The 515,484-nt window shown below is 40.5% G+C and overlaps 2 protein-coding genes and 2 long non-coding RNA genes across 17 annotated transcripts; 3 read left to right on the top strand and 1 right to left on the bottom strand.

Annotated features, from left to right (window-relative positions):
- The first annotated feature begins 45,178 nt into the window (after positions 1–45,178).
- cacna1g (calcium channel, voltage-dependent, T type, alpha 1G subunit) lies at positions 45,179–354,746 on the top strand. 14 transcript variants are annotated; one of them, XM_040036698.1, is made up of 40 exons: positions 45,179–46,037; positions 46,665–46,985; positions 148,860–148,971; positions 170,216–170,349; positions 195,003–195,100; positions 215,907–216,066; positions 219,268–219,562; positions 220,081–220,173; positions 220,630–221,500; positions 222,924–223,324; positions 243,306–243,457; positions 245,730–245,915; positions 248,590–248,704; positions 250,722–250,877; positions 255,686–255,751; positions 265,689–265,782; positions 266,667–266,845; positions 267,926–268,264; positions 268,404–268,583; positions 268,958–269,058; positions 276,561–276,684; positions 283,894–283,962; positions 287,021–287,205; positions 297,538–297,664; positions 298,387–298,512; positions 298,648–298,737; positions 299,215–299,407; positions 302,635–302,685; positions 321,062–321,213; positions 325,171–325,280; positions 326,875–327,008; positions 330,645–330,715; positions 333,604–333,682; positions 334,047–334,168; positions 335,621–336,040; positions 337,404–337,556; positions 341,108–341,230; positions 344,091–344,286; positions 344,476–344,645; positions 351,812–354,746. In XM_040036698.1, exons 2-40 carry the CDS (start codon positions 46,672–46,674, stop codon positions 352,823–352,825), a joined length of 7,755 nt encoding a protein of 2,584 aa, XP_039892632.1. In that variant the 5' UTR covers positions 45,179–46,037; positions 46,665–46,671; the 3' UTR covers positions 352,826–354,746. The 14 variants fall into 14 exon arrangements, with proteins under 14 accessions (XP_039892632.1, XP_039892631.1, XP_039892636.1 ...); XM_040036697.1 differs by having other exon boundaries at positions 266,664–266,845; positions 321,065–321,213; XM_040036702.1 differs by having other exon boundaries at positions 266,664–266,845; positions 337,452–337,556.
- Positions 114,437–136,132, top strand: LOC120736512. Its single transcript, XR_005696522.1, has 2 exons — positions 114,437–120,612; positions 120,948–136,132. It is a non-coding gene; the product is annotated as an uncharacterized LOC120736512 (long non-coding RNA).
- On the bottom strand, positions 248,683–249,345 carry LOC120736513. The gene is made up of 3 exons (XR_005696523.1): positions 249,201–249,345; positions 248,875–248,980; positions 248,683–248,795 (listed from the first exon to the last, which is right to left on the bottom strand). It is a non-coding gene; the product is annotated as an uncharacterized LOC120736513 (long non-coding RNA).
- Positions 354,747–450,736: 95,990 nt separating the features above from the next.
- On the top strand, positions 450,737–511,295 carry LOC120736552 (urotensin-2 receptor). Its single transcript, XM_040036774.1, has 4 exons — positions 450,737–451,546; positions 452,756–453,471; positions 456,599–456,977; positions 510,465–511,295. Exons 2-3 carry the CDS (start codon positions 452,758–452,760, stop codon positions 456,974–456,976), a joined length of 1,092 nt encoding a protein of 363 aa, XP_039892708.1. The 5' UTR covers positions 450,737–451,546; positions 452,756–452,757; the 3' UTR covers position 456,977; positions 510,465–511,295.
- Positions 511,296–515,484: the final 4,189 nt, after the last annotated feature.

The following is a 515,484-nucleotide window of genomic DNA, read 5'->3' as shown; positions in this document are numbered from 1 at the left end:
GGGAGGAAATAATTATGTGATCACCTGCTGAATTTGTTAACTTGCTCAGTCACAAAGAAATGAACAGTCTCTAATTTTTATGGCAGTTTCATTTTAATAGAGAGAAAGAGAAAGAATATTGACCAAAAATCCAGAAGGAAAAACACATTACATAAAGGTTATGACACAAAGGGCTCCATTCCCACAGTCAAGCACGGAGCTGGAATAACATCTAAAGTCGGGGCTGTTTTTCCACCAAGGGTACGACAACTTCACCGCATTAAGGGGCCAATGGACCAGCATGTGGCGTAAAATCTAAAGATGGGTCTTCTAACATGACTAAAGAAGAAGCCCATTAAAGTTATAGAGTAGGCTAGCCAGTGTCCACACCTCAATCCTATAGAAAATCTTTGGAGGGAGCTTCAAGTTGCTAAGTGATAGCCATGAAAGGATTTAAAGTTTCTGTAAAGAGGAGTTAGCCAAAATCTCACCTGAAATGAATGCACACCTGGTGGTCAACCTCAAGAAATGTCTTCCTGCTCTGCATGCCAACAATGGTTTTTCCAACAAAAATGTTCACGCGATGTCATGCACATTGCTCAAAAGTTGCATGCTGTTTTGGCCATGATACAGCCACGAGTTGCTAGCTTAAAATGCATATTCCTCGACTGTTTGGCAGTGGTTCTTGTAGGCTTCCTAGAGAGTCTCTCACTGCAGCAAAAACCTCCTAGTCAAGTCATCTTTATTTATATAGCATATTTAAAAGACATCAAGTGTCGGCCAAAGTGCTGAACAGAGGGATAATATAAGAGTTAAAATAGATAAGATGAAAACATAAGACATCCATGTATGTTAGTAAAAAATATGTGTACATGCAAATATGCACATACATATGCAAAAATGTACACTTTCACACATAAGCACACATACGTGAACATAAAATACATGTATACGTATATACACATTGCCACAGTTGCCTGTAGATGTTCATGTTTATCTGTAAATAATTGCTAACAACTAGCCTAGCAACAGTAAAAATCTGAGCTAGCAAAGGGCTACAAAAAGGTTTGTAGGACTGGGGCTCACATTGTTGCCATGATTGTCGCACATCCAAAATGACAGACAAGTTAACGTCATGTGGTTAGTGGTTGCATGTCTGCAACCACTTAATAAAAGGGTCAAGCTGCATTGTGGAACAATTTAAAATTGAGTGTTTTATTGGTATGTTTTTTAACCAAATGCTATATAAAGAGAGTTGTAATAATCAAGAGGGAAAGCAGTGAACCTGTAAATATTTTTTAACCAGTCTAGCCTCCTAAAATGTTTATTAGAGCAGGTGACATGCCTCTCCACTGATAAAAGCTGATAAAAGTTTGGATATGAACATGAAGATGGTAAGACCAAGCAGAGCTGAAACCATCTCAAAGATCCTGTTGGAAAATATGATGATGTACATTGCTGCCATAGTTGCGTTTCCTGTTTTGAATGAGATTTGCATTTTCCAAATGTTTAGAGAGAATTGATGTATATCCTACATTTTGTGTGGGTTGGATGTAAACAATGAAGTGAAGCTAAAATTATAGAGCTGCATTTGTCTTGTTATATAATTCCTTATTATTTAGCGTGCATGTGTTTCGTGACTCCGTTCTGGGTTTTGAACGGACATTAAGTGTGTGGAACGATCTGTGTTTTAGATGAAAGCAAGTGTCTGTAAAACAAGGCTCTCTAAGGTTATGTGTGTCTGTGTCTGTGTGTGTGTGCTGTTGTCCTTGCTATCAGACATGGCTGCTGTGTTTCAGTCTGTGTTATAATGAGGCCACAGGGGGCCGGGAACAGCAACACACCAACTTGGAGGAAAGGAGGAACATTCAGCAGAGGGGGAGGTGTTGCGTACTTTCTGTCACCCAGCTCACGAGTCTTAAGGTTTTCTCTCCACTCCTGATGTGCTCTTACAGGATATTTCATTTCTCAAACTGTTTAAGATGCTTCGTTTAAAAGGAAAAGAAAAATCTTTGAGAAAAAACTTTCTCTTTAATAAAAATAAAAATGTTGTTGTCACTTGTAAATAATTAGATACGTGCATTGTGTGTTTATGTGATTCTGTGTAAAACACTTAAGATATCTGAAGTATGGAATCAACACTGTAAATGTGTGTGTGTGTGTGTCTGTGTGTGTGTGTGAGAGTGAGAGAGAGAGACAGTCAAAACAGGTATCACAACACTGGAACTTGTCTGATAAGACCTAAACCTCCTGGAGAAAATCAGTACCGCTTATCAGCCCAGGCTGGTACTTTGTTGATTACACAAAGCAAAAATAGAGTTAAAATGGGATAGCGGGGTCCCAAGGATTCAAACGAGCTGATGCACCATTATTTCACACTACAAGGGAAGTTGCTGAGGTGCTAAGGTTGAGCAGGTAGGAGGGCTATAGCTCAGGCAGCAGGCGGAGCAGGTCATTTACTAACCTGGAAGGTTGGTGTTTTGATTCCGAGCTGCTCCAGTCTGTTTGCCAGAGTATCCTGATGCAAAAGGTGTCTTTGTACAAAATACTGAGCCCTGAGTTGCTTAATGTTTTCTCATTGGAGTATGAATGTAGAAAAGCACTATATAAGAACCAGATCATGTGCAAAGTGAGGTGGACTTGGAAGTTAGTGTTTTTTAACTAATAAAGCTAATACAAAAGATTTTAACGCATTATTAAATTAACATCAACGACAAGCCTTAGCTGCCTTACATTTGACTTTAAACTACTTTGGTGAAGAATGGAGTTCATGGTTGACACAATGTATATAAGAACCCCAGATTCTTTGGCTGCAAAACAAGCCCGAATCGTTATACTTCCACCACCGTGCTTTATGGCTGGTATGTGGTGTTTGGTTTGCACCTAACCTGGTCCTGTGCATGATAGTGACTTATCGCCCCTTTGATCTTGTTGGTCTAAAGAACATTGTTGAAGTCTTGTCATTTGTCCTGCCATATTCTTTAAAGAGAAAAAAAACCTTTCTCCTGGCAACACATCCAAAGCATTAGATGGATTGCTGCAGTCTTTGATTGTACTTAAATAAATGAACTTTCATTTCAGTTCAATTCGGTTCAGTACTTCTTTGCTATTCCAGTTTCCATATTTGCTTCTAATTTTTCAATTTTTCGTCTTTCAGTGCTGTCTGGATTTCTATGACTTCCTTTTGTTTGCAATTTCAGTTTCCTGGTTCACTTTTACATTTTCTGTCTTTGCTTCTTGGATTTCTTTTTTGACCTCCTTGAGCTTTCTCTGGAATTCCATCAGTTCTTTTTTTGCGATTTCAGTTTGCATCTTTGCCTGTTTTTATTTCTTTGTCCTCTACTTCCAATTCTGTCTGCATTTCCATCAGTCCCATCTTTGCTTCTTCGGGTTTCAGCTCTGCTATCTCAGCTTGCAGTTGTGCAATTTCAGTTGCATGTTTTGCTGCTTCACCTGCTTTCACTTGCTTCTGGATCTCTTTTTTCTTCTCTCCCAGCACTCTCTAAACTTCTATCATTTCTTTCTTTGTCATTTCTGTTGCCTTCCCTACTGTTTCATTTTCTACCTTTGCCTTCTGTATTTCCTCTTCCAGAGCTCACTGGACTTTTCAGTTCCTCATTTTCAGTTTTGCCTATTCAGTTGTTTTCTTTGCTGTTTCCTTTTCCCTCTTTGCTTACTGCATGTTTCCCCTTTCTAGTGCTCTCTGCCTTTCCCTCATTGCCATTGTTGCCTTTTCAGTTTCTTTCTTTGCCTTCTTCATTTTCTTTTTCTTCTCATCAAGAGCTCCCTGGAACGCCATCAATTGATTCAATGTATTTTCTGGCTCTTTCTTTGCTTCTTTGTTTTCCTTCATTTCTAAAGTTTTAGTGTGTGGAGCAGTGCTCACTAATCCTTTTGTAGAACTTTGGTTGTCCATTTCAGGATTTCAGAGAGGCTGTATGCAATAAAAAATAATCATACGATAATAACTTTATTTGTATAAAATTTTTTAAACATAGTTACAAAGACCCTCAGATATAAAATATAAGCGTAGATGTCCCAAAAACAAACACGTCTTCCATATGTTCACACACACACACACACACACACTTTCATACATTACATACTTGGAGAAATTCAAAGCTGCTGATGAACCTTTCTCTCAGCAGTCCAGCCAAACTTTGGATAACCCAGCTTCCTGTATTTCAGGTTAATTAGTTATTCTAAATTAGCCATAGGTTGAATGGGTGTCTGTATGGGAACTGTGTTTGTCCTGTAACAGACTGGTGACCTCTCCAGGCTGTAAATTTGATAAGTGGAAATGGTTGGATGGATGTTCTGCAATGATGAGTTAGTCTAGTCTAGTGATGAAGAAAGAGTTCTCTGTTCAAAATTCATCATCACTTGATCCAAAGTTCAAGAGGCAGGAGGATGAAAAACATTACATTCAAACACTGAGTTGTTGCCACAATGTCACCTCCTTTACCTTTCTGTATCTGCTCCTCCTTGCTTTCTCAGTTTGACATTTTAGCTAACTTATGTGCATGACAGAATTGTGTAGGCAGGAGTGTTGGATCATGGCTCAGACTATATCAGAGGCAACAGCATGTCAAAAGCAGTCATGGGCAGCAGAGTGCATCCAGCCAGACACTGTCAGGCCAACTGATGGCTGGGTTGGAGGTGGAGGGATAATAGAGTCATGGACACAGCCTAGATGGGAAACAACATACTTGATCTTGACATTTCAGCACAAACAGCATGCATCCATGTATTTTTGGTTATTTATGGTGTCACACAGTTTGTTTGTTTTTTCCCAGAATGTATGAATTTCCTTTAAACGTAAGAACACAGAACACAACATCTGTTGCAGCACCTAGCTTCTCTTAATAGCAGTGTCACTACTGATGTTGATATGTCAGTGCTGATATTATAGCAATGAAAACTTTGTTACACATTGGTAAGACAAAAGCCAGCCATCATTGTCATTCCCGTATTCATTTGTGTACAACCAAAACAACTTGGACCGCCCATAAAGGGAACAACTGTTAGGATCTGCTGAAAGGTAGATTATCCAAGTCGATGTGATAAATCATTTCCACCAAAAATTACTCGTGCAGTTAGTTCTGCTTTGGTGTCTTTCAAGATCAAACCTGCTATTCAACAGGTTTACGAGCAGAAGTTCAGGTAATTTCCATTATAACTGAATTATGGTGGGCAGAATCCATGGGCTCCATCTTCCAATAATGAGCAAATTTCTTACCTAGACACTTGCATTAATGGTCCCAGCTTTGGGCCCACCATTTCTGTGGTGCCATGCTGGTACCACCAGTGATTTTATATATGAAGAAAGAAAGAACAAGATGGCGCCGAGTATGGCAGCCTTGTCGCGAGCTCCCCCAAGCAACAGCTTTTTTCTGTGTTTAATTTTACTTTTCCTTCATTTTTTCGCGAGTAGCACATGTCTCCTTGTGTACGACCGACAAACCTTACTGGACATAAAAGACGGTCTTTCTTATAACTTTCCGGAGTTCAAGTTTTGCAACACAGACGCTCCGTTTGCAGACCCCCCATTCATCTCACCTGAGACGCCTTTGTTCTCTGGCCCTGGAGGCCGCAAACGCCGACGCAGAGGGAGAAGATCTGGCGTTCTGGTTCGACTGAGACGGCGCACTAACAGACCACCGTTACCCAGTTTATTACTGGCTAATGTGCAGTCTCTGGAGAACAAGCTGTGCGAGCTTTGAGCACGGATCTCATTCCAGCGAGAGATACGGGACTGCTGCGTGATCTGCCTCACAGAAACCTGGCTATCGGACAAGGTACCGGACTCCGCAATACAACTACCGGGGTTCTCCGTGCATCGCACGGACAGGTCACAGGATCTTACTGGGAAAAGCAGAGGCGGTGGTGTGTGTTTCATGATCAACAACAGCTGGTGTGATTATGCGAACGTGCACCCGGTCAAATCCTTCTGCTCACCGGACCTGGAGTACCTGATGATTAAGTGCCGGCCATTCTGGTTACCGAGGGAATTTACAGCAGTGATTATTACGGCTGTTTAGATTCCCCCACAAGCCGACACTGACCGAGCACTCAGGGAACTGTACAGCGCGATCAGCAGCGAGGAAACCGCACACCCAGAGGCAGCGTTTATCACAGCCGGAGACTTTAATAAGGGAAACCTGAAGAAAGTCTCACCCAAACTCCACCAACACATCCATTTTAACACCCGTGGAGATCGGCTACTCGACCACTGCTACACCTCTTTCCGGGATGCGTACAAAGCCCTCCCCCGCGCCCCATTCGGCCAATCAGATCACCGCTCCATCCTGCTCCTGCCCGCCTACAGGCAGAAGCTGAAACAGGAAGCTCCAACCCGGAGGGCGGTGCACTGTTGGACGGACCAATCGGAGTCTGCGCTGCGGGACTGTTTTGATCACGCGGACTGGGAAATGTTTCACGTGGCTGCTAGGGACATTGATGAATACACAGACTCAGTCTGCGGATTTATCAGGAAATGCGTGGAAGATGTCGTCCCATCCAGAACAGTTAAATCCTTCCCAAATCAAAAACCCTGGATTAACGGAGATGTTCGCGCGGCACGAAGCACCGCCTTTGCCTCCGCGAACACATCGGACTACAAACACGCACATTACCAACTCCGGAAGACGATCAAAGCAGCCAAACGTGAGTACAGGGACAGGGTGGAGCAACAGTTTGACAACCCTCGGAGTATGTGGCAGGGACTAAACACGATCACAGACTTTAGAGGGAAAACCAGCACACCGCAGACCACGGCCTCTCTGTGTGAGGATCTAAACGTATTCTACGCTAGATTCGACACAGCGAACACCATGAGACCGGACAGTGTGCGCACCGCGGATGACGTCAGTGCGCACACTGTGTCTGAGGAGGATGTGCGGAGGTGCTTCAGGAAGGTGAACGCACGCAAAGCTACTGGTCCGGACGGGATTCCCGGCCGCGTCCTCAAGTCATGCGCGGCTCAGCTGGCTGGAGTGTTCACGCACATCTTCAACCTTTCCCTCTCTCTGTCTGTAGTCCCAGCCTGCTTCAAAATGGCCACCATCGTCCCTGTACCCAAATCCTCCACCATCTCCTCATTGAACGACTGGCGACCTGTAGCCCTGACCCCCATCGTAAGCAAATGCTTCGAGAAGCTGGTCAGGGACTTCATCTGCTCTGCACTACCCGACTCACTGGACCCTCTACAGTTCGCATACCGCCACAACAGGTCCACTGATGATGCCATAGCCCTGACACTACATACTGCCCTGTCACACCTGGAGAAGAGAGACACGTATGTGAGAATGCTGTTTGTAGATTACAGCTCAGCATTCAATACCATCGTTCCCTCGAAGCTGGACAGGAAACTGCAGGATCTAGGACTGAGCAGCTCCCTCTGCAGCTGGATCCTTAGCTTCCTGTCTGACAGACGCCAAGTGGTCAGACTGGGCAGCATCACCTCATCCCCCGTCACACTGAACACTGGTGCTCCACAGGGGTGTGTACTGAGCCCTCTCCTATACTCACTCTACACCTACGACTGCACGGCCACTAACAACTCCAACATCATTGTGAAGTTTGCGGACGACACTACAGTGGTGGGTCTTATCACCAATGGTGATGAGACGGCTTACAGGGAGGAGGTCAGCGCCCTGACCCACTGGTGTCAAGACAACCATCTCACCCTCAACGTCGCAAAGACAAAGGAGTTGATAGTGGACTTCCGGAGGTGCAGAGAAGTACACACCCCCATCACCATCAACGGCGCTGCTGTGGAGAGAGTGAGCAGCTTCCGGTTCCTTGGTGTACATCTGGCTGAGGATCTTACGTGGTCAGTACACACAAACAAAACAGTGAAGAAGGCGCAGCAGCGCCTCTTCTTTCTCAGGAGACTGAAAAGATTCGGCATGAGCCCCCGCATCCTCAGGACCTTCTATCACTGTGCCATTGAGAGCATCCTCACTGGATGCATCACCACCTGGTATGGCAACAGCACCGCCTACAACTGCAAAGCTCTCCAGCGAGTAGTGCGGTGCTCTGAACGGATAATTGGAGGTGAGCTTCCCTCCCTCCAAGACATCTACAGGAAGCGGTGCCTGAGGAAAGTGGGGAGGATCATCAAGGACTCCAGTCACCCCAGCCATAAACTGTTCAGACTACTTCCATCAGGAAGGAGGTTCTGCAGCATCCAGTCCCGTACCAGCAGACTGAGAGACAGCTTCTTCCATCAGGCCATCAGACTGCTGAACACGTCATAGACACCTCAGCTTCACTACTGGAACTTTAACATTATGCACTCCATACTGTACAGTAACGCCACTGTTTTGCACATGTCTCACTCTGTATATTTTATTTTATATATTTTATTTATTGTTTACTCTATTTAATTTGGAAAATATGTGTACACACACACACACACACACACACACGTAGAAAAATATTTAGTATACACATCCAGAAATGCATATACTATTATATATTGTACATATATTTATTAGTTTCAGATGTAGCCATTCTTGTATTTTGCTTGTTTACATTATTGTATTTTGCACAACTCTGTTGCTTGTGAAGCTCGCACACAAGAATTTCACTCACATGTGCTGTACCAATGTACCTGCACATGTGATGTGACAATAAAAGTGATTTGATTTGATTTGATTTGATATGGAAATACATGGAACTGACACCACATCTGTAGAAACAGTCTACAAGTATGATGGAGTCACTGTATATCAGGCTAGTCCCACTTTGTAGTCAGCGTTTCAGGTTTTGTGCCCCCTCAGACCACTGTCTCCAAGAATTTAGCATGGTTAGCCCGAGCACCCCACAAGCCTCGGAGAGGTAGAAGTGTGCCGGACCCACCAAGTGTCATTCTCTATCTCTGGGGCTGCGTTAAGTCAACGCAAACTCATGGTAACACCACAGAAGTGCTTTACAAAAACTGGAAATAATAAATAAATTATTAAGGTGCAATGGAGGACGAAGCCATGTTAAGATCTGCAGCTTAGCTCAGCAAACCAAGATTTAGAATGTGGAGGAAAAAGAAAGGAAATGCTTTTATTTATATAATCTCTCTTTTGGAACAAATGGTAGTCATCCCAGGTGTTTTCTTTATTCATTATCCATTTATACAATGTATAAATAATACTATTATCAACTTAGGTTTGTGGTCAGCCAAATTTAGGTTACTCACATTGGTTTGGTAGTGGTAGCTTTCAATAGCATTAGCTAACTTCTTTGCTAACGCTAACTGATTGCTCAGAAAATGTGGGTGGTCAGTTGAAATGCTAATTCTGGACCAACACTGTTGTGATGATGTCGGAACAACACAGACACAAGAATATCAGACTGCATGCACAGGATACGCAGAAAGATACTACAGGAAGTAGAAAACTGAGATAAACGTGCCGGCAAAAGTTGAATGAAGAAACACCAGCAAAGTGTACCAAACCAAGAGCGTTGCAGGAGAAGCGCCTACCTGTATAGTTAAAATGCACTTATGCAAACAGTGTAAACTATATATAGACACATGGTGCCTATGCTCTTTTACTCTTTTAACATTCTGACATTCCCTCAGGACTCTCCAAAAACCAGCTGGTTCCTGTTTCCAGCTGGAACCTTGGCAACTGCAGTGGGAACGCTCACAGTTATTGGTACAGTTTCAACGTCCTCTTTAAATGCTGACATTATTGTTCTATTACAAATAATTGCACAGACCTGGCATGTACAGCTTTTATGGTTTCAAGATTCCCTAACTCCATCATTTTTAATTGGCTGGATCAGCACTGGTGGGTCTACAATCCATTTAAAAAGGAATTAAAATATTTCAGTTTTTGTACATTTTGACTTTGACCACATATAGATGTTTTATTGTTGTACCTTACATTATTATGGTTGGAGTGCTGGGCAGAACACTGACTGTCGTCGTTGCAAGGTGTGAAATTCAGTAACTTATTTTATTGTTCCCATTCAGTCACTTTGTGTGAATGTTATCACTGCCCTTCTGTTGTTGTGTTGCCTTTTCCAGCTGCTACAGTGCACTATAAAGCTGCCCAGTGGACATAAAGCACGGCTCCAGGAGAGATATCATTAAAGAATGTGAGCAAAGATTCCCTTTCCCTCATGACAGCAAGAAAAACAAATCTTTTTGAGTTTCTACACCAGTCTATAATTTATCTCATGAAACCCCATGTTTCTCAGACAGGGTTCTCCAATGGAAACCTGTTAATGCCTGGAAAAAAGACAATTAATATAAAGTATTATTAATAACTTAAATTTATTTGTCTACTTTTATGGAAAAAGTTGCCATATGTCAGTGTCATATAACCACCCGAGCTGATATAACCACCCGAGCTGATATAACCAACATCTGATTAACTTCTTCTGCAGACTGAAAAAGTCTTTCATCGGTCTTCTTGATTAATATGCTTTCATTGAATGTAGGAGCAGCAGAACACATAATCAACCAGTCATCATTCAGACAGAACATGCAAGAGCTGTGAGCAATGAAACTCCTAAATCCATTCTGTTATTATGGGAACGCCTTTGTTTTTCTTCTCAATTACAGACCTACCCTAATTCTTCAGAGCACAGATTCAACAAAGCGCTAATCTCAGAGATTTTGGTCCATGTTGACATGATGGCATCACAAAGTTCCAGCAGATCCATGATGCGACTCTCCCATTCCACCTGATCCCAAAAACTGGATTGACAAGCGGTGACTTTGCAGGCCACATGACAATGATTTCAAGAAAAAGGTCTGAGGTGATTTGAGTTCTGTGACGTTGCATACTGCTGGAGGCAGCCATCAGAACATGGGTACAATGTGATTATAAAGGGACGGACATATTCAACAATACTCAGGTAGGCTGTGGTGTTTAAACACTGCTCAGCTGATAAGTCCAAAGTGTGCCAAAAAATATCCCTTTCTTGAATAATCAGGCTCCATCTTATCTTAAGACATCACAGTGCTGTATCACCCCAATAGAGCACTTTGCTCTTAGACTGCTGGCTTAGTAGCACTTCTATGGATACTTAAAAGTAGAATGGGAGGCTGAGCCCTCAGTTTTCAGGCCCCACTTCTGTGGAGGCGGCTCCCAGTTTGGGTTCAGGAGACAGACAACCTCCTCTACTTTTAAAATGAGGCTAAAAACTTTTCTTTTTGATAAAGCATGTAGTCAGGGCTGAAGAAGGTGACCCTGAACCCCCCCTTAGTTATGCTGCAATAATCCTAGGGATCTTCCATGATGCACATATTTTTTCTTCTTCACTCACCTCCTTTCATTCACTGTGTGTTTATACACCATCTGCATTTAATCATTAGTTATTATTCATTTCAGGCTCTCTTTCACGGTGTGTCTGTTGTCCTGTGTTCATCACCTCACCTCCAACCACACACAGCAGATTGCTGCCAGGGGTTACTTCCTGTTATTTTGTCAACTGCTTATTAATAGGAGGTCATCTGATTGTTGGAGTTTCTCTGTATTATTGTAGCATCTTTACCTTACAATGTAAAGCATTTAAGATGACTTTTGTTATTATTTGGCTCTATGTTGAACCCATGAACCAAATGTTATTGAATTTTATTGTTTGATTTACTGTTGCCTTCCTATCAGCTTGAAGCAGTCTGGTCATTCTCCTCTGACCCCTGGCATCAACAACGCATTTCAGCCCAGAAAACTGTTACTCACTGCATATTTTCTCTTTTTCAGTCCATCCTACTGATGTTTGTACTGATGTTTGTGTGATGTTTGTGTGGGTAAATCCCAGCAGATCACGGGTTTCTGAAATACTGAGATCAGCATGTCTGACACCAACAACCTCGCCACAGTCACTTAAATCACCTTTCTTCCCCATTCTGATGCTCATTTTGAATTTCAGTCTTGACCATGTTTGCATTGCTAAATGTACTAAGTAGCAGCCTTGTGATTGGGTGATTGGGTAATTAGATATGTGCGCTAACAAGCAGCTGAGCAGTTGTGTTAATTTATTAATTTTTAAGTGCTGACTGTTTCTTAAACACCACATAGGAGCAGTTCCACAGTAGATAGTGTGACAGTGGGCCCCAGTGGGCCCAACCACCACAGTAGATATGGTGGGTGGGCCTGAGATGGCTAAATTCTCCTCAGCTCATTTGTCCGGACAAAGCCTGTTGCTTGTTTGCATGCCCATTGATGCAAGGCCTGCTGTGCAATCACAGCCAGCCAAGTTCAGTTAGAGCTGCTGCTGATTAGAGTTTGCTCTTTTTGAAAACCCATTTTATTAAAGAGACTTTAAATTACTGAAAGTTGACCGCATTTAACTTGAATGCACTAAATGATCCTTTTTTACTCATCACGTGGCTAAACACACTAAACTCCAGCCATATATAGGGTTAACCCAGGTTTTAATTCACTTTTTGTTGTAAAAGGACAATAAAAACAATGCATATGCCAGCTTGTGGCTGCTGGTGGGCTGGTAGACAAAGAGTGCAAGAGAAACCAGAGAGAACAAATCGACATTTATTCATTACAACAGAGCAAACTCGTGCTCTCCATCTCCCTCTCACCTGCTCCGCTGTAAATTTATCATGAGGTACCAGGCCTGGTTTGTGCGGCGTGTAGGGAGGTAACTAGAGCGATGGAGGCTAAGCGGGAACAGGACGACTAGTTCATCATGTTAGCCCAGTTAGATGAAAGTGGAAAGAAAGAGGTGCTCATTAAAGCCTCCGTGGTTTCCCATTGTCCTCTACAGTTCTGTCCTCTTTCCTCTTACTCAGTGTCAGGGTCTTGCGTCATACTTGGCAAGGGGGGGAAAAAAATCAAACTGTTGCACAAGACAGTCTGGTAATTTTCTACTGCCTGCTGCTCATTTCGTCCTCCTAATTGGAATCACTGTCAGTGTACGGTAGGACCTGTCACTTTTGATGATGGTGTGTGATCATTATTGGCTTAAACCTGCCACAGACGAGGGGTCGGCTGAGCTGCTGTAAGCTGAGGTGAGGGGTCGTAAGGGGCTCATGATTTCTTTGTGTTGTCTATATCATATTTACTGTCATGCTGCCATTTTTTTTGTTGCCTTCCCAAAAAGATCTCCCTTCCACATTCATGTAGTGCGTACACACACAAACTCAACTATCCCTGCTTGCCTTCATTGTCTGCGGCCTTGACATTTGCACGACATTTGTTGACATTTGTGGACACATGTCACCAGGCTCTGGCCATCTGTTATCATGGGACCAGAACTGAAGGGAAATGCGATGTGGGACAGTGTGACGCTGGACACTTATGCTGCATTGTGGCTTTAAGGGGCAGTTTGTGACTTTGTAGCCCTGAGAAAGTCTAAGATTTTTTTTTCAGATCTATTCCAGTGTTATGGAGTGGATGTGTCCAGGCTTGTAAAATTAAGAAGGGTCAAAAAATTCCAATTCCTCCAATGACCACTTGAGGATGACTCCAAAAGTTATTCAATGGCAGGATATGCTAGATATTGCTCCCTGTGAGTTGGAGAGGAAGACTGCCCCAAATCAGGGAATTCATGTTGCTCGACATTTTATTTATGAGTGATAGGAAGATGGAGCTTTAGATAGACTGGCAGATTTGTGTGCCAGTAATCCAGGTGTTGAACAATGTCTCCAATATTTGACTTGGACGTCAGACACTGCAGGGAGCTCAAAGTAGAGCTGCTGTTCCTTTGTGTTAAAAGGAGCCAGTTGAGGTGCTTCAGGCATGGATGCAAGACTTTGGAGGTTTTCTGGGAAGAGAGCCAGAATGCTGAACAAAGAACGCTTATCAGGCGTAACATTATTAGGTGAAGTCAGTAACACTGTTTATCTCTTTATCATGGTACCTGTTGGTGAGTGGCATATTAGAGAGCAAGTGAACTTTGTATCCTCAAAGTTGATGTGTTAGAAGCAGAAAAATGGGCAAGCGTAAGGATGCGAGCAATTTTGACAAGGGCCTATTGTGATGGCTAGATGACTGGGTCAGAGCATCTCCAAAAATGCAGTTCTTGTGCAGTTTTCTTGGCCTGCAGTTTTCAGTATCTATCAAAATTAGACCAAGGAAGAAGGAGAGGTGAACCAATGACATGGCCATGGATGGCCAAGGCTCACAGATTCATGTGCGGAGCGAAGGTTGGTCCGTGTATACACAGTGTATCACAGTTTGTTGTGTTTTGGGGCTACATAGCCACAGACCAGTCAGGGTACCCTTGCTGACCCTTGTCCACCACTGAAAATACCATCAGTGGGCACATGAGCTTTAGAAATAGACCACAGAGCAATGGAAGAAGGTGGTCTGGTCTGATGACTTATGTTTTCTGTGGCCAGCTGCCAGGAAAACCTGGCACCAGAATGCACTATGGGAAGAAGACAAGCTGGCGAAGGTAGTGTGAACCTTTGCACAGTGTTCTGCTAGGAAACCTTGGGCCCTGCCATCCACGCGGGTGTTACTTTCACACGTACCACCTACTTAAGTATTTTTGCAGACCATGTGCAACCTTTCATGGAAACAGTATTCTGTGATGGCAGTGGCCTCTTGTAGCAGGATAATGCGCCCTGCCACAAAGGACAAATGGTTCAGGAATGGTTAGAGGAGCACAGCACAGCAAATTACTCAAACCAAATCTCTATCTAATCTCAATCCAGTCTCAATACAAAATGAGCATCTGTGGGATGTGCTGGACAAAGAAGTCTGATCCATGGAGGCTCCAACTTACAGGATCTGTTGCTGAGTCCATGCCTTGATGTGTCGAGGTTATTTTGGCTATACAGGTACACAAACAAGGTTTAGCTGGTTCAGTTTATTTAACAAAGAAATAGTTAACTGTGTAATGTGTGTGCATGTGTGTGTGTGTGTGATGGTTCTGGTTCTTAGTACATCTGGTTCTTTGACCCAATGTTTTGTGTTTGTGGGCCATTGAATGTTGGTTAATCTTTATTGTAGCATACCTAGAGTGTCTTAAGTTTCCTAGTTTAGTGTTATTACATCTGTGAGTTTTCTGATTATTGTGTTTATCTCTTGTGGTTCTGGTTTAGCTCTCTTAGTGTTTCCCTTTCCTTTTGTTTTGTCCTCAGTGTCTCCTGTGTATGCCAGTCTTGTTGATATGTTCTGTCCCACCATAGTATTCATCTCTGTGTTCTGTCCTCAGCGTGCTCCTTAGTCTCCCCAACAGGTCTTGTCTCTTGCTCCCTCTCTCTCCATGTCCCTCTTCCTCTTGCTCTGTGTCTTAGTCGTGTCCCTGTGTTTCATCTCCCTTACATGTTCCTATGTTCCTCTTTTAGTATTTCAGCCTTTGTCTCCCCAGTCTGTCATGTACTTCCATGTATGTTTATCCCCTGTCCTAATGTCAAGCTCATGTGTCCTTGTCTGGATTTCAGTTTGTGTGTCACTTCCTGTTTGTTTGTTTGTTTATGCTACCTCTTCTCATGTGTCTTATGTTCAGTTTTGCTTCCCCGTTTCGTTAGTCAGATTTGTTCCAGCTGTGTTTCCACCTGTTGCCGATCTTCTCGTTGTCCTGTGTATTTAAGTGCTCAGTCTTCCTCTGTCCCTGTCATGTCATCATTGTTTTCCTGGCTGTGTGTGAGCTCCTTGTGTCTTAATGTTCCCTAGTATTTCCAGGTTACCTTGTTTCTTAATTCCTGTTCATGCCAAGGTTATGTTTTCCTGATTTCAGGAGTTTTAACAATAAAGCTGCTGTTTAAATTTAGTTTCTGTGTCCAAGTCCTGCATTTGGGTCCTACCATTGCCTGCCACACAGCAAACCATCACAGTGTGAGACATTGCAGGAGCTAGCTTTATATACTCCTGTTATTCCCATTACCACAGGGCTGCAGGAAGGGAAAGACAAAGGTGCCAAAAGCAGTGCTACCAGGCCATCACAGTATTGATAACGTTATGCCTTATTGGAATATATATTTTATTCAGCCTTGGAACACTATGGGATTTCCCAGGAGGAGCTTGAAAGTGCTTCTGGGAGAAAGATGCCAGTAATAATAATCACCCTGCTTCTACTGTGACCTTACCTCAGATGAGCAGAGGATGGATGGATGGATGGATGGGCTAGACATGTTACCTGTCTTCATGGTGTTGGTGTCCCTTTGAGAATTTTTGATTGTATTATCTAACAAATAATATGTTCTGCTGTCTGGTTAATTGTACTAACAGCAACACCCATGAAGGCATTTATCAATAGGTAAATGCACATTGACAACAAAGCCAGCTTTTGCTTGCTGTTAACTGAGACTGTTCTCATTCCCAATGTGTCACATACCGACGATTTGTGACGTACCGAGGCGTCCCATAGGAATGCGAAAGCTAACCTCCCCTGTCCTTATGATATGGGCCAGATTGTGGATGGAATCCAATAGAATGATGCTCGCGGCAGTAACAGATGTTCCAGCCGTGTATTCCAGCCTTAACCCTAATCTTAATGCTAACCACAACCTTAATCATATTAGATAGTGTTTTCCAAAGCGATTCATGATGAGATAGGAAAATAAATGTACATGTGTAGATTCATTCCAAACAGTTCTCATCTTTCCAAACGAGTAACATACAGGTGGGTTGGGCCAAAAGCGTAACATACTGACGCTATGTGACAAATTGTTGGTATCGTCGTTTTGGGATGAGAACGTGTTGTGAAAACTCTGCTCATGCATCCAACTATGGCCAAAATGCTGAAGTCCACAATGCAGTGTGTGACCTCACAATGAGTGCATCCATCTTTTATATTCAATCTGTTGTTTTGGCTGTTTTTGCTTGTTGCAAAACTTTGTTTTAAGTTAAATCAGATCATTTCACTGACAGAGTCCAAGAGCTCAGACTGTTTAACCAAAAAGGAGTTCTAAAGAAAAGTACAGCAAAGTAAAGCAAACACATACTGTTTGAGAAAGGAGGAAGGCCAGAAGGATTCCAGTATCAAGCGAATAAACATTGAACAGCAAACTCAAAAGGTTATTCTGCAACATTAAGAGATGCCATATCATTACCATACATGTGTGCACACATTTGGCCTGGCATCCTTTTAAACTTTTGATTGTGAAAGTAATTTCAATTGTACAGAAGTTAATGTACCATAGCATTGCATGCAAGCTCCATATAAGATTCCTTATCAGCAGCAAATCACCTCAGAGCACCATTCCTTTTCAAAAGTTGCTCCTACACTGTCAGTGAAATTGCAACTAGCTAAGCTTCTCTGATGGGAACGATATGAACAGATTTTGTATGACAGATGCCAAGACGGATGATTATTGTTAGCATATGGCGCTTTCTGTTTGATTCTTGCCCTGGCTGTGTGAAAGACCAGTATAGACAATCTGCATAGCCATATCCCACAAACAGCCGCTAACAAAAGAGGAAGGATTGAAGCTTAGATATACTGTGCTGGGAAGAGAACAACCATCAGATAAGAGACATATTCATTTTTTTCTTTTCAGTAATGCAGTTAGTTTGTATGATGGTCATGATCTTCACCACTTTGGTCCCACCTTTAATCACTCAGAAACATTTGGGATTGCTTTAAGGTTTGGCACGGAGATTTATGATTGCTAGAGGATGAATCGTAATGACTAAGATAATCCTTTTACTTGATTCTATTTGTGAGGCTGACGAGTTTCAGCATCTGTTGGAGGACCATATATTTTGATACAGGCGTTTTTCTACATAAGCCCTTAAAGTAGACATGAAACACTACATGTATAAAGCTCTGCTGTCAAGGACCGACATGGAATCATCCTTGTCTGTGAAGCCGGATTTGAGAAATATGTGCTTAAAATCAAAGTTTTTAGAACATGGCATCTGGCAGTACAGACGTCACTGGGATGGTTTGTTGGTTATGGTCAATAGACTTACATTAGTTCATGTTAGCGAACTAATGCATCACATATTACTCTTTTAATTTTTAGAAAAGTATGGCATTACTTATTTTCTGCCTGCAGAAAGTAATTTGTTACACTCCTCGATACATTGCTGTGGAAGCATGACTTTAAACAACAAGAAGATGTTTTACTCTTAAATTGTCCTTGTATCTGCCAGCTAACAGTCTAACCCTAAAATGTCATGTATGGGACAGAAATTCCTGTCTATACAGAAGATCTTTGTTATAGCAGGCTATTTACATATTACCAGATTTACCAGATTACCTGTTCCTATGTTCTACTATGGGAATCAAGGGTAAAAAAGTATAATACTACAATTCCAATATAACGTTGCCATGGTATCTGTTTTTTGTTTGTTTTGTTTTTTTTAAATTCAGTGTTATTTTGAATGCTTGTTCAGCGCTATTTGTTAGATTTTCCTGAAGTCAGTAAAACGAAAGATTAGTTTAATAACTGACAATCTCCCTCCATGCTCACATTAATTCTGGTCCATTAGGAACTACTGAAAAATCACAACAATCATCCTATAAAGTTGTTATGGCAAAGACTTATAAGTTCAAGTTATTACCACAGATGTAATGTGATCTTTGTTTGAGCTGTGTTTGTTTAGGCTTTGATTGTTGTGATGTGGTTTCCAGTGTTTGGCGGGCTAAGAAGAGTGCTGCAATATAGATAGCAGAGGGCCACTGTGACCTAGACTCCTGTAGAGAGTAATGGCTTCCGGCTGGTTTTATGTGCAGTGCTGCTGTTAAAATGTTGAAACTACGTGCAGTGTGTGGGGCAATGCAACAAATCACACCTCTTTCATCTCACATGAAATATTATTACTGTGTAAAAATGCTCTGAAAATTACAAACAGGTTTTCATATTGACTTTTTGTGATGTTACATTATGTGCATTTAACCTCAAAATTAGGTAAAGCTCACTTTGTTTGACACAATATAAAGTTCAGTCACATTTCTCCTTTATGTTAGTTGTGCTGCTTGTGTTTTTTAATTAGACTACTAAATATTACTGGGCAAATACATGCTAATTATAAAACAAAACCCCATCTGATGTTGTGAATTTAAGGCAGTATTGTACAAAAAAATCTGGAAACATCCCTCATTTGTTTAATTTTTGCCAGGAAAATGGAGGCAATTTATGGAAATGTGCAAACATACATGGAAAAACAGAGTTTGTACAATTCTATTGAAAGTCACTATTTGGTATGACCAGCACTATTTTTCAGCACAGCCTGAATTCTCTTACATAAGCTTTCCTGCAATTTCTTTAAGTACTCCTCAGTAATGGCTCCACTCTCACTGCATTGGCAGTGTGTTTAGGATTGCTGTCATGCTACAAACACAAAGCTGTTGCCAATCAGACACTTTCCAGATAGTACTGCATCAAAATCTCACAGTACTTTTCTGTACTGCAATTCCATCAAATTGACTAACCTCCTGTGCACGTATTGATGATAATTTAACCAAAATTTTCCAATTTGGATTCATCGTTCTATACACCTGTTGTAACTGACATACCTCAGTGTTTGTGCCCCATTTCATTTCCTCATGAATGAGTTCTTGACAGCCACACTTTCACTGAGACCATTTCTGATGAGGCTTTGGTGAAAAGTCAGGTAAATCTCTCAGGTCCTGTGTCAGGTCTTTGCTGTATTTCTTCCTCTTTCAGAGGACATCATTTTCACATACAGTTCTTCTTTTGTACTCTACCTCAGTAGTTTTCTTAGACACACTGCACATCATGCAGCTATACCACATTTTCAGCTCTCTGGGAATCATCTTATTGTGTTATCTTTGGAATTTAGATATATACAATTAAAAAACTGCTTCTTTGTTAAGTGGTTGCCTATGTGTAGACATTATTCTAGCACATTCCTTAAGTTAGGTGTCTTTTTTTTATGCTGTAATAATATATGGGCCAGTCTTAAGTGACTTAACAAATAAACCCAAAAAATTATTCTTCTGGAAATGTTAAAAAACAGCCAATGTCCAGAGGAAAACCTTAAAAGTCTTCCAGAAATCCAAGAGAACTATTACTGAATACCATTTTTTTGTCACGGTCTGACTGGCAGACCGTGGGGGGATGTTGGAGGAAGGACCCAAACGCTGGACTTAGTGGAATGAGCAGTGGGTTTATTTACAGTGAGGTAAATGTACACCACACAATAATTCTCCAAAGTGCTCCCTCGACTCCCGTGACGTGTCTTCTCCTAAGTGCTGGTATTTCGGGCTCTCTGCCCCTTGCAGGCTGTGTCTTGCAGTCCTGTGTTCCGCTGTCCTCCTGAGGAAAAACAACAGACACAGCCGTTATGGCACCAACTCCAGCAGGCATACACTGACCAGCACTATAAACACTGACATGGAGTCTAACTCAACGATCCTGCGCCGGAGGAAGCTCCATCGCTCTGTTAAGTAGCTCCCCCGACGAGCCTGATCAGAAGCAGGTGTGTGAGAACCTAGGCGTGACCGGCAGCCGGCAGGGCCACGCCCATCAGGCCTGCAGGTGGCTGTCCTTCATCCTTCAGCCACATCCGCAGACACACACCAGCATGGAACACAAGAGCACAGTGCAGCAAACATACATCCAATACAATAACAACAATAACAATAACAGCAATAGTAACACTACAGGTCCACACTGCTCACGGACCCCAAGTCCCCGGAACCGGGTCCGTGACATTTTTAAAATCACAAGATAGTCTGGCTCCTTGGATTCAAAACATAAAGCAATGAAGGGTGGCTCAAGACTTTTGCACATCACTGTATCTACATTAATATCTACTTCTGAACTCTAATGCAAATGTCCCATTTTTTCATGAAGAAAACCACATTTGGAGAGAAGATTTAGGCAAAACTAAGATTTAGATTAGAATGAACCAGAAGCATCCTTTAAATTCATGTGGCTGAGTGGGTGTTTCCATTATTCCACCAAGTTACACGAACCCTTAATTTCACCCATAACTCATTACATAATATGCGCTATATTTAATGACAGAAGCATGATTTAAACCTCAGCAGGCATGTCACATCTGCAAGCTGCTTCACAGGCTCCCCGGCCACTTGAAAAAAGATTGATAAAGTGGAAGTGGAATTCCTTTTTGATGAGACATCTAAACTCCAAACAGTGCTGTGACCACAAAGAACATGGATAAAAGCTGCAGATCATTTTTCTTCTGGACATGTTGCAGCAGAGAGCGAAAACTTGCGTGGCTTCTCGCTATTGTGGCCGTAACTCTGTCCAGACCATTAAAGAACGCCGAAGGCCAGCCAAATTGTCAATACACACAGACGCACACACGCATGCTCGTGCATATACACACACGCACACACACCCACTCCTGTCTACCTCTCTCGCAGGTTAATGAAGTGCGACCATTCTGACAGGAGAGACCCGCTGAGGACCAGGTTACACCCTTCATATTTCCAAAGAAAACACACATACATGAATCCAGGGTTACCTCGAATCAGACTTTATATCTGATGGAGTCAGTTCTCTGCGTGTGTGTGTGTCGACAGCCCTGAGGTTTTCAGTGGCTTATGGAAATGTTCTCCCACCTACGATAACACATCTGTTCCCCTGGTACCACTCCCCTCCTTCTCTCTGATCTCTGTCCAGATGACATTCCTGCCTAGCCAGCCTCTTCACAGTCCCATGATGAATGAGATGGCCTCATTTACATAATAATCTGCTGGAGATGGGGGCGCGGGAACAAAAGAAAAACCACTTGAACTCTGGATGCCCGTTTGAACTATATGAGAAATCTTTTGTTTCTCATTGGGGTGAAAAAGCCACAACAGCTCTCCAGTTCATTTTTATTTCATGATACATTTGTTTTTATTGCAGAAAGGGATCAAGCACGGGCTGTTTGCGATGCTGAAAGTTAGCTCGAGGTTTAAATGCCATAATGTACTCGTAACATTCGATTTGCTTCACGGTGGTTGTGCCACAATATTTGTCTGTTTAGTCCCATGGTGGCACGCTGCTGCTGCGGTTAGCAGTTTCACAGCAACAAAGTTTTGGGTTGGATATGTTGATTCTTTCTGGAGTTTCCCAAAGAAACTCCAGAAAGAATCAAGTCCAGCTACTCCGGTAGCTGGACTACGGTTGTCTTTCGCAGTCCAAAAATATGCAGATTAGGCTAATAAGTGGCTGTAATTACACAGAATGCACTGAAAATTGTTGTCTTCCTCTTTGTGTGAGCCCTGAGGTTGAGGATTTATCCAAGGTCAGACAGGACAGCCTCCAGTATCCTGCAAATCAGGAAGGATGAGCATACATATCTGATGGGGAGCTAGTCTCCAGAGAATGATACTTTACAGGGGTGAGAGTAACCAGCAACACCAGCATTTATTTATTTATTTATTTTTTTACATCTAGGCTACATCTAGATCTTTAAAGTATAACATAATGATTCAATTATTTGACAGCTTTAGGGGACTGCTGTGAAATCCAGCACAGGATCAAAGGTAGCATCATTCCACTGGAAAAAACATCCTAATGACACACACACAAAAAGATCTCAGAAATACACTACTGGTCAAATGTTTTAGAACACCCCAATTTTTCCATTTTCTTTGAAAATTATGCAGTTTAATGTCTCATTGCACTCTGAGATGAAAGCATAGTAGAAATAAGCAATTGGAGTTAAGAAAAAAAATATCATGGAATCAATTTATAGACCAAAATGTATTCTAAACTTTTGACTCATCAAAGCCACCTTTGGCAGATATAACAGCTGAACACACCCGTGGCATTCTTTCTACAATAGAAATCAAATATTCTTCAGAAAGTTCTTACAATATCTGTTGCAGGAGTTCCCATAAATGTGTGGCAGTAGGTTGCTTTGCCTCTTCCAGTTCATGCCAAAACAGCTCAATGGGGTTTAGGTCTGGAGACTGTGCTGGCCACTCTGTTTTCAAGCTTACCGTCTTGTTCTTTTTTCCTGAGGTAGCTCTGGCATAGCTTAGATTTATGTTTTGGGTCATTATCTTGCTGTAGGATGAACCCCTGACCAACTAGACGCATGCCAGAGGGTACTGCATGGCGCTGCAGAATGCTGTGGTATCTGTTTTGGTTCAGGGTGCCCCTCACTCTGTAGAAGTCACAGACCCTGGATCCAGCAAAACAGCACCAGACCATCACACTTCCTCCTCCATGTTTGATAGTTAATGCCACACACTGGGGTACCATCCTTTCACCTACTCCACGCCGTACAAAGATCCTGCGTGATCCTGCAAAGTCTTCTCTTCACAGTTCAGACTGAGACTTGCTTACTACGACCATTATTAAGCTGTGCTTGAAGCTGTTGTCCTCTGAGCCGCCTATCACGCAAGCTGTTAACTTGTCCTCTGATTCAGGTGTGGCTTTGGGTGTGCCGGACCTCTTCCTGTCAGAGTTTGCCCCAGTTTCTGAGTGCATTTTGATGGTGAAGGAAACTGTACTCAGTTGTAGGGAAGACCCACATTTTTAAGTGTTATGATGGTCTGTCTCTCTTCCATTGTTTACTATGTAGCAGGTTTTGTAGCAACACACTACTTTCATGCTTATAGTGACCATGTACAGTGAACCTGTGGACTTTTTGCCTTTGAAATGGTTGCTTCAAAATCAATAAAACAACAATAAGACAAAGTTACAGTTTGCTATCAGTTTACACTTGAACATAATATGATAACACAATGACTAACTGTGATAAATCATTAAAAATCAAAAAACTGTCGCAAATCTGTTACTTTCTATGTGCACAGAAATTTACATTAACTACTGATATTCCGACCCTCATAGATTTGACTCAGATTCAGAAACCTCCACAAATAATCATGTAGTTGTTGCAGGAGAGCAATATAACTTCAAATCACAAAGGTGCTCAGCAACTTTGCTTTTAAATAGAAATAAAACTGAGTGTGAAGCGGTGGGAATGAGAATCAGCACCTCCAAAACTGGGGGCATGGTCCTCAGCCGGAAAATGGGTGGAGTGCCCACTCCGTGTCAGGGACGAGACCCTGCCCCAAGTTGAGGAGTTTAAGTGGCTCGGGGTCTTGTTCATGAGTGATGGGAGCGAGAGATCGACAGACGGATTGGTGCAGCAGCTGCAGTGATGCGGACGCTATACCGGTCTGTTGTGGCGAAGAGAGAGCTGAGCGTCAAAGCGAAGCTCTCAATTTACCGGTCAATCTACGTCCCTACCCTCACCTATGGTCACGAGCTGTGGGTAGTGACCAAAAGAACGAGATCGCGAATACAAGCGGCAGAAATGGGTTTCCTCTGAAGGGTGGCTGGTGTCTCCCTTAGAGATAGGGTGAGAAGTTTGGCCATTCGGGAGGGGCTCAGAGTAGAGCCGCTGCTCCTCCACATCGAACTGAGCCAGTTGAGGTGGTTCGGGCATCTGACAAGGATGCCCCCGGGCGCCTCCTGGGCGAGGTGTTCCGGGCATGTACCACCGGGAGGAGGCCCCGGGGCAGACCCAGGACACGCTGGAGAGATTATATCTCTCGGCTGGCCTGGGAACGCCTTGGTGTTCCCCCGGATAAGCTGGAGGAGGTGGCTGGGGAGAGGGAGGGAGGTCTGGGCTTCTCTACTTGGGCTGCGGCCCCCACGACCCGGCCCCGGATAAGCAGAAGAAAATGGATGGATGGATGGATGGATAGAAATAAAACCAGAATACAACCAGCTGAGTTGAGTCCCCTATTCCAAAGAAATTTCTTTGCAGATGAATCGTGCTCATTGGTGCAGACTGACTCAGTCCAACTGCTAGCACACCGAAATCAGTCTGTGTTCATATAGACTTCAAGCTGTCTGACAGTGACTTCAGTCAGTCGGAGCCAGAATGCGATTGTTGCTTCCCGCCAGGTGACCTGTGCGATCACTTTGCCCAAAAGTGGGCACTCAGGGGTTGAGGGGGTTGCACACTCAATCTCTGGCTCATCCCTTAGTCACTTGCAAAAAAATATCAATGCAATCTCCAGACAACCTCCAATTATTCGTCATCGCAAGGAGTTGTTGTTTAATTTTTACCCTAATCTGACTGAGCTTGGTAGCTTGCTAGCTGATAACTTAGCACTCTTTCCATGTGTCCAGTATGGTCACTGTGGGCTTCAAAATCCAACATGGTAACGGACACGGCACTAAACTCGAGACTTGGCTGGATTCCAACATGTGGCTACAGACTGTTGGAAGTGTTTTCATTTTATTTGTTCAGTGTAAAGGTGTTTTAAGTCTCATAAGGAGTTTTATAAGGACATTGTAAGACTGTAAGAATTATGATAAGGCAAAAAGAATAGTTTGTTTGTGAACCATAATGGACACATGAAAATTAAATTATCTAGGAATGTAGCATATATGTCCAAAGCCAGCGAAGAAGCTCTGTAAAACGAGAAACTGTTCTTTAAATGTTGCTGTCCCCTCTCTCACAAACACATGCCTTACCCCCTGCACATTTCCATCATCAAATAATTCAAAACACCCACCCGAGCCATCACACAAATGGAAATATCGATCTCTCTTTCACTCGCTGTTTTTGGTTGTGGAAATGGCTGGAGACAAATGGCGAGGGGCCCCGGTCTTTTATTTAATCTTCACAGGGAGGCATAAAAAGCTGCCTGCTTTTTACGATATGTGGGATTGAAAACCAAAATATGCGGTTAAATTAAGAACTGCGGGGAAGGCCGCTGAGAAGCTTTTCGATCACGTGCGGGAGGTAAACACCTCCATCTGTTTTTATTCATCTCATGATGAAGAGAGATCGTTTCTGAGGCTGAGGAAGACGGGACGGTCTAGTCATGAGGATTTGGTTCTCAATGGCTGTGTGGAAGTGAGGATTCTGTGCAGTCTTCTCTTTTTCTGTTGTCTGTGTCTGTGTGTTGAACCATGTGCTTCTTTGTGTGGTTGGCGTGGATGAGTGATAGGCAGGTGAACGGACACCTTGTCAGATACAGTTGGTCGGTAGCAGCTGTGGATCATTTGTGGGGAGAGAGGTTCAGATGACCCAGACAGACCTGCACACGCAAAGTTAGGCTACCTAATTAGTGCTACCTAGTAGTAAACGAACTGAAAAAGGATTCATTTTAAACAAAATTATAAATGAGGGCGGTGGGAAGTAGTGCATGGATTGGAGACACTGTTAAAACTGTGAGATTTATAGTCTTTATTAAAGCCCGACTTTGAAAGAAAGAATTTCAAAGACAGACTTTAATAAAGATAATAATGTCTCTGAGAGAGTATGTGTGTGTATGAAAAATGTTAGTCTGTCAATACATTACCCCCTGTGGTAGTGATCGATTGGTCCAATCGCTTTTCCTTTCCCTGAATGAACAGGCACAGCCAGCTTTTAACCCACATAGCCAGACTGTGACCGTCACTGAATGGGTGAGACTTGCACTGAGATTTCTCTCACTGCCAATCTGACACCAACGGGGCAAGAATGGTCTCTGCTGCCACGTGTAAGAGTGTAGACATGCAATAATTGCAATAAAATATGTGTCAGGTTGTTAATATTACATTTTGACTTGGTGTCCAAGGTATTAGCTTGGATTAGCTGTGAGAAATGAAACATACTGTTTGCCCAATCACTTTTTAAGTACAGGCTGAACTAGTTGGTCACCTGAGGATCCTTCTAGTGCAACCGTAAGATCAGTCATCCTCGAGTTATATAATGAGGCTGATATTTGTTTTTTAAGTGAAAAATCCCCACAGAACTTACATGGAGTAACAGAACATGTCAGAAGCTGCTGGAGGCACTCAGATACAAGGTGTTGTTGGGGTTTGACACAACAAGCTACAGTTCTATTTAGAGCAACAACAAAGTCCACATAAGATGGGAACAGGGGTGGTTTTGGTGAATGTAAAGAGTTTGTTTGTATGGCTTGTGACATTGTTGTGAAAGCTTGTTCATGAAACCTTGTACCAGTAGACTTCTCCATCTCCCTCATTTTCCAAGACTGTTAGGAACAATCCAACATCTGGTCAAAAGGTCCACCACCCTCTCTCCTAGGCATCTACGTATCTCCACAGGTATGCCATCAGGACCAACCACTTCTTCCTCCTCTTCATAGGTGTCCTCACTTCCTCCTTACTAATCCCCTGCACCTCCTGATTGGATTAACTGTCCTTCTCGCTCTCATTTTCTGCATTCATCAGCTTCTCAAAACACTTCTTCCATCTTCTCAGCACACTCTCTTCACTCATTAGTACATTTCCCTCTTTACCCTTAACCACCCTAATCTGCTGTGCATCCTTTCCGGTTTGATCTTGCTGCCTTTCAGTCGATGTAAGCCCTCTCCTCCTTCTTAGTGTCCGGTTTCACAGCCAAATCACTCTAAGCCTTCATCTTTATCCGATATTCTTTGCCACCTCTTTCTTTGAATACACTCCTGTATAAATTTTCATCAGATAAAAAAAATACTGAATGCTTTACAATACTTTCTCAAACTAACAGCAGCATAGCATTAGCTGTACTTTGTGGTATTGCTAAGCAAACATTGTAAATTCAGTATCCAATAAAACTTGGATCTAGCACCATCAAATATAAAGTCATCATGAAAGTGTTTACTGAGACCACTAATTGAGGATGCTGAGCCTTATTTCCATCTGAACCTCTTTTTGCTTCGTTCCCTGGCGGCTATTAAAGAAAACTACAGATTTAAGAGACTTTCATATGTCCATGTCCATCTATTAGTTCAGAAAATGTGAGCATTGAAGCTTTTTGTTTTCGAGACCAGTACTGTGCTGTTCTTATCTGAATTTGCTCACACACTGTATGTGAGAATTGATGGTAATGGAATAATTTTGTGAATCTAAAATATTGTAGTTGGTTTCCTGAGGCACAGGTTTCTTTCTTGCCTACACTATGCTTTATTTTATGATGTTAAAAAAAGCTTTTTATTCACGTATCCTGCAATATAGGATTAGACACAACATAAACTAACCCAGAAACTACTGGAGTGCATTTAAACACTCATAACAATATATCTATAACATGCATGAACAGGCATAATAAACTGACATGATGCAATAGACACCCAACAGATTAGCAAATATATATATTCTTTTTTATCTTCTGGTAGCTTTAGTGTAGTTTTGCCACTTTGGCAGCGTTGGACTATCTCTGTATTCCCATGAGACAGTTTGTGCCCTTAGCTATCAGTAGCGCAGGCTCCAGAGCAGGGGCCCCTTCACAGTCCTGCCTCACCCCAGGGACAGCTGCTCGTCCTGGGTTGACTCTCTAAGACCCCCAGCGGGAGAGTGGAGCTCTGCGGGAGCCGACACTGACAGAGCTGGAGGATGCTCAAAGAGGAACAAGATGAAAGACGCTGGGAGGGAAGCGCTGAGGGCCCCTTCTGTTTCTCCCTCTAGTTCGTCTCAACTTTTTCCTCAGTTCTGACATTGTTTTGTCATGTTGCAAATGTGACTTTGTGTTGGTGGCTTATATTTAGGGGGAAAATAAGATGCAGTCTTAATTAGGCAGATAGAGGGGAAGGGTGAGGGAATCAAAAAGAAAAAAGCAGAATGAGGAATTCCTGTCTCAGCACCTATCTATTAGTCATCACAGCCTTGCCACAGCAATTCTCATTCGACTACTCTTCTTAAACCTCTTGTCCCTGCATCTACATCTTCCCCCTCTTTTGCAGTCTCTTTCCTCTCATCTGATGCCTTTACTTATCATTTCCCATTATTCTTATTCTAATCGTTCTCGTACTTCGCGCACCTCCTTGTACTCCATTTCCTCCTTAAACCCCGTCGTTCCCTCTTCATGCACCATCTCATCCTTCAAATACTCATATTTCCTATTCTTCTCTTTTTTTTCTGCCTCCCATCGTCTCGTTCTTGCTATTTTTCATCTCTCTCTTGCCCCTCCAGTCTCCTCTCCTTCCTTCTTTTTGCCTCCATGTCATTACAGGCATATAATTTATGAAGTGTTGCGAATGTTCCTCTCTGCTGTACTGCTCTGTAACCAAGGTTACCAACATGTGAATCAGTATCAGTGAAATCACGTGTAATTTTTTTTTGGTGGGCAAGCAGGGATGGAAAAGCTTCAGACTTTTTCAGGTTTTGTATAGTCTGGGCTCTCTTGTTTAATACTTCTCAATTAGAACAGATTTTTGTTTCTAAATGACTGATATTGTTGTCGACCGTTTTTGGGCTCCCATAACACGCCCACACACACGCATGGACACACCACATGAGTCACACAGAGTGCATTGTATTACTTTATTGTTTGGATTGCATGTGGGCTAAAATAAACTGACATGCTCATTTTCTTCTATTTATCATTCAGCAAATAAATAGAAAAGTGAGACCAGAGGCAATCACCTCTTGCCCTCCGTTGCCAGCCTGTTCCTTTCCTGGCCTCCCCAGCAGATGAGCGTGTGTTTGGTCACTGTGTGTGGTAGTCGAGCCACTGTCCAGGAGTACATGAATGACATCATAAGAATGTAACTTACTGCGCCTAAAGGAGAAGCGTAGCTTATTGGGAAATGAGCTAATTTGCTTTCTTGTTGAGCATTAAATGATAAGTTGAACCTTCCTCATCAGGTCTGTATGTTAATATAATAACACTAAATGAAGCGGTTAGCTTAGTGTAGCATAAGCTAATCTGACTAGCACAACTTTGCCCTTAGCACAGAAAAGTGCTTCGTACACAGACATACCCCTCCTTTTTCTCAATGATATGCTAACCAACTATTAAGCCCATGCACATATTTATCTTATACAGAGTTCATTCAAAAATAATGAACAGATTCAAAACAGCTTTACACCCTTGTTAGCAAAGAGGTCAAATTTCAACAGCACCTGAGGCATAGGTACCTTTAAAGGAAGATACAGCTTCACAGTCTGAAATGTGAAGCCAAAAAACAAAAGCCTTAGTCCTGATTTCGTAATTCTTGTGATTGCAAAAGGACTTCCAGTTATAGGCGGGTGCGTCGATCAAAAATATTTACAGTATCGAATCCAACGCTAGCATTGGTATCAGATCAATACTAGTGCTATAGGATGATTGATACTGTTTCTATCTTCTTAGTTTAGTATGTATGCCACAAAATTTTTTTAATTACTTGTTTTTGGGAAATTAAAACATATACCTCAAACATGCACTATAAAAAACATCTTTTTAATATATAGCCTTTAGCACATTTAAACACACATTTGACCCAAAGTCCCGGTTCATTCATGGTCTCCAAAAAAAATAAAATAAAATAAAATAAAAATAAAAATACATGAAAAGCTAAAAGATGTGTTTTGTGTTTTTAACTAATTATTGCAAAAAGTGAAAAATCAGAGTGATATAATGGTCATTAAAAATGTATTCAGAATTTGGAAATTAATAATGCTTCAGCTCTATCACGACACACTGCTCTCAACATAAGCTGCCTTTATAAGTTTAAAGAATCGGTAAGAATAGTAGATCAGTAACAAAATCTGCAGTACTGCACGGCTCTAATTCTAGTCCTGTAGAAGTCTATATGAAATTGTCCTTTCAGCTGACTTGAACACTTTGCTAATGAGTTTATGGGTCACTCATTTCAGATTAAAACAAAAAATTAACTTTGTTAATTTTGGTTATTCAATAAGGAGGATTACCTGGGGTGCGATTTGTTAATCACATTGTTAGTCAATGAACGTGCATGTTCACAGTCAGATCTATCCTTGTCACATCCTGTTTCAAAACACCAAGAAAACAGTACTGTGTTGTCAGCATGAGTTAGCCCATTGGTTTTGGACTCCAGTTTTTAAATCCCATGACATGTTGGTTTTTTGTAACCTGTAGTGACCATATTTGTAAGAGTGCCAAGTTATCAGCTAACCTTTGCAAGTTTAGTTAGCAAGCTTCTTCCATAAACTGTATGGGTGCAAAGTACGGTCATAGATATGTAGTAAGTCCTGCCAAGTAAAAGACTGATTAAATACTAAAAATTTTCTTGCCAAAACTAAAGCACAAACTCTTTGGACAGGCTGTACCACACAGCAAGCTATAATAGTTCTCAGATAATTAAACATGGATGAGTTATGTAATAGTCATCCTCTTTAGAGTTGTTGTGAATGAGACAGAGTATCAATACAGGGCAAAACTGTTTTCATACCATGCATCCTTCTTCATGAGGTAAAGTATGGGATTTTAACATGGGATTCTGAGAGGACTGACGATAGGGGAAACTTCCCCCATGTTGAAGAGGTAAACATTGAAGTTCCTCTAGGTGCCATCTGGCTGGCTCCATAGGCAAACCAGTCCCTATGTTAAAATGACCAACTTTACAGTACAGTCCTAAAGATATAGGTAAGTGTGCTTTTTAAGTTCAAAATTTCACTGATGATTTTATACTTGCTGTATTTATGTCCAAATAACTGTCAAGAAGCACTGCCGTAAAAGTGACCTAGAGGAAGTCTTTAAGAAAGACTTTGCTTTGATTTAAACTTCATTAATTTATTTATCTTGACAAATGACCCAGAATGACCCAAATGACCTAGAACTTCATTCTAGGTCATTTGGGTAATAAGTGATTTATGCATCAAAACATAAAAAGTTATCCACTCCCTAACAACCCTCCGAATCAGGCAAATACAACCTCAAATGAAGTCTAAAACATGACATATTACACTGTCATTATTTATTTAGCAAAAATTAAGACAAAATGCAGAAGCAATAGGTGAAAAACTAAGCGCATGTCATTATTCACTAACTTGTAGAACAAAGTTTAGCAGCAATAGCTTGAAGTAACTGTGTTCTGTATGACTTTATCAGTCTCTCACATCCTTGTGGAGGAATTTTGGCCCAGTCTTCTTTACAATGGTGCTTCAGTTCATTGAGGTTTGCAGGCATTTGTTTGTGTGCAGCTCTCTTAAGGTCCCACCGCAGCTTTTCAATCAGATTGAGGTCTGGACTTGACTCGGCCATTGCAACATCTTAATTCTTTTCCTTTTCAGCCATTCTGTTAGAGATTTGCTGCTGTGCTCGAGATCATTGTCTTGTTGACCTTGGTTGGATTTGCTGGGATGTTCACTTCTTGAAAGCTTGTAGCATTGTGTTAACCTGAATGCTCCAGCCTGAGAAACTGCAGAAACCTCTGATTTTATAGAAGCAGTCCCACTCGCTGATGATCAATTAATCAAGTAAATTTAATCAGCTGCACCTGGCCGATACTCATCTTCTGAAGTCCTATGGAAGTAGCACTTAGTTTGTAGAGGACTCTGTGTCTTTCTTTGCAACTGCAAGTAAACACAGGTGTTAGTAATCACATTAATTAAGCTTTTGGTGTATTTAAATACAGAACCTTATTAATGCTATTTGAAACACCTGTGTTTAGCTACCACTGAACGTCAGAATGGCTGTAGTGAAATAGTCCTGCCAGATGAAACAGCCCCACATATTCCTGCTAAGGTTGCTTGGTGTTTATAAGTAATATATATTTTTACCTCCCTGAACGTATTTGCCCACGAGAATAATCTTTAGCGAAAATAGCTATGATTTAAAAGTACCTTTGCAGGGCCTTTAATGGCCTGCACTGAAATATTATCAATTGCCAACTCTAAATGGTTACAGGTTTGTTGGCATGAAATACAGCAATGGGCTGCTTGTCTTGCAAAAAAAGAAAAAAAAGAAAAACAAAAGAAGGAAAGAAATGAATACCACAAAGTTAAACAGCATAATGTGAATAACAACTTCCTGGATTTCACAGCAACCACAAACATCACAGTCAACTTCAGCTTGATTTTAGTGATTAAAAGAAACCAGTTTGACATGTTTCAACATGCTGTCAGTTAAACTGAACTGTTATTGTTTTTATTTTGATTTTGGTCTCTCTGCTAGGTTTTGCATGGGAAAAAAGGACAGCAAAAAGGTTTCATAACAGTTTCCTTTTCCATAATGCTTTTTGTTATTAGGTTTGTTATTATCAGGAGGCGGTCGAGAAGCTCTGTCGATTAACATGACATGCAGACATTCATTGGATATTCAGTTATTGCATTTTTGACAGGTGGCATGAATAATATTGAATATCGTATTACAATGCGTTGTTCTGCTTTGGTGTTCATAGTCAAAACACATATTGACCATGTCCATATCCAGGTCATCGTAGTCTAAGGAGCTTGGAAAGAAAAGGGTCTGGACTTCTTTAAGTTTCTTTGAAGACGTTTCACCTCTCATCCGAGAAGCTTCTTCAGTTCTAAGTGCAATGGGTGGAGAGTCCCCAAGAGGGTCATGAACCCCCTGCTGATCCTCTGCCTAATGAAGTTTGCTGATGACACAGTGGTGTTGGGCGCCAGCTCCAACAACGATGAGGCGGCCTACATGGATGAAGTGAAGAATTTGGCATCGTGGTGCCAGGACAACCACCTCCAGCTGAACGTCAGCAAGACCAAGGAGCTGGTAGTGGACTTCAGAAGGAGTGAGCACAGAGACTACAAGCCCATCGTCATCAATGGAGATCCAGTGGAGAGGGTGCAGTCCTTCAAGTATCTTGGTGTCTACATCTCCTCAGACCTGACATGGTCTGCCCACATTCAGGTCCAGTCCAAAAAGGCTAGGCAGCGCCTGTACCACCTACGACAACTGAGGAAGTTCAGGGTCTCTCCAGAGATCCTCAGCACTTTCTATACAGGCGCTGTGGAGAGCATCCTCACACAGAATATCACATCCTGGTATTGGAACAGCTGTGTCAAAGATACAGCTTGACACACCCCATCATCATCCATAAGTGACTGAGACAGGACTCAGGATTGTAATCACATTCTCATATCATGCCTGAGCCTTCTGGCTTCACTACAGCACAAGACACTTTAACACCCAACTCACACAATGTACATTCTCAGATTTTGAACTGTAAATTTCCAGATTGTTTTATTTAATTAAATTAACTTAATGTATATAATTCACTCACTTACTGCACATAATGTCCTCTTCGTATATATTCACTTACTGTACATAATGTTGTCTCTTTTTTTGCACAGTGGAGGAGTGTATCAGGTCACATTTAACTGTGTGTTGTACTCGTATAACTATGCACGTGACAAATAAAGAATCTTAAATCTTGCATCACACGAGCCAAAGTGTGAGAACGGGTGTGGATCACGGTCAGCCAAGGTTTCGGGTTAACCCATTATGAAAGGTATTCCCACCCTGTCATGATTTACTGAGGTCAAATGGCCCAGGATGTAAGTGGGGGTTAAAGCGTCTGGGAAGGGATCTCAAAACTGGATTATAGATGGCAGACAGTTGGTGCTCTTAGAACTGAAGAAGCTTCTCGGATGAGAGGTGAAACTTAAAGAAGTCCAGACCCTTTTCTTTCCAAGCTCCTTAGACATACTGACCATCTTAATATTAATGCAAACCTAGATCTCCCCAACAGCAGTATCTTTCCATTATCTAAATTCACCTACAGCATCAATTACAGCCTTGAGTCTTTTCGAGTATCATGCTACAAGCTTGGTACACCTGCTTTTGGGAGGTTTTTCCCATTCGTCTCCACAGAACCTCTCAAGCTCCACCATGTTGGATTGGAGAGTGTTAGTGCACAGCCATTTTCAGATTTCTCCAGAGTCAGGGTTCAAGTCTGAGCCCTGACTAAGGGCCTTCTACATCAGTTGCTTAACTGGCTGGGCTGTCAGCTGTAGAGAGAGTCCTAGTGGTTCCAATCTTCTTCCATTTACAGATGATGGAGGACGCTGTGCTCATTGCAACCTTCAGTGCCGCAGAAATTTTTCTGTACCCTTTCCCAGAGCTGTGCCTCAGTACAATCCGGTTTCAGAGGTCTACAGACAATTCCTTGGACTTCATTCTTGGTTTGTGTTCTGCACTGTCCAATATAGGATCTTAAATAGACAGGTGTGTCCATGTCAGATTCCATACACATGTCCAATCAACTGAAATTACCACAGGTGGACTCGAGTCAAGTTGTAGAAACATCTGACAGATGATGAGTAGAAGTAGAACGCACAGGAGTTCAGTTTTCAGTTTCATTACAAAGGTTGTGAATTCATATATTTGTCATATTCTTGATTTTTAATAAATTTCAAGCAAACCTTTTTCACTTTGTCTATATGGGCAATTGTGTGTAAAAAGGATTTAAGCCATTTTGGAATAAGGCTGTAACATAACAAAATGTGGAACATATGAAGCTCTGCAACTACGTTCTGGAGGCACTGTATATGATTAAAGTCTATTTGAAGGCATGAAGGAAAACTGTCAAAAATCTTAATAATATGTGGATTTATTGATGCAACTCTTCAGTGTTTGTCCTAGGCAAAAATGATAGATTATCACAAGCTGGTGACTCATTGAAGACATTTAAGTTAGGCGTTTTTATTATTGTTGGCTATCAGTGTACAACCACTAAATGTCTAGCTGTGCCATTGGGAATGTAAACAAATGATTATTATGAAACTGATCTAGCAATTCCATTTCCCGGTGCAGGCCTATTGTTACTGGATTCATTTATTTTTAAGTGCCTGTGTGGCAGAAGGAAAACAAGCAAACTCCTTATTTTGAATGCTGGGCTCCACTAAGCGCTTGTTTGGAACAAAGGTCTGTTGTCATATTGAGTGACTGGACAGTCTCCTCTCCTATAAAGCAAAGGGTTAACAATAAGAACAACACAAGAATAAGGGAATAATAAGCTTAAGGATCAATATAGTAATTACCTCCTCTGGATATTTCTTAGTCCTAGAGACTCCAGGGGGGATACTAACGAGGGTTCAATACCACAGAGTGCAATCACACACACACACACACACACACACACACACACACACACACACACACACACACACACACACACACACTATAGCACAGTGCATGATAATCAGTGATTATCAGGTATTAGATTATTGAATAAGGAATTGTTTTGCTGTGTGTACAGGGAGGCGAGCTCAGCTTCTATGGCGGAAAGGACTCAGTATCTATGTCTGACACACTGTCTTAAGATAATGTGACCAAAACAAAATCTATGATGTTTATGAAATTCTTATAAAAGCAATATTTTTTTTAAATATCAGAATGATGATAGTTAACCTTTGATGTCCTGACTTTGAGAAGCTTTGTGTGAAATACATCAGCTGACCTGTTGTCAGTACTTGGAGTCCCTTAAACAGAAAAAGTTCACCCTAGGATATGTCATGTAAGTTGCACTTGTAGTGTACACACTTTGGCTGATGGTGAGATTAGTATTCATGTTGTGAGGACCGGGAGCGGTTGACCTTTTTGAGATGCTGAGCCGTTAGTTTTCCAGCTGGATTTTAAAGGGCCAGAATCTTGGTCAAGGAGAAATTTTGACCTGCAAACTGGGAGTAAAAAAGGTCAAAATCATTATGGGTCATTTTCAAGGATCAGTCAATGATCACATATTATGGCAGACATCAGGCAGGACTGCTTTTAACCAGAGAGAGATCTATCAGCGAGATCAATACATTCATTTACTGATCTGGTAATACTTTCGCTTTTATCAGTCGTACATATGAACATAACAGCTTACTGACCTTTTCTTCTGCTTTCCGTCATTTGTCTCCATGTTAGTGATTTCTATTGTGTTTAATTTTGAATTTATTTTTTATGGTATGTTGTCTGTTTTAATGTATGTATTGGCTCTTTGTGATATTTGCAAAGTTTATTTTTATTCTATATTTAGGTTGCCATTTTAAGACTGCCTAAGGAAACAGATGAACATTAGCCTGTGTGCTAAGGCTGGGTCATTTACTCAAATACAAAAATAAATGAAACTAATAAAGTGGAACAATTTCAATAAACAAACTAAAAACTGGCATTGAATCTCCACTGTGTTTAGAGTGTGCTGTTATTGCCGCATGTAAACCCAGGGGCTGGGTCTGTTACCCAGCGTTTTGAATTTATTCTGTATTTTTGATTTTCTTATGTTAAGTTTGTGATTTTATTTAGGGTCTAGTTCAGTTTTAGTTCAGCCAATATTGTCCCCTGGTTCATGTGTCATGTTTCCTGTTCAGTCTGTCATGTGTTTCATGTCTGTGTTGTGTCCACGTTGTCAAGCTCATGTGTCATGTTTACATCTCTCCATGTTTCCTGTTTTATTTTGAAGGGTCTAGTGTTTCCATGTTCAGTGTGTTTTGTTTTACTTCCCCCTCAGGTGTTATGTTAATTTGTCTCAGCTGTGTCTCCCCAGGTTTTTCCACTTCCTTCATTACCCTTCTGTGTATTTAAGTCCATTAGTTGGGTGGCCTGTTTATCTCCATGTCAAATCTTATCAGGTCACAGCGTTTTTGCTACTATTCAGGTTCATGTTTAGACTTTTTCATAGTTATGTTTGCATGTTCCTGTTCAGTTCCATGTTCATGTCTCATATCTTAGTTTTCATAGTTTAATTTTCCCAGTTTAGGTTTTAGTTTAGTTCTCACCCCGAATCTCCTTGCCTTCTTTTTTCAGCCAAATAAACGGCTCGCTTTTTGTTAAACCTTAGTTTTTTTTCTCCCGTGTCTCCTTTTGGGTACGTTCTATAAATATACCGGTGTGTGCCGCTGTGACAATGCCTTTACTGTTTCCATTGGAATTAAGAGAGTAAGTAGCAGCCAGGCGCTTATAATCAAATGGACTTGAATAATAGATCATCAGCAACTGTGAGCACCTCTATAAAAGCAAAAGGTTTGGCAGTTTGCTGGTCTGGAGCATTCAGGTGTGTGTTACCACAATGGCCATCAATCTCACAATGGTTATAAAGCCATTTCCAAACAATTTGAATTTCATCATTCAACAGAGAGAAAGATTATTCACAACGGGAACACATTCAAGACTGTTGCAAATTTTCCCAGGAGTGGACGTCCCAGCAAATTCACCTCAAGGTCACTCCATTCAGTTCTCAGAGAAATTGCAAAATACCCAAGAGCTACATCACAGACTCTACAGGCCTCAGTTAACATTTTAAATCAAGTGCATGACAGTACAATCAGAAAAAAGACTGAACAAGTCTGGCTTGTGTGGAAGGCCTGCCAGCATTTGAACAAACTACAAAACTTCTGGAATAATGTCCTTTGGACAGAGAAGACCAAGCTGGAAATGTTTACTATGATGCACAACACCATATTTAGTAAAAAAGACAAGCTCGGCATATGAACACAATCACCTCATACCACCTCTGGAGCAAGGCGGTGGAGGGGTGACGATTTGGGCTTGTTTTACAGCTACACAAACAGCATACCTTGCAACCACGAACTCTCTGTATACCAAAGTATTCTACAGGGTGGGCCATTTATGGATACACCATAATAAAATGGGAATAGTTGGTGATATTAAAGTCCTGTTTGTGGCACATTAGTATATGTGAGGGGGCAAACTCCTCAAGATGGGTGGTGACCATGGTGGTCATTTAGAAGTCGGCCATCTTGGATACAACTTTTGTTTTTTCAATAGGAAGAGGGCCATGTGACACATCAAACTTATTGGTAATGTCACAAGAAAAACAATGGTGTGCTTGGTTTCAACGTAACTTTATTCTTTCATGAGTTATTTACAAGTTTCTGACCACTTATAAAATGTGTTCAGTGTGCTGCCCATTGTGTTGGATTGTCAATGGAACCCTCTTCTTCCACTCTTCACACACTGATGGCAACACCGCAGGAGAAATGCCAGCACAGGCATCCAGTATCCGTAGTTTCAGGTGCTGCACATCTCGTATCTTCACACCATAGACAATTGCCTTCAGATGACCCCAAAGATAAAAGTCTAAGGGGGTCAGATCGGGAGACCTTGGGGGCCATTCAACTGGCCCACGACGACCAATCCACTTTCCAGGAAACTGTTCATCTTGGAATGCTCGGACCTGGCACCCATAATGTGGTGGTGCACCATCTTGCTGGAAAAACTCAGGGAACGCGCCAGCTTCAGTGCATAAAGAGGGAAACACATCATCATGTAGCAATTTCAAATATCCAGTGGCCTTGAGGTTTCCATTGATGAAGAATGGACCCACTATCGTTGTACCCCATATACCACACCAAACCATCACTTTTGTTGTTCCAACAGTCTTGGAGGGATCCATCCAATGTGGGTTAGTGTCAGACCAATAGCGGTGGTTTTGTTTGTTAACTTCACCATTCACATAAAAGTTTGCCTCATCACTGAACAAAATCTTCTGCGTGAACTGAGGGTCCTGTTCCAATTTTTGTTTTGCCCATTCTGCAAATTCTGTGCGCCGATCTGGGTCATCCTCGTTGAGATGCTGCAGTAGCTGGAGTTTGTAAGGGTGCCATTTGTGAGTAGCTAATATCCGCCGAAGGGATGTTCGACTAATGCCAGTGTCCAGTGACATGCGGCGAGTGCTACACTGTGGGATCTTGCTGAATGAAGCTAGGATGTTTCTTCATTAGTGACAGTTTTCTTGCGTCCACATTTTGGCAAATCCAACACTGAACCAGTTTCACGAAACTTAGCAAGCAGTTTGCTAACTGTAGCATGGGAGATGGGTGGTCTCGTAGGTTGTCTTGCATTGAAATCTGCTGCAATGACCCGGTTACTGCGTTCACCAGATATCAACACAATTTCGATCCGCTCCTCACGTGTTAACCTCTTCGACATGTCAATAGCTGTGAACAAAGAGTAACTTGTAAATAACTCATGAAAGAATAAAGTTACGTTGAAACCAAGCACACCATTGTTTTTCTTGTGACATTACCAATAAGTTTGATGTGTCACATGGCCCTCTTCCTATTGAAAAAGCAAAAGTTGTATCCAAGATGGCCGACTTCTAAATGGTCACCATGGTCACCACCCATCTTGAGGAGTTTGCCCCCTCACATATACTAATGTGCCACAAACAGGACTTTAATATCACCAACCATTCCCATTTTATTACGGTGTATCCATATAATTGGCCCACCCTGTAGATTAAAAAGCAAGGCCAGCTATTCAAGAGATAAAGCAAAATCGGGTAACATACCCGGCAACTGTGACAAATCGTTGGTATGATATGCTTTGGGAGGCATGAGAGTGGTTTGGAATGAATCTATAAATGTGTTTTATGTGTGACATGAAAATCAACCTAACAAAGCATTATGTACGTTAAATCTGTTCACTTTCAGATCCTGAATCACTTTGGAAAACACTATGTGATGTGATAGTGTTAAGGCTAGGGTTAAGGTTTAGGGTTAGGGCTGGAATAGACAGCTGGAGCCTCTGCTCCAATTGTATCTTTTTATTGGATTCAATTGACAACCGAGAGAGTTTCACGACAATGCGGAAGGGTATCTTTCGCGTTACTAGGGGCGTGAAAAATTGTCAGTATGTTACGCGTTGGGAACGATAACGCTCTGGGCAGGAACTTAAGAGAGCTGCACGTAAACAAGTGCCTGTGAATAGCAAGGAACTCGAACAACGCTCTAAATAAGAGTGGTTCAAAATTCTTCCACAACAATCTGAGAAACTAATAAAGTCAAACAGAAAACACATATTTCAAGTTGTTGTAGCTAAAGGTGGTTCTACAAGCTACTGCTTCATGGGGTGTAGTTAGTTTTTCACTCTGCTTTTATGTTTTGGCTTAATTTTTGTACTATTGTCATTTTTTTCAGTTCACTTTAGATTTTTATACCTAATAAGGACTGGATCTTTTTTTTTTATTATGTCTTAATACATAACAGCTTGGAATGAAAGAGGGTGTACATTTCCTTTCATGTATGTGGTAAGTATTTACCTAGATAAATAAATTAAACCATAAGAAGATAAATGCTTACCTACATCTTTAGTACATTAGCAATCAGATTCGTCTGCCACCACACAGCTAAAACTGTCACAGGCCTCTTCCTTAGATGTGTGTAAGCGCACCATGATTGGCTTTAATATGATTTCCATTTGGAACTTTATTGGATCTTTGAGGGCAATTCCGACCAAACACAAAGTTCACCAGAAACTTTAGTTTCTGTAATTAAAGATGTTAGGATTCATCCTCTGAGGACCATGAGTGTAGGTCCAAATTCTTTCATAGCCACATAAATCATTTTTTTCCCACTGAAAACCAAAGATTTTCATCTCATAGCGTGTCTACAGATAAATCCATCAAAGTCAGCAGGATTAATCCACTGCAGGACACCATGACATTTCTTCATAGCATTTCAAAAATGAGTTTAATGCATCTTATCATTTACATTATTTGTATGCTGCTTTGGACAAAAGCAACTACTAGTTAATGTAAAGGCCAGCGATCAAGTTTCACTTTTGGGACTTTGAGCCTTTGCCAAGGTGGGGGACTTGCTGATGGACAAGACAATAGACGCGACAAAAGATCCTAAAAGGCACTTCACCAGCATGGCTAATAAAAAGCCGATAGAATTACATTATAGATTGATTCTGTCAAGTGGCTTAACCTGATTTTATTACCTGCCTCCAATAAAGTGTAACCCTTTCTTTACACATTTTTCACTGTCAAACGATTTCTATGTTCCAACTTCCCTGCTGACACAATCTATCTCTGAGTATAACCTTCCTCCTGACTCTTTTTTCTGTAATCCTCCAGTCTGCTAAAGGTGACGAGTGAGCTGTGTGGCTGTTCAAATAGTGCTGCTGGTCAGGAGGCCTGTGGAGGAGCCACGAGAGAAAGTTTTCTCTGGAGAACAGAGATCACTCACTCTGATAAATTGGGGTCGTACCTCGAAGTGGCCGGCGCTAACAAACATCATTCATCAAGCACTCATAAAAGCTCGCCTTGGGAAGTGTTCACGGTGCACTCAGTGCTGTATTGCCAGTGGTTTCTTCCATTTTATGAATAATAAATGCATAACTGTATTGCTTATTATTAATGCATGTTGTGTTTAAACTTTTAGGTGCGCTTTACCAAGAACCTGGTTGTAATTGTGCTGCGCCTTTAAAGATGTGTGCCCAGGCCAAACGTCATTACCGCCTAATGAGTACAAGCAGTGCTGGATCAATACCAATGGGTACACAATTAAGCAAGCACACAGTTAAGTTATCAATCCAAACAAGGTCTGCTGACAGATGCTGGAAGTTGCTGCGCTCCCAATTGTTCTCTCTTTGTTATCCCCCTCCGCCCCGTGCACACATGAAGGTGTTTTTTAGGTCGTGTGTGTGCATGTGATACTTAGTCTTCATGCCTTCCCAATGAGCTGTGCGTAAATAGCCCAGGGGATTAATATCTGCCGCTGCTGCATGCAAGCGCTAGCTGCAACAGATTCTATGAAAAAGAAATTGGTCCTCCTCATTGATTTGCGCTTTCTGTCAGATCGATGATTATGCACTGTAATGAAAATAAAGTATGCTGCTGGAAGTAGTGAATAACGTTTTGAAGTGTGTGTTTGTGTGTGCTGGTATGCGCGGGAGACTTTTTTGTGGTTCACTAAAAAAACAAAAGAAGAAAAAAATCGGTGAAAGCAGAAACAGCTTTGTAATTTAGATACATTAAGGATGCTTTAGCTCATGCTAATGCATCTCCTCACTTTCTTTACTTGTGTCTCTTACTCACAGTTTAGCTCCTCCCCCTGAGGATGTGAGAGGACAAAAGTTGGTGGAGCTGCCAAACGAGAAGTCCCGAGCTTTTGGCCTGTATTTACTTGGTATCAATACCAAAATCTGCAATATGGCACAGCACTAGAAAATGGATATGAAGACTTGTGATTAACCAGACCAGTTGGTATCCTCAGTCTAGTGACCACATTGGTTACTTTATCCCCCTTTTGAATGGATTTCATGTTCTATTCATTATGGCTTGAATTCCACTGCAGGGCAACCTGCCACTGCATGTGGCGAATAAAATTTGAACTTGAACTTGAACTTGAAAGTGAAGACTGAGCCCAGAAGGTCATCAGGGAAGTGCATACTGAAGCCATGTGCCTGTTTCCCTACAGAGTTCTTCTTTAGCCAGATGAGTTGCCCCCTTGTTCGATGTGTTAACAGCCAATCAGTGGCAGTGGTGCTTCTGACGAGCCTGAAAATAATTTGAAACAATTTTGTATCATTTAATTTCAGTTTTTTTTTTCTTAGATTAGAATAAAAATTTTATATTAGAATTTTTTTTTTTGGCATATTGAAATTGCTAGCATTTCAATATTAATATCTCAATGACTATTAAGGATAAAAGCCTGAAATTTTCACTGGTCTTTCTTGCCATCAAAATGAATCAGGGTCAGTAATTTGGGATAGAATATGAAAATAAAGTCCTGCACTCCTGCAAAGTCCCATATTTTAGCACACACTAATAAAAAAAATCTTGCAAAACACAATTGGTGACCAATTAGTTAATGATGTACAGTTGAATTACACAATACTGAAAAATACAAGTGTGTAGAATCGTTTTTAATGTGAATCACTGGGCCATAAAAATGAAAAAATAAAGTGCCAGCTTGATTTAACAAATATTACAAGTTCAAATCGTCAATTATTTTACAACATTTTCTATCAAACCATCTCCGATTAGCATAAATTTTTATGGTCCAAAGTTTGTATACATAGTACTTTATATAATGATACATTTCAATAAAATCTGGTGATTCATTTCTGAATTAGCGTTTTTTTTGTTGAGGATTTCTTTGGCTACTTTTCTACTTGACTTACTGCTACTGATATCTAATGTGTTTCTAATGGGATTGATTCCACCGAAGAGGTGACACATTTACTTTGTATTATTTTGAGTCAGAAACATTATAATAAAGACTTTGATTGCATTTTACCATGTACAGTAACTGTCACAACAACTGTCACATTAGAAGATGTGGCATTTACTCACCTGATGATAAAGACTTGTGCATTCCAGAAATCTCCTATTTCTGCATCTTCTCTGGGTCCATTCAGGGAACTGGGAGTTCTTTTGTGAAGGTGGAAGAGATCATTTTAGGTCTCTGGATGAGAGAAGATACAAAGAAGCGTAAGTCAGTGCAGAGTAGACAGAGTGCAGATGATGAAGATCAATGTTTTAGCTGTGAGGCATCATCACCAAACCTCCTTAGAAGTTTATCTACATTACAAATTCTTCAGAATGCAATTTTTCTGAAATGTTGTGACCAAAAATCTGATTTCTGAAGATTCTAAACTCTTGTTTTACACAGGGTTTGGGGGATTTTTATCACTCCATAACTGAGAAAATACTTGAAATAGTCCCAATTCTAGTCCCTGGTTTTAGGATTCAAATACTCACACTAAACATTTATTTTAGCTTTACAAGTGTTCTTAAATTTTACTGACGCACTTTATAAAGGGAACAAAACTGGAGTGTAAAACTCTGAGCGCTGCATCACGGTCTAATACCCTAGTGTATTTCTGTAGTTATGTGAAAGACAGACGGCCCGGGGAAACGTCTTCCTCTAGTGGCCATCAGCACACACTGGTCAGCAGATGCCAAAATAAATGAAGACATCATCTCATGAATAATCTATTAATATTAATTTATGCTTCCTTTTTGTAGACAAAAGATGGAATCCTGGATGTCTTTGTCTTGTTTTAAAAGATGTGCTGCCTGATAGCTGAGTCTGCTCATTCTCTGCAAACAGCTGCTTCCAGACCAAGTTTGCAGGGATTCGTGTGGACCCTGAGTTGGGTCTAGAGTCCCAGTTCTGGGATAGTTTTAACTAGGATACATAAAACTTTTACTCAAGGGACCTTTTGTTCAAGAAAGGGGTTGTTATTGTGCAAAATGACAGATTTCATACAGTTATGCAACTCTTAACGAAATAAATAAATAAATAAAAATGGTGTGTGTGTGCATATGAGGTTTTGAGGCTTCTTGAAAAACAGTGTGACTTTTTTCCACCACTGAAAAACAAAATTGCCTATAAATAACATTTTTAAGCAACTGATTTAAAAAACAAATAAACAAAACAAAAATGAAGTAGGTGTGGCAAATATGATTAAACATTTTAAAATATCAGTAATATAGAATAAAAAAATGTGTTTTTTCTTTTAATTTTTCAATTTCTTTTAATTTGTCAGAAGGCTCAACAAGCACTCCAATTTTCAATATATAAAGAGAATTTTTCAGCATTTATTTTGGTTTCCAGGTAACATTTTAATGAAATTTTAAAGTGACTCATCAGGTCTGTGTGTCTGTCTGACCATCCATGCCTTCACAGTCAGGTAATATTGCACCGTGGTAACTTTTCCCATTAAAAATCCCCCCATAATAAAGCCCACCACCAATCGCAAGGCAGATGCCATCACTCCCTCGCTTCTCATTGGCTCGCGTTCGATATTAAGAATCCAGCTGTTTCGCCCCGCCCCCTCCCAGCACTTGTTAATCGACTTCCTGCTCGACCAGTGGGGGCGGGCACCGCCGAGTCAAGCCCCGCAGCGATTGGCTTAGAGTGGCGCTCTTTGGGGCGGGCAGTGAGAAGTTAGGATTCCCACCCCCCCACACCACCACCCTCCCTCCTCCACCCTCTACTCCCCCCACCACCCCCCATCCAGCTGTGTGAACCTCGCTGATGGACGGAGTACAGTGAGAAAGGAGAGAGAGAGACGAGAGCAAGGAGCGGGAGCAGCCCGGTGCTTTTCATCATGCGCGCAATAGTGGAGGAAGGAGGTGTTTGTGATATTTAGGAAATATTAAAAAAGAAAAAGAAACAAGGCTGGACGGCTGTCTGCGCTCGGGATGCGCAGTGGCAGCAGCAGCAGCATCTCCATGGATGTGCTGAAACTCCGGAGCGGGATCTGCGTTTGAAAGAAAGCCGCCTGTGGATGAAAGTGCCGGGATCGTTCATTTAAAGGAGGGGAAAAGCAAAGCTCGGTGGAGGATTTTCTCCCTTTTTAGGGGTTTGCCCATCAGCGCTGTGGAGGAGGAGGGGGAGGAGGAGGGGAGCGGAGAGAAGTTTGTGCGCGGCGTCAGTAAATTTCACACAAACAGAGACAAAAAAGAAAAGAAAGAAGGCTGAGAACTGAAAAGTAGGGAAAAGTCTCCCTGTCTCCCTCCCAATCTTTACGATTTAGGATTATGATGCGTGCCTGAGGACCCCGGAGAGGCTTCTTGGACACCGGAGACTCGACCCAGGGGGGCGCAGCGTGTCTCAGACGGACCCCGAGCTGCAGAAGGAGCACTGCAGCGCACCAGCAGCTGGAAACTATACGCTCCACAAACCTACAAGAACATCTCTCGTCTGCTCCATCCCTCGCGTTTCTTCTCTCTTGCTTTCTTTCCGTCCGACCGGCGTGGACTTTACAGCCACGGCACACACAAACGCGCAAAAAGAAGAAGAGAGAAACTGATCATGCGATGACTGAGCGCGCTTTGGGCACATCTACCCGAGTCCATTACAGGTAACGAATGGAAGGGAAAGATGCTCCTCTCGCTCTCCGAGAGCTAGCAGGAGCTCGGGGGAGTGGGAAGTGTTGCTGTCGGTAGATCGGTGATGCTGCCGAAGTTTGGAAGCCAATAATAGCAAGCGCGCGCTGTTGTTGCAAGATTTTTTTCTTTTCTTTCTTTTTTTTCTTTTTCTTTCTTTTTTTTTTTTGATGGAAAGGAATGTGAGCCCCGCACATTAGGAGCTCTGATCTATTCGTCTCCCCTCCAGCTTTGAACAGTAGATATTCACTTATCCGAGTTTAATCCATGTAAAATGAAGCGGTTTCTGTGATGATATTCCAATACAACGATCATATCTGAGCAGTCATTTCGATAATATTTGGCCATATTTCCTCAAATAACCCTCCCAACACCACCTAGCTGTTCCATACTGTTGCTCGCCTTTCATTGTGCATTTAATTGTGCGCCTATGAGCAGCGAGGTGTTTTTCACTGTAGCCAAAAGTTGGTACCTTTATTTTTATTTTTTTAATCAGCTATTTGTTTTAAATATCTATTTTGCCGATTTCTGTTCTGTCCGCTCGCTCTCCACTGACTAATGGATCCTAATCATATGTCTGTGATCGACCCCGTTGCTTGCAGGAGGTGAATGATGGCCGAGGATGGGGGAAATCTCTCCGGGGTCCCCGACGCCGGGGCCTCGGAGGGTCGCTCCTCTCTGCCGAGGACTTTCATCCGGCTCAACGACCTGTCCGGGCTCGGGACGGGAGGCGGGGAGAGCGGCGAGATGTCTGCGGTGGAGCCGGCGTCCCCGGCACCGGATGGGATCTCTGCAGCCGGGGAGGAAATGTCGGCGAACGGCGGGGATAGCCTGCCCTACCCCACCCTGGCCCCCGTGGTCTTCTTCTACCTGAAACAAACCACCCGGCCCCGGAGCTGGTGCCTCAAAATGGTCTGCAACCCATATCCTTTTCTTTTTCTTTTAACTCAACGCGTTTGGAGTCTGCATATGCGCGCATTCACCTGTGGCAGGTAAGAAACACCTGCTTTGCTGTGCACCTCACAAGGGTTTATCCAGTGACCACAAGGCTGCTAGAGTCAGGACAGGCCTGCTCAGACAGATCACACAGATCAGTGTGTGTGTGTGTGTGTGTGTGTGTGTGTGTGTGTGTGCGTGCGTGTGTGTGTGTGTGTGTGTGTGTGTGTGTGTGTGTGTGTGTGTGTGTGTGTGTGTGCAGGCTGATGTATGGAGTGAGCAAGCGTCATGGCCTGATTTGCACACACACACACAAAACAAAACAAAGCGTCACATTTATTTTTGTGACTCAGATGTGTGTGTGGGTCCCAGTGGAACCGCATCCTCTCACACCTGACTGGACGTGTGTGTGTTCCCACATCATGCTCTGATTCCTCCGAGTTGGGTGTTATTCTTTGATTGATTATTAAGAACACACACAAGTTGGTTGTTAATAATCCATTTCTTATAGGTGGGGTTAGAGGATGGAGTCTGGAAGTTGTAATGTGTTTATTGATACACAGACACACCTGGAGTGGGTGTTTATTGAGCGGTGGCCCTGTCCTTGGGGTGGATAGCGGTGGAGGGGTGGAGTCGGTTCATGTCACACAGCCTTATTGAACCCTTCCTGCCACTGAAGGGTTTTATTGATTCATAAATGGACAGGACCTGCACCGATTCCGTTCTCCTGCTAGCAAGGAGGCAGGAGGAGGAAGAGAAAGGAGGCTCTTTTCTGTCTCCCACTATCTGTCTGTCTCGCTTAGAGTTTAGGTAACGTGTGTGTGTGTGTGTATGTCTATATGTGTGAGTGGGCTATGGGAATAAATGTTTCCCTGGCCGCTCTGCTCAGGGGGTTTCAGACCGCCTTTGCTGTTTCTTTTAGGTGTCATGTTCCTTCCATCCTCCCTCCCATCCATCCATCTCTTCAGCCTTGTCTGTTGCATTTCATCCCAACCCCCCTTCCTAATTTGTCACTGTTTTAATTGAGACGCAGTGGCAGCCTGTCCTCCTCCTCTCCCAGGAACGCTGGCCCGCGATGCTGCTGCTCGCACTTGTTTGTACTCTTTTATCCCCTCCTCCCCTTCATGTTTCCTTCTCTCGCTTTTCTTTCATCTTTCTTTTCCTTTTTTCTTTTCTTTTTTGTGTGTGTCTCCATCTCCCAGAGATCACAGCTAATTTCCATGTCTGTAAATGTCAAATCTTTTAAAAAGGGCTTACAAATAGACTTTTTTAGCAGCGGGGGCACAAGAGTCCTCAGTGACTCCACAGGGAGCAGTGGAGATCCTTGATACTGTTATCCAAGTCATGGGTTCTCAAACATTTACTTTTCGTGGACCTCCCAGTGAGACCTCCACATTAAAGCAGCACATTCCTATTTGATAGGAAAAAAGGATCCAAAAACCCAGCTTTCTTTGGATTTTTATCTGAGGTTGATGTCATGTAGTTGGGAGAAATTGAAGTTTGAGCAACATTATTCTATACTTCTCTGTTTAGTCAATTGTGAGGTTCCAAGAAATTCCAGTTGGGATTTTCATTTGTTTCTCCTTTTATTGTTATTTACAGCCTCTTTGTGTTACAGAAACCATTTACGATGTTTTGGTGAATTAAATCTCAATATTTCCTTGGTGTATTAATGTACTTAGCACTAATAATTCAGTATGTTTGTCTGTGAGCTGGAGTTTATGGATACAGCTTGCTAATCAAGTTTGGTATCATTAGCTCAGAGTCTATGGTGAAGATATGTTTGGCTGTTTTGTCTGAAACAGACAAAGTAACCAGTCACCAAAATAACCAGATCAACCAGGACCACCGTAGTCCTAAGAAGACTGCGATAATTTCTTTACGAAATTATCTTTGACAGCTGCAACACAGATCAGTAACAATGGATATGACAGTCATAAAGTATTAGGAAGAGCTGGGCTGGAGGTGGGTTGCAAAGTGGCTTGCAGATGTGCAGCTAATGTGGCCAGGTTAAAGCAGCTTACATAGCAAGTGTTGAGGTTGACTTGGTGGCCTGTAGTGCTGTGTGCTGCTGCATATTTTGGTACTGATCCGATACCACGTAAATAGTCACCAGTACCAATGCTTTTAACCGAAAAAGGTATATGAAGAGCAGAGCAGTGTGTCATGGTTTTTGAGATGAATTATCATCAATTTGCAAATTCTGAACACATTATCTGAATCAATGTTATATTTAGTTACACAACAAAACACACCTTTCAGCTTTTTAAATTTGGAAACTGGGTTCTTTTGGAGACCTGGAATGTAAATGCACCTGTCTCTAAAACACTTTGGGACAACTTCAGTTTTAAATGTGTTATATAAATAAAACAAACTTAAGTGAATTTCCTTACTTAAGTGAAAACCTGAATTCATAAGATAGAAACAAAGAATCGATCAGTTACCAACACCTGCACTGGGATCGATACTATCGATAGTCGAAATGCAATACTTAATTTATCGAAGCAATCAAAACAAAACAAACTAATTTTATTCAGTAAAGTGTCACATTGTGGTTTAGGGTTACGGTATTAAAATTCTGTCATTTTAACTGATTTAAAAAAGAAAAAAAGTTCATCCTGATGGCAACTGGCTCTTTTCGAACCGGTGAGGTCTGTGGTTTGATGGATCTGTTTTGCAGTATGGATTTTAAAGTGTTGAAAGAACTGCTGGGTGATTTGCAGTGATGTTTGACTGCTCCCCTGTACGGGTGTGCACAGGCATCCCTCAGGCCCCAAAGATTGTATTTAGGTGTTCTCAGGCTTCCCATTTGCCCTTTAATGTGTATTTGTACCGATTTAGGAAAAGGTCACTGCTTTTGTAATGCAGTGTAACATTACTGCGATCGATCCATCTCCCCCTGCGCGTGTGTCTGTGTGCATTGCGGTGTGTGAATCAGTGCGTACCCTGGTGCTTTGCATGGAGGCAAGCAGATGTAACTTTGGCCATATTTTTAACTCTTCCTCTGTTGATCTGCGGTCTTCCTCTGCAGCAGCCTCTCCACACCGGGGTCTCGCTTTCTTTCTTTCTGTGCTCTTGGTTCGAGAATTAATCCTGCAGTAGTCTCTCTCCGTCTCTATCTTGCTATAAATACATCCACAGCACACCACCAGCAGCGGCAGCAGCAGCAGCAGCAGCCAACTCGGATGCACCAAGACTGCTTCCTCTGTCTGACGCTGTAGACCAACAACACAGGAAAGCCTGACTGATCTCAGGGCCAGAATCTATTCTAAACACACATATCCTCACTAAGCTCCCGGCCTCAGGTGGCCCGCGGCCATTTTCAACAGTCTGAGGGGTAATTAGGACCCCTGGATGCTCGCTGAGGTATTTAAGGTCTAATTGAAGACCCCTGGGGTGCACGCTCTGAATGATGTTTTGCCCAGCACATTGCCTGTGTGAAATTGCCTCTGCAGGCTTTGCTAATGATTCCTGCAGAATCTGCGTATGATAAAGAGTGAGAGCTTTTGTATGTGTGTGTGTGTGTGTGTGTGTGTGTGTGTGTGTGTGTGTGTGTGTGTGTGTGTGTGTGTGTGTGTGTGTGTGTGTGTGTGTGTGTGTGTGTGTGTGTTGACAGAGAGAGAGCGAGATTGTGTAAGCAGTGCACATACGCAGACACACATACACACACACACACACACACACACACACATTTCCCCAGGACTCCCGTAGGTGTCTCCTCTCTGGCGGGGAGCTGGATGTTGTGCCAAGATGCAGGAGGAGGAGGGGAGAGTTTGGGAACTGGTCCAGTGCTCTCTATCCTTTGCTCGCACTGATTTAAGCAGAGGATTACACAGCCCAGAACAGTGAGGGAGGACACCTGGCCAAGGCTAGGTGTTTGTCATCACATTGAAACGGCATCACTAGCAGCCTGATAAACCACTTGCGCTTCAAAGGAGTGGAAGGATTTGGACAAAGCATGCTACCAATTTCATGTTTCTCTTCCGATTTCACTCTCCACATTTGTTGCCTGTCTTACGTGATGCGTCTGTCTAATAATGGAAGCCGAAGCGCACACTTACTTAATCAGCAGAAAATGTCTCCCGCCCTCCCCTCCCCTCTCGCAGACCCCCCTTGCTTCTCTTTTTTTTTTCTCCCCTCCTCTCTGCAGCTAAAAGTCTCACGCTGGCTGGAGGAGCGAGGAGGGGTGCATGCCATCTTCTAAAGCCTCCGAAACTGGCAAAAAAAAAAAAGAAGAAAAAAAAAAAAAAAAAGAAAGAGCGCGAGGTGGAGGGAGGCTAAGCTGAAGAGCCGTGTGCGATTTCAGAGAGCATTTTATAAGAGGTGAAAAAGTTGGCCTGCTCCCGCCAGAAACACAGCTTTCATATTTTCTCCCTCTGCTCCTACACCCAAACCTACCATCTCTTAAGTTGCTTGGAGGATTTTCCAACTTCTGGCAGTTTGATGCTCTTTGTGAATCCCATCAGAACTTCTTTCATAGGCGTGTTAGGTTGCTGTGTTGACACTTGGAACATACATTTGTGTGTAAAGAATCTGAATATGTGCTGTCTCTCACTGGACCCTTCTTACATACTCACTCATCGTGTTTAATGAAGTATTTACTCAGCAGTGCAAAAACTTCTTGTGTTGTGCAGGGATCTTTAGTCTGTGAGTCATGTGTCTCGGGGACCATGTGATGTAATTTGCATGTATTTTGCATGTGAATTGTTCACTGCAAGGGATGTGTGTGTTTGTCAGAGTGTGTATTTGTATGCATATTCAAAGCTGCACACGTGATCGTATTAGCGTGTGTTTGAAGCTTAAACGTAGCTTAAAAGTTTGTATGTAGAATGCAGCACGCTAATGGACAGATCCACAGTGGATTTGTAGCACGTACATAGCAGCCTGGTTAGCTCAGTCAGTAGAGCACGACACTCTTAAGGGACTTTAAGTCCAAAGAGTTCTAGGGCCTCCAGAGGGTAATCACCTACTTGGGAGCTCCCCAGAAAATGACGTACCTTCAGGGTATCGCTAGAACACACCAGAGAGTCCCCCATATGATATTATTATGATACTTCACCGACAATATGATATTATAGCCATTTTTATGTCGAGCAACCTTCCCATTCTATAGTAGCTTAACCAGAATACAAACAGCTGGCAGCAAGTTGAGTCCTCGTACTCGTGTTCATCGACAAATACTCGTGTCAGCAGTCTGCCTGCATTTATAAACCACACAGCAATTATCTGCAAACCTTTGACAGTCTCTGAAACTGACTGCAGTAAGTCCAAGTCAGACTGTTTGTAGAAAGGTTGCCTCTTATTAGGTGATGCATGTAATCACCTTGAAATCTACAGTGGTTTATTAGGATGTAGCTCTGTCAAGCTAAGCGTGTCCAGTTTTGAGTCGATTTAATCTAAGTTCGCCTGGAAAATGTTGTTTTTTAAATGTATTTAATAATATTATTATTGACATTTGGTTTCTCTGTATCAATACAATATCACCACACAATGTTAAAATACTCCAGCCCGACTTCAGGAGCTGGTTTCTGTTTGCATTTGTACCAGTACGAACAGGAACACTAATGTGACACATTAGCAAGCTGGTGAGCAGCAACAGCTTATAACCTCAACAAGAATACAGGATTTTGTGATCAGTAATGAGAGTTCTGTGTTTGCTGAGTGTTTTGTGATTAAACTTATATTAACTATGAGCACAGAAGCCCACATAAATACCTTTCAAACCCTGTGTTTGTGAGGTGTAGCCAATCAAAAGAAAGCTGGGTTAAACGGAAGACTTGGGGAGGCAAAATGGCTTGTTTCAAACAGTGGGTGCTTAGCTTAAAATAAATAAGGATTATTTTGAACTGAAAGTCATGCAAAGCTCCTTAAGTTCAATCGAACATTAGAATTAGAGTTTTATTGTCACGGCGAGTGAGATGAGCCGTGTGGAAAGATTAAAGGAGGATCCAGTCGCAGGCACTCGTGAAGGTGAGGTGGTTTATTGAACACAAAATGCAAATGGAGAAACGGCAAACGGGACTGAAAACTATTTAAACTGAGAACAACTAAACTACTGAACACAAACCAGGACCTGAACATGAACATGAAGGAGGTAAATGACGACGGACAGCAGGGAGAACACACAGATGAAGCATGGTGGATACACAGACAGACCAGCAACTACAATGACAGAAGACACGACTTAAATACACTCAGAGAAACACAGGGAGATTACACACAGGTGGGGGACACAGCTGGGAGTAATTAACGAGACGAGACAAGGGAGGTAACTGAACACACTCACATGAGACGCAGACCTTCACAATAAAACAGGAAACAAGAAATCCCTACACAAAGACGCAGACTCGACACTGAGAGACAGACAGAATATAACACATGGAACCTGAACTAAACTAAACGTGAGACACAACCGAAGAACAAATCCTTAAACACGAATAAACAGAAACATAGAATTCAAATAATAACCAACAAATCACAAAGGTAACAAAACAATCATTCGAGAATAAACCAAAACATAATAAACTCAGAATGCTGGGTCGAACCGACCCAGAACCGTGACATTTATGAAACAGCTGCCACCTTAAATTAATGCCACGTAACAAGATGCTCAGCTCAGTCCAACAATAATCTTTCTAATCCTAGATTAGAATTTCCTGATTAGTCTAATTAGAATTTAAAGCTGCATTAATTGATTTTTGGCCACTTGGGGCAGCAGTGCAAGCGAAAAGCATTGACATATTTGATGATCCCCTCATGAAATAGTTTTTTCTGAACAAACTGGGAAATCTTTAGGAAGCACAGAGTGGAATTAGCATTCATTTGGAGTTGTATTTGATTTAGGTTCAGTTTATGAATTCTCTGGTACTGGTTAGAAGCAATTCTCAAGTTTACAGAAGGATAGATGGACGACTAGCTAGTTCCAAACGTGGTCTGTGTGCTTTGGAAACTGCAGACGCTCACACAGATTGCACTGGAATCTCCCGATCTGATCTTTTGGTTTTCTTTTCCTGTCCAGAAATCTTCTTGCTGTACTGCTACCGCTCTCTGTCACTGGCCACGTTCCAATATATTTTATTGGTGAACAAAAGACTGTTGGGAAAATTCACACAAAATTGCTGAGGAGTTCAGTCAAGAGGTGCAGTGGTTACAGAAAATATGTTTCCTCTGATACCTTTCTTTGAACTCACCGTTACATTTGCCAAAAGTTTTGGACGACATGAGAGCGAACTCTTCGGTCTCACTTTTAAGACGGAAACTAAGCTTTAGAACGAACGCTTACATAACTGCAAACCAGAGAACTCTAATGAGAGCAGTCAAAATCATTCAGCGCTGTGGCTGGTATTTATGTAGGCGTGTGCATGTGGGTGTAGGGCTTTGTTATTGTGCGAGAAAGTCTTTGTTACATTCAGGATTTAATGTTAGCTGATAGGGATTTATCGCTCTTAGTCACCGAGTCTTTGCTCTTGGCTTCGGCTGAAGGAAGTGACTGAGCGTTTATTGTATCCCTGTCCAAATATCAGTTGCAATATTTACCGGCATAATTGCAGCGTTGTTTTGTTGTCCGTATCACACAGACCTACTGTTCGGCTAACATCTGTTGTAAACACACTCGACACACATTCGAAAGGCACCAAGGTTGTTTGAAGTAAGTGACAGTTCTTTTAGCATAATGTGTTGAACCCGCTCCAAACACTGATTCACTGAAAAACAGCCATAGATCAGTTTCCTGGCAATGGTAAACTCCCGACACACTCTGCAGTATGTGTGTGAAATTCAGTGATTCAGCCACCGCCACACTGAAAGTGCCAATTATTGACGAATAACAGGAGCGACAATCAGAAAGAGATGGCAGGAGGAGGAGAGAGGGAGCGAGTCCGAGGCAGAGCTCAGACTGCACTAAGGTGTGAGTAGACGACTCGGTATGAGGTCTGTTCTTAATGAAGAGCTTTGTTTAAGCTGTTAAACACAAAGAAAACCCTTCTTTGTGCTTGGCCCGCAACACATTTTCAGCTCTGTTGCTGATTGCTGCACTTCTATAGTTTCACATAGGCGGATTATTAAAGCTTTTGCTTTAAACAGCTGGTGTGTTTTTTGGTTTTTTTTTTTTCCTGGAAAAGCTTTCCTTTAGGGCACAGAGAGTGATTATTTCATTTTTCAGAAGAAAATTACTCTTACTCCCAGTTAATGGTTTCCTCTTCAAAGGAATCTCGCAGAAATCATAGAAGTATAAGCATCTGATCTAGATTTACGGTTACAAAATGCACCTTACTTTGTATTAAAGTATATTTGGAACCCTGAGCAATGTTTCTTGCTATTGCTCTATTCAGTTTATAAACAATAAATTCTAGGCTGAAATCAAAGACAGTAATTTTAACTGTTGTTTTTTAGGTTAGGGTAATGCTAAGGCTTCAGTCACACCAGCCTATAACCTGGCAACCACCAGTCGCCAACCAGTCTGGGTGTACTCCCCTACTGGTTGCTGCAGGGGGAGATTGCTTTGGCTGCTTGCAGGTTGCAGCCAAACCAGCAACTTGGTACTTTGTTAAATGGCCTCTGTTTGTGGTTTGCGTTGCACTTTTTCTATTTTCAGTATTTCTAGAAGAGTAAAGGCAAGTCAGTGTCTTCCATGCAATCCATGGGTGGCTGCGGCAATCTGCTAGAGATCACAGCAATCACAGGGAGATTTTTGACACAGCAACCTCTGGAAACTGCTCACCAACCAGGTGGAGAATGCACGCTTTGCCACAGGGTCACCAACCAGTCTGTAGGCCTGTAACTGAGGCATAACAGAGCTGAAAGTCTACTTTATACATCTGACAGATTTCTTTTGTAGACGTTTCAGACAAGCTTTCTTTATAGATTATTGAATATATTGCGCATATTTTCTTCTGCTGGATAATACCTTATAATAAGGTGCTCCTCTGTCTGTAAAATCAATAGAACATCCTTGGAATATATTCCACTTTGTTCACAAGATATATTTTAGATTCCCAAGGCCTGTATTTGAAACAGAAAATAAATACATACTTTTATTTCTTAACATCACCTGCTCTCGTGAAAACTCAAAATATTAACCTTGTTTTTGCAAGATTAGAATTAAAACCCTTCCCTTTATTTTAAAAACTCTTATACACACGTGCAAAACTCTTATGTTGTAGTGATGAAACTGGAGTAGTGGAAATGCAAAATGAATTTATTTATGTGAGTCGCCGTACGTACGGGGGAATTCACTTTAGGGGATGATCAGGCAAAGGTGCAGATAATGACGGCTAGACTAGCCGTCACGCAGACACTAATTAATATGTTAGTAAAAAATCACCTGACCTCTGGGAAGTCATTTCTGCCTGTCTTTTACGTCCAGTGAGAAACCACAGCAGTCTAATCTAAACATCAGAACAGAGTCTGACTGCTCGCCGTCTGTAATCGTGAGCTGTGGTTCGACCGTTCTCTGCTAGAACCATCACGGCTTCTCCACTTACCTGCGTAACTCAGTTTCTCTGAGTACCAGGTTACTTAAGTATATGTGAATGCAATGAATGTGCTTGTGGCTCGGGCCTGGCAGCCACCTCGGTGTGCGTGCTGGCAGCCGAGGGGCCGGCTAACCTGATACACACCCGGTGAGACTCTGACCACAGCGATTCGGGAGCAAACCACAAACTCTACTGTAGACTGACAACAGCAGCAAGAATCGCACTCACTGTCTGTGTGTGTTTGTTGTGCCTCTGCCTTATTATATGAATGTGTTTACTGTTTTGAATGGAAGAGCAAACGTCAGTTTCCTCCTTTCTTTTTTTTGTGCAACTTTCTGATGGAGCGGCCAGCTTTTACTCGCTTGGGTTTTTGTTTTTGTTTTTTTCTAATGTGCGTGTTGCTTCATTCCTTTTGTCAGACATGTGTTGTGCTCTTCCACCCCTGTGATTCTGGTGGCCTAGTTAACAAATTAATGTGAATCCTGTAAAAACCACAGGCTAGCTCCTCAATAGAGGGAAAAAAAGGAGAGTGAGAGGAAAAGAGGAGCAGCAGCAGGGTCTGATGACAGGAGGTAGTGAAATCCATGGAAGGGATGGAGCTTAGACTTTTACAGATGTGCTGTCTTCGAGAGCTCGTCTGCGGCCCTGTAAAAATCACTTCACAGTGTGTGTTTGTGTGTGTGTGTGTGTATGTCACCCGCTCATAATCTTTTGTTTTTGCCCGCAGCAACAGTAGTTCCCCTGTCATATTGTTTCTGCTTTGAGAAGCACAGTCACATGTGTTTGTCTCCAGACAACAAATTTATCGCTGATTTTCAATCAATTATTTGTACAGAGAGAACAATTAGTGCAGATAAAACCCTGCAGTTAATTACTGCTGCTGCAGAATGCGTCCCGACACAATTAAGATGTATGAAAACAAAACAGTTCTGTCATTGTCATCTGCACTTAATTGTCAGGAATGCTGTTTTGGTTAGACCGGCTGGTTGTGTGGATACTTGGTTTGTTGTCTGATTGGAGTGTTGTGTTTATGCCTGTTTGACTGTTCCATCAAAGACCGCTTGACTCATTGGCTGGTTGGTTGATTTGTTGAAGGATTGTGAAGTTAATTGGTTGGTTGCATGAATGGTTAGTTGGCTGGTGTATTGGTTTTTTATGTGGTTAACTAGTTGGCCATTTTCCTGGTTGGTTGACCAGCTTGTTTAAGTGGTGACTAGTTGGTTAAATGGTTAGCTGGTTCACTGTTTGTGTTTTGTTTTGATAATTTATTAGTATTTAGCCGTATTTCTTTTTTTCAGTTTCTTTTAATTGTTAGAAACATTACTCTCATTTATGACCCCTCAACAATGAAAGACGGGCTAACTGGCATAATTAAGTAGTCAAATGAATGATTTGTTTGGTTCAGCTTTAGTGAACTGGGTATTGGGTGGGTGATTCATTTGTTGAATAATCAAGTCCAAGGGTAACTGGCTGCTTTTCTTGTTGCTTTGATGGTGGTTGGTTTGTTGGTCCGGAAAGTGTGTAGGCAGCAAACATGATTTTTATTGTGTTATAAGATAACTTCTTAACACGCGAACGATAATATTAGCTAAAGTTAACTGTAACTTGTAAAGCACTTGTATTTATCTTATCTTTTTTTTTTTTTTATCTGTAGCTTAAAACCCTGGTTTTATGTAACCGCAACAGCAATTTACATCCACCATTTGCTACTCCTGTCATAATGAGTGCAACTAGCGAGTAGAGCTAGCAACGCTTTGTTATTTGTTTGAAACTGCTCACGTTCTTTGTAGCCTTGTTGTATTTATGGTGTGTTTTTGTCATGAAATAGGTTTGTTGTTTCCAAGTCTGGTCTTATCTTGGTGTTGTGCACACTAGGACACTTTTACATCACATAAAAATGTATACTGGATGAGTAAAAGAGTCAAAGAGGGATTCAATTTAACAAATATTTAGCGTCCATTGGTGAACTACACTGGGCCACACCTCTTAATTTTTCAATTCAGGTGTTTCCAGTTCAATTACCACATGTGTATAAAGTCTGCCTTACAAACATTTGGGAATAAAATGAGTCATTTCAAAGAGTTCGCAGTGTTGTACAGTAAAATCATAGCACTATTGCATAAATCCATTTGCTAAATTTCTTCCCCTCTAGATATTCCATGATTAGCTATAGGAGGAGCCACTGTAACCCAGCCAGTAAGTGACAGACCATGTAAAGTTGTGAGGTCACGAGTAGTGAAGCACATAGTATGTAACATGCATCAGCATTAACATCAGCACAAAAACTGTGCACCAGGAGCTTCATGGTATGAGTTTCCATGGCCCAGCAGCTCCTGTATGTGTAATGTGTAGGTGGACCACTACATTGATCCTTGCAATGTGTGTATATGTGGGAAAAGGTCAATAGAAAATTTACCACAGAGTATTTGAATTCCCATTCCCACACACTGTAGGAAATGACTGTGGGTCTCCTAAAAGCTATTGATATAAATTTCAACTTAATTTTTATTTATAGAAAGATAGGTCTCGCTTCTTTAGGCAATGCTGATAACTTGCTATGGCTAAAGAGTGTGTTTGTTAAGGCATTAGCAATATTGTTGATGATTTATTACTTCCAGGCTGGACTACTGCAATTCATTATTATCAGGATGTCCTAAAAACTCACTGAAAAGCCTTCAGCTAATCCAAAATGCTGCAGCAAGAGTCCTGACAGGGACTAGAAAGAGAGAGCATATTTCTCCTGTTTTGGCTTCCCTTTATTGGCTTCCTGTTAAATCCAGAATTGAATTCAAAATCCTGCTCCTCACATACAAGGTCTTAAATAATCAGGCCCCATCTTATCTTAATGACCTTGTAGTACCAGATCACCCTATTAGAGCACTTCGCTCTCGCTCTGCAGGCCTACTTGTTGTTCCTAGAGTATTTAAAAGTAGAATGGGAGGCAGAGCCTTCAGTTTTCAGGCCCCTCTTCTGTGGAACCAGCTTCCAGTTTGGATTCGGGAGACAGACACTATCTCTACTTTCAAGATTAGGCTTAAAACTTTGCTTTTTGCTAAAGCACATAGTTAGGGCTGGACCAGGTGACCCTGAATCCTCCCTTAGTTATGCTGCAATAGACGTAGGCTGCCAGGGGATTCCCATGATGCATTGAGTTTTTCCTTTCCAGTCACCTTTCTCACTCACTATGTGTTAACAGACCTCTCTGCATTGAATCATATCTGTTATTAACCTCTGTCTCTCTTCCACAGCATGTCTTTATCCTGTCTTCCTTCTCTCACCCCAACCGGTCGCAGATGGCCCCGCCCCTCCCTGACACTGGTTCTGCAGGAGGTTTCTTCCTGTTAAAAGGGAGTTTTTCCTTCCCACTGTCGCCAAAGTGCTTGCTCATAGGGAGGGTCATATGATTGTTGGGTTTTTCTCTGTATCTATGAAGCGCCGAGAGGCGACTTTTGTTGTGATTTGGCGCTATATAAATAAAATTGAATTGAATTGAACTTCACCTGTTACGGAAATTTCATAGGTACTGTAGAAGCAAATATAGAGTTTAACATAATGTATTTTCTATACTTAAGACGTGTTACTTTATCAGAATAATGAAAGTATATATTTGATTTTGCACTGTTAATGTGTTTTTTCCCCCCAGTCTCTCTTGGGCTGTTTCGTGAGATGGCTGTAAGTTTATGTAGGACTGAGTCCAGGATTTTCCTACCAGCTTTTTCTCATTAGGGTATTGTAGAAGAATTGAGCTTGGCTGCACAGAGTGGCAACAGAAAGGGGTGGGGGTACAGAAGAGAGATGAGAATGGCATGGGTAAGCTATATATTTACTCTTACACAGCAAAATCTTATTGGACACATGTACCGAGTTATTAAGCTGTCTTACTGCCGCTGCGTCTGGTCTACGTCATGACAAATGCTTTGATCTTTTTCTCCTCCACCTTTCTGCTAACTGGTGTCCACTACTTCCTTCTCCATCTTACCCTCTTCTTCAGTCATCATATATCGCCCCAGTTTTGTGAAATTTCAGCTGCCCAGCTTTCTAAAAACCTATTTTTTGACAAAATATGTGACCTGGTTCTTCAGCTTCTTTCCTCTCAGGTCTGTTGTTTCTTGCTTCTTCTTTTTTTTTACCCATCTCTGCTCCACCTTCTTCTCATAGTTATTTTTGATAATTACACCTCCCCCCTTTCCTAGCTGTGTTTTTCTCCAGACAGATTGATAAGCTGATGAGCAGCAGGGGATGCCATGTCTGATAGAAGTGCCCTTTTTAGGTTGTGTTACTAAAAAAAGGAATCTGGTGCTGTTGACACACTCCAGACCTGAGCGCTGACCTTATCTCTGTACCAGCTCACACACATACTCATGCACACTTCAGGGATAAACACGTAAAGCGCCAAATCAGTCGACTGTCAAATCGGCCCGCCGCAAAACTGCCAGTTTTGTCGATAAGTCGCACAGCCACACACCGAAACGCGTCTCTTTTGTCACTTTCTGCACATTTTTGTCTCGCCGCTCCACCTCCCTCCTCCTCCCTCCTCCTCCCTCTCTGTCTGCATCGCTATCTCAATCGCTCTATGTCAAGTCATTGGGACACTAATCAGGATTTTCCCGCAGCAGGTCTGGGGAGTCTGGTGAAGGAGCGGGAAAAAAAGAGAAAGATGTCTTATTATAGATAACAAACGAGGGATATAAATACCTCTGGGGTCAGGAAGCTTATATAAGAGTCATGATATGTCTGCTGGCCTCGTGAGATCGTGTGTGCAAGTCTGCATCTGTGCACACGGGGTGTTCACAGCTCCACCTTCAACTTTAATAAAACTTTCCCATTAATGTAAATGTAACTCATTACACAACATCATTGTACGACAGCAGATTGGCTGATAGTAACTCACTCAATTACCGTTGTGATTCTGTGCCGAAAGCCGTGTTGTTGCGTTCAGCAGATCATGCAAGTCTGGTTTGTTCCGGTTCATATAGATACATGCAGCTGAGTGGAGGCTAATGAACTTTTCATAGTGGGTTGACCACGTGTGTGTGTGTTTTCAATTCTTTTGAGTAGCTGTTGTGGTTAATCCCCCTATGGTGTGTGTAATTAAAAACCTGCAGAAATAGTTTTTTCATATGAAGTGTAGTATTGACGAGCATATGTGTCGCGTGAGCTCGAGTGAGTTTTCGGTCATCGCAGTGAACCATTCCCTAAACCCCTCCCCCGAACAGCAACTGTTCAGTCATAGCTTAATAAGCTATTTGCACGTGCTAAAACATTTTTTATTTTCAAAGCCAAACATAAGAGAACAAAACTAAAGCGAATACAGCCTCGGGTGTTGACCCAAGCCTGCAATCCCTCTAAGACTAATGAACATTACTTCTGCATGTCCTTATGGGGGTACAAACCCCCCCCCAGAAAAAACCTTAATGAAAATGCTAATCAACTCAAGTTGATGGTACTTACCTTGTGATTTCCATAAATTAGGTTTAAGTCAGGAACAGTCATTGACTAAAACAGTGACTCACCTCAACCGGTCGCAGCAGGTGGCCCCGCCTCTCCCTGAGCCTGGTTCTGCAGGAGGTTTCTTCCTGTTAAAAGGGAGTTTTTTCTTCCCACTGTCACCAAAGTGCTTGCTCATAGGGGGTCATACGATTGTTGGGTTTTTTCTCTGTATGTGTTATTGTAGGGTCTACCTTACAATATAAAGCACCTTGAGGCGACTGTTGTTGTGATTTGGCGCTATATAAATAAAGCTGAATTGAATTGAATTGAAGCCAAAGTTTTGGATGAAGAGTGAAGCCAGGGACAGACACTTAATCTTTTAGCATAATATCTAGCTAGCTTGGAACACTGATCCATTTCCAGAAATACTCGATTCTAGGAAGAAATCTCACCACCCCACTGCTTTCTTGGTTATGCCTCCAAGCACCTATTTTTAAGGATTTTCTAAATTAACTTTAATTTAAATGGTCACTGGGACATAGAAAATGCACATATTGAATCACCTGTTAAATCTAATTAGAAAGAGACTTTGGCGTATGCTAACTGTGCCCCAGAATAAGGTTTAAGAAAGCTTTTTACACTTGGAAGTTATACTTCTAGCCCCCCTCTTTGGGGGGAAAAAGGCTGTTTTCAATTAACTCTAAAAGAATAAGATGTTGTTTTTGTCCACCTCTGCCCACCATAGATTCAAAACCTAAAAGCTTTCACTATTAAATAACATTTAAAGGTATAGTTAGAAAACAATACATTGGTAAGGTTTAAAATGAGGAGTGCTCCTCGTCCCCTCCCAGACATAATGTTATTTACTTCTATGACTCAGTAAAATTAAACATATTTAATGTTGTAACCAGTAGTGGAGCTAATATCTTATTAGCTCCATTATCTCACGTTAAATCTTGTGTTTCTGTGCACCTGCTATATTATTAGACTGTAGCTACGTCTTCTAATGTGTATTTATAGAGGCAGGAGGTCTGTACACATTAAAGACAGTAATTATAACTTATTGTGCATTTTGGGGGGTTTTCTAATCAATTTTTCTGAATTCTCCTAAATCACCGCTCCCTCACTGGTGGTTGGATCCCTGTGTGCTACTCCGATGTAATAATTCTGGAAACACACAGTTTCAGTTCAGTTCACTGAATGAGCAAATGTAGGTTGTAACTTACTGCAGACATATTTGACTGTGTTGTTGGTTATCAAATATATGGAAAAGTGTTTGCGTGTGTTTCTTTCTGTGTCCGCACCTTTCTAATATTGTAATTACTTCAACTCAGTGCTTTTTCACTGTGACCTGTTTTGCACAAGCAGTGACACTGACATGACAGTCTCTCTCTTTCCCACACACACACACACACACACACACACACACACACACACACACACACACACACACACACACACACACACACACACACACACAAGCGAACACCCTATCAGGCTCTCTCTCCTTGGTGCTTGGCCCAAATCACTGTGACATTTACAGTTTGCAGCCATTAGAGTTTAATGTCCCAGGGGCGACTGTGTGATGGCTGCTCCTGAATCAGATCACAGAGTTTTGTGGAAGTGCTGAGCCTCAGCATCCTTTTAAGCACTACACCTGCGCTGGGATCAGCTGAGAAGGGAATGGGATCATGTCCTATGAGCCTAGAGCTTACCAGATTTAAACGGGGTTGCAAGGTTATGTGAAACAGGTGTAATCTGTTAAACTGGAAAAGAGAAAATGTCACAGATGAGCACATTAGCACCTGATGATAGAGTCTGTGTGTAAGATATGGCTTTGTATGTGAAGCTAGTGACAGTAGTAGTAGTACCCCCCCCCCCCCCCCAATGGCCATATTATTAAATGTGAGGACTTGAAACATTATATATATATATAGGTGCAGTGACTCCTAAGCTAGGCGAGTGGCTCCAGCAGATCGCCCGGGAACAACATCGGAGATCTCTGTCCAGAAGAGCGCAGTCCTAGGAACAGCTAAGATACTGTGCAGGACCCTCAAGCTCCCAGGCCTCTGGTAGAGGACCCGAGCTTGAAGGATTGACCGCCCGCATGGGTGAGCGGGGAATTAAAAAAAAAATATATATATATATATATATATGTATAGCAACTACGCACACACAGATAAGAAAGAGGACAAATAAATAACTTAAATGTACTTAATTAATGTACTCCAGCGGGAGGTTAGCTTAGCTAACATAATAGGTGAAATCGGATCCATATAAAGGTAACAAAAGACACCAGCTAAAAAATGTATCTACTGATAAAGCAAAGAGGGCTGTAGCCTCTGTGTTGTCACCTGTTGCTTTGTGAATCTGCTTTGAAGTCTGATGTTGCCACTTTTTATAATAGGTTATCATATTTGAATAAGATGCTGGCGTTAGGAAACCTAACACTAGCACTTGCTAACGAGAGTGGCTTTCAGTCTTTTCCATATTGTTTACTAGCTAACAGCTAAGTCTTCTTTAGCCTGTTTGATACTGAGCAGGTACTGTGAGCGTCGATATCCTTTTTTAAAGCCTTAGTTTCTGGAAACAGCTGTCTGCTCTGCTTAAAAATGTAGTTGCTATGTGCAGGAGAACTGTATATTTGTCAAAAACATTTGAAGAACAGTGCTAACATTATGCTATCAGTAAGTCTTTATACCTTAGTTTATGCTATGACAACTGAGGCTAGCTTTAAAATGTATTACCTCGAAAATGTTGAAAAAGTTTGCTTATCTTTTTATATTATATTACAGTATATTATTCACATCCATTGTCTGGAGTATGGTGCTGTGTGGGAATACTGCTTGTCATAATTGTGTTCCTTCAGATGAAGTCACACTAGATTAATAACAGTATAATGAAGTGACAAAGTAATATAAAAATCTATATATTCTGAAACCCCACCAGCAGCAGAAACAGCCACACAGCAACAACAGTTCAATAGAATATGCCAAAAATCGACAGTGCTTGCTTCCCACACGGATACAAATGATACCTAAATGCAAACAGTTCGACCCTCTTCCTCCATCACACATATTGCATTCTGTGGCTCCCACACATTCATAAATGTGACAATATCATTTCAGGGAGAAAAATGCATTGTGTTCCACCCGAGGGTGCCGACCAGCCCACATGCAGGATGAGGAAGACAGCGGGATCTGCTTTTCGTCTTGATTAATATTTTCTCTTAGTCACCATTGCTTTACCCAATCACCCCCCAACCCGTCTATTTCCACCCCTTGTGTGTGTGTGTTTAGAACAAGTGTGCATACTGTTGCATGAATGTGTAATATCTGGTCTTTATTAGGCTTTATATTAGCATAGGCCAACACAGCATAGCTGGGCCTGACATGCGGGCACACAGGGAGGTCTCACTGTAAGTTTTGCAATGGTCCCATACATACAGTTTGCAGATGTAGACTGAGAGGGAAACCCTGTCTGTTCCCTGGAGGTGTATGTGTGTGTGTGCCGGATTTGTTCAGTGACGTTCATGTTTGTTGCACTGTATGTTTGTGTGATATGTAATCCTCTGTTGGTGTATTTGTCTGTATTGTGTAATTTGCCAGTCCTTCCCATATGTGAGGTTGTACTGTGCATAATTCCTGCCAGAAATTTTTTTCTTGTTTTTATTGTGTGTTTATCAGTAGTGTCTCGCTGGGCACACGCAGACTATCTGAGGGATTGTATTGTGCATTGTGATACACACACACACACACACACACACACACACACACACACACACACAATGCAGGGAGGGGAGCCTCGGCGCTCGTGGTTTCGGTGTCCCTCGTTAACTTGCTCTGTTCAGGATTTCCTACAAGATGTGGCTACAGAACCAGTTCCAGACTCTTTCTCTCTCTCTTCTTTCCTCTCTCTTCACTTCCTCCTTGTCTCTTTGTCTTTTGGGAAAGCGAGAGAGAGAGAGAGAGAGAGAGAGAGAAGTCTGCTTCTAATTTAAAACGCTCCCTCGCTGTCCTGCTCTGGGTCCTAGCTTCCCTCTGTGTGAAGCAGGCAACCAAGTGCATCTTTAAGAAATAACACAAATTAAATTCATGAAATAAAACCGTGTGCCTGTGGCTCACACAGGAGCCCCAGTTGTTTGCCTTTACCTTTCCTATGTGCCTGTGTGTGTGTGCTGAACAAAAGCTCCACATATCTAACTTCACTTGCTCTATTCATGATCTTTTATGACTCTGTCATAACGCTGCCTTTGCAGCAGTGCATCACATTATTGTGGCGTGATAATGGTACACGCCATATTGTTTTATGACTGTATAGTGTTATATCATACTAAACTTTTATGTATTACATATAAGCTTATATATAAGCTCTTATATTCTTCAGTTCAGTTGAATTCAGTTCAATTCAATTTTATGTATAGAGATCACTACATCACAACAACAGTCAATTCAAGATGCTTTATATTGTGAGGTAAAGAACCTACAATAATCCAGAGAAAATCCAAACAATCACATGACCCTCTATGAGGAAGCACTTGGCGATGGTAGGAAGGAAAAACTCCCTTTTAGCAGGAAGAAACCCCCAGCAGAACCAGCCTCAGTGAGGGGAGGCCATCTGTCACGACCGGTTGGGAGTGAGGGGAGGAATACCGGACAAAAGAGGCACTGTGGAAATGCAGAGTGAAAGAGAAACACTCCACATTATGGGAAACCTGCAGCAGCCTTGGACTATTGCAGTGTAAATAAGGAAAGGGTCACCTGATCCCACCCTAATTATGCACATCATCAAAAAGGAAAGTTTTAAGTCTAACCTTAAAAGTAGAGAGACTGTCTGTCTCCTGAATCCAAACTGGAAGCTGGTTCCACAGAAGAGTCTCAAAGTTGAAGACTCTGCCTCCCATTCTACATTTAAATACCTTAAATGCTCTGTTGGGGTGATATGGTATTATCAGGTTTTATAGTATTGCTCAATATTCAGTTAAATATTATATAGACTAAATAATTGACTCCCCCATGAGGAAGCACAAGATAAAATCCCTTTTAACAGGAAGAATCCTCCCACAGGACTAGACTTGGGGTGGGCGGCCGTCTGCGTCGACCGGCTGGAGCAGAGAGGGAGAGAAGAGACGATGCTTAGTGCATCACTGGAAGTGCCCCGACAGCCCAGACCTATAGCAGCATAACTGAAACATGCTTCAGGGTAGGCAAGAAGCTGAATTGATAATTTACAATAATATACAATTTTTTAAAGTTTGTTTGTTTTTCAGTGAAATTAAATCTAATAAATGAAGACATTTCATCACATTAATACCATAATCCTTTAAGTCCAGTATTCCCATATAGGAGGGCTGCTCATTGATTTTCTGTAATCACATAAAACAATCAGAGCTGTTACAAAGACACATGCACAAAAGCAACAGCTTACAGTTATTGTTCTCCATTAAGCTGATTGCTTGAATGTCTTGTAAATGGGAAATTCCATATAAATCAGGGTGAGGAACTAACAAGTTATAGATGTAATCAGTTTTTTTGAGTTACATGGTTAATTAAGGTGCCTGTACACAACTTACTTCATAACCCTCCCTCAAAGACCGGGGAATAAGGAGTAGGGGCTTGTAGTTGGAAATTAAACTTTGCCTCCCCTCTTATTAATCTTACTACTTATATACAAACTTAGAATGTGCAGTTTTAGACAATAAAACACAATGACATCTCTCAAGTCCTCTCCCGGAGCTTTTTTTTTGTGCAATTTTACCTACCTGGAAAGATACTGATAGCTACCGACGTAAGGTTTCACCCTCTTTCTGTTTCAGTTGCACATTTGAACTGTAGTTCATGTCTGGTGGTACAGAGCTTTTTGTTCCAGGGGCATTTAAATAATACAATTTTGCCTCAGTTACGCAATATTGCCTTTTAGCTTTGGTCCATAATCAAGTTATAATAGCACTGAGACATATCTGTTGCTGCCGACTTGAGATTTTTCAACATGAAGGGTTACTGCTTAGGGAGAGTGTATTTCAACCCAATACATAGTGTGTCTTTTGTCCTTTTGTCTTCTGTCTCCCTCCCCTAACACCCAATGGATGGATGATTTGGCCTGAGGTTTCTTCCTGTCAAAAGGAAGTTTTTTCTTCACACTGTTGATAACGATGGTAAAAATAAAAACATATGAAAAGCAAGCTGAGAGAAGTCTAACCAAGTGCAAAACCCAAAGGTCCAATTGAACAAGAGCCAGTGAGTTATGACAACACCGTCTCTGAATACAGGGCTTTGTAGACGTCTAAAACGGGGCCAACATCTCACGGTTGGCAATACTGCAGCACCAACGGCAAGATGTGCAATTGTGTAATAGTAAGATGCATTTTTCTATTGCTATTTTATTGTGTGACTTTAACTTGTTAACGTGTTTCAATGTGGTATTTAGTATATAGTAGCATGTTTCCCCCAAAGGTTCCCATTTAAACACCTTAAACACCTTCATTAATTGGCGTTTCACTCCTGTGGTGTGCTTAGGGGATCTAAAAAATTAAATACGCATCTTGTAACTCTATCTTACTTGTTGTCAAATATTTCTGCTTGATTAGTTTCCTCAGCCAACCCTCTGCTGGCATGGCATAATGTTTCCGTCTACTTTTCTGCATCCAATCCAGCTGTTTTTGGTCTTTTTTTAATCTTCATATGACAAAGCTACTTTGCCCCTATTATGCTCCAGAATAAACTTCCACAAACACATCACTCACAACATTCCCTAAAGCAGAATCTGCAATACACAACCATGACAATATACAAGCACAAGGTCAGAACAATAAACAGGCTTAAAGTGAATGAACATGCTGAGCCTGCATTCCTAATGCTAATGTCGGAGCGTGATGGGGCCAATAAAGGAACCAGTCAAGATGCAGCGTATGTATCCCAGAATAGTTTACGGAGAGTTGACTATCTGCTTATACTTGGAAGGTTTGTGAAAGGTTAGATTTGAGGTCTCTTTCATATTGAACTGCCCCAAAGCTGCATTCCCTCGATCTGTCTTGGTGAAAAAACCTGTTAAAGCAAACTGCTGCTGTTCTCCTTGCACAGCGCACCTGTCCCTCAGATATATGGCTTTTGTTTCTACCAGTGTCTCAGGGTGTTTTCATCGATCACTCCCTCATTACGTTATCCTCCCCCCTCTTTGCTCATCTGGGTTTTTTCAGCTACTGTGACTGGAGTCAAAATGCTTTGATTGAACATTTTGAAGGAAATTGAGAGACTGACAAAGTCAGCCATCTAGGCAGCATCATCTGTTAAGCTTTTCTCTCCAAAATCCCCACCGGTGAAAAAGTCATGTTTTCAGCAAATTCCAACACTTGAGGCAAAAAATTTTTGGTGGGAGAAGGGGGAAGAAGTGCTGTGTTGAGGAGAGCAGAGATAACAGAAGGTAGAGAACCACTTACATAAATACGGTCTTGATGTTGTTCATCCAGGGACTAGATTTCATTTCTGATTGGCTAGTTTGGTTCAGCAGAGCAGCTCATTGGTTGTATCTCTATTAGGGGCATTTAGTTTTTGACAGTACTGTAAGTGAGTCCTTTGCTGAACCCTCGTTCTCTGAGTTTTCCTGTGTTAGCAAAGCTAGTGTTTAAACTGATCACTGATCAGACTGTTAGCATATATGTGTATGAAATAAAATAATAATTCCAAATACATTTCGCCCTTGTGCGACCCCTCAATTCATCTACTATCTGAAGCTGTTTTAGCTCCAGTGCACTTTTCTTTAAAACCGTCATTCCAATCGGCTGTCAGTGGAAAACATCAGCTCTGAACACTTTAGGCCAATATGTTGATATAGTGAAAAGGTTAGCCAGCTTTAGAGTTTAGCCTAAAAATGAGCAGATGCTGTTTGTGTGAACAGAGCATCCTGGGATGGAGTCCGCATCTTGAATTACTGTTTTAATCCACCCCTATTACATATCATCCCTTGAAATTAACAGGGAAATGGTTACCCCTTGATTAGTCATTTGATATCTGATCCAGCCCTCTTTGGACTAAACACGATATCTTGACCTTAGCAAAAAGGACCTTTTGACCTGTCCCACTACCCGCACAGATGCGCACCACATGCAGCATCTGCAGGGCTTGAAGGTTCTTTATGGAGGTTTGTGTGAGTGGGTTGTGATTTTGTTTATTTCATGCTCGCACACTGTGTCATTCCACTCACGTAAAATTCAACAACAAATGGCTTTGCAAACATGCTGTGATCAAGGAAATGTGCTTGATATGTTTCTTAGAGCTTACTGTAGCTTTAGTAAGCATCCTTAGTCTTTAAAACACCTAAATCACCAAAAACACTGAAAAGGCACATCAAAACCTCTAAAATAATAGTTGGTGCAATAATTAATATTATTAATTAATATTCTTAGGCATTTCCAGGTACCCTCCCCACTATACTTGTCAGTTATAATAACTATTCTGATTAATATAACTAATCAGAATCCAACTTTTTAACACTTACATTAACTTGATAATATTTTTATGATGATGGGATATTTTATTAATATTAATATTTTTTTCCAATTTTCTATGATACCTGCCCTAACATATATTAAACACTGCCATTGTGTGTTTAAGACTAATCTATATGAACTGAAAGCTTTGGCTTCATGTTGAGTTTCATACCATGTTTCCCCCATTTTTTTGGCTCTGTATGATGTGCAAGAGATATCCTAAATAAAGCTGTGAGCATAGAAACATCTGTTTGCAAGGAGTAGCCAATGAGGACTGTGGTTTTAAAGGGATGGAGGGGGGGCTAAAATGGCTTGTTTTGGTATCTGAAGGAGTGCAACAAGGCACTGGATAAAATAAATGAATATTTGCCTTGTTTTTGATTTTTGAACTCCTACTTTACTCTAAAAATAAAAACATGCACAGGTTAACTGCCATATTTTTAATCCTGTGGGTTTTTGGGAGGCATGACAATCGTGCTTGGGCATTGTACAAGACAACCGAAATATAAGGTTCATTGCCTATACTGCAAACAGTCACCAGGGGGTTAGCCAAGATATTTTAGCTTCTCGGGTGGCAGGCTGTCATGTGATCCATGTTTAAAGGCTCCATGAAGAACAGCAACTTTAAAGGCCTACACATTAATTTATGTTAAACTAATTTAGACATACTGTTTGAGAAATTCTCTCTTAAATTTGGACAGAGCAAAGATAGCTGTTTTATCATTTGTTATGCTATGCTATGCTATGCTATAAGAAGCTAGTTACTTACTTTTACCTTCTGGTATTAGCCTAACGTGAAAGATATGTGGTGGATTATGTTGTGGGAAGATGTGGTGAGATGCTGAAGACACCGAGAATTTATTGCACATGTCGAAGAAACTGCAGATAGTTGGTATTTGGACTTTATTACTATAGGACATTCTGCTGGCCACAGCTTCACATTTAGCTTAAAGCTATTCAACTACTATCAGTCTTCTTGTCTAGTTCTTGGAAAGAATCACAATCTGTGCATTTCCCAAGTTATGAACCTATTCCTTTAAGCTTTTGACCTTAGTAGTATTAGATCGGGACCCAAAGTACTTGAAGCAAATAGCTCTAAATGTTTCAGGTACATTTTTAATCGTCATTTCATATTAATGCTGCTCATCTTTTTCTTAGGCGGTGAACAGGCTACCATGCTACCGTTCACTAAACAAAAGATTCTGTGACCCATTTGGAAAAAGAAATAAAAAAAAAACATTGTCTTCTATTTAGGTAGACCTCGGTGGAATCGCTCGTTTCTTGAGCACTAAATTGAAATAGATTCCTTAATCGATTTAAATGGATTCATTTTAGAAAATGTATTAGATGCTAGATTTATATACGAGCCGAATACAGTTGTTCATCCTGCAGCCACGTCTTTACATTGCATACTTATACGAGATGCATTTTTATTGCATCTCGCTCACAAGAGGTTATTAAGGTGTGCAGTGCTTTTGTTAGAGTCTTGGGATTCTCAGTGGTCCTCAAGAGGGAACCCCATTATAATGAGTAATTGTTCAATTTCCCTATACTTCAATTAAGTCCACATTATCCCATTTAATGTGTGTATAAGATTGGCTGGTGTAATCATAAGTTTGCCTCCCACTACTATACTTTCTTCATGTCTGGTGTAGACATTTACAAGTCAGCAACACAAATTTTCCCATACAAGTGTTCCCTGGAGCTAGAATCTATGAAATGTATGTCTATTTTGGTGTTCAGAAGAGGTGGGATTGTAATTGCAGCAGTGCTTGTTCTGATGTACAGCGCGGCCGGTGAAATGCGGGTGGGGGGAGAGACGAAATAGGAAACACTCCCTCCTCTTTCATTAATGTATTTCACAGACTAGGTGGTTATATTTAAGACCATGAAATACCTCAATCAGCGCTCCAACTGCCAAACCTTGGAGTTTGGATATTCTTTCACGTAACAGTAGTTGCTTTTCTGCTCCCCTAGAAGAACTGTGCCTGGCTGTCTGAGTGCGATAACATTACTATGAAGAGCCAGATCATGGCCTTTCATCCGCCACAGAGCCACAACTGCTTACACCAGTGCATTTGGAACACACTGTGCTGATGTTGTACACCAGTTAGGAAACTGCGGCGTGTCATTCGAGATTAGGCCGCCGTGCCGTTCTTTAGCCGTAATGAGCTGACAGACTGATGAGCGAGACTGAAGCGTCTGGGCACTACAAGCACTCTTATAAATCAGGACCAGTTGTGAATTATTCAATACGTCCTTACCCCAAGGAGATGGAGAGGGAAAATAAGAAAAGGGAAGGGGAGGATACAATATGATCACCGGAAAAGGAAAGGATAAAAAGGAATGGAATGAAAGAAAAAAGGCAGCAGTAAGAGTTTATAAGGCAAAGAAGTGCTGGAAGGTGAATCAGAATTTTACGTTTAGCGTTAGTCTTTGAAGCAGAATAACCTTTCAGTGTTCGTGATTTGTTCTTTTTTAACCATGGGACTGGACTGCTAGCATGGGATGACAAACTATTAGACAGTATGCTTAAAATCTGCTGATTTTATGACTTTGGGTGACTCACAGAGATTCTCAGTGAGTCTGAATGTTTACATTGTAAAGTTAATTTGGTTTATTACCATGAGCCTTCACAGTTTCTTTGCACTTTAGGCTAATTTTGAAAATGTTGACACACCAAACTAAATTGGTATCAGTGATAAAACACTGACAACGGTTAAACAGTTTAGGAATTGTACCAATAATAGAAGAAAGAAAACCTAATAACAACAGTAACGGTAAAAAAATCTCACAACAGAGGCAAGACCTGACATTTCATATATTGGGGTGCCATAGAAATTGCTGCATTGCTTTATTCTTAGTAGCTAATCTGTGTTGGTCAGATAATTGATACATCCTTAGTCCGTTAATGGGACTGTTTCTGTGGATTGTCCAAAGGTACGGTGGCCCTGAGAGGACAAAAACACTGCGAGTTAAGACAACACCAGCAAATTGAAAAAAGCTACTTTTATAAATTTGACTTTTGCATTTGACTTTTCAGTTCAAATGCACAAAGGTGGTCATACAAAAGTGTGGTCAGACTTTACTCTGTGCTGATTGCAGCCAACCCTTATCAAATGCCTCACTGTGAAGAAAAGAATACCTAACATCACACTCTTGACCGCCAACAGTTCACCTCTATAGAGATGACTATAGAGTTGGCTTACTTGGTTCTAACTCCACGACACTGGATTTTTCTTTTGAGTTCATCACTTGACGCAATCAGGTTTGATGTGTAATGTTGGCACATGTTTTCCTTTATCCTTTAAGCTTTGCTGCTCTTACACAGAGGAACTCTAATGCTAGCGCATACATTTCATAACACTTCTATGCTCACGATAAGATCCTCATACATGCTGATCAGCCACAACCAAGGGCGTAGATTTGGCATGGACGGAAGGGACATGTCCCCACCAATATCCAGCGATTATTGAATTTATCCCCACCAATAATTTGATCTCTTCGAGTAAAGAAATCAAACCCGATAGAAAGAAAAAAAAAAATCTGTCAGCGTCTCATTCACCCAGCGGTGCAGAAAGAGCTAAATTACGTTGTCTACTGAGTCAGATGTAGAGTCCTACCTCATGTGACAAATATGGCCAATGTGATTGGCTGTGCCTTTCAGGGAGCTCTGTTTAGTTTTAGCAGCGGCAAACCTGCGCTGCCAGGACCTGCAAGGAGGAGAGGAGGATGGCAGCAAAAAGGAAGAACCTGGATATAAGAAAGTATTTTTCAAAGAAACCTGTAAGTCACTTAAAGTTAAGTTCACTCATAAGATGTGTCATAATAACGTTACAGGCCATGCTAGGCTTTGGCCCACATCAGTCTAAAAGTGTATGTAACCATTAATAACGGGATTTGGAAACTAACTGCACATCAGGCAGCACTATTAGTTATCTCAATCTCAGAGTAGCATTTCTAATTTTGATTGAAACTGTCAGAGAAAACGGCAGCCTCGAGCAAGCCAGGATATTAGTTTACAGAGGCTGTACCATGTCCACCAGGAGAGACTGGACAGTATAGATGTAAAACAAATATGCCAGCAGTTTATCTCAGTTAACGAGAGGAGAAAGCATGTGTTTGGCTCCTTCACATAGTGGACATTGAGTTGTTGTGTCCATGTCTGTTGCTGTAACAGTAGTTCATGTTTAGAATAAAAAATCCCAGCTCACTGATTTGATAGTGTGCCTAAAATGTTGCATAATTTTGCTGAGAGATCTGTTACTTTGTGGTAATCTTAGATGAGTAGTTTTATTAACAAAAACCACCAGATCATTCAGTTTTCCCTTAGTGCTAATGTATAAGACATGTTGGTGTACTATAACTGAAGTAATGTTGTTAAATCCTTAAAGTCATATTCTTTTATTGTCATGACTGTATTTGAAGCTATTTTTATTTTTGTATGATACCTGATTTGTATGGAATGTGGCTGAAGTAAACTAAAGTCTAAAATACTTTAGTCATTTGTTTAATAGTAATTTAACATTATATAATTCACATATAAAACTATGAATTGTAATTTTAAATGGTTTAAAAGCATGTAGAATAGCATATGTAGGCAAGTATATTTCTCCTTTTATCAAGAAACAAAGACAAAAAGGGAAAAAAAAAAAAAAAAAGAAACAGGGCAGGGTTTGGTGGTTGAATCATCCGTCCCCACCAATGCCAAAACCAAATCTACGCCCTTGGCCACAACAATAAAACCTTGGGTAACAGAAGCAAATAACAATAATCACCTCGCTACAATGCAGTATTCTCTTCAGAAACCTGAGGATGCATCTGCACGTAACTTTGATGGCATACTCTTTGCCTAAAAGAGGCTTCTTACCAAGAACACTGCAACAGACCAGATTCATAGAGGCTCAATCCTGCAACCCCACAGGACCTAAAATGATCCATTAAAAACTGATCCCAGGCACCTCAGGAAACCCCATGAGTCCTTAATGGGTCAGGTCTATTTTGCCATCTCTTGTAGGCCATGAAAGACCTTTTATCTGCATCCACATGAGAAGCAATTCACTTGTCGTGCATCATGTTGAAGCTGATGGTTGATCCCTAGTATAAGCCTTCAAAGCGCAGGCTGCCCAGGTAACCCTCAAATGTTTTTACTACCCTGCATTCCCATTGGTAGTTGCTTCAATCACTTGCTTTGAAGTTAAGAATAATTTTTCTTGGAACCAGCCCACTTTACATTGCCAGCATTTCTTTGCCTGTGGTGGTTTAGTGGCTTTGTATGGTCTCTGGTGACCGCATTTCTGGGAATCACTTCCTGTGTGGATACAGCTTCAGTCTGACCCGCTCTTCAACTACATTATTACATTTTCTAAAGATTAAAAACACACTGTGAATATCTCACAAACATTTTCTCTTTACATTGAGCAGTAAAGCTGCACACAGTGTTCAGTATATTGACAGACTCATGTTTTATTGGTTCTGTCACATTTCAACTTTGTTTCAGACTCGACGTTGGCCTTTTTCATCTTTTTGCTGACATGCCATAATTTCTCTCCTTCTTTCAATTATCAATCAATCTATTAATTCCCCAAATTTGAGGCACTTTTATTTTGCTCTTTTCCCCTCCATGCTTTCCTTTTGCAATAGATTTTGTTTTCCGACCTTATGGTATGATACCTTCCCTCCTTAGCCAGGGTTGCTATGGTGATGGAAGACTTTATATATATATATGTACATACTGGGAGTTCTTCCAGTGTGTTTTTTTTCCTCCTTCCTCAGCATTCTTTTGTAGGTTTTCCTATGCAGAGGATGCAGCCATTGTTTTGGCTTTGAGAGCTGAGGTGTTTAGTTGTGTGTTTATTAGCCGCCTCATTCTCTGAATGCGCTGGAGGGTGGATTGGTTGTGTATTGAGCGGAGAGGTATCTTTTATTTTCCTTTGTCTTAAACAATTCAATCAACTCCTTACTTTCCCTTTCTTCCTATTTTCTGTGCACCACTATTGCCCCTCTCTTTTAGCTTCTTCCTGTCCCTCTCTTGTGCTTCCTACCCTTCTATACGCTTCAAGTCTTCTCATCAGTCTGCCCACCTAACACCAGATTTCTCTCATTGAGATGATCTGCATGGGTGTCCATGTGTGTGTGAAATTCGCAGAAGTGCACGCACAGTGGTCTAGCACTCCCGTATTTGTCAGGGTTTTGTGGGCGCAGCATGCAGCCACATGGGGAGGCAGGAAGGAGCTAAGACGAGCAGCAAGGGGAAAAGGGAAAACACAGTTTAAGGCTGTGGAAAGTGTTTAGGATGAGACAGAAACCCTGTCTGGGGAAAAATGTGGGAAACACGATTTGGCCAAGAGAAACTGAAATGAACTAAAGTGATCTGAGTCATGAGAGATAAGATTAGGAAACTTAGTTGTTCCCTTTGGGGAGATATGGTTGCCACCAGCAGCACAATTAATTTTAAAACCAAGGCAATGACAGAATGATATAATCTCAGCTCCAGATGCAGTGGATAGAGAAAGAAATGAAATGTAAACAGTCTGCTAGACTGAAATAAAATATTAAAAATGGGTTTGGGATAATTTATATTTATGCGTTGATTTTAAAGTTGATTTTAAGTAAAAGTTGATATGAGACTTATGGGCCATTCACGCAGTTGATTGGTGGCATATTAATGACTTAGAATGCTTATTGAAACATCCATATAGGACACAGAGAAAGAAAAGCAGTTTCTCCTTTCTAATCCGTAAAGCGTAGGTTTTGTTGACTGGCAAATGTTATTATTAGCTATAGCAAATGTGCTAATTAATTCAGAACTTGGCTGCATATAATGTCTCTGAGTGACTTGTTATTTTGTTCCTAGCTGACTGGTTTTAAAAGAAGAAAAGGCTCTTAAATATGACTCTTACAGGCAGCAGAAAACCGCATCAACACCGAAAAGCTACTTGAGGAACACGGCAAAGGGTTCAATCTGTTGACCCATATTTAGAACTCACTCTATTACAGTCCACCACAGGATAAGCTAGAAAAGCCAAACCTCTAGCAACCACTGGTCATTGGGGCAACATGTGGATTGTCCTACCAGTTGAAAGTGGACCTTGAAGGTTTCTGGCTGTGAAATTGATTGCTGCCTACTGACAGTTTAGTTACCCCTGGAAGTCACTGGTTGCTAGATAAAAGTGTGTATTCCACATCTGGCTGGTTAGAGGTTGTTAGCAGTCACTAGTGTGATACTGGTCACAAGGAGATTTACAGTGTTGCACCGAAAGCTTCCTCGTCATTGCTTTGGTCACCAGCAGCTTGCCGAGGTTGTGAGTAATTTGAGTGAATTCTCTGGAAAACACTCACCGGCTCAAAAATAAAAGTTGTTCCTTTTGAAATATGTTGACTTTGGATGTTTTCTTTAACACCATTTTCACTAATGACAGCTAGCAGCCTCCAGTCAGTCAGCGAATACATATTTTTTCCTCGGTGACTGTAGGTTCGTGAGTTGTTTGGTACTGGGTCGTGAGAGTTGAGGCTCAGGGTTTTTATTGGTTTTTAAAGTTATTTATTTATTTATTTTTATCGTTTTTAACGTTAACTCAATTTCCCTGGGTCTTTTCCCATGTGTTATTAATAAATCTTCTTTTTTGGTACTGGTTTTATTTTGTTGTATTTATCCGTGACACCTTAAAGGCCAGTCTGTGAAAATATTGTCAGACTTAAACCGGTCCGTGGTGTAAAAAAGGTTGGGGACCGCTGGTCTAAAACACTGAAAACCAAAAGTATTGTTCTCCTAAAAGCTAGCTTGTCCTAACAGTGGACTTTCATACAAAAATGAACATTAGAATAAAATAGCAGAAACCTATAGCAACAGATCCCAAGTGTGAATTACATAGATGTTTTGGATTGTCCCATACTTGTAAATTCTAGCAGAATTACTTATATGCTAGCTAGGCAGTGATTGCAATAACTGGTAAACAAAAATGACTGATTATATAGGAGAATTTTAGCACACAGCAGAATGCATGTAAAATCTTCAGTGGTACAAATTGTGATGAGCTAGAAAACGGAGCTAGCAAAAGTGATTCAAAATGAAGAGCAAGAACAAAAGATGAGCCTCCAACTAATGTGTTATAATCAATAATTGCAATAATTCCTCTAACAACCCTGCTGCTTCCTAATGCATTCGATGCACTACCATTGAATGAGTTGTTAACTGGTACTGATCCTGTTAGTAGGTGTTGGAGGCCACTTAATGGTCATATATGTAGTCTAATAACAATTGTCATTCATTGGGCTGGTAACCTTTAAAGTAGGTGTTCAGTCAATAAAAAATAAAGACACAATGCCACTGGTAACTGAAAAACAATTGCTTTTTGACTCTTAATTGACTTATTAACAGAATCTTGCAGCGTCTACGTTGGTCTGTGCACATCTGACATGTTTTTGTTTCCCGTATACGTTTCTCTGCTCACTATATTTATCTCTGCTGATGCTCTGCTGTGCAGACAACTGAAGAACATGAAAAGCCCTGCAGACGAACGCATACATGCACCGACACCCGCACGTGTATACACGCACACATATATACACACGCAGGAGTCAGCTAGCATTCACGATGCTTCCGATCAAAGCCGTCTGTTCATCTTCTCTTATACACGTGCAAGCAAAAGCTGAAGAATAAGGGGGTGAGATTATGGCAGGTACAGGGCACGCACATCCTTCCACGCCTTCAGGTGATGCTAATTGGTTTGCATGCACGTGTGTGTGTTACATGCGATTGTGTGTACGTGGGTATTTGTGTCCTGCAGGAGCCCATTCAGCAACACCAAAGGCCTTTAACCCCCACAGAGGCCTGCGTCAGCAACATCACTGTCAATGAGGTTCAGGAATATTAGAGCACATGCGTGGGGGGATGCTATGTGTGTGTGTGTGTGTGTGTGTTATAGAGTGGTTGCACAAGATTCATGAAATATATATTGTTGTCATGTAAACTCAAGAATGATTGAATACATGTTTGATAGGATGTCTTTATGTGTGTGTGTTTGGGACTGGACTAACTTTTGTAGGCATGTGTGTCAAAGAATTTCCTTATTTTCCTGTATTAGTGATTATGCTTATTATTTGCTCTGCTTACTTCCACTTCCCACAGGCACATACACACACATTCATACAAAGACACACATAAAACGCCGCAGCAGCAACAGACGTAGCAGCATCTGTTTTGGCATAAATTATGGTTCATGAGAGACAGACAAAACGAAGGTAGAGATGGATGGGAAGAGCTTTGTGTTAAATGAACAGGAGGATTTGTGTTAAATGCATGGCTACACAGTGATTTTAACAAATTAGTCTTTGAGGGGAACGCAGCCTGACTGCTGCTGTTTCTGAAGTGTGGTTTACAAAAGCCAACGATTAGCAACAGGCCAGCTCCGATGCATTTTTGGACGATGAAGTAAGACGTGAGGGGCAGAAGCTGTGATTTTATATACGTGTGTTTAGGCTGTCAAAAATTTTCCATGGTATACTATAATTATTATATAAGAACAGACCTTGCAACTTATCTCCTTTGGTTAGAGGGTTGGTTCAGCTACATTACAAAGAGCACTAATTTTACTGCTCAGTGGTATCCTAGCATTAGAAATAGTTTGGCTTTAATTTACCAAGGTTTTGAAATAACCGTCTTAAAGTTTGCAATAGAAGTGAATGAAATTTAATTTGGTGTGACTGTTACTTTTGTAGAAAGTAGCTGCAGTACATTATTACTGGTAAACTATTTGCAGACTGGGAACATGAGCTCATTACTTTTTGTGTAGAAACCAAAATGTGTCCATAACTTTTCGCCATGCTTTTTGAATCTCAGACATCATTATAGCACTACTGCCTAATTAGCCATTTCCACTGTCGCCATCTTTATTTTTTTGGAGCCACAAGTTACCATGTTTGGGCATGAGAGTAACATGTTCGAGTTATCTGCTCAAGGTGGAACACGCTAACTAGCTATGTAATGCTAGTTCAGTATTGTGCCCAGGAATACTTTGGCATGCAGACTGGAGCAGCCAGGCATCAAACCATCAACCCTCCAATTAGTAGATGACCAGTGCTAGCTCCTGACACACTATTGCTATCTTTATTTTATATATATTTATTCATATAATCAGAATACAACCAATAGGAAACCGGTTTAGCTATTTTTGAAGAAGAGTTGCACTCATCAACACAGGCTCACTCATACTGAGTGGAACGAGCTGGCAACCTGTCCTTGTTTATAAATTAGATGGTGGTTATTTGCAAATTGTCTGCAAACTGTCTGAGAGTGATTGCAGTCAGTCTGAGTCGTTTGGAGACAGGTTGCTTACCACCAGGTAACCTGTGCAATCGCTTTGTGATCATAAGTGGTCACCAGGAGGTTACAGTGTTGCACACTCAAATTCTGGGCAATCACCTAGTTTTCACTACTACTTGCAGTTGGTCTTTGACAGGGAAAAAAAAATCACTTGTTCCATGACTGATCTTTCCTGGTCACACAGAGGTTGCTGTCCTATTTTTACTCCAGTGTGACTGAGCCATTAACAAGAAACAGCAATAAATCACTAACACGTGGATACTAATTTTGGCTAGTTTAAAAAAGGCTTCAGACAATTTATACCTACTGTAAAACTTTACTAAACAGGAACAACTGAATGCTGAACAAGAAATGACACACCTATTTCACCTCAGGTAGAAATGTGCTGCTTATGTTACATCGATATAAAGGTATAAAAGAGATGTGATTGAATCCCTGACAGGGTCTTGTACATAAAACTGCACTAGAGATGTTTTTTTTGTTAAACATGACCAAAAATGACATGAATCCAAGAGGTACTCCTGCTCAACGGAGGCATTGTGTCATCTAAGAACTCTGGAGTATCTATACTGTGTGTATGTGGATATGTGGGATTCCCTGTATGTAACTTACTGCCACTGAAAATCCGACACAGTCGGGTTAATATGGATTACTTCCTCATTCAGTTATTTTGCCAGTGAAGTCTGCATTGTCTTGTTTTTATACCGTTCTATTGTTGTCTTGCAAAATGACAGCGTTTTGTCTGTGAGGCTGGGTTTGCCTTGCTAAGTATACCTGGGGGAACTCTGCATTGTGTAGCCTCGCTTTATCATCGCTGACACGCTTCTATATGTGTTTGGGGCAAGAGAACAAGAGAGAGAGAGTACACCCCTAGCAGACGGCCTGAGTCGACCCCTTACAGACTCTCTTGGCTCGGCGTTCAACGCTGCTGCCCAGACACAATCATCCATCACACTTACTTACACGCAAACACACACTCACACATGGATATGTACTATGCACATGCACCAGTGGAGGGGAACGTATATCATATACAGTGGGGTCTGTAATGATGATACACTCACAGAGGCTTAAGATGTACATAGAAGTACATAAACAAGTAGCATTATTTGTTTTTGCAGACAGGCTATTCAGCTTTCTTACGTGAGCGCTAACAGTCTGATGGGCACTTTGCAGTGTGAATATTTTATGTTGCAACTTTTTGCAACTTCACCATTTGTAGCAGCACTAGTGCTATCAGTGCAAATTACATAAAGGAGTTTTAATTTTAACATTTGTATCGTAGGTCACGAAGTTCCGGTCTTAGAGGCGTGTTTTTTCCAGGAGCAGTGCTAGATATCTGACTTACACTGTCCCTAAAATGCTTCATTTATTCAAGCATATCCTTGAATAATATAAATTAATATTTATCTGAGAATTATAAATAACTGACTGTTAGCTCCTGTTAACTCTTGTTAGGCTGAATAAAATTTGAATATTGTATTCAGTTAATTATTGCAGGCTATTAGCTTGCCTGAGGTCCGACAAGAAGGCAGCTCGTTTAGACAGACAGAGGAAGACTCCATCATGCACACTCTGAACCAACATTTTTGTAATCAGCAGCTTGCTTAAGCGTGAATGGGGCATTAATATGGAACATAGCAACTATTTTTTGGGCATATTTTCACTGGGTAATGTTATCTAACCCTTTTGCAATCATCTGTCTAATATTGTGCATGCAAACACATGAGGTATAAGAAAACATGAGGCCATCGATCATCAGACCAGACCACCTTCCATTGCTACATGGTCCACTTCTGATGCTCACACATCCACAGGGTGGATACTTTGACTTGTCTTATGAAACCTTTTCATCATCACCATCATTAAAGGTATTCATATAGTTTGGGATCAGACTCTATGGGTCATGACCCTTGAGCTTTTTTTGAGTTTGCTGATTGTACCTAAAAGCCACCAAAAATGTTTGCTCTCACTTCATCAATCCATTTCTCATTATAAGCTAAGAGTTATGATCCTGTTGTTAGCAGACTTTCTGTTTGTATACTTATTTCCTAAATACACCACTGATGGACCCTATGCTATTAAAAAAAAGATGGATCAGATTTCTTAACTTTAGCTTTTAGCAGTTTTAATGCTGGTTGTTGAAAAGTTAAGCTGTTTACTCTTTTGGAAATCTAACGAAGTACAATGACTTGTATATCTATTTTTTTTAATATCCAGTAATAGTAGAATCATTAATTTGTGTGGAGAATATCAGGAAACAGTGTAAATGGCAATTGTAATGCACCATAGAGCATACTAATATACTGCAGTCCTAACCACAAAAAATATGTGTAATCTTTTTATCGGCACACATTAATGAGAAAAAAGCATTTGCTGCCCATGTATGAAAAACTTTAACCAGGGAATGTTACGCTTCCTTTGCTTCTAAAGCTAACTGTATTGAAATTGAAGTCCCAGCTTAATCACTCAGAGTTCATTTTAAATGTATATTGTTGAATACTGGCCTAATGTTTGATTGTTGTCTTCCACAAATTCACTCATCAACCATTTGTTGCAAATCACTTTTGTGTAGGTTTACAATGAGACTCCTGAGTGGATAAGTCCCACTCTGCCAGAAACAATAAAAACTCTACTGGACTTTATAGACTGAAAATATAATGAATTTATACTCCTTAAAGGGCATAAAGGAAAGCTGTAACTAGTAATTTACTATCTCTATGAGATAGTTCTTTACATATTACATGTATCTTTATTATTATTATATATGCATATATATGTGTATTATATATACATGTATTAATATTATATGTAAGAAGTTCATCACATATATAGGAAGGCATGCCCAGTGTTTCAGCTGCACGGAGAAATGCAATGCAAGAGTATTCCTCTTTGTTGGAATGATATAAAGACTAGGCTAATGCTAGGCTAATGCTAGCTACCGTGCTAACATGCTAAAGTAAGACTAATTGTAACATTCCGCTATAACATTTCTCTCTCGCAGACACACCCTACCAACAAACTGAACAACAATCAAGCAAGAACCAGAGACACAGTGCTTAGCACCGAGCAAAAATGGTAGGAGTAAAGGCAACCAGTGAAAATAGAAAAAGCCTGAAGGATTCTGCCTCATGTAGCCTGAGCCTATACTAATAACAATGTGTGAGCCTCAGAACTGGAAGGTCAGGTTGACGTCTCACCACATTAGGTAGCTAATTTGGAAGTGGCTAAGGGTACTCTAATGACTGACTAAGTTATCGCAGTGGCTGAGTGAGCAGGCAGTGACACATAGACTCATTGCTAACAACTAATAAATTAAAGATATGGTCTTTAGCATATAATGTATAATGAAAGCAAAGCTGAGCCACCACCTGTGATGTGACTTCGCTATAGTATTATAGTGAGACCTGTCCAGGATGTACCCAGCCTTGGAAGACTAGATGAATGGATACATGGATGGAGATTGGATCACAAGTTTATTACATTTTTGAGGAGACCGTGTTGTGGAAGAATAAGGTTTTTGCATGCATACAGGTGTATGACAAAAAAAATGGAAACAGAAGTAATGAAGTTTGGTTAAAAAAATTAGGCTAAATGGGCGCAGAAAGCTTTACAAATGTGGTGAGATAGAGATATTTGCTGCTGGTAGCTCACCACTGCTCTGTGTAAAACAATAAAAGCCGATTCATGTCTGCATTCCTTAGCTGGTTGTAAAACCTGCTTGCTGTCTTTAAATGAGGGCTCTGGCAGTCTCCTACCCTAAATAGGCCTCTTCTCCTTCTTATTCTTTCTCTTCTTTTTTTATATTCCCCCTCATCTTCACTTAGGGCCACTTCTCAGACACACAGAGAAGTGTCCTGCAGGAGCCCTGATATCAGGATGTGATCAAATCGCATCCTGATATCAGGAAATACTTCTGAGCCCTCTGATTGACGCAGACATTTTGAGTCGATCCGATACCCTGTTGTGATATTTGGAAGTCCAAAATAAGCGACATTGAGTGGTTTCTGGCTCCAGCACAAGAATAACAAGTCATTTTGGTGTTTCCTTGGCTAGAGGGCAGAGCAAAGCAGAGGGGATCTAATCAGCCTCATTTCAACTTCATTCATGGCCTGGACTGAATCGTTTTACATTCCTCGCCTCTCCACTAGCATGAGACTACCGTTGTGATGTTGGCTGCAGTTTCATAATCTGATAGGAGCAGCCATTAAAGCTACATCCCTGCCCAGGATTATGATTCGCTGAGGCTGGAAGTCGATAACTTTTATAGGTTTTCTGCAGGTTATTGCATAACACGGTTTTATACTGTATTAACATCCATTAGACATGTGCTTATATTTGTGAACACACAAAGTTTCTATGGTGACTGTGTGTCGTACGTCTGTAGACCAGAGAACTCGGCATACAGGAATCTATAATACCATGGCGCAATAAACAACATTAGGCATTTATGCAGGTTAGGTGTTGCTAAATCATCTTGGCATGACTTGGCATGGGAATGTAACATGCTGATTATGTTAAACTCATTATTAGCATGTTAATTTTAGCAAAAAACAAAGAGTACAGCTAAAGCTGCAATTGCAAAACTAATGCTATTAGTTTTGCAATTGCATGAGTTTCTGTCCTGATGTTGCTGTATTGACCATTTAATACACTGGGTACTTGTTGAGACATTACATTCCAAAACCTTCCTGTGGGAGTGATCAGGAGTTGTGAAAAATTGTATTGCAAAGCAACCAGGTTCTGTTGGACTAAAACAGACTGACTGATTGAGCAACTATGTTGCCACCCCTTTAGCAACAAGGCTGCATTGTTAAAGTCTCAGGAAATATACTGTCCTGTTATGCAAATGCAAATTACAGTTATATCCTGACGAATAGTCAGCACTAGAACAGATTTTTACACCTCTGTTGGACACACATACACAAAAAGTTACTCTTTGCATATCTTTGTTGAATTAAGATAACACAAAGATTCAAAAACACGTATCAATCAAAAAGCACGTCTAGCACAAGGCGTTATGTAGATATCTTACCAATTGGTAGCACTTAATCAATACTGGATTTTACTGGCTTTTTGAACGGCCTAAGAAATTCTGGTCCTTGTTCTGCACCATAGCATTAGTTAGTGTTGTGAGGCGATCTAATTCTACTCTATCTGCAGGTTATGGTTAGCACTGGGGTCTGTCGAACTACGACATTCGTACAGCTGAGTTATTTTGATGGAACATCTACTTGGCTGGCAAACAAGTCGGTCAGGAAAGTGAGGGGATTTTTCCCCTGTATCAGTTGCAGGAGGTGTTGTTCTCTCAGAAGGATAAAAAAAAGATCAAAATATAATTTATACCTTAACTATCAAATATGCCTGGAGTAAACTCTGAGTGTGGAAAACACTGTATGGATAGTTATTCAGAAAACCTTTCAAAAAAGGACAGTGTCGTTCGATACTATTGGTCAACAAATTTACCTATCAAGCTCTAAAAATGAAGTTTAAGACGTCTATGCTGTGTTTCTTCATCCATCCATAATTTTAGAAGATGAACAATATCTTTAAAATCGTAAATGTGCATGGATTTCTTAGTTAAAGCCTTTTATAGAAAGTAATCCATTCCCAGTGTGAACTTGAACTTCATTATCGAGTGCATGTGGTGTGATATTGAGAGCTGAGGTTTGTAGAGTCTTGGCTGTTGTTGCATCCTGTGCCTGGATACATTTCCTGGTTGACTGGTGGGGGTGGCTGTACTTTGTCTGAGGGCAGCTCTGCATCAGATCACACTGCTTTTATAACAAAAGTAAAGCACTGTCTACTCTGTATATGTGTATCCAGTGTATGTGTGCTTAGTTTTGGTCAACTACTTGGTTTGGGTTAGAAAAATGTGGTTCGGGTTAAAAAACTGCACTCCTGGTGATCAGACAACAGTCTTGAAAAAACCAAACCAAACATATGTGGTTCTGGCAGAAGACATATTGTAATACACTTGTATTACATTAGTTTCAAAGTCAAGCCGAGTGGCACAACAAAACGGAAAATGTGTGTCCACGTAGCCGAACAAATAGATCACATTTCGTCACTATTTCACAAATTGCCAGGAGACCACACTGGATGCATTCATCCTGCCCTCCCTCCAACTCTTCCACGGTTTACTCTTTCATCTCACTTTCTACATTTCCCCCCGGCCATGCTGGATCCTCTTTTTTTTCATTCAGTGCTCCTTCCTTCCCCTTATCCACCCTTTCTTTCCCTTTCTTGCTGTGCTTCACTAGCTGTGCGGGAATTTCTCCTAATTTCCAGTCCACTAATCAACTCCCACCTGAATCAGTCGCTTCTATTTCTCTTTAATCTCTCACCTTCCATCTCTTCCTCTTCCTCCTTTTTCTATAGTGTCACATCTATTTGATGTGCTTCATTTCCTAACTTTTACACAGCTCCGCAGCCCATCTCACCTCGCCTGTTTTTTCCCTCTCCCTTCCCCTCCCGTCCACCTCCTGTATCCGCTCTGCTGTCATCTCTCTCATTTTCTCTCATTATGTCAGTGTTATCTGGCCATTTGTTCCCTCCCAGAACTCCCACTCTGTCCCCATCCTCATCCTTCCCATCTTCTCTCTTCTCCGTGCCTGTGTCTTTTAATGGGAACTGGTGGGAGGCTGCGGTGGTCCATCTTGAGTTATAGTTTGTTTTGATGTGCTTATATAGATAGAGATAGAGGCTGAAGGACTGGGGCACTGGGAGAAGAGAGGGCAGGGGGAGGAGAGGAGGGTGAAACAGCACAGAAGACACTACAGACAGACATAAAGAACAGAAAGACATAAACGTGTCTGTGGGGAGAAACACAAGAGAATGACAAAAAGAAGAAGAAGTGGAGAGGAAGTGGCATATGAACGATAGCTCACTTTGTACCTTGTGGACCACAGGTCCATCTCCAAACATACATGTATGGACAAAGAAGTGGGAGGCAGTGCCCTGTGTCAGGAGGTTGTGGAAAACCCCCAGAAAGGTCCCCGTGTGTGGCGTGAGAACCATGTTAAAGCTACAGATGGCAGCCTGCAAAGATTATTCAAAAGAGGCAAAAAAGCAGATGACAGAACATTGTTCCAAAGCTTTAAAGGGAACATCCACATCCGTGTCTTCAGTTTTTGCTTTTCTTGCTGTTGATTCATTCGCAGTGCATTCTGATTCAGAGATCAAAAGAAGAATTGATCTAAAAGCATCAGACTTTTAGCTTTTCATCACAGATTGCTGAGAGATCAAGGCCAACCGACTCGCACTCAAAGCAAATGATTAAATAACTTCTTAACCCCTTACCCCACTCTCTTATGGCTTCACCAATAAGCAGACACAGAGCAATGTTAACATTTATTTGTGGTTTGAATATGCGTGCAGCTGATGAATGTGTTCATTCTTCTTTTAGCTCCAATTCGTTCTCCACCAAATCGTGAGCTGAATCCTTGCTGCTGCGTCATAGAAACATCACAGAAACTCTTTTGTTTCTTTGTTAACATGAGAATATTACTTAACGCAGCTTTTGTGTTAAGATGCAACAGCACTGTAAGAAAGGTCATCCATCTCTTTTTAAAAGTTGGGGTGTTGTGCTCTCAGCGTACACTCTGACACGTGCACTGTTCAAACAACTTGTTTTATTTAACCCAAAAAAGTGACAAAATATTCAAAGTATAAAAACCACAGAGCACTGGAAACAGAGAAGCTAACCTTGGGCAGTTTTAGTTTTGTATTTTCCATATATTAATTTTGTTTTCTTTGATCTTTTTAAACTGACTTGAAGAAGTTTGTAGCACAGTGAAAATGACAGATGTTTACTTTGGTTTCACCAACATTATGTAGGAGCAGATCATGAATAACAGCTACTGATTTGTAAATAACTGGACATGAATAACTTGAGCAGTTTATAACTAGGCAGCTCATTCTCTTTCCCTCGATACTTCCTTTAAAGATAAAACGCATTTTGGGGTAAATTTGAAACAGACAGCCATAAAGTGTAAAAGTGAGGTCAGAGGTCAAATGTGACACATTTTGATGCAAACTACAAAAAAAGCAGTAGAACTTTACACACAGTTTTAAAGGTAAAAGACATTTTATGAATGCTTGACCTTGTTTGACCTCGAAGAAGAGGTCAGAGGTCCAAAGTGACGTGATGATCCCCATCATCATTCCATATATGCCTATATGTTGTCAATACAAACAATGGCAGTAAGTAACATGGCATTAAATAGCTCTTTATAGCATTATTATCACTTTGACCTTTAGTTCAATATACTGAGAGAGGTCAAAGGTCAAATGTGCACCAACTAAAATTGATACAGAGAAAGCCTTTCCCCTTCATGGTGTTTATTTAGATGGTTTAGGCCTATGTATTAGACTGGCTGCACCCTCAGCCTCCTCTTTTGCTTAACCAGGGAGGAGTGGAGCAGCAGACAGACAACTCAGTCAACTCAAGACAGGGAAAAATGCACCTTTAAAACAATGTGAATCACATGATTCAACCGTTATTTGGATTACAATGTAAAAATAAAAGAAGGGCTGAAACAAATGAACCAAATTAAACAAATCACACTGTGTGATTTCTGTGACAGTGATCAAAATTAATTGTGGCCATGATATGAGAGAGTATGACACTGTAGGTTTGCATACGTCTGCTTCATGTCTCATGTCTTCGTACTTCCTTTGCATGTTAGACTGAAAAATTTGAATTCGCGTGGCTCGTGACAAGTGGACCTTTAAACAGTCCTATCCCTCTTACCTAGGAAGAGAGTTTGAGTCTCCTTCAAAATAAAAGCCATCCAAATATACATTGTTTGATGTGCCGTGTGACGGTCTGATCTTTATCCATTCTTGAGGACACTAGAATGCTTCACTTAATTTATTCTCATCTTTAGCCGATCAATCAGCATTTGTGTCAGTAACAGCTTATTATTGACTATGTTAGGATCACGTTGGATAATTAATACAAGTGTTGATGTTTTTCCACAAGCATCAAAATTTTGGCACCAAACCTTTGGAACTGTTACCAGAGAGCGGTTAGTCTGCCAAGAACAAAAATCTGGCTTTACTTTCTGCATTTTGTAATTTCCAGTTGTTCCACTTAAAACAATATGGTTTGAACTCTGTCCTTTTAGCTTTTTGAAGCCGTAAAAATCCTTTCCAGCAATGTTCTTTCTCTATTAATTAACTCAGTATGTTTTTCCTACGAACCTCTCAGAAGCTCCTCATTACCTCGGTTCTCGCAGATCCGTAGTGTAATTTACAATATGGTGACTAAAATGAATGAGTTTTGCTTGAGCGGGACATCATATACTTTCCATTTCTGCCTCTTTTTCCTTATATTACTCTTTTTATTCCCCCTCCTTTAAAAAAAAAGAAAAGGAAAGTGCAGCACTCCCGCTCTGCTTGGCTTTGTGCTGGTTTCTGATTTCTCTCTACCACCGTCTATCCCCGTCTCCGCTGCAACTTCTTCTTACATTTTCATAGCCCATATTGCAGCGATTTTCGCCATGTCTCATGATCAAAGTGGAAGCGCTAAGTTCAGTCACAGTCTCGTCCCTAAGAGGGTCAATTGAATCGTAGCCACTTTCTCTTTCATCTTCTGGTCCTCCCACCTCCTTCCCATTCTGGCCTGGCTATTTGGCTCGGTCTTTCTAATATATTTGCATTTCTGCCCCCCATCCACATCTCAGGATTTTCTCCCCTCATCTTTTTCTCCCGCTTTGCCTCCATTTGCCGATTCTGTGTTCTGGCAGTCAGCTGAGTAAACAGGGGTACTTAATCAAGACATTTTACGTCACAGAGCCGTCCCACAACCTCCATCATCTGCCTCTGAGGTCACGGGTCATTATTTCTGGTTTTCCCCCCGGAGACCTCTGAGAAGAGACCAGCGAAGCTGTGGCCGGGCGGGAACAGCTCCCGCCCACGCAGACAGCCAAAGTTTTTAAATAAAGTTTCTGCACCGAGGTGCCAGAGCGCTCCCCGGGTTCTGCTTCAGCACATCAAATGGCACGACACGAGTTGAAGCTGAAGCCGGATGAATATTAAAAGGAAGGCCGCAGGAGCTGTGACAGCGCTTTGCTCCCGACACAGAAATCTGTGATCTGATATGACTCGATGTATGAAAGGTGAACGCCTTCTTTGATCATTCCTGTCAGGACCACAGAGAGACACAGGACAGCTCGATTCATAACCTGGGAGGCTCTGCATATAGAAAAGACATATTTTCATACAGCAAAAGTGGCAGCTTCCTGTCTTTGACCAAGATTGTAAAGCAGTAATTGGCTCATCTGTTCTTCAGTGTCATAATGCATAAAAAAAAAAGGGGGAAAAGTGTCTGCACTTATCTCCTCTTTATTTCTTTATGTTGTGCTGATGTAACTGCATAAAAGTTTGTCACTGCTATTAGCGAGCATAGACTGTATGTAATACATAGGCTTAGGCACTCTGATGTCACCCATGTTGTTTTATGAAACCAGACGAGCAAGGTGTTGATCTAACTGAGAAACAAAGGACACTGCACACTCTTATGGTAGCAGCTCTTCAGTCACGAGTTAATCAATACATTAACCCTTCATTGTCCTGTTTTATGAAAAACTGACATCATACTTTTTTAACTGCGACTTGAAACTAGCAAAGTAGATCATTAACATATCAGTAAAGTGTTTATTGATATTGTAAATCAAGTGAGTATTTGGGTCTTTTCCCCATAGACTTCTAGATAACACTTTATAATACAGCCTATAAATAAATAACTAAATATATATGTATTTATATGAAATCCCTATGTAATTATATTTACCAACAAATAATCAGAGGTAAGTTCACTAGAATAAGGAGGGTAAGAGGAAACAAGGAAATAATTATAATGAACATTTAAGTACTTACTAAGTCATTTTAACTTCTGTGTCAAGTAATTTAAACCAGTAATTTTAAATATTGAATAACTTCATGCAGTTTGCAGGAATGAAGAAATAATTTAATTGTAAGTAATTTTAAGTAAAGTTGGTTTTGTAATTTTGCTGATAAACAAACAGCATTTTCTCATTTTACATTGTAAGTACACCGTACTTCTTGTAGGCCGTACTGTGGAGTGGCTTCACCTTGCCTAACTACTATTTTTACTTTCTTGTACACTCCTTTTGAAAGCTATGTTTGAACAGTTAGTATGAAGGAAAAAACAATAAGTTAGACTTGGCTCCATCATTATGAGGTTACATAAGCCTTCAAATTTTTATGGGATTTATTTTGTCTCATTAGTTGGTAGAGAACAGTCCTTATCACCCTTACATTGGTAAAATAAAACCACAGTTCATTAATAGAACACCCACCATACATACAAACATAATGGGTATTAAGTAGCACATGTAAAAAGGCAAGACCACTCCTTAAAATGCCCACACCCCAAATTACCATGAAATTGCACACTTGTTTAAATTTCCTAGTTTAATTATTTCTTTGTTTCCTGTAAAAACCTGACTTGTGAACCTCTTCCTAGTGTCCCTGCCTTTATATATTTGTAGGAAAATATAATTACATCGTAAATTCAAGTATAATACACTAAACTTCCTGTTAGTTACAGGGGAATTAATTCCTTAGTTTTGGGCCATAGTATAAAGTGTTACCGATTTCGGTACACCAAACCTTATTTTTGCTACCAGAGGATTTGCTCCCTGCTGGAATTGAGAAAGAAACCAGTGTAAGGCCTTTTCTAGACCTTTCAGATTTTTTCTGTATATAATATGTTTTAAAAAAAAATTCACGTTAGGTGGTTAATAGCCTTCTGGGAGAAGATACCATTAAGGACGCTGTCTATTGTCTGTGGAAACATTTAGATGTTTTGTTATAAATTTAGAGTTTAAATTATTTAAACCGCCTGGGTCATAGGCATCCATTCTGTTGCTGTGGCCCTGTCGCAGTGCCATCTCTTGCCCGCTGCTACTGTTTATTTCTTCCTAATCACTACAACCTCTAAAACTTTAGCCCTTCAGTCACACGCCACGCTGTCCAGGCTCGAGAAGATTCATAACAGCCCAGATAACATATACGCACACTCACATACATGTTTAGCATGTCTTAGCCTCTTGCCCACCTGCTATCTCAGCAGGGTATGTGTGTCTGTGTGTGTGCGATAAGTGAAGGAGAGTAGAAGTTCAACTCTAATCAGCAGCCGTCCTCCACTAATGGCTCTCTTCACCGTCCACTCTGCACAGCGCCACATCTCCACAACAAACACACACCCTCTTCACAAACACCACACTGTAAAAAAAAAATTGTTATATGAAAGTATTTTACTGTGTATTTTACAGTTTTGTACTGTTCTTCTAGAATATCATTAAATTCACATAATTAGACTGTGATTTCACATTTCAAATGTAAAATAACGTAAAATCACTGTAAATGTAATAAAACATAATTTTCTTGTTTTTTTTAAATGTATCTGTCTGTACATGTGCATATGTAGATTGTTAAAATACATTCACAAATGTATCATAATTTCACAAGTATTTGTCCGTTATTTGAAAGATTGAACTGTTAAATTCAAATGTAATGCTATGGAAAAATATATAAAATGATTCTTATAAACTTTACATCAAATAACGTTATTTGGGGCGATCGTGGCTCAAGAGTTGGCAGTTCGCCTTGTAATCAGAAGGTTGCCGGTTCGAGCCCTGGCTTGGACAGTCTCGGTCGTTGTGTCCTTGGGCAAGACACTTCACCTACTGGTGTTGGCCAGAGGGGCCGATGGTGCGATATGGCAGCCTCGCCTCTGTCCCAGGGCAGCTCTGGCTACAACTGTAGCTGCCTCCACCAGTGTGTGAATGTGAGAGTGAATGAATAGCGGAATTTTAAAGCGCTTTGAGGGTCTCGAAAAGTGCTATATAAATGCAGTCCATTATTATTATTATTTAAACCAACTGTTAACTGTATATTTCTGTACATTTAAGTATTAGTATTCATATTGCCGCATTCATTGACCTTGTTTATAGGTAATTTCATTGTTTAATCACGTTAAAATGTTCCTAATTTAATGTTTAAAAGCACTTGAAAAAGGCAAAATCCCATGTAAAATTAGGGCAACAAACTGTATTGTCATTACTGAACATAACCGTATTTTTATGAGAAAGTTATTTTCCGTTATTTTCTGGTATTATTTTGGCGCCCCAGCTGCCAGAATATTACTGTTTTTTTAGGATTTTTTTTTTACAGTGCAGACAGGCCTACTCTGTCCAGACGTGCCCCTACACATCTACACACTAATGCTGCCACACTCACACTGACACACACATATACATAAGATATACCCTACCTGTCACCAGCACCACTGCATGTGGTGTTTTTGTCAGCCAGAGACGAGTACAGTGCAGTCTAAAGACACTCAAAAACAGTTTACCCAGGCTGAGTAGTGTTTTTAGGAGACACTTACATGCAGTTCATACATTCACTGTTGTATGCACCAGGGCAGGCAATGTAAGTTGATTTAAAGTGGGGTGATAGAAGCCTTTTAGCTGTTTAAAATACGGCCCCTATTTGTTCAGCTTTGTGGAATACTCACATGCAAAATCTCTTTTTATGCCTATAAATCCTGAGGTTTCTAACACAGTCAGCTAAATAAAAATGTATGAATGTGCAGCTGAGAATGTTAATGCTCCAGACATAAAAGAATCCGGTTTGTGGGCAAGTTAATCGGTCAATAAAATAACTTAAAATAAAGATAATAAAAACGACTAACTAGAGGACGCTGCAATCTTAACTTCACTTTCTTTTAACATATCTCTTGGTATATATCACTGACCACTTGTTATAAAAACCTTCAGCTCTTGGTTCACATGTGGGTTTAAGATGCTGTTAAATGTTTAAAAGTTTAAAACCATATAAAAATATGAGGAGCTGAGATGAAAACTCCAGCAGTAATTGGCTTGATGAGCTGCATCATCTGTGAGAGTCATAAATACTTGCTTTTCTAAAAGGTCAGATGGTGTATTGCTTTGAACTTTGTGATGTCTTTTACTTTCATATCGGATGGTCAAGCGATGCTAAAGTAGATAAGACGGGGCGTGCTAAAGCGCCTTTGCTTGAGCTGCCTCTCAGTTGAGGATCTGTGGGATGTGCTGATCCATTGAGGCCACAACTTACAGAACTTAAAGGATTTTTTGCTAACATCTTGCTGCCAGATATCACAGCACACCATCAGGGGTCTAGTGGAGTCCATGCGTCGACAGGTCTGGGCTATTTTGACAGCAGAAAAGGAAACCAACACAATATTAGGCAGGTGGTCATAATTATATGCCTGAACGATGTATGTTGGTGAGAAGGTGGTGTGCTTGGGCATCAGGTAATGACAGCGAGCCTGATTAGCAAGGTGTATCCATAAACTGTAATGCTGTTAGCACTGAGAGACCAAGGTGACAGTAGAATATCATTTACCAAAACTGCAACCTAAACGTCTTGTACAAGCTGTACCTTCCAGGAAGTCATAATATTTGTTAGATTATTCAATTTCAAATGCTTCAAAAGGCAATGGTGTTATTAACAAGAGAGCTTCAGGTCATTGATTCAAATTAGCAGAAATGAGTTGCAGTCAGTCAAAGCAGCCTCACCCAGAGTTTCAGTCTTGACAAAATATGGGTTAAAAGTTATAAAGAATTCAGCTGTGATGAAAGGAAAAATAAGCTATAAGTTATTTTATATCAGGACTGATTCCCCGTTGGAGCCAGAGTGAAGTCGGCCTTAGAGAAACTTCAGCTTTTTGGCATTTATTGTTACTGATTTTATTTTAAAGCCCTTGAAGTCGTGGCTTAGTTCATGTACACGGTTAATAGAAGCAAGACAAATGGATGGTTTTAACCACCACGCAATCAACGAACGCGACCAAAGTACGTCTAGAAATTTCACACGTAGAGAAAAGCACACACGGGCAGTTATTTTAGCTCCTCGCCATTGTTTATAGAGCGATAGAGAAGAGATTGTGCTGGGTGAAAACTGCATTAGATAATCCCTGAAGCAAGCCCAAACTGTAACAATAACAGAGCTATCATCACCAAAACTATTTCCTACACACACACACACACACTGCATGCACTCTCACTTAGACGCACACACACACTCGCGTCCCCCGTCCACAGTCAGATTAGTGTGGGAATGTTTGTGCCAGCAGCGAGCGTCTTGTGCTGTGTTGATGTTGTGATTATGGGGGGGGGGGGGGGTGTTTAAGGTTGAGGATGACTCATCTGACATACACACACGCTCACGTACACACAGCGCGCGCCCACAGTAATCTAGATAAAGATCATCACTCACTCGGCCTCTCCTTCCTCCCTCTCGTCCTCTGACAATGCTTACAGCTCGCCAGGATTTATGCTCACCATTTCTCTGCTTTAAACATCTTTATATAAACGCTTTAATCCTAAACGCCGCTCCAGGAGGAAAACTAACAGTGCTAGCAGAGACGGCAAATTAATTGAAATCGTTATTGGAGCCGGTTTTAAAGTGGTATTTTGTCTCGACACTGTATGTGCATTTCATTAGGACCGGCTAAATTCATGACGGGCTGGGGGCAAATTTGGGGTCCGTGCACGGAGCAAAAGGCAGATCCTTCTGTTTGTTTTCCGTCCCCACACGTCTGTCTCGTTTAGTTTCCGAACCCAGCGGGCGATATTATATTCACGGACATATCTAATCTGTGTCAGCTGATCATGCTTGGGAGGACTGACTTATGTTTCGCTTCACATCCTCGCTCTGTTGGATCACACAACGTTAGCACAAGCTAAAGTCAGTCACAAAGTTAGATTTTTGTCTTCAGTTGTATATTTGTTTGAGACTTGAGGGCAGTCAGGGTAAGACCAGAATGTTGCTAATTTAGAATGAATATGTTTTGGTTTTTTTTTTTGCTAGTTGCTAACTTTAGTGGTTTATTACTTTACACATTGCGGGTTCCCTACAGCTGGATTGGAAAACAAAACCAATGAGTTAAAACAGTCGGAGGCCAATCTTGAAACCCATCCGCTGATTTCTGATGATGTAACCTCTGTGGGTAACAGCCAGTGTGTTTTGTGGCTTCCGATGTAGCTGGTGAATGTTTGAATGGGCAACTGATAACCAGGCCAAGACTTCCTGTTTAGTGCACCTGTCAATTTGTAGGACCAGAGCTAACTAATTTGAGATCAGTTGACCCTGTCTCTGGTTGAGATTTGAACATTTTTACCTTCTTTTTTGTTCTTTTACGCAGTGTTTGTTTAAATGCAGCCACAGTCCGCTCATTCCTGAGGGGTAGAATACAATAGAGCAGCCACTTTACAGTTATGAGCATATACCAGTTAGTGCACATCAGAACAAAATTTCAGTGCACTGACTTATTATCGGGCTAATACAATATAAATAAATAAATCTAAATCTAAAAGTATAAAATATAAAAAAGAATTGAAGATATATTTATGTAAAAATAGGAAAGAATTGTCAGGTTTATTGACAATGTGTTGTGGATTAACCACAGAACTTTTTGAGTCTTTACACAAAAACAGTCAAATGTTGCCCCGAACCGCTGGCATCTAAAACATTTACAAGAAACAAGAAGGCTTCTGTTACCAAATATATCCTCATATTTTATCATAGACTGTGTAGAACTGAATGAAACTGCAGCTTAGTTATAAAATTATAAGTAATGAACAAAAAATGCAATTTAGCACAGCTTTAAACTGCAGTCATGGCACCAAATGACCAAGATTTAAAAAACATTTTGAGCTAAATATCAGACCTTAAGATATCAAGTCATATACACCGATTATATCCTGGTAAATGGAGTGGTTCTTATACTCTACTGGAGTCCACTGAGTGCTTTATACAACTTGCCCCATTCACATCGATTCATACAAGCACAGTTTTCTATGCCCAAGCACTTTCTACCTAACATTCACACTCTGATGGACGCATCGGCGTGCAACGTGGGTTTAGTATCTTCCCCAAGATCCACACTGTCATGAACAAAATGATATATTTTTTTAACAAAAATGTTAAACCTCACAATTTATTGGGTTAACAGCACTGAAAACACCATTTCGAGGGTATAACCACCATTTGTGTTTCAATCTGAAATGCCTATGGTGTTGATTCAACATGCTCTATGGTACCAGTCATAGACGTTGGTTGCTACTGACAACAATAACTAAAGCAGTTTTGATTTTTCAAAGAAGTGTTTAGGGTGGTGATATATGCAATATATTTAGTTTTATAATTCATATTCATTGTTAACTATAGCTAGCTTCAAAGTCTTTATGCTAGCTAGGCTAGGCTGGCATAAGGACTGGCAAGGGATTATTTTAGGGTGCCACATGCCACCACAGTAGATCCACCCCTCTCTGCTAATTCTGCTATGATATGAAACATGTTATGCGATATGTCTTCAAGATGCTGTGTTTGAGTTTTTTGCCCCTGCTGCCACAATCAAACTCAGGAAGTAAGACAAATCATATCAGGGACATCAAGTGAAAGCACCTGCTAGGGGGGGAGCCTGATTATAACAGGGACACAAAACACGAGTCAATACAGCTGAATATCTTCACACCATCAGAAACTAAACAAAACTTTGCGTTAAACAACTACTGTATGCGCTTGACTATGACTGGGTCAGTGCTTTTCTGTGTCCCGGTCTCAGGGTTTGCAAATGATTCTCTTCTCAGAAGACTCAGGTCTTATTTTAATGCAGTGCAGCACACGTGGACTTTGTACTGGCCAACAAAGGTTCCCTGGATGGTGGATGAACTGTGTTGTGATACTTTTGTACGTTTTGTGTTTATCAAACTTTTCGCTCCTATTATTAGCATCAAGTACTCAGTTGGAACCCCATATTTGGTATTTGTACCAGTCCCATCCACTGTTGCTGCTTTTCCCCTTTCCTAGCGCTGCGTCAGATACAGCTGAAAGTGCAGGCCGAGGTCATGTACAGGACCACATTAGTCACAACACTGCGCGCATCTTGAAATCGGACCCATGAGAATGAAGCAGCGATTATTATATTATCACAGGATTCACACGAGACCCGGCTTAGAAGTCTGTCTTCAGCTGGTTGACATCTACAGACCTTTAAAATTTTGCAAATGTATCTCACGTTCTCTTGATCGCAATGTCCCGAGACTGTCAGACTTTATGACAGTTCCTGCCTTGACAGCGGGACTAGTTTCCCATTATTACATCCACAGACACACTAAAACCCTCCCCACAGTGAAAACAATCATGCCATCATGACCGGTAATCACTACTGCTTCTCCTTAAGAAGCATTCAAGGAGATGCCAGGTGGAGGAATGATGGGCAGACAGATGGTAGCGAAGTCCGAGTCCCGAGCACTGGGAAAGTCCTAAGGGAGAGATTTGTTCTGCACTCCTCTGCTACGCTTCACTGTCCCTCTTTTCTCCCCTCCCTTCTCCCTCTGTTTGACTTCCCTTTCTGGCCTGTGATTTGTTTTGTTCTCTTCTTATGTTATCTGTTGCTCTCCTCAGAGGGCTAGTGGATACAAGGATGGACAGTGTGTATACACCACCCTCGAGTGTAGCATCATATTCACGCCGCCATGGTTGAGAGTGTGTGTGTCTGTGTGCGCCGTGGGTACACGAGAGATGTGTGCATGTGTGTGTGTGGGGTCTTTGAGAAAAAGAAAGGACCAACAGGACAAAGAGCTGGCATGAAGACGAGCATGGCCTCACTCCACATTCACCAGACAATTTTACTATCTTTCCTGTTGACAGCAACTATCGAAGCACCCGGGGAGTAAAAGCCTCGCTTGGAGAAAATCCTCCCACTACAAATGTAGTTTGTAGCCCACACAAAGTGAACGTCTTTTTTTTTTTCCAGCATAAAGGGAGAACAGCTCGGCGCAGTAATCCGCCTTTCTGGTGGCAGCCATTTTAGAGCCTCGTCTCGTCGTGGTGGCATTGTGGTGCAGTCCCAGTTGATTAACATGTTGTCAGTAGCTGTGGCTGTGTCTCTCTGCTTCTCTCTAAGCCACTGTGCAAAGACAAGACACAAAATTGGGTAATATATTACTTTGGAGACCTGTGATTGGTTAGAATGGGGGACTTTATTGCATGTTGTGAATACAGCGCATATGGTTCTGATTTTGGCTACTTTTCTTTTTTTTCCCTTCCCCGAGCTGTAGCACAGACGCAGACATCCAGCCGCACACATGCAGATCCATGCAGACAAACACAGAGAAATATGCATCCTAAACACGCACACACAATAAAAAGCATTGTATATAAGACAGCTTTGCCATTCTGACCACACTTCCTGATGGCTAATCTTGCAGTTAATTGCCAGGCATGATCAGTGCGCCATTACTGAGTTTCCTTGATTATAAATCACGTGCTGGTCATGGGCTCATTACTTTAATAGACCTGCACTGACTACTATACGTTACAACTGAGGAACCAGGATCACTGCTCTCTTTAATGGCTTGTGACATCTCTTTGTTGGGATACTCAAAACTCCAAAGAGGACTGCGGTGGCCTGAAGCTTGTTGTGGTCCCCCAGAGGAAGTGCATGCTTTGATTCTGAATGTTGTTAAGGGTTACAAACATATGAATGCTGTTCATAATTAAGGAGCTGACACTGCCAAATGATACAGTTGACTTAAATTATTGATGAGAGTCAAGCATACATGAACTGAGGCGGTAAAGAGGATGTAATGTGGAAAAAAAGAAGATAAATTGGTGAATTGGAGACCAATGACATATAGTGAAGCTGCCAGGAAGCTACTGAGTAGAAAGATTTATGGAAATAATTAATGAAGTCAGCAGCCGTTGGAAGATGGTTTGAAGATGAGTAGGTTGTACGGTTACTTAAGAGTTGTGTGCATCCATAAGGTAACAAATGTAATCTACTTCATATCTGAAGACTGTACATTATACCCGGTGAGGTCTGAAGCCACAACTCTAACCCTCTGTACTGGAGAACAGCAAAAAATGCTTTTTCTTGGAAGCATTTCTGAGCATGATAGTTATAATTACTTCTCTTTTTTTCTATCCCATGTTTGCCAATGCTTGGACAACAATTTTAAAAGAACAGAAATTACGTGTTGTGCTATCATAGGGTTTGGCATCATCACCTATGATGACTTAGACCTCACAGAGTTCATTTCTTTACCTACGTGTATTTGATATGGAACAGTTCTGGGGAAAAGGTCCAATGATAATGCAAGGGACGCTAAACCGAAGGCACGCACTTCCTGTGTTGAAATGTAAAGCAGTGGAACTTCAAAGTCAAAGTCAAAGTAAAAAGTTTAAATATCTCAAGTTTTTTCAATTTATTCTTAATGAAGTCTGTTGGCCTTCATGAAATCTATCATTCTGCCTTATCTGTGGTTGCTATGTAGTATATGGTTTTATGAAAATACTTTAGCCTTAAATAGCATTGAACTGGTTTCTGAGTTATAATCCAACTGTGATGTGGGTTAGATTTAGATTAGGTAGCTACAACAGGTCATGATAATGGTAGATAAGAGGCTGCAGGTTTGTGGCAGGTTGTCTTTGGAAGATTTCTCAGCATACACCACCCAGACCTCCACAATCACAATTACAATATAGGAATTTTAAGTTGTGCTATCAAAAAACATAAATGTAATGCTAAGTATTACTTGAGTATTGGCACTTTAATACTGTCGTTGCCTTTACCATTGGTACAGTGATTATATTTTAGTTGTCATATTCCAGGTATCATCAACATTTACTGCCTTAAACTCTGAGGATTCACTTTCTTTGTCAACATAAAACAAGTGCATGTTTTTAACAAGGAAGATGTTAAAATGGAGATAAAAATATTGGAGGTATGTCCTCCAATATGAAGGAAGGTATGAAAATATCCTCTGGCTAAGCTCCGTGGATAGTCCTGAAAGACAAAAACATAATGCTGTAATTGTTCTCCGAGTCACTGAGCAGTCACTGTTGCAGTCAAAGCCAACAGTGGAGGGACACAGTGAGCTTTACATGTATGTAAAGGCACGGTGCCCACCTAAACTGCTGAGAGAATTGGCTTTAAGGCAATGGCAAAAGCACTGCATTCACAGCACGCAATGCCAAGCCACAAACACTTCACACAAAACAAAATCTTGAACTTGTACAGCAGCTGTCGTGAGAAAGAGAAGCAAATGGCACCCAGACACACAAACTCACACATAGCATCAGCTGTGCAGTTTGATAACTTCCACGAACTTGTATAAGTGTCCTCACAACCATAATGAATCGATAACTTCAAATACAGGCAATGCACAATTACTTTTACAGAGTCTTTTATAGCTTTTCAAGCTCATTGTGTATACTTCCATAACTATTAAGTGTTGAAATTCACTGGTCTGCATTAGGCTCCTCAGAGACATGACACCCATCTGCTGTTGGAATCTCACTGAACTAAATGAACAGTCTTTATTTTACCATGTGGCAGAAAGGAAAGTGGCTAAATCCGATAATTGCTAATATTTTAAACTGTTAGCTAAACATGACCAATAAATGGTTGACATTATTAGCTAAAGTATCAGATTTTTTTTCTGATTATAAGGCGCAATATCAACGAATGGGTCTATTTTCAGGCATAAGGCGCATTAAGCGAAACAAAACAATCAGATTAGTCAAATTTTATTCAACTCATTCACAATAACTCTCTTCTTTTCAGTGATCTAATTCTTGCAGTAGGTGGGAAAAATGGCCAGCTTTTTTTCGTAATCCTTTGGCAGTTGTTGAAAGATGGTAGTTCTTGTGCGGATGGAGAGATTATACCTTTTAATGAAACGGAAACACCAGGAATGACCTCCTCGAAGTCTTTGATCTTCATGTCACTTGCTGCCGCTGTTGCCTTGAGACGAATAGAGATGAATAGAGACGCGTCTACCTGCTGTTCTCTGTCAATAACCTGCTGTTCAGTTTTGTCCTCTAACTGTCGCCATCTCGCTTTGTTCACTCTGAAACTCTGTTCGGTCTTCTTTACTTGGCGCAGGTCATCTTCTTGCTTTCTCCACTTCCGTAACATTGGTTCATTAATGTTGAATTCTCTCGCAGCTGCCGATTTTCGAAAAAATTAAAGAATTTTACGTTATCATCCGAAAAATACGGTAGTTGAAATAGATAATATAGCCAATTCTACTTCCTAAACACAAATAGATTTAATTAATACATACTTAAAAATGACTTAGCATTAAATTATTTTTTAGTATTAAATAAATTGCTCAAAAGAAAGCCACCAAACATAGTGCACAAAAGTTATATTATTAAGATGAAATGTAACAGCATATAATAACAGTATCTATAGTAAATTAAAGTAATGATTAACCCTCTAATAAACAACGTAATTGCTGAAGTTAAAAAATCAATAAATGCATGAAATAGCTAAAAGTAACATATAAATGGTATGTAAGCTACATACATCCAAGCCGCTGTCCCTAGAGCTTTAGTCTAACCAAACTATAAACTGGTATTATGTCCAGAGCTGAAGTGTAAAAATCCCATTGTTGTAATATTAGGGGTATGTGCTATTGGTAAATAGCAACTACTTAAAAAAACAGATAAAAGAACATATTTGAAAGACACTTTAGTTTTCTGGCAGGACTTTTGGGGCTTGTCTGAGAGGGAAAAACTGTGTAACACATCAAACCAGTTCAAGAGCACACACGCACTCACGAGAAGGTTCAGATGTTGGTGGAGTACTTGGTACCAACTCTTTGAAAACAACAGACGGTGGTAACTAGGTCAACAATACACGCACACAAACACCTTAATTCATGAATTATTCATCTCTGCCTCTTACATTTAAAAGGAAAGTTTTTGTTTACTCGACACCTGATTAGCCTCGGTGGGGTTGAATTATTGGCAGGGGAAACTGTCGCTGTGCTCATTTAATAATGTCTCACACAACAATGTTCCTGGGACTGATGGATTTACTTTTTCTACATTTCCTGTCAAATATCAAAGCTGCAAACACAGTCAATACGATCTCTGCCAGACTTTACAGCACTTCCAAAGAAAAAAAAGTGTTAGGCTATATTAGATCCAAACTTTTTCTCTTTATCGTCCTCCTACAAACTTATGAATAACTCTCAAGCGTCGCTATGTTTTAATAATTTAAAACGGCCCTAAAAAATAAGTTTGCTAATTGCATTTATGGTTTGCTATTGTGGCCTATTGTATATCCATTTTTATTACTATGGACTATGGCCCTGACCTCTGAGCTGAACTGTCAGGTCTATCTCAGAAAACAGAGTCAGTGCTTAATACATAATGCATAAAGCTGGTTATATTTTGGTCTTTCTCTCTACTCTGCTCCGACAACTGTTTGTTTACTTTAGGTTTGTGATTTTGAACTATATTGTTGCCTGTGGATATAAAACATTTAAGCACCTGAAAAACACACGGTATCTTTGGGTTGATGTCATGTAAATTTCATGAGATAAAGGAGGCATAGGGTAGGTAGGGATCTACAGCAGTGCATTGAATGTCACATATCTGTCACTTGAAGCATTTTTTGCATCAAATTACGCTCTGAGCTGAAGCCGAGGCTAGACTTGGTGCAGAACAGAGCAGGCATCAGTGACAGCAGCCATGACAGCGATTTGGTCAGAAACAGGTTTAGGAGCTTAGGTGAAAGTGGGTTGCAAAGAGGCCTGCAGCAACTGAGGGCTGTGTTGGCTTTGCCAGTTGAATGTGTGGAAGCTGAGCTCGTCTAAATTAATGCTATGCTCAATTTAACAGAATATTAAAGACCATTATCCACTGAGAACAGCGAGCGGCCAGACTCAAAATGACTCTTCAACATGAAAATACAAAGAAGAGCAATGATTACAGAATGCGCCACAAAATTACAATCTCACACAGAGAAAGACAATATCCAAGATCAAATCCACCAATGCATTTGTACTTCCTAGAGGAAACAATATTAAAAGCAAGGATTTCATGTCTTGCAGTCTAATGAACTGATGCCTTTGTTTTTAAGCAGCTAGCTGTTCATTAGGGGGAGTGTTTATGTTCCAGGATAATCTCAGTACAACATGAAAGGGAGTTGCTCAGGGATTCTCTTCCATACCTGCTCTATAAACTCAGCTCAGATAAAATCATTACAATTATCACATCAGCCTCCTCCACCTGCCCTTCTTAACTTTTACATGGCTTCATTTTGGCCCACTTCAAACTCTTTTCTATTGCCAACATTGTTTACTTGCTCCTGCCTCACTCCACTGTTTCCTGTAAGAAAATGCAGAACCCTGCCTCATACATGGCAACTGGATGTTCTGACTTGGAGTAAAACACACACAAACACACAAAAAAATGCAGGAGTGGTTTTGTCAGGGTGGGTGGCAGCAATAAAAGATGCCAGTTGTGTTGTGTATTTGTTTGCATTTGTTAGCTGACGGGGTTGAAGGGGAAATCAGATGAATAAATAGCTTTTGGCTGACAAAGCCGTGGACTGGCAGCGGAACAATGTCTTCTGACTTTAGTTCCTCTATCGTTTTTTGGCCAAAATAAATAAATAAATCACTGAGCTCTACTGGAGAGTCAGCCTCTCTTCTCCCTCATCAGGTTCTTCAGCTCTTCATGTTCGGAAGCACTCTGCATATTTTAGCATGTACATGAATCTCATGATTTTTAATGGCTCTAATTGGTTATAGCTCATCACGCTGGAGTGGGCTTTAATCTTTTGTGTGCCAAGGTCTTGCCTCCCCTGCTGAACCAAAACAAATGAATCCCTACTTGTCTCCATTTAACTCATCCGTGTTCATCTGCCTCCCCTCTTCTGTGTGCAGAAAATTGTCGTGTTCACACTTGTGAAAGAGGGGAAATAATGGATTAGCATGATCAGTCATTTCTGCGAGAGAGCAGCTTTTTGAATAGTTTTGAATAGTATTAACCACTTTTACATGTCAAAACAGCTGCCAGTGAGTCAAATTTTGGTCTTAATTAAGTGTTGACCAAAATATCATTATCGTATGGTGTTGTGCATATGGATTGCAAATAAAATTTGAGCACCGTTATGTCACTCACTTATTAGTGATTTCCCTTTGTGAATCTTCACACTGAGCCTTTCTTGTTTTTGGAAATCAAGCGTGATGAGTGAGTGCTGAAGCTGGGAGATACTGCACACTCACAGGCAGCTGCTTGTCGGTCACACGGCAGATGCTAATGTGGACCATAACATACAGAATAAACAGCATTTTGAGTTCACTTAGACATGAAACTAACAGTTAATACCATAAATTCACCAACAGTGTTTAATGAGGTCATAGACAGGAAAATGCCCCACAGACTTCTATACAACTAGATTTCATTCTGCTACTTGGGGAATCGCCCCCTGCTGGCCACTAGAAAAAAGGCAGGTTAAAGGTAGTTCTATGCACAATCTGATATCCCAATGTCGGTGTTGTTCGTATACATAACAATAATGTTCGTCTGGGATCGACACTGACCAATGACATTGTCTGAGCATTTGTTTGCCATTAGACAAAATTTGGCTAATGCTATCACTGGCAAATAAAGACGAATAACCAAAATCTGGCTAACAGCAAACTTAACTTGATAATAAATGTATTGCATTGTATAAATTGATGAAGAATTGATTTGAAATGACGACCACTTATTCCAGGAAAGAGTTCTTTTCCTTTTTCCCCCCACATGGCCAAACTATGACACCACAACCATATGATTAATGTATTTTTGCATTAGCTATACCTCTTTGTTGTTGTCATTATCTGCAATACGGCCATAAATAACTATTTACACAATTGTATCTAATGGCAATAATGTAACAGACTATGATCAAATACAGTGAATATGCACATTTAATAAAAGTCAAAGAAATCCTTCAGATTCAGAAGTTTGAGGCTGTAAAAAGAGCAGGTTGTTATTCGGTCTAAGCTAGTGTTATTTTGGCTGCTGATTGGTGCATTCCCTGCTGCCTGCTTTCTGCTCTGTGTGTGCCTATGTAAGTAGTGTGTGAGTGTCAAGCACAGGTGCGACTGGGGAAGTGAGACCATTAGCATGATAACACCATGACAGCGCCGCTCCCTTCTGGGGCACATGAAGTGTCATGCTTTCTGCTTTTTCTTTGGCTAGCTTCAAGAACAACATGACTGCTGATGGAACAAATTATTTGTTTCTGGCTGAAAAAAACCTTGTCTTTGTCTTGAGTTTTCTCTCCTATATTGAGGCGTCTCTCATATAGGCACCAAGTATTTATCTAGTGATCCCTGTAGACACGTGGATATAATCAATAAAGAATCTTTCATTTGGATACTGTATACAATTCTTCACCTACAAGTGGAGATCAGCAAATTATTTCTTGTAACATCCTACCTTTGTTTTTGATTCTTCTTTCATTATTAGTCTATTCTTTCTCATCTTGACCTCCAGTTCTTTGGGGCCCACTGTCCCCAGAGAGATCAATAATTCATCCACCTTCACCTCTGAGTTGAAATAAACGACCAGAAAGTGGTGGCAGCCGAATGGCTTCCAGAAAAATGGCTTGGTGCAGACACCGCTGACCCCCTCACTGTTAACCATTTGACATCTCACTAACGCACGAGACTGGGATCACAGGATGTGATTTGTGTCATATGCACGGTCATGCTCGCTGCCCAGCTGCTGTATGAATCACGGATTAAGTGGTCGAACATAGGGCAGACTGATGGCTAATGTTACATCACAGGGACACAGTGTGGGAGGAGAGTCCTGTTTCTGTATGGCGACAAGGTATTCTTAGTTGCAGAAATGCGAGTGCGCATAAAGACATCTGCATGTAGGAGCACTGCATGTGCTCAGACAGAAGTGAATACAACTGCAGCATCCCGTAAAAAGGTGAAACAAACCCAGACATCAGTCGTCGTGCTTCACCGGTGGAGTTTTATGGAAATCCGATGGGTAGAACACAAACCTCCAGCTAGTTATTTCTGTTCTAAGAACGCATTATCCAAAGCGATGAAGACAATTTTTGAGGTCGCTCCTGCTGGAAAATACTAGAGACGCCTGCGCGTGCCCCCTCCCTTGAAGAGTCTTTGCTCCCTTCTAATTGCTGCTTCCCAAAACGCTGCTCGCTGACAGTTTTGTAACGAGTTTGACAAAAGCTGTGGGAAGAGGGGAGGAAGTGAGGTATGAAGGAGTGAGAAGAAAGGATGGAGGGTGGGTGTAAAGACAAAAAAAATGGTTAGGTTGAATTGCAAAGACTGAATATCAATATTGTTTTCTTTCAGAGAAATACCGTCAATTTTACCCTCAATGTCTGCTGGTGCTTTAGCATCAACCTCCACTGTCAAAAGCTCTGCAGTACCCTCCTACATGAGGCACTTGGTTTTATGTATTCATTATTATTCCCCACTGCTTTAAATACGAGCCTCCTCTACCCCACCTTACTATACGATATACCATGACCCGAAGGATTAGCCATGCCTTCTGTTTCCAGGTGCAGCCTTTAAGGATATAGGCTATGAGAAAATCCCGCATTTATGTGTCATTTTGAGTGGTCTTCATGGGCATGCAGTTAAGCTGCATACAGACTGAAACCTACTGCCAGCTTCAAATGTCATATATCACTCAATGGTGTTCTTCACCCTTATTGGTTCACCACAGGTCCCACCCATTTGGCTTTGCCAGCAGTTGTTTTGTCCTTCAGCACTTGAAGTCACCAACTATCATTTACTCTCTATGATTTATGGTTGCCATGGTTGCTGCAAATCACTTTCAGTGTTTTTTTTGTTTGTCATGGAAAGGATGCTTTGATCATCCCCTGAAAACAGTGGACTGTGTATGAAAATGGCTGTAATTCCTCGCTGATAATCATATAACTCATAATCGGGATGGCTGTGGATCAGGTGGTAGAGCAGGTCATGTGTGTGAATGTTAGTTAGGTACTCAGAAACAGTGGGGGGAATAAAATGCTTGTGTGAATGGGTGAATGCACAAGTTGTGTAAAGTGCTTTGAGTTCTCAAGATAGAGTAGAAAAGCGCTATATAAGACATAGTCCATTTGCCATTCTCTTGGAACTCATATGACTCTATCTTGAATATTTGCCCTTAGTAGCTTAGCTAGGCTACCACAATGCCAGGACACCTGGAGGACACGTTTCAGAGCCACCGTTCATTCAGTGGCTTTCAAATATGTGATGGTAAAATGGTATATATAGATATTTTAGAGTATTTCGTTAACCTACTTTTAGTATATCCCTCTTCATGGTCTAATTGATGTCCTCTACAAATGCAGAGAGCCTCCGCAAAGTCTCTCTCAAAAATCGTATGATTTTGTTTCAGATTTTTTTTATTATTGTAGGGTCTTTACCTTACAGTATAACACCTTGATATGACTCTTGTTGTGATTAAGAGCTGAAATTGATTTAAATCAGCTCATAATCCTAACCCTATGCCATCAGAATATATGTACTTATGCTTATTGTTGGATGTCTAAAGGTTTTATCTTTGGACATTGTCAGTCTCTATATTTATTGATCTACCTCCAAGCAAAATGATTATGTTCTTCTATCTTTTCTTGACGCCTCATTTTGGAGAAACAAGGATCAAGGATCTTTGGAAATATCTGGAAAGAGCCTATGAATGGACTAAATTTGGATGGTAAACATAACTTTAAGTGTAGTCATGTGACATGCACCTCCAGAGTCAAGTTGTCGCACTCTGTTTGGCCTTGGATTGACTGGTGAAAACGCAGCTTAATGTGCCGACAGCCTGCAGGGTTTCGACCCAGTCATCAGCCTCGCTGTGTGGGAAGCTTTCATCAATGAAGTCCCAGGCTGCGGCCTTGCCGTTGACTCCCACCTGCAAACTCTCACTCTGTGTAAATACCCCCGTTTTAAAACGACTGAAGGGACCAAATAAGAGCGGTGAGTAAGTAATAGAACTTGTGGGTGGTTTAGTTTTGCATGCATAGTTTTATTGAAAGAACAAACAGTACTAAGGAAAGGATCCATTACTGTGGTTTATGAATCATATGCTGATCTTCATTTCAAGCCCCAATAACTAAAGACAGACTTGTGTTTATTTGTATTTCATTCCAAATCTACTTTTAAATGGATTTTCTGTCAGTTCCTTCCACTAACATCCCAGTGCCTCAAAAACATGGTCAAAACACGTGTTTTGATTTCTCTTCTATGATTGCTGTGTTTCCCATTATCAAGCATTCTAGGAACAAATGATATCATCACTGCTCGCAGAGCCGATCGGTTTTGTAGAGGAAGGATATACAAAACGGTTTAAATACAGAAGTCTGCGCCCAACTGGCCAACATGGGTGGATGCAGCTAATATGATACTTAGTTCCCCGCTATCTGTGGGCGGATTTGTCAGTCATGATAACATTACAGTGAGCTTTAGGCTACATGTTTGAAGGCTGATGCATTGGGACGGTACCGTGGCAACGCAGCAAAGGAGGCAAAACGATGTTATAATCATTATCAAAAGCTCAGTTGTCAAAGCAATTCACAAAAACATAGCAGGTGAAGGAAAAGGAGGAGGAGGAAGAGTGGGGGTGTTAATGAAAGGGCAGGGAAAAAATGGCTGTAAAGGAGGAGGAGGAGAAATGGTGCTGTGTTTGGTGACTGATTACAAATTATCTTAATTACCTCCACTCCCTGAAGATGCATTAGACTTCATGTAAACAGCGGCATGGGGAATGGCTGGCTGTTCCCTCCCTCTCATCTTCAGTTGTTTTAGCCTGTACATTTTTTTCTCCTTATTAGCTCCATTCCTCCTCTCTTCTGCTCTGTTTGAGTCCACCTTTTCTTTCTTGTTGTCCTGTTCTTGTTGTACTGTTGTCCTACAGTGACTGTGTTTAAGTGTATATAAGAGATATCATAAAAATCTGGAAAGAGTTTGATTGATTGTGACATGCAGCGACAGTGTCATCATTTTTAACCAGGCATCAACTATCGTGGCTGTGAGCATGCTGGCAATGAGAAAAGATGAAAATTTATTTAAGTCCAACTTGTATGTTTTTTTTTCTTTGACTTTTATTCTTCTTCTTCTTCTAGTGCACAATTTCTTGGAAATTATTTTGTACTACCAGAAATAAACAGAACTCCTTTGAGTGATTGGCACAGCAATTTAACACTTTCTGGGTGGCACGACTGAAAGGCCTGTCCAACTATATATCAGTCCTTGCCTTTATAATGGCCCATAAAGTAAGGTAGTGACGGGAAAAAACGCTGTTCAACCATGTTAACAGTGTTGATTTTGCCTAGTTTTCCCACCAGAGGGCACTCTGCAACTTCCCTGTTGGCAATATGATTGAAGCATTACAAAAAAACAACCACTAGATGCGATCAGATTGTAAAGACTAAGCAAGTAACCAGCGACTCGTCACTTGGCAGTGACAATAACACACCAGTATTTTAACATTGCCATATTATCTCAGTAAAGACTTGTATATAACTATACATAACAAATGTTAGCGAATCCATATATGTTTTATGTGTGAGCCCAGTATATCAGATTTTTAAACCAACAGATATCGATATCAGTATCGGTCTTAAAAAACCTGTATCGGTCAGGCTCTAGTCGTATGCTCAATTCCAAGTCTATATTTTTATAAATGTTTCTTTTGATTGGCTGCTTTAGATCAACGTTCCCCAACCCCTGGGCCACGGACTGGTACCGGTCCGCGAGGGTGTGAAATTCATGGTTTTCAGGGTTTTTATCAGTTTTTAGTTTTTTTTTTATTTTTTTTATCGTTTTTATTGTTAACTCTGTTTCCCTGGTTCTTTTCCTGTGTATTATGAATAAATCTTCTTTTTTTTTTTTTTTTCAAAAAAAATGAATAAATCTTCTTTTTTGGTACTGGTACTGGTTTTATTTTGTTGTACAGTGGTCCCTCGTTTATCTTATTTATGAGAAGTGAAATCCGTGAAGAAGCCAACTTTATTTTTTACAATTATTATAGATGTTTTAAGGCTGTAAAACCCCTCACTACACACTTTATACACTTTTCTCAGACAGGCATGAACATTTTCAAACTTTTCTCTCTTGTTTAAATGCTCTCAATGTTAAAACCTTGTAGATAAATAAGTGGAGTATTATAGAATGAAACCAGGTGATAAAAAAATAAAATAAGAAATAAAATAAATAAACCAGGCGATAGAAGATTTATGTAAATGTGACAAGCTGAACGCATTCTGTACTGTACAGGAGACACGACATGAGTTAATTGACAATGGTCTACAGCCAATCGGGACGCAGAACACAATGTGCTGTAAAAAAAAAAAAAAAAAAAAAAGCATACAAAATTGCACAAAAAAAATTCGCTTAACAGCAAGTCCGCGAAAGGTGAAGCGCGATATAGCAAGGGATGGCTGCATTTATCCTCGACACCTTAAAGGCCGGTCCATGACAATATTGTCGAACATCAACCGGTCCATGGCGCAAAAAAGGTTGGGGACCGCTGCTTTAGAACATTTGAAAAGCAGTCAAGTATAGCTTCGCTGCTCACAGCCTAAACTGTTTCACCAAGAGATTTACAAAAATTAAGCAATTAGAGCAGTCTAACGTTTTTTACTTGTACATATTCTGGCCTTATTGTTTAAGGCTTTAGCCATTTTCAATGTGAGCAAATAAGTAATCAGCTCACTTTAAAGCTGAATTTGTTATTCAAGGCCTTTATTTACAATGACTCATGTGCAGGCGGCTTTCACTTTTTACTCTGATGCTGAAATACAAGTTTTAAACATGATCATTTTCAGGCAAGGTCTGGAGCTACAAGGACCATCCCTTTTTATACAATTTCTAAGCAGATTTATAGGCAATTGCGACTGGAAATTGCATATAATGATATCCTCAGGAAGCGAGAGTCATCACGTCTGTGTATTCAGATTTGACTGAGTTATTACTCGGAGTGAGCTGCTGCTGCTCCTTCTGCTGCTGCTTCAAGTGTTGACCACGTAGATAAATTGAAAAATTACACCTCACAAAGTCTTTATTCCTTCTTTCAGCTCTCTCCTCACAGCTTTAAAATACCACGTACCTATGGAGCCGTGTCAAAAATCGCTGTTTTCTGCCTGTGCCATCCTCTAGCTCTACTGTTCTCTGTGATTTTCCCTTTAATGAGCTGTAAATTGAGATCTCAGACACTACTCATCACCGCTTTGTGTCATCGCTGACAGCTGTAATTTCTTTCCATGCATAAAATGTGACATGTTGGATCATGAGCGATAAGTAGTGTACATTACCAAAAAGATTTGCAGTGCTAAATAATAAATAAGGAATAATTGAAGACACTAAGGAAGTATCTCGGTAATGCATTGTTCCAGAACGTCTTCTGTTTTTTAGATTCTCCAGATCGACCAGAATGACAAACATCAGTTTTATATTCTCTAACTGGATACTCTGATGATAGCTGTTGTAATATTAAAAGTAGCAGCAGTAGCTTCTATTTAAATCTCTATGGACATATAAAAGACTAATAATCAGACCCAATCTTAACTTAAAGAACTCATGGTACCGAATCATCCCAATGGAGCACTTCGATCAGTCTGCTGGCTTTCTTGTGGTTCCCTAGATATTTAAGAGTAGAATGGGAGGAAGAGCCATCAGCTCCCAGTTTGGATTCGGGAGACAGACACCTGGTCTACTTTTAAGGTTAGTCTTAAGATTAGTCTTAAAATTAGTCTGGATCAGTTAACCCTAAACACTACAGTAGGCCTAGGCTGTTGGGAGCTTCCCATGATGCACTGATAATTTCTTCTTCACTCACCTCTTTTCACTCTGTGTTTATAAATAACTCTGCATTTAATAAAAAGCTATTATGGATCTCTGGCTCTTGTCTTTTGCTCTGTCTCCCTGAGCCGTCTTCCACTTCCTGTTAAAAGGGAGTTTTTCCTTCCCACTGTCACTAAATGGTTGTCTAAACAGGAGGTTGTCTGATTGTTGGGTTTTATTGTAGGGCCTTTATTTTGAAATATAAAGCACCTTAAGGTGACTGTTGTTGCAATTTGATGTTATGTAAAACTGAATTGAATTCTGCTGATTCTACTAACTCTGTGACCTCTTATATCAGTTTCAGTTTTCAGTTTTATTTGTCATATGCAAGTTAGCACAGGGTCAACATCGCAATGAAATGTATTTGACAAGCAGAAGACAGTCACTCAGCAGAATGGTACAGTAGAAGAAAAAATAATAATAATAACAAAAATAAACAGAAAAATAGTAAAGAGCAAAATATTAATAAGATGTAGTAAAAAAAACAAAAAAAACAACAACAACAAAAAAAAACAAAAAAAACCCTTTTGTACTGTTCAGTTTGTACTGCTGCTCATTCCTGTGCAATATCCCCACTTTTTTTTTTTTAAATGCCTTATATGTGATATAAGGCATTTGTATCTGCTGTAGGAAAACTATTGTTGTTCAGCCAATATATAAAAGCCACTGAGGGGCTGCTATACTCAGAAATAAATGGCACACGGTGTCGATACATATCCAGTTTGTACATGTGCGAAATTTCTAACTTTTCAGGAGTAATTCAGCTTACCTGGCTGCTTCCATGACCTAAACCAGCGGTCCCCAACCTTTTTTGCGCCACGGACCGGTTTATGCCCGACAATATTTTCACGGACCGGCCTTTAAGGTGTCGCGGATAAATACAACAAAATAAAACTAGTACCGGTACCGAAAAATAGAAGAGTTATTCATAACACACATGAAAAGACCCAGGAAAACCAAGTTAACGATAAAAACGATAACAAAATAACGCTGAAAACCGATAAAAACCCTAAAAACCACACATTTCACACCTGAGCCTCAACTCTCACGGACCGGTACCAAACGACTCACGGACCGGTACCGGTCCGAGGCCCGGGGGTTGGGGACCGCTGACCTAAACCATCGTTTTTAGAGGAGAAGAGCAGTGGTGGGGGGAATAGCACAGTTTCAATCCCTTGTTCTACGACCTCGGTAATAGAGCACAATAAAGCTGATTATTCATTAAGGGAGGCCTGCACTGCGATTGGCGAGTCACTATTGTATGAACTTGCAGTGCCCCTTAGTTTCAGTCTATGATCATAAACTCTGGTTTCAAAAACAAAGATGGTGACGACTAAAATGATCCAATGGAGCTTTCAAAGGCTATATTCGTAAAACCCCTGAGATTACAATTCTCATTTGCCAGGCTGTACTTGGGAGAAACTACAGAAGGGTGAACATTAAAACTCCAAACAGAAGAGCCTTGCCTGGGTCCAAACCCAGAACCCCACCACCCAGAACGCCCCAGTATTATATTTGGTGGTACAAGACTCAGATATCATTTTACTTTTAGCCTGTGAAGTGCCAACAATGTTCCCTCCTGGTTAATCAGGGTTTCATTATGATCACGGTGTTTCCTTAGTCATTCTTGCGTGTCTAGTACGATATTCCAACTAAGCTCGTCGTTGTTATGGTTGGCTCTTAATAATGCTGCACTTTGTGCTGAGCTGGGGCAGTAGGCTCAATCCTTAAAATGTGCAGCTGTGTCTGTATCGCAGCGTGACCTTTGAACTAGAGAACATAGAGCATCATTAATGTGCCTTTCCGTGTGCATGTGTGAATAAATATAGTGGTGTGATGGCTGAAGACAGAGGCGACGGCACATTGGAGTGTCCGGTAAATGATGGACTAATTAGCAGCGGTCCAGATCCCCTTTTACTCCCAGTTTCGCAGCTTGGCTCCGGCGCTGGTTTGGTTTGTTTTTAACTCAAACTGCTCTTCTATTAATGCTTTATGTGCTACTTTTTATTCACTCTGTTTTGCATCCTACCCGTTGGGATGTATGATTGTCATACTTTCCATCTTTTTTGCATTAGCGTTATGGCTCTGACCGTATGACGAGATTGCCCGAGCTCGCCAAGTTTGCGGCTGCAGCTTGAAAACGTGTGTGTGTGGGTCTGTGTGCATGTCAGTATCAATGTGTTTTACTCCTGATGTTTGATTGCCCATATTTGTGGCTTTATAGATGATCTCAGCATTGCATGCTTTGTGGGCCTGTGTTGATGTTGTGTGTGTGTGTGTGGGTGTGTGGGTGGGTGTTTGGAGCCGGCGTGAGGCAGGTTTTGGGGCCAGCGTGTTGTGGTGTAGCATGGCCTCCCTCCAAAGCCCTGTGGCTGTTGAACTTTTATGGCGAGTCAATCGCCGCACAGACCTTTCAGTCTACCCGGTGCGCGTCGCAAACACACACACACACACACTGCGCACGCACACATCAGCAGCAGCCCAGCCTTCATTAGAAGTGCCACCAGTAGCCAAGCCAGCAGCTCGACACTTCAAAGAGCTCTCGCTCCCTCTCAGTCTCTTGTCTCTACCCTGCTCGTTCTCTCATTTTTGGGACTTTTCTTCCCCTTGCCACTTTCTCCACTCCACTTTACAATTCCTGTCTTTCTTCTGCCTTGCTCATTCTTCTCTTTTGCGCTCTCCAGTCCAAGGAAAACCTTTATACTTTGCTCTCTGTGATCTTTTAGAGGAATGCCCCAATGAAAATCTTGCCTTGTGCTGTAAAAACTACCTGCATTTACTTGTAGGCTTCAAAGGTAGCTCTGAAAGCTTTTTGTAGCCTGCTCCTTTGTGAAGAGCAGCACCTGTCGCAACTTGGATCCAAAGCTGGTTGTGCTGGGTTGAACCAAATTCTTTTCTCATAAAATAGATGGAACTGGAGGCTGTGTGAGTTTGTCAATATCTTGATGAAAAAATAATAAAAATAATTGATTTTTGCTGTTTCACTCCTTTCTTATAACTCAGTGCAGGTTCGCCAGCATGTCTTGTAATTATATAAAAATGGAAGGTGCTCAGGTTATTAAAATACCAGTTTTGTATTAGATTACTTTGCTGTCTCTTGCCTCTAAAAATGATGTTGTGCATATAGACCAAAACTCTAATTCTTTGTAGGTTAATTAGTTAGTATATTTAGTCAGTTAATGGCTTCATTTATTTAAGAAATTTACTGGTTCCACCTGCTTAACTGTGGATGTTTTCCTTTGCTTTTGATCTTTCACTGGTTTTTAGCTATTTTATGGCATTTCTTAGACAAACAGTAGTGATCCATAATAATCTGGGTAAATGTGTCCATCAAAGTCGACCAATTTTAACATGTTTTTTCATATCATGACTCATCCACCAGGAGCAAATACACTTAAATGTCTGACTTTCTGTCACAGTCCATGGTTTTGACTCAGGGTTTGAGTTTAGGACTTTGAATGTCTTTAAAGCTTCTTCATTCCAGTTTCTACTGGTGTTAGAGTATAATTATTCCTTAAAGTTTGATTTCCGTTTAGTCACTGTGTCTTTTATTTTTTTTGTTTTGTCATTACCTTGTTTAATTTCAGCTGTGTCTTGTTACCCTGGTGTTTCCAGGTTGTACTTGGTCTCCCTTCAGTCTGTGTCCCCTTGTGTCTCTTAGTTAATGTTTTGCACTTTCTTGGATTCTCGTCCTTTTGTGCATTTTCTTCTTGTGCTTTCATACCTGAACAGAAAGGTCAGTTTTACATTCACCTGGTTTGTTTGTGAGTCTTGCACTCTCCACACCACCAATAAACTGCTTGATACGAGATCTCAGCTGAAGCTTCAGACTAATAAGGAAACATTTGCCTAATTTGGAAGCTCTATATGTATATATTCACACATATTCACATAAATATGACAAAGAGTTTTGACAGGAATCTTTGCAGTCCTGTGAAAAATTAAGTACACCCATGATTTTGTAGCTTGTAGAACCACTTTTAGCTGCAATAACTTGAAACATCATTTTTGGATGATATCAGTCTTTAAGGAATTTCGCCCCACTCTTCTTTATAATGGTCCAAAACAGCATTGGTTGTTGAGGTCTGGACTCAGTGACTGAGATGCACATGTCCTGTGACATCAAAGTATTTCTGTTTGTACTGTCATGAACCATAAAATGTAACATGCTAACTGAGGTTTGAGATATACCTCTCACCTTTTTGTGATTTCTCTAAGCTCTGTTTGTTTGACCCCTATGAAACTTTTGTAGAATACACAGTTTTTTATTGGGACAGAAAAAATATCTAATGAAGGTATTTGATGTATTTTCCTTTGGACAGACCCTAGCTTGCCTTTTCTTAAATTTCCAGGCCTTTATATGTTAATTTTAGCACCTGTAGCTGAATATTTATAATTCGTGTGAAAATAAAAGCATTTTAGATTTGGATGAGCAGTCTGTTTTCCGACCCACAGTCTGTGCCAACAGGTGAGCAGTATTTGATATATTAAAAATACTTCATGTACTGTACTTATAATAATTTTCTCATTAAATTCTGTTGCTGGTAGTGGTCGACTGCATGTAGAAAGAGACACACGGCTGGTATCGGTATTGTTCAGCACAAATGGAGTAATATTCTTCAGCGTGCCAAGCAAGATAGAGTTTTCTCATATTCTCATCCTTTCATTATCTTTGTTGTGTCTTCCTCTGGTTTCTGCAGTTAAACAATCAGTAAGCACACACGCAGCACAGAGAGAGAGGGATGCCATTTCACACTCCATATATCCCAGTCTGAGGGATGCAGGGTGGTAACGGAGCATTATCAGATCCCAGATATTGATTGATTGTCACACGTATTGTTCCCAGGGAAATATAGCCCCGCTGAGGCTAGCTGCAGCTGTGCAAGAAGGTGCTATTGCAGTGAAGAAAAGTTTCACTGGGAGCTTGTAGATTATGGCTACGCATGCCATGATTCAGCATGCACGAGGCTTTTCTGATGAATTTCTGTGCTGATTCATAGAGCAATGATTCATAGTTTTGCATGATAACAAGCCTGGAAAAACAAACAAAACTCACACACAGAAAAAACCCGCAGCAGTGATGTACTGCTGAAACTGAAGTTTGCAAATATTTTTTTATGAGTAGAGTGAAATTAAATGCATTAAAAGGAGCATGTTGCTGAAATGAAATCTCTCACCTAAATTTCTGGTGCTCGCATTGCTGGTTTGGTGTTTCACCAGTGGCCATGTGGTCTCCAGCTGTGTGTATTCCATCACAGACCAGAGGCAAAAACTGTGCCTGGCTCTGACTCAGGGAGACCCCAAATGAGCGTGTCTGCGTGTGCTTGTGTTTGTGTGTGTGTGTAGGTGCATCTAATAGGGGGTAACCCTGACATACTTTAACTTTTCAGCTCGTACCCGCTGCGTCTCTTTCTCACTACAAACCTTTTCTCTCTCGCTCATGTGCTCTCTCTTGCACGCTCATGCGCATGGGGCATTAATAATTCTGCTAATTGTGCAGAATATTTAGTCTAACGCCTGTGTCTACACGAGCAAGAGAGGGAGGAGAAAATGGCTCCCAATTAGCTCAACTTTGAAACTTTGGCCACTATTCTTGCTCTTTTTTTTTTCTAGAAAGTTTCCCCTTGCAGCCCCTAGCTAGGGGTGTGTATGTGTTGGTGTGTGTGTGTGCGTGTGTCATGAGCTTGAGGGTCTGGCACTAAGATGGCCAATTAAAACCACTGCCGGCAGCGAAGGACCAATGGGAACAGGGCGCCAATGCACTTCCCCACCGTCAATGTGGTAACGCAAACCAGATGCAGTTGGGCAGTGTGTGTGTGTGTGTGTGTGTGTGTCTGTGTGTGTGTGTGTGTGTTTGTCTTTGCTAAAGTCTACTGTATGTGTTTTTGCAAATACCTCTTTGCTGATACACAGTTTCTGCTTGTGCACGTAATGAAAATCTTTACCTTTTTGGAAAAGGAGTTGCAGAGCTTGCAGTTTTATTTATGTGAGAACCAAAGGGGTGCAACAAAAAAGGCTCGGATAACAAAAACACGGGATGAGAAAGAGAGGTATTCCCTCTTTCTTCCCAAAGCTATCCCAAAAAGCACAACAGCCCCTGCCTCTGAAATCTCACAAACACACTGGAGCTGCGCTGGCTGACAATCAGTTCTGACGTTCATCACCTAAAACACATCATCCGTCTTTTATCCTGCGCTGACAGCTTTGAATGGTAATTTCATGCAAAGTGATGTCTTGTTATGGCTTTCTTTTAAGTTTTTCAAAGACTTTTTATTTCATCCTTTTATGCTGTTTGATCCTTTTGAAGTTTGAGTGTGAAAAGAAACCCTATTTCTAAAACTTAACAAACCTTTGTTTTGCTTCTTTTTTTTTTTAATATCGGCTACATATAGCTTTCATTTTTTTCATTTTTTTCAGTTTTATAAGGTTCTGATCATAAACAGAATAAAAGGTGGACGCTGTGACGTCATCTACCGGTTTATGAAGTCTGGTTACCAGTCAGACGAGCTGATGATATATGATGATGATGATGATGATGATGATGATGATGGGTGGCTCTGACTGAAACGGCACTCAAACCTGTCATTCATATCCATTGACCAGTGAGCATGTTTGAAATATAGGATGACCAGAATTTCCCAATCATACTAACAGTTTTGTACAGAGTTTGCAAAATTATCAGGAAGGTTTTTACTGATATTCGGATTAGGATCATAAAAAAACAGTAAATATATTGAATTTAGATCATAAAACCTATGGCCTAAAGATTATCATGACCATAGTTCCATAGTGTGTTTCAAAATTTGTGCAGAAGTCCACTTAGACTGACTGCATTATATCTTTCAAACTGGTCTTGAGCAACAGCTCTCAGCTTTCTGAAGGTCTTTCAGTGTCCTTTGAATGTCTTTCAAAGAGCCTAGAGAACTTTTCCTGAATACTAATTAAAGAAACTGCAAGACAACTTGCCTAAGAGAGTGGAAGAATAAAGGTAGCCATACCAAAAGTTGAGTTTTCAAGCTTTTTGTTAGAGTCTGTTTTCGTCTTACATTCTAATTTCAGCTGTGTCTTGTTTCCTTGGTGTTTCCAGGTTGTACTTGTCACATATACATACTATATTCCAATTTAAGTCTGTTTTCCATTTTCTTAGACTTTTGTGCAATACGACTATTTTTAAATGTACGCAAAGTTACCGTTTTCTGTGCAAACATGGCCAGCTTGGCATCACTTATCTTAAATAGCTGATAAAAAGAATCAAAGTATGTAAATATATACAGTATATATTTACATATAGTAGGAAGAATTACTTGAAAAGCTTTGTTTATTCTGTTTTATTGTAAAATTAAGTAAGCTCAAAATACAAGCTCATGGAAATGGTGAAAAGTCTGTAACCACAGTGATATAAAAGCATGAAATGTGTTATTTATAATATGGAAGTATCGCATGAGCTACCCGACTGATCCTATTACGGTTCCTGTTTGCGTCAACCAAACCTTGAGGTGTCTTAGCAGACATTCAGATAACTTCAGATAACTCTTTATGATCAAATACTTCCAGTACTAAGTACACGCCTGTCAGCCTCAGGATCACATCATAGCCAGTTGTGAACTTAAGAAACCTGCTAAACATCAGCATCTTAGGATCATCATTGTGAGCATGTTGCCGTGCAGAGATGAATGTCCGTTAGCTCAAAGTAGTTCCAACCTGTATTCTTAAACTTGTCAATCTTGCGACACTTCAGATTTATCGAGGACGTGACTGGCTGTAGAAACTATCTGGCATCTCCTCCAGACTTGCAATTTAAACCAAGATGGTGTCTGGAGATGCTTTCAGCGCTGCGGTACTTTAGGGATGATTAAACACTTACTCTCACACAAATACACAAACAGATACACACACGCACAACAGCTGTATGCTATATGATGGATCTTAGCATCCCACAAGGCGTAAGAAGAAGAGATAAAGTGGATCAATCTGTGCATGTGCGACCGTCTTTATGGACGTGTTTGCTCTTTGGTTCTGTCTGTTGGCCTCACAACAGACGTACTACAGCTCTCGGGGAAATAGGGAGAGCTGTTTCTGATTACTTCCGCACAATCCGCAATGATAATCATGATGTTTGATTGTCTTTTCTTTCAGCGTGTAAGCACAGATTTTTCCACAAATAAACCAAAACCATGAGCATGATGAATAACGGCGAAGCCTCTCGGGTCTCACTAGCTCTACGCGTGAACTGAGTCACCTCATTTAGGAGCTTTGACCGACCGTGGCACATTTCATTCTGTGATCAATGGTCTGGGAGTTATAGGCAGAGGAGGTAGTCGGAGGTGGGGCACAGGGATGAAGGATACGTGGAAATACGCAGCGACCTGTCCCGCGATAGCCGGGAGAAGTTGCGCAGGGAGGATGATGCAGAGAGGGATGGACAGAAAGAGACAGGCGTTGAAAAGGAGGGAGAGGGATGGATGGAGACGCAGATAGAAAGTGACAGTCAGACAAAGGGGCGGAGGGACTTCAGCCTTCGTTGTCCGTCTCTGGATACAAGAACTCATGATCTGTGAGAGCGATGAAATTGTATTTATTCAGAGCATTATTGCTTTTGCGTCTGCCTCTTTGGGAAGTGATGCTGGCAGCTTTTCTTTACTTTGTGCACCTGTGGAAATGTCACCGAGTTTCATTTTGACTTTTCTAAACTCCAATTTTTCTACTACCAAAGGAATGGTGGTGCAGTAGATTAGATATTAATCTAATCTCTGTTATAACAATCCATCACTTTGCATTTGTGTGACCCGGGTAGGTTTAGGGGTACAGATATGCTCAAGGGTATGTGGTCTTCTCTCCAATAACTCTGATGTATAGATAAGTGTAGTTAACAGAAAGATAACTGTGGCGCGTATAATGGAAGCGTGGACGCTGACATTTTGACTCTGTGTAAAGAATGCATAAAGAATTTCTGTACAATGGTACACACAAAGCAGCAAACCCAAAGGCTAAAAGTTTAAGATAAAGGGGAAAGACTGCAATTCCTAGAATAGCTTGATGAGACTCAAAAGCAAGTCCTATAGACTCCCATGCTAAAGGGCCAAAATAAAAAACACTAAAAGGAAAGCTTAGATAAAAAATGGCTTTGTTTTCTATGAAAATTGTCCACCTTTGACCTTCTATCTGGGGTGGGTGTGGCTCAGGAGGTAGAATGGGTTGTCGACCAATCAGAAGGACATCGGAGCGAATCCCAGGCTGCTCCAGTCTGCTGTCAATGCTTAAGTAATATACTGAACCCAGATCAGTTAGTCTTTAGTGAGTACAGTTCACCTGTATGCTTTATGTATGCTCACCAAACAGCTTTCCGAAATATGGTGATCCTGAAAACATTTCTTAATAACATGATATTTACAATTACATAAGTCAAAATGGAAATTAAAGTCTCGGAAGTCAAACATTATTATTTATGAACTCCTCAACCTTCATAAACACTAATGGCCCTGGTTTCACCAGATGTAATTGACAGTACTGGAAATAAGAAAACATGCCTCCTAGTATCATCGCACTTCAACCTTTTTAGGCATTTAATGCTGGAAAATGTCTCAGAGCCCATCTGAGAAGAAGCTGCAAGTGGAAATGTGAAGGTTGTACTGTCTGCAGTGGTAGAAAATAAGCACTCACGTACTTTGCTCATATACAATTTTGAGGTACTTCACTTGAGTATTCTCATCTTCTACTACTGCTCCCATAGCCCTCTGTGTTTTAGGGAGAAATATTGCACTTTTGACTCGTCTGGATTTGTTTGACAGCTACAGTTAGTAGTAATTTTGCAGCTGAAGGCTTATCCTAAAACAGATGTAGTATAATGACTTATTACCTCTGGAAATAATTTTCAAGTAATTGTTTTAGGGTCAAAGTCCAAAATCAAAATATGTAATGTAATTTTTTTCTATTAAAAACACCTTTTTTTTTCTTCTTTTATAATATTCCCACAATCCATGTTTATTTTCCCATTACACTTCTATTTGTACTCACTTTACTGGATGTAATCTAAATGTAGCAGAATTTAAACGGACCTATATAATAATAAGCTAGCAAGTTCAAAATAACTTTATACCCATCCTGGACAGTGCCATACATAGACACTGCCTGCCACCATATTGTTGTTTTGGCACTAAAAGTTACCATATTTGGCTGAGAAGGTGAAGTGCTAAAGTATCAGGAAACAGTACACAGATCACCAAAGACCGCCTCACAAAACCTGCAGCACAAATGTCTTGGATAGTTTATCAGATAATTTCATAAAAAATGGTCCCAACCGAGGTGAAGCTGAGCAGACAGGGACCAACTACTGCTGTTTTTTACAACAGGGGTGTCAAACATAAGGCCCGGGGCCCAGAATCAGCCCATCAAAGATCTAGCCCAGTCCCAATTTTGGTCTTTTAACCATATTTTCCTATGTTTTACAGTTTTTCATGGTCATTTATACTGCACCAAAGTAATTAAGTTATTGATACTGTTTTTTTACAGTGTTTTTTTTTTACAAGCCAAATAGTCGTTCTAGTACATTTCTTTAATTTACGACAGCAACATTTCTTTGTAATGTAGAAAAACTAAGATGTACTAATGTAATTGCACTTCTTTATCTTATATTAATATTAATATATCAGAGTGATTTAATGACCTAAAGATGTGGGCTGTACATGGCCGACACTGTAAAATGAGTTTGATGTTGTTGCTTTACAATATCAAATGGATGCGTTAGCCACAGAGATCATGTAAGCATGTTGCTTTCATGGTATGGCACGGGCATTTAAACATAGACTGACTCCATGTTGGAGCCTCAGGTGCCCACTAAAGGAACTGCAGTGGTCTCCTAAAGCCTTTTGTGTTGGCCTGACTAGTATAATGACAAAATACCCTGGGCTTGGGATCTTTTTAGTAAACTGCACGTATTCGTTGTTAAGAACGGACAGCTGTGGCCCTGTCACCCAAAGAGGCTCACATTTTAAGCTTAGTTTTTCCAGAAAATGAAAGAAACTCTCGACGGTTTCAGGTTTTAGATGAATTTTAAAAAGTAAACAAAGGAAAATCAACAGAGCTTAACAAAAGATTATCTTTCACCATCCTCCCATCTTGCTATCACATCACAGCACTCACCCTTCGGCTTAATACCCAGAATAGTTTCAGAGTTTCCGACAAACCTGATGGTAAATCCCAAAGCTTTACAGGAATCCTCTGTTAATTAGGATTCACCTTGTGTGGAGCGGATTTTTTCGGATGGCACTGTGGAAAGAAATGCTCATTGAGCTAATGGAACAGAGAGTCTTAGTCTCTAAACACGTTCCATCCCTGCAGTGGAAGAGCGCTGTACGCCTCGGGCCCCTGCGGCTTTATACCTGCTGCCTCCACATCACTGCTCCCAGGTAGCTGCCCACACACATTTACTACTTTTGTGGAAAAGACAACAAGACGACTGTAGTGATGCAGCGGTGCATATAAATGGTGGCAGGCAACAGCTTCCATAAAGCCTTTCGGTTTCACAGCAGCTCTGTTAACTCTGTGCACAACGTCGAGATAGTCTTATCGATCACACATGGAATGCAAGCTGATAATTTAATGCATTAATAGTGAGGTGGATAGGCACATGCGCGCAGATGTCAGCATCCCGGATCATAGATGCTGGGTTTGAGAAGAAAATAAAGCTGTTACCATGCTACAGATACGAGCGTGCACATTTATGTCTTAAAATAGCCTTCGCTGTTTGAGTGTTTGTTTGCAGATCAATGCCGTCCTCCTTGTGTTTGCCTCTGAATGAAAAGATTCAGGGATTAAACTACCACTTCTAAACCAAGGAGAAAGACGAAGACGAGAGAGATGAAGTGTGTGATAGACTGATGTAAAGTCCCAGAGGGAGAAAAAGTAGACCGGCGGTTTAATGAGAAGCCTAGCTCCAATGCAAATGGGAATTGATTGGTGCTGCTGACGTGTCAGGAGATACTTAACTCTGACAGGAGGAGAGGGTTTGTGTGTGAGTGTGTGGGCAAGGATGTGCTTTTGTCTTTTGTCTATCTTATGGTCACCACGTTGTTGCTTTCATCTCCTTTACTTGTCACTTTATGAGCAACATGCAGTTATTCTTTTGTCAGTGCTGATGGATTTTTGACACTTTTGCTTACGCACACATATTACTATCTTTTGGTTTTTTTTTAGGTTCCTTCTTCACTGAGAGCCACAAAGAAAGAATATGAAGCCTACAAGTGTTATTGTACGAAACCTAGTGAGTTAGCTTTATCATCTCATGTTAGCAGAAGTACCTATGGCTCCTGAGGGACCGCGTGTGACATTTAGAAAAGGCGAAGAAGCAAGGCCCTGTTGATCGATATACTCCAGTGTGCCACTGCAAATAAACAGACTTTCTTTCCCTAGGCCAAAACAGTATAGCAATATGGCGCCCCTGGGGTGCCATGTCTGTGAAAAAAGCATTTAAGAAAGCAATTATTCAGGTAAGAGGATACACACAGCTATTAAGAAACAGACTAAGGGTCATTTTCATTGACAGAAATTAACGGCGGTAATGAAAATGCCAAAAAGTACCAGTCAATCAAGGTCAGAGATGTTGTTAACCGTTAACACCGGCGTGGCCTGTAAATGATTCGTAAAATTTCGTTTTTATGAACCGTCCTTTGTAGATTAACATCCTACAGCTCAGTCAAATCCTGTCATCTTTGCTTCCCCCCCTATTTTTTATTTCTCAAAGCCAAGAGCCCTTTAAAAGTTAACAAAGTGGCCTTCAGCTCTCATTTGCGGACAGATCACTCATTAGGAGCTCCATTAGTGTCTTGTGTTGTGTGATCCCAGTGAATTAGCTGCAATCAAGCCGTCTTACTGATGCTAATCTGGAACAACTGAAAGAGGTTAGCCTAGCTGCTGCCGGCACTTCAGTTAAGAGTCGTGTGAGTCACTTAAACAGCTTTCAATACTGCAATTCAAAAGGCAATTTCTAGGGTACAGAAGGAAATATACGTTGCACTGGCTTGCACTGGTTCCCAATAGCAAATATATTATAGAGCCATTGGAGAAAATATTTGGATGCTAAAGGTAATCTATAGAGTAACTAGCTGTACAGAAATGGTAGAAAAAGGGCAATATAGAACAAGAATTTCCAGATAAATACGTCCTTTTAACTCAACAGGCACAAAATTATTGTAGAGCAAAGAATGGACAAGTTAAACATGCTAAAGCTAAAAAGGGTCATTGTGTGACTTTAACTGGTGTATTATACACTTGTTTACCTAAGGAGTTAGTGCAAATTCATATATGTATGTGTATACGTACAGTATACGTATGGTAAATATGGCGGAAGCTAGTTTAATAGTCTAATAGCAGCTAGCTTGATTAGCCATGCAACTTGTGGCTAATCAATCTCTCTCTCTTGGAGCACATCTAAAACTTCTTTCTTTAATTCTTTAACCTTCTTCGGTGACTCAGTGCAAAAAGTTTTAATGGTTTTTACCATGATTATATGTGGGACCATTTCTTAGGCCAATTTCAGGAACTTCCAGTTTCCAATAGTTTCCTGGCAGTCGGTCCTTGCATTATTAATTGAGCTTTGGTGGAGCTGGGAGGAACATTTTGTTATCGTTGGACTGGGCCAGGTTGATTCTTTTCCACTGCTTCCAATTTGCTAAGCTAAGCGAATCAGCTCCTGGCTAATGTTTTTGGTTAAAGTTTATAAAAATCTGTTTGCAACTAAATAGAAAAAAGGCCATCATCGGGTAAATTATCAGTCATTCAGTCATTTGCTCAAGAAGGTATTCTGTATTTCTGTGAGTGCACTGATGAATTCCTGAGTTATCATTATTTTTTTTTTTTCAAATTTTAAAAAGAGATTTTAGCTCAATGCTGCTAAGTGATACACAAAATTACATTGGTGTTCTATACCCAAATATTAAAAACAAGTTAGACAGTTAATAATATGTAACAAATATACAGTCACTTTGGCAAAAACAGAATTTAAAATGACTTAGTAAATGTAGTAAAAAATAGAAACCAATGACAAATTAAATAATGCAATGCTCATTTTCTTGCTATAAAAGACTGAGGAAAATGCACTCACAATATTGCCTTTCGTCATGCTTGAGAGGCTCTTTGGGCTTCAGGAGAACAAAAACACTTCCACACACACACATACTTCCAAATAAAAGCGTGATGCTACAGTTATCTCGCACTGCTGCAGGACATTAATGGCTATTAGCCAACCGCTGGTATTTACTCAGCACCCATTAGGGCTGATTGTTAGCCTATGTGGCTAATTAGCATTCCCCAGCTGGCTCTTTCACTCTGTTATTAGGGCCCTCTTATCCACTAGGCGCTACACTCAGAAATCTATCTGTAATGTGCATCTATCCCATCTAACTGACTTCCATGTTTAGCTCTGTGGCTATTAGCAGAATCGCTAATGATCTTCACACAAGTCCAGAGACTTTATCACTTCAAGGCTGCTTATAATCAATCTTGATCTTTACCACCAGGCTCATGAAAACTTCTCCTTGTATTTGCCATGAGCGTTAAAGCTTCATAAAGATGGAGAACAAAAACCCACTTCCTACACGGTTCTGACTATGGTCAGAACTATTGTTGTCCCCGTTAGCAGGTGTCTGTTTCACTGAGAAACAGATCAAACAAATGCAAATCAAACAGGTGCCCGGCAGTTTGGGTAGTAACACCTAAGCAGAAAATAGATATGTGATAGAAAACTCATGAAACAAAATGCCTTCAAAGGATCTAGTAGTGATGGGCTTATGGAAGTGTTTGAGCATTCAGTTTCATTCAAACGCAGCTGAATCAGAAACTTCACAAAGCCACCAGAGGGACCTTCAAATATGAAGCAGACTCATTACCCTGTCACGTTAAAAGTGAAGACTGAACACTGAGGAAAGATAAGTCATGATGTAATTATTCACTATCATGTCCTGGTTCCATTTTTTCCGTAAAATAAATAAATGAATAAAAGGGAGTATTGGCTCCCCAGTGTTTGTCAGAACAAAGAAATGCATGCTCTAATTGTGCTGTAGATCTCCCTTTCTCTGTCTCGCTCCCCTCTTGCTAGTCTCTGTTTCTGTGTCAAAGGCACATTGTTTGTGCCGCGTACACCTGGGAAGGCATCGGCCACTTCACACAGTGCAGCCCTGGGAACCCCAGAGAGCTGACTGCTCCTCATAATTCCCACAGCTTTTATTCCCCTGGTTACAGATGGGGCTCAGTTAATGTGTGTATCATTGTTTTATGATACAGATGTTTGGAAAATGGTTGTTTGGGGCATGTGTGTTGCAGAAGCAGCAAGTGTGTTTCCTACTGGAGCTTCCATAAGTTTAAAGTATCCTGTGACAAAAATGCAGAAATGTGCCCTCGTGTTGGTCTCGGTTCATAGATGGTTGGGTTTGGTTGGTGCTTGCGCATGCTTTTTCTGGTGCATGTTGGTAAAACTCCTACGCGGCCTTGCACTGAGGGCAGGCGTACATTTCCACGGCCTTTGTATTTTGCATGTTTGTTTCCTGTTTTATTTTGAAAATATTTTCCTCGTATTACTCAGTTGACTTGACTTCCTGTTTTTGTCTTGTTCCGCACGTGATCCCTTCATTATTTCCATATCCATGTTTTCATAATCGTTGGATGCCAAAACTGGAATTAACATCAGGCTATTGACTCAGTCCAAGAAGGTTTTATGGATTTTACCAAAAGAGACCCCAAAATACAGGTTTTGATATTACAGGCAGTCAGTTTAAGCCACCGGTTTCCATTCAGTATGGTCTGCATAAAGTGACTTAGCAAAGGAACAAGGAACTCCTTATTGATACTTATTGAAAATCAACAGCTGTGGTGAACTCCTTACGTCTTTTCAATGTTCTAAAGACTGCTTCTTGTTTGTTTCTATTCTTTGGATTTTCCTTCATTTTCCTAATCTTTCCCCAGCTCTTTCTCCATCCATCTTTCTTTCCACCCACTTCTGTTTTTTCCCCTATTGCTTGCTGGTGTTCCCTCATTACAGGGGCTCGCCGGTGGCTGCTTCCCCCCGCTGCACTTCTCTGTGCGGGCTGCACACAGACTCTGTGTGTGTGCACGTGTTCGTCTCGCTGGGTGTGTGCTTGGTGTTGTTGTCGTAGCTCAGTTGGCTGGAAAAAAATGAAAAATCGTATATTGCTTCCAGCCATTTTTTTAGTTTGTTTTTATTCTTTTTGTCATGAGTTAGGAGGCATTTTAAAGAGATATGTCTAAAGATTAAAAGAAGACTCTTTTTTTTGTATGAATGACTTAATTATTATTAAATCCCTTTCCATTCGGGAGGGAAAAAGCTTTCCGTTTTGTTAAACTAAGAAGGAAAAAAAAACAGCCAATCAAAGCACTCGATGCCGCTTTAAAGACATGCCATTGGTCAAACATCCAATTTTGAGACACATGATATTCCTGCTGCATCTCTGCATGTGTGTGTTTGTCTAATCACAGCCATATGTTTACACATTCCTGTACTGTACATAACATCAACACACACTCACAGCTCACGATGCCCAAACACAAAGATGCCGACTCCATTGCCATAGAAACCGGATCCTAGCCAATAACTAGAAGCAGCCTTCTCGGGAGTGTAAACATTTTGTTTGTTGTCATGGAGAAATGGATACTGTTTGCATGCCACGTAACTTTTTTTGTTTTTTTCCTGATTTGTGCGTGTGTGACCTTTGCCGCGTTGCCCGAGGGTGCACAGGAGAGAGCCAGAGAAGATCAGGGCCTTGGTGGTGTATTAATACCAGCACAGATTTATGGCACTCGCAGTGTGGTGTGCTTTTAGGTGGAGAGATGCTCCAGCTGACACCACGTGTTCTGGACTGGCTGGTGGTTGCGGTTTGGAGCTGACAGCTGATGGCTGCTGGCTTTGTACTGGCGTGCAGGTCTGGGGGAGAGGTTATTTAGGGTTGCTCTTCAATAACTGTTTGTTCTCGCTTGGCTTTTGCCACACGCTTGAACTTTATGACAAAGATAGCACCACCGCAGTGGGAGAAGACATTCAAAAGGAGCTTGTGAGCTCAAAGATTTAAATTTGCTGTTGTTGCATTCGCGGCCTCCTTATGGAAGTCGGCTTGTTCTCTTCCTCCTTTTCTTTCCCTTTCTGATCCTGGCAGGGGCCAACAACAACACAGACCTGGGATTTTTATATAGCTACAGAGAAAGTTTTGAGTCATCCAACACTTAATATCCACAAGGCATTCTCTGAGATTGGCAAAGCTTTTAGAGTCACTGGGGTTTATAGGCTCTTTCTTTCCCTCATACTCGCTCCCCTCGCCTACCTTGCTCTCCCCTTTCTGAGAAGCAGTTGGAGCCTATAGCCATGGCTTATTTGCTTTGTATAATGGGCTGCTCAGTGCCAGAGGATTGGCTTGGCTAGAAGGAGAGACCGGAGGAGAGGAGAAAGTAGAGTCAAGGGGGGGAGACAAAGCAGAGCTTTGCTCTGTGAAGACTGCTGTTCTGGGCCTGTGGCTTCCCAGGTCTCTATTGTAATGACTGTATCTGCGTGCATTAGCATGAAGTAGTGGTCACGAGCTGCAACCAAGTGGAGACTGGGGATACTCAGTGCCCACCAGACGTCAAACCACCCTGCCTGCCCTACTTATTATATACTTTTTGATGGCAAGAAAGGGTCTACTTCTCTTGCTAATGTCTTGGCGATGAGAATACACCCATGCGTTTGAAGTATGGGGAGGAAAAGCTGGCCTCCACAGTAAATATGAGGTTTTTAAGGCTTGGTTTTTGGTTAAGGTTTGATTTGAAGCCTGTAGTGGTTACAGTCAAGGTAGGGAAAGTCTCAGACACATGAAGTTAAGTCACTCCTTAGTAACAAAACTAAGTTAAATGGTGTGATTGTTGTGTGGGTTACCTTACGCTGGTGTTGTAATACAGCACATGTTAGCTGTGTGTCTTTAAAGTAAGTTAATGCTGATGCAGTCACATCACATCTGATGTTATGGAAATTTCATACTGATACAGGATGCTTTCATAGCTATTAAACTGATTTTGTTTAGAGCAGACTGTGGTAGTAGACAAAGCCAGCTGCAGGCAACAACTTATGATCCTCCCAGTTCTTTTAGATGTATAAAATGTTTTCATTGCTCAAGCAGAGTGAAGCTACACAAGAAATAGTCCATTTACCATTTTCCCATGTTGTTAGTCAAAGGCTCTTTTTCCTTCATTCACAATAAGGTTCTGAAATGTTCCAGCTTCTAAAGGGATAGAAACATCCTTGTATCCCTTAGCAAAAATGAAGGGGCACTTTGTCGAAACCTGAGGTTTTGGCAAAGCAACAGGCCCTTGGTATGAGGAGGAACCTTATGTTTTGCATAAAGATGGTTAAAAACAATTGCACTTCCAACAAAACACCTTGAAATGAGCTCTGGTCCCCATGTAGCTGCTTAGTAGCTATATTTAACTGCTCCGCTCTGAGTAAGATAGCACCTATCTGTACTGTAGGTGTGTGCATGTGGCAGTGTGCCTACAACCCAAGAACTAAACTTAACATCTCCCTCAACATTAGAAATATATTTCAGTACTAAACCTTTCCACTACCTCTCCCCCGGCGTCTGCAGTTTGAAAAATGTTTCCTTGTGATTCACCAGCTTATCAGCCTCCATCTACCTCACAGGGACATCGCCGTTATCAAAGTCAGAAAGAGATGCTACTGTCCGTGATTTGCGACAGACCATTCTAATACCCCTTTAATCCTTATTTTGAACATGACAGCAGGAGACAGGCAGAACAAGCTGTTCTGGGCTCCTTTAATAATGTTCACATGAGAGGAAGGCACAGACTGAGAAATTGGAGCGACAGTGCACATTGTTGCTGGTACACAGGTGTGAGAGGGACTTCAAGCTTGTCATAGAAAAAAAATGTATTCAGGATTAAAGTCACAATCTTTGTCAAGTTAAATAAAGGGAATTGAGGAAAGCAGTGTAGTAGGTGAGCATGAAGTACAGCGTGACATCCTCTGAAGCAGTGGTTCACTTCAGGTCCACTTACTGGACTTTGTTCTTTCAGAAAAGTAGGTCAGGCATTGGAAACCCAACCCCAGGTACCAGGGATAATACAGAATTATCTTCTAATCAACATTATACAATTTTGGTTTCCGTTCAAAGCATTTTACTGTTTCTATTGAGGAGTTACATCAGTTTTTAAGCTTAAATATAATTTCCCATTGTTAGAACTGATTGCTAATTAGCTTTTCCTAGCCCTCTAAATATTTGGACCGCGTTTCAACACATGAACGTCCTCGATATCCTGCCTATGAAAGCTTTCATGTGTGCTAATTTTTATTAAGTGTGTGTGTGTGTGAGTGAGAGAGAGAGAGGGAGCGTGTGTGTGTGTGTTTGTGTGCGTTTGTGCAGATTACAGTAGCGTGCCTCCGCTAACTTCCCTGCTATTAGCCTGTGTTCTGTTCCGGGGCCAGATTAGCTGCATTGATAAAGCTGACCTCCTGTTAATCATGCTGATTCTGGCACTGTGCTGCATTTTTCTCATATCGTCATTTCCCTCCATTTGCATATTTTCAACTCTTCACTTCTATTTTTCCTTTTTGTCCTTTAGGCCTTTTATTCTCTCATTTTCTTGCTAGCTGACCTCTCGCTAACCTATCTGTGCTTTACAAGGTGTGTTTTCCTTTTTCTCTCCCTTTCAGAATTAAGGGTCTATTTGTTTGCTGTGGCATTTAAATGGGTTTCCTAAGGTGTGCATGTTTTTGTGTGTGTTTGTGTATGTGTGTGTGCGTGCATTTGGTGCTAATTCCAGTGAAGTGAAGGAGATGGGGCTCTAAATATATTTGAATACAATAGCAGTGACCGGGTGCAAGCGATAGAGACAGAGAGAAGGACCAAGGGAATGATTGTGTTAATGCTTAATTATCGAGAAGCTCCAGGAAACTGAAACACTGCCTGACCTCTTGCCTCGTTTAACACACTTGTCTGTCACTTAAACTTCCTTCCATACCAGATGCATCTTAAAACTTCTGAGGATATGTTTGGATGTCAGCCTACAAAAGGCTGTTTTCAATTTCAGCTATTTGTGGCGAAAGCATATGCTCTGCATTTGTGTATGTGAAAACTCCCTCAAGAGGATTAAAGCTTTATTTAGCCTTCAGATCAATTATTCGTTGTTCATTTTGATTTATCTCAATCACTTTTTGCCTGTTTATGTGATCTTTCATCAGCTCTCCATCTCTGTTTTTATGCCTGTTTTTCAAAATTGGTGTAGCCATGTTTCGAAGCCTCAGTCTTTAGTTTTATTTGGAGCCAGAAGTGACCAAGTTTGGAAACAGTGGAGTGCTAAGTTACTGGCTAATGCTAGCAAGCTTGTTTAGAAATCTGCATAAACAGGCATGGGTACAGAAAAACGAATGATTTCACAAACCAAAACTGAAGAAGTTTTTAGTATAAATATTAGTTCAGTAACACCAGAATAAAAGTAGAATGTGGACCTCCCTACTTCTAGGAAAAAGTGGTTTTGGTTGCTTAGAACTGCATTTGGTGACTGATTGCATGTAGTTGTGTTGGGTGTAATGTGTTACAGTAATCACATTATATTTTTCAGCAATGCAGTAACCTAACACACTACTGTACTACATTCAATAATTACAATACAGTTACAATTATATAGTTAGTTGGGTTCATCAGTTCTCTACATGCTAGGTGGTTAGAAAAAACCCCTCATCAAACAGATGAGCTACTGTCAGATCATTTCAGTTGCTGTGCAGGAGGATAAAAATGGTGGTTAGACTATTGCTTTTGAAGACTGGAGATATTGACATTACTTTTATTATAAAGCATGATGGTAAGGTGCAAACTGCATCTAGGAGAGAAACAACCAATCATTATGCTGCTAACTGCAACCGGCAAGACTGCATGCTAACACAGAGCTAGCCAGGAACCCAGAACCCAGAGTAATGTTAAAGCTGAGTGCATGCTGACCCCAGCCCAGCAGCCAGCCTGCCTTTTGTTAACTCCCATCCTCTGTCTTAACCGGTTAGTGATTTTATTACAGTAATATTACCATTACGCTGGTTTGCATCTTTGCTTTGTGTTGCTGGCTTTGTTTTCATACTTGTTCATACAGAAAGATTTAAATTTGGCAGCCATTTTTGATCATAAGACAGTTGCACGGATTGTAACAGTCTGCAGAAAATTTTTTCAGCTTTCAAGACTGGAGCTGACTGGTATGAGGTATTAAGTGGTAAATTAGTCACAGAGACCAAACATTTTTACTTTTCAAACAACATGAAAGGCATGAAAACATATCTATAAAGAAAGGCTTGTTTTTGAAACCAGTCTCAAGTGGTGACTCAAGGAACTGCAGCTATTCTTTAAGCCCAAGGACTGGGAAAGGATCCACCTCTGTGTGTGTGTGTGTGTGTGTGTGTGTGTGTGTGTGTGTGTGTGTGTGTGTGTGCGCGCGCGTGCGCGCGCGTATGTGTGTGCTCTCTGCTTTCTGTAGGTCACTCTGCCTTCAAACAAATTTATATACTCTCTGTATATGTGCTTTCTGTTCCCCTGGTGTGCGAAAGCTTTTGCCTTCACTCATACTCACACACATACCGTACTCGCGAATGAGCCAGTGCATCATGTCAATTAGAATGACAGAGATGGTGCTGCATCTTACCCGATGGACACACATCTGCTAGTTCATAGTCTGAAGGGCGCTTACTGACTGCAGGTGTTTCTGTCTGTGTGTGTGCATGCATGTGGTAGTTGTAAAGTGTGGTGTCTATTTTACCTGTGCTTTAATAGATTTGACTATATTGTTGTTTTCTGTGTGAGGTTTTTGTCACTTTCCCATCAAAGAATCATTGCAGTCATATGAATGAGTTTCTTCTTTTGTTAAATTGTTTGACTAAATTATACAGTTTGCCTCCTATATAGAAAGTTATAATACGTTCCTGTAAATTTAGTTTATTATTTTGTTATGGATGTAATGGTGGGCTAAGAAAGGACTGAAAACCTTGTCTTATCTTTGTATGAAGAACCCTAACCCCTAACCCTAGACCTTGGACATTTGATCTCTGAGAGCCTAGATCAGTGTCTCCCAACCTTTTGAAGCCATGGCACATATTTCACATTTGAAAAATCACACGGCACACCACCAAACAAAAATGTCACGAAAAGCATATTGAGAATTTCCCCCCGCGTTCCAGGCAGAGTGGAATTGGCTCGGTTTGTCCCCAGTATACCTTTTTTGATTATTTTGACCACTACTCATGCTAGGGCCTTCATCTGGGTTGGAATTTTCTCCAGGACGCAGGTCAGATTGTCTACTTTTTCTTTTCAAATATTTTTCTATTGCTATTACACGCTGCTCACAGCATGACTGTTATGTAATTTCTTCTTCATCTTCTTCTGTTTGACTGGCAGTCGGCAACCCATTTAATTAGAACCGCTACTACTGCCCTCTAGTGGAAGAGATTATAATTGTTCTTACTCACCTAGATCGCTCAGAGTACTAATCAGGTGGAACCAGATAATCTTCGACAGCACACCTGAACATTTCTCACAGCACACCTATGTGCCGCGGCACAGTGGTTGGGAAACACTGGCCTAGGAAGCTGACCTCAGTGTATTAAGGTGGAAAGCAATATCTTGGTGAGAACAACTGATAGGTGAACTGGTGAAGTAAACTCTCACTAAATCCGTTACATATATTAGAAAAATCATTATGGCGCTGCCGTTGCCGACTGAACCTTCGGGTGGTTGGCACTTTTCTTGGAGGAGTTTGGATTTTGTGCCTGTGCCTGTTAGGTTATTTGTTAATTCTCAATTGCACGGGTGTGACTCTAACACAGAGCTGTTGTATCTTTATGATGTCCAGATTGTCCAGAGTATAAATCAGCAAACAGGATATTTTAGTAAAAAACAACAACAACAACAAAAACTCTGTCACTCCAGTTTAGGGTTCAGTCTAACTATCCATATATTTTATGTGGCAGTAGGTGGTTTTCTCTGAATGTGTTCCTCTTCCAGTTGCCTGGAAGATTCTAAGAGATTGACGATTTAACTATATTGCTCTCACCTTGTGCTTACTCACACTGGTGAACTCAATAGCATAATCCCTCTGCATTACTCCAAGCGTGAACAGCAAAGTGGCGTAATCGCCGCCGAGGATGGCGATTACACTCGGCATTAGAGATTCCCTGTTACATAAGTGGCACACGAGAGGTTACTCTGCCTTTGGATAACTGCTGGTTTGACAATCTTAGATGTGTGGGTGAAAAAAAACCAACCTTTGACTGAGCAAATAATGGACATCATAAAAGTATACTGCAAAAATTAGCATATCTGAAGCAGCAGTGGAACGAAATACTGTTCCAACCTGAGATGTGCTGTAGTACAGTGTAGTCTTTTCTCTGCCTGCACCCTGACTGTACTGAAGATATTGATATTTCCTCCCATTGCGTCACCAAGGCAGCTGCTATAGTAGTGTAAAATCTCTCTCCCACTCCTTTTATTCTCTCTTCCTTGACTCTAAAAAAACATTTGCTTACTTTTATTTAATTGGATAGAAGACTAATATTTTTCTTCTCTGTGTGGTAGTTATGGCCGGATGCACAAAAACAGTAAATCTAGTCATTCATGGTTATTTCAAGTAGATCATCTATAAATCCAGTTATATGACAAATGCAATAAACCAGCCTTGGCAGATAGTTGAGGTTAAAAATTAATGGAGCATAGTTCATTTTCTAGATGGTAATTGAAGATGTTGCTAAAAAAAAAATGTTAGACATCTCAGACTTTCCAACACCTCCCTCAAAGTTCTGCTCGGTAGCTGCGACAACTCTGCCCATCGCCTCAGCTACAGATACCACGGCAATAGAGATGTGACTTCACAATACTTCCCAATGAAAGCCTGCGTTGCTAAGCAACTCGCAGTCCGCAGTGGCAAGATACAGGGGTGTTTCCTGGCTGATGAGAGTTATATATGTGTGTGTCTGTGTGTGTGCATGTGGAGGAACTGCTTGTGCTGCGAGCTTAATAGAAACCCTATACCCCCGCATTTTCAATGTAAAACTCACATGTAACAGGCTGACTGCAGCTTAAATGATGCTGTGCATATCCACAAGGGGACATTTTGGAAGACGGGCTGGTTTTGGTACGGATCTTAACGAGGCAAACAGATAGTGAAGTCAGCCTTTTCTTTCACCACTCTCACATCAAAATTGAGTCTGCGTTGTCTCAGTATAATAGTTGGTGTACTGAACGCATCCATATTCATGAGCGAGGAGCTCGGAAGAAAGTTGCAGCGGATTTAAATAGACAGCAAGTTGGAGCGAGGGATGAATTTATCAATAATGTAAGCTACTAAAAGTTTCATGTTGTTTGCTGTCACCCATATTCCCTCATGGGAAATCGTTTGGTCAGCTGTCAAGCCCTCGACTCTCCCCTGCGCACACAAATCATTGCTGAGGTGCTGCGGCAAAATGCTTTGTAGGGACATTAAACTGATAAGTTTGGCCCCGACTTCCTCGCTGCCTCCTTCTTCTTTCTTAGTCTTTCGCATTTGGCCCCATGTACACTTTCTTTCATTCTCCACTTTTTTTGTTACAACCCAACCCCAGAAATCCATCCTATCCCCCCCATCCATCCTTCTCTCTGAGCTCTTTTACAACCCGTGGTAGCGACTGATACAGCCAGTGCAACAATATGCTCCTATTTCTCTTAACCTCCTGACTCAGGCTACTGATAAAGCTTGTCAGCAAGCGGTTGGGATCCGCAGTGTTACACTAGCAGGATTTTCCACAAGCAGGATTTTCCACACTGTGAGCCGGGACGCTACTCTTTAACACATTAGCCTTTCGCTAGGAGTCATGCCCGAAGCAACACATTTATGAGCACAGTGCTCATTTTAACTAATAACTCAGAAAAACATGTTGACAGCATGCAGCAGAGCAAAGTATTTTATGACCTCGTTTGATTTGTTTTGTCTAACTTTTTGTCTTTCTGGGTTTTGGAGACATTGGAACAGTTCAGCAAAACTGACAAATTTACAAAATGCATTCATTAAAAGCAACCTGCACTAACCTGCAGCGTCAAATGATTGCAGTTACTCATCACTGAGACAGGTTGTTAATTAACTTTCCCCACCTGTAACCCGATCTCGTGGAAGTATTTCAGATGACCACAACCTCTTCAAAGGGCAGCGCTGACAGCCTGAAAACAATTCAGAATGAAAGTAGAATATATTGTCATTCCGGAAAGTCCTCTATGACTGTTCTTCTCTGATGCCAGCCCCCAATAACAGGCTTTCCATTAGGATATCGGAAGTGTAGTGATAGGGGCTCAAAAAGAGTGGAGTTAGGAGTGACAGACCTGTGCTCACTTGCCAGAATCCCATGCATTACACACACTGCCAAAGGAAAACTTGTGCACCACTGTGGTACATCAAAAGCTTTGACATAATGCTATTATCCAAATAGCACTCTCGAATGAAGGGCTCGATTTGGAATGGTTCATGGTGGACAGGTGGAGGAGGTGGAGGTTTAAAGTATGGTGGTGTTTTGAATCAGACATCGAAGTTGATCACTATGGTGAAAACACCCAGGTGCCAGTGATATAGATGACCCTCTGGTATAATTTCTACTCATAAGTTAAGCAAATAAAGCTGCAAAATTTACCCGTCCTTTCTACAAACCTCTTAACTCTACAGCCCTTATTTGGTTAGCTTTTAAAAACAAATCTGTGGCGGCACGGTGGTTAGCACTGTTGCCTCACAGCAAGAAGGTCCTGAGTTCTTTCTGTGTGGCGTTTATGTGCGTTCTCCGTGTACTCCAGCTTCCTCCCACAGTCCAAAGACATGCGGTTAATGGGGATAGGTTAATTGGAAACAATTGCCCATAGTTGTGAATGGTTTTCTCTGTTTATGTGTTAGCCGGGGACTAACACATAAACAGACTGGCGAAGTATCCAGGGTGTACCCCGCCTCTCGCCCTAAGACAGCTGGGATAGGCTCCAGCGCCCCCCGTGACCCTGACAAGCGGAGGCGAATGGATGGATAGAACCAAATCTTCTTTGTTTTTTCTGTGGACACTTCTTTTATTTCTTAGAGACTAGCTGCCTGTTTTTTCTAAGATGGAGGCTAAGTTGAAAACAGCTGTTCCAATGTTTCAAGATATTGTTTTATTCAGGCATTTCACAGTTTGATGAATCATGTCTTAGCTTATAACTTATGCTTAACATGGAATTTTTAACTACCCTTTCCAGGCAGCAAAAACTACTATCTTGGAATACATCCTAAGGTGCTAATGCTAAACTTGTAGTTGAAATTGTTGAAACTTCAAAGAAGCCAGCAATCATTATTATTGTCCAAAATCTGGATCTTTGATCATCTCTGCCTCTACAGATCAATAACTGTGGGTAATTTTTATTCATGACCATGAATTTTCTCCAACTTTTAACACGACGTTGTTCTGCCTAATCTTTTCTAAACATTAAAAATACAAATGGCAAATCCAAGACTTCTCTCTAAAGCACCTGTCCTGTTTAGCTGCTTGTCTTAGATGCTGTGCAGTGTACTACTGGACCACCACTTCTAGATTCCTTCTGTAACCCCTTAGCAACCCTTTTAGGCAAAATTTGTAGGACTGCTAAGGGGTTAAGGAAACTATAATCTCAGATTTTCATATAAGACAAAGGCTTTTGTAGATACACCACTACATTAACATTCCCGTGCTCAGATGTGGAACAGGAAAACAGCCAAAGAACTGTCATCGATTTTTCTCACAAAGTGGCATTTTTCATGAGGATCTTGCAAAGGAAGACAAATAAATAAAGATGTATAAATGCATGCATATCCGTGAGCATGCATGCACATATTTATGCACAATGACGGAGATGGATTGTGAATTACAAAGGGCTGCAGCAGTCACCCTCAATATTTCATGAACATCCTTTCACTTTCAGTTCTCTCTTTTTTTATTCTGACATGTTCAGCACTCTTTTTTCCAAAAAAAGGTTTTATTTTTGTCAGTCTCCTCCCTGAAAAAAGCTGGGGTAAGGGAGTGCAGACAGGAAAGGGGGAAAAAGTGATCACAGAGAAAGAAAAAGAAGCTTTGACGCATTTGGAGAAAGGGGGATTGATGGGAGACGAGCAGAAAAGGTGAGGCAGTAGCAGCGGCTGTCTCTGAACACAGATGAACCTCACTTTTCATGCTTAGATACCTTCCTTCCTGCTTTGTGCACATTCACATGTGCCGGCTTTGTAAAGTTTACTCTTGGAAGAAAAGGCATTGCAACCCCGAGGAGGCAAAGACAAAAACAAGGCTGGTTGTCATGATTGGTAAAGGCGAAAATGGTTTCGTAATATAGCGAGGCCACTGAAGTTAAGCAAAACCAAGGAAGGAGAGAGCGATTTTAATGTCAGCATTTCTCTTCACAGCGGCCATTTTATAATCATCTCCCTGGTGATTTCCTGTCAGACATGAAAAGTTTCTATTTCCTCACCTCGTTCCAACTAAGTCTGGCTGAATTTAAACTTTTAGATTTGTAGAGTTCATGAGTTCGTATGTTTGAAGTTGTTAAAATCTGACATAAATCCTCAATTGAGGTTTCAGAACAGGAGTCCTGTTGTAAAGGGGGGGGGGGACCCATCACTGACACGATCAGGTTTGGGGTTCCCAGGAAGTTAATTTGTTTTTGCCCAGCCGCTGGTTTGTTCTGTCTTTGTAGCATTTAGATTCACATTAATAAGAGTCCAAGACCTCATGTTCGCCTTCAGGGATCCGCGACATATAAGAGTTGATTAATTTGCCTCTGTTTCATGATAGTGGTCATGTCAGTAATAATAATTGCATCCTTCAGTCCTGTGGTATTATTTCCTCATGGCTCTGAATATCCTCTTGTACTTGACATAAAGATATGCATGTCAGGGATGGGTGGATAACAGTCCACAAATCTAGATGGTAGACTCCCCATTTCTTATCATCTCCTTCAACTCTGTTATTCCTCCTCTTCCAAGTACAGAATAAATCGAGCCTTATTTCAAAGCAGTATCTGGCTTTCTTTTCTCACCTGGCTCCTTTCCCTTTCTTTAGCCCCGTTTCTCTTGTTCACCTACCTTATCTGCTTCCTTTCCTTTCTACTTTCTCCTGCTGTTTCCATCCCGACTGCCTTTTCTTGCACTTCGCTGGAACCTTTTAATGAAGGAACAAACGCACATGTTCAGCTGAATGTCACTGCATTGGCCCAGCTCCCGCTCCGTCTCTCAGCTGCTTCCTGTGCCTAACACCTTGCTGATGTCGGGCTTGGCCTTTGCCGTACTTGAACTTCAGGGAAGAGTGAGTTTTAATCAAGGCGACGTGGCTTTTCACATCCTCTTTCAGAGCCACTCTTGACTTTGATCTGAATTCCTTTCATGAGCATAATGGAGAGTTGTGAAGCCTGAATTTCACTAGATTGCATCAAGCAAATCGTCCCAGTTCTGCAATGTACAAAGTAAGCAATATTCAAGCTGTTTTAGCTTCCATTGAGTATTGGTGATTGGTGGTAGATTGGTGCAACCTATTGTTAACATATGTATTGTCTGAGAGTTGTACTATTATAGTGATAATCTTATAAAGAAAAGGGCAAGGCTAAAATTACATAAGGAAGTGAAAGGAACATGATTCTTAATTTATTGTTTAGCTAGATGTGTTAGTTAGTGTATTCTCTTTTTCCGATTTCTCATGAATTTTGCTCAAATTGCTTGCTTTTTGCCTTTTATGTTCAGTTTGTAACAAAACACTTGACTTCCTGTCTTTGCAACACCAGCAAATTTGTTAGGCTCATTTTTTTCTAGTCACGACCACTTTAGTCAAAATAGGACTGCCATTCCATCTGAAGGCATTTAGGTGTGGCAGAATTGCTTTGTTCTGGCTACAGTCTCCCCAAACTATGTACATATATGAAAAGTTTTGTGCAGGGTGGTCCACATCCTTGTCCTACCATGCACATGCATGAAGAAATCAGAAGCCTCTCAGAGAACACCGCAGGCATCTCCAAAAGTTGATTCTGTTCATCTGGACGTAGGTTTTCTGTGGGAGAAACATTTCGTCACTCATCCAAGTGACTTCTTCAGTCTCAGCTGACTGCAGGTTTCCCCAATCTTATGAATAGTACATTTGCACAATGACTGAAACTAGCACCACTGAATGAACAATGGGCTGGGAAGTCAGTTCCTTGATCATTAATATGCAACTTCTCATGACCATTGATCAACAACCACTGATCAAAGCTCATTGATCAAAGACCACGAATCAATAGCCACAAAAAGGCCATTGCAGAAGAAGCAGGACGTGTAAAGGTCTTATCAGCCCAAAGGAAACGTGCTAACAGGCATCTGCTGATTCTTAAGGTAATGTTTGTTAACACTGTGATCGGTGGATCTGCTGGGATTGGCAGATAAGCTTGACTCCGTGGCCTACCAGATTTATTTGCATGCATTCTTTTTAGTCTTTTAGCCTCTACACATCAACTTCCACATATTATTTTTAACCTTTAAGCAGCTTAAAATTTATTAAAATCATCTATCAATCGATCCGTGTGTGTTGTGTCCTGCTTTTTCCATAGCTTTTATCTAAAATTATGTCCATACATTGCATATATTAAACCCAAGCCTTTTTTTTACCTTTTCAGTCTGGAAAACCTGGAAAGTTAATGTGAAAACATTAACATGAGTGATCTCAATCCTCCTTTTATGTCTGAATATATTTAAGTTGTGTAAGATAAGGTATAGCACGTTCAGTATTTGCACATGCATCTTTTATTATATAGCTGTTTCACCCAACTGTAGTATCGTGCCAAGAATTCCCCGAGTGAAAGATATAGATTTGGAGAGAACATACGAAGAGCCAAGGCCAACCGGTATGTGTGGAGACGGGCAAGGCAGAGATGGATGCAGAACCACGTCTTGTGTGAGTTATAGTAAACACAATGAAAAATATCTATTCAGAGAGTCTCGTCTATATCGATCGCTCTCAGAGTGCATGTGTGCACCTTATCTCATCCTGCTGAGGATTCATTTCCCTACTCTCATGAAAGAAATAACAGGTGGAAAGAACTTGATGAGAAGGGTAGAAACTTTTTCTTCTCTTTCTTTTGCAACAAACTTTGCTCTTTTTTTGAATTTTTCTAACTTATTTCTGCTAACATACACACACAGATGTAAAGTTCATATGTACATACATTGATTTCTGCGTGAGATTATTAGGGCACAGAGTCAGCTGAGTGATGTAGCGAGACAGGGGAAGACACGACGCTTGCATATTGTTTTTTTTCTCCACTAGTCAAGAAGAACTTAACTAAAGAGGGAAAGGGGGGAGCATGCACGCTGTGTTTGCATGTGTAAGAAAGAAGAAAGGCATCGAAGAACCCAAGAGAGCAGAATACTTGGTGCTGATGAGTTTGATTATGTTGCCTCTCACATAAAACTGTTGTTGTGTGTTTTCATGTGTGTGCCTGTGGTGTAGCGCATGTGTGCTCCTTGCTTTCAGAGTTTTGACAGAGCATATCCCCGTGTATCTTTCCTCTAATTGAATCCATCCCTCAGGGTGTCACCGCTTGTTTATATGCTGACACCATGAAGGTGTGTGTGTGTGTGTGTGTGTGTGGTTTCACAATAAAGGCAGTACATTGCAAACTTTCTGCCCTTATTGTTTAATTATAGCCCAGCAGCTGGAGAGTCAGAGGAAGAGAACAAGGGCAGAAGAGGAAGAGTTATTGATTGCATTAGTCAGATTATTCATATTTAATGTTTTGCTTTGTCTCTGTCTCACTACATAAACCCCTTCCTCTGCCTTTTCTTTATGCCTCCCTGTTATAAATCCACCTCATCCTCTTGTAAGACCTCTAGTAAACAATATTTTGTATGCATCAGTAAAACCTGCCCTTTACATCTTCACCTTTCAAAAGGTTTCCCTGAATTTTGAGTTGTTATTAACTATAAAATTATTATATTTATAATCCTTTGTCCTTTAAAGGAGGACAAAGCACATACATTTAAAGACTTTTCTATATATTTTACAGTGACAATTTGACTTATAGTCTATAAAATTAAGTGTGTACTCTGTTGGAGCAAGTTGTAATCAGAGGATAATAAGCAATTATAATATATAGCGTATATAGGCTAGCAGTAGCAGTGCCTGAAGCATTTATTCAGCGCTTGCTAACATTAGCTACTGTCAGACACCAAAAGCTGCTGGCTGTAGCAGACCAAGGCTAGCTACAAACAAACCACTAAACACTCAGACACAAACTCACAGAACAGGTGTTCTGTGTCTTTCAATGAATATCCATTATACGCCCCCAGAGGCTTAGTCAGCAGACTAGCCAGTGGGAGCTAGCCTGTTTTTCCTGTCTAACTCCAGAGGAAAAGCTGCTAATTGGGGATGCTAACTAAGGTTGTCTGTTACACAGTTGTAGACCATGTAGCACAGAGTGTGTCTTAGCAGAACTACTTATTTACTTGCTAAAGAGGCTGAAAGATGCTGTATATTTGAGCTACAGAGTCAGATGGTAATTATTTTGTAATCAGGTTATTACTGGCACTGACTCCTTTCACTAGTTAAGAGAACCATTAAACATTGCAGAAGCCCCAACTAAGTTGTTTAATAAAAACACAAAATACAAGCTTGCATTGTTTGTTTTTTTTTAATTATTATACATGTTTTTTCGAGTACCTTCTTTTAAATGTCCATTTATGCTTGTTGGTTTCATATCGGCATATACACATAAAGAGATCGACAGTGAATCCCTGAAATTTGGTAACATAACAGGGGAAATAACTGTTTAAGGTGAACAATCGAAGCTGCTACCAACTGGAACGAACAATGCTATTTGATTGAGACAGGGTGTTTAAAGGGTTTTACTATGTAACCAGCTCTAACTCTCCAAACCTCAACCTTCCTCTGTATTGATTTAAAACTGCAGCAAAATGGCAGCCTTGCTAAATAACAGATAATATAAAGTCTCCATTGAACCACCTATAGCGTGAGCCACTAAGGATCTATAAAAATATCCATCCATTGATTTGTAGCTAGTGTAGCTACCAACCAGCAAAGGGGAACATCAGATTGCCTAAGGTCTTGGGTATCTGTCTGGGTATTAATCTTCAGCCTGGGCCTACAAAAGCATTGCTAGTTGTTCTTGCTCTTAGTTCTTATTCCTTGCTTCCAAAGGTTCATGTGTAAATTTTCAAATTTTCTGTTTTTTACACCATGTAAGTGTTTAATATAAATCATACTCTTCACATCCCAACTGAAGATGGCTCACAGAGCTTCAAAAATAAGTGGCCTGTCAGAACTCACTAATTTGACAGATCTTCATATTATTGCAGAAGAGATCATTTCTGGTGAAAGCGTAGGAGGCTGAGAGGGAAAAGGGCAGGGCCAGGGAGAGGTTGATTATCACATATTGATTCTGCAGAGATGCATGTAGACCTGCCTTTCTTCGTACTGTACTATAGATTCATGCAAAGTGCATACAGTTCCCTGTTTTATGTCCTTTGGCAGAGTACATTTGCTTCCTTTATGAATGTTTTCTTGCTGACCTATCTAGTATATACACATTTCCTTAATGAGGACAACTTCTGATTTAATTAGAGCACAGGCAGCAGCGTATTCTACAGGTGTAGATTAAACTTGTACTGGAAAAGCAATGTTTGGTTTTCTAAATTTGGAAGAAGCTAATTAGCACACATTATTAATAGATATATTTAAAAACGCATCTTTAACCATTCCCTGTCATATGCAGAAGCATTATTATTTTGTTTCAAAGGTTTTTGGAAATTAATTTATTATCAGTTTGCTATATTATTTTTGCACAAATAGGACCAAATTTGCCTGTATTTGAGCTGGAAGGAAAACCAAGTTTCATCAGTGTGTTGAGTTCGATACCCCTACTTTAACAAATTAGCTTATAATGATTCGTTTCTGTTTATTCGTGGGCTTCTCAAAGTTTTGATGACTTGAAATTTAGCGGGCTAGTGTATGGTTAAGGGCAACACAGATAAAATGGACCCATTAAATAAAATAACTATTTATTAAACAGTTAGCTGATAAAAAGCTTCCTGACAGCACAGGAGAACCTGCAGAGATGTTCAGGGATTCCTAACCCTGCACATGCTTTCCAGGAAGTGCAGTTTGAAATAGTCCAGTAGTAAAACAATCAAGCCTTGGTTGGCCTGAGTAGATATTAAGAAGTGAGTCTAGGTTTAGTTTTTTATGCTAATTTTAAATCATGTTTCAAATTTAGTTCACTCATTTTGTTTGTTTGTTTTTTCTTTCCAGTCATTAGTTAGGCGTCAGGCCCTAGAGACCAGTCTGCAACCGCTGGTAATCTCTAGTTGTGGGACATGATGTGTAATACACAACTGGTTGGCGAGCGGTTGCTGGCTGTCACCAGGTGAAATTGGTCACTTGCTTCACTAAAGCATTTGCCCACTGCAGGTATTTTTTCTTCGTAGGTTACTAATGCAATTTACATTTAAACCTGCTGTACAACAAAACATTTTCCTATTCTCCTCTCTCCATAACGTTTATATATAATGGTAATTTGTTGGCCAACGAGATAATAAAATTTCTAGCTAGTTTTGTGTGGAGCTTGAAGGAGCTTTATGAGGATGTATGGAGAAACCTAGCGATAATGGTTTGCGCTGGTGAAGACTGCTAATATCAGTTGCTTAAACAAACAAGCCCGTAGAGCTCATTATTTTTAATTAGCCCCGCCTTCTTCTTCCTTAACTGCAAAGACATGCTGGCGCTGCCATAGTGTCGATTCCAGTTTGCACTCTTTAAAACTTTTAGTGCCACTCTTCTCAAAGTAGAGGCCCTCGTGGCTGAGCTTTTGTTTCCTGCTTAATGATCCCGCTCCATGTACTGACTGATCTTTTTAATTGCATCCCTTTGGACTCAGAACTTTCTCTGCATTCTCCAGTGTGTGACATAATCAGGCACAGCCTTCCAGATGCAACAATCATTATCCAAGTGATGCTACCGAGGCTTCCTTTGGACACAGACTTAAATATCCAGCCTACATCAATCAATACTCCTGTTAAGAACTGTTTGGAACTACCAAAGATTGTTGTATTCTTGAATGCTTCTGCGTAGCACAGGTAATACTTAGTGTCAATTAATGGACGCAGTCAAATTCCTGATTTCTTATTTCATAGGACAAAAAAAAGGAAATCAGGAACATCCACACACGTACTCATCATCTAACAGATGCATTGGGGGGTAACTTTGGGTTCAGTACCGTGACCAACGATCCCTGAGCACATGGACTGTAGGAGCCCAGGATTGATCCAACAAACTTCAGCTACCACCTGAGCCACAGCCCAGAAGAACGAATTCAAGACTGCTTAGCTGAGACGTTTGAGATTCTTTTCTACTTCGTGTAAAGCAATCAAGCCAGCGGAGGCTTATTTGGACTAGCACAACAGAGGGTTGTTTAAAATTCTCTGTTTCACCATTTTCATCCATCCTGCTCTTGCTTTTCTGTGTTGACAGGTCATGCTGACCCAGCTTCATAATGGGTCAGTGGGATGAACGAGCAAGTGGCGACTAATGCGATAAAAGACAGACAAGTCATTTGTCCTCACGGCCTGCATGCACACTTTTACACACCACTCCTTCTATTCACATGTGTGAAATGCTCACACTTGGACACACACACATATGACAAACTGTTTTCTTTCTGTCTAACATTGTTAGCCAGACTGGATGCAGGGTGCTGCCTGCAGGTGTAGTGCCATCTATAATACGAGTGGTGTGTGTTTGTTTGCATGCATTCAGTAAAAATGCGGTGTGGTTGTGTGTGTGTGTACTTATTGAAACAGTATTACCCTAATCTGTGTTTAGTCTCATCATTGATTGGTGTCACATTGCTCTAGCTGGCATTTAGCCTAACCACATTAGGTCTGCCCACTTCGACCCCACAGTCAATAAAATTCATACGCTATGCATCAAGATGTCGCCACGTTCACTAACTGTAGACTTCATCCTCCTTTTAGTCAGCTTTCCAGTCTTCCAGCATCTGCCTTTGTCGTCTTTTGTTCCGCCTTAGACGATCTCATCTAAAGTGCCTATCCATCTCCCTCGCTAACACCCTGAACAATTTCCAACATGCCTTCCTAACGGATCTTTGGTTAAGAGAAATGAGAGCAGTGACTGCCACTCTGTACAGTTACAAGCAAGCTTTCCTATTTCCCAATTTTTCCTTCTTGGCTTGTTCTCCTTTCAGAAACAGCTTTTGATATAAAGAGATAAACATGCATCACTTTGTCAGATGAGGCTGGGATAATGAGGTCACTGGAGAAAGCCTTGAGAAATGCACATTTTTCTGCCGATTGTCACTGTAAGCTGCTGTCATCTCTCTGTGTTATATTCCTTAACTACTGTTCTGCACATGGTTCGAGCGAGCGTCCATGCTGGTGATCCTGCTGAACTGTGTGACACTGGGCATGTTTCATCCCTGTGAAGACATCAACTGTGACTCGGAGAGGTGCAAGATCTTACAGGTAAGGCTGTTCCTGGCTCAATATGATATGTATGAACTGTGTAAGTTGTAATTGTGCTTCACTTCCAGGACATCAGAGTTCCTATATATGTGTGTGATTGAACTTGCACAACAACGGCTTACTAAGAGTCAGTAGTTGTCATGTTTAAATTTGTATTTGCTTTTATATATTGTGGGTTCAGTGTGTTTACATGAGTTGGGTTACGTGGGAAGAATGATATCCTGTACTTAATACAAAATTAATTAATTACTGTTTAATCTATCCTAAACTCAATTTTATGAGGCCAAAACCAGTTGTACCAGTTACCAGAGCTAAGCTAACATTATTTATAGATAAACATAAACTACTCACTGAGAGTCAGTACGGATTCAGATCAAGCAGATCAACATCATCGGCACTATTAGATTCAATAGAATACATCACAAATTCCATAGACAAAAAGCAATATGTGGCTGGGTTATTCATAGACTTGACAAAGGCATTTGACACTATAGATCATGATATATTAATAAGAAAACTGGAACGTTATGGTGTCAGAGGGGTAGTTTTAGATTGGGTCCGGAGTTATTTAAGTGACAGAAAACAGTTTGTGAAAATAAATGGTGGTTGCTCCTTATGTATGGACATTGCTTGTGGTGTACCCCAAGGGTCAGTTTTGGGTCCAAAATTCTTCAACTTGTACATTAACGACATCTGTAAAGTGTCCAAAGTATTAAAAATGGTTCTCTTTGCTGACGATACAAACATTTTTTGCTCTGGTGATGATCTGCAGAATTTATTGGAGGATATGACTAATGAAATAAGTAAAGTGAAGTTCTGGCTTGATAAAAACAAATTATCATTAAATTTGAATAAATCTAAACTGATGTTATTTGGAAATAGTAGTTTAAATACAAATGCAAAGATTCAAATAAATGGTGTTGATATTGAAAGAGTCAGTGAAAATAAATTTCTGGGGGTAATAATAGATGAAAAACTTAACTGGAGAGCTCACGTAAGATATATTCATTCCAAAGTATCACGAAGCATTGCAGTACTAAACAAGGCAAAACAGGTATTCGACAGAACATCACTTCATATTCTCTACTGTTCACTGGTTTCACCATACTTAAGCTATTGTGCAGAGGTCTGGGGCAATAACTATAAAACCACATTACATTCACTTTTTACTCTTCAAAAAAAAGCAATTCGAATCATCCACAATGCAGGTTATAGGGAACATACAAACTCACTATTTTTGCAGTCTGAAATATTGAAAATTGACGATATAGTGAAATTCCAAACAGCACAAATTCTATTCAAAGCAAAAAATAAAGAACTGCCAGGTAATATTCAGAGTATGTTTTTTTTGAAAGAAGGAAGTTATAATTTAAGGGGTTTCTGTAACTTCAAAACAATGAAGGTACGTACTACAAGAAAAGGCTTTTGTGTTTCTGTTCATGGAGTGAAACTATGGAACAAACTGAATATGGAATTAAAGCAATGTCCAAACATAAAACTGTTCAAAAAGAGTTATAAAAATATGATCTTCTCGATCTATAAAGAAAAGGAAAATATTTAAATTAAGTGAATGTCTCTATTTAAAAACAAACAAACAAACAAAAAATTCATGATGTGATATTATAGTATATAGTATATCAGAAATCTGTTCACTATTTTTATTACAAATTATATCAGTAAGGAAGCTGACTAAATATTCACTGATAATTTATGGCAAAGGGGTGGGATTAAATAAGTGTATACTTCTTCCCACTCCCTTTCAACATGTAAATTAATCAGAATGTTTTTTTTGTATGTAATTTGTATAGTATTTTTTTTTCTCTCTTATTTCTTTTCTAAATGTACTTGTATATTGTTTACATGTTGAAATAAAATTACTAATCTAATCTTACTAATCTGTCAGTTAACCTGCACTGAGCTTTTAATTTTAAATCATGTCTTATATCGGTTGGTTGATTTCATTCATTTATCACTCATATTTTATTAAGCAGGTTTTGAAGTAATTAAGTTTTTTAATAATCTGAAGGCAAAAAGTTAATGATTTAATCAGCTCGTTTCTGTTTACATATTTCTCCAAAGGTTCTCGAATGATTTTGTACTAGCTAATTTTTTAAGAAAGAAATTATAAAAAGGTTACCTTAAAAAAAAAAAAAAAAAACAGTATTTAATACAATGTTTAATTACTAAATTTAGTGTTAAATTTTACAAGGAATTATGAATGCATGTTGTTGACCATGCTAGCTAGTTTTAGCTTTAGGTGATAACTCCTCAGGTCAACAATCTTATCCAAATGTGGCAATGATTATGTTCACAGGGTTTGAAATGATGTCTGAAGCCCTGGTTTCTCAGACTTTTCATGTAGAAAAAAACAAATACACACATTTATACTATTTCAGCTCTCTCAGCCTACACAAACCCTCACCCTCCAATCACCTTCAGACTTTAGACTGGCAGATGGGGTGTAGTGGTGCATTGTCCAATATCTGCTTGACAAACTCTAAAATTCAAATTTCCACTTCATAAAATTTCATTTGCAGAGCAGTCCTTACCTTTAAAAATATCCTGACATCTCCCTCTCCTGCTTTGTCTTTCTTACATCTTTCTCCATTACTGGGTGTTGCACGCTGAGCTTTTTTTCCTCGCTCCGGGAAACACTGTCAGCTTGACATTAGCTAGCAGACAGATTTTGTGAGGAACTGCAAAAATGGTTTGTGTGTTTGGTGAGATTTGTTGAGCTGTTTGAAAAGTTGCATTTGAAATTACCACCCACTTAAAAACCGTATTCCTTTTATGCACACTCCTCTTTTGTAGCTCAGTTCAGCTAGTAGCTGAGTACTGCAACTGAACCTTTATTTACATCTGCACCATGAACATAACACAGAGATGAGAAGAAAGAAAGGATGTGTTGATGGCATAACTGATCTGTGGGATGTTATTATTTTCTAATAACTGAGTATCAATGCCACAACTGGAAGTAAAACCAGGCTCCAACACACAAAAAATAGCTAATTTGCAGGTAACTATATGTTTTAGCCTGTCTATCAGATTAACTTGCTCATCATGTAATGGTACCAGTATAAGTCTGGTCCAGGTTAAGAAAATACTAGAATTTCACCCCAAAAAATGGAGCACAGACTTCTTGGGTGGTCTGCGTCTGAAGGTCAGCTTTACCACAGGTGAAGCTTAGCAGCCAGCTATCAGCTACAGTAGCCAGTGTCAGCACAACCGTCAATCAAAGCAGCCACAGGCCTAACTGTAAGCCTTAATGCTATCCACATGGGCGACTTTACTCACTGCCTGGCAATTTCCAACACTCTTTACAATCCAGGCTTTTAAGTGAACTGTGGTTTAACAATTGTCCAAGAACTCTTTGCCAGATGTCCAAGTGAAAGAAGGAACGTACATATGCATGGCAGCAAGACACTTCCTTTACTGGCGCTCATTTATCCTCCATGTTTCCTTTATGAAGACAAAAACAAGCAGTGTAACTGGAAAGTATTAAACAGGTATTTCAGGGACAGCATCCACACACTCTATAGCAAGTAAATAAGGACAACTAATGCAGAGTGTGGGAAGAAAACATCAGACGTTAATGCTGCGCAAATCCCTGTTTGCGTGGCAGATCATGAGGCAACACAACCATTATTTAAACAGAACTATAGCAGCTGACAGGGAGCAGGAACACTGAAACACTGAGATAAATTCTAAAAATGTCTAAAAAACAACGCATTTAAAAGAATCCCGGAACGAGCTGCTGCTTTCCAGCATATCTGGTCTCTGCAGCTCCCCCCATTTACATTATCTGAGATGTAAGATAAACAACAATATTATGTGGAGGCGTTTCCATTAATTTACAGACCTGCTTTAACCCAGCAAACACTAATGGAGGAGTGCCGCTGTTCGCACTGTGAAAAGCAGAAGCCTAGAAAACACTTTGTTTTCTGTGCTGAGGGAAACAAGCGGAGTGAGGTGCAGCCGAATGGATCCGCGTTATCTGGCATTGTTCATCTTCTGCAGTGAGGAGATAATGTGCTTGCAAAGTGTTTCCAAATAGATTGAATCAGAACTAAGTCATCTTATTTTCTTGTCCACTGACTCTGAAATTCAGCAGTTTCATTCCAATATGAGATATCTACTTCGTGTATAGTCTCAGATATTAAAGTCGGCTTAGTGGGTAACGCATGTGCTGATCTGGAGTGTTGGAAAGGTAAAGATAGTAGGGAAATAAAAGGGAGGAAAAAGGAAAGCAAATAAATTAAGGTTAGGGGCAGGGAAAGAAAAAAAGGGAAATGAGCAAGAAGAGGACATTTATGGAAAAAGGAAAAAGACACGATTAAAAGAAATCACAGAAACAGGACAAAAGAATGCAGGGAAGAAAAGGAAGGTAAAGGAATAAGAAAATGTGAAGCAAGGAAAAGGAGGAAGGACAAGATATTAAATTAGGGAAAGGAAAAGTACTGAAGAGAAAGGATAATAGAAGTAGGAAAGGAAGAAAGGTGAGGTAACAAAGAAAAACAGCAGAGAAGAAAGGAAACGAAACGAAGAGCAAAAAAAAGAAAGTGGAGAGGAGAGGACGGAAAAGCAAGGGGATAAAAGCAGGGAGGGAGAGAAGATGTTAAAATAGAGAATATGGAATAAAAGGAGGTTAAGAAAGGAGAGAAGAGAAAAGGGAAAGATTAGACAGAAGTGAGAGGAAAAGGGGGAAAAGAAAAGCAGAGATGAGAAAAGAGTTACAAAGAAAAATGGGAAATTTGGTGAAAGAAAGTAGGGGTGAATTCGAAGAATCAAGGTAGAGGAAGCAGGAGAAGGAAAAGGACAGGAAATCAGAGAAATAAAAATGCAAATGCAAAAGAAGAAAGGAAATATGAGGAAGAGGTGATGATGTGACAGGTGAATATGGAGAACAGGATATGTTGAGACGGTTGTGGGGGGGGGACACGGAGCAGAGCTTTGTGAGGGTGCTGTTGCCAGGGCAGCCCATCCACTCCCTGTATCTCTTCTGCTCGCCGACATGAGATGAAATTTAATTCAGCGGCTCTCCTCTCCGAAGCGCAGACGAATGTACGGCCGAGAGGCTAAACGCATTCTTATTAATTCCTCGCTTCCTCCATTTCAATCTCCCCGTCATTGTAAGCGATCATAAAAGCACACGCTCGCACCGCTCAGCTGTCTTTGCCGCACCGTCTCAGACGTCCTCACTCTCCAGTTTTGTCGGCCTCTTCTCGTTCCTCTTCCTTCTGTTTTCGTGCTCAGGGCTCAGTTTGACTTTGTAACCTCTTTAAATGCATTTTTTTCCCCCAACAGTTTTTATTCCGTCTCCATAGCCAAACACAAGCTTTAGCAGGCAGCTACAAGTTGATATTGTTGGCTTTATTCAGCTGGTTCAACAAACTGTAACACTGGTCACTCTCTGTGTTAAGTGTTAGTGTATAATAAATGAGCGATTTTATCAGACTGATGATAAAAGTATGGCCATAACTTTGTTACTGCAATCAGGCCCACAGACAGAGATAACAAAACCCAGTAGCAAAAACATAAATGCACACATTGACTGAGATGGATAAGCTGCCATCATAAATAAACCAACTGTAATTACTTCATTTTACATCAGGAATTCTACTTTGTCTCCCTGGGCTAATGTGTTCCCCAGCTATGCTTTCCCTCTTTGGCTGTGTGTGATGACAAGCTTGAAGTCACGAAATTGACGCTTTTAACATTTGTTATTGGCAAAACATTTGTTTAAATATAAAACCTGGCTGTAGTTTCAATATGGATACCGTGCAAAATCTCCCCTCGTTCATTATATTTCGCTTCCAAGCAGACAGACTTTCTTTTAAAAGAAGTTGAAAGTAATGAAAGGAGCTGTAGTTCTTCAGGCTTGCTGATGTTTTTCTTTCGACATTGTTTGCTTTTTCAATCATTTTCAGTCCAATCTGTGTTCCTGACTGTCTTCAGAGTATTTTGTTATTTTGTCTCTTGGTTGTTCACTAATTTATAAATCGAATCTATAAATCATTCGAGCATACAACAGTGGATGAACCAGTGTTGTATCCACACATAACAGAAAACTGTAAAAAAACAGTTTTGAATTGCATCTTTAGGCAATTTGTCACCAGCAGCTTTTCATAAAAACACTTCATTTGACTCATTTCTGTAGTTGCATCAATCTGCATCAATACAAAATGAAAACTAAAAACTAAAAATAAAAGAACTCCATCCATTTTCTTCCACTTGACCTCATCAGGGTCGCGGTCCCAGCTACCATAGGGCGAGACCGGGGTACATCCTGGACAGGTCGCCAATCTGACGCAGGGCTTTAAACAGATATTAGCCAAAAGCTCAGCATGGTGTACAGTGTCTCCTTAACAAATGTGGGCACACTAGACAAGTAGAAGATAGAAGTGGTGGCTTTGAAAACTATCTATAGCAGATGAATAGTATCTGAAAGTCATGTTCTTAAGAAGCAGAATAAGAAAAATCTTGCAAAGATGTCACACGACCTCCTGACTTTCAATCAGCCCTTCCTCCTTAAGGAAAGATAACAAAGGAAAATTAGGTGTGCCAAATTACTAAAGAACTGGACTAAAAATTAGGTTTTATGATCATCAAATCATCAACATGTGTGGAGTAGATCAGAAGAGAAGTACAACAGTGAGTGTCTACAGCCATTTGTAAAACACGGTGGATTCTCTGTCACTGAATTTAAGAGAGTGGTATTTGGGATATTTTCAAAACTGATGGAATAATGAACACATGAAAGTATAATCAGATTTCGATCCACCATGTTGATTGGCAACACATTCATTCTTCTAGCTCAGGAGGCAGGTTAGTGATTGGAAGGTTAGTAGTTTGATCCCTGGCTCCCCATGCCAAGTATCCCTGACAAGATACTAACTCCAAGTTGCTCTCCGATGCATCCATCAGAGTATGAATGTGTGTAAGTGTTAGCGCCTAGCTAACACTGAAAAGCATTGAAGAAAGTGCTCTTGTGAATGGTATGAATGGGTGAATGTTGTATAAAGCACTTTGAGTGCTCCAAGAGAGCACTAGAAAAGCGCTATATAAGAATCAGTCCATTTACCATTCTGACAATGATCCCAAACACAGAGCCAATGCATTAAAAGCAGTCAAAGCATGCATTAAGGTATGCAGTAAAGGTGAACCTGGATGCACAATTATGAGTCATGGTTTGGCCTCCCTAAAGCCTGGAGTGTCATTGAAGCTGTGTGCGATCATCTTAATAGAGAATGGAACAAAAGGCAGCCGTCATCCAAGCTTAAAGAAGCCTGGAGAACTTTTCCTGAAGACTAATCAAAGAAATGACAACAAAGGTTGCCTATCAGAGTTTAGGCTGAAGAATAAAGAGGCTTCTCACCAAAACCTACAGAAATGGAAGATGACTCAAGACTTTTACACACTACTGTACTCCACATTTCCAAAGTTCTCAAAAAGCCATTTTTAAAGAAATACTTTTTCAAAGTATTTTCTTTAGAAAACACACTGTGTTGTGTTACTAGTTGACACAGTGTCAGGTATTTAAAGCCCTTAACTTACCCCAATAACCCTCAATCAAACATGAGATCACCATTGCAAGATATTTTAGAAATGCAGAAAATCTTTTCCCTCTTACTTTCGCACTCTTTTAAATGCAGTGGCCTCTCTAGCTGCTCTACTTTAAAGGCCTGATTGATGGCGTGCTGCTGTGATGATTGCCCTTCCTGCAGGTTCTGCTCTCAAAACTGAGAACTACTGAAGCTCTGTTAGAGTGGCGGTAAGCTTCATGAAAAGTGTGTGCCTTTCTAAATTTTACCCAGTCAGTAGACTTTGCCAAAGGTTTCAGTTCAGTTCTAGAGTCACTTCAGTGCTTGTTAAAGCAACAGGATTCAGCAAATTTGTGTCTAAAATCTAGTATTTTATAAAGGCTAAATGCTTCCTATCACATTAACGTTAATGGAGCTGTGTTCCACAGTTGCAAGTATTAGTGCCTTAGCTCTCAGATCAGGGCTGTGCTTAACACAGATAGCATGAGGGCTAATGAGGGACTTTGCTCTGAGATGTCTCTAAATGAGCACTCATCCTGACACGGCTAATGTCGACCGTAATGATCACAGGCCGTCGTGTAGCCGCGGGGTTGGAAGAAGGACGACCCCCTCGTCATTCTGCCGGGATTGTTGAAAGGTTGCCCTTTTTTACAATTTGTTTTAGTGGAAATCCATAGGTCACTTTAAATTCATTTGTTAGCAGTGTCATCGCTGCATGACTAAACAGTATAAAAGGCCATTATTTGGACCATTTTGAGACTGGTATACAATACAGCTTACATTTTTCTTCTCCTTTATGAGCATTATTTGGATCATCCATTCATCTGTTTTACACTTTAAGGTAGTATGGGCTCGAGCCGGAGAAAGTAAGTTCTAAAGTTTTAAACTTTAATAGCTGCATCATCACAGTATTCTCATCTGTGCTGTCTATAAACTAAAATAAGGGGGTTTTGTGCAGTTTGTAAGTGGAGGTCCACAGTAGCAGTGGCTTCATTAATTATGTACATCATTGGACATATCAGTGTGATTCACTGTAGTCTTATTAACTTGGATGTTGTTCTACACAGTTGTGAAGAACCACTGTGTAGAACAACTGTGTCGACCTCACTGCAGTGAGATCAGTGGGAACAACAGCAGCACGATAACTGTTGCTACATTTTTATGCTCACCAAAAGTCCGCATACCCTGACACTTGAGTCGTGAACTGTTTTGGGTTTTTCTGTGTATCAAGCACATTATAGAGTTTCAGTTTTGCTGCTTATATGCTATAATATTTGCAGCAGTGGCATTTGTGGGAGCAGCGTTGAATCGATCTGATCTTTTACATTGCAGAAGAGAAAAGGCCAAGGATAGCTTGCATCATCACTGAATCAGTTTGTTGTACTCAGTCTGTAAGCTACTTTACATTTACTTTATATGCGTCAGTGCAGATCTCTGTCTGTTCTCTGTTTGCTGAAAGGCAAACAGTAATAAACACAAGAAAATGGATTTCCCTTAAAATGCATAGCACCCCCCACCCTATTACTTTGTGTCACTGTAACCGTGAACATGTACACTGATATTACCACTTAGCTTAAAGGCATCACACTTGCAAGAAAAGTTGTAGTATTATTATAAATGCATAGTTTGGTTTTGTTATCTTTTATTGCTGTTACAGGGTGGATGAACTGCATAATCATGACATCATTAAATCAATTAAAATGTCAATAAATCTATAATCCTTATGTGTGTTTCTGTTGTGAAAAAGACAATAAAAATAGTGTTTGTTCTTTGTTTTTCTGTGCTTTATCTCATTCTGAGACATTATCTTCAGTGGTAAACAGACCGGAGATAAAATCTTTGTGAGTACATCAGTCAGCTTTCCAGCTCAGGGTGGAAAACTAAGAGATGAGTGATAAAATCTCTGCAGCTTTAACATTGAGAATTGTCTCTCTTTTTTTTTACCATAAAAGAAAAATGGAGAACATTCTTCTTTAAAAGCTACACTTAACCCTCCATCATCTCCTCTGAAGCAGCTACAGTAGAGAATGTGATGCATGCAGAAAGCTAATAAGATCACGAGCAAGAAGGTGAGTAACAGAGATACAAGTACTATACGGGGGGAATTTCATTTGGAAACGGACAAAAGATGCTTTAAAACAGATTCTCATATATAATATCGCAGTTCCACGTGTCACACTTTGAAGTTTCTGAGCTGTAGTCTGTAGTGATATTAGGTTTCTGCTGAACAGGTAATGAGCGAGAGATGGGCAATGAACAGGAGACCAAATAAGATGAGGAAGACTAGGGGTACACTCAAAAAAGCCTTTTTTGGATTCACTTAAAAGAGATTATGTCGAGTGGTTCCACACAATTGTATTAGCTAACCCCTAAATAATAGTTTCAATGACATGCTGTGTTTTGGCAGCTTAACTCAATGACTTAACACAGTTGGGTGGAATCACGTGACATTCACTGAGAGATCTAATTTATGTGTCTTTTAAAATGAAGTATACATACTGTATACATACCATTATATTGCTGTAAATTTTGTTGAATAAATTACTCATTTAATGGTTTTAAATTTGTCACATTTGCAACTCCTTTATTTTATTTTTTATTTTTTTGGCCTCTACTACGGTAGCAAATAATCCTTATTTATCTCATACTGGACTTTGGTGTAGCAGCCTAATCTGCTCTCCCCCTCCCTTTAACCAACTTTCTACTGATTGGTTGCCCCTGACAAACAAAAGATTTGAATAGAAGGTGGGTGGGACTTCTATCCACACAGCCAGAGACGTTTGCCTGAGATGACCATATTAGGATATCTAAGTTACATTATGTATACATATGACATAAAAGGAAACGTGCATTTTGCTGTTATGAATTAAAATGAGCTTCGATGTAACAATGTACTGTGTTACAACCCTGAGTAGATATCAAATACACACACACCTAGCATGTGACTGGAGGATGAAGAGATGTCACATTTTATGTGTGTGTCTGTGTGCACTGTTACTCTTGCTACTATGAAATGTGGTGATTGAGCTGAAAAAAAATCTCTCTACAATATTATCTCTCTCCACCTGTGAGGACTGGCTCTCAGCTGAATGGCAGATTACAGTTAGCATATCCCATTGTCCTCACCACACAAGGCCTTCATCGGCAGGTATGGCTGCCTGCCTGCCTATCTGTGGGCGTTTGTGTGTGCATGTGATGAAAGCACCTGACCCCGGTGATAATGGCATTCAGGACTTGTGACAGGCAAAATTAGCATACATAGTGGCTAAGATTTATTTTGGAGACGAGTGGAAAGGAAGTGTTTTCACAGAACTGATGGCACTTGTTTCAGGTACACTGTAGATCCTGTCCTGTCTGTTAAGCTGCCTTTTATAGTAAAGGGCAGTAAAAATTAACTTCTTTTGGAAGGGCTTCATTGGTCGATATCATTTCAGCTCATTCAAATGGTGAATTCAGCCTAAGAACAGGTGAACATCAGAAGGGTAAACGTACACAGTAGGAATTCGTCTATGTTTGTTATACCTTGATTGGTTTTTCCTGCAAGAAATCCGCTCCTGCAAAACAAGTAATGTGCTCACAATGCTGGCAGTGACTTTAGTGAAGTATAAATCCAAAGTTTGTTGCAAGCTTTAGCCATGAAAGGCACCGTAGCTGAACAGACAAAAGAAACAATAACAGAAGTGCTGAGCTCCGCAGCAGATCCGAGGAAGAAAAGACACGCTGCTTGACTGACTGCTGGGATCCCAAATCCTCACGGTACTTCCACACTGACAAACACAAGAAAGCTGTACAAAAGTTGAACTTTCCTCAACTTTTAGTGCAGTGGTTTCAGGTGTCACCTGGAAATTTACAACAATTGAACTGAATTTTATTTATATTAGCTTAGAATGGGATAAATCTGGTCAGTGTTTTGGTTGATAATTGTGGTTTTATTTAGTCTGGGTATTTGACCATTTATATTGCTATTATGGCTCTTTGATCATGCTGACATGACAGATCCAATTTTAACAATTCAGAAAAGCAAAAACCCCAAATTAGCTGCCTGGAATGCCCATTTTGCTGCATACATTAGGGACCTACAGTACATGTACAGCCAGCTAACAAGAACATGAATACCTGAAACAGTAGTTAGTTGCAGTGCAAGCTAATCATGCAATCCATTATATAGGTGATAGCAGGACGTGAGTCAAACTTTACTTTTTACTGTCCAATCAGAAGTGAAAGATGAAGAGAAGATGAAGCTGACAGACTAAAGAGTTGAACATGTTGATGCCTTACTTCTAAAATCTACATGTCTATGCATAAGAACAATCCAGGCAACCATGATTTTAAAAATTGCTTTGGTAAACCATGCTATGAGGTGGTGCATCAACCTTGCTAAAATCAGCTTTTACGAGTTGATTCTCCAAGACTGGTGAGATTAAAGCTAACAACAAAAAAAAGGCATTTAATGTTGTTACTCTCCAGCATGGTGTTGATCAATAGGCTGTGTTGGCTGATGAGGTCACCTGGCAAGTTGTTCCTGAACAATAACTTCAGTACAGCTAGGAACGCCAACACCGCTAAAGTTAGCTAGTTTATGCTAATGCTTGAAAACAATATTTAAAATAAGTCATGTAAAAAAAATCGCACCATAGGAGTAGAGGCAGCTCAGACTTGTTCCATTAGTTGCTGTTTTGGTTGACTGCTTGTTTTCCTGAAGCTCTAAATTGGAAGTGAACAGTGTTGGCAAGTTAGCATATGACAATGAGCTCCATCATCTGCATCGATGGAAAATATGCTGGGTTGAAATAAACACCTTAAGATGACTCTTACTGTGAACTGGCACTACAAATAAAATTAATGCATTAAGATTGTCTCTGGCTAGAATTAGGTTGTCTAAGGTCTTGCAACTGTTAGCAGGAAGTACCTCAGTTTTGTGTCCTCACTTCAGAAAGTAAGGATAGTTATAGTGTTTGGGTTCCTTTATTTAATTTTAGCAACTACTTCAGCACATACAGATGTGGACCCTTGACAGTGTTATGTCAGCAACAACAGATGTTAACATTACATCCACAAATGCCCCACAAACTGTTTCATAGTTACTAGTTATGGAACTTGGCAACAAAGGAAACCACTCGAAGGTAAAGCTTTTCTTTGCCACACCTGTTCACAGGTCAGTTGGTATCTTACTTTTCAACAGTCTTGTCTGTTTTAAAAGTAATTTGACTCCCATCCTGACACGATGCTCTGCTGAGTATTTACACACAGAGGCCTGCGTTCATGTCCACAAACACATGGTACTGGTATTCGAATCACGCAAAGGAATGCCTCTGCACATCTTGATTACTCGTCAAGAGCTGCGGCACTGCACTCTTGGGTGCAATATTGTATCTAATAACTGCTTTGACACTTGAGGATTTGTGAGTGAGCCATGTCAAGTCATTAGGGAGTGTTTTAAGTGCACTCAACATTGGTGATTAAGTGCACTTAACGCATAAAGGCTCCGTTCAGGGGGTGATGAGAGGGCGTGCAATGTTGGCACCCGCTTGACGCATTGATAACACGCAATCCAGATTTCTGTACTCGCTGATGTCTGTCTGAGCCTGGCGGACACGTGTGTTTACCCCTGTTCTCAGGCAATGTGAGAAGTAACACAGGCGTTCACACACACACACACAGGGGGCTGTTAAGCTGGTGTGTGGTGCCACTGTTTAGGCTGGGAGGTTCATGAAACACTGAATCCACGTTGAAACACAGAGGACAAAAAAATGTGTTATGGGTTTAAGTGTGCCCATAAAGGGGAATTACATCTGAGAGATAGACTCACATGGTGGCATATAAACAAAGTTGAAAGTTATTATAAGCAGGTACATGAAAAATATCATAAACAGCAAATACACGCATAAATGGACCGTAGCATTACCCGCTCATGCTGTCTCACTGTAGCTGCATACGCTATGAGGTGCACTGGGAGACATAATCACAGCAATGGGGGCAGGCAGTGGGACTTCCTTGTGTCACAGAAGGAGGCAGTGGGAGAAAGAGATAAGAAGCAGACAGATGACGGAGATGGAAATTAGTGGTGGATTGCCGAGCAGGAGGAGGAGAAATGCCAGTAGTTCGCAAACAACAGGAATCCAATCCAGATGTTACTGCCAAGAGAAAAAGAATGGGTAAACGCACGAGAAACAGACAGAAGACAAAAAGCTGAGGTCCCAGCTTGGATTTATTAAAAAAACACTTTATTTATAAAAAGAAACACTTTATTTGCACGTTAGCATCTGTTGAAAAGATTAAACCAGTTTGATCACATTTATTTACATCTAGAATGAGGATTTTAAGAAAGGAACTTCGCTTTCCAGCCAGTGGAGACCTGTTGACATTGGTAGTGTTAATTAAACATAAATAAAGAGTAAATATACAAAGGGATAGTTTGAGAATTGTATTGGAGACAATCCAGGTCTTTAAAAACATAAAGAGCTTAATTTACTGCCTCTAAATTTAGGTTATTGTTCTCGGCCCTAAAAATCTTAGAAATATGGCATCCAACCAGATGCTAACTCTGGATGGCGTTGCCTTGACCTCCAGTAACACTGAAAAGCCATTTTTGAAGTCGTTTTGTCCTTCAATGTGGATGTTAAACAAATATGTCGGACTGCTTTCTTCTGTTTCCAGAGCCTGGTTCAGCTGGAGGTTTCTTGCTCATATGGGGTCATATGATTGTGAGGGGTTTCTCTGTTTTATTTTTATTATTGTTAATGTTGTTATTCCTGTAACAACATTGAATTGCTGTTACGGTGAAGAAAAGTATGTTTGCAGTATTTGTGCAAAGACTGTATGTAAAAGATGGACGTAGCCACTAGAGATGGAACTCACCAGAGTCCCAACAAGCTTCACAACGCTTCAGTAATAATGCAATATTCTTGTGATTTCTAACATGTTGCAGTACTTGGAATACTGTACTAACAAATATGCAATTTATTACCTTTTTTCAACTGCAAATGATGTCCTGCCATCAATGTTACCATAAGACAAAGTCAGTCTGATACCAGTCACCGTTGAATGGGGTCAAGTTGACAGTTGCATGCAATCTGTTTCTGATAATACAGCAATTAACTGTGTTATCTAGTCAAAAATCACATATTTGTTGCTGTCTACAATCACAAACATCCACATTTAAGAGAAATTCACATTCAGCTGTTACATTTGTGCTCAGCAGATTTCCTGTTCTATAGAAATATAAGTAGAATACAGCCAGTTAAGTTGAGAGCCCTCGACTTGTGCTCATTTACAAAGACTCATTCATACATGTTGGGAATGTGTCTGTATTTATTAGTTAGGCAGCATTTATTTACAAACTTTTGACAACCAGAGTGATCGCAGTCAGTCTGCAACTGTTTGCAGAAAGGTTGCCTCCTACCAGGCAACCTGTTATCATTCTTCTTGCATTCAAAGTGGTTGTGAGTGTGCAATATCCTCAAGCTCTAAATGTTATTTCACCGGAATACAATTTACAGGAAGGCAGTAATTTTTATTTTGTAGATGCACAGAGTTATCTGTCCTATTTTTTTTTTTTCATTTGACTGACCCATTAGCTTAGAGGTAGCTGCGTCAAGCTAAGTATGTCCAGTTTTGTTTTTTTGGTTTAACGGATTTAATGTAAGTTTGTGAGTTAGTGGTTGAGACCTCTTATTCATGGTATTCCCAGAGTATTTTAACTACATGGTCACCATGCAATTAATTTTAAGCCTCAATAATCTTTAATAAATAATCTTTAATCTTCAATAGCTATAAAAATCAATCACCTACATATTAGTCAGAAAGGTGAAAACTGCTTTGTATGGCAGTCTTTAAGCATTGCATCTGCTCTAAAGTTGGAAAGTTTTTCACAAAAAGAGTCTATGGGGATTGGAACCATCAGAGGTTCATCCCCACTGTCGTCATTCCTCAGCCCGGGAGGACGCTGCTTGGATTCATATGAAAATGCTGTGCTAATGCATGCACGGCGTCTGTATTATCATGAACACGTGCATGCAGGCAGAAAAGGGTCAACATTCTGTACATTTGAATATGTGTAATAGGTTTACATTTGACTAATTAATTGCTACTTAATCATAAACAATCCCATAGAGAGAGTTTAAAGTACAAAGCTTTTACAATAGCTGTTATAAACAGTCTGTGTCTGGTTAGTCTTTACAGGGTCTGTCTGGTGCCCAGGAAGTGAAGGCTTTTCCATATCTGGCAGCAGCCACAGTGCTTTGTTTGGAATAAATATAGAAGGATGAAGAGCGTTACCTGCCACCTACGCAATATCAAAAGACAAAGACTTTACAGTACAGCCAGCACTCTTTCTATTGGCAAATGATCTCTGGAAAATGAAGGGCAAAAGCAACGTAGCAATGAACAGAATGAGCAACAGCAGTGCATGCAAAACATGAATGAAATGTTGGCCCTGTTAGGACTGTTTTTTAAACTGTGATACGCCCATTAATTGGTTTCAATTTGCCAAAGGATACTGTATGACTCGGGTCGCTACTTTTATTTCAGCCATATTTTGATTTGATTTTCTCACATACCCCACCACTCCCAGCCGCCGCAAGTTCTCCCGCTGCCATTCGTTGGTCCATTTCACACTTTTGTGGCTGTCACGCCGAATGAAAGCCAATTTCGTGACGCCCGTCTGAACTGGAATTAGGCCGGATGATATGACATAATTAACTTTTTTGCTTTGTTTTCCCCTAATGTGAAAGTCCCATTATTCTTTGGACGCGTGCCAAAAAGTTTGCAGAGAATTTAAAGTGGGGTTAAAGTATTCTGTCTGTCTCTTTAAGTCTCTTCCCGGCGAGAGGATGCAGTGGAGGGTAAAAATTAGGGAGTGTGTGAGCAGTGAGCCGTTCACCACAGGTCACTGGTGTCTATTCCCTCAGAGGCAGACGCGTTTGTGTGTTCGTGTGTGTGTTCGTGTGTGTGTTCGTGTGCGTGTTAGGCTTCTCTGGTCTCCGCATGGACGTACAGCCAGTGAACCACAGTGGCACACCGCGCACAGAGCGACACATTTTCTTTCTAGTAAACACGCAGCTTTAGAGGAAACCTCAGAGACTTGCTTCGATGCCTGCGATTGATGTAGTACCTGCACGGCTTTGGCTGCATGTTTGGACATCGCATCTCATCGTGTTCATCGAGACCACGCTCCACTGATGTGTAATACAAGTTTTGGTAAATCAATATCCAGATTGCAGAGCTTGTAATCGTGTACTGCACCACCAGAACTGTACGCTCCAGTGGGATCGCCTCACGCCAGCGTGTCCTATTGACTTTGATGAATATGAATGTGTGTGTGTGTGTGTGTGTGTGTGTAGGCCTGGTTGGATCAAACACTAGAGAAGATTGAGCTGGCTGACATCCGCTCAGTGTCACTTTAAAGAGTCCCCAAAGGCTTGGTCTCATGTTGTATTTGTTCCAGTATGCATGAACACTGTACATTATCATGACTGTGTGCTGTGCGTCTTTAGTTGGATGTGTTAAAACCTGTGTGTGTGTGCGTGTTTGTGAGAGAGATTGGGAGACTTAACAGAGTCATAACAGGGGTTTCTTATGTTACAGACTCTGCAGGCATGCATTGACTGTCTAACGTAAAATAGATGAGTTATTACTCCCCGGTGGAGACAGGAGAAATGGGTCCTTTCAGCAGAATAAAACAGAACGGAGATGGAAAGATGGGGTGTTAGAGGAGAAAGCAATTCAGTCGTTTGAGGCTCAGCGTGGCGGTAAATGTCTCTGCTCTTCCTCATTTCACACAACGCTTATTTTCTTTTGGTCATGCATCTCGGGTTGTAACATCTGTCAATAGCTGGACCGTCATGTTGTTTCTTCCGACAGGCTGTTGCTCCCTGTTATCTAACGGCTCTATATGCAAAGCATTTTGGGGCAGAAAGACGACTAAAAGGGCACAATGGAGCTTTCGTATGTAGCCTTTATGTAGGCGTACGTAAACCCTTCACAGCTAGTTATGCATGACGAAATCAGAGTAAACGCATAGTTATTTTAAGTTTCACTGGAGTTGTGTGATTCAGCATACAGTACGATGTAATTTTGCTGAAATCAAAATCTCAGGTCAAGTCAACAATAGAAGGCTGAACTTGAAGGGTTGTCAAAGAGATAAATCCTTGTTTATGTTTCTCTAATATACATTGTATGAGAGTTCTCTTGAGCTACATGATGGTGTCATTTGGGGCTTGAGGTTGAACTGAGTGAAACTCCTCCTCATGTCAGTGTAGAGAAGTTGAATTAGATATATCTGAGATATTTTAATAAAGGAGGATGAAGTGCAATTTCAACAATACATCTAGGTTTGTCTGTGTGATAAAGAAATGGAATAACTCTAAAACAGTTTCCTGCTGACTGGTATCAAAGCTTTTCGACTAAAGCACGGCGGCCGTCTTGTTAATTCTGGTCCTGATTAGAATCTAGAAGCACTATAAAAGACTATATGTGCCGCGGTATGACAGGTTGCTAACATATAAGTGTGTTTTTCTCAGTCAGATCCGCCACTCCTCATCACAGTGAGAATTCAACAAGTACTGTCTATCTTTTATATACGGTCTATGATTGGCCCTATAATTCCTATTTGATGCTACTGCTCAAAACAAGGCCTCAGGTTTCAGGCCGTAAACAAATACTCCATGACAATATATCTATATAATCCACATCATACTATCACATGTCAGTTTATGGCCAGTCTGGTCCCTTTCATAGAAGAGTTCCAGCATCCAGACAGTTCAGATTAAATTTAGATCAAACACTGAACACAATGTTTTGGGGTTTTTTTCTTCTGTCTTTTCTTTTGGGAGATTATGCATCACTAAGCAATCTGCTCTGAGGCTCGTCTGCCTCTTTGGAGTCAATGAGTGGTGCGTAAAACATCTGGAGTGATGTATGGTCAGCATTAGGGAGTGAACCCGGGGCAGTTATTTGTTCCACAGCCGTCTGATAGGTTGTAACCCTGGAAATAGCAGTGTGACCCTTGTGTGTTGAGCATGGGGCGAGGTTTTAGGGTTTTTTTATGCAGACGACATGAATGATTTCCAAAAATAGAACTGAATAAGATTTGAAATTGTAAACAGACTCGCATGCATCGATTCCCACGTGAATCTCCATGTTTTACTTGCAGTGAACTTTGGCGCTAGCTTCTCTTTAAGCTAACAGGATTTGATATATTTATACATTTCTCTCTTCATCTTTGGAATGACTCATGTATCAGTGGGTGTCCTGAACCTTGATCTCCTTCCAGAAATTTTCTTGATTTCCTCTTTATTTTTTTATTTTACTTTGAGCTGTATCCTTTCCCCTTCTCATTTCCGACTCTTCCTCCCTCCCGTTCATTTATTTATTGATTTTCATATTTTGAGAGTCAAAGTTCTCTTCTTGTACTTTCCTGTCCTCATTCCTCCGCTTGTTTTTGTCTGGAGTCCAGTTTGATAATGATTTGGAGTACCAAGGCTCAGTCAGAGAGCCAGACAGACAGTAATGAGGGCAGGAATACTGATTAATGCAATCAGCGGTTTGTGTTGACTGAATGACGTTTCTAGCTCGAGTCTCAGTTAAGGACGAAAAGGTGCATCTTTCTTCACCTTTAGACAATAATTCTGATGGTAAAGGAGCCAAACGGGACAGACATCATTAGTCCCAGGGTCCATTTTGGATGTCGAGCATCTGAGTTGCTGAAGTGCCCTTAAGCAAAACATTAAATCCTTGGCAGCTCCAAGGAGGTTGTTATCTCTTTCTTGAGCCATGGGGAGCCTGACCTTCTAGAGACAGGCTAAAGAGAAAAGAGGATCCCTCTGCATGAATTAATAAAATATCACACTCCTGTCAAAGGTTCTCAGTGGGATATTTTTAAACATCAAACAGATTGTATGACTAATATTAGAGCCGGAGTCTGGCGTGAATGTCGGCCACTAAAGTAGCAAGAAAGTGCTGTATGGGAATGCAGATACTCTCCATCAGGAGAACTGTCATGAAGGTGCGTATATAGAAGTGTATTATAGACATATTAAAGTTGTCTACAGACATTCACAGACCCCCGTAGGTTGAAGCCTGCTGACACTTACTTGTAGTTGTAAGTATATTTTCTTTGTTCCCTGGTGTTTTGTTTTGCCATGGTGTGGTGTAGAGCCTAATAAAGCAAGCCTTTATTGGATTATTTTCCTCTGAATTCACCAAATCCAAAACAAGAACAGAGATCCAAGAGAACATGAGGAGTGAAAGTGAAAAAAGGAAAAAGCACTACAGGGAGTTAAATGGATGATCTGACAAAAGACGAAAAGAAAAGATGTTATATACAAAAGAGATTGATTAGTGACACAAGAAAGGAACCAGACACAGGGGAAAGCAGTCAAGAACAGCTGAAAGTAGTCAATCACACAGGAGGGAAACAAAAGCAGGAAACCTTAAAACAAAATTAAATGGGAAAGAATTGAGCACTGACTGAGACTTAAAAATTAATAAAAGGGAAAATAAAAACCAACAATCAACAAGACAGAGGCCAGTCGATGTTAGGGGAAAACAGTGGTTTGAGACCAGAATTATTTCAACCACATTAGTGCTTGGGATCTCATTGGCTTTGAAAATGGATACCAGGTCTGCAACCAGTTGCTGTCTTTAAATCATCTTTGGCACATCAAGAACGCTATAAAACGACAATAAGATGCAGTCAGTCTGCTGACATTTTGCAACTTATTGGGGACAAGTTGGCAAATGGTGCAGTTATGTACAAACATTTGCAAAGCTGATCGTTTTGCTTGCCACCAGGCGATGAGGTAGATCGCCTCATCTCCTTGCAATCAGTCTCAGACTGTTCCACTTTTTCTCAGTCACAAGGATGTTGCTATCCTATTTTGAACCTAGTCTAACGGAGCCATTAAGCAAAAATAAATAAATAAGAGAATTACAAGAAAATACCAGATCTATAACAGGTTTCTGTTATTTTTGACAATCCTGTCGCAGAGAACCACTTCTCTAGCACCTCCATATGGTTATCAGCCATATTTGAGTAAAATATCCAGCCCCTACTTAAGTCTTGCTTGTAAAACACTCCTATTTGGTAAATGTCACTGTCATTACATTTCTAACACACTTGTTGTGGGCAAAACACACCTGATTAGGATGTTTAGAGGTGAAGGTGAGATGTCACATCATGATTTGACACAATTACATAGTTAACCTTACTGGGTGTGCTTAAATACCATTGTATAATATATAATGGTAACTGTCGTAATATGGATGCATGTAAGCCTAAACTACAGTCTTTTCTAAACCAAACCTAGTAGCCTAAATCTGAAATTTAATCTGCTCGCCAAAGGATGAACCATACATTAATAGATTTGGTGATCCTCAACAGAAGGTCAAAAGTCAACGTAGATCAAGTCACAAAATCAAATTACAAATGCAAATCAAAATAAAATGGCCTAGCATAGCATGTTAGCATCACATTAATATTACTCTCTGCAAAATTGAAGACTTTGAATGATGTTTATTTGAAAAACAATGACCATCAATACATATCGGATCTTGGTCCAGTATTTGGATCATCACATTTAAGGTATATTTTCAAAGAAAACTACTGTCAGACATGATTGCCTCTTAATCAACCACAGCTTTGCAGTTCTCATAACTCACTTACATCATACGCCTTGTATTTTTGTCTCTTTGTGTCTATGCAGGATTTTGATGACTTCATCTTTGCATTCTTTGCCATCGAGATGGTGATCAAGATGGTGGCTCTAGGGATTTTTGGCAAGAAGTGTTACCTTGGAGACACGTGGAACCGTTTGGATTTCTTCATAGTGTTGGCTGGGTGAGTTACACAATTACACTCGCAAACACAAACACACAGGTGGCCAAGCATAACCGTGCATAAACACCGGAGGCTCGCGCAAGGAGCAGCACGCACACATGCAACGAATTTGGACAATAATCAATGTGCAAGGCGGAATCTGGGAAAGCGGTGACAGATTCAAGAACAAGGATAGAATCTGGGGAGCACAAAAAGATGTTTTGAGCTTCTAGATGTAATTGTGTCACAGGAAGCCAAGACGCTGCAGGCAGAGGATCAAACAGTATTAGATTTGAAGCATGAACCTGGTAGAGCAAGCCTTCTAACTCGCACGAGCTTTGCTGGATTTGCCCTTAAATAAATTTACTTTAAGTATTCCGTTAGAGGCTTTTAACTTGAAATCAATACCACGAACCCTCTTAAATTCTTTAGTGCTCAGATTGTGTAGAAGCTGATGAATGCATGTCGATTTCTTTTCTAATTATTATTATTTCAACTTTTACAGCACTTACAAATCTGCCCTTGCTCTATAGCACATTTATATACATTTTAATTACTATACCGCGCTCATAAAATCAAGCGACACATGCCCACACACCAATGCACACACACTGTAATTTGATTAAACATGTTACAGAACATAGCCTGCTGCTTTCAGTCTGACATTTTCATCATACTACATCCCCCGCTGGTTTATAATGCCATCCTTCTGCCACAGCTTCTGTTGTCCATCAGTGGAAACGGGACACATTTCCTTTTGTGTGTGTGTGTGTGCGCGTGAGTGCACATTGTCCTTAAGCATATACATATATATATATGTGTGTGTGTGTGTGTGTGTGTGTGTGTGTGTGTGTGTGTGTGTGTGTGTGTGTGTGCATACTGTATATAGAGATATAGAGAGAGCGAGATCATTCCCTTTATTTTACACTGAGCTACTGTTCCACAACTGAAGTGATGCCTTGGGTTATGTCTGCTCTCAGCTCACATTCAGTTAATTCCCGTGGTTTCCTTTCACTCCTCTTCTCTCTACCTGAATCATATACGTGAGTGGAAGCCTTTATATGATTATGGTAAGAGCTGCGTCCTTCTCGGTCATCATGACTCAGGGAGAATCTGACTCAGTGCCAATGCAACAGAAGGAACTTGATGGGAAACACCTCAGCGTTTGATACGGAGGCATTTATCTCCTGAGTGATGGGGAGGTCGTTAAAAGCAGCTCAGGCTATAGCAGCGGCTGAAACATCTGCGGGGGTGACATTGCATCGTTGCAGGGAAGGCTGTATCCTGTATCCTAGGATATCGCATAGGATTACGCATCTGCTGAAGTATTCCAGTGTGAATTTTTGTATACGACTTTTGTAATACATAACCCAGTTTATTTTTATTGCTTGTATAATCTTTTATTATTTTTCCAAGCATACATGGAACAGCAGACATCCCACAAAAACCTGAAACCTGAAACAGAGAGAGACATCTACATACCGGAAACAATTCATTTAATTAATCAGTTGTAAAATTTATGGCCCATATTAAATGCACAATTTTAATTTTAACTGGTTGATTTTAGCTGTGTGTAATAAAAGTAGTGGAATGAAAATCAGGTCCTGCTTTGCATGCAATCAGTTGATTGAAAATCCACTATCAGCTGAAATCACCCGCAAACCTCTGTTGGAGACAAACTTCCCTAATCCCGATCAAGGGTTCAGTCAGAACCTCTACATTCAAAAAATGCTTTTTTTTTAATTTACGGTATAGATAGATAGATAGATAGATAGATAGATAGATAGATAGATATTTGCATATATGAAAGAGCAACATTTTATCAAATGCAACATGAAATTTAGATTGTGTAAAATGCAGGTTGCAAAGCAGCTTGCAGATATGTAATACCCTATCTGAAGTAATATCTATATTTAGTGGGATGATAAAATTCAAAAAGCATAACCTCTGAATTGGAATACATATTGTTATGTGAAACCAGTACAAGTAACTTGAAACTTTAACTTTTGGACTTAAGTATGCACTGTCACAGATCTTGTATGCATTGTGCTTTTGTCCTCCATTGCTGCTGAACTAGAATATAAAAAGGGAAATGTTCAAAAATCGTGCTAGGATATATCCTAGGATATATGTGCACATATCACAATCATGGACAGACTGTGATTAAGGTGGTTTGGTCTTGCAGCCTGCCCTCGCAAGTGTTAAGGATCTTGGTTTCCGGAAGAATAATTGATGGAAATGTTTGGCATCAGAAGAGTGTGTGTTTTTATCAGAGCATGCACAATATGGAAAGTGGCAGAAAACCAGCCTTATTTGCATGTCTGTAGCTGATGGTGTCTGCACGTATGTTGGCTTACATCACACAGTGTGGGCGTTGAGTGTATGTTAATATGTTTAGCTGTTTTCATGGGTTCTAGTATTTCTGAACAAAAAAAAAAAAAAAAATCTCATCTGTATGGAGAGCCCCCAGACTTGCAGAGACAATGGTAACCAAGGTAACGGCTGGTTGTCGAGCATTTGATATATCCTGGCAACAGTTGTTAAGTCTGCGGAGGAAGGCTCTGATGAACTGTTTGTTTCTTTCCTAGACGATAATTACAGCTAAGCTGCTTTTTCAGCAGGTCTGGACTGTCTTCTGCTAATCACCTCCCTGTCAGGAGGGAATGATGGAGGGATGGCTCCACAGAGCAGGTGGAAGGTGTAGAAAGGCAGATAGATGTGCAGGGGAAGAGTTTCTGATTTGTGAAAGCAGAGTGTTAAATAGATACCGTACCGCATTTGCATGATAAAGAGGGAGACTAGTACATTGGAGCTTTCTGTCTTAATATGTTCAGAATCATTTGCATGGGACTTGAACGCAACAGCATTTGTACAAAATGTGAATGGTAGATGGGTGTTGTTTTATTTCTTTCTGTTTCAGAGCATGAAGAAAAGTCAGTGTAGTCACATTGAATGTGCCAGACCTGACCTAACCACAGACCGTATATAAAAGATTGGAAGTAGATACCCTGACATTACCCACTGGTTAGTTAACCCTGGACATTTTCACTGTCACCCTCTTGGTGTTTTGAAATTGAGGGGAAACAGCACGTTCATGTGGTTTTGAGTCTAGTCGTAGTTTGAGTTGAGTTTCTAAACTGGTCATCAGCATTTACTGAGGTTACGGAACACACAATCTGAGGGTCGTTTCCCCACAGACTTCTATACAACAAGACTTATTTTTGTAACTAGAAGAGTCGTCTCCTACTGGACACTGACATTAATGCTGGTTTAAATACTTGTACATGGAGCATGGGGTGGCCCTGGTTGCTATACCGCACAGTCTTTGATTAACGGCTTGTGATTTTCAAGTAGCCGAAGTCATGGGTAATCAACTTCAAAATGAATTTAATATTCAATTTAATATCACCCAGAGCTGGGTAGCATGGCTGTGTGGTGGCTAGCACTGTTGCCTCTCAGGGGCTGTTCTGTTTGTGTTTGTGTGGGTTCTCTCTGGGTCCAAACACATGCACAGGTATGTCAGTTGATGATTCAAAGTTGGCACTCAGTGTGAATGATTGTCTGTTCCTATGTGTTAGCCTTGTAATTGATTGGCAACCTGTAGCTGGGATAGTACTCTAATGCTGAATTGAAGAAGCAGATGAAGTTAATGAATGACCTAATGTTAGCAACTAAGCCCATAAACTCATAAGGCAGAGTTTACTGAGGTCGGTGAGGAAAGGAACCCAAGCACTATTTTCCCATAGGCTTTTTGAACTGAGATCTGCTCAGACAGCTTGTCTTTCCACCCAACCCTGAATAAGTGGTAGAAAATAGATGGATGAGTTCTATACAACTCAGAATCTTTTGCAGCTTCCAAGGTTGGCACCTGTTAGTCATTAAAAATAATGGAGTAAGATACTTTGGTGTTGGCTTCACTTTTCAGACCTGGAACATATGCTCATTTTCTATCCTATGCAAGGATGCTAAGTCCATCTTTTACTATATATAGGTTTGTTGAATTGAATTCCATTTTATTTCAATGGTGCCAAATCACAACAGTCGCCTCAAGGCGCTTTATATTGTAAGGTAGACCCTACAATACTACATACAGAGAAAAACCCAACAATCATATGATCCTCTATTAGCAAGCACTTTGGCGACATTGGGAAGGAAAAACTCCCTTTTAACAGGAAGAGACCTCCAGCAGATGCAGGGGATATCTGCCACGACCAGTGGGGTGAGAGAAGGAAGACAGAGCAAAAGATGAACCAGAGATTAATAACAAAAATAATTCAGTGCAGAGAGGTCTATTAACACATAGTGAGTGAGAAAGGTAACTACATAGGTGTATAATTCCATGTTTCACTAATATCCATGCACCTTTAACCTATCAAACCTAAACTCATCATCATATGTATGGCAACTGTACTTTTAGCCCTGAGAGAACTGATAGTAAACAAGCAAAGCTCTGCACTATAGTTCGAGAGCCAGCTGTGGAGTAAATTACCCGATAAGGGGGGTGTTTTCATTTATTTATGAATTTATTTATTGATTGCTGCAGTAGAGGCCCAATCGATAGCTAAGGGAGTGCAGTGGCACTTACTGTAGCAGACAGGCTATCCTATCAGTACATCACCCTGTCTTTACACTCTCACTGCGGTGGTGATTCCACCCAGAGAGACAGAAAGGGGGTAATGAGGGGAGCAGGGAGGGGACAGGAGGAAGGGCAGACAGAGAAGACGAAGGGAAGCGAGGCAGAGGCAGTCAGGTCGATGCCTTCGTTGGACGCCCTTAATATTTAATCTGGTTTGATGCTTGAAGAGTCTTTGGATGAAAATACTGACACTACTTGTACAGTTCACCATGGATAACTTTTCAGTGTAACTTATAACTTCTGCTGAAAAAAAGACTTTTTAAATATGCAATTTTTCTGAAATTACCCATAAAGTGGCAGTTAAATGAAATAAAACATGTAATATCTCGCCTTTAATCATGCACTATTGTACACTGCCACAATTGAAGTCATTACATTGGATTCAAAATCAACATGCTGGCAATGTATGCAATCACTGCCTTCATCCACCGCTAGCGCTACATCATTTCTGACCTCCACCATTGTGTTACAGCTGCAAATATACTATTTTCTTGTCAGTTACTGTAATCTAAACCCTTTCTGGTATTCCATGAATAATGGCTGTCCTGTCTACTTTTGATGACAGTCCGGAGGAGATTCTAATACCCACTTTAAATGACAGATCTGCGTCCACAGCAGAACATTTTAAGCCGCTGTCATTGTTATATTCCGAAATACATGACAACACTGCTGGTGGAAGTTGAAGTAAGAGCTGTGAAATAAATTTGGCCCCTGGAGACTACAAACATTTACACCTGTTGATTTGTCATTTCATTTCTATCTTTTGGCACAGTTGAAGGAAGTATTTTAAAAGCACGAAATAAATACTATTTAATTTTGAGACTCTTTATTGGCTCAGCCACACTAGAGTAAAAATAGGATGGCAATCTCCTTGTGGCTAGGAAAACTCAATGGTTGCCTGCAAAATAAAAACTTAAATGTTTTTGTTTTGCTTTTGGAGATGGATGGCAAGTAGCTGCAGAAACCAACTTGTCCAGATGGTTAACGGTGTTCCACGCGCAACCTCGGGGCAAAGAGCTGGTCAAACGCAAGAATCGTGGTCCAACTTACACTGGCAACAATCGCTCTTAGGCAGTTTGGCAAAGATTTTCAAATAACTGAATTTATATGTACAAATTTAATTATATAGATTTATAGATACATTTATTACCAAAAAAAAAATGATATATGCATGGATGGATTAGGGCTGGAATACATGGCATCTGCAATCAGTCTCAATGTGCCTGTGCCAATGAGCACAAACGATTGCAAACTGGTTGTATTTTGGTTAGTTTCTTTTATAAATGTGAGATTGCTGAGCTCCTGTGTGATTTTTATAGGATAATTGCTAACCTGCAGCAACTATGTCACTATTTGTCACTACATACTGCCTCGACTCTGAATGTAAGCGCTTAATGTGAAAATCTAGTTAATATGAATTTTTTTGTATGCAGAAACAAATAGCTTTCCAACAGACAGCAACAGATTTGCAGTTTTCAGCAATCACAGACAGATTTCATATAGTTGCCAACAGAGGCGGAGCCAGACATTTGAAACACCCGGGGCTTATCCCTAAAGGGTAGTATGCATGTGGGATTTTTTTTTTTTTTTTTTTTTTGTGGGGGGGGTGTAGAAATGACTGAAAGATTAATTGGCTCTGTTTTGAGTTTTGTTCAAAAAAGAATGACTTCATATAGGAAAAAAATATATCACATATGCAGGACACCTTAAGCTAGGTTTTTAATTAAGCAGTGAGGCAGAACAAAGTCAGGGCTGTATCAAGACACAGGGACTAAACCCCAATTCAACCAGACCCAGAACTGATCCGGAATTAAAACAGGATTACAACAGTTCAAAATCAGGACTACTGAGGACTTAACCAAGACAGAACAAGAATCAGAACTAGATGACAGTAGCACTAAAAATCATCATAGACCTGCACTACACAGCAAATTCAAAAGTGTTAAATGTTTTGGTGTTAATAGTCTTCTTGCAAAAGTAGAGTTAATTTTACTCTAAGCAGAGTCACATTCTTTTAATGTAACTCTGAGGTGTAAAATGATAGTAGTTAAAATCGAGTGTTAAAAATGAGTGTTTCTCTGTCAAATCTGGAGGTGTTACAATGGAAACATTAACTCTTGACCTCTTAACTCTGAACTCCTACAGGGGCTATGACACCAATAGAGTAAATTCACAGACTCCGCCCCCAGCACGGCTCCAATCGAAGCTGAAGTGAAGCCGTTTTAGAACATTTTGCTCTACATATTTGAGTTGTTTGCCATGCTTGGTAAGTCATTTTTTCAAAGATTGTTTCAATTATTATTATGAGCTTTTACTTCTGTGGCTCTTTGGAGTTGAGACAAAGCTGTGTGAAAGGCATTAGCCATGTTGCTCGCTGATAGCATAATATTCTGTTTTAGCTAGCTGAAAGGTATTGTTTGCAGGCAAATACCACAGCCTTGAAAAAAAGCTTGCATGTGAATTTTCAGTCAAACTTTTGGTCAAATACACCTAAAACAATGTCTAGAATGTGAAATGTTGGTATAATGGGGCTACTTGAAGCCTGAAAACGATCGCCCATAAAAAAAAATAAAAAAAACCCACACGAGCAAACAGCAGTAGCAGGCGTCCTGACTGGATTCTTACGTTAGCATAGATCCCTCCAGAGTTTTGTGCACACGGTTTAGGTAAAAATTAAAAAGATTGAGGTTTTACATTTAATTCAGTATTACCTGTTGCCTGTGTCTTTGTCTTTTGGGAAAATACTTTACACAAGTAATAGCTCAAAGAGGATTCCTTTTTTTTTTTACTGTGCTGCAATTGTTTACTGGATTATTTGTGCCATTAATTAGTGTCAACTAATTTTTATTCAATCTCCGCACAGGATATGCTTGTGAAGATGGAATATGGGGGAGAGCAGAAGTGCGTTAAAGTTCCACAAAGGGATGAATGAAGGACATGCATATTGTATTGAAGAAATAAGTGTTGAGAATGCTGTTATTTGCATTTACCAGCTCACCTATGTCAGACCTTTTGATAAACAAAATTCTAATGAAAGTGAGAACATGTATACTGTTACATCTTTCAGAAAATGTTTTGAAATTGTGGTGCACAGTTCAGAATAAATGTTTTTCAAAAACCATTGCATCTTTTTAGTAAATGTTTATTTCCAAAAGAAATTTTATAGAAGTTCAGAACAGTAAAATTCCCGCTTTTTAGAATGAATTAGAAGATAACTCTTACGTAGTTAAACTAAAATACTCTTTGAGAGTTAATATATAAACTCTTAACACCAAGTGTTAAATTATCAACTCCAGACAGATTTGGTGTTTAACACTAAATCAGAGTTAACGTACCAACTCTCCAAAAAGAGTTAAATTAACACTCTCTGGTGTGGACCCATATAGACACTTTAATAGTGTTGAAATCAAATCCGACAGTGTTAATTTGGACATGCTGGATTTGCTGTGTACACTTATTTTTTTAATTCTACCAAAGTCCACTATTTAGACTGAGAAAAGTTTATATAATTATTTCGCCTTGTTGTGCAAACAAGCCTGCATAACTTAATAAATATAGAATTTGAAAAATAACAAACCTAAAAAGAAACACTAGGTACGAGATACATGAGGACCTATGATACGGTGATACTTTTGGTAAACAACCATTTGACTAACATGTGTGTCTCACCTGCTCTTGTTCATCTCTGTTCTGTCCTCATTCTCCATCTCCCTCTCTGTTCCTCTCTCTCCCTCTCTGTTCCTCTGTCTCCCTCTCTGTTCCTCTCTCTCCCTCTTTGTGCTGACAATCATCAAATATACAGTTGAAACCAGATATTTACACACTCTTCAGATCAAAACACTTTTTTAATTGTAACATCAAATCAGAGTAAATGTTTATTTTTTTAGATTGATAAATATAAAAACATATTTGTTAACTTTAAGAGTAAAGAGAGAAACTATCTGTATTTCTTAATTGTAAATGGCACCAAATTGTATTCAAAATTGAGCCACACTTATGGAGCTCCACAGTTCTTTTTCTGGTGTTTTGGTTGACATCGCTTGATTTTCCCATGTCAAAGAAACAGACTCTGTGTTTTGCCTTATATGCATCCACAGCTGTGCCACCAATTTACTCACATGGACTCTACTGACCTATCAGAAGCTTCTTCAGCTCAGAACAGAAACGTCTGGAGTTTCTTATTAATTAACAATAAACTTAGTGTATATGTACTCCTAAATTTGATGAAAGTGATAAAAAATAGAAGCTCTGTCTCTCTTTATTCTGACATTTAACTAATTCAAAAGATATTTCAATATTTATTTATCCAAAACAAAACAAGTTTACTCTAAATTGATGTTGTACAGTAAAAAAATGTTCTTGTGTTTTCCATAAAGTGTATGTAAATATCTGGTTTCAACTGTGAATATAATGCTGTGTATTGAAATTCCTCTTGTTTTGCATAGAAGAATACTGAACAACATACAAAACATAATATATAAAATAACATCTACCAGAGTTTTTTCTTTGAAAGAAGCCCCTTATGTCCCTTCTTGTATATCAGTGCATTACTGAAACCGATTTATTTAGCCGTGGAGGGAAACAACTGAAAATATGAAATAAACACATGTAAGCTAAGACTCTCTAAAGAAACAGCATTGTTGTTGTTGTTGTTCGGCTTTTCATTTCGCAATTTGTTGATTCACTTGAAGAGCAAGTAACATAATATGGGTCAAGTGATCAGTTTGATATCAATCTTTCGTGATTTCGTGATCATATTTACATTATTTGTACAGTACGAATGATTTGCTTTGGTACCTGCTCAAACTTCAGTTCTCCTCTGTCTGCCTGGCTGCGCTTCTCCAACAGCGCACTCGCAGGCAGCAGCTCCCCGCCCCGCTTAGTGTCTGAGCTCGGATCATACCAATATTAGGGGGGATTTACGCACAGTTGTAAATTCCCACAGTGTGCACTATGTGCTTTGAATATTGTGTGTAGTTTTTGTTTTATACAGTTGTCAGCCAGGCATCTAGCTATGAAAAAATTACACTCCAAAAGACCCCGGGCTTCTGAAAAAACAACCCGGGCTTAAGCCCAGTAAGCCACCCCCACGCTCCGCCACTGGTTGCCAACTTGACTTCACTCAGTCACAGACCGACAGCAGAAGCACTCTGTCTCACAGAGATGGCAGCAATTTGGGTTGTGCTGGGATCTCCAACCACCGTCCCCAGCCTGACTGTAGCAAGATGGCCAGATCATTTTGTGCTTGTAAAGCACCACTTTTTGTGCTTTACATAATGTGCAACCAAGGTGAAATTGACAGAACATCAGAAGGATTCCATGTGTTCTGTCAGTGAGACCAGAAGTAAAGCTTTCAGAAAACCCCAAAGTATGGGCAGGCTTTACCATCATCTATGAGAGTAGGCTTACAAAAACAATCACTGGCAAACTTGGGAGGCAGAGTGTTATATACATGTAATGTTACATACAATATATAATTTAGAGCAGGATGTGGAATTTATGTATTTATTTTATTAAAAAGGCTTTTATAAAAGCTGTGGGGTTCATGTATATGCAAGCTGAGCTCAAACGGGAGTGACGGCATCTACCTGCTACAGATCAGAGTGGAGAATTAGTCATGAGCAACTTCAGAGATGTAGAAGGACAGAAGCTGCACTGGTATTTTTTGAGCTAGTTTTAGATTGACTGGACATTTTCTCCCCCTTTGGTTCTGACTAGATATGCAAGGCTTAAAGAGATGTTCATTTCAAGGTTATGGACTCTACTAGAGGAGCTTTGGCAGATCATTAAGAAAATCCCTATTCATCGTATCTATGGCCTCAGGGCAGCATTTATGTTATCCCACTGTCTGACACAAGCTCCTCTGATAGGCTGCCCCTCGCAAACAAAACATCTGAATAGTGGCTGTGTGCCTGAGTTGACCACATTAAGGATTTGAGCTTTCAAATCACTATAAAGTCTGAAAGCACTCGCACATAGTGTAACCTCAGTGTTTTAAGAGACAATAAGGAAAAGCGTAATAGTTCCATTTAAGCAGAGTAGTATAAAAGAAGCCCACATTTACAGTCAATTAAAAGACGCTGTCCTCCCGATGAAAGTCAGAGGAGTCAAATTTATTCAAATAGTAGAGTTCAGAAAACATTGTGCAGTCTACTAGCCATTATCTTGACCACAATCAATCCATAAAGGTAATTATATGGAGGTATCACTGTGCTGATGCTTTAAAATGCAAGCTGAGCACCTTTAACTGGCTTTAAATACTTTAAAGCATCCTCTTGGATTTCAGACTTCACACTAAAAAGAAGAGAAGAGAGAGAACCATTTTTTTCCCTGAGCATCGACTGCTTTCTTCTCGTTATGATTTATTGATGACACTTTGGATCCGATCCAGCTGACGAAAAAAAGAGCGTGAGGATGGAGGAGAGAAGGCGATGTGAGGCACAGAGAGAGGTGGCTGAAGATGTCTGGAGGGAGACAAAGTGAGAAAGGCCGATGGAGGGACAGACGTTGGAAGAGGTCAAAAAAGTAAAAATAAAAAACACTCAAGGTGAAACAGGAAGACAAGCATTAGTGAGCGAGTTGGTGAAGAAGCTGGATGCATTTTTTAAACCTTAATAAAGTTTTTTTGTTACAATTTTAAATATGCTCATCTGCTTTTGAGAAAATCAATATCAGCTTCACACCTTTGGGTTCAGCACAGACAAATGAAGCGTTCCTCGTTGCTTTGATTTCAATAAATTTAGTGTGTACGGTTAGGATGACTGGACCCGCTGAGCGTAGGCGAGCTGATTAACTAGTATTCTAGCCACTGGCCTAAATACTAATAAGCATCCCTATCTGTGAGGAATACAGGCATTTCTACCTTTATGTGAAATAATTCCCCATGCTTAAATTTTCAGTTAATAAGCCTTTCATGGAGCTGTGCTGCTGCCAGTTATTTGGTGCCTTGAAGGCGTCTTCTTTTCTTAAGCTCATATTTTGAATGATGTTCTGTTCAAGTTAAATACTTTAGTGATTATTATTATTTAGAGCTTCCAGCAAACCAGAATTTTATCATTCAAATCAAATTCATCTTTCTTATCTTTTTTCTTTCAATTCATGACTGTATGGGAACTTATGCTAGCTGTCACAGGGTGAAAGGCAGGAAACTGGATAGCATTCATGCTATCAGAGGGCTAACACTCACAGTTATTAAATAATCACATTCGTACCGACAGGCAACTTAGAACCACCAGTTAACCCAACACACATTCCCACTTACAGAACCAGTTTGTTTGCTGACCATATGGGTTTATAGGAATCATAAGCTAGGAAGCATGTATATGATGCTCCAAGCTAGCTATTTTAAGCTAATTTTATCTCACTTTAAAGAATATAAAAACCATGATACCATTAAGTGAAGCTCACAGTACTTCACAGCATTGCCAGAAATGAAATCTTTCTGTGTCTAACATACCCCTTTAAAGCTTTTTGCCATGTTTCCTGCGATTATTTTTATTCAGACTTCTTAAAACCTACTGTAGCCAGATACGCTGCTAACCTTTACCGTTTGGACCTGCATCAAAGGGTGGAGAGGGGAAGAAGAAAAAGAGATGGAGGCCTCAGTAATGTTACAGAAATCAGGCCTTTAATTCCTTTCTTACATGGAATATGAACAGAATGCGTCACACACAGAGTTTAAAGCGGAAAGCTCGACTGGAAAGAACAGCAGCTCTCCGCCTCACATTTCAGCTTAAGCATCACTTAGCCTCGAATGCAGTGCACGCTGTGATCTAATAAATGAAGACGTCTCAGAGAATCTTTGCCAAATAGCTTGAATGCTTCAGCTTTCAGAGGGCCGGCTCGATTAGCATGTTTTTGCCATTATCAGGTGTGAATTTCATGGTATGCTGGGACTTGGAGTATGTAAAATTCATGAATCTTCTGCAGTTCAGAAGAAGTTGAGAAATTGTCAAATAAGGTTGATTAGGAGCCACTGTGTATAGAGGAGTTATTTGACGGCAGCGGCGCCTGCAGATGGAGCAGCGGCAGCAGCAGAGAGGAGCAGCTGAGGTTCAGAGCTGAAGATGTTGCCCACAGCAGCACAGGACAGCTGGAAAAATGTCAGTGTGCATATTTCAAACTAATGCGTCTATTGCTAGAAACAAGACACAGTAAAACGTATAAAATGCTGTACTTGTGGTACTCGTACACTTATGGTGTTACTCCTGTAACATATTTCGTGGATTGATATGCATATCCGGCTAGTTGTAGTGGGGACAAGGCACATCTACAGTCACAGCAAGGTTACATGTACAGCGCTTAAACCAAACGATCTATTTAACCATCACTTCTGGTAAACACAAGTCCAGCACACCTCCCTAATCCAGCTAAAATTACAAATCATCATCTACAGATTTATGTTCGTTTATAGCTTAAATGAACCCAGAGACACAAGACTGATTAAGTCGAGTCGAGCAACACCAGCTGTACCTCCAGATGCACATAAAACTTATTTAACTTGTGTTACATTATAGCACTTTCTATACAGTATAGCACAGAAGGCACATTTGAATGTTGCACTCTTCGTGTAATATAACAGTTCGAGAGCAAAAGCAGACACAGAAAGGGCATCCATGAACAATAGTGGCCATTAAACAAACTGTTCGCTGTCCAGCAGCAGGTCTCCCGGACTCTCCCTCCTCCATCTTTCTATGAGCTTGTGCTTAACAGCATCAGGACTAGACTGCTGTATTTTCCTGTCCTGACTGTCCTTATCCACCTGGGTTCTCCTCCATTAGCTAGATTATTTTCCCACTACATGTGGGTCAGCAGATCGGCCATAGATTATCAGTCAGAGGGAGGGAGAGGAAGGAGAATGGGAGTAAGGGGAGGGATGCTGGAGGGATGGAGATAAGAGAACTAGATGAAAAAGGTTGAGTTGTTTTATTGCTTCGTACTGTAGGGATAAATCCGGTCGCAAGACTGTCCCCGTATTATCAGCCAAAGTAACATCGTGTTAATGGAGAGGAGGATCCTGTGGCCTCTGTTGTTTCACCTCGTGTTCCTAAATTAAATCTGCTTTCATTAGTCATTTGTGGGAAATCCTCTCTGTGCACAGAAGGTAAATGCTCTTAGAGAGGAGTAAAAAAAACAAACAGTTTCCTAAACAGCCTTGAGCAATCTGACCGTGAACTCGCTGAATGTTTTACAGTATGATGTTGTGCTTTGGCAGCCAAGAAGGGTGATTATCATGAAATGACACTGGTTTTAATAAATGAATGAATATGCTTGTTCTGTTATTTTCTGTGAGGCACTGGTGATTCAGTTTTCTCTACATGGATGTGGTTGCACCAGTAATTCTTTAATCCACAAACAAACTAGAAGCTAAATTTGTATTTAAGTTTAAGGTTAAACTGAATATATAAGACGAAATATGCTTAGAATTGCACATAGGTGTGTGTGTTGTATTGATGTGCGATGCTGCATCAATACAACACAGTAAATACAGGGCCAGTAATACCCACATCTATACTTTTATAAAGACAGCTTATGTGTCATGATTAATGAGATAAATCACCATTGATGATCAAATTCTGAACACATTTTAATGATCACTAAATCAGTGTGATCTTTATTTTGCACAATAATTGTTTAACACAACAAAATACAGCTTATTTTAAAATCCTCCAGCGCACTTTGGGTCAAGCTCTGTTGTTTAAATGTGCTAAATAAAAGGTTAGAAATAAAAGGTTAGAAATAAAATAGAGCATAGTGCATGTTTGAGATGGCATAAAATATTTATCTCTAAAATCCAACCCTTAAGTAATTTGATTACATGTAACTTTACCATGTAATTTTGTTACATAAATCAAATGCAAAACGTTAACTTTAATGAAATCTGCTCAAATGAAATTCACTTGACTGTTATACAGTTAGTCTATATCAACCATATGTTCTTTAATGATGAATTATTAGAATAAATAAACCTTTGATTTGTTTGTATGTCAGTTTTTATTCAGAATCATTGCTTCATGTTTGAGTGAGGCAGAGTGTAAAGTGTCATATAAAGAGCAGCGCAATCATTTATGTGTGTTAAGTCTGTGCAGTGAGTCCAGGCTTAAAATAAACATTAGAAACCAGATGTGCCATTGCATTGTTGAGAGTTGCTCCATGAGGTATTAAAGATTATAATTACTGTGGTTATAAAAATTATTCTGGTTATTCTCGTCAGAATGGACAAATATGTTGCTTGAAGACAAAAACATTCATCTCGGTAAACACTCATAAACAACATTTTCTTTAGATTTTGTCACCACGACTTCACGGTACTCAAACTGAAAGAGTTTACAGCTGCAGCTCGTCACTTTTCTTTTGTGCCGTGAAAAACTAGATTGTAAACTGTACAATTTGCTGACATCAACATGCAGGATTTGTGTGCCTGTAACTTAAAAGACAGACCAATGACATTTTTGGAAAGAAAAAGTTAATAAGATAGTGTCTACCAAAGGATGTGCTGCAATTATAGGTTTTACTTGATAGAAATCTTTGTGGACAGACACATTATGATAACAAGATGCTTTTATGCATAATTTCTGCAGTTTTCCCTTTGTGCATCACCACGGTAGATTTTAGATCAAGCAAATGAATACGTGAAATGCAGATTTTCAGCTTTAATACAAAGACTTTTCACAATATTTAGAGGCTCTAAAGTAAATGAGCAATTGTCTGACAACCAGTTTCATGGTCAGGTCAGGTTCCTTTTTTATTTCATGACAAAAAAGCTGGAGTTGATTTGCAGAGCTGAATTTGTGCATTATGCATCTGTGCAGAGTATGTGTGTGTGTTTGAGGGGCCAAATCAACAATCTGATAATCTTAAAAAGACTGAAAGTACTCGCCAGCTCAGCAACTGAAAGGCACGAAAGACAACAGAAAACAACAATTAAAAATATAACAATAAAAAACAGTTTTTGGAAAGAGCAACAGTAAAAACACAGCACTGGTTTTTTTGTAATAAATGTATTCATTTATGCTACCTTTTTAAAGTGAGCCCTATCCCATTTCCATTAGCAGAAAGTCTAAAAGTTAAACTTCTAATTTAGACATACCAACTCTGGAGCGTCCAGGAGCAACATATTTAATACCTGTCCTGAAGCAGTTCTCTCACTAAGATCTCAGACAACAGAAAGCAACTGAAGTGCATGATGACAGAATTATTTCCATAGATCGGGGAAAAAAAGCCTCACAACACTTAACCAAGTTAGGAACACTTTAGTATTCTTCCATGGCTAAGTCCTGTGGAAGGATTAGGGCCACTGGGAAAAAACAGCCCATCCCCACTCCCGAGGATTCATAATATACCGACGATTTGTCATGTCCCGAGGTGTTCCATGGGAAGGCAAAAGGTGACCTTCCACATTTCTATGCTACGCGCTGGGTTGTGGATGAAATCCAGTCGAACGACAGTCCCGCGGTAATAGACGCTCCAGCCATGTATTCCAGCCCTAACCTTAACCTTATCCCTAACCCTAACCACCACTTTAATAACGTTAGGTAGTGTTTTCCAAAGTGATTTAAGTAAAATAAATGTGCATGTGTAGATTCATTCCAAACGGTTCTCATGTTTCCTCATTTTTCCAATCTCGTAATATAGTGACGTGTTGGGTGCCCGGAAACCTAATATACGGATGATTTGTCACCAAGTACAAAAAGTTATGTTTTGGGAGTGACAACGTGTTGGAAAATGGGGGAATCTTTTCGATTTTTTTCCCCAATAATTCTGAGAAAAAAGACGGAAGTCTGAAATTGATCTCAGAATTCTGACACACCACTGTTTCTTTTTCTTAGTGGCTCAAATCCTCCAGTTTTTACTTTATATAAATGAATGCAGAGAGAGAAAACAACATTTGTTTACTTTCATGGGTTCTAGACTCTAGCCTGAGATCTGTGGACTCCGTGGTCCCTTTTAAAAAACAGCTAAAAACTCATCTTTTTAAACTTGCTTTTGGTTGATTTTTATTTTTAGGTTTTAGCTTCTGTGAAGCACTTTGTGATTTTTATCTTGAAAGGTGCTATATAAATAAAATTTTACTTTACTTTTTTACTTTACTTTACTTCAGTCACTGTATTTTCACTGATGAAAAATCCTACATTTAAAATTATGTTCATTTATCCATTTAGTTTAATCGCCTGAAAATGTGCACAAAAACAACTCCTGTTTTCAACATGATTAACTGAATTCATAAAGTTTAGCCAAATGTTGTTTCATAGAATAACCCTGATTCTTCATTCAGGTGACATTTTCATGTTCACTAAGTTTAAATAAAAAGGTCTTGATGGACTGTAAGTGGCGAGGGTGTCAACGGGATATGACGCTCTGCAGTGATCAAAAAAACGAAAAGCACTCTTGTAATTTTTTGATAATGACAAAAACCCCGGCAGGACATTCAGGCATTAACTAATTCTTAAGAAAATTGCTCTGTTCACTTTGATTTTGTTTAATCGGGAAACAGCAGGTCGGAACTGGGCTGTTTTACATGCAGGCAAGACGGCGTTGTTGTCACAGTTTGTGAGCACAGTTTCAATTAAAAATATAACAATAAAAACAGTTTTTGGAGAGAGCGACAGTAAAAACACAGCACTGTTTTTTTTGTAATATATTTATTCATTCATGCTACCTTTTTAAAGTGAGCCCTATCCCATTTCCATTAGCAGAAAGTCTAAAAGTTAGACTTCCAATTTAGACATACCAACATATTTAATACCTATCCTGAAGCAGTTCTCTCACTAAGATCTCCTAACCTTGAGGGGGAAAAGAAAAGGAGATTTCCCTCAGTATCTGAGAAATAGGGATATTCAGTCATCAGCCATGACTGTAAAGTGTAAGTTGGTTAACATTTGGGTTAGATAGCAGGAGAGTGGGTTGATGGAAGAAAGTGTTATCGATGAAAGGTTTTCAGTCTGATTCAGCATGAAAACACTCTCTGCAGGTCATCCTCTCTGCACTTCTTTCTGATGATACCACATGCTCTTACATTAACATCATACTCCATACGGCTATACATTTTCTTAACTGTTTATCTGGTTAGAGTCGTGGGAGAACTGGAGGGTACACCCTCGACAGGTTGCCATCTATTACATGACAATATCGGAATCATAACCCACTGTTATGAATGCAGTGGCCTGAAATGCAAATGTTGCCTTTTCACACAAGCACACACTCAGAGCGATCCATCAGTCATAATCCATTTGCTGTGGGACATCTAGGGTGACAGCTTGCCTGTCACTGATGTGAAGGCGAATAGAAAGCAAACAATATGTGACTAAAGGAGTATCAGAGGAAGCAACAGATGACGGTTATTTCGTAATATATATAAAGAAATGGCATGACAGACTATGACAGGAAAGTGTAGTCTATTCCTGGAAACAAGGTGAGTGTAGTTCACAGTGTGGTGTAGAAAGTCAAAGCACCAATTTGCACCAAAACTGCCAATAACTATTAGCTGAATGCTAATGTGTTAATGCATGAGATTCAAATGCATTATTTTCTGAAGAAACATATTCAGTTTATTCCAGTTTTATTCTATAGCACCAAATGTTATAGATCAGTAGCTTCACTATGATTAATATTGAAATGAAAGATACTTCTTTTAGCATTGACGTTTTTGGAAGGTCGCTGTTCCAGTAGCAGTTTCTCCTGCGCTTTATGCCAAGCTATAATCTATCTATGGATTCATCACTTTAATATATGTTTTTGTCATTTATGTCTACCATCGTTGCACAAGGTACAATTTACACATTTTGGCTTTGCCTTGTTTATTAGTAAACTCTTTGTACTTGCAGTTGCATTGCATTAGCATACAGTGCATTAGCATACCGTGCATTAGCATAAATGAAAAAGTCTCCACCAGTTTAAGCAAATAATATATTAATGTTTCCACCATTTTCACCAGCTAGTTGGTAAACTTAGCTGCTACCATGTTATGCTGGCGCTCACTAAAAAGGCAGCTGTTAATGTGAAAAAACAACAACAAAAAAACTGCATTAATAGAAGCTAACATCTTCACAGAGAGGAAGCACAAAATCTAGGAATGACTAACATCTAACATCACCTAAATGGTGTTACATATTGGGTGTGACTTCATAGCTAAATAAACTATATTTTTTGACTCCAAAATATCCAACTTAGTCCACAAACAGGATGAAACAAGCATGGAAAATTGACCCTGACATTCAATGCTAATAGCTTTGTATTAAAAAGAATTGCACTCAGTTTTAACCCTCAAATGTGCAACTATGTAGTAATAGAACTGTCACTAGACCCCATTTGTTTAAATTCCATTCATGCATTTGAGACATCAGTAGTGCTTTAGAAAGCAATTTCATTTCTATTAGCCACTCTTTATGTTGTGCTAGGCTAAACATGCCCTGGAGCTTTCTGTGCACTTTAAATTCACTACAAAGCTTTGTCTAATAACAGACATAATGTAGACATGATCAGCTTCTCTTTGTGCAGTGATCAATGGATAGTGTAGCAGTGGGTGTGCATACTGTATGCTTTACTGTCATGATAACTTTGCCTAAACCATTTCTGGATACCCAGTCATTCATCAATGTGCTACGCAGCCTGAATCCTCCCCAGCTAACCTCATCAGTTATTCAGCAAGTTTATTTCAAACCTTATTTATCACAGAATTCCTTCACAGATACAACAAACTCCCTAACCTCAAATCGAGCATGAAAACCGAGGAGGCTCCATCAAAATTTGTCAATTCCTTTCAGCGTTTCGCTGTCTATCCATCATGATTTGCATAAAAATACGCCACTGGAAAGCCGGCCAGGGAAATTATAAAACAATATACAGTAGCGAGGTTCTTTTTCATATCTCGCACTATTGATTTCTGAAAAACTATCAAACAGACAGTATGGGAAAAAAAAACATTGAAAAATGTCTTATGCATACCATGGATCGTTTGATATTTAAACATTGCTTCATTAGAAACAAATGGACAAAACAGACAAGCCCAATTTTGAATCTTTGCATGCATGCAAAGACGTGTGCAACAGACACCATAATATAGTTTCACAAAGCAGCAACCTCCAGGGCTGAAAAACGAAGCCTGGATCGAAATGCTTCAATGGCCACTCGAGGCTGGCTCCAAGAGCGAGTAAATCCCTGCAGACTTTCATGGTAAAAATGGCCATTGATTTCTTCCCTACTGTTTATATTTGCTTCATCTATGAGTACTCCTTATTCGTGAGACTGGTGGCTACTTAATTTGATCACAGTACAGTGGCTGTGATCAGACAGATGGATACGCTGACTGAGGTGGACAGAAGATGGACAGATGGAAAGATAGAGGGCGACAGATAAAGGTTAAGTGAGGACAGCACTAGTTAAACATTTTACAGTGTCCTACATTCCTGAGCTGCCTCGCATACTTTTTCCTATTATAGTTCTTTCTGGGTGGCATTATGTCCGGTGTATTTGTGTGCAGGCTCCGTTAAGAAGGTGGCGTTGCTGGAAAGCGTGTGTACCATCCTTCATGTGCCTGGCTCTTCAGGCACAAACACACACACGTCCAGCCTTTACGATAAGAGAGAGGACAAACCAAGAGGCATCCCGCCCAGAAGTGTGTATGTGCGTGTGTGCAATGATATACACACTTTATGTCTTTGGTGGCTTTATTTTAAATGACATGAATTTCATTACACATTTCTGCAAGTTTGTCCTTGTGAGGATATATCTATATAAAGATATGCAGGGGCGCCGTATCAGTGTGTGTACAGAGTACAAAAAAGAGAAGAAGAAGTGTTTTTCGTCCTCCACTTCACCCTCTTGCGTAGATCTGCTTCAGTTTGGAATTTGCCTCATGCAAACTCCCTCCAAGGCTGCGTCCTCCTCCCCGTCGCCCTGCCCTCTATCAGCATCATCAACGCTGGCACGGACTCTGACAAAACAGCGCACGACTTCCTGCAGTTGAGATCGTTTGTTTGATACACTCCATTTCTCCTCAGCTGTTTCTTCATTCCAGATGAGGGGAGATGGGTCAGTTTTCACTGAGCACATCGACCGTCATCTGGCTCTAATCAGGGGCAGCAAGTGTTTTTACAAAGTCTATTTTTGAGCAGACATCATTCATCATCTGCTTTTTAAGTTTGTTTATGTTAATCTGTCTGATGAAAAAATTACCCTAATATTTGTTGCTCTGGGGGATTTATAGCTTGTCTGTGGCGCTTGAACATAAGTTTTCCCATCCTGATGATGATACCGTAAATTTCCCACAGGGACCTCAGTGCTCAAAACTGAGATCATGCTGGATTTATTATATGTTCTCCTACTGGTGAGATTCTTTCACTTTTTTGCCCTCGCTGTGCTTATGTAAGCCGCTGTCTGGTTGCGGGATGGACAGTACTACGAAAATACTGTACACACCAAATGAAAATGAGGATGCTTTGAAATGCATCTATATCTGTTTTTCATATTTATTAAGAAAACAAAAAATGAATGGGCATCTACACACAGTAGGATTTCAGTTAATGTCATTTGAACATCATAGAAACAGTTGGTACTATTAAAGGAAAAAAAGTCCCTTGGTGGAAGGGAAGTATATGCAGAATTACATCTTAGATGTGACAGAAATATCCTACAACTTAAATATGATAACAGATGAAATTATCCGGTCTTTAAGTGATGATGTTTGAACCCTGCTTACGGGTCCAAACTAGTCTGTGTTATTAAGGCTGTTGTGTTTTTAACATGGTTTAATGCTTTGTATTTTGCTCTATTTAATCTGAACAACCCCCTATCAAAAACAACGTGATCACTGTCGGCCTCTCTCGGTTTTTATTACCACTATTCATTTTAAAGCTTGGTTTTTAAAACCTTACATTGTAACTACAGACCAGCCCATGCAGACTTTATTAATGGCTAACTTCGTAATGTGGATTATCTCAGTTGTTTGTTCTCCTGACTGAAGTGTGGTCCATTTACAGCAGCCTGCCATGCGATTGCATTTGTCACTAACCATCAGGAACCCTCATGTTAACTTCAGCTTCACCGTGTTTATGTTATGCTAACATAGCTGTGTAGCTAGCCACCACGTAGCACATCATTATATACCAGCTAGCCCAACTTCAGTAACCCTACAAACATTACTGATGTTTAGTTTTCTGTCTTCATTTATGTCGGAAGTGATAGCAGAGCTGAATGTTTCAATTTTTTCTCAAATCTCTCAGTAAGAACGTGGTATATTATGTTTGGGTGGAAACTAGCGAGTTAACTTCCCGCTAACTTCTAATGCTGTTAAATTTCCTAAATTCTGTTTTCATGGATGCCTGGATGTTAAACTTAATTGTTACACCTGGCAAAGCAGCCACACTGATCATTTTGTTAAAAATGAAATAATTTAGACAGTTTGTAACTCTCAGTGTTTGTTTGACTTTGGGACCTGAAGCGGTGTTTGAACCCGGACATGGCTAATGACGTCAGACTTAAAGATCGGATAACTGTTGTAGATAAAGAGAAAAACAGTAAAGACATTTCAACACAAGAAGAGACTTTGTGAAAGTAAATGACTTTAGTGACTCCAATGTCTGCTAACGATCAATGGTCAGCTACAAAACGATGCATGACGAGCAACACACGTAACCACCTAAAGCTCCTTTGATTGCTGTGATATTCCCACTCTTAATTTGACTTACAATTTATTTTTTCAGTAACATTTGAATTTTGCTGTTATTTTTGTTAAAGTTAGCACTGATTCTAGCACATCTTGCCAACCAAGCTAGCTATTGTTTGCTAAAAACAAAGCAATCCATGCTCTCTTCCAAATATGAAATATGTTGATCTTTGGTCTTTTGGTGCTTATAAACTAATATTTGTTGATTTAATTAAAGAATTTGTATAATTTCTTGTATTAGATAACCTCTTTATTAGTACAGTGTTTTTTAGTATAGAAATTGTCCTGTGCGTCTATATTACAGTGAGGGTTACTTACAGATACTTTTTATTGCTCTTGCTTTAGACCAGGTGTCTCATACGTCCAGACAACTTCAGGAAATGTGAAGGATAATATAGATTTGGACTTTTTTAGAGTATTTTCAAGTTTTAATGAGTTCTCATTTGCCATTCATACTAAACCAAATTAATTACCTCACATATAAAAAATTAAATCACAGGAAAATTATTGTGAGCTTGCAGTAAAAAAAAATAAAAGAAAACTATTTTAGAATTCCAAGGCAATCTGGGAAATGAACTAACATTACTTTTTCTGTAGCTTTGCACATTTATCATTATCACCTCTCCAGCCCATTTAAGATCAAAGTGGGCCCTATATGCCGCCCACAATGTAAAATGTGATTATGGAAAAACCTACATTTCCCATAATCTAACAGTATGCTGTTTCCTGTTTTCTGGTATGAAGTGAGATTATTTAAGGAAATTTTCTATACTTGACAAAAGAGCCAAATGAGGCACTTTCATGAGCTGATTTGAAACATAGGTTGAGTGTTCTTATAATGTTGTCTTATATATCAACCATAGTATGTGTAATATTTTGTCATAAAGCCGTCCTTACGCTGATTCAGTTCTGTACTTTCAAATGTCTTTCTTTTCTAAGTCACTGTTTCATGAAAGTAAACTGAATGTCCATAGCAACCATTACTGAATATTACACAGGTTGAGGTTCCTGTTTCCGGGGACTGGAAGATACCGCTAACCTCATGTCTCTGCTGCTTGTGGGAGGGCATCTCCATGCTGTTCTGTTAACTGTTTACCCATTTACCTTCTCTCTCCGGCCTGCAAGCCATCTGTCAGCTCTGTGTATGCATACTTGTGATTGTGTATGTGCGTCTGAGAGAACGAGAGAGGGAAGGAGTAGCTATTCTTGTTTTGCTCCAGTGTAACAAGCAAGAAGGGATTGTCCCGGGACACCTTAATGTGTAAAAGACGGGCATTCATGGGTTCATTAAGGGAGTTTCTCCCACTTAAGGTGCTGCACACACACACACACACACACACACACACACACACACACACACACACACACACACACACACACACACACACACACACACACACACCCTCTCCAACATGTGTTGCGAATTTGTCAGACAGACAGACTTGGAGTCAGTTCGAGGAGGGAATTCCTTCATCTGCACGCTCCTTCAAGCAGCACATGTGCTCAGCATCTGGTCCACACACTCACACACACATATCCAACACACACGTAAGCAGAGGCAGTGAGTGTGAGAAGGGATAACGATAAACACTGATCAAAAAACAAGAAAAACGTTTTTTCAGGCATTCCACAGTCTCTCCCCTAAGTGTTGTCCTTCTAACCTCCCATCACAGTCAGAAAAGCGCCTCTAAAGAGCTGCCGGAGTGTGTGTGTGTGTCTGTGTGTGTGTGCGCGCCCCTGCGTGCATGTATGTGAGTGTGTGTGTGGCGTCTCAAGGTTAAGAGGCCGACTGATCTGATGCTGCTCTTTTATGTACTGTCGAAGCCATATCCTCCATTCAGTGATGAGTGATTCACCCGCTCTTGACGTCTCAAAGGGGATGCGCATATGCCACTCTCTGCTTTGAAGGCTGATTGTGCGAAGGTACATGCAAATATAACCGTGTGTTTGTCAGGCTCGCAAACATCGCGTGGATGCTTTGCTCCATGTGCAAGCACAAACAGGCACAGCACTATGTGTGTGTGTCTCAGTGTCAGTGTGTAAGCATGTGTGCGCTTTTCAAACTTTTCTGGACTTTCAGTTGCAGTCCACAGAGCGCTGGAATGAAAGCATATTGTTTGCCAGAACACATGCATTGCAGCCATGTCTAAAAGCAAGAATGTAAATGTGGTTCAGAACCTTACGATGATTAATCACCACTTGCCCTGTGAGGGGTGGGAAGTGTTTAATACATGCAAAATATAATTGGCTACATAATAATGTTTTCCCATTTTTCTGTTTTAATTCCCAGCGTGATCGAGCACGTCCTGCAGAAACAGCAACAGCATTTGCCGCAGCTCTATTCACACATGCTTCCATTCTTTCTGTATGTTCCAGGATGCTGGAGTACTCGCTCAACCTGCAGAACGTCAGCTTTTCAGCAGTGAGGACAGTTCGTGTGCTGAGGCCGCTGAGAGCCATCAACCGAGTGCCAAGTGAGTGTAGATCTCTGCTCACGAGCCACATCCCAGACCCTCATACACTCCATCATTTTGCAATTTTAGGCTTCCTCTCCTTGTTTTCTAAAAGTCAGGCCAGGTTGCCCAACTTTTAGTCTGGGAATAGCTTTAGGCCAATTTCAGTTATTATTAAAAAGTAGATGGTGGCGGTGCAAGCGCAGGGTGAGAACACAGGTAATCTTCCAGTCTGTGAGGTTCAAGCGGCTGTGCTCTGACAAAAATATCACACAGACAGTATGGAAACATTCAAAAACACATTCAGCACACTAATTGTTTTGCTTCCTTTGATTTCTCAGTATCGCTCCTTTCATTGGGCCAAAACAGTCAGGTCCAATTTTAAATGCGCTTGGCATTTTTCTTTTTTCTTTCTTTCTTTTTTTTAAAAAAATTGCATGCAAAAGCAGGAACCCATGTGTGCAACAGACACCATATCATAGTTTGACCAAGCAGCCAACCAACCTGCAGGGCTGAAAAATGAAGCCGGCATGGAAAAGCGCCAATGGCCACTTGAGGCTGGCTCCAAGAGTGACTAAATCCCCACAGTCTTTCATGTTAAAATGGCTAACTTCTGCTAAGAAATTAGCCTAATGCCAACAAAAAAATTGCTCATGGGTTGTTTTGATCTCTATAATAACCACATAGCAGTATTTTTTTTTACATTCACTCCTTAGGCTCTTGTTTGCTATTAGCTGTTTTTCAGTATGCTTCAAATCAAGAGAGCAAAAACAGCAAAGAGTGATCTTTGTATTTTTTTTTTAATTCACCTCTTTCAATCTTGTTGAGGCTAAAGTTGAAGTTAAAGTTGTTTTAGCAGACTTGATGCTTAGCAGACAGCTAAAATCAAGTCACTAAGTTGGACCACTCAGTTGTGTTCTCTTGATTCCCCTTGAAGCATGCTGAAAAACAGCTAACAACTATCCTGTGCATTAAAATTAGTATCCCTTTTGCCCTGACCCTGTCTCCCCTCACCCTAAGCTGTTGCAGCAGATGGTTGCCTTTCCCTGAGCCTGATTCTTCCAGGTTTCTTCCTGTTAAAAGGGAGTTTTTCCTTCCTACCATCGCCAAGTGTTTGCTCATAGGTGGTTGTCTGACTGTTGGGGTTTTCTCTGCATTATAGTAGAGTCTGTACATTATAGTAAAATAAATAAAACTGATTTGAACTGATGCTGAGGAGTCCTGTAAATAGAAATCAAAAGGCACATCCAAAAATGGATACTGCTTGCTTCCCAATGGCCAGCAAGCAGTATTTTGGTTCTCGTGATGAACTAGGCTTGATAGCCAAAGATATTAGCCATATGGTTTTATCTTATCTTATATCTTATATTGGGTCTATTTGCCTGTAATGTTGCTTGCTATAATTGTTGGTCATGCAGGTTCAGTTCCTCCACAATGGCGGTATGTAGGTCAGAGGCAAGTTGATCCAAGGTTGGACACCTTCAGCGTCTCTGTGTTTTGCTATTCTCCCCATCCAAACAGTTTTGGTCTCTGACAGATTTATAAGCAATTTTCCAATTCACCAACTTCTATTAAAGGACTGTAGTTCATAGCGACACTCACAGACTGACTGTCACACTTGTTCATTACCCTCCACGAATCCCTCAGTCACTCGCCCTGTCTCGCATCCTCGCCCATCTCATACTTACTCTCACACCCTCCCCCAGAAAGAGTGCCCCCTGTTCCCTTCCCCTTCTATTCCATCGGTCTTCATTACTGTTTAATCAGTGCAGATTGAATTTCCAGTGCACACATTAAGGTTTAAATAAATCATAAGGATTTCTATAGTACCCCAGCAGTCCACTTGGTGCCTTCCTTCTTAACTTGATATCAGCACCTGCAATGCTTTCATTTTAGATACAGATCCTAATTATGTCATTGGCTTCTCTCAGAATCATTTCATCGCAATGTGTTTGAGTGTATGTGCGTGCAGGTGTTTACCCCATGTGGGTGCATGAATGGGATATCAACCCCCTTCCTCACCCATTCCCCCAGCCGATGACACTCTTAAGCCCCTTGTATAATCTCACTCTCTTGTCAATCAAAGCCATTGCGGGGGGTTCACCCTTGCTCATTACCCCTCATATGCAACACACACACACTAAGAGAGTGCACAGTTACTCACACTGACTCGCTCATTAGGCATCCAACCATCCCTCACCCTAATCATGGAACTAATAGTGGCATTCATGTGCGGATGATTTGGTCTGACTCTGGCCCTGTGGGGAAAATGTCATTGGGTAGATTTGTACTGGTGGTAGTGATGGGGCGGGTGGTGGGGGGGATGCCTTTGGTGTGGCTTCTATCTGTCTTCTGCCCCCGTTTTAGCTTTTTTGCTGTCTAATCAGATCCTGTGGAGAAACTTGCAGCATTCATCATGACTCTGGGTGGGGATGTTTGTTGTGTAGCTCGGGCTATTTGGAGGTAAACTGAATTGAATCTGAACACGTGGGTTCTCCAGTTTTTCAATGTTGGCCATTCATGTCCTAGATGATAGAGAGGTTTTAGAGTATGAGGCTTTTTCCCATTTCTGTTTTTCCCCTGTTTCATTAGTTTACAGTGATACAAAGGCCAAAGCTGCAGTTTGACATTTGAAAGTTCACCAAGTTGATAAAAGAATTTGACTTGCCTAATTGGCGCATTTGCCACATTTTAAAAGAGGTGATGTGGCTTTGAGTCATACATGCAAAAGCAGCTCTGTCCACATAATTAATTATATAATTTATTATTGATATACAGTGCTCAAGCATATTAAAGAAACACTTAGAAAAGTCATCAGATCATGCTGGATATCAATACTTATACAGCCTGGGTAAGGTGTTAGGAGTGAAAGGATACCAAACTGTTTGATGGAGATTGGTATTATCGTTAAGGCTGAAGTCAAAGACACCCTGAAAATCAAAGCGCAAATATGATGAAGCAGGCCGGTCAGTTCTGCTGGAATTTCATTGCATCAACTGAAAATAGTACTCAGTAGTTTGTATGGCTACCACCTGCTTGTTTGAATGCCTGGCAATGTTGGGAAATGTTCCTAACGAGATGACGTTCTGGGGGAACCCCCCAGATCTGGACCAGGGCATCACTGAGTTCGTGGATAGTTTAAAGTGCAGCTTGGTGGCTTCAGATGGACTGGATAATGTCTCAGGAGTGTTCTCTTAGATTTAGGTCAGGAGAGCGTGGGACAGGTTAAAGGTATCAGTTCCTTCATCCTCCAGGAGCTGCCTGCGTACTCTTGCCACATGAGGATGAGTACAGTCATGAACCAGGAGGAAGCCAGGACCCACTGCCCTAGCATCAGACCTGACAGTTGGTGCAGGGATTTTATTCTGATATCTAATGGCAGACCATCACTGACCTACCACCAAACTGCTCACTGTGACTAACGTTACAGGCAGCATAATGTTGTTCATGGCTTCTCCAGACCCTTTCACGTCTGTCACATGTGCTCCGGGTAAGCAGATGTGACAGGTCCAACACGTGGACCTGCTAATTCTGATATTCTATCACGAATGCCAATCAGGATATATGATGACGAACAGCAAGCAAAGGTCCCACTAGAGAATGTAGGGCCCTCGAGCCACCCTCTTGAAGTCTTTTTCTGATTGTTTACACCAATGACCTGCTGGAGAACATTTTTGTAGTGCTCTACAAAAGAATAGATACCAGTCCTGCTGATGGGTTAAGGACTTGTCCAGCTCTCCTAGAGTAACTGTGTCTCTCCTGGAATATTTTTCATGCTATTGAGACTGTGCTGGGAAACATAGGAAACCTGCCAATAGCATGTATTGAGATAACACCCTGGACGAGTTGGACTACCTATGCAACCTCTGCAGGCTCCCAGTATCTCCTCATGTTACCAGTAGTGACAGTGACCATAGCCACATGCAAAATTAGTAAAAAAAAAAAAAAAAAAAGCAGTCAGAAAAGATGAAGAGGGAAAAAATGTAATTTGCCTTAACCTGTGAAATCATTCATGTTTTGGGGATTGGTGCTAATTTCATTAACACCAAAGCAGACACCAACACCAAATATCTTGTCTAAATATGGTATCTGATATTTTGTTCTGATTTTACTACCTTATTTGGGAGGAGGGACAAGTGGTATATTTGACTTATTGGCAGGCAATTATTTTATTATATTTTTAAGTCACTTAACAGTTGCCTAAGAATCACTAAAGTATAAAATGGCACCTTACTTAAGGGATGAATCATTTTTGTGTCTATACATAATAAACAACTTAGCAGCGAACCCATTTTAAATAGCATCTGCAGGCACTTTGTTGCTAGAAGCAACACAATTTGTTCCCATTTCTTTAGCTGAATCTATGAAAAATGCCAAGGATAACACAGTTGGACAAGCATGAAATAGTGTTCTTGCACCAACAAGGTGATTCCCAAAGAGCTATTAGCTGAAAACTTGGTACAGTATATCTCAGCATAGAATATAGTGTGTTTTTAGAAATTTGAGGAAATTGCCCTTCTTTTTCTGGGGCACAAAAGAAGAAGTGGCAAAAACTATCTATAAAAGATGAATGATATCTGAAAGTCATTTCCATAAGAAATATGAACAAATCCATCAAAGACCTGACACAGGATCTCAGAGATGCAAATGGGACTTCAGTTGAGCCACCTACTGTTCGGTGGGGCGTCATCAGAAATGGTCTCAGTAGAAGGGTGGCTGTCAAGAAGCCATTGTTCAAAAGCTTCAGGAAGCCCGGAGAACTTCCTGAAGTCTACTTAAAGAAATTGAACGAAAACTTGTATCAGAGAGTTCAGGCTGTGTTGAGCTACAAAGATGGTCATACTAAATATTGACTTACAAACTCTTGTGTTGTACAAACTCGGGCATTTCAGTAAATTAATCTTTTTCCCACTTGCCTAATGAAACACAAAGAAATACTGGGTGACTTAAGACTTATGGACAGTACTTTACATGAATGAAGTTAACGGTGATTCAGTGCTCTCAGAGACAAAAGAGAGATGTATCAAGTTACGTTGGGGAAAAATATCTATCAAGAGGGAAAAAAGGCTTTTAAGAACATTATCTTCTATCAAACTAATAACCTTTCTATTGTGATTTTTAGTCGACTTGACTGTTGATTCAATATTTGCAATTTTAGTGTTCTGGTGACCACCAAAATTCAAGTTAATTTAGTGCTTGAAAACAACCGCTGAAATACGAGTGCCTGCAGACCGAGTGGCATGATTTGCTTCAAGAAGGAGTTTTGGCGGGAAATAAACTCCCTGGTGTCTCTCTTTCGTCCACTGTGTGCACAGAGATGCATCTAGGCCAGTGTATTTCCGCTGTTCCATCTGTGCCTCACAATTAGCATTATGTAGAGAGTTTCCTTAGTAAATCTGTTAACATGGTGTGAATATGTTGCAATCAACCTGGGGTTATTCAAATCCAGTGTGAATTGGGCTTAAGAGCTGCTTATGCATGAACATTAAATGCTCATGTTTCTAAGTGATTAGCCAGCATTCTGGGCTCAGGTGTAGAGCAGCTGACCACTCCACAGGTTGAAAGAAAGCCATTTGGCACATTAACAGCAATTACTCTAATGCAGTGAGCATCAGCTCTATGCAATGTAGGTGTTGTGTAGGAAAAGGTATTTTATTTAGCACCAGCAAAGTTTCAAATCACCAATACTGTCATTGCTATTTAGTATGGATGGGTATATAATGTGTAGACAGGGTTGCAGTTTGCTATGTTGAAATGGAAATGGTATATCTCTGCTACTGGAGAACAAGGGAAATGCGTCACCATACTCAATAGATCTATTTACCTATCCATCTATCTGTGATGACTCTCTAGTTTTAATTGTCAGTTGTATATTTCAATATATCAAAAATGTAAACGTAACTAAAGCTGCAGGTGACACGTGGCTGCACACCTCAGCTGATGGCTTATATGCAAGCACTTACAGGTCAGCACCTTTTGCTAATATGGTAAAAACTTTCCATCTCCAGCCTTGTATTTAAATTTCTTGTTGCTATTAGTCCACTGCTGCCAAGAATGTAAGTCATCTGAACCTGGCTCAGCAAATGTATAAACTGTTAAGAGTTCACATTCCTCCTTGTTGTTATCCGGAGCCCCTCGCGGGTCTTTTTGGACTTTTTTCTTTGTCTTACCTTGAGTCCATATGGGAACAGAAGGCTGAAGCTCATCCTAAAACACAGACACACGCACATCTTCACACTCCCGTTAACGAGCACATTGTTCCTGGGCCGGTGTCCACGTCCGGCACTCTGGCAATGATTGATGCGCTAACATGGCAGTCCTGCCAGTGGAAGTGACAGATACATTTCGCAGGCTCCATCCGCTGGCTGCCAACAAAAAAACAAAAATCCCAGACTGTGTCACCACCATATCACCACCCACTGTCTGCCATCTGATTGGCTATTACCCTCACGTCCAGTACCAGTCCGCAGGGACCTTGTACCAGCCTGTCATTGGCTAAATCAAGGCAGACATGACAGCCAGTGACATACCTCTGTGTAGTATTCAAACGGAGTTACTGGGTGCTCTTGTGTCCAGAATACAGTGTTTTCTTGGGTGACAGAGGAGCATCCCCGGCTTTCTTCAAGATATTCAAGGCAAAAGGTGCTTCTAGTAACTATTTAATAACCACATTCTTTAATATTTAAATATATATTATCAGCAAATGCTACTGTTGTATCCTCGAGTCAGCTGCTACAAAATTCAAATTGAAGAGAGCTGCATTAATAGGTTTTAGTTACAGACCTTGAGGCACTGAAAGCTAGAATACTAACTAGAATGCTGAAATGTAATTTTTCCTGCCTTGTGTTTATAGGCGTAAAGGTGCCATTGTTGTGCAGGGAAGGGGGAAAAAATCATTTTTTATCCTCAGGCTTTAGTTCACGCTTATTTTACTATGCAACACGCAGTATTTTCAGAATAGAAAAGGAATCCAGCATGATGGATTCTCATCTACCAAAGTTCCTAGTAGACTTACCCGCCAACTGAAATTGTAATTCCTTATTTGGTTTTGGTTTTAATGAATTTTCCCACCGTGGTTATCGGCAAGTTCTTAATTCCGAACAGCAGCTGCTGGGATTAAAGAGGAACTCCACTGGGTTTATGAATACATGACAGTGTAGTAGACATGTGGCGTACTACATAGCCTTTGAAAGTGATTGTAGCTGCAGAGGAAGTCAGAAAAAATACCGAGTGGTGATACCATCGGGACACTATGAATTTAAACGTGCATTTTAAAGCGCGTTTTAAAAAGTATGGGAACAAAAAAGGTGTGGGAACTGACAGACAAATACATTTAAGGTTTGCGTCATAGGACAATTGAGTTTCTGGATATTATGATCAGAATCCCCATATATACTTTTTGTCTTTATGAGATGCATTTTTAGGACCAGTGATGTAACCCAGGTGACCCAAAGTCATGTATTAGCCCTATTTTATGTCACAAATGGACACAGACATTTTGATAATATCATAATAAATGTAAAGGTACTGTGAATAGAATTTAAGGTTATTTAATAGACAAACACAATGTTGTACACATAAATATACACTGATTCTTATTAACCTGGAATTAAGCCACTTAACCTTAAATGCGCATAAACATAATTATTAATTCCCAGTATTGTTGTAATTACAACTTCTCCAGAGAAGTGAGAACAACAACAGGTAGTTATAAGCTAACATTATGCCAGCTAATGTGCCGGCTCTGAAAAACAATTTGTGAATAAACTCTCATATGATGAGAGGATGTAGTCAAAGAGCCCGAGTCCAACAGGGTTAGATCGACTTGCCGGCTAATAGCTGCTAACAGCAGCATTGACAGAAAAGTTCAGGATATCCTCAACAACTCGCCTCAGTATAGGTGTCATGGGACAGAAGTGAGCTTCAACAAATCATTGACTGATATCAAACTCCCATATTAGTCAGTCAGTTTTACAGCCATTTCCAGGGTGACGAGACGTGGACACCTACAGCGGCCACCATAGCTAGCATTGTGCACTTGAAGTAGGAGGAGTAAGAATTCAGTTGACTGCAATCTGACATCTAGTGGTGAGATTTTACACACGTACCCTTAATTTAACAAGCAAAACAAAGCCGAATCATTCTGAAGCTTAACACAACAAAAAATGCCAAAAACATCATGAGACAAGTTACAGGTACCGTCCGAGGTTTGTACTTTACAGAAACCGTTCTTAAACTTACTGTAGGAGCAGTATTTGACTTTTAATCTGTTCCTATTTTAATCATAAGCTTTTATTAAACCTAATCAAGTCGTTTTGATTGAACCTACCCGAAACACTGGCTGAAAACTAAAAGTCAAAGTTGCTGCCATCCCTCCTAACGTGGACGTGATTTTGTTTTTTATACTTCCTCATCTAGCGAGACAGTATTCTGGAGGACTACCCTGCACATTGCAAACTAACATTAAATATGCACTCAGTGTGTTAAATGAAGATAAGTTAGGAATGAGAATGTGTTGATCTTACTGAACTTTTGCCAAAGCTTAGTTCATCCGATTATGTCTTTAAATGAGGCAATAATTCATGGGTAACTTAAGAAACCGAATAGATTGCGTCAGGTTGGAGGGCAAAGGTGGTTTTATGCCTCAGGCTTGCAAATGAGCAGACGTAACAAGATAAAACTTTTGCATTCCTCCCAGACTCGGTGAGTCTCGATGAAACTTTTGGCTGCTGCGAGTACGCCACATTTGAGCGATTGATAAGCTGGAGGCAGCAGTCAATAGGTGATTATCACAAGACACACAAGACACACACTCTTACCCATCCCTGTCTTAATGAGACTGATTAATAGCCCTCAGGCACTTGCTGATTGTTGAGCTGCCTCATGTGCCCTTTTCCCCAGAGCCTTATCAAACTAGCCCACACATATGCTCAGGTAGAGCTCGTACACATTTTCCTCACTTTCTCACACACCCGCGAACCTGCAGTGCATGCACATGCAAGCTGTTATTTCTACCCATGCATCAATAATACGTAGTGTTTCATCCTGTTCTCCACGCTCTGTTAGGCTTGGTGTTTGAGCTGTACCAGGTTCATGCACACTGTCTTGTACTTCCACCCAGATACGCCCTAAAGGCAACAGCAACACAGGAACATTATCAACCTCGCAGCTCCCAGCACGACCATGCCTCCTCCTCCTCATCCTCCTCCTCACCCTCCTCCTATGGCACATTGTTTGCCAAGCCACAGTACTGTAATTAAAGAGCTCACAAGAACGTCCTAGCGTCTATTCTTCCCTAAGATGTTGGGAGAAGGGTTTTATAGAAAGGCCTAAGTCACCCCCTGACTTTTGCTGTTTTATTGCGATGTAAATACAAGAGGGAGAGCCTGGATGAGTCAGGGGACGGGTTTGATCCGGAGGGCTCCTTGTTTAAAGAGGAGAGCTGAAGTAATAACACGCTGATAAGGTTAGAAAGAGTTCAGAAGAGGAAGTTGTTTGCCAGAGGATGAAAGTAAAGAATGTCGCAGCGTAATCCTTGCTCTCCGCTGTCAATCTTTTGCTGTAAAAAACAAAAAGCTCTTTTTAGTCGAATCTTATTATGACAAGAACACCCCCAGAAGCTGTTGGCGTGCGAGTGATATTTCCTTGCCTAAAGACAGAAGAGATTGTATTTTACTTGAATTTTCGGTCCCAAGTCATTTTCAAGGTTTTAATCTGCCACAGTTTCTTAAGGCTTGAAGTTCAGGTCTTTGATCAGCTGGAATATTCCCAGATAAGCAGAAGACGAAAGCACGCACAATCATCACCCCACAGCTGTGTTTTGTCAAAGAGATTTGATGCAGGGGTAAGTGCAAGTGAACAAGTAGATGTGTAAAAAGGTGGAAAAATGTTCCTTTTTAAGCCATCATTTGTTTGAGTGAATGATGGAGTCTAGGGCATCATTTATCACATCCAATCGTTCCTTCAAGCTTATCCAACTAGCCTCACAGCTGGGCCGGAGTCTATTGCAGATGAAATGGTGAAAAAAGGGTAGTACAAAGAAGAAAAATAGTATCCAATCAAGTTAAACCATCTTCAAATAAATACATATAAATATTGGGCTGAGATCTGAGGAATTCGTAGTCCAATCAATACCTCAAACCATTCTTGAGACATTTCTGATTTGTGGCTGGGAGCATTGTCCTGCTGAAAGAGGTCACAGCCATCGGGGTATACTGTTTCCATGAAAGGGTGTATGTGGTCAACAATGCTTAGCTGGTGGTACATGTCAAAGTAACATTTCGGAAACATGATTTGTCCAAGCAGGCTACTTTCTTCCATTGCTTGGTAGTCCGGTTCTGTCCAGTCCAGCTCACGTGCCCATTGTGGACAGGATCCAGTATCCTGACTGGTATGTGACCATGCAGCCCTGTACACAACAACCTGTGATGCACTGACACGTTCAGCTACACGGGCCAGCCTTCACTCACCCTGTGCATCAGTGAGGATTGGCTGCAGACTGGCTGCTGTTTCTTCCTTTGACCACTTTGACCAGGAACACCCTACAAACCATCAAATTTCGGCCCATGTCAAACTCGCTCAAATACTAATCTTTCCTGCTTGCTCGCCTGGTTCCTTATATACCTCACTCGCTATCACCTGATAGCCAAGATGAAAAGATAATCAGTGTTATTCATTTAACCTGCCAGTGGTCATAAAGTTAAGCCTGATCGGTGTGTTTATATATGTATATTGCACTCACTCACTCATATAAATTGTGTATCTTTAATTTAGGGATTTGTTTATCTGCATTTGCACAGCTATGCCCATGTGGGTTTGTTTGTATGGAAGGCCCGTTGTGGAAAATGGATCAGTCTGACTCAGTATGTAGAATAATCATAAGCATAAAACTATGTGAGTAAACTAATTTAGATTTTTTTTCAGTGTCTGTTTCTCATAATTTTGTATCCACTGGTCAATACAAAAAAAAAATTCAGATGATTACAAAAGTTTAGTTCTAAGCCCGTTCTCTTCATCGGGTTTCATTTTTTTCCACATGGACTCTGGCTATGAGTCTCATGACTCACTTACACAGAGGATTATTTTCATTTTGGGGACATGCAGTCATCTCTGTCTGGAGTCGCTTACAGCGAGCTTGTTGCCGTCCACTCAGAGCAAATAAGAAGAGACGCAGGTGTACGCTGCCCCTCGACTCAGAAAGCCCATTAGTTCACAGTACACAGATTACAAAGCTGGCTGGGCCGGAGCTGGACCTGGACAGCAGAGCAGAGGAAGCAGACCTAATCTGCCTGCTAACAGATGGCTCCCCCGATCACACGCAGCAACCCGCCTGCCAGCCGTGTTGGAATGGAGTGGCTGCCCACGGCGAGGTTGGAGAGGGCACACAGGCGGAGGAGGAGATGATTGTTATTGAATATGAAATGTCGATCACTTGGAATGAGCACACTGTAGAGGTCGGGAGAGGCTTGGTGGATTGATTGTCTTACCTCGGACATAAACAGAGGTTCTTCTTAAGAGATTCATGCTTGCGTCTGTCACTGTTTAACAAGTTACTCTCATGAATGGCTCTGATCCAGACGATGTATTGTTTAATGCCCTGATTTATACTCCTCTCACAATAGCACTCTGCAAAACAAACTGTTGCCACTTCAAATACTTTATGTCATCTTACTTCTGGCTAAGTTGCTTCCTAACTGCCATCACGCCTGTTCCAAATACCAATCGCTCAAAGCTGACTTCTTTAATGTTCAGCCATTACAGCCGTACCAGCTCTGAGACTCTTCTGGTTTTGATCATACTCCGGACATATTTAGAGTATATTTTTAAAAAAAGAAAGAAAGAGAGAAAAGAAAATTCCTTCACATACCGTACTTGAATAACATTAATATGTTTACCGATGACTACAGCAATTCTAAGATGGTTAATGTGATGAATGTGTTGTAATGTGTTGCACTCTCACTGTATGTGAGAACCCAAAGTGCCCGAAGCTGCGGTTCCCTTCGTGACCACTTGAGGCTAGCTCTGAAAATAAGTCCCCAAATGTAATTTTCAAAGATACAGATGAAGTTTTCTTCATTTAAGTTGATTTTATTTTACTGAAAATTGAGAACACATGCTTTCTAACTAGGTGCCAAAACATTGACTTCAAAATGCAGTGTTTAGAAACCAGTGACATCATGATGGTACGTCCTTCTTCTATGAACAGTCTTTTAGTCTTTTGGTGGTTTTTTTCTCTCCAATTGAAATAACCGAGTTCACGTAGCTCTTTCATAACTCCAAGACAACATTTAGTTTCTTGGAAATAATGAGCCTCACTGTGAATGCAGCACAAGCAAGTACAATTATACAATAGATTATATGAATATGCAAAAAGCAAAATAACAAACAAACAAAAGCACTGCTATATATTACATATTTAATCTATCATAACTGGTACTGCACGGGGTTCTGACAAATATAGCCACTTTTGACTGCTGGATGAATGCTTGGTTAGTAACGTCTATGTATCTTGTCATGTTAGCAATAACTGATTGATTAAAACTCACTACTAGACTAGTTTTGTTTCCACTCATTGAAGTTCCATCCATCCATCCATCTTCATCCGCTTTATCTGGGGCCGGGTCGCGGGGGCAGCAGCCTAAGCAAAGAGGCCCAGACCTCCCTCTCCCCAGCCACCTCCTCCAGCTTATCCGGGGGAATACCAAGGCGTTCCCAGGCCAGCCGAGAGATATAATCTCTCCAGCGTGTCCTGGGTCTGCCCCGGGGCCTCCTCCCGGTGGGACATGCCTGGAACACCTCACCCTGGAGGCGCCCAGGGGGCATCCTTGTCAGATGCCCGAACCACCTCAGCTGGCTCCTTTCGATGTGGAGCAGCAGCTGCTCTACTCTGAGCCCCTCCCGGATGGCCGAACTTCTCACCCTATCTCTAAGGGAGAGGCCAGCCACCCTTCAGAGGAAGCTCATTTCTGCCGCTTGTATCCGCGATCTCGTTCTTTCGGTCACTACCCACAGCTCGTGGCCATAGGTGAGGGTAGGGACGTAGATCGACCGGTAAATTGAGAGCTTCGCTTTTACACTCAGCTCCCTCTTCACCACGATGGACCGGTGCAGCGTCCGCATTACTGCAGCTGCAGCCCCAATCCGTCTGTCGATCTCCGGCTCCCTTCTCCCATCACTCGCGAACAAGACCCCGAGATACTTGAACTCCTCCACTTGGGGCAGGAACTCATCCCCGACCCGGAGTGGGCACTCCACCCTTTTCCGGCTGAGAACCATGGCCTCAGATTTGGAGGTGCTGATCCTCATTCCCGCTGCTTCACACTCGACTGCGAACCGTTCCAGTGCGAGCTGGAGGCCCTCACCCGATGAAGCCAACAGAACCACATCATCTGCAAAAATCAGAGATGAGATTCTGAGGCCACCAAAGCGAAAGCCCTCCGCCACTTGGCTGCGCCTAGAAATTCTGTCCATAAAAATTATGAACAGAACCGGAGACAAAGGGCAGCCCTGGCGGAGCCCATCACCCACCGGGAACGAGTCCGACTTATTGCCGGCAATGCGAACCAAGCTCTTGCAACGGTTGTATAGGGATCGTTGCTACGGGCTCATTGAAGTTATTGACCCTTTTTAGCTAATATCACTTATCAGTCTCAGTGCAAAATGTTCAGTTGTAACTACATTACCTTTTCATACCTGTCCTGCTATGATGGGAACTGTATGGACTTCTAAAAAGATGATTACATAAACTCTGCTGGAATAGGACAACACCATTTGGACAACCTACCTGCAAATCTGCAGGACAATGTAATTTGAAGTAGTTAAGTAAATAATTGTAATAATGTTTTTATTTGTGTGCGCATGTGTGTGCTTTACAAACATATTTCCACATGATGACTCTAAATGTAAATGAGGGCATTTCAAAATGAACATATTCAATTTTTGTTTTTAATATTATTGATATTTATCTTCCAGCATTTTTCAATATTGTAACCATTATACTTTCACACATTTATCCACTTCACAGATTCCCACGAAGGTCTGTTAAAATAATGATGATAACAAGTCTTGTGGGTGTGTAAGTCTGAGCTGTGTCAGTTATAGAAATCTCAGATGCAGATGTGTAGTACTGCTGCTCTGAATCACAGCATATGAAGCCCGTCATTGTCTGGACACTAATCCCAGCTGCTGTTGCTAACTCAGGCACAGCTAAGCAGCATCCTCACAGCTCAGCACATTACTCTCTGAGAGCGATCACATGAAGGAGTCGCTGCTTAATGTGCACTCTGTGTGTGTGTGTGTGTCTGCAATGACCAAACACAGGGAAACACGGGGGTAGATTTACCTTTTGACTCGGGTCTCTCAGAGCGTATGGGCCCTCACACCTCTGAATGAATCCGTATATTTTCAGGCAGTTCAGGCAGTCGTGATGAAGGTGTCTCCCACCAAAGGGCAAGTGGCTACAAATGGCCACAGGCAGTGAGTCATGCCTTCATTTTTACATAACTCCCTGCACTGGATCGCTTCCCTTGAATCATGACAGGATGTTTCTCTTGTAAACAGCCCTGCAGAGCCGTATTTAATAACTTGCACGATGAGTGGAGCATCGCAGATAATTTCTTTACGCCTCTCATCTTGCGCCGTGATGGTAAATGCTATTTATGCTGCTACCGCGTCCAGTGTGTAATGTGGCAGCTATTACACAAACGGAACCGTGCTTTTCAAGTACCATTCAAGTTTCCAGGCTTTCTCTGCTGTCACTTTTCAATTTTAGCTGGATTTCACAGCTCCTGGATTTTTCTCCAGTGTCTGCGAAACACGCAAGTTATCCTGCAAATGTTCAGCACTGTCACTCATTCTCTTGTGCCTTACCTTTGCTCCTCTCCTCCCTTCATCTCTCCCCCTGCCTCTCTTGACGGGCTGTGGTTCATTTTGTTCTCCAGATCTGAGAAAGTCCGCAAACTCCTTCTTGGATTTCCTCCCATCTGTCAACACGGAAAAAAAAAAAAAAATCTGTCAGTGTGCACCCGATTAAACAAAAAAAAACTGAAACGAAAAACAAACTCAGAGCTGAAGATATGAAAAGTTTCTGATGCAGTTTGCTGTGTCAGTCTCAGATGGCGCAGTCGTCTAAACATGAAAAGGATGAAATTTCGCCAACTTTAAAACAGGAATGGTAAATGCATGCACTTTCACTCCAGACCAGAGGAGATTTTAGTGGATATGGACACAAGCAAAGACTTTACTGTGTATTCTGACAGTGGATCTCCTCCAAATCACACTTTAAAGTATTCCTGATATATGTATATTTAAAAAAAGAACCATGAAGATGTCAAGGGAAACCCACTTTGATTCATTAGTTTGTTTTTCATTTCATCTCATATTTCCATTTTTTTTTTTTGCTCCTAACACAACTGATGGGATTTTAACTTGGAAATTGCTCATTTTTTCTGATTACCCTTTAATATTTTGAAGTAGAGCCCAACTGATTTCTCAGCAGAGAAATATTCTAAGTTTCTCAATATTATAGCTTAATGTTAGCTGTTTGCCAATATACTGGTATCCACATTCATCACAGCTAATAATGACGAATTTCAAAAGTAAAGCAGAGATGGAAGAAACACCCTTCAATCATGCTGTAAGTGTTGATGTTGACTAGTTTATCTGCTAGAGGAAAGTTTGGAAGTTTTGGAATGGCACAAACATAACAACCAGATCTGAGCAGAGTCAGGCAGAGTGTAAACAAGTAATGTGTTGCCTTGTAAACTGCATTGTCGTAGTATGTTATTAAGGACCCATAAATAACATCACATGATAGAACTGACAACCTGTCCAGGGTGTATCCCGCCTCTCACCCTCTGGTAGCTGGGATAGACTCCTGACAGCCTTCTCATCTCACTCGTCTGGTTCAGATTAAAACTTTAGGTTTCAGGATCTTTACAAGTATTTCAAGCGAGCAGAGAAATTTGGAGAGTTCTTTGTGTTATTGCTGGGTTTTTACCTCACAATATAAAGCGCCTTGAGGCAACTGTTGTTGTTGTTTGGCACTGTATAGATAAAATTTGAAATCAACTAACTGAATTATTTTGCTTTGATTTTTTTTTATCTGTATGGTCAGTTCTTAATGGTAAAACACTGCAGTTTTTTAAAGGAGGGAGATTCTTACATACCTAAAATTCACTATGAAAATATCACTGGCCCAAATTTTAAATGAGTTTGCTGAAATGTTGACATTTTATTAATTCATTACTTATTAAAGAACAAGATGGTTCATCATCCTGAAATGTCCTGAAAACTGGCACTAGTCTTTAAAAATTATAAAATGTTCTTACATGCATATACAGGGAGTGCAGAATTATTAGGCAAGTTGTATTTTTGAGGAATAATTTTATTATTGAACAACAACCATGTTCTCAATGAACCCAAAAAACTCATTAATATCAAAGCTGAATGTTTCTGGAAGTAGTTTTTAGTTTGTTTTTAGTTTTAGCTATTTTAGGGGGATATCTGTGTGTGCAGGTGACTATTACTGTGCATAATTATTAGGCAACTTAACAAAAAACAAATATATACCCATTTCAATTATTTATTTTTTACCAGTGAAACCAATATAACATCTCCACATTCACAAATATACATTTCTGACATTCAAAAACAAAACAAAAACAAATCAGCGACCAATATAGCCACCTTTCTTTGCAAGGACACTCAAAAGCCTGCCATCCATGGATTCTGTCAGTGTTTTGATCTGTTCACCATCAACATTGCGTGCAGCAGCAACCACAGCCTCCCAGACACTGTTCAGAGAGGTGTACTGTTTCCCCTCCTTGTAAATCTCACATTTGATGATGGACCACAGGTTCTCAATGGGGTTCAGATCAGGTGAACAAGGTGGCCATGTCATTAGTTTTTCTTCTTTTATACCCTTTCTTGCCAGCCACGCTGTGGAGTACTTGGACGCGTGTGATGGAGCATTGTCCTGCATGAAAATCATGTTTTTCTTGAAGGATGCAGACTTCTTCCTGTACCACTGCTTGAAGAAGGTGTCTTCCAGAAACTGGCAGCAGGACTGGGAGTTGAGCTTGACTCCATCCTCAACCCGAAAAGGCCCCACAAGCTCATCTTTGATGATACCAGCCCAAACCAGTACTCCACCTCCACCTTGCTGGCGTCTGAGTCGGACTGGAGCTCTCTGCCCTTTACCAATCCATCCACGGGCCCATCCATCTGGCCCATCAAGACTCACTCTCATTTCATCAGTCCATAAAACCTTAGAAAAATCAGTCTTGAGATATTTCTTGGCCCAGTCTTGATGTTTCAGCTTGTGTGTCTTGTTCAGTGGTGGTCGTCATTCAGCCTTTCTTACCTTGGCCATGTCTCTGAGTATTGCACACCTTGTGCTTTTGGGCACTCCAGTGATGTTGCAGCTCTGAAATATGGCCAAACTGGTGGCAAGTGGCATCTTGGCGGCTGCACGCTTGACTTTTCTCAGTTCATGGGCAGTTATTTTGCGCCTTGGTTTTTCCACACGCTTCTTGCGACCCTGTTGACTATTTTGAATGAAACGCTTGATTGTTCGATGATCACGCTTCAGAAGCTTTGCAATTTTGAGACTGCTGCATCCCTCTGCAAGATATCTCACTATTTTTGACTTTTCTGAGCCTGTCAAGTCCTTCTTTTGACCCATTTTGCCAAAGGAAAGGACGTTGCCTAATAATTATGCACACCTGATACAGGGTGTTGATGTCATTAGACCACACCCCTTCTCATTACAGAGATGCACATCACCTAATATGCTTAATTGGTAGTAGGCTTTCGAGCTTATACAGCTTGGAGTAAGACAACATGCATGAAGAGGATGATGTGGACAAAATACTCATTTGCCTAATAATTCTGCACTCCCTGTATTTGGGGTTTTAAATACTTTTAGAATTGTAGACCAAAATAATGCTATTTTAATTTCTGTGCACATTTAGATCACACAATGCAGCTGCATCCATGCCGTTTTGGATCAGACAACACTATAATCCACAGTCCAATTTACAAGGTGGCAATAATGTGCCAAAACTGATATAAAGCCAGCAGGACGCTATGCTGCTACCAGGAGGCTGAGTCAAATCCAAAATAAAATATTTGTGGTCATACGCAGGTGGCAAGTCAGTTTAGACAACAAGGCATGTGTGAAAACGAATACATGACAAAACCAAAGTACAATGCACAGGAAAAAAGGAAGATTATGTACAGTTTGAATGAGGTATGGAAACTTTGGCTAGAAATGAATATTCTGATAATGACAAAGGGAAACTACAGCATTGTATACTTGAGAGAGTAAATAACTGATGGGATGCTGGTGTGGCCTGAAATTGAGGCAACATTAAAAAAGCACAAAGTGGAATCAAGCATTTGCACAAAACACAAAGTGATTAAACACAAAACTGTAATGGGAAATCTATCTATCTATCTATCTATCTATCTATCTATCTATCTATCTACCTACCTACCTACCTACCTACCTACCTACCTACCTACCAACCAACCAACCTTGGTACAATTTCATTCAAAATGATACCAAAATGTTTTTAAAAGTCTTAAAATTAGCATGTTTTTACAGGGCGTCTATAAGCAAACAAATTGTAACATTTTCTTTTATCAAATCCACACCTGCCCTTTTGAAAGTATCCCCCAAATAAACTAATGAGCTCAGTGCCTTGGTTTCTTTTAATGGGACCAGATAACCCTTTGATTTCATATATCTCGTTTTCCCACCCTCTGCCTATTTGGTGCCCTTTCCATTGACTCAGTGTCCTTCCCTTCTGCCCTCTGTTTCTCAGTGCCATCAAATGAGCTCTGCCATTGCAATGGCAGGCTTCGATTCGGCCTGTCCAATTACCCAGAAAACCCCTGATCAGGAAAATGATCCTCATTATTAACGCCTGACTCAAAAAAACAGCCAGAGAAGGAGAGAGAGAGATAGCGAGATGGGCAGGCAGAGGTGGAACTAAAGACACAGAGGGGGAAAAGGGGAAACCAAAGCAGTGTGATGGGGAATAGAGATTACACATTGGCAAAAACAAGAGAGAACTGAACAAGGTTAGGTAAGATAGATTAACAGATGGTTGGATAGTATACAGCTAGTGAGAAAATCAATGTGAAAATCAAATCAAAATCTGAGGGACAGTGCCAGAGTTAGCAGAGGGAGTGTGTAGGCGGTAGGAAGTGTGTGTGTTGTCAGAAACTTGAGGGAACACTGTCCAGAGCAGACAGATTTAGAGATGTACTGTATGAAAGGCAATAAAGCAGGTCTTTTACTGTGGCTTTAATTCAGAACAAACTGTAGGAGTCCTGCTGGTACTTTCACAGACTGCTAACTACTTCCGCTTGACTCAGGACCGTTGTGTCTTCTCCAAATATATTTTTAAACATTATTTTAAAAGGGTGTTGCTAAGCACACCAACACAGTGAAATGACAGGTTTCTAGTAACTACTAAGCATTTATGCCGTCCGGGGCTCTGACTGGGATGTCACTTTGGATTTTTGCTACACCAGTGTCATCGTGGACAGTTATAGCACTTACAGTACTTTTCAGCAGCAGAAACTTTGACATATTTCACTGATGATCAATACATGCTGTTGGTTTGCACCACTTCTAAATAGCATCTCGCTAAATTTGGAAAGACATTGTCACTGTCACATTGGCAATCTGGTGTTGGACCAATTAGGGCTTACTGTAGTGTGTATACACTATATATTAGTGTTTATAATGCCTAGTTAGTGTTTTATTAACAATCATCGGATACTACTGTGAAAAGAAGTTGTGTTCGAGTTGTACTGTGGGCCATGTAGTGATTAGATTCTGTCAAAAAAGCAAACATAAACAATGTGTGGAATAAAAAGGCAGTAGCTAGCTATGTGTCAAACTGCATGATGTTAATTTCGTTGAGCATAGAGTCAGTTCAGGCAGAACAAGATCAATCTGGCTCTGCTGATACCTTTCTATGGAAACTCTAACAAGAGTTATTGGCTGCTTTAGCTTGCCCAACATTGCTGTACATCTGCAAGCCTCTTTGCAACCCACCTCCATCCCAGTTCTTTATGTTTTTCAAAAATGTGGAAAAAGCCTAAAAACTAAAACAAAAGCTATCGGTCCTGTCAGTGCAACATGCCATTTATAAGTCATTATTAGCAGTGCTTTATATATTAAAAAAATGGATGGGCAAAATTAAATTCTGCTATACATGGCGGTCTACAGTTGTTCATTTCAATTTCCTAAAAACCTTTTTTACTGGCGAAAAATTTCATCCTGAGAAACTGACACACTAATTCATTTCTGTTTGTCAAGGGCCCCATATTGTTTACGAGTGACCCACAGCACTGTACTTCGTCTCCTAAAATGAATGACCGTGTTTTGACAGTCCTTTAATAAGCCCTGTTTTGGTAGTATAAAACATAAAGCGCAGAGCGGCTATATTTACTAGATTATGACATGTAACAGGCTGTTATTTCTGTGATTCATCATTTTTGTTTCATTTTCATTAAACTGAAAAAAGCTACTTCGGCATCTGCTGGAAAGTGTGTCATTTCATCAGATGAATAAAACACAAAATTTTGCACTTGTCCCTGCAGGTCTGTTAAAACACGTAGATGCAACATTTAGTGTGAATGGTACTTGTTTGACTAGGATATATGCAGCGATGAAAAACGTTCTGCAGTGCCTCTTTAACTGAAAGTGCTTGGATTCTCCATTCAAACAGACCTGATCCACACAATGCAGCTATATGGATCTACTGTGTGTTGCACAGATGTTTGACCTTTGCTTTGTCTCTTCTCTCAGGTATGCGTATCCTTGTGACCCTGCTGCTGGACACCTTGCCTATGCTAGGTAATGTACTGCTGCTGTGCTTCTTCGTCTTCTTCATATTTGGCATAGTGGGCGTCCAGCTGTGGTCTGGCCTGCTCAGAAACCGCTGCTTCGTCAAAGACAACTTCTCCTTGTGAGTACCATGCTTTCCATCTCTACTGTATTCATGTATGCATTGTCTATATTCAATTCAGTTCTATTTAATTCAGTTAAATTTCATTTATATAGCACAAAATCACAACAACGGTTCTCTCAAGGTGTTCGACACATTTGGTGCTTTCTTGTCCAAATTCCATTCAATGCAATTGTATTTATATAGTGCCAAATCACAGCAACAGTCGCCTAAAGGCATTTTGTGTTGTTAAGGAAAAGACCCTATAATAATGCAGAGAAAACCAACAATCAAACAATTCCTGTATGGAGAACAATACCACAACCTGAATTAGATTTTACTTTACCTTCAGTGCCAAATAAGCCCTTTTAGCTAGCTAAAAATGCCCTCATCAATGGTAATGATATATCCTCCTTCTACAGGCTGAAAATTGTTCAACTACATGCAAAGATGAGACTATAGTGAGAACAAGAAGTGTAACTAATTGACTGCTAGTAGACTTTATGCAGCCACACTTGCATTAGCACAATTAAGAATTTAAACCACCAACTCTTATTATGCAAATGTCACAGTAGTAGTATAATTCATTGTTAAAAAATGAATAGTTTTGACCCAGACAAATAGCCAAGCTTTCTATTAAATCTTTAATAGACAGATCTCATTTTTCAATCTGCAAAATTAACATCAATAGACACTAAAATATTTAATATGAATATTTTAAATTGTTCGAAACAAATCGTAAACGATACAGATTAATAATCAGTTATTTACAGGTTAATAATGGATATTTATACTCAACAAGAAAGAGCTATCAGTCGTCAGTATTCCCAACCTCTTATCCGTCTAGATTTGTAGAGAATGGAAGAAATGAGGTGAGTGTTGCTGATTTAAACCCTGTGGTTCATGTTAACCACTTTCTCTCAATAATTTAAAGGTCCACAAGCTGGAAGGATTTCTTTATGTATTTATTATTTTTCTTGAAAAGTGATGCTATTGCTGCAGCATAATTCTGCAGGAGATCGAAGCCAATCTGAGGAGTGAACTTTGACTGAGCACCCTAAACTAGGTCAAAAGGTCTGTGATCACAGAGTCTCATCACATTGATGAATGGGATAGACAAGCCTGGGAATAATGAGAAAGACGTCATGTGAACCAGGCGTATAGAACATGGAAACCAATGACTTATTCATATTCCCTGTATCTTCCTGCCCTCATCGTTCCCCCTCGATGTATAACTCCTCACAGCTATAATTGAAGTTCATGCATAATGGCTTTGCTATGCAGGCATTTTTTCCCTCTGTCTCTTTCTCGTTTTCTCATCATCATTGTCAATTTTTAGACATTCCTCTCGTACCTTGAAAATCATTATCATTGTAATAGAAAAATGGCACCTAAGCCGAGTCATTTTTTTAATGTCCAAAGTCATAAACATAACTGTTTTAATGCTTGCATCCATTTCTCTTGAACACATATCCCTGATACATATTTTAGTGCTTCGGCACAGGCTGTTAGCTTGGTTGACAGTAACTCTTTATTAGTCTGATCGAGACTATTGAAGTGGACCCGTGCGTCATGTCAGGGTGTGATAAATCGACCGAACAACATACTGAGCTCATCAGAGCAATAAGTGCTCCTGTAGATCATCCCAAAGTGGGAAACAGATTCTAAGAATATATAAATAAGAGAGTGTGGATAAGTGGATATGTAGTCACACAAAACATGTGATGCTACAGTGCAATTAATAAAACTAAATGTGTGTTGACAGACGAGCCAGATACTACAGAGTCACCAGACACACACCAGTTATTCCAGACAGGCGAGTGTTCTGCAACAGATATGCCAAGATGTGTTATAGTAGGCAAATTCTCTTGTATATCCAACTCATCCAGTGCACACTGGGTTTTCCCTGGGTATTTGGCCCTGGATATTTCAAACACAATTAAAGCTAGCTTCACTGATTATTTACTCCAATCTGTTTGCACGAGTGTTAATCAGTGGAATCAGCTGCTGTAGTGTTTGCATGGATTTAAAACCTGCAGACTTTGGGATTTTGAAGTTGATCCACTTAAAATTGTGCCGGGTTTATAATAAAGTCTAAAAGGAACACCATTAGGAAAATTAAAAATGTCCCGCCAATTATGACAATAAATGCAGGCTGCAGTTGAATACATGTGAAAAAGACTATTCCCTGAGGAAAGACATCTCTGGACTCTTTTTTTGTCTTGGAAACATTCAAGGTCACATATTTAACCTGAGATATTTCGTCAGGCTGTTTTTGCAACATGCAGCTGCTCAAATTTATGCATTACTTTTAAAATGATAATTCTTTCGGAATCATTTATAATTTATATATATCTTATTTGCCTCACTTTTTGAGGTCCAGTCATTTAGTATGAGATTTTCTAACTTTTGAAAGAAGAAAAAAACATGGTTTTACTCTTATTAATAAAAATATTTGCATTTTTGACTAAAATATATGATTCTTTCTAATTGCAGTACTTTTGTAGTATTGTTTCTTCAACCCTATATGTCTGTCTATTTTATATATGATCGACCTGTCTTATCTTTTATTAGATTTAGTGTTAAGTTCAGATAAATGAATAATATTGGGTAACTTTAACATTCATGTAGACGCTGATGCTGACAGCCTTGACACAGATTCATTAAATTATTACACTTTATTGATTTTTTTCAGAGTGAATATAACCCAACTCAGAGTGTAATTTAAACACATAATTGTAATTTAATTACACTGCACTGGGAAATACATTTCAATACAGTCGATAATACAATAGTCTTTCTGAAACTGAGTTTATGGAAGCAATTCCTCCAGTGTTATTCTCCTTAATGCTGTGTGCCAACACTTCTAAATTTGGACAAAACTGGGATTATTGTACTCGGCCCTCTTAGAAACATGGCATCTGACCAGGTACTTACTCTCGATGGCATTACTTTAGCCTGCATATAGAAGTTTAACCAACATTAGTGATTATTAAAATATGCTCTCTTGTCTTTCCCTTCATTCCCAACTGGTTGCACCAGATAGCTGCAGCTCCCTGACCCTGATTCTGGATTGTTTAATTGCTGGGGTTTTGTTGGGGTCTGTCTGATGTTGCGGGGTCTTTTGGCCAACTCACTGCCATTTTAATTTAGTCCTGATTTTTCTGTGAGTTAATGCAATCTGAAGTCCATACTAATATTTCCCCTTCTTCCTCATGCAAGCCCTCTGTCTTTGGAGCTGGGAAAGTACTACCACACTGAAAACGACGACGAGAACCCCTTCATCTGCTCTCAACCCAGAGACAACGGCATGAGGGACTGTAGCTCGATTCCCAAGCTGTATGAGGAGGGGGGCCTGGAGTGCACCCTGGATATTGACTCGTATAACAGCACTGACAACACCACCTGCGTCAACTGGAACCAGTATTATACCAACTGCTCTGCTGGTCTGATCAACCCCTTCAAGGGAGCCATCAACTTTGATAACATCTGCTATGCTTGGATCGCCATCTTTCAGGTAGGACAAATGGTCGGATTTGAAGATGCCAAAATAGTTTTTCTGCAGTGGCAACATACAGTACAATTTGGCCCATGCACAATCCTGTAATCCAAAATGGAGATGAAGAGGGAGAAATGGAGCCTAATTACCCCTGGGCTAGTCTATCAGAGAAAGAGGGCTTAGAGGATTAGCAGGTCACCAACATCGCACAATCAGACTGCAGCTTATTTTTTCCACACCATTTCTTTGCTATCTTCACATCATCTGAATAACATTTTGTTGGAGTATTCAGTCATAGTTGTCTTGCTGGGGGGCAGGTATTTTTAGAGAGCCAGACTGAAGATGTTCAACCTGCATGGGGTAAAACAAACAACATAAATGTTGGAGGATTACTCTTATGCTGAGTCCTGGTTTTTATAGCACTGGGAAATATGTCCTCTTTCAATTTCTATTTTTAAATTCCATTCTTTATTTGGTTTCTTCTTTCAATTTTTTTTTATGTTTGTATGTACTTAACTCCTGGTGTTCATTTTTAGGTGATTACCCTGGAAGGCTGGGTGGACATCATGTACTTTGTGATGGATGCTCACTCCTTCTACAACTTCATCTACTTCATCTTGCTCATCATTGTAAGTATATCTGCACACGACTGAAGAAGAGGGTCAACTGGGGGTGTGAGCATCCACCGATCATGTGTGAATGTAGGCTGTACACAAGATGGACATAAGTACTGTGATATGACCCAATGGTTTAAGCCTCAATATTAAAATTTTTGCAGCTGCTAGCATATTTGGACAAGAGGGTGGGGTGCTAAGATATTAGCTAATGGTTACCAAGCTTGGTAATCTCTATCCACAAACTGTACAAGTGTAGACAGATGCTAAGTAACATAGTATGTAACATAACTGAAAAAGCCCCAACAGCATAACATTAAGTAGAGGTCCAGCTGAATTATTCTGATTAGCAGAGCTAATTGCTAATGCTAACAACTACCTGGGTCAACACATCTTTCAAACAACGTTCTCTCTGTAGTCTTCATTCTTCAGACCTCAGTAACAATATCATCTCTCTTTCTTTCCCCTTAGATTGGCTCGTTCTTCATGATCAACCTGTGCCTGGTGGTCATTGCCACTCAGTTCTCAGAGACCAAGCAGAGGGAGAGCCAGCTGATGAAGGAACAACGAGTGCGCTTCATGTCCAACGCCAGCACTCTGGCATCCCTATCCGAGCCAGGCTCCTGCTATGACGAGCTCCTCAAGTACTTGGTTCACATCATCCGCAAGGGGGCCAAGCAAGTGGCCCATATCTGCAGGCTCTTGGCCCGTCGTGCTGGGCTCCACATTGCTGCCTCGCCCCCAGCCACAGATATCCAACGCAGCCACAGCCAGAGGAGAAGGAGAAAGACCTCCAGGCAGGGGTCTGTGTCAGTTCACCACATAATGCATCATCATCACCAGCACCACCACCACTACCATCTAGGGAATGGTAGTGTGAGGGGAGGAGGGAGCACCAGATGTTTGGATAGTAGGGAGGCAGAAGGTGGGGCTCATAACAACAACAACGGGGGAACTCTCATAGCAAACACTGGAAGTGGGCATCTTGCCGTGGCGCTACCCTCTTCAGTGACAGCAGCAACTTCTGATATGAACCTTGCGATTTTGTCCAGTCCTGCTGCTGATTCATCCTCAGTTTGCAGCATTTTCAACACCAACTCTGGAATTGCTCCAGGCTTCTTCTCCTTGGCTCCGGCTCCCAAGTCCAGGGCCATTAAGAGGAACTCTGTGCCCTTTGCTGCTCCAGGGCCTAAGAACTACCCCACCCTTCAAGCTCGGGCTCTGGCCGAGTCTAGAAGAGGGAGCATTGCAGCTAGCACCCTGACGAACATCAACCTTAATATTCCACCAATGCCCCAGGACAGAAGGCCATCGAGTCTGGTAGACCCGCTCAGTCCAACAGGTAAACACACAATGAGGCAGCAGATGCAGATACATTTTTGTGTGTTAGCTGAGCTAAATAGGAGAAAAAAATAGAATATCCACATATTTAGATTTACTTGAGTGACCTACCCTGATATATGACTGGCTTATTAATTTTCCAATTAATTTACTCGTGGATAATCTTCTCACTCTTATTTTGACAGTTTAGTTACTGCTAACTGCCTAACCCTGGTGCTTCATGTGTTTTCCCTACAACCTGGCTCACTGGACAGGTTGCTATTGTGGCGGTCTGTGATGCCACTCAGCTGATATCCACAGAGAGTTGATATGATCCCAAGGTCTCACACGGTTGAACTAAACCATCATGTTTTGCAGCTGGTAAATGGTAGCCCTTCTGCTCTGCACCCTCTGAGTTCGGCATGGCTGCACACAAACCAGTTGTCGACGTGCAGGTTGTATTTAGAGAGGCCATCCTGTTTGCAGTGGTCCTCCAGACCAGAACAAAGTCTACAATTGCCAGCTGTAGGCCATGATAGTGAAGTTGGAGTATGTCTGGCTATGGATAAGATCCCTTTTGGGGTAGCAGCTGAACGATTTGGAGGACAACAGTAACCTGGCCGGGGAGCCAGCTGGCAGAGAAAACATGAAAGGCCAGGACTAGCAAGCAAGTGAACAAAATAAGAGTCAGGGAATGGTCCAACAGTAAATCGATCACAGATGACATTGTTTTCTCAGACAGATAGAAAGAATTCAAAATATGCTAAAATTAATCATCACCTACTGTAGTTGGGGTGCCATTCATATACCTGGAAAGCCTGCCCGAGAAGACTCATTGTGTGGGAAACGCTGCTATCTCATTTACTCAGCCCATGCTAATTTCCATATTGGTGTTGAAGGAAATGATGTAACACACCAGTGGTTGTGTTCCTTTAACTGCAATCACGTATTTGGCGCTGTGCAGTATTGATTTGTTCTGACTAAGCCTCGAGCTACAACACTGTCCAGAAAGAGATTTTTGCTCTTTTCATGACAAGCAGATAGAGTGCTAATTAGAGTCAATAAATGTTAATGCCTCATGTCCAGCCAACTTTTTTTGCCTCTTGGTCAACTTTTAAAAAATGGCTTAGGCCAAACAAAAGTCAGTTAAGGTCTCTTCGGGTTGTACAGGTGGTGGAAAAAGGCTGGCTAGCGGCCAGAGAATCTGTAGAGACGAGGCATTAGTCATACAACAGACACACTGCCCATCACCGTCAAACACACTTTTCCTGGCACAAACGCAACTGTCTAAAAATGCTCCCATTCACAACCGATCTCTTTCATTGGATCTGACAATTTGTCCAAACCACTTCATTTAAGTAATTTATCAAAATCATGCTGATTCCACCGCAGTACCCTTCTCTCTGCCTCAGCTTCTCCATCTGACCTTTTTTACTCCATTGCAGCCCAGCTCTCCTGCCAGCTGTCAGCCCGTGACCTCAGCACCACCAGCAGCGCCATGGACACGGCCGCTTTGACACTAGACCCTGAGAGCTGCCCCTACTGCGCCAAGGCCCTGGCCAACGAATCGGAGGGCGGGACCGAGGGCAACGAGACACCTGGAGACTCAGACAGTGATGGGGTATACGAGTTCACTCAGGACCTCCACCACAGGGACAGAAGAGACAGCCGGCAGCCCAAAAAGAAGCACCGGAGGCTGGGGAAAACGGCCGCCAAGGTTGTTCACTTCTGGAGGCTGGTGTGCGACACTTTCCGGAAGATCGTAGACAGCAAGTACTTTGGCCGAGGGATTATGATTGCGATTCTGATCAATACTCTGAGCATGGGAATCGAGTACCATGAGCAGGTTAGTTAATGTGTTTTTCTCTTCAACAAAAGGATGTGCAGTTGCCGTGCTGTGATATTCAAATGCCTTGAAAAATTTCTCTGTGGAAATGTGAAGTATCCTGATGCATATAGTCACGCAGATAGAGAACGATTGTAGGAAAGTATTAGTTTGACTTGTACATCCTCTGTGTGTGTGTGTGTCATTCTGTGCGATTTTGCAAGCAACACCGCTCCCACAGGCCCAACTGGAATTCCTGATGTCTCTCTCTGGTCTCATTTGTTTACATGAGCATAATTACAGCCATGTGAGAGAGAAAACGGAAAGAGACAGAGTGAGAGAGGGAGGAAAGTAAAGGGGTGATTTAACGGGTAGGGAAGGCCCAGCAACATCTGACGTCAGATGTTCTCACTCTTTCCCTCTCAATCTGCTGTTTGGTTGTTTTTATCCCTGCGCTGCTGTCTCTTTGACCCAATTCACACCTGATATTCACATGCAACATGCGCTAGCGATAGCTAGTCTGGATTACGAATAATGGATGCTAATGTAAGGTGTAAATACATCCAACATGCTCGGAAGACCACATCTGGATATGGTCTGACATTCAGTATGATCAGATGTTGCCCAGGTGTGAATCCAGTCTGTTTTAAGTTTCTGTGAGGAAAAACAAAGGATATCTGCTGAACGCAATGAGTGGTCACACTGAGCTTAGTCATTCTATCTTAAGATGTCTGTTAATTAAGTTACAGTCAATCTTTTCATTGTCAAATATGCAGCACATAAAGTGCTTTGTGACAGCTCCAACCAACTGTGTGTATTTATATTAATGCAGTTGTACTGCAGACTTTTATTGGCATTGATACTGTTGTGTCTATTAGTAATGATGTAACTGATCCTCTTTTTCTGTGTCATTATAACATTTGATCTTTTGCAGATGATTTCTCTGAGTGGAGTCTATTGATTTCTGTTGAGGTTACAGAGTTTAAAAGAGGTATCAGGAAAATGCTTATACTGGTTCTTTGTACTGGCCCAGTGCATCCTGAAAGTATTCACAGAGCCTCACTTGTTCCACATTTTGTCATGCTGCAGCCTTATTCCAAAATGGATTCAGCTCATTTTTCACCTCAAATTTCCCATAATGACAAAGCAAAAAATTATATTAAAAATATATAACATGTACTTAAGTATTCACAGCCTTTGCTGTGACACTCAAAAGTGAGCTCAGGTGCATCCTGTTTCCACTGATCATCTGTCAGATGTTTCTACAACTTGATTGGCGTCCACCTATGGTAAAGTCAGTTGATTGGTTATGATTTGGTAAAGCACACACCTGTCTATATAAGATCCCATTGTTGACCAAGCCATGAAGTCCAAGGAATTGTCCGTTAGACCTCTGAGACAGGATTGTAACGAGGCACGGATCTGGGAAAGGGTACAGAAAAATTTCTGCAGCATTGGCGGTCCAAATGAGCGCAGTGGCCTCCATTATCAGTTAAATGGAAGAAGTTTGGAACCACCAGGAGTCTTCCAGGAGCTGACCACCCAGCCAATCTAAGCAATTGAAGTAGAAGGGCCTTAGTCAGGGAGGTGACCAAGAACCCAATGGTCACTCTCACAGAGCTCCAGTGTTGCTCCGTGGAGAGAAAAGAACCTTACAGTGCGACAACCATTTCTGCACTACTCTACCTGCGTGGTTAAATCCCTTGAGTTAGTTGCTCTTTTTCTACTTAAATGAGTTATTGTTAAGTGGCTTAACAAACAAAATAGCATTTCACTAGCTGGGCCCACGTCCTCATTTTAGGTTTGACAGCATTTTAGTAGGTAAAGGTGAATGCTTGGACATGAATTGAGCTGCGGTTTGGAGAAGGCCTCGAAGGGGACTGGCGACGGCTCCTGGGCCTGGCAGATCCCCATGTACTAAATAGGAGTGAAGAAGTTAAAGAATTGAGAACAAGGAGGGAGGGAGGGTGGGGCACGTAAACGAGAATGAACAGTTTGCAGAACTGGGGGGAACCTATATAGATGACAACAGGAAGGAGCGCGTTTGGAGGCGTGGTCCCGCTCCTGAAATTCCAATACATAATCTCCAATTAAAGCAAAATATAAAGACATGAGAGGTTGCTCAAGACTTCTATCATCTATGTTTTGATATTTTTTGCCTTACCAAAGCTTTACTAATAAACACATTTTATCCGCCTAATATTAAAGTTCATTAAAAAAGAAATTTAATTAAAATACAAAAACACAAAGTGTTGCATACACTGAGTACAGCTTTATTATTTTCATATACATACACACACACAAACTGTACTCTTTATATATGAGAGAAAAAAACACCTTCTGTACAAACTGGTTTCTGATCATTTGCATGACTAAATATTATGCCAGTAATTTGCATTGCTTTCACTACAGTTTCTCTAGTGTTGAGAATTTAAACTCCTGCTATAATTAGAAGTAATTTCCAGGGTCAACAACTGTGTCATGTTTATTTTCCAAGCAAATTCCCCCAAAATTAAAGATTGGTAGCTTCATGAATCTCATTAAACATCTGTTTCCATTCTTCGTCAGTTATTTTTGTTGCCAACTCCATACAGGCACTGAATACATTTCAAAAGGTATTTGGCAAAGCAAAATGCTAGTCCTGGATATTAGTTGCATTAGCGTTCATGATTTACAATTCAATTTCTACTAAAATGGGAAAAAAAGTTGTCTTGTGGTGTCTTTTTTCCTCCTCTGATGTTCTCATGAGTATTTTTTTTATAGAGGACATAAAGAAGTTTGCCAAGTGCAGCTTTCAGGTTTGGGGTATGTATTGTGTTTGAGGCTATTGTGTTGGGTTATGTTTTTGGCACGTGCGGTTTTGGTGTAAAGTTATATAACACTAGGGACACAAGTATTGTGTGTGTGGGTGTGTAGTAGGAGATTGAAGCCTAGCCAGGTTTTAGGGGGTTACTTTCGGTCACTGACCCAGTGCCTATAAACATATCCAGATGTCAGAGACACACACACACACACACACACAGAGGAAGTTTTATAGCTTTCTAGTTTCTACTTTCCCTTCATCGTTTTTTTTCCTCCTGACTTTTCCTCTCGTGCTCTTGCTCATAGCTTTTTTTTTCTAATTCTGGTTGTACTGCTTCCTCTTTTCTTCCTCCTCTGTAGACCTATTAGCCTCCATCAACCTCTTTTTGCTTTTTCACTTTTTGCTCGCTTTTGTTCACCTCCACCTCTTTTATTTCCTTTCTTCTCTGTTCTGCGTCAGCTTCTCCCCTGCCTTTTTTTTTGTCCTCTTCAACCTTTTCACTTCTTTCTCAAGTGCTCTTTTCTAGTTTGGGTAACATGGATCCCTCCAGTCTCCAGACAGGCAGCTGAAGACTTTAGTGAGACGCTTCATTGATTGTAAGCCCATCGACATCCAATAGCCACAAAGATCACTAAGCCTCCTTTTCCTCTGTAACTCTGTCCATATGGAGGAGAGGCTGCCTTTCAATTTCCATACATCCTCCAGCCAAGTTTCCTCCTGGAGTTTTGAGTGTGTACATCATGCTGCCATTTTTCCTGTTAAAACTAGTTTGACGGGCAGAAAGTCTCCTGAATTTTCACCTACTGTGCTTAGTACTGCGTAAGTTCATATTTTGTCTATTAAATTTTGGAGGAAGATGAAGCATTTTCATGAGGTTGAACAAATCAATCTGTAGTGCAAAAGCTAAAAGACAATATTTCTGATTATTTAATTTCTCGTCATGTGGAGGCAGTTAAACAAAATCATAAATATCCTCATCAAATGTTGCTGGTTTGTCTAAACTGCAATAAACACCTTCAGATTATATCCTGTAACAACTCTGGAGTCAGCATGATGTGAAATTTATTAGAAAGTAAAAAAATAAAGTGTTTTAAGTTAATTTAAAACATATCCACACTGAAATGTTTCATTTCATTTAGAAACATCCTGTCTCGGAGTGATGCTGAAACATTAGTTTATGCATTTATTACCTTTAGGCTGGACTTTTGGATTTCATTTTTACCGGGTTGTCCCAGAAACTATTTTTCTACTTTTAAGGTTAGCCTTCAAATTTTGTTTTTGATAAAGCTTATAGGTAGGGCTGGATGAGGTGACCTTAAATCTTCCCTCTGTAGGTTAGATGTCCAATGATGCAATGAGTGTTTGTTCTTCACCCGCCTCTTTTCACACTCGATGTTCTTACACACGACTCTGCATTTAATCATTAGTTATTATTAATCTCTGGCTCTCTTTCACAGCATGTATTTTGTCCAGTCTTCCTCTCCTCACTCCTAACCGGTCACGGCAGTTGGCTGCTCCTCCCTGAGCCTGGTTCTGCCGAAGGTTTTTCCTGTTAAAAGGGAGTTTTTCCTTCACACTGTTACCAAGTGCTTGCTCTTAAGGGGGTGATCTGATTGTTGGGTTTTTTCTCTGTATTATTGTAGGGCATTTACCTTACAAGATAACATGCTTTGTGTCTAACAGAGTTATGGATTGTCTTGCATTATCCTTGAAGCTCATGAGCTTTAGTGGCAGTTGGGAAGCTGAACTATTGAAATGGGATGCAGTTGTCTCACTGAGCTGTCATGAGCTGTATATTCATAATTGGGATGTCAGCATCTTTGGATGATCAAATAGAGCTTGGGCATTATTAGCTATACCAGTTGGATTAGCTCATGCATGGGAAACTTTAGAGAAAACAGAACTACAGATGATAAACCGTGTACCAGGAAGGATCTTTCTCATGGAGGTTTATGGGTCTGTACTCCATGTCGATGCAAGTGCCCTAATCTTGTTGTTGTTTTAGTGGCCAGCATGGCTGACCACTGGTTTAAAAAAAGATTTAGGAACGCTTATAGGAAAACGTTGACCATTGTTTAACCAATCAGTAAGCAGTCCTCAGTCTCACACTCAGATCCACCCATTAAATTGCTTATTGTGTTTCACTTCAAAAGAAGCTTTCGAGATGGTGACTCCAAAAAGGCCTTTCACCATCAGCAGGTGAAGTCATAGTGGCTGCCTCCATCTTTAATGCAGTTCATGTTTAAGAAACAGTCAAGTGATGCCATTAGAGGAACTGCACTTTTTGACATTTATATATTGGCTTCTTTTTCAACCACAGTGGCTGCTTCACCTTGTTATTTTTCTCTTCACAAACAAAAATAAATAAGTAAAATTACTGAAACGCTGACTCAGCCACTAACACATCATCATTGCTTCTCAATAATATTTCTTTTTACATCCTGTTGACATTCAAACACATTTGTTATTTTATGTTGTTGTTGTTGTGGTTTGCTGTCTGTATATTTATTATTATACTTTTTTTTTTCAAAATGAGGATAATTCTGCCGTGTGTGTGTGTATTACGTATTTCTCAATCATGTGTAAGTCATTGTGGATTAGCCATGTGATTGATTGGTGACCTGTCCAGGGTGTATTCTGCTTCCCACCCTATGACAGCTGCAGTAGGTTTCAATTCCCCCAGTGACCCCAAGTTGGATAAGTGGATAAGGATGGATAATTGTGGTTGATTTGCATTCTTCACCTTGTTTGCAGAAAAACTCAGCAGGAGGGGCGAAAACCACAATGTCCTCAAAGCTTTCCAAGATCTAGATTTTTATATGAATCATTTCAAGTGTTTGTTTCCAAGTCTGACCGAAAGTAAACAGAGAAATTTGGAGATTTGATAAATATTGGTGTCCTGGAGACGGCGTTTCACCTTCTCAAAGTCTGGGAAACAAATGGGAAAGCAAAAATTGAGGTTGGCTAGGATGAATGCTCCACTCTCCATATGGTAAGAATAAGCTTTTCCAATGAGTAAATAGCTGTTTTATTAGCTGGATATTTAATTAGCTACAACCGCTTCCGCACGGACGTGTTCTAAACATGAAAGTATCTACTGAAATTGGCTGATGAACAGAAATCCCAAGAGCAGAGATTAAAATAGCCTTTCCCGGTGGGAATTTCTGTATTTACTTTTGGTTAGATTAAATAACAAATGTGTTCAGTAATATATGGGTTGTGGCTCAGACAAAGTGGATGCATCATACACTGCACAAAGAAACGAAAGGAACAATGAGAAATATCCCTTGTTAATCTAGGCTAAGGTTAGCGTCACGGCTGCTAGCGAGGCAATACCTGCATCCTGCAGTTCCTCTAGGAGAGCTGGACAGGGCCATAGAAGGTCCTTAACCCACCAACAGGACCAGTACCTGCTCCTTTGTGCTCAGAGGAATAGGTTGCGCGCTGCCTGGTACCGTGTAGCCCGATGGGCATTTGCCAGAGAACACCAGAAATGGCAGGAGCATCACTGATGACCTGTTTTTCACATGTTAGAGAAGGTTCTGGTCTTGAGAATACATGGAAATTGTTATGCTATCTGTTACATTGTCTAGCATGACCAGTTTGTTGGTGGTTTCAGTGATGGTCTGGGGAAGCATATCCATGGAGGGACACACAGACCTCTACAGGCTAGGCAACCCTGAGTGCCATTAACCTAATGGCAAGACCCACTGCACCAGACCCTAGCCTAGTGCAGTGAGTCCTGGGTTCCTCCTGGTCTATGACAATGCTCCACCTTGTGTGGTGAGAGTATGCAGACAGTTCCTAGAGGACAAAGGAACTGATCAATTGAAATCATTGACTTTCCCCCATGTTTGCCTGAAATACATTCAATAGAACAACCCTGGGACATTATGCTTTGGTCCATCCGATGCTTCCAGGTTGCACCTCAGACCATCCAGGAGCTCAGTGATTTCATTTTTAATCCAATCATGTGGCATTCTTTTGTTCCTTACACCATGCCCAGACTATATCACTATATATATTTCTCCTTGAGATCTGATGTTTTTTTGGCTGATGCTTTTTGACAGTGTAGATGTCATAATTATGGATATAGCATGTAATCCAAACAAATCATAGAACTGCCATAGTATCATCTGCTGTTTGCAAGTCAAAGTTTGTGTTTGAGGGGAAAAGAAAGAAAGAAAAACTACACCTTTAAGAAAGTGCTTGACCTGCGTTGAGTGTGACAGCTTATCGATCACGTTGACCCGTTTTCTGGTACCCCCTTCTGTTCTGTAAATAGATGAGACACACAGACACATAATATATAGCTGGTATTATGTGTCTAATTCGTCTCCAAATGAGGTTATAGAGTTCTGGCTGAGAATTTATGAAGATGAAACAACCACGCTGATGAATAATTGATGAAGAGGCAAACATGCGAAACACAACTACAACACACGTGCAAAGTGAATTCAACTCGAAGCGCAACCTGTTTCAAAGAGCCCGTCAGGGTGTCTGCTGGAAATAAATGCACTGCACGTGCTCATCAATCACAAAGTATGCAAAGTATGAGCAGATAGAAGAGAATATGCTTTCACTTTGCAGCTGTGTTTGTTTGTATTTGTGGATTTCACTTTAAGATCCAGACTAACTGTAATTTCCATTTTTCTCACCAGTTTATTATCCATAATTCTATACGCAGGACAAATACCACAGCAGGGCATCAATATGGGTATGCTTTAATTTTGAAAAGACATATTTTGTGGAAAGGTATTGAAACCAATGCAACATATTAAAACTTCTGTTGTTTGATATCCTTAATCTTCTGTGTTTTTCAGTTGATTTCTTTGGCAATGTTACAAAAATATATACACCTAACTTGTGTGAGGCAAAAGTTCAGACCCTAAACACACTTTTTTCTTACTCATGGCTCTGATGTCAGTAAAAGCGGATATTGCTGTCAGGCAGACAGAGACTGTGAGCACAGAAGCTCTTTAACTGAGTGTCACACTTTGTTTTCAGTATGAGATTTACTTCCTTTACTAAACACAATGTAACACATTACATAATGGCCGGGCTGCAGTTAATTTGAAATGCTTTCAAATGAAAACTGTGTAGCTGTCTCACATCCCACCTTTTATATCTGCTCACCAGAGCCACTGCCGCTAACTTTGAAATGTCTCAGCCACATATTCTGTTGCTAGTTGCAAAGACATTGTTGTGCTCTATTGGTTTTGGATTTTTTTTTTCACGCCAATGTCCCAATAGTACAATTGAAGAAAAATCCTTAGAGTAAGCATGTTCCACAGTTAATGTGGTTCTTCAAGCTAAATTCAGCTGGATTGTTGGCGCTCTTATAAACACCAAAAGTGGGGCATGTAGCTAATTTTGCCCAAGTCTTTCCTTTTTCTAAATCTTACAAGAATATATCTAGACTAAGACAAGAGGGTTTATGGTCATAGATTCAATATAATGGACGGATGTAACAACTGTAACCCATAAGCTAAAGCTAGCTAGACTGGTTAGCAACCAGCGTTCATAAACATATAGCCTGTCTAAAAGTGCCTGACTAATAAAATACTTGAATTTTACTCAAAACGTAAACTTCTTGGATGGGCTGTACCTCAAAGCAAGCATGTGTTTTTGACAGATAAATCCATTTAAGTGCTAGAAAAGCTGCTAACAGCTAATATAACAGAGTTATACGCTAAAGCTAATATAACAGAGTTAGCAATTATTGGCTAATATGCTAGCACACCTGTCAGTCAAGGAAGCCAAAGCAGCCACGTCCATAACTTAAAATCTAAATAGTTTCAAAAAAGTTTTTAAAGAAATTCATTTGCTCCTCTATGCTTGCTATGGAGGGGGAAATTAGCCATTAAAGTTACACTCTGTAAAGTGCTGATATGTCTTTGTTTTTTAAATATTTTTTTTGTTGCTTAATTAGTTCAGCTAGTTGGCAGATTGAAACAACTGCCTGAAACATGTCTTGCATTTACAGCATAATTCTTTTCAAATTATATTAAGGCCCACTTTGTTTTTCATCTCTCTATAGAATATTTACCCATTATAGTGATTAAAGAGCAGATGTAATACTTTTGGCCATGAGCCATGAGCTTTAAATACTGCTCTGCAAATAATTACTCTTTAGCTCAAGACATATAAAAGGATCTGACACACTGAATGAGTCCAAATGAACACACACACATTCACATATATGTACAGTATGTGCAGATGTGACTTAACCCCTGAAATGTAAACCACAGGTCCAATTGATTCATATGCGCGTCCTTCAAAATACAGACCTACTGTTACTCTGCAGCCCCCTGTGCAGAGCTACAGCCTCAGCCTCGCTGTGCGTGACACATAACAGAACCCCTCTGTCTGTTTCCTATCTCTTAAATGCACACTCAGAAAAACGTACACAAACACTTGAACCAGCGCACACATGCTCTGTGTGCAGAGGGGCAGCAGAACGTGCCCGCGAGCAGTGTATGTAAATGTGTATGCGACACAGAGATGGAGATATAAAAAGATAATGAAATAGAGTGTTGGAGATGGATAAGGGGAGTGTTAGGACTCAGAGGTGATGGGATAGAGGGGGTGATGTGTGGAGGGCGGGTTGGACGAGTAAAGCGAGGGTGTCTGTTTTAGCTCCCTGTGCTGTTTAAGACTGTTACCATTTATGGTGGAGCTGATGGAATAGTTGTGTGCATGCCAACTATGTGACACAGCCCATAGTCTGTTTACTTGGGAAGGTCAACCTCTTTCTCACTTTACATCTATACGGCCACAGAGACAGCCTGTCACTCTTTCCTCTGCATCCTTTTCTTCAGCTCCCTCGTCGGCCTCTGCGCTCCCTCAACGAAGAGGCGCTGATACCAAAATAGTTTGAGTAGAAGTTTAAGAGGCATGGCAAAACAGAGGTGTCAAGGGAAAAGGTTTAAATGCATGGTTCCTGTGTTTTTTAAAATTGGTGTTGGTGTTATAGTGAAAGCTTTTTAGCACCGCCATGAATATTGATTTGGCTATGCAGCTTTTACATGAGCGCAAAGTGATATGAAGTCACTTTTGGGTCACTTGCTTCATGTTTCCCATAAGCAGCAGTTTGACTTTATTGACCTTAAAAGCTACTCACTTGAAGAGGAAAAGTATATCGGTGCTCTGTGATCTTTTGAGCGCTAAGAAACAGCGAAACATGTCAGCGATTGTACATCGTGCACGTGTTTGAGGCTTGTGTTCTTCCTTCATGAGTGTTGGAAAAGAAGCAAAATACACAACCCTTATGCAGCCCTCGCATTTCCCTTTTTGGACCATGTATACTTGGGGGTATTATAGGAGGAGCAGTGAAAATAGAAGCTCATATATGCCATATATTAAAGTTTTGAGGGTAAGCTTCTTTTTAAAATCAGTGACATTGATGTTGTGTTTTATGTTTAATGGATTTCAACATCAGAGTTATGTGGTTAATTTTAGGAAAACATCCTGCTTTTAGTTCCAGACTACCTGTTTTTGGGAAATCCCCAATAGTCATGTTTTGTTCATTTTAGTAACTGATTACAGTGATAATTTAAAAAATCTCTTCACATTTGCTGGACGTGATGCAGAATTGTATGGGCACGTGACTATTTTAAGACAGCTCTCTCTTTTTTTTTTATAAAAACAGCCTCATAATTAATCCAGGAATAAAACAGAATCAGGTTCATTAAAGTAAGGTCATGTCATTAACCAAATTTTAAAATCCCTCTCTGTACTGCCGGTGATGGAATTAATAAACAGTGTGTTTATGTGCGATGAACACCTCTTTACATATTGCCCCATTGTACTGGGCAGAGATGCGCATTTTTTTTCTGCCCCTGCCAAACCAAGAAAAGACCCTCTTGCTGTATTTCTCGCTCAAACCAGAGACAATATTTATTCAGCTTTTATCCTGCCCTGGCAGAGGAATGTAGAGTTGGCATGTGAAGACACTGGCCACCCTCCAAGACAGGCATAGGAAATGTGTTTTTCTAATTTGTACGACGGTAAGACGGAGAAGGCAAAACAACAGTCCTTAATCCTGGCTTATAAAATGAGGGCTTTTCCAGCCCTGAAGGCTATGAAATCAAAAAGAGAGAATCAATGGAGTGATCAAATGATGGCTTCGGTTATTTCCTGGTTCAGTGAGATGTCAAATAACATGCTGCCTGTATTTAGAAAGTTCTTCTTTCAAGCTCTTCTGCTGGATCTGCCAATTCATCCCTATCTTATTGTTGCTTTAAGCACTGGTCTCAGCCTTTATTTTGCCTTGAAGAGCAGATGTTTATGCGGGAAAGATTTAACATTTCATTAAAAGAGGAAAAAAATGAACACACAGATGGATGATTCTTGAAAACAAAAAACTAAGTAATCTTTGACAAAACCTGTGGAAAGCAAATATTGTGGTCATGCCAAAAAGCAAGATATGACAGATCCTGTGAAAAACTGAGCTCACTTTTTGATTTAGTTGCTTGTGGAACCACATTTAGCAGCAAAACACTGAAGTAATCATTTCATCCTTGTCTCTACTCACTTTGCTGTATAGAAATTTTCAGCCACTATTCTTTAGAACATTGTTTTAGTTCACTGAGGTTTGCAGACATTCATTTATGCGCAGCTCTCCTAAGGTTTCAGCTCACCATTGTAATCGGGTTAAAGGTTGCACACCAGCTGAGCCATTGCAATGACTTGATTATTTTCTTTTCTTGTAGATCTGTATAACCCATTTTGGGCCATGCTTCAGCTTCTGAACAGATGGCCTTACATTTGACTTTAAAACACTTTGGTATACGCAGGAGTGAACAATCTACTCAATGACTGGAAGATGCCCAGTTCTTGAGGCTGCAAAACAAGCATCAGCATACTTGACAGTTGGTATTGTATGTAATATCAGTACAAACACAATTGGTGTTATTCCTAATATTACATACAAGGTCTTGAGTATTGTTGCCCCATCTTAGGCCCCTCTTCTACGGAACCAGAAGATTTGGCAGACAGACACCATTTCTACTTTCAGATTAGGTCATACTTTCTTTTTTCATAAAGCTTATAGTTAGGCCTGGATCAGGTAATCAGGTGACCACTTAGTTAGCTTAGCTGAGTATTAATTCTTCACTTACCTCTTTTTACTCTCATGTGTTTATACAACACTCTGCATTTAATCGGTAGTTATTATTAATCTCTTCTCATCCACGGGTGTCTTTTATCTAGTCCTTCTCCATTCACGGCCAACTGGTTTTATGCAGTTAGCAGTTGGCCACCCTGCACTGAGCCTTGTTCTGCCAGAGGTTTCTTCCTGTTAAAAGGGAGTTCTTCCTTCCCACTGTCGCCAGGTGCTTGTTCATACACTGTCATCTGAGAGTTGCTATTTTCTTTCTTCATTCTTTCTTCTTTATTGCAGGGTCTTCAGCTCGCAATATAAAACACATTGAGCTGACTGTTATTTTGAATTGGCACTACAGAAAAGAAATTGAAGTGAAGTGAATTGTATTGAATATGCTGTGTTTATTTTGGCCAAATGTGGTGCTGTGCTTTATGATTAACCATCTCTACTTTGGTCTCATCTGTCCAAAGGACATTGTTCCAGATGTCTTGTGGTTTGCTCAGATGCAGTTTTGCAAATGTAAGCTTTGCCGCCGTGTTGTTTTTAGAGACAAACAAACAAGCCGGCCTTTTTCTAATTGTACTGTCATTAAGTTGAGCATTTAACATGCTAACTGAGACTTGTGAAGTCCCCCCACCCCCCCAAAAAAACCAAAAACAGAAACTGCATCTCAGAGTGTTACATGGATTAACCTAGTGGTGAATTTGCTGGACTGCTCACTCTTGGGATGATTGTGGCATTGTGTTAACACACACCTGAACGCTCCACACAAGCAAACTGCCAAAACCTCTGCTTTTATAGAGATGGTCACACTTGCTGATAATTAGTTAATCAAGTGTATTTAATTAGCAGCACATGGCTGTGATTTAGGCTCTTAATTCCTACGGAGGTATTACTTTCACAGGACCCTAGGCAGTCCTGTGAAAGCTTTCTTTTTCACATGACTCTACGTGCTCTTTATCAAAATTATCACAGTTTTTTATAATAATTTTCCTAAAACCTTATCAACACAACAAGTTCAATTTCATCTCTTAACTATTATCACTCCAAGGAACTTTACTGGTACTGAAATTTCTTATGTTTTCTTAAGACCGGGGGTAAAAGTTCATTTGACTTATATTGTTTATTATAACAGAATATGTCAGATGCCATAATAACAAGGTGACATTGTTATTTAGAGACTAAACAACAATTACTAAATCAACCATTATATTAAGTGAGCCTTGTTCAACCCCAGATTTATTGCATTAGTACGAAATATGATCTTTTGAGATAATGAAAAATAAGCATGACCACTATAATATCTGTTCAGTAAATATGAAGCTACAGCAAGTAGCCAGTTAGCTTAGCTTTACTCCCATTGTCAAGCCTAAATTTTAATTTGTACATTGGCCAAGCCAGTGTTGTCAGAAAAAGTTTGCATCCAGTTAAAGCACGCAGGTTTTTAGTTTTCCCTCTTCGGTCAGGTTGAGTCACTAAAACAGCTCAGAAACATCACAGCTTGGTCTAAAATATTCTTTTCACAACATTAACTCTGCACACTGCTAACATGAAGCTCATGAGTAAGAAGTGCATCTAGCTTGAATGCAAGGAAACCTGGCCAAGAATCCAAAAATGAAAAGTTGGGAGTGAGACTGGTCACACTGTTGCCACGACAGATCCATGAAGGCACCACAACCAAAGGTACAATAAGCCACAAAAGACTTTAGCAACTTCCTGACGAAACTTTAAATAGTTCTTTCTGTTTGAATTCACCCCATCAATAAGAATGCTAATGTGACTTGTCAGTTTGCGGTTGGCACAACATGAAACAATAATGACTGGAGTACTGTGGTTTTTGCGCATTGCGGGTTTCGTAACGACAACAGAGTTGAAAAGGCAAGGCTTCAGCCAGGCTCAAGGTCAAAGAGGGAGTTACAATTTCATGTATAGCACTAAAAACCTACCATAACACTGTTACCTTATGTGTGGCACAGAGGGAACAGCAAAGTTATATTGCTGCAGCTCTTCACACATATCGTGAGTGCAATCTTTTACTTACTTACTTTCTGCACTGCTGTTTGGATGCCCAAAGTAGCAAGTTGAGAAGAAATGTGAGCAAAAAATAACTAAATAATTCAAAAGTTTGTCACTTTACATTTTCAACATTGCATAGGCTCAATAAGGCTGGGACCAATGTTGTACCATGTATCTGTAGCCTACTACTGCTTCGGGAGCTGACGCTTAGAATGGCTGGAATGTACTATCTCAGAACAGCAGTAAAAAAGGGAAACCTGTAGTGCAGGGGTGTCCAGCTCCAGTCCTCAAGAGCTACTGTCCTGCAGCTTTTAGATGCATCCTTGTTCCGATGCACCTGAATCAAATGAATGGCTTGTTATCAGCCCTTTGCCAATCTTGATGGCATGCTGACGAGGTAATCCAATCATTTGATTTAGCTGTGTTGGAGTAGGGATGCATTTAAAAGCTGCAGGTCAGCAGGTCTCGAAAACTAGAGTTAGACACCCCTGCTGTAGTGTCACAGCAAAGAGAAGAAGAAAATTGTATATAATGCTTTATAAACGCCAAGGACAGCCCATATTGTTCCAACTTCAACAGATGTTGAGTTAAATCTTGATGGGTTGCAAAACTAAATCAAGTTAGCAAGAACACTTCCAATGGTTGCAACTTAAGAAAAAATTGCTGCGAAGCACCAAAAACAATGTTGTCTTTGTTGTGTCGGGGGGGCTTTTGTGGCATTTTGTTTTGTTTTGTGTTTCTATTTATTGGCATTTTCTCAAGTTGCAATGCGTTTCAGGGCCATCGTAGTATCAGTATGGCCAACAAAAGCCAAATTAAATTCCGCATCATTATTTCATTTCAGAATTATTCTTAAGTGGCTGCTATAGACTTCCTAATCATTAAATCATCTCAGACAAGACAATGATGAGGAGATACTGTATCCTCCTCATTGTTATTAAATCACCTCTAACCCCAGTAGTGAGTGTATCAATGTCCGTTTCATACTTGAAATGCCCTCTTCTGTAGCGAGCCCATGAAAACCACTTGATTAAACTAACACGCGCGCGCCGCACACACACCGGACATGGCGCTGCATCATTGACAGTCTGGAGCGCCGCGGAGCACAGCATCCCGTTTAGATTAGATCACATCAGATTAGGTGGCATTACATTAGTGCTAACCAGATAACGCTATTCCTCATCTAACACACTTTACCTCCTAATGCTCCCGCAGCCTCATTACCCAGGAAACAGCCATCGAAGGAAGCAATTAGAAAAGCAAGAGTGTCTTTCTCGCTTACACGGTCGGGCATTTGGACGCATTAATCTCTCTCTAGGTAGCACGTGCACCTCACTGGCCATTAGTCAATTAAGAAATTTCTCCCATTTGATAAGTTAATGGCTGTGAGGCTTCTGTGACACTAATGTGTGTGTATGCATATGTTGTTTGGTTGGTGTATCTTTCACCCTCTTTGTGTCTTGTGTGCTCCTTCTGTGTGTGAGAAACTCTTTTATGGTCTCATTCTCCTGCAGTAATCTTGCATGATGTCTGAGGAATGTCTAATATACAAGCTGAAACAATAGCAGAGCAGAAACAGTGGGGGAAAAATAATGACCTGAACCTCGGTCTCAAGGCCCAGATGTCTGCAGTCCAAGTCTCACCTCATAAAAAGTGTACTTCTTGTTCTGGCTTATCAACCACATCTATTATACAGCTGGATGTGTGTGTCTGCATGCATGGCTATAAGTGTGAGTCTGTGCAGAAATATGTGCGTACATTGTTAGGAGTGTGGGAGTGGAGCTGCACTGTGTGGATTTATGTGTGTGGCCTGTGGATGTGTGCGTGCACATGGCTATTAATGTAACTTTGGAGACGCCTCTTTGCACACTGCACTGAGTGTGTGTGTGTGTGTGTGTGTGTGTGAGTGTGCTTCTGCATAACTGTGTGTGAGGGCATTCATCTGAGAGAAAACACAAACATCTAAGTGCCCCCGCATTTGTTTACCCCCTTGAACTTTCTGTAATCGTGTATCTATGCGCGCGCGTGCACGAATATGAAGGATTTGCCGCCGCCACACTCGTCCCTGTACAAATGAATGGACACAATAAAGCAACGGGATCAAACGAACAGATTGATCTGCGCCTGTGAACACAGAATCAGACACAGGAGACACAAAGACAAAGAGGTGAGATGAAACGGGGGAAAGCTTGTTTTTCAGGAAGCAGGGTTCACTGATAGGAGCTGCGCCGCAGACTGTCGACAAATTATTCTTTTTTTTTTTAACAATGTGGCCCTCTGCTCTGTACATGTTCTCTACCGTGTAGTGTAATACAGCAGCTGTGTTACATGCTGGTGCGCAACCTAAAATGCATAACGAGTGAAAGGGTACAACGCACAAAAACCTAAATATGACAATTTGTTGACCTATTCTCAAATTGCAAAGCACAGGAAATCAAACACTGAAGCCACACTGGTTGCTTGGAATAGCTATGGCAGTTGCTGACTTTTACAAGTTGCACACGTTCTTACTTTCTCATTTTAATTTACTGAACATTGACATGACTTTATTAGTTGGATAAGATAATGTCCCAGAGGTGTTCTACTGGATTTAGGTCAAGCGAGCGTAGGGGCCAGTCATCCTCCAGGAACTGCCAACATACTCTGCCGCACGAGGCTGGGCACTGCTGTGTACCAGGAGGAACCCAGGACCCACTGCACCAGGATTTTATCACGATACCTAATGGGGGTCGAGGTGTCATTGCCTAACCTGTAGAGGCCTCTGTGTCCCTCCATGGATATGCCTCCCAGACCATCACTGACCTACCACCAAAACCGGCCATGCTGAACAATGTTACAGGCAGCGTAACCCTCTCCACGGCTTCTCCAGACTCTTTCACATCTTTCACGCTTTCAAAGGGTGAACATGCTCCAGTGGTAGATTCTGGTATTCTATGGCAAATGCCAATCGGGCACCAGTGTGACCAGTGTGGTTTCGAGTGTCATTTCGAAGGGCTCTGGCAGTGCTCATCCTGTTCCTTCCCGTTGCACAAAGGAGCAGATACTGATCCTGCTGATGAGTTAAGGACCTTCTACGGCCCTGTCCAGCTCTGCTAGGTATTTGCTTGTCTACTGGTGTCTCCTCCATGCATCTGAGACTGTGCTGGGAAACAAAGAAAACCTTCTGGCAATGGGACTTCCTAGAGAAGCACAGAAAAATGAATAACACGGAAGACAAATTGGTCATTCAAATTTTTATTTAGCACGTCAGACATACAAACAACAAAATACTACTTCACATACTACATGACACAAAGTAATCTTGAACAGTTGCAGCGCAAGAAACATAGATTTCAGGGCTCTGGGGAAACTAAAAAAAGCACTAGTGCTGATATTAAGAACATGAAGTCTGTTTGCACCCACAGCTCAACTGGTTGAATATAAACTGCTTTAGGTTTACCTCTAACTCTAATCTACCAACAGTCAGTGTTGATATTATCAGCTGAAGTTAGTAAAACATGTGCATTATTTCCTTACAAATCTCAAAAGCCAATTACAACTTATTTTAAAAATGCTAATTATAACAAGCACAGTCTGAAAGTTCAAGCTCTGAGTTATGGTGCAACATCAGCACGTGGTGTTGTTGGACTGATATTTGCCTCCGGGCCTTGTGTTAAATTCAGGGTCTTGTGGGAAAAATGACTTAATACCAAGCAACAACTTGTAAGTGTGTACTTGTTGAAACTCAAACAAGCTGTCAACACCCTTTATTGAAGTTTTCTCTTGATGGTGGTTGCTTTTGACTTGTTCTGTTTCACTACTCAGACATGCGCCCAGTGAGTAACGCGATTCATCTTTAAGATTTAAGAAGTTGTTTTTAGCCATTCCTCTCTCAGCATGCTGCCACTGTGTACTTTTTGCACTTTTTTAGCAAATAAAATAGTGACTTAAGGGTAGGCTGAAAAAAGGCCTTTCTGGTTAAAAGTTTTTAAACAGGCGCTCATAACTGTGATCTTTTGCACCCATGCACATGTCTGGCAGTGTACTGAAAGTTGTTCTACTTGTGTGTGAAGGAAAGGTAATGAGCAGGAATTCAATTGGTTACAATCTCCAACCTTATCACAAAACAGCACTAAAATCTACGCTCTGTGCTCTGGGAAATATTCAGATTTGCTCCCTGCAGTCTCATATCAGGGCAAAATTTTTGTGACTTTCTGGCTTTTGCTCCTATTGTAGCAATCAGACTGAAGACTCGAGTGTACCATTGTGTTGGTTTTTACTGCCATTTTAATAATGCATCAGTACAGATGCTCAGAGATTCACCGATTATACCCAACCGGTTGCCCCTTCCCTGAGCCTCGTTCTGTGGGAGGTTTCTGTCACCAGGTGCTTGCTCACATTGGCATCAACTGATTGTTGACGTTTTCACTCTCTTATTGTAGGTTCTTTAACTTACAATATAAACTGCTCTTAGCCTGACTGTTGTTGCATTTTGGCTACAATATAAAATGTAATCGAATTGAATTTTCTTCTGATTTTGACCAGAAGTTCTCCTCCTATAGTTCCACCTACATATAAGTGCTAAATATCACACTTTTCAACTGACCACTTTTGTTTTTTACATCTAAGGACTTTCTGCCTTATTAGGATTAACACACACACACACACACACACATGATGAACCAATCTGTGGTTCTGTATCTACTCTGGCATAAGATTGGAGGAGCCAGGGATTGAACCACCAAACTTCCAACTGGTATTTGACCTGGTCCATCTTCTAAGGCAAAACCGATCCCTGCACATGCCCTCAGTACAGCATCTCCATACTAGTCTAAACAAGAAGCAAGTGTGGCCAAGGATCGAACCAGGTCATTATAGACTCCATTCAAAGTCTGCCAATAGATGTCTCCAAGTTCTGCACACTGGAGGAGGTGAATTCTTGTCTTTCCCATAGTTTGACATGAAAGCAGTGTAACAATACCAGCAGTGAGCATATTTCGAAGTAACCGATTGACTTTGCTGCTTAAGGGCTCTAGACAAACTGGTGCCACGATTCAGCACGTGGATCTGTTATTCAACTGGTGATGCTAATCTCTGTCTCCTTTTCTCTGTGTATCCTTGCTAGTGTTGTGTAATCGCTGCTTAAACAGTCATGGTGTGTAGTGATTAGTGACAGCCCACCAGGACGGGCCTTAATGACACACACTGTGTTTACATTACGTTGCATTACCTCCTGGTTCAGCCGGGGGATTATGTTTCTGCTGGGCCGATGACTCTATTTATACCCACACACACACACACACACACACACACACACACACACACACACACACTCACAGCGGGATATTGAGACACATACACTTATGATAGAGAACGTAAAAACCCATTTTGGGCCTTCAACACCTTCTATCCTGTATGTCATGTCCGTGCTACGGATTTGTGTGTGTGTGTGTGTGACACCACGTTTTGAGCTGTGTAAACTGTTTATTGCATGGAGATGAAAGGCCTCATGAAGCCTGTCTGGGTTGCTGCACAGGCCACAGACACACAACATCGTTCTGCCTCTTTTCTTCCCACCAATAATTACTGATACCCGCTATAGAAGTCTGATTTACATAAAGCGTCACATTTGGATGTGCCGCGCCTTTTATCTTTGGCTCGGAAGCTCTTTCCCTTGTCTGTCTGCTTGTTCTCATTGCCTGTTTTCCCCTCTGCGCTCAGATGCTTACAGACACACACACACACCATTTGATTGATCGAAATGTGAGCGGCAGTCCATTTCTCTGATGAGCTTTGAGCAGACGTTGCATGTCAGCACTCCAATCGGTGTGCTTGTCCCAGTGGAAGATAAGGACACTGTACATACATGCATTTATGATATATATGGTGTAATGCGCGTGTGAGAGACAGAAACTGTGACCAATTTGTCATATTTTAGTTGCATTTAGTCTTCAGCAATTGCCTTTTACTCATGTGATACAGCAGATGTTTATTCTGTAGTCATACAGTCAACTTCTGATCATTTTCAGGTTATCCTGAGCTGCTTCCTCTGTAATAACACATTAATTACTCCCTTGTTTGTCTTTCTGTCTCTTCAGCCCGAGGAGCTGACCAACGCCTTGGAGATCAGCAACATCGTATTCACCAGCCTGTTTTCTTTGGAGATGCTGCTGAAGGTTTTGGTGTATGGGCCCTTTGGCTACATCAAAAACCCCTACAATATCTTTGACGGCATAATTGTGGTCATCAGGTGAGGACTCGCTCTCTGGCAACAGGAATGCCCTCAAATAAAACACGTATCCTTTTCTGCACTCGGCTTCTATATTTAAAAGGATGCCACTGGGAACACAAACCCTGCTCAGTGCAGTGAAAACGAATTCAACTCCCACATGAATTCTTCTATTTTTGTGCAGATCTCATACGGTGTCAGATCTTCAAACAAAATGTAATAAAATACAAAACGCAACCTGACCGAATGAAATGCACAGCCTTCAAATAATGTTCGTTGAAGCAAAAATAAAGAAAGGAAAAAGAGTCCCTGACATCATTGTGGTGGAATTTTGCAGCCATATCATATCCTGTTAGAGACCAGAGTTCATGTTTGTCTCTGTCAAAAGATCTCTGCCTAGATCAAGACCCAGTTGACCTTTGGGTCTATCTTTTTGTTTTCTTTACCTGTGTTTGGTAACTTTTGTCTACATTGTCCTAAAAGAGGGTTTCAAGGTCATCTGGGTGCATTGTGACAAAATTTAGATGAAAGGTAAAGTTCTTCTTCCTTTACCTGACCACTCCGCAACTGAGTGGGCACAAATGGCTGCCCTTCCCGCAGCCTGATATTTCCAGAGGTCTCTTCCTGTTAAAAGGGAGTTCTTCTTTCCCACTGGCGCCAACTGCTGTCCATAGGGTGGAGTGCGATAATGAGAATTAGAATTTTCTCTCAAATATTTTAAGGCACTTACTTGTCAATAAAAAAGCACCATTGTTGTGAATTGGTGCTACATGAATTGAATAGAAAAAAGGTTGGTGTGGTGTGTGCGCCAGTGTAAGAACTAAACAGGAGGTTTCTTATTTCGTTTCGACATGTTGGAGAAGGGAACGTAATCAGCGATGTGATCCAGTTGCTAGTCCGGAGAGACGAGGTTGTGTTGGCTTTATTATTGTTTGCCAATCTCTCAATTTCAGCCCTGTCTTCATATCGAAACATTCATTCTGAATTCCTTTATCCCTGGAAGAAAGAAATCAGAAAGTTTATTTCAGAAAGGGTTTGTTTTCAGTCACGTAAAAGTGCATTTATTTTATTTTATTTTTTAAAAAAGCTGAAATGGAGAGAAAACACTTTTTTTTAAAAAAAGAAAAAGAGAAAGAGAAAAAGAGAATACTGGTGTGCTTGTAGTTCTGGCTATTTTGATGGTTCTGAAAAATGATTAAACGGGATTGGTTGTCATCAGGCCTCGGTGTGTCTAGTCCAGCTGCAGGTTATCAATGTAGAGTCGTAGTTCTTTGGATATATTAATCCAGATTTCTTTTTCTTTGCTTTTTTTGTTTTTTTTACACAAACCCACTTTGTATTGGGTAACTTTAGTCCTCCAGCACACAATTATCACTTAATACTTGTATATATAAAACTGTGCATCACAGCATTAAATTAAATAAAATATAAAACAATTTCTTATGTATCAAAAACTAAAGACATTAGTAGAAAATCGAATACATTTTAAAGCACTGTCTGTGAAGATTTTTTATATTTATCAGTAATACCATATTTAGGACTTAGGAAAATATGGGAGTTCTTCCTTTCCACTGTCACCAACTGCTTGTTTATGCAGGTTTGTTTGATTGTTGGGGTTGTCTCTGTATTGTTGTAGGGTTTTTACCTTACAATATAAAGCACCTTGAGGTGACTGTTGTTGTGATATGGTGCTGTATAAATAAAATTAACTGAATTTAATTTAAATTAATTTTATGTACAACACTAAACTGGAGCTAGGCAAAGGTACAGAATAGTGTCTGGTAATCTCATAGTGGTGCATCAAAGCTTTCCTTCACCTGGAGGTGGAGACCAAAACTGAGCTAAAAGGAGACGGAGCTTGTGTCTAAGTACATTTTCACACATAAATTTCAGATCAGTTCAGGAGGAAAAAGCTAAGATATTTTCTACAGTTATGTTATGTTGTGTTATGTTATTTTATGTGTTTGTTTACAGGTTTCTCTGCTGATCCAAAGTGGCCAGAAGAATAAATACTTTCATTCATCGAATAAAACAAAAAAATCATTTTTAAAGCATTAAAAAAGCAGCACATTTTCACCATTTCATAACTTACTGAAAATGTTATTCTTTGTAGAAAATGATTGTGCAGTGCTAGACCATAATTTGTGTCAGTGTGGTCAGGACCACATCTGGGAACCCGCAGTGTTTAGAGAAAGTGAAAAATTGGGTTTTTGCTCGCCTGACGTGAAGACAGTTCACTGGAATTTGGACCTTACGTGAATTATAAATGTGTTTTTGTCTTTTCTCCGGACAGCGTGTGGGAGATCGTGGGACAGCAGGGTGGGGGTTTGTCGGTGCTGAGGACTTTCCGGCTGATGCGCGTCCTCAAACTGGTCCGCTTCATGCCGGCCTTGCAGAGACAGCTGGTGGTGCTCATGAAGACCATGGACAACGTGGCCACTTTCTGCATGCTCCTCATGCTCTTCATCTTCATCTTCAGGTATTCTTGGGGGGAGAGTGAGTGAGTCAGGCTGAAAAAATATTTATGTTTCAGTCTTCCACTTGTTTAAACAGTAGGGGAGGTAGGCACCACTCTATTTCTCAATTTTAATGGAAGAATAACATCAAAAGGGGGGAAAAAGTGTTTCAAATCCGTGGAACTGAAAAGAACAAAGGCGATGAATGAAGGTAAACTGGTAAATCAGTACACGATAACTTCTGTGTGAGAAGCAAGTAGTGTTGAGAGCGACAGGAACAGTGAGATGATTTAACCGGGGGAAAAGACTAAAGTGGTTCCCTCTTTCAGTCAGCATTCCATCTTTCTGGCTGGGTAGACTTTGTGGCTGAGCCCAAAAAACCCACTCAATTGTTAAATAAGACACTAAATGCTTCTCTGTGTATTTCAGACCCCCACCTTTATTTAAGAGGGAGTGTTACGACTAAAAGAGCATGTCTCTGTGTGTATCCGAAGAATTTGCTGCTTCATTTCAACAGCTTATTGAGATTTGTGCCCTCACATACACGCGTGCACACAGACGTTTCAGTACACAGGCGCGCACACACAAATACACAAAGTTCCAAGGGCCTTGTATATGCATAGATAAACAGCTCTTGATTTGAGTGAAGGCTTGCCAAGTTGACGCAGCGGAGGCCTGTTCATTGATCCCTCAGCTCCAGTTGAGCTTCAGTGTCTGTTCCTGAATAAAAGGCAGACTGCGGTGCCGACTCACTGCTGCTTCATAATAATAACACCCCCGCTTAGTTGTTACATGTAGCTTAGCTTTCTTTGTCTTTATCCCCTCTGCCTTTCATAGTGTTGCCTTTGCTTCGCTGTGCCAGTCTACCCATATTTAGCTGTGTCACTGTATATGCGCTACTATACTATTTACTCTTTACTACAGTTCTTCGTGTGGCTGCAGATAGAGCTTTATATGGGTATATGTTTGGAGTTTCTCATTCCACATGTTGTCATGCTACAGCCTTTTTCCAAAATTGATTACATTTATTTTGTTCAACTTAAAATTCTACACACAATACCAGATAATCACAAAATAAAAAGAGATTGAAATTCTTGCGGATTTATTAAAAATAAAAACAAAAATATAACATGTGCATAAGCATTCACATCCCTTGCTACAGGGATGGTATTAAGCAGATCATGAGTGGGGGAACAGAACGGTGAAAACTCTAAACTGGGAAAACTAAATAAAACACTAACCGGAATACGAACGTGACATGCAGGGAGAATGACCAGAGAATCAACACAGAAGGGTGGAAGGGAAATAACACAGACGAACCAGCAACTACCATGACAGAAGACACAACTTAAATACACCCAGAGAACACAGGGAGATTACACGCAGGTGGGGAACACAGCTGGGAGTGATTATCGTGACGAGACTAGGGAGGCAAACTGAAAACACTCACATAAGACGCAGACCTTCACAATAAAACAGGAAACACATACACGCAATGATAACCACCAACCAATAAACACAGACTGGGGGACACAGAACATAGGAACATGAACAGAAGAATACAAACACCCAAGGTAACCAAAACCACAGAATACTAATAGACTAAACATAAACATGGACTCCGTGCCATGACAGTACCTGGTTTCCTCCAAGCAGACATTTTTCACATTGCTATTATGGGGCATTGTGTGTAGAATTTTAAGGCGGAAAATTAATTTAATCCATTTGGAATATAACATGATAGCATATGGAAAAAGTGAAGTGCTGTGAATAGTTTCTGCTCTGTAGCAGAAACATGTATTCCTTTATTTTTTTCCCTTCAAACAGGGAGTTGACAAAAACTATGACTGCTTTTGCAAACGTTGCTTCCCCCATGTGTCACCATTAAATGAATTATTTACATTTTTTTAACATGAGAATAATCCAGGGAAAACTGATAATCCTAGATAATGGATATCCCAAATCTATTCTGTATGTCATGATTGGTAATCAAACGGTTAACGTAAAAAGTGGAGGCAGGAGCAACCAGCTAGCCTGGCTAAGAAAAGAAAATCATGAAAGGATTTTAACGGCTGTGCTGGAAAGCTGAAAGTGGAAGAGGAATAATAATCAGAGGTTCTGACTGAGGCAAAAAGTGTTAAGTGTTGTGGAGCACTGCTCTACTGTGAAGTGATGGGGTGCTATGCTAAACTAAGCTAATCCTAGCTATCGTCTTATGCTTGTAAATGTCTCTTAAACTACTCCTTAAAGTTCCAAAGTAGAGGAAATCAGTCAGCATGTGAGTAATCTTCTGAAAAAATAAATAAATACACGAGGTGTCATTGTTGTGGGTTGTGTCACTCTCCATGGTGCTGAATCCAGTGAAAGCACTTCCATTAGCATTGTTGGTCAAGAGATAGGGTAATAAAGTGAATGCTACCCAATCAGGGGCAGGACTCAGTATGTAATATCACCTCTGCAACTGTCTCAGGTCAGTATATAGTTTTATTTAAGCTTTTGTATGACTGTAGCTCTGTTTATCCTCCGCTTTTTTCTTCTTTTTTTCACAGGCAGCAATAATAATGGGTAAACATGTCATTTCAACAAATAATTTCTGTTTATTTGTGTGGTATCTAAGGGTTTGCTGTGATGTAAACATTTATCCCTCCTTTTCCTGTTTGTTTTTTCCTGTCCCCTCCTCCCTCCCTCCTGGGTCAGTATCCTGGGGATGCATCTGTTTGGTTGTAGGTTTGGGTCAGAGAGAGACGGAGACACTCTACCAGACAGGAAGAACTTTGACTCTCTTCTCTGGGCCATAGTGACTGTCTTCCAGGTGAGCTTGTCTTCTCTTCCCCCTCTTCCCCAGTGCTCTTTAGTGGTGCTCCAGGCTTGTTTGTTCCTCACTGCTTGTTTACAGTCACCGTCTTGAAAAAATAAAAAATAAGCAGCATGAAGAAATTACAGTATGCATGTTCATCAGCTGCCTGTTTAATCTAACTGTACCTGTCAGAGTGGTCCCTCGAGCAACTAACCTCCAGTAAGATCTCCTTGAGTCTTGGTGATGACTGAACATGCTCCTGTTCAGAGCCTGAAAGACCTCTTCCTCCTCCTGAATAAATAAAATCTATCAACCTCTTCCCCTATGGCCCCGCTAGACCTTTTCTGTCTTCATCATTTTCTTCCAGTCATCTAATTTCCTATTTCTGGCTATCTTCTATAGGTTATGTAGGCTTGTGCTTTGCATTATGTCACCTTAGATTCATGAATTAACCGTAACTGTGGGGGTCCAGCATATATCACTCTCAATATAGTAACCATTTATTATTCACCTGACTGGCTGTAAGATGTATGCATGTTTCTCTGTACAGACCGTTGTACTGATGTGTCCGTTCCCATGGAGAGCTCAAGTGTATCTTCACTGCTTTAATCTGTTGAACAGAATGATGAAAGTTTACATTTTAATGTTGCGTTTTTCTAAACTGAAACATTATCCTTCAGCACACAACTTCGTAAATTCAGCAAGTTTTTGCCGTACTCCCGCACTTCACAGAATAAAGATGCAGAGATTTTGTTAAAACCACTTCTTCTATTGCAGCTAAAAGCTCTGCTGTTAGCAGGTGAGCCTTTGAGCTTTGATTAATGGCAAGAATGAGCATCTAATGCATTTCTGTAACTGATCTGTGTTACTACGACCAGGAATTTAAAAAACATAGATAGGGGAGAGAAAAAAAAATCACAGTTACTTAAAATCGGCATATTCTCATAATCAAATATTGCTGCTCTGTCAAGCTGTGAAATCTCACAAGGTGTTCTTTGGTGCTGGTACAGTGGCGCTGGTTAAGGACTCTATTTACACACATGAACCTGAGAAGGTACTAATGAAAAAAGGGCTATTACTAGTCAAATAAACATATTCTTGGGTCCTAATCAGAGAAAGGCTGAATGCAGTCTAAAGCAGAATTGAGAAAATACTGCTAGTATTTTCAAAATATGTTTTTTTCTGATTAACCAAAGATTTAAGTGTATTTAGACAAGGGTAGTCAGGAAGGAAGGTCAATGAGACACCAACGTCAATAACCAGACAGGGAGTGAACCTTCAAAATAAAACAGGAAGTATACTGAAAGAGAGAGGCACAGACAAAAAAAACGCAATGAGACAGGGACAGAGAGAACAAGGAGGCAAAGATAAAGAAAAAAGATAAAACAATACAAAGAAAGAAGGAAACTAAGCATTTATGATGAAAAGCTTTTACAGCCTTACAAAGACTTTGAAAAAAGTCCAATATTTTTGCCAGCAGTACACAAACAATCCAGCTACAGCAAACAGGTTTCAACTTCTAATCTTTACTAGTTACCATTTACTGCACGTTACAGTCTACATGAGGCCCAATATGTTGTTTTAAAAAAGGCTTAAATAACTATCTCATTAACCTTCCAGGGTCTAAATCATCATCAGCTGTAACTCCAACCCTGGGCAATCAGAATATACAACTTTTGTTTTATTAAATTGATCTCTCAAGTCTACACAATCAGGGAAGAAATAAAATAACCTTTCTGACTGACATGTGTTAACAAGTGTTCAATTTATTTTTCTCAGAAAAGCCATTTAGCCTCTCTGCTAAATATAGTTAGTGTTATCACCAATGACAGCTTATACCTTAGAGGATTAACAGGTAAGTTCTTGCAAAAATGCAGTAGAGGGGGGAAAAATGTTTGTTTGTCATGACAAGGGCGTGAAGTATGAAGCATTATCAGGACCGGTGAAGACTTAGACCTCACACGGGGAAATTTCTAGAAGAATTGCTCAACAATACTTTTACCTATAAGCGCCTCTCTTACTTTCTCTGCAGATCCTAACACAGGAGGACTGGAACAAGGTGTTATATAACGGCATGGCCTCCACTTCTCCCGTAGCTGCGCTCTACTTCATCGCGCTAATGACCTTTGGCAACTACGTCCTCTTCAACTTGCTTGTTGCCATCTTGGTTGAAGGGTTTCAGGCAGAGGTACAACTAAATTGAAGTTAAATTATTGGGCTGTATCTTGTCACATTGTTTCTCTTTTACAGCTCTCGATGATTTGATGTACCTTGCTGTCAGATCTGTATTTGTTTATATCTTTATCTACATAGCACAAAAAAAATAAATAAAGGAACACTTTTTAGTCAGTTAAACGTCTGGGACATTGATCTGGTCAGTTAAGTAGCAGACGGGGTGCACTAGAGGGGCAACAATGAGACAACCCCCCCAAACAAGAATGGTTTTACAGATGAAGGCCACAGACATTTTTTTTTTACTCCTCATATTTTCTGACTGTTTTTTCTTCATTAGTTTTGCATTTGGCCAGGGTCGGTGTGTGATACTGGACCCTATAGAGGTTGCACAGGTAGTCCAACTCCTCCGGGATGGCACATCAATACGTGCCTATACCAGGTTTTCTGTGTTTCCCAGCACAGTCTCAAGATAATGGAGGAGACTCCAGAAGATAGATAGTTACTCCAGGAGAGCTGGACAGGGCTGTAGAAGGTCCTTAACCCATTAGCAGGACTGGTATCTGCTCCTTTGTGCAAGGAGGAACAGGATGAGCACTGCCAGAGCTCCAGCAGGACACTGGGGTGAATGTCTTTGACCAAACAATCTGAAACAGACTCATGAAGATGGCCTGAGGACCTGCCATCCTCTAGTGGGCCATGTAATCACTGCCCAGGCACCATGGATCCTGATTGGCATTTGCCATAGAATACCAGGAGTGGCAGGTCCACCACTGGAGCCCTGTGCTTTTCACAGATGAGAGCAGTTCCCCCTTAGAACACTGAATGATATAAAAGAGTCTGGAGAAAAAGTTTGAAGAACATTATGCTGACTGTAAAATCACTCAGCATGGCTGGCTTGGAGGTGGATGGCCAATCCATGGAGGGATGCACAGGCCTCTTTAGGTTTGGCAATGTCACCCTGACTACAATCAGCTATCAGGATGAAAACCTTGTATCCATTCTCAGACCCTGATGCAGTGGGTTCTGGGTTTCTCCTGGTGCACAACATAGCTCAGCCTCATGTGGTGAGAGTATGCAGGCAGTTCCTGGAGGATGAAGGAATTGATACCTTCGTCTGGCCTCCACGCTCACCTGAACTAAATCCACTAGAACACCTTCGGGATATTATATTTTGGCCCATGTGATACCACCAGGCTTCACCACAGACTGTCCAGGAACTCAGTGATGCCCTGATCCAGATCTGGGAGGAGACCTCCAAGGACCTGGGAGGCCATAAAAACTACTGACTACCATTTTTGAGTTGCTGCATTGAAGCTTCAGCAGAATGGACTAGCCTGCTGCATTATTTTTTTTTCCATGTTGAATTTTAGGGGGTCTTTGAATTAAGCCCTCTGCAGAATGATAATTTTCATTGGCATCAAAAATTGTGGCATCCTTTCACTTGTAACACATTGCCCAGACCTTATCAGTACAGATATCCAGCATGATTTTGTTCCCCAATGAGATCTGATGTGTTTAACAAAGTGTTTTTTATGTAGTTATTTTGAAGCCTTTGCTTTCATGCTTCATATTTTTCAGTGCAGGACCACATACCTCAACAAAGAACTAATTGTATAAGCACTAACAAAACGTACCTTTTCTTGCACTCGTTGCAGCGGGTTATGTGAGGACACAGGGTTACGCATAGCAATGCAGTATTTCATTTTTCCTGTCTCCCCTTCGTATTCATCTCCGTTTCTTTCTTTTCTTTGCTGTCAGCCACTTCACCTCCTACGCTTTCCCACTATCTCAGCAGTCATCCTCATTATTGTTCTGCTTATTTGCCAGCGCCATAAAGTACATCATAAGAAAACTATGTCCGCTAGACCAGACTGTGCATCAGCCCACATCACCCAAATCCCCCTGTTTTAAGTTTCATGCTCGGATATGTTCTCGCCCCCCTTCTGAATCTTCCCCCTGCTTATTGCGAATTGTTTATTGTCATAAAACAAAGGTGATCTGTTGTCTGCCACGGTGCTGTGTTTGTGAGCTCAGATAAGAGCAAGAGGCAGCTGGGGGGAACAGTCACAGGGACGCAGGAAGAAAGCAGCTAAAACTCATTGAGAGACCACTCTTCAGGCTTCAGCCAATGTTTTATTTGAGACAGATCGAGTGAGTCAGAGAAAGAAATAGGGTGAGAGTAAATCGCACAAGTATCCAGTCTATCCCCACCTAGCTGCTTGTCTCCTCCTCTCTCTCTCTCTCTCTCTCTCTCAGCTTTTAAAGGGTGACAACACCTGTGCTTTGATCTCTGACACTCTTTAGCTCTCTGAGAGGACAGAGAATAGATGGTAGGTAGCAGCAAGAAAGGTTGACAGGCTCATACAATATGGATTAATTGGAATGGGCTGCTTTTTCTATTGCACTCATCTGCTATCAAAATATCAAACGCAGTATTATGGTGAATGGAATTCCACAGAGGTTTGGGTGCAAATCACCCAAACTGCTTTGGATGAAAGCTCCAGATGGAGGCCAAGAATAAAGTAAATTAATTTGCGTTGGCGTCTTGAAGTCAGATTGGGAATGATGCATTAATCCATCTATATTTTTGCACTTCCAAAGTTAGCGTTTTAACATCATATCAATAAACTATAGGAGATTTTGCCAAGTGCAAGAGCCTTCTGAGGATTCCCGACCTGCTTTTCTAGTGGAACAATGGTCTAAATTAACTGACGTTCAGTCTGTAGGATGTACTATCAGTACTAGTAAGGCTGGAGCAACTGATAGGACAGCACCAAAGTCAAGGTTTTTCTTGTGAATTTGATCTTGTCTGAACTTTAGTTGCCTACTGGAGTAGACAAAATATTTTCTGGGGCTTTCAGCTTTGTTGGAAATACAAACCACAATGTGCTAGTTAGCGAAGGTTCTTGGAGTGTTTTGTTGAAACGCTTACTGGCAGAATTGTTAGCCCTCAAGTTAAGTTTTGTGGCCAGAGTGCTGCTATTTTCTGTTAGATTAAGCATTGTAGTTATTTCTTGTCACCACAGCTGTGGCCATGTAAAAAAGACACTGAAATGCAAGAAAAGCGCTAGTGCGAATTAGCATTACTTTTGCTAGCCAGGCTAGCTAGCCTTTGCTTTCCCAGCGGAATAAACGATTACATCTTCTGCACTGCTATCCAAAAGTTTTTTTTTTTCAGAGTAATGGTTTTGTTTATCAATCCACAAACACTGACTTATGAGTAATCGGGAGCATTAAAAGAAAGCAGCTAACTACAAACGACACACAATGTTAGCTTCTACCTGGTGAACAGCAGGTAGAAGCTAGCATTGCTAAATATGCAGCTGTCTCTCTCAGTGAGTGATCGGGACAAAACCAGTTTTTAAAAAAATATATATATACTCACATAAAAACAACATTTGATGACAAACTCTGTACCCTTACTGACGAGTTAAGAAACCTCTCCAGATAGACTGATTGATGAAAGGTAATTTAAAAGATCATACTACTTCAGGATTTGCATTTAAACATTTTTTTTAAATTTTCCCATAAACGGCTGCTATATCCATTTATGTTAGTAACTATAAGACTGCAGCATATGTTGAATGTTTTGGTCATTAACTAATGTCATGTAAGCCTGATACTGTAGATAAGTGCTTATATTTTCTAACACAAAGATAAAACTAATTTGTGCTAATGTCATTTTGGAAATGTGAATAAATGTTTACTTAAGTAGAAAAGAAACACAGATTAGAAAAACAACTGCAGGCTCACACAGTACAATGCACAGCCTACAGCTGTATGAGGAAACCTTTATGCTCTTGTATTCCCCCTCTGCCCTCCTGTATTACTGCAGAGCTGCCGGCGTAATTCTCCCTACCTTCTTTTTTTCAGCTTTACATCCTTTTCTGCAAACACTAAGTTTATTTTTAGTCAGCCAAACTTTCCCTGCGTCAGGGTTGCTAGGTAACGGGCACTTGAATGATGTGAGCAAAGCCAGGAGACATGTACGCCGTTGGTGCCAAGTCACACACACACACATACAGCCTCATACAAAGAAGTGGAGTACTTCAAATGTCCATATTGCTTTGGAATTAAAGACAGAAGGGACATCTTATCATGCTTATCATTTTTTGTTATCTTAACTCCTTCCTTTACCCCTCACATCACCATACTCATAATCTTCCTGCTCTTTACCAGTGTCTGCCCTCACCATTGTGTCCTTTTGTCAGGTTTTGCCCATGTGTCTGTTTGACAGAATCCAATATCCGCTGCAGAGAATGCAACCAGACCACCTTAGAGAGAGCTTTTAACAGAAGAGAGGGAAAAGTGTTTCTTTCTTTTTATTGCACTTCTCACTGTGACAATAAACATGCATTTGACACCAAAGCACCAACATGCACGGTATGGGCCAGATGCAGAGGAATGTTTCCGTGCCGGTTTCTACTGCACAGTCACGAGTCTGGAGGATTCATGCTTATATGAGGATCATTTTCATATCTGCTTTGTGAGAAAATGATTTCATCACACGAAACATCAGTGGGCTGCCTGGTGGATAAAACACGGCTGTGCATCACCTCTGTCCTGCAGTCCTGACTCCCTGAGCTTTCAGACCGCTGAAGTGCACGTGTACGGCTCACGACTGCACACTGCAATCCAGGACAGTTGCTTTGACATGTTCTGTCGCATGGTAAACTGCAAATGTTCCAACATGCTGAATCTTCTCTAACCTTCTCCTTCTGCTCTCGTCTGCTGCTGTGATTCAACCTCTCACCTCCGTGCCTCTTTTCCTGTGTGTGCCTCCCTCTCCTGTCCGGCTGCACCGATCACTTCCGCTAATAGGAAGTGGCCAAGCGGGAGGACTTGCATGCCCAGCTGAGCCTCATTCAGCTGCCTGTTGTTTCAGGGGTATGTACAGCTCTGCAGCTCCACCTTCCCTTCTTCCATTTAGCTGACTGACCGCCCTCTCGCTCCCTTGCATCAGCTCTCCCTCTCCTCCCCTTCCCTCCCTCCCCCAACCCATACAGAGACTTTACGGTGATGCCTCTGACCTCTCAACAGCTACACCTTGGAGTTCTGTTGCAGAAGCGCCATTAATGACTGATTGATGAATATTGCCATTCGCGCGCCCCTAACATTTTGCCTACTAAATTAAAAATCCTAATATGTGTAAGTAATAAGAGATGGCTCTAAACACAGCTTGCTCCTAGTGTCTTAAAGGGACATTTTAACCAAATTAGGAAAACGAATTTACTTTCAAACTTGCCCCCTGGTACCTCCTAGTCGTGCAGAGTAGTTTCAATTTTATTCACAGAAGTTTTGAGATCTTTGCTGCTGCCAATCCAATCCAAGAGAGTACTGAAGTGGGAGCTTTTCCAAGGTTAGAAAGGACATTAAACTCTCTTGGCTAAGTTATGAGTACATAAGATCAGCAACTGTGTTAGAAAATATCTGCTTCTCTGATTGGACAGCAGCGAATAATTCCCAAGGAGAATGTTAGGAGGAAATCGTTTGTTCAAATGCTGCAAAAGTCTTTGTTCATAGGGCTGAAGTCTGGGCCAATCTAAGGTCAGGTTGAAAAACTACAATAGAGTTATACTTTTTTCAAAAAAATCAGTCTTTTTATATTTGACATCCTGGTGCCATGGTTGTCCCGTGTCTCGGTCCCTCCACCGCCCCAGCCTCCACGTGTAGGATTCGTTCAAGATGGTTTTTTACTCATCACTCCACAATGAACGTATTCCCAGGAAGTGATGAGCTCAGAAACAAAACAAAGAAAACATCTTGAGATAGAAAATTGTGCTGCCTGCAGCATGTATTCAAAGCCATTTCCATAAAAACAGACATAAATATATAAGATCGCCCGCAAGCACCAAGTAAATACAATGAAAACTCAACATCCCTTCTTTCCTTTGTCATTATCCATAAAAGTCCTGTAACAAATCGTCAGATAATTATAACTGACCATTTATATTTCACAGTAATTATAAAAACATCTGCAGACTCTCCTGTTGGCTGTATTTTACACTCAAGCTTAAAAGACCATGGAGCTAGTGGTAGATGGAAAAAAGATGTCTTTCAATAAAGACATTTAAAACGAGCAGTTCAGCATACGTAACAAGTCAGCTAATTCAGTGTCGATTCATCACAGCTACATAAGCTGTGTCTTCCTGAGTGAAGAGCACAGAAAGCCAGTTTTAAGTAATCCAAGTGGCCTTGCGGCAAAAGAGCTCCAATATGGCTGCCAGACGAGTTGTCACATCATCTAGAAGTTCTCTAACCCTGCATGGTGTCTTTTCTGTTGATACTAAGACCAGCATCGAGGGGCTGCTGTGTGGAGTATCTGAAAGACAACATAGGCTTTGTTGTGTGTGTTTTCCTACTTTCTTGTCCTACCTTAAGAGCAGACTCCACATCAGAAAGCTCAACTCCCACCAGCCCTCCACCCGTTCTGTCTAGCCTCCAGATAAGAACAATCCACCAGCTCAGCCAAAAAATCCCCCCTCCTCTCTGTTCCTGTTTTATCTGGCTGGGCCATGCGGGAGAAACGGGGTGAGTGCTGGCTTTATGGTTGACCCCGGCACTGACAGAGAAATCCAGCCCGACTAAAGGATGAGAGGTAATAAATGGCTTGGGGGAAGAGGATCCAGGTTCTTACACTCAGTGAAATGAATCCTTTAAAAAAACAGATGAGTGTAAGTCTCGTCCTCACGTCCTCTAACTTTGCACACTTGAACACTATTCAAACTGATCCAGGACTTTTTATGTGGTAAGATTGTTCTGAGTCCAATATCATAGCTGGTAAAAATTCAACAGCTTACTAGGGGCAAGTCTGAGGCATGACATGGAGAATTTGGGTGGAGTCTGCTTTCTGGTGTAATGGTCAAATCGGTTATTAGTTTTATGTCCCTCTATTTCCCTCAAAGAGCTATTAGTACTCCATAGTTTGGTTACATTCTGCATGAGAGAACCCCTTAAACCCTGTAAGGTGATATTTTTTTAACTTAATTATTGTTCTGTGAACACAACTTAACTGACATGTGTACCAGCATAACAAGTCCTTTCAGGACTTTAAAAACTCTGAAGAATATTCACTCTTTAATTTCAATTGATTTGAAAGGAAAAGTCAGTTTATCATTCAATTTGATTGGCTTTCTGGCAGTGATATTTTTTTCTTTAAAGTCTTTGCTGGCTTTTCACTGTCATTTTTCTTTCAGTGCCTTCCTGTGACTGGCTTGCTCCTTGGAGTTATCAGGCCAAGTTTTGGATGAATTTCCATGCTATAAATTTTTGGTACAGACATTAATAAACTGCACTAATTTGAATGAGTAAATCTTAAAAAAAAAAAAAAGGCAGGTTACATAATCAGAAAGAAGTCAAAGAACCCAAAACAGGAAGTATGACTGAGAAGGGAATGGGTGAAATTAGAAAGACAAAGAAGCACAGAAAAGAAAACAAATAGAACTGAAACACTGCAAATACATAACAAAAACTACAAACCATGACAAAAATACCTTGTGCAAAAATCACATAAAAGTCTGCATTATGAAACAGGTGGGTTGGTCAGTTATACACAAGACTTCCATCCAGCAGAGGGAAGTTCAGTGAATCAGCTTTTAGTTCGTCCAGCTGACGGATCAGCGAGCTTGGTCCGTCCATTATCCATCCAACCCTCTGTTCACAAGAATCTCAGCTTCTCCTAGAGTTTTGGTCAAAACGTACACACAGTGATCAACTAATGGGTCTTCGCTCAAATTTTACTCAAGGCCTTGGTCATGTTTGCTATTTATGGGCACTTTAATATTTTCACAATACTCATAACACCTCGTTGAATATTGGTCTGATTTGAGTCAAGCAGCAATCACCTAACAGGTTTTCGCCATAGACAGTATAAAAGATGGAGGTAGCTACCGTTATGTCAGCCATTACCCGAGATGAGTGTTTCCAACTTCACTATCTGCACTACTGTGACAACAAGCAGTGGTTCTGGCTGCTCAACCACATGCTAATGACTGATGATTGACAGCACATTTGCCAATGAGCGTGCATGTTCATTTTACAAAAAAAGACTTGATTTTTTAATCAGTATGACCCAGAATAAGTGGCTGAGCAGTAAAGCAGAAAAGTGCTTACACAAGATCCATCATTTAGGACAGAAGTCTTTTTGCAACCACAGCATTCAGCATTTGGTGACCTGAGATAGAATACATGGTTGTTTCTCTGGTGGATCATGAACCTGATGAGCTATTATGTTTGTTTTTTCTTTTGACTTTATGTTGAGTCATTGTTTGGTCACCATGCTTTTTCACAAAGTAATGTTTACTTCTGTTTCCTGTCTAACTGGTGGACTGACCACTTAGAAAATATAAATTGGCTGAAAATATAAATACTGATTGCAAAAAAATATTTGAGGAGGAAATATCTCAATTAAAATTAATAATAGAAAAACAATTGACCTGAATTCTCAGCTAAATTTGTAGATGTTAGCATTTAGTTTAAGGATTTTAATTACAAACTTGCTAAAATAAATGTGGTTTTCAACAGGCTGCCAATAAAAAAAACCAGACTTTTAAAGTCATGCATAACATAAATATACTTTTTTAAATTACTTTTTTTTCACTAGCTTATTCTTCCATAGCTGTGAGTAGTGTTTTGGTGTTACAGGACAGTATACATAGGCAAAGGCAAATCTGATTCTGTGTGATGTACAGCTGTGGTAGGCTACAAATTTTGTGGACACGTGCACACACACAAACACACACATATGCGTAAACAATTACTCCACTTCCTCCTATCAACAGCCACCCTCCGTTTCCCATTTACACCCTTTTTGAAGCAACATAATTGAGATCCCCCGTGTGCTGCCGGTGTCTATTATTGTCCGGCTATCAGCAGCAGACCTGGTCTGGCCCATCTCCTGCTCCCACCACCGTGCCCAAATTGGGGTGGCAGAGTGTAAACAACCTATCCAAACAACCAATTTCAGGACCAGGGATTTCCCTCGAGTCCACCCCCCCGCTTTGGTTTAAAGCTTTTATTCCCCTTTTCTTATCCCCAATGAAACCTTCATTGTGTAATTCTTGGTTAGAATACCAGATGCACAGACGGCACCAACATGCCAAAAGAGCACAGCCAGGAATTAAACCTGCAATCAGCCAGTTGCTAAGTAATAGCGTTAGCTATTTTAATGAAAATTTAAACATTTTCAAAATTTTCTATCTACAGGATCCAGATAGATGACAATCTGAAGATTAGCATTGTCCAGATCTTGCTCTTTTGACACGTGTAGGGAGGACTGCCCTTTTTAAGTTACTCTGTCTGTATTGACCTGCTAGTGCCACCTGTAGATAAATCAAAGGTCATGCTGCTGCAACACAGTGATTAGATCAGACTAATGTTGCTCTTCAAGTAATGTTTGCTGCTGTAAAAACAAGTAACATTTGGATGGCATTTTTAGGTTATTACATAACAAAACTATTGAAGTACCTGCCGTATAGGAATATGCTAGAAAGATGGCACATAACAGAAAATTAGTACATGGAAGACAACATATTTCACTATAAAGCACCTGAATGATCTGTATGATATGTTCCAGGAGAAATCAAAGCAAATGTTCCATCAGAGCTCACCAAGATCTTTTAGAGTTATTTTTCTATAGTCTCACTCTTTCATCTCTGGAGGGTGATGAAATCATACAAGATTAAAGCCTGAGGATCAGTGCAAAACAAAACAGGAAAAACTTGCAAAGATGCATCTTGTTGACCTCACTGTGTTTTCTGCCAGTAACAAAATTTATGTCTATCCATGCCTTCTAGATATCTTCTATTTGATTTTATATGCAAACCTGGCCTCTAAATGAAATGGGAGGGTATTTAATCACACATACTTTGCACTGTTTGATTCAGTCCTTCGCATTGAGAAATGTTGCACCTGTGCAGTGTAGGAGTCGTGGATAATAATAATAATAATAATGGATTGGATTTATATAGCGCTTTTCAAGGCACCCAAAGCGCTTTACAATGCCACTATTCATTCACTCTCACATTCACACACTGGTGGAGGCAAGCTACGGTTGTAGCCACAGCTGCCCTGGGGCAGACTGACAGAAGCGAGGCTGCCATATCGCCCCAGAGGGGCCTACTGGTGCTGGCCCCTCTGGCCAACACCAGTAGGCGGTAGGGTAAAGTGTCTTGCCCAACGACACAACGACAAGGACAGAGAGCCCGGGGATCAAACCGGCAACCTTCCGGTTACAGATACGCTTCCCAACCCCCTGAGCCACGGTCGCCCCAAATGTTGATGTTTCTGTCAATGCGTAAACTGCTGAGCTTTTTTCTTTAAATGCTGCGGTCGATTCCTTTAGGTCATCATTTCGTTTTTGTGCCTTGGAAAGCAGACATTTCTCTTTACCTGGACCTGCCAGGTCTGCTCATTTACTTCTACCTTAAAGCCAATACAACAAAACCCTTGGCTTCCCTTTTTCTGTGAGTAAACATCTAGACACTCTGCCATATTGACCTCTACACTGAACAGAGACTGCAGGTACAAGCTCCTAACTTAAAACTGCTCGCCAAGAACAGAAGCCAAGACCAGTAGCACACGTACTTCTTACCTGTGAGATACACAGAGAGAAGATAATGCTGCACACTGCGCACACACCATCTTTTAGTGCTGACGGTCCACTGGCTTTGTCCAATCACAGCTGTCCCTTCTGATTGATTGCATGTGGTTTGATGAGCCCTGTGGGAAACAAGCTCCTGCAGCGGTTAAAACAGATTTTTTTTTTCTTTTGTAAATTTATGTGTGGTGATAAATTGTTGTGGGTGTTGGCTCTGTGTTTGGTTTAGCGGTACGTCTGTGTGTTGGTGGATGTGTGACAATTTGTCTGCGGTTTAACGCTTCTGTTCAGACATTTTTCGAGAGCAGTGCTAAACAAATGTTAGCCTCGGTCTCTTTGCTCTAAAAAACAAAACTACTGGTTCATACAAGGCAAAATAGTCATATTCAGACCAACTAATCAGAACAGTTTAGCATCAAACTCTGAACGAAAAGGCTTTAAGGCAAGAATTAGTAACCGACGTCACTTGTATCAAAATTACAAGATGTTATCTTTAGAAGGTCAGAAATGGCCAAAATGTAGGGACTTTTTATGAAGGAGTATTGGGCCACCTTAAAAAAAAGGATTCTTTTCATTATTATTGTTCATTTAAGAATAAAGTGGAAATACTACTTTGAGAAATACTATTTTAAAGCCCATTTTTAATCTTTACATTTTGAAGTCAATACGTGGAAATTAAATTTGTCGTTTCAAGTCATGACCACTATACCCACTATAAAAGGTCTTCTGTAGAGGAGTTTCCCATATGGAAAAGATATATATAAATCTTATAAAGTTTGTATATGTCTTGTGTGAAACTTGTATGAAAAGCATATAAGAGTGAAAACAGATATAAGATCCCTTTAAAAATTATATAAATGAAACTTGTATGTTTTGGATACTTACTAAAACAATATATGAAAGTAATGAGAAAGTGGCCACTTTCATGAGTAAATCATATAAGCCTTATATGATTCACTATATGAAGTAGGCCACATCTTATGCAAGTCTTTTATAAGTCTTTACTATTGCTTTTCCATATGGGTAAGTACAGTTAGGTATAAGGATGTTGAAAGCTGCATGTGGTCAGAAGGAAAAACTACACAAACCTGGAAGAGTTGGAAGAGCTAGCCGGATTGCGCAAAAAGAAATATTTGGCAATGGACAGATGCAAGGATATCAATGGTTACACTCTTGTGCAATAAAGAGGGGTATGGTTTATTACAGCAATAACAGGCCAGCTGATCAAGTTGTTTTGTTAACTCATCTACACAAGTCATTTTGTAGAGCAGTGTTTCCCAACCACTGTCTATGTGCCGCGAAAAATGATCAGGTGTGCCGTGGAAGATTATCTGGTTCCACCTGATTAGTACTCGAAGCACCAGCGTGAGTAACGGGCAGAACAATTACATTCTCTACCACTAGAGGGCAGTACAACTACCTGCTGTAATGAAATGGGTTGCCAACTGCCAGTAAAACACCAAGAAGAAATTACATAATAGTCATGCTGTGAGTGAGAAAACGCAGCGCGTAATAGCAATAGATAAATATTTGAAAAGAAAAAGTAAACAATCTGACCTGGGTCCTGGAGAAAATTCCAACCCAGATGAAGGCCGCAGTACGAGTAGTGGTCAGAAAAAAGCAAAAAAAGCTATACTGGGGACAAACTGAACCAATTCTGCTATACCTGGTGCGTGGGGAAAAATGATCAATATGCTGTTTGTGACATTTTTGTTTGGTGGTGTGCCGTGTGATTTTTCTAATGTGAAATATGTGCCGTGGCTCCAAAAGTTTGGGAAACACTGCTGTACAGAGTATACCAGCTGAAGCACTTGTTAGTTGAAACAAAAAGTTTAATGTCAAAATTTTGACTTTATTCTCAAAATATTCAATAATATTGAAACCCCACCATTTTGTTCCCTACTACTCCGTTGTCCATAACAGTTAATGAGAATGTAAAACAATAACGTAACAGTTTGCAAACTGGACCCTTGAAATTAAATACAGAAACATTACTTACTACTATTACTTTGTAACACCCTATAAACTACTGAAGTCAAGGTCAAGCCTTAAATGTAACTTTTAACATCTTGTTTTTTGCTCTACTCAGTGCGAGGAAGCTAACTAAACTAAATGTAGACAGACATCCTGGGTCTACTTAAAAGGCTTGCAGCTGGGTTCTTTATAACTTGAAGGTGACTGAGGTGTTCACAATATCGCTTACTTTAAAACTAATTGCTACGATTTCTTGCAACTGGTCACCTTCTCCTTTGAAAAAAACTAGTAGACTGACTTGATCAGTTGATTGACTTGATCAGCCAGCACCCAATAACAAAAGCTTCTGTAAGGTTGAAGGAGCAATTCAGACATGAAAAAAAAAATCATGTTTTGATCAAATCATTGTTTGACAGGAAGGTACAAGTGGCAGATAACCCAAATGTATGAATAATCTGTTTTAGAGGAAGAATGGAAAACGATAATGTTCCAAACTGGACCCTTGAAATAAAATAAAGAAGGATTACTTACTATTCTGACTTTTACTACTACTACTTCTAACCTGTGATAGCTGTCTGGCGTTTAACACAGATATTAAAGTAAAAAGCTAATAAAACAATGACAGTTTTATCCTGTTTTTTGAAGTGGCTATTCACCTGGGTAAAGCCAAAGCCATTATCGGTTAACGCTAGTAGGACCACTGCAGAAGTTTCCATCCATCCATTCATTGTCATAACCACTTATTCAAAAATAGGGTTGCAGTGCAGCAGATGGCGACAGTTGGGGTAAACCCTGGAAAGGTTGTCAGTCCATCACTGGGTTAACGCGTAGATGGAGAACCATTCATCCCCACGCTGACACTTAGGGTTAATTTAGAATCATAAGTTAAACTAAAATCCATGTGACTGGACTGTGAGAGGAAGTCACTGTACCCAGTAGGTGCATAAATTCTATCGTGATATGTTGATATCTGTTTTTAGAAATTACTGCTACTGTAACTACCACATATCTTCAGCTTCACGTTTCTTTCTGCGAGACAACAAATGAAGAACTCTAGATGCAGGAACGTGATGAGCAAGGTAACAACAGAAGACTGCAGTAGCCCTCAACTCTCTTTACATATTTTCCCCATCCTTTAGAGTTTAAGGGAGATCAGTCTGGGGTACAAAATAGTAGATTTAACTGCAGAATTAAATGCAAATTGGTCTCTCAAAGATAGCATACCCAACACTCCCGCAGTAAACAAATACGATGTGCAATATATCCATTCCTCCTTTGTTTCTCGCCAATACTCATGGGAAGTATCAGGAAAGTAATTTGTTAGTTCAAAAGGAGGTGCATGGTGATTAGGTCCTGAGGCTTTTCTGCACACAGTTTATTCACTTTGCTACCACAGAGGTCTGACTCACTGGGTCGGCATTCTATTAATCCAGCATCCACCTGGCACCCTCACACATATTAATGGAGTCTTTGGGCTCTGGTGTAGCGCAACAAATACAAACAGGGACGCTGAGGTTCAACTGCAGCGGATTTGTAAATAGGAAGCAGCATGTGGCAGAGGCTAGAAGAGAGTAATTATAGGAGCTCGTGAAAAGTCGGTGAAAGACAAAGGACAACTTCAAAGACTGTAAATGAGGAATGATGGAGAACAAAAGAAGACCAAATCTCTTCAGCTGTTCTGATAAAAGTCAAACTGTTTTAGTGACTTATAGAGATGCTACAGTGGAGTATGTTTTATGGAATTTTGCGTATTTGTATGTACTTGTGAAAACCGTAGAACCAGCAACCACACTGAAGCTCTTAGCTGTTAATGAGTCACAGCAACTCCAAAGTTTTGAACTCATATTTGGGCCAGGTTCTCCTAAAGACAAAAAAAGCTTCATGTTACTGTTTAACTTTCAGTTTTTCAGTGTGGTTTCTCTTTGAACTCTATCACTTCTCCTTGCATGGCAACGCTTTACTCCAATGACCTTCCCCACCTGTTACCTGTGAGCGCCCGTCTCCGGGAGCACGAAGACCACACCCCCACCCACCTGCTTACAAAGAGAGGTTGCTTCTACTGACTGATCCGCAGTCAGGTCTGAACCAGAACTGACGTTAAGCAGAAAGTAGAGGTAGCTGAGCAGCGATCTGTGTTTAGAGGCAACGTCAACCCACCTGCTTTCTCTTAAATCCCCCCAGATAATTTCACAGATGTTTTGGGTTTTTTTTTTTCTGTAACACCTTTTACGTGTGCTTTTTTTGTGTGCCAAGGGTGATGCTTCTAAATCATGCTCAGAGATTGATTCCTTTGCACGAAGCATGGAGGACGTCAACGGCAGCAAGAAGGATTTATCAGCCTCTGCAGGTGAGGCATGTCCATCTGCTGTTCATACAGCATGTACACAGACTACATATATTGATTTTAGCTCAACGGGAACAATTCAGTTCAAGCCTGTGGGATTCATTTAAAGCCCCTATTACGAACATTTGTTTAAACACCCGCCATCTGTGTTTGCATTTTCCCCTCTCCTATCTTTGCTAGACTCCTGTGGATTACACACTGTTGCAATTCTTTAAAAATTGCACGTAAAAGTTTGTGATACAGCAGTAAGTTAGGCCTCAGGCATTTAAAAAGTACCCTGTGAAAACATTCCTCAGGCTTCTGTAGTCTGTAACCTCCTATTATCATTCTCTTCTCCCGCTTCCGACCACTCTCGGTGGGCACATGCCCGGCTGTCTCTCTGCACAACATCAAGTCGGCAGAGTGGCCTCATTCATAATTCCTCATACCATCCCCTCTAATAAGTGTTGGCGAAGACTGAAAAGCCCAGTGGATACACTACTATATGTATAGAGTACAACTCCCAGATGTACTGTATCATCTCCCCTTCAGCCCCTTCAAATGCTCTGTGTAAAACTGCTTACTTAGCTGGAAGAGCCTAACATCTTCTAGGCCTCGGATAAAGTTTCGAAGACGGAGGAATTAGCGTTATTAAAATTGCATTCCCCTGCACGTCATGCATTTGTGTTGCTGCCAAACATAATATTCTCTCCTACGCATCCCATAAGATTAATGCCCTCTTGAAATATTCATGTTGCTCAATAACAGTAAGAGGCATATATTTGTTGTTTTTTATAGTCACTGTATGACTGAGGGTGTACCACATTTTCCCCTATTCCTGCTTTTTCTCATGTCTTTATTCAGTTGTTTTTGTCCTCTTTTTTCATTCACTTTTCTTCCACTAGTAGTGCCTGCAAATGGTCATGTGGACCTGAAGTCTAACCTGACTCCACCGCTAATTACCCACACTGCTGCCACCCCCATGCCTGTACCAAAGTTGCCCGTGGGAGGTGAATCCAACCCGGGTTATGAGACTCGTCGAGGCAGCAGCAGTTCTGTAGACCCAGCCTGCTATGAGAAATCACCGGTTTGTGTATTTATTTAATATTCTCATGTACAAACAAAAGGGCATGCCAATTTTCATGTAATAACCATGGACTGTATTTAAAACATGGATGTAGCTACTTTGACATCACCCTTTGGCTTGTGGACTGCTATTTAGAAACATAGTTTAAGTAGCTAGCCAGTGCTAAGAACTTAACATTTGATTGTTGGGTTTCTCTGTATTAGTGTACAGTCTTTACCTTACAATATTAACCTACTGCTGACTGTTGTTGTGATTTGGCACAAAGCTAATGAAACTGAATTTATTTAAATTGACTCAAAACTATACTATGTACTTGTTAAAAGCTAGTTGGCTTGGTTAGCAACATGCTAGACTTTGTTACTTACTTTGTTACTGGCTAGCAAAAAAAAAAGGCAACATCAATGCCCCCAGTATGTTGCTTGAAGGCATAATTTAGCTATACACACTAGCCCCGATTTTTGTGCCAGTGTTAAAACATGCTCATTAAAAGTCTATGGCATTTGACAGTTTGGTGGGGTTGAGGTGAGCCCCTAGTGGCCGTTAGAGGAAGTTTAATTTTTGATACCACCCTACGTTCATTTTGGCTTCCTTTTTAAACCTTTTGGAAGTTACTGCTGGGTAATAATCCAGTTCCAAGTTGTCACATAGCTATCAATATCACATGTGTTGTGTGATAAATGCCAGAATTTACCCCTTTCCTGACAACTGTTTCCCCCAGAATGTGCGTCTAAAAACATTGTATGCTCTAATGATGTGTGGGGTCATAATGATTGATGATGATTAATAAAGTGCGCCAGTCTCACAGTCAACTTATTGGTACCACTGCTGCTCTTTATTTGACAAACTGATGACAACGATGAAAGACTGACAGATTATGTTGATACCTACATTTGCTCCTATCTATCTGTCAGCATGAATCTCACTTAAATTCACCTCACGCAAAGCCTCGTCGGTTGTATTCAGCTGGCTTTATTTGCATAACCAAAGCACTAAGCCACAAAATTAAAACTGCACTATGCAGTTACACTTGAGACTTTTTTTTTTACCCTCCTCCCGTTTGTTGCAACCCTCCTGCTCCAGACCAGTGTCCGGAGCTCTTCCCCTTATGCCCCATGGAGCTCCGGTAGTGGCCGGACAAGCCGCAGATCCAGTTGGAACAGCCTGGGTCGTGCTCCATCATACAAACGCCAGAAGAGGCAGTCCGGGGAGCGACGGTCGCTTCTGTCGGGGGAGGGTGGCTCAAGTTCAGAAGACGGGGAGGGCGGAGGAGAAGGAGGTGGTGGACTGATGGAGGAAGATGACGCATCACTGGCCAGGACGGACTCCATGTCCCAATCGCAGAGAGGTTCCAGGCACAGGAGGATGGAGTCAGTGGAGACTCGGAGCTCAATGGATTTGCCACCTGATGCTTTACTCCAGGTAGACCCCTCTAACAGTTATCAGTTTAAACCTCGTACTAATTGTTAAGATTCATGGACAGTATGACACCTGACTGGGAGTCGTAACTTAAAATTAGTTTCCATAGTTTTTTATTTACATTTTTTTTCACCTCGTGTAGGTGCCCTACCGGTACCGCTCAGCAAGCATGCACAGCTCCAGACCCCCCTCCCTGAGCCATTTGCGGCCCCCAGAACACAATGACTGCAACGGAAAGGGATCTCCATCAGTCCTGGGTCCCACACACGTCTCGCTGGAAGAGAACACCGAAGACGAGAACGCAGAGGAGGAGGTGAACCTGGTCAGTCACCGTCCAAGTGGGCTTGTTCTTATGACTGGTTTTCTTGCAGGTCTAAGGCCAGATAATTGTATAAGGTTAGCAATTAGGCTATAAAAGTTTATTCGAATTTTAAGCAAAGGCCAAACTGATTATTGATCGGTTAAACATGTTAAAAGTCTTCAAATAAATTTGCATATATTGCATATCTTTCTAATTCTTGCCTATTTCACTGAACCCTGTTTATTCCATTGCTGTCTGTGATACATATAAACCAAACAGAGTTTTAAGCATATATATTTCAGAAATTCTTGAACGGGCTTGTGGCTCACTATATGCAACAGGAAGTTGTGTGCAGATGAATAATAAATGCACTGTGTACTTTTTACTCCGTGCAGGGTCGTTTTGCCAGATTGTTCCGCTGGCTGGAGAAAAAACAGCCGGCGTGGTGTAAGCAGAGAGATACCTGGTCGCTCTACCTCTTCCCTTCAGAGTCAAGGTAATGTTCACATCTCCGATCACCTCCACACTTATAGATCTTTGGCCCTGCCCTCTTGTTTTTCTGCCATAAAAGTATCTTTTTTACATATTCATCCTGGGCACAGAACGCTGTTGTTCCAAAAGGAAGATGCTTATAAGCAGCTTTCTACTGTCGCAGCCATCAGCGTACCAAAAAAAAAGATTGAAACAAGTCATACCATTGCGTCTGACTGACATCCCATGATGCTGACTAAAATGGCAAAGAGTTTTTTAACCGCACTGCGACCGCATCAGCATTTTTTTCCCCTCTGCCGATATCAGCGCCTCTTCCGTCCTACATTCTCGCTTCAGAAGTCTCTTTTATCTGCACATTTCTGCCATGTCAGGGGGTGAGTAAGCGGGAGCAGAGGGAGGAAGGGAGTTTCTCCCTCTGAGTGCTGCATGTTATCTTGGCCACGTGCTGAATCTGTCGCTTCCCTCCCCTTCTACTTCGCCCCCTCTTTCCTCACTCCTCCTCCCCTTCTGGAGCTTTGATCCGAGCGTCTCTGCTGTCTGTTCAGAAGATGTGGCTGCGAAGGCAACACTAAGCAACACCCTGGCCCCCAGCCTGCTGCCCCAGCCACAACAACATGCTAATTAAACATCCCAGAACAACCCGCCATGACAGGAGCTGTATTTTAGCCAATTCAACTCAGAAGATGCTTTAATCTTTTGCTGTGATGGTTTTAATTTAATGATGAATTTGGAAGCATAAGGGGAGTGTTAAAGACTCAGTAAACTAAAAAAGATTTTAAATAATATCTATATATCATACTCATGGTTACTGGTTTCAGCTTGTGTATTTATATGGTATGTGTATTTTGTGTTTTTTCCTGCAGTGGTATCAGGGGGCTGTGTTTGTTTGGCTCTGACTGAAATCATTGCTGTATTTTAACAGTGTGCCAGCTTTAACACCACGGGGTTGTGCACTGATTTTGACGTAGCATTTTAATTACTTTGCAGCAATTTATGCCTCAAATGATCCACATTTATCCAAAGGTTTTTTTTCCACCTGAAATCTTTGGACTTTTTTTTGTTACCGACGAGTCAAATAGCTCTTTTTGTATTGGAATTTGATCCACTTGGTTCACTAACATTTAAAATGACAAAAAATACACATAATTATTTTATTTGAGCTAATTTGTGTGAATGTAACCAAGTATAATTCAGGCACAGGGCTTTGAGGGAGCAGATTTACTATGCAGAAAATTCTGGTATTTCTTGCTTTCTTCATAAAGTGAACAACAGTTGATCCTAAACTCAAGTTATACTGACTGATACATTATTTAAACAAAACACTTTATCATATGCTTTAAATTAAGATCAAAATCAAGTGTACGTCCATATTATTAGAGATAATTTCCCATCTGTTCAGTGTTGGAGAGCTACAGTGCATATGCGAGTCTAAAAACTGTGGCTGGTTCTCCTCTCTGTTGGTCATAACTTATAATTTAGAAAAGGTTAATAAGAAAAGCTCCATGTATTCTGCTCCTGTTGGAGTAGTAAGAAAACTGAAGGAGCTTGACTCAAACTGGACTTCTAGCTGGCTTTCAGTCACAGCAGGCTGCGAGAGCTGGCTATCGTTGAGAGTGACACCGAGGACATAGGCTCAGCGTGGCGCCCATTCTGGTCTTGAACCACCGCAGACGCCTGCCTGTGCTCACAATCACATCAAGAGACAGCAGCACGGCGGGAGGCCAAACTCCAGCAGCTTTCACATGGACCCGAGTTCACCTCAACCTGCCTTTTGTGCTACGCTGTTGTTACTGCCGCTACTGATGATTACTGCAGGGGAAGTTTTTAATGAGTGGAGGAGTGGGCCAGCTGTGCAGGCAGACTGAGGTACAGTCACAGCGATTAGACATGTTCGCGGTAAGAAAGAACAGTGGTCTGTCAACATGTGGACCAGAGATGTGCAGGGCCCATGCGGTACCCCGTACAGACTGTGATTAAACCCAAAAGAAGGCTGCACTTTGTGGGAGAACTGACACGTCAGCAGATAGTGAGATACAGGCAACAATAGAAGAAACAGGAAGCAGGGAGCAGGTTTTAAAATTCCTTTAAATAGTGAAAGCAATGATGTGTGGCTCGTTTTTTTTATGTGTGTATGTTGCCGCTTTCCACTATCAGGAAATATGTACCCGTGCAGGTTGAAGAAAATGTTAACTGTTCCCAGCATCCGTCAGCTTTTTCCAGGAAGGCAATCATCCAGCACACAGGAAGGGATGCGGTTTATATCTGTGGATTCTTTGGAATGCACACAAGAAGAACTGAGTAATTAGTATAAGTGGATTTTGTCTTTTTTAGCTACAAAGAGGTCATGAAAAATTAAGGCAGAGGATGCAAGCGGACCAGCCAGTCTACCACCTACACTGTTAAAGTGGCAGGGGAATTATGAGAAGTGAGTGCAATTTGTAAAAAGGCCACGAACAAAACACTCAATTGACAAAATTTACAAGTATGCTGAAAAATATGAATTTTGAAGCTGTGAGCAGAATGTGAGAGAACTGTGAGTTTATGTCCAAAACATAATAGTCGTGAAAAAGGTTTTCACAGGGAGAAACTAAGGAAGCCCTTACTCTTTCCACAGAAATTAAGAAGTTAAGTACCGTAGTTTTCGGGTCATACTTTTTTCCCACACTGTGTTCACAGTGTGGGAAAAAACGGTTCACGGTTCAGATAATTATAAAAAGTTAATGGTGAACTGGACTTCACGCAGAAGCAGAGCATAAACCCTGTGCAGCGAATGCATTTTTTTTTCATGCGGCCAAAAACATTTTGCCTCATAACAGTAGACCAATAAAATTGATAAGTAGTATATATACGGTATATATTGTGGCATGCAGAGGAATCTTTACAAAGAAGCTCACAGAGAGAGATTGAGCTTGTTATTCAACCCCAAGCTGGTAGGGGGAGCTCTTTATTACAACACTTACTGATGCTACACTGTGCTTCGAGGGTCATTAACAGCATAACAGAACTCACACTTATGGTTGCATTCATTCTATAAAACAATAACTGTAAGTGACTTTGTTGTTAAGAGACGTTATCTTGTTTGTGCACTGTTCCGTAAAAAAACCATAAGCAACGTAATTTGTGTGTTACTGATACGTACGTATACTTAAAGGTAGCCGTGTTACAGGCGCTGTTTGAGGGAAAAAAGCATTTGCAGTATGTATTTTTGTATGTTTATGTTACCATGTTTATGTTACCTTACGGATTAAATTAAACGTTAAAAATCCTCACGTGTAATATTTCTGTGTAAATATCTCATATTACGAGTGAAACGCATACGGCTTAAAATCCGGTGCGGCCTGTACAAGTACAAAATTGATTTTCTTTCTAAAATTAGAGCATGCAGCTTTTAATCAGGTGCACTCTGTAGTCCGGGACTTACGGTAGCAGCCACGTGCTGCTTAGGAAATGCCTGAATTATAGTGCAGCAGGAAATCTACGTCATAACATATGATGTAACCCCTTCTTAACCCTGTGCTGTAAACTTCCATGCCAGTCACTTCCATGCCAGCGCCGACCCGCTACATTTCTATCTGAAGTGTCTGGAACAATGTCCTTTGGACAGATGAGACCAAAGTGGGGATTTTTGGTCATAATGCACAAACTAATTGAACACCCAATGAGTGTCAAGCACGGTGGTGGAGGGGTGATGATTTGGGCTTGCTTTGCATACATGGGACCTGGATGCCTTGTAGTCACTGAGTGAACCAAGAACTCCTCTGAGAGTATTCCACAGTGAAATGTGAGGTCATTGTTCTGACAGCTAAAACTAGTCTGAAATGAGCTCATGCAACAGGACAATAGTCACAAATGGACCAAAAAACGACCCAGTCAAAGCCCAGACGTCAAACTCACAGAAATACTGTGTCAGGATCTTAAGGGCATAAACTGCACAAATGCCTGCAAATGAAGAAAAGTGAAATGAAGCAACAATGTAAAGAAGAATCTTTCCACAATGACATGACAGACTGTTAATGTCATACATATAAAGGTTACTTCAGGTTATCAGTGCTAGGTGGTTCTGCAAACTACTCAGTCACACACCCCACTTGACTGTATTTACAGTGGTCCCTCGCTATAACACGGTTCACCTTTCGCGGTCTCGCTGTTTTGCTGAAATTCTTTCTTTTCTTTTTTTTTTACAGCCCATTTTGTTCTGCGTACTGATTGGCTGTAGACCATTGTCAATCAATCTCATGTCGTGTCTCCTGTACAATACAGAAAGTGTTCAGCAGTGTGACTCTGAAGTGTCGAACTGTATGTTCTTAAGTTTTCTCAAACAAATGCAAAAAATGTCGACGAAATGTTTTGCACCATCAAAGGCAACCGCGGGTGCCTTTGGTTTCATTCTGTAATACTGGACTTATTTTTCTAGTTTTGAACTTTGAGAGTGTTTAAACAAGAGAGAAAAGTGTGGAAATGTTTGAGCCTGTCAGAAAAAAGTGTGTAGTGAGGGGTTTTACAGCCATAAAACATTTATAATAATTGTAAAAAAATAAAGTTGGCTACTTCGCGGGTTATTTTTAGAACCTAACTACCACGATAAATGAGGGACCACTGTACTGTGTTGACGGGATATCAACTGAAGCTGAACCTGGAAGCTGAACATGAAAACCAGTTTGTACCACAAGTTGGAGTAATAAATCATGTTAACATTCTAATTAACAATGGTGGCCAGTCTACAGAACCATCAACAGTTTCAGAGGATTAAGAAAAGGACTTTCAAAGCTTTATACAAGAGAGGAGTTTTCAGATGCTCTTTGTGACATTTGAAAAGCTAAAACTAACCGCAATGAATAAGTCAATGATGTCAGCTGTCATTTAAAAGTTCTGATGCTAGAAAACTCAAAAGGTCAGTAAATATCATCTCAGGGCAAAGCTTCAAGCTCGCGTCGAAATCCTGTCATAGAAACACCAAGATGTCAGCGAGTGTTTCGAACGGAGCATTTTCCACTTCATCTTGTAGTGGCAGGTTTTTTTTTGTTTTTCCCCCCTATTTTTAGTGTGCATTTTGAAGAAGAGGAGGTTATTTGACTTTGACATGAAAGTTCACATCCAGAGAATGAGCTCTTCTAACATCAGAGGAGGAGCTGCTACGCCACTTTAGGAAAACACACAAACTCTTTATCATTAAGCCTCTTGCACACAGATATGAAATACCACAGCCTGTACGACAATGAATAACACACTTGCATACACACGTGCCACACAAATGCAGCAAGTGTCGACACAGCGATGCTTGTATTGCCAAATAGAGCCTGAAATCCAGATCTGAGCCTCACAATATTGTCCTCTGCTGTACACTTCTGCTGATACGAGGCATCAAAGTGGATTTGATGCACAGTTTAATCCCTGCTGCCATACATAACAAGCGTTCCCTCTTTCTCCCTGCTGTCACAAACCGAAAGCCACGAGAACCTTTTCATGTTGTGTAATGAAAGCAAGGCATAATTAATGACTCCTAAATCTACAGCTCTTCATTACAGAGTTACTGTACGCGAGACAAGCGCTCTTAAATTAAATGAGATTGTTCATTTCTTATGAATGCCCTTGTGCGGCACATAGTATTATTCCAGGTTTTATGGAACACGCCTCCACTAGCATGAGTAGAACCATTTCGTGGCGCTTTAAACGTCTACGCCAGTGCAGCTCAGAGGAAACACTGCACATTTTGCTCCAGTGTTTGTACATCTGAGGGTTTCCCAGACGAAACACACTTGAAGTGCTTGTAAAATGTGACACACTCTTACAAAGTCAATGATCCAAAATCTCATCAGCTCAGCTATTAAATAAAATCAAATTCCAGCCGACTACAATAACAACGCTACATGCACTTTGATATATCTGTAATAGCTAACATATGACGCTGCAGTCTTTGCTTATTTACTGTAAACTGTTTCTGTAGCTGAAGAGGCTGATTTAGTTGCTGGTTTGTTCCAGAAGTCAATGTGTTTTTCTTTTTATTTTACATTTTATTTATACAGCACCAAATAACAGCAGCAATCGCCATAAGGCGCTTTATATTGTACTGTAAATACAGTAAAAACCCAACAATCATATGACCCCCTATGAGCAGGCACTTTGGCAATAGTGGGAAGGAAAAAACCCCTTTTAACAGGAGGAAACCTCCAGCAGAACCAGGCTCAGGGAGGGGCGGCCATCCGCTGTGATGGGTACTGTATTTACACTACCTGTTTAAGTTGTTAAGGCTGCTGTTTTTTCATGTGCCACTGCAGTATCAATAGATATCTTAGTTGCAAGATTAGCAGCAGCTGGTGTAGTTGCTGAGTTGGTGTTGTAGGTTGCAGGTACTGCTATATTTTTTGTTTTGTGTTGGTAGTTTAGTTGCAGGAGGTGTTGCTGTAATTTTAGTAACTGATTTACTTTGATTAGTCACTGTGATTAGTTATTGGTGTTGCTGTAATTCCTGCAGTTGGTTTACTGTTGATGGAATTTGTATTTGCATGATTTGCAACATACTGTTAAAGGTTTTGCCATAGTTCCCATAGCTGGGTAAGTTTCTTGGATTGCCATCTTTTGTTGCTGTAGTTGCCGTAGTTGCAATGGATGGTTTTTTTCCATGAGATGTTCTGTTTGGTTTAAGGTGTTGCTGTAATTTTAGCACTTTTTTTCCTTGCACAGTTGGAATTGTAAATTGTGTTTCTATTACAGTAATTCCAGTTGGTGGTTAGTTTCATAGTAGGTATTGTTGGTTGCAGGTAATAAAGTAAATTGAATTGCTTCAGTATTTAAAGGTGTTGCCACATTTTGGTGTTTTTTTGTACAGGTTTTGTTGCAGTTGCAGTAGCCGGTTAAGTTTTTGGGACTGCAGTGTGAGCTGCTATGTTTGGTTTCTATCTTTGGCTCTAAATGCAGTACAGGTTGGTTAGTTGCAGATGTTGCTGTAATTCCAGTTGCTGATATAGTTGAGAGAGCAGCCATGCCTGGTTGCTTAAGTTGCTGCGTTTGTCTAAGTATTTCTGTCATGCTTATACATTTTTTAAACTGTATTATTTATTATTATTATTAAATGTATTATTGTTCTTATCCTTATGTTGATTGCCGTGTGTCCACAGTTAGATATAGCCTGTTTGGCTACCTCCGAAGCACTGTGCTCGTGGGGCGATTGTGGCTCAAGAGTTGGCAGTTCGTCTTGTAATTGGAAGGTTGCCGTTTCGATCCCCGGCTCGGACAGTCTCAGTCGTTGCGTCCTTAGGCAAGATGCTTCGCCTAGTGGTGGTCAGAGGGCACTGTGCTCGTTTGCAGGCTCAGAGGAGAAAGGAAGCAGACACTCCCTTAAGGTAGTGTTTAAGGCAGTCATGTGACAGTGGCTGTAGTGTGGATGGATTGGAGGAAATGTCCTGTTAAGGAACATAGGACACTTTATGTACTTTTACTGTATATGCCAAGCTTATTTCCTCTCTCACAGAAATGTCCATTCTTTGCTTTTTGCCTTTTATTTGTAAGGTTCCGGATCCTGTGCAATAAGATCATCACCCACAAGATGTTTGACCACATCGTGCTGGTCATTATCTTCCTCAACTGCATCACCATCGCCATGGAGAGGCCTCGAATTGACTCCAAAAGTGCTGTAAGTGTCACAACATGTCAGGTAGGTAGGTAGATAAAGGAAGACAAAAGGGAATTCCAACCTCTGCTCAGACAAACACGAACGCCTGGAAAGAATCAGGTGTGTAGTTTTCTCTGTGCAGAGAAATGGAGTGGAGCATAGTGTTAACAGGGAACCACTCCTGTTTGACTGCAAGCCAGCAGTGTGTGCTATACCCCTGTACCTACTGCACTACATCATCAACACCATCACCTCTTTCGCTAATGTGCCATTCCCTTCAAACAGAGGACTGGCAGGATGCCTTGCAGCAACACAAACACACACCTAACTCTGTGTCCTTTCCAGCAATAACAGCAGAACCGGGCCCAGAAGTTCCATGCATAAACACAATAATTATCACTGTTTGGTTTTTTTATTTTTTTTTTCCTTCGCTGGGCGAGGTGTTCCGCGGATCGGCCTAATTGCAGTTCAGTCTCGCTGGAACGTGGCGTTTTGCTTGTTTTGCGACTGAAACACGGAGGAGACAGCACTGTTGTAATTGATTCAATTATCCGTGGGCTGGTGTACGTGGCTAATGTCCAGGAAAGGAGATGTTTAACAAATGGAGGCTGCCTCCACAGGCCGCCCGTTCTCATCAAGGCAGAAGGAACGCGCACACATACACAAGCATTGATTTCTCCCCTCTCACGTCTGCGAAATCCAGCGCAGCAGCCGCTCTAGGATTCACATCAGAGAGCAGTATTTTCAGATGCACATATATTTCGCCAGCTTCCTGCCGTGGCCGCCGTGTCCGGCCTGCACCCAGAGGTCGTTATTGAAATGAGATGGAAATGTATGACGCAGAAAGCAGCCTCAAACAAGTGAATGAGCAGTCATTACAGTTGCGAGCTGCGATGCTTACTGCTACAGACCTCATTTGCCTGGGTGGTCATTGCATGATGCCATTTGTTTGTCTTTGCGGGTTGTTTTGAATTAATGAAGCCGACTGTGAATCGGCTTATAACATCCAAACATGTATATTTTATCACTCTGCTACTCTTTGAAAGTACCTGCTCTACATCACCCCACTGCGCCAACTTGACAACACATGTAATTTACTTTAAATAGAAATGTCAGAGATAAAGCGTCTCAGTCACAACATTTTAGCGTGGAATGCACGCTACATAATTAGCTTATTGTCCTGGAAGTTATGTCACTCGCATTGCATTTGGCTTGCGGTCCATTACTGTTTTGGTTTGGTGCTGTGTGTTGCCTGGATACTGTCGTCCTGTAGCTCAGTGGAAATGATTGAGGATGATTATAGCACCTATTATGATTTATTATTTCTAATTGAGCTAGGGGACAATGCATCACTGTCTAAAGCTCTAAACTGAATTATATCAGCGTGAACAGGATAATGTACGATCCATCGAAGTTTTCAGGGGCCGCGTCATCGCTCCAGACCACTTTAAGATAGAAGTGCCGCTAGACACAAAGAGAAATGCCAGTTTCTGCCTTTGGTTGCTGTTTCTCAGCACAGGCAGATTGATCCACATTGTGTTTCAGCACTTTTACCAGCTGATTTTACAGCAGCCCCTCTGAAAATTACAACAACAGTATGTTGCTGGGAAAATACATATCTAGTGCTTTACAGTATAAACAGGTGTAAATGGCTATAAACAGTTAATTACTGTGAAGTATATGCAAAATGTAGCCTGAATTAATTTGTCTGTTTGTTTTTTTTAAATATGACATATACCACATTTGTGACACTTCTCATATTCCCTGGGCTGTATGTTTAATGAACTACACAGCCACAAAAACCTTTAAGAAGTACAGAATTAAGATAGAAGTGGTGCTCTACACAGGATGTGATGAAAGATTTATTTTTTTATGTGCATGACTACACGGTGTTCATTATATAACTAATGATACTGAGTTCCTTTAAAGAAAAGAAAGGCACTGAACCTCTAAAGGGCTTCCAGTGTAAATCACCTACTGAAAGTGTTTAGTAATGGGTTTTGCTTTTACTGGCATATGGCTAAGCAAAGTACCTCTAGGTCATAGCTGGCTTTTGCCACTATATTTAGCATTACTTCAAACTGGGTCTGATTCCTGGGGCGACCAGACTTGTGGTCAGGCAAACAAGATTCCAGGTGTTGAACTGCGAATAACAGCACCACCACCACCGGAGATGAAGGTTAAGAAGCAACAGGGAGGTGCTTTACTCCTATTGAGGGTGCCCGGATTCCTGTCACTGTCCTGCCTTAGGCTAAAAATATATCCAAGATGTAGAGAAATAGACCCAGAGAATATACATAGACAAAAGGGTATTGCCTCATCTTTTTTGATGATATGATCAAGTGAAATGAAAGATGACTCATCTTTGTTTTTGCCATTTAGCTAGCTAAAATGACACTGGTTAATTGCAGTATTGCAGCTAGTACACTATATTTAGCCTGCCTGTATATCTTTATTTAGCTTGCTACATGGTTGGTGATATTAAAGTCTTGTTTGTGGCACATTAGTATATGTGAGAGGGCGAACTCCTCAAGATGGGTGGTGACCATGGTGGCCAAGAGGGTCATGTGACACATCAAACTTATTGGTAATGTCACAAGAAAAACAATGGTGTGCTTGGTTTCAACGTAACTTTATTCTTTCAGATGTTGAAACCAAGCACACCATTGTTTTTCTTGTGACATTACCAATAAGTTTGATGTGTCACATGACCCTCTTTCTATTGAAAAAACAAAAGTTGTATCCAAGATGGCCGACTTCTAAATGGCCACCATGGTCACCACCCATCTTGGGGAGTTTGCCCCCTCACATATACTAATGTGCCACAAACAGGACTTTAATATCACCAACCATTCCCATGTTATTACGGTGTATCCATATAAATGGCCCACCCTGTACATTTAGCTGTCTCTTCTTCAGACCGAAGAAGGCCCTTGAATGAACAACAAAATGTTTTCTCCCACTGAAAATGCTAAATCCTAATGAACAGAATCAACTTTCTGGGATTTCCTTTCTCAGTGATTGAGAGCATGCATCAGGGCAATTAACTCTCTACAACACTTAAAAGGTAGCCCAATATTAACTCAGTCAAAGTATCTAACAAAAACAAGCTTTATTAGCTAATTTAATTCACCTCTGGCAGTCACCGAATTTATTACCATTGTATTTCTGGTATCTACAGTGGGCAGCAACCTGCATTTTTTACTAAAAGTTACAAAATGTTGGCTCTTTCTTCTTCTACAGGGTTCTTAAAAATGTGTGTTTAGGGCATTAAACACCTATAGTTCACATACTGTGGTCCAGAATAGTGGACGACTTTATGCTTTATGTCTTTAACTTTTCTGTGGTTTGGTTTCTTTTCATTCAGTCCGCTTATTGGCTTGAAACATCTGGCCAATCTGGCCAGACACATCTGATGTATTCATTGGAGTGTAAATGTGTGTGAATGTTACGGCGTTTTCACACCTGTAGCTCGTTTTCTCTGGCCCAAATCAGTTGATGAGTTTGTAAACTTTAACTTTTTCCAGTGATTTGGTTTGTTTTCACACAGAGGAAATTTATACTACCGTAACTTGCTGCATCCCAGAACACACAGTATCCGTGGCTATGGGACATTTTTTTGGCTCAAACTAGTAAACTGAACCTGGTAGTTGGTTCAGATCGGGGTCTGGTCACCTGTTTACACCATGAATGAGCTGCTATGGAGTTAATTTGAAAACGTGCTGTGACCACCGCCTCCAGTTTTTTTATTTTTGGTCTGCACCCGAGCGTGATTACTGTGTTCACATCTGCACAAACGAACCACAACAAAAGGAAAAAATGAACCAGAGTTTGATTTAAACAAACTAAACACAGCAACTGTGAAAACCCCCTTAGACAAAAGACATTAAAAAGGTGCTTGGCTAAGTGAGATATATTATGTAATGTTTCTTCCTGTTAAAAGGAAGTTTTTCCTTCCCACTGTCGCCAAGTGCATGTTCATAAGGTTTGTGTGATTGTGGGGATTTTCTCTGTATTATTGTTGGGTCTTTACCTTTCAATACAAGGAGCCTTTAGGCGACTGTAGCTCTGATTTGATGTTATATAAATAAAAGTGAACTGAACATTAGACCGAGAACAAATTGCACTTTTTGCAGCGTTAGTCTTAGTTAGTGACGCACACTTTAAAATTTAACATCAAAATTTCTGTTGCTTTGTAATGAATGGAGGTATGAACACTTGTTTACAGAGAACAGGAATGGCTAATGTCAAGACTGGAATTTATAAACCCTCGCTACGACAGCATTCCCAGTGATGTCATGCCTGACGTTCCCAGAGACTTCAGAAAAATCGCCACAGGACTGACATCTCTGTTTATACGTGTGTGCATAACTTTGCGTTCCACTGAGTATGTGTGATGGTAGTTGGAGGCCGTGGGAAAGAGAGCCACCTAAACCCACACACACGCTCACACGCACACATGTACATTCAGTGGCAGGACAGGGTCGTGTCTCCTCAGACAGAGGGGATGCAGGGTAAACAAGCACTCAGTGAAAGGATCTTATTCGTGCTTGTTTTCTCTCCTCAGTCCTTGTTTAGCTCAGTAAATAGGCTCCCATCCTCTCCTGCATGCGCGCACACTAAACTACTGAGAGATACTGCTTCAGGCAACAGGGGAGCATGGGAGCGCAATGATATGACTGTGTATAGATGGAGATATGGTGTTGAATTGTGTGCATACACACAACTAATTAATGGTGCTTGTTTTTGAAAATGACTCTCTCATGAAAAAATAAAGCATCTGATGCAACATGCTTGTTTAATTGGTGAAGTGCCAATTTCAGCCTTTAATTGTTGTTTCTCAACACAAGCAGTGTGTGTTTCACTGTGAGAAATTTCACAGTTAACTTACAGTGAAGTGCTGACAGTGTGATTTGTCAGCAGTTAAAAGCTCAGTGTGCAGTATAATGTACATTATACTGAAAATATGCTTTGCAGTATAATACTGTTCCTAGTGAAATCGCTAGAAACAGCTTATTTTTGTAATATATGACGTGTTTTTAGAACCAATAATTTGGTTTTTTTTTTAACATGATAGTAGTTTATTCTCAAAATTCCACCTTTCATTGTATCGTGACAGTAAAAAAGAATCATCCTTCTAATAAACACCAATGACTACAGGAGTCTAGATCACAGTGGAGCCACACTGCTTGCGTGTGTTTAGTGTTTTCCCAAAAACTAGAAAATGCCGTATTGAGCAAAAGTCATGAGCTTCATTTCTTTGCATTTTGTTAGAAAAATGGGCAGTAGGTGGAGCGACTTATACATGGATTACAGAATACAAGGCAACAAACTACGTTTGTTATAATGAACTTGAAAGCCAGAGCCACAAGCTTTCTAGTAATAAGATAAGATAAGTTAAGAGAAGTTAAGATAAGATATGACTTTATTGATCCCACGGTGGGGAAATTTTTGCATCACCTCAGCTCAGGTGCAGATAGCAGAAAAAAGAATACAAACAAATATAAAATAAGTAAGATAATGCACTATATACAACGGTAGCATACACAGTATGTGATTATGGATATGGTTGTGGAAATATGCAAGACATAAATTTAACTATTCTATTAGATATCTATAAGTATAGACATGTACACGCACACACACGTACACACATATGTATACATATGCATACACATATACTTGCACACGTCCATACACAAAGAAGGTGCATTATGTATGAAGTGGTGTCCGTGGATGTCCACAATGGCCAGTGACTTGTGACATCGTGATTGAGGAGTTATAGAGTCTGACTGCTGTTGGGATGAATGATCTGCGAAAGCGCTCCTTCCTGCAGCTCCTTCATGTAGTCTTCAGGAATAGTTCTCCGGGGTTCTTGAAAGCCATTCAAAGCTCTTCTTTGTATTGCCTGGCATTTGTTCCATTGTTCATCCCCCAGCGGCTGCTTGATAGCCACTAGATGAATAGTAGATGGATCACCTGACAGACCAGTTGCATCTTTCAGGCCCTGTGTCAAATCTTTGCTGGATTTTTTTTTCCTTTTTCTTAAGGACATGACTTTCAGATACATTTCATCTACTTTAGATAGGGTTTTAGGCTTTCCACTTCCTGCAGGACACACTGCACAGCATGCCAAGATATGGCTGATAGCTCTTTGGGAATCACAGTGATGGTGCAGATGTACTATTTGATGTTTGTCGCATTGTGTTGTCTCTGCCATTTTTCATAGATTCAATAAAATAAATTGGAATAAATGATGTGTTTTTGCAACAGGCTCTTAGGTACAAAGTGCCTGAAGTGTTTTGCTAAGTTGACACAACATTGGTTCGTCCCTTGAGTTAGGTGTCGTTTTTGTGATTGAATGATTCATAGGTCAGTTTAAGTGTCTTGACAAACAAACACAATAAAACAAAACATTATTGAAAATGAGGTAAAAGGACCCGACTAAAACCGAGTGAAAAAGCAGCCAATGTCCAAAGAAAACTGTGAAAGATCTTCAGAAAGCCTGGAGAACTACTATTCAAGACGCTTTAAAAAAAGAAATGAAGAACGTCAGGTTCCTTGGAAACCGAATAATAAAGAAATGAATGATGACTCGAAACTTTTGCACAGTAATGTACACCAACACAAAATAGCTGAAATAACCATTCCTGTGCTACTCCTCAAAGGCACCAGTGCTTTCAGCATTCAACTGTATTTAAAAGAACAATTTTTTAAAGTGTGCTGTTGTTATTATTCCACTTGTTCCCAGTGTAGTGCTGTTTATTCAGGGAGTTGAAGAGTTTTTCTATCATTGCATTGTTTTAAAAAACAAAAATTCCTTTTTTTCTTTTATTTGATCTCATTTATTGTCTTGAATTTTACCCCTCGGGGATTTATGAGATATTTGAGTACATTTTTTTACCGCTCTTATAAGGTTGCGAGCATAAATACCAAATCAGATCCCTTGTTTCAATATTTCATGTTGTTTTAATACAAAGTAAACTTTATAATTGCCTGCCAGCTATCATTAGAGAGCGTACAATAGGGGTGTTTGCACAAACATGTTTTCAGATAGTGTATGTGGAAAGCAGCTCTCTCATGCATTATTCAGCTGTACACAAGTCAGCTTAGAAGCAAACAACAAACTGAGTAAAAAAAAAAGGTGCTCAGAACATTTCATGAGAACTACCTCCGCTCAACGAAGCCTCTCTCTCACTCTCTTCTTTCCTTTTCCCTTTTGTTTGGCAGGAGCGGGTTTTCCTGACAGTGTCCAACTACATCTTCACAGCAATCTTTGTGACTGAGATGACTGTAAAGGTGAGTCACACTGAATTGCCAACAATACCTTTTAAACTCCAGTGCAAAGTTTGTGAAAGGCTTTGCTCATTTTAGCCACTGTGTGAGAGGATGTTGCATACTCCATACTTACTTTTACCCTTTTAAAGACTCAAATATCTGCTGTTCATTCTCCCATGAAGTTATCCCTGACTCCTGTTTTTATTCACTTAGTTGATTTCAGCTCTCGTGCCTCAAAATATTTGGTAGGTCAGGTTATTTTGGTGCCGTGAAAACACTGGTTGCTTCGCATCGAGAGCTCGACTTTGCTCAACTTTGCTCTGAAGTTTAAACGAAAATGATATGACACCCTGGTGTTTGCAAACAAAACAAAGATTTTTGCATGAGAGGAAGAAACCCAAAGCGCACTCCCAAAACCTCCAAGACGCAAAGCTGTAGCTATAACAGAGTCTGCCTGATACCTGCATGTAGTGGAACGATTCCATAATAGAAAAGAAAACAGAGTGGGCATATGGAGGGGGAGGGAGGGGAGGGGAGGGGGAGAACGAGAGAGGTGAACAGACAGTGAATGCACACCTTCTGAGGGCAGTTTCATAATGCTAAGAGGAGGATTGTCTCGCCAGTATTCAAATGGCCCAGCTTTGAATGGAGGTCCATGGCGGCGTGGGCAGGAGCTCGCGGAGGCAGAGGGGAGGAAAGTTCATCGGTGTCACTCATTCAAAGCCTCTTTCTCTATTTTCGGTCCCGGCGACTCACAAACGTTGGGGTTGCACACAAATACGCACACACAGAGCACTGGTTTTATCATCTAATGCTCAGGGAATCTGTGTGTGATGCAAAAATGTAACAGTGGCGAATGGTTAGCATGAAAGATTTTAGCATTTTTAAACGTTGAGCATTTTGAAAAGGAAATTAAAATGAAATCTAATCAAACATTCTAGCTTAAAAAACAAAACAACTATGCGTCTACTCTTTTATCTCGTGTTTCAATTATAATACTATAATAAGTCTATTGCCCCATTTCGGAGGGAGTTTTTATTTTATTTAATTTTTTAAAAACAGCTGAACACGGAGTGGAAGCCTTTCATATTAAAAATAGATTGCATTGTTAAATATTACACATTGTATTTTTACGCCTGTTGACTTCTGACAGATGTTTAGTGTGTAGTTGATGTCCCATGTTGCCCTCAGGTGACTGAGCTGTTAGCAGTTACATGAAATGCAACTGAATTTTTCATCTATACTTTTTCAGTGACTGTATTTAAATATTATATATTATATATTCATCTATTGTACATTTATTTATTTAATGAAAATGAAGCATTGTGTGAGTAAGTAAGTGCTGTGTAACTGTTTCCATAGGAATTCAGAGGGTAAGTAGCAGCCAGAATTAAGTAAGTGGCAGACTAACTGACACGTAGTCAAATGGTCTTGACTAATTGATCATCAGCAAGTGTGAGCACCTCCATAAAACCAGAAGTTTGCACATTGTTTGGCAGTTTGCACATCTGGAGGACTTAGGTCTGTGTGGTCTGTCTGTTTGAAAGGGTTATAAGGCAATTTACAAACGACAATTATTACAGACAATTATTCTACCGTGAGAAACATTATTCACAAGGGGAAACCATTTGAGTCAGCTGCTAATCTTCCTGGGGTAGATGTCCCAGTAAATTCATATCAAGGTTGTGCAATGCTCAGAGAAACTGAAAAAAACCCTAAAAACTAAAAAGTCACTACATGCTTCAGTTAAATGTTAAAAGTTCATGGGAGACTGAAAAATTATGGCTTGTTTAGAAGGGTTATTAGATGAAAGCCTTTTCACTCTAAAAAGACTATGGCAGCACAGCTGAGGAAAACTGCAGCTGAACAAACCAAAAGATTTCTAGAGCAATGTGTTTTGAACAGATAAGTCCAAAGTGGAAATGTTTGGCCATAATATGTAGCAAAAATCAAATATTGGCACAAATGCTTCAGCTCTAAAGCACGGAGGTGGAGGGTGATGATTTGGGCTTGATTCGCAGCAACAGGACATCAACACCTTGCAGCCATTGAGTCGACCATAAACTCCTAGGACTGCCAAAGTATTCTTGGGTCAAATGCGAGGCCATGTGTTTGAGAACGAAAGCTTATAATAATAACAATAATAATAATAATGGATTGCATTTATGTAGCGCTTTTCGAGACCCTCAAAGCGCTTTACAATTCCACTATTCATTCACTCTCACATTCACACACTGGTGGAGGCAGCTACAGTTGTAGCCACAGCTGCCCTGGGGCAGACTGACAGAAGCGAGGCTGCCGTATCGCGCCATCGGCCCCTCTGGCCAACACCAGTAGGCGGTAGGTGAAGTGTCTTGCCCAAGGACACAACAACCAAGACAGACAGACCTGGGGATCGAACTGGCAACCTTCCGGTTACAAGATGAGCTTCCCAAACTTTATCATATAACAGCTGAAAATGTACAAGAGAACAGCTGAAAAAGAAGAGAGTCAAGTGTCGCAATGGCCTTGTCAAGTCCAAATCAAAAACAAAGGCCTCTGTAGCAGCCTTTTTAAATTAATTGTCCGCTATATTGATTAGTATCGACTTATACAAACAATCTTATCGCCTCTCATCTTTTCAGTTGGAGTATTGTGAAACTGCATGATGCAAAAACTGTTGTCTTGGCCTAATTTAATAAGTTTGATCTCAGGGAATAATGTTCTGGAATGCATATCGCTTCATCAGCAGAATACGTGATGAGTGAAACCTATGGAAATAGACATGAAGTTTGGAGCGCTTGCAGCTTTTATGATCATCACTGCCACACAAACAGTCACTTCACTAAGTCAATAAGATGGGCGTATGGGACATTAAGCACCGACTCTTAATAAATAGAACACTGGCTTAATAAACAAATTGCAGCCACAGTGACAAAAATAGATATTAAATTACTGATTCGTGTATCATTTGTCAGCCACTTATATTCATGGTGAATAATTCATTTGAACTAATATCCAAACCAAACTGGCACTCGGCAGTCTAAACTCAGTGCTTTCTGCTTTATAATAACTTACTGTTGTCTTCTTTGCTGTCCAGATCGTGTCTATGGGCTTTTTTTTCGGGGACAAGGCGTACCTGAGGAGCAGCTGGAATGTTCTGGACGGGATGCTCGTCATGATTTCTGTTATTGACATCCTGGTGTCTCTCATTTCCCAATCCGAAACCAAGATCCTGGGCATGCTCAGAGTGCTGAGGCTGCTGAGAACTCTGAGACCGCTACGGTAAGTGACTGAACGTCATAGATAACTTCCCCTGGGGATGGTTGTTGTTAGCATTTTATTGATAACAGCATTGACACCAATACTTCTTATCAATTCAATTCAATTTTATTTATATAGCGCCAAATCACAACAAAAGTCGCCTCAAGGCGCTTCAAATACTTCTTATCAATATACATATTTGCTGATATTCGTGGCCTGCTGTAAAATGGATATGGGTGCTTTTGATGCATTAGCACATTTTTTTCATCTGAGCTTCACAGCAAGCTGGTATGCAGTACTGTACTTCTGGAGCAAGCAGTTGTGGTAAATGTCTTATAGTTGAGAACGTGAACAACCACAGACAATATGCAGTTGTTTATCTGTGGTTGTCAGGACTGTTGACACCAACTTTGTGTTATTTTGACTAACAACAACTCAGACTTACTTTAATGGAGATAATGAGTTTCTGTGTGGTCATGGTACTCTTGAGAGGTTGAGAAAAAGAAGGAAACTGAACTTTAGGTTTGATGTTTATCCAAGAAACTTGTCTGTGAAGGTTTTTAGTCATCCAGCTCATCGTAGTCTAAAGAGCTTGGAAAGAAAGGCATCTGGACTTCTTTAAGCTTCACCACTCATCTGAGAAGCTTCTTCAGTTCTAAGAGCAACTGGTGGAAATTCCCAGATTTAAAGCCCTATGGGAGTGTCCCCAAGAGGGTCATGGACCCCCTATTGATCCTCAACCTAATCACACAAGCCAAGCTGTGTAGGTCACAATCAGCCAAGGTTTTGGGTGAGCTCATTGTGAAACCTAGCCCCACCCTATCATGTGATTTACTGAGGTCAGATGGTCCAGGATGTGAGTGGGCGTTAAGGCGTCTGGGAAGGAGATCTCAAAACTGGATTACAGATGGCAGACAGTTGGTGTCCTAAGCCACCACCTCTGTTCAAAGATGATTGTTCACAGTGGACATAGATGGCTTTTCCACTCCTCTTTCAAACCATCTGTCTTCTCTGTCCAAAATGTGAACGTTGGCATCTTTGAAAGAGTGACCTTTGTCCTTTAGATGCAGATGGACAGCAGATTGTCCCGTCGAGATGGCTCTTCTATGCTGTGCCATGCGTTTATGAAGTGGCTGTTTGAGAAGCTTTGATAATCTCAACCAGTTGCTCTTAGAACTGAAGAAGCTTCTCGGATGAGAGGTAAAACGTCTTCACGAAAATGAAAGAAGTCCAGACGCTTTTCTTTCCAAGCTCCTTAGATCCTAGAACCTTCTTCACTTTTACAAGCAAAAGGTGGAGAGTCCAATATATTAAACTCCAAGTGTTTTTTTCTATTAGAGGTCCTGTTGATCATGTGAGTGGAAAGTGTGAAAAAGGAGTAAGGAGATGCAAGTGTGTCAGTGTGTGTGTGTCTATGTGTGTATGCATTTATTTTAGCATGCATTCATGTTAATGTCAGCATGCACACAATTTCACAGTTGTGTTTATTTGAGCGGAAATAAATCAGAAATCACAGATTTGAACATCGTTTTTGTATTTTCCAAATATTTGCACTGCTTTGAGTTTTATCTATTCTTTGTGTGTGTGTGTGTGTGTGTGTGTGTGTGTGTGTGTGTGTGTGTGTGTGTGTGTGTGTGTGTGTGCGTGCTTGTACACATGCAGCCTCTTGGATGTCTCATCTCGTGAAGGGGAGCTCTCCAGGCTTTGCCCTCTTTTGAATATTTATCACCATTCTCGGGAAGAGCACAAAAATCAAATATTCATTTTCATCCTGCCAAATTTACCCGCTGAACAGCACTGATCTCTTTCCCCCATCCTTTTGCTTTTTTAACTTTCACCTTTGACATGAAAGTGAAATGTTTTGACGAGACTGCTTTTGCTCTCCTGCGTTCAAAGCGCTACTTTCGTCTTTGACTTCGTTCTGTAATGTTTGGGTTTAATTAAACCGGGTGAATTTCCAGTTAGTTGGCCAGGTTCTGTTTTTTTCATCACTTTTCTGTCACATTACAGCCTTCAGAAGTTACTTGGTTTGGGGTTTGTTTGTAGTGTTTTCTTCATGTTCCTACATGTAGGCATCAGTAGTGTAGTAGCTACAATGCTGTTCTTTTTAAAAGAAACTATGCTCAAAACTGGATTAACCTGATGTCCACATCGTATCTGTGTTAGCAGCGTTTACTAGTATATAACAACAGTTAAGTGTCTGTTATCAGTCACTGTAAAACCTTCTACAACAGCAAAGACTGTTTTAATGCAAACTGAGGATTGTGTGGGTTGAATGAGAAATTGAGGCATAAATATAGTCCCTTTTAAACTATTGTAACAAGTAATTAACTTCTAATCTTTACTAGTTACCGGTTTGTGCATGTTCTGTTTAATGGTTACGGATGCTGCTAAAAAAAAGGCTTAAATAGATATCTCCTTAACCCTCTGAGGTCTAAATTATTGGCGATGACGCCAATCCTGGCCAGAATTTGCAACTTTTGTTTTTATTAAATTGTTCTCTCAAGTCTACTCGATCAGGGACAAAGGACGTAACCATTCTTACTGACATGCACTAAAAAGTGTTCCATTTATATTTGTGTTGGGTTTTTTCTGTTTGTATGAGTTAGCGTTATCACCAATGACAGCTTAGACAAGGGGTGGGGGACTCCAGGCCTTAAGGGCCGGTGTCCTGCAGGTTTTAGATGTGTCCTTCATCCAAATGGCCAAAAATTACTGCTCAACATGTCATGAAGTTGCCTGGAGTTCCCCACCCCTGCCTTAGACCTTAGAGGATTCATAAGCAACTTCTTGCAAAGTGCAATCTTGTCAGCAAAACTACTGAGCTGAATTGCACTGATCTTGTTGGTGAAGTGAAGCATGGGCAGATGAAGGACCGAGTGGGATTTGGTGTGGATCCATAATTATTCTCTGCAAAAAAAAAAAGGAAAAAAAAAATCTAAACAGGGAATTGGCTTTTGCATTGACATTGCCATTGGCGCTGACACTGGCATTTGCATTGGCACTGGCTTTGGCAGGGGAATCACTGTGAGTGCCCTTTTAGAAAGCCCATGATCTTCCTGTGGATAATTCATTATGGATATATGTTTGGGCTTGCAGTCACACTGTGGGATGAATTTGTAACTAATGAAATCCCTCAATGCAAAAAAATCAGTCTTTCTTCAGCCCTGGTGCTGTCTTACTGAAATGGTAATGTGACATTAAAAGTATAAGCTTGCTGTCAAATGAGTGGCTTCCTAATTAAATTTGGTGCAACTGTGACAAACTGAATGCTTGAAGAGATTCACCTGTTTCTAAATGCCGCTGAATCCTCTTTAAGTCTTCCTGTTATACGCCCTGCCTTATTTAATCCTCAGATGACAGCTGAGTTTGTATTAACAGGGCTAGCAACGGTTTTAAAGTCTGATTAGAAAAAAATATGAAACAATTACAAGAGGAAATTGGACCCATTTTGAGTCTGGGGGAAATATTTTTAAGAGCAAAGGCCAACAATTTCCTTCGGGCATGATGTCACCAGTTTGACGGAGATGCAGAATGGCAGGGAACGATGGGCAGATCTAGACTCGATATAAAGAGAGGCAGAAAGCAAAGGAGAGAGAAAAGACAGGAAGAGAAGAAGAAAGAGCTGAGCTGTGGAGCTTGGTTCTCTTCTCTGCTGAGGCTGCAGATGAATTAAAGGAAAGAAATACCAAAAATCATTTTTAAGTTATTAACTTTTAATCCATAAGAAGGAGCGCAGCAGTAAAGGCTATATTAAGCTATAAGTTTGCTGCTCTGGTTTATACGGTATAGTCTGATTATAGTGTACTCTGTACTTAAAACTGTTGCTTGGAAGATGACAACACTGACTTCAGAAGTGAAACAGTTATCAGCAAAAAATTGTGCTTCTTGAAGCTAGCTACTACTAAAACTACTACTGAAGTGCTAAAAGCTTAATCCAGCCTCATTGGGAAGATGCAGACGCAGAGCAGTGATACCTGTAGCTGTGTTGGCACAGATCATTTCAAACAGGACGTTGTATGAACATCAACATTAGTTGTCAAATCATACTCCCTCACGTGTTTACTAAACAAGCTAACTAGCTAACTTTTCCTCTCCATTTAAACAAAAAAAACAAAAACAGTGCAGAAGCTGGATTATTTAGGTTGGGCAGGACCCCGGTGCAGCCATTGGAGACAGAGATAATTAACTAAAAAGCAGCTTTATTGCCAAATCTAGAGGCTCAAAGGAAATACAAAAAACAAAATTAGGTACTAGGGAACCGGAAACTAGGAAACATGTAAACTACTAAAAAAAAAAAAAGGAACTCGCAGAAAAATAAAAAAAACACACAGTATGAGCTGACGACGTGACCACAAGCAGAGGGAGACTGAGGACATAATTACAGAAAAACTGAAAAAAAAGTCTACAGAGAAACAGATACGGGGACAGCAACAATGGAGACAAGAGATAAACAAACATGACGACAAGGCTGACTAAACACAGGGGAAGACGATGCACTGAAAACTCTAAGATGACTAAGAACTGAAGGCTAACTGAAGCATACTTTATACACAACGTAAATATAACCATGAAACTATGAATCACACAGAATATTCCAACAAACAAGTCTGGAAACACAGAAAGACCCAGTATCAGGACAATTTAGTGTTATTTGTCTAAGAATGGAATAGAATACAATAGGTTTCGGTGCATTGACTTGCCATCAGATTAATGTGAGATTTCAAGGTGACTTCTTGAAATTACATATTTGGAGAACAGAATAAGCACAAGAAATGTATGAATGGCTGGTAAGATTCTTAATATCAGATTTTAACTTTCAGCCACAGTAACTGCTGAGTCCTTACTTAGGCTGTAGTGACACTAGAGAAAACAGAGGTTGGGTACCATAGTGCAACAAAAAACTATTGCCACTTATGATCTTGCATAGCGTTGCCTTTAAAATGGGTTGCTTCATAGATGGTCATCAGGACTGTGCCCACGTGCTGTCAGCTGCTTTGTTCAAAGTGACTTTGATGTGTCAAAACCACAATAAAACAGCAAGAGTCAATTTGCTATCAGTAAGCAACAGAATGGTTGGGCAGTGGCGTCAATTTGAACCTCACAGATTTGAAACTGAAATTCAGAAAGTCCTCTAGAAGTACTGAGGTAGTTGTTGAAGGTCAGCGGTTTAACTGCAGAATGGTTGGCATGCTTGCTGCTTCAACATGTCTCTGAATACAACAAGAATACAAAGAGTCAGTAACCAGATAAGTTGTGTCCCCTAGTTCAGCTCATAGGGGCAGAATGATTCAGACTGCCTGAATCAATCGGGATGACAGTGACACATATTTAGGATCCTAAATATTTGGAAACAGGTTGCCTCCAACGCGAGAAACAACAACAATCACCTTGTGATTGAAAGTTGTTGCCACCTGTAGGTGTTGCATCCTCAAGCTCAAGGTCACCACTTAGGTCTGGTAGCCACAACTACTTGCATTTGGTCACCGACAACAATATGAATAAATAAATGAAAATAATCAATCTCACGGGCAACCACCAATTTCTTCTTAGTCACATGGAGGTTGCTGCTCAGTTCCAGAGTTTTTTTCCTTATTTGTTCCTGTATTAAGACTGTTTTAAGTGCAGAAGCCCAACCCACCAGCTGTTCAAACCTTCTGTTTACAAGGGGCAGCCAATCAGAAGAAAACTGGCTTAAAGGGAAGGGGAAAGGAGCTAAAATGACTTGGTTCCAACAGAAAATCAACTGAATAGCTGCGCCAAGGTATGAGACAAATGATTGTTTTCCAATCATGACTCAATGCAAAGCTACTTTAGTCGAGTCCAAGAATAAAAATATGAAGCAGGAAATGAGCACAACAGGGCCCTTTTAAAAATATTTACTAGAACATGTCATTACCATTTTGCCAGTTTGTTAAATAAAAAATTACAGCAACCGCTCAACCAGAATAATGTATGTGTAAAACTTCCAAACTGTAACATTAAATCAGTTCGTCCCCCAAATTCCCCAAACACACCAGAAAACAGGCACGGCTTCATAAAGCTACAGAATTTCCTTCAATATCAGCTTGTTATCACCCCAATTCAACTGTGGCAAACTCACACTCACTGGGTATTTTAATTAAATATGAACTCGTCTGTGTTTTCCCCTCCGGCACCGCGGTGGCACATGGGGGTTCACGCAGGCAGCATCAGAGCTGCCGACGCCGATATGAGAAGAAAACTCAATCAACAATCATTCATGTCCTCAGGGCCTAAAAAGCTGTAGCAACTTAGACAACCAAGTTTTAAGGCTACAATACTTAGTTACAATATGCACTTTGCACATCTTAAGTGCGATAAGGTGAAGCGGTTGCTCTAAACTAGCCGTGTATGTTGGATGAGTTTTACTGCAACAGGCGTTACGCAGGAGTCTGTTGCTGTTTCCTCCTCATTAGAGATATTAATGATAGCATTCATTGCACGCGTGTGTGTGTTGTGTGCGTCTGTGCATGTGACAGAATGATGCACCGGCTTTGTTTAACAGGGAGCACGCACACACCTCTGCAGTCATTCATCAAGCCCACTACCTGAGCTGAGGGCAGTCCTCGGGGAGGTCCCGGGAGTTAACACCCCCCATGTCATCGAGTGGCACTTTTATGCCACCCCACAGCACCTACAGCTCATCGACAATTAAGGTGCAACCTAGAAACCCCTACCCCAAAACCCTCTCCACGTTCATCATTAGTTATAGCTGCCACCGAGCTCCATCGCAGGCAGACCGGAGTGTCGAGGTCAGAGAGAGCCAGCAGGTTGCTTTTATCGATGAATCCCCTGCTGCAGTTGACCTTGATCGGATCAGCCTTTTGAGCACATCCGTCAGTTGATGATGATGTAATTACCTCAATGCTGGTGGCCTAATTGACTTATAACATATAATTACAAGTGCCTAACCCTGCGATGTGACATGTCACTGTCTTTCTTTTGCATTTCCGTAAGCACAATGAGAGATTGGGCTGAAGCGATGACGAGGAACGCCAGCTGGGGGCTGAAAAGGAGAAGAAAATTCAGAGCTAGGTGGAGTGACAGGCAAAGTTCTGACCAAAAAAAAAGTGAGAAAAAAAGCAAGAAAAGAAGAGCTGCCTCATTTTTTATTCCCTCTGTATTCCTGCAACTCATCAGCCCTCCTCTCCTCCCTCTGTTCCCTATTTCTATCTCTCGGCGTCGCTTAATTACACCCAGTGTTTGCACTGTGGGAGTACGGCTGCCACTTATTGCCCTACTTGTTGTTCCCTTTACTCCGTGTGAGGAATAAGCTGGTGGTGGAAGGAGAGGAAGTGGGAGAGAGAGAGATGGGTGGTGCATGTGTGCAGGTGGTGAGGATCGTGGCACGCTCCTCATTGCTCCTTTGTGCGGTGCAAAACAAGGACACCGCCATGAAATTATGCAGAAGGTAGATCAGACAAAGCAAACTTCTTTCTCTCCTTCTGCTCTCTCCATTCAGCTTCCCCTCATCCTCCTTTTTGTGCCATATGCAAATAGACATAACGGAGAGAAGCCCACTGCAGCGTGTCCTTCATGTACCGCATCATCAGAGTGTATTGACTTAGAGTGAGAGCCTCGTCTCTCCATAGTTCCTCTCCTTAATAAGCCTTTTCACTTCAGCGTACTTGTTAGAGTTTGGTTTGAAAGGATGAGAAAAGGTACAGAGGCTCGTCTGAGGTGTTCATATGCGACTCAGCAGTGTGCGGGAACTAGAGCAAACTGGTCAAAAATCTTGTTCAATTATTCAGGCTACTCAACACACAACCACTTGAATAGGTTGGTTATGTGTATTTCAAAATAGACGTGTCTTTTCAGAGATCTGAACGTTATGAGTTGTCTGTCCTTCCATGGTAAATGGACTTTTCTTCTACTTGAAGGGTGCACCCTACTCTCTGCCTATGACAGGTGGGATAGGTTCCAGCCCTGCCTCGTGACCCTGAATTAGATTATTGGAAGAAAATGGTTGGATGGAGCTTGGAAGTGTTATTTACACTTATTTAAGTTTTAAAAAGTTGAAAAGAACTAAGCTAATATTATACAAGTAACTTAACGTCTTTTCTTCAGCTGAATGTCTAATATTTACTAAATACTGAGGGCTAAACTGTTTCCCCACACTCCATCTCTCTCCTGACACCAGCAGCAGCAGTGTGTCTAAAGCACTGCGCAGTTAGAGCTGAAGCTACATGACACACAGCTGCCACACAGCATGCAGTATTGTTGGGTGGATGCTAGTCTGTTAACTCCTGAAAAGCAATGACTCTTAACAATTTTCCTGGTGGAAACCAAGCATTGCTCTGTGTCCTATTCAGTTTAGTAAAACTGTAGTAAAAAGTTAATAAAGTCACTTGGTAAATTTAAGTAGGTAAATGGAATAAGTTTAATCAAATGCTTTAAAATCCACCATGGAAAGAAATATGAGTAAAACCTGGACGTCATTTGGTCTTTTTTTTTCTTTTTTTTTTTTTTTTTTACCAGAAATGACTACAGACTGAAACTGGACTTTGATCACTGTCATTGCCAAGGGACTGAATGCAAACATGCTGTCAAAGAACAGGAGAATGACTCCCTGGAGACATTCACAGTTGCACTCCTTGAGTACTAGTGCCCTCTATAGGCCAGATGTGGAGCCTCAGCCTATTATGGCAGTGAGTCAAACACATTTGAGCCACTTTGGTCCTGAGCACATTACAGTATTTTGGACTCTCACAGAGACTGAACCACTAAATATTAAGACCAAATGTGAACAGCACCTGGGGTGTTCTTTTGAAGATGGTGAGTGGAAACCACAATGTGAGGGAGCACTACCAGCCACCACAAGGTTTTTCACTTTTAACAACAGTGTCTATTTACACCAGAAAGACACCAAAGACAAATAAATCAATTTCAAATTTTTGCCCTAGATGCAAAATTATAGCCAATAACATGTAAAAATTCAAACATTGCAAAGAGATTCTTAAAGAGATTCTCAGATTTGAGATCCCTCGCTCTGCTAGATTAACCTTTTTTAGACAACACGTCCCATTTCCTGTTTGCCTAAAGAAAGAATCTGCAGTGAATACTGGCAATAAATATGTCTACGCTGATTAAAGCCTCCTCTGACATGTTTTGAGGTTGTGACATCGATTGGTTTCTGTACTCACATGTTGAAGCTTCAACATTTGGTTGTTGCCATGTTTGTTTATTTGCATCCAGACGCAGCCATGTTTAGACTACAGTATGGAGCACAAAGGTGCTAATGCAAACTAGTTTCTTTAGCATGCTATAGCCATAATCTTTATAGTTGCAACTCACAGATGTACTGTTTAACTCGGTGAAAATGAAGCACAAGCCTGCTGGGTAGTCTTTAATACAAAGCATGCCTTCTTATTTTGTCACATTAGAAATATACTCCAAGAGGCGCTGATAATAGAAAACGAATGGAGAAGTTCAGTTTAGTGAATTAGCTGAGGTTAAGCCTTATACCACATCTAATAGCTACACCTGTCTTCCCTAACTTTAGACCAAATGGCACATACACACACAAATGGTTGAAACATTCAATAAACAAATAGTTAAAATAGCAAAAAGCAGTGAAGTGCAGGCAGGAAAAAAAGGGCAGCCACTGACTTGTAATTCTCTGATCAGGGCTATTGATCACTGCGACCTTGGTCAGTCTTGGCTCCTTATTATCTCATGTCTTCTCTTAATGTGCTATCGACTGTTCTATCACTCAATTGTCAGCCTGGAGAAAAACATACAGTGTAGACAAAGACAAATAGACAGTGGCAGAGAAGATTATCGCCTCAGCGGCTTTGGCTGCTGAGAAACTGTGTGGCAGTTTGTTTTTTAATCACCTGATCACCTCATATGTTTAGTGCTTGCTTGAAGAGAAAGCCCGTGCAGGCGAGCGCGTTACCCGTTAGGTTCTGTGTAGTATCTGTGTATTGAGTTTCTCCCTGTCGGAGAAGCACAGCTGCTGTGCAGTGCAGTGCCAGGTGCCCTGCTGGTGCTAATGAACCATCCTCATCAGTCCAGTGGCTTAATTAGAAGACTCTGTTTCTTTGACTGCAATAAGCAAAGAGATGTGTTTTTAAAGAAAAGAAAAGAGGGAGCAAATGAGAGACACAGCAAATAAACAAACTGCGATGGAGGGAGGGGCTGCGTGCGTGTCTAAAAGTGCCTGAAGTGAAGGCCTGGGGGGTAGGGGGCGTGATGAGGTTGCGGGTTGGATCGCTGCAGGCATCCATTCTCCATCTGGTGTGAGCTGCACAGTAACTGACCTAAGAGTGTCCTGCACAAACCCCCACACACACATAGTGCACTAATACCTCATTGTGTGCCATGTTCCAGCGTGATCAGCAGAGCCCCGGGCCTGAAGCTGGTGGTAGAGACCCTGATGTCGTCCCTGAAGCCCATCGGCAACATCGTGGTCATCTGCTGTGCCTTCTTCATTATCTTTGGCATCCTGGGAGTACAGGTGAGAGGGGAGGGGGAAATGGAGAGTATACGCACAGACCTAATGAGAAGACTCTGTAAGCCTGCTTGAGCAATTTGACATGTGATTGAATGCTCGCGCAGGTCTCCACCCTCTCCCGAACCACCTTGGGTGTATGTACATCTGGAAGGGCTATCAGAAAAACAGCTATTTTTTTATGCACTCTCCGACTTATAACTCATAGGCCTGGACGCGTATGTATGCTTATGTGGCCGCAATGAGTTTTCATGGCTAACAGCCCAAGGACCAATCCATACCAACAAGCTCTGTGGCCTTGGTGTAGTTCCAACTCCTGTCTGTCTGCCGTCAGGACATTAATGTCCTTTAACCATCTGTCCAAGTAAAGTAAGGTCATAAAGGGTTAATGGCTGTTATGACACCATGAGGCAGCAGTTGGAATATTCACTCATGAAGTGCAGAATTCAACCTCCAGTGTTCCCAACGCTACCGATCCATATGTTGTCGCTCAGTGTCAATGTGCCTTTGGAGCTTTTTATAGCTTCAGTAAAGAGCATACACACTTTGGCAAAGTCCCATATCACCCTAAATCGTGTAATATGAAATACATAAATGTACTCTCAGGGTTGAACTAAAGCTTTCAAAACCTGGAGTCCAATCACAGCAGGGTCACCTATAAGCCATACAAACTTAACAGTGTTTTGTGGTGGTTCAAATGTATGTGTGTGTGTGTGTTTTCTCCTCAGCTTTTCAAGGGAAAATTCTTCATTTGTCAAGGAGAGGATGTAAGGAACATCACCAATAAGTCAGACTGCTTGCAAGCCAGCTATAAGTGGGTCAGACACAAGTACAACTTTGACAACCTAGGACAAGTAAGACATTCGAAATGTCAAGATTCCTGATGGACAGACGCATGAATAAAAAAAAACTGATGATGCTGATCACGTTTTTCAACTGTTTTTAACTTTAGTCCGTGTTTACGTTTCAACCCTGTCATCCTTTCTCAGGCCTTGATGTCTCTCTTTGTGCTGGCGTCAAAAGATGGATGGGTCGACATTATGTACGATGGGCTTGATGCTGTGGGAGTTGACCAACAGGTAAATGTTAAATTGCGCACACAAAATGTTGGCAAGTCCCTTGGCTGTTCAATATAATTTCTGGATTTCGTCTAATACAGCCGTACCTGGCAGGCAGTCATTACTTAGAATGAGTGATGAAGACTTCTTAATGTAAAAAAAAATCCTCCACATAGAGCTAAAAGAAGATTGATGTTTCCGTCTGCAGCAAGAGCCCTGCACAGAACAGAGCAGGCAGCAATGACAATAGAATAAGACACTGAAGACGTCAGATACAGTATGAAAGGAGGAGGTTGCAAAGCAGGTTGCAGCTACAAAGCACTACAAAGTGAGTAAGGTAAAGCAGCTTTGCTAGTTCGATGTGTGGAAGGACATTACCTGGGCCATCAGCTGACGTGGGCGGGCATCAACATCAGCTGATCTAACCTGATTGTGTCTGACCCGGGTTTGCAGCCAGCCTGAATTAACGTCCTTCCTGATTTTTCTGTTGTTTTTCAGCCCATAATGAACTACAACCCATGGATGTTGCTCTACTTCATCTCCTTCCTCCTGATCGTCGCCTTCTTCGTGCTCAACATGTTTGTAGGCGTGGTGGTGGAGAACTTCCATAAATGCCGGCGCCACCAGGAAGCCGAGGAGGCCAAACGCAGGGAGGAGAAAAGACTGAAACGCATGGAGAAAAAGAGACGGAGTAAGGAGAAGGAGCTGGCTGGTCGGTAGTCTTTCCACATCTTTCTGAGTCCTGCTTGATTCGAGCTTGAGCCTTTTTTTTTCCTTTTTGCTTTTTAATTTGATTTGGCCGAATACGGAAAAACGCAATTAGTGAGCTAGTATCAAATATAGTTGCTACTCTGCGGTAGAACTCCCTTTCCTTCGACCATCCTCTTTCCCTTTTACCGTGAGTAAAATGGAAAGAATTCTTAACCCAGTCTGGTGGTCACCTGCTCTGGCTCTGTAGAGTCTGCTGCAGGCTGTGGAGGCTTTTCTTCGACCCCAGCAATAATTAATCAAGCTGGATGTTAAGAAAAGCTCCCACAATCGACAGGCTCGCAGAATTAGGACTGATGACTGCTGGAGTTAGCCGCCACCCTTTCCCTCCTCCCTTAACTTGCCTGGTCTACCGTAGACACCGTGCTTGGGATGGCCCCTTGGAGCATGCCCAGTGAGTGCTGACAGATGGGGCTTGCATGGTGGTGGGTATACAGAGCTAGAGGGAGGGGGAGTCAATGATTTCATCACCGTGGCCCGAAAAGGAGATGACCCCCCCTCCCTTCCTCTCTTCTGCATGCGGTTTAGTACAGCCGGAGGAGCAGGGATAGACCAAAATCTGGAAGAAAAGGAGGAAGAGTTTCACCTGTAGCTTGTGAGATTTGCGAAGGAGTTAGAGCTAATTTCACGCCTGTCCCACCCTCACCTCCGGCTGTATAGGAGTTGATGACAAACTGCTTTTTTTTTTCTTTTTACCTATTTTAATACTTTCCACTGCCTCCTACACCCCACAAAACAGTGCTAGCTTCTGCTAGCATTACCCTTCTTGGGAATTTGAGGCCTATACTCATGCCTGTACAGTATTTTGCCAAACCTATTCCAAAGGCACTTTTTTATATACAGGGAGTGCAGAATTATTAGGCAAATGAGTATTTTGTCCACATCATCCTCTTCATGCATGTTGTCTTACTCCAAGCTGTATAGGCTCGAAAGCCTACTACCAATTAAGCAGATTAGGTGATGTGCAACTCTGTAAAGGGGTGTGGTCTAATGACATCAACACCCTATATCAGGTGTGCATAATTATTAGGCAACGTCCTTTCCTTTGGCAAAATGGGTCAAAAGAAGGACTTGACAGGCTCAGAAAAGTCAAAAATAGTGAGATATCTTGCAGAGGGATGCAGCAGTCTCAAAATTGCAAAGCTTCTGAAGCGTGATCATCGAACAATCAAGCGTTTCATTCAAAATAGTCAACAGGGTCGCAAAAAGCGTGTGGAAAAACCAAGGCGCAAAATAACTGCCCATGAACTGAGAAAAGTCAAGCGTGCAGCTGCCAAGATGCCACTTGCCACCAGTTTGGCCATATTTCAGAGCTGCAACATCACTGGGGTGCCCAAAAGCACAAGGTGTGCAATACTCAGAGACATGGCCAAGGTAAGAAAGGCTGAAAGACGACCACCACTGAACAAGACACACAAGCTGAAACGTCAAGACTGGGCCAAGAAATATCTCAAGACTGGTTTTTCTAAGGTTTTATGGACTGATGAAATGAGAGTGAGTCTTGATGGGCCAGATGGATGGGCCCGTGGCTGGATTGGTAAAGGGCAGAGAGCTCCAGTCCGACTCAGACGCCAGCAAGGTGGAGGTGGAGTACTGGTTTGGGCTGGTATCATCAAAGATGAGCTTGTGGGGCCTTTTCGGGTTGAGGATGGAGTCAAGCTCAACTCCCAGTCCTACTGCCAGTTTCTGGAAGACACCTTCTTCAAGCAGTGGTACAGGAAGAAGTCTGCATCCTTCAAGAAAAACATGATTTTCATGCAGGACAATGCTCCATCACACGCGTCCAAGTACTCCACAGCGTGGCTGGCAAGAAAGGGTATAAAAGAAGAAAAACTAATGACATGGCCTCCTTGTTCACCTGATCTGAACCCCATTGAGAACCTGTGGTCCATCATCAAATGTGAGATTTACAAGGAGGGAAAACAGTACACCTCTCTGAACAGTGTCTGGGAGGCTGTGGTTGCTGCTGCACGCAATGTTGATGGTGAACAGATCAAAACACTGACAGAATCCATGGATGGCAGGCTTTTGAGTGTCCTTGCAAAGAAAGGTGGCTATATTGGTCGCTGATTTGTTTTTGTTTTGTTTTTGAATGTCAGAAATGTATATTTGTGAATGTGGAGATGTTATATTGGTTTCACTGGTAAAAATAAATAATTGAAATGGGTATATATTTGTTTTTTGTTAAGTTGCCTAATAATTATGCACAGTAATAGTCACCTGCACACACAGATATCCCCCTAAAATAGCTAAAACTACAAACAAACTAAAAACTACTTCCAGAAACATTCAGCTTTGATATTAATGAGTTTTTTGGGTTCATTGAGAACATGGTTGTTGTTCAATAATAAAATTATTCCTCAAAAATACAACTTGCCTAATAATTCTGCACTCCCTGTATATGTCTATATTTTGTACAAGGAGCAGTGGACACTTTTTTTTTAAAGCCAAAAGGCAAAAAACCCGAACCTTTTCATTTCTTTTATATATATAATTTTATTTGATAACCGGAATGTTTCCGTCGAGCTCTTGAGAAATACAGATGGAAATTGATCTTGCTTTTACAGGAGGTGTCCGCCAAGGCTATCTCATCCAATCAAGAAACTCACCCCCGACCCTGTCACACACAGTCTACGTGTACACACAGTATATGTCAAGAGGCCCCTTTAACTCGTCTTCTTCTACATCTCTGAGTTTCTTTCCCTGCTTTTTTTTTCTCCTTCTCTGATTTTTTTTCATTGAAACGGTTCTCTTCTTAATTTCTGGCTCAGTATTTTTTGCCAGGATGCTTTTTTGTTTTAGTGGCTAAAGGGCAAGAAGTTGATTCCTTAGTAAAACGGTAATACAAAAATGAAAAGTTGCTCATAACAGTTGCAGTTGTAACTCGACAATTTGTAAAGCGGGTGTTTTTGAAACCTTTGGTTTGTGACATGTGAACGTTTTTCATCCAAAGAACTGGACTCAGAATCTCTGGAAAGACGAAAATAACCATAGGCACACAAACCAGCTTAACCTTTCATCGCTACCTTCTAAGCCTTACTCCATCCCTCTTTCTATCTCTTTGACTCTCTTCTGTCTCTAACTTTCAGCCATCTTTCCTTTCTCGCTTTCTTCGGCCTCTGCCTGACTAACACGCTCTCATTCCTCTAGATTTATTGGTTCCGGGGGTGAGTTGGGCCCTCTCTGACGGCACACTGAAAGGTACAGAGTTTCCAGCATGTTCTGTGTGTCCCTTTTTAAAACCCCACACCGCCACCGACCACGACCACCCATTAATGGTGGCTAGGGTTAATAAGTTCAATGATCACGGGAGGTAGGGCCCCATCTTGCGTCCCCGCCCCCCTGCCTCTCTCCCATCAGCTCTCAGTCCGCTGGACATGCTGTTACCTGTTTTCTCTGTCGTGCCTTTGTCTTTCACAGCTCTTCCACACCGCTCGTGATCCATCCACTGTTCACAGCACCGCACCGCTGCTGCTGCACCACCAACACCACAAGAAAGGAAGACTTTGGTGTAAAATTTAATTAGCAGGGAAACTCAGGTGGCGAGAGGGAGAGAAGGGAAAAAGATGTTTCCACATAAGAATTCCAGAGTTTCCTTTAGGGTTTTCCAGACAGACGTGGTGTAATTCTCTCAGTATATGCTTATGATGCTCTTTTCTTTTAGTTACAATAATATTTTTTCTCAGCACCAAAGCCATTTTGTCATTTGAAAGCGTGGTGACATTTTTAGAAGAAAGTGTTACAAACTGAGAACATAAATGTTGTAATGGGCATAGAAGTATACTTTAGCATAGCTGTGCTTTAAGCTAACTCTTATTGTCAGCATGCTAACATACGTAGATTCAATAAACGCAGTATTTGACATTTATATTATTTAGTTTACTGTTTGATTGAAATACAAACCTCAAGGTGGTACTGGAGGAAACTTCTCGACATCACTATAGTAAACAAACGTTAACATAGAAGTTTAAGTAAGTAAAATTGAGCTGTCGGTGGCTCTGGACGAAAAGTCGCTACCACACTCGCTAGTCATTCATCATCTTTGATTCAAACAAGACTGTAAACACTTTGTTCGATATTTCACTCTGAATGAAAGTGATCAGCTGGTAAGTGGAGTCATGAAGTTAGTAAAACCGGCCAAGAATCTATAAGCAGCTCTACTTTGACTTTGAGATCTCAGCAATCTTTTGTTTTCTTGGTTTAGTGCAGCTAAACTCAGATAAGCGTAGCGTGACAGATGCTTACTTTGATGACACCAGCATTATGTAGGAGTAGGTCACGGATAATAGGTACTGATTTGTAAATAACTGGACATGTGTCACGGTGAGGTGTGCCGGTGTGTTTGTTAGAGCGGACACTGGAGGAAGGAGCTGGTTTGCAAACAGAAGGCGAGCCTTTATTTCAGCTGAAAACATGAAACTATGAAACACCAAGAATAACTATGAGAAACTATAACTGACTATGATAACAAAAGGTAAAACTATGAGTATGACTCAGACTGTGACTGGGACTAGATGATATGAGGGAAATTGGCAGACGTCCCGACAATGAACAGTGAGAGACACATGACTTAAATACACACATGAGGTGATCAGGGGAAGTGGAGACACAGCTGACTAGGATGAACATAATGATGCACAGGAAATGTAATCTAAAACACAAAGACATGGAAACTGGACTTTCAAAATAAACAGGAAAACATGACAAGACACAGGCATGACAGCATTAACCAGGCAGACCAGAAACATGACAGATAAGACACAATAAACCACAAGGGGAACTGTAACACATGGGAAGATGACCCAAAGGAGACCTGCTAAACAATGAATAACTACAACTAAGGAACCCAGGATCTAAAAGTACTAACTATAAACAATGAATATCAAAATACAAGAAAACACAAAGCGCTGGGTCATACGACCCCGGACTGTGACAACATGAATAACTTGAGCTTGATATAATATATCAACAGTATATTTCTAACTAGGCAGCTCATTCTCTTTCTCTTCATACTTTATTTAAAGATAGAACACATTTTGGGGTCGACTTGAAAGAAAGGTAGATGTGAAATGTAAAAGTGAGGTCAGAGGTCAAATGTGACCTGATCTTAGCTGTAAACTATAATGTGATGTTAAGAATCCCCATATACCAGATCTTTTCCTACATTTTGCCAATACAAACAAAGGCAGCTGGATTTTAAGCAGAATTTTAAAGATAAAAGACATTTTAATGAAGGTTTGACCTTAATTGACCTTGAGGAGAGGTCATATATCATTCCCTGTATGCCTATATATTGTCAATACAAACAATGGCAGTAAGAAAAATAGTTTTAAATAGCTCTGTGCAACATTTCTATTACTTTGACTTTCAAATCAGCCTACTGAATTTAGTGAAGCCCTGCAAGGGACGTTGGAGAAAGAAAAAAAAAAAAAAAGATGGACTTTTGCGAGATGTCCCTTGCAGGGCTCCGTAGTAAGCACATCAAATAAACAGGGCATGAAGTTTTCTAATCTTGATGTTTAATGAAAAAGTCTTTTAATTTTCTCAGTTTCCCCCGCTGGTATCAAAACCTGCACTGAGTATTTCAGCATCAAGTTTGAAATTCTAGTACCGCAAGCTGCGACAACACTAGATGATAATACCGATCCTTTTTTGTTGTACACCATTTACCATTTAGTAACAAGTTCTGGCAAACGTATTCGGTACTGACCAAAAAAGTTACTGACCTATCAAAACCAATAGGAAAGAAGCTAAAGACCAGTTTTGATTACTCAGAATTATTCGTTAAACTTTAATAATGTGTTGGATTTCTCTCTCTTGCGTTGTGTCTTGTAACTTCAGCTCACTGCTGTCACTATAGATTGGTACCAAAAAGGTACAGGTAAAATTATCTATTAAGGCTTACCAGCCTCTATTAAAAGGCCACAGAGATTCAATCAAGAAATTTCTGTTATTTGGTCCCTGAATCTTTGCTTAGTTTAGAAATCTTCATTTAGGACATCCAGAATCAGAATGTGTAGATGTTGCTATATTATTAAACTGAAATCAGCTCCAGCTTGTTTCGCTCAAGGGTTTAAACTGTTCCTTTGGTCTATTTCTACTTTATTACGTGTGCATCGTTATTAAATCATGATCTCAAATTGAATAAAAGAATGTCCGATTCACTAGGAAACACTGTGTGCAAAGGTCGCATCGGTATGAGTTGTGATTAGCTGAGACCACAGCAGGTTTGTTCACAGCAGCTGCCTCTTGTTGGGTATAAAAGGTCATCCTGGGGCGGTGTGACCACTGCCTGAATTGCCACAAGTAGTTTCCATGGAAATCTGCTAAAGGTATTGTTATGAAAGATGGAAGCTCGTGAATGAGAGTTTGTGTGAGTAGGCTTAGCTATATCCCGATGGTCCCATCATCGCCTCGGTTTACTTACAGCAGGTAAGCGGGAGTGGTGTCTGTTAATTTGCGGCACGTTCCTGGAAGGTAGACCCGGCTGTGTTGCTTCGTATTCTTGTGTGCATATGAGTGTGTCGGGGAGCAGATGGCTGCAAAACAGGTTGTGAAATATGCAGGAGCAGCTATCTCATCCTCAAATCCCCCCCCCCCCCCTCTTCCCTCCTCTCAGTGTGGATGAATGTCTGACCCCCACAGCCTCTCTGTTGATCCTTTTTTGCCTCAGTCTCTTGTAACATTTAGGTAGTTTTACCCAAAAGGTAATTACAGTACTGACACAAACACAAAAGTCCCACAGAAAAACCATGCCTGCACACTGCGTATGTGTATTTGAGGTGTCCTGCACACTCCACACTGAGGTGCATTAAGATTTCCACTGATGATGCAGGGAGGAGGAGAAGATATGTACGTGGGTGGAGGAGGTGGCAGAGTTACACAAACACTGTATCAGGCTGTAATAATGCAGTGATGTAAGCACAGACAGGTGCACGCTGAAGAAGAAGTGGCGATGCATTGTGACATGCAGAGAGCGAGCGCAGGAACACCTAAGGCTAAATTTGAAACTCTGCCCTGTTGTTGGAGTTGACTTGTTGTGTTGAGTCACAGTCAGCTGGCTGTGGCAGACACATCAAGTGAAGCTACAGTGCACTGCATGGTGTATGCAGCAAATTGTAAATATAGCTGCGTGCTGCTTCCTCCCTCTCGAGGAGCTACCACAATGATAGCGTTCTGGATCTTTTGACACACAGCGGCTTGCATCAGGGTAATGATGCTCTTAGTGTTGATGCCTGAGTCTATAGACTGTTGGCTGTGATTATGCAGCCATAGTATTAAATGTAGTCACAGTTACTCTATAAAAAAAACTCTATAATGTCTTTTACAGTAACAATTTGAAGCTTGTGGACCTGAGAAGAAAGGCCCAAGTTCCCAGACCCCATCGTGTTGCCAAATTAGTGTAGAAAGTAAAACTGAGAGGAATTCTACTTTCAAAAAATTGTAGGGTTGCAAAGGAAATCAGTATAATTTCACTGCACTGCTTGGTTAATTCTGCAGATTTCCTCGTTATCTGTATTCCATACTTCGAAGTAGCCAGCTACATTACCACTGTACATGTTATAGAGCTACCAAAAATACTGCTGTAATACAGTTTAAAATGTATATTTTATACAGAGGAACCAAAATGCTACCTTCTTATACTGCACAGAAGTTGTAAGGAAGCGGTCAAACCAAATCATAGAGTTACAAAGTAAAAGTTAAACAATTAGAACAGAAACTATGAAACAAAGCCCAAGACATTCGCTTCCTCTTAGATGAAGTTTGATGAGGTTTTTACTAGAGGTGCAACGATACACAAAATTCACGGTTCGGTTCGATACTTTGGTGTCACGGTTCGATGTTTTTTCGATACAAAAAAATGTTCATACTTTTTTAATTTGTCATTTATTAAAATTATAAATATATATTTTAACTCAAACGTACAGTTTTTAAATGTAATGTTGCTGAAACAACAAAATAATAAAAAAATAAATCTATCTGATCGAGAAATCACTCATCTTTGGAAAAGAGAGTTTATTACAGAGAAATGTCTCTTTCCAAAATAAAAGCTATACTATACGCTTCTTCTGGGCTATATTCACAGCAGCATGTTAAACATATCAGGTCCCCATAAGGAGAATCATGTGCTAACGGCTGTCTAAATGACTCGGGTAAAGTTTGTAGCATGCCTGCTTGTTGTTTTTGTCTGCTTCCACTTGTCTCTGCACTAGGATGATGTCGGCGTAAATGTGCAGTCATATTCGTTGTGTTCCCACTAGTGCTGTCAGCGTTAATCTGAAATGACGTTAACGCCACAACACGGCAAATCTCCATTAACGAGCTACCGCGGATCGCCCCGTGCGTGGGGCTGGACGGCCAACACGTTAACAAGCTAACTGCGCTAACGCACTAGTTCCCACCCATGTAATTGAGCATTGCGTGGCACATCTGACATACTGTTTTACTTTTGTTCATGACGTGCTTACCTTCAGGGTCATACTTCACATGAAGACCAAAATAGTTCCAAAGGCCAGATCTGAATGAGGGTGGGCCATGTTGCAACGAGCTTAGCTCCTGTCTTGCTAGCTTGCGCTGCGCTCAGTGGATCTGCGCTCGACAGTGCAGCCTAGGCGGAGTAGTCGAACGCAGATCCACTGAGCTCTCAACACAGACAGCATCGTCAGAAGAAAAGTTGATAAAATAAATTTAAAATTTTGTATTGTTCGATACATATGCGTACCGAACCGAAAGCACTGTATCGAACGGTTCAATATCGATACGAGTATCGTTGCACCCCTAGTTTTTACCCCTCAGTCTTAAGGATGATGGGGTATTGTTGTCATGGCTTTCGGGTGGCTTTTAAAACAGGATGTTTAAACTGATACCAGAGGTGCTAAAAGTCTTGGACATCTTGAAAAAATATTAATTAAAGTGATATAAAAGTGATGTACCAAACTGTAATGATGGCTGAAATAAGAGTAATGAAAAAAAGAGATGTATCCTTATAGAGGCATCATTGTAAAATCCACAGTAAGTTTGTAGAACACGGATATCTTTAATAAAACAATAATTTTCTTGTTCTGTTGTAGTATCTGCTTCTATCATTATTTGAGTGTGTTTACATACACATAATATGGACCAAAAGGCTAAACAGAGAATAAAAGTTGTAATTGGGAGCAGAGAGGAAAGTAACAGGCACGGTTTAGAGAAAAGCTTTGAAAGCTGCAGTATATTTGAAGGTGAATGTGTTGTGAATTTGTAAGGTGATGACATGCTAACTGTTTATGACTAGAATTTAAAGTCGTACTTTTAATTTGCATGTGTTTGTGCGTTCGTGTGTGTGTGTGTGCGCACACCATACTCCGGCTATAAGTCAAGTCTGAGGGAACCATGGTTCTGTCGTGTTAACAGATGGCCCTCGGCTTCCCAAACACGGCGAACAGATCGCGCTGTATCCAAAGTAGCTCTGGCTGGGTCAGCCCCCACATGAATTCACTCTATCATAACACACTTGTCATCACATCTCACCCCAAACAGTGAGCTGATCAAGAAATACAAGTGCAGGAAAGCGTAATATAAACCCAGAATACTGCAAACAGTCGCACACAAACATGGCTATCTGTATACCTTCACATTGACTCTCTGCTGTTTATCTGTTAGGTTTAACAGCTGTCCCTTTTTGCAACTTTATCTTTTTGATATAGGATTGCATGATTTTAACACTGACCACATATGTTTTGAGCCTTTTCCATCTCTGTTGGTGGTCTCACGTTGCTGTGGAAACTGGCATATTTAAGAGCTGATTGCCAGCTGATACTTTTCTGTAAATCAGCCTCCTACTCTGAGCCCAACAACAACACTTTCATGCTGTTTATCCACTAACCTTTGTGTTGTGGAACATGGCAGATTAATATTATTATTAATATATCCTGTGAACTAAATGCAATGTCATTAGCAGCAGATTGCCTTAGTAAATCTAGTTTTTATTTTAGTTAACGAAAAAAAAAGTTCATATCTAGTTGTAATTTTTAGTTTTGTGTTACTTAACCATAATAACCTTGTTGTTCCTCAATCAACTGTGTTAACATCAGCATAAAAACAGGAGCTTCACTGCATGGTTTTCCATGGTTAAGCAGCTCCTGTGGTTGTGATGTGTTGATGGCCCAGTAGTTTTGTCCTTATCCAGTCTTTAAATCTGACGTCATTAGCTATGTCTGGGCCCAAACTCCGCTGCAGGTCCCAAAGTCAAAAGATCACTGCGGGATAACTGAGTTGAAAAACTGTCTAAATTCCATCATCTTTAATAAAATGATCAGTGTGGCTGCTCTACCAGGTGTAACAATTAAGTTTAACATCCAGGCATCCATGAAAACAGAATTTATTAAATTTAACAGAGTTAGAAGTTAGCAGGAAGTAAGCTCGCTAGTTTCCATCTAAATGAAACACACCATGTTCTGACTGAGGGATTTATGAAACAAATTAAGACGTACAGCTCTGCTATCACTTCCAACATAAATGAAGACAAGAAACATAATATAAACAGTGAAACTGGAGGATGAACGCTAACTTTTTTCCACTCGATAAAAGTTAACGTTCCCGATGGTTAAGGACAAATGCAATCACATGGCAGGATGCTGTAAACGGACCGAACTTCAGTCAGGAGAACAACTGAGATAATGCATCCACAATACAAGGTTAATCATTAATATACTGCTGCATGCGCTGGGCTGTAGTTACATCGTAGGGTTTTAATAACTGAGCTTTAAAATGAACAGCGGTAATAAAAACCGAGAGAGGCCCACAGTGATCACTGACTGTTTTTAGGGGCTTTTTGAGATTAAATAGAACAAGATACAAAGTATTAAAACATGTTAAAAGCACAACAGCCTTATTAAACGCAGGGTAGTTTGGGCCCGTAAGCAGGGTTCATCACGTCATCGCTTAAAGACGGGATAGTGAACACTCGTACATTCCTATAATAAGCTCATATTTCCCCATGTAGATTAATGAATTTCATGTTTATTTTTTTTTATAAATTCAAGTCACATACTAATAAGTGATAAAAAAAAAAAAACAATTAGTATGCTCTACTGCAGCGGTCCCTAAACCCCGGGCCATGGAGCGGTACCGGTCCGTGAGTCATTTGGTACCGGACCAATCGTTATTGTTATTTTTTTTAGCGTTTTTATCGTTAACTCGGTTTCCGTGGGTCTTTTCCTGTGTGTTATAAATAAATCTTCTTTTTTTTTGTACCGGTACTGGTTGTATTCTGTTGTATTTATCCGTGACACCTTAAAGGCCGGTGTCTTTATTGTCAGACATAAACCAGTACGTGGCGCAAAAAAAGTTGGAGACCGCTGCTCTAATGAGTTCTTAGGCTTTTTTTCACTGAGCTCCAAACGCATGTAAATGTATATCAAGGTTCACAAAGTTTTCCAGCTTTTTAAACTTCTGACACCAACTATAAAGACACATTTTGCTTAGCATCACACACAGGAAGTTTTTAAACTCAAGGGAAAACTTGACAGGGCTTCATTGCTTCCCCACATATATAACGGTTTCTCTATTTGCAAAAAGTGTGCCCACAGCGCTGCAGATAACTGCGCAGGCGGTTGATGTGGACAATATGACTGTTGTATTCTTCATGTCGAGTTATAAAACTTCACCATCTTAAGTTGGGTAGTTTATTCTTATGCCACGCTGCTAATCTTTGCTGTCGACACACGTCCAGCAGTTAACAAGAATACAAGGATAATGGGATCATCCCCTCTCACGTTGGTTCCCCTGGCACCAAAAACATACACTGTGACATCCAAAAAACATTAGCGTGGGTACACAAAGCAGCTTGACATTCCATGAATAGCTTTCTTCATCTATTAGCTTGGCGCGCATACACATATACACAAGGAGCCACACAAAGCCAGCCGGTGCCAATCCATAGCTGTATCTGGGTCAGCACTAACAGAGATGAATCGAACAGAAGTTTCACATCGCCCCTCTTTCTTTCTTTCTTTCTTTCTATTCCATCGCTGTAGAAATGTAATTAATAACTGCAGCACTTTAGGGAGAGGGTGAATGGGAGAAGGAAGAGAGGCAACAAAAAAAAGTCTCAGAGGGGAGCAGGATGTGGGGGAAGGAAGTGAGAGACAGTTATATATCTTGGCAAGAAATCCCAGGGGTGTAAAAGTTTGATGCCACAAGGTGTAAGTAGCAGTGTTTAGTGAAGTGTTAAATGCGATGAATCTTTCATAACTTTTGGCGGTTAGCAGCAACTGGACGCTGTGTTACCTAGAACAGTAACCTAAACTGTAATAATATGTTTTGAAGTTACCTTATCCAGGATGCAGTGAATGAAGCTAATTTGTTTTGGTGCAATATTGCATATATTCATTAATCTCTGCTTGTGGTGGTGTGAATGAGGGATGATTGATATGTACTGAAAAAAGCGAGAATGCAGACTCAAAAATCAAAAAGCATCGAATGACTAATGAAGTTCATTCATTTGCACAGAAGGCAGCGTTTTAACTTTAATAAATGCTTCAACTATTCTGACAGAGCATGTTGTAATTACATAGGTTGACTGAAAAGCTGTAAGTAATTTGTGGGAGCTGCGGGGGGGGGGGGGGGGGATGCGCCAACAACACTCACTATGAATGTTTCATGTTGGAAACTTTCTCCATGAATATTTCATCTGCAGAAATGTCAAAAAGAGAGCAGCATGGAGCAGAGTGGGCAGACAGCCTAATATTGTAGCGCTGCCCTGCTGCACCGAATGTAGTGATGAAAGAGACATGAGGCAGATTTTTTTTTCTTTCTTATTTCTCCTGGGCAGAGTTATTTATGCAGAGGGCCATAACTAAAAGCTGTGTCTTAACCATTGTGTGTGTGTGGTGTAGTCAAGAAGAAACACTCAGTTGGAACGCCAAAAGCTGTGTCATGAGCTGCACGTGCTCATTGTTATGTTTGTCCGGGTCAAACAACATCATTTGACGAAATATATTTGTGACATTTTTCCACTTTTGTGTAGTTATGGGCTACTTGGTGGTAAAATATTCACTACCTTTTCTGATTTATTGTACTAAGTGGGGCAAGTTAGCATAACTGCTTGAGTTCTGCAGGTGATCTGCTAACAATGCAAAGACCAGTGCAGTCTATCAAAAGCAGCACAGATATTCAGTGTCAAGACTCAGTAAAGAGCTGCGGGGTAGAGCTAGCCTTGGCACAGCACTCATAGCTTTGAGTTACCCATCTGCAGTTATTACGTGCTTGATCTGATAACAAATCCTTCTGGCTGTTTTTTTTTCTTGCATTATTATTTTAACACAATTTTTCTGTAAATTACCTGCTGCAAACTCATTTATGATTCATTTAAATATTCGTCTCCCCAAATTGTGTGTGCTAAGGAGGAAACTTGCAAAATACTTACAATACAATAAGGCCAGCTGTAACCCCCCCCCCCCACAAAATACATAATCTCGTTAAAATGACGTTAACGCCATAACTGCATTAACGCGGCAAATCTCCTTTAGCAAGTTAACGCAGATCACCCCGTGTGTGGAGCTGCGCGGTGTCGACGCATTAGCGCAGTTAGCTCATTTACGCGTTAGCGCTGTGCAGCCCCACGTTAATGCCATAACCGCATTGACGCGGAAAATCTCCATTAGCGAGTTAATGCAGATCATTCCGTATGTGGGGCTGCACGGTGTCAGCGCGGTTAGCTCGTTAGCACGGTTAGCTCGTTAGCACGGTTAGCTCGTTAACGCGTTAGCGCCGTGCAGCCCCACTCACGGGTTGATCCGCGTTAACTCGCTACCGGAGATTTGCCGTGTTAATGCGGTTATGCCGTTAATGTCATTTTAATGAGATTAACTCTGACAGCACTAATAATTTTAATTTTTTTTAGCACCAAAAAGAGCCCAGTGTGGTCCTTGATTTTTAGTGATGTAATCAGGATGATTAACTCAAAGCATAAATACAGTGTAATATAATATGTATTATATACCATCTTCACCAACTTTGTTTAGTATATTAGCTTAGCAAGTTTGTGTGAAGCTGATAGAAATGTCACTGATTGGTCATTAATGTTAAATTTGTCAAGTTTTCATGAACCAAAACCTATTAGAAAAACGTTTCTTGCAAACTAAAACAGAGTAAATGGATTGTAGTCGTTGATGGTAACAATCTTGATAATCCCTCAGTCAAACTATTGGAATGTCAATGAGAACCTTAAATCTTATTTTCCCTTTTCAGATTTTGCGCACATATTTATGAGTGTTGAAGGATTTTAGCATTCTTGTTGATTCAGGAACATGCGAGAATTTTGGCTTTTTGCCTAATAAAACAAGTGGAATCACAGTCTGCCAATGTTTAGTGCGTTGTTGTAAAAGCTTACTCGGACGTTTCATATGGGACCTTTTTCTTTCTGTTCTTAAAAGTAGATTAGAGCTTGTCTTAAAGTATGTATCAGTCTTTAGCAAGTATTGCAAATCTGTTATAGAGATGCCTTTTTGTGTGGTTTACAGCTGTATGATGAGTGGTTGTAACGCAAAATATTATCTGAAAGTGTAGAAAAAGACAAAAAGTTGGCATCAAATATCAAGTCCAGCCTTCGCCCAAGAAAGGGTGAAGACATTAAAATCAAGGTCTTGCTGTTGTGCATATTGTCGCTTTCAACATAAACACAAATGCAGGTAAAGGAAGAAGGGTTAAACGCAGTCATTATGCTGTTATAAAGCTTCCCATCCGTCCTGTATCTTGTTCTCACCGTTTTCCCTGTTATTCCGCCTTCCACTCACTCTGTCCAATTGCTTGCATTCACCATTCAGTCCCCCATTTCAATTGGTCCATCCTGCTCAAGTATGACTCAGAAAGGTGTGTCGGTCTACTATGTGAACCAGCACAATGTGTGTCAGTGTGGGTGTGTTAAAGAGTGCTGGCATGAGTGGGTGTTACCATGCCCTGTCATTTTGAACGATGTCATGTTTTCTTATTTACCTCTTCTCCTCTGGACTTTTCAGTTTGCTCTGCTGTTCCTCTGCGCTGCTCTCAAATCTGATGCGAATTCCGTCTTTCGCTGTTTTTGTCTTTTTCTCACCACTGTGTCGCTTCCTGTCTCTTTTGATGTTCTAAGCAGGACAGCAGAGCATTCAGGAATTCCACTTAAATCTTTTTTTGACTGTAACTATTCATATTGACAATCTTTTTTTTTTCTTTTTTTTTTAGACTCAGTGTTTGCTGGATATCAAAAATGGACATCCGGTCCTTGACAATGACGGTTGACATATTTTTTTCCGGCAGACGCTGAGTCTCAAGGTTTATTACTGAACCATTCACCATGAAGGATAGGGGCATAAAAGCAGCCACCGCATCCACCCAAACACCTGCCCCATAACTGTGTTACTTATTTCCGTCCGACCTTTAAAATGCATCGTAGCTGCTTTTACGTCCCGTGTCCTGCTCTTCCCTTCACAGCCATTCCCATTCCAAACTTTTAAGTCCAATTTAATCCCTACATCTTATCCTTTACTTCCATCCATATCAATTCACACTCCTTATCCCACTATTCCAATCAGCTGTAAATGTCTGACAGAGCCTTCAGATACATTGAGAAGCGATCCAGCAGCCATTACACCAATGAATCAAAGCCAGAGCAGTGCCTCGTATTGTTTTCAGATTCATTGTCAGGCCTCCTTTTCATGAGAGTAGTCGACACGGCATCCCTTCCACCTCACAGCTTACTCAGGACACCCTCACATGATCACCAGGTTCTGAGAAACTTTGGGCACTTTTTGTTCCAGAACCATACGTCACATATCCAATCAAACCCAACCTGCCCTCACCCACACGGTCACAGGATACCCATAGTGCTGTGCTATGGGGTTCTTTACCATCAGTCCGACAACCAAGGACCCTTATTTTGTCTGTATTTCCCAAAACAAGACCACCTCGAAAATGTATGCCTTCATGTTTTTGAGTGTGGCCACGTCCAAAAGCAACTGCCAGGCCAAAATCCTAATCTTTTTAATGCCACCTCCCACAAAGGAGATGGTGAGTAAGGGAAGGTGAGTAAATAAAGAGGGAAACTTGGTCTTTGAGTTGTTTTTGGACAGGGAATTGTTTATGTCCTGTTAATTCTAAGAGTTTTTTCCTCCTGTTTGACAGACCCTTGGGCAAAATTTCAGCAGGGTTTTTAGATCTCCTTTAGATGCACTTAAAATCATTAAAGTAAACCTAAAGCCAAATGTCCACTGGATTGTGGATCTGCATTCGAGCTGAGCTACATTCTTGTAGTGTATGCAGGAAATGTTTCAGGGGTGGAGCATCATCCAGCCTCTTTTCTAAGATACTTTTAATTTTCTGTATTTTACTCTTCTAAGTGTGCCAACAAATGCTTTTGGGTAGTACTTTAGCTACTGGTTGACCTCAGAACCCGGTAGCCACTGATAAAACTCATAACCTCCAATGTCTATCCTTAACTAAGACAGCGTGTTTGAGATGGAGGTTGTATTGAGGGCTGTACTAAGTACTAAGGCAGTGTATACTCTAACTTGAATAAGGATGACATTTATCTTTTGTCCTGCCTCCCTCCTCTCACCTGCTCTCACCCCTAGCTATTCGCAGCAAATTGCTGCCCCTCTGTGAGCGTCTGCTGGAGGTTTCTTCCTGTTAAATGGGAGTTTTTCCTTCCCACTGTCACTAAGTGCTTGCTCATAGGAGGTTGTGTGATTGTTGGGGTTTTTATAATTGTAGAGTCTTTAACTTCCAATATAAACAAGGTGACTGTTTCAATTTAGTGCTATAAAAATAAATTGAATTGAATTAAATTGAGCAGTTTAGTTGGTAATAATTGTAATAGTTTGGTCTCCTCTAAGAAGGCAACATTTGGTTTGTGGCTAACTCTTTTTGAATGTTTATAGTTGTGTTAATAACACAAATATTATTGTTAATTATTTTTATCAGTACAGCAGCAGCATGGGGATGACTTGGGGATGAATGGCAAACATATGACTTTTATATTAACAACTAAATGAACATTTATTTCTATTTAAGCTCCATTAGCTAGGGTATTAATAATAATGATAATTGTAATCGACAATATTAAATCATTTTCCGATAAATATAGACATTATAGATTCTTGTCCTCCAATTGCAATAAAGCTTATTCATTAGTAGAGACACAATGACATGGAGTCCCTCAAGACAGACCTGTCATCTCAAAGAATGGAGTCAGTCTCAGATTACATGATTTTTCTTTTTCATTTTTAAAATCTTTCTTTATACAGCACCAAATTAAAACAACAGTCACTTCAAGGTTCTTTATATTGTAAGATAAAGACTCTGCAATAATTCAGAGTACACCCCAACAATCAGATGACCCTGCTATGAGCACTTGGCGACAGTGGGAACGAAAAACTCCCTTTTAACAGGAAGAAATCTCCAATAGAACCAGACTCAATGAAACAGGACAAAAGACAGACTGTGGATCAGAGCCAGAGATTAATAACAATAACATGATGATAAGATAGAAGAAACTGAGACAGGCTAAAAAAATTACTAAAATTATTATGAAATTATAATATTTTGGGGTAAAAAGCTCATAAAGACGGATGAATGGAGCCATTTGAATGGCAACTGGTGCTCTGCTCAGCTAAGACAAAGATGCAGCTTAATGCAGCCAGATCTGGTGGACATTAACTGTAAAAGTAATGAAGTTGAAGTTGAAATAATTGTAAAGTTTTATTCTGTATGAACCCCCAGCATTTTCAGGGTTCATTTTTAACCTAACAGGGAGAACAGCAGGCATAAGAAGCTCTAAGTCCCTGCCCCTTTTGCCCCGGCTGGTCCTGTTACACTTTCACACAAAAGCGGTGTCGCGAATGAGGATGGAAGCACAAAGAGCAGATGCCGGGACCTTCACGGGCGGTCGGTCACGGCCCCTATGTGCATTTGCGCTCATCCTCATTCCCTTTCAAAGCTCAGAGAGGAGGCTCCACCTGCCACATCAGTGAAGGACGTGCAAGGAGAAGGTGAAGTGGAGACAGAGGAAGCGGAAGTGGGAGCCGAAGCAAAATCATTTTCCATTCCTCTGAATGTTTTGGTAGCCCAGCTGGCTTAGGGGAGGAAAAAATAATTGCCAGTGTGATTGAAAGCAGGAGTTGCGTGAGCTCTACTCCTCATTAAGGAGAAGCTTTCTTTTTCTCCAGTGGAGGCGAAAAGAGCAGCGGGAGTTAGAGCAGGGGAGCCGGGGCAGCCAGTGTAATTTGGCTCCCTAAACTTTCACCTTCTCTTCTCACACTTCATTCGCTATGCTCCTCCAGAGACTAGTTGAGTTTTAGCCAAACGGTTTATGTCTCTCACTTTCTTCTCCCTTATCCACATATCTCTTGTTGGGCCTTGCCCTTGCTGCCACATCCATAATGTTAAGGGCAGTGCTCACTTACTTACTCAGATCACTTTTTCAGGGAGTGAGCCAAGTGAGCCAAGCTTTAGCTAACTTTAGCTATGGTGTAGTAAACTTTTTCTTTACTCTAAAGGAATGTAAATAGGACAGTAGGACAAAAAAACAACATGTTATGCAGAATATCTAAATGAATGAGATATAGGAGATAGGGTGGTAAAGCAAAAGTATTGCTCCTCTGTGTGTGTGTGTGTCTGTCTGGCTTAGCCGGCAGTGCACCTGCAGACGGTAAGTAGAGCAGAGTAAAAATAATGTTTGCTCATTCAGAGATGATGGACGAGCTCGTAAATGCAAACTCCCAGTGAATGAACCAAGCTGTTGCGTCCCCGCAAGGGCCATACCCAAAACCCTGTTTCAAAAAGCATGTGTCCCAGACATTTTACATCTGCTTTATCACTGTCTACTCAGAGGCCAAGTGCCGAAACATCCATAAGAGTTTGGGCGTTTATATATATAAATATATATGTAAAAAGTCGCAGACAAGACGAGGAAATGTTGGTGCGGAGATAATTCCAGGTGCCGTCCTGCTGCAAAAGCAAAGCAGGTGACGGGAGCACGTCAGCTTGTGTTAGCACATTAATTTGAAAAGCCAGACCGCTCACACCAGAAGCCACATCGTTTTCACTGTCTGGCACGCACATGTCTGCAGTCAGACTTCCACCGCTGGCCGCCCCCGCGGTTCTGCCTGCACCACTGACATTCAGGTTCATCGCTCCTGCTGTCAATATCAATAATTACCAGCGGGCACAAAATTGGCTCTCAGCGAAGATGAACTGGAGCACAAATATAGAATGAGTTCACTTGAAGGCACTCGGTAGAGTTCAGACCTCAACAAGTCTTCAACTCTCCGTTATTTACCTTGACAGCACCAAAGACAACAAAGCAGGTTTATTATCAGAGGCAGGCTTTATTTCTTAATGTTCTGTGCCCATGAGTCTGACTTCTCATATGTGGCATAAACAAAAGTTTTCAGGAAGAAACTATTAAAAGTCAAACACCTTAACTTGTTTAAATATCGTCGATTTAGGGACATATTTTCGGGCATGACCCTTTAGCCTCTTAGTTTTAGATCCCTATCTTTAAGTAAGACTTCTGACCTCTTCGTGCTCAGTGGAGGACCGTTGTTTGCATTGTTGTGCATGCAAAAAAACATGCGTCCATGCTTTATTAAACAAATAAAATAAATAAAAATCAGCTTTCTCCTCCATCCTCCGTCGAAGTCCACCATCTTGAATGACAGCAGAACGGCATTGAGGGCTTTCTTTAAGACTGCCACACATGAAACTATTAAATGGGAAGGAACCAAGCTGACTGGTGAGCACCAACTGACCTTTCTAAATAAGAGTGGAATGTCAGTAAACTGATCATCTTGCACAGATAGAAAAGTGTAAATAAACTGCAAATGAAGCCAGGTCTTAATGATAAATCCCCACAGCACTGTTTCCACCAATAGAAGCAATAATAGATTAGACATATCACATCATTGCTTTACTTTGAATTTCTATTTTTAACAGAAACATTAGACTCGATCCTTAATTCCAGGTGCTGCAACTCTGCTAGTCTTTGTTTAGCGTGCTGTCAGTGAAATGAACAACCTCCCACGCAAAACTCTTACATCAAAAGCTTTTCGGCAGTTGCTATGACAGGACATAAAATCTTATAGGAAGTGAAAAGTGGGATTTCTTTCACTTATTTAACACTGAATCGCATGTTTTAGCTGTAATTAATTAATGCAAACAGTATTTTTGCTGCTATGAAGGAGCACTTACATCAGATCGATAGGTCTGACCGCTTCCCTTTGTTGTATCGCTAAAGATAACGCAGCGAAAATGCTAAGGCATGCCACGCGTAATTATAGCGTGGGCGGTTTCATCCACTTGGGCGCATTTTATCCAGCCTTTAATTGATGTGTTTGTGCCTGCAGTCAGTTTTGAGGAGGCCATTAGCTGACTGTGTTGTTTTTATTTTGAATATCACGCTTATATTTTAATTAGATTTGTGTCTTTTGTTTGTATTTAATTGGGAAAAATAGCCCAAGTCAAAGATAGCAGTACTCGAACGCGCGATCATTTTAGTTTAAAGCTAAACGAGCAGCGCACAAGTTCTTCCTCCCTTTTTGTCAAGTCACGCTCAAAGTTTCTGAAGGGCAGCCAATCACAGGTTTTGACATTGACGGCCATAAATACAAAAATGAATACTGCATACAGTGGGATAGATGGAGCTCAACATTTATAACATAAATACACATCTTGATTCCGATAGATAGATAGATAGATAGATAACACCCAACACCCAAAGGATTTTTTTTAAATGTGTGTGTTCCCTTTTACATCCCTTTACTCGTGTGACCTAGAGCCTCTCCTTCACTGATGGAGTGTTAGGGTGATAGATGGAATGAGTCTTCTCTCTCTTCCTCACCCTGACTCCCAGCCTATCCATCCATCCATCCTCTCTGGACAAAAAGGAAGGGGTGAGGAATGAAGTGATGGATGAGTATGGAAAAGTTTCCTAATGCGTTAATGTTCTTCTCCTGAGAGGAGGGGAGCAGAGGAGATAAGGAGAGGCCGTGTCACGTGATGATCAGGGAGAAAGAGGGCGAGAGGGCCACATCTCCAACCTGGAATAGCCCGACAGCAGCCGCCTCCCTGGAGTTTCTCTTTCAAACCCACGTTGAGCACTTGCTGTTTGTCTCTTATCGTGTCAGGGAGAGTTATTTAAAAAAAGAAAGAAAGCAAGAGAGAAAGAAAAGAAAATTTGATCAGAGGGGAGGGGATCTGATTTGATTAGTCGTGACTCCAGACCACAGGAGCGCTTGGCTGTAGTCTCTCTTTCTCTCTCTTCATTATCTGATCGGCCTTCTCTTTTTGCATCTCTTCCCATACTCTCATATTCGTAATGGGAGTCAGCCATTGTGAGTGACTTTAATGCACTGATGTTCCACTAACAACTTTCCTTTAAAACAAGGCTTCGTCGACTCCAGTCCTCAACACAGCAGCTCTACTGTATGTTGTCCCAGTGTAAAACCTCCTGTCTCACTTTCTGAACATCACCACCTCCTCCTTCTCCTTCTCCTCCTCCTCCTCCTCCTCACCCCTGCCTTCACCCCAACTCCCCCCAACCATTTCCCACTTCCAACAGAAGCTCAGAGTAAGCCCTACTACTCGGATTACTCCCCCACCCGCCTTCTCATCCACAAGATGTGCACCAGCCACTACTTGGACCTGTTCATCACCATCGTAATAGGCCTCAACGTCATCACCATGTCAATGGAGCACTATCAGCAGCCTAAGGTCAGATGTTTGGGAAAACAGGATGCTGGCTTGGCTCAGTCCTTTGGAGGAAAAAAAGAGAAAAAAGTTTTACACATCTGTTTACATGTCAATCTAAAAAAAATCACTATGTTTGAATATTAATATTGAATATAAATGAAAAAATATTCATGTTAAATATTAAAAATTCCTTTGGATGTTCTTTTTCCATGAGTGGTTTTTAATTACCATCTCATATCAGTCACTTCAGATGATATAATGAATACAGTGCAGCTTCTCATAGTCCTACAGTTACAGACAAATGCACGCTCTTTTGTTGTGTCAGGAGTCTAATTCTTCAAATTTTGCCAATTCTTTCAAGTTTTCCTGCCATGAAAATAATATAAAAAGCTGATTATTGGCAACGCACGTTGGCTGTTAGACACTCCATTCCTTAATCTTCAGGTCAGTGGCGTCTAAAAACGAATGTTGTTGGAATTCTAGTTCAGCCTTCCAGGAACATGAGGTTTATAGCTTTGAATGCTTTAGGAGACAGTGTCAGGTGAACAAGCCTTTCCAACGATAATAAAATACTAATGAAAAAACCCCCCGCCTCACCAGTTCTTTGAACAAGGCTGAGAGAGGGATAAGGTCATCAGGGAAAACAAATGAAAGTTAGATAAGAACTGTAAAAAGCTTGGCTAGAAAGGCAGTGGTAAACTATAGAGGGAGGTCAAAAGAATAAATACTGAATTTTTGGACAATCAGTGAAAAGAAAAAAGTCATATTAAAGGACTTTAAATAATGCTCCAAACTGTAGAGAATTAAGGTAACCAGGTTTAGCCCAGATCCAATCCATTAAAGAAAGGTAATTATATGAATCCTGAGAATCACTGAGGTCTGGTTATGGATTCTGAGGATTTATAGTCTATATTTTAATCACCATCAGGCATCAGGCTTTGCCAGCTGGGATTTCTCCAACACTCAAATATGAGTCCATCACTTCATGTATCACATTGTTGGCCAACAACAAACTGAGGTGGATTTTTGAAAAAATAAATGTGACTGAGTGGATAAAGTTGTATTTAGCAAGATGCATCAGATATCAATGGAGAGTCAACAAAAGCATAGGATTGCATTACAGGGTGGATAAGGGTATTGTAAGGCATGGTATATGAAAATGTAGAGCAGGAAGCTAGATCCTAGCAACATGCTAAGAATATTAGTAGACAGTAAAAAATTACATGAGCCCTAAATTGAAGTTGTTTTTTGAATTCTCTAAATATCTGGCTAGTACCACAATATAATGTTTGAATTGTTGCCTCTGCCATCACAGTGGATTTTAGATCAAACAATCAAATTTCAACTTTTAACTTTAATTCAGGGATTTCATAAAAGCCTTGCATTAACTGTTGATGAATTATAGCCATTTTTATGCATGTTACCCCATTTTCCACTGTTTCTGAGGCAACTGATTGACAAGCAGGTTCACGGGCATGTGAGGCCCAGGTCCAGAGAAAGTGAGAGAGGCTATCTTAAAGCTGAAAACAATTAACCTATTAAACAGACAGCAAAAACTTTAGGAGTCACCAAATCAGCAACTAGTTGTTGTTGTTTTTTTTAAAAGGACATGATGACAGAATTCTTTCCATGGTTAAGAAAAACAACTTCACAACATCTGTCAAAGTCAAGCACACTCTTGAGTGGGCATATCATTGTCGACCCTAAAATGAAGAGACACCTTCATGAATGTAAATATAAAAGGGTTTACAACGAAGAAAACATCTAAAACAGTTCTGTCACTGGAGCCTATCCCAGCTGTCTTAAGGCGAGAGGCAGGGTAAACCCTGGACAGCTTGACAGTCTGTCGTAGGGCAAAGACATAGACACAACCATTCGCACTCACATTCACTCCTATGGGCCATTTAGAGTTTCCATGTTTCCATTCTGCATGTCTTTGGGCTGTGGGAGGAAGTTGGAGTACCTGGAGAGACCCACACAAACACAGGGAGAACATGCAAACTCCACACACAGAAAAACCCTGGCCTAATGGTGGAATTGAGCTCAGGACATTCTTGCTGTGAGGCAACAGTGGTAACCACCGTGCCACTGTGCTGCCAGACAGGCAGCTCAGTAGGTAGACTGTTTGCCCCATGATCAAAAGGTCAGGGGTTCAAATTCGTACCAGATCTACACAATGGCTGCCCACTGCTTCACTGAGTGAGTGGCTTAAATTCAGAGGACTAATTCCCTATGGGATTAATATATGTTTATATATAATTTGTATAGATGAAAGTGAAATTATGTTGGGGAAAAGGATTCAGAAGAAGGGAAACAGCTCGTGATCCAAAGCATAATACGTCATCTGTCAAACACGGTGGAGGCTGCCTTTGGAAGCGAGCCACTATTGTCTATTGATAATGTGACGTTACCAGGAGAAGCAGGATGAGTTCTACAGTATACAGAGCTGTGCTCTCTGTCGCTGCAAAAGATTTTCATCCGAGTGCGGAGAGAGTCCTTACATTTAAAATAATGCTAGTTAGTTCAGTTACTTTTGAGCTTCTGAAAATGGGGTACCACATGTCAAAACAGCTGTAATTTCTAAACAGTTACCACAGTTCAGCCAAACTTATAATAAATCTGCGAGTACTGCATTTGGGTCCTCTTTCTCTTCACACCTGACCGTGACAACCCGGAGGTCGCATCTTTATCATTTCATTTAAAATCTACTGTGGTCACAAACTGAGTTACTGTCCAAACATTTATGGAACTAACCATATAAAGCTGATCTCTGTCAGTAGGTACTAGAGAATATGTTAAGGTACAATAGAAGGTTTGGTGGTTTAGAGCAGTGATTGGTTAAACTGAATGATGTTTTCAAGGAACCGTTGGTGTCAGATTAGAAGCTTTTTGGGTAGAATGTGGGGGTTTTACTTTTTAGTACAACAGAAGGTTGTACCAACGGATACCCTTAAGAGAAACAGAATGTTGTTTGTTAGAAGGCATTAAGACTGAACAGTGTTATTGGGTAGGATAGAAAGTTTAGCACAACAGATGGTGGCCAATACAGTGCAGCATCTCTGGGAAGAGTAAGAGGTTTGCTAAAATGCCTTTTGGTAGAAAATCTGGGATTTGTTTTTTGTTTGTTTATCTTGTACAACAACATCATTAGTAAAATTGTTATTAGATAGAATTGCCGAGTATAGATATTAAATAACGTTAGGTAGAACTGAATATATTTGGTTTGATAAGAGACTACTTGGGAGTATGATATGTCAACAGAGAGTGCTAGCATAAAATGTTGTAATAAGTGTAAAATCTTCCTGCAGGAATCAATCAATGGTCTCTGACTGCTTTTAAAGTAGAACAAATTGTAGAAAATAGAAAATAATAGATGGCTGGCATCAAGGGATTTATCACAAACTGGTGTTAGTGTATGAACTGCCACCAGTGAGACTTCAGTCCAATCCCTCCTGATGACCAGTTCCCTCCACAGCTCTCTGTTAAAGGTCAGGTTTTACATGCAGATGGGAAATGTGAATTCTCCCTCCAGCAAAAAAAAGAAAGAAGGAGAAATGGCCACTTTGATTCTAATGGGCTTTTCATGGAGAATGAGGGAGGAACAGAGGGGATGGTGTGATCTATTCATGGAATGGCTAATTCTGAAGAAAGGACAGCCTTTGCATTATGGACCCTTTAGTATTTTATGCAAGGATTATAAAAGCATGAACGTGGTTTATTTAAGCTGCAAAACTAAGCAGCATCACAAGCCATTCAGTTTAAATCAGTGTTTTCCCATTAAAATATGAAAAAGATAGCAGCGAGGTGAGATCATTTCATTGGTTTTCTCTGCAGCTTCAGCACATTTCGATAAATAATGAAAACCACAGATCGCCATGGTGGAGTAAGAGAGAAAATTTAATGCCGGCTTTACAGAGTTGTTAAAATGAATACTTTTGCACTTTATGAATCTGTAACTTTTTTTATCATTTCTCTCAGGAGCTGGATGAAGCACTGAAGATCTGTAACTACATCTTCACTCTCATTTTTGTGCTGGAGTCGGTCTTCAAGCTGGTTGCCTTCGGCTTCCGACGCTTCTTCAAGGACAAGTCAGTATATAAATCTCTCGCAAGTTCCCCGACGTGTCATGTTGAACTTTCCTACACTGACACAAAGAAAAACTGAGATTCTGAAGAAACATTTGCCTCCTGTTTTTCGGTTCTGACATTTGGGGTGGATGTGATATTTTAGTAGATTAGTGGTTGCAAGCACTTGTCTTTAAATTGTGAGTCATGTAGAAAATCTGAGGCAGCGTTCAGAGAAGTTAAATGAGCTTTTTCTAAGGTGCTCCAGCGACTGGTTCTCAGAGAGGCCTGCATGAATACAAACAGCCTTGTTAAACACCAATAAAACACAAATGCCTTAGATGATTTCATAGCTTTGAAATCTCTGGCTTTCTGGTGAAAACCACACAATAATACACAAACACAATCCCAGCAGCATTGCTGCATACTGGCACATGTTGCATATAAAGAAATACACCCACTAAACCCACACGCTTCAGTGGAGACATCGTGTTTCTGGACCAGAGCTGACCACCTAGGAGTCCACGATGTCTGTCCCGTTCACCAGAGAAAGACCATTATCCTTTTCAAGTCTGGCAACAACCCAGTTTAAGAACAGCTCAGTCCACAACCTTTTATTTTTGCACATATGATCAGGCTGTTTCCAGGTACAGCAGCATTTAGCCAAAAAACCCCTGAGCTAATTTAAAAATACATATATAATTTCAGGCGGATTGATTAATGTAGTTTGAGTAGATGTAGGGATATGTGGATTTAAATGTCAAACTCTGAGTGAAACAAAGCCTCACATGGATAGAAACAATGTAAATAGCAGTGCAATAACCAGGTTACTGCGACCACCCACCTCTGTCTTCAGGTTTTATACGTTCACTTCGTTCCAGACTTGTCGTTTATTGAACGGCAACTTCAAAACTGGTCATGTCTGAACATTTTGTGGACTATGCCTATGTGACTGGAATCACATCGTGGCTGCTTTTTAAAAAACTTTCCTCATAGCACTTAAAATAGTCAGCACGCTCTCACTGTCATGGAGAAAATGATCCGTCTCTAAATTTCATGAGTTATTTGATTAGTTAAATATGCATGACTAAAGCTTTGGAACAGTGAGGTGATACATTATACAGAATCTTTTGAGCGTCACTGTAGACTTAAAAAAGGCCATGAAAGCTGTGTTGTACCCAGGATTCTTCCTTAGCGTTATCCATTTTCTATCCATGTTGAAGTTCTCCTAAATAAGGGACCGTCTCTGTCTCTGTCTGGGCAGAATTGTGGTGGAGTTCTTACTATTGTGATGTCAAATTTGGAGTGTTTCCTCTAAGCACTCCAACTTACTCAGTCAAAAACATAAGACTGCAGTTCTGAGTTGGACTGTTGTCGATTTCTTAAAGTTCAAAGTCATCAGATCTGTGACTCAGTTCTGACTGAAGTCCACTTCATATGACTGGAGTTCACACTTGTGTGATGGTGGAAATGACTCACATATGGGTGATTTGTTTGAGTCCATTTTTGCAGCCAATCACATTTATCCGAGGTTTCAGTGAAAACAACTAACCCAAGTCTGTGTTTGGTGCTGATGAGTATGTTTTGTGTACGTCTGTGTGTGGTTGTTGGCGTGTAGGTGGAACCAGCTGGATCTGGCCATCGTGCTGCTGTCCATCATGGGCATCACTTTGGAGGAGATTGAGGTCAACGCTTCCCTGCCCATCAACCCCACCATCATTCGCATCATGAGAGTGCTGAGGATTGCTCGAGGTATGACGCTCCCCCCCGACCCTTACACAGTTTGAGACACCAACGCACAGCAAACTCTTTCAAGGTGCTGTACTTTGAAGATGATGTAAAACACACATCCCCGGGACTCCCCTTTTTGTCATTTTTTGCATGGCAGATCTCAGCATGGTTCGGGCAGGCTGTGAGCCGACCAGATGGCACAGAGACACACAGTCAGCTGACAAACTGAGAAGAAGCGAAGGGAGAGAAAAACACAGGGTGAGGAAAGTGAGCTTAGGGTGTGAGGGAGCCAAAACACACTGTGACAGTAAGTGAACTAAGCTGCAAGAAGCTAAGGAGAGGATGGGGTACAGTAAAGAAGGATGAAAGAGATGTAAGAATAAAAGAGAAATAAACGAAAGAGATGGGATTGATGAATGACTTCTGACCTTAAAATAGACTACCAGAAGGTGAGATGAAGTCAGGAGTGAAATAGGTGTGCAGAGTAAAAGAGGTTCAGGCTGATTATTGGAAGATAGGAGAGATAAGAGGCTTTACCTGAAGGCTTGAGGAGAGGAAGCAAAAGGAAGGAAGATGAGAGAAAGAGGAGCTAAGACATGCAGAACGGGAGCCTGTCTGTTTGGTCCAAACACTGAATGTGCAGCGATGAGGTAGCATGGAAGTCGTGATTAATTGTTGTCGCTCAGCCGACCCAAACACATTTTTTGCTTTGTTTGTCTGTGTGTATTTGATGGGTCCAGTCTTTCTGTCTGGCATCAGCATGCCTCTCATAATCAGTCTGAGCAGGAATCTGAGTTAGCTAGATTAAATTCACATGTTGTCAGCAGTGGAATCAAAAGGCGGTGGGTTTTCTGTCCAACGCTGTCAGTGAGATGCATCACATGTGTGTCCTTTGTGCACAGAAAAGCTGGCAGAAATTCCAGCTGTGTAAGTTAACAGACTAATCAATATCACAACTCAGACACAGGAGAATCTGATGGATTAAAACTAAGTGTTATCTTACATTTAATGTTTAAAACAGAACGTAGGCTTCGACCATGTGCGAATTTGATGTAGTCCACAAGTACAAATAGGTGTCCTGGTTTAGGATAATCATGCTCATAGAACAATGAAAATGTTATAAAAGTGTTTACAGCTAACAAAGAAAATTCGGGGAAGAAATGTCTTAGAAATTATATTTATTACTGATGCTCTAAAACTTCAGAAACTGTTGAAAAAACTTTTCCTTCCTACTATCCAAGCAGAGGTTTGATGCATCTTCCAGGAATGGTGAAGCTATTTTCCAGAGAACAGTTTGGTCAATTGGATTTTTTCAGCCACTGAAGACTTGCTTTCATTTCATTTTCGCGTCTGCATTTCAGCCCGAACTTCAGCCTGAACGATGAGATTTTTACTACATTACCTTTTGATTAGATTAAAGTGCAGATTAAATCAGCTCAAGTATTTTCAGTTTTTATAAAATGAACTATTAAACTCACTTCAAATTGGATTAAATTACCATAATGAAAAAATAAGCACCCTAACACACTCTTGTGTTTTAACAAAATTCAATATTGATTCATTTCACAAAAGCTGTAATTACACTGGTTTAGGCACCAATAAGTGATGTGTTTAATAACTATCTCAAATAAATAACAAAAGCAATTCCTCATACTTTTATTGCTTATTATTTTAGTATATGGCAAAAAGTAACAACTCACTCACCATAAGCAGTGAGACAACAGCTTGAGAATCATCAACCCACCAACCCCTTGCACTCATGGTGTCACAGCTTAGCAATCCTAACATGAAGGCAAATAAAACATTACCACAGTGAGTGGCATTTTACATGACCTTATGTGCATACGCTTTGCTCTTTCAAACCTTGAACTTGCACAACACACCCACACAAAATGCTATTAATAGACATTGACATAAGGTTAGTTGTCGGCTTTTATCCCTCTTAGCAATTTCATGGTCAAATCCATGATTCAAAACACATGCCTACGTAAATTGTAAAGTAGTTGAAGTTGACAGTACTCAATCCTTTTAAAAATTGCTTTTGACATTTATATTGAAAGTATGTGTTAAAGTGCAAAATAACAAGGGAATATCTGTTATCTCGTGTCTTGCTAGTTTACGCTGTGGAGTTATTAGTTACTGTAGCTCGAGTGATTACACCAGAAAATTATAAAGTTAGATTGTTTTGGAAAAAATCACCTTGAGGCAGTTTGAACTGTTACTATGTTTTCAAGGCTGTCTTTACAGCTGATTAATGGATGTAATGTTTATCAAGTTATGGTCAGCGCTTTGCTAATCTGTCTGGCATATGTTTAGATGTTTCAGTGGTAGCAGCTGAGGTGCAGACAGATGCCTTTCGGTGGTAAATGCATCATTAGTGGCCATATAATTATTCAGAGAAAAGTGGTGTTTCTCACTGGAATATGTGTCATGTTAGCTGAGCTAATATATTGAAGCTAACAGATGTCTGGCAGTGTGGGTTAAAAGTGTGTGGTTAAAATAAAAGTACTTTTTTTTTTTGCAAATGTGGGATTTCCCTTTTTTGTGTCCCATGTTTACTGTTTTTTGTTAATATGTGAGTAATTGATATAGATAAAAAAAAATATCTCTTATTATTCCATAACATGTTTTCTTCCCAGTTTAAAAGAGATCCCGATAGCACTGTGATTCTATTGATGCTTATTTAGATTATTCATCTTGTGTTTAGCAGGACTATACATCTATTTTTACGTTAATGCACATATCTAATCAGCTAATCACATGGCAACATCAGAATAGGTAAGACAGGTAATCTAAGTGGCTTTAAGCATGATGTGGCTTTGGTGGACGATGGTTTGGTGGTTTGTTGATCTTCTGGGATTTTCCTGCACAACCATCTCTGGGGTTTACAGAAAATGGTCTGAAAAAGGGAAACTGTCCAGTGCATCTCTGTGCATAAATGCCTTGTTGATGTCAGTGGCGCATGGCCAGACCACTTCGAGCTAATACAGTTATGCAACACTAACAAAAAGAAGTCTGTATTACAACCAAGGTCTGCAGACGAGCATCTCTGAATGCACAACACACAAACCTTGAAGCAGATGGGCTACAGCAGCAGAAGACTACACCAGGTGCCATTCCTCTGGTTGAACAATAGAAGACTGGAAATCCTTGCATACCCTGATATTATCATGCTCTTTATGTTGCGAGTCTTTATTGGCTGATAAATCCCAAATCACTTAAATTAGGATGACAAAAGCATTTTACAGAAGTGTTATGTCTTAAATCTATTGTCTGATTTTTGTGCTGTGTATTGAAAGATTGCCCAGGAGGAGTGGGGGGGGGTCATTTGCTGCCTAATTTTGTTTCCTTGGGTTAATGTTTACACATTTGCTACAATGTATCATCTGTCATTCTTGCTGTAGTTCAATTGGTGCTCAAGTCATACTGGTAACCCTACCGAGTCATATGACCTCAGTTATGTCGTCTTAAGAGCTCAGTGGTGTTTAATACAAGAAAATGAGTGACTAAGCTAACAGAGCAGGATTAAACTGTAAGTGAGAGAAATGTTGTGTCCTTTCAGTTCCACAGCAGGCCTGCTCTGTTATGTAAGACTGAAAAATCATAATATTGGTGAGATGTTGTTTTTTCATTCTGTGTGTTTGCGTGTCCCCACAGTATTGAAGCTCTTGAAGATGGCGGTGGGGATGAGAGCTTTGCTGGACACCGTTATGCAAGCCCTGCCTCAGGTACGCGCCGCTAAATAACACCCACCAAAGCCGCGAAACTCTCCTTCCGTCCTCATCTGCATTTTTTTTCCTCCATGGATTTCACATCCCACAGAAACTGTCCCTAAAGTTACATCTCAAAAGCATTTCCTTTTTTTGTGTGTGTGCTGCAGATTCTGCTGTTTCAGGGCGTCGTCTTTCTCACGAGTTTTCTCTGCTCAACTCCAGAGACCCTTATTTGCATTAGAAGCCCCCTGCAGAGATTGGAAAGTGAATGTAGCTTCAGGTTTTTGTTTTAAACCCTAGGGTGGGTGGATTTGTGGGTGATAGAGTTAGTAAATTAGAACAACTTCTGCAGTGTTTTGCAGAAAGTCAAAAAGTCTTATATTCGCAATGTTCTTTCAAAACACCTCTGTCGTTCCTTTTCAGAGAGACACAGAGATCGAGTGTTGTTCCAGGCTCCTTGAGCTTGTCAGAAGTGTTCATTATTAATAAATCTGATGATAGGCGGGTGGTGGAGGTGCGAACAGGTTGCTACATGCTGATAATCATTGACAGCAGCAAACCATAACACTTTTCATTATTTAAACCACCCCTGTCTCAAAGCTCTAATCCCTTGTTTTTCCTATCACTTTCTACAGCTCCTGTTTTTATTTTTATTCCAATCTTGCACCTTTATTTTGTAGACTGCATATAAAAATGGGTTGGCTAGGAAGTCCTTTCTCCATATACAGGTTAATTTTAAGGCTACTTGAAGGCTCTAGAGGCATTTGACTCAGTCGCACAGTGGCAGACTTGGACAAGAGCCTCTCTTTTAGATTACTATGTAATCTAAAAGAGAAAGCCCAGTTGAAACAAATTGATCAATGACACCTCCTCTAAATGTACCGTTTATGCATTAAAATCGATTCAGTTTGGACTGTTTCAGTTAGTGTCTCTCACAAGGCACTCTGCACACCGCTTTGCAACCCACCTTCACCCCAGATACTCCTTTCATGCTCTATCTGACTTGTTCAGTGTCATCAGAAAAAGGAAAAAAGAAAGTGCTCTAAAGGATTATTCAACAGGTGCTCATCAGTAGGGCGAACAAAAGCTCAATATAAAAAAGGGTGCGGTTGCTAAGCCACTCTGTCAAGGATAAAATGTAACAAATTTATTCTTGAAGCAGTTCAGCAAGCAAAACAGGCCAATGGGTATCGACTCTATCTCTTCATCAGGGTCTCACAAATACACAATCAGTCAGGATTAAATACCACCAAGTAATTCAACCCCTAAGGGTACTAAAAATTAAAAAGACAGATTTATCAAAGAAAATACAAAACAATCTGCGGATAAAGGACAAAAAAGTTTATTCTAAATTTACAGTAAATCAAAATAGAACATAATCAAACAGTTAAAATACTGCATACCGAGTAGACTATTTTACCAGACAAAACATGATATTGTATAATAGAGTGTAATAATCAGTGTCATGCTCTGTTCTGTGCTGGGAGACTCATCACACACATATATATGTGGGTTGAAAGTTACTAATTACCGCATATTATAGGCTAGATTTTACATAGAAATCACATACCTGTTAATTGCGCTCAATTTCAGTTTTCCAGCTTTTTTAAACGTGCAGATTTGTATTTTCAGTAGTTTATTAGGTAATTTTGTAGCTTAAGAGTTTAGCTGGGAAAAGCAACATTGTGATGGTGTCATTTGAGATTTAAGTGTATTTTGTGATTATACAACCATCGAGTCTGGGGAGGTAAAGAGATGTGTCAGGACCAATCAGTTGTAAAATCACACACACCAAAATCCATGGCTTGTCTAGTCCACAAGGTGGGTTGCCAATGTAATAGATGTTATTGGCTTAACCCCAACATCTGCTGATGTTTTGCCATTTTGGAGGAGGCCAGAGAGTCATGCCCAGTGGAACCTTTTGACGTACAATGATCTGTCTTCTATTTGGCATTGTTCGTTTTTGTTTGTGTTTGTTTGTTTTTTCTCATCTCTTTAATGGCAAAATGCTAGCTAATTTCTAATTGTGCGGTGGATCCACTAGCTTAACTCTATAAGAGTCATTTTTACAATCATTGGCTAGCACAGACCAACAGAGTAATTGTGCAAGTCAGCATTAATATATGTGTACGAGCAGGAGAACACCAAATCACATTTACCCTTATTATCATACAGATTGATTTACCCTACGATAAATAGATAGCCCTTCAGATTTAGCATTTTGAAACTGGACACATCAGTCACGATGCTGGCCTGCTTGAAAAAGATCATTTACAAAATGAAAGTCATGTTGTCCTCGGAGAGACTTAAACGAGCCACTGAGATGAACTCAGACTCCCCAATAGACTTGTACACAGTTGGAGTCCAGAGGAGTTGCCCCCTTCAGAAAGAATGCAAGGTTACGGCACATCCCCACTGACTTAACTTTTCAAACCCAAAAGCAACACCAATCTTTTATGCACAGCCTACCTGCACTCATTGTCAATTTATTATTTTCCAGATGAATAACCAGATCATGCTAGTTGTCTAGATTGTAACACATTAACTAATTTTCAAATTAACAAAATAAACAACCCGAATACAATAAACAACTTCCTGTGAGTGATGTCAGCAGCACTAGATGGCAGCGCTGACGCTGTGGTGCTGTCCATCTTTACCTGCTTTCTGTCAGACACTCATTCACATCATTGAAGCATGCATTTGCTTGGATAGGAGATGTGTTTATTTAACAAATGCTCAGTCACTACAGCTTATCTTATACTTTCTCTAACTGCTCTAGAACCATCCTCCATTCTACCCCGCCTCCGAATGAGAAGTTTGTTGTCCCTCCTTATTGGTTTATTTTCCCTGGGCTTTATCTCCTCTGACTAATCGCTCTCTTCCTTCCTGTTGTCTCCCTGCAGGTGGGCAATCTGGGTCTTCTCTTCATGCTCCTCTTCTTTATCTTTGCAGCGCTGGGAGTGGAGCTGTTTGGTGACTTAAGTAAGAACACATGCACAATAAAGAGATACTGTGCATGCAGTAGAAAAAGAAGAAAATTAAATCTCTTAGTTTCCACTCAGGTCATTCACGGGCATACACCGAGCATTTAACTCTCCCCTGTGTGGGTTTAATTCATCTGATATTAATTGCTTCCTCGAATCCTTTGTTGAAATACTATATTGATCTCCTTAATTGTATCTTGAAGCTTTCAGAGCTATAAAATGCTATCACAGTAACTATTTTATTATAGGAAAATCCAACTGAAAGCCATGAACACTGCTATCTTTTTTTGTTTCATTCTCTTTTACTCTCTGGCTAATCCTCTTTTTGTTTATCTCCTCCCACTTCCCTTTTGTCTCTGCAGTTTGTGATGAACTCCACCCCTGTGAGGGTCTGGGGCGCTACGCTACATTTAAAAACTTTGGGATGGCCTTTCTGCTGCTCTTCAGAGTTTCCACTGGAGACAACTGGAATGGCATAATGAAGGTGAAACCAACTCTGCAGTTTCAGATCCATAGACCACTCATACTCTACATTCACTCTTTTGTATCTGCACATTCTGCAGGTCCAGTTCTGTTTTAAAATGACTCCGCAATATGAATGTGCTTGTAATGGATGAAAAAAACATCACATTCGGACCTTCAAACCATACTCAATTTTTTGTATATAAGTTGTTCATAATGTCAACTTCTGGTTTAAAAACTAAAAAACGGATGTCAGTCTTTAGTGCGGCCATCGTATTTTTGTAGCCAGATGTGGCATTGGAGGACTGTGGTTGGAGATCACAGCATGACGCACCTTATTGGGACAGAGTGCAATGAACTCGCAGTTTTGCTATGACATGGTTACATTGAAGATGGGGACCAGGTTTGCCACAGCTCAGTTTCCGTCTTCAAAGTGATTTTGTTGTTTAAGAAAACGACAAAATGCTATTAAGACAATCAGTTTGCAGTTAAATGGGGTCAAGCTAGCAAATACATACAATTATCAATTATCTGATAAAGTGGCACACAATGGAAATCTGTTGCCATCTGCATACACAAACATTCACATTGACTACTTATATTCAGGTTCCAATCAGAATCTTGTGTGTTTGCAACAGAAATTCTTCCACAAATTGTAAAGTAGTTGCTGCAGGACTGTGATTCAACGGCAAAATGACAGAAGTGCTCTGCAATCAGAATGCAACCAGTTGAGTGGAGTTTCCTACTGCAGAAAGACTGAGTTAGATAATTGCACTGTGTTGGCAGTCAGTTTTTGCAAACCTTCAGCACTCTGAGAGTGATTGCAGTCGCAGTTGCAGTGTTGTTTGCAGGAAGATTGCCTTATGCTCAAAAGAGGTCACCCAGAAGTTGAGAGTTCCACATGCTCTAACAGCAACAAAAATCAGTGCAATTACAAGGCAATGACCGATATTTCCAAGTCTCAAGGAGGATGTCGTCCTGTTTATTCCCCAGTGTTACTGAATAAGCCATAGGAGGATGTACAGCTAAGTTATGAGCTTAAGTTGATTGTAAACAAACACAGATTCGTGCTAATTAGTAACACATGAATAAAATACTGGATCTTCACCACCAAAACCAAAGCACAGATATTTTGGATGGTGTGTTAGTACAGTTAACAAGGAAGCATTATTAATGGTGAGATAATTCACTTTAAAATGCTCCCAGAGGTAAAAACACCACAGACCAGCCTAACATCAGTGATTAAAATTAGCTTAGGTGACACCTGGCAGACATCCAGTAGCTAAATCCATCAGTAAGCCAACTTGAGTGAGGGGTCACTGCAAACCAGTACAAAGTTGTTCTTACAAAGTTGTTCTTCTTGCTGTTGTAATGATCATCGGCTGCGAATGGTCACCCACCCGTAGGTGCATGTTCTTAACTAGAACATTTAACTAGAATACTATTAAATCCACCGTCTGTACGGTCTTTCCAGGATACGTTGAGGGACTGCGCCCAAGATACAGGCACCTGCTACAACACTGTGGTTTCTCCCATCTACTTCGTCTCCTTTGTCCTGACCGCTCAGTTTGTCCTGGTCAATGTGGTCATCGCAGTACTGATGAAGCACCTGGAGGAGAGCAACAAGGAAGCCAAGGAGGAGGCAGAGCTGGAGGCGGAGATGATGGAACTGGAGATGGAAGCGGGGGACATAGCAGCAAGGTCGCCCCAGCTCAACCCTCTGACACTGGGTATGGACAGGTCAAGCTCTGGGGGTTCCCCCTGGAGGTCTCCCAGAGGAGTGGATACAGAGCAGGAAAGGGATGGTCCTATGGATTCACCCACTGCCAATATAACCAGAGACTCTGTAGGCTTCAGAGCAGAATCCCCTTCATGCACAGAGCCCCAACTGGAGGTAAAGAATCTTGTCGCCAAACTAATCTTTTTTTTTTCTCTCTCTGTCTCTCAAAAAAAGTTAATCTGTACTTCACAACAAAGCATCACTATTATTTGCCAGATAATCCCATTAAAAAAAGAACAGACCTAATTCAGTTACTCAGATTAGCTTGTACCAAGCTGGAAACATGATTTTTAATTCTGTTGTGCATTATAAGATGATTTGGACACTGCTGGAACCGGAGCCAGGCTGTGAGGCTCGTTAGATGACCCCTTCATTGTCGTCACCTCTAACTCTGGTTCAAACCATTAGTTGATTCAGCAGCTCACGCTGAGTAATGCTGAGAATGTGGCACGCCATCTAAAAAAGTTGATTACTTGCTCTTCGCTGGTCTCGGTACAATAACTGTAGTCCACCCATAAATAAACCAAGCTAGGGATGGCTATATTAGGCTGTGTTTACCAGACAGCCTGGCATCATCTCAGAATACAAATGGATGCATTTATCTGAAACGTACCCAAAACGGTTGTCATATTTTGAAGCTCTCAGGTGAAGATCTTTGTCTGCTGCACGTGCACTACGCAGGACTGGACATAGCTCCCTCGCATATCAGACGCTAGTTTGCAAATGTCTGGGTCTTTCTTGGTTATGCACAGTCACATCCAGAAAATATAGCTGCGCAGATTTATTATGCTGTGTGACCCACGCTGGCCCATATCGGGATGCTTTACAATTTGTGTGCATTCACGGCTACGTGTGTGTGTGTGGTTATGTGTGTGTCTGTGTTTAGCTGGTCCCTCTAGAGGACATGCCAGTCACAGACAGGTCACAGTGCCATGGGAAAGCTGGACCACAGGGCCTTGTTGTTCACTTCAACAGCTATTTCCAGACAACGGGGAACTTTGGGGGATAGGAAATAGAGGTTTCGCTATCGTTATCCCTCCCTAAGATCTTATCCTTCTTCCCTATGCTCCTCTCCCAAAACGTGAGCGGCTAAGTCACACTCTTCTCCCCAGCCTTGTTGAAGACCAGCTCTGCTGCAGTCTTGTAGTGCCCCCTTGTGGGTTTGAGTGTTAAGGGTGTTTGTTTACTACATTGCTGTGCAATTTGAAAGATTCGACAGGTCATTTAGTAAGAAGCCCTTAGCAGCCCACAAGAGAGCATTTGTTCCCTCTGAGATGTTTCTCTTGTCTTTTGTGTTTCTATAACTGTTTCTGCCTGACTGACTGTCCTTTTCTTTGTGATCCATTCTTCTGTCCATACTTATTCGTGTATCTTTGTATGTAACTCTCCCCCTGTCCTTGTCTTCTTCTTTTTTCTTTTCTTTTTTCCTCTATTTCTGTCTCCGCTCTCTCTCTCTATTCTCTCTGCATTATCCAAGTTTGTCCAGCGGAGGGCACTCTTTGACTCGGTCTCCCTGGTCATCCAGGGTTCAATGGAGGGGGAGATGAGTCTCATGGACAACCTGTCCGGCTCTATCTGCCACTACTACGCGCTGCCCCCCAAGCCCAGCAAGCACAGCACCGACAAGAAGGTCAATAATCACCAGAAGCATCCCTGATGGATCGCCTCCTCCATGTCATATGTGGTTTCGTAGTGTCTTTATCTGTGTGCACCATGTAGGGCTGCTCAAGTACGAAGTAACGAAAATACTAATATTTATCTTGTACTGTCACATCTGATGCTATTAATATAATACACACACTTGTTTTAGTAACACTACAAATTATCGATCGATAATAAATGAAGTATTGATTGTTAACTGAGCTTTGGGTCATAAGTATAAAGGTAATATAGATAATATGGATACTATAGATCATAAAATGAAAAACAAAGGTGTACTAATTGATTATTTACTAGTTAGTTGGACTGTAGTGCATCAAAAAAAATAAAGAGTTTTAACTGATGCTAATAATGTTTTATAAAGTGTTTAAATAGGCAGCAGAGATAGTGATGTCATCAATTAAAAGAACATTAATCAAGAGATGGGTGTGTTTGCACCTAGTTTAGAGAAAAAAGCTAATTATTTAATACCCTGCTGAATTTGTTTGCTCGCTTACAAAGAAATGAACACTCTCTAATTTTTATTGGTCTTATAAAAGCACATTACACAATTGAGTTACATATCACTGAGTAAAATGAGTATTTGATTCCCAAGTAAAACATGACTCATTATTTATTGAGTTATTATTATTAAACCCTTGTTGGCAAATACAGTGGTAAGATGTTTCTCACAGTTGGTCACCAGGTTTGCATAGATCTATGCTGAGATGTTGGACCACTCCTCTTTACAGAAACTTTCTAAATCCTTTGGGTTTCTTGGCTGGTTTTTAGGCAACTTTAAGCTTGAGCTTCCTCCACAGATTTTCTATAGCAATGAGGTCTAGAGACTGGCTAGGCCACTCCATGGCCTTAATGTGCTTCTTCTTTAGCCACTGTGGTGGTATGTTCTGGGTCACTGTCATGTTGGAAGATCCATGCATGACCCGGCTGAGGGAAAGAGGTTCTCATCCAAGATTTTACAGTACAAGGCCCCTTGATGTGCTAAACTCAACCTAGACCCATTAGCAGAAAGAGCCCCAAAGCATAATGTTTCCAACTCTGTGCTTGACAGGGTAGATGGTGTTCTTTAGGCCATACTCAGCATTTCTCTTCCTCCAAACACGGCAGCTCGAGTTGATGCCAAGCAACTCAATTCATCTCCTAAACCTTCTCTGAATTATTTAGATGTTCACTGGCAAACTTAAGACCGGTGTGTACATGTGCATTCTTGAACAAAGGGACCCTGCAGGGACTGTAATATCCATTACAGTATAGTATACTGCCTTCAGATCATTAACAAGTTCCTCCCGTGCTTGCGTTCAGGTTGATTCACCATCTTTTTCACGATCATTCTCATCCCATGAGGCAAAATTTTAATAATGTTAATTTTATATTTCTACCAGTTCTCACCGAGCTTATCGCTGTTGGTCTTGTAGACGATTTCAGCCTTGTGTAAGTCAACAGTCTTGTCCCTGTTTTCTGACCGGTCTTTGGCCCATGATGCTGAAGGATTAAGTATGTGAGAAACAGATTCTGTGGTTATTCTGGCTGAGTTGTAGGGGATCAAATACTTAATTCACTCAAAGCATGTTTGTCACACTTACATGTTTCACTTTTTCCACATAGGTAAGGTTTGGATAGCATTCTTTCCCACTAATTGAAGTCATTATCAAACAACTGCATTTTGTATTTCCTTGCCTTTGTATAATATTACATTTTGTTTGATGATCTAAAACAGGGCTGTCCAACTCCAGGCCTCAAGGGCCGGTATCCTGCAGGTTTTAGATGTGTCCTTGATGCAACACAGCTGATTTAAATGGCTAAATGACCTCCTCAACATGTCTTGAAGTTCTCCAGGGGCCTGGTAATGAACTAATCATTTGATTCAGGTGTGTTGACCCAGGGTAATATCTAAAACCTGCAGGACACCGCCCCTTGAGGCCTGGAGTTCCTCACTCCTGATCTAAAACATGGAAGTAAAAAAATACAAGTAATGAGGATGGGGGCAAATAGTTTTTTACAGTATATACATAAGCCTTAGCCTAGAAAGCAGCAAACAGAAGTATGAACTGTCCAAAGAACTCAGTTTTATTAAATAAAGACATCCCTGTCTGTTTAATATCCTGCAGCCCTACAGCCATTACCATTTTTGTACTGGCATTCTTCTTCATTGAATATTTTCCCCTTACTAACCAGCCTCGCTGCCCACCAAAGCACAGTGCGTCATGTCCCGCCTCAACTATGAGCTCATTCCCTCATTCACTTACACTCATTCATGCTTGGCAGGTTTTTGGTCTGCTTCTGCAGCCTCACTGGCGTGGTTTAAAGTTTGCCCGTCTCCCCTACACAACGTGTCTCTGTATCTGTATGAGGACGTGACAATGCTTGTGCATTTACTCAGGTGATTGTGTCATTTGCCAGTCAGTCACAGCAGAGTGATAACCACCTAAAGCCAGCAGATCACACACTGTTAAATCCTGCACAGATGTGGCTCAATCAATAGGCTATGGATCACTTGAGCCACTGAATAATGCATCTGGGTGCCTGTTTTTCTCATTTGAAGCCAAATTTGGCACAATTACATTAGCGCTGTAAAACTCCCATCTTCTAAAAGCTTTAAATGGGTTTGAGATCTCAGCGTTAGATGCCACAGGGCAATGTTCTCCTTCTGATATGTTTCAGTCCCTGCATTTTTATTCACGAATGACCCATTTGCCTGACAGAAACAATTTCCCCTGTTAAACCAGTGTGAAAGCAAAAAAAGAAAATAGCAGCTCCTTTTACATGAGCCAGTACGGAGCCCCGCAAGGGACATGGGAGGAAAAAAAAAATTAAGACGGACTTTTGCGAGATCTCGCAAAACAAACTCGGGATCTTGCAAAGGTTTTAGCAGATATTTGACGTTTACACAACTACATTCACGCCTCAAAATATCTTTAAAGTTTATTTTGTGACCCAGAAAGAGTAATATTACAACTACGTAGCTGCCGTCATTGTTGGAATTCAACTTTTTCGAGATCTCGCAAATGTTCATCGTAATTTTTTTTTCTCCCATGTCCCTTGCGGGGCTCCGTAAGCCAGAAATACTGAAGACTTTGGCTTCATCTCTGAGTGTTTCAATCTCTGAGGTGTTTTACAAGAGGTCCCTAGAAAATTAGGTTATTTGGATTCTTCTTCTTTAGCAACATAAGCAATTAAATGTGCCATTTAGTACTTAATGTAAATGAATCCCAGTGCTGTCGTGTAATGTCTTACTGGCATCATATTTCGCTGTTAAAGAATCTCTCTGCTGTGCCTGTGTCACAAAAAAAGTCCACTAACAGCTGACTAAATACAGCCGTTTTTTGGTGTTTTTTTAGTTTGTCCTTCTTCCTCTGTTGTTTTGCTCTGCTACATACTTCTAGTTTATATGTGGTGTTTTTTTTAAACTTGTATTGTTCTGTTAGTTTCAGGTTTTATCTGTGTAACGTCCTTCTATTTATGTACTGCACAGAGTGCGCCTTTGTTTTCTCTGCTCACCAGTGGTTGTCTCTTCCTGCCTAGATCCCTCTAGCGGAGATGGATGCTCTGTCTCTGGCCTCTGAGAATTCCTGGTCCCTAGCTCTGACAGACGACTCAACCCCTGACGATTTTAACCCCCTATTTCTAACCACTCTGGAATGCAATGTACTGACAGTTCCTCTCTTCATCTTTCTCCATTGTTATTTCTTCTCCTTCCCCTCTGCAGTGGCTTGTACTGTCTCCTTCACTGGGTATTTCCAAAGTCACCTGACCCTCCCCACCACCAAGCTTACACACTGGGGTTTAACAAGGGGAAGCCAACTGGATGCTAAATTAGCTAAAAATATATTTTTAAAAAAAAGAAGATAGCATTTATATGTACCACTAATTACTTATTTTTGAAAATAAGTAAAAACCACACACTTGTTTTTCTTTCTTCATAGAACGTCTGAATGAGCTCTTTGGCGTGCAGCTCATTACAATTCTATCTGGAGTCGGCCATGTTGTGTATTTGGATTTCTTTGCTAAAGTTGCTGCTTCTAAAGCTATGTCCCAATCATAGGCCGCATCCTTCGGAGGACCCGGCCTTCGCGGTCTACGTGAGCCGGGTCTTTCAAAGACCAGGAGGGCCGGAAGTACGAGGCTGTGAAATGGGACGGTCTAGCCTTCAGATTTGCGTCACCAACTGTCTCGGTGGAGTTTAATAAACTCAGCTGTCTGCTCCTCACTCACTAATATATAACAGGACATTGGAGTAAATTCTCGACCATCTCACACTTCTGTTTAATCAGTTTTCTGTTTGACATTTATTCAGCTGTGTGAAAACTTTAATCTCAGCCAAACCGATTTACTCAGGAACAAATAAAACACTGACAAAAGCCAAACAATAACATTTTTAAGTTATCTAAGTGTTATTGTTTGGCTTTTGTCAGTGTTTTATTTGTTCCTGAGTAAATCGGTGTTTAACCTGTTTAACCTGAGTAGCGAAAAGACCGCTGGGGTCTGAAAACGATGTGCTGGGAGTTAGTTGTTCTCACCGGCTCTAATGAGCCTCGACCTCCCAGTCAGCTATTGAGCTGGTGGGTAACAGACGTCTCAGAAAACGTCGGAGCACTTTTGCAAATATGCGATGTCTTGATAAACCGAGCAGATATTTGAAGTTTGCACGGCTACATTCTCGCCTAAAAATATGTTAAAAGTTTATTTTGTGACCCAGAAAGAGAAATAAGAGTAATATTAAAAAATTAAGTAGCTGCCGCCATTGTTGGAAACTGGAATTGGCTGGGCCGCGCTATGAATTCTGGGATAGTTTGGGCCACGAAGGATACACCCGACCCATCCCTCAAATTCGGGGAAATGAAGGACGTATTAGTCGGTCACATTTGGAGCAGCCTTCAAATTAGGACAGACTTTGTTGCCTAGCTGTGACGTAATCGGCCTTCAAATGCGGCCTCAGAAGGATGCGGCCTATGAATTGGGACCTAAACTGTTCTGAAATGGGGCGTGGCCAGCAGCAGCTCATTTTCAAAGCTACAGATACTAAAACAGCTTATTTGGAGCTGAGATTAAAAAATGTATAAGCATAGCAAAAAAACAACCAATCTTTTTTTTAGTTTAAACTTTATAGACAGATTCTGGGAACGTGTGAGACTTTATTGAACTTGTCAAAATTGGATCTAATATGGGAAATATGAGTGGAGAACTTTTTCTGTTTTCTATGTAACTGATTCCAAATAATTAAATAAATAAAATGTGGAAAGCTTACACTTGCACATACAATAACAATGGGTCACTTAAACCATAGTTGACACGTGACAACTGCTAAACAAATGAGACGTTGTGTTAAGTATAACAGTGAGTAAGGGTCTTGGTAAAAGGCATCTTCCACATCCTGGCATTCTTTGTCATGACCCCGTTCATTATTTTCTTTGAACATGTAGTCATGCACTGCAGCCCATGTATGTGTCCTCACTGCAATTAATCTATAGATCCCTCTATGACACGCCATCCTACAGGCTCTGAAAATGAAATTGAATGTCGTCTGGGTGTCAGAGTATTATTAACCACCGGTTTGGGTCATTAATGATCACATGGCTTCATGACCAGAGAGGGTCACTGTCACCTTGGCTCAGCGTTGCTGCTGAATTAATACATATATCATCAGAAAAAAAGAGCGCTGGCCAACAAGGTGCTCTTAATTGGATTGTTCTGGGACAAATGCAATAGAAAAATAAAGACAATGGAGTGAAGAGGTAGAGGTGTTCAAGTGGCTTTGAAGTACCCTGGTGAAACAAATTTATCTTTATTTCTCATTCCGCCTTTTCAGCCTGGTGTGTTTTACTTTCCAGTCCAGTCCAGTCCAGTAGAGTAGTGCGCCTCCTTACCTGCCAGTTTGCAGTTTTTTCTCCTTTGACTACTTTTTTCACTTTCTTCTCTCTCTGTGTGTAAACTCTGTTCTCTCCCCTCCTTCTTTCTTTTCCTTTGTGCTTTACGTGTGAGTCTTCGTCTTTTCTCGCAGTCCTTTCCTGTCAGCCTACTTCTGTAGATGTGCTGTATGCTGTCCTCTGGTGGTGTACTTTTCAGTCTCCTCTGAGCTGCCGTGTGTTTGCTACAGGGTTGTAAAGTGTGTTGGACCCCCTGTAGCTCTGTGCTGAATGGGAACTGATTCTTTAATGGGTCAGGCTGCAGGACACTGCCCTAGCTGACACACAATCACGGCTTAATGTAAAGTTATACGACCGACGGGCTAAAAGCAGACACAAGAAGCAGAGTGTCACATGCTTTAAAAAAGGAATTGGAAATGTTTCTGTGATCTGTGGCAGCTCTGTGCCAGTCAACTCCAATGAGCAAAGATCCTCTGTGTTTTCTGTGTATGCTGATGATCAGTACCTCTTTGTTGACATTGTGTCTTAGACAGTTGACAACCTGTGAGTGTACTGGTAAGAGTGTGAGAGTAAGTGAGTTAAAGAGCAGCCCAGGCTCTTCTTGTTCTGGGCGACCCTGATTGTTTTCTCTGCTTCCCCAGGCGGAGCAGCTCGGTTCTGGGGCGCTTCGGGACGACAACCTGTTGAGCGTCAGAAAGCCTGCGGTGGGACGCACGCACTCCCTACCCAACGACAGCTACATGTTCCTCTCGCCACAGCCCGTGGGGCAAACATCTCCCACTGCAGCACACCCACAGGGGCCCCAGCACATACTGGGCACTCACAGGGCCCAGTCTGGTAATGCCGCATTTCTCTTTAATGTCATTTAGCGTAGAATGTGTTTCATTAGGACAGAACAGAAATGGGTGGGCTTGATTTTTAACATAAAGCATTGTGGCATGAGGAGGTTATTTTATCTAAGGTAAACACACCTACTGTAACTGTTGTGTATTCACTGAAGGTGCCAGCACTGTGCTTTGTGTGCAGGCTCCAGTGGCTCGGTGCGTTCACAACCCGCGGAGTTTTCCCAGCAGCTGACCGTTCCCACAGACCTCTTCAGACCCATCAGCCCACACAGCCACTCAGATTCAGAGAGTATACCACGAAACCCACCGTCTAGACGCACACACACATTTAGCCGTACGCTACGCAGACAGGTGAGCAAAACACACTGCTTCAGATTTTCACTTGACTCCAAATTTACTTTTCTAGTTTTATCCTGTCTTTTTACTACTTAGTGTGATAATACATATCTGTATTATATGTCTATACTTGACTGTGGTCCTTAACTGTCTGTTCATACCAAACTCTATACAGGCTTATACAAACTGCTGGAGTTTTTACTGTTCGCTGCCAGTGGAATCGGTGGGATACGAGTTATGAGTATTAGAACCACTCTGGGAGAAAAATGATGATATATTGAATGGAAAGCAGTTATTTTTAAACCATAATAGCTAAAAAGAAAGTTTCGTTTTTTCCTGCTTTCTTCTATAACGCTGAATCACTAACTTATAATAAAAAAAGAATTATGCATTATAACAAAATATTAGTACTTGTTATTAAATATAATATTAAAACAATTTGATAAATAATGGCAGTTTTACATGAAACGATCAAGCCTTATTTTTGCAGATATTTGTGGCTACAAGTATTAACTATGCTCAACGTTTAGTGTATTAGGTAGTAGGGATGGGTACCGGTGTCCGGTGCCGGTTCTGACATAAACGGTAGTAACCAGACCGAAAAGCAGCGCACATTTCGGTGCTTTATTTCGGTGCTTTTTTTTTCCTGAGCTGTGATACACTTCTAGCCAATCATTTTACGTTTCCGAGGATAGTAGGCGGGTCCAGGTACGTACGTTCTTTTAGAGCAGAGCTACAGATTAAAAATGCCCAAGGCGAAGCGGTCAAAAGTCTGGCTGTACTTCACAGCAAAAGATGCAAACTCAGCAGCAACAAGTGCTTTAAGCTGATACTGTGATACTGTCAAAGGAGGTAACACCTCAAATCCGATGAAACACCTGGCGACGCATAGCGTTTTTTTAAAAAGCCGAGAAATGCACCGTATTTGATAGCTTGCTGTGAGACCTCACACCAAGCACATCTACTGCGGGTGGGTTGCCTGTTATCGGACCCGGAGTTAGCAACATCCCCCAAAAACCGGAGGAGTACAGTCCTGGCCCCTAACCCTGTCAGTGTAGCAGAAATGATGACGGATGATGATGGCAGCAGCAGCTGTTCTTCTCTGCGTGAGTAGCTTAATGTTGTTCGTGTGTAATTTACGTTGAGTAGGCTAACCACATTATTAAATTAATGCATGTAAGGTGAACTAGCAAACATCATCATAGCTACATGCGGCTGTCTTCTTGTTTGATGGCAGATACTCCCTTCACCCTGGCCAAAAAGGCTAAAATGACCAAAGAAAAAGAGGGAAACAGCTAAACATGAGAGGTTTTTGGACAAAGTTTGTGTTTTTTCCATTGTTTAAGCACTGCTTCCAGCCAAGAGTGATACCATATATGCCCCACAGCTGCAGAAAAGGCTAACATTGTTATCTTTTTACAAAAAAACCAGCTGAACATGAGAGGTTTTTGGACCAATTTTGTGTTCTCCATTCTTTAAGCACCGGTTTGAGCACCGTTTGAGCACCGGCACCGTTTCAAAAGTACCGATTTGGCACCGGTATCGGATAAAACCTAAACAATACCCATCCCTATTAGGTAGTATTGTTTTATTGTGTCTTCATTTTCACCGTAAACCATAATAAGAAAACATGCCTCCTACACTGTTTTTTAAATTTATTTATTTATTTTATTTATTACAGTGTTATTATTAATAACAGTTTAATATATATAAATATAAATAAGATGCTGATGAAATCTCAAAATTAAAATGAAAGGAAATACACTTTTCTGTACCAAAGTTAGCATAGCACAGTTAGCATAGCATAAAAATGGTTTAGCTAACCTTGCCCTTTCAAGCTGCGCTACACAGGCCAGCTAACTTAGTTCAGTCCAAATAAAAAAGAAAACAACTTTCTACCAACATCTAATGAAAATTGTCAATATGGCACAATTTAGTTCCACTCTAAACTAACTGATGAGAGCATATTTATGAGTAGTATTGATTTTTTTGTTATATAATCTTGTGTTAGCATAACTGCTCATTTGAATGTCTTCCAATCCTTGAGAAATATTCCTTGAAAGTATTTAAAGAATTTACAAGAAAGCTTACCTAAAAGAGTTCAGGGAGTGTGTGTGTGTTAAAAAATAATAGTCAAATATCAAGCGTGTTAGAATTGCATTGCCTTATATACTGTATTTCCATTCCACGAGATTGAAACACACATCTTTCAATAAATCTCTGCAGCTATTTTCCATTTCTCTAGCAAAGTATTAAGAAATGAGGGGTGGCTCAAGACTTTTAAAACACTTTATATCAAAACAAGAAAAACGAGCATGTGCTAAAGCAGTGATAGCCATCCAGTTCTGCGTGCAACCTTTCACATTTTTATATAACCATTTTTATCTACTCCGTGGTCCAGATAAGGAAACGCATAGTAAGGTTCTTTACTATCTTTCAAATTAGATAATAAGCAGCCTGAAAGCCTGTCGGGTCCTTGAGGTATCCAGATAGAGAATGCCTCAGCAAAGACATCAGAGAAATTCCCAGCCATCATAACTTATTTAAAAACATCACCAAAACTAACCAAAAAGGAAAACTTTATCATATAATCACATTTGGAATATTAATTGTCAGCTTTACCAAACAGAAATTAATGCTCCTATAATATGCCTTTTTTGATAAATCAGGCCTTTAATCTTAATTCAAAAGAGTCTATCCCAAGAGTGGCTCTAAAACTCCATGAAAGAGAATCATTTAAAGCTTTCCATGTTGGATGTTCTAAACATATTCACTTTCCCCCCTCTGTCTGTCTTCTTCTTCCTGGGGTTTTGTTTATTATTAACTGATCTGCTGTCTCATTTTTCCACACTGTATCTGTTGGTCTTTGATCTCAGCTCAGCTGGGCCCAAAAGCCGCCCGACCCTGAGCTTCTGTTCAAACACAGATACTCCTGTTTCTGAAACAGACAGTAGACTTTAGTTACCACTGGGCCTTTCAGAAACACTGGACTCCATGTTCATCTTCAGAGAGACAGCCCAACAAACACACTATTGCATTCACACACACACACAAACACACACACACACACACATACAGAGTCCTCTCTTGCCCCCCTCCCTTCTTTGCCACTCATTGACCCAAATGTTTGTCTACTGCTAAGCATCAGCCACAGAGTATCTTTAACTCTCTCAACAGGTAGCTAGTTAGCCTGTAAGGAGCTAACTTAGTGAGAGTTTATTGATTTGTGCAAGTGACTGGAACTATATAGCATCTCATAACTGGATCTTCCAGTCACATGATAGAATGTATTGCAGCAAGATACAGGTGTAGTGTGGCTATGTCACTCATGGTACAGTGCACTTAATATATTACAAACAAATACAACTCAGGGGATTGCTACAAAACAGCAAGTGCTGTCCAGTTGCGTTTGGCTATTTTCTACTCAGAATCATGATTATTGAGCACCAGAGAATTTTGTATTGCCTAGGTTAGTGCTTTAATAGTTATTAATAGTTGAGTATGGTACTATTAAGTCAGTTTTGCTTATAAAAATAGTTTTGAAAAATTGACAGGGTGATCCTTTTAAGCTTCGTTCCAGTGTGCACTCTCATGATTTCCTACCTGGTGTTGCATTGCTGTGGCTGGTGATTGGCCAGGCCTGCTTGTGATACCTTTGCCCACTTGGTGTCACTGTGGTTACAGCATTCTCATGCAGGGAAACCCCCATAAATCCAAACACTGCTCCAAGTGCTATGCTCTAAAACTCATGCATGTTTTATTTCCTCATCTCTATAGATTTAAGAGCATATTCGAACTGACCCAATTCAACACTGTTAGATTCAAGCACCCTGCTATCAATGCCCTCTCCCAAGTCTGTGAGAGATGAAGAAAAAGTCATGAGTTCATCGGGACATTTTAGCAACCACTGTGCTTATTGACCTTTCCACTACTGCAGTCGTTACATACTGTTTTCCCTCAGCCTGCTGGCCTCACACCCTGCACCCTGTATGAATAGAGATAAGGGTCACAATTGGTTGCAAACTCTTCGTGAAACTGCAGTGCTGACGGCTAACAGGGTTTTGTATGAATGGTCAAAGGTTAGATGGTCATTTGGTCTGGCTCGGAGCTCACCGTGTCAGCCAGCGGTCAATCAGTCCATAAAAACCCCCAAAATATAACAAAACAATAATCAAAACAATAAAATACTATACACTTTTCCCAGCTACCTTCATTCTTTAAAATATTATTCACATATGTGTTTAGCTATATTGTTCGAAACCTTATTAATGGACTGAGTTATTAGTTGAATTAGTGAAAATATATGCCTTAAAGTTCAGGGTAAATTATTCAGATGAATGTAATGTGCGGAAACATCTACCTGGGTCATCTTTCTCTAAATCTACTACTACTACTAATAATAATAATGATGGATTGCATTTATATAGCACTTTTCGGGACTCCTCAAAGCGCTTTACAATGCCACTATTCATTCACTCTCACATTCACACACTGGTGAAGGCAAGCTACAGTTGTAGCCACAGCTGCCCTGGGGCAGACTGACAGAGGCGAGGCTGCCATATCACGCCATCGGCCCCTCTGGCCAACACCAGTAGGCGGTAGGTGAAGTGTCTTGCCCAAGGACACAACGACCGAGACTGCTAGATCTTTGCATGATACAACGAGCATAATAATCTTTATTTGTAGTATACTGGAATGAGACATGTTAGATCAGGGGTGTCAAACTCCAGTCCTCGGGCCAGCATCCTGCTTGTTTTTGAGATATCCCTGCTCTACCTGCTGCTGATTACCTGGATCAGGTGTGCTTTGCCAGTAAGAAGCTACAAGGGCAGGTTAGTTGGAAAACAAGCAGGACAGCAGCCCTCGAGGCCTAGAGTTCGACACCTGTGTGTTAGATTGTCTGCCTATAAAGGAGTCCTCCAATTAACTCTGCCTGTCACAAACATACAGAGCTGTGTGCCTGAGGCTACGTCCACACGAATGCGTTTTTGTTTGAAAACGCATTGTTTTCTCTCCATTTTGGCCTCCTGTCCACACTGAGTCTGCGTTTTCCCCTGAAGGAAAACACAGCGTTTTCAAAACGCTCTCGAAAACAAATACATTTGAAGACAGTGCTTTCGCGTCACAGTGTGGACAGCGAAAACGGAGACTTTCGAAAACGATGACGCATTTTAGTCATGTGATGCAGTCATGTGACCAATTAAAGAAAGATAGCGGAGGGCATTATACAGCAGTTTTTTTGTTTGCTCTCAATTTTGACAGCCCTATTAAAGATTAATATCAGTTTGTACATGCTTCAGATAGCTTTTCTTCAAATTCTTCAATTTCGCTTTTGCAACTTTGTACTTTTGTGTTACTCGCAGCAACAACTCCACCTCATTGTTAGTCCATTTAAAAAACGCGGTGCTTTTCCTCGCCATTTTGCCGCGACGTTTCAACGAGCCCGAAAGTAAATAAACGGCAGACAAAAATGAGGCAGGCCGAATCTTCTTGCGTTTTACGCATGCGCAGTACTGGAACGTAAGCGTTTTCGGCCGTTTAAATGTGGATGCACAACGACGATAACGCCATTTTCAAATCTATCCGGGCTAGTGTGGACGTAGCCTGAGATGACCATATTAGGAATATCCCCTCTTTGTGCCATCACGCTGATCTGGAAGTAGAAAAAATCGTCGAAAACATAAACACTGAAATAATTGCTTGTACTTAACACTTTTTTGTTTCTTAGTTTAAAAAATAAAATTACCTACTTAAAAATTGCAACAGTTTTGGCTGCGTATTGGACTCCAAGCTATTTATGATGTTGTGGCAATTTTTAAGTATTGTAAGATTTCTATGTCTCACATTATGATTTGTAATAAAAGTAGTCCTTTTGCAGTTTGCTATGGTGGCCCTGCAACTTGGGAAAACACCAGCCAATGCTGCAAAAGCACGCAAAACAAAATGTAAATAGAAAAAAAACAACACACAATGGAAGTTGAATAAAACACAACAGAAGTGCCACAAAAGCTCACAAAAAACAAACAAATAAACCCCAAAAGCACAGAACAAAACTCCCAAACTAAAACTAAAAAAAACAAAATGGAAGTGTTTCTTCGGTGACAATAAGGTGACAAAACAGTTGCAGAACTGCAACCTCTAACATACATGGCAGATGGTCGCCCCTCCCTGAGCCTGGTTGTGCCGGAGGTTTCTTCCTGTTAAAAGGGAGTTTTGCCTTCCCACTGTCACCAAGTGCTCACTGAAAGGCGATTTGATTGTTGGGGTTTTCTTTGTCTCACTTTAGTGTCTTTACCTTACAGTATAAAGTTCCTTGTGGCAACTGCTGTTGTGATTTGGTACTATATAAATAAAATGAAACTGAATTGCAGAAGTACCAAGCTAACAGTAAATGGCTAACAGCAAACATGTAGCTACAGTATTATATGAATCACATGATTAAAAGACATGTTACTTCACATCTTTTTCTCCCTCACGATGCTGAAGATTCCTTTGCGTCGTGTAAACGCGTCTCAGTGCGATCCTTCACATGTTTTGGTTTCTGGCTTTTTGCAGCGTTTTAAATTTACCGGTGTTTCCTTAAGTTGCAGTGTGTTGGACCTCCCAAGGCAACCATAATTTTCTCATTATTTTGCATGAAAAAAATGCAAAAAAGGTTTACTTTAAAAATTAAATCAGATAGTAGGGTATTTACCTTACATTATGAAGTGCCTCTCAATAAAATGGAATTGAATTAAAATGAATTGAACTGAAGAATGAGACATAAATCTTACAATGCCTACGTGACACAAATATTTACTACGTTTTTTTGGCTTCTTTTTTAAACGTCAGAGCACAGAGTAACTTTAAACCTTCAACACATGAATGTGAAAGCACAGAAAGTATCCGCTAATGTCAGATGTTTCTTACCCAAGTTACTCTTGAGAAATCTTAATCTGAAATATTGGCATTGAGCAACATGATCTTACAATTATCACAATAATGTTTCTTAGAAAACTAAAATAGTACACAGAGGACTGTGACAGTGAGCTGGTCAGACTGTGAACTTTGACCCAAACTGCTGCTTCTCACCCTCATCATCTATCACTAACCAATCTCCCCCCTCTCATCCCCCTTCCCCCTCCCGACCTTCCTCTCATTGCACATTTACTTTAATTCCCCTCCCCCCACCCGTTCTCCAGGTTGCAGTGTCTACTGATTCTCAGGAGGCCCTTTGTACCGACGTAGGGGAAAGCAGTGAAGGACTCGTGAATGTGGCCTCTCTTGGCCTCCCTCCATCCCCTATCCCCTCCATCTCCTCTACCTCTCCCTCTCCCTACCATCATCATCATCACCCTACTCCTCAACAACCAGCTCTGTGCCTGGTCCCTGCCACACCGGGCGCCTCCCCTAAACCATCACGTCCCAGCACAGTGCACACCCAGCACCACGACCAGCATTGCCTCGCCTCCTACTCCCCCTGCCCTTCGCCTCCCCCTCCCATACCCGCCAGGCCGCCCCAGCAGGAGGTGTCAGAGGATCGGGAAGTGTCCCTCATTAACCAGGTGGTGTTGGCCGGCAGCGATGACATCACGGCCGAGGACAGCAGCAGCAGCGGCGGGAACGAGGGTTACGGCAGCTACGCGGGCTGCCAGGAAAGTCGGAGTCCATGTTTGAGGCAGCTGAAGAGGTTCCACAGCGCTGACACGCAGGGCCGCAACGCCCTCCTGCCCCGCCCCCGCCCTTACTCCTGGCTGGACGACCCACGGCGCCACTCTGTGGAAGTCTGCTCTCCGGTTGATTCCAGCCCCCAGTGCAGCACCAACTCCACCTCCTCCGGCTTTGTGTCTCGGGCCGACAGCCTGCAGATTCAAAGCCAGATCCCCGCTCAGACCTCCCCCCGCCGCAAGAAGAAAATGAGCCCACCCTGTATATCTGTGGACCCCCCTGAGGGACTGGAACCCCAGTCTGGCCTCTACCCATGCCTGGGTGGGCTCGGTGGCATGGGACTGACTGGGTTAGGGATGCCCCCTCCCCTACCCAACCGGGACACCTACCTGAGGAGGAGAGCACCCTCCAGTGACTCCAAGGACTCCTTTGACCTGGCAGTCGGAGAGGGTTCAGGACAGGACGGAGGTTCACCGAACCCCAACACCAACTCCAAGTTATTAACTCTTCCCAGCTTCTCCTTTGAGAAAACAAGCTCTGAGCACTGAACACCAATACTCGAATACACACACACACACACGCGCGCGCACACACACACACACACACAGCCGGACGAACCCTCCACACACATAAACACACGATGCACTCTGTGTGTCTGTGATGGTGATAGTTCTAGTAATAATGCTGTAGAAAGTAATAATGGTAAAACTACAACAAACAGTAAAAACATCCTTGGTTTCATAAGGAGTGCAGTACTGTAGTAGTGTGACCATCCCTTGTCTTTGTATTGTTACTGCCAAAACAGCCAGAGAAGAAGAGAACGACAAATATTTCTCTGGCTGCAGCTTGACCCCATAACCTCTGGAGTGACATCAGCGCCTGGGTTATTAGCGCCCATTGCGGTCGCCATATGAACTGCCTGGTGTTAATACAGAGCGGACCTGGTCAGTGGAGGTACAAAGCAATATTTAGAGACACTATTTTCTTAAATTATTGGCCCATAGTGTTTGTACAGGATGTTGTTTTTAATTTCATTTAACTGTTATTTTCATGTCTTTTTGTGATTTTCTTTCTTTTTTTTTTATTTTTTTGTTTTTTGTTTGGTCAACAATGGTTTGTCTTTGTCTTTCTTTTTCACTGTAGGATATTTCTAGCTTTCTTGGTTTACTAAGGAAAGTGAACGTTTTTCAAAGTGGTGAAAACCAGTATTTGTAGGAATAATATATAAATATATATATAAAAAAAACAAAAAACAAGTCATTAAACTGAGCTTGGATTTTTAAGCACACGCAGACCTTGGTGGTTTGATTGTTGGACGATAACCTGATTGCTTGTTTCTTTCATGTGTTCCTGACAGCTCCAAAGCCTTTTAGACAGAATGACTGATGAACAGTCTGAGAAAAACAGCCATGTCAATTCTTCTCACATTTCATGGCCACTCACCCCAGATTCAGCATTCTTAGTCCGCACAAAAAAAATTCTCATGATATCTTAGGTAAGTACAAAGGTAATACACCGCATTTGTAAGAATGATTGATTGGTAGTTTAACTGATATGGAAATGGCTGCATTCTAAACATACTGCATACACAACAGTGACGTCTAAGCTGTATTTCTGCTTCTATATGTTGTGGCACAAGTTCTATGGCAATGATTGTACAATCTGAAGCTACACCGGGACCTCTTCAGCAATGTAAGTACAAGTTAGAGCTACAGTGGAGAAACAGAATCTGCCAGCCATCTTCAACGTCTGCCAGAATGTTGGGGTTGTCTTCGCTGGAGTGAGTGGATGGCTACAAAATCCAGTCAGTCATAAGACAGCGCAACAGAGTGTTGATTAGCAGTTCATAAATTTATTCCTATACAACGCTTCATTTTTCAGAACTTTGCTTCAAAGTGGACAGACTTATATTTTTTTAAAGTGTTCTTGAGCTTAATTTTTCAGTAATGCAGTAAAAGCATACCTGGACAGAAAAACACGCAATGGGATACAACCAGTCATGGATTGGTCTCCCCAAAGCTCAGACCTCAACATTATTGAAGCAGTGTGGGATCATCTTGACAGGGAACAATACAAAAGGCAGCCAAGAAGAGCTTTTAATGTCTTCTGAGAAGCCTGAAGAAATTACAGGAAAGCTGCCTAAGAAAGTTCACTCTGTAGTAAAGATTAAAGGTGCTCATACGGTATCAAATATTGATTCTCAAGCTCGAACTCTACAATAATGTACTTCCTTGTTTTCATGATTTCATTAAATTCCTGAACCTGTTTCCCATGTTTCCGGAAAACGATTAAGAAACGAAAGGTGGCTTAAAATTTTTTGTAGCCACTGTGTTAGATTACGCATTTTTGCAGCCATGATGTGGTTTATGAAGCATAAAATCATCATTTGTGGTGTAAGAAACTAATGAGGTAAGATAATTTCACTAACCAATTGGCTTCATCGGGTGAGGGCCTCCAGCTCGCACTGGAACGGTTCGCAGCCGAGTGTGAAGCAGCGGGAATGAGGATCAGCACCTCCAAATCTGAGGCCATGGTTCTCAGCCGGAAAAGGGTGGAGTGCCCACTCCGGGTCGGGGATGAGTTCCTGCCCCAAGTGGAGGAGTTCAAGTATCTCGGGGTCTTGTTCGCGAGTGATGGGAGAAGGGAGCCGGAGATCGACAGACGGATTGGGGCTGCAGCTGCAGTAATGCGGATGCTGCACCGGTCCGTCGTGGTGAAGAGGGAGCTGAGTGTAAAAGCGAAGCTCTCAATTTACTGGTCGATCTACGTCCCTACCCTCACCTATGGCCACGAGCTGTGGGTAGTGACCGAAAGAACGAGATCGCGGATACAAGCGGCAGAAATGAGCTTCCTCCGAAGGGTGGCTGGCCTCTCCCTTAGAGATAGGGTGAGAAGTTCAGCCATCCGGGAGGGGCTCAGAGTAGAGCCGCTGCTGCTCCACATCGAAAGGAGCCAGCTGAGGTGGTTCGGGCATCTGACAAGGATGCCCCCTGGGCGCCTCCTGGGTGAGGTGTTCCAGGCATGTCCCACCGGGAGGAGGCCCCAGGGCAGACCCAGGACACGCTGGAGAGATTATATCTCTCGGCTGGCCTGGGAACGCCTTGGTGTTCCCCCGGATAAGCTGGAGGAGGTGGCTGGGGAGAGGGAGGTCTGGGCCTCTTTGCTTAGGCTGCTGCCCCCGCGACCCGGCCTCGGATAAAGCGGATGAAGATGGATGGATGGATGGATGGATGGATGGATGGATGGATGGAAAAATGGAAGCACAGAAAAAAGTTTTGCCACCAAAATAACATGCACTGGTTTGCAGCCTACTTTTTACTGTTATTTATATCTTTGTTACTAGCAGCCAGTGCAGTATAAGAATATCTAGACAGAAAAACATTATCAGTCATTGATTGGCCTCCCCACAGCCTGGACCTCAATAATATGTGTTGCAGCATTTTGGTATCAAAATGGCATCATTTTGACAAAGAACAGAATAAAATGCAGTCAATAGCCAAAAAAGAGCTTTGAATGTTCTTTAAGATAACTGGAAAAGTATTCCTGATAACTGCATAAAGACATTACAAAAAAGCTTGCAGTTTGCATTGTACTATTAATATCTATGCCTACTTAGAACCCGAGGACAATATGAAAACCTATACAGCAGTGATTTGACAGTTTAAAGACAGCCATGCCTTAAGCACACTGCTTTATCATCTGTTTTCAATACAGCATGAATATTATGCTGAGAGACCACAAACCCTGCTGGAAAATGTTTACTAAAGCAATGCAGGGACTTATGCATTACCTTAACTTTTCAGAACCAGAGGCCATGTCCATCTTTTATATTCAGTCTTTATAAGTCTAAGCTACTTAAGTGGAACTCCACTTATAAAAGTATGTTCGCAACACACTGTAAAAGTGAAGAGAAACTTTGGGAAATATAGTTAAGGAGAACTACTCTGATGATATATGTCAAAGAACCTGTGTAAAGGTCTCAAAGAATATTACAAATGATTAATAGGTGTGTAAAAACCTTTATGAGGCGACATATATCTGCTCTGTTTCTCTGTCACCTCATTCTTTGCTAGCTCATTTATAGTACTGCTCCTTTCTCACAGAAAGTGGAACTGATTGTGGAGACATTTAATCTTGAAGGCTACATCTTTTTATTCTACATCTTAGATTATGCCTCCTATTTCACTTTGAAAAGTCTGTTATGTGTAAACCACCGATTTGAAAATGAAAATAGGGTGTGGGGCGGAAAAGAAGCTCGATAGCCCACTCATCTCTGTGTACAGCTAGAGAATCAAGGCTACATTATCCAATAAATAAATAAAGCAATCCTCTCCATCTCATTCCAGCAACACCACAGGTGCCAAGGGCAAACCGCTGGCACCTGTGGTGTTGCTGTCGAGTGGTGTCTGTGTGCCTTTTTCATGGCCAGTTCTTTTCCTGGCTCTGGCTCTATCTTTACATGCTGTCTATTTTTACCTAGCTGACTTGCATGTTAGAAGCTTCAAATTCACCTGTCAATCCATGTAGTAACGCAATATCAACAGATATAGCAAAACCTGTTTTAGTTGTATAAAGTAATTAGCAATAGAGAGATGTGGCCCTCTTGCTCTCTGTCATCAACTATCCTGTCTTTAAGTGATGATGTTTGAACCCTGCTTCTGGGTCCAAACTATTCTGCCTATATTACGGCTGTTGTGTTTTTAACATGTTTTAATGCTTTGTATCTTGATCTATTTAATCATGAACAAGCCCCTAAAAACAGTCAGTGATCACTGTCGGCCTCACTCAGTTTTTATTACCAATATTCATTTCAAAGCTCAGTTTTTAAAACCTTACAATGTAACTACAGCCCAGCCCATGCAGCAGTATATTAATGACTAACCTCGTATTGTGGATTATCTCAGTTATTCTCCTGCTCAAGTTTGGTCCGTTTATAGCATCCTGCCATGTGATTGCATTTGTGTCGGGAACCCTCACGTAAACTTTTATCGAGTAGAAAAAAGTTAGCATTCACTCTCCAGCTTCACTGTGTATGCTAACATAGCCGTGTCGCTAGCCACCACGTAGCACATCATTATATATCAGCTACCCCAACATCACTAACACTACAAACGTCACTGTTTAGTCTTCTGTCTTCGTTTATGTTGGAAGTGATCGCAGAGCTATATCCCTCAATCAGAACATGTTATATTATGTTTGAGTGGAAACTAGCAAGCTAACTCCCTGCTAACTTCGAACGCTGTTAAATTTTATAAATTCTGTTTTCATGGATGCCTGAATGTTAAACTTAATTGTTACACCTGTTAGAGTAGCCACCATTTTTATTAAAGATGAAACAGACAGACAGTTTGTAACTCTTAGTGATGCCACAGTGTTTGTTTGACTTTGGGACCTGAAGCGAAATTTAGACCCGGAAACTGCTAATGACGTCAGACTTATAGACTAGATACTCTGTTTTAATGGTTTAATATCTAGAATGCGTATAGACTGTGAGAGACCCCTTCCCAGAACAGAGCAGACAGTGGTGCCATTGGAGCCAGTATTGGTAATGTCAGAAATTACATGAATACCATAACATTACAGAAGCTTTGGTGGAGCTGGGTTGTGAAGCGGCTTGCAGAGGTAGCAACAACAGTACAGTGAAAAGCACAGTCCATGTCTTTTCTGTCCTTCTGTCTCCAACCCTTTACCTCCAACCGGTCGTGGCAGATGGCTGCTTCTCCCTGAGCCTGGTTCTGCTGGAGTTTATTCTTCCCCCAAGTAATCAAGTGATTGTTGAAGTTCTCCTTTTATTTTTGCAGGGTCTTTACCTTTATCTTTATCAGTACAACTGTTCCAATTTGGCACTATATAAATAAAACTGAATCAATTCGAATTCTGCTATTTGGATGTTCAGAAGGGAACAAGAACTAACACAAAGTGTCTGTGAAGGTTCTCAGTCATCCAGGTCATCGTAGTCAAAGGAGCTTGCAAAGAAAAGCGTCTGGACTTCTTTAAGTTGCTTGAAGACGTTTCACCTCTCATCCGAGAAGCTTCTTCAGTTCTAGTCAAAGGAGCTTGCAAAGAAAAGCGTCTGGACTTCTTTAAGTTGCTTGAAGACGTTTCACCTCTCATCCGAGAAGCTTCTTCAGTTCTAAGATCAAATGACAAAAACTGGTTCACCCGAAAGACAAAACTCCAAAACACAGACTTAACAATGTGGTGTATGCTGTACAGTGCAGCGAGGAATGCCCAGACCTCTACATTGGAGAGACCAAACAGCCACTTCACAAGCACATGGCACAACATAGAAGAGTCACCTCCACAGGACAAGACTCAGCAGTCCATCTGCATTTTAAGGACAAAGGTCACTCTTTCGAGGATGCCAATGTTCACATTTTGGACAGAGAGGACAGATGGTTTGAAAGAGGAGTGAAAGAAGCCATCTATGTCCACTGTGAGCGACCATCTTTGAACAGAGGTGGTGGTTTACGACACAAACTGTCTGCCATCTATAATCCAGTTTTGAGTTCCCTCCCCAGACGCCTTAACGCCCACTCACATCCTGGGCCATCTGACCTCAGGAATTTGCATGATAAGGTGGGGCCAGGTTTCACAATGAACACACCCGTAACCCTGGCTGATTGGGACCCACACCCAGTTTCACACCTTGGCTCAGGCGATTAGAGGATCATCAGGGGGTCCTTTTGTCCCTCTGTGGGGGGTTACTCCCACTAGGTTTAAATGTGGGACTCCCCACCATTTGACCTTAGAACTGAAGAAGCGTCTCGGATGAGAGGTGAAACGTCTTCAAGCAACTTAAAGAAGTCCAGACGCTTTTCTTTGCAAGCTCCTTTGACAACTAACACATAGGTTAATTGTTATTCACCCATTATACATATTGCACATTTCATTAAAACTGCTAGCAGTTAAGCTGTATTGTGGGTAATGTTGTCTTGCAGTCCTGTTGCATCAGTTTTAAAATTGTTTTATTTTAATCTGTTCATGAGGGTATAATCACATCTACAGTTCGTTTGCTCTGGTGCCAATCAGCTGATGAGTTTGTAAACTTGTAGCTTTACCTCATGATTTGATTTCTTATCAAACTGAGAAAAATCCAAGTAAACTACAAACCGTTTGAGAAATTTCAGTTCATTTACTGGACAGATGTGTCTGCAGCACGACCAATAAAAGTAAACGTCCAGTATTCTGGATTATTGGAGAACATGTAGAATTTATATTCATTCCACAGCTAGTTGCCCACCCACACAGACCTTTTCACAACCTATTGTAACTTGCTGCATCCCAGAATACAAAACGTATGTGGATACAGGAAGTGTTTTAGGTCAAACTTGCAACATAGACACGGTAGTTCATTTGAGGTGGGATCACGTTCACACTGTAAACAAAACGCTCCAGAGTTCATTTGGAACCACACCGAAACCGTCTCTTCCAAATTGGTCTCAGTGCGGTTGTTTTGGTCCGCACTCGAGTTCGATTACCGTGAGGGGGAAAACAAAGCAGCGTTCAATATAAACTGACGAAACACAGCAGGTGTGAAAAGATCCCTTCCAGTGTGACAGTGTGACTGTTTTACTGCAGGATGTCTGCTCTGACAGGTGAAATCCAACACTCCAACTGTAAGTCAGGTGGCGATTAATGAAGGCTAAAGACACTTTAGATTTCTAGGTTTTTAACACCTTTGTTTTCAGTCGCTATCAGCTACAAATTAACGAGCTCAAGCAGAGTATCAGATCAGTGATAAAAAAGACAGGGAATGTCTCAAAGGCTGTGGCAGTACATGCCATTCCATGTACAACCTTCATTTTGTCTAAATGAATTTATGACTTTCTCTTTTCATAATTTACAAGTATTATAATAAATTGTATGATCATGAGGCACTGAGAAATGTAACATAGAGCTCAAGCTATATATGATATAACAAAAGTGTTGTGACAATAACTCAAAAAATGATTGTTCACCCTCAATAAACATGAAGCAATAATGTTTAATCGAATGCAACTGAAAAATCTAAAAGGTTTATTTATTCAAATATTCAATCATTAAGGAAAATGGGGATTTTATTTAACCAGATTCCATTAAATGTGAGATTCTACATTGTCCTTTTGTTAGAAAATTACATGGAAAATTTACATGTAAGTAAATGAGTTAAAAACAAGATTTGCGGCAGAATTTTCTTTTCTTTTTTGTGATTTAAATGCAACTATAGCCCCAAATATCCAATCTAATATTAGCACAGCCAGCTAACAGGGAGATAGATTCCAGCACAAACGTGAATTGGGTTGAATGTATTTCACAAACCACTGAAGCATCACTATACACGATTTCTCCTCTTACAGGTTGAAATTAGATGCAGGCAACATGCATCAACGTTCACGATACACCGACATTGCCAAGGGTATCGTGTCAAATTCTAATGAAATCATTCAAAGATATTTAGGAAAAAATATGACTTATCATTTCTTTTTCATGGTAATCTGGGTAATATAAACATTATCAGCTTTAGAGCAGAGCTATTTACATAAGAATAAACCACATTCAGAAATTAGTGGTAATTATGAAAGCGCTAAGATCTGTGCTGAAGCAAATGGGAGCTCCTGAGGTGCTTGTGTTTAAATAATAACTGCCTTTGGAAATGTATCTAATGACGTGATGCGTAAAAACAGGAAGAAAACGGGTTTAAACAGCGATAATAACAAAGTCATGCTGTTTAGAGGGGCTCCTGCTGCTCGGCAGTTTAAAGACAATAAATCTATAATTTAAAACTTGTAAAGATGGTGATTAATAAATTATAATTATGTTATATTCTTTTTCACTCAGACAGAGAAACAAAAAATGAAAGTAGGAGAAGAAAAAAAATCCATAAAATCAGGACGCTGCCATCACAAACGGGAAAACAGCTGCTTTTGTTTTATTGCGTCAATTTGTGTCTCTCATGTTTTAACATTTGAGTCACAGTTGTCCCTCTGGCCTGAACAGCTGTCAGACTCTGTCCTCTAGTTTTACAAAAGCCAACACAGCAGGGCAAACTCTTTTCTGAAGTCTAACTTTTATCCATCTATAAAAAAAAAGCACTGGAATTTTCTAAATAGGAAAATCGCAACACATTGTCGCCACAAAGCCACATGCTACACAAAGCTCAGTTTGATATAACAGAAACCAAAGAAGCAAAGAAAAGACAGCTGTGGATGGACAGATGCTGACGTTTATTCCACAAAGAATAGAGGCTGGGTCAGGCTTACAATGTGAGAAATATAGGGCAAAGAAGGAAATAAATGCATTTGTCCTGCAAACAATGACAAACGTGCTCAGCACATGGATGTGAACAGTGGCCACATGATCATTTCTTCATGTACAAAATTCTCTTTCATTTTCAGTGACGGCGATATTCTTGCCAGTTCCCAGTGCCATACGTGTCTTTTGCAGAAAGACAGAGTCAATGACAAAGCCAGCCCCCACCACCACCAAGCAATCAGCTGACGGTGTTGACTACACTCATAAAAATAAACCCAGTTAAAACCCTTTGAGATTAATCGTTTGTTTGTCATTGCTGAGCTGAATGTCTCTGTCCTGTATCTTTTTGTCCTCTGCCCGGACAACTTCATCTTTCTGCACATGGCTTGCATCTTGCTTACTGTTTGATATGCAACACTGCATAAGTCAGCAATAAAACAGGTGGGATTATGTTATAAATGCACTCACATTCATGGAAATACAACAATATCGCATCAATTTTAAAATATTTTTTTATACATTTAAGGCAATTCATCTCCTCTCCCGTCCATATCTCTTGGATGTGGTTCAGCATCCCATCTCAGTGTCTCAGATCCTCTTCTTCTCTTTCTCTGTCCGTCCCCTCTCCTCATCTTGCCACCATGGAGAGCAGGGCTTTCAGCTGCCCTGCTCCTCGACTTTGGAATTCCCTACTTCCTGATATAAGAAATATCACTTGCTTTTCTCTCTTTAAGTCTAGACTCAAAACTCACCTGTTCAAAATAGCTTATCCCACATAGCCTTCTCCATTCTTCTATGTTAAATCTATTTTCATGTTTTATGATTTTGTAAACTGCCTGTTTGTATGCTTGCTTTGTTCTGCTGTGTACAGTGTCCTTGAGTGCTCTGAAAGGCACTTTTAAATAAAATGTATTATTTTTATCATTATTATTATTGTTATTATTACTATTATTATTAATTTACTAATCCGGTCGTTAAGTGATGACGTGATGAATCCTACTTCCGGGCCTAAAGTAGTCTGCGTTTAATATGGCTTTTGTGTTGTTAACATGTTTAATGTTTTGTATTTTCTTCTATTTGATCTCAAAAAGCTCCTAAAACAGTCAGTGATCACTGTTGGCCTCTCTCGGCTTTTATTACCGCTAATCATTTATTTAAGCTCAGTTTTTAAAACCTTACAATGTAACTACAGCCCAGCCCATGCAGCAGTATATGAATGACTAACCTCGTATTATGGATGGATTATCTCAGTTGTTCTCCTGGCTGAAGTTTGGTCCTTTTACAGCATCCTGCCATGCGATTACATTTGTTCCTGACCACCGAGAACACTCACGTTAACTTTTATTGAGTGGGAAAAAAGTTAGCTTGTTTATATTATGCTAACATAGCTGTGTCGCTAGCGGTCACGTAGCACATCATTATATACCAGCTAGCCAAACTTCAGTAACCCTACAAACGTCACTGCTGTTTAGTTTTCTGTCTTCATTTATGTTGGAAGTGATAACAGAGCTGTACGTTTTAATTTGTTTCCAAAACCCCGCAGTCAGGACATGCTATATTGTATTTAGATAGAAGCTAGTGAGCTAACTCCCTGCTAACTAACTCCGTTAAATGTCATAAATTCCGTTTTCATGGATGCCTGGATGTTAAACTCAGTTGTTACATCTGGTAGAGCAGAACGCTGATCATTTTATTAAAGATGAAAGACTTTAGACAGTTTTTCAACTCTCAGTAATGCCATAGTGATCGTTTGATATATGGACCTGCAGCGGAGTTTAGGCCCAGACACGGCTAGTGACGTCAGACTTAACCACCGGATAGAGTGAATCGTGAAATAGCCTTTATTGTGCATCATTGGGGAAATTCAGTCATCATTGAATGGATAAATTGTTCATATTCTCAAAAAACCCCACGATCCCATTCAAACAGTGTTGTACCATTATGACTTGTGTAATGTGGTAGTTTTTACTTGTTTAGCTAACTCAATAATTAAATACCACATAAATATACAATAAATTAATGAATATCTGTTATTCATTGATATTATTCAAGATTAGGTTAATATTTAGCAATTATAAATTTAGGCTCATACATTTAAACATCTGTGTGCACTTTTTGGAATTGTATTTAAGAGAATACACCAATTTTAAGTGTTTTGGTTAGAGTGGATCTACTTTTCTGACATGCACTACTAAAAGTGCTAAACTGTGCTCAGAATGTTTGGTTATTAACATCTTTCAATGGATTTGGCAAAAATATCTGGAGCTGTTTGGTTTATTTTTATTTTTTTTAAGGTCACTTTTGTTGAGCATGTTGTTGGTGTTGGTCGATGTGTCTTGGTTCCACTGCACTTCATATGCTGGGTAATTTTGTCTCCTTTTAAATGTAAAGCAGATTCAGTTTCCATGTCATGGCGTAGTCTATAAATAAACCTGCATGTTTTTGTGTGGCACTTTAGTCGGCTTAAAATATGCCTTTGAAAAATATGTATGTTGCCCCCTCACAGAGAGCGTAGGCAGCTACAACGGATTTCAGAGGCAAAATCAGCAACAGAAATGAAAAGCCCCTAGTTTATTATAAATCACTAAATATGTTTTTGTTCTTCTTCTGTATGAAGTTTTATTGGGGGGGTCCAAAAAAAAAAAAAGAAGCAGACTGCAGCTCCTGTTAGAGATGCAACAAACTACAAACCTTCCAAAACCTCTTGGCCACCCTACAAGACTGTATCCAAACAGCCACACTGTAAAATCCACATGAGCCATGCAGCATGTTAATTACTGAAACATGGCATTTCTCCGTGTTTAATGGTAAATAAATAAAGTACAGTGTAATATACCAGTTGTACTGAAAAACCTCAAGGAATCTGGGGAACAGAACAGGTGTTTAATTTTGGCAAAAACCAGAGCTCCCATTGTTATGGCCAGTAATCCTTACAGAGGATTTCCTTTAAATGATCGTGCACCTTTGCCTGAAGCTGCAATTTCCCATTTTTACCTGGGTCACTTACATGATTCCTACACATGTGTGAGCCTCTGATCCCACATAATGCAGTGGGCTAGCACAGGGTGGGCTTTACAAAACAATATGAACAATATGAACCACAATTTTTCCTTCATTTATTTGTTTGAATTCTATTTGAATTTCACAGGTTTGCCTACAGGAACAATATACTTAAACTTCTAAATAGATCTTATGGACCAAGGGTGATTCTTTGATATTCTTCAAGCTGAATTTCACTGTGAGTGAGTCTAGCTGTTTAGGAAATATTATTGTAAAAGAAATTCCAAGGACTCATGTTAAACTAGCAGCAAGACAAACCCCAGAAAAAGATTAGAAAACATCAATCAGGTGGTGTTTTTTTTCTTTTTTCTTTTGTAATATTTAAGGGCTTGTTCCCTGAACATTTTGATCACACCTCATACAGTACTGAAACGAAACTAGAATTAACTGGATTTATGGTGCCACTTAACACAACATAATCTAAAGCATCATCTTAGGCAGCTGCAAAAGGCTTGTTAAAAAGTCATCCTGTCAGCCCGTGGGCTGATAGGTGCTTCATGACGTGCATGGGGCGACCCATATCTGACAGCCAATCAGAAAGCTTAGCAGTCTCTCCTCCTGAGATAATCCATTCAGAGTTCACTCTGCAGTCTGGCTGCTGCCCACATGTTCATTAGTCTTTCAGACAGTGTCTAACTTCTGTTAATTTCTGTGCGTTCCAAGAACCACACAGACCAAAGTTTACTTCACGAGCATTGTGTTTCACTGTTTCTCTCCTGAGCTAACGAGGCTGTGACTTGCAGGCCACACTTGATACTTTACAGTTCAGAGTGTGACATCAGTGCTTGACTGGCCATGTTTCAGCTGATAAGTTGACTGTTAATGTAGATACCCAATATTTAGCAGACAGAGTTCTTTTCATCTATTTTCTGATAGATGAAAAGAACTCTGACTACGTTCATGGATATGCTTATTTCCCTAGAATATAGTTAACTGCATAGGACATTTGAGATCAATGGGACGAGAAGACAGAGAGGATAAAAGACTGTAAAAAGAGCAGGAGGCTCTGCTCAAAGCAACGCAACAGCTGAGACTACATAATGAGGAGCTGTGATCAGAGAGTAAGAGTGATCAGAGAACGGAGCAGCTTCGCAGCCAAACTGCAAAGAGGAGTCAGAGCAGTTGTGATGTGAACAGCTTGAACATCTCATTGGTATTATTCATCTGCTACAGTGTGCCCACAATACAGCGCCCGCTCAACAGTTAGAGCAAAGAAACCAGTCCCCACAACTGGATAAGACTGGCAGTCCTGGCAACCACAACCGAGCACATTCTGATGGCTGTGAAGCGCTAAATGCAGCTTCTATCAGCGAGGATAAGAGACCCACTCTCCTGGATTGTGATCACACAGATCTGGATCCGGTTACTCTACAGGAGTCTTATTTACTGCATTAACAGTGAATCTAAACAGTTCATAAAAATAAAAAAAGAACCACCTCATACGATTAGCACACGTCTGTTTCCAGGTATTAAATAACAGGACCAGTTCTCCCACCTTCTCTCTTCCACGTCTTTTTGTAGTCTTAGTATGTAAATTTTTAATAATGTTAATAAACAAGGTGCCTCTAGGTCGGCTTTTTCAAAGTCAGCTCTCTGGTATATGTTTATCTGGGAAGTATCCAAGATAAATAATTACTAGCACATCTTTCCAAAAGGTTTGGATGGAGGCCAGGCCAATTAATTTAGAATTTGTTTTTAGGAGCAAAGAAAAAAAATAACATTTAATTTTTCTCAACAAAGTTCTCTCCAAAGTAACATTTGGAGATGTTATCTGATTAACAGATGATTAATCTGATGCTAATCAGACTCCATGTCAGTTTAAAGAAGAGATCCTAATATAAGAAAAAGAAGTGCAATTTCAACAGTAAGCCTCAGTTATTCTACATGATAAATTTTTTTTGTCACAATGTATAAGTAAATGCGTAAAATTACAGCGTCATACAGCCATCGTTTTTATTTTTTATTTATTGTACTTTCTTTTTTAAATTCTGTTTAATTTCAGTGAGTTTTCAGGGTGGATTTTCTTGTTTCAGTTTAGTCTTTATTGTTTAAAAATGTTTTGTTTTAGTTCAATTTTTATTAATTTTAGTGTTTGTTTTAGTCTGTTTTTTAATATTATTGTAAGGAGGGAATACGTCAGAGGCAAGATTTCATAAAATTCGTATAGCTATTACAATAAAAAACGGTAACTTCTTGAAAGTAAAAGTATAAAAAACAAGAAAACAAGAAAACAAGAAAATATGTCCTCCATATTTTTTTTAAATTTATTTTAGTTAATTTTCCATGTTCACAAAATTGTTTCTGTTAGTTTTATTTTTTATTTAAATTAGGTACATTTTGGTGTTTTTTTTTTTTTTTTTCATTTAGTTTTAGAACTCTGGTGTTAGCCTATTTCCTGGACTCTAATTACTCTAATTACAAAACCCTATTATCTATTTCTTGATTACTTTGGTAGAATATTATTGGAAATGGGCGAGGTCTTTATCAGTAAGAAAAGCTGTAAAACTGATTAAAAAAAACACAGTTAAAAGTCCAAAATGTATGCCCCCTTCACGTTTTACAAAGCCACCCTGTGGGTAGGACTTTCCTGGAGCTATTCTGGCCTCTGAGCCTTATGTATCATAAAAATTAAAATCTGAATCATTAAGATTGCTTATTGGTTTAAGAAATAAAAGATGCACAGACAACAAAGACAAATTTGGCATATTACCACTACAGGATTGTTAAATAAAGATTCACAGATTCAAAGATTATGATCTATCTTTCTTGTCCCACACATTCTTCTTCATGTCAAACCCAGCATGTGATTATGTAACTGAACGAGGAGTCAAAGTTAGTGTACCTGCACAGCTGTGACTGGTTTCTACCTGGTGTTGAAAGCAAATATGAAAAGTGTCATTCTCAAACTTTTCACTTGCTATTGTAGACTTGTTTTTCTTTCCACAGATATGCTCAGTTACTGTTGACAGTATCCAAAAGTGTCAAAGTATTGATACAATCAGCTTCTACATTATTACAAGTAATACACACAACTTTTCACTGGTGTAGCTCTATAAAACCAACAACGGAGTCAGAGGATCACCAAAGTCAGCTGGGCCTCATCATCAGGGAGTTATGAATATTTCATTCTGATCCACACCAAAGATCAGTGGACCACCGTACAAAAAGTTGACACAAAGTGGACAAAGAACCGGGCAGCTGCAGTTTACAGTCGCAGGGTGTTGCTGTCATATATTTGACCAGCAAAGGATGAAAAGAAATGTTTTTACAAATACATATGAGCCGAGAATTTCAATTCAGCATTTCTTTACATATGAATGAACAGCAGTAAACCCTCATACAGAAACTAATGCTGCATATGTCTTTGTAAGTGTGTAAGACAGTTAGCTGTGGTAGTTCTAACACGATTTTCATGGTGCCTTTTATAGTGAGAAAGCAAGAAAAATAGTTTTGTTCCATGAACTTGTTGTGATTGTTGAAAGTTCAACCATCCTCTCAGAGACAGGCTTAACAGGATTAAAGGATATTATTTCTCATTTTCTTTTAATGCGTGCCAGTGTGTTCCAGTACGGTTTTATAAAATGGATTTGCACTTTTTAAAGTTCTAATTTTATTTTAGAAATAAACCTTTCCCACTCTGAAATCTATATAGCGTTATAAGATTCAGAATTTTTAAATGTATGAACTTTGTTTCATGCTGTCTTTAAATAACCCCAGACCATGCAATCCTGACAACAGGAATAACACCACTGATTTAGGCGTAATAAAGCACATTAAGGCAGTGGGTGGCCTGGAAGTAATAATCCCTATCCTGGATTTGTGCCTAAAGCATGTCAGCATGTCATATATTTCAAATTTTAAAAACAGATGTGAGTTAGATACATTTCTAGGAATGGAGAAATCTATATATGTATGGGTAAACATGGCTTAAAAATCTGGCGTATCAATTTGTAAGCTGAATTGTTAGTACCACACTGCTAACACATCCTCATCACCCAGTATTTCCCATTGAAGTGGACAGCAGAACAAGGTTAAGAGAGACTCTTCAAAGATGAAAAGATTGATGTAGCCACCATGACTTTAAACATTAGTTCTGGAAAAACAAAGAAATTATTAAAAGGCCAAATTTAGATGACATTCATGCCTATTATCACATTTTAGCATTACCTAAAGAGAAAGCTAACATTATAGAAAATGTCTGCCTGCACATATATATTTATTGAAAGGGTCTGTAGTCTATGTACATTTCAAACATACTTAGTATATTGACTTTACCTCATAACACAGAGTAGATATTAGTAACATCTTTACTACAACATACCAAGGAAGTCCCACAAACTCCAGCTGGTGCCACGCAAAGCTGTCTACAGTCAATCCCCCACAGACTGCCCTGTTAAAATGTAAAATTGTATGACAGTAAAAAGCTTGTTTACTGCCTGGTACACAAAGTGGTTGTGGCCTCTAGGGATAGTTTCCTTCTTCGTTACAACTCTGAGGAGGGTATGTTTTTTTATAGCACACTTATCTGGATACTGGTGTTAGCGACACTGACATTGATTGATGAGTTTGTGTTAGGTCAGTGAACTCGACCTCTCCACTGTGGAGAGGTCCAGTAGCTGGCAGTGTGGTCCAAACCATCCAAGAAGTTTGTGCTTCAGTTTTGGTGGGTTAAAGTCAAAAAGAGACAAACAATTTTATGTCTACTAGCTAGCAACAGCTTACTAGCTTGGTAATGCTAGCTATTAACTTAGCACTTTGATTACACCTGGCTTCATAAAACCAGGATGGCAGTGGCTAGAACAAAAGACTTCAAAATGTAGGATTATTTTCTTTGGGAATAACATCTGTAACTCAAAGGATTACGACTCTCCAGTATGGGCCCAGGTTACAGGTATTTTTTTTAGCATAAGTGAAAAACGCTTCTTATCACCCTCTCAAAAATTCATGACGATACTTGCAGAATGTAATGGCTATGCTCGCCGCCATCACACTAATTGACTTTAACATGTGTACTGACGATTGTAGGACTGGATGCTTTCCATTAGCATATAGCTGCACATTAGGGAGTACAAGAAAGAGACGTTGCTGATAATCTTTTACAGCCTTTTTTCCCCTTCACACAACAAAAGAACAAGGAAACAGTTGCTGCAAGCTGTTACTGTACTGTGTTACTGTACTGTAAAGTATCAGTCCCTTTTAAACCAATAATACAAGTGTAATAATACAGCTTATGACCAACAGTCTCTTTTCAGATTTTACTGAAGAGTAGCAGGAGCAGCATTTTGTGTGGGGGAGAATATTGTTGCAAACTTCTTATATTTCAAAGCAACAGTATTTCTCTGAGTGCAGTGAAAAGCAGCTTCTAGCAGAATATTTTGTGAAATCCTCTTAGCTAATGATCAAAGATGCTTTGATGCCTGGATTTTTCGTTGTGAGGATGACTCGGACATAGATTTTCCTTTTTCATGCTATCTGAGGTCACCTTCACTTGCCTTTGTTGCTTTAGCTTCTCTTATACTCTTCATACTATTTTCATTTATCATTTATCATCAAGCAGCCCAATTCAAATGTGTAAACTCCGATTAGGCTGCTGCGGAAGGCTTTATCTGAAATCAGCAATTGTTTGGAAAGTCTTCTTTTATACACAAGGGAATGTGCAGTCATGGTATTGAAAGAACCATGATATTGTAAACCTGAATCTTATTCAAATCAACACCGGCAACAGAAAGAATCTGAGAAAAAGAGTTCTTGCAGGTATATATCCTCATCCTGAGGGTTAGTCTTACAAAGCATGCAGTGACTCTGAGATTAGTTAATGCCCCAAATGGATGAGTTTAGTTATCTTAAGGTCTTATTCACAAGTAAGGGTCGACTGACAAAGGGATGATGCAGGATGAGGCTATTATTATAGCAAAACTATTTGTGCATGTGTATCTCAGTCTGGGTGTGTGTATTTTGATCTATGTGGAGATTGTGTGTGCATGGTAAAATGTGTGTGTGCATATTCAGATCTGTGTTTGTGCGTAATCACATTTGTAAATGTGTAAATTAATCGGTAAAAGTGCATACATATTAATGGCTGAAAAATCATAAAGTTTTGCAAAAAACAATAAAAATAAATGCAAGTCATCAGACTTTTGCTACATGTCTGCAATGCCAGATCCATAAATGGTGTGTGGAGAGTATGTTACTCAGTACGCACCAGTAGTCTAAGTCTTCATGTATGACATTAGTGGGCTGGTAGTGGTGGTTGGATGCAAGACAGGCTCAGATGAACAGATCACAAACAAATTACCGTAAGCTAGCTTTAAGTGTGATCTGAGTATATATTAAAGTCTGGCAGCTAAATAGAGGGCATTGATATCAGTTAAATTCTGCTGCTCCAAATCCATGCTGTATGAGCACAGTGGCCTCTAGCATTCATGAATAGATGATGTTTGGAACCACTAGGACTCTTCCTAGAGCTGGCACCCAGCAATCTTGGCCTTAACCTCCTAGGACCTGGCGTCCACATATGTGGACCTCACATTTTGGGTTGTCTAGACCAAATTACAAAATTTTGCTTTACAAGGGCCTGATATCCACTTACGAGGACATTATATTGCCTCTGTTCTATCAAAATTTAAAACGAAGGTCCTGGTTCTCATTTTTCTCAGTAACAAAAATCAGGTAATTCTTTGTTTTTACATTCATCATCATTCATTGATGAAGAAAAATGATGGTTACTCTGACAGAGGTCCAGCGTTGCTTTGTTGTGCGAGGAGAATCTTCTAGAAGGACAATCATTTCTGCAACACTCAAAAGTATAGCAGCACCGCTCATCACCTGGTCAATATGTATGTTTTTCAGCACCAGGAACTGGGAGACTCGTAAGGATTGAGACAAACATGAACGCAGCAATGTGCAGTTCCGTCCTTAATTTTAACCTCATGATGACAATGTTCCACATCAAACCTGATGGAGCTGAAATCTGCTGTCAAAGGTGTTTCAGCAAAGTATTGGGCAAAAGCTATGACTGGTAATGTACATGTTGTATTTTTGTTTTTTTATTTTTAATACATTTGAAAGAACTAAAAAGTTTTCAAGCAATTTTTTTACTTTGTCATTAGGTGGTGTTGTGTGTAGAATTCTGAGGTGAAAAATTAATTTCATTCATTTTGGAATAAGGCTATAACATGGTACAAACAATGCGCTGTCCATGTTACAGCCTTGTTCCAGATGCACTGTACACATGCACATCTTGGTTGTTTGGGCTGACTAGTTAGAGAATGAGCTGACGGTAAGGTATTTTGGGCATGTCCAACTGAGAAAAGGCCCCAGGACAAAGTCAGACCTAGGACACGTACGAAAGATTAAATCCTCCCTGAAGGGCGGGAGGGACAGGCAGAGGAGAGGCAGGTTCTGAGCTCAGGCCTCTGCTCCTTTAACCTAGCACAAGATAAGCTGAACAGGTGGGCAGTATGGTTTGTAGGAACATCTTTGGACATTTATTATCTAGTCAAATTGATTTGTAATTATATAGGATGGTTGGACTGTAAAAGTAAGAGACTCCCAAATGTGTCTAAACTGAGGTCAGCAGTAATAATATACAATCAGTGTTGGAAGATAAACGATGTTGGCACTCTGGTGTTTTGACACTGTTGTTGCTTAGAAGAAGGATCAGCAGTGTCAAAACTAAGCACTTAGGCAACACATAGATATTGTAGCAGGTGAACAGTGTAATGTGAGTTTAATTAAAGGGATGTAACTTTAGTTAAGGATGGGAAAAGTCGCCATGAAGACAAGTGGTACGTATCAAAAGTTGCTGAAGTGGCTCTGACATCACTGATGTTTAAACATACCGTTACCTGCTTAATGCAGTCAAGAGCTGTTACCATGAAATTTACATCCACAAGATACAGATTCTTACAGATGTTTATTAGTTATACTGTCCAAAAGTCTCAAGCAAGATCATTCCAGATGAGGCTTCATCAACCTGTGGATGGATCAACTGAAGTAAGTAAGTAAGGTTTATTAAACATTATTATTAAATGTTATAACTACATAAAACGAAATGAGTGCAAGTCTGCACAGATGGGTCTTGGGTTTCTTTTTTAAGTATCAGTAGTGCTGACGGACCTTAGGATCAGTGAAAGAAAGTTGGGAACTACAACCTGAAAAGCAGGGCCAGCTACATCCCTCAGGTCCTGAATCTTTTTCTTCCTATTTATTAAGGATGTGAGTTTCAGATATGGGTCATGCACTATGGACAGTGTTTAAAGATCAGTGTTAGATCAGTGTTAAGTGACTTAATATATAAGAAAAAAAAAATTCCTCTAATAATGGCAAAGTACCATGACTGAGTCAAAATGCAGCCATTTTCTCCAAAAACCTTTAAAAACTGCAAGAAAGCCTGGCTCATTGAAAGCAAAATATTGAGACATGAGGGTTGGCTCAAGACTTTTGCACAGTATGGTATGTATGTGATTTAGCTCTGCTACAAAAACAGGCTGGGGCCTGTAGCCTGAATCTTAACTGATTCCTCAGTTTTAAACAGCTATTTGGCCACTGAAGTAACTTGATCATTAGATGATCATCAACAAGATATTAAGCTAATGATTGTACCAATCATACTATGATAAGGGCTGATGAAATACAGAAAGCAGTTATTGTAGTGATAAATGTGCTTACTAGTAGTTAAAGTTTCCAGTTTCTGTTAATACAAAAATGATAATTAACTGAAACTGTACTTATTCCTCTACCAATCAGTTCTACTCACTAGCTTTAACTTCAGTTAATTAAAAAATCCACCAACACATGATTTTTGCGGAAGAGATAAAAAAAAAAAAAAAAATCATATACAACAGCTGGTGGAACATACTGATGAGATGAGATAGCCTTTATTTGTCAGTTGCAGGTCTTTTGCCCACAACCGAGATGACAGACCTTGCCGACCATACATACAATACACAAACATCACATTGGGGAGACAGGTCAGGCTAGGTAGCAAGGAAAAAAACATTGAAATGTGTAACACAAAAGGATAATACAGGAATGCACAGGTATCAACACACCATAACACAATAAACACAGACAAGCAACATGGGAAAGTGTTCCAGTGTGTACATCTGAACTGGGACCGCTGCAATCTTCAACTGCGCCTCCAGCTGACCCGATGTCCACATCAGAGGGAAGGTAAGCGTTGGAGGTGGCGTTGGATCCGGGGTAGGGAGGGTGATGCGTCAGTGAGTGCTTATCAGTATCAGTATATGTATGTGTTTGCGTGTCCATAGTTCAGCTGAGACAGTGTCCTTCGCCCTGCCAGGCTAAGTAAACAGTCTTCCAGCCAACCCAGGTGGCCTTGCATGGAATGGGAAGGAACAGACTCAACACAGTCGTTATCAGGGAGTTGTTGTTCAGCTCCAGCCTTGAGCCCACAGCTGGCGCCGAATGGGTAGCCGGATTATGATGGTAATTTTTCTTTTGCAACAACTCATGAGAATTTCAAAGCTGTTCTTTAACACTCCGACACTGGTCTCTCAATCTCCCGTTGGAGAACCGCGAGCTTCCCCATGATGGTATCAAACTTGCGTTCCGTGGTGTTGTCATTCTTTTGCTCAGAGAGCCGATTCTGAGAACTCACGACTGCAGTCAGCTGTTCCACGATGTAATCCAACTTTCGCTCAGAGGTGTTATTCTGAGTATTCACGGCAGCTGTAAGCGTCTCCAAGTGCTTAACCATGCTGCTCTTAATGAGCCCGTTCTAAGAAGTCGCACCTCGTCCCATCGTTTCAATCCCAGCGGGCAGCCTTGGGGGGGTTTGAACTGCCGGTTCCGCTTTCTTAATTCTCCAACAAGACAGGGCCAAGCCAGCTTCGATCAGCAAGAACCCTGTTATCATGGTTCCGAATAGGTAGATATCTTCAGCGTCCTCGATCAACAGTCCCGCCAGGCACACGACCCTCCATTTCTGCCTCCCGTCCATCGTGTATCCGGCAGGGAAAGTCCCTCCAGGGCACTCGGGTTCTCCCGAGCCCAGATTTCTCGTTGAGAAAAGGATGTCAATAGCATTCAGAGACCAGTTGATCAAATCCATAATTCTCTTTTAGGTTTTAGACACAGACTGTGAGAGACTGTTCCAGGGAAAGTAATACAAAAAAACATGAGAATAGACAAGGACATAAGAACTAGGCAGGGAAGCCAAAAGGAAGATCACAAGATCTTCCTTTTGAAGATCACACAGCCTGCTGTTTTTATATGATGTGCACTGGTGGTAGTTTAGACTACTGCAAAATGTACCCTCTGCTCTTTGACCATTCCTTTAATCAACTTTTAACCACAGCTGTGAATTCTTTAAGATTGTGGAAATTACTTTGGAGCTGACTCAGTAAAATTAGACAGGTTTACTAAGTGTAATATTACCTAGCTTACTCCAGTATTGAGTTGCACTGCAAACTATGAAGTGTATGAGTAAAGAGTAAAATGAACTAAAAACTGCCTCTGGGGAGAAGATGAGTGGCGGGTTTTGCTGCTGCTGTTCCTTTCAGTGTGAAATCTTGAAACACAACATGAAAATGGAATAAACATGTTTCACCTGCACAGTATGCATGTTTGTTTACTTGTTGTAGAATAATGGGGGAACAATATTCAGATTAAAAACAGGCCTTGTAATTTGTTACATAAATGTTTAATGTGCACTCATGCATCAATGGGTATTAAACAGTCCTAATATAGTAGTCTAAACACGGTAATAGAATGAAGATAATCATAATTGTAGCTCTTGATAAAACAAAGAGAGTAAGATTAGTGTCAGTGACGCTATGTGAACAAAGACTCATTAAGTCGAGATCAGATGGAGCGGAAACCGTATAGTCTTTGTCCTTGCTCAATAATTGAACCAAGCTGGAGGAGAACAGCAGGGATCCAGTCTAATTTGTTTACAAGATGAACTGACAACGGACGATTTAAGGAGTGCCACAACATGAAGTTTCCATTTGCTGTAGAGAAATACACTTTGTTTCTTTAAGCACTGCTCTCCTTTTTTTTTTTTTTTTTTTTTGCAACACTGCAGCGTCCTGAACTGTAACAATGGCCAAAAATAGACTATAGCATTCTGAACAGTAGTAATCAATAATGCTCATTCAGGTTTAATTCACATAAATGTCCCTTAACAATTTCTGACGTTCCTACTCTGTCAGCTCTGAGCTCCAGGATCTACTCCGGAGGTCTTGAAAAATGGTTTCATCCTTTGACTAAGAGATTTTTGAAAAGGTTACTTAGAACTCGATTTCATTTTGTATTCACTGGGTGCCATTTTCAGCTGTAGATTATTTAACATTTGGTGCCCTCGTGAAGCCTTCTGGCAGCAAGGCGAATTTCACCTTTGCAGGCCTGTCATGTTTAAGCTGACACTTAGAGAACTGGACTTGAATAGCTTATTTTTCTCTGTTTATGGTGTTCGAGATGGAAGTCAGTCCAGATCATCCGCTTGTTATTTCATTCATAATATTTAACAAGAGAGGTTCATGTATATTACTAGATATGTACTCTAGTCCCTCCTTAACAAGTGGGCCAGTCTGAACAAAACATAAAATTTTATTAACAAATATATGTTTTTAAAAACGATTTATTTGATTTTTGAATTTAGATTTTTTTTTTTTTTAATTTCTGTTTATCCCCTTATGAATGTGATGTGATGTTCTGCAATTGCAACTGTTTCATTGGCCCATACATAGCTTAATGATCACTGAAATGTGTATCTGAAGCTAAATTATGTTTGGGTCAATAATAAATATGAAATGCAGAATTACAAATAAAGTCCTTAAATATCACAGATGTATAACTAAAGAGATAACAGTTCATTCAATTATTCATTCATGGATCCAGAGATTACTATGATTTGGCGAATGTTAACGTATGAGCTAAGGCTAGCTAGCCTCTGCTAGCAGGCTGGTTAGCAAGCTGCATTAATGAAGGCCCAATAGTACGACAGAGTAAAATAAAGCTGAACATTTTAACATAAGACTTTATGGGATTTACTCAGTCTTTGAAGTGGCAAATTCAGGGAACTGATTTTTTTTTTCAGTCCTTTTTTCAGGTGAGAAAAAATTAGAGGCCAGTGAACATTAGCAGGTGGTTGCTAATGTTCACAGAAATGCTCACATAACCAGCATGAGTTGTGTCTCATTCCTTTGAGCTGCACCATAAAAAATAAGCTAGATTTTGTTTTGAGAGAAATCCATAAAGTAGCAGTTTACTTTTTTCCCCATCTATTTCATCTTATACATACAGAACTCATTAGTGATAAGCACCATGTTAAAATACACATATCTCAGTGAAGACTGAGGTTAGCGGTATAGCAGAGTGGCAGACAAACTAGCACTCTTGAAATTAGACGCCTGAGGCTGTGCCAGGTGACATGCACCAAAAACACCTCTCTATTCAAATTTATTTTTTATTTTTATCTGTTAGATTTTTCCTTCTTGCTGTCAGCCCTCCTCACTACTCCCAAACTGACATCATTGTCACATGTCCACACAAGTTTTATTTTCCACTCGTGCTCTCACAGCGCTACCAGCTCCACTCTGCAGTCTATTATTATCGCATTTCCTCTTTTAACACAGTGAATACTGTGTACATAAGTACAAGTTGTACATAAGTAATTTGAAGAAGTGCCAAAATTCTGGGTATTTTACAAGAAAAGGGTATTTTAAGTACAACATAAATGTTTTGTAATTTTGTGGAAAAACAAACAGTTTCCCTATCTTACATCATAGGTATGCTGTACTTTTGGGATGTTGCCCATATTATGAAGTGGCATAATCTTTTCTTTTTATATCATTATTTTTTTTAAAATATCTTTAATATTGATTATGTTGATGTTTTATTATTCAATTGTCCTTTTATTTTACCAATACAGATGTGACAAGAACTGTTCTCTCTTTCCAACTAACAAGAAAAATAAACCATCAACCCCAACGTACTGCAATATACTAACCTCCATAATATAGCCACTTCCAAAAAAGTATTTTTCAGATGTATTTATTATGACTATTTATTACTATTTAAAATGATTTAGGCTGAAAATTAAAATGACAGCATAATTTGTGCCTCCTTTCCTGTAAAAACATGACTTGTTAACCCAGTAGGTAAATATAATTATATTATAATTTCAAATAAAATATGACATTTCATTCATTTTTTGGACAATTACCCCCTTAGACATGGGCCATATTATAAAGTGTTACCCTTTTTTCTGTGGGAACTACAAGAATTCTGTTGGCACTACAGAAAATCTGAGCAGGAAAACTGCATGCAGCACTATATGCAGCCTTCTTGTTCATACTGACATACTGAGTCATAGCTGGACTGGCCATCGGGCATACCGAGCATTTGCCCGGTGGGCCGCTGGCGATTTTTTGTTTTTATGGGCCGATTTTTTTATTTTTTTTTGGAAGGGTATAAATAATGAAAGGTGTTGGATTGGCCAATTGGTCATGATCGACTCTGGGCTGGACCAGTTACAGCCGAGGAGGTCGGATGCACCCTCCCTCTTGTTTAGAGATCTTATAGACGAACTAAAGAAAATGTAGAACAAAAAAAGGAAAGGAGGTGCAGAAAAAATTAGGGCCAAAAAGAAACAAGCCCTTCAGGCAGACGCTGCCAAATGTGTAAAAATAACTGAATTGTTTGGCGGTAGCTATGGCATAGCTTCCACAGATTTAGCAACATCAGCAAGTGGTGGAGGCCAGCAGGTGGATAAGGGAAAGGGGAGGCAAGAGGAGGAGAGACCCGAGGCGGCCGCTGGTCATAGTGGCAGAGGAACTGAAGTTATGACCTGCTGTCTATCTGTGTCAGATATAAACCAAGTTTATTTGTAGTTTGTTTTCGTTGTGCTGACTTTATACAGTCGCTTAGAATAACTGGTACTGCGTACTAGCTAGCATGACGGAGTTTATATACTGCTGGGCGGGTGCTATGAAGTTACTGATAGTAAATTTTATTTTATGCTTAAGGTTAGTTTCTCAAACTCCTCAAAATCTTAACAAATTGTGCCAATCCTTACATGTTGCACCAGGCTGATTTATCATCAAAAGTGGAGAAGTCTGTGACAGAGGAGACAGAAGAGCAGCAGAGAGAGATGGAGCAAGAGAGAGAAAGAAAAGAGCAGCAGAGAGAGAGATGGAGAGATGACTTTATGTCATCCATGAGGGATGCATTTGACATATGTTTCACATATTATAGCCCAACAAGTCACTTATAGCAATTTAAATACGAGCAATCAGTTTTTGGCAAATACCAGAAATCAGTTTTTGGCAGACAATTACTTTTTGGCACAACACTGGCTATTGCAGTTAATAATACAACAGCTTCTTGCCATTTTTTGTTTCTTTTTATCGCTGTGTAACTGAGTTCAATTGAAAGCCTGCATGCGCTAGTACGTCTTGCCACAAGTTCCCAGAATCCTTTGCGGTTTTACCCCTGAATGACGTCACATTTTTGGTGGGCCGGTCTCTAGTCAAAATGCCCGGGCCGATTTTTTGTCCCAGTCCAGCCCTGTACTGAGTCATCAGAAGAATATCAGTATTCAAGTAAACCATTTTATACTCATTTTGGTTAGGCAATCAGTGGCACAAATGCACATTACTGTACATGCATGCAAGGTATAGTAGCATAAATACATAATTTTACTTTTTTCTTTTTTTATTAGGACACTCCTCTCTGTGTAGTGACTCTTGTTCATTTCCATGGATTTCCACTTCCACACCTCACACCACTAGTAAGAAATGTGATAAACTGTATCCCAAAACAGTTTTAAGGTGGCCCTAAGTAAATAAAACATTATTATTGAATGTCTGTGATGCTTAAACAAACACGTTTTGTACCATTTACTGCACTTCCTTCCTTATAATACTTTAATTGCTCAATTTCTAATTTCAGCTTTTACCTTTTATTTTCTAACCCTTTCTTTTTGTTGTCAAGGTCCAAGGTTCTTCCATAGACGGCCCTTATATTGCATGCTCCAACATGAATAAATAGAATTCAACAAATGGTGACATTATTTACAACAGAAGCTACTGAATTATAATAACCCATTTTCAAACCTGTGTCTCCTGCAGCCTATTTTTACTACACTAGACAGAGAAGGCTTGTTATATGCAACACTGAAATGTTCATTAAGCAACAGCGATGAGTGGAAAAAACACTTCAATTATGTTGACAGCTGGCAGGGTTCAATTAGAATTGTTCATTCTTTACATGGCTCACTTTAAAAGACGAATATTGCCCAGCCTAAAATTGGATTAACAGAAGAGAATGGACAGATAGAAAATGCAAAACCAAGCCACAGGCTGATGCAAGTGAAAGATGTTTTCCTCAACCTTTCAAATAAAATAGATAGATAGATAGACTTCAATGGGTCACTTACCTTATTATCACAGATGTGTAGCTCCCATGTCAAGTTGCAAGTGAACCAAAATGCTTGTGTCTGCTCATACTAGAACTCAGGGAAACGTCCGACATGCCAACACAGACACAAACACACATTATACTAAAGTTAATGAATTACTTCTTCAGGCTGACCGGCTTCATTGCATCAGCAGTTGCATACAGTCCCCGTCCATTAAGAACATGCAGGATTGTTGATACTGACCTGGTGATATGACTATCTATTTAATTGTTTTTTCTTATGAAATTCAGAAGCACGCCATGCTGTCAACCCAATAAATAAATAGACTGCTACAATATATTTATACTTGCCAGAGTAAGTCTTTGATTACATACTTCTTTGCCTGCTTCCTGTGGAGGGGTCATCTGAAGCGTGTCAATTCTCTTTTGCCCACACCTCTGTCATTCTCAATGAGGAAGCCCCCAATTCATTATACTGAGATCAGCAGCAGGCTTTTGGATCCTACAGTGTGTCTGATTCTGTACCTGCCCGCCATTTCAAGTGCACCATCAGCTGCAAAGCTAATAAGCTTCAAGCTTAACATTTCTCTAAGGTGCTGCATAACAATTGCTCCAGTGCATGACTGTAATTCAGCAATTTGAAACAAGAAGTTGCAAATCTCACCTTCATGATGAAGGCGATCAGGAATTTGAAAATATTTTTGTAAATTATGACAATCTGCTCCTCTGAATTTTGTTTTAAGCTGATGGTAAATGTAGTGTTGAAACAGCCTTGTTGGTGCTTAGTGGCTAAAGTAGATATGGAGGGGAACAAGATCAGAGGAAAAACATGACCTTGTTTTTAAAAACAGATCTGCTGGTGTGACGTTTATAATAGCTACAATGAAGTTTTTCTTTTCTTTGTCCCTGTAGGTGAAAGATCCAAAAAGCAACCAGTTATGTAACACTTTATGCAACACATTCTGAATCTACACAGTTGTACAGTAATGAGCTTTGTAGCTGCCTTCAACATTATTATAAGATTATTGAAAACAGTTATCAGGCACAGCAGGAAAGGCGTATCGTCTGAGGGGGAAACTGGGGCAACTGGGGGACGGATCAAGGATGGAGTTTGACTGCATGTTTATGTTTCATCTTGTGGATCAAAAGCTAACCTGGTTTTATGCAGTATAAAATTTTTGTATAAACTGAATTTCAGCTGAAAATATTTACTCAGTCACTTTACAATCCACTGATAAAAATGAACGCCATTTCTAAAAAGTTCTGATGGTGGAGTTGATGCTGGGACCTTGCTTTGTGTCATCTACACAAAATTCCCAACGCCTGCTGACATCAGCTATGCAACAATTGTTGTTCTGTGAGAGACTTATAGAGTAGTTAACTTGTGCAGTCTTGTCTCAATTAGTACAAATGTACCTTTTATTGGTATTACCTAGGCCTCCACAGGTCAACTGCAACTGGTGCAAAATCCCACTCCAATCTTAGCTTCCCTTCACTGGCTTATGAATCCAGTTTAAAATCCTTTGTTTTGCTTCTCCGTCTTTTAAAGTCCGTGTTTCATCTGTGCGATCTGTTGCACTCTCTCGGGTCAGCAGAGCAGATTCTTTTACTCGTTCCAAAGAAGCAACACAAACTCAGAGGTTATGGCGCTGTCACAGATACGGCTCCAAAAATGCCATGGCACACCAGCCAGACTCCTTGACATTTTTTATCTTATTTAAAAACGCGCTCTTACTATCCGGCCTTCAACCCAGTCCAAGACTTTGGCAGTGATTTTAAATGACTTTTTATGCACTCCTTTATTGTTGAGCTCTTAAGTGTCCTTTTATCCCTGGTGTAATTGTGCAGCACTTTGGTCAGTCCTGTTGTTGTTTTTAAAAGTGCTTTATGAATGAAGTGGTATGGTCTCTGTTCAGCAAGCAAAGCAAATAAAAACGGTGCTCAGAAGACGGAGGGAGACAAAGACAGGTTACAAGTAGGGATGGGTATTGTTTAGGTTTTATCCGATACCGGTGCCAAACTGGTACTTTTGAAACGGTGCCGGTGCTTAAACGGTGCTCAAACCGGTGCTTAAAGAATGGAAAACACAAACTTGTCCTAAAAACTCTAATTTTTTGCTGTTTTTTTTTTTTTTTTATAAAAAGATAACAATGTTAGCCTTTTCTGCAGCTATAGGGCATATATGGTATCACTCTTGGCTGGAAGCAGGGCTTAAACAATGGAAAAAAAAACACAAACCTTGTCCAAAAACCTCTCATGTTTAACTGTTTTCCACTTTTTCTTTGGTCATTTTAGCCTTTTTGGCCAGGGTGAAGGGAGTATCTGCCATCAAACAAGAAGACAGCCGCATGTAACTACGACGGTGTTTGCTAGTTCACCTTACGTGCATTAATTTAATAACGTGGTTAGCCTACTCAACATAAATTACACACGAACAACATTAAGCTACTCACGCAGAGAAGAACGGCTGCTGCTGCCATCATCATCCTCATCATTTCTGCTACACTGACAGGGCTACGGGCCAGCACTCTACTCTTCGGGTTCTTGGGGGATGTTGCTAACTTCGGGTCCAATAACAGGCACCACACCTGCACTCGGTGTGCGGTCTCGCAGCAAGCTATCAAATACGGTGCATTTCTCGGCTCTTAAAAAAAATGCTATGCGTCGCCAGGTGTTTCATCAGATTCGAGGTGTTACCTCCTTTGCACAGTATCACCTTAAAGCACTTGTTGCAGGCTGCTGAGTTTGCATCTTTTGCTGTGAAGTACAGCCAGACTTTTGACCGCTTGGGCATTTTTAATCTGTAGCTCTGCTCTAAAAGAACGTACGTACCTGGGCCCGCCTACTATCCTTAGAAAGGTAAAATGATTGGCTAGAATCCAAAGTGTATGACATCTCAGGAAAGAAAAAGCACCGAAATAAAGCACCGAAATGTGCGCTGCTTTTTGTTCTGGTTACTACCGTTTATGTCAGAACCCCATCCCTAGTTACAAGGAGGAAATGTATGAGTGTGCTTGTTTTACAGTAAGCCATTCAGCCAGACTGTGAGGACCTGTGGTGAGTGGGCCTCTCTTTTGTTACATGGATACAGGCAGAACACTTGTCTTTGTGTTACTTTAGCAAGGCTGAATAAGTTTTGTAGTAGACTGTTTGAAGTAGACAGTGTGTGTTTAGGGTAAAGGTGTCTGTTACCGTGAACTCTGACTGCTGCTGTTGATGTCTGTGGTGCTAGAATGATGCTATTGATACCATTGTTACTATATCCTATTTTTTTTGTGTTGTGTGTGTGTGTGTGTGTGTGTGTGTGTGTGTGTGTGTGTGTGTGTGTGTGTGTGTGTGTGAAACAGAGAGAGAGAGCAGTTTGTGAGAGAGCAATTGTGCAGTTTTCTGGTGGGGGAATACAAACTGTCCTAAATTATTTAGCCCTCTTTGCATAAGCCAAAAGCTATTTACGTTTTTGACTGGCTTCTCCATGGCAACTTAATATGTAGTGCTGACAGATGATGATAGCAATGGCAGGTTTTTAACTGCTACTGTCTAATCAGCAGTTTTCTAATGCAGAGTGAGATTACATCATGTATGAATCATGTACTGATGTTTCTGTCTTGAGTTTGGAGACTTAAAGATTGCAGAACTGAAAAGAATTCAGATCACATCACATACACTCAGGCTCATCACCATTAACGTCAGATCCTATAAATGTGTCGTTTGCAGAAGACGATTTCTAACTTTTTAGTGATCACACAGAATTTAAAACTCTATGTGAGCTCCTCTGTGATGACCCCGCTTTTCAGCAGTTGACAGATGCTCTCCTTCAGCAGTGCTACAATCTTTTCAGATCTTCTGTGATCCACCGATAGCCTTTGCAGAAAATATTGACTCACTGTTGAGCGAAGTCTCTCTCAGATGGAGAGACAACCAGGTACAGACTGTACTGTAACTGAGGCGTGATGCAAGGATGCTGTGGATGACTGGAGAATGATTCTGAAACATTTATGAATGAACAGTTGTATCCTACATTCACTGCAATTTGAATAAGACCATATTTAGTTTTTATGTATGAAGACAAAGCAGACAGCAGAAAACCAAGATGAAAACCAGCCTAAACAGATTTCAAAGTGATCACCACAAAATTCTACTTTAGAAACATGAACAGGTAGGAAAGATGGCTGCTGGACCTGGGTCAGCACATACTCCTCTTTATCATCATTATGGGTTCTTGGCTAGTTCTGTGTTAGCATATTATCTGTGCAAATGCAGATGCTTCTGCTCATATAATAATATTATAATAATATAACATTGTTAGAATATTATGACAAATAGTAACTGTGATGTAATTACTGAATTTACTACCATAACAGGTTACATTACTGAGATACTTTGTAATGCTTCACAAAGGATCATGCCATGTTCAGACAATCCCTGGTAAATAAATAAAGCTCTTAGTGATGAAGAATCTGTTAAAGTGAGCTGTGACAGCTGCAGGGCTTCGTGGTCGACCAAATGTTGGCAGAAGATCCTTAAGTAATAGGAAATACCATGTGTTTCTGATGGGCAGAGTGGATTTGGCAGACAGTGGGGATGCTCAAATATTTTTTTTCCCCACACATGCTTTCATAATTATTATATAGACAAGGAAAATGAATCTCTGCCCAAAAATTCCTAAATCTTAAATTGTAGTAGGTTGTAAGAAGTTTGTTTAAGAAATGGTAGGAGGCATGTTTTCACAAACATGAAAGGTTAAAGATTCTATTTTGACCTTTAAAAGCATAAAACCATGAATAAAATATGAATACATGAATAGTGATTTTTCTTGGATAACTGCTCCTCTGGAGAATGCATGAGGCTGTTCTCGTGTAGCCTGATTGTCTTCACCTGTGAATTCCATTCTGTCTTTCATATTTAAAGGTTTTTACTGAGGCTGTGATAGTTAAATTTCCCCTTAGACAGCAACAAGATATTCAATATTTTAGGATCCTGTGCTCTGTCCAGGAAAAGTTCTGAAAGTGGGTCATCCATTGATTTTCTTCTATTTATTCAGTTCAGGGTCACGGGGGTGTTGGAGCCTATCCCAGCTGCCAGATGGCAAGAGGTAGGGTACACCCTAGGTAGGTCGCCAGTTTGTCATAGGGCTAACACAGAGACACAGACGGCCATTTACACTCACATTCACACCTACAGTATGGACAGGTTAGAATAATAATAATAATAATACATTTTATTTATAGGCGCCTTTCAGACTCTCAAGGTCACCTTACAGTAACACATAAACAATACCATAAAAAACATTAGAAAAGTGTATATATAGCAAACATGGTAGATAAAATTTAGACAGAAACAGTCATAAAAGTATAAAAGCAAATATAAAAACTGAGCAAGGTAAAAATGGCCTAAGACAGATCAGGTGTATGCAATTCTAAACAGATGGGTTTTGAGTAGTGATTTAAAAGTGGTGAGACAGTGTGTGGTCCGTAGAGCAAGTGGAAGTGCATCCAAAGTCTCGGGGCAGAACAACTAAAGGCTCTGAGTGCCATGGTAGTCAGGCAAGCAGGTGGAACTGACAGAAGGGAACCTGAAGAAGAGCGGAGTGTACGAAGGGGTGAATATGTATGGAGAAGATCGGATAGATATGGAGGAGCAAGGGTATGAAGCGCTTTGAAAGTGAGAAGCAGGATCTTGAAATTGACCCGGAGGTGAACCAGGAGCTGTTTAAGAACAGGTGTTATATGTTCAGTGGATCTAGTTCTGGAAATAATACGAGCAGCTGTATTTTGAACCAACTGCAGTTTATGGAGGGATTTATGAGGTAAACCATAGAGAAGAGAATTACAGTAATCCAGACGAGATGTGACAAGAGCATTGACAAGTATGGCGGTACAGTGTGGTGTGAATCAATTCAATTCAATTTTATTTATATAGCGCCAAATCACAACAAAAGTCGCCTCAAGGCGCTTCATAGATACAGAGAAAAACCCAACAATCATATGACCCCCTATGAGCAAGCACTTTGGCGACAGTGGGAAGGAAAAACTCCCTTTTAACAGGAAGAAACCTCCGGCAGAACCAGGCTCAGGGAGGGGCGGGGCCATCTGCTGCGACCGGTTGGGGTGAGAGAAGGAAGACAGGATAAAGACATGCTGTGGAAGAGAGACAGAAGTTAATAACAGATATGATTCAATGCAGAGAGGTCTGTTAATACATAGTGAGTGAGAAAGGTGACTGGAAAGGAAAAACTCAATGCATCATGGGAACCCCCCGGCAGCCTACGTCTATTGCAGCATAACTAAGGGAGGATTCAGGGTCACCTGGTCCAGCCCTAACTATATGCTTTAGCAAAAAGGAGTGAGGGACGAGTGAGGGACGAGTAAGGGACGAAGACGGTTAATATTACGGAGATGAAAGTAGGAAGACCGAGTGATATTATTTATATGTGCTGTGAAGGACAGAGTGCTATCGAGGATGACACCAAGACTCTTAACCTGAGGGGAGGGTGTGACAACAGAGTTATCAATGGATAACGAAAGACTGGTTGGAACTGTAGTCAGTTTTGATCTGGTGCCTATTAAAATGAATTCTGTTTTATTGCCATTAAGTTTAAGAAAGTTGTGAGTAAACCAGACCTTGATTTCACTTAAACAGTCAGAAATGGATGTGGGTGGGAGAGTAGCTGTGGGTTTGGAGGATATGTAGAGCTGGATGTCATCTGCGTAGCAGTGAAACTGGATGTTATGCTTCCTAAAAATATTACCTAGGGGTAGGAGATAGATGATAAAAAGTAAAGGACCCAGGACAGAGCCTTGGGGTACACCGGAATTAACTGGAGTAGATACTGATCTGTGAGGGAGTAATTGACGCCTCACCAATTAACCCAAGTCCACTAACTGCAAGCCTTTGGACTGTAGAAGGAAGTACCTGAAAAAAACCCATATAAACATGGGGAGAACATGGAGTCTTCACACAGAATATAGGCCAGATGGTAGATTCAAAATCCCGACCTTCTTGCTGTGAGTAAAGCTCTGCCATGCCGGGTGATTTAAGTCTTATTCTCTTGGGATGGGGAATCAAGTATATATCTTCTTGCCAAACAAAGGAAAATAATAGGTCTTGTGTCATTTACTACAAAATAATAATCAAACTATTTCAGTAAGGAGATATTTGTTTAAAAAGGAGGAGAATTCATTGGGAAATCTTGGGCATCCAGTATTATACATTTTTGGCTCTTATACTTCCTGAAGAAACATCACAGATCAGACCAGGAAATGAAGGTAGGCGATAGTGACTAATCACCCAGGAGTGTAGATGCTGGTGGTGGAACAGGAAAAGCAGATAGTTGGAGGAGATCTCCTGGACAGTCCAGATAAGCCGGATCTAGAGAAGACGAGCGACCTATGATTGTTAGGATGCCTGGGTCATTGACCCAGAGGTTTGAGTTTATTATATTATTTATCATTTCTAGTCTTTGGTTTCTTTGTCTGTGTTCTGTCTTATGGTTTACGTCTCGGTTCCCTCTGTTGCAGTGCCAGCGTGTGAGTCTGTGTCTTTAGTTCAGTCTGTGTTGTTTCCTGTTTTATTTTGAAGGTCCATGTTTGATGTTAATGTGTCTGGTTTTGCTTCCCCTGTTTCGTTAGGCCTGATTTGCTCCAGCTGTGTTTCCCTTCTGTTACTCATTCCCTGATTGCTCCCTCTGTGTATTTAAGCCCTGTGTTTTAGTTTGTTGGTGTTGCAGTCTACCCTTATCTTGCTGTGTGTTCTGTCTGCGTAAGGTTATTTTGTATTCTCAGTTTTGTTACCCTAATGAGTTCAGCATTAAAGCTGTTTTGAGTTCACGTTCCATCTCCAAGTGTCTGCACATTGTGTCCTCCTACTAATACTCCTGCCTGCACACAGCCTTCACATAACAATGATAGGCTTTCCTGGCAAACTGACACACTGAATTTTTAGATCAGGGACTAGGGACTGAATGAGATTAGACATGACATTTCCCTTAAGAGACCTGAGTATAAACTTCATACTTCTACATAAAAATTCACAGCAACTAATTTTAAGATACAACAATCAACAAAGTAAAACATAAATTAGCATACCTGTGATGGAGCTTGTTGCTAGAAGTTACGTCTGTCTCCGTTCATTGGTCTTCTGCTAAATGGCCCCGCTCCAAAAGGTTGCCAAGATTTCTGTACAGCTGTTTTAAGCGTGAGCCAAGAGGCTGACGATTCCTAGGATCTTTTAAGGCCAACGTGACAGAGACCTGGGAGATAATTATATAAGGAATATTGTAAGTGACAGCTCTTTGCCAAAAATAGGAACTTCAGTTTTGGAAAAAAGTGCTTCAAGTGAAGGGAGCACATCTGCTTGCAGTTAGCTGATGCAATGCAATGATGGGTGTCAAGAAATTGGCACCACATATATTTTGGGTTTCTACTTCTTATATTAACCCTTTAAGACCTACCATAGAACCAAGTCCGCCAGAGCTTATATTATATTTTTACATGCTGTGGAGCCATTTTTGGGAGCATTTCAAGTTGCTATACATCAATACAACCATTATAGGCCAAATTTTAATAATATGTATGCATTAAGTGCATAGTACTTACATAAATTGCAAAAAAGTGCAATAAACTACAAAAAAATTGAAAATGTTTTTGTTTTTTTAACATATATTTCTAGTTAGAGAAATTTAAGAGGCTTATCCCTCAAAACTGTAAATACAAAAAAGTTGCACAAACTAATTTCCCACCACAGGAAACTTATTTTGAGTGTCTTCATAGTTTTATTTTTGAAATACACCAATTTTCATATACTGCAGGAAAAACGAAAATAAATATTATAATGCAGATTTGCAAAATAACAGCATATGCATCAAAATAAACTATTTCCAGCAGTGCAATATGAGTCCTAAGCATCCCAGAAACGACACAGAAAGTCATAAAGTCAAACATAACTTTTAAAAACACCAGTATAGGCTCACGAGGCCTTGATGGTAAAAAACTACATTTCCGCAAAATGACGTCACTTCCGGTTTCGGCCAGGTCATGGCGGACATGCGACAGTTCACGCTGATGGACGTAGGAAGTGTTACGAACAGCTGATCGGATCGGCAAAGCGTGTTTCTGGAATATTATGTTTTTGTTGCTGCAAGTGCTTTTTATGCAGTTTTTGCAAAGCTATATGTGGAAGGAAACTGTGACCTAGGACAAGCTGATGGCATAAGATGTAAGTACAACTCCTCCGGTTTCATATGCAAAAAAAATTATTGCGCTAGCTTACGTGGTTGCAGTGCTACCGGGATTTTAAAATAGTTATGCAAAATGGAGCGTGTCCGCTCCGACCGGCTTTAAAGGGTTAAGGATCCAGCTACTTATCTTTCAGTTGTTTAAGGAGGTTTTTTTCTATTTATCATGTTTAAATGATCATTTGAACAGACGAAGATATTCCAGATATACTTAATTATAGACAGAGAAGGAAACCAAAGTAACTTCCAGCTCTGTGCAAAGATCTTGACCCACCGCTCGATTCTTTGTATCGTGCTTCAGGAAGCAGAGTTTCTTATAATTTCTGAGTTCTCCAGGTTTTATGAAGGTCTTGTGAAGGTTTTCTTTGTTCATTGACTGTGTTTTCGCTCACTTTCAAGCCAGTTCTGAACTACTTTCAAATACTTTTTTAAAAAGTTTAACATCTACAGTTTTGAAAAATACATTTTCACCTGCAGTCAAAATTGACAGATTTGTTTGTCCTGTCTGTAGTACTGGTAGAACAGCTCTGCAAAGGTCCTGATCTTGGCTTCCTCTCACAACACCCTAATCTCCGTCTGAAGGCATCAAATGCTGTCCCCGTCTGTCAGATGCCATTTGTGGCTGCTTTCCCTCCAACTTACAAATGTGGAGTTTAGAGCACTTCAAAGGAGGAGCTTTATCTCTTGCAGAAAAGGACACGTTGTGTTTATCTCTGCCAAACCAGTGTCAACAGAAGGGGACTATTTGATCTTTTTGTCTTATTTATAAAGTTCTAGTCTTCTACAAATTCTTCCAGGGTGTTTTTTATATTGGTAAATGAGTGGTTTAAGCTAACAGTAAGCTAATAATATTACATTATCATCAATATCATTAGAAGGAAGTGAATATAATTTATTGATCTGCAGAATTCAGTTAAGGAATTTGGCAATTAGACTCCGATTGGCCATCACAGCAGAAAGAAATCCATAATTAGGTCTGAACCCCCTGGAATCTAGACGTCGGTGGTTGAGATGAAGAGTAAGGCTTGAGTGGGGCCTGAGGCAATGTTCCCTCTAATTTTTCATGTGTCTGAGCGAACACACAAACTCCCTGAGCAATCCCTTGGACCACTGTGAGCAACAGCAGACGTGTGCACTGTGGTCACGCCAGCATCGAATCTATCCAAGTTACATGGTTTATTAAAATAATCAAATTACAGCATTTACATTTATGTTAACTACTTTTAATTAACTGCTTTAGCCCACTTACAATGAAAATTTAAATAACTCTTGTTCATGACCTGTGTAGTATGTTAACACTATTGGAAGTAAAATCATAACTTGAACTCCAATTTTGAAAACACAACTTTCTTTTTTAATAAAGCTCTGACTTGTATTATGAGTCTGAGTCTGTGGTCTGGGAGAGAGTCTGTAACTCTCTGTCTGCAAAATACAGTATATAATGACCAATGTTGGGCAATTCATTGTATAGGTACTTCTTCAAAACAGTTACTGAGTTTTGCGAACAACAAAGTTTTTTGCAGCTGTTTACCTAAAAATGCAGCCAAGGCGTTTTTTTAAACAAACATTTCAAAATATTTACAGAACAATCAGCTGTTCTGCATCAAATTTGATGCCACACAAATTATTTGTGCCACTCCAAAACATAATTTCTGTTCACTATGAGATGAAGGAGAACAACAGCCTGATACCTGCAGGCCTGACAACAGGAGATGTATCACTGCTGTAACACCTGTAATATTCAGCAGTCGCCTCATTGTTCTGACACACACAACAAAATTATTGACTACACTACACACTAACTACACAAGATTTGCGCTAAACGTCGCAAATCTCTCACATCTCAAAACACCGCCGTCACTCCTAAAACTTCCCCCTTCCTAAACAACTAAATGCCATGTTTTGATTGGTTGACATGGTACATTTTTCGACCAATAGGAAAGGGTGGGGTTTTTTTTGGTTTTGCTCACAGGTGGAGAGTGCTTTCGAGCATTTTCCTTATAAAACGCTGTTTTTACCGTTTCTTCCCACAGTAAATATAAACAACGATAGTATTCAGGAAGAAAACCAAACATTGCAAATATATTTATTATAACTCTGGTTTTACGTGGCCTATCAACACAATTTAAAAACTGGTATAAAGTCCACACTTTTTCCGTCAATTGTTCCGTCTGTCCTGCTCACATCTCCAATGGTTGTACACGTTGTCATTAACGTGGCTTCACTCCACATCAGCCACGCCGCTTTGCTAGCTAAAACACCGGTGTCGGCACATAAGGACGCTGTCATAGCCTGTCAACGACGTTGATTAGCTGCGTATATACGAATGTGAATCGCATCATTGGCTGGACTATGGGATAAGGTGGCATCGTTGTAATCCCATACGGGAGCAGCCAGTCACTTACTGACTAACATTGCAAAACAGAATTGCTAAAGTATTACTTTTAATTTCAATTCAGGTTAGATTTTTTTTCTGTGCGCAGAGACCGTGTCAGCAGTGCACAATTGCACACGCGCGCAGCTTAGAGGGAACATTGGCCTGAGGTCAGTTGCGCAAAGGCGTGTGCAAGAGTCAATGACAGATGGGGGTAGGTGGGGTGGAAGCTGATTGACCTGATGAAGGTGGGCAGAAAAATGATTGGACTAGACCAGTGATATCGCAATGAGCTTGACAGCGTGGGAAAGAGGAAGTGATGTAAAGCTTAGATTAGCCACCCAACACGTGGGACAAAAGCATGACACAGATTGACCTTACTGAACTTACGCATGAGCTTCAAAACACATAAGCTAATGTAACAGTTTGCTTCTCTGAAAAATATATACATAAATAACAAAGCTACCATGTTTGTGATGATGGGATCCTGAGCTGATGCCCTACTTACATAGATTACATGGCTTGGAGACCCTTACAATAGCTTAAAATTAGAATTCTAATAAAAACACAAACTGCAATCCTTTTTCTACTTTTATTTATGGGCAATTAATGTTGTTGCCTCAATAAATATAGAAACACATGCAAGCCTTGCTGCATATGCCTAACACATTTCTGCTGGGAAGATGTTTTAATGTTGGTGCATAGGCATCTCAGTTAAAGTGTAAGAGAGCAGAAACTAAGGCAGCTTTGTGACCTACATTTCTACATACATTTGGCTTATTTATTAATTTTAATTGAGGAAATATTTTTAGTATGTTAATAAAGAAATGATTTCCACATATATCTGAAGCTAATGTGTGCTACCAGGCTCTAAACCTGCTGTGATTCATTCCCTTTGAGAACCAATGAGATGCTAATCACAGCACATTTGAAAACACTATAATTTAAATGGTGACATTCAGCACTGAATATCAATATGACAGCCTCATACACGCTTACACACACACACAGTGGTGTTCCCCTCCATGCATGGATTCCAGAAATAGCCTTGTCACTTCCTGAAGTTATGTCTCATTCAGTATATTGAAGATTATAAGGGATCGGCTGCTCTACCGTTATCCTTTTAACAACTTATTGCCCCTTAAATGTCTCTCTCTTTCTTAAATAATCCTGCTGGGACCTCCATCTTTTAGCTTTCAAGTATTAAACAATGAAATGTGTCACAATTTAAGGATATGTAACAAATATTACAGTAAATGAAGCAATGATAAAGCTGTATACCTCTAGGATGTGCAAACTGGAGCTGCACATTGCATGATCCCTGAATGTTAGTGCAGTTTTGCTGCAAAATTTTACCAACAAATTGCAAAAAGTATGATGCAATGAAGGTTGGGTATTGCTTTCAAATAAGATTTTTGTTTAATATTATTCTTGCATGGGCAATGAAAACAAACAAATCTTTTCTAAATATGAATCTTCATATTAGCATAAAATGTCAGTCGACAGGAAACGGTGTTGGGCTTGAAAGGTCAAACGTACTGCAATTTAAACAAGTTCAATTCGAGTTTTTAAATAACACAAAATCCAAACAAGTCGCCTCAAGGTATTTTATGTTGTAAGGTAAAGACCCAAAAAATAATAACAGACAAAACCTCAAACCCCAATCACACGATCCCTATAAGCAAACACTTGGTAACAGTGGGAAGGAAAAACTCTCTTTCAATAGGAAGAAACCTCAGGCTCAGGGAGGAGCAGCCATCTGTTTTGCCCCACTCCCAAAACACCTGTTGTGCTTTGATTTTGTTTTTTTTCTGTTTTATTCAACACCCATAGGGTTTTGTGTGCTTTTGCGGCATCTTTCTCTCTGCTGGTGTTTTCTTAAGTTACAGTGCGGTGGACCTTTTTGGGGCCACTACGGGAACCACCATTTCCTTAGTCAGAAACCACAGCAGAATTAGGGAGCCTAACTGTATCCAAGTCAAAACATAACTTTCAAAGACAAAGAATAAAGAACATTAACTTCAAGCTTTTCAGTGTTTGTCAAGTTAGTCTGAAAACAGTAGTGATGTCAAAGCAAACAAAAAGCCTCACTACAATGTACTTTTTAGTACTACAGTATTGTCAAGATATGAGGACAATTAACTAAAAATCATTTTCTGTTGTCAAATCTGAAAGAAATGCAGAATTCTATCACAGTACTGGAAACTTTAAACCTTATTTTCCTTCCCTATGCATTTGACTTTGAGATTTAGACTAGTTTTTATTGCATGCAAATGACATGACTATGTACTATATAGTATAGACGTACATACTGGCAAATTGTCAGAAACCTGGAAACACTCCAATGCAAAAATAATTTTATGATCAGTAAAATTGCTGTTTCAGGTTGTCAATCTATTGATAAAATCAACTCTAATAAGAAAGGATTATTTGAAATTTTAAAAAAAAAACATAATTTATCAATGCAGAGTTCGAGTGATAAGAACATTAGGGCACTGACATTCAGACTCGAGTGAAGCGGCACAGCAGAGTGCTGCTTCCAATGAAGGTTGTAAATAGGGCAGCACCCCAGAGTCTAGATGCTGGTGGTGGCAGTGGAGCAGATGTGAGATGCAAACTTTGGCTCTCTGAACATCCAGAATGATACGGAGTTCAGGGTGAAGGCTGCACAAATGATGGTCTGAAAAGCAGAATGACAGAATAAAACTCAGCTTCCAAGAATATAATTGGATGGGAGTAATAACAACAGAACTGAGGATGGGGAAAGTTTGACAGCCTGGGAACGATAAAGTCACGAAAAGCAGGAATAACCCAGGAATGTGAACACATTAAAACAACATTAAAAATACATAAATGCATGTAAAAAAATAGAATTTTAAGAGTTTAAAATAGGAATAAGACATAAACATAAAAGCAAATAGTAAAATCACAGATTTTAGGGTGAATCAGCCACTGAATTTATACATCATCAGGGTATGACGCTGTTCCTGGCTCTGAGCCTATGTAGCCTCCCAGGGCATAAAGTCAATTTCCTGGGTAAGTAGAGTCCCTCGTGATTCAGGAGGCTTTTTTTCTCTACATGCACTGATGTCAGTGCTGCTGATGGTGGGTAGGCTGCTTCCCACAATTCTCTGAGTCCAAACTGAGAATTGTGGGTCGTAGCAGAGGGTCTGTAAGGAGATAAACTGGAGAGCAAACAATACATCGGAGAAATATGGTGGTGGGAATAGTCAAGCCTGGCAACGTAAACCAAACAAATTACTTCTTGATCAAAGAGAAGTAGCACTCAGTTCTTCAGAGTCATGCTTCACCAGAGACGTTACAGACAGATGTGCCATTCAAAGAATGCCCAGTAGAAATCTGTGCCGCTAACATGATGGGGGGGGGAGTGTGTAAGCATATTTTTGTGCACTTTCTATCTAAATCTTAAAAAAAGCCTAAAAATGTTAAACATTTTCCCTGAAACACACCCCTTTTATTCTCTTTTTTTCTTTCCTGTTGTCATGAAGTAATAAACTTCTCAACATGGCATTGATCTGGATTGAAAATCTACAGAGGATTCACACTTGTTGCGCTAAACAGATGACATAACGCTCGCTACAAGAGCTGTTGGCCTGAAGGGTCTGACTCAGGCTTTCCAGAGGAAGTAGGGAGGGCTTTAGTCCAATGGGAACATCGGAGAGACATTTCTAATTCCAGAAGAGAGCTCTCATGGATGACGATGGAGCTTCATATGCAGTCCCTGCTGAATGCCGCCTTCATTACAAAGATGTAGCACATGCTAATTTCAAAGAGAAAAAGTTGGCGTTTGTGACGTCTTTCTGCTTTGAAGTTCAACTCTGTTTTTTTTTTCTCAGATGAAGACACACTGAGTGTTATATTAACATTTAAAGTATGAGATGAGCTGTTTACCTTGGTGTCATGGAGCAAAGATAGATGTTACTGAAAAAAAGCAAGCAATCTTTCTCTCTGTGCCATCTATCTCTGTTGTTATTACCAGTCTGCACTCACAGAGAAATTCAAACCCACGGCACATGATGCCCCTGCAGACGATATGCTCCGACGCATCTCATCCAATTCCCTTCATTCCACTTGTGGTGATAGAGCAGGCTAAGAAGGTCGTGTGGGATGCTGCATAGTTCGAGTGTGGACTGTTCCGGTACACCGACCCCAGTCTGTCCTCTGTCCACTGCCAAGCGCTCCTACCGAATACCAAAAAAATCTTTGATAGAGTGTATGCACGCAACTTCGATGAAAAAAACAGAAAGAAGATGACGGTTCTCTGCTTACGTGTTTATGTGTACGTATGTGTGTTTGGGGATTATCTGGGGTGTTGCAGAGAAAGGACTGGTGCCTGTTGGGGAAAGGGATTATGGTTCAGTTAGAAAGAGATGAGTCGAAATGTGGAGTGCAAACACGTTAATTAAATTTGCACATTTGAGTTGTTTGCCAAACAGAATGTCCCAGAAGATTTTTTTTTTTTGGTGTGTTTCTTTTATTTGTTAAAGTATTATTGATTGAATACTAGAACAAAGTGTGCAAGTTCATGGAGAAAAACACAGACAAATTAACCAAATTCTAAAGTCATTTACAAATTTTAGCCTCTTTACAACTGCTGAGCCAATGCTGAGACAGTATTTTCACTCCTAAGAATTCCATTCCCCCATTTGTTAACTGTGCATTATAGCTTAATAACTGCATCTGTTCTTGTTATTAAGCAGACAGACTGCTGTGTTGTTTGTACTAGTAACTGACTGCTGCATCTGTTGTGGAAAGATAAAGTACACTAGCAATAACTCACAATGTCAGCTGGATGCTGCTCTTGATGTTTATAGACTGGCTGAAGGAAGTGGATATTCAATTTATTGGTTAAAAATTGTTATAATTAAGTAAATGACAAGAATGATTGGCTCATTGTATGCTAGTTAAGATATAATTAAGCCTAACGGTGGTTAAGTGGTTAAGAATTTTCCAATTTTCTACATAAATGACCTCAAAGTCACCTGCTTTTTACACAAGTCTTTAAAGTAGATACAGGGAACCCTGTTAAGTTAATAAGACACCAATACTGCATTTGGGTATTGAGGAAGGAGATCTGGCATTAGTTATTGTTTTGATTTCAGTATCTGCAGTTACCCATTAACCTCATTAACATTTGTGTTCGTTAGTCCTGTACATCTACTTGGAGGAATTTTTCTTTCTACAGAATAGCTTCAGCTGTGAGATGTTGGTTATGAAGGGATACCTTTGGTCATTTCACAATACTTCTATTGGATTATAGGCTACGTCCACACGTACACGGGTATTTTTGAAAACTGAGATTTTTCGTTTTCATTTTAAAAAATAATCCCGTCCACATGTAAACGCAGAAATGAAGGAAAACGCTGCTAGGAGCATGCCAAAGCAACAGCTGGCGATATATTCCTAACTGTGTAGAAATGTTGGCCAATCAGAAGTCTAGAAGCCTCGGTGGGAAATAGTAAACAAGGATGGGGCATAGAAGCAGAACCGAGTCGTATGTGTGGAGGGACAGTAACTGTGTGTGTATGTGTAAGCATTTAAACTCTGCAGAGAGTAAAATTAACAGTAACAGTATTGTAGGAATTCATTTCATCGAAACAATAACGTGGCGCACAGTGTGACGTCAAAAAAGCCGCACACCTTTGACGCTGCATTTTCTCAGTTTTCTCAGTTTTTCTCGTCCACACGTAAATGCAAAAACTGAGTTTTCAAAAATTCCTGGCCAGAGTTTTTAAAAATCTCCGTTTTCAGTGACCGAAAACGCTGTTTACGTGTGGATGAAAGGTGCAAACGCATAGAAACATCTGCGTTTTCAAAAGTACCCAGGTACGTGTGGACGTAGCCATAATCATTCAAAAACACTGAATCCATGCCAGAGGTGGAAATGAGTTTCCATCAAAGGGTGGTTGTGCTCTCCCTTAGAGATAGGGTGTGAAGCTCAGTTGTTTGCGAGCTGCTTCTCCACAGTGAAAGGAGCCAGTTGAGATGTTTTGTGCATGCCTTAGCAGGAGGTCTGTGGCTTGGGAACAACTCAGTGTAAACCCCAGATGAACTTTAAGACGTGGCTGGGGTAAGTTTCTCTGCATAGACACAACTCGGGTAAAAAGCCTTTAATTTCCTCTGTTTATACACAATCGCACTAATTTTACAAATGATTTTGTAACATTTACCATTCAGCATTTGATTATTTTAATGGATAAACTATATCTCATTGTCTTAATTCAATTCTCTTGATTTAATATTGACTTGAAAATCTGATTGTAAGATGGACCCAACACTCCCACAATGTTTGTGCTCACAGTTCAGATTTGTTGCCAACTTTCACATGTACAGCTACACAGTCTATGCTCAGAGCTGATCTCTGCACACCCTCGCACTGGACTCTCACTTCACTGTAAAAAGTAGAGACTGTGATTTGTCCAATCTGTCTGTGAAGGTTCTTAGTCATCCAGGTCATCGTAGTCTAAGGAGCTTGGAAAGAAAAGAGTCTGGACTTCTTTAAGTTGCTTGAAGACATTTCACCTCTCATCCAAGAAATGTTTTCAGTTCTAAGGTCGAATGGTGGAGAGTCCCAGATTTAAGCCCCGTGGGAGTGTCCCCCAAGAGGGACAACGGACCCCCTAATGATTCTCTACCTAATCAGCTCGTGTGATTAGGTAGAGGATCTCTGTTCAAAGATGGTCGTTCACAGTGGACATAAATGGCTTCTTTCACTCCTCTTTCAAACGATCTGTCTTCTCTGTCCAAAATGTGAACATTGGCATCCTCGAAAGAGTCCCTTAGATGCAGATGGACAGCTGAGTCGTGTCCTGTGGAGGTGGCTCTTCTGTGTTGTGCCATGCACTTGTGAAGTGGCTGTTTGGTCTCTGCAATGTAGAGGTCTGGGCATTCCTTGATTTGTCCAATCGCCAGCACCTGTGGCCTCACCTGCCTCCCCGGCAAGTGTTGCTGCCCATCAATCTGGGAAGAGTTGTAAGGCCATTTCATGTTCAACATTTAAAAATGAGAGGAATCTATTCATAAGTGGACAAAATTCTAGACAGCTGCCAGTCATTTCCAGGAGTCCCAGCAAATTCACCCGTTCAGTTCAGGCTGCAAAATTGCAAAACATAAATACAAATCCTAGAATCAGAGTACTCTAGAGTTAAATTTAAGGCCATCTGTCTAAACAACAATGATGAACAATGATCACAGGCAGAGCAGCAAATCTACAACAGAATAAGAAAAAAAAGGCAAAAAAATTAAGGTATTGCCGTGGGCCAAAGTCCAGATGTCAGTCCACATTAAATACTGTGGTGCGACCTTAAAAGGTCTGTGCATAAAAAATGGCTGCAAACTCAACAAACTGATGTAACACTGTGAAGAAGAGCGGGCCTAAATTTCTCCATATTGATGTGAGAGACTTTTATATAAGCTACTGAATCTGCACACAGTCCTGTGAAAACTTTTTAAATTATTTTTTAACGACTATAAGCTACATATTATGTTGATGATACAAAGCTCATCTTCTGACAGTCGGAGTCATATACGAAACCTGGGTCAGCTGTGTGAGCTGCTGAATAAAAAGGTGCTGCTTAGGTGAGTTAGACTTCTATCGTTAAGTCTTTTGGCAGCAGCACGCAACATCTAGGGTCGGAGAGTCAAGTGTGTCGCCATGGTAACATTTTTCATTGATTAGAAAAGAGATTTCCATTGGTCGAGGACTCAGTGTGTGTGTGTGCATGTTGAAACAAAAGACTCCCTATATTATACAGTTTTACCTTAATTGATATAAACAAGTATGTCAGAGAAATAAATCAATATGGCCACGATATATGTGTCAATGCAAAGCTAAAGCCAGAGAAGATGCAGCCAAGGACTATATGTAAAAGATGGGTTTATCATTTGGGTCCAACATGCAAAGTCGCCTTCTGTATTTTCAAAAAGAATTGATTGTATAGACTTCTGTAAGAAAATTGCCCTTTGGTTACCTTGCCGTACTTCTCACTAGCTCTATCAGTCAACATGTTCCCAACATGTTTATGGTCTGACTCTCTCGTCTGAGTCATTATTTAATACAGCATATTTTCTTGGTGTAAAATATAGTCCCAATTAGGCTTACACAGATAAAGGAGAGTATGCTTTATTGTGTGATCGACAGCAAATGAGTGGTACTGCATGCCAGTATTAACTCCCTGAAGCAGGAGCCAGAGGAGTTTAATTATCTATCACTGTCGAGTTCATTTGAACTTCCCCCTGTTTATTCCCAGTGGTTGAATCTAAGCGGAGAATCTCAGACCTAGTGAAATATGTTCCACAGGGATTTTGGAGAGTGGTTATTTAAAATCCTTCTCACTTGATTTAATTCTAATAAATCCAGAGTGTGTCTCTGTGGGCCAACAGTCTGAACCATGTAACTGTTGCAAGAAGTTAAAATATGTTGTAATCCGATTGTCTTTATTCACCATGATCTCTTTTTCTCTCTCTTTTTCACCAAGTTAAACTAAGCAGAACATACTAAACTTTAGGTTATAGATGTTATGGAAACAACATGAACTGGTGAACTAAAATGAGCCTTCATTCAACAACAAATATGTTAAGTCTAATTGTTGAATGTTGCCATTGTGTTTCTTAAATTTGTACAGTCTTAGTTTAAGCAGTAGGATCAAAGCCATCCCTTTGATCCTGACCACCTCTCCAGCCACTCTGTGCTGGGGGAGGTTTTATTGTAGATACATCCTATCTGAAAGATCTGTTTCTTTTGATGTAAGCTTCCTGGGTTTACGACCCTTTGGTCAGCAGGAGGTCACACACACACACATTCTCACATAACACACACACACACTTACATACAGTGCCTTGTCTATGTAACCAAAGGGGGGTTGCAAGGGGAGGTGTTTTGTAAACTATTGTTTGAAGTTTGTCAATAAAAGGCAGCGAGAGGAGGCCACCATCGTGGTCATTGTCGTGCGGGACACAGACGAGGCCTCCCTTGCGCAAGTAATAGATCGATCGACTGTCTTGTTTTCTTCATGATGAATAAGTCTCTAGAATTAGCGGGGTTTGTGGAAACACAGACCCAACAAAATATGTCTGAAACTCTGTTATCCAGCTGAGAAGTTCACTGGACCAGAATCAATTTTGGGAGTTTCAGAGCAAAAACTGATTCATAAATATCTGTGATCTCTTCTTCCATGCTTCACTGCATCTGCTCCCAGATATATCTATTTTTTTCTTGGTGAACTTTCCTGGTGCACCTTTGCATATTTTAAATATAAGCATCTTTTCCTTATATTGAATCTGCAATATAAGAAACTGCCACCCATCCTATATTGCCACGAAGTGACTACAACGACAAATATTTTCAAATGCTAAAAAACTAATACATATATAAAAATACAATATTTTTGTCCCTAGCCATGGTCATGTTGACAGATTAAGAATCAGAATCAGAATCAGAATACTTTATTAATCCCTGGGGGAAATTATTTTTTTGTTACAGTGCTCCATTTTAAACCAACATTAAGACAAGACAAGACAATACACTAACTAAGGATAGTACAATATATACATATATACACATACATACTTCACTCATAAATAAATAGTTGGAAAAGAAACATGTGTAGTTGTAGCAGCAAACAGTGTGTTAAGTGGATGCGTTGTACAGGGAGATGGCCACAGGCAGGAATGATTTCCTGTGTCGTTCAGTGGTGCTTTTCGGTAATCTCAGTCTCTCACTGAACGTGCTCCTGTGACTGACCAGCATGTCATGGAGTGGGTGGGAGGTGTTATCCAACATTGTCTTTATCTTGGACAGCATCCGCCTCTCCGACACCACCTTGAGGGTGTCAAGCTCCATCCCCACAACATTACTGGCCTTACGGATTAGTTTATTAAGTCTGTTGGCATCTGCGACCCTCAGCCTGCTCCCCCAGCATGCAACAGCATAGAGGATCGCACTGGCCACAACAGACTCATAGAAAATCCTCAGCATTTTCTGGCATATGTTGAAGGACCTCAGTCGCCTCAAAAAATAGAGACGACTCTGGCCCTTCCTGTAAAGTGCTGTGGTGTTTTTAGCCCAGTCCAGTTTATTGTCAATGTGTACTCCAAGGTATTTATAGTCCTCCACGATGTCAACACTGACCCCCTGGATTGAAACAGGGGTCAAGTGTTTCCTGGTCTTCCTGAAGTCCACGATCAGTTCCTTGGTCTTTGCCACGTTGAGCTGCAGATGATTCTGCTCACACCACGTGACAAAGGAGTCGACCACAGCCCGGTACTCTGTCTCATCATCCCTGCTGATGCATCCAACCACCGCAGAGTCATCAGAAAACTTCTGAAGATGGCAGGTCTCTGTGCAGTGGCTGAAGTCTGTGGTGTAGAGGGTGAAGAGGAAGGGGGAGAGGACAGTCCCCTGTGGTGCCCCTGTGTTGCTGATCACCTTGTCAGACACACACTGTGGGAGACGTACATATTGTGGTCTTCCTGTCAGGTAATCAACAATCCAGGACACCAGAGAAGCATCCACCTGCATCGCTGCTAACTTATCACCCAGGAGGGTCGGCCTGATGGTGTTGAAAGCACTGGAAAAGTCAAAAAACATGACCCTCACAGTGCTCGCCGGCTGGTCCAGATGGGTGTAGACACGATTGAGCAGGTAGATGATGGCGTCCTCAGTTCCGAGACGAGGCTGATAAGCGAACTGAAGGGGATCCAGATGTGGTCTTACAATGGGTCGCAGCTGGTCCAGGATGAGCCTTTCCAGGGTCTTCATGATGTGGGAGGTCAGTGCCACGGGCCTGTAATCCTGGGGGCCACTGGGACGTGGCGTCTTTGGTACAGGGACAAGGCATGATGTCTTCCACATCACTGGGACCCTCTGCAGACTCAGACTCAGCATAAACAGTTTATGAAAGACTCCACTCAGCTGGGGGGCACAGGTCTTGAGGACAAGGGGACTCACTCCATCTGGTCCAGCAGACTTGCCTGAGTGAAGTCTCCTCATTTGCATCTCAACCTGGTATTGAGTGAAGGTGATGGGTGGGGGAGGGGTGTCAGGAATCTCAAGGGAGGCAACATGTGAAGAGAGAGGCTGGCACAGTGGTGTGGCTCTGGATTCCAGGCTGACTACAGGTGAGGTTGTGGGGGTGGGAGCAGACACTGTGGTGTCGAATCTATTGAAAAACAGATTCAACTCATTGGCTCTATTCTCACCTCCCTCAGCTCCCCTGCTGTTGGTTGGCCTGAATCCAGTGATGGTCTTCATGCCCCTCCACACCTCTCTCATGCTGTTCTGCTGGAGTTTCCACTCCAGCTTCCTCCTGTAATTGTCCTTAGCCTCTCTGATCTTGTCCTTTAGTAACACCTGGATCTTCCTCACCTCCTCTTTGTTGCCCCCTCTGAAAGCCCTCTTCTTGTTGTTGAGGAGGGCTTTGATGTCCTTAGTCACCCACGGCTTGTTATTTGGGTAACAATGAACAGTCTGAGCTGGAACAATGGAGTCGGTGCAGAAAGTTATGTAGTCTGTGATACACTCAGTAAGCCCATTGATGTCCTCGGCGTGAGGCTCACAGAGTGTTTCCCAGTCGGTCACCTCGAAACAGCCCTGTAGTTCTGCTAAGGCCTCCTCTGACCACCTTCTAACAGTCCTGGTGGTCACAGGTTCCCTCCTCACAATTGGCACATAGCGGGGGGTGAGGTGAATCAGGTTATGATCTGACCTACCAAGTGGGGGGAGGGAGGAGGAGCTGTATGCATCCTTGACGTTAGCATACAGCAAGTCTAAAGTTTTCTCTCCCCTGGTGGGACAGTCCACATATTGTTTGAATGTTGTTAGTGTATTGTCCAGTGAAACATGGTTGAAGTCACCCGAGATCACAATAAAGGCACTCGGGTGCTGAGTCTGTAACCGAGCTATGGCAGAGTGGATAGTGTCACATGCAGCTGTGGAGTTAGCAGAGGGGGGTACATAAACAGCCACCAAGATGACGTGAGAGAATTCCCTGGGTAAATAATACGGCCTGAGTCCAACAGCACACAGTTCAGTGTCCGGGCAACAAATCTTTTCTTTGATTGTTATGTTGGCAGGGTTACACCACCGGTTGTTAACTAGAACAGCAAGCCCACCTCCTTTCCGCTTACCGCTAGCGATGCTGTCCCTGTCCGCCCGAACAGTGTGGAAGCCGTCCACGGAAGCATTCTCATCGGGAATGTCCTGGTGCAGCCATGATTCGGTGAAACACATCAGGCTACACTCTCGGTATTCCCTCTGACTCCGTACCAGTGCTGAGAGCTCGTCGATTTTAATTGCCAACGATCGCACATTACCCATCACGATAGACGGCAGACACGGTTTAAACCTCCTCCTCGCTTCGAGCCTCCGCTGTCTCACCGTCACCTTTTTTCTTCTCTTCTGTCCTTGACCTCTGCATCCCCGATGTGTTTTCCTCCAAATTTCAGCTGGTACTTCTGCGGGCCTGGCCAGCGAGCCGGCCGGCATCAGGGCGATCAGCTGATCTCTGGAGTAAACAGTCCGTGAGTGTAAGAGATGTGCCGCGGTCCCGTTCCTTGATAAAAGTAACAGTTCCACGGCCAGCAGAAGAACAAAAACTCTCTCAATCCACATGATTGAGTAAGAGATAGAAAACGGAGGAAAATACAAGTCAGAAAAAAAAAAAGAATACGTAAGAAAAAAAGAGCTAAACTAAGAGAAAAGCAGGAGCGACTGTAACAGGCTGCACGCTGGTTGGCGCATGCGCACTAGACACTAGACTAGACAAGTATAATTAATTAATCAATATTGCACTAGAGGCTGAGACATATGACAGGGCTCCCATCTTTCACTGCATGCCTGATGTCATCGTAAATGAAGTGCTAGTGAGTGATTTTTGGAAACAGACTATGATTAAACAGTGGCGACCCGTGCTGGTGTATGTGACAGCATTGCTCTACTCCATTTCAGCATAACTACTCTAGTACCATCGTCTGTCTTTCCCTTAAGCTTGTTTACACAGGTGAGTGGTAGGACAGAAGATCTCACTACCTTGCCAGCACTTTGTGTTCTTATTGGTCAACATCACAGAAATGACAGAACCACTGTGGAATATCAAAAATAACGTATTTCTGTCAGAATGTTGCAGACACAAGCCAGTGCACTCCTAGTGCCTGTCCCAAGCCCAGATAAATAGGAAGGATAGTTGTGTCAGGAAAGGTATCGGGCATAAAACCTTGGCTAAATCAAACATACAGGTTATAAATGAGTTCCATCCCAAACTGGTCAGGGCCCATTGTTAACAACGACTGCCCTCGGTTGGGTGGTGACAGTCAGGTACATTTTGTGGGCAGGAGACCGGAAAGAAGAGAATCAACGCTAGGAGCATTTGAACTTACCATGGTGTAGATGGGAAGAACAATGGGGTTCTTCCCATCTACACAAAGAGTAGAAGTAGTGGAAAGAATGAGAACAAAGAGTATGTTTATAGTGTTGTAGAGTAGAAGAGAAGTTCAGACAGTTTGAAGGTTGAAATCAAAGGAGTGATGTTGAATGTTGTCAGTGCATATGCCCCACAGGGTGGATGTCAGGAGGAGGAAAGAAGCATTCTGGAATAAGCTGGATGAAGTAGTAAAGTGTTCCCAGAGGGGAGAGACTGTGATTGGAGAAGACATGTAGGGGAACAGGGGGGATGAGGTGATGTTGAGGTAGACATGGTGTTAAAGAGAGAATTGTAGAAGAGCAGATGGTGGTGGGTTTTACATAGGATTTAAGAGTGGACTACATTTTAAGCAGAAGGTCCAAACTCAAAGAGAGCAACGATTGCAAGGTGGTGTCATAGCAGAATGTCACTAATCTGCACTGGAAAGTAATCTGTAGGGTGACTTTGGAAATCAAGAAGAAGAAATGAGTGAAAGCAGAGGTCATGATTAAAGGGTGGAAACTCAAAAAGGGAGAATGTTGCGCAGAGATGAGGGAAGAGTTAAAACTGGCTCTGGGTAGTAGTGAAGAGTTGTCAGAATACCGGGAAATTACAGCTGGTGTGGTGAGGGAACGTGCCATGAAGGTGTTTCCTCTGGACAAAAGAAAGAGGACAAGGAGAACTGGTAGCTGTATGAGAAAGTGCTTGAATGTATTCAAAGGAAGAGGTTAGCAAAGAAAAAGTGGGATTGCAGGGAGATTAAGAAAGTAGACAGGAGCACTGGGAGGCTAGGAGTAGAGCTTAGCAATGAAGGCTAGAGAGAGGTGACAAATGTAAAAGGAAAGGCTTATAGTGAGTTTTATGTGAGGTGTGTGTATGTGTTAGTTGATGAGCCACACCATGAATATATGGGAAAGAGTTGTTTAAGCTAGGTTAAGAAAAGAGACCACAAGAAGCAAAACGACATCATGCCAAGAAAAAGCACTACAGATGCAATGCTTACTTTAATGCACCTATGTTTGGCTATGCTGTCATGGCTGGCCAACTACCTTTTGTTTTAATGACAAAGTATCAGCATGCTATTTGGCTTCTTCAATAAATCTTAATTCTGACAAGTTACAGAAACATACAATGTTGAAAATGCCAGTTGCGGTACATTAGCTAATGGTATGTTAGCTAATGTAGCCTAGCTAACTGTAGCCTATAGAGGTTTTTCAGAGACATGACCGGTTACCATGTGACATTAACATGTCAGCCATTTTGGACATGTAATAATCTTGAAACATGCACCTGACCGGACAGCAGGATATAGGCCTTGTGTGAGAAAAAAAGAAATGATAATTTATTTTTAAAGTATGTATTAGTGATTGGAAGCAATCGCTACTACTTACAATAACTAGCAGTACTTAAACATGGCTCTGACTTCCGCTCATTGCCAGATTGCTATTCTACTCATGTGGTAGTATGTTGCATCTCTCCATGTACTTGTCTGCTAGTTCAAGCTCTTGTGCACCTTGTACTTGCCTGCCTGTCCTCTCTGTCCTCCTTGAAAACTGCTGGAAAGCCTGTCCAGTACTTACCTGAATTCCTGCCTAACTCACTCACTGCAACTGGACATTTACCTTTACTGGCACTCTTAGTGACTGGATCCCAAACCCTGTGTAAAGATAGGGATTGCAAATTACAACATCAAACTTACCTGAAGATATTTTTCCGATTGCAACCCCAGCCTGAGTATTTACTTTCAAATGTACGTGTTAATGTCAGTTTTATTTATATAGCACTTTTTGTTATATTTAAACTCAATGTTCCCAAAACATAAGATAAACACATTAAAAAAAACTATGTGATGTTAAGATAAAAAAAAAAAACCAAGATGTAAAATACAAGTAAAAACATACACACATACACAAAGGTTTTGAGTTTGTTTTTGAATGTATGCACTGATTTAATTGACATCAGGTCAGCTTCTTCCAAATAAAAGGACACTGGTAGCTGCAAGCGACCTCAACGCCGTCTAATTCTGGTGAAAATTAAATATGATGACCTGCGAGATCTGACTGGGTTGTAGTCACTGAGCAAACTAGAGATGTAGTGTACCTCCAAACCATAGAGAATTTAGTGAACTAATAGAAGACATTTAAAGGTAATTCTGGGAACCAGTCACATGACTTTAATAGTAGAGTAAGATGGTTAAACTTCCATGGACATGTAAGGATTCCAGACAAAGTGAATTTGCCCAGCTGATGATTTGGATAGTCCTGCAAATAGAGTGTTACTGTAGTCTAACCTGCTTGATATAGTCTAACCTGCCAGTTTGAGATAAGAATTTTCTAACTTTTCATATATTATTGATATGGTGGAAAGCAATCATGATGAGCTTATTAATATGATAATAACAACTGTGATCACTGTTTAAAATGATGCTGATGTTCCAGACTTCTTCACTGTGCTTCAGAAATTTGGAGGATAAATATGAATAAATAGTACTACAGGACAAAAGTTAAATTTTTTTCCTCAGTCTTGACCCAAGCACAGCAACAATCTGGCATTTCAGCTAAGTTAAACTTTAAGATGTTCAAAGGATGGCTTTAAAAGACCGCAATACTGTTTTGCCCTCCAGGTGGGTGTGTCCCAGTAGCTCTGACATCATGTGAAAACTATTGATTAACAAGTGTTGCCAAAGAGGTTATTCAGACTGAAATAGAAACTCACGTTTAGCTATTTACTTCTTATATCTGACTCTTTCCCAAAAGCAACATCCCCTTATGTTCTGGCTGCTTTTAACATTTGTGTTTCATCTCCTCTTTTATTAACTATACTCCAAGGTTTCCTAATTGGAATAGAAACTTTGATTAGTGCAGAACCCCTAAAGCCCCAGTCAATTTCATTACATTTTGCCCAAGCAAGGTAAGTGCACAATCGACTATCTTGAACGCAAACATAAATAAGAACTACTGTCATTTGCACAGGATTTGTTCCCTGAAAAAAAAAACACCTTTTTAGTACAAGATAAAAAGCTTAATATACATTTAAAAAGTGAAAACTTTACAATGGTAATTTATTTATACATATATCTGTCTCTGACGCGTGTGCTCTCTTTGCTTTCCTGGCTTTCTCTTGAATAGGCAGGCAAAAAAACGGAACTTTTGACCCCTAAATTGACTTCTATGTGGTCTGCCTAGAAACATCAGTCACTGCAAATAAATACAGGGACCCAGTAATAAAACACCAAATGAGAGAATATGTTTTGAAAGAACTGTTCCAATATACTGCTGACTTGTTTTCAAGGCCCCGTGTCTTTAAAAGATAGTAAGAAATTAAAGGATAAGGCAATGTAAACTATGTATGAGCATCTATCATGGACGGCTTGTAAACTAACTGGAAAAGGAAAATTCTTCCAAGGTTTCTAAATGTGTAGACTTTGTTGTTGTGAATGTGAGAGCATTACTGATGAGATGCCTGTGCATCTGTCACTCACTTTTTCACTACCGCAGGTTAGCAGTTAGAAATATTAGATTGCAGCAGCAGTCTTACCATTTCCCACTGATTTAGAGCCAAATAGACAAGGCAACCATCTGTTTAACTCTGTATGCATGTTTCCTCAGCAATTATTCGTTCCGGAGCATCTCAGGTCTACTGCCAACTCAACACACTCACACAGATACAACCTTTGCACATGCAGAAGAGAGCAGTTATCACACCTAAGCAGCATTACTAAGCTGTCACGATTTCACATTTTTCAGAAGAATTTGAGTGTTTATTGTATGACAGTCTGTAGAGTTGCTGAAAACGCAAAGGTCAGAGAAAGGTAATTAATGTAGGGATGAGGTTTAACAGACCACACTGAAGCAGAGCAATAAGCACAACACAGATCCTGCAGTTTTCTTTGTTGAGACAAACTGACCGGGTCAACCACGAGACGCCCCGTTGCTGAGATGCTATCACGTTTGCTTTAAACTGAAAGATTTCCGGAGCTGAATATTTTGTCTTTCTTCCTTTCCTTTTCCCTTAACCAGATAACTGAATTCAATGCCACTTTAAGGTATTATCAGTAAGTAAATTGACTGCAGTTTAACCGTGTGGTCAAGTTATGAACAGATAGCTGTTCACATCCTCTGTTTACCCAACAGAAACCAAAGACAATAGCATGATTTCCAGGATAAGAGATTTAATCCACCGGGAGATTGTAGGAAATGGAGACGCTTTCAAGCTCTGGATGTAAACACCTTGTTGTTGCTTTGAAAGTTTTTCATGCACACTTCCCTGCCAACAGCATTTTCTTCACACTGTCCCCTGGTTACACTTCCTGTGAACAACGAATCATCTTAAATTAACATAGAAAGACTCTGTGCTCACAGCCATGACAGAGTGGAAGGGCTGCTAAATTTACATAACACCTGTAGCTAATTCACCACAGAAACTAAATCAGGCAATTAGAGGATGATGAAGTCTCTCTGACAGGCGCTCTCTTCAAATGGGGTCTTTGCAAGAAAAGATTTTCTAGTTAGCAGGGTGCCTTTCTGCTTTTCAACTGGTTGGACTACAGGTAAATCACTTGTATATTTTCAACTAATGCAAGTTTTCCAATCACAGCATTAAATTACAGAGAGCTTGATTTTGCTGTTCTGTCGATTGTCTAGGCCAGGCATGTTAAACTATTTTATATCATGAGCCACATACAGTGGGTTTTGATCTTAAGTGAGCCTGGCGAATGAAACTCCAATTTCTGTCTGTGTAAAAAGTTTAACTATGCATTTAATCAGTGAGATATTTTAATATTAGAGAAACAACCAACTGTATGTCTCAGGTTGTCTACATGATAAACAACTGCTGCTGTAGTAAATTAGATTTTAAGGATGTGTGTTGATGTGTATTTAAAGAGAACGGGTTTGTACCAAGTTGTAAATGTGCTTTTAAAAGTTGTTCAGTTGGGTATTTAAACTTTGTTGTTGTTGTTGTTGTTGTTGTTGGGGACTGGCTCCCCTTTGGCTTCAACTGGCAAATCCAGGAACTGCAGTTATTGGCATTGCTTTGGTTTCATTTTCATTCCCATAGGATCCCACTTGGTGCAGACTCTGAGTTGCTGTTGCTGCTGGTGTTTAATACTTTCCTGCAATTTTGTCTATTCCTTAAGCTTCTCGGGGGTACAATGAGTTCAATATGCAATATTAGAGTTTTAGAAATTTGTAAATTGTAAATGACTCCAATAATGTTTCTGATGTAACACAATCAGTGTTAATGACATTTTTTGATCCTGACGTGTAGGGCTGCACGATTAGTCATTAGAAAATCGCGATCTCAATTCATACTTATGTGCGATCTCATTTCCAAATGACAACGATTTAAAAAAAAAAAAAAAAAAAAAAAAAAAAAAAAAAACGACGACGATTGTACCGCATTTTGATCCGGGACGTAATCTGCATGAAAACAAGCGCTCACTCTTCCTGCTCAACAAATGACAAGGGCGGAGCCTTATACCACGTGATACAGAAGCTGGCTGCTAAAATTGGCAGGGAAAAAACAACGGAGAGCACGTCAGGGATGACGAGAAAGTGACAGGAGAAAATCCGTCCCGGTCAACCACCCAAACATCAATAATGGGAACCTTATACAGCGCTTCCCTATACCCGTCGAACTCCCGCAGGCACAAAGAAATTACGGAGGCTATTACTTATCACCTGACCAAAGATATGGCTCCCATCAACACTGTGCAAAACGAGGGATTTAGGAAAATGATCAACACCCTAGACAAACGCTACACAGTGCCGTCCCGCAACTATTTTTCTATTGTTGCACTACCTGCTCTATACACGCAGTGTCGAGCAACGGTGGAGACGGAATTTCAAGCAGTACAACATTTTGCGGCAACGACAAAACGTGAGACATTTGTTGTTTTTATGTTTATTTATTGTTTTTATGTTCAGTCTCAACTGTTACGAAGTTGATGTGCAGTTAATAAGTGCAATAAATATTTATACTGGAAAAGAAAATCGTGAGAGAATCGTGATCTCAATTCTAAGCAAAAAAATCGTGATTCTCATTTTATGCAAAATCGTGCAGCCCTACTGACGTGTCAAAATGCATTATGATGAAAAAGTTTGTGTGTAAAAGTGTGTAACCTGGTGTTTGCCTAGCAGTGGGACTGCCTGCACTCCAGCGGGATTGGAGTACGGCATAGAGTTACCAGTGGATCAGTGGATGCATGTATTAAAGAGAACTGGATACATAATGAAAAGATGGTCTCTCATTCATTCAAATAAATCGGCTTTAAAAGAGCAAAATCAAACTTCCTCTAATCTTCCACGCTGGCAAATTTGACCAACAGAGAAAATGTAGGCCCAATATAAAATCTGAAGACGTTTCTTCAAGCTACATAAGGATAAAGTCAAATAATCATCTGGCGTTGAACTGAATTTTGATATTGAGTAATTTAGCATGTTTTGGACAGTGAAATGCTGACATCATGCTGCTCCTTTTCCAACAAGACCAAATGCTCTATGGTCTCGGCATTGATGTGTTAATGGAGCTGATACAGCAGTGCCACTCAGGTTTGCAGCTAATTTATACCAGTGGGCATTAATGCGCAAGGCAATTAGTGAAACTGCACGGCACTTCTCCATAATGCACCCATATTTTATTTAGAAATCTAAAATAAATTATTGAAATAAATATTCAATAAATTGAATATTAAATTAATATTCAAAAGAGCAGGTCACGCTAGAAAAATGTGTTCCACTCCTGCCAAATGGACATAAGCCCCTCTTAGGTTGGAACAAAAAAAAAAAACAGCAATTAAAAAAATAGTTGTAGACAGTCTGTCGAGGTGTTAATGTCATAAATGTAGTTCATGCAGAAACACAGAGAAAGTACTTGTTTGGATGATTTTTTTTTTTTTTTTTTTTTTTTTGCCTGTCCCGTTCGGCTCTTTTGCCATCAGAATTATTGTCTAAAGGCAAAGAAAGATGCCCAACGGATTTACTTTACCAAATTGACCATCCCAGCCTTGCCATAATGGTCCATTTGATTCACCTTTTATTGTTTATTTTATTTTCACTTGCTGAATACGGGACAGACTTGACTGGGGGAAAGAAGGGGAGAAAGAAAGAGGGAAAGAGAAACAGCTGAGAAGAGGGACGGGGGAGAAGGGCAAAAACCAAAAACCAACAGAATGGGCAGGAAAAAAAAAAGAGAGAGAAAAAAAATGCATATATCAGTCACCTGGATCACCTGTTGAGAAAGAAAAAAGAAAACAAGCAGAAGAGAACAAGAGTAATAGAATAAACAACATCACAATGATATATGGGAATATGACAGTAAATACTAAATATTAAACATTATTGTGCAGCACATAAGATCAACAGAACACAGTGTGCTTTGAGGTAGGAGCCAAAAAGGGTGTAGTTTGTGGGTGTGATCACCCGTGTGTACACCTGTGAGCATGGACGCGCTTGTTTTTTTAAAAGGTTCCTTCATGTAATGATCTGCTAGAGGGTGTGGGGGAGCCACAGCCCCGTCCTCCAGGGCATGAAGCAGGTATGGAGGAGATCAAAACTCCAGACATCCAGAGGCCCCCAGAACACAAGAGACCAAGGAAGACTAACAGGGGGGCAGCTGTGCCACTGTCCCAGAAAGAGCTGAGGAGAGTCCCAGATGAGGGCTCACTCAGCAGCCGCGGAGCAGAAGCCAGGGGGAGTTGCAGTGACGCGCCCGTGAGCTCCGCCGGCAGCCAGCTGTGCCTGAGTGACCGAGCCCCAGGCCGAGCCCCAGGCCGGGGGCACCCCACCTCCAGGCTCCAGGCCCCGATAAGCGGCCGCCAAGGAGTGAGCCGGTGTGTACCTGGACGCCCATCCCCAGACACAAAGAACCACCAGCGCACCGATGTCTGAGGGAGTCCGCCACTGGCAGGGGAAGTGGTGGTGGGGGGAGATAGGCCTCCAAACCTTGGAGGGCCTGAGATGTCCCCAGAGAGGTGGCGTCTGATACCCAACCTGACATATAGACACAGACATACAGGCACACACAGACACAAACATCCATTCCCACCCTCATGCTCTCATATACACTTACTCCACACTCAACCAACGTGGAGACAGACATAAAGAGACGCTGTACACACGATCACACTCCCCAAGCGTACTCTACGAACCGGGTCTAGGTACCCTTGCCCCTGGAGGGGGGAACTGCACCCAGACCCAGGTGGTGTTACCCTTTTCCCTGCGGTGGGGAGAGGCAGACCGCCCCGACTCCGCAGCAGCAGGGAGGCCCCACACTCCAGACCGCAGTCGGACGGCCAACTCCTCCTCCTAGCCTCCCCGCTCCAGCAGGCCGCAGAGAACGGGGGTGAGGGAAGACTCCAAACCTCCCTCCACCCGCTCATTGTAGTGTTGATGCATGTGTGTTCTAAGGTGCATTTAAAACCCAGGAGGGCATGGAGCTACCTGCCAGAGAGCAGCAGGTAAGCGCATGGTCCCTCCTACTAGCCCTCAATGTCTACGTGTATTTAAAATTGAGAGGTGGGCAACGACGCCAGGGGTGGGGTGTACACCCTGATGGTAATTTGGACTCCGTGTATCGTGCCCACCCCCAAGATCCTATATGTATGTGTAATGAGAGTGTGAGTAATGTGAATGTCTAAGTTGTGGGATAAAATTGAGGCAGAGGCAGCCAGAAGGGGACAGGGGGGGGGTAGCCTCCTCTGCACCCTGGTGACACACCCCTACTCCAAGGCCCTGCATGTGTGGGTGGTTGTGGTGGAGCGGGAAGAGGGAGGCAGCTGGAGATGGGGAGGGAAGGAAGGGAGGGGCAAGTGACCCCTCCCTGGGGCCAGCTCCCCCGCTGACCCCAGTAGGCACCCCCATACTCCGCGACCCGCCAGGGAAAGGGGGCCCAGGCCCATCCAGACCGGGGCCCAGTGCAGCAGCGCCTCCTGGCCCCACAGAGCCCGGGACAGTCCACCCAACCCCACCACAGAGAAAACTGCACCCACCCCACCATCCACTCATCTTCCAGACTACATGAGACAATAGACGCCCAGGCTGAGATCTTCCTCCACCTCTCCTGTATCTCCCCCTCCTGCAGAGAGAGTTCCTGAAGAGAGGAAAGCTCCTGCTCCTGTTTGGATGATTGTTAAAAAACTTTTGTGTAATAGTATAAATTCAGATTTCTTTTTTTCCTAACTGACTTTATTGTTGTTGATGTGACAAGTCAGAAAAAATATTCATTACCACTTTATTGTAATTCATTAAACAGAAAGCAACATTACAACGCAGCCTCTTAGTAACGTTTCCTAGTTGTGACCCAGAAACCAACACACAAAGTGCTAGAAAGATGTCAGTATCTGTGTCTGTGACTCAGCGTTTTGAGATTATTTTGTATTTTTGATTTTCTTATGTTAAGTTGGTGATAATAAGTTATTGTGTAATTATTAGGATTTAGTTGAGTTTTATTCTGGGTTTTGTTTCATCTGTCTCCTTGGCTATGTGTCATGTTTCCTGTCATGTGTTTTATGTCTCTGTTGTGTCCACGTTGTCAAGCTCGTGTGTCATGTCTACATCACTCCATATTTCTGTTTTATTTTGAGGACTCTAGTGTTTCCATGTTCAGTGTGTTTTGTTTTACTTCCCCCTGTGGCATCATGTTCATTTGTGTCAGCTGTGTTTCCCCAGGTGTTTCCACTTCCCTCATTACCCTTCTGTGTATTTACGTCCTCAGTCTCCTTCTGTTCTTTGTTGGGTTGTCCGTTGTCTTCATATTAAGTCTTGTCAGGTCACAGAGTTTTTGCTACTACTAATGTTCCTGTTCAGTTCCATGTTCATGTCTTATTGTCTTAGTTTTCATAGTTTAGTTTTCCCAGTTTAGGTTTTAGTTTAGTTCTCGCTCCTATTCACCTTGTCCTGTTTTGTGTTCATGTTTGGGTTTTTAGTTTGTTTCTCCCGTGTCTGCATTTGGATCCGTTCCATAAATATACCGGCGTGTCCCATTGTGACAAAAAACTTCCAAGTCTTGGGGCTATCTGAGGAACACGTGAATTTTAGCTGAAACGTTCAGTTACCAGACCTAAGCTAATGTCATCTTAGGTCTACTCAGTTTATTTTTCAAATTTGCATAAATAATGAGGTGGATAAACTAACTCCAAAAAGACGCTAAATTCATCCAGGAGTTTTTTGATGCAATGACAAGATTTCCTGTAAGAGATTCATTCATTCATTTCTCAATGGGCAAAATATTAAGGTTTTAAATGGAGCGCACAAAGAGATTTACTAACATTTTGTTACACTGAGTTTATTGCTAATTGTCCCGATATTTAATGCCCCCCCAAACAAGTCTTATTTTTTGCACTCCATATTCAACTGACTGCACCTGGATTAAGGAAACAGTAAATAACCTGTAAATTACCCACACCTATGAACACTATATATCAATTGCGCTCACACCCTATTTTGCCCTGTTTAGTAAACCCCTTCAGTTACTGGATTTACACAGGAAGGTTCATTTATTCTGGGAATAACTTGGGAAGCACAACAGTCTTTGGATATGTTCTCTTCAACAGGTGTATCAGCGCAGTTAATTTAAGCAGCCTTACTAATGCTGAGCTGGGACCAGAACAACATGTTGTATCCATTTAAATGAAAGGAAGTGGCATCAAAAGGTGTTTGTCCTTGTAATTGTCTTGGGCGTACAGCTGTGAAGCATCCGTCACAAGCCACTCACGTAATGGGGCACCTTGTAGTCGTCTATTGGAAAGCTGTTTCACAGTATTTTAACAAATATCAACAAAGTGGCTCTATAAGCTTTGTTGTTAAAAGTCACATTGAAAACTTTATTCTACTGAGGCATGATATCAGGTAACACAGACTGTTAAAAGTGGGTAGCAGTGTTTCTGGAATAAAAGGGCTTCTCTTCTTATTCCTAATATGCCACATATGGTGATTCATATATAGGTTGATACAATGTCAACCAACCTGTCAGCAGTGGAAAATTAGTCTGAAATTACCTGTCAAAATAACCTTTTTGATTCATGAGAGCTGTTCGTGTTCCTTTAAACTGTCTCCAATTATAACTTTTTTTTCATCCAACACCTCAGAGGTCTCCAGTAAGTTAAACTGTGTAATTGTGTCACTGTAAAACAAAGATGTATAAGGTACAGGCCCAGTTCTAGGTTCATAGGAGAGCTGAAGCAAAGTAAAGTTGACAGCCTGTAAATGAAAAACTAGCACTTTACTCTTACTTTGTTTTACTTTTCCAAACCAATTTCACTTAACCTTGTTTGTCAAGTTTCACACTCATTAAGTTTCTTTCTGGCTTTAAGTCTTCTTTTAAGAATTATTTTTTAACATTGCCGTACACAATACAAGACTAAAGTTGAACTTGTTGGAAGGTTTGAGATGTGTCACATTTCAGTGTGAAGCTAAAGCTGTTAAGTCAAAAGAACATTATCCCAACAATCAGACATGGTGGGCTGATGTCTGGGGTGAGGCAGCTGGTTGCATAAATGAGTCTGAAAGGGAGAATAACAGAAAACACTGAGATTGAAAACACACCTATCCATAGTTTTCATGTGATGTCAGAGCTACTGGGAGACACGCACCTGGAGGCAAAATTCTCCTATGGTCATTTCCCCTCCAGCCTTCCTTTGAATGTCTTTCTGTTTAAATTAGTCCAACTGCAAGATAGGTGCTGTGCTACTGGACGCCATAATCGACGTTTGTTTACAGCTGCCAGAAGGGTGAAGAACATGGCACCAACATGGAGTCACACCTTTCCTCACCCTGGCTTACAGGCCAAATCGAAATAATTTACTAAATTAATTGTGCTCCTTTTTAATTTCTATTTAAAGTCATTTATGATTTTTTAAATATTGTATTACTGCATCATTTGTAGGTAGGGTTACATAATTGCTGGTCTAAAACCATCAGAACATGGGTCAGAGCATTGAGGGAGGGATGGTGCTGTGAGGGTAACACTCACTCAGCCTGAGAAGCTCGTGGCTAATTCACCACAACCGACTGTTTTCATGAATTTGTGATTTTTGCTCATGTAATTTATATCTTGCACTCCAGGACCAACAATGCGCAGCTTCTGCTTCTAAAGTAGGCAACATGGCAAACAAATCCCATCTGCAGTAATCAGTCAGATTCTTTGATTACACCTACATGAAACAGAGCTACAGTATCAGCTGCTTTACAAGTATTTAATGTGGAGTCACTTCTGTTAGGTCTTGTGTCTGTGTCTGCTCATATTTGTAAGAAACGGCTCCCCTTCTGATTGCAATTATGATAAACCAGCTGGTTTAATAACAGTCGAGGAGTTCTGTGAAATTGGCCAAAAGTCTGGGGCTGGATTTTAATTAGACTTCAGTCAATTAACAAACACAGATGGACTGTCAGTTATAGACAGTGTGTCTAATATACATAAGTATAGCCCATGGTAACTGCTGATGTTTTCAACATACCTGAACAAGTAAACCTCTGTTATTTTATTTAAGGCACAGTTTCAAAAAGGATCAGATTACAAGTCAGTGATTAGATTCTCGTTATCTTATTTCAATCTGTCTTTGCTTTTGAAGTGTGTGTAGCAATCGAGCCAAGACCAGAAAAGCAGAAAAAAATGTTGTTTATGCCAATATTCAACTTGAAGGCAAATTATCTATTAGACCAGAGCAGAATTGCTGTTTTCCAATGAAGACATGGGCAAAAGCAGACATTTTAGAATAAATGAACTCTGAATTGTTAAAAGTTATTCTCATCAGCAGCCTTTAACCCTTTAAAGCGGTCGGAGCGGGCACGCTCCATTTTGCATAACTATTTTTAAATCCCGGTAGCACTGCAACCATGTAAGTTAGTGCAATAATTTTTTTTGCATATGAAACCGGAGGAATTGTACTTACATCTTATGCCATCGGCTTGTCCTAGGTCACGGTTTCCTTCCACATAAAGCTTTGCAAAAATTGCATAAAAGCACTTGCAGCAACAAAAACATAACATTCCAGAAACGCGCTTTGCCGATCCGATCAGCTGTTTGTAACACTTCCTACGTCCATCAGCGCGAACTATCGCATATCCACCATGACCTGTCCGAAACCGGAAGTGACGTCATTTACAGAAATGTAGTTTTTTACCATCAGGGCCTTGTAAGGTTATACTGGTGTTTTTTGAGTTATGTTTGACTTTCTGTGTTGTTTCTGGGATGCTTAGGACTCATGCATATGCTATTTTCTTTGCAAATTTGCATTATAATACTTTCGTTTTTCCTGCAGTATATAAAAATTGGTGAATTTCAAAAATAAAACTATGAAGACACTCAAAATAAATTTCCTGTGGTGGGAAACTATTTTGTGCAACTTTTTTGTATTTACAGTTTTGAGGGATAAGCCTCTTAAATTTCTCTAACTAGAAATATATGTTAAAAAAACCAAAACGATTTTCAATTTTTTTGTAGTTTATTGCACTTTTTTGCAATTTATGTAAGTACTATGCACTTAATGCATACATATTACCGTATTTTCACGACCATAAGGCGCACTTAAAAGTCTTAGATTTTCTTCAAAAAGTGCGGCGCGCCCTATAGCGCGGTGCGCCCTATGTGTTGTAAGGAGGACGTAGTAGAGAACACCATGAGAACGTTAAAGGGTGAAGTGTGGGCGTTGATCGTATATACCGGGACAATCGCACATACCTGTATAAAAGAACAGGTATGTGCATTATGCAGGACATCGTTGTTTTAACAACCCTGAAAATGGCAAAGAGACACGCTTACGAAGCACAGTTTAAACTGAAGGCCATCAGCTACGCGGAGGAACATGGAAATCGAGCAGCGGCGAGAGAATTTAAGATTAACGAATCGATGGTTCGCAAATGGAGGAAGCTGGAAAACAAGCTCCGGCAGGTCAAGAAAACGCAGCTGAGTTTCCGCGGACATAAGGCGAGGTGGCTCGAGTTGGAGGAAAGACTCGAGCGGTGGATCATCGAGCAAAGAGCGAGCGGGAGAAGCGTTTCGACGGTCACCATTCGGCTAAAAGCAGTTTCACTAGCTGAAGAGATGAACATTGAACATTTCCAAGGAGGTCCGTCTTGGTGCTTTCGTTTTATGAAACGGTGCCATTTTTCCATCTGGACCAGGACTACGGTAGCGCAGCAACTTCCAGCGGATTATAAGGAAAAGCTGGCCATCTTCCGCTCCTACTGCAGCAAACACATCGGCGACAAAAACATCCAGCCCAGCCACATCACAAACATGGACGAGGTCCCGCTCACTTTTGACATTCCGGTGAGTCACACTGTGGAGAAGAAGGGGACCAGCACGGTAGCGATACGCACAACGAGGTATGAAAAGTCTTCTTTTACTGTTGTGCTTGGCTGCCATGCTAATGGACAGAAACTGCCGCCTATGGTGATTTTTAAGCGAAAGACTTTGCCTAAAGAGAAGTTTCCAGCAGAAATCATCATTAAGGCAGATGAAAGAGTGGCTGAGGGAGGTGTATGTAAGGAGACCAGGTGGTTTTTTCCACGCATCACCATCGCTGTTGATCTGTGACTCTATGCGTGCCCATCTCACAGCCGATGTGAAAAAACTAGTGAAGCAAATGAACTGTGAGCTTGCTGTCATTCCGGGAGGCCTGACAAAGGAACTCCAACCACTGGACATCGGTGTGAACCGCCCGTTCAAAGTAAGGCTGCGAGCGGCCTGGGAGCGATGGATGACCGGTGGAGACCACAGTTTCACTAAGAGTGGAAGGCAGCGCCGGGCGAGTTACGCCACAATTTGCCAATGGATTGTAGATGCTTGGGCTAACATGTCTGCTGGCACTGTTGTTCGAGCTTTCGCAAAAGCCGGCATCGTTTCCGAGGAGCCGCACGGCACGGAAAGTGACTCTGACGGTGAAGACAGTGAACCTGGCATGTTTGATGGAGATTTAGCGCAGCTGTTCAATTCAGACACAGAGGATGAGGACTTCGATGGGTTTGATTGATGATAAAAATGTGAGTACCAAACTTTGTTTTGCTCCTGGTTTATTGTTAAATACGCACACTTGTATGCTTGTGTGTTGTTGATGATGACGATTACCGGCAATAGAAATGTGAGTAAGGTACCGAATTCAGGTTTGCTCCCGCTTTATTTTTAAATACGCATACGCTACTTGTATGCGCCCTATGGTCCAGTGCGCCTTATGTGTGTGTTAAATACAGTAAGGGCACACATAACTGAGACTGCGCCTTTTAGCACAGTGCGCCTTATGGTCGTGAAAATACGGTATTAAAATTTGGGCTATAATAGTTGTATTGGTGTACAGCAACTTGAAATGCTCCCAAAAATGGCACAACATGTAAAAATATAATATAAGCTCTGGCGGACTTGGTTCTATGATAGGTCTTAAAGGGTTAATTTTTTATAGACAAAAAGGAGACAATCAAATAAAAACTGTTGAAATGTATTCACACTTTCATTTACAAATAAAAATGCGATGAAGCTATTGTGAAGAGATCTGAACAGAGCTAATTAAGCTGTCGAGAAACACCAGGCAATTTTTCATGAGTATTCAAAAGAAAAAACAAAACATTAATTCTGAAAAGTGCCTGTCTATTATATCTATTCCCATTTTTCTCATCAGTTTTTTTAATATATATATATTAGGGGTGCAACGATATTCGTATCGATATTGAACCTTTCGATACAGTGCTTTCGGTTCGGTACGCATATGTATCGAACAATACAACATTTGTAATTTATTTTATCAACTTTCCTTCTGACGATGCTGTCTGTGTTGAGCGCTCAGTGAATCTGCGTTCGACTACTCCGCCTAGGCTGCACTGTCGAGCGCAGATCCACTGAGCGCTCAACACAGACAGCATAGTCAGAAGGAAGAGCGCAGGGCAAGCTAGCAAGACAGAAGTTAAGCTCTCCTTGCAACATGGACCTCCCCCACCCTCATTCAGATCTGGCGTTTGGAATTATTTTGGTTTTCATGTGACGTATGACCCTGAAGGTAAGCGAGTCATGGACTAAAGTAAAACAGTATGTTGGATGTGCCATGCAATGCTCAATTACATGGGTGGGAACTAGTGTGTTAGCGCAGTTAGCTCGTTAACGTGTTGGCCGTCTAGCCCCATGCACGGAGCGATTGGCGGTAGCTCGTTAACGGAGATTTGCCGTGTTGTGGCGTTAAGGTCATTTCAACGAGATTAACCTGAAAGCACTAGTGGGAACACAACGAATATGACTGCACATTTACGCCGACATCATCCTAGTGCAAAGACAAAAACAACAAGCATGCTACTAACTTTAGCCGAGTCATTTAGACAGCTGTTAGCACATGATTCTCCTTATGCTGCTGAGAATATAGCCCAGAAGAAGCGGATAGTATAGCTTTTATTTTGGAAAGAGACATTTCTCTGTAATAAACTCTCTTTTCCAAAGATGAGTGATTCCTCAATCAGATACAGGGCTTGCAATATCGCTAGCCCGACGTCCTGGGGCTAGCGATTTTTTCAGTCGGGCTACCAAAATCTATCTCTGCCCTGCCCGTCGGGCAATTGTAGGAAGGAAAAATATATGTCAATGCTTTTGCATTCTTTCAGAAATGTAGCTGGGTAATTATGTCATTGGCATCGGTGAGCCACTGTCAATATGTGACATATTGAAATCGCGTTTGAATTTGCGCTTGTTTTTTTGCTTTCACTTTGCAATCGTCCGAACTGTGTATAGAGAGCGACAGCACTGATCTGTGAGTGATGATAATTTGTGCACTAATTCCTCTGACATCGTCTTATTAATCGTTAGCTTACTATGCAAACATGACAAGTGAAATCTCCCGCAGCAAGCTTAAACATGTGAGAGGTTGATCGCGCAGAGAATCGCTGAGCTTATGTGAGTGCGTGTGTAAAAGCAGCACGATATATATTTTAGTTCTGCTGAGCCAAATAAGACAGGTCAGGGTGAAGAAGTGACAGCCAAAGAAAAGCTTACCACAAAACGGAGAAGTTATGACAAATCAGACTATAAGGCAAAAAGAAAGTGCAGCTTTATGGTTTCATGGACAAAATAATTTCTGTGGCTGCAATATGACGAGCTAAATAACCAGGGCTGCACATAAGTGGTCCGCAGGTGCGCATTTGCTGTCAAAATAAAAAACACACACAAGGGTTAAATTTAAAAACTGTACTTTTGAGTTAAAATATATATTTCTAATTTTAATAAATGACAAATTAAAAAGGCATGAACATTTTTTTTGTATCGAAAAAATATCGAACCGTGACACCAAAGTATCGAACCGAACCGAACCGTGAATTTTGTGTATCGTTGCACCCCTAATATATATATATATGAAGACAAGCCACTCTGTAAAATGTAATGATCATATAGGACTTACAGGCTCCAAACATGCTAACCCGGTTAGCATTAGACTTACTACTGTGATGTGATAGCCAACTTTGCTGTTGGTATCTGATTAATTTATTGTTATTGACTGTATAGCTGCTTTTGCCTCTGTGAGGATCTCTGGACACCAGATTTCATTCTGTGAATTTATCAACTTGCAACCAGTGCATTTTCTGTATTGCTAAAATTGAAGGGCATCTTCTTTGTTTTTGTATTGTAATGCATAACGTGGACAGATCACTGAGGCTGCATGCTAATGCAGACTATTTAATACTTTAGATAAGACTCTAAAGTATTAAATAGTAGATAGAATGCATGAAAAGCAAAAAGATGCACTGACTTTTGTTTTCTTTATTTTGTCTCTTTTTATTTTACATTCATAGATCTATTCAAGGTCTTCCAGTGTTTTCAGTCAAAATCAATCAAATGGTCCAATATTTTAATAATAAAAGAGTCTACACAAACAGGTCCTGGGTGCTGTTTCAAAAAAACAAGAATCTATAAGATGAGTTTCATTTTTCAAACCACTTCTTACAAAACAAAATCTTAAGGTTTATATAAATTATTCTAAAAACCTACAGAGCTATTGGGACATCACCCTGTTTTACTAAAAGTAAAAAAAATCTCCATATATATTACACGAGAGATGGAAAAATCTGTGCAGAAGTAAACAGAATGAGATGGGACTGAGAACGTGTCAGTTTTCCTGTCACAAACAGGTTTAAACAAATTTTGAGCTCTAGAGTTTTGGTGGAGAGAAACACACACACACAAAACAGGTGGTTTAGTGACTTGTTTTTAGCAAATAAAAACATCGATGACTCATATTCAGAAACACCCACGGTGCTCCCACGCTGACTCAATCAGAAGGACTTTGTTGTCAGTTCTCCTGTATGGAAGGCAACATATTCATTCATTCAATCAAGTATATCTTCACATAAATATTCTTTTTTCATTGTGGTGTGCCCTGAAGCTGTTGGGAGTGTTAACATTTCTTTCACTTTGTCCAAATTAAATAAATGTTTGTACTGTGAACATGTTCTGGTGCATTCAAAGTCTGAGTCAGTCATATTGTTCTTTCAATCACTGTGTTCTATAAATATCTGTAAAACCATAACAAGCTATACAGTGCATCTTACCATTTAGCCACACAGGATAATTTACACAGGAGCTTTGTAAAATAGATTCTTATTAATATTTTTAGGATTTGTGCTCTTTGCATAACTGCTATGGTAATCCAAGTTTTTAAGATCATGAATTATTATCTGATGTTGAGGACGAGTGTTATTGCTAATGCCGGCTGTCAAATTAAAAACAGCAAGATCATGACCGTTTCCCCCGAAATACAGGCCATTTAAATAAGCTCAAGGAGAAGTAGATGTCCCATCACTTCCCAAGTGGCAAAACATTGCATCAATCCCCACCCACACCAATGATACAATAGCTAACATCGAAAATAAACATGTACATCAATAATCAAGAAAAAACTAAAATAAAACATAACTTCGAATGGCAGGTGGATGGACAGACAGGAAGTTGGGACAGTTAAGAGTTCACCTCAGGCAGTTATCACCGAACGGCACCGATTGGCCACCTTCGTGGTGCTTCTTGGATAATTTTTAATGCAATTATCTCAAATGCCTGGTAGAGCAGTTCATTCTACTAACAACCTCCCAAAGAAGTCTCAAAGAAGTGCCCCCAGTTATGGTGAGTGAGAGTAATATTTTAACTGGTGTTAATTTGCATTAATTAGAAAGTATGTGTATATATATATTTTTGTGCCATAAATACATTTTTTTTTTTTGTCTTATTTCCAAAGTATTTGTTCAAGTTCCATTATATTTTATGTGCTTTTGTATCAATTTTCTTTTTGTGTCAATTATCTTTTACGGTGTGTTCACACCGAACGCGATGGACGCGAATAAAACGCCCCAAACGCCCCTAATTTGACGCGTGTACATTCGCGTCTCAACGCGTATCCAAGAAAAATCCATCGCGCGTGAACCGGAAATGTGGGAGGAATGTGGGAGGGAGTTGTGCCAGACCGGTATGTTTGCAAGATGGCAGCTATCAAGCTAGCGCTTGAAGAGAGAGTCTCCCTTCTCTATGTACTGTGGAGAGCAGAGCAGCAGCGTAAAAGACGTCCTCGCAGTACCTGGGTCCATCAGGTCCTCCAGAGGCGTGAGCAGTTTGGTGAGTTTCACCACTTGCTCCAGGAGCTGCGCCTGGATGACGGCCGATTCCAGCGCTATCACCGCCGGCCAGTTTGAGGACCTGCTTTCCCTCGTCGGTCCCAGCATCGCCCGCCTAGACACCAACTACAGACGCTCAATCCCACCTGCAGAGCGCCTGTCCGTCTGCCTGAGGTTAGTAAAACTATTTAATACGGTAGTCCTTTATTGATATCTGTGCTAATATGCTAAACCATCCAGTTATACACTGCTAACATGGATGTGCTATGCTAACAGTGAATGCTGTCGGTGTTTACTGAAAGTAAACTGTGGTACAGAGACGACTCTTTAATATTTCTAGTGATACTCAGAAGCTCTCATCAAGCCCCGATTTAATTCGATTTATGCTGTTATCAGTGTTTGAATGATAGCATGGCTGTGGTGTCACATCAATGTATGCGCTCGGTGTTTGCTGATATCAAACTGTAGCATTAGGACCACTGAGTTAACCTTTTGTAGTGATACTCACTCCTTTTTATTTAGACCTGGTTTAATTCTGGGATAGTTGAATATTTGTATATAATCCCTGCAGCTGTCAGACTCTATAGCAGGGGTCACCAGCCTTTATTAAAACAGAGTTAGATAAAACTGAACAGTTTGGTTCATCTCTAGTTACATGGTTCTATCTTGATAAGCTGTCTTATCACAGATTAATTTTTCAAAAATATTAATGATTTAAGCAAGGAAAGGGCTACATGTCAACACACAACTCTTTATTTCTATTAATGTCTTACTTCATTCCTACCTGATTGACATGTTTAGGAATTATGAGTGATTGGCTCACTGTAGTTGTAAAAGTTGCTACCAATCAAATTATGATATGTTAAAGTTAAAACAAAACACAACTGTTTTAGATATTATCTAATATACATTTTGTAATTATCCTTATAATTACAAAAGGTTTTATGTAAGATTCATGTTTTGTGATTTAAATCTGACATCACAAAAGTATTTTGGAATTTGAATAATGTATTTTGTAACTGCAGTACACATAATACTGATTTTGAACAATTTTGTCCAGGTTCCTTGTCACCGGGGACTCCTTCACGACCAAGCATTCAGTTACAGAGTCGGTGTGTCCACGGTGAGCCAGATCACCCCCCAGGCAGCGACGGCCATCTGGGACTGTCTAGTGGACGACTTCATGGCTGCGCCTTCACCTGGAGACTGGCGGTCCATCACAGAGGGATTCCAGGAGCGCTGGAACTTTCCTCTGTGCTGTGCAGCTCTGGATGGGAAGCACATCCAGACAAAGGCACCCCATATATCATATAGGAGACACACACATTGATATACACTAAATATTTATTTCATTTCTTTTTTGTGGTGCCCAAATTGATGCACCTGCTTGATTTTGTTTAAACAATTATTGCACACTTTCTGTAAATCCAGTAAACTTCTTTTCACTTCTCAAATATCACTGTGTGTCTCTCCTGTATGATATTTAACTGACATTTTTTATTGTAACAACCAAGGATTTATACAGGAAAATAATGTCTATTAACAAGGTTGCCCAAACTTTTGCATCCCACTGTATAAGTATATTTTGTCATTAGTATAATATGAAATAAATTCTACATGTGTCAAGTCGTGTGCCAACATTTGCTGTGTAGTAGAACTGAGACATTAGTCATTATAAAAATTTATTTGAAATAATATTAAAAGTCTCAAACAGAAAAACATTAAACATAAATATATAAAATATAAGAATTTACAGAGAGACAGGAATAAAAAGGACCAGCTGCTCTCCAGAGCAGGAACATGGCTGAGGAGGAAATGCTCCATTGGAGACTGGTGTGGACTCTTCAGGGACTCCAGGATGGCCAGCTCCACCGCCGATGGACCGTCCTGGGACCTGTCCCTCATCTCCCTCGGAGCCGTCCTCCCCTGTGGGCCTGTGAAACAGCACAAAACACAAAGAAATGAGAAGGCTGCTACTAGATTTTAATTTCAACATTGAAAAAAAAAAAAAAAACAATAACAGGATATAATCAGATTGGTTGTAGATATTTAGTAAAGGTGATCACAAGGCAATCCCACCGACTAAAAAGGTATCAGTGCTTGCTGTACATATCTGTGGGTGCAGCAGCAGGAGCTCAGGGACTGGGGATGCTCTGCTGCAGAATCAGTTGGTTCTATCAATACAGTATTAAATGTTAACAGGTTGGATATAATAATCGTAGAGTAGACAGTGGTCCCTCATTTATTGCAGGGGTTCTCAGAATAACTAGCCCCTGGTCACAGTTCTCACAATTGATTCTCAAAGTGCAAACCTTTGTAGATTGCAAAACGTAAAAGTATTATTATGCCGCGGTTTGTCTTCATCTGCCCGCCACTTTCGTGCGCCTTTTTCCCTCGCGGTGCAGGTGTCTATTTCCGAATGAGGGTCGTAGTTATGGGTGTTTTGTGCTGTTTTTTCTATTGGACGTGATGGTTATCAAAACCAAACGTGATAAATTTGGCAAGCGCAGGAGACACGGCACGGAGCAGATTTGTCAATCAGGCTGCAGAATGCAATGCTGTACTGTGCAATAAAAAATCAGCGAAAAAGCAAAGCAGTGACGGATGAACAGCGGGACCACTGTGTGCTGTTTATTAATAAACAATAAAATATATGACAACATGCATAAAAGCAGAACGGTATTTGTACGTCAGTGGGAAAATAGCAGTGGCTTGCTAGCTTTTGTGCGGCTTCCCCGGGTCAGTGAAAATTTTCAAAAGAGAAATGAATGAACTTACCAGGTTGCCCGATCTCTTCACATATCTTCCTCCAAGCTCGGTCCTTTTTATTCCTGTCTCGGTACTGAAAGCAGCTGGTGTCGTACAGCTCCGAGTTGTTTGCTACCGCATTGATTAGCCTTCCCCTCCATTGGAGTATGAAAGGCTTTGGCTGGATCTGCCCCTTTGACCTAGGTAACAGCCACGTCACCAGGCTCCTGATTGGTTGTCGCGGCGCGATTTGACGCTGGAGTTCAGATTTTTCCAACTCAAGCGGTAGACGCGAAACGCGCGTATGCACAAAATGCAACACAAAAACTCACGCGCGTGGTTTTATTCGCGAGTCAAACGCGCCAGACGCGCTACACTGATGCGCGTTTCACGCGTTTTTGCACTTTCGCGTTTTCACGACGCAAATCTGCTTCCGAATTTTCGCGGGACCCGCAATCGCGCGTCATCGCGCCTTTCCATTGACTTTACATGTAAACCTGACGCTCTATTCGCGTCCATCGCGTTCGGTGTGAACACACCGTTAGTTGCAGTGCGTTTGACCTCTCAGGGCCACCGTAAATATACCCATGGAGACTATAGCTATGTCCCAATTCATAGGCATCCTTCGGAGGACCTGGCCTTCGCGGTCTACATGGGCCGGGTCCTTCGAAGACCAAGAAGGCCGGAAGTGTGAGGCGTAAATTGTCGACCATTTCACACTTCTGCTTAATCAGTTTTCTGTTTGGCGTTTATTCAGCTGTATGAATTTATAACTTTAATCTCAGCCAAACCAATTCACTCAGGAACAAATAAAACACTGAATAAAGCCAAACAATAACATTTTTAAGTTATCTAGGTGGCTTATATATCATGTTTAACCTGAGTAGCAAAAGAGGGTCTGAAAACGATGTGCTGGGAGTCCGATGTTCTCGCCGGCTCTAATGAGCCTCGACCTCCCAGTCGGCTATCGAGCTGGTGGGTAACAGATGTCTCCAAAAACGTCGGAACACTTTTGCAAATATGTGATGTCCTGATAAATCAAAAAGATATTTAAAGTTTAAACAGCTACAGTCTCGACTGAAAATATCTTAAAAGTTTATTTTGTGGTCTAGAAAGAGTAATATTAAAACTAAGTAGCTGCTGCCATTGTTGGAAACTGGAATTGGCTGGGCCGCGCTATGAATTCAGGAATAGGGTGGGCCACGAAGGATACACCCGACCCATTCTTCAAGTCTGGGGAAATGAAGGATGCATTTGTTGGCCGAATTGGGACAGCCTTCGTCACCTGGCTGTGACGTAATCGGCCTCCAAAGGATGTTAGTATTCCACTCTCTAACCTTGTCACTATTTGTCTCTGAAAATTAGGCTGGAAATGGCAACAATGCTAAACTTGAGGATTTAAAACCGTATCCTACAAACTAAAGGGTTTTGTCTGATGGATGTGTCCATCTTTTATGGACAGTCTATAGTCATGTAGCAGCTTTGCCGTCTTTCAAATTCCCAGTATAGCCCAAGATCTGAAGTCTAAATCAAAGTCAAGATAACGCTAATGACACTGTTATGAATTAGTCTGAGAGATACAGCTCTTTCAGATCTGCTGAAGTTATACAACTGTACTCAATGTGCTTCTGATCACCAGTTTCTTCAGCTTCATTAGTGACATCCCCACTGTTCCCCTTTACAAGTGATTGTGCTTCTACAGACTAATTATCAAATGATGATTAATGATGCTGAGCTGGCAGTGAATGTACTTGAGATCTTCACAGACAGTTTGTCAGCCCCGTGTTTCTTTGTGTGTGAATAACTTTTAAGAAAGCATACACTACTTTCTATTACTCAAGACTTTTTTTTTTTTTATAAACAGTACCGAACGAGACCAGATAATAAAACCAAAAAAACACAGGTCACTGTTCTTGGAAGCTACAATGCACGAGTGTAGGATTCAAGAGTGCAGAGAACAAAAATAAGATAACCACAGCAAAGAAATATTTCAAAAGAAGCAAAACAGGAATGATGTCACTAATTATTTTAATAGAATTAGTTTGTGACATTTAGCCACATCTGATTATGCTAATATAATAATAATTTAAAAAAAAAAAACTTTGCTAGTTTCAACGTTCGCTCCATGAGTGACATCGTAACAATGGACACAGTTTGGACTTTCGCAAACTTAAAGTGTCTCAAACTAGAACAAGCAGAAACCAGTAAACGGGGAAAAGTTTGCTTTTATTAAAAAGAAGCATTTTTTACTTTATGAATGTCCGCAGTACTCCACGGAGCACCTAAGGGCATTTAGTCTCACAGTTAAATGAATTTCTTTGGACAATTTTTGGCAAATATTGAGAGTCTGCAGATTTCTGTCAGAGACTGTTTATTCCTCCAAAGCAGTGTTGTTTCAGATCTGTCTGCTTTGCCTTCACCTCTAAGATACTACAGCACTATGACACTATATCGATTGTTTTCTGTGTATTATACATCTCATAAGTGTTGTAAGTCTCTTACTTAAAGGCCAGGATTATGGTTATGCTCACAAAAGTATTTCTGTTTTGCATATCTCTTATCTTCCACCAGTTTACTGGTGACCTTTGATAGGTGAGACCTAGTGACCTAGAGGTTAGGGCAAGGATGAACTCTTGGTCTGAGTCATCATCAGTGGCAACCTCATCTCTAACCCTGACACTGTAGCCTAAGGCATTCAGATTATGGAACCTTTTATTTATCATTGTAACTGAAACACATTAAAACCCATTCAGTCTTTGTCTACCTCTATTTTATAATTTTCTGCCTTCTCGGAATAGAAGGAGTGCTAAAACGAGAAAAACCATAATGCCAGAATGTACAAGACTTAATTTGACGTGTACCATCTCCCAGTGTCTTTGGCATGTGGCTTACTCAAATCTCCAAAGATGGTTTACAAAGGCCTGTTAACAGTTTAAATATGAATGAGGCAAAATTTACATGAGTTTTCCAAGGCACAGAAGTCTTATATAGATTCATGCATGAAATATAAACCTACTTACATTTTACTGGAATGCAAAATTCTTATGTTTCTTTTCTGTTTCCTTTTTATATGTGAGAAACGTGACACTTAAAGAGAGGAAATGAAAAGTAAAAAAGAAAAGTGGGCATTTCAAACCACACCATCTCTGCTTTGACAGAAAGGCAACCAGACGTCTTTCACACAATGCTCGCTCTCACACAGGGAGGCTTGTCTTACAGCACTGTTTGTGTATCATTTCAATTAAATCGTGGTCATCACCACGAATGGTTCCACCCCGCACAGCTTTTATCTGCGTCTGTGGTCACATCTGCCTGCAGACCATCACAGTGCTCTCTATGTAATGTAATCTCAGCTTAACTTGAGCTGGGAATCAATGAGACCTCTTGCTCCCTCATCCGCACGTACGCACACACACGAACCACACACAATCAGCCTGGGGGCCAGTTTAACTGATCAAGTGAATTTCACACTGCGGTTGTGTCCTTTAAAGGTGAAAGGCAGTGCGTTCGGGCCTGTGGATACTTGCCAAATGCCCTGCTGCTTCATCATTTTGCTCATACTCTATTAAATCAAAGCATTCACCCTTCCTTTCACTTCCTACAAATTCACACACTTTAAGCGACAAAGCTTAAACAGCCAGTGCACAGACATCTTTACACATCCTTTATTGTTATTTCCATTTTACAAACATCATTTATTTTGTGTCTACACTATATTAACAACAAGATGCTCTGTTACTACCTAATGCAGGCACATTTACAGTGAGCACTCTGCACATATTTGCTCATAAAATGTCTTAATTATTTATTGAGTATGTTAATGGCTTGAATGGGGTTCTGTCTTCCAGAAGCCATAACAGCTACTGTGTGTTTGTGTGATAGCTTCCTGTGTTGTTATTCAGGTTGAGAGCTTTCCACAGTGTTGCCTGTGGGCTCTGACCACTAAGTTATAGGTTCTGGGGTGTGCCGCGAAAACAACACCTCCTGGCTGTTAATCAGGCAGTTATTTTGAAGATGCCGACTAAATTCGTAAATACCGGGGGGGGAATTGGAGAGAATGTTGTCTTCCCGAAGCAAGGTTTAAAGAGATTTACTTTTCTCTCGCAGGTTTTTATGTTTAATAATGTCTAGCTTGTTTTATCAGGGCACTGAACAAATGCCAGGCCAATCGATGCTACAGATAGTTGCTGAAGAAATCTAAAGGAATGATCACAATACAATACAATACAAGTAAGTGCTCAACAATTGCAGAAATATGAAGTTCATCCAGGAATCCAAGAATCATACTACAACATTCATTGTGGCTATTAAACACGACATGTGTACATCAGCTGCTGGTAATACACAGGGATGTAACATTGGTGTGTAAATGGTTGGAATGCCATAAAAGAAATAGAAAAAAAGAAATTTGCAAAGAAATCAGAGAACAAAAATTAATAAATTTTTTAGCTTTTAAAAAAAGTCCGCAAAGTTCTTTGAAAGTCGGAGGAGCACAGGACCTTCTTGGATAAGCTGAGAGCTCAGATATTTAATAGGTAGGTCACAAACTCATATATGAAGAGAAGTCATGCAACACAGCACAGCGAGACATGTAATTAATAAAGATATAAGATCTAGACATGACCCAGAACCCACATCCAAACAATTATAAACCTTGATCTACAGGGAGTGCAGAATTATTAGGCAAGTTGTATTTTTGAGGAATAATTTTATTATTGAACAACAACCATGTTCTCAATGAACCCAAAAAACTCATTAATATCAAAGCTGAATGTTTTTGGAAGTAGTTTTTAGTTTGTTTTTAGTTTTAGCTATTTTAGGGGGATATCTGTGTGTGCAGGTGACTATTACTGTGCATAATTATTAGGCAACTTAACAAAAAACAAATATATACCCATTTCAATTATTTATTTTTACCAGTGACACCAATATAACATCTCCACATTCACAAATATACATTTCTGACATTCAAAAACAAAACAAAAACAAATCAGCGACCAATATAGCCACCTTTCTTTGCAAGGACACTCAAAAGCCTGCCATCCATGGATTCTGTCAGTGTTTTGATCTGTTCACCATCAACATTGCGTGCAGCAGCAACCACAGCCTCCCAGACACTGTTCAGAGAGGTGTACTGTTTTCCCTCCTTGTAAATCTCACATTTGATGATGGACCACAGGTTCTCAATGGGGTTCAGATCAGGTGAACAAGGAGGCCATGTCATTAGTTTTTCTTCTTTTATACCCTTTCTTGCCAGCCACGCTGTGGAGTACTTGGACGCGTGTGATGGAGCATTGTCCTGCATGAAAATCATGTTTTTCTTGAAGGATGCAGACTTCTTCCTGTACCACTGCTTGAAGAAGGTGTCTTCCAGAAACTGGCAGTAGGACTGGGAGTTGAGCTTGACTCCATCCTCAACCCGAAAAGGCCCCACAAGCTCATCTTTGATGATACCAGCCCAAACCAGTACTCCACCTCCACCTTGCTGGCGTCTGAGTCGGACTGGAGCTCTCTGTCCTTTACCAATCCAGCCACGGGCCCATCCATCTGGCCCATCAAGACTCACTCTCATTTCATCAGTCCATAAAACCTTAGAAAAACCAGTCTTGAGATATTTCTTGGCCCAGTCTTGACGTTTCAGCTTGTGTGTCTTGTTCAGTGGTGGTCGTCTTTCAGCCTTTCTTACCTTGGCCATGTCTCTGAGTATTGCACACCTTGTGCTTTTGGGCACTCCAGTGATGTTGCAGCTCTGAAATATGGCCAAACTGGTGGCAAGTGGCATCTTGGCAGCTGCACGCTTGACTTTTCTCAGTTCATGGGCAGTTATTTTGCGCCTTGGTTTTTCCACACGCTTCTTGCGACCCTGTTGACTATTTTGAATGAAACGCTTGATTGTTCGATGATCACGCTTCAGAAGCTTTGCAATTTTGAGACTGCTGCATCCCTCTGCAAGATATCTCACTATTTTTGACTTTTCTGAGCATGTCAAGTCCTTCTTTTGACCCATTTTGCCAAAGGAAAGGACATTGCCTAATAATTATGCACACCTGATATAGGGTGTTGATGTCATTAGACCACACCCCTTCTCATTACAGAGATGCACATCACCTAATATGCTTAATTGGTAGTAGGCTTTCGAGCCTATACAGCTTGGAGTAAGACAACATGCATGAAGAGGATGATGTGGACAAAATACTCATTTGCCTAATAATTCTGCACTCCCTGTAATAAGACTAGAATTTGGAACTGGCCAGGGTGCCAATTTGGCTTCTTTATAAAACTGCTAATTAGGGGCTTTTTCATCACAGTCACACAACAGTTTCACAAAAGGTCCCCACGACCTAATTAGACGACGAGAAGCCCGGTGTCTTTATTCTGCTGCTGCTTTTAGTGTTATATGATATTCGTTTTAGATCTTGGGATGTCATTTGGACTGGAGAATGTGGCCGAATAATTGCAAAGAGACGGACGGTGAGCTGGACAGAAAAGGTAACGTTTCCAAAAGGCAGAATGGTGGACCAACAGGAACCAAAATTCATGAAGGTCAGCGACAACCAAATACCTGCAGAAGATAAGTCCGGTGCTGAGAAGCCAGATGAACAGCCATCCCTACGTATGCCTTAAAAAGCTATATGAATAATAAGCTGACCACTGGAGGAGATGGATGCCACTGATGTCAAGACACGAAAACTCCTCACACAATGCACAGAGGTGTTGATTAACGAATGTCAGAGGCACAAAACAGGCTTAACAACCTTACACTGTAAAGGTTAACTCAATTAACTGCAAGGTTATCGTGAAATACATGAAACGTTAAAAAAAAATGCCTGAGGTTATGATGGCCATTTAAAAAAGGCAGTGGTGTGCAGTAACTTTTAAACAAAGGCAAGTGGACATGATGACCACCCCTGCTTATTTACAGTAACTAAAGATGAGTTGTGGAGGATGTTCCTTCAGTAAAAGTAGCAGTTAGACTCAAAATCGTGCAGCTCTGGCAAAATTTTCTTTCTTTTTTCTGTACAAGTACAAGAAAAACAATTATTCTGCTGAAAAGTATTCCCTGGAAAATACTTGAGGGTTTTTTTTCACCATTACTTGACAGCACAGTGAAGATTAGAAAGGAAAGTGGTGAGAGAGAGAGAGAGAGAGCGGTGGAAGACATGCACCATTTAGTCGAGCGTCATACGGGCATCTGCTCACCGGCACCCACTGCTGTACTTGCTAAAGAGTGAACTCAGGTTAAATACTTAAATATATTATATGTTTGTAGTGACTCACCTGTGAGGACATGGTGTGTATAAAATGCAAACAAACAGAAAATGCTGAATTAAGATGGTTGACTGTGAATACCTTCAAAACGTAATGAAAAAGTGGTTTCCTGAATGGTTCTTCATTAAATACACAACTGATCAAGTGTAATCACATTATTTCTCACATATATTCATCTGAAAATGCTGGTGGAGACAGCACCTGTTAAACTTGCCTGATATATTCAATCGTAGTAGACAAGAGTTGACATGGTCTGTCAATCAAGGCTTTCCGAGACTAAAGTTATTTAACGTTTCTTGATACTTTGTTCTAACTCCTCTAGATCAGCGGTCTGCAACCTTTTTTGCCCCACGGACAGGTTTATGTCCGACTATATTTTCATGGACCAGCCTTTAAGGTGTCGGGAATAAATACAACAAAATAAAACCAGTACCGGTACCAAAAAAAGAAGATCTAAAAAAAAGACCCAGGGAAACCGAGTTAACGATAAAAATGTTAAAAAAAAATAAAGCTAAAAATTGATTAAACCCCTCAAAACCATGAATTTCACACCAAACAACTCATGGACCGCAGTGTTGGGGAGTAATGGAATACATGTACCGGAGTTACGTATTTAAAACACAAAATATGAGTAACTTTATTCCATTACAGTTACTGTTTAAAAGGTGGTATTCAGAATACAGTTACTTTGTTGAAATTAATGGATTACACGGCGGTATTTTCCCATTTCATATGTTACTTAATGAAGTGAAGAAATATTTTTAAAAATTATTCACAAAAATTATTTAATGTGAAGGTAATAGGCAGAGTATTACAGGCATTGCCTTAAAGAATGTAGCCTTATGGGCAGTGTAGTCCGTGCTGCAGGGAGAATGGACTGCCATACCCGTTATGTGTCTGTGAGCGCGAGGGAGGGAGTTTTCAGCTACGAGCCTGACACAGAACCCAACGTATTAGCCAGAGGTCCCTTTACGGTTTTACGCCTTGACGGTTCGGAGCTGCGAACCTGTTTCACAGGTGCGGAATAGTTTTCTATACGAGATCGCTGCAAAAAGTGCAGCCTTACCTAATGTCAACCTACTGTTACTCATTTTATATCAAGTTTTAAAATCTAGTTGGTATTGGTATGGCAAATAACCTTCAGTAAAAGTAATAAGTCACACAGCAATAGTACATTCATGTAGTTGTAAAAAGCATGATAATATATTAAGTAATCCAAAGTATTCAGAATACGTTACTCTCATTGAGTAACGGAATACGTTACAAAATACATTTTGGAGCATGTATTCTGTAATCTGTAGTGGAATACATTTTAAAAGTAACCTTCCCAACACTGACGGACTGGTACTGGTTTGTGGTCTGGGGATTGGGGGCCGCTGCTTTAGATAACACATGTTGGCCAAGAAAATTAGTCAGAGAAAAATATCTCTTTTGGTGATAAATCACAGACTAATTTGCTTGTAGATAGGCTTGATGCAAACATCCAGAAGTTTCTGGATGGATTGTAGTTCAAGATGCAAGTAGACAGGTTGCTTTCACTTGGTAAGTTGGCAGATTTGTTTATACATATATCGTTGAGTGAACTAATCATATTTCTGGAAGCCCTGCTATGGACGATGTGTGTTTAACAGCAGTCACAAGAAGAATAAAACTATTATCTTGAAACGAGGCCATCCACCTGTCTGGTAAGGAAAATCGATTTTTATATCTCACCCTGATGTCCTTTGTTCTTCAGTTCTCTTATTATTTTTTTTTAAACACAGAAATACATTAGATGACCTTATAGCTGCTTAAAGATTAGATTTTGTGAAACCTCTTCATTCTCTGCCCACTTTTTAGTCCGAAAATTACCGGTTTGCATCTTCTGTTGCTGCGTTTATTCTTAACCATGTCTGTCTTTTTGTGCGAGATGATTGGATCCCCGCTCTATGGATAGTTTGAAGCTTTGATAGTTATATGTATTTTCCATTTTCACAAGATACATCTAGGAATTGATTCTGGCCATATCTGATGATACAAGCGGCATTGTTCTGAACGGGAGTCAACCTGCACCCATGTTATGAATTTCCCTGATATCTCATTATAATGCAGCCTCCTGCTGCTCTGTTTTCTATGAAGGAGTAATGAAGGTCATGCTGACAGGCTGCAGATGTACATTCAGTTCCATAAGAGAATAAAACAAGGGATTTGTCTTTGAATCAAATCCCTTCCCAATCTCAAAGAATGACTGACACCCACGTGTGTGTGTGTATTGGAAACATGTCTTGATTGAGACTTGTCCATGTGGGAAGATTGACTGTCTGTCAGTGTAATGAATGAACGGTGATGCCAGCCTTTAGTGGCAAACTAATCCTTACATAACTCAAAGACTTCATTTCTCTGCTGTTCTCTCTTTGTGGTCGCCTCCTCTGTTTTTGTGCTGAAAGCAGCTTTGATGTGGCCAATAAGTCAGATCTAATAATGAAGTAGTTGGCTTTATTCAACCTGGAAGAAAGCCTCAATTTGCTGCAGTATAATAACCCACCCACAAAACCAAGTGGACCAGCTTTCTGCCCACTAATGTGTCACAAAGTTCACGCTATGCGTAGAGCATAAAAAGACGGCTCACGTCTCAGTGCAAGAGAGGTGTAGCTTGTACTAGTAATAGGAAAAATAATAATGGAGGAGCAGCCATGTTGTTAGACACTGTCGATCCAGTTTAAAATATAAAAACTGTTGTAGCAAAAGCAATACTGTAAAATTAAAAAGTTATTCACAGCATCCAGTTTCTTATAAGAGCTTTAAATAATGTAATGAAAAACTATCAGCACATTAAAATAAAGCCATAGTTAGTAGTGACTGCTGGTAATGTGTTGCTGTTGTTCAGTGTGGATATAGACATAACTGAATGGTATGTTTTATTGAGAGAGGCTTCATGCTATGTGATTTTAAGATTGGCTTTTTTTTTCTATCAGTATGCTTGATAGATGCAAAAGTATCTTTTTATGACAAAGTTGTGTTAAAATGCATAGTATATTATGCAAGTTACACTGCATTGCTATTCTATATTAATTCTTAAACAGGAAGAAATTGTGAGATTCACTATAGTCTCCATGTCCATGAAAAAAGTTATTGGTGTTAAACGATGGTAGCAAATATTGCAGTATGTGATAAAGTATTAAAAATGCCATTACAGATTTTTTTTTATATAAAATAAAACCTGAAACCTCACAGATTTATGTAATATTTTTTCTGTTTAGTGTTAATTTATTCAGCCATTTTTGTCAAAACAGAGAAAAAACTGATTCAGTAGGAAGTGCTCGTAGGCAATTATCAGACTATTGAGGTCCTCTTGCTGAAATTGCAGGGTGTTAACCTCACAATGCAGAGTGATTTGAGATGTTTTTTATTATTTTAAATAATATTATTATGCATAGAATGATTTTGACAATTGCTTCCAGGCTTGCTGTTTTTGTTAGGTGAAAGTGTGGCAGTGGGAGGTGAAGATATTTCCCAGTCACTCCACCTTCCCCAGTCACCAAGTTTTGGTTACTTATAATCTCTGGCATCAGCTTTCTTCACTTGGTGACAGTTATGATAATAATGAGGCTCTTGTGTCAGAATACTGATTAACAAATTTCTGAACTGTGGTTGCACTGATTTAGAAGTTGGTTGGTTCCATTACAGTTGTCCCTCGCTAACGCGGTTTACCTTTGCGGCCTCGGTGTTTCGCGGATTTTTTTGGTGAAATTTTCCATGTTTTGTTTTGTTTTATTTTTTAAAAGCACATTGTGTCCTGCATCCCGATTGGCTGTAGACCATTGTCAATCACTCTCGTGCCGTGTCTCCTGTCCGATACAGAATCCTTCCAGCTTGTCAAATTTACATAAATCTTCGATCACTAGCGCTCTGAAGTGCTGTACTGTATGTTTGTAAGTTTTCTCCCCAACAAACACAACAATGTTGACAAAACATTTTGCACCGTCAGGTAAGACACAGGTAAGGTGTCTTTGGTTTCATTCTATAATACTGAACTTATTTTTCTACAAAGGTTTGAACTTTGAGAGCATTTAAACAAGAGAGAAAAGTGTGAAAATGTTCATGCCTGTCTGACAAAAGTGTATAAAGTGTGTAGTGAGGGGTTTTACAGCCTTGAAACATCTATAACAATTGTAAAAAATAAAGTTGGCTACTTCGCGGATTTCACCTATCGCGGGTTATTTTTGGAACATAACTCCCGTAATAAACGATCGGAGACTGCTGTATTCTTGACTACGCTGCGTGATTATTTGCACCCATTGGCCGTTTAGGGAATCATAAAGTCACATCAAATTACATATTATAAATATTAGCTTTGGTTAACGATAGAAAACTGCCCTACATATAGCTTATGGTAGAATGCATGTTAAAGAAAACAGTGGTTGGAGAACGCAGCACTAATATTATTGCGAATGTGAACTTGTGATCTTGTTACCTGTGAGGACATAAACCAGTTGTTTCTACAAAGTGTGTTTTGTTCGTCAATATGACGAAAATAACACCAATAAGCTGGACCTGATTTCGAATAAAACAATTTACATTAGTTACCTACTTTTGTGTATTATCACCCCTCTTTAACCCACAAATTTAAATCTCTATTCATGAGCAGACCTGTGGTGTTCAAGAGTCAACTCTGCAACATTATCAGATGCAAGTTCTAACTTGTGAATGATGCAGTGAATGATGTTCAGGTCAGGCGCCGCTGCATAGCAAGGCTTTCTAACTGTGGGATATTAAAGACAGACAGAAACCCCGCTGTATAACTGCATTTCAACAAGATCAAAAAGGAAGCTGCAGGTTTTACCTTTGTAGAGAATTCTGATGTAGATGATCAGGCACGTATCTGACACTTATTAAGGTTATTTCTATGATTTGTTTTTTTGAGTCTGCTTTTAAATCTGAAACTCAATCCTTTTAATTTATCTTTATATAGTCAGTGGTAGTTTTTATTCCAAAACAGTGATAGTATAATGGTGGCATAACCAGTTGAAATGGAACATGAACAGTGGTGGGACTAGGGACTAAAAGGGGTGAGGACCTCCCCAAAAACCAATGACTGTCATAAGTTATCAATTATTTTGCAACTGATCGCCTCTAGCTTGCCATCACCAGTGTGTGAATGTGTGTGTGAATGGGTGGATGATTGTGTATAGTGTAAAGCGCTTTGGGATCCTTAGGACCAAGTAAAGCGCTATACAAGCTGAAATCTGGCAACCTTTTGACAATCTGCAATCAGTCGAACCCGGACCGCCATTGTTTGCCTCCCACAGGTTGACCTGTGCAATCATCTTCCATTTAAAAGTGCCTCAGAGAGTTTAATCTATGGGTGACCAGTTGGTTGCCACAACAATAAGTCACCAATAGGTCAAAAAGATTCAGTGTAATCATTATTCAACGACAGATTTTTCCAAGTTCCAAGGTATTGCTGTCCTATGTTTACTCTTATGTGACTGAAGATTTAATTGTATGGATTTTTTTAATAACTTGAAAAATAAAATTCACAGAAAATAGTTGCTATCCCCAATTGCCAAATATGGATGACTCCTTGGACCTATTTTCTTTTGAGGATGAGGACAGAGAAGTATCGCTCTTGCCTACCCTTGGAAGTACCAGCCTTCTAAGGGCAGAAAGGATTGTCAGACTGCTCATACATGAATCCCCTTGTGCTCTGTTCAGTCTTCTCATGTGAGTCATTGTGATTCTTTATGCTGGTTGAAAGCCTGTTGTGCATATTTAAGACCATTTTCATCTCTTTTGATGGTGAATTACATGGTTTGAGGTGCAGATTGCCTTAATTTCCCTTGTGCCCAAATCCTTGTTGAACTTCAAACCGCACTTTGTTTACCAGGCCCTCTGGGTGCTGAGATCAAGAATCTTTTTCATCACTTTGAGGCAATGATAGTGAGGCAAAATAAGGATGTGTTGAGTCATTTTGGTGAAGTTTTAAAAACAATTAAATTCACATAATTTCAGGTTTAATTAGAAGGTGCCAAATTACAGCAGAATTCACTCAAAAAGCATGTTATGCTGTAAGGTAAAGACCCTACAGTATTCTGGAGAAAACCCCAACAATCAAGCGACATGACCCCACCACCACGCATGAGCCTCATCTGTGGGAAGGAAAAACTCCCTTTAACAGGAAGAAACCTTTGACAGAACCAGGTTCATGGAGGGGCAGCCATCTGTCACAACTGGTTGAATGTGTAGAAGAGAAAAGAAAGCGAGCATAGCACAAGGTGCAGGTCAAAACACAGACCAAAGGGGAGGGAAGACCAAAATTTAATGACACGCTCCTGTGGTATATAAACACATGGGAAGAGGTGAGTGCTCAGTGCATCTCATTAAGTCTGAGCCTAGTGCATAACCAAGGAATGGTTTAGGGACACCTGATCCAGTGCTAACAACGTTGCTCAAACAATCAAATGAACATGTCTAAAAAGACATCAGATCTCAATGGAGGAGAAAAATTCATGCTCGATATCTGTACTGATGGAGTGATGATGATGGACTGAGTAATGTGTTAGGAGTGAAATCATTTGATTGCAGATTAAAATGATCAACCAACAGGAGGGTTGAATTCAAAGATACCCTGAAAATTGAAGTGAAAAGAAATGATGCGGCAGGTTTCTTCAATTGCTGAAATTTCACTGCACCAACTCAGAATGGTACTCAGTAGTTTGTATGGCCCCCACGTGCTTGAATGGATGCATGACCACTTTGGGTCACGCTCACAATGAGATTGTGGATGGTGTTTGGGGTATTCTGAGATCACTGGATTTAGGTCAGGCAAGCATGGGGGCCAGTCACTCGTATCAATTCCTTCATCCTCCAGGGCATCGGTGTATACCACGAGGAAGCCAGGACCCACTGCACCAGTGTAGGTTCTGACAGCTGTCAGATCCTACACTCTCATCTGCTGACCTTCCAGTCTGGTATTATGGAAAGTGCCAGTCGGTCTCCATAGTGCCAGGCAGTGGGTAGAGGGCCCACTAAAGGACATGGACCCTCACACACCCCTCAAGTCTGTTTCTGATTGTTTGATCAGAGATATTCATACAAGTTTCCTGCTGGAGGTAATTTTTCTTGCTTACGCAGTGCTCATCTTCTTCCTCTGTACAAAGGAGCAGATAGCGGTCCTGCTGATGGGTTATGGACCTTCTATGGCCCTGTCCAGCTCTCCTAGAGTAATTGTCAGTTTCCTGGAATCTCCTCCATGTTGTTGAGAGTGTGCTGGGAGACACAGTAAACCTTCTGGTAATGGCAAATATTGATCCTAGAGAAGTCAGACGACCTGTTTAACCTCTTTAGGGTCAGGGTATTGTCTCATGCTACCAGTAGTGACAATGACCCTAGCCAAATGCAAAACTAGAGAAAATAAAAACAACTGAACAAATGAGGTAGGAAAAATGTCAGTGGCCTACACTTTTAAAACCATTCTTGTTTTGGATGGGTTGTCTCATTGTTACATTAACATTAATATTAATTTCATTAACACCAAAGCAGTCAAAACTGACCATCCACCACCTCTACTACTTAACTGATCAGTTCTATCTTTAACTTAATACTATACTCTGATTAAATATGGTTCCTTTCATTCTTTTGAGCACTAAGTTTAAATAATAAGGGACATTTTTAATTTATTTAACACCTGTGAACAAGTTTTTGCATGTTGTACAAAAATGTTCACCCATCATAACCGTTATTTTTTAAAGTTTATAAAGATTCCCACTCATAGTTCATTTGCATATTTTTTGTATCCCATCATCAAAGCTCTCAGTGGCATTAAATGCAAACCTGTAACATGTGAACACAGGCTGCAGACAGGAAGATACTGCCAGCACCGGAAACGTGCTCGTCATCTCCGAGCATGAAGTAAGGAGAGCCTTCAAAAGAGTGAACACCAGGAAAGCAGCAGGACCAGACGGCATCCCAGGTCGTATCCTCAGAGACTGCGCATACCAGTTAGCTCCTGTGTTCACTGAGATATTCAACATCTCTTTATCTCAGTCGGTGATCCCCACATGCTTCAAAGAGTCCATCATTGTTCCTGTCCCGAAGAAACCCCACCCTGCTTCTCTCAATGACTATCGCCCTGTAGCCCTCACCTCAGTAGTGATGAAGTGCTTTGAACGCCTGGTCAGAGACTTCATCATTTCTTCACTACCAGACACACTGGACCCACTACAGTTCGCTTACCGTCCAAATCGTTCCACAGACGATGCCATCTCTCATCTCCTCCACACATCACTCACTCACTTGGACACTAGAAGGGGGAATTATGTTAAAATGCTCTTCATAGACTACAGCTCTGCATTTAATACCATAATTCCCTCCACACTCACCACCAAGCTGGAGCATCTGGGACTCAGCTCATCTATGTGTCAGTGGATCTCCAACTTCCTAACTGGCAGACCACAGGCAGTAAGGATGGGCGGACATGTCTCAGCCTCCACCACTCTCAGCACTGGAGCCCCCCAGGGGTGTGTTCTGAGCCCCCTGCTGTACTCTTTGTACACATATGACTGTGTGGCCACTACCAGCTCCACCACCATCATCAAGTTTGCTGACGACACCGTCGTGGTGGGCCTGATCTCTGATAACAACGAGACGGCCTACCTGAAGGAGATTAGGAATCTGGAGAACTGGTGCCAGAGGAACAACCTCCTTCTAAAACGTCAGTAAGACAAAGGAGTTGATAGTGGACTTCAGCACTAAGCAGGAGAGGAACTACCAGACCCCTGTCATCAACGAGTGCCCAGTGGAGAGAGTGGACAGCTTCAAATACCTCGGAGTTCACATCACGCAGGACCTGTCATGGTCCTGTCACATCAACACTGTGGTGAAAAAGGCCCGTCAGCGTCTCTACCACCTTAGACGCTTGAGAGACTTCCAACTGCCCTCCAAGGTGCTCAGGAACTTTTACTCGTGCACCATAGAGAGCATCCTGACGGGAAACATCTTAACCTGGTTCGGAAACAGCACCATGCAGGACAGACGAGCTCTACAGAGGGTTGTGCGATCAGCTGAGCGCACCATCCGCTCCGAGCTCCCTGACCTGCACTCAATCTACAGCAGGCGGTGCTGGACCAAGGCCAGGAAGATCGTGAGGGACCTCAGCCATCCCAACAACAGACTGTTCTCTCTGTTGAGGTCAGGAAAGCGATTCCGCTCCCTGAAGACCAACACAGAGAGACTGAGGAGGAGCTTCTTCCCGCAGGCGATACGGTCTCTCAATCACACCACCACACAGTACTGACCCACACATATGGTTCTTACACACACACTGGACATTCTGGACATTGTTTTCACTTCATCACTTAAATCACTTTAAGCATATTTGCACTGCACAAGACATAATGTGGATTGCACAACACTGGTCACTATATTCTTCATTTCCAGTTAATACTTGTACAGCTGCTGTTATTGTGTATATATTTATTTATTTATATTTCTTCATACATTCTTATATAGTTCTGTATTGTGTATTGTGTATTTTGTTGTACAGTTATTTTATTTTCAACTTTAATTTATATATTTTATCTTATTCTTTCCCAGTTAAATTTACCCTTCATTCTAATTTGTGTTGTACAGTTATTTCATTTTTAACCTTAATTTATATTTTATTCCTTCCTAGTTAAATTTACCCTTTTTAATTTTTCATATTTATTTCCTATCTTATTCATAGCCTTTTCCTTTTTTGTTTTCTTTAGGTCACGAGCAGTTGTCCAAGCATTTCACTACATATCGTACTGTGTATGACTGTGTACGTGACAAATAAAATTTGAATTTGAATTTGAATTTGACAGCAGTGTGTGTCCTAAATTGGAATACTGCTTTTACTGTTTACTGATTTGACTGTTTGGTGATGTTGCTATAGGTAGGGATGTAGATCGACCAGTAAATCGACAACTTTGCCTTTTCACACTCTATGATACTATAACAGACTGGCACCAATGACTTTCCCATCTAGACTCCAACTCCACTATTCCCCTGTATACTCATGACATCAACAATCTGGGACAAAGCAACCCGTAGTGTGTAGTCTACCCTTTTTTTATACTCAGAATCCATGGGCTCCATCATGAAGGTGATAATTCTCACCTCTCCTGCTTTGGCTCCACTATGAGCTGGACTTCACGAGTCGGTGATGCCAGAATGACCATATCATTCATGCAAAGTCACCAAACTGGAAAACCTGGGTCTGACACAAATTAGCCAGTTGGAATGACCACGTGTATCTGCAGCCCATTTTTATTCATTAATATTTGTTTCCTTGTATTTCTACATTTGATGTAGAAAGTACTTCACAATGAGGACACATTCTGCATCCTATGTGCTCATACAATCGGCGTCAAATGGTGGACACAACATGCACACCTGTCATTACACACACACACACACACGGTCAGGGAATTATGAATGTGACTGCAGATGCATTTATTTACTCTATCAGATTGCAATTTAGCTCAGATTAAAGATAATAGGTTAAAGTGTGTAATTTTCTGAGCCTCTGACTGATATAGCTACACCTTATCGACTGGCCTGGCATTTAGCATGGTGAATGAGGGTAAGCACGCTAATGTGTGAACACATATGCAACAGAGCTGCCAGTTTGATGGGTTTAACAATCTATCTTTGTGTACGGTCTAATTACTCTGTTTTTGTTACTAGTCTAGTCTCAAATTCAAATCAAATTCAAATTTTATTTGTCACGTACACAGTCATACACAGTACGATATGTAGTGAAATGCTTGGACAACTGCTCGTGACCTAAAGAAAACAAAAAAGGAAAAGGCTATGAATAAGATAGGAAATAAATATGAAAAATTAAAAAGGGTAAATTTAACTAGGAAGGAATAAAATATAAATTAAGGTTAAAAATGAAATAACTGTACAACACAAATTAGAATGAAGGGTAAATTTAACTGGGAGAATAAGATAAAATATATAAATTAAAGTTGAAAATAAAATAACTGTACAACAAAATACACAATATAGAACTATATAAGAATGTATGAAGAAATATAAATAAATATATACACAATAACAGCAGCATATACACAATAACAGCAGCGTGATTTAAGTAATGAAGTGAAAACAATGTCCAGAATGTCCAGTGTGTGTGTAAGAACTATATGTGTGGGTCAGTACTGTGTGGTGGTGTGATTGAGAGACCGTATCGCCTGCGGGAAGAAGCTCCTCCTCAGTCTCTCTGTGTTGGTCTTCAGGGAGCGGAATCGCTTTCCTGACCTCAACAGAAAGAACAGTCTGTTGTTGGGATGGCTGAGGTCCTTCACGATCTTCCTGGCCTTGGTCCAGCACCGCCTGCTGTAGATTGAGTGCAGGTCAGGGAGCTCGGAGCGGATGGTGCGCTCAGCTGACCGCACAACCCTCTGTAGAGCTCGTCTGTCCTGCATGGTGCTGTTTCCGAACCAGGTTAAGATGTTTCCCGTCAGGATGCTCTCTATGGTGCAGGAGTAAAAGTTCCTGAGCACCTTGGAGGGCAGTTGGAAGTCTCTCAAGCGTCTGAGGTGGTAGAGACGCTGACGGGCCTTTTTCACCACGGTGTTGATGTGACAGGACCATGACAGGTCCTGCGTGATGTGAACTCCGAGGTATTTGAAGCTGTCCACTCTCTCCACTGGGCACTCGTTGATGACAGGGGTCTGGTAGTTCCTCTCCTGCTTAGTGCTGAAGTCCACTATCAGCTCCTTTGTCTTACTGACGTTTAGAAGGAGGTTGTTCCTCTGGCACCAGTTCTCCAGATTCCTAATCTCCTTCAGGTAGGCCGTCTCGTTGTTATCAGAGATCAGGCCCACCACGACGGTGTCGTCAGCAAACTTGATGATGGTGGTGGAGCTGGTAGTGGCCACACAGTCATATGTGTACAAAGAGTACAGCAGGGGGCTCAGAACACACCCCTCGGGGGCTCCAGTGCTGAGAGTGGTGGAGGCTGAGACATGTCCGCCCATCCTTACTGCCTGTGGTCTGCCAGTTAGGAAGTTGGAGATCCACTGACACATAGATGAGCTGAGTCCCAGATGCTCCAGCTTGGTGGTGAGTGTGGAGGGAATTATGGTGTTAAATGCAGAGCTGTAGTCTATGAAGAGCATTTTAACATAATTCCCCCTTCTAGTGTCCAAGTGAGTGAGTGATGTGTGGAGGAGATGAGAGATGGCATCGTCTGTGGAACAATTTGGACGGTAAGCGAACTGTAGTGGGTCCAGTGTGTCTGGTAGTGAAGAAATGATGAAGTCTCTGACCAGGCGTTCAAAGCACTTCATCACTACTGAGGTGAGGGCTACAGGGCGATAGTCATTCAATTGGCCCTTCCTGTGTGTGAGCGTGTAGCGGGTAATGACACGGATGTGGGTGTCATCCTGTAAAATCTCATGACTGCAGCAATCTGCAACAGGCAGTTGCACTGCATAATTTACCATGCAATCACTTCTCATGGGCAGTCTTAATCTGGATGTAATAGCTGCTCATCACAGCTCTATTAACCCCTTTTTCCATATAGCTTTTTGGTGAGGGTGATGTCTAAACATTCTCACACACATCATGCAGAAGCAATGTCACCCAGGTCGAGATAAGACCCCACAGACAGACATTATGAACTCCAGGGCCATTTCACACACTCACTCCCCCAGAGCAGGGGATTGCATAACACCTGATAATTTATTTTCTATTGTTTGTGCAGAGTGCTTTGGAGAGGTCGCTTGTTTTTTTTAACTGATGCACATACATCCGGTTATACCTGCTCGATTTTGATAGCAATTCTTTAACATTCATTTCCATCCAAAAAGCAAATGCACACTGTCAAAAAGATTTCTGTCTCTTTTGAGCCTCCTAAGTGTTCTTTTATAGCAGCCATTTGTCATTTCACCTCTGTTGCCAGCATGCATTTGCTGAAGTTTCATGAATACTTCATGGCTGCTAGTTGAAAACAGTTTATCGTCTAGCTAGAGTGTCTGTGTACATTGACTCGCAGTGAAGAGAGGCTGTACTGTGATAAATGGAGTTCCAACCTTTGAGGTCAGAAGGTAACTGCTATAAATGTGAGAGCCTGTCTGAATGTCCATCTCTGTGAAAAATCAGCCTGCCTGGAGCCCAACTCCGATCAGATAAGTGGGAAACAGCAAACAGAAAGCGGTGGGGGGTACACTCGCATTAGCCTAAATTGTTTTCTACTACAAAACAGTGTTCATATTATCATCCTGCTGTTTATGGGCCCTCCACACCATTCCATGTATATATTCTGGAATAGAGCAGGCGTCAGTGGCACCAGACATAACAAAGATTAAGTTGGAAAAAGCCTGAATAGCATCAACTGGAAGATCTGTTTGGTAGTAACCCACTGCACTCATGGTGTCACACCTCTAAGAGAAGAACTATTAAGCTGTCACATTCCATTAAACATGAGCAGGATAAAAAAAGACTTGTCAGGCATTTGTGACAAACTGAAGTTAATATTTAGAGTGTAAGACAACACCAAGAACAGACAATATAGAGTACACGGCTGTAATGGGAGTTGGCCTAATACTCTGCAGACAAAAACTCCTTAGCTGAAGTATTACTCTACCCTACTGACGTATCCACTTGCTAATACATGTTATGGATAATGTGCATGTGCCAGCACTTGTCTTTTGACTTCTGTCCAATATGATCATTAACTTCTGCCTGTGGATCATTTTGCACGTCCCCCATGGACCTATTACAATAATCATAATAGAGCTGTTTTATTTAAAGATTGTGCCGCATTCCTTTCAATAAAAGTTGTTTAGTAAGCACATTAAACATCTGTCCTCTACTCTGACCTGCATCCTGTTTCTCTTTAATTGGATAAAAGCATTTTATCTGCTACTGCTTTATTTAAAGCTACAGCAAGTACTTTTGGGTGGTGGGTATTTAATAGAAAAAATACACTGTTGTGCTTTAATTAAATGTTATCCATATAGTGCAGAATTATAACAGCAGTCACCTCAAGGCACTTTATATTATAAGGTACAATATATTTTATTTATTGTTGTAAATAAATGTGCGCCTTATCAGTTACTTTTAATTTAAAGATCATAAAGAGCTCTTTATTTGTACGTGGATATTTTCATTGTTTCTTTCTTATTATCTTTTTCTATGCCTCCTCCATTGTTCTCTCTTCTTCCTCATTTCCACCTCCTCACCTCCTCACCTCAGCAACAGATGGTTATAAGCTAAAATATTGCCAGCTAATGTTAGGCTCTAGTCTAATAATCACACTTCCCCTCTGATAAACAGTTTTATAACATTCTCACATCTTATGAAAGTTTATTAGCTAAGAGTAAAAGTCCAACAATGTTCAAAGACAGTTTCGCCAGTGCCAGCTAACGGTAGCTAACGGAGGCTAACAGCAGCTATCGCCTGACAACGCTTACTAAGACAAAAGTTCAGGATATCCTCAACAACTTTCATCAGTATCACTATCATCAGACAAAAGAGAGGTTCACTAAGTCGTTGACTCATATCAGACTCTTTTCACAAAGTTTCACTGTCTTCCCTACAGAAAATAGACGAGGATAACCAGTATACTGACATCTAAGATAAACAGCTAACTAACAGCAAACACTCACTACAGATGAATGGCAGCCAGACTTTTTTTGTCCTGCAGTGGTCACCATAGCTAGTATTGACCCTGTGCATGAGAAAATGCTAACTTCCTGGTTTGAGACCGGATGTGGGGTTGTACATTTCCGGTAGCTTTACTTTGCGGTCAATCGCTACTGCAAAGATATACTCCAAAATCATGTCCAAAACTCGAAAACGGAAAGATTGCGTTACGTTACAAAGAGCAGAAGGTGGGAACACTCACCACTGTTGTGTCATAAAAAATCTAATGATCAATTTTGACGTTTAAAGAGTTTAGATCGATCAGTTGTTTACATCACTCAACACAAGCAGAACTGCATTACTGCATGCAGAAGACACATCGTCCACATTCAGAAGCACATCTCTGTATAGTGACTGGTCTTATGATTTAAACAGGCAAATGTTCAGCATTCAAACTACAGTTGAAGAATAGTCAAACCAGATGTTTCCCCCGTTATGTCGATATCAGCTAGTCAAGTACACACCTACACAGCATGTTAACAAACCGTGAAAAAAGCCACACAAAAAATGAATGGTAAGGGTTTCTATACATTAGTATTTACGAAGGGTATGTTGTGACTTACCTTAAAAATTACAGTGGTCCCTCGGTATTAACGCGGTTCACCTTTCACCTCGCTGTTTCGCAGATTTTTTTAGTGCAAGTTTGCACGTTTTTTTACGTCACATTGTGTCCTGCGTCCTGATCGCTGCAGACGATCTCCTCCGTGACGTCTCTCCTGTACAGTACAGAATCACTGCATCGATCGCTAGCAGTGTGACTCTGAAGTGCAGTACTGTATGTCCACGATGTCCACCAAACGTTTTGCACCGTCAAAAAATACAATTGGCTACTTGATTCCACCTATCGCTGGTTATTTTTAGAACATAACACCCGCGATAAACGAGGGACAGCTGAGAAATATAACATTTGAATCCATTTTCTCTTTTGCTCTGAGGCTCGGGGGGAAAATATCAACAAGTCGATGAACATCATTTACAGATATATTGGGTAAATGCACAAGACATCTATAGAAATGTAAATCGCCGCTTGATTCATTCATTTGCTTAACTTGTTTTGGACCGTAAACAGGGCGTGAATAGGACACCGGAAACAAAGCTCCCCACAGGAGTTTCCGCACCGGAAGTAGCATATGCTAACGTGCACATAGTCAATTACACAGGCTAAATGGTGGGGGTAAATTCAGCTGACTGCAATTTACTGACACCTAGTGGTAAAATTTTATACACTGTAATTTTACAATTGCTCTTCTAGGTAAAAAGGGGGAACTACGCGTCTTTGACCTGACATGCAGTTGTATTAACATGTAGTCCATATTCAGCATGTAGCAGTGACAGAAAGCCAACAACACTGTTTAATTTATATCAGCTTCTCTGCAGCAGTCTGAGGCAAATTGCTGCAGTGGTAGCTGACGCTGACTTTGTAACCATTCAGTTAAAATAACAAACACAATCTAACAAATTGCCATTGCTGTATATCTTTTATTTACTGCATGTTTTTTTGTGTGTCTGTGAGGCTGTCATGCGAGTGTGTCTCAAGTCCTGTTATTGCATATCAGTTTGTTGCACACGCCCCTGTCACATGGAAATAGAGGGCACAGGGGTTACAGAGTGAAAGAGAGAAGGAGAGAGAGCAGAATGCATTTCCTGCATACCTCTCTGCTGTCCGTTCTCTGCGTCTTCTCCCTCCCACTTTCAGGCTTCTCAGCGAGAGTACCTCACTGATAGCTCTGTTTCCCTCCCTCCCTTTCTCCCTGCTTTTGCTCAGCCCTCTCTACCTCTGACACTCACACTCTCTCTATAACTCTCTCTCTCTCAGTCAAACAGAGGATTCTCCATAGCCAGCTGTAGCTGAACGTGATTCTCACTTCTGTGATTGTTTCACTGATGCTTTCTTCCCCCCCTTTCTCTCTCTCTCTCTCTCTCTCTCTCTTCCGATTCTGCCGATGCTGACATCCTGTACGTGGATGCTGCTAAGGTGCACAAAGAGTGAAGGGAATAGGAGAGAACTTTTAAGGCTGCTATCAGTGCACTTTCTCTTGAATCAAGACACGTTAGATTGGTTGATTTGCTGTCGAGAGACGAGTCAACAGTGGAAGGGTTTTTGTTGTAGTCGATGACTCATTTAGGTCATTTTCCTCCTTCAGGACTCCTGGATATAAATTTCTTTTCCTTTGCTCCACCTGTGGGTTTCCTTTCTACACTCTGTGGGGACTTTTATGGAGTGTGAAATTTGTCCAGCAAGTGTGAAGTTTGACAGAGCATGGCCAGTGGAACCACAGCTGAGTGTTGAACCTCTTCTGTCCAGTAAGGCAGCCCAGGTAAGTCAGCCAGTTCACTTTATTTCCCAAATAGATTTGTAATTGTGCATTTACATGCATGTAGTAGGAACTGCTGTTCTTTTCTGAGCTTGCCAGGAAATTCTATTACTGAAGGCTAAAATGTAATATAAGTCCAGCCTGACTTTATCTCTGCCCCTGGTGCTTTTTGGTACTACTTAAGTCACAACGGAGAAATTACATCTTAGTGATTTCTGTCTGAATTTTGACAGGTGAGCATTAATCTTGACAAGAAGATGTCTATGACTCAGTAAAGACATCAGCGCAACAACTGGATCAACTCTGGATACATTTAGCTTTAGTTCTGAGAAATGACTTGGATCATTTTTCAGTTGTGCAATGTTCATGAGACTCTTTTTCTTAAGTTGTGCGGTAATCAAATGGAAATAAGCAAAATTTTCTTTAGAAACTAAGATTCATGGTTCCAGCCTAGACCTCAATGTGTAACCAACTGACCAAGTTAGAAACTCACAGTATGTTTACTTTAAGTTCAGCACATAAGTCATAATTCTGATTCATAACACGGAGTCATAGCTTATTCAAAGAATAACATACAAGACCATAGGCTACATATTTGTTAGTGCATGATAAAAAAACGAACTTCTTCCCATTTAAAAACTTGCAGAGAATTATGACACATTTTTGTCACCAGAGTTTAAGATTGTGCTAATGTTAATCAGACAGATAACACTCAATAACAAGAGCGCTAATTTCCATGAAAGATTATTTCAGTGTCAGATTTTCTGCATCATTTGAGTCACAGTGTGCAGACTGAATCTAAACATTAGTACTACAGTTTCAAAACTTAGGATAACGCCTCAGTTCTTGACCAACTTGGTCTCACTAAAACACTGCTGTGGTAATTTTTATTAATCAGATTAAACTTTAGTCAGACAGAAATTTAACCTTTTGTTTAGCAGTTTTGACACTTTTTGGTCTCCACCTCTGTAAATATGCAATGAGTCAGAGACTCAGAGTGAGAGATGGTTTAGATCTCTACCTATTGGCGTGTTTTTTCAAAATGGAGATGATAGCTTGCAGAAAATATGCCAGTATAGTCTTTTTAACACTTTAGCAATCTGTTTATAAATCCCCAAAAGATCCACTTCATTAAAATAGCTTCCATGCATTGGCTATATTGGAGAGCTAATATATCATTTCCCTGTTCCCATACATTTCTCTTGCATCCAGACATGACAACAGTGTCCATGGAGCCTGTGGGAGTCCTGGTGGAAAGGGGCGGCAATGCAACTGACCCTCCTCTGAACTCACTTGAAGATACAGCCGCCACCTTTACCATTGGAACCATCCTCTCCATCATGTGTCTCATTGGAGTCTCCGGGAACATCTACACCCTGGTGGTGATGTGCCACTCCATGAGGTCTGCAGCCTCCATGTACATCTACATCATAAACTTAGCTTTAGCAGATCTGCTGTATCTTCTCACCATCCCCTTCGTAGTCTGCACACACTTCCTGAAGGGATGGTACTTTGGAGATGCAGGGTGTCGGATTCTGATAAGCATGGACTTCCTGACTATGCACGCAAGCATCTTTACTCTGACAATCATGAGTACAGAACGCTACTTTGCAGTGCTCAAGCCACTCGACACAGTGAAACGATCGAAAAGTTATCGGAAAGCTATTGCCCTACTTGTCTGGGTAGCTTCTCTAATCCTCACCCTACCGATGATCGTGAGAATTCAACTGATGGCAGTGGGCACCAAGCCTATGTGTCAGTCCACTTTGTCACCGCTCTCCTACAAGATTTACATCTCCTTCCTGTTTTGCACTAGCATTGTCGCTCCAGGACTGATTATTGGCTATCTTTACATCCAGCTTGCACGCACTTATTGGATTTCACAGACAGAGACATTCAAGCAGACCAAAAAATTACCAAATCAAAAGGTAAGTTAAGCACAAATTAATGTGTTTAATGTGACTATTTTGCTTTATCATTGCACTTACTGTCTTACCACTTATCAAATCCTTTTGTGTGGATTGAATATTTGAATGCCACTACTCAGCTATCTATGCCAATTCTATTCAAACCCACATTTCTTCCTGGAAACAAAAGGGCAATACAGTGTTTCCCACAGATTTAAAGCCCTTGTCACATAGGTTTAGAGACTGGTTGGTGACTGCCTGGTAACCACCGGTTGTTAGAGAAAAGTCAATGTCATGACTGACTGGTTGCCAAGTGGTTGCAAGAGGTTGCTTGGTGAGACTGATAACAATGAGATAACAACCTTCCTGCCATCTGCTAGTCTGCTAGTGACTCCATTACTATTAAAGATCCTGTATTAGTATGTTACATAACTAAGAATATGTAATTATAATTACACAACTTTAGTTTAAGAACAAAAACCACAGAGAAATGGCGCGTGCGACTACTACACTATTTGTATCAAATGATTATTATTAGATAAACTCTTTATTAGTCTACAGATAATTATAATGTTCTAGATTTATCTGCTCATTATTTTTTCAGCCAAGCACATCCTCATATATAAAAGCTGGAATGGAAAAAATAAATCTTACTCTTAGGCCAAGCTATGTACAATACTCTGAAACAACTATATCAATAAGAGAGCATCACATAATATCTTAAAAATTCTTCAGTTATTTTCACACAGACTCTCCAACTCGATCTCAGTTCTCCTTTTTTGGTGAGCTGCCTCAACTTCGACCTCGTCTCTTGCATCTTTCCCAGTTTTCAGCTCAGCAGGAGATGAACACATCCATCAACACCAACCTAATGAATATGTTTGAAGTTAGACACAGTGATGCTGTACAAACTTCCATAGATATTCCACTACTAAACAAGAAGTACTTTATGCAGTGTTTGTCTGATGCACATTCCATTTTGTTTCATAGCAGGGCTTAAGATGGTTTTATTCTCTCCCGACACGCTTAAATGTAACCCATCACTTGCATTTAAGGGTGAGAATCTTGAAGCGCAAGGGAAAATATAGACTGCCCTACCTTTAAAATTGCTACTATTTGATATCCTAACAATTCTCTCCTTCCCTACCAGGGCTGTGCTTCACTGTGAATCTCTTGCTGTTATCATGCTGCACCAAGAAATGAGAGAAAATTACGTCAGTATTCCCCACAGGGAAATAGTTTGCAATAGTTGCTAAAGTCACACAAGAGTACAAGAAACACAACACAACCAAAGTCTATAGGAAGTTACTGAAAGGATTAATGAGTTAACATTGGCTTCCATACAATACCTTAGACGAGTTACTGTGTAGGGACACTATTAAAGATCTGGGGCCAACCAGATTTACTGGTCACTGATATTACAGTGCACAACTGATTTGAGTTGTAAACACTTGCTAAAGTCGCCAAAACATCTTATGCATGCGTTTTCCCTTTCTGTAATACGTTTTTTGTTTAAGTATGCCAAATAGGTGAAAATCATAATCTGACTTATGTTAACATAATCCTAACCATACCTATAACCAGAAATTGGTTGGTAGCTTATTTACCCTCTGACGACTAACTCATCATTAATAATGACCTTTAACCCAATCAAAATATGTAATTTTTATTAAATTGTCCTCCAAAGTCTTATCACTTAGGGAACAAATCATTCTGATAACTGATACAACTCAAAAACTATTTACACTCTATCCACAAAAGCTGGTTTTGCCTTTCTCCAAAAAAAAAAAGGGTTTTATAGGGTTTGGGTTAAGTCATATCACTTGGCTAAAGTGATATGACTGAAATGTCTTTTTTCTTAGTGCGGTAGACCTTCTACAAAATAGCCATGATATAGTGACATTTACTGGAAGTCTTTTGACCTAGCAGCACCACATAAGGCATCACATTAAAGAAGCAGATGTTCGGTTATGAACAGTACTAATAGTTTACTATGGTCTTGCTACTATTTTACAGCAAATCAAAGTTAGTCTAATATATGTTGCTATAGCACGTTATTGTGATGTTTGACAAGTTGGTGTGGAAGACCTTAAGTCTGCACATTGTATTGCCCATTATGTTTGCCACCCACCCACCCATCCGGGGGGGGGGGGGGTGTTAACATATACACTTTGTATATATATATATATATATATATATATATATACATACAGACACACACAAAAGACTAGAATTTTACAATGTTTATTTATCGGATAAAATAAGTTAAATGTTACCGTTATTATTGTCTGGTTGGAAACAGCGGGAGTGTCCAAATTCAGAGGCTGCGTCCACCTGAGGACCCGGCCTTCGCGGTCTAAGTGGGCTGGGTCCTCCGAAAGCCAGGTAGGCTGGAAGTGAGCGACTGTGAAACTGGACGGTCAGAATTACGCCACGAGATCTCTAGGTGGAGTGAAACTCAGCCGTCTGCTCCTTGCTATCTAAAATATAACCGGATGCTGGCGTAAATTCTCGACCGTCTCACATTTCTGTTTAATCATTTTTCCGTTTGACGTTTATTCAGTTGTGTGAAAACCCCGGACGAATCCTCTTGAGGGATTAATAAAGTTTTATTTAATCTAATCTAATCTAATCTAATAACTTTAATCTCAGCCAAACCGATTTACTCACGAACAAATAAAACACTGAAAAAAGCCAAACAATAACATTTTTAAGTTATCTAAATGACTTATCATGTTTAACCTGAGTAGTGAAAGACAGGGGGTTTGCTGTTCTCGCCGGCTCAGATATAAGTTTACACAGCTACATTCTCGCCTGACAATATGTTAAAAGTTTATTTTGCGACACAGAAAGAGAAATAAGAGTAATATTAAAACTAAGTAGCTGCCGCCATTGTTGGAAACCGGAATTGGCTGGGCCGCGCTTTGAATTCTGGGATATGGTTTTTCAATTTTGTTGTCCGGGTGAAAAATAGGGAGAAATTGGGGAGAATGGTGGCTCCGGGAGATTTTTGGGAGGGGCACTGAAATTCGGGATTCGGGAGGGTTGGCATGTATGCATTAACATTAGCTTGGCATTTTACATCCCAATATCAAGTGAAATCTGAGTCTCTCTGATGGCACCTCTTTGTGCTCTTATGTCCTTGAAGGTGCTCTACTTGATCTTTACAATTGTGCTCCTCTTCTGGGCATGCTTCCTGCCCTTCTGGATCTGGCAACTGCTGGGTCAATTTCACCCCTCGTTGCCTCTCTCCACCAAAGCCAAACGTAACATCAACTACCTGACCACATGCCTGACGTACTCCAACAGCTGCATCAACCCGTTCCTCTACACATTGCTCACCAAGAACTACAAGGAGTATCTGAGGAAGAACAAGCGCTTGTGGACAACTGGCAACTACTTCAACAGGAGGAGTCGTTTTCAACGTTCACCGCGTAGATCGCCATCTGCCAGCAGTCAGCAGTGCACTGAGAGCTTCATGCTCACGCACACGGCATCACTACGAGCTCATAACAGCAGTTTGTGAGGTAGGAGCAGCTTTTTCTCTAACATTCCTAAAATTTTAACTGATAAGAGAACAAGACAAGACGTGCTATAAAATTTGCTAAGTACAGCTTTGTGCTTTGGTCATTTCTGGCAATTAGGCATCAGCAAAATGAGAGTCATTGCATGCTTTAGAGTTGGTGGCTTTGTTGGGGTTTTCTATAACAGGAAAGACTGAGTTATGTGATTGCAGATAGCGCTGAACACGTCTATTCATGTTCTCAGAATTCCTACTTGCTGGTATGCACAACATCAAAACTGTGGCGCTTTTTTGATAACTGTTGCTTGATTGATCTATATTAGCACTGCCATCATTTTGGACTACAAACACCAATGGGAAGAGCACAATTGTACAGACAACACAGCTGAGAAAAGGGGCTTTCTAAGTAGAATAAAGCAAATCAATATTAAGCAATCGTTTTCCCAAAACGCTGACAGGTAATTGTTCACAATCATCTCAGTCATTATTGTTGGCTCACAGTCGGCGTGGGAAGGAAACTATTTAGTACTGAGATTGTGGGTGTGTGGGTGTTGTCACAAAACTTTTCATAGGGACTGAAATGTACCAATAAACAATCTAAGAGCCAAATCAAAATTGCCAAACCAAACATCTTAAAAAAGTCGTCAACTAAATGGACCTGACAGGCGTCATGTCTGACTCACAGATATCATTAACATAACTGCTTTGTTTTACTGTTGTCGCAATGTGTGTATTGGACATTTTACTCTTCACTGATTGCATTGACAGAGCTCTGTATGCTGATGTGACATGCAGACTAGTATTCTTATTTCTTAGGCACGGAGATAACATCTTATACGGAAAAGTTAGAAAGCTGGTAAAACATCAGAAATCATGAATAATGAATTCTTAGTAAGTCCTAAGTTGTTATAGTTATTTGAAATCTACATGGACTAACAGGTTACAACTCACTCACACTAATATTTTGTCAGAAGCTGTGGTGAAAGATTCATATGCTCTTTCATAACATTTACCATGACTGTGCCTACAATGCCCAGTGCATTTAAATGTGATGTAAAGGGGCATGATCAGGTATCTGTATGTCATGAAATGGAAGAGAGGTCTGTTTCACTATAGCCTCACTGTGGGCTTTGACAAATGTCAATAATTTGATATAAAAGGCTGATGGAGTATTGTCGTCAACCTGCCGGGCAGGTGGTGCGATGACCCAAGCTTGTCCATGACGAAGGAGTTTCATTGATACCATTGGGCAGGGATGGCCAACTCCAGGCCTCCAGAGCCGGTGTCCTGCAGGATTTAAATGTGTCCTTGATCCATCACAGCTGATTTAAATGGCTAAATTACCCCCTCAACATTTCTTGAAGTTCTCCAGATGCCTGGTAATGAACTAATCATTTGATTCTGGTGTGTTGACCCAGGGTGTTATCTAAAGCCTGCAGGACACCGGCTCTTGAGGCCTGGAGTTGGCCACCCCTGCCATAGGCATATCTACTAAAAATCCCTGACAAATTTGAATCTCAGTGACCTTGACCTCAAGTTCAAGGGCAGAGGTAGATGGTATTTCTGAAATAGCGCTGTTGCTTTTTTTTTTTTTTTTTTTTTTTGATGGCCAGAGGGGCTGATGGCGCGATATGGCAGCTTCGCTTCTGTCAGTCTGCCCCAGGGCAACTGTGGCTACAACTGTGGTTTGCCTGCACCAGTGTGTGAATGTGAGAGTGAATGAATAGTGGAATTGTAAAGCGCTTTGAGGGTCTCGAAAAGCGCTATATAAATGCAATCTATTAGTATTATTATAAATAAAATTGTTAGCAAAAGTCTACATAAGTCATACATCGTGGAGTCACCCCTGATGATATAAAGTACCCTAACAGTAACTCTGGAGTACTTGAATATCCTATTTTTGACTTCTGAAAATTTTGGTTACAACTATTCATTACAGAGGAAGCTGGAGAAATGGCGACAGTGCAGCAGAGGGAAACAGAGGATGAACTCAGGGAAAGGGGGGCGCGAGGATTAGAAAAGGTGGAGGTGCCAGGACACACAAACACTAACTTGGCAATAACAGCTTTGGAAGGATTGCTGTGGGTGTAGCCAGCTGATGTACAATGCAAAACTTGCTGTTCTTTTACAGATTATGTTCTATAGAAATAACTGATTACATTGCAGTTATAATGCAGATCATATCTAAGTCCAGACTGACACGACAGGATATCACAGCTGAGCAGCTCAGCTCAGCTTTTATCTTCATACATTTACTAATGAAACGAATCTCATTTATGTTTCACAATAACATCCCGATTCTTTCTTTCCACAAAATGACAAATAGCAGGAAAATCCAATATTTACGAGCAGCTAATATATTGGTAGGGCTTTACTTTTGATTACTTGGTGGTTTGTCAATGAGAGTAGCAGTGTGTCATATATTACCACTCTTGGAAAACAATGTGCTGAGTTTCACAGAGAGAATACAGCTCCATATTAGTGCTTGCACACCACATATATGCATGCACATATTATTCTTCTCTAATGCCCTAACCACTACCATCAAAGTAAGGCTTTCATGTGTATACAGTTGTGGTTTACAGCCACTCATCATGGGCATGAATTTCATGGTAATTTGAGGGTTTTAAAGTTTTCTTTGAACTGTTCTTCTTCCAGGGTGTAATGATTGTACAGCAATCATCTTTAAGGATGTAAAAAAACAAGATTTGGGTGTACAAGTTTCCATTTATTTTGGATTTATGCTGGAACACCTAATGTAAATGACATGCATGGTAGTCTGGGCTGACTAATGGTTAGAAGGAAATCATCTTATACTGTCTTATGGTCAATTGAAACTCTACTCATGATAAGAATATTTAGTCAGAATACTTGACAAACATGATTTGAAACAGAAATAGGTTTACATTGCTAAAAGTATAACAAAACAAAACAAAAACAGTACAATTGTCCATGCGTTGCCCTATACTACTGTAGGACCAAAAAATACAGAAAAATATGGATATGTTGTATTGTACACACAAGCCTACAGTAAACACGCATGCTAGTAAATACTAGCTAAGATGCTAAGTTAGCATTTAGCACTAGCTAATGCTAAACTGGTAGATAATTAAAGTTCTCATTTTCTAAACAGTCTATAACATATAATCGTCTGTGTGTTGCCGTATACTACTATAGGGTACCAGACAGAGAAAATATAGATATATTATTGATTTTACACTTGATAACCATTGTTTTGCTAACAAAAACAAAAGCCTAGACAAATACACAAGCTAACATAAACCTAACTAAGCTAGGTTAGCATTAAGCATCACTGGCTAATTCTAACCTGGCACATGCTTAAAGTTTTTTCTTTTCTAAACAGTCTATTACTTGTGTTATATACAGAAAATACATGTGTGTCTTAAGGTGGCTGCTAAGCGCTGGCCCTCTCAGAGGCAATCACAACATCCCCTGACACTTTTTAATTTAATTCAGCAAAATATATTAAATTGCTGTTTTAAGTATGAACTTTTAATTATAATGCCATTTGAACAGCTTACATTCCCTGAAGAAACACAGGGGGGTTTAAAAGCTATCATAAACTTTGCCAAGGGGGGAAAAAGGCACTTGGACCCCTATTACCAAGTGGATTGACTTTATATCATGTTATTGTAGATTGGAATTAAATGTGGATGTGCCAGGATTCTTTGACTGTCAAACAGCAATATACTTTGCGCAACTCTCACAAAGAAAAAAAAAATGTTTCAGGATAGATACTTAGCTGTCAAAGAAAAAAATATTTAATTTATCTCAATCATTCAACTATTGCATAGTGGCATCTTCCCCTCCCTACACCCAAAGGCTGCTTCACACTCCTGACTAATGAAAAGTGCTGCATGTTTCCAGCAGAAGGCTGGCCCAGTGAGACTTAAACACCTTCTGAGAGACAAATTTGTAACAAATGAGCTCATTGCGTCTGTTAATTTTTTTTTTTAAACTTGTAACTTTACTTTTTATTAGTGTCCACATACGTCTTTGGTTGGCCAAAGCAACTTTTTGTAAAATGGCCCCTTGACATTGCGCAAGTGCTACCTGACGTTTTTGTACTAAATGTGAAGGTAATGGATAATTTTTTCCCTCCATTAAAGGTTGTACATGGTGACAGCTGCCTGGCAGGCTGTGTCAAAGTGCTCTAACTCCTAATGCGTCCTCGTAGAAGCATGTTTATTACAGCTTAGGCCAGAAATAGGTGGAAACTGGGATTTTTATGCACTTAGTGTGGAAAATGTATCCCGTAGGGTTTTGTTGTTAAACAGGGCAATGGTTTATCAGTCAGTGCATGACCATATGGAACCTCGTCCTTGACAAACTGAATTCTTCTATACTTGTACTGTAAAAGATGAATGGCTATAAAGAAAAAAGAAACGGTAGTCTCTTCTTTTTTATATACATATATACAACAACATTATACATTCACATATTTTGTGTGTACATCATATGATTTTGAACAGCAGCTTTGTGTAGCATGCTCTAAAAATACAGTAAAATGTCATTATTGCAGTGGCAGGTCTAAATGCTTGCCCTTTTCCTTCCAGATAAGCAGAGGAAATTAGTCAGCAAGGGATGTAGGAATATGCATGAATGATTTTGCAGTAATGATTGTCGGTGCTTGAACATAAAAAGTGAATAATTCATACACAAAAACAGACAATTGCCTCCAATAAATTATTCATTACTTTTAAAGCACTGTCTTTCAGTGATTTTATATGTTCATTTTGGTTCCAGGAAAAGTCTTCTGATGCCTGTGAGTTATTTAGGGGGAAAAAATAAGGCAAAGGAAAACAAATAAAGCAAAGGGAAAAGAGAGACTCCTGGATTAAAGTTGCAATTGTTGATAAAATCTCATTCAGGGCTCCTACCACTCTGTAAATGGAAATTCAGGTCTGCGTGAGAGCCTGCCACTTTGATCTCATCTGAAACATTGCATCATTATGTAATAAAGTTTCATGAGTATGCTTTTATGCTTTCTGTGGCAATTATCTCCAGTTAGAGACGTCATTTAATATATCTCAACACATTTTTGCTGGATTATTGTGAAGCTTTAATAGTTCACTGACAATGGCGAATCATATTATATTGTAAGTAAGCTCAGATCAGATTTTGTAGTTAATTATTCAAATATGTGTCTTTGCACAAAATGTTGTGTCTCAGAACAACACAGCTAATACATATTTTATTCTCCCAAAGTTTTTGCCCTGTGGTTTCAGGCACTTTCAGCTTTGAATATTGTGCACCAAACTATTTACCTACCATTAGTTTATGTGCAACTTTTGCACATTACAATAAAATAATCATTTTTGAGAACTCTTCTTAACGTCAGAGTCCAATTTACTTTAACGTGTGCACTTATTGAAAAAGAGCGATTTAGCGTTTTCTCTTATACTCCTTATATTTGCCATAGTCAGAACTGTCAATTTCACTAACAAATTAAAAATCAGTGTAGAACACCAGATGTTCTTTCTTATTCAACTGTGTCATGTTAGTCGTAGCTAACGTAGCTTTAAGCTACATGCCTAAAACAAACTTGTAGTAGCTTCTGGGAAGTGCCTTAAACCTGAGTTCTACCTCAACATCTCGAGCTGGCAATAGCTGTGGTTGCAAAAACACTTCTGGTCATTAGAAGTCCATCCATCCATTTTTCTTCCGCTTGTCCGGAGCCGGGTCACGGGGGCAGCAGTCCCAAGCAGAGAAGCCCACACCTCCCTCTCCCCAGCCACCTCCTCCAGCTTGTCCCAGGCCAGCCGAGAGATATAATCTTTCTAGCATGTCCTGGGTCTGCCCAGGTGCCTCATCTCGGTAGGGCAATCCAAGAACACCTCACTCAGGAGGCGTCAAGTCATTAGAAGTCTACGAAAAAAAAGCTTTCTGCTTTGATCTATGTAAATATTTTACTATTACAGGATCAGTTCCTCATTTCAGGTCATGCTGAATAAGAAATTGTGGCTAATGACTTGTGACAGACAAGTCACTGGCATTGCTAGTTGGTGTTATTGTCAGACTCGCCTTCTCTGCATCCATTTGTTTTGTAAACCAAAATAGCAGCGAAAACGCTAGAGACATGAAGAACTACACAAACCACCAATGACGTCGCGATAGTCACGTCCATCTTTGATGCTGTCTAAGGACGGAAGCAGGCACGAGGAGTCGGCTAAACAAATCCTGAAAGCTAGTTTTGTTCTAAGTTGGAATTCATTTAGAAACATGTCTTCAACCTCAGTGATGCTTAATGAGTGAACATTCTGATTCCCTTGTACTTGATGCAACTTTTTTCATATGGACATTAGAACTATTTAGACATCTTTAAATTGACAAGTTCTCCGGCTTATAAACTAGAGTACTGGTTATTTGGTTTAATGCTAACAAACTAAACTAAAAATATGGTGAACATTATTTTGGAAAGAGCTGCTATTTTCTCATTTTAGTGATACACATGATACCTGAGTTATGAATCTAAACAGAAGACTTTCTTTCTCATGTATCTTTGCTAACCATATGATTACCCCAGCTTTGTAAGTGCCAAAGTCCAACTTGTATGACCAGTTGCAAAGTTGTTTATGCATATATGTTTGGTTGCTATGCTTGTTATTTCAATAAATGATCAAAGCTATAAAATATGTCTAGTAGGTCTTACATGTTCACAGCCTCTATAGCCTATACAGCCATGCACACATTTTTTCCAGATGAACTGGAAGATCAAACAGGAGGATCCTTGACTGCTAGAGCGCTGCATAATCATTCCCTGTCAGACCAGACATGTTCCAACTTTTTTTTTTTATAATTCAAGTATTTATTAGATTTTGCATTTTATAACAGCAAATACAAAGATGCAGCAACCAAAAGCAAGAAGCACAACAAACAAAACAAACAAAAAAACCCAAAACAAAACAAAACAAAAACAGTGAGGTTTTAACATATGTTGTATTAAGCTCAAATGTCCAAGTCAGGTAGACATGTAGGTGCAAAAATTGTCCCACTGTTCCACCGCAGCTTTCGTCACATGATGTATTTTTCCCAGCATCTTTTCGCACGCAACATTCCCAATCATTCTTTCTTTCCACATTTTAAGCGTTGGAGTATGGGAGTCCTTCCAGTGTTCCAAAATGACACGGGCACATGTTACCAATGCAGTACTTAACACTCTAAACTGGTGTTTATTTAATTGCGGCAAATGTCTCCTAGTAGACATAATTTAGGTGATCTGGGTAGGTTACAAAGTGTCCACCCCTGCAAATAATTCAGTACAGTGTTCCAAACTGGAAAAACCAGCGGGCATTCCCAGAGGGCATGTATCAGAGTACCTTTGGCTTGTTGGCATTTCCAACACAAGTCATCTCTACCAATCCCCATTCTATACAGCCTTGAAGGAGTATAATAGTATCTGTTAAGAATTTTGTATTGAATAAATTTCCCCCTGGCTTCCCTAATGTATAATCCATTGTTCGACAATATAGAATCCCATGTACCTTCATCCACTGTACGCCCTAGATCCCTTTCCCATACTTTTTTCAGGCTCTTATTTATATTATTTTTAATCCATGGGCAAATATTATACCATTTCGCAGCTGTGCACAAAAATGGGGGTAGTAGCATAAAATTCTCTATTGGGTTACTTTCACATGTTATTGTAACTCCTCCTTTTAAACAGTTTCTTATTTGCAAATACTTCCAGAAATGACTGTTACCCTCTAAACGAAACTTATTTTTAATATCCTCATACAACATGAAAACACCCCCTTCAAATAGGTCACTAACAGTTCTGATACCTCTTCTCAGCCATTGTGTCCAGTAAACAGTCTGCTTACCAATTTTAATTTTAGGATTATACCACAAGGGGGCATACTTCTGTACATATGGCACAAGTTTATATTTCTTATGCACCTCCAACCATACCATTTTCAAAAATTTCAAAATAGGGTTTTGCGTCTTACTGTGATTATTCACTTTTTGTGATAAAATATCAATTGGTGTGAATGGAGATGCAAGCTCTTGTTCTATTAAAATCCAATCTATATTGTTTTTCCCTGCCCAATGTTTGCCTAATCTAGCCATTTCAGAAGAGATGCTATAATACTCTATATTGGGCAGGGCTAGCCCCCCTTCTTTCTTAGGTTGGGACAGCCGATTTATGTTAATACGGGGTTTACCACCCTTCCAAAGAAAATCTTTTACCATATTATTATAGCTTTGCAACATCCGTCGCGGGATACACATAGGCAACATTCCTGTATAATAGTTGATGAGCGGTGCCACAACCATTTTAACTGTGTTCACTTTTCCCCACAATGTCAAATTTAGTTTACTCCATTTACCCAAGTTTTTATTGATCTTGTTTAATCATTTTCCCATACTGTTAGCCATAATATCCTCAATATTGGGGTTCAATTCAATTCCAAGATATTTCATTCCCTTGTCCACCCACTTAAAGTTAAAGCCCGATATTAAGTTATGACTGCAAGCCCGGGAAACTGGCATCACCTCTGATTTATGCCAATTAATTTTGTACCCCGAAAACATTGAGTATGTATTAATCACCTCTAATAGTTTTGTGATAGAATTAGTTGGGTCTTGGTTTAATACCAGCACATCATCTGCATACAGGAATAATTTGTGTTCTCTGCCTCCCCCAAATACACCTTTAATCTCTGCATTTTCTCTGATTTGAATAGCTAATGGCTCTAAAATATTATAAATAGCAATGGGCTTAAATTGCATCCTTAACGTGTTGATCTGGAAATACTAAAAAAAGGAGAAAGTACCCCATTTGTAAATGCAGCTGCTTCTGGACCAGAGTACATGGTTATAATCCATCTGCAAAAGTTGTCACCTATTCCAAACTTTTCCAGGGCTGTGAACAGAAAGTTCCACTCCACCCTATCAAAAGCTTTCTGTGCATCTAAAGATATAGCCAATACAGGATTTGTGTTATTTCTATTCAGCCACCATAGGTGTAGTAATCTCCTCATATTATCTGAAGCAGATCTATTCTTGATAAACCCTACTTGATCTTGATGAATAATTTGTGGTATTACAACCTCCAACCTTGTTGCTAAAACTTTGGATAGAATTTTGCAATCCACATTGATTAAACTTATCGGTCTGTAATTACCTGGATCAGTTAAATCCTTGTCGCCGACATGTTCCAACTTTAATTATAATTACTTTAATCCCATGTCCAAAGCCGGGCACATCAACACCACTTAAAAGATATCCCCATCTCTCACAGGCTGCAGCAGACAATGTTATAGAGTTATTGATAGGCCACTCATTAACTCGGTTATCATCTTATAGCCCCTTTCCCATAACGCTTTAATTTCAGCTGCCAAATGAAAATGCATTTGGACTTGGTCATGGCTTGGTTGAATCAAGCAGAGGTCACTTTTGTAAAAGGCATCCAGAAATGCAGATGCTAATTCTCTTCCTTCCTTTCATGACACTAAAAGGTTTATTGATTGCCCAGTCATTTATCTGAAAGCTGATTACATTGACTTGGCTCACACTGGGAATTGGAAATGGGAATTGCTATTCTCTGGTCGCAGGTGATAGGAAACTTTGAGTATAATAGCTAAAGACTGTGTTGTCAAAGAAAGTCTCTGGTGTGATCAATAAGCACCCTGACTCCCCCGCTTCTGTTGTTCAACAAGATTATACAGTATAGAGACATGGATTGATTGAGTGCCTCCCTTATCTTACCAGGGTTCATGTTAATGGTCCAGCGCTCTTTTAGAAAGGTCATAAGCTGATGAAACATTGGCTCCACAGATGATTCGGGTCACACTCACAGAATTTTCAGCACCTAAAGAGCTCATGTTATATTTATTTTTTCTGTCCCAGAGTCCAGTCAGACACTTTGAATGGACTGGGAATTACACGAGTTTAGCAAAGTAAGTGCACAGGAATTGATAAGAAACTTAGCAGTTTTGCTGAGGGTTGCCTTCTCATATGGTTTACTCAGTATATGTTTGATTTTTACACATTCAGTTTCCAATGAAAACATTTCAGCCCATTTCAGATCCTGCAAAAGGAGTTAGTCTAAATGGGCACAGTAAAAAAAAGAAGAGAGAACCTGTTTATTAGGCCTCAAACTTGATTATTTACAGTGATGGAAAATTGTATTTCTTGCAAAATTGATAATAAGACAATTACAAGATTTATGGCCAGATTTACTGAGCAGGGTGTTTTTTTTAAGGCTTCAGTCAGAAAAGCCATAGCTGAGAGTAAAAGGTCCTGCGATGATCCTTCTGTCTAAATTCACAAACAGAGAGATGTAGTCATTTCCTTTTCACAATGACCATCATAGACCTAATTAGGGTTGTAAATGAGCTGACGTATGAGTAATCTACAAATGACACAGTTACAGCTTGTTACTTGTAATGTGTGAAACATAATATAGGTTTTACGATGTTTGTGAGTGTCTCTCAGGAAACTGCATGGCAGTACTGACCAAGAAGAGAAAGCAAAAGGAAGGTTCTCTGTGGGAGAGTTTGAAGTTTTTGTGGACAAAATGTAATCAATTTAATTTAATCAAATCAACCTTTGACATACTCGAAAAAATGAATTTTGTTGACAATAAAGTCTGTGCTCATTCTCCATTTATGGTTGGTGGCCTGTTGTTTTCTTTTTTTCCTTTTTTTTCTTTTAGTAACCAGCAGTTTGTTGTATTTAAATGCAGAAATCTGTGGGAAATCTTATACTGTTCAGCTGAAGCTTTGATATATTTCATATAAGTTAGCTCATTTGGTAAATTGATTGATTCTTATACACTGCTTTTCTACTCTCCTGGAGCACTCAAAGCACTTCATGCAACATTCACTTTCTTCTATGCTTTTAAGTGCTTACTAACTAACATTCACTACCATTCTTTCTCCAATAGATGCATTAGAGAGCAACTTAAGGTTTATACCTTGCCCAAGGGTATTTGCAGAATAGCCAGGGATTAACCCACCAACCTTCTGATCAGTAGATGACCTGCTCTACCTCCTGAGCTACAGCCACCCGTTTCTGTCACTTGTATCTGTAATATAATTCTATCCCACCGCTCATGCCTGTAGGTGAGGGTAGGAGCAAAGATCGACGGCTTAATTTTCACCCTCAACTTTGTACTGACCACACGGACTAGCATACTGAAGCATCCTTGTTGCTCCTGATCATCTCCTCCACAACCATAAGTGGGCACTCCACCCTTCTGTCACTGAAAACGGTAGCCTCGGACTTGGAGTTGCTATTCTCATTCCTGTCACTCTTTGGCTGCAAGCTGCCCCCACTTGCGACCCGGAAGTCCAATACAATGGCAAAATCCACCTTATTTGCAAAAAGCAGAGAGGTGCAATATTAACTGAGCCTCAACTATGGTTGTACGGGGACTTAATGGCCCAAAATTATGGACTATATGGACATTTTATGGACATAAAACATATGTAGACTGATTGGAACGAAAGTTCTTGTTGGTCCAGTGCGATGTTCATTAAGACTCAAGTGTTTTGTCTTCAATGGACAAATAGGAAAATCAGCCGTGGCTGAAAGTAGAGTATCTACTGAACTGTTAAAAGAAAAAAAATCAAGATGTCAGCTGTAATGTTTTAGTATCTAGGTAAGGCTAAAGTTGCACCATGGTTCTTGGATCTAAATCATAATATCAACATCAGAATCAGAATCAGAATACTTTATTGATCCCTGGGGGAAATTTTTTTTGTTACAGTGCTCCATTATAAACAAACATTAACAAGACAGACAATACACTAACTAAGAATAGTACAATATATATATATATATATATATATATATATATATATACACACATAAAAGTCACTTATTAATAAATAGCTGAAAGAGAAACATGTGTAGCTGTAGCAGTAAACAGTGTGTTAAGTGGATGCGTTGTACAGGGAGATGGCCACAGGCAGGAATGATTTCCTGTGTCGTTCAGTGGTGCTTCCGGTAATCTCAGTCTTTCACTGAACGTGCTCCTGTGACTGACCAGCATGTCATGGAGTGGGTGGGACAACATTCACCTCTCCGACACCACCTTAAGGGAGTCCAGCTCCATCCCCACAACATTACTGGCCTTAGGGATCAGTTTATCGAATCTGTTGGCATCTGCAACCCTCAGCCTGCTCCCCCAGCATGCAACAGCATAGAGGATCGCACTGGCCACAACAGACTCGTAGAAAATCCTGAGCATTTTCTGGCAGATGTTGAAGGACCTCAGTCGCCTCAAAAAATAGAGACGACTCTGGCCCTTTCTGTAAAGTGCTGTGGTGTTTTTAGCCCAGTCCAGTTTATTGTCAATGTGAACTCCAAGGTATTTATAGTCCTCCACAATGTCAACACTGACCCCCTGGATTGAAACAGGGGTCAAGTGTTTCCTGGTCTTCCTGAAGTCCACTATCAAGGAGGAACATGTTCTCATATTCATAGTGGCAATGCAAGGTCAGGCTGCTGGTAATGTCATCAATATTAGAGGTACTAAAACAATAAAAAATTCAGGGGAAGCAGGTGTTGCTGAAGTCAGTAAGATTAATTTTCTGGAAACCTTTAAAAACCTGAACAAATCGGGACTACTTTAGTCAAAAGACGTTTTCTAACTGCAGTAATTTTTTTTGGCATTGCGGACGCTGATTACATCATGAACAGCATAAAAGGTGGAGCTAAGGAGGAAATTGCGAGGCATAGCTATCGTGGGCAGGCTAAAGCAGCTTAAACAATGTGCCAGTGATCGTGTTGGGGTTACTGCTGAGAGCAATTCATCTGCCTGAATGTTGGATGAGCCACAGAGACAGGCTCTTCCTTCTGCCTCAGCCTTTTTTTTCTCGCTCCGCTTCATGTTGATTGGGCTCCTTAATTAAAGGTTTATTTGTAAAGGTTAGGAGACTTGCATTGCTTTCTCTATTAAACACAGTTTTGCCATAGGCGTGTTCACCATGAAGGTGTCAAGTATGTTTTTTCTTTTTAATAGAAAATTATTTAAGAGTCAAAGAATAAACAAAGTAAAAAACTCACATCAAAACAGCTCACATTAAGAATTAATGAGAACTGTGATAGCTGTTATTGTACTTTTCTCTTTGCCCAAATCCAATGAATTTGCATTTATATGAATTACATAACCAATATACAGTTTTGATTACTTTGTCTTTGTGGTAATCTAGCCTAGGGAATTTGGTGATGTTCTGTACATTATCAGGAGTGTGATGATATTTGGGTGAGGAAGATGAAGAGGCTATGGATTTGGGGTTGTGTAAAAAGTGTGTGACTGACCCAGGACAGCTGTATGTGTTTATAGTCCACAGGCTGCACACGTGCTTGTAAATACTTATCCTCTGACCCTGGACAAAAGTGTCTGGCATCTGCACACAATTTGGCATCCTCGAGCAGTGGCCAATAAATTTCACATTCAACAACAAGGCATTAAAAATAAGCCCTGCTCTCGTTTCTGTGAATCCACGTCTAATGTACTGAACACCTCCAAATACTGCAGCTAGCTTTTGTTTCCCTATTCAACTCCTTCTGTTTCCGTTTGCATCCCCTAGCTCCTCTATAGGGAAGCGTGTGAGAAGAACTGTGTGATACAGTTCAGTGGAAGTTGCTGAGCCATGAAGATTCTCTCCACATTGGCGTCAGTCAGTATGAAGTATTACTGCATCTCATAGTAGTAGTAAATGGACCTGCAGAGACATCAGTTTTTGTGTTCAGGCTGACATCATTGGATGGATGCTGACCTTGAAAAATGAGCAATAGTATTTTTAAAGGTGCTGAAATTGATTGATTGCATAGAAGTCGTGTCCCCAGGCAGTAGATATTCATAGCATTCTGGCATTCAACTCAGTGACCAAACAGAAACTTTACAGTGTGTCCAGGGAATATACACAGCGCTTAACTTGTTCCACATTTTGTCATGTTACAGCATTATTACAAAATAGATAGTTTATTGAAAGTCTTTCAAATTCCAAATTTATTAGAAATAAAAAAAAATAAAAAAAAATAACATGTACATAAGTATTCGCAACTTATCAATTTGAGCAGTCGAGTTAGAAGGCCCTTAGTCAGTCAGGTGACCAAGAACCCGATGGCCACTCTGGCAGAGCTCCAATGACAACCACTTCTGCAGCACCCCATCTATATGGCCTGTACGGTAGAGGGGCCAGGCAGAAGCCACTCCTCAGTAAAATGCACATGACAGCACCCCTGGAGTTTGCCAAAAGGCATCTGAAGGAATCTCAGATCATAAGAAATAAAATTCTCTGGTCTGATGAAGCTAAAATTAAACTCTTTGGCCTGGATGCAGAGCGTCATGCTTGAAGGGAACCAGGCACCGGTCATCACCTGACCAGTACATTCCCTGCAGTGAGCCATTCTGGTGGCAGCATCATACTGTGGGGATGGTTTTTGGGTGAATAAAGCAATGTACAGCAATGCTCAGAGCACTCTGGACCTCGGACTGGGCAAAGGCTCATCTTCCACCAGGACAATGACCTTAAGCACACAGCCAAGTTAATAAAGGATTGGCCACAGAGTGGACCACTCTGTGAATGTCTATTACCTGACCAAACATCTCTGGAGAGGTCTGAAAATAGCTGTGTACTAACTATTCCAACTATAACATGCTGGAGCTTGAGAGGTTTTGCAAAAAAGAGTGTGAAAGACTGCCTAAAAATAGATGTACCGAGCTTGTAGAGTCATACTCAAAAACATTTAAGGCTGCAACTGCGGCCAAAGGTGGTTCAACAAAGGACTGAACAACAGCGGTGAATACTTATGTACATGTTTTTGTTGTTGTTTTTTTGTTTTATTAAATTTGCAAGAAATTTGAGCAAACTTTTCTGACTTTATCATTACGGGTTATTTTGTGTAGAATTTTGTAGTGACAATGAACTGAATGTATTTTGCCATAAGGTTGTAACATGACAAGGTGTGGAACAACTGAACTGCTGTGAATGCTTTCCAGATGTGCAGTGATATTCACTATTACTCCAGAACCACCATCAGGATTGCGGTGTCTACTTTACATTCACACGCTATATCCACATGGAACAACTGGGATTAAAGAGCTTAACAGTTAACTAGACAGATTAACATTTTGGGAATCATTTGATTTTTGGCTAATAGTTGCATAGGCCAGGATCAGTGTTTGTCCTTGCACTGCCAAGTTGAAAACCAGTCTAAAGAGACTTCAAAGCGATGCTATAAAAACATATACCAGTATAAATGGAGGCTAAAACATGCAGGTTTGACTGGTCATCACTGCTTCTGTTACCTGTGGAGTATCAGGCTTTGGTTGGCTTATATTCAACTTTAACATCACTCTGTGATCTAGCAGTGGGTTAATATGCTGTTTGTGCAGATAAATGCAAAGAGTCACTGTTCTGTGTTGCTTTTGTCGTTGATGAAGTTTGTACTTTCACTGCACTCTTGACTTTTTCTGGAAAACACCGAAGCGAAATCAGTTGATTGTAGCACCAATAAGTGCCTTGAGGCAACTGTTGTGATTTGGCACTATATAAATCAAACTGATTCAGCTGAATTGAATTGAATAGCACAAGTGCACAGGTAGAAAAACACACTGTTAGAAACACACTGTTAGAAACACTCTACATCTACGACTGCACAGCCACTAACAACTCCAACATCATTGTGAAGTTTGCGGACGACACTACAGTGGTGGGTCTTATCACCAACGGTGATGAGACGGCTTACAGGGAGGAGGTCAGCGCCCTGACCCACTGGTGTCAAGACAACCATCTCACCCTCAACGTCGCAAAGACAAAGGAATTGATAGTGGACTTCCGGAGGTGCAGAGAAGTACACACCCCCATCACCATCAACGGCGCTGCTGTGGAGAGAGTGAGCAGCTTCCGGTTCCTTGGTGTACATCTGGCTGAGGATCTTATGTGGTCAGTACACATAAACAAAACAGTCAAGAAGGCGCAGCAGCGCCTCTTCTTTCTCAGGAGACTGAAAAGATTCGGCATGAGCCCCCGCATCCTCAGGACCTTCTATCACTGTGCCATTGAGAGCATCTTCACTGGATGCATCACCACCTGGTATGGCAACAGCACCGCCTACAACTGCAAAGCTCTCCAGCGAGTAGTGCGGTGCTCTGAACGGATAATTGGAGGTGAGCTTCCCTCCCTCCAAGACATCTACAGGAAGCGGTGCCTGAGGAAAGCGGGGAGGATCATCAAGGACTCCAGTCACCCCAGCCATAAACTGTTCAGACTGCTTCCATCAGGAAGGAGGTTCTGCAGCATCCGGTCCCGTACCAGCAGACTGAGAGACAGCTTCTTCCATCAGGCCATCAGACTGCTGAACACTTCATAGACACCTCAGCTTCACTACTGGAACTTCAACATTATGCACTCCGTACTGTACAGTAACGCCACTGTTTTGCGCATGTCTCAACTCTGTATATTTTTATATATTTTATTTTATTGTTTACTCTATTTAATTTGTAAAATATGTATACACACACACACACACACACACACACAGACACGCAGAAAAACACATTTAGTATACACATCCAGAAATGCATATACTGTATGCATATATATATATATTGTACATATATTAATTAGTCTCAGATTTAGCCATTCTTATATTTTGCTTGTTTTACGTTATTGTATTTTTGCACAACTCTGTTGCTTGTGAAGCTCGCACACAAGAATTTCACTCACATGTACTGTACCAATGTACCTGCACATGTGATGTGACAATAAAAGTGATTTGATTTGATTTGAAACACATTTTTCTTTCTGTCCACACGTTTTAGAGATAATTGAAGAACCTTTGTCATGCAAAAACAACATAATTATAAATTAAGTGTGTTTATTGAATTTAGTCTGCTTCCTACTTTTTCACATATCACCTGTGTTAAGTTCCAAAGGCAGCTTCTGAAGCATAAAAAATTAAGCCAGTACATAAGTGGACAAAACTACAGTTCGTCTTGTGACTACTATAGGCATGTTAACGTGTGCAACTATACAGCATTAAAAAGCAGGTTCACATGCTGCCACATTGTGTTTTTTTTTTAAAAGTCCATGTGAGTCGGAGAGTGGCTGTGTTGATTGTGGGTTCCACTCAGCATCTGCCGGGCCTCAGCCACTCCTTCAAGTCACCACACTGGAGCTTTTTTTTCCACTGTGGAAATGCTATTAGTGCCTTTGGGGGCATTTTTAATGGGTTATCTGATTAATATTATCCCTTAATGGATGATACAGACCATCTAAAAAGTTTTGGCTTCAGTTTATGAGTAAAAATCTGTTTTTTAGTCCATCACTTAGCAATAATTAGCAGCTATCTATGTCTCTGTTCCTGTGAGATTGTTTTAATCTTTACATCCTCCAGTTGCCTCATGACTGGTAACATTCAGTTTGGGGTTTTGTTTCTACCATGCAATGAAGCTTCCAGCAGAGAAACTGCAAGCTGTTTTTCAAGCTACTGATAAATTTGCCTTTTTTTCTCATTTTGAGCTAGTCTGTGAAGCAAATGTTACACAGTGCTGCATGGAATATTAAGTTTTTGCCAAGCTTCCATATTGACTACCCTTTATTCTTCAAACAAGCTTTGTTTCTGCCCTTTAAGAATATAATTGAACCCTGAAAGTCTGATGCTTCAGACATTCTATAAACCAAATTTATTGCTTCTTTAATCAGCACAATGTTTTTTAATGGCTCTAACATAATTGGAAAAGCTTTTGTTATTTAAATTTGAAAAAAAATAATACAATAAACCTGTATTAGAGAGCATATGCCACTGGAGAACAGAAGCGATGTATGCAGAAAATTTGATTTTTTTACGCCAATTTAAATTCATAAATAATTTATGTCTCATTAAAATTATGATTACACTCATTAAAATTTTTTCATTTGCAAACGTAAATGTTTTAAATAAATGCAAATGTGCTTTTCTTTAAAATAATGGGGTTTGAGTCACAGTGAATGAGAAACTATGGTTATCATGTCTGTGCGTTGAGATTTGAGTTGCAGCTCTGGGAAACAGCACAGTGATTTCTCACCCACACACTCACCTCAGATACAAATTAGCCCTATTTCATGGTAAACATGGTGAATTGTGGTAGTGGAAAAAAGGCACTGTTATAATAGAAAAACAACATTAACTACTAGATGCCATATATCAGAACACTGGAAGTGTACATCGCAGTTAAGTTTCTAGTTAGTCTATCTCTCTTTTGCTTTAGCTTCCTGTCTCCTAACTCCTCATCCAAACAGAATATTAACCACTGATGGACAGGTTGTAGCAAGTGCTACCAGGGAAAACTGAACCAGTATCCATGGGAACAAAGATCAGTGTACAGGTTTGCGTGTGTCTGTTTGCTGAGGGATCTGCACTCTGCAGGATCTAATCTGCTGCAATAAATCACTATCGATACAATCAATGGGATGTCTGGGAATGTGGTCATCCAACAGCCTACATGTCAAATATCTCTCCCACTTTTGCACTCTTTAAAAATATGCAGGATTCAACAGAAGGCTTCATATATTTAGATATTTTTTAGAAAACTGCCTGCTTTAAGCAAAAAAGTGCAAAACCTGGAACCTCTATGAAATCTTTTCATCACAACAGACTCTTTCACACTTATAATCAGAGGTGGGTAGAGTAGCAAAAGATTGTACTCAAGTAGTAGTGGCTCTACCTCAACGTAGTTTTACTGAAGTAAAAGTAAAAGGTAGCCAGAAATTACTTAAGTAAAAAACTTATTCAGTAAAAAAGGGTACTTGAGTACTGCGTAACTGATCAGAACATCTGATTTAATGTTTAAAAATGATATAATTAGAGTGACAAAAATGTTACATAAATACAGTGCAAATGTTCGTATTTTAAAGACTGATAAGCAAAAAAATAAAATACTATATAAAAATAACACGATTACAATCTAATAAATCGAAGTAGAAGAAACACTTTTCCAAATCATTATTAAACTAATATTTGTATATGGTGCTACTTCACTTCTCCAAATGGCACAGCAGGCTCAGCAGATAGAATAACATTAATACAACAAACCTTATGTACAAACAAGAAATCTCCCTTTGACATAAACTGTAACTCATGCATGTTTGGTTAAAACCTGTTTATTATTCATTCACTGAAGTTACTCACACTGAGAAGATTAGCCAGAATTTCATTATCTCAAGTAATTTAATTCAATTCAATGCAATTTTATTTATATAGCATCAAATCACAACAATAGTTGCCTCAAGGCGCTTTATATTCTAAGGTAGAGCCTACAATAAGCTACAGGCATGCACGATGTACTTTCAAGCCTTGCTTGAATCCAAATCTCTTCAACATAGAGTGTTGCAGAGTACATCACTATAAGTGATCGATTATATTCAACAACAGTGAGTCTGTATAAACTTCCATAAACTACATTTGGGTTTAGTCTCGCCAGGAAGTCTTCTTTCTGCTATTCTTATAAAAGGTAGACGACTCTCTTTACTGTGTTCTTTTTCATTCAGTTGACAACAAAGCAAACGTGTTCTAATGGACTTGGACACTGGACTGTGGTTTTCAAAAGAATTATTCTGACTGATCATTGAGCATCTCACGGTTTCAGTAGAAGAAAATCTTGCTGCTCAAAGGGCACAGAATAAAGTACAGTATAAATGAATGAATGTGGCTTGTATATGAAAACAAACAATCCTACAAACAATATAGTTATTAGAAATAGAAAAACTGTGTACAAATGAAAGCCTATACTTTAAAAAAAAAAATCAACTTATAAAAGAGGTACACGGTAAGAAATTAAAACCACAGTTAAATAAAATGAAAGGGGAAAAAGCAGAGCCTTGCATGAAAATTAAAATATAGTGTGGTTAGAAGAGACAAGGACCGTTAAAGTATGTTTTTCAAAAGGTTTGTTGTGTTTCAGGACACTAAGACACAGTCTGGCTGCTGCTGCTGTTGTTATTAATAGTTATCAGTTTACAAGCTACACATTTCTAACCCTTAACATGTAGATAGGGAGTTGAAATGGAAATTGCAGTCGCAAACAACATAAGTGAGAGCAGTCATTACTAGTTCAAAATAAGAGTGTAAACAACAAGGCACTTCGTTTTTAATTCCCACATCAGGAGTTTAGTTTGCTTTGAGAGTTTACTGAAACATTATCAAAAGCAAATACCATCTGGCTTTGGAGTTTTAAATGAAACTGCATTCTGTTTTAACGTTTCACAAGCTCAAAATATAAATAAACACTGTTACAAAAAACACCTTAAAAAAACGGTAATATTCCGGCAGCTGGGGCGCCAAAAAACTACCGTAAAATAACAGAAAATAACTTTCTCATGAAAATACAGTTATTTTCAGTAATGAAAATAGAGTTTGTTGCGCTAATTTTACATGGGATTCTGCCTTTTCCAAGTGCTTTTAGACATTAAATTAGGAACATTTTTACGTGATCAAACAATGAAATTACCTGTAAACAAGGTCAATATGGCAATATGAATCATAATACGTAAATGTACAAAAATATACAGTTAACAGTTGGTTAAAATAATAATGGTTTGCATGCCCTGGGACAGAGTGACAGAGGCGAGGCTGCCATATCGCACCATCGGCCCTTCTGGCCATCACCAGTAGGTGAAAAGTCTTGACCACGGACACAATACCGAGTGTCCGAGCCGGGGCTCGAACCGGCAACCTTCTGATCATAAGGCGAACTGCCAACTCTTGAGCCACGATCGCCCTAAATAGCAATGATGATAATAATACTTACGTGATGTAACACAAGCTTATAGGGATCATGTTATATACTTTTCCATAGCATTACATTTGAATTCAACAGTTCAATCTTTCAAATAACGGACAGATATTTGTGAAATCATGATACATTTGTGAATGTATTTTAACAATCTAAATATGCATATGTACAGACAGATACATTTAATAATCATGAAAATTATGTTTTATTACATTACAGTGATTTAACGTTAATTTACATTTGAAATGTGAAGTCACAGTCTATTTACGTAACTTTAATGACAAAACTGTAAAATGCACAGTAAAATACTTTTATATTAGGATTTTTTCCTACAGTGCAGCCATACCCGCGACCTTGAGGTTGTTAGTTCACATTCATTGGCCGATGCTTAGCGTCATGTTATTATGTGTCCCAACATCTAATGGCATGTCACATTGTTTTCATGGCCACACCCTCACCCAGGTGCAGAGGCCTATTTCTGTTCAGGAATGTTGTGAATACTTTGAGATTCATATTAATTGCAATTCCTAGCTCTACATTTATTTTTTAAAATATATAATTAGCACAGCGTGGCCATGCAATGTTTTATATGTTTTTTTTTTAGTTTTTATTCCTATTAATTATATTTTCACTTGTTACCTCTGAATTATTGAATCAGACCTAGATGACATGAAATTTTCAGCACAATTATAATTCAAATACTCCTTTAATTATTGATTATTCTCATTCATTTTCGATCATTTTATATATTTTTCCATAGTATTACATTTGAATTTAACAGATCATTCTCTCACATAACAGACAAATATTTGTGAAATGACAGTTATGTATTTTTACAATCTAAATATGCATATGTACAAATAAAGTAAATTGTGTTTTACTATATGTACAGTGATGTTATGTTATTTTACCTTTGACGTGTAAAATCACAGTCTTATGTACATTTCATGATATTCTAGAAAGACAGTACAAAACTGTAAAATATACAGTAAGATACTTTGACATTACTATTTTTTGGAACAGTGTACAGCTGAATTAAAAAGAAACGTAAGAAAATGGCAAGGAAAGAACCAACTGCACAAACGAAGTTAAGAGCTGTTAAAACACGCACAGTTGGTGTACAACAGTAGAGCAGTCATCAGCAAGACACACAAAAGGCTACTCGTCAGTGCCCAAACCAACATATCTATATTTCAAATTTTAAAAGAGTTCATTTCTTACATGTCTTTAAATAAATGTCTATTTTAATCTCCATAAAATGAAAACACAAGCTCCCACTGATGTGGCTTTCCAAATGAACATTTTAAGTCCTTTAATCTTTGTAAATGCTGTGCCGGAACTAACAAAGGCCAGTTTGCAGATTTGTTAAATCAAAGTCAACTTAAAACAGTCAAACTTGTTAAACTGATTTGATAAAATAAATACCTAAGTAACAGCTCTAGAAACTAGTTTGCGACCACCAGGCAACCACTGGTTTCAAAGGAAAAATGTACATTCTGTTTGCAAGTGGTTGTTGGCAGTTGCTGGTGTGAAACTGATCACAAACGGGTGTACTAACAAGGAAAACTTATTTGCGATTTGCTTGGTGATTAGCATGTTGACATAGTCATCACATGGAAGACACTGACTTGTCTGCAAACACATTTAAACTGCTTGAATTGGTCGTGAAACTATAAAAAGTGTGACATAAACTGGAAATTTAAATCCAACATTTTTCAAAAGCACAAATTTTACTTCGAAGGTTTGCGTTACAGTTTCTCACAGAGTTTGTCTAAGTCAGCGGACCCCAACCTTTTTGGACCGGTTTATGTCCGACAATATTTTCACAGACGGGCCTTTAACGTGTCGCAGATAAATACAACAAATTAAAACCAGTACCAGTACCAAAAATGCTGTTCTAAGCAACTGAATTCACCCGGCAACAACCAGCAACCTCCAGCAACCACTTGTAAACCAATGGGGAATGCACATTTTTCCCGTGGTAATCGAAGGTTGCTGACTGGTCTAAGGACTTGTGTGACCATCACCTAACTGCCCCCTTAGTGGGCTGCTTTATTTTTTAATTCTTCATAAAGTCTACATTTTTACAGTGTAGCATTCATATTTGAATAAATATAAAGGCCAGTTGCTTGGTCTCTTTTCTCCTTTTTAATCGTTTAGCCCACACCCACTGTTCTTTTTGACCCATCCCATCATGCAGCCCTCCAAAATAGCTGACTCTCCTGTAATCCCCCAGATTAATGACTAGTTTGCACCCCAGAGACACATTGAGCATTGCCCTTGCTTTGTCACCTTAATTGAACAAATAAAGGGATCAAGTGATCCATCAAATTAAAACATCGGTATGCTGCCGCTGAGGGTGAAACAGAAACACTGTTTAATGTGGAATTTACAAATGCTCTTTCAGGGCTTAACAAGATTCTGCTGCTTTTTATTAAAGGCCTCCAGTGTATATGTGCAGTGGCAATTCATATTCTCAACTATAAGTTTTACTGTTAGTTGTCTTATTTGCTATAACTTTGGGAAATAAAATGTGAAATGAACTGTTAAATATAACGTGCTTTTTTTCATGTAGATTTTTATCCTGATTTGACTGCTGGGAAACTCTCACTGGAAAAGCCAAGCTATCTTTACCATCACTCTTAACAAATCAATAACGGGTCTGTCATTTATAAATACATTATATTGCCTGTGATCAGAGTACATACTCCTCTCTCTAATTCTGTGAATGGTTAACTGAAAATGTATTTGTGTGTGTGTGAAAACTAGGCTTGTTCAATTTCACAGAGAACCTAAAAAGAAGGATAATCAATGATTAGCCCAGTTTCATAAATTATTAATTCTCTTGAAGCAACTATAGAGTCTGTTCAGCATATGACAGTTTATGCAGTTACCATTTATAGCAGAATCTCTGTGAATCTATGTAAAATGCATGTGTTTTGTTTGTTTTTGATGCCTAACTTGATGTCTGGTATTCTGGAAGAGTCATGAACAGATGCCTGTACCTGTTCTTTATGTCCAGTCATTTTATGAGCAGACTTCCAGTTAAGATAATCTATAAATTCTATCCAATCAAAATCCCATCTCATAATGAAAGCCATTGCAATCTACTCTCTGTGTTTGACACATTTCAAAGGATTTCTAATATACAGGGTGGGCCATTTATATGGATACACCGTGATAAAATGGGAATGGTTGGTGATATTGAAGTCCTGTTTGTGGCACATTAGTATATGTGAGGGGGCGAACTCCTCAAGATGGGTGGTGACCATGGTGGCCATTTAGAAGTCGGCCATCTTGGATACAACTTTTGTTTTTTCAATAGGAAGAGGGCCATGTGACACATCAAACTTATTGGTAATGTCACAAGAAAAACAATGGTGTGCTTGGTTTCAACGTTGGCTGGATGGAAAAGACAAAGGCTACACTTTGGAAACTTCAAGGTTAGACTCTGCAATGCTCAGAGTATATACTCTTAGAGCTCTGGCAGCAGACCTCAGTTAGTATGTTTAATGTTAAAAAATGATGGGAATACAATTAGAAAAAAGACTGATTAAGTATGGTTTGTTTGGAAGAGATTCCAGTAGAACATTTCAAATCTCTAAAAGAAACATGGCAGCACAGCTTCAATTTTCAAAGTGGTGTCTGAGCAAACCACAAGTCTCCCGAAACAATGTCCTTTTCACAAAAGTAGAGATGCATGGCTATAAAGCACTATGCCATATTTGGCAAAAACCAAACAGATCATATCAGCACAAACACTTAATGCCAAGTTTCAACCATTGTGGTGCAAGGGTGATGATTTCAGCTTCACAGCCAATACAGCTGGGAACCTTGCAGTCATTCAGTCGACCATGAACTCCTCTCTTTACCACAGTATTTAAATGTGAGGCCATCTGTCTTACAGTTGATATGTGGCCAAAACTGGATGGATGCAACAGGACCCCTGTCACAACAGCAAATCTACAACAGAATGACTGAAAAATGAATCCAGGTGTTAGGGTGTCCAGACTTCAACCTGATTGAACTTATAGGGTGAAGCCTTAGGAGAACATAACAATTCCCTGCAAACCTCAATGAATTTAAGCTTTAAGCTGTATTATAAAGAACAGTGGGTCAAAACAACAATTTGAGAGACATTAATGCCATTCACATCAAAAAGTTACTACAGTAAATATCAGAGTGTCACAGGACTAAAAAGAGTCTTGTGAGAACTTTTTTCACATGACCACAGGTTCAATTCCAAGTGTAACTCTGAATATCCATCAGTTAACTTTTGAAATTCTTTTTAAACCTATTTGGCTTCATGAAAAGTTGATGGATCATCAGAGTTTATTGAGTTAAGATGTTTCCGTGTACGACCATAAACATTGCAGCTCTGGAAAAGCTCTGAATATTCTCCTCCTTTCCGATAATTCAGTCTTGGTTAAAGGGGTAGAGTGATTCACTGTCTAACAATGCCGGCCTTTCAACAATACCTTGAAAAAATACAAACAAGTTTAAACTTCTGTTGAGGTGAATGTGAGCCCATAAAGACTGATAACAGCAGGAGGTGGCGTTAATAACCACCATATATGGTGGTTATGTGAGGAAAATAAGTTTAAGGTGGTCCCAGTGGTTTTGAAGGGCAGCCAAGTGTAGGATATTTCAGAAGTTTGCTGTCGTGTTTTGTAGTTTATAACAAATCCAGAGTGCATACCCTTGCATGCACCTTTAAACCTCATAAAATGCTCTCACCCACAAACTAGCTAAATTGGGGAGGGAAAGACAGATGGGGAAAAAAACAATGGTAGAAAAGAGTCAGTAATCAAGACATTCAATGTAATGGAAGGGAGTGTAACAAGTAATCAGAGACATAAACCAATGGAAGCCAAGAACGAATACCCACAGGGTTACTTTCAAACCATTAATAATTTTAAATATTCTACTCGAGATTGAATGTTTGTTACTGCTGGTTCTCACAGACTAATTTTGCTGTGAGACATATTTGTTCTGAAACGGCCACAGTTGCAATTAGTGTGCTATGTCTGCATAGATATATGGAGAACTTCCCAAGACCAAGCTAGACACACACACACACACACACAGACAGACACACAGACACACACACACACACACACACACACACATAAGAAATCCCTAAAGCACTCATTCCAGTCTTGACCCTCACAGTGATTACCCAGTTTGAAAATAAAGGAACTCAAGAAATGTCAATTTAGATCAATACACTGGACCTTAAGCTACTGGTTGCATTGTTTTTATTAAAATCCATCAAAGAAATTGCCACGAAACAAGACTGGCACTTTTATATTTGTCATGTGTCCACGTTTATTTTCTAAGGAAACAATCTTGAGAACACGATGAATTGAACAGTTTAGAGTCTGACTAACATCAGTAAAGTGAGGTCCCATTTTCGCAAACAGCACAAATACCAATCCCAGCAAAGGACACACAAAGAAAGCTACATCTGAGTTTTCTCTTTTTACCACTTGCCCTTTTCCTTTCAACAGAAACACAAGCTTTTATAAGTTTATTTTTTCATTCGAAAACTACAGTATCATTGATGTTAGCAGAAGGGCTACTCAAAACAATTTGGAACAGATGTCTAACTTACACATGATTTAAAAAATATTGTATTCTTTGCTGATATTATGTAAGATTTTAACTTTTAATATGAAGTAATGCAAAAGATATTTCTGAATTGTTGTTTTATTTATGTATTCTCTTATGTATGGTATTTTTGTCCTCTATAGGAACTGAAAGAGTTTAAGTTTTTATGGTATCCAATCTAAACACTTCATGGACATGATTCTGGGAAGTCTTTAACTATTGAGGACTGCCCCAAACTAAAGTTACTCAAGTACACAATAGACCTCAATTGGTCTATTGAAAAATTGAGGATAATTTTTCTTTTTTTTCTTTCTTTTCTTTTCTTTCTCCATCCATCCATCCATCGTCATCCGCTTTATCTGGGGCCGGGTCGCGGGGGCAGCAGCCTAAGCAAAGAGGCCCAGACCTCCCTCTCCCCAGCCACCTCCTCCAGCTTATCCGGGGTAACACCAAGGCGTTCCCAGGCCAACCGAGAGATATAATCTCTCCAGCGTGTCCTGGGTCTGCCCCGGGGCCTCCTCCCAGTGGGACATGCCCGGAACACCTCACCCAGGAGGCGCCCAGGAGGCATCCTAGTCAGATGCCCAAACCACCTCAGCTGGCTCCTTCTAATGTGGAGGAGCAGCAGCTGTACTCTGAGCCCCTCCCGGATGGCTGAACTTCTCACCCTATCTCTAAGGGAGAGGCCAGCCACCCTTCAGAGGAAGCTCATTTCCGCCGCTTGTATCCGCGATCTCGTTCTTTTGGTCACTACCCACAGCACGTGGCCATATGTGAGGGTAGGGACGTAGATCAACCGGTAAATTGAGAGCTTCGCTTTTACTCTCAGCTCCCTCTTCACCACAACAGACCGGTACAGCGTCCGCATCGCTGCAGCCGCAGCCCCAATCTGTCTGTCGATCTCCGGCTCCCTTCTCCCATCACTCACGAACAAGACCCCGAGATTCTTGAAGTCTCCGGGTCAGGAGAGTAAATATTTGGAATAATTCTTGATATTTTCAAATTATTTGCTCTTAGCAAGAAAAACATAGAATCCCATCACCCACTGACACCCACTCGCATTTGACATCAGGAAATCACATGCTAGGGTGGGCCAGGTTTCACAGCGGGTTCACGCGAAACCTTGGCTGATTGTGACCTACACCCGTTTTCACACCTTGGCTCATGTGATTAGGTAGAGGATCATTAGGGGGGTTTCTTGACGCCCTTGGGGGGCACTCCCCTAGGACTTAAATTTGGGACTCTCCACCTTTTGGCCTTAGAACCGAAGAAGCTTCTCAGATGAAAGGTGAAACGTCTTCAAGCAACTTAAAGAAGTCCAGATGCTTTTCTTTCCAAGCTCCTTAGTCTTAGACAATAGTTATCTTGGACTTCACAGACTGACAGTAGGGAGGGTACTATTGCCTTTTCTGTTTCACAGGTTTTGGACTCATTATAATAGATTACTGGTACATTTGATGACCGCACTGGATTCTTGCTAATTTGGCCTAAACTCCAAAGCATCTGTTATTTGGTCCAAGCAAGGATATCGTTCACTGTAGGAAACTAAAGGCACTTTTAAGCCACCTGCTATCTGCTCTGAAGTTTGAGCTCGGTGAAAAGACCATTCATCTCTCAGCATGCAGCTTATTTCTCTTCCATTAACTTTTAGTTCACCGGGTCCTCTGCATGTTCTGATCAAAGTTTATTTTTCAAGTGATCCACAACCAAAAGTAAACTTCATAAAAGTGTGCAAAAAATAAACAAATAAAACTTAAACGTCCTGCTGTGGATGAAGGCAGAACCCTGATGGGTGAAGATCGTTAACTTTGTTTACGAACTCTTCAATCAGAGATTTTAAGTTGGCACAAATGTGGTTTCTGGTACTTTATAGCTGACAAGGGGGGAGTGACATTCAGAACTGTGAGATGCGGGAAGTACATCCTGCACACTTTCATACAGTACTTTGAGATATCTGAGTCCTTCAAAGTCCTTGGAAGATTAAAAGTCTCCTTTGGACCTGATTACAGAAATAGCTCTCTGACACTGTAGATTACTGTAAATCAAACTTGGTGCATGTGACAACTTTTTCATTACCCTTTCTGAAATCTGTTCACACACAGCATGTTGCATCCCAATTATGGACTTGCAGATGCTATATTACAGCAAAGCATTCTTGATGTCAACTTAGGTGAGATGAAATCTCATAAAGAGTCTGCCCATCTTCATTTCGCCGCACTAAACAGATTACCCATGTGAGTCAGGGTGTGATGGAAGCATATGCAAGAGCTGGACTGAGCCTATTGAAAGATGAAGAGGGCCTGCAGAGGAGAGAAGTGGAGGGGAAGGAGGCTGACGTTAGGGCAGTGAAGGCTGGTGGCAGACAGATGCTGTGCTTATCACAGCTAGATCACACAGTGCGAAGGTTGGGCGGACATTGCGGTCTGCTTAATGTGAAATTTTTCCAGCCCCCCCCCCACAGAGATTCCTTCAGTACAAAGCTAAAACATGCAAACATACAGAAACACTACAGATCTTTGGCCCACACACTCTTAGACACACAGAGATGTAAAGTAACATCTCACTACCTCGCTTTTTTGGTGAAAATTAAAACCATGACCAAATAAATAGCAAAGCCTGAAGTTAAAATGCTAACTAAAGCTCAAAGAAGTGAACATAGTTTTGGTTTTTAATGAAGGTTATTGAGCTTGATCCTGTAATAGCTTGAGGAATTATGTTCTTTAGTTTTGCAACATAGCTGTTAAAAGTTTGGTTTTGATTTTGTCTCTGAGAATAACAAGACTTCACTTGAGGATAAAATTCTAACTAATGCTATCAGGATAGTATTAGTATCAGAAGATTTTATTAGGGATATAGCTTTTTGCCTAGCAATGGGAAATCATAGTAGAGAATAATGCCCTGAATGATTAATGATTTGCTATGATTGGCCATAATTCACATATCGATGTTTTGTGACAGCATATAATCATGAACACTACATGCCAACTGTCAAACACGGTGTTGGAGGAGTGATGATTTCAGCTTGTTTAGCCGCAACTAGACCTGGGCACCTCGTAGTCATTCAGTCAACTATGAACTCCTCAGTATACTTACTGTAATATATAACTATACTAGTACAACAAAGTCAAACGAGCTCGACAGCTAAAGCTTGGTTAAAATTGGGTTGTGCTGCCAAAGGTGGTTCTACAAGGATGAGGACTGCATAGTCTCGTAGATCAGTGTTTCCCAACCTTCTGGAGCCACGGCACATATTTCACATCAGAAAAATCACATGGCACACAACCAGACAAAAATGTAATAAAAAGCATAAAAAGCACACCTATGTGCAGTGGCACAGTGGTTGGGAAACACTGTCGCAGATAATCCCTTTATCCATTCCTGTGAGGTCTTTCAGATAAAAACACTCATTCAAGCTAATCACACTGGAAAGTGAAGACAGTAATTAGTGTCCACAACACTGTTCATTGTCCTTCTAAAAGCCAGAGACATAATTTATTGGTTAAAATATCCACTTTTTTCTTAACTTTTTCACCAGTTTGATCACATCATAATTGGCCTTCACTGTCTCATATATCAAAGTGTTAACATACTTAGATAATAAGATAATCTTGTTATCTTATTATTCATTAAAATGAATGTTTTTGTGTCTTGTAAGGTTTTGGTAAATGTTATCTGCTTAGACAACAATTTAAAGTGCTTGTCAGTAACTTGTAAGTTAACCAGCCAACAATAATCTTTGATAGTGGAATAAACTGAAGTTGCAGTTCATACCAGGATTGAATGGCCAACATAAAGATTGACGTTACACTTACAGGAGAGAAACATCCTCTATATGAAAAAGCAACAGAGACCAAAGCTTCTGGGACAGCTTATGCACTTTGGGTAATTTAGTGAAGTAAATGCACACAATTTGATGACTGTCAGTAATTTCTTATTTCTGCTGCTTTTTTAACAATTCCTCAACATAGAACAAAAAGGAGGGACTTGAGCTGGAGTGAGTATAAGCATTAGATCATTTCAGCAACTTTCAACATGCTTGCTCATACAGAATGCAGGAAGATGGCATTAGTTTTAAAGTGCCAGAAGCTTGTGGCAGTTTTGTTTCACAACACAGATTCGATAATCTCACTTCCTGAAGAACACTTGGCTCTTTCCATACGGATTTCTTTGTTCAATGAATAAAGACGTGAGAGGCACATTTTGTACTGCGCTGCAGGAAACATCACAGTCATTCTCTTTCGTGCATTATTGAGGTCGTGTGCATTAACGTTGCTTTCTGTTGGGAAGAGTTCTGTTTTCTATGCTTTTAAATTGTTGTAACACTTATATGCATATATAGATATAAAAGTTTGAATTAGATGGCATAAAGAGTGCAAAAAATTCATTTTATGATACACATTTATGTTTGATATTAGCAAGTATACTGTCTCTGAGAGCACTGTGGAAAATGTTATTATGGTCAGTGCTATCATGTTAATATAAAAATATGGAAATCCTTCCTTTTGTTTTGAGGAGTTGTATACTAAACTAGCTTCTTATCTGGTTTGATTCTAGTGAAAAATGGAAAGGAAACATAATAAAGTAACAAGCCATTTTCAGCTATGCTGCTACTCTGATTCATGCTTCCTGTGTTGGCGTAGTGTTTGGTCCTTTGTTCAGATACTTCCTCTGAGGACTACAATTCTTGATGTGTTGGAAGGTTTTTGGCAAAGAGCACAACGTGACAGCACGACTAGAATGATGTCACCGAGAAGCATATTGTATATGTGTGCCATTTCAGATAAGAGCAAGGTCATCAGTATGGAGACCTTAATTAGGGATCCACTTCTGCAACCGCAACAGAAGATGTCACGGCGACACACCACACATACCTCGACTCGCAGATGTGATTAATTGGAAATGCCATCAGTTTGTGTGGAAAAATCTCATTAACTCATACATATGCACGCAGCTCGGCGAGACGGCGTGAATCGTTTTTTATTTTATGAACCATCTAACTCGACAATAAAAGAATGCCTCTATTTTATTATAACATATATGTAAATGTGAGTTATTTACATAATGACCAGCTAAAGGAAAAACTCTGAAAAACACATGCGTGCAAACAAACACACAGAGTGGAGGTAATACTTTTTTTTTCCTTTTTTTCTCCCTACAATCAAGATTCTGAAACACAGCAATTAATGAAAGGAGTCTGCTGATAGCAAGTTTTCAAAGTAAATGCTTGAGGGCTATTCTAAGAAGTGCCCTAACATTATACAATAATTACCACCTGCCGCAGACTAATGAAAGAAGTGGTACGCAAGTGGATGCAATTATTTGTTGCTTTTATGGCTACACGTGTAACTTTAAGTCGATCAAAGCCGTTGTTATTCAGTGGGGGTGCGGGATACAAAGGATGAGCTGTGTGATTACTGGCTGCATGACAACAGTGAAGCTAAACCCTTAGGAATGAGGAACTTGAACCCCTTTGCCTTTCATTACCAAACAGTGGCTCTGCTCCCCCCATTGGTACCAAAGAGGAGTCAGAATCAGAATCAGATGCAAATCACAGTCATATGGAAAAGATGCAGTCCTGCACAATCTAGAAATGATGGTTTCATACTGCTTCCAAAGGAATTAAGAGTGAAAAGTGTGAGAAGAGTGAAAGTAGCAACCAGGTGCTGCTAATCAGATGCACTTCATTAACTGATCATCAGCAAGTGAGAGCACCTCTGTCACAGCAACAGTATGACAGTCAGGTGTGTGTTAGCATGATGCCCCAATCTTCTGCAGTGACGTCCCCTTGACACCCCAGATTCCACAGGCCTCGTTTAGCACGTTAAGCTTCTAAAGCTGGGCATACACTGTTTAATTTTTGGCTCATTTTGAGACGATTTTTCAGTCGTGCGACTGTTTTGGGGATCGGCCCGAGTTTCGCCTTAATCGTGAGTCGTGCATCGTGTAGCATACATGGGGTAACAAGAAGCGATTAACACCTCACGACCAGCTCCCGATCATCAGTCGTACGGTTGCAAGAAAATCAAACCTGTTTGAAATCTCCGTTAGCGAGTTACCGCGGATCGCCCCGTGCATGGAGCCGCACATCATCAAGGCGTGAGCGTGGTTAGCTCGCTAACGTGTTAGCGCCGTGCAGGGCAATCCGCGGTAACTTGCAAACAGAGATTTGCCGCATTAATGCGGTTATGGCGTTAATGTCATTTTAACGAGATTAACGCTGACAGCACTAGTTATAAGCTTCATGTTATGGACGCACAGTGTGAGCACTCAGGTCGCATCATAGCATTGGGCTGTATAGTGTGAGACTCTGCATCGTGACCTACGAACTTCTAACCCCTGATTTCCATTATGATTCAATCGTACAGTTTGGGCAGGAGTTCAATAATGTGACTGAAAAAAAATCCCTGTGTATGCCCAGCTTAAGTCATCAGGTGTGCTAACCCTAACCCTAATCTTACCCCACACTTTGGAAGGGAAGCACCAACCATTGCTGGCAAATGATGCTCTGGAATATCAATTTAAAACAAATCTGATCCAAAATATCTATTAAAATGTGAATCCAAACATTTTGCTTTTATATGTATCATTTTACATAGTTTAACAGTTATCGTTATTGAATCATAAAATACCTAAAAAAGCAACATGGTTTGTTTCAGAAGTTGATATGTTCAGATGCTATGATGAGGCCAAAGTGGCTATGCTTAGCCGTCATGCACAGGTAAAGCTTGGCCTAAACTGGATCGGGCGATGGGGCAATGATCTCAAGCACAACAGCAAATCTACAACAGAATGGCTGAAAAGGAAAATCAATGTTTTGCAAGGGTTCCATTCAAAGTCCAGACCTTAACCTGACTGAAATGCTGTGAGGGGACCTTAAGAGAGCTGTGAATACACGAATCTCATCAAACCTCAATGAACTGAAGCAATGTTGTAAAGGAGAGTGGGTCAAAATGTGTGAGACGGATAAAGTCAGAGAGAAAATGAGTTATTTTCACATGATATTGTGTTCTTACACTCTATCTCCCCTCAAAAGCAAATCTTCTCTCAGACTGACTGACAGTCAGTGTGATTTTATCTAATACTGAGTCTGGCTAGATTTAGGCTGTCAGGAGACATAGCCTATTGTTGTTTCTTTCTCTTTCTTTTCTTTTTTTGGGAGGCAGTCCCAGTCAGGTTTTCCAACAGGTCTGACTCTTATCAGTATCAGATTTCCTTTTCAAAACGATCAGTGAGTACAGACACCAGCAGATGGTCTTTCACACTGCTAGACTTTCTAAAAGCCAAACAGTCATTTTGGACTTATTCCTTCATCAACCAAAGCAGGAGGATAAAACAGTGATTTGGTGTAAAGCTGTTGAAAGTACAGCATAATGGAAAATGCTTAAATGCCATTCAGGAAGCTTTGATCCATTGAGAAGCAGTTTGAGATTACAGGCGCCACTACTGCTGACACAAAAACAACAATTAAAAAAAAAAAATCCAGTCTGTCATTATTCACAATGACATGCATCTGACAAGCATCTAAAAAGCTGAATTGTCCATATGTCACAAAAGCACATGGATAGTGTGCAGTTTGTGTTGTAGTGGTGTAGGAGCTTAATGGAAGCACTTCATTCAAGCAGAAATTCATTTCACTGAACAATGCACGCCTACGCTGTTTAAAGATGCCTCCTGGCTCACGAAGGGCTCTTCATGAAGTGAGCGCTTTTAAAATTGCTCTACAGCATTAAGGCAATTGAAATGAATAGCCGTTAAATTCACAAAGTGAGATACTAAATTGGGATCAAATGATAGCAGGTAAAGTATAACTTAAAATAAAACCTGCCACAGTATTGTGCTATTGTTAAAATACCATGAATGAACGGAACTTCTCCAGTCAGTTTTGCTAGCGCCACAGCACGACTCTATAATAGATCCTCCACTGCTTTGCGTTTATCAGCTGCATCCAGGCCTTCTGCTTTCAAGCAACTGGTTTTGTCACCCTGGCAGAGTCCAGACTATTAAAAGACCCAAAGGAGCCTGGGATCACAGTAAATCAGTCGTGGGGTCAACACAATCAAACCACCTGCAGAAAAAAATAAATAAGGGACCGCTTGAAAGTCGGTTGGCTGTTTTATCAAAAAATGATTCCTGGGAATTGAGCCGGCATTGTTCAAAGTGGATCAACGGGTTTGAAGATCTCTGCTCACAAGTCTTATCCATCCTGTGAAATGTGACACTTGGAAATATAAAGATATCTGTTCTATATTCACCCACTTTGACACAAATAGCCAAGTGAGAGCTGCGAAATGAGCACGCACGAGAAAGAGTGCATGGGAGAGCGAAGGGGGAGAAGGGATAAAAGACCTAACGTGGGATCTTGTGAAGGAAGAGGGAAAGAATGGCTAATGGAAACAAAAAGGGGGAGTAAAGCCCTGTGGTTGTCTGGGTGTTCTTTACCATCGGCTAGTCCCTTTTGACCAGGTGCAATTTTTTAGACACTTTGCTCTTAAAAAGTAAAATGCAAAGTAAAGCATTTCACTGTGATATTCCTCCCAGGACTTTAAAGGGAAAGCGTAATCTGTCAGATTTGGACCAGCTCTACACTTTAAGATGTGCTCGTAGGCTGAGCAGGCATTACTTTTTAAAGATCTTATACAAAATAAAACCCTCAAAATGAATCAAATACCTTTTGTCATTCATCTCTATTTCATATTCATGATGCTGAATATGATCCAGCTCTGCCCACATGAAAACAGATTCCCAAAGACTGCAGTGCAAATCACATGTAGACTACAAAAGCAGCTTTCAAAATTATTTTCAGATAGATCACATGACTACATGCATGGGGAAACGGGATTAGTGATAAAACCACAAAGGATTATCACCCTTTTCCCAGTCAAAAAGGCCTTTAAGCTGTTATATTACACCTGCATTTGCTAAAATTTGACTCCACATATTTTTGCTAGATCTTATTATTATTAATATAATGGATCTAATCCTTTTGGAACATGTCAAAACTTTTATTTTATTTTCAAAATGCTACATTTGCATCAAAATAATGTGGCATGTTGTGGACACAAGTATTGAAACTAGAAGTACGGACCATAAACTAAATAGAAAATCATGATCAAGTTTCTTTTTGCAACCACAGAAGTTGAAGGGCGTTTGGTTATTCAGAATCTTGGTCTACATTTTCTATATACCACTAGATACTATAAGTCTATTTCTGTTACACAACTTCAGTTTTTTCAAATGAAGCTGCAACAGTAGGAAATGTGTATTAGTGAAGGCGACCGTGGCTCAGGGGGTTGGCAATCGCATCTGTAACCGGAAGGTCGCCGGTTCGATCCCTGGGCTCTCTGTCCTGGTCGTTGTGTCCTTGGGCAAGACACTTCACCCTACTTGCCTACTGGTGTTGGCCAGAGGGGCCGATGGCGCGATATGGCAGCCTCGCTTCTGTCAGTCTGCCCCAGAGCAGCTGTGGCTACAACTGTAGCTGCCTCCACCAGTGTATGAATGTGAGAGTGAATGAATAGTGGTATTGTAAAGCGCTTTGGGTGCCTAGAAAAGCGCTATATAAATCCAATCCATTATTATTATTATTATTAAATGACATTGTGCTGCATTAATCAGAGGGCCAAAGGATGAATCAACATTGGACCCCCCGATTTGATGATAGTAACCTAATAAAAATTAAAAGAAAAATCAAATTACTGCAAAGATGGTGATTGACCTCGCATGAAAAAGGACACATGATATATGATGCGTCTTATCCTTGGAAAGGATGTTAATGTCGTGGAGTACCAGGGGATCCAGATCAACAACAGGCTGAACCGGACGACCGACACAGGGGGCTGTGTACAGCCAGCTCTGTTTACTAAGAGATCTGAGTAGCAGCATAGCTGAGATCTGAGAAAATGTTGGAGAGTTTCTATCACTCAGTTGTGGCGTGCACATTGTACTTTGCTTTGGTCTGCTGGTGACCACACAGAGTGAGGCTGTGATTGGCTCAAAACTTGGCACTTTTGAAGCAGTAATGGAGAGGAGATCACTAAACAAACGGTCATCCATCATGGATAATCCTGAGCAACCTCTGCACCACTTACTAGGCAGGCAACAGCACACACTAATTCAGCACCACAATAAACCAGTTTAGTGATCTGGAGTGTCCACCACAATGCACTTTGCACCACTTCAATGTCATGTGATATTTCCTATGCTGTTTATTTTCCAGTATTTGTTTAATCTCATCTATTTTATCTCATTACAGAATTGTTATGAATTTAAACCCCATCATGCATGTCTGTGTTTATGTAAATAAATAAATACTCCATGGTATTCATTTGGATTTCAAATTTCTGTGACTGTGTCAATCATTGTAACTCTGGCAAAGTGAAACAGCACCAAGCTTAATGTGCTACCAACTTACAAACCAATACACTGGGATTTAGGCTGCTACACCAGCAAGCTGACCAGTACCCACCATTAGCTAAATTTAACTATGAGATATTGTTCTCCAAACAGGAGTCTTTTGTTCTGTCTTCTTTCAAGTTCCTATTTTTCCTTGATTGGAAGCTATAGCCAGCGTGATCGTTCTTTAGCTGTGAATAAAACCAAGGATTTTAATAAAAGAAAGAAGTGCTCGGTTCTACATTTATGACCCGCCACTGTAAACGGTTGCAAAAAGCTTAGTACTTCTTGATTTGAAGTTTTTCTTAAAGGCATATAGGTGAATAAAAACACCAAAATAAAGGCTGAGCTTAGTTTATTTAGGTGTGCCGAGATTTCCTGTTAATGTGGAACAGTTTGATAAGTGACATTCAAATATGAGATGAGATCAAAGGATTGCCCTTGTTGCGGCACTGAGGGTTTATATTTGATGCTTCCCTGCAGCGAAACAATGCTCAGCTCTGTCCCATTGCCATGTGACACAGGCGTCATTATAATTTTCCTTATTTCCTACTTTTGAAGAAAGCCTTTATTTCCCGCCGACCTTTCCTTACTCGTCTTTGTTCTCTCACACATCAAAACCTCAGCTACAGTGTGACGCTCCGTAAAAGCATCCAGAGAGATGTAGACATATTAAAAGGCTGTTCTGATCTTCACTGCTTTTGTAGGAGCTGTTCATGAAAGAGCGATAAGTGAATTATAATGCACCTCTAGTTACTTACTTAGAGTCTCAAGAGAAGATCTCTGTGCATCTATTTGAGAACATAACCTCTCTGTAACATTCCTAAAGAAACACAAACGACTAAACAACGTAAATGATGTAATATACTGTGTGTACAGGTGTGGAAAGAAAACATGAAAGAAGCACTTGACTTTTTTAAAAAAAGAAAATGGCAACAACAATGCTCTGCAAGGAATGCCGTGGGTCTTTTTTCATTTTCTGGACATTTATATCTCCAAAATATGAACATGAATTATGGGTTCTTACAATCACTAACTCCCTGGCGACGCTTGCATACAGACACACACTCACTGTGTCACTGCACAGCAGCTGCACAGCCTCTCCTCCTCTTCTCTGTTGCTTGCAGTGAGCATGCAGACAGACTGATAACCACTGATGAGCCTGAAGGAAAAAGGAGATGTCACATATCAGGACATTTTTTCTGTCGCTGTGGTTTTCAGAAGTATTGTTGCCAGTATGGTAGCTTACACTATATGGACATGAATTCCGGTGTTCCAATCGCTTCCATGCCCACAGGTGTATAAAATCAAGCACCTAGGCACGCAGACTGCATTTGCAAACATTTGTGAAAGAATTGGTCGCTCTCAGGCGGTCACTGAATTCCAGCAATTGGAAAAGACAGCAACTCAGCCGCGAAGTGTTAGAGTTTGTAAAATCATACACGGGGTCAGCGGATGCTGAAGTGCATTCTGTAGTTCACAGAGGTCACCAACTTTTTGCACAGTCGGACACTACAGACCTCCAAACTTCATGTACTCAGAAAGCTTCGTGGAATGGGTCTCCATGGCCAAGCAGTTGCATCTGAGCCTTGACCAAGCACATTAGAAAGCCCAGCTGAATGCAGTGGTGTAAAGCATGCTGCCACTGGGCTCTAGCGACGATGTGTTCTCTGTAGTGATGAATTACCCTTCTCCTTCTGGCAATCCGATTGGATAGTCTAGGTTTGGTGGTTGCCAGGACAACGGTACTTGTCTGACTGCATTTTGCCAAGTCAAGAGTTTGGTGGGTGGGGTGGGTTTATGGTGCGGGGTAGTTTTTTAGGAGTTGGACTTGGCCCCTTGGTTCCACCAGTTTTCATCCAACATCAGTGTCTTACATCAAATGGAAGTATAGTCAAAAACTCCCATAAACACTCGTAAACCTCGTGGAAAGCCTTCCCAGAAAAATTTAAGTTGTTATAGCTGCAAATGTGGGAAACATAATATTAAATCCTATAGATTAATAATGGGATGTCAGTCGAGTTCATATGAGTGTTGTAACGGCGGTCTGGCGAGGCAGCTAGCAGGTCCAGCAGGCATGTGGGGTGGAGGTTAGCCGGACCACTCAGAGGCCATTCAGTTAAATAGAAAAACAGGCATTAACAGAACAAGACCATACAAGCCAGGTCTCCACGGCTCTACTCTGTTTGTACATACATGTGTACGGTCAATGGTACGGTCTCTCTAAACAGATGCACGGACAGCAGCATGTTTGGCTGTAATGGCTGCCGCTGCACTCACACTAGGAGACTTTCCAACTACTACAATAATAGGATGACAACCCCTAGTGGTGCTATGCCATAATAAAGGTTCTTACAGTGTGAAGGCAGATGAACGAATACTTTTGGAAATATAGTGTAAATGTGGTAAATGTGTTCAGATTTTGTTTTTTTGTTTCACATCCGTTAGAAAGTCATTTCAGGGCCCCGTACTGACCAGGTGTGGTTTCTTTTTTGTAGTCTGAAGTGCTTGAAAAGAAGGCAATTGGACTTCTTTAGGTTCATGAAGATGTTTCTACTCTCCATTCAAGAGGCTTTCTCAGTTATAAAACAACTAATGGAGGGTCTTAGTTAGGTACATTGTCATGAAAATGAAAAAATGTCCTCAACTTGCTTTGAGATAAACCTACTGTGGATTAATATAGTGACTCCTGGAATACTGATTTGTTTGTGCACAAGAACAAAATCATGTTTGGGTGTATTTTGTAGTGGTCGTTCATGTATAGCTCTTGTATTGTAATCATATCAGAAATCACAATCGTTTATAGCGATTCATGGCAAAAGAGCGTTTAAAAGTTAGTCAGCCTGCTGTTCTGTTGTCCATAAGTGATTCCATGGGAATCCACACCTGGTGGTGTATCAGACACTCTGGGTTATTGCTTAGGTAAAATGTTTCATACACACTTCACACCTGCACCTGTCAGCGAAGGCACCCAGCGGTGACATCCCCGGCTCGTTCCTCTGCCAAGGTGAACCTGCCAAGCTCGTCTGTCTGTCTGTTTGTATGTGAGCTTGAAAAAAAACCCCTGCTGTGTTTCAAAAAATTTGGTGGAACAAGGGAAAAGTGAAGAAACAGTTAAAACTGGCCGTGGATCACACTTATTTTCTTTAAAAAATAGCATTGGCCTTGACAGTAGGATGCATGTGTGCCCATCTGCTGGGTTTGGCAGCACCTGTAGTTTAACAATAAAGCAAACACTCAGCGAAGAACTGCTCTGTCAGAAATACAACAGAGGAACGACTCATTTATCTGCTTACGGTGCAGCCAAGAAAATTCATGCTGTTTTAAAAATCAGTCAGTTGTAACCTGGAGCAACTGTGATCTAATTTCACGCTTTAGGACACGAATAGTTTTCACATAAAAGCTGGGAACAGGGGTTCACTGCATTTTTGATTCCCAGACACTAAAAACATAAACTAATAAGGCTGAAAGTCACAGAGTTTCTTTAACAGAAGAGATTATTTGATAAAAGTGTCCTTGTATACAGTACATGCACAAACTACATTTATACACCGATCTGTTATTACATTATGAGCACTGACAGGTGAAGTAAATATCACTGATTATCTCTTGATCATGGGACCTGTTAGTGGGCGGGATATTAGGGACCAAATGAACATTTTGCTGTCAAAGTTGACGCGTTAGAAGGAAAGCAGGAGAAATGGGCAATTGAAATGATATGAATGAGTTTGACAAGGGCTAAATTGTGATAGCTAGATGACTGAAACATAGCATTGTTGAAACTGCAGCTCTTGTGAAGTGTTCCTAGTCTGCAGTGGTGAGTATCTATCAAAAGTGATCCAAGGAAGGAACAGTGGTGAACCAGCCACAGGGTCATGGGCAGCCAAGGTTTATTGATGCATGTAAATATTTGTATGACCAACCAAATATTTGGCGGGGGGTCATAAAGCCTAATCACTGTATGTTATCTGTTGTTGTTAGTGGCTGATTTCATTGTTTCAACTTGGGATTCAGACTGTCAGAGGCCTCGGAGGACAATATGCAGCATGTAATCCATCGGCAGTGGAAACAGTCACAGGAAACCTAAAGCCTTTAGAATAGTTGTTTTTGTCTTTTTCCTATTTTAAATATCATTTATGTTGCCTTTTTTTCTGAGCTAGTTCAGGCAAGCAACTCAAGCTACATGGCATCCTGCCACTTTCCAACTACGCCTTTCCAATTTGGTGGTTGATTTAAGCTGCAAATTTTGCACCTCTCTCTCTTTAACAAGTCAGTGCTGCTGCTGTCCTGCATTGCAGCCCACACTTTAAACCACTCCACCACTCCAGCATCCACCCTCTGGGGACTCAGGGGGAATGTTTACACAATTTCTGTGTGCATGGAGAAAAAAGCTTGCAGTCTAGATACCAAATTCTATCTGTATTCTGCTGCTGTAATGAAACAGTCGAACATACGTAATAAAAATTAAATACTACACTACTCATTAGTGTAGTATTTAATTTTTATTATGTACATCACATACATGCACATATAGTGCTGTATATAGAAAAGTGCATTGACACGTTAACAACAATTAACAAGAAACATTGCATTGCTAGAAAATGATCAGCGTTATTGCTACGTTGCTTTTTCCAAGCACCAAGCAAAACATAAATAAAGATTTTAATAATATTAAAAAATAATTTTTAAAAAAAAATAATATTAATATATCTGCATATGTAATGAGTGAGAAAATGTAATTACCACACCACCGTAATGAGTAAATCAAAACACCATTCAATTGATGAACGTTTAAAGTTAATTATCAAATAAAAGCTTAAATCAAAAGTGTATTTGTGGGGAAAAAAAAAACCACACACATTCTCCCATTAATAGATGTTTGTGTGCAGTGTTGTGATTGCATGTGTGGATGAGGCCTGCAGTGCTGCAGGGCAAAGATAGGAACAAGCCACTGAGCTTTGGGTGTTAAGCCAAGTGCTATGAGCTAGGTCTGTGTGTCCTGCCAGAGCAGAGGGAGTCAGAATAAGAAGCCATAACAAGCAGAGTACAAAACTGGAACACCAGCTCTACTTTTAACCCGTCTTCTACCCGGACATTCAGTTAAAATTCCACCCAGGCGATTTTACACTCGACACGTCTTGATCTATTTCTCGTCCAGAAGTGTAGTGTTGTAGTCCAAATTCCACAAGCTGGCATCCAAGTTGAACATGGTCCAGAGTATGTGAAGTTCATAACAATAGAAACTCTGATAACCACAATAATTAGCCTGTAAGATTTTCTCCCAGCCCTTCCACGGAGATTTATAACACTGTGCCGCTAATATGCTTTGCAATCAACTTTGTTTGAAGGGCTGGTAGCTAAACGCTTCCTTCAGCGCTTCAAACAAAAATCACACAATTCCTTAAAGACGGAGAAAGAAACCACGCTGAAGTTTGCTCTTTTCCCCACTTAGCTGAATAATTTACATATGTGGATATACAAGAAATGGCAGAGGAAATCAGTGAGCCCTCACTTCCTCAGCACACTGAGATCCACATGGTGGCTGATGAGCTCTTGATGAGGCTTTGGCAAAGATGGTGCAACTTGCCTGATGGATGCTGCCAAGTGGGCTGTAAGGTGGTTTGGCTGCCACTGAGGACACAGGGGAGGTTTGCTGGAACATGACTGTGGAGAAAATGACAGTGGGAGGAGGAGGGAGGGGGTGTGATGGAGGAGGTAGATCAGTGGAAGGGTGCAAAGCCAGATGCATAGCAATCTCAAGTCAACAGGTGTCCAATGAGCAGTCATTCAACTTTCTATTTTCTGCCCAGTGCTATTCTAACAGCAGAAGAACAAAGTGGTGAGCTAGAGCGATGCGGATAAGAGTCAGCAAGCTTAGGCGGCTCCAAACTGTAGAGCTTGCATTAATGAAACATCCTCTTGAGGAGAAAAACTACACTTGAATGTGCATTTATATACCCTATAAGCACGCTGTCGTCAAATAGTCCCCAAATGTGTGCCTCCTATAAAGAAAAAATCCTTTCAAAAAGCGAAGATTCATCTTCCTTACTTTCATGCCCGCTAGGACCTGAGTGGGACATGCATGCTGCAAAGTAAAGAGGAGATAAAGCATGTGCTCGCAGCCAAGCAGGAAGCTGGAAAAACATCCCAAACATCGGATAACAAGCCAACAATGAATATTTCATGGCTGTGTTAGTCAGCAATGAGTCAGACGATTGTCCACTGAAGCAGTGATTGACCATTCATAGTACAGCTGTTTTTCTTTTTTTCAAATATAAACCATATAAATATAATATAAACTTGCAGCTTGCCTTACAGCCTGGGCCGTATCCAGCTGTAGGGCAAACCAACTATGAATATAAGATGTATAAGGTCAATAACTAGCTTATAAAGTTCAGTTTATTTTAGCATTATATTACTATACAAAACAGCAGTATTCACCAATGGACAATATGCATAAGCAGGTAATATACATATATACTTGCTGACTGATCAGCAGTGAACGATCTGTGTCACACCAAGGTTAAACCTGAGGTTACTGTCCTTCAGGCCCAAATCGAGCTTGGTAGTGCAGACCTCAGCAGAGTGTGATTTGTGAAGGGAAAAAAAAAAAGAAAAAAGACTTTGGGGGGAGGGGTATGTGTGTCTTGTCCCTACCAGGGATAAAAATAATTTTAGCAGAGGCAAAGATAAGTAGACCAGAAGGGGGAAGTCCCACATATCCCTTCTCAGCAGATCATACCGGGGCCTCGGGCTTGTTAACACTTCTGAATATTTCGGCCAGGTGGATTTGTATGTCCAAGGTCCCATGATGCTCTCTCCCTCTCTCTTTATATCTCTCAATCCTTAAGTGTTTGTCTGTGTGTCTGCTATTATCTTTGTTGTGTGAGTCTAAAAGTGCTTACAAAGTCACCTGAGAGAACCATCTGAACTTTGAGGACAGAAAGTTCGTTGACTGTATTATGAAGGCAGGGTTAGGGTTAGTCACTAATAGATGGAGTTAAGGTGCCCTCATTACAAAAACACTTAACCATGACGTCATGAAAGACAGAGTGTTGGTGATTGCTGATTGGAGGGTGAATGTGTGTAAATCTTAGATAGAAAGCACTTCAACGTAGGAAACAAGAGCTTGTGTAAATGGGTGGATCAGACTGTATAAAACACTTGGAGTGTGCAAGTAGAGTTGAGTTTGCAATATTTAGTATAATAAAGTCATTTAACAGGATCCTATCAGGCTACTCTAATTTAACTGAAGCAACATACGGTAACAAGTTTTAACTCTTTGCTCCTTGAACACCTACTAAGGACGATCCTTGAAGCTCCCCTCTGATCTGAGTGGTGTCTGTCATATTTCAGGCTTGCTTATAGAACAAAATGACTGGGTTTGCATCAGGAATGAGTCAGGATGGTCTCTGTCTTTGTAGGTACCCAAAACCAGGAAACTATTCAAATGGTCATCAAACCACATCTTTATGGATATTTAGAATAGAATAGAATAGAATAGAATAGAATTCAACTTTATTGTCATTGCACAGGTACAGGGCAACGAAATGCAGTTTGCATCCATCCAGAAGTGCTTTAGTGATATAGATATATTACAATATATATTAGCAATAATAATTTACAGAGGTCTCCAAACTCATTACGAGTACTGGGGTGGTTGTCAGGGAAAGAGTGAAGACAATTGGCCCCTGATCTGCTAAATTAAAGTGCAGAAACTTCTCTAAGCTTGACTATCAAACTAGGCTGCATGCACTTTAAAGATAATTATGGAAGCACCAATAGCTAGGTGAAGACATATGTTCAGATGGCATGAATGCTGGCTTTATTTGGAGCGAATACCTACTGATCTGAGAACTTTTACTTGAACCACCTAATAAATTTTTACTGCATAAACAGACCTCACAGTCCCACTTCATCTGATGAGCTAAAGGTGACTTCACATACACCTGTCAAACCTCACAAACACAGAACACTGCTAATCAGTGCATGTTCAGCTCCCACTGATTGGCAGAAAAGACGTGTTTAATGCAGAATAAACTCCTATAGTAAGGGGCCTCTTGGATGGATGGATGGATGGATGGAAAGCTTGGTAGTTGAACCGATGGCCTGCCATAAGTTACAGTTTGATATCATAGGGATGGGTTCTTACAACAAATCATGCAAAACTATTTGAGTAGCACAAAAAATGAAAGCATGGATGTGGAAATCATCATAATAGATTGCCTTTAATTTTCCAAGGTCTCCAACCCTATTCCTAACACTAACCCTAGGTATATCCAACATGTATTCTCTCTTTTTATTACATTGTTAAACACTTATGTCATTTTAATTGGTGCGTATTAAAAAAATTAAGTGGAAAACATGATTTATGCAAGCAGAAATCCTTAAAATATTTTACTGCAGATCAGTTGGACATTTAGTCTCAACAAACCAGGTACTGAAGTATCCAAGCATCCAAATAAGAGTCCATTGAGTCTCTGCGTGTGACTTCTTATTGCTGTGTACTATGAGAAAAAAAAAACAGAATGAAATTGAATCAGAGGAAAGGCTGAATGAGAAACTGATGATTCTCTCTTCCAGAAATTGTCACAGCACCTGCAAACAACACAATAGAGTGGAGAATGTTGTTAAGTATCCCTATTGTGTGCCAAGTTTGTGAGTGCACACGTGTGCGTTCTGCACTTTGCAGAGTGCAAAACACACTTTGCAGAGTGCTTACCTTTACAGGGCAGGGCGATGCTAAGTGTTCCAGTCAAATGGATCCAGTAAACGGGATGTGGAAACACTGGCATGCGCGTCAATCCAAAAAGCATCCGGTCACGCGAATACGCACTGACACATTCGGAGGCAAACGCATTACACTTGAAAGTCAATGCAGCTAAAAGTACTGCTCGGGTCCAGCATATTCAGAAAGATATTAAAGCATAATGAGAGCTCAAAGACTAATGCAGTTTGCTCATTTCCTTCAACGTTTTGTGCTTTAGAACATTCAGGTCATGTTCACGATCGTGTTACTTAGTCGTCATTTGGTTCTTCGCTTGTGGTTTCTAAATGTCTTCCTTTGTCCCTGCATTGTCTTTGCTCCACTCTCTGTGTTCTCCGTTTGTCTTTGCATTCTAAGTCTGTTTTTAATTACTTTCTCTTTTATGTTGCTTCACATTGCTTTGATTTGTCTCTTCCAGCCTTTAGATTGTGTCCTCCGCACTGGTTTCAGCGTTGTGTTGCCTTCAGCACTAAGTTTCAAAGGTTCAGACAATAATATAATGAATTTACGTTGAATAGACGTGTTGTATATACATTCTTAGGTAGATGGCCATTTTACTCTGTCCACCACTTTGGTCCAGGATGGTTTTTGAATTTGGCTCGATGGACTGTAAATGCCTGAATGGACAATTCTCCCTACAAGTAGCACCATTAGTACAATTTTTGAATTATACAGTATTTTTGTGCACCTGTGAAACTAGTGACATTAGTTTGTGTTTAGTTCCTTGGAATGATAAAGGCAGTAAGACAAACACAGTGCTGGAGGGTAAAGGAAGTGTGGGGAAATGAGTGGGTATAAAGAGAATCAGACTAGGGTGATGAAAACAAATGAGACCAAGTCATGACTCACAGCTGCAAAATGTGTATTAAATATTTTGACAATTTTTTGATGCAAATTAAATTGCACAACAATGTAAAATGAAAATGATGACCAGTTTATGAAAGACTGGGGTGGCTACGCCGTTGTGATAAGATATAAGCAGTAGGGGTGCAACGATACTCGTATCGATATTGAACCGTTCTATACAGTGCTTTCGGTTCGGTACGCATATGTATCGAACAATACAAAATTTTTTATTTATTTTAGCAACTTTTCTTCTGACGATGCTGTCTGTGTTGAGCGCTCAGTGGATCTGCGTTCAACTACTCTGCCTAGGCTGCACTGTCGAGTTCAGATCCACTGAGCACAGCGCAAGCTAGCAAGACAGAAGCTAAGCTCGTTGCAACATGGCAACTACCTAAACGATACCCGAAACTGAACCTCCCCCACCCTCATTCAGATCTGGCGTTTGGAACTATCTTGGTTTTCATGTGAAGCATGTCGGATGTGCCACGCAATGCTCAATTGGTGGGAACTAGTGCGTTAGCGCAGTTAGCTTGTTAACATGTTGACGCCGTCCAGCCCCACGCACGGGGCGATCTGCGGTAACTCGTTAACGGAGATTTGCCGCGTTGTGGTGTTAATGTCATTTTAACGAGATTAACGCTGACTGCACTAGTGGGAACACAATGAATACGACTGCACATTTACGCCGACATCATCCTAGTGCAAAGACAAGTGGAAGCAGACAAAAACAACAAGCACGCATGCTACAAACTTTAGCCGAGTCATTTAGACAGCCGTTAGCACGTGATTCTCCTTATGGGGACCTGATATGTTTAATATGCTGCTGAGAATATAGCCCAGAAGAAGCGTATAGTATAGCTTTTATTTTGGAAAGATCCATTTCTCTGTAATAAACTCCCTTTTCCAAAGATGAGTGATTCCTCAAACAGAGATTTATTTTTTATTATTATTTTGTTGCTTCAGCAACATTACATTTAAAAACTGTACTTTTGAGTTAAAATATATATTTATAATTTTAATAAATGACAAATTAAAAAGGCATGAACATTTTTTTGTATTGAAAAAATATCAAACCGTGACACCAAACTACCGAACCGAACCGTGAATTTTGTGTATCGTTGCACCCCTAATAAGCAGTGAGACTTTAGTCCACACTTAAGTCGATCCAGGTGGGTGTTGGATTTCACCAGGGCTGCTCTTTGTCACCGAGTCTGTTCATAATTTTTTTGGACCGAATTTTTATGTGGAGTCAACTGGCGGAAGGCTTTTTGTGGATGATGCAGCTCTGTTGGCTTCAGGGTATGGCAGCCTCCAGCTCACAGTGAAGCAGTTTGCAGCTGAGTTTCAAGCGGCAGGAATTAGAATCAGCATCACCAAGTCTGCCCATTATAGATCGTCTGTCAGCAGGAGCCTGTCTGTTGTGTTGACGAGCTGAGCACGCAAGCAAAGTTGTTTTTTTACTGGTCGATCTACATCCTGATCTACATCTCACCTGTGGTCACGAGATTTGGGTAATGACTGAAAGAATGAGATTACAGGTGCATGCAATGGAAATTTGCCTTCTCCAAAGGGTGTCCTGGCTCAGCCTTAGAGACAATGTGAGAAATTCAGTCTTTTGAGAGGGACATAGAGTAGAAACTCTACTCTTACACAGTTGATAGGCGATGAAAGGCATCTAATTCGGGTACCTCAAGGGGTCACAGCAATCAGTGTGTGAACAGTGAACATTAACAGGCTTGGATACTGGTCTATAAACAATTTCAACACACAGTACATAACACACAATTGGGAAATGTTACCCCCTCCTCAATCTGGCATTAAAAAACTAATGTGAGTTGTTTAACCATCAGTATTTTCTTTGGGTATTTAAGTATTTTACATGCTGTTAAAGGACATTTATGCATCACTATTCCAAAATAAAATATTAAAAGAAAATAGCTGAGGACCATTTGTTAAATTTTTACTCTCACAGTGAGCTTACTGGGAACGGACTAATTAAATATTTCCCATCTCAAAGATACTAAACGCATTGTTCAAATTACGCCTTAGATTCCATTATAGTGCCCGGTCTTTTTCTTTATTTCTTTTGTTCTTTTTTCCGAGGGAGATACTGATTACATTTGGGAACCTTCTGCAGATATTGAGAAAAACACAGCCTCTTTGATGAATATTCATTAATCAAAGGGCCTGGGTTCATCAAGATGTAGCGAACAGGAAAGGTCATTTTTATTGCACTGGAATTTGTCTTCATTGAGTGTCTCTGTGGAACAAGTGAAAAGACCATTGCAAACTATCTGTCTATACTTTAATAATTTAAATAAGGTTAGAAGTACACTGAAAATAGCAGATAATATTATTCTGGACCACCCATCATTTAAGCATGCCTTTATTCAGCCCAGAAAAGACCAAATTTAATTGATTCTTTGTGTCAGTATACTAGGAATGGCATATATAACACCAACTGCATGGGCTTTTCTACTTGTGTGTAACCGCAATAAATCTGTAAAAAGATGAACGGATGCCGAATGGATGGATTTGCATCTGACCCACATCCATATGATTAGAATAACAACGAGGACCGTGGTAAAACGCAGACTTAGGTAAATGTGAGCTATGAGAAGACATTTTAGGTTGAGGCCAAAAAGGAATGAATGTTCAATCTATAACAATAAAGCTTGCGGTGATGCTAACATGATGATTATTTAGCGTGTTCAATAAGCCGCTAGTAGTGTTGCACTTAGCTGTAGAAAGTGCTTAAGAAAACTGATGCTGTCTGTTGTAATGCCATTAAGCTGTTGCTCTGGTACTACAGTGCATGACTCCACGATCAATTAAACAAGATCAATTTAAAAAAACAAAAACAAGGTGAGGTGAAGGAGAGTCCATCTGTTAATTATCTTAATCCATTTGCAAACTGTCAGCAGGGCTGCTTATATCAAAGCACACACGATGAGTAATGGCAGCTCCGTGTTATTTTCAGAGTCTAGACCAATTAGCAAGAGCTTAAGTGCTTGTTGCTCTACGGACTTGGCTGAGGCATGTACAATCTATATGTTTACATCACAAATAAAATATATTGATTAGTACAGCAGCAGTGAATGAAGTTATTCAATAATTTGGAACAATCGGTAATACAGCAATTAATCAGATTGGCAAGGCATTCAGTGACGAATGCAACCCTCACCTCCCAGAATTCTCTGCAGTACTCTGCTTTAGTCTTCCCACTTCATGTCATCCTTTATCTACCAATTAAGTCATATATATCTTGATCAACAATGTTGGAAGTAAATCTCTATAAAGTAATTACATTTTTCTTTAACAGCACATATAGAGTCATTTTCAGTAATCACACTGCAGTTTAATCACACAGTGGCAAAGATTTGTTACTTGGTATCTGACTTCAGGAGGAGTCCACAACCTTTTACACACGGTGTAATTTTATTTCACAAAAGGACAAGAAAGAGCAAAGTGTGCCTTGAAACAACTGCTGATAACCTGACATGGACTCTTTGCACTAAGCCAGTACACAGTGAAGCTGAAGTGTATGCTGACCCTGGCCAAGCAGTCAGAGCCTGACAAACAGGTAACAAAAGCAGTGATGAGCAGTCAGGCTCGTTTCATGTGTACCCTGTTTGCACCTGTTTCTACAATGGAATTGCTTTGGCAATCTCTGTGAAGTGCTCTTTGGGCTGCTTTTCAACTTTGCACTCAGCTTTGTGTTAATACTAAAACACCAGGAAAAGGTCTTGTGTGTGTCCATATTAGGATCAAGATTTATGCTATTGCATGGCCTAAAGTTTACTTTGTTAAATGGTAAATATGTGACAATCCATCTCAAGTCCGTGTTAAAGTAATAACACAAAAATAATGTAAAGTATTGTGTAATGCATACTGTGTAAAGTCAAGGCCTTTACACACCAGACACCTAAAATCTGTGCAGTTTTTTTCCTGCCTGTCCTCCCTTAGACATTGTCATACTGTACCACATATAATGTAAAATCTAAACTAACACAGACAGGACTTAAAAAATATTATTAAATATGTGTTAAAAAGAGAGTGAGAATGAGAGTCCCCTCATTCTTACTGCCGCTGTTCACGCCGACCATGTAATCTCGCAGAATGTATTTGCACCACTGCATTTGGCACAAGCGGTCAGAGCTCAAAACTTGCAGGTAACACTGGTAAAATAACATTATTTTACCTCAGACACACAGCAAGATGCTGCTCCAGGTCAATCGGCTCTCTGGAATTATTTCTCCCTCCTCACATGTGTTCCCAACACTGCCAGCAAGACCTGGGTCAAAACATTCCCCCTCTCTCTTCTCATGAAAAATTGGATGGACCCAGATTCTCAGTTTCTTAATTTTCTTTCTTTGAAACATCAGGAGCAAAACCAACAAAAAACCCCATCAGGAGCAGCTCATCATCGCTTGATGTCAACTTTGTTTTCACACCGTTTATTTTTAGGCCTTAACAATAAAAAGAATCAGTCCCATGAATGATGAGTGATTATAGTCCATGGTTAATTTTGGTAAGCACCTCATAGTATAACAGTCATGTTGACTTGTTGACTACAGTAGTGTAAGAGTTAATATTGTTGCCTCACAGGAGTAAACTGGGGTCTCTCTGCATAGAGCTTCCAGGTTCGTGTGCCTGTGCAGGTTCCCCACCCCACACCTCAAGTTAAATGAGGGATTATGAAAATGGCTGAATAATCTACATAAACCTCCTTATCACACAACTCATTAGCTGCACGTGTGTTCATTATCTGTCTCCAAGCAAGGATGCTTCAGTAGTGACTGAGTTATGTGGCAAACTTGTTTTATCTGTGTGAGTACGTGCTGAGGAGCACAAATGTGAAATTACTATTGAAGAGTCTGTCACACATTTTGTGGTTATTTAATGCTCTTTTTTTTGTCTTTTGCTTAAAAAAAAACACTTTCTGATCACATTTCCATAACTACTTTTAATGATGTTCTTCTGGCAATCCTCCTCTACTGATGAGCTCCACATCTGGATTCAGATGTGCATTCTCTGCAGCATCCTTGATTTGTGGTCAGACTTTCGGGAAATTTTCTGCCTGCAAAAGGCCTGTGAAGACTCTAGCATAATTTCTCTGACCTTTTTGATTAAACTCAGATAAATGTGCACTTACTTTTGAATAAGATGATTATTTTAACACCTTATGCTTTCCGTTGCTGAGATTGAAATCCATCAAGTAAAGCTGCAAAGACGATAACAACAGAGCAGATTATGAAGATTGATTTTTGTTTTAAAAAGGGAGCTGGGGTTAAGCTAACTATTTAAAAGTTGTTCCCTTAGCAATAGTCATATACTGTTGTAAAAAAAAAAGAAGAAGAAGAAGAAGTAATGCAGAGGGCTCTTATTATTACTCATAAATTATGTTTGTGTTTGGCAACACCCCATTGTGCCCAAAGTAATTTGGCCCAAAGCAGAGCAGGAAGTGAGATCTGCTTTGCATTCTCATACCTTAGGCTTCCTCCCAATACACTTGCACAAATCCCTATCCTACTCAGCATGCACACAAGTGCTTTCTTCTGGTGTTTAAATATTAACACAAAGCTAAGAGCAAAGCGGAAAACCAGCCCAAAGATCACTTCATCGAAAATGTGGCCACAGCAGTTCTTCTGTTGGCGTGAGTACAGGTACAAATGGAGGCTCCAGTGTTATAAGCATGACTACTCATCTCTGCTTTCATTACCTACTGGTAACAACTCTTTGATTGCTTGGGTTGACTTGGTTCAGGAGTGGCTATGGGGAAAAAAAGATTTCTCATTTGGAGGTTTTGGCTCGTGTATCTCACAAACCCTCGTGTATCTCACATCCTCGCTGCAGAAGCAGTGATGTGAGTAAGGCTACGTCTACACTGATAAATTTGAAAACAGCGTTTTCGTCTAAAAACGCTCCGCGACCGTTTTCAGTTGTTTCATCCACACTGAAAATGTCCCTGTACTGCGCATGCATCAAATGTAAGACCATTCAACCTGCATCATTTTCGTCTGCCATTTATTTACTTTCCGGCTCTTTGAAACGGCGTGGCAAAATGTCAAGTGCCGAGTTTTATCTGGAGCTATCTGGAGCATGTCCAAACTGATATTAATCTGTAATAGGGCTGACAAAATTAGGAGCAAACAAATAAACTGCTGTACAATGCCGTCCGCCGTCTTAGTTTTAGTCATATATGACTAAAATGTGTCACCGTTTTCGAAAATCTCAGTTTTCGCAGTCCACACTGTGACGCGAGAGAAAAAGATGCGTGCGGACATGGCCTGAGAGACATTGTAGCGTGAATAGTCCCTGTTGGATGGATGGAGGGGTGGATGGATGGGTTGGTCAAACATTGGAAGTTAATGCAAGATAATGCTGTTTATTTCCATAGTCCAAGTTACTTGACAATGTCTGTTGTACGCCTTTATTGGTGTTTACGATTGTGACCATGGCAATGAAGAGCCTGTATTTGTAACTGCAAACCTAACTAAGTTGTTTTGTGCCTATAGGCAAGATTCTGATTCTCCACTACCAATTATAACCCATAGGAACAAATCTTGGAAACGTAGTACCCTCATGGACTTTCAAACAATTCTGCAGGGATGATAAGGATGGACACATTTTGTCTGTGAAAAGCTATAGCTTCAGCTCCATATTCCAGAGGCACAGTTCATTTAAAGAGATTATACATAGTGCACGGTGATAAACTTTCTTTTGGAACAAAAACCAAACACCCCAGGGATGATAGCACTGAAACTGTAGACACCGTTTACTGCTAATCTGATCCTGCCAGGCAATCCTGTTTACTGTGCACTCTAAATCACACTGTAATGATTTTTTTGAGCTCAAGATGTCTGTTTAAGCAACTTGATAAAAGAGAGAGAAAAAAGCTGTGACTACCTTCGTAAACGCACGCTGGAGCTGATAACAGCTTCTTTGCTATTTTTACCTCCATGTTGCTTCCAAAGAGGACACACTGTGCAAGTAGGGAGAAGTGTTTGTGTGTGTACATGTAGGGAGAAGTGTTTGTGTGTGTACATGTACAAGTTTTTTTTAGAGGATTTACAACCACAGTAATTATAGCCATGCTCTGTCCTGTGTGTCCCTGACAGATATGACTGAGAGCTGTGAGGGGACATAAAAAGAAGAAGCAGTTGGAGACACAGATGGGAGCAGAGCCCGAACTCCACTTCACTCCATTCGACCACAAGTGAGACTGAGGACAGAGAAGATGTCTTGAGTATTTTGTTTTTTAACATGTGCGGACACAATTATGTTAAATGAACACCTGGAGGAACCAGTGCTGTTGGACACAATGTACAAAACAGAACCCCCTCCTCACCACCCTCGCATGCATATTCATCACTTGCAGAACTTCCTGTTGCACAGAGAGAGACCAATGTCTCAAAAACACAGACTCGTCATATTTTTTCGGGTTTTCTCCCATGCTTGCTTTCTGTGCTTGCGCTGGGTCAGCCTGCATGCTGGCCCAGGTCAAGCTGTTATTTCCTGGTGACTGAGAGAGGTGTACAGTACATGCTGCTGACGCACAAGTGGGAGGAAAAACAGGAATCGAGGGTTTGATTTTGAATAACACATAAAAAACAAAAACAAAAAACAATGTACTTACGTTGGTCAAGTGGCAAAATATTACACAATGTCTTTAGCTGGTCCTTGCGACCCCTTCTTGGAGGGCACTGTAAATGTTTTGTTCTTCAAAACAGCAGGTAGAAAAAGATACCGACTACAAATGAAGACAAATTGTAAATGCTAAAACATGAATGCTGTTATGAACTTCTAAACTCCCACTCTCTGGATTTCCTGTTTTATAAAGAGCGCTCATGAGATACTCCAAAATTAATGGAGCCCTAAGGAGGTGTAATCCAAATATGTACATTGTGTGGTGATTTTCTGCAACCACCATAAAGAGCTGCTTTCCTTTACTGGTGTGCTCATCTGCTCTGGTTTGTATGGAAGCTTGTTTCCGCCACTGCAAATGTTTTTTTTAGCCATCCATAACTCATGTATCTCAAAATTTTGAGTTAATCAGCTAAAACGTTTAAGAAAATAACTCTGCTAATCAGGAAGCGCTGTAGTCAACATGACTGTTATACTATGAGGTGCTTACCAAAATTAACCATCATTTCGATGTTATCCGGAAGCAGAACATGGAAGGCATTAGCTACCAGTGCTATAGCTAAGCTAGCAATGCTACAACTACGCTAGCAGCATTCGGCTGAGTTACCAGCGCTACTGCTGCTTGTCACAAAATGTTCAAATGTTCAAGCATCGGGTTAGCTTAGTGGGATGAGCAGGTGACCATATGCTATATGGCCAGGGAGAGCAGTAGACCCTGGTTTGATTCTAATCCGTGGGCCTTTGCTGCATGTCTTCCCCTCTCTCCCCAGTTTCCTGTCTCTTTACACTGTTACTATTGAATAAAGGCTAAAATGGCCCAGTAAAATAAATAAATGTTCAAACTGCTGAGTACTCTCAGCATGGCTTTACAAATGATGAAATGTGCTATTAGCTGACTCACAGGCATTAGCAGAAAAGTAGCTTGTTCATGTTTACTACATTTCGGTAGCACATTGATGATATCACTACCTGATTTTCAGTACGCATTTGTCTATGCCATCTGCTTCTGGGTAAGCAGCTTCCTGATTTGCAGAGTTAAGTCAAAATTCCAACAAAATAACTCAAAATTTCAAGTCATGCTTGTCCTCTTTTCTCCTCTCTTGAATTCCTACCAACCAATAACATCAAATAGCAAAATACTGGCATCTTTTAGAAAAACAGCTTTCATGTAAGTAAAACTAATGGGTATTTGTAGTGTTTTATTTCAGTGCAGACACATTATTGATTGTGTATTTGTGAAAATAAAAATAAAATATGTGCTTTTGTTGTCTAGAAGCAGGTGTAAATAACTATTTTAGCCATCTAGCTTCATCCAGTCTTGTTGAGGCTTTCTTGTGAGCAACCCTGCTGCACCCTCTGGTTGCATTACGGCCAATTTCTGTACAAATGGATGGGAAATTGAATGGCTGTTGTAGATTGGCTGCTAGGTGCAATTTTTTTTGCGCTCTAAATGTAAAGCCATCTTAAATAGAAGCCTTTTCAAAACGACAGGAAAAAGGAGAAATTTCAACTCTTCCTGCCATGCCCAAAAATAAAAATCAATAATCCATCTTAAACTGGTTCTATTATTCTTTTCCCCTTTTTTAAGTCATAAAGATATTGTTAGCCAAAAAATCCAGCTCCAGACTGGTCTTAACCTGGATTCAAAACATGTTTTTTTTCTACAGAGCCAAGTTTGATGTCAGATATCCCAAACAGCACTCTCTGAAACACATGGCTCTGGCTGTGAGCACAGAAGCTACAGAAACCTGCTGTTTACATCTTTTTCTGTAAGAGTCATAAGAAACTTGCCTTAAAGAACGAGGAAAGGAAGCAAAAAAAATGGCTTATTTTTCAGATCTGAGCTGAGGTGCTCAACCAGGCCAAGTTCATCTGTATAGCACAAAATCACAATTGCTGCCACAAGGAACTTTTTACCCAACAGTATTGGGTGGGGGGGAAACAACAATCAAGCAATAGGTGATGATGGGAAGAAAAAAAACTTCACTTTTGATAAAACCTTTAGCAGAATCAGGCTCAGTGAGGGGTAGCCATTTGCTGTGACGGGTTGGTGGTGTGGGAAATAAGAAATAAAAAAGGCGAGTAAGGATAGGCGGTCCTCTTTAAAGCTCTGCATGTGACGCACTTTGTGGTCACTTGTGGGTGAATTTTGTTTCTTTTGTTACCTGTTTCCAGGCAAAGCAAGCCAGGTGCCTGTGATTGCATCACAAAAACTGTAAAGAATAAAGAGTTAGGAGATCACCCCCCATGACAAAGTTCAAATCTGTGTTTCTTAGTTAGTCTGTGTAAACCAGGGGTGGGGGTACTTCAGGCCTGAAGGGCCACAGTCCTGCAGGTTTTAGAGCTCACCCTGGTTCAACACACCTGAATCAAATGATTAGTTCATTACCAGGCCCCTGGAGAACTTCAAGCCATGTTGAGGAGGCAATTTAGCCATTTAAATCAGATGTGTTGGATCAAGGACACATCCTAAACCTGCAGGACACCAGCCCTCGAGGCCTGGAGTTCCCCTGGTCTAAACTGGCAAGAACCAGCTCCCCGTTTTCAGAAAAATATCTGATTTTTCTTGTACTCACACCACGGTATTGATACTGATGCACAGTATTTTTCGTCACTTAATGAGTAGTTAGTAAAACAAAAAAACAAAAAATCTTTCATGCAAATTCAATTTTCATGTTCTGCAATCCGGTGGTCCATGGCGAGATTAAAGTGGTGACATGATTCAGCCCGCTCAGTGAAAATCCTTTTTTCCATCTCATCCCTGTGATGCAGCGTCTAGCTAGCGGTACAGAAGTTTTTCAAATTTCAAATTCAGTGTTTCACACAGAGCAACATGTAGCTTATGATACGCAACCACTTTATTTGGAGCTTGGCACAAAATTTAACAGCAAGTTAAGGGAATAGTTGCCGTTTTATCCAGGGAAGAAAAACAAATGTTAATGTGTAATCATTTATTCTCAAAAAGATGTGAAAAAAATAAAACAGGAGATTTCTAATGTAATCTTTAAATTTAAAGCTTAAATCTAATGTCCTTTAAGTTTTTATTAATCAGATATACGATCTGTACTGCTGAAGCGATCTGGATATTTCATATTGCACGCTACACCTGAGCTAAGAGTTCTTCCTCCTGCCAAATCCCGTATTAATACCTGGTGTTTTCCTCTGCAAAAAGCTTTCAGAGTCATGGGTTTGTTCCCCCACTGCATCTCTTGGATTGCCATGAACTGATGAACAAATATAGCCTATTAGATTTGTCTTTAACGTGATTGAATCTAAATTAGCGCTATGGCTTGCAATATCCTGTATTTTCTTGCATAGAAAAAGTGTGAAGAAGAGTCCAAAACAAAGAATGAATAGGTCTCAAATGTCTTTATAGCTATGTGTAGCTTTAGCTTGATTCACAAACTGCTAAAAACACATCAATATGGTTAGAGCACGGCATGATAGCACTGTGTTATTGTTTTGCCTAGACTGTCATAATAATGTTGGTACACGATCAACACTACACTGACCAACAGCCTTGCCTTAGCATTCACTTAGCATTAGCCAAGCTGTTAAAACTATTGCAAGCCAACAATATCACGTACAAATTAATAAAGAAAACACTTCCTTCCATCACCCCTAAGCAGTCATGACAGATGGCCGTCCCTCCCTGAGCCTGGTTCGGGCGGAGGTTTCTTCCTGTTAAAAGGGAGTTTTTCTTTCCCACTGTCACCAAAGTCTTTGCACATGGAGGGGTGGGGTCATCTGATTGTTGGGATTCTCTCTATTTTTGCTGTTTTATATAAACAAAGACGTTTAATTTCTTTTTTCTCCACATTCCACCCATATGGAAAAGATATATATAAATCTTATAAAGTTTGTATCTGTCTTGTATGAAACTTGTATGAAAAGCATACAAGAGTGAAAACAGATATAAGATCCCTTAAAAAATTATATAAATGAAACTTGTATGTTTTGGATACTTACTAAAACAATATATGAAAGTAATGAGAAAGTGGCCACTTTCATGAGTAAATCATATAAGCCTTATATGATTCACTATATGAAGTAGGCCACATCTTATGCAAGTCTTTTATGAGTTTTTTCTATTTCTTTTCCATATGGGCAAAGCTATGACGTCACAACAACTGGTCAGTTGCAATGTTCGTCCTGGACCAATACTATTAACAACACCATTCTTGATCGGCCGGCCGCTCCTGGGAAGGTTCACTACTGTTCCATGTTTTCACCATTTGTGAATAATGGCTCTGACTGTGGTTTGCTGGAGTCCCACAGCTTTAGAAATGGTTTTATAACCTTTCCCAGACTTAAAGATCTTAATGACTTTGTTTGTTATTTGTTCCTGAGTTTCCTTGAATCGCTGCATGATGTCTGGCTTTTGAGGATTTTTTGGTCTACTCCACTTTGTCAGGCAGGTCATATTTAAGTGAAACTAAACTCAGCTTTCCAAAAATGTGAGACACTACAGCTAATTTATGTTAAAACGAGGGG

This window comes from Simochromis diagramma, unplaced genomic scaffold (genome assembly GCF_900408965.1).
Source record: "Simochromis diagramma unplaced genomic scaffold, fSimDia1.1 OVJJ01000371.1, whole genome shotgun sequence".
NCBI lineage: Eukaryota > Metazoa > Chordata > Actinopteri > Cichliformes > Cichlidae > Simochromis > Simochromis diagramma.
The sequence above is the reverse complement of the archived record's forward strand: the minus strand, read 5'-3'. Positions and strand labels throughout refer to the sequence as shown.

Bases quoted from the DNA above. Each gene is read 5' to 3' on its own strand.
- cacna1g (XM_040036696.1), top strand. From the start codon at position 46,672: ATGATGGCCGAGGATGGGGGAAATCTCTCCGGGGTCCCCGACGCCGGG. The intron at 243,458-245,729 runs GTGAGGACTCGC...TTCTCCGGACAG, and splicing joins GGCATAATTGTGGTCATCAG to CGTGTGGGAGATCGTGGGAC. The intron at 302,686-321,061 runs GTACAGAGTTTC...CACTTCCAACAG, and splicing joins CTCTGACGGCACACTGAAAG to AAGCTCAGAGTAAGCCCTAC.
- LOC120736552 (XM_040036774.1), top strand. From the start codon at position 452,758: ATGACAACAGTGTCCATGGAGCCTGTGGGAGTCCTGGTGGAAAGGGGC. The intron at 453,472-456,598 runs GTAAGTTAAGCA...ATGTCCTTGAAG, and splicing joins AAAAATTACCAAATCAAAAG to GTGCTCTACTTGATCTTTAC.